This window comes from Ursus arctos, unplaced genomic scaffold (genome assembly GCF_023065955.2).
Source record: "Ursus arctos isolate Adak ecotype North America unplaced genomic scaffold, UrsArc2.0 scaffold_26, whole genome shotgun sequence".
In the NCBI taxonomy this organism is placed as follows: Eukaryota; Metazoa; Chordata; class Mammalia; order Carnivora; family Ursidae; genus Ursus; species Ursus arctos.
This window is the reverse complement of record NW_026622941.1, coordinates 32,748,815-33,325,530: the sequence shown is the minus strand read 5'-3', so window position 1 is coordinate 33,325,530 and position 576,716 is coordinate 32,748,815. Positions and strand designations below refer to the sequence as shown.

General features: G+C 38.0%; 1 protein-coding gene across 2 annotated transcripts; it reads right to left on the bottom strand.

Annotated features, from left to right (window-relative positions):
- Positions 1 to 165,157: 165,157 nt before the first annotated feature.
- PDZRN4 (PDZ domain containing ring finger 4) lies at positions 165,158 to 504,894 on the bottom strand. Of its 2 annotated transcripts, XM_026502091.4 has the most exons (10): positions 504,126 to 504,894; positions 501,638 to 501,724; positions 499,465 to 499,572; positions 224,997 to 225,253; positions 221,791 to 221,893; positions 184,047 to 184,145; positions 181,650 to 181,712; positions 175,538 to 175,639; positions 170,886 to 171,002; positions 165,158 to 167,331 (listed from the first exon to the last, which is right to left on the bottom strand). In XM_026502091.4, the coding sequence occupies exons 1-10, from the start codon at positions 504,774 to 504,776 to the stop codon at positions 165,802 to 165,804; spliced, it is 3,117 nt and encodes a 1,038-aa protein (XP_026357876.3). In that variant the 5' UTR covers positions 504,777 to 504,894; the 3' UTR covers positions 165,158 to 165,801. The 2 variants fall into 2 exon arrangements, with proteins under 2 accessions (XP_026357876.3, XP_057174818.1); XM_057318835.1 differs by lacking the exons at positions 499,465 to 499,572; positions 501,638 to 501,724; positions 504,126 to 504,894 and adding an exon at positions 292,348 to 292,751.
- Between the last annotated feature and the right edge of the window lie 71,822 nt (positions 504,895 to 576,716).

Sequence of the window (576,716 nt, the reverse complement as noted above, 5' to 3'; positions counted from 1 at the left end):
TAGGAGAGTCCATTCCCAAATTTTACCTCTTGATTCTGGCTATTGGATAAACTGTGCATGTGTTGGTCACTGGTTCAAAGCCTATAGTTCATCTATAAGATAGGATACCAGTCTTTCGGGATTTTCTTTCTTAGCTGGCCTTTAATTGGCATTCCACCATTTGATCAGAGCAACTATTTCTGGGTGATGTGATACGTGTTAAGACAAGTAGAAATCATGGGCTTGGGCCTATTGCTATGCTACTTTTGTCATGAAATAAGTTCCTCAGTTAGAAGCAGTGTTGTGTGGGAGACCATGATGGTGGATAAGGCATTATTATATAAGTCCAAGGTTAATGGTATGGGGAAAACGTTGCAGTTAGGAAAGAGAAGCCCATGCTCTAGTAAGTATATATTCCAATAAGCAGCAGTGGTTTGACCCTATGAGGAAGAGCTGCAACTTAAGTAATCTGCTAGTAGGGGTGCTCTGGCTTCCCTGCAGATGAAGCATGTCAGTGAGCTCAGTTTTGGTCTCTGCTATCAGCAGGTTAGCCAGTCTGTGGTAGCAATTGCCAGTTCAGCTTTGGAGAGTGTAAATGCAAGTTGATAAGCTCTTCCATAGCCTCCATCCCTGCCACTAAGGACCCTGAAGTAGCCGGGGAAAGGCTACTTGCCACAAAACATGTCATCACGAATATCTGGATATTGAGAGCCTCTTCTGTGGTGGGTGTTTTTTTGGTGATCCCATGAGACACTCACTTCATGAAGACACTTAAAAATAAACTCATGAATGGAGCACCAACATTCTAGAAAAGCTCCATGGGAGTTGCCTCTGTAGACTGGGGAGATGGTAAGGATGTTGCCATTATGACGGAGATGCCATTATGAAGGGATCCTACAGTGGCAGATGTCAAGCACTAGTACTTATTTCCAAAAATAAGGCATCAACAGAGTAGAAGGAGTTAATAGCAGTAGGGATATAATGGCAACCAAAATAGTTAAGCCTAAAAGGATCTCCAATGGCGGCTAATTCATAATATGTCCATAGACATGAAAGAGATGGGGAGCCCACTAGAGTATCACTTGATGTTTATTACATGAAAGAATCCTAGTCTAGTGGGCAGAAATCTGACTTGAGTTGTCATAATACAGAATCATGGCTCTCGTCTGATTTTGTGGTCTAAGCCTGTCCACAGAGACTGAACTTTTTCCCTCTATTTTGTTCTTTGTTGCATCTTTGGTGTAATTAAAATGAGTGAATGCATGAATAAATGCATTGATATAAATGACTAATAGAAAAAATGGGAAGGAAAGGCTGATAAGATTTGTTGGCTCAATTAGAAGAATGGGTTAAAGGCTCAAGATGAAGCTTTGGATGCTTAGGAAAATGGTGATAGCATTAACACAAATAGAAAATTTGGGGAAAGTAACCTATTAGAGATAGCAGGGAGTATAAATATGAGGAATTCAGCTTTAAAGCTGAATCTGAGAATTGTTGCAAATCTTTTGCAAAGCTTCCAGGGGTCACCCGGCATCAGCTTTTAATTTATTATCTGGATAAATAAGCCATCCATTTGGGTGGGAATCTTGGCTCTATCACGATACATGTAATAAAGATGGTCTGTGTGATATGTGATATGTTAGTCTCAGGCTGACACTCCCATCCCCAGACCCCTACCCCTGCATCATACTCATTACCTTCTGGACCTGTGCAGGTGGCTGAGCGGAGCAGTCAGATAGAAATGTTTACACAGAGAACTCTTCATTACCTCTGACAGACGTATTTTAGCCTCACAGCTTCCAACCCCAGTTCCTGGAAGGCTGCCCGGCATTGTTGCCAGATATCATTGCCATGGAAACCACAGACCATCCCACTAGGGTGAGACACACAAAAGCAAAAGCACTGTTAATAACAGATTTTTTTTTTTTTTTGGCTCTGGTCCCTTTGATTTCACACCTGACAGGACTGAACATACGTCCCTCTGGGGGACACAGGGAAAAGCAAACCAGTAGAGTTGGGGTTATTAGTGGCTTTTAGGAACCGAATAACCTGGGTAAATCCCACTCAGAGAAGCAGGGTCACAAATTACTCTCCAAAGCATAATAATGTTTTTCTTATTTTCCTCTAAATATAGAGCTACCATGGCTGCTACTTCTTTTAGAAAAGAATGATATCTATTAGGTTTTTGACATTGTAAAGATAACTTCAGTGAAAATGGGTTTTCTATTCCAGGCATTAACTCAACCATACCAAAATTACCTTGGTTTCTCAGAATGTGAATGGAGGAGGGCACTTGTAATGGGTATTACCTAGCACAAAGAATTTGTGTTGCTCACTTTGAAGCCAATAGAAATATTGGTATTGCATTGTCCTTTTGAGCTGGGCAGTCGTGATGAGGGTGGGTGCCTATGTTAGCATTCATGGAGCTGTGCACTGGAGACCTGTGTATGTGACTGCGTAAATTGTATCTCTATAAAGTATGGTTAGTATAAAAGGTGGAAAACTAAAATATTCAGAGTGATTTTTTTTCTAATTTGCTATTTAATGGGGGGAAGGTGGGTTTGAGGTGTGGCTTCCTAGAATCATACAACTTTAATTTTGTAACTTTAGTTGCATCATTTCTTAAAAATTACTTTCTCAGAATCTCTAAGGATCTCCATTGTGCTGAGGACTGAAGGGGCTGCACACCTACCTATTGAGCAGTTATTCTGGGAGAGGGTTTATTTTTTTAAATTTATTTATTTTTCTGGGATGGGTTTAAATGTTTTTCCTTCAGCCCACCCATTCCCTCTGTTGTTTGTGTGTCCCGTCACGTACCCATCACACACCCCAGCCAGGGGTCTAGTGTTCCACTGGCCACATCCTAGATTGGTATCTGACCATGGCTTGTATACTCACCTGCTCAGCCTGGCGGTTCTCTCCTGATGCTTGGAAAGAAGCTATGGTGAGTCTCCACTATAAAGTTATAGATGGAATTCCAATGCTGGTCAGTAATATCAGTCATTCTCTTGCTCATTTATCAGTTTCTACCTTCCCAGCGACCATCCTTGTTTTTCTTACTAGGTGGAACCTCCCTGACTGAAAGCATCCTCAGTCCTGCTCGTTTCTTCCCTTTCCATGGCCCCCTTCTAAGTTGTATTTTGTTCCTGTCTGCATCTCTGTTATCCAATCAAGGGATAGCACTGAAATACATGATAAGTGTTGATTAATTTTGTTTATTATCCCCAATTATTTTCTTCTTCCTCTTCCTTGATATTCCATTCTACATTCTTGTCTCAATGAAAACCTTGTTGTACGTGTTTCTCAAAATCTATAAAATGGAAGATTAATTTCTCAATCTTTCAAAAGCCAGGGTACAAGACATGAGAAAGAATTTGGCCACTGAAAGGAGAAAAAAAGAGGACTCTGGGGAGAAGAAACAATGAGTAAGGATCCTGACGTGAAAGGTAGCATAGTCTGTTCTAGAAACTGAAAGAATACTGTGACTGGAGCTCAGTCAATATGTTGAGCGTGGTTTTTGAGAGGTAGCCAGAGAAATGTGAGGACAGAATCTTGCAGTAGGAATAGGAATCCATGGAAGATAAAGGACTTGTGTGATTTTGTTTTTATCCTGAGAAGATCATCCTGGTAGGGAGTAGAGAGTGGGATGAGCACGAGAAGTGAAAGAAGCAGATAAGTGGATGTTGTCACATAGGACAGAGATGAAGAGCCTCCACTCACAGTGGAGGTGAGCAGAGAGCACAGACACTACATACACTTAAACTATGAGCTGGCAGAGTACTGATTGGTATGAAGGGTGAAGCAATGAAAAAAAGTAATGTCATGTAGTTTTCTGGCTTGTGAACTGAGTGGACAATGAGAAGGGGAAGACTCAGGTAGGGAAAGAACCCTTGGGAGTTGTTTTAGAAGTCTATGAGATATCCAAGGGAAGGTGTCAACTAGGCAATAAAAAAGGCAATTCTAGAGCTAAAAGAAATGGTCTAAACTGGAGATGTAATACAGGATTCATCAGCAAACAGATGGTATATGCTGATCAAGTCACCTAGTGTGTCAGAGACATTTCCAATGGTTCTAGCAACATGGAGGTCCTTGATGACCCTGACAAGGGCAGTTTCAGTGGAGAGCTGGGATAGAGGAGCGTATGTAGTGGGTTATGGAGTACACGGGAGATGACGTAGAGACAGCTTCTGTAGACAGCTTTTTCTAGAAATTTAGCCATAAAGTGGAGAAGAGGAATGGGTTATCCATGGCAATGGATGTGGGAATATGTGTGTATGTGTGCATGTGTGTATATTTCACCTTCTTCTCATGTTAATGAATTAGTTTCACCACAAGTGCTATACCCTGGGCCTTGTCACATATAAAACTGCTCAATACTTGAAATCCTCAATCTGGAAATCCCTTTCTTCTTTCTTTTCCTCATTGCAACCTTTCTTAGCCTCGTTTGACATGGGTCCTTACTATCCCTGAGGTCTGTCTTCCCACCTACCTGTGCCCATTTGGATCCATGAGAAACCACCTACATAACATACTCACTGATATCCCCAGGTCCAATGACCCTTCAACTTTCAGAAGCACCTGCTTTTCTCGTCCTGCACTCAGGATACACTTCCTTTCTTTTGGTTGGTTTGTGACTCACTCTTGTTCAGGGCAACAGAACATGTTAGGGAAAACCACTTAACAGTGGTGACTTTGAATTACAAACACAGTTTCCAAACGCAGGTGGTTCCATCACGATTTCCTCCTCTCCGTTCTCTCTGTTCCTACCCTTGTTCCTCCCTCTTGGCTGGATTTTTACGATCTCTTCACCGTTCTCCTTTTGTCTGCAATCTCTACTTCCGATATGATCTTTTTTCTCTAGACATACTTTTCCAAAATACAAACTGGATCACTTCCCTGCTTAAAAATCCTTGAGAGCAGCCTAAGATTCTAAAATATTTAGCAGAAACTTCTTCGTGTTTCACTCAGGAATCAGGACCCTTCATGATTTGGCCCCAACCCACCTGTCTAGTCGTATTTCCCCACACTTGCAGCACCCCTTTGCCTCTTTCCCCACCCTGCACACAGCACTGGCTTAATACTCAGCCCATACTCACCATCATGCTGTTCCTTGTCCCTGGAGTGAGAGCCTCTTTCTTCTCCTTATCTGTAGAACTCTGTTTTCTAAGCTACTGCTTAAATGCTGCCTCACTTGAGATGTCTCCCCAGCGTATCTGTGCTGCCAGGTAAAAACTCCTTCCTTGGTGTGCCCACGCACCTCCATCTGCCACTACAACTGTGCTCAGTGCACTTGTTAGGTTTGTGTGCTCTTCTCATCTGCTCTGCTGCTATACCGTGAGCTTCTTGAGCTTAGAGACAGTATATTTGTTATCTTTGTATTCCCGAGGGTTTCTAAACACGGTTGGTGTACGGGGGCTACTTGATAAATATTTATTGACTGATAAATATATTGATGAATATACGTGTGACATTTTTGGCTATTGGTGAAGGTAGCAGGATTTAAGAACATGGTTCCTGACTTCAAAATATTAAGATAACAGAAAATATAGATCCATTTCTAAAATACCTAAGAATATAAGGCAGACTATGGTATAGCCAAAGAAGCAGTACAGACAATGGCTCTAGGAGGAACGCAGAGGAAGGGAAGGTATCTTAGTCTGCTAAGTCTGCTTGGGCTGCCATAACAAAATACCGTATGCTGATTGGCTTAAACAACAAAAATTGAATTATCATAGTTCTGGAGGCTGGACATCTGAGACCAGGGTGCCATTATGACTGGGTTCTGGTGAGAGCCCTCTTCCTGGCTTGCACGTGCCTGCCTTCTCACGGTGTCTTCACATGGTGAAGAACAGAGAGAAAAAGAAGGAACTTGAGTGCAACCTTGCTGGTGTCTCTTCTTATAAGGGCACTAGTTCCATAATGAGGACCCCAACCTTCTGAATTCATCAAACCTTACCTCCCAGAGGCCCCATCTCCAAATACCATCACGCTGGGAGTTAGGGCTTCAACATAAGGTTTTGGGAGACACAGTTCAGTCCATAGCAGAAGGTGAGCTTCTAACACTGCTGATTTCGGAATGAAGACTTAGCCATATAATGCCCTCCATTCCTGATAGACCCTATGAAAGACATCCTTTCCCGTTCTATCTCATTTCCCAGAATTATATGGAGGAAGAATTACATGGTAGCTGCTGTGGACACCCAGAGGAAGGATTTCATAAATCGAAGCCTTCACCTTACTTCTCAAGGAATGCTTTCTTCTATCACTTTTAGATTTGAATGTGAGCTGTGAAACACAGATATGTAAAACGAGTAAACATATGGGCTGTTTTTTAATGGCTTTTGGATTTTGGACTTTTTTTTTTCTTTTTTCAATTTAGCCGTTTCCCACTCCATACTTGGGAGGGAGAAAGTGTGGCTGCTGCCTGTAGCTGGGTGGAATGTTGAGAAATGTCACCTTCCACGCAGCTGTTTCCAAAACTCTCAAAAACAGAACCAGGGCTGGCCTTACAAGGGAAGGGAGCTGGTGTTTCGTGGCTGGAACCACATTCCTTCTGAGTAGCTATCTTATTCCCTTTCTTGTCCATCTGTATCCACTGCTCACTTTAATTTTCTAAAACATTCCCATGTTAAATCTTTCATTTGTGATGATACCAAGGCTTGTTTTATTTTTTTCAGACTATAAAAGAAATAATTATTATTTTCAGAAAATTCAGGAAATGTAGAGGAACATAAAGAGAAAGGAAAATGCCTCACCACTCTTATCTTCCAGAGGTCACTGGTGTTATCATTTGGTTTATTCTTTGGAGTCTTTTATCTCTGTGGATCATACATGTGCTTTTTTGGTCTGAAAATAAAATGGGGGTCAAACTACATAGACTACTGTGTATTCCAGTTGTAGATTCTTTTAATGGTCTCCCCAGTGCCCACAGAAGAAGGAACTTCCTCTTGGTTTATACTCAAAGCCTTTCAGAACTGTCCCCAACCAGCTTTTCTGGACTTACCCAAACTCTTCCACAGCCAGATGGGTTGACTCATTTGGACCTTCCTGTGCTCCATGACTAGTTATATTGCTGCTCCCCTAGAATTCCCCTTCCTATTCTCCCCAAATCCCAGAGACCAATCATCTAAGCCTAGCCATACTGCTGCACCTCCCAGTGAGGTTTCCCTGCAAACTAAGCCCTAGGTCATTTCCTTCCTTCCCAATTACCGCAGACCACTCCCTCTGCCTGGCTTGCCTTCCTCTCAGCTGGCTGTCTTCACATCTTGTAGGTCTTTGCCCCTCAAAATGAACTTCTTTAGACTTTGCAACTCCAGTTGTATCCCAACACACCTGCCTCCCTTTCCTGCCTTCTCTGTCTTCGGAACACTTATCACTGATATTTAGCATGTTTTAACTTTTTATTTTTTGATTGATCAATGGTCTTTCTATTGCCACGAAACTGTCAGCTCCATGAAATCAGGTGTGATCTTTTTTCCTATTTCATTCATATCTGTGTCCCTAGTGCCTAGCACTGTCCGCCACATAGGTGCTTTATAAAGATTTAAGAGAAAGAAGAAATAAATTAGTGTTTATAATTTGGAATTTAGGATAAATCACTCTGTATTTTTCATGAGTGTGCACATTACCTCCCATTAAGAACATGTGTACATATTATTCATTGTCAAGAATGTAAACTTCTGTAAGGCAGGGACTTATTTCGAATTTTTATGTGTCTGATGTCTTTTAGGTCTTTTTTATTTATTATTTATTTATTTATTTATTTAATTATTATTATTATTTTTTAAAGATTTTATTTATTTATTTGACACAGAGAGAGACAGCCAGTGAGAGAGGGAACACAAGCAGGGGGAGTGGGAGAGGAAGAAGCAGGATCCCAGCGGAGGAGCCTGATGTGGGGCTCAATCCCAGGACTCCGGATCATGCCCTGAGCTGAAGGCAGATGCTTAACGACTGAGCCACCCAGGTGCCCCTATTTTTTTTTAAAGATTTTGTTTATTTGAAAGAGAGAGAACACTAGCAGGGGAGGGGCAGAGTGAGAGGGAGAAGCAGATTCCTCGCTAAGCAGGGAGCCCAATACGGACACCAGGACCCTGGGATCATGACCTGAGCCAAAGGCAGATGCTTAACCGACTGAGCCACCCCAGTGACCCTGATGTCCTTTAAGTTGTTAGTATGGTACGTTGCATAGAAGGAATTCCAGAATGTGCACTCCGCAAGGACAATCACTGATGTATATATCCCAAGCGCCTAGAACAATTCTTGCCACACAGTAGGCCCTCAAGATTACTTACTAAATGACTATGCCTGAGCTGATACTGTTTTTATAAAGGCTTTTCCCTCCTCACCGGTTTCAAACATCTCCAATGAAGGAACTCTACTTAAAATTCCATCATAAAGTCATTCTCTTCAGTCTTCTTCTAGGGAAACACTTTCAAACACAAATACCATAAATTTCTTTTTCAGTGGGACTATGGCAATAACTTAGCTCTGAATCTTTTTTAGCCCTTGGAAGCCACCTAGAACAACAAGGATGATACAAAAATAAAACCCACAAAGTACATTTTCAGTCAAACTAGGAGTCAGGGAAAACCCCATAAACTCCATATTCAGAATCAGTTTTACTGAAGATAGAGCAGGAGTAAAACCTGGGAAAGAAGTTGCAGCAGTAGCTTAAGTGTTAAGTAAAACAATTAAGCACAAAAGTGTATGGACATTGGTGAGGGTATGTGTTGTAATGAGCACTGGGTATTATATAAGACTGATGAATCACAGACCTGTACTCCTGAAACAAATAATACATTATATGTTAATTAATTGAATTTAAATTAAAAAAAGAAAAAGAAATTCCCATAGGTTAAAAAAAAAACAACATATGGACAGCGTGCTACCTTCCCTGTAAGAGAGGAGTGGATGTAAGGACATACATAGGTATTTGCTTATAATTACCAACAAAAAATCAGGAAACAGAAACCTGAAACTGAGGAAACTGGTTACCTACAGAGCGGGAGGGAATGGGGTGAGGAAGAAGGGAAAATGAGAAGAGGGTAGCTGGGATGCAAGGGGACGATACTTCTTGAGGATGTCTTTTTGTACAACTCTGACTCTTAGATTCATAGCAGTATTTCATGTGCCTAAAGAGTAAACATACAATGAAAACCAACCAGAATCTGGGGGGAGCCCGGGATGGGATACAGACGCTAACAAACAGACCTGCTGGGTACAAAGGAAGAACACACCCACACGAAGAGTGGCGGGAAAGAAAGCTGACCTAAATAACCGTGGTAAACAGAGTCTTGGACTGGATCCTTGATGCTGAAGCACAAGGAACTGTACTGTGAGGGCTGCAATCTCATTAATGAAAGTAGGGAGGTTCCTCCCACCGGGGGAGGGGCTAGCCCTTCTGAAACTTTCATGCATGTCCTAGAATTGAGTTAATGAGCACATAGATATTAGACAATGCAAGATGGGATTCTCTCTACTGGAGAAAGTCGTTATGAGTAAAGAAACTGGAAGGCTCAAATGAACCTTGGGGTGTGGGATTGGAATCCGAGGTAACAGTATGCACTCATGGTTTTTAATGTACACACAGAGAAATAAACACATAAATATAGATGTGTGTATGGGAGTGGGCTAGAATACGTACATATATTTCTCCGCTGTATCAGCTGAGAGGATCAAGAAACGCTGATGTCTAGCTCAAGGTCTCAGTTCTCCAATAAAAGGGACCAGGGCTCCGTGGAGGAGTGGTTGATTCCAATGCAAGGAAAATACAAACTCAGCCTAGGATGTCTTGTGGTGCCAGAAAATAAGGAAATGATCAAAACCCCGAAGGGGGTGGTGGCGCTCGTTAAAAGAACATGGGAGCCAACCTGAAAGAGCTCCTAATGACCAAAACTGAAACAGTTTGAGCAACAAAATGAATGATAATAATAGGAGGTCCTAATCCCTAGGATTAACTGACAAAGAGCCACGAGTCCGTGAGTCATTATTTATAATGAACGGAGTAACGATTTGCATGGTGTAACTCTTCACTTTTCCCGTCTGGAGCAGTAGTCTTTTTACCTCCCCTGATCTACTTGATCATTTAATATTTATCTTGATATATTTATCATTTTTCATTTTGTTTGTGTATTCCCTGTGGAGCCACTGTCACATTTTTTCCCATGGTAGGTGCTCAATAATGATGACTGAACAAGAAAGGGATGTCTAAACTTGGACTTTCGGAGGAAATAGTAGGAAGCTTAACTGCTTAAAATCTCACTTCAGGCATTTTCATATCTTTCCCCCCCGCTTCTCTCTCTCTTTGGCTGGGGGACTTCTCTTCTTGCAGCCTGGAGCAGTAGCCTCTTTATAAAAATTTGGAAGGCCAAGTGTATTTTCCGATGAATCCTACCTGGGGTAAGAGGGGTAATGGTAAACCATGAAATACCAATGAGCATTCAGTGGATGATCCCTGAAACTGTTGCATTTGGAGGGGCTGAAGTTTTCTCTGACGGTGGTACTCATGCCAGCTAAGCCTGCCAAATGCTGTACCGTCTCATTTGAAAATCTTACCTTTGATTTTACAACTCAGCATGAGGGATTTGTTTATACTCCTTTGCCCTCCCGTGGCTTATCTGACTGCAGTGGGCTGCCTCACGCCACGAGGCCTGGCTTGGACACCATGGGGTTGAGATGATCAGAGCTGTTCTCTCTCTGCGAACCATGCAGGCGTTGATATAAAAGCCCTCCAAATAGTGTCTTCCAAAGTCTCTTGTCTCCTAGGGTTCTTCTTTCATCTCTCCTCATCATAGAGGAGTGAATACTCCCGATACCACCTCTGGGGAGACTTCTGTGAACACCATTTAAATACCTGTCACCAGTTAGGCTCCATTCTGAGAGGGGCATGTGAAGCCACGTCTGGAGTTAGGTGATACGTGAAATCTCACCTTTCGAAATGGGATGAGCAGAACATCCTTCAGGCTTCCTAGCTGGTGCAAGCCGTTAGGTATTGATTGGCTGGACGACTTGGAGTTTGCCAGTTTCAGGTGGTATTAGGTTTTATAAAGTGACTTTGAAAAAATTTTTACACAACTTTAAGAGACGATGCATTTTTCGTGGTAAAACAGCCCAACGCTTTCAAACAGTGATAAATCATCTGAGAGCATTAGCAGGTTTGAAAAGAAACATTTATTAGCTAACGCTGCCATTTCTTTCCCCACCCAGATTTCCTCTCAAAGAAAATTTATTGCTATGTCTCTCTGATGGAAATATCTCCCATAACACAACTGGATCGAAAATATAGTCAATCCATTGTTTTTGCCTGTCTTAATAACTAAATTGAATTGACCACATTGTTGATCTCATTGATTGTGAAGAAGTCTTTTAAGTTGGCTGGAAAAACAAAACAAAACGAAACAATTAAGCTGAAAACCATCTGAGTCAGTGACCACATAAAAACATGACTCGTGTTCTTTGCAGACTGTCTTTATTGATGTATCTAATTTGGAATGTTATTTCTTTCTTTCCTTGAGAAAGGTAATTGCTTTAATGACAACAATGTGCTTTATTTCTCTGAAAGTTCTTCTAGTCCTTTGGATCCAGATTCTGGGTCACAAAACTTGTGATTTTTAACCTTTTCTTCCAGAATAAAAAGAATATATTAATTTTTTTTTTTAAAGATTTTATTTATTTATTTGACAGAGAGAGACAGCCAGCGAGAGAGGGAACACAGCAGGGGGAGTGGGAGAGGAAGAAGCAGGCTCACAGCAGAGGAGCCTGATGTGGGACTCGATCCCGGCACGCCAGGATCACGCCCTGAGCCGAAGGCAGACGCTTTAACGACTGCGCTACCCAGGCGCCCCAAAAGAATATATTAATTTTTGATCGGGAAAAAAGGCCAAAACATTCTGATTCTGGCATAGGAATAGGATAAATCAACCGCTGGCATTTTAAATCACTGAACTGCATTCTGCTGAAGCCTTAAGATTTTTTTCTAACCATTAATTTTTTGCATTGTACAGTTCAATGTCTGCTCCTGGAACTAGGAAGATTTCGGAAGATTCAGGGAATCGATAACTAGATTCCATAGACATTTCTGTTTCAAGGTTAAGAGAGAAGAGAATTTTATTTATTATTAAATATACCAAGAAAAGTTTTTAAAATCGATTAAAATTATGGTTCTTAAACTAGTATAATAATAAGTCGGACTCCGTTTTTGATGGCTGTCCACTGATGGTTTTCAAAGCCCACACCTCTTCTTGCCTCACATGTGGGCAAGCCAATAAGAAAGCTCTGGCTCTACTCTCTCACCCTAGTAAAAACTAGTCACTCCTCCCTTTCCTCAAGCCATTCAGGACCAGCTTGGGTGTCTGCCCTGCCCTCCCCAGAAATCCATATTATGCAAATAATGAATCTTGCATCCCTTCTTCCTGCAAGCGTTGCATCAACAGTCTCAACATCAGAACCAGTTCTGGGGGAGAGGGATTGTGTCTGCGGTCCTGCAACCACTACAGAATAAGTGGTGCTGGGAGCAGGACGGTCTAGGTAGTGACTGCCAACACCTGGGGCTTGTCTCTTGCTTTTGGCTTGCTGACTGGCCCTGCTGTCCACTGCCAAGCATGCTCACTAAGCTGCTGCCTCCTGGCTAGTGTGTGCTTTGAGCTGTGTTACTTTATGCTACATTCACCAGGTCCTACCAATCCTCCGTTATAGATTTCAGTGACCCAAGTTAAAAGTTTTTTACTACTAGGGACAGGATTATGAGATGCGGACTTTTCTTAAAGTGGCCCTGGGCTATGTGTTTTGGCCAAAACCTGTGTTTGGGTCTTGGGCTAAATTGTGTGTTTTGACTTCAGCATAAGCAGTGACTGATGGACTCAGGGAATGACTTACCCTGCGATTGTTGATTGTAAGTCTCAAGTAGGCATTGGCCTTTGTTCTGTAGACTGCTCAGGGGAAAAAAACTACTCTTGGCAGTATATGGCCCATCAGGTGATCACTCATGTGAGGAAGAGTTGTTACTATGTGGAATGTTGAGGTCTACACTCCAAAAAGCCGGTGGCTCATTAGGACTCTGTAAGTGCTTCTTCTGCTGCTGCTGCTGCTGCCTATTGCCTCTGTCACCAGAAAAGATGGTGATACCTCAGGATTTTAGGGGAATACATTTATTACCCAGACCCTTATTAAAAGCAGCTCTAAGTGCTTCACTACACGTCCTTTAAAGGGCCCAAAGACCATTGCTGTATTGAACAGGTGCAAAATGGGCTGACAAAGACTCTGGGTTCTATTGACTGCTCTACCTTATCAACATAACAAGGGGTTAATTCAAACCAAACTTAAGCCCAGGGTCCCTAAATTTAGTAAAGCAATAATTGCCAGGCCCCTTACCTTGATGATACTGATTTGGGGATCTCCAGAGGAGGAAATTTGTAAATGTGTGCAGAACAGAGAGCCCCTTCCATACCACAGAGCATATCCAGTAACCACCAAAACCAAAACAGAACAAAACTAACTTGATACAAGGAAAGAAAACAAAACTAAAACACATAAAAAGGAAGGAAACAAAAACTAAGGAGACAAAAAGGGTACCAGTTGGCTTTTGCACCTCTATGACATAGGTTTTAAATGAACATCTACTGGGATGTACCTCAATTGACATTGGGACTCAAACTAGTTATGCCTAGCGATCCCATTACATTTAAGCAAGGCACCCCTGTACTTGTAGGGTCATTACAGAATATAAAATAGAGGGCAAACAGTTATACCTCACCTTAACTATAGGAACTATTATCTTGCCTAAATTCCCCATGGTCATAGAGCCCAGTGTTCTAAAATATCCCATAGGGCATGGATGGTTTGATCCAATGAGTAATAAACTGAAATAAAATCATGTTTAGCACTGATAATTAGCTTGACAAAATGAGACACCAAAGATATTCCCCTGTTGTCCCCTTACCCTGTTAAAATGGTGAATATGGCCCGTTAAAGGTTGAAACAAAGGGCGACTGGGTGGCTCAGTCAGTTAAGCATCGGACTCGGTTTCAGTTCAGGGAATCTCATGGGTCTTGAGATTGAGCCCTGCGTGGAGCTCCGTGCTCAGCGGGGAGTCTTTTTAAGAGTCTCTCCTTCTGCCTCTCCCCCCTCAAATAACTAACTAACTAACTAACTAACTAAATAAATAAATCTTTAAAACAAAATAGAGGTTGAAACAAGAATCATGGGAATTAAGACCCATCATTCAAAATCTACTAAGGAAAGGAGCCATTGTTCCTACTGCTGATTCCTTTAATAGCCCAATTAGGCTAATGCTCAAACCTGGTAAGAAGGAATGGCACCCAACAATGGATTACTGTAACCTTTATGCCATGGTACCCCATTAAATCCCCACATCCAGTATTATCAAAATGATGACTCCATCCAATCAGCAACTGGAAAATATTTGCTGTTGTACATTTGGCTAATATGTTCTATTCAGTACCTACCTGAACAACCTCTCAGCTACAGGTTGACTTCACCTTTGAAGGGACACAATATACCTTTACCTGCCTATCTATAGGGCATCTCAACAGCCTAACAGTGGACACAATCTTTGCAGGCAAGAATTCAAGCACACCCACATTTCCCCAGGAACATAGATGAGACATCATACTGATGACACTCTCCAAGGAGATTCGTTGCACACACTCTTTCAGGACCTATGAATACAAAGGAGCTCTCACAAAAATGGATGAGCCATTGTCCCACACAACGTATGAGATCTGGACACCTCGGTAAAATTCCTGCTAACTATTTGGTCATGCCTGACGTGTTCTATCCCTGACACTGTCGAGGAGCAGCTATTGTTTCATCAAATTTTATAAATTTAGAATAATTTGCAAACATCTGGGTTCCTCTCTCCTTAAATTGTAGTTCAGGGGTGGGGTAGAGAGCAGACAATAGGAGAATTCTGGACCTATTGACTCTAGGGGAAAGGGATACTGTCAAAGCTGTTGGGGAAAGGTTTATCCTAAAACCTATTCCAGAGAAACAGGTCCTGGATCCTCTGAATACCATCCCTGTCCCATCTGCTGGGGGACCTGAGACACATATCCTCGAGCACATGGCAAAATCTCTTGACTAAAAATATTTTGTCTGTCCAGTTCTGACCCAAGTATTTCCATCTCTTTAAGTGCTGATTAGGATAGTGATTCTCAGGCCCAGGACTCCAGAGGTTTATCTCATTATTCATGTATTCATGTATTCATTATTCATGTATTCACGATTTTTCTTTGGGCCACCCCAGTCTAAATATCAAACAAGGCAATGGAAAGATTGTAACCGAGGTCACCAATTGTATAGAAATATGGGAGGTAATTTTTATTTTCGTTTGTTCTTACAAGGACCTCTTCTGTGTGAGTAATCTAAGCCTAATAAAAATATCACCATCTGTGCTAGTGGCATCTCTGAAAAAAAAAAAAAACAACTATTGTCTTTCTCATCATTCCCAATGTTAGGGAAAACCCAATATCTTTTAGGCCTTTTGCAATTCTAGAGGCCATATATTTCTCATTTTAAAGTTTTACTTAAGCCCATTTATACTGCTTCACAAATCAGCTCATTTTGAGTGGGACCTTTTGCAACACATTGATTTTACATTAAATAAGAAATTTTAGTGTGAAACATGAGACTTCAAAGCAATGGATGGCCTCAGGCCTCTTTGGGAACGGGTTCACCCTCTGCCGTTAGAGCTACTTCAAGGGGAAAGACTAAGAAGTGCTGGTTCAAGATAGCTTGGCTTCAAACCCAGGGTTGGATAATCAAGTAAGTTCAGAGTCAGACTTTTCCAGAGGCAATGCCTAGTAACCTGCATCATGCAAATTGACTGGCTTCTCTGGGCAGACAGGCCATCTTGGATAATATCCAAGTTAAGAACAAGTTTAAACATGTATTTAAATATCAATTAGTATATGTGCATATGCATGGAGATTAAACTATTCTGGAGATTTCCATCCTAATAAAATCAATTTCCTTTCTTCTCTTTTTTATATTACTGTTTCATCAAGGATTCGTAATAATTTGTTGAAGATCCTTGGATGACTGCTCCAGGAAATCTGTGTGCGTGCGTGCGTGCATGTGTGCGTTTGTGTGTGTTTAGAGGAAGGATTGAGATTTAAGGCTGTTGAACTGAGAAGAGAAAAATTCCTGTGCATTATTGTAAGACCCAAAGTGTTATGAATGGGTCTGCAAGGCTGCATTGTTGCAAACTAAACCAAACATTTTTAGAATACATTTTAGCTTTTCGAAAGTCACGTTTTACGATATTTGCCTTTCTGCAAGCTTAACTGTAATTAGAATTCATGTTGGAAGAGTAGACTTTAGAAGAGCTGTCAGGGAGCTATGGAACAATGATGAAGGAAGCCCTGCTCTGCCACGCACAGCTGCTTTTCCAGCCTTGAGGAACTCACCATGAAGGCAGAGCTATCGTACGCAGTTTACGCTGGACCTTGGCATCGAAGGAGATGGCCCACAACCAGCACGGCATCCGTTTTCTACTCACATGCCCTGGACATACTTGTTATATCTTTAGAACACTTTCTGCCACTATTCCACTTCAGTCCTGATCAGAAATGGCGTGAAGGGAAAAGGGAATTTGGGGAGAGGTTATGCAATCCCTTCAAATGACTCAGCTGTTCCCCAGGTTTTGTTTTTTTTTTTTTTTTTACTAAGTGCAACAAATGTCCCCCTCACGAGCCACCTCAAATCCCACTTGTGGTATGGCTTTTCCTGATCATCCAAACTTCAGCTTACAGAAATGTTTCCCTTGTGCTCCTGGGTGATTCTTGCCTACACCCTTCACCTAGTACTTGGTCATGTGTTCTTGAGTGACGTTTAAGTGTTTTGTATTATTTACCTTCTCAGATTTTAAACTTTATATCCCCATTCTGAATGAAACCTTATGGAAGGCAGCGGCATCTAAAGATTCTTTTTTCTCCTCCATATAACCTATTTGAGTGACTTCAAACAGCAGTAGCTCTATAAATATATGTTGAATGAATAAATGTTGATTAAATTTTGGCTAATTGGTTATTTATAAAAGGAGACTTGAATTTCAGAAACCTCCTGGTTTCTGAAACTCACTCCCAGTGAGTTTGACTACACAAGACCATTAGTATGTAAACGACATGTGCATGTACAGGTAATTCAATCCAAAATATGTTTATTGAATGATTACCACATGCCAGGTACTATACGAGGTTTGAAGAATGCAAAGATCACTAAGAAATGGTCACAATGTCAAAGATCTCACAATATAATATGGAGACAGGGACACAAATAGATGATACTATACATTGGCATGAATTCCAGGATAGAGGTACGTTACATACACAGGGATTTACAAACAAAAGAAAAACTTTGAGGGAGAGTTAAGGTAAGGTTTGTTTCTATCATTAAAACAATTGATAAAAGCAGAGACTCAACTGAACTAATTGTCGGACAGGTAATAGATTACGTTATCCATCAGTTTTTCACTTTGCATCCCGATCCTTTACTGTTATTTATAGATTCAATCTCACTCAACTTCTGCATCGGATCATATTTCAGATACACAAACTTTTTTATTTTTAAAGTTTGACTTTTTCTTCTTTCCCTCAGTGATTTTAGCCAATCGCTTATGGAATGCCATAGAGAAATAAAAGCAAAACGAAAGAAAAAACAGCTTCAAAGATCAAGCAAGTTGCTGCCCATTTTTTTTTTTATAATGATTTTTTATTATATTATGTTAGTCACCATACAGTACATCCCCGGTTTTCGATGTAAGGCTCGATGATTCATTAGTTGTGTATAACACCCAGTGCACCATGCAATACGTGCCCTCCTTACTACCCATCACCAGCCTATTCCATTCTCCCAACCCCCTCCCCTCTGAAGCCCTCAGTTTGTTTCTCATAGTCCATAGTCTCTCATGTTTCATTCCCCCTTCTGATTACCCCCCCCTTTCTTTATCCCTTTCTTCCCCTACTGATCATTCTAGTTCTTATGTTCCATAGATGAGAGAAATCATATGATAGTTGTCTTTCTCTGCTTGACTTATTTCACTTAGCATTATCTCCTCCAGTGCCGTCCATGTTGTAGCAAATGTTGAGAACTCGTTCTTTCTGATTGCTGAGTAATATTCCATTGTATATATGGACCACAACTTCTTAATCCAGTCATCTGTTGCAGGGCATCTTGGCTCCTTCCACGATTTAGCTATTGTGGACATTGCTGCTATGAACATTGGGGTGCATATGGCCCTTCTCTTCACTACGTCTGTATCTTTGGGGTAAACACCCAGTAGTGCACTGGCTGGATCATAGGGTAGCTCAATTTTTAACTTTTTAAGGGACCTCCACACTGTTTTCCAGAGTGGCTGTACCAACTTGCATTCCCACCAACAATGTAGGAGGGATCCCCTTTCTCCACATCCTCTCCAACAATTGTTGTTTCTTGCCTTGTCTATTTTTGCCATTCTAACTGGCGTAAGGTGGTATCTCAGTGTGGTTTTGATTTGAATTTCCTTGATGGCTAATGATTTTGAACATTTTTTCATGTGTCTGTTAGCCATTTGTATGTCTTCATTGGAAAAGTGTCTGTTCATATCTTCTGCCCATTTTTTGATTTGTTTATTTGTTTCTCATGTATTGAGTTTGAGAAGTTCTTTGTAGATCTTGGATACCAGTCCTTTATCTGTAGTGTCATTTGCAAATATCTTCTCCCATTCCGTGGGCTGCCTCTTAGTTTTTCTGACTGTTTCCTTGGCTGTGCAGAAACTTTTAATCTTGATGAAGTCCCATAAATTCATTTTATCTTTTGTTTCTCTTGCCTTTGGGGATGTATCATGAAAAAGGTTGCTTTGGCTGATGTCATAGAGGTTGCTGCCTATGTTCTCCTCTAGGATGTTGATGGATTCCTGTCTCACATCGAGGTCTTTCATCCATTTGGAGTTTATTTTTGTGTATGGTGTGAGAGAGTGGTCAAGTTTCATTCTTTTGCATGTAGCTGTCCAATTTTCCCAGCACCACTTATTGAAGAGACTGTCTTTTTCCCACCGGATGTTTTTTCCTGCTTTATCAAATATTAGTTGCCCAAAGAGCTGAGGGTCCATTTCTGGGCTCTCTATTCTGTTCCATTGGTCTATGTGTCTGTTTTTGTGCCAGTACCATGCTGTCTTTGTGATCACAGCTTTGTAGTACAGCTCGAAATCCGGCATTGTGATGCCCCCAGCTTTGTTTTTCCTTTTCAACAGTTCCTTGGAGATTCGGGGTCTTTTCTGGTTCCATACAAATTTAAGGACTATTTGTTCCAGTTCTTTGAAAAACGTTCTCGGTATTTTGATCGGGATAGCATTGAAAGTGTAGATTGCTCTGGGTAGCATGGACATTTTAACTATGTTAATTCTTCCGATCCATGAGCATGGAATATCTTTCCATCTTTTTATGTCTTCCTCAATGTCTTTTAAGAGTGATTTATAGTTTCTAGAATAAAGGTCCTTTACGTCTCTGGTTAAGTTAATTCCAAGGTAATGTATGGTTTTTGGTGCTATTGTAAATGGGATGGATTCCCTAATTTCTCTTTCTTCGTTCTTGTTATTCGTGTACAGAAATGCAACTGATTTCTGAGCATTGATTTTGTATCCCGCCATGTTACTGAATTGCTCTATAACTTCTAATAGTTTGGGAGTGGATTCTTTTGGGTTTTCCATATAGAGTATCATGTCATCTGCGAAGAGAGACATTTTGACTTCTTCTTTGCCGATTTGAATACCTTTGATCCCTTTTTGTTGTCTGATTGCTGTTGCAAGGACTTCTAGTACTATGTTGAATAATAGTGGCGAGAGTGGGCATCCTTGTCGTGTTCCTGATCTTAAGGGAAAGGCTTCCAGCTTTTCCCCATTGAGAATAATATTTGCAGTAGGCTTTTCATAGATGGCTTTTATGAGATTGAGAAATGTACCTTCTATTCCTACACTCTGAAGGGTTTTAATCAGGAAAGGATGCTGTATTTTGTCAAATGCTTTTTCGGCATCGATTGAGAGGATCATATGGTTCTTGAGTCTTTTCTTGTTGATATGATGTATCACGCTGATTGATTTGCGAATATTGAACCACGCTTGCATCCCAGGTATGAATCCCACTTGATCGTGGTGGATAATCCTTTTAATGAACTGTTGGATTCTATTAGCAAGTATCTTGTTGAGGATTTTGGCGTCCATATTCATTAGGGAAATCGGTCTGTAATTCTCCTTTTTGAGGGGGTCTTTGCCTGGTTTGGGGATCAAGGTAATATTGGCCTCATAGAATGAGTTTGGTAGCTTTCCTTCTGTTTCTATTTTTTGAAATAGCTTTAGGAGAATAGGTATTATTTCTTCTTTGAATGTTTGGTAGAATTCCCCAGGAAAACCGTCCGGGCCTGGAGTTTTGTTATTTGGAAGGTTGTTTATCACTGACTCAATTTCTTCATAATTAATTGGCCTGTTTAAGAAATCAATTTCTTCCTGTTTCAGTCTTGGTAGTTTATAGGTTTCCAGGAAGGATTCCATCTCTTCCAGATTGCTTAGTTTATTGGCATATAGCTGTTGATAAAAATTTCTAATAATCCTTCCAATTTCAATGGTGTTCGTCGTGACCTCTCCTTTTTCATTCATAATTTTAATAATCTGGGTCCTTTCTCTTTTCTTTTGGATAAGTCTTGCCAGTGGTCTGTCAATTTTATTGATTCTCTCCAAGAACCAGCTTCTAGTCCTATTGATCTGCTCTACTGTACTTCTGGTTTCTGCTTGATTGATTTCAGCTTTAATTTTGGTCAACTGCTTCCTCGTGCGTGGATTAGGCCTGTCCCTCTGTTGCTGTTCCAGCTTCTTGAGGTGAGAATATAAAAACTGCATTTTAGATTTTTCTATTCTTTTGAGTGACGCTTGGATGGCTATGTATTTCCCCCTTAGGACCGCCTTTGCAGTATCCCATAGGTTTTGGACTGTTGTATTTTCATTCTCATTGGTCTCCATAAATTGTTTAATTTGATTTTTTATTTCCTGGTTTATCGAATCATTCCTGAGCAGGATGGTTCTTAGTCTCCAAGTGTTTGAGTTTCTTCCAAATTTTTCCTTGTGGTTGAGTTCCAATTTCAGAGCGTTGTGGTCTGAGAATATGCAGGGGATAATTTCAATCTTTTGGTATCGGCTGAGACCTGTTTTGTGTCCCAGAACATGGTCTATTCTTGAAAATGTTCCAGGGGCATTAGAATAGAATGAGTATTCTTTGGTTCTGGGGTGTAGTGTTCTATATATATCTAAGAGGTCCAACTCGTCAAGTATGGCATTCAAAGCCTTTGATTCTTTGCTTAGTTTTTGCCAGGGTGTTCTGTCTATTTCTGAGAGTGGAGTGTTGAGGTCCCCTACTATTAATGTATTTTTATTTATATGTCTCTTTATTCTGGTTAAGAGTTGGCTTGTGTATCTTGCTGCTCCCCTGTTGGGGGCATATATATTTATAATTGTCATATCCACTTGTTGAATACTTCCTTTAAGAATAATATAGTGCCCTTCTGCGTCTCTAACTATAGTCTGTAGTTTAAAATCCAGTTTATCTGATATGAGAATTGCTACCCCAGCTTTCTTTTGAGGTCCATTTGCGTGAAAGATGGTACTCCATCCCCTTACTCTCAGTCTGAATGCATCTTTGGGTTCGAAATGAGTCTCTTGTAGACAGCAAATGGATGGGTCATTTCTTTTTATCCAATCTGCAACCGTGTGGCGTTTAAAGCAAGAATTTAAACCATTAATGTTAAGACTGAGTACTGAGAGATATGCTTTTAATTCTGCCATGTTGTCAGTAAAGTCTTTGTTTGTATTGGCTGTGACTTTCTGTTTTGTATCACTCTTGGGGCCTTTTTACTTTTATAGAACCCCCCGTAATACCTCCTGTAGGGCTGGTTTCGTGGTTACGAAATTGGCTAGTGACTGTCGATTCTGAAATGTCTTTATTTCTCCATCAATTCCGAATGACAGCCTTGCTGGATAAAGGATCCTTGGCTGCATGTTTTTCTCTGAAAGAGCTTTAAAAATGCTCCCCCAACCCTTTCTCTCATTCCAGGTCTGTGTAGACAGGTCTGACGTAATTCTGATGCCTTTGCCTTGGTACGTGAGAAATTTCTTTGCCCTGGCCGCTTTCAATACTGTATCCTTGGATCTCATATTTGCGAATTGCACTATGACGTGACGTGGTGTAGGTCTGTCATGGTTGAGCTTGGGAGGGGTCCTCTCTGCCTCTTGGACACGAATTTTTGTTTCCCTTGCTAGATTAAGGAAGTTTTCAGCTACAATTTGTTCAAATATCTCTTCTAGACCTCTGTTTTTCTCCACCCCCTCGGGGATGCCGATGATTCTAACATTGGATCGTTTCGTTGATTCAGTAATCTCCCGTAGCCAACATTCGTGGGCGTGGATTTTTTTAAGACCATCTTCTATTTTTATTTTTTCCTCTATTAACCCATCCTCCAATTCACTAACCCTTTCCTCCGCTTCCGTGACCCTGGCCGTCAGAGCCTCTAGTTTTGCCTGCATTTGGCTCATAGAATTTTTAATTTCTGTCAAATTCGCTCTCATTTCCGCCCTTAGGGATTCTATATTCTCAGTAACATTTTCCTTAATACTTTTTTCAAGTCTACTCATTATCTTGACCATTGTTACTCTGAATTCCATTTCTGATAATTTGGTTACATCCATATCCGTTACTTCTGTGGCAGAGGCCACAGACTCACTGTCTTTTCTTTGCTGGGGGGGGCTTCTCCTTGTCATTCTAATGAGGAGGGGTTGCGGGGTTGTCCAGAGCCCAAAATTATTGACTGGGTCCAAGGCCGTGCCCCTTGTTTTATAGGGATCTTAGAGATGTGGGCTTCTTCTTTAAAGATTTTATTTATTTACTTATCTGAGAGAGGGAGACAGACAGTCAGCAAGAACGGAACAGAAGCAGGGGAGTGAGAGAGGAAGAAGCAGGCTCCCAGCGGAGGAGCCCGATGAGGGACTCCTTTCCAGAACGCTGGGATCACGCCCTAAGCCGGAGACAGGCGCTCAATGACTGCGCCACCCAGGCGCCTGGGTTGTGGGCTTCTTGATTTTTCAGCCTGCCTTCTGTGTTCTGGGGGAGGGGCCTGCCGCGCCGATACTCAGGCAACCCTGTTTGGGTAGAGTCTCCGTGTCCCCTGCGAGGGAGGATGGGGATGGGCACTCTCTGAGCAGGTATTTCCAGGCTTTTGTTCTCTGGCGGCTTTCCCTGGCGGCCGGCTATGCCTCTTCTGAGGGTCAGAGCAGCAGAGGCTGCATTGTCGCAGAACAGAGGGATTGCAGCCCGTTCTCCACTGATGTTCTGGCCACTTTAACTCTGTTACTGTTGGTGCTGCTCAACCCTGCAGGCGTCCCGGGATGTGCGCACCAACTCGGCGACCCTGCCCTCACTTCCAGGGCCGGCGCGTCTCTGTCCTTTGTGTTTCTAATGCCGCCAGCCACCGGCCGCCCCACGCGCGCTCCCGGATCTCCCGGTCTCAGTCTATGCCCGGTGAGCACACCTCGATTCCGGAGTTTCGTGAGAAGCCTGGTGGCGCGCGCACCCGGTTCAGGGTCTCAGTCTGCTGTTTCGCGGGTGCCGACCGCGAGTCCGCCTGCTCCCCCGTGCAGGTGGCCCGCCAGCCGCCAGCCGCCCTGCGCGCACTCCGGGAGTTCCCGGTCTCAGTCTGGATCCCGTGAGCACACCTCGATTCCGGAGTTTCGGGAGAAGCCTGGTGGCGCGCGTTCACGGCTCACCGGTCTCAGTCCGCTCTCTCGTGGGTGCCCTCTGTGAGTCCGCCCGCTCCCCCGTGCAGGTGGCTGCCGCTTCCCGGCGCCCAAACGCGGCGGCTCCCTCCCCCTTCCGTTTATCTTCCGATATCTGTGCACGGTTTACAGCTCCCCTCTTCGTACCTCAATACTCAGCGCTGGAGATGTTCATTTGTAGAGATCCAGATGCATCATCCTGCATCTCAGGCTGATTCCGTGGTTATTTAGGCTGGTCTGGTACCTATCCAGCTCGACTCAGGGGACCGGCTGAAAAAGGGGTCCCCTACTCCTCCACCATCTTAACTCCCTCTCCCTGCTGCCCATTTTTATCTTCTGATTCCAGTGGTGGAGAAGTGAATACTTTCCCAGAAAGTCTGTGCTAATAAGGAAGAATATTTTTAGAATTTTTTTCCTACCTTGATTTACTGTGTTTGAGATATGTTTAGATTGACTGTTTTGGGAATTCCCTTGACATATGACTCTGGTAATTAAGTGAGACATCTGGTTCTCAAAAGATCAGCTTCAGCGTGAGGGTGTTAACATGAAGCATCACCAATTGCTAAGTCCATTTATTGATTGTATCGGGTCGTACACAGACTAATACTGTTTGCATTGAGGATGAGATGACTGTGTTTAACCAGAACAAAGGGTACACAGGTACATCTTTGTTTTGTGACCCATGATTAATTTTTAGAAGGATGCTGAACAAATCGCTGCCAGTGTTCTTTTTATAAGGGAGAGGCCCCACCATTTTGTCATTTTTATACCCAGTATTACTATTATAACTCAAGGGTGCTTATGTGGGAGAAACTGCCGGTTTGGTAGGGGGAAGCATATGTTTTAACAAATAAAGCCTATGCATTTTTTATTAAAAATTGCTTTTTACAACAGCAGCATAATCTGCAGATGGAGCAGCTGATATGGCCATCTTGCTGGTTGTTAAAGAGTTTATTCTACATTAAATTGACTCCCGAGGGCTGCATTTTTCAGTGCTATTACGACCACCAACCTTTCTTATTGAGAAGGTCAATAGGCCTGATATGAAGTCTTGTAAATCATCAACTCACTCTTTCTGTAATATCTAATGTGTCCCAGTTCACATGCCTTAAAAATTATAAACCACGGCACATACTGTATATCAACTAAATAACTCAGCTGCTATAAATATCGGTTTTCTTCTGGTTCTGGGCAGATTCATCCCATTGCATTTCACAGGTTTTAAATGCTTTTAGCTCAGTAGGATCTCTTTTAGTATTCAGGTATCAGGGAGTTGGAATGCAATCTGTTTTAAATACTTCATATGTGCTATTGACCCCAGTGCATTAAAAAGAGCTTCCCGAAATTCCAAGGTATATAGGATAAATCAATAGATGCTTTGTTAACCACAGTGTTATTAGTTGATGGAAAACAAATTTTTATTCTGATTGTAGGAAGAGGGAGACTATATACCTAAAGAAAAGCTGATTTGGCGTTGTGGCATTACACGTAGTGTGGTGAGTAATGTATGGATTCTTTACATGTGGTGTGAATGGAAACCACAGTCCACCAGCCTTTTTTCTGGATGGGCTTAGAGAACTTCTGGTCTGTTCTCTCCCTTTTTGCTAGGAAAACTGGTTCCACATGTATATCTTTTATTAATACATCAGAATAAACTAGACACTTTGAGAAATATGGGTCACTGCTTGGGTTACTGGCATTAACTCATTCATACTTCTTTGCGATTTCTTTGTTATTTTCTTGATTGAACAGTGAAAAAGTTTGCATAAACTTGTAGCATTGTAGCTTTCCATATGCTTTCCCAACCAGTGTGTCTTGAATGACTTCCTTTTGTTTCTGTTTTTGTTTTTTAGGATAATTTTGAGTTATAAATTAATTTTTTTTAATAAATTAATTTCCTAAGCCAGAAACACAGTAAGCCCTGCTCTTTGGTCCTACAAGATGCAATAAAAAGAGAAGAGAGGATCTAGACTCTAGACGTGCAAAACCTGAATTATGAAGGGGAGACCATAGGTTGGAAGCAGAAGGCAGAGATTCTGCTCCTAATTCTGTCACTGACTAAATGTGTCAATATGGGAAGGCACTGAATTTCTCAAGTATAGTAGATCTTTACTATTTGCAGATTCCATATTTGCAAATTCACTTACTTGCTAAAATTTATTTGTAATCCCCAAATCAATACTCACAGTGCTTTTATTTAAAAAAATTTTTTTAAATATTTATTTATTATTTGAGAGGGGCAGGGAGGAGGGGCAGAAGGAGAGAATCTCAAGCAGACTCCCTGCTGAGTGTGGAGCCCAACATGGAGTTCATGACCTGAGCGGAAATCACGAGTCAGACGGTTAACCGACTGAGCCACCCAGGCGCCCCTGCTGATGGTGCTCCTATGGTTATTTGTGGACATGCAGAGAGCAGTGTAAAATTTGAATCACCCTAAGTGCACATTCCCAGCTGGGATCCAGCAAGGTGACACTCCGCCTTCTTGTTTTATCTCTTATTATGGAAACAAATGTCCTTTTGTGGTCTATTAGTGCCACTTTTTTTTTTTTTTCATTTTTGTTGGTGATTTTGCTGTTTAAAATGGCCCTCAAGTATAATGGAGAAGTGCTGCCTAGTGTTCCTAAGTGCCAGAAGGCTGTGATTTGCCTTCTGGAGAAAAATGGTGGGTTAGTTCAGTTTCATTCAGGCATGGGTTATAGTGCTGTCGGCTCAATGTTAATTACATGACAATATACATTAAATAAGGTGTCTCTAAACAGAAACACACACAAAACAAGGTAATATATATTGATTGGCTGATGAAAATGTTATGACCAAGGCTCACTGAACAATGGTACAGTATTCACAAATTCAGTGTTTGTGATGACTTTATAGAACGTAACTACTATGAATAATGTGACTAGATTATATAATTATTTTGTAAAGGAAGATTGTAACATCACCATCTCACAACATTATGGTAGTTCATCTCAGAATTTTGAGATGTAAAGGTTCAGTCAGGAAAACATAAGCCACTTTAACTATTTCAAATATAAAAACAATTCATAAGGAAATTAAAGTTGCAAGCAATGTTTAGAACGTTTAGAATGTGGGAACGAAGGTCAAGGAATCTTCCAGCAAGATTAAAAGTCTGAAACATCGAAGAGGGAGTTCTTTTAGCTTCCTTGGAAGCTGCTTAGAGAAGCTCAAATCTGCCTGCAGCTGCCTCTGGAGATAGTGACTTTTCTTTTTCTACCTTTTGAATTTGTATCTTCAAGAATCTCTTATTAGTAGATGCTACCCCAGGAACCATACAGGGAAGGGATACTGGAAAATATGGTTCCTGGCTTCTCCACTGAGATCTTCCAAGAAACTGGTGGTAATTCCAGGTTGCCAGAAGACCATCTAGAACAAGTGGTATTGGTAGTAGTAATTGTGGTAATAGTGTAACAAGAGTAGTAACATTATCAGGATACAATAGTATCAGTCTGGGTCTTCTATTATAGCTACTGTCACAGACTTGGTGACCATTTACAGAAATTCTCTGTTCACCTACATAGAACCTTCAGGACCATAGCCATACCCTGGCTTCAGAGCACAGGTCAGGATTACCAGAACCCAGATGCTTTTCCTTCTAGTTTCTTCCATGAGGGCCTGGTGGTATCTCTCTTTAGAGTCTCAGAACAACAACAAAAAAAGATCTGATTGTGTCACCTCCCTTAGACAATGGAGCTCCTTGGCTACTAGGTCCCCTTCTTGATGGCAGCCACTCTCAAGGCTCTCAAGAGGGGCAGACACCCACTCTTTGGGAACAATAGCCCTCAATACCTCAAGGATAATTTGTTTTCCTTAGGGTGATCAGGTATAACAATGGGCTGTAGCTTAATAAATTCTTTATCCCAGATACTTCTTCACACTTTAATGTGGAATAATGTTAAGGTCGTTTGTGGAGACGTTTGGAGGGAGGGTCCTTCCTTGTAGTTAGTAGAGAAAGTATTAGTCTGGGAATGATCAGATCTGAGTTTTAGTTCCAGTGCCTTGACAGCTAACTAATGTCAAAGCCATCGTATGTTTTAAACACAGGATTTGAAGTCCTGATATATGTCCTCTTGGGGCTTTTAAATATTACTTCTGAAAGGTCACTTGAACCCATGATTAGATTGCAATTTATAATAGAATAATTTTCTTAAGTACAAAAAGGGCTTTGGTATAAAGACCTAGATGACCCCCTCAAAGTAGGGGTAGGATTTTTTTGTCTTTAGAATTTAGTAGCAAGGCTATGGATTCTGGAATAAACAAAATCTTACTCAAATTTTGATTTTTTAAAAAATGTATTACTTTGTTGTTTCCTAGATCAGCAAGTGACTAGAAGTGGTTTACCTTGAGATCTGCTCACTTCACCTCAACTTACTTCAGAATTTCAAAGGTAACTTTGTGTCAAATATTTTGGTTGCATTATAGGTTCAAAATGTCTTCAGGTGAGATCTGCTCACGTGGAGAAATGCTGGGTTTGTAACGGAGCCTCTTTCTTACCATCTTTCAGTGTGAGAAGGCCTCTGGTTCCAGTTGTTTCCATTATAGGACCATAACTGGCTTCCTCTCATAGCTGATGACAATTTTATAGTTACCCTCTCTATATATGTATGTAAATCCCTGTTCCTAGAAAGTCTCGGCCCAGCTGATAAAAAGCAATCAGTTTGATTTCCATCCTTTTATGAGAGAATGATAAAAGCAAGCCTAGGAAGTGTTGATTATTCAAGTGAAACAGTAGCTCTAAATTCTTTGACTTTCCAGGCTTGTCCTTTAATAGAAAATAATGCTGTAAATAGAAGTGAGCCCGTTAGCTAGAAACAATTCAGGGATTGAATTCAATAAAAACTCCCCTGGGTTTCTGCATGAAAGCTATTGAATTTGGCTGCAAATGAGCACAAAGCACCTTCAAAGAAAAATTTTTTTTCTTATCCTTTCCCATTGTTGAGTACCGGATTTAGTTTATTTGACAATAATGGATCGCCATTGACCTACCTAACTGATACATTTAAATACTTATTTCATTTAAAAATAGGTACTCAAATACCTATTTCATTAAAAAATATGTTGAGAAAGAACGAAACAGCTTGTTCAACCATCCTTCTTAACAGCTCCTTTAGAGTCTCTCTGTGCTCTCAACTAAATCCAAACTTGCCGAATTTCATTATGAAAGAATATTGAGTCAATTCAATTACCCCTGGAATTTGTGGTGGTCTGTCATGTTTGAGTTTCGCCCGAGGGAACTGCAAAGTGCATTCATTTTAATTTTGCTAAACCCACACGAGGCTGTCCTGATTGAGGAAATTTGGGGAGTGGGTCCCGATCATTTTTACTTTTGAAAATTGAAGCATACCATACACATAGTAATAAACAGAAAGTGCGCTGATTGTAAGTATATAGCTCAGTGAGCTTTACATATGTATCCACCCATTATGATCACCTTGATGAAGACAGAGAACATTTCCTGCATGCCAGAAGGTTCCCTGTGCTTCTTCCCAGGCAATACTCCCACTCCAAGAGGTAACCACTAGTTGAGTTCCCATCACCGTTGATTAGTTTTGCCTCTTCTTCAACTTCTTGAAGTGAATCCTAAATGATCCCTGTACTATATACTTCTTTCATTCGGTGTGACGTCTGTGAGACTCATCCACGTTGTTGCATGTAATAACTTATTGTTTTATTGATTAGTTAATATTCCATTATATGAACATATCAGAACTTACTTATCCAGTCTCTTGTTGGGGGTTTGGGTTGTTTCCAGTTTGGAATTACTGTGAAAAAAGCTGATGTGAATATTCTTGAGTATATCTTTTGGTGGAGCTTTGGATTCATTTCTTTTGAATATATACTTTGGTGCAAGAATGCTGGGTCATAGGGCAGGCATACGGTTAGTTTTCATAAATACTGCCAAGTAATTTTCCAGAGTGATTGTTCCAGTAGTGGTATAAAAGAGTTCAACCTGCTCCGTAATACTGTTTGGTACCATCAGTCTCTAAAAAAGTTTACCATGCTGGTGAAGGATTGGTGATATATTCCCGAATTCCATTTAGGGAATATTTCCTTGTTGAGTATTGTTTAGCACCTTCTCATACATTTATTGGCCAGTTGGGTGTGTGGGTGCGTGGGGATGTGTATGCATAAAGGATCTATCGGTCCAGTACCCACTTTGAAAAATTTTTTTGTTTAAGCTCCTTCTCATTGGTGTGTGACATTCTTTCTATACTCTGGATGCAAGTCTTTTGTCAGCTATATGTATCACAATTTTTTTTCTCCTAGTCTGTGGCCTGTCTTTCTACTCTTTCAATGATTTCTTTTGATGATGAAAGTTATTTAAGGAAATCAGATTTATCACTTTCTTTGTGGTAGTGCTTTTTGCATCCTATTTAATAAATCCTTGCCCATTATAAGGATGGATTAGTTTTTTGAATGTGGCTCTGTGGATGTTTCGTAAATTGCATTTGGGAACCAGCAGCCTGAGTGGCTAATTCTCAAAGCCCTATTCAAGGAGTCAAATCCTCCGTTTTGTTGTTGGGAAAAGTTTCTTTTGTTTTGTTTTGTCTTTTTTCTCTTTTCCTTCTTTCTTTCTTCTTTCTTTCTTTCTTTCTTTCTTTCTTTCTTTCTTTCTTTCTTTCTTTCTTTCTTTTCTTTCTTTCTTTTCTTTCTTCCTTCCTTCCTTCCAACAATCTCAGTACTGTGGATTGTTCTTGCTCCTTTCCAAAAGTGTTTATTGCAGACTCTACTCATCTGCAGTGCATTAAAATCACATCACTTCTTAAAATGGACTCAAATGTCCTTTAACTTGATATTCAGAGCTGAATGAACTTATCTGTACCCTGGTATGAACTAATAAAAACATTTCATAATGTATGTAAGAGAAGAGGGAAGGAAAACATATCCATAATTAGATGACAGAAGGACTGTTGAGAAGCTATTGAAAACTAAATTAATTTCTGACTCAAACTTTAGGAGTAAAGGGAACTTTAAAGTTTGCCAGTGAGTCTTTTGTTGGAAAGATAGGTTAAGGGATAATCCTACTTCTTTCTAACCTACCATGTGGGCCAATAGAATAGAGGTAGTCTATAGAACAGAAGTCAGCCTAGGGGATTCAGAAGATAAAAAAGCAGATGTGGCACCGACTGTCTCTCCTCTGATTTCTTACCCCTGAAAGCAGAAAAGTCTCAGGACCAGTTAGACCTTAGACTGGATATGGCCGGAAATGGGTGCAATGACAGTGACTCTTTCTCGACCTTGACTTCACAGCTGCTGAACCACTTGCCCTAGGTTCTCTATCAAACAGGAAGACAAAGGAGTTAAGCTGGGTCAACTTATCATCCATGCTGCCTGTCTTCCATTTGCCTTTCCAGATCCACTCTCTACCCTTCTCCCCACTATTCTTTGCACAGGTTCTCTCTTGTTCTCTGGCTTCAGGTTGGGTTTGGCCAATAGGGAATACCATCAGGAGATCAGTGGGGAGAAAGAGGATAAGGTGAAGGTAATTATTCCCTTCCTTCAAGGTACAGCAAGTTGGCCAGATCCCAGGCCCCGAGGCCACAGCCCCTTTCAGCTGGCTCTTTCCACACAGCATTTCTTCCCGGTTCTGGTAATGCTCTTTCCCTTAATATGTCAGGCTTGGGGCACTTACAGCGTCCACCCATTACTTGTCCTAGAGCGCTGCACTGTCCCTGTGATTTCCCTATATAGTGTTTTTATGAGTCCCTGCACAGAGTCCCATTATTAAACTCTACTCCAATGACCAACTTACAGAGGAAAGAAATTAAAATTGTCTGAGAGGCATGGGCATGGAGGTTGCACTTTGACTAATGCTTCATCTGAGAAAGCATAACGCACACTCCAGAAGTTCTAGCCCTTAAGCAGTTCCCATTCTATTACTATTTCTGCTCCTCCTAGCCTCAGAATGGGGCCTAATACTCTCCAAGTTTTTTCCTTTTTCTTTTCACCTGGCCCCATATTCTTCAAATCTCAGCTTGAATATTAATTCCAAAGTTACCTCGAGAGGGTTATATACTACTCATTCTTAGCAAGGAGCAATTTAGAGAACAGAGGTTAAAAGTTGAAATATATCTTTGTGCTGTTGTTTATATATATTCCTTCCCTGTCATGTGAGATTTGTTCAGTTTTATTTACTATTGTAATCCTATCAGCTACCATAGTGTTCGGTACCTTTGTGAGCGCTCAGTAAGCATTTGTTGAGTAAATTAATGATTCATAAGCAAATGAATAATAGCATTCAGCTGTACTGAATCTTTGCAAACAAATCAATCAGGTATTAATAAAAAAAATCATTTAACTTTGGGATAAGAGAAAAATAACAGTAAAGCAAACAGAAAAGAAAAGCGTGAACCAAAGTAAATCACCCAGATCTTTATTTTTTTCTATTCTTTTCCAGACTTTATCTTTCTTTGTATACAATTTCTGAAAAACTGCTATCATAGATAGATACAATTTTGCTTTATCTTTGCATTTAAAATGTTGTGCAAACATCCCCTATATTGCTAAACAGTCTGAGTAGTTGCGGTTTTTAACAGCTTCATCTAATTGCACAGAGGTGTCATACCGTGATTGCTCTTCGCCCTGTTGTCTGACATTTACGTTGTTTTCTATATCTTACTATTATGAATCTAACCTAAATGAATTGCTTCATGACACGCCGGTACAAGAAAGGTCACATTTCTTTGTTTTTCTAAATCAAATGATATCTGGCTAGGGCTCCCACCTGTGAAGGTTAATGAGAAATCCAATCTCAGTTATTTTTGAAACAGCTTCTGTGTCTTTCATTGGTTTTACCAGAAACCTGGGGCTAATGTGGCTCAAGAAAATTGGGGAAGGGCTCTTCATCCTCGGGTCCGTTTGGTGCCCTGTTTTTCATTACAATCCAAATGTGGAGAGCTAGTCCTCACCGTCTTAGAGTTAGGTTGGCTCCAAGTGACAGCAGTGATGTCTGTTCTCAGAAGCCCCGCCCAGCAATGGCAGCTGACGTGCAGCCACCTTCCTTCCGCTTCTCCCAAAGTCTCAGCTCCTCCTGGAAGACTGTGCTCAATCATATACACAGTTTCCCACACAAAAGTCTGCAAACCCAAATGTGTCCTGGTTGTCTTCTGCCATTTACTCACTCTTCTGGTTGTTCTGGGTTCCATTCCCGTCCTCTGTCGGACAGTTGTGATTTCTTTCCCCTATAAATTCAGACCTCTCAAACCAAGGCCACAGTACGAGCTTTTTCTGTAAGGCAGCTTCTGAAATAAAAAACAACAAGCAAATAAACAAACACCCCCCCCCCAAAAAAAACCCCCAAAAGAGCTTGTTATATTTCTTGGAACTCCACCCCAAGAAGAACCTAAGAACTTGTAATACAAAGGCATGGATATCCTTTGTGTGAAGGAGGGAAGGGAAAAATATGTTACTCTTTTAAGCCCTCTGAGAATTAGGCTCACATTTGTTACCTCAATAGATTTTCTTGCTGTGTATATAATGCTATAATACATATTATGAAGCATATTATTCTTTCTCAAGAGAGAGGATTAGTGGGTCAAATTTTATAAGTCAATTTGTTAAAAACAGTTTACAAAGTTAAACTGTTGTAACAAAGGGAACCAAAATGATGTCAACCACAGACGAAGTGGCTTCCACTGCTATAAAGTGTGTTGTGAAATAATTTAGGAAATTCTTCCACTGCATACAAGGAGAAAACAGGGGGCTCACATGGTTAAGGAAAATTAGGGAAGGACATCTCATTCTCGCCTTCTACTGTCACTGATGTTACAATGATGCTTTCTGCTTGAGGGGCCACAAGACAGCTGGTCCCCACTCTTTGCTGGGCTCCGAAGCTCCAAAGGGCGAGAGCGACGTTCTCTCTGAAGACGTCAGAGAACCATCGAGAGCACAGAGTAAAGTCAGACTAGAACCTGGAAGGATTGAGACCCTAGGAAGTGAGTTCCCTGTTTGTGGCTGCTGTCCTTGGAAGCCGGTGGGTTGTTGGTTCTGGAGAAAAGAAATAAGCTGCTGAGAGCCTGACTGCTGGTCTTATTAGTTTTTAAGAGGAAATATGAATTTGAATTCCAGGCTGGAAGGAGGGCAAAGGGCTCTGGTGAAAATCTCTGGCTTTGGCTCATACCCCATAGGGTTATACTCTAGGAGTGAAGACAGATCAGAGTAAACAGCCCTGGAAAGGACTGGATTTCCTGCAGATCTCTTTTTATTTCTGAACTAAAAGAAGGTGGCCTAGATTGTGAGGCTCCCAAATAGTTTCTACAACATAGATTCTCTTTAGAGAAAGATAACAGAATTTTTAGACTCAAGTTAATTTTACAAATAATTTTGCAACTACAATGTCTGGCATACAATTTAAAAAAATCAGGCACACAGGGGACAATGCAAATGAACCAACACAGCAGAAATAACAGACAATAAAGACAGACAAAATAGGGGCTGCAGATGTTGGACAGATGAAATTACTGGACATAGACTTTTAAAAATATGTGATTATAATTGAAAAAATACATGATCAAGTATTTTATCAGAGAATTGGAAACCATAGGAAACTATTAACTATGAATTCTCATACTACAAAGTGCAATAATCAAAATTAAGAGCATAAATATGAGAAAAACGGCATATTAGATATAACGAAGATTTATTGGACAGGAAGATAAGTCAGAAAAATGTAACAATCAAGTAATGAGAAATAAAGGGATTGAAAATATAGAAGAAAGATTAAGAGACATGGATAAGCAAGTCATAAGGTCTGATATACATGTGATCAGAGATCCTGCAGGAGAGGAGAGGAACAATTAAACAGTAGCAATATTTAAAAAGATAATGTCAGTTTTCTCTAAACTGACAAATCCAAAATTTTTAAAGCAGTTAAGTAACACAAAACAAAACAGAACAGACTGCCTTTAGTGGGGCAACATTCAGATTGATAATTGTCATTGAATGGAATCAATGTAAAGCAGAAAATAATGGAGTGATGTCTATGAATGCTGAAAGAAGCCTATATGCAAAACCCCCCAAACCAAAAACCAGTCAGCCAGCCAACCAAACAAGTACACAAACAAAACACCCTCCAAGAGAGAACGTGAAATAAAGGCATTTTTAGACAAATCAATATGAAGCAATTATTTGACAGTAGAAACACACTTCAAAAAATAATAAAAAGTGATCTTCAGGCAGAATAAAAATAATATTAGTGGAGGATTGGAGTGGTAGAAGGAATATAAAGCAATGAAAGTAGAAAATATGTGGGTGTCTCATTAAATAGAATAATCAGATGAAAAATTAGCAAGGATACTAAATATCTGAATAAGATTATGAGAAAAGCTGACATACATAAAACACTGATCACAAAATGTGAAGATTTCACTCTTTTAAAGTAAGTATATGTAGAACGTTTATAAAAATATGCTTATGGTTTGAGCTATAAATCAAATTTAAATATACTTTGGGCTTAATATCAAAGAGAATATGTTCTCTGACCATAATGATGTTAAACTAGAAACAACCAATAAAAGAAAATGAAAAAAAATCCCCATTTTTTTGTGAATTAAAAAATACAATTATAAATAACTCCTGAGAAATCTGAAAATATTTTGAACAAAATGAATAAACTATCCTGCATATTAAAACTTCTTAAAGGAAAACATATAGCCAAAAATGTAGAAAAGAGACGAAAAGTAATGAGATAAGGATTCAAACAAGAAGTTCAGGAAAGAATATCCTATTATATCCAAAGAAAGTAGAAGAGATAGAAAAGAAAAGATAAAAGAAATTTTTAGGAGTGCTTGGCTGGTTCAGTTGGAAGAACATGTGGCTGTTGATCTCAGGGTTGTATGAGTTCGAGCCCCACCTGGGGTGTAGAGATGACTTAAATAAATAAAACTTCAAAGTAGAAAGTTTTCAAATAGCCAACACATACAACAGAGGAAGAATACCGCTCACAATTGGCCCTTTTAAGAAACTAATCAAATTTATGACCCTCTACTACACTGATCAAGTAGAGAACAGTGATGGAACAAGTAACAGAAATAAAAAATAAAGAGGACATTACTATAGATATTACAGAAATTATCAATATTCTAATTAGATATTATGAACAACCTTCTACCAATAAATTAGAAAATTTCAATAAAATATATTTCTAAAAAATAAAGCTTGGAAAATTGGTACAAGAAAAAATAGTAGATCAGAAGAGACTTAAAATAATTAAAGATTTGATTCTGGTTAGATAGTTTTTGTTTTTGTTTTTGTTTTTTTTTTTTTTTGAAGATTTTATTTATTTATTTGACAGAGAGAGAGAGAGCATGAGCAAGGGGGAGCTACAGGCAGAGGGAGAAGCAGGCTCCCCACAGAGCAGGGGGAACCCAATGTGGGGCTTGATTCCAGGACCTTGGGATCATGACCTGAGCCAAAGGCAGTCGCTTAACCAACTGAGCCACCCAGGGGCCCCTGGCTAGATAGTTTCAATGGTTAATTTTAGCAAGCATTAAAGAAGAAATAACACCGACATTATGCAAATGGTCCCAGAGAATAGAAATAAGGAGTAATCCCCAGTCACTTTGTGAGTCTAGCATATTCTTGATATCAAAACCCCTCACAAGGACATTATAAGAAAGGAAATTAAAGGTCAATTTTATTCATTAACATAGATGTAAAAATTCTAAGCAACGTATAGTCAGATTAAAACTAGATTTATGTGAAAAGTACATCATGAGCAAGTTGGGTTTGTGAAAAACATTCAAGTTCAGTTTAGCATGAAAAAAATCAATATAATTCACAACATTAGAGGGAAATTAGTATATAGAAAGAAAGAGAAAAGAAAGAAAATAGGAAGAAGAAAGAAAAAAGTTGCGATGAATTGCAAGCTATCTATGTAGAGTGGTGACCAACTAGGGGTGACTTTGTCCTCCAGAAGACTTGGGGCAGTCTGGGGCTATTCGTGGTTGTCATACTCAGGGAGTGCTTCTGCTTTTGAGTGGCTTGAGGCCAGAGATGCCGCTGAACATCCTACAATACATAGGACAGCTCCCATAACAAAGGATTATGTGACCCAAAATGTCAATCATGCTGAATTGAAAAAAAAAAATTCTTGTTGTATACAAGTAAATAGAATGCCTCGAGAAAACCAGAGACACACAAAAAATACTCAGACTTTAAGAATGTTTCAAGCAAGAAGGCACCAACAAGTTTTTCTATGGGAAAGAAGAGAATATATACAACATTGTTACCAGATAATTTCGTACATTTAGAAAATGAACATGGTTAAGTGCACTGACCTGCCCTCTACACTTGCTCATTAAAAGGTCTGTGGCGTATTAAGAGGATCTTGCTGGTAGAGAATTGTCATATTGATCGAGTAAAATAGTCTTTGGGGAAATTTCTCAGATGTTTGCTACAAATGGCAGTTCTCAGGGCATGGGAAACGTCTTGCAACATTTCCTTCAAGAGGAAGTCAGACCTTAATTATGTCAGTGATCCACTCAAAGATACATAATCCATGCTCTTCACTGTATGGTGCTCAGAAATGTTACTTCTTAACATTAGTTTTGCATGGCATTAGAGTTACCAGATTTAACAAATAAAAATACAAGATGTCCAGGTAAAGTAGTCCTTATTTATCTGAAATTCAAAGTAGACTGGCCATTCTGAACTTTATCTGGTAAACCTAATGTGCATTTTAATTACTTTTAATTTGCTTTTTACACAAAGAATATTTTTTTGAATTAAATTTTTCCAGCCTCTTTACTGTCTTTCTTTAAAGAAAAACCCTAATGCGTCTTTCTACCGCTCTCTCTGCCTGCCCTACCTTACAAATTCCATTTAATTAACATAGACTCAGAATTCTTGTTCCACTAATTTTCTTTATTTATATAGTTGTTTTGTGGGAACGATTTTAATTTAAGACTTATTCCAAATATGAATTCTGACCTTAGTATATAGTGTTTCCCTCTAAGAAGGTTGAATTCAGCTATGATACTAGGACAGTGAGGTGTGGTGCAGACTTAATAAAAAAATAAAACAAAAACACCTGCTGTCAAAGAAAATCCACAGTGGAAAGAAGTGGGGAAAACCAAACCTGTCCTCAGGCCTGCCGCTCGATATGGAACAGTGTTTCTCAAAGTACTACCTCTGGGCCGCTTTGTTTCAGAATTGCATGTGGCATTTAGGTGGGATTCCTGGGCCCGAATCAGAATCTACATTTTTAACAAACACCCCAGGTGGATCTTAATGCACATTAAAAGTTTAAACATCCTTAGGCTAGAATTTTTCAGTTGTGCAGGTGTCCCCAGCATTGGAAAGTGTTAAATTAAAAAGTAATGGTTTCATCAATGTAATTTAATTTTTATTTTTTATTTCATTAATTTTAGACTTCATTTGGAAATATGGTTGTTGTTTCGCAAACCATTCTGAATCCACGTCCATGAATTCCCATTTCTTCTTCATAGCCCGTGTAAACTCCCCTTCGTACGCCATTCGTTTTTGTCCATTCATTCATTCATTCAACAAACATTGACAGAAACAAGCCTCTGTGACTGCTTTAAAAGGAAATGTTATAAATACAAACCTTATCATTACCCTCCTGAAGGACAGTGTCTTCATATTTTACATTTCTGTCTTTTTCCACATTGTTGGCAGCCAAAAAAAAAAATACAGCTTTATTTTACTTATTTGTTTTCCTGTCACCTGTGGCAAATATTTAATTTGTTACTAAATGACATTTATGGTCTTGAACTTGCTTGTTTCTGTGTCCTCCACACACACTGGGGTCCCAGTATGCATTGACAATATGTGTGTATGCTTATCAAAGTGCCCTTAGGAAATGAAATAACATGTGAAACTCATTTTTTATTTTCCAGCAAACTTCATAACATTCTCCTTGGTTCTATCCTTTGGATAGATTTCTAGTTTATCTTATATGTGAGAAATGACCTTATAACCTGTGTGTGACAGTTGTTTGGGTTTTATTAAGTGCCGTGCTGGCTGGCGATATAGGGGCATTACTCATAGATATTTGTTTGCTACCCCAGTAAGCCAAGAAAATTTATTTTTATATATTTAACTACAGTGTCTTTCTTCTCCTGCATGTCATTTAAAAGTAGTTCATGGAATAAGGAGAATACTGCCAAGTCTAGCTTTAGAGGTGAGAAGGAGATGGATTGCCATCATGGGTCCCAGACGTGAAACTTTGTCATATACACATCTTCTAGGACAAAGTGAGCTTGATGAAAATTAAATATAGATCCAAACTAAGAGGAGTTTTTATTTTTTTTTTCCTATATGCAGAGGAACAATCAGCTTACCACCCCTACTTTCTTCCCCAAAGCATCAGTGGGAAAGGTCCTGCAGAATGCTTCCATCACGCCATCTGAGGCAAGCCACTGCTATATAGTGGGGACGGCTTTTGTTGCTGTTTTTGAAACAATGACATCTTAGTGGCCATTTCAAAGTTCTGTCTGATTTCTGTCATGTGTAGGTAGTCTATATGGCCAGGAAATTCATTAGGACTTAAAAAGCAAATTCTTAATCATACACTCTTTTCATATACTGTACTGAGACTCAAATCAGGTATTTTCCTGATGATCTCACACTATCCAATAGGGACAATTTTAATAAAACTGTATTATTTCAGTATAACTCTGTGCACTGGTCCCAAAGCAAATAGGATCGTTATCCGTTCTCACAAAAGATTGGTGCATTACACTCCACCTCTCCGGCAGCTAGATATGGCATTTCGGTTAAGGACATGCGTAGGTGTGTAATGTGTAATAAACAATGTCACTTGTCAGGATGTGGCTGGGTAGGAGCAGATGTTCAGCTATTTCTGGCTGTAAGTCTTGCCCAGACCCCTTTTCATGTATCTGTTTGGATCTGAACATGCAAGTGGAGACTTGCTCTTCTCTTTTTATTTGTTCGTTCTTGTTCACAGAGATACCTGAACACAATAGAGTACCGAAAACCGTCAATGAAGGTGGTGATGGGGATGCCTAAGAGGCACTGTACTTAGAAATAAACAGTAAAATTTAGGCTTCAGACCACTCAATAAACCAGGGCAAATGACTCAATTTCTCTGAACCTTGGTTTTATAATGTTAAAATACATGTAATCATATTCTAGGTGTGTTGTGATATTTGAGTTAAAGGCAAAGTGTTTGTAACAACCAAAGATTGGCATCCACACAAATGATATTCGTAGGAGGATGAGCGTCTAATGGGGTGCTCTTAGCCATAACTAAAGCAAGCCCTCAAAGTGAATACAAACTGATACAAACGAACCTACCTCCAAGCCAGACTGGAAACATAACCCCACCCAGAGAAAAGACTGATTTCAAATGACTTTAGAACTCTGCTTACATTTCCTGGTATATATTCTAAGGACAATAAAACCTATGAAAAATATTAAACATCAGTTTTATTATTCGTATTAATAATATTGTATTATTATTTTGAAACTATCTTTGTTGATGTTGTAGAATGAAACAAGAATAAAATATTAAGGTTAGCAGGAAACATTTTAAGTGTGAGTGAAAAGAGGCACATGTAAAGAATCAAAGAAATGAAGTAAAAACTCTGAAATGTTAAATTCGAATGGAAATACCAATACGAACTCGTAATGTTAAAATATATATATTTTCTAGCTCTGTCCACTGAGAAAGCCTGGAATCATCGATAACGTAGGAGTGATGAAACTCTTGGTGTCTTAACGGTGACTTCTAAAATACTTTTGTACTGAAAAATTCTTGGACAATTATAGCTGTTTCCAGGTTTAAGATATTTTGTGCCAGAAAGTAAGAAAATAAAGAAATCATATCAAAAAGATATGGGAACCAATTTGAAAGGACTCCAGCTGATCACATTTGATCATCATGAATAATATAATTAACTGAACGTTACTGAATATATAAAATTTCATGAGCCTATCTTGATACTAAAAACAACAATAAGACAGAAGACTAAACTCTCATTCATCCCCATTGGAAAATACGATTAAATTCACTCCTAACTTTGGAAGTTAGTAATTAAAAGGAAAGTATTAAGCATTTTTCTTACCTTTTGCCTATGACCGTAGTTCAGGGTAAGCAAATAGCTTCAGGTGAAATTCTCTCAGGAACTTTACCGAACAATGCCAACTAAAATGCAGAAGGAATGATGCAATTTAAAAAAAATCATTTTTTAACCCCAGTAAAATATTTGATTCAAACAAGGCATTATTACTTGATGCTAAACCATTAGGCAAAAGATTTCATATGGTGCCAAAGCATCACAGTGTAGATGGCTTGCTGATCATTAACGGGAGAATTTTTTACCTTGGTAGTGGAGAGATCCAAGCGTCACCACCTTAACCCAGTGATCAGACTTAGAGTGCTGCCCTTCCGATGTGATGTACCATGCAGTACACAGTATTCCTCAGAAAATACTCTTGCCAAACATAGTTAACTCAAATTCACAACTTATTGACAAAAGATATAGGGACCAGAGGAACGAGTAAGTGATATCACAGGGAACACTTGAACACATATGGACGGTGGGACATTCATCAGACAACTGGCCTGATGTCAACATCATGATGGCTGAGCGGGTGTGGGTCAGAGTCTCAGTGACTGGAGTACCACTATGAACACAGTCTCATGTATCTTGGGCATATGTCCTGGGACACACTGGCATGGTCAGAGAACCTCAAATACTCGAAAATGGACCTAACACTAAGCCTTACCTTTCTTAAAAATCAGCATATACTGAATCCTGTAGCTACATCTTCTTTTTTCTTTTTTTCTTCCTTTTTTTTTTTTTGAATGGTGCTATTTTGGTTAACATAATGACAATTCAAAAATGGTTATAGAAGAGCAATTATTTTGTCAAAACATGTTTAAACATAGAAAATATCTGTTGAACTTCTATGCTGGTAAGACATTAAAAAATGTAAAACATTTTTTATGCTTTATGTTTATGATTCTGTGACTTGAGTTTTGTTGTCATGATTACAGTAGAAGGGGTTTAATAAAGTTAGGCTTTGTCTCCCTATTCCTTCTTAAAAATTTACTTTCTTTTATAACAATATATAATGTAATAAAAGAATATATAATATAGTGAGTTTTGTATTTTTTATCATAAAATTTACACGTGTGCATTATTATCCCCAATATATTTTAGGTCCTACAGCTTCATGCTTTTTCATGTGAGAATATTTCCACTAACCCTTTAAAAATTTAAAATTAAATCTTCTGAGTTGTCTGAATATCAGTAACCTTTCCTTTGTGTGTCTGGGTATGTAAGGCTTATTTTGTTAATTTAAAAATTTATTCTTGAGGGCAGCAAAATCTCTGAGCACCAAAAATTGAAGTTATAAATAAATTTCTAAGGATGGATGTCTGAACAATCAATGATAGTTTTAAATGAAGCCTAACTAATAGGAACCATTATGATTTCAAATGAGTTGAATATAAAAGGAGACAGGACAATAAATGAGATCCCTATTAATAAACATATAGTGATAAGGCTACTATTGCAAACACAAAGTCAACTTCATTCAGATCAAGCTTGCAGCTAATTTATATTTTGTGCCTTTTATTAACTGATATCTAATGAGAATTACTCACATTTTTCACAGTCTCACATCAAGCTCTCCTAATAAAACTCTGCTCTGTTTTGCATGTGAGTTGCATCATTTCATAAAATTTTCAGCAGTCTTTGACTTGCTAAATAAAGTTGTCACTCAAACCTCATTTCCCGCCTGAGCACAGGGAAGCTGAATGGACACTGCATTAATCCTGCATATTGTCTCCGCTTGATGAGGTCTCCAAGAGATCTTTGTCCTGTCACCTTTAATGGACTCTGTCTAATGGACTCATTAGTGAATTTCTTATCATTTTTAGGAGAACGATGCAATCTTACAATGCTGTCCTTCATGCGTTTGGAAATTATTATAATTTATTCCTTAAACACTTATTCAAAAATTAAGAATGAGGAGAATCTACTTTATTTGGGTACTGTAATATTGTAACAATGACATGCTGATTACAATGAGGGGTCTAAGAATACTATTTCATGCTGATTACTCATGTTATATTCAAAACTAGTCGTTAAAGCGGACAACACTCTCCAACTCAGTAGCTTAATATTACACCATAGTCAGAAAATTTGCAGCTGGGAAATGGAGATTTTCTTGGCTTCATTTACGTATAAGTGCAGAAAACTAATAATAAATGACTTCTTGATATCATGCAAATCTCTCTAAGTTCATGCTAGGGCGATTTAAATTTTAATATTATTTTGCATTGCATTCCAATAATGAATACTCATGTTTGTTATCTTACACCACACTCTTCCTTCTCTGTCTCTTTCCCTCAGCTTCTCATGTTATTTTGGTTGATAAAATTCATATAGATGGGTGGGTTGAGGAGGTGGTGGAGAAGATGAATATTAGGCAAATATTTAATTCTGAAAAAATCAGAACCATTTACTATTTTTGTTGTGCTTGAGTATTTTCTTATACCCTCAATTAATTTGTAACAACTTGCCAATTACTTGAGCACATATGCTGAAGTTTCATTACCTGGTTTTCTTTGAATTCCAACATTTTAATGGCTATTGCCTTTATATTTAATAAGAAAAAATGTCCAGTGTTAATACTCTTGATAATTCAAACATATTTTTCCTTTGCTTGAAAACATGCTTTGACTTTTTATTGTTAAATGCCCGACTCCATTTAACTGGAGGCGGTGGAGTCGGCAGATAGCAGCTACATAACCTCAGGCCAGGGGTGTGTGTGTGTGTGTGTGTGTGTGTGTGTGTGTGTGAGTGAGAGGGGGTGAGGTGGTAAGAGGAGGGCATGAAGAACTGGAAGGGAGGTACCTGAAGTCAAGTTCTGAAGAGATATCAGAGCAGAGACCAAGTCATCAGATCGGGCAGGTTGTCTATTATACGAAAAGGCAGTCTGAAGGAGGGAGATAGTAAATGGCTAGGCTTTCCTGGGTCCTGGAACAGTCATCTGTGCTGGGCAATTAGATGATGGTTTGGAGAAACTCCAGACAAAATGCAAATCTCGCAGTATTTTTGTCTGTTTGTTTGTTTTAATTTTTTATTAAAACATTGACTGAACACACTTTCTAAAAGGGATTTGAGATGACTGTCATTTTTGGAATATGTCCTTTAACAACTTGCCCTTATAATCTCTCCACATGATAGAGAATTTTTGAACTTTTCACTGTTCACAAAAGACACTTAGTCTTTTTTTGTTTGTTTTCTGAGTCTGGAATGAAGTATTTTCTCTGTCTAGAATGTCATTCCCCTTCTTGTTTGTCTGATAAACTCTTATTCTTCATGATGCAATGCAAGTGTCACCTCTTCCATGAAGCTTTCTTGAAGAAAAATCCTACATAACTCCATGCCCAGAGTAACTCATTCCAGTATGTTAAGTACTCTGTTAAAGTACTTAACTTCCTTTCTTAAGATGTTATCACTTATTATCATTGAAAAAGTCATTGGGGTTAACCAAGGCTCAGTCTTATGACAACCAGCATGGTTAATAATCTTATTACATTTCCAACATCCTTGGTTTTTCTACTAATATGAAGGCGGGAGGAGGTACAGAAAATAAAACATGAAGTGACATTGCTAACTTTAGCTCTGCTAATTGGTATTTTTATTTTAATATTTCTTTGTTGCACTGTTACATCTGTGCTGTGTTTCCTAAATGAGCTAACTCTGCCATAAATTTTAGAACAATTTTTGAATGGCTGAAATGTTTATTGCACTCAATGTTTATGCGGTACACAGTGTAGAGAGTGTGAATGCAAAGAAGGAAAGGAACAAACCACCATCTGGTTGGTATAAATGTCTGTGATGAGAGGTTAGTTAGTAGAAGCAGCATCTGAAAATGAGGAGGAATGGAATAGTGTACTTGGGATAGTTGAGAAGTAGAACAGTGGGTAAATTAATGATCGTGGTTGCTTTCAAGATGGTAGTAGAAGTAAACATTTCTATTTGGCAAAAATAAGGAATCCTAGTAGAGAGATCTATGTGCAACGCATATTTCAACTAGATCTCTTTAGTCCTTTGTATAGAAATTTTCATTCTTTCCCCAAGATTACTGAAAATTATTGAAGGAAGAAAAAAGATACTCTCATGATCAATCTGGCTTTGACTATCTGCCTCCACTGAACCCTTGTTTTCTTCTATGCCTTCTGGTTCTTTCTTTCTGTTTTGATATTATATCAAATATAGGACTTAGACTTTAATTCATTTCGTTGGAGAAACAAACAAAACACTTTCAAGAGACAGTTAAGCAGCAGACTCTACTGAGGGCTGGGGAAACAGCAGATTTACTTTTCATCAATGCAAAGAATTTCAAATGTTAGTCATTCTTGACCTTCAATGTTATTTAAACACAATTACACTCCCTGTTGTTCCATCTCTCTTTTGTCCCCTGTTCTATTCCTTCTCCTTTCAAATCCACCCTCAAATTCCCTGGCCATTTATAACAGAAAGCAGTTTCACTGTTTCTATTATTGCATTGTCTCTTGTTAACTCATGCTGTGAGTCTCATCATTTATCCTCAGTGCTAACAAAGATAGTTTCAACTCTAAGGGGAATTGAACCTGGCATTAAGGAATATTCATTTTTGCCCCAGAGTGAATGAAAAGATAACTGGATAACTGAGCTTTATTCTTTTCTTTTATGACCTTCATTTAAACAAATATTTTCGTCTGTATGAATTAGCAATGGTGCTAGGTGATAGAGATACAAAAATGGAAAATAGAAAGGACATATTCTTTGACATTATGGAACACTCAAAAAAGACAGAAGTCACAATGTCTGGCATCCAATAAACAGTTACCAAGCTTGTAAAGAAGCAGAAAAAATATAACACATAGTAAGGAGAAAAATCAATCAAACTGATCCAAAAAGGAAAGAGATGAGAATCTGCAGACAAGGTCATTACAGAGTTCTAGCCTCATTTTAAATATTCAGGAAACTAGAGGAAAGGTTGAGCATGAAGATGGAATATATTCAGTAGAGATATGGGAGATAGAGAACACACTCATGTCAAAATTTTAGATCTGAAAAAAATATCTGATGTGAAATGCATACCAAGTGCGTTGAGTGGCAGATTAGACATTCAAGACGGAAAGATTAGTGAACTTGAAGAAATAGCAATAGAAACTATCCAAAATGAAATACAAAGAGAGAAAGGAGAAGGAGCAGAATTAACAGAGCATCAGTGAACTGTGAGAGAACTTTAAGCAGCCATACACCCATGTATTTGAAGAGCCCGAAGGATGTGAGTGAGAGGTGTGGATGAAGAAAACATTTGAAGAAATAATGGCCAGAACTTTCCAAATTTGATGAAAACTATAAACTGACAGATCAAGGAAGCTCACCAAACCTGAAGCACAAGAGACGTGAAGAAATGCTGACACTTCAGAACCAAATTGCCTAAAACCGGCCATAGAAAATTATAGAAGCAGCCTGGGCGGGGGAGGGGAGACACTTTATGTAGACAGAAACAAAGATCAGGATGAGAGCAGGTTTTTCATGTGAAAGAAGACAAGCTAGAAGATGGTGGCATAATGTCATTAAATTAATGAAAGCAAAATGCCCAACCTGTCAAACTAGAATCTTTACCCAGTAAAAATACCTTCAATAAATGAAGGTAATACTCCTAAGAGAAATAACACATATGTCAACACAAAATTGGTGCACAAATGCTCATAGAAACATTCTTTGTCATCACCAAAAACTGCAAACAACCCAAAGGCTCATCAGCTGGTGAATGGAAAAGTGAAATGAAAACACGTCCATATAATGAAATACATCCATATAATGAAATAGTACTTAGCAATGAAAAGGCGTGACTCCTTATATTTATACAAATGGTGAACCACAAAAACATTATGCCACACAAAAGTAGGCAGATACAAAAGACTGTATTATAGCATTCTATTTATATGAAATATCTAGAAAGGGCAAACTTACAGACAGAAAGCAGATTGGTGGTTGCCTAGGACTGAAGGTTAGAGCAGGGCTTAAAGGGGAGTAATGGAAGTTTTTGGATGATTGAAATGTTCGAAACTGGATTTTAGAACAGTTGTGCAATTTTATAAATGTACTGAATTATAAATTTGTTGAATTGAATACCTATGAGAGGTGAATTTTATGGTATGTAAATTATACCTCAATAATGCTGTTTAAAAAAATGAGGGTGAAATAAAGATCTCTTCAGACATACAAAAACTGTAAGAATTCCTTGACAGCAGACATGCACTTCAAGAGATGTTATTGGAAGTCCTTTAAACACAAGAAAAATATAACTGGTCAGAAACATGGATCTGCACAAAGGAGCTCTTTAAGAGATAGTCTGTAGTTTAAAACCAAAATGATAATAATATACTGTAATATTTATTATGTGTAAAAATAAAAAGTATGACAATAATAACAAAAATCAGGAGATAAAAATGTAAGCATATTGTTTTAGTGTTTTTACACCAAATGTGAAATAATATAACATCACCTGACAGTAGACTTTAATAAGTTAAAAATATATTGTAAATCCCAAAGCAACCCATTAAAGCAACACAGGAGTTCTAGGTAATAAGCCAACAGAGAGAGAAAATGAAATCATGAAAGTTACTTGATTCAAAAGAAAGGCAAATAAGGAGCAAAAGACAATGAAGGGAAGATGGGACAAACGAAAAATATCAAGAAACAGATTTAAACTCAGCTATATCAGTAATAAAATTGGATGTAAATGTGAAAATATTCCAATAAAAAGGCAGAGAATGTCAGGTTGAGTAAAACAGAATCCCCGACTATGTGGTGCTTATAAGAAATACACTTTAGTACAAAGACATAAGTAGGTTAAAGTAAAAGAATGGAAAAAGATAACGCCATGCTAACACAAAGCAAAAGAAAGCCAGTGTGGCCATATTACTATCAGACAAAATAAATTTCAAGACAAAGATATTGTAAGACATAGAGTCTCTGGGAGATTATAAAAAGATCAGTTCATTGGGGTGCCTGGGTGGCTCAGTTGATTAAGCAGTCGACTCTTGGTTTCAGCTCAGGTCATAGTCTCCAGGTCCTGGAACTGAGCCTCGTGTCTGGTTCTCTAAAAACAGGGAATTAAGTATAAATCAATAACAGACATGTATTGTATAATCCACAAATATTTTAAGCATAATTGCATACTTCTAAGTAACCCATGGATCAAGGAAGACCTCAAAAAGGAAACGAGAAAGTATTTAGAATAGAATGAAAATGAAAACACAACATACCACCATTTGTGAGACACTATTTGTGTAGATAGCAGCTCCTCAGATATGTCCATATCCTAGTCCCCAGAACCTGCAAATATGTTACCTTACATCGCAAAAAAGACTTTTTTAGATGTGATTAACTTAAAGATCTTGAGGTGAGGAGATTATCTGAGTGAACCCAAATCTTTTCTTGTGCGTCTTTGTCCTCTGTATTGCATCTTTGGCTAAGAGTCTGTTCAAATATTTTGCCTATTTTTTTATTGGATTGTATTCTTATTATTGGGTTTTGAAAGTTCTTTTCATAGTCTAGATATAAATCCTTCAAATATTTGCGAATATTTTTTATAAGTGGATGTGAAAATATGCCCAACATCATTAGTCATTAGGGAAATGTGAATAAAACCCACAATGATGGGGCATCTGGGTGGTTCAGTCGGTTAAGCATCCAACCCGTGATTTCGGCTCAGGTCATGATCTCATGGGTCATGAGATCGGGGAGTCTGCTTAAGATTCTCTCTCCCTCTACCCCTCCCCCCACTAGTGCATGTGCTGTACTCTCTCTCTTTCTTTTTAAAATAAATAAATCTTTTTTAAAAACCCTACAATGATATAATACTACTCATTTATTAGAATACCTTAAATTGAAAAGATTGATTATACCAAGTGTTGGCAAAAATGATGTAACTAAAACTCTAATACCCCATGTGAGAATATAAAATGATGTAACCATTTTGGAAAACAGTTGAGCAGTTGCCTGAAGAGTTAAACATACATGGACCATGTGGCCCAGCCATTCCACACCTAGGTATTTACTCATGAGAAATGAAAGCGTATGCCCATTCAATGTCTTATACATTAGAAACTTTATTTGTAACAGCTAAAAATTTATACATACAAACATATTTATACATAGAAACTTTATTTGTAATACCTAAAAATTGGGGGGGGAACCCCAAATGCTCATCAACAGGTATGTGGGTAAACTATGGGATATCCATACAATGGAATACTATTCAGCAGTAGAGAAGATTGAACTATGACAGAATCTGCAACAAAAAATAAATTTCAAAATAATCATGCTGAATGAAATAAGTTAGACAAAAAAAAGAGACATTGTATGATTTAATTTTTTATATAAAATTCTAGAAATGCAACCAATTCACAGTAACAGAAAGCAGATCAGCATGCTTTTCTGGGCATGGAGTAGGGATGGCAATGCAGCAGGGAGAAATTCCAAGGGAAAATGAAAACTTGTTAGTGATGGGTATCTTCATTATCTTGATTATACATGTGTGGTTGTATACATGTGTCAAAACTTAACTGATTATACACTTTAAACATTTTCAACTTATTGTATCTTAATTATATCTCCATAAAGCTACCAATAAAACACACACAATGAAATATAACTCTACGCTAGCATGACTACAAGCAAAAAGAATCAGAACACTAAGTTTTGGAGAAAATGTGTAGAAATTGGAACCCTCATACATTTCTTGTATGGTTACTTGGGAAAACAGTTTGGCTGTTTCAAAAAAATGTTAAAAGTATTATTGTCATTTGACCTAGTGATTTCACTCCCGAGAAATAAAAACACATATCCGTGAAACTTGTAATGCAACCGTTCATAGGAACTGCATCCCTAACAGATGAAAAATGAAAACAATTCAATGTTCGTCAACTGGCAAAGGGATAAACAAAATGTGGTATATTCGTATGAACACTACTCAATGAACACTACTCACTAAAAATGAAGAAAAACTGTGACATGCCAACACATGGATAAACCTAAAAATCACACTAAGTGAAAAAAACCCAGACATATAATACTATTGATTGCATCATTCAATTTAAAATTTCTAGAAAATGCAAAACTGTAAGAACAGAAAGCAGCTCAGTGTTTGCCTGGGACTAGGAGAGGAAATGTCCACGACTACAAATGGACGTGATAGAACTTTTGGGAATGGTAGAAAGGTTCTAAATCCGTTATGCAATGATAGCTGTGTCACTATATAAATTCACTAAAAATCATTCTGCGTATTTTAAATGGGTGAATTTTATGATAGATCCTGTATGACTCAATAAAACTGTTAAAAATCTCCCCCTAGAAAAGCAGTACCTACCATGTGCCACATATTGGGAGATACAAAGAAAGATATGATAATTGAAAAAAAATAAAAAGTTGGGTCAATAGTGAACTAACTCCCTTCCCCTTCTCCCTAACCGAAGTCATTGTTAGGCATATGAGGTTTGAAGGCTGTGGTCTTGGCACAAGGCTCTGTGCTGTTTCTTGTTCTTAGCTCGTTCAGGAAATAAGTGTCTTTTTTGTCCTGCCAGAGGTATTTTTTTCCCTAACTCTAAAAAAGATGTGGTGCGGCAGTTATTCCTGACTTGCATTGGCTTTGGATGGGTATAGTAGATGCTGGTTGTAGAACACTCAGGTATTCAGAGAAGGGAGCTCGATACCGTCTGTACAGGTTTAATGACTGGAAAGTTCTGTCTGCTACTTCCCAACTGTTGCCCCTTCCCTGGTGTTCATTAGCTTTGTCTGCTGTAAATGCAACCAGTCGCGTCAATGAGCCAGTGAGTAAACTCACCCATTTCAAGTCTGCCAATTAAACTGAAGACAAGTTCAATTTCTTTGGGAAGAAATAACAAAGTTAGCACCATATCCCTGCCTGTTTTTTTTTAAATGTAATTAAAGAGGATATGAACTTTCCCCCTCCCAAACATACCATTCTCTAAGAAGTTCTGTTTCTTCCAAGCACTTTAGAATGCTTGATTTAGAAAGCTGTGAAACATTCCAGAACTGCTTTTATGCATCGTTGGTATATACTGAAAAATACTGGTTTAAAATCTAGTTAATCTGGCACATTAGGGTGATCACCAAAATGACTTAAGTCATTTCTCTTGGGTAAATACCCAGGAAGGGAGGGGCTGAGATCTAAGGTAGGATCTAGGATCTAAGGTAGATAGAAGGTACATCTAACTTTGTAGCAAACTTTCAAACGGTTTTCCAAAGTGGTTGTAGCATTTTACATTCCCACCAGCGGTGTATGGCGGTTCCAGCTATTATAGCAAATGGCACGAAAGCTCTGAACGGTCAAATGTTGTAACTAGAGGTGCACACGCACATACATACACACATACACACACACATAATAGGGGGAATGACTAAAAAATTCAACTTTTTATGTAATGTTATCTAGTATGCCCCTGAGTTACTTTAGTCACAGCTGGCTTAGCTAATTGGAGCACAGAATCCAGTGACCACTTACGTGACCACAATAGCATATGTGGAAGGTAATGAAAATTTGAACTAAGACTGCTGTGCCAGGAATGATCAAGAAGAAAGAAATAGGAGACTGCACTCATAGCCTGCAGGATGAACTAATTTGATGTGGGGGGTCAAGGAAGGGAAACAATGAATGATGATTCTGAGATTTGGGGCTGCAGTACCTAGAAAAGGTATTTTTAATGCAAGGAGATGTCAAGAGGAGATTATTTGTGGGGAAGAGACATATCATTCAGATATGTTATTTTCATAAAGATTTCTAGATGGCAGATCTGGAATTTGAAGAAAATGTAGGATTAGAATGCAGATTTAGGGAGTTGCATCTACAGCATTATTCTTGAAGAAGTGGGGGGTCGTAGAGATGGCAGGGGAAAAACTGTGGATTTCTGAGCTCTAGGACAGAACAGTAAGCAGCCCTTAATATACATGAAACTGGAGGAAGAGGGGTCACAGCAAGAAATTAGGATTGTGGGCTCTTTGGGAAGCTAAGGTAGGACAGAAACCAAATCAACCCAATGCTTTAGAAAGCTGTTTTTAATATGTTTTGCAAAAGGATTTGATGGAAAATCATACGATTCATGAATTTTATGTTCAGAAAGCTTTTTTAAGAATTAGATTCAAAGAAACTGATTATCCCTAAGTGGTCTGGGAGAAGGGCCATTGGGCTTAGGTAACAAGTTTCTCAGCAGTTTGATCTGGAGTTATTCACCATTTACCAACCTAGGGAGGGCTTCAAATAAACATGGGGTCACGGCTGAGACAGTGTAGCTAGCCGTGGAAAAAACACACACGGAGTGAAGAGCGAGGTCTTTTATCAAAGTAAAATAATGGTGCCACATGGTGAAGAGATTTTTTTTTTTTGGTTCCCAGCATTTTTGATTAGTAATTATAAATAGAGATGACAATTAAAACCATAGTCTCCAAGGTAGAGGTATCATGTAACGATAAAAATATTTGCTGATTCAGGCCTTCTCGCCCCCAGTGCACGCTAGAGGGCTGCCGGCAGCCTGCATTTCGCCTCAAGCTGTGTCGTTCTCTCAGAGCAGATATTAATTTAAGGTGTTAATGCTTATGTCATCAGATGTTCTTATTTACAGACTGCGACCCTGTTAATTTGCAGTCCGTGATTATAATCATAATCTTTATCGGTTCATTTCATGAACGCATAGCTTCCTTGTGTTCCTTACTCGCCGGTACCTTCAGGAGAGGATTTGACCAGTAGTCTTATCGAAGCTTTGGAAAAATCTGTCCTGAAAACAGCTAAAGAGGACCAGTGATAAACATATGGAGCATCTCTCAATATGTTTCCCGTATCAGAAGACTTTGGATTAAAGTATTCGTGTGTTATCCCCTTACCTCATTCACCCCCAAACATTGTTGAGCACCGTGTGCCTGTCATTCCACTCATCAGACACATGCTGATGGCCGGGGGTGTGTGAAGGTGAAGAAAGCAGTTTCCAACCTTTGAGATATTCCTAGTGAGCAGTGTATGAAGTTATCCAATACAATATACCTTTCCCCCCCAAATTCCACTTGAGGCAGTTGTTCAGAACTGAGGATGTCGTCTGCCATATAAATAGGACTTGGGGTTGTTCATGTAACGAGTCAGCCACAATCCTGTATAACCTGCGATGTGTGCTGTTACTGAGTCTGATCCTTATGTGAAATAATATGTATTTAAGGAGGATGTGCTCAGGGCTGTCACTCAGAATGCCAAGAAGATCACTTCTCTGCAGTCACAGAAAACTTGCCCTTCTTCCGCTCCCCTTATCTTTTGGGAGCGGGAGAGTGAGACCTGCAGCTCCCAGAGGCTGGTGGGAGTCCAGCTGGGTGAGCACTGGGCTGACTTAGGGCTCTTGGGAGGAGAATCCCACTAGTGAGGGCTGTGTACTCCCTGTAGGTCAGTTGTCTTAGCTTTGGAAAAGAAAGGGGGTAGTCTGTTGCTCTTTCCATTGCCTCCAAAAAGAGTCCAATATTGGTATGCCGATGCAGCATATTCCAATTTATACAGTACTTGACCTGTCGAGGAAACGTCCTTTAAGACTGACCCTGCTAAATTTAGACAGAGCCTGTTCAGTTTTCTCAGATTCCAGGAGCTCAAACTACTTATTAAAAACCTCTCAGTTGGAAATAAGACCGTAGATCTGTCGGCCTTTGCTGAACCATTAAGCCATAGATACCGCTTTTTCCTGAGGAGGGTATAACTTCAGTTGTTGAGAGGGAGATTATTTGCAGTGGTACATATCACCATAGTAACTGGATTTCAAGCAGGGCTGTCGAAATGGAACTTAAAAGTCACACAGAAACAGGTCTACCTTGCACTGGCTTCAAAAGGATCATGTTGGAGAGAGGCAGAGATTCATGGGCTACATGCCATTTGATCTATGATTACTCAAAGGCACAGGGATAGAGGAAGGCAATACGCAGATGTGTATCAGTATGTTGCAGCATTAAGACAAAGATAGTATGTATCCCACCACTGACTTGCTGTAAGCAAAAAACCCAATGAACAGCCTCTTCTCTTGTAACTTTGTGGCTTAAGTTAATGCAGCATTTGTGAATACAAAACACAAAACTGACATTGATTCTTTCAAAAATTTTAACTAGCATTCTAGAACTTATTCACCTTAAAAACAGCAAATATTTGTTGTGTCCTACCATGTACTGGGTAGTCATGTAGCATGTGCTTCATGCTAGAGTAAAGGTACAAAATATGGTTAATAGGAATTTAGTGGGAAAATCATTATCAAATTTTAGAACTAAAAGGAAATGTAGATTATAAAGTTCTTAAATCTTAAATATGAGCAGGGCTTTAAGAGAGATCATCTGAAATGTCTCTAATTGTCAAATGAAGAAGTAAAGTTCCACAGTGATTGAGCAACTTGCTGAAGGTCACAGAGCTTGTTTTAGGTGGAACTGAAGCTAGAAGCCAAATATTCTCACTTTTGAGAGAATATATATATATATATATATAGAGAGAGAGAGAGAGAGAGAGAGAATATATGTATATTTTTTTTCATTTTGAGAGAGAGCGAGCACGTGTGTGTGAGCACGTGCAGGAGATGGGGGGGGGCGGGTAGGGGGAGAGGGAGAGAGAGAATCCCAAGCAGACCATGCTGAGCACAGAGTCCGATGTGGGGCTCGATCCCACGACCCTGAGACCATGACCTGAACCCAAAACAAGAGTCAATCGCTTAACTGATTGAGCCACTCAGGTAACACAAATATTCTGACTTTTGAATCAGGAGATTAGGAGAAACATAATAAAGATTGAGAGATTCTACCCATTACTCACAATTTAAAGAGGAAAATAAAATAAATACACATGAAACAAGAACGTAAATATAAGAGTGGCAAGGGTTTAGAATTAAGGGTGAGGATGTTCTTATGGAATTTCTTTTTAAATTCTTTATTACTTCTTAAGTCATATGGCTTCTAAAAATACAGGTTGCAGCGGAGCCTGGGTGGCTGAGTCGGTTAAATGTCTGACTCTCGATTTCCACTCAGATCATGATCTCAGGGACATGGGATCGAGCCCCGAATCAGGCTCTGCCCTCAGCACAGAGCTGCTTCTCCCTCTCCCTCTGCTCCCCCACCCTGACTTGTGTTCTCTCTCTCTTTAAAATAAATAAATAAGATCTTAAAAAAATACAAATACAGGTTGTAGTTTGTGAGGTTGCATTTTTTAAAAAAGTAGACAATACAGAAAAACATAGGGACGGTTATAAAAGACATGCATGGATTGATTAACTGAAACTTGGTAACTTTTCACTTTTGCAAGTCTTTTTTTCCCTCCCTTTTCCCCTTCATCCCCCTTTCCCTCTACCCCACTCTTTGTTTTGTTCTTTCTTTCTAAATAAGAGGAATATTATATTACAGTTGAAATTGATAACCCTTGTTTCTCACTCCCCATTTAATTTCCCCCCCACGCACACACTCCCCGGCAACCACTATCATGAATGCCTTTTTTAGTAAGTATCTGTTGAGCCCCTACTATGTGTCAGGCAGAGTTTTAGATGCTTGAAATACATCAGTTTTTTTAAAAAAGAAACATTTCTAACCAATAATATTTTACATTTTAGAGGAAGAATTTGATGTGTGTCCAACTTTAATTTTTTGTGCCTATAAATATATGTGCACACGAATAACATTATTTCTATTTCTGTGGGAGTTTTTTTATGTTCAGTTAGCCAGCGTATAGTACATCATTAGTTTTTGATGTAGTGTTCAACGATTCATTAGTTGCATATTTCTGTGTGTTTTAATTAATTTATTTATTATTTTATTTATTTTTAAAGGATTTTATTTATTCATTTGAGACAGAGAGATATAGAGGAGAGAGTGCGCATGAACAGGGGTAGAGGCAGAGAGAGAGGGAAGAAGCAGACTCCCCGCTGAGCCAGGAGCCCGACATAGGGCTCCATCCCAGGACCCGGAGATCATGACCTGAGCCAAAGGCAGATGCTTAACCATCTGAACCACCCAGGCGCCCCTTCTGTGTGTTTTTAAATGCATGCAATTTGTATCCCACTCTGTGTATTAATCTGAATCTGCATCTTGCTTTCTCTACTCAGCATGTTTTTGAGATCTACTAATGTCACAGAAAGATCAAGTTTATTTTTAGCTGCTTTAAAGTATTGATGTATTTTATCTATTCATTCCTCTATTGAAAGTCATTCAGAATATTTTGGTGTCACCATTGGAATAATGCTGCCATGTCATCCTTGTAAGAGTCTCCCATGCACATATGTAAGTCCCTTCAACGTATTTTACCTAGATAGGGGTTTGCTGGGTCTTCATGTAAACTCATTTTCAGATGAGTTTCTAGATGATGCTGAATTATTTATTCTAGTGGTCATACTATTTGATACTCTCATCAGCAGTGATTTTCATCTAGAAAGTATCGAGAGTCCATAGTCATTTAATCTTTTTTTTGACATACATCAGAATTGCATGTTTTTGTTTTTTTCAGGAAGGAGAGTATTTGTGTGAAGAGCACTTTGAGAAATGTAAATCTGCAGTTATTGCTAATTTAGTAAGGAACGACCTAAGATCAACATCCTAGAAAGTGTCTAGAATATTTTATATTATGGGACAGAGATCTTAACTCCCAGTCTTTATAAGTAGGAAAAGCTAGGCTCAGTCCTTCCCTATGTAGGTTAGTTGGCCAAAATAAAATAAAGCCAAACCTTTGGATAAGTAAAAGCATGGGTGATACAAAAGTACTAGAAATAAAACAATACCTACGAGGGTGCAAGTTTATGTGAGAAACCTAAAATTGCAAGAAGATTGTCTAAAAATTAGATTCCAGAGAGTATTTTCCAAGCTGTGTTATAAAACTGACTGCTATAATTAAAACCATCTACCATGAAAAAAAAAAAGATTTCTTCTAAATACTGGCAAACAGCTTATGCTGAGAAAGAGTTTGAAAACAGACTTCAAAAAAATTTTTTTTAAAAAATAAGAACACACTTTCTCTAATCAAGTAAGCGCAATTCATATTTAAGTTGAAATTATTTATAATTCAGAGGAAATTATCTATACAATTGCTGGTTACTAAGCTAAGAGTATCTGATAGCAAAATTGGTTGAATGCTCAATTATATAAATTATGGTCTTCTATAACCCTTTAAATGATCTAATAAATCCTTGAATCAACTAATGATTTTTGGAATTCTGTCAGAGACAAAAGTTTGACAGAGGACGTTTTTGAGTCTCAATGCCTTTTGTCTTTCCCATCCCCTAATTTTATTGAGGAATAAATGACAAAAGTGTACAATGTGATGATTTGATATACATATACATTACGCAATGATTACAATGTCTTTCCTTTTTGATCTCAAAATCCATGGCCCTGGAGCACTTATGGCTCAGAATTTTTTCCATAAACATTGTTTTAAGAGAAGAACATGATGTCAGGCAACGTCTCCTACCCTCAAGATGACAGAAATTCCATAGGGAGAAACTATGGGGCAAATCTTGAGCAGCAGGGAGCTTAGGTGCTAGTGAATACTTAGGAAGACCTCAGTGTTTCCCTAGGTACGAGAAAATGAACCATCCACCTGGATTCGAGCCATGGAAGTCTTGAGTATACGATGAATTTATGTTGATTAAAGAACAGTCCCCAGGGCCCTGAGGACTGATACTTCTCAGTCATCACTTTTAGCCTCCCCACACTAATGCAGCCTGCTGTGAGCACATTCCTGAACTAGTCTTGGGGGAAGAAGATCAGAATCAATTACCCAGACATCTGAGGGAGTCATATGAAGACTAACCTAAATCAAATGGCTAACCCTTCATGTATCTGGTCAAAGAAGGTTGGAGATAGCTCAATGTGTTTCTCCTGGACCCAGAGGGGTTTTGGAGAGCATCTGAATATTTCCCATGCTACAGAGAGTGATATAGCAATGTCCGAGAAACATTTTGTAGACCGTACCATTGCATCTTTTTAGGAGAATAATGCAGCAGCAAGAATGCCTGTAGTCTGTGATTGTGGATGAGAAATTAGATGTCCTTCAGATTCTAAAATCTGGAGACTATCCAGGTTCAAGGGCAGCTGGAGGAGTTGGCATGAGTAAGACTCAGTTGTGTGAACCTTCTCAGAACTTGTACACCACCACAGGAGCTGCGAGGGAAATAAAAGTTGACGGAGAGAAACTGTAAATTGACTGAGAAATTGACTAAAATTAAGTTGCTATCATTGGCTAGAAAGGAGTTTCAATAGAAAGTAAGCACAATTGTAGAAAATTAAATTGACATGATTTGCACATTTGAGTTCATAGCCTGAGAAGTCTGTATTCGTATCAGAATTTTAACTCCGAGACCTTAATATTCTTGATAACATATATTTATATGACAGGACTAAGAAAGATAAAAGAGTTGAAAGCACTGATTAGCTTTTGAAACGTTACTGAACTGAGTCTACTTAAAATTTTAATTTCCTAATTCCTACAGGTTAAAGGATAACATGAGCTAATACATTATTATGTATTTCTGAAGTCTAATAGCAGAAGACTTTGTTAAAATTCCAAATCGGTTCCAGTGAGTCACATTTTGGAAATGTGAATTTTTTAACAATTTTTGAGAGATTAAAAAACCCGATTTGCAAATATAAAAGGTGACTTAGTTTAACAGAAATCTCAAAATACGCAACTTGTTTCATAATGAATTTAAAATGGCTATGAGTTCCCTTTTATGCTCATTTATTATTCCTTTTCGCAATTATAAAATAAGAACAGGAGTATATTTTCTATTGTATAGTTTTATCAATGTAAGTATAACAAATTGCAATACTTATCTCTTTTTCTGAAACTATGTGTTCTTGATTTTACATAGCTGATAACATATCCATTTGGGAGCTTGGCTTATTATGATCATAATTTGAAAAATTCAATGGAGACTGTCAAAACTTGAAATGCAGAACAATATTTATAGATACCATCAGGAGAAACACTGCTCCCCCCCCCCCCCCATAGTTCTTGTGGTTCAGCTTCTGAGGCAAATACTGTTACTTGCTTATGCATTTTCATTATTCCCTTTTTTTGTCCTAACCCAAGTTTGCCTCTCCCGTAAATCCACCAAATACAACACTAAGAAATGATGTTTTAAGAAAATTTCCCTGAAGACTTGAGGATTGCATAACAGGGTCATGCAACAGAATATGAAAATTCGGAGTTCTAGGAGAAAAATCAGCACTCCTAGAGTTCCTCTACCCTGGCCCTTCTAATTTTAAGAGTTCCTGTAGACCAGCTTCTCAGCCTCAGGCCTGCAGACATATGACTGTGGCCAATTTAATTCCTTGGGACCTGGCCTTTTCGAACACGTCCTCCAGCCGTGGGATCCACAGTCCCTTGGCCCCTGGTTCCAGATCTTTTTCCATCATACAGTTGTCCTTTATTTTCTTCAGGGGAAACTATCTTCTTTCACAGGATCTGACCAGCCCTGCAGTCTCACACAAAGCATATCTTTAGTGTTTAGGAGTCAGGGCATAAAATGTTGTTCCATGAAATGGAAACCAAAAGGTTTCTACCTAAATAGATGTGGTATCCTTGTGGTATTTTTAAATATTAGCAGTATTTTCTCCCCAAATAAGAATGCATATTTAAAGTATATTCAATTTATGTGATTTTTGAAAATGTAACTTAAGTTTTGACATGACGTTATTAGGAAGTTCTGTGCCTGTCAATGTCGGCAACTAGTTGATAACACTGAGAAAAGAAATTTGAAAAATAAAACCTAGATAGCCTCACTTCAAAACGGTCTAAGATACCCGGTTCTATAATTTTAAGGAGCATTTTTATTAAAACCTTTAGTTTGCAATCTTTCTAGACAAAGAAGATTAACAGTTGAGCTCTTTTATATTTATGTAAATATCATTTTGATATCATAGACTCTTTTTTTTCAGCGGCTCTAACTAAGCAGCCTTCTGATATGTGATTTGATTTGTGACTTGTTCTTTGAGTGCTTTGTGCAATGATGGGCATCGGTTATCCTTCCACAGAGACCTTCCATTAAAAGTGGTAAACGAGATTTTGGGTTTATAAATCAGATTCTCAAGAGTTCAGCTACTGAGAATCCATTTTCCAGAGTCTGATCACCTCTTGGTCAAGTTATTCAACCTCCTTGAGTTTCAGCACCCCATCTGTGAAATGTCAATTTAAAATACCATCTCTTTTATTTATATCTTGCCTCATTTGAGAAAGAATTGAAAAACACTTCTAGAAGAGCACATATTAAAATAATAAAAATATAAACATAAAAGAAAATATATATTAAGGAATTCAAGAGCACACATAGAAATCAGTAGAAATCAGTTCCTAGGATAGGAATAATACAGTAGAGTACCCCTTATCGACTGGGGATACATTCTAAGACCCCCAATGGATGCCTGAAAGCGCAGGTACAGAACCATATATATATATATATACTATGTTTTTTCCTATACATACATACCTATGATAAAGTTTAATTTATAAATTAGACACAATAAAGGTTAACAACAATAATGAATAATAAAATAGAGCAATTACAGCAATATACTATAATAAAAGTTATATAAGTGTGGCTTCTCAAAATATCTTATTGTATTGTACTCACCCTTCTTCTTTTGATGATGGGAAATGATAAAATTCCCTGGTGAGGAGATGAAGTGGGGTGAATGATGTAAGCATTGCGATGCAGTGTTAGGCCCCTATTGACCCTCTGACGATTTGATCGGGTGGTTTGTTTCTGGAACGTGATTGACCACAGGTAACTGAGACTGCAGAAATTCAAACTATGGATAAGATGGGACCACTGTAGAGTCAATCTCTAAGTTTAAAGGATAAAACTGAATATTGTATATGTTTAAAGAGGCTAATAACAGTACCTGTTCGGTAGAGTGGATGAGGAGATTGAGTAACATGATCTATGTCGTGTATCCTGCCACAAGACAGGATTCATCAAATGTAAGTTGCCTTCTTCCTGGGAAATTGAGAAGTGGGTTTGTTACAGAACCTTGGACCTGTGTTGATGTTAAGACATGGATCTTGGTTGGGGATGGGGAAGGGGTGTTCTGCTACCACTATAAGGATAAAAGGGGAATGAAGCATGAGAGACTATGGACTCTGAGAAACAAACTGAGGGCTTGAGGGGAGGGGGTGGGGGAATGGGATAGACTGGTGATGGGTAGTAAGGAGGGCATGTATTGCATGGTGCACTGGGTGTTACATGCAACTAATAAATCATCGAACTTTACATCAAAAACCAGGGATGTACTGTGTGGTGACTAACATAATAAAAAATATTATTATAATAAAAAAAAGGATAAAAGGGGAGATAAGTTTATAAGAGCACACTATATAATGTTTGTGTAAACATTTGTTCCATGCATTAATCTGAGAAAGAAAGGAATACAGAACTGAACAGAACAGACAGTCATTGGGGTGTGTGACCCCAATGGGAAGAATAGGCCCAATGAGAAGAAGCTATAAGAGATTGATTTCAGCTTAGGGTAAGGAAGACTTCTCTAGCACACAAAGTTCGCCAAATGTGGCATATGGCGCTTCAGGTAACAGGGAATATCACATCCCAGGTGTTTACATGTAATTCCCATTGGCTGGAAGGCTGTTGAAAGAATTTGAGGACTGGATGGCTGGATGAACTACTTAAAGTATCTTGCTATCATAGTTCTGTGATTTTTCAGAAGAGGCTCATTGAATCAAGTGAATTTTAAACAATTTTTAATGTCAGGAATGAACATAGATCAATAGAGAACAGGAATAGGCATTATTGCTGAACTCTGTGCTAGTCCTAATATTTATCCTAGCCTGTCACTCTTAGCCTGTTGGAAACTCCCTATCCATCCCGTTATTTTAACGTGCAATTTCCCCATTATCTCTGACTCCTTACAATTACCATTCTCTCCTCAATGAATCCGGCTGACAAATTCAGATGTTGTTTCTTTATAACATGTCAGAATTGATTTGTAGGTTGCTTTTCTGGCTTCTAAGACTCTTTCAGTAATTTTCTCTTTGATACATGCAAAATACAGCTATCCCAATCAAAATTTTACACAGTTTTCTGGTGTAGAGTCTTTACTTTTACCTTTTTTCTTTGTCAGTTGCCTTTAAGAGCTTCTTTCCCAGATTGTCATGAAAAAACAAAACAGTTATGCTAAGACATTTTTCCTAGTCTGGGTCCTATTTTCTGTTTTGTTCTCTAAGCTTCTTGGGTCATCATCTTGCTCCTTTCCTCACTTCATGACATTCTCTGGATTCTTTCAATTTTGAAATAAGTAGATTTAATACCTACAAAGCCACCCATTGACTTTTCTTTCAGGTTCCTGCTGAAATCTTATTCTTATTGACTCTCTGATTTTCTTGAAATTCCCTAAGAAAGAAAGGTCATTTAAAGTAAATACTAGTAGCAAATAGAATAATGAATGAGCTCTCGTGTGAGAGATGTAATGACCATCCTGCTGAAACTGGCTGATAGCAGGTGATATGGTTCGCACTCAAGAGAAGATAGTGTCTCATTAATTGCCTGGACCACCATTTTCTCTTCGCTTGGCATGCTTTAAAATGGAGTTGATATTTTATTGTTGACGTCTTAGTGTTTGGAAATTACAGAGTTCATGATTTGGATTTTTTTAATATCATAAACCTATAGAATATTTTATGTTTTAGACATTTTTCTTTTTTTTCTGTTTTTAATGCTTTATAATCTCATGGTATGTTTACCATGAACCAAGGGAGTGGTATTATTATTATTCCCATTTACGAGATTAGATCACTGATGTTTAACGAGATGAAGGGGTTTTATGAAGACAGCAAGACTACGTGCTGTGTCCAGAACTCAAATTCAGGTCTCCTGTCCTCTAGCCCAGGTCTCCTTAACATTTCAATATCATTTCATTCCAGTTCAGGCAGACCATTTTCTCTGTAACCTTTTAAAATGTGTTCTTAGAATTTATTTCTCTCGCCAACAGCTCTGAGTAAAAACCCATCATTAATTGCCATTTGTGGAAATCTTAAATGAAAAAACCTGACGATCTCTAAATCTAGAGACACTTAATTTGATTACAAGCACATTTTTAAGTCACCTGTGTCTAGTTGTTTAACTGCCTGCACCCGACAGTCGGTTGATAGAATCTTGGGAGGAGTTGCTTGGGTGCAGTATTTCACAAGCACACTCATTTGCTGAAGGCATTGAGGGAAGTGTACATTTTAGCTGACTAGGTATTTAGGAGTGGAAAAGAGTAGCTCCAATCATAATTCTTTTTTCTATTTTAATTTCCACGTGCTGAGGAAGCTTGTCTATTTATCACCTATCTCAGACAAACCACCTTACTACTTAAAGGATGTTTAACTTCTCAGAGCCTGATGACTAATAAATCACTTTAAAGTTATTCCAACATGGAAAAGAAACATTCTTTATAACTCTGCAATACTGTTAACTTAACACCAAGGTTCTCCCTTAATGAAATAGCAATTTTTTATAGGAATAAGAGAAGTTGGTAAGCTTAGAGTGAAAATCAGAGTTAAAAGTTGACATAGTTTTATGCTGACTATTTGAAATAAAAACTGCAAACACATCTTCACTTTCTTTGTGTGAAATAAATACATAGCTTTTTTTTTTAAGAAAGCTGAATATTATGGTCCCCGTGGAAAAAATAACAGCTTTGCCCTAATATTGTAAGTAAGGAGTTTCTGAAAAATAACAGAATAAAATGTATTAAGAAAAAACACAAAAAGCTTTTACTCCAGGCTATTATAATGAAGAAAAAGTGTTCCAAATGTGAACTAATGAAGTACAAAGTAATGAATATTTAATTTGTATAATTTACCAAAGTGCTTTTAGAAATCAGCGCTACATTCTTCATAAACATAATGTTCATTAGGCCTTAACTGTAGCTCGCATGCAATTACCATATCGCTCCGGTGCCACTTCAGCATCCTGTGGCATTGAGTAAAACCCCTCTGAGACTCTCTTGAGGGCAAAGAGAGAAAAGGAGCAGGAAAACTGTTGTGTCTGTGAAATTGGAATAGCTGACCTTTGACACGGAAAATTTACAAGATTTTGAGTACCTGAAGGTGGGCAGCCAGCACTTTCCACCTGGGCTCCCCACCCTTCTGGCAGGAGCATTTTCAAGGATTTACCAAAACACAAAAATAGTTTGATGGCTCAGTAGGACTCATTATCGCGTTCTTAAAAGTAAGAGGAGTGCTACTTAAAATCGGACTGATAACATATTAGTTCGAGCTGAGCAGTTTTCAGTAGAAACAAACCCACGATGTGATCTGAATTTTAATACAACCGCTAACGTAGCTCACATAGGCTTTAGAGCCTGCAAACCTGCTCTCCTTGTCTATTATTATAATGGGAGATGACTTGTTTTTCTCTTGAAGCCCATCTCTCCTTTCTCTCTATTATTTTATCAATGTCGCAACAAAATTGCACCTGCCATTAAGGGGTGAGGTAAAAATTTTAATTAAAAAATAATTCTTTTTGAAATAGCTTAAGAAAATCAGTAAAATGGGATGATATTCCAATATTTTTTTAAGTCTGGAAATCACTCATAATGAAGTAAATTTGACAAAAGAGATTTCATGACTTTGAAAACCCTTCTTCCCCACTCCCTTTTCTCTTCAGTTATTCAGCCTCTACATAATTCAACATGCAAGAAATCATTAAAAATCATTCCATAGTCAGTCTGGTCTATTATTACTAATTTCAGCACAGGCCATCCAAGGAGAGTCACATAACACTTTTAACTGTAACAGAGATATTCTCTTCCTTGGAAAATGGTCTACTTATGTGATTTATAATAAAAGAATAATAGCACTACCTTAGAGATGCAGAGAGTTTAGGGATAAAATGGAGGAACTGAGTACTGAATTAATATGGAAATCATTAGTGCATAGGCCTGCCAAGGATATCCATTAAAGTGTTTAGAGAAAAATGATTTTGACAAATTATGTATTTTATGAGCAAAAATATGCAACCTGCTGCATTTGGCACTTTGTCCTCCAATTCCTGAAAGAAAGGTAAATTGCCTTTGCTGTGAGTCTCTGTAATTGGATTCCAATTCCTCCAACAGCACTGTCGATTAGCTGAGATGCCCACCTGGAAACACTCGCTGACAGCTGGCAGGTATGGCCTTCAGGGAGCTCATGCCTATTGGACTTAGATCCTGTCCGAGTGAAGGGAGAATCTCTCAGGAGAGTATTTTGGCAACTTGAGGTTATCATTTAAGAAATCTATTGGCAAAGAGCTTTCATTTAGCTTGTCATTCGGAGAAGCAGGGAAATTCAAGTTCACTTTAGAGTAGGAATAAGCTTATCATTGAGATGGCCAAAGTGAATGCATTCTGGGACTAAGTCCTGCAGGAAGAATTTCACAGGGTATTCAGCTCTATGCAGTAGAAGGATTATGGAAATTTTGTGCCAGATATAGAAACAAACAAATAAACTTTCTACCTATCTTGACCAGAATAAATGAATTAAAACCGTTCAGATGATTTTATGGACCCACAACATTTTATAGAATTAGAAGGAAACTTAAAGAATTTAAAGGTGCTGGGTTTAAAGCCTAAACAAAAAATCTAGTTGAGGACACCCAGGGGTCAAATGACAATGTAGAAGGGAAATATAGAAGTGAGACTTGTGTGCTGTTAACCTGTAGGAATGAATGAGATTGCCAGGGAGAAAGAGAAAGAGGAAACCCTGAGGGAAGAGAAAAGTGAGAGAGAAGGAGGGATGATAGACGTGGGGGTTGAATTGAGGAGACAATTCATTGCATGGTCTTTATTTTCTCAAGGAGGAGGCAAGACTCCCATTTGCTGAGAGTGAAGGAGATGCACATAGATTTTGGAACTTTATGAGAGTAGGAAGACCAGGAAAGTAGTATAACAAAAATTGCATGAAGTTAGAGTCAACTAGAGATAAATGGTTGATTGCCCAGCAGTCTTGATAGGCCAGCAGATGTTGGATAACGTGGCTTGGTTATGATGGCAGCTGGCATGATGGCATGACTTTTCCTACAATGCTCAGCAGTCAATAGTAAGAAAGGAGTGATCTGATGATTGACATTACCCAGGGCGGGAAATGGCCATGATGGATATTTTCAGGGTTTTTTTTTTTTTTTTAAGATTTTATTTATTTATTTGATAGAGAGCACAAGCAGGGGGAGCAGGAGAGGGAGAAGCAGGCTTTTTTTTCAGGTTTAAAACACCAAATAGATGGGGCTCCTGGGTGGCTCAGTCGGTTAAGTTGTCTGCCTTCGGCTCAGGTCATGATCCCAGAGTCCTGGGATCAAGCCGCATGGGGCTCCCTGCTCAGCAGGGAGTCTGTTTCTCCCTCTGCCCTCATTCTGCTCAGCTCATGGTCTCTTTCTCAAGTAAATAAGTAAAATCTTTAAAAAGCAACAGACAAAAACACCAAATAGCAGGGGCGCCTGGCTAGCTCAGTAAAGCATGCGACTCTTGATCGTGGGGTTGTGGGTTTGAGCCCATGTTAAGTATAGAGATTACTTACAAAAAAAAAAAGAACCCACACCAACTAGCAATAATTGACATATATGTAGGATGCACACGGAAAAAAGACGCCCTTTGGCAAAATCCAGCTGTCCTCGTAAACAGTTCTGACATTCATGTGTCTCATTTCCTTGGCTGTACTTGTTTATTTTATGATCTTACACAGTAGAATTACTTTTAACTGATGTTATCTGGGACAGTCATTTGATGGGTTCGTTGAAAAAAAAAACTCCGTTAAAGTGAAGAATCATAAAAAGATTAAAGTATGTAAATAGTTTTTATTGTATCTTAAAAAAATGTTCATTTATTCCTCAGAAGTTTAATGTAGAATACAGATCTTTTTAAAGGGGGATATAAATTTAATTGTCTTAAAAAAATCCTTTATTCTCTTTTTCACGTAAGCCACAGACATAACACATCATCTGTAATTTCCATATACTGGATTTGAGTTCAGAATTCTTTCAGAATTTGCCAGTTTTTAAATAAATGCCATAATGATGCTATGATGGTTAGTTTTATGTGTCAGTTTGACTGGATCATGGAGTGTCCAAATGTTATTCTTGATGTGTCTGTGAGGCTGTTCCTGAGATTAACGTCTGAATTGGTCCACTAAGTAAAACAGATTGCCCGTTCTAGTGTGGGAGGGACTCATCCAGTCAATTGAAGGCCTAAAAAGAACAAAAAATCTGAGGAAGAGGGAACTCCATCTGCCTGACTGTTTGAGCTGGAACATTGGCTTTGCGACCCTAACTGAAACATTGACTCTCCTCGGTTCTTGAACCTGCTACCTTTCATGCTGAAATGGATAACTTTGGCTGTCCTGATTCTCAGGCCTTTGGATTTGGACTGGAATTAATCATCTGTTCCTGTGGGTCTCCAGCTTGCCAGCTGGAGATCATGGGAATTCTCTTCTTCCATAATTATGTGAGCCAATTCCTTATAATAACTTTCTCTATATATATGTATGTATGTGTGCGTGTGTGTGTATGTGTGTGTGTATAATTGATTCTGTTTCTCTGTTGAACCCTAACACAGATGTCTAATTTGTCAGCAATTATTCTTTATCAACCTGTCTCTCCAAAGCATTCAAATATTCATAAAAGTGATTTTCTTCTTCCCACACTCTCATTCACTACTGTACATAGACTCTCTTTAATTAAACGATGAAACTTCAGTAACAACTATACCATCATAACTGATTTGGGAATAAGCTCAAGCTGTGGAACTGTAAGCGTGTGGAAGATCCAACGGAAGGAAACACTTCTGGCTATAAACGAAGGGAGGGGGTCTAGTAATTGTGAACCTAATTGTGAACAAGCACATCGCCTCTTGTGTGAGCCTTTTGTCTCATGTCCTGTGATGCATATGTACACACACATACCCCCTAGCAGATACACACTTCACCAGGTATGACCCAAAGGTGCTGAAGACAAGAAACAGATACACGGTGCCGGTGAGAATCCCTATCAAGAGACCCTACTTCTTCCTGTAAGTTTGGGTTGGGAATCAGGGTAAGGTATTGAACTATGCTCCTGAAGATAGTAGATCAAAAGTCTACAGAGTGGTGTGTTAGATCCTGCCCTCCACCTCACCTTTAGAAAACCTATCTTATTTGTGTAAATGAAGACTGGAGGGCCAGGGCTTTGGAGTTTTAATAAAGTCACTGTCTGGCACTGTAATCTACTGCTAAAGATTGATAATATTCCAGACCAGTTCAGTAGTATCCCAGTCTCTTATTCTTCTTCAGGGTTTCATTTATTCCTTATTCAGGCTAGCTTACAAGGGCCCAATAATCTCTCTTTCTCTTCCCCCAACCTCTTTGTCTCTCCTTTCTTAGAGTCTTCAGAATATATATTTCTTAAGACTGTAGCTTTTCTTTTTTCTTTTTGAGAGAGGGAGCATGAGCAGGGGTGGAGGGGCTGAGGGAGAGGGAGAGAGAGAGAATCTTAAGCAGGCTCCATGCTGAGTACAGAGCCTGCTGCGGGGTTTAATCTCATGACCCTGAGATCATGACCTGAGCCAAAATCAAGTCGGTTGTTAACTGACTGAGCCACCCAGGCACCTCAAGTCTGTAGCTTTTAAATCTTCTCTTACTGGACACTTTGTCTGCTGGCAAGAGTTTTGTATACCTGTATAGAATGGAGCGTCACCATTCCTGCTGCTACCATCAAGACGACTTGGCCCACAAGTTATCTTAGTCTGTACCCATATTACACTAGTTTTGATGAAAGGAGGGAGAGCATTTTGGGCTGCTAGAAATACCTAGAAAGAAATGTTCATAGGATCCAAGCTGGATATTGGGGGTATCGAATGGACTTAGAGAAAAGGGAAGGGCCAGGGGTTTGTTAAAGAAAGGAAAAGGTGATGAGGAGAAGTTATGGTCAGAAAAGGACATTGCCCTTTGAGATAGAATAAGTAATTTACTGTGATTATGAGGCCTGTAGAAAGGATGCAGGAACAATAGTTGGAAAAAGATTTGGAACATATTTGGAAATCACAAGGCCAAGGATTTGTGAGGCCAGTGTGTTTACTATTTCCACGTAATGAATTTATTGTTGATTAAAAATTTCAGTTACTTTATATGCTAATACTTTCAGTAGCAGAAAATATTTTCATCAAAATGTATCTGAAGGTTTTAAGTTTCTGGATAATTACCTCAGATCTCTACTTTATGATGAGCCCATGTGGAAGCCAAAACAAAAAACAAAGACAAAAAATCCCCAGAAGTGTTCATTCATTGTGAACTGCTGATCTAGGACAAATATAAAACATGGTGCCTGAATTCAGCTAATTGACCAGATAGCCCGAGGTTAGACCACTTAGAATGACATTCAAGGGAGAACTTTTAAGAGGAAGAAGGAGTTATTTTCCAAGTAGTAATCTTATTCCCACACATCTGTTCGTGGGTCATAAGCATGGCAACCTATGATATAAAGGTACTAAGGGTGGGGTCTGAACCACCTCTTGAGGATATCGAGTCCCGAATATCTATTTCCCATTTGTAGAAAATAAATATATCAGTGGTTAGTTCATTATGGTTTAGAAATTGTTTTCAATAAGAATGAAGCCATTATTAAAGATTAGTAAATAAAACATCTGCATAATTTCCTTTGGGAGCAAGCTCTTTGGCCAGGGGGATCAGTGCTAGGAAGGTGACAATAGAATGTCAGCCTGGGAATCAGGAGAGCACAGGAGGACCAGCCAACCAGTGATTTTAGTTGGTCAAAATAGGCTGATTTTATTTCTGGGACATCAGCACTTCCACCAAGCTAAAAAACGTCCTTCCCAGTCTATTTTGCAGGCTTAAAGAAATGCTCTTTTTGAGAGATACTAAGCCACCAATACCCAAATATGACATTACTTCCTGAATAAACTTGGTTCTGGTAGCTGTAGGAAAGTGTAAAATTGCACTGTGATCGTAATAAAAATCATTAACTAAACCTGCTGCCCACTTAATTAGCTCCCATCTTGACACCACAAGTCCTGATAGAGCAGGCAGTTAGTTAGACATGAGCCGGGGTCAAAGGTGGTGATAAATAGGTGACACGTGAGAAGCCTCAGGGCCCAACCTCCTGACTTTGTGGCTTTTAACATCCGGGCTTTAGGCTTCCAAGACCCCCGGGCTGACAGACTGGGAGCCACAGGTGCAGATCGTGCTCTCTCCTCTTCAACCTCTGCCCAGGGAGACCTAGAGATTCATTATGATAGATTTACCTTGAGGTTTTGACCCTCCCTGCCCCAACCAGTAGGAGGAGTCCCTTAGACGATTGGAAACAACCTCAGTGGGAGAACCACCCAAGCTATGATCCATAACCAATGCAAACGTGAAAAGAAAAGATACCCCTAAACCCTGGTACAGTTGCCCCCTCTGGGCCTGCCTGCCCTCCCACCTTGTGAGTGTACTGTTCTTAATAAATTGCTCTGTGCCTGCTACTTTCCTTCTGGCTGTCTCTCTTTGTGTGTGGATCCTCGTGTAAACTTTTCGTAGGGAGTCCAAGAATGGAGATCTCCATTCACACAGAGCAGACTCTCCCAGTGGTAACACTCCCGCTCGCCTGTTGCCTCCGTTGACTCTCACATTACACTGTATACCCGAGGTGTATTAAGAGTAGGGAGAGAATTTGAGGTGCTCCAGCTCCCAAACCAAGGTTTCAATAAAAACAAGGATCCAACAAATGTTGGATATAAAATAGAAGGGATAAAGTATTTATTCCTCTAACTGCTTTAAATCATAGCTAATGATAAGTAATTACAAGTAATCTCTCAGGATGAAAAACATCATTTAAGAACATAATTTTTATGACTTAAATTTTTCATTGCTCTAAAGAAGTTGCAAAAGCGCACCTTACATCACTGTGGGAAAATCACCTTCCCTTCAATCTCTCTGGTCAAAATGAATTGTGTCTCAAGCTGGTTTGAGAAAAATTCTGCCCTGACTGGTGGCTTTGACTGTTACTGCCTTTGTGTCCCTTGGAGAACTTAGCAATTAAAGCCCCATTGTACTTGCTCTGTGTCACAAAGGATTCTTGGAACCTTTGTCATTAGTCTAGCAACAAAATGAAGCTAAACCATATTTCGGAGAGGCAATAGTATAATGTAGTGGTTAAGAATACAGGCTTTGGAGTCAGACTCTGCTACCATAGAACAGTGCATATTATTCCAAAGTAACTGCTCCCTACAGATTTTTCCCTACGGGCTAGCCCTGGGGGGGATATCCAAAGCCCATCATCCACGTTCCTTTCTTCATCAATGGGATGCGAGTGAAAGTGACAGAGCTTTAAGATCCGTTTTATGGTCAGCCACACATGTTCTTTTTCCTCTGTTGTGAAACCAACAATACAAAGGCTACACCTTAGCTCACATCCCTGAAGGAAGGGGATGTGGAGCAGGGCCACTGTGCTCCTGTAGCCAACATTAACAAAGGTGAAGTAAACTTTAGTAAATTTTGTTAGTGTAATCCACTGAGATTTTGGGATACACTTACCATCAAGCTAGCCTATTCAGGGTGATACAGAAATTGCCCTGAAAGTACAGTTCCCTGCTGTTAATAGCAAAAACAAAAACAAACCCCTGAAATATGTGAACTGTTTTGGGGCTGGCCAGAAGGCACAAAGAAACTGTTATTGTGGGCAGGAAGCCATTGAAGGCGCTAGTGAAACATTTAGCAATACTGTTGCCCACAGTAGCTTGGAAAGCAGGTAAGGTATTTAATTAACTTGTGGCTCTAGGTGAAGGAATTGGAAAATAGAATGTTTGTAGCATAAATTGTTCACCGTAAGTTGTATTTGACAAGTTACTGAGATGAGCTTAGGAAAGAACCGAATTGCAAGAAGACATAAAAAGGAATAGAGAGAGTCCAGAAATTCTGGAACCTATAGTGTTAAAAATTTTTTAGAAAATGATAAAACTGAGAAAATCTTTGAGCTACAAAGACTGATTAAACCCGGATTTTTGGCAAAAACCAATCCAAGGGTATGGCTGCCATGGTCTTTGTTAAAATCTCTGAATCAATTCAGCTGGTGTCCAGGAAATCTTTTCAAACGGAAAACATGGCTCAGGGTAAAGAGACTTCTAGGCTCTCCCCTAGGAGACTGATAGGCTAGAATTTTTAGCAATCAAAGAGGGGCGTATCTGGAAAAGAACTGGAGGTGCGGCTTCTGGCATATGGAACTGACTGGAATTTGTTTAAACAGATACAGAGCCAGTCTTCTGTGGGCAAGAAGCAGGCTACAATAGCCACGCCCCTTCCAAGGAGGGCAGTGTCTAACATGTATTTTAGTTAGAGCCAAGGAGGAAAAGGAAAACAAAGGATCTCCCAGAGGGCAGAGGCAAGGTCCCTAGGAACAGTAAGAATAGTAGCCTGGAGAGTTACTTCCAGGGCACAGAAGCAGTTAATAAAGGAGTGATCCTCACCTCTGAGGTGGGGGGCTCTTACAACAACTGCCCAGCATCATTCCAGAATTCTTGTGGGTCCATGACTGCTGTGTGGTTTCCATTTGTCTTCTTCCCACACAGGGGAATTTATTGCCATTAACCGGCTCCTATGCTCCCAACATATCCCAGATACAGGGATATGCTGGTAAATGTATAATAACTCTCTCTAGGGAAAAAAAGCCCTGATTTCTAGCATTTGCCCATTTCTTTCGTGTAAACAATTCCAACCATGGCCAACTTTAAGCTATTCACGTGACATTTGCAAAATTCCTGAAAATGTAACAATTGACTCTCCTAAGGAGACAGAAGCACTGCACGGGTCTGTGTGTGAAGCAGACTGACTTAATTTCATGTAGGATTGATTGCTCTTGGATCTCGAGCCACACCCAGACCCGATACAGAGATTAGAACAAAATCCTAGACTTTCAGTCTGGTTTTACATTAAGAGAAAACTTGGGGATTGACTCCAGTAAAGGAAGAAACTAATACTTGCAACCGATTATAGACTTTGGTGCAGTGTGATAGTGTGATAGAATGGGGAGGTGATACATCCCTACTCTGCTGATGTCAGACTTGCTCAGATGGCTTGCTGTGGGCTGTGAGCAGAAGACATAAGAGTTTCTGAACAGAGCCATGCAGTCCATTCCAGTCTCTGCCGTGAGCCCAGCAATGATCCAACGAGGGATGAATTGACAAATTGGATCCTGGAATGAGCAGGGCAGGAAGCAGAGCCAGCGAGTGATAAATGCACCCATGCAGTTAAAAACCACAGAGAGTTTATTGTTTGTTTTTATTTTTTTATTTTTAACCACAGCGTTGTTAAGATAATTACTTCTCCTGAGGTGTGTGGGTAGCTCAGCTGATTAAGTGTCTGACTCCTGATTTCGGCTCAGGTCATAATCTCAGGGTGGTGAGATGAGCTCTGCGTGGGGTTCCGCGCTGGGCATGGAGTCTGCTTAAGATTCTCTCTCCCTCCCCCTCTGCCCCTCCGCCTGCTTCTGCATGCGCTCTCTCTCTCTCTCTCTCTCTCTCTCTCTCTCGGTCAACAACAACAACAACAAATAATTACTTCTCCCAGGCTGTTCTGTAGGAAATGGGATAATGATACTTAACCTCATTAGGGTTTTTGTGATGACTGAAGAAGTTAGTATTTGAAAACGTCTGTCACAGAGGAGCCCATCACTGGCACTAACTGGTATTTGTTGTGAGCTGGGATGAAGGTGATGATGAGAATTTCATACTGTGGGATGTTGTGGCATGAGCAGGTAGGCAGGAGGAAGCATTCATCTTCAGGAAAAAATCCAAGAGAGCTTTCTGTTTAATAAAATAATTGTCCATAAAAGCCTTCAGATAGTAAACATCTTGTCAATATTAAGTCTTGATAGAGTCATAAGACCTGAGCTAGCCCAATATTATTACTTAGGATCCACATAACCTTGGGCAAACAGCTTTACCTTCTGGAGCCTCTGCCTCTTAAATGAGTGTGATAATATCTGCCCCTACCCAACTTGAGGGATCATTCGCAAAATGCATGAATTTTATCCGAAAGCACTGTATAAACTGTCAAGTGCTATAGAGCTTATGAATACTTTATAACGTACTATCTACTTAGCTTTCCCTATTTATGTTCTTTATTTCTTAAAAATACTCCTCTCTGTCTCCTGCTTTCCAAAGGAAAAGACTTTCCTTGACATGTCAGTTTATGCAAAGAAAAATGCAATCTTGCCTCTGTTAGCTGAACATATTACTATAACTCCCCCAGAACAACTCAGTGGAGTATACTATGTCAGATCATTCCCAGGGAGCTGGAGAGTGCATGTCCCCACAGTGAAGAGATAAGGCCAGTTTCCTTGGTGCGCATTACATGGTTCAGTCCCGGAGTGAATACTCCAACTTTTTGGTGAGAAAATTGCAGCCTTCAAAGCAGGCTACTCACCACCGCTGATGCTTTCCTGCGAGCTTCTAAGAGGCTCAGGTTAAGTGGTACCAGTAAGCTTAGGAGTGATAATGCGACCTTAGGGAAATATTTTCAAATTGTGCACAGATTGTGCCAATATCTACCTGACGTTTAACGGGTATGCAGTTTCATTATCAGACTTAATCCGATTCTGTACATTTTCAGAGGATTTTTTTAACAAAGAAAAAATAGATTTTAAGAAATGATCTATTTGTATAAAGTAAGTCTAGAGTCAGACTGACTTGAGTTTAATTCCTGTCCAGGCCGCTTATTGGCTGTGTGATCTTGTGCAAGTTAGTTCACCTCTCTGAACTTCGGCCTCTTTATCTATAAATTAGGAATAATAATAGGATCCATCTCATTGAACTGTATGAGCATTAATGAGCAAGACAAGTTAAGTATTTAGCATAAGCCTGAATTTACGGTTAGAGTTCAGTACAAATTCTGTTATACTTTACTGAGTTACTTGGTTTTGCTTATGCAAACTCGAGACAAGCATCCCTTTTAGACTTTTACTGCTTATTTGCTTTACTCACTCTTTCTTCAAAAGAGCCATTTTCTTCCTATTTATTATTGTTGGTATTTACAACCACTAACTGGCCTAAACTGTTTTGCAAATAGGCAACATTCCAGGCTGGGTCTTTTCTCTTCTTACTTGTGTGATGAGACTCAGAAACACACCCTCCTCGCCCACACCAATGAGAATCGATAGAGAATGCATTAGAAAAATTTTCGTTCATTTCTGTCAATTGCTGCTCCCTGTTTATGTATTCATTTTATAGGTTGATTCATCTTTATTGTTAATTAAACCCTTAAATTACCATCCAAGTTGGAATTAAAGTAAAATGTCAAAGGCATTTACATTTCAAAACTAGATATTCTGCAAGTACAATTAATCTCAGAGCATTAAAAAGAAAGGAAAATCATATTAGTGTTAAAATCCTAGACCCAGCAAGAAAAGTAGCTTGTGAAATAAGCTATTTATGTGGTAGCAAGCATCAGCCAGGGCATGAAGCAAAAAGTTCTACCTATGGAGAGACTGTTGGAGGTCCCCTGCTGAATGAATGGGGCGTGAGAAAATAAATAAGGTTGAAGCAAATAATGAAAATGAACCATTCCTCCCCACTTCATTTCCAGACCGATTATAAATTGTCTTTAATCATAATCTCCAGTATTAGAAATTTCATCAGTTTATTTTTATCATGTGCTAGCATATTCTTGCTCCTTCCTGGGAATAAATGATCTGTTTTGGCCCAAGCCTTTTCATTTTGCAAAATTACTATTCCTTTTGCATCTCTCCTGCTGTTCCATATGACTACAGAATATTTGTTAAGTACAGGAAAAATTCATGTTTTCCCCCTGCTTGTCAGGTCTAATGTGGAGGAAGGGCTAATGAAAACCATTTTTCATGCTTATTCAACAGAAGCCGTTAAAATGAAATGAATGAAATGCTTTTTGCTTAAATTGAAACCTGCCCAAATATTTCTGTAGAGAGTCTCTTTCTCTTTTTTAAACTAAATAAGCTGACCTCCTATTTATTTGGATAACAATTTCTTGCATTTCCCCAGGAGCAAGTTACTCAGGATAGTAAACTCAACATGTTGACAAGGCCTTCACAGCAGCGTTAACCATCTGGACTGTGAAAGAATCGGTCCAATTTGAGGTAAGGAGCACAGACTCTGTGATGCAGTCTGGCACCCCCTCTCACTCACAGTCCAAACTGTCTCTGAACTGGCTTCCGGATGAAGCAGAAAGGCAGACGAGGCTCAGAGAGCAGAGGGGTAAGATGGGGTCTTGAAACCCCCACCTTCTTCCCTCAGTGGGGTTCAGTTCATTCTTACTTTATCAGTGGACGGTTCTCTGTGGTAGGACTCTTCGCTCCAATCCATATTCTGAGCTCCCTGATGGAGAGAATGATCCAGACCTGGGGCACAGACGGGGTTTAACGTGATGAGAGTGGGAGAGGCAGAGAAGTGGGAAGCTGGCCCAGAGGCTGCTGAGCTTGAACTTGAGAAAAATTGGACCCATGTGCTTCAGAGGTCAAGTGGGAATAAAACAAAGTCTCGGCAAAGGGAGTGCGGTCTAAGGAGGAACCTGTAGTGATGATAGGTTTGGAACCAAAGGAGTGAGAGCAAGTGAATTTAGACTAGAATGTGGGAGGCAAAAATTTAGTGATTCCCAAATGTCAGGAGCATCTGTGAGAAAGGAGACAGTTAAAATAATCAAGAATAGTAATGGCAAGATCCTGATCAATGGAAGTGAGACTCCCTAAAACCTAACTTTCTTCCTGTTTCATTTGCCCTGTGGCTGCTGAGGTCATCATGGCATGGGAGAAGCATGCAAGTATGCCGACTAGTCTGACTTTAAGCTGTCCCTCGGAGCGGCCTGGAAATCATATTCACTCAGCTACAGCTCTGGATGAGAAGTCATCACCTTTTCTCTCTTCACACCTCCTTCATTCTAGCTCTAGTTGTTGACTTTGATTCTTACTTCACTGAGAAAGTAGAAGCACTCTGAAGAAGTCCCACATGTTCCCCACCAGCATGCCTTCCCGCTGACCCGCATTTGTACCCACACACTTTGACATCTTTCCACTTTCTTTTTTTTTTTTTAAAGATTTTATTTATTTATTTGACAGAGATAGAGACAGCCAGCGAGAGAGGGAACACAAGCAGGGGGAGTGGGAGAGGAAGAAGCAGGCTCACAGTGGAGGAGCCTGATGTGGGGCTCGATCCCATAACGCCAGGATCATGCCCTGAGCCGAAGGCAGACGCTTAACCGCTGTGCCACCCAGGCGCCCCTATCTTTCCACTTTCATAGGTGAAGCCACTGTGCTCCTGTCAGAGACAAACACCCTTCCTGGTGCATTAGATGCTCTTCCTTCTAAGCCGTTTGAGACATTACCCCAGGGATTCCCCCTGCTCCTCCTGTGTATTCCTCCGTTCTTACTCTGCTAGATCATTCTCGTCAGCGTAAAGCCATGCTGAGTTTCTCCCACATCCCACTCCAACTGCCACCCCATTTTTCTGCTCCTAAAGAACTCCAACTGGCTTTTGTCCTCACCATTCCACAAAACAGCTCCTGTCAAGGTTACAGTAATGACCTCCATGTTGCTAAATCAAAGGCCAATTATTAGCCCTTATTTAGCTTGGGCTATTAGTAGGATTTGACAGTGTTGATAACTCTCTCCTTGCAACACCTTTTTCATGTAGTTTTTGGAACATTACACACTGCTGATTTTTCTCCTAATTCATAGCTGCTACTTCCCAAGCTCCTTTGTTTGGCCCACTCATTTACCAAAGTTACAAACATTGGCGTGCCCAGAGCTCAGCCCTTGGAATTTTTCTCTTCTTTGATCCACCCTTTAGGTACTTATCTCTCTTGTGTCAGGTAGCTGTGAATTCTATCACCATGTTGATGATTCTTAAATTTATCCCTCTCTTGAACTCCAGACACATGTAGTCAACTGTCTACTTGACAACTCAACTTGAATGTCCCATGAAATATTTAGTGTTTCAAAACCAAACTCTTTTTTTTCTTCCAAATTTTTATTTAAATTCTAGTTAGTTAACATATAGTGTAATATTGGTTTTGGGAGTAGAATTTAGTGATTCATCACTTATGTATAACACCTAGTGCTGTATATAACAAGTATCTTAATACTCATCACCCATGTAGCCCATCTCCCCACCCACCTCCTTCCATCAACCCTCACTTTGTTCTCAATTTTTAAGAGTCTTTTACAATTTGTTTCCCTCTCCCTTTGTCTTGTCCCCCTCCCATATGTTTGTTTTGTTTCCTAAATTCCACATATGAGTGAAATCATATGGTATTTGTCTTTCTCTAACTTATTTTTCTTAGCATAATACGCTCTAGCTCTATCCACATCTTTGCAAATGGCAAGATTTCATTCTTTTGGATGGCTGAGTTATATTCCACATCTTCTTTATCCATTCATCTGTCGATGGACATTAGGGCACTTTCCATAGTTTGGCCATTGTTGATAATGCTGCTATAAACATCGAGGTGTATGTACCCCTTCGCATCTGTATTTTTGTACCCTTTGGGCAAATACCTAGTAGTGCAATTGCACGGTCATAGGGTAGTTCTATTTTTAACTTTTTGAGGAACCTCCATACTGTTTTCCAGGGTGGCCACTACAGTTTGCGTTCCCACCAAGAGGGTAAGGGTTCCCCTTTCTCGGCATCCTCACCAACATCTGTTGTTTCCTGTGTTGTTAATTTTACATTCTGACACGTATGAGGTGGTATCTCATTGTGGTTTTGATTTGTTTTTCCCTGATGATGAGTGATGTTGAGCACTTTTCATATGTCTCTTAGCCATCTGTATGTCTTCTTTGTAAAAATGTCTATTCATAATCTGCCCATTTTTTTTTTTACTGGATTATTTGTATTTTTGGGTGTTGAGTTTGGTAAGTTCTTTATGGGTTTTGGATACTAGCCCATTATCAGCTGTGTCATGTGCAAATATCTTCTCCCATTCCGTAGGCTGCCTTTTAGTTTTGTTGATTGTTTCCTTCGCCGTGCAGAAGCTTCTTATCTTGATGAAGTCCCAATAGTTTATTTTTGCTTTTGTTTCCCTTGCCTCCAGTGACATGTCTAGTAAGAAGTTGCTGTAGCCAAGGTCAAAGAGGTTGCTGCCTGTGTTCTTCTCTAGGATTTTGATGGTTTCCTGTCTCACATTTAGGTCTTTCATCTATTTTTTAAATTTATTCTTGTGTATGGTGTAAGAAAGTGGTCCAGTTTCATTCTTCAGCATATTGCTGTCCAGTTTTCCCAACAGTATTTGTTGAAGAGACTGTCTTTTTTTTCATTCGATATTCTTTCCTGCTTTGTCGAAGATTAGTTGACCATACAGTTGAGGATCCATTTCTGGGTTTTCTATTCTGTTCCACTGCTTTCTGTTTTTGTGAGAGTGCCTACTGTCTTGAGGACTACAGCTTTGTAATATAGTTTGAATCGTGGTGCTCCAGCTTTGATTTTTCAGGATTACTTTGGCTATTTGGGGTCTTTTATAGTTCCACACAAATTTTAAGATTGTTTTCTCTAGCTCTGTGAAAAAATGCTGGTGGTTTTTTGATAGGGATTGCATTAAATGCGTAGTTTGCTTTGGGTAGTATAGACATTTTAACAATATTTGTTCTTCCAATCCATGAGCATGGAATGTTTTTCCATTTCTTTGTGTCATCTTCCATTTCTTTTATCAGTGTTTTATAGCTTTCAGAGTACAGATCTTTTATCTCTCTGATTAGGTTTATTCCTAGGTATCTTATGTGTTTTGATACAATTGTAAAGGGGATCAATTCTTTGATTTCTCTTTCTGCTGCTTCATTATTGGTGTATAGAAATGCAACAGATTTCTGTACATTGATTTTGTATCTTGTGAGTTTACTGAATTCATGTATTACTTCTAGGAATTTTTTTGGTAGAGTCTTTTGGATTTTCTCTGTAGAGTACCATCTTGTCTGTGAGTAAAGTTTGACTTCTTTTTTGCCAATTTGGATGCCTTTCATTTCTTTTTGTTGTCTGGTTGCTGAGGCTAGGGCTTCCAGTATTATGTTAAATAACAATGATGAGAGTGGACATCCCTGTCTTGTTCCTGACTATAGAGGAAAAGCTCCCCGTTTTTCTCCATTGAGGATGATATTAACTATGAGTCTTTCGTGTATGGCCTTTATGATGTTGAGGTATGTTCCCTCTATTCGCTACTTTGTTGAGGGTTTTTATCAAGAATGGATGCTGTATTTTGTCAAATGTTTTTCCTGCATCTATTGAGAGGATCGTATGGTTCTTATCCTTTCTTTTATTAATGTGGTGTATCACATTGATTGATTTGTGAGTATTGAACCACCCCTGCAGCCCAGGAATAAATCCCACCTGACCATGGTGAATAATTCTTTTAATGTACTGTTGGATTCGATTTCATATCTTGTTGAGAATTTTTGCATCCATGTTCATTGGGGATATTGACCCGTCATTCTCCTTTTTAGTGGGGTCTTTGTCTGGTTTTGGAATCAAGGTGATACTGGTCTCATAGAATGAATTTGGAAGTTTTCCTTCCATATCTATTTTTTGGAACAGTTTGAGAAGAATAGGTATTAACTCTTTAAATGTCTAGTAGAATTTCCCTGGGAAGCCATCTGGCCCTGGACTTTTGTTTGTTGGGAGGTTTTTGATGACCGATTCAATTTCTTTGATGGTTATGGGTCTGTTTAAAATTTCTATTTCTTCCTGTCAAAACCGAGCTCTTTCTATTGCCCCTTGAACATATTACTTCTGAAGTCTTCTCCAGTCACTAAATGGCAACTTCTTTCTCCCAATTTACCTCCTGTCTAAAATCGCCCCATTCAATCCATCAGTATATTTTACTGTTCCTCCCTTCAGAATACACCCAGAATCTGACTCCTGCTACCAACATGGTTCAAGCAGCTGTCATCTCTTTTTCTGGATGTTTGTAATGTTCTCTTACCTGGTTTTACTGTTTTTACATTTGCCCCCAGTAGTAAACATTACTACTGCTCATTGAACTTGGGTTTCTTTCCCTCCTGGGAGGACTGTATTTCCTGGGGCTTCTGACTAGTTCTTGGCAATGGAATATGAGTAGAAGTAAAAGTCCCCTGTGGACCTTCCAGTTCACTTTTCCCTTGTCAGTGAAGATGTCAGCTGAGTGTTGAAATAATAAAGCCACAAGTAGAGGCATCCTGGATCATTGAATCACCAGGCAGAAGACAGCTGCCTGGAGCATCACTGGACTTCTGTCAAATTTTAAATGAAGTCAAATCAAAGTCCTTAGAGTAGCCTGCAAGACCCTATATAATTTTCACCATTACCTCTCTGTCTTTAACTCCTATTACTCTTTCCTTTGCTCACTCTCTCCTCTGGGCTACACTTAGGACACCATGGGCATTTCTGCTTCCTGGCCTTTGTTCTTATTGTTTCCTCTGCCTGCCATGTTCCTGAGGTAACTATGTGGTGCTCCTTCATGTTCCCTGGATCTATTCAGCAATGATACCACTGACTGATTACCAGTTTTAACAGTTTATCTGCCCTTGGAACTGCCCAGCTCTTTCTGTACCTTTGTTTCCTCTTTAGTGTGTATCACCATCTGACATAGTATATATTTTACTTGTTTGTTTATTCATTGTCTGCCTTTCCCAATTAGAATGGATGCCTCATCACAGTAGGGATATTTATCTTTTTTGTTGTTGTTGCTCCCTTACTGCTCTATTGTCAGTGCCTAAAACAATGCCTTGTATGTAGTAAGAAAGCAATATATGTTTGTGGAATAGACGAATAAATGAATGAAACTTCCATTCTCCAACTGCAACATCTGAAGGTGACAAATGCTTATTAGTGTGCTATGAATGGAATCTGTGCCACATAACCTCAGAAATTCACATGCTAGCCTACCTAAAAAGCAAAAGTCATGCACAAAGAGTTGCCAGTGGGAATCAGAGCCCATACATAGCTTGGATCCAAACCGAAGAGTGCGAATTGTAAATTTTTAACTACTTACAATTAAAATAAACAGCAGTAGGCAAGGACTTGATTTTTTTCTATAATTGAATCTATTCATTTTTATAAAATACCTACAATGAAATCGGGAAAGGATATTACACAGCCCATTAGTATATAATAATCGATGCAGAAAATATATTGCACAATAAATAGAGTAGTGAATGAGGCGGAGATTATGTGTGTGGTATGTGTGTATGTAAGTGGGAGGTCAATAAGTGATTATGAATGTCCACCCCATGTTAAAGCTGTCACCCACTCGCAGTCGTTTGTTATTTACATGTAGAGCTATTTTCATATCCACCGTTCAACCAGAAAAGTTCAAGACTTTAATGTAAAAAAAATGATAAAAAAAGAGAAGTTCTCAAGAATATAGCATGCCCCAAATGCAAACATATATCAAATAGAGATTTTCTTAAATAAAAATAAATTAATTAATTAATTAAAATTTAAGTTTCCATTTTCTTAAAAATACTTAATAAATTTAGAACAATCTGCTAAATGGTTTCTGTGACATAGGAGGAGGCTGCCATAACTAACCATTGAGAAAAGGTTTTGTTCAGATTCAGAATCTGAGTGGTAAGAATATGCACTTGAGTTGCTTAGAAAATCAAACAGACAGCTTAAGGGTCTTCTGCATAGGAAATGAGACTGGATTTCTGTGGCCCACAACACCAGAATTTACTTTTGACCAGCTTTGTATTCAGAGACCAATTTTCAGCTGAATTTTTCGGGTTGTGTGGACTGTGAAATTGAGGTATGCCTCGAGACTTTGTTAGTATGAGTTATTTTCCAGTCAAAAAAAAAAAAAAAAGACAAAAATGCGGGGTGCCTGGGTGGCTCAGTTGGTTAAACAACTGCCTTTGGCTCAGGTCATGATCCTGGAATCTCAGGATCGAGTCCCGCATCAGGGAGCCTGCTTCTCCCTCTGGCCCCCCCACCCAATGCTCTATTTCTCTCACATAAATAAATAAAATCTTAAAAAAAAAGACAAAAAAGGCTGTTTTTTAGAGAGTTAGTTATAAGGCAGTGTGGGAGCAGTAGAAGGACACCCAGGTTCTAGAACTTGCTCTATAGACAAAAATGACATCACTTTTCTGACACTGTTTCTTTACCAAACAGAATGCACTGGCTACTCTGAATAACTCCTGAGGATTTAGTGAGCTCCAAATAAGAGAATGAGTATCAAGGGCTGTAAACAAATCTCTAGAAAAATTCAAAAACATAATATATGCGATCATATATGATTGAGAATCTCAGTGATCCAGCTACTTTCCAGAGTAAACTTTCCCTCCAAACCTAGGCAGAGTCTCATCACCTTTACTCCACACACAATATTTTGTTTGATGATTAGGGGGACCGAGAGATTGTTTAAGAACATAATTAGAATGTAGTCTTCATTAGCATGCTTTGAATTCAGGACAGATATGATTTCCAAGAACAAATGAAATCTTACAGCACTTTATTTATATGAACAAATGTATGATTTGATTTTTTGCTTCATTTCTTGTTGGCTCTAACTATGGCTACTTGCTGAGTAACCATTAAGATCCTTGCTTGGTGGTTCTGATGTGGTCATTCAGATATGTCTGAATGCCTCAATTGGTTTCATACACGAACATTATCAGGTTTTTACATGCAAAGCAAAGGTAAGATTATAATTGGAAAATACTTGCCCAATGAAGGAGAATATAACCTCCAATATGCCACATAAAAGTACTCAAGAGAAGAGTTGCTGGAGCTTAGAACATATATTATTCTACAGATTTTAGTGTAGAAGGCCAGATAATTAGAGGAATGTTTCTCTGCAGAGAATTTGCATCTAGTCTTGGCAATTTATACATTTTCTGAAGTCTTTAGAAGAGGAGTGAATAAAAAAATTACCTCTCTAACAGTAAGAAAGATTATTTAAATTTATCTATCCCCATTTCTTCCATTTGTTCTTTAACCCACCCTAACTCCTCCCTTTACTTTCTGCTTTATTATTTTCTTCCTCAGAAAGCTCTTTCCCTCTTCTAACATACGAATGCCTGGCTTTTCTGGATTTCTTTCTTTCTCCTCAGATCCATATGACAAAAGTTTCAGAAAGCAAAGAGTCAAGCTTACACAGCAACATTCTGGATAGTAGGGAAGTCCCTCCATTCCCTAGACAATGGCTTCTGCAATTGGAAGTCTATGAACAAGTACAGATTAATTTTTTATCCCTACTCTATTTGTAAAAGACACAGAAAACCTGAGAATTGTTCATTGTGGCCCTCCCACCTGGCCTATTTACCTGCGGCTGTCTTTCATCTGCAGGTTGATCTTGCACGTGATCTTAGTCCCTGACTGTTTGTTTCCATCCTTCCAGGTAAAGGCCATACTGTGCAAACAATGGCTGCTAATCTGTAGGAGTGAACTTTTCTCTTTGAAGAATCATTTTTGACCAAGAATTCCCAAAGCCAAGTGAACTTCAGTTGACTGTTCCTCCGTCAGCCCTATACAAACTTACACCCTCCTTCCCCAAGTTAGAATATTCCTTTAGAGTCATTTCAAGCCTGACATTTTTGAATACAGGTTTCTGGCAGTGGTGCTTTGGTTGATTTCCTTTCAGGTACTTATCTAAACACAAGGGGAGCCACAAGACATAATGTACTGTGCCACGATGAGTATGGTGGGCTGGATTATGGCCCCCAAAGATATTGAAGTCCTAATCCCTGGAACCTGTGAATAGTGCCTTACATGGCAAAAGGGAGTTTGCTGATGTATTAGGTTAAGGATCTTGAGATGGGGACTTGGTTTATCTGGGTGGATCCAGTGTAATCAGAAGAATTCTTATAAGAGGGAGGCAGAGGGAGAATTTATAGGAAGAGGAGATGGCAACGGGACCCTGGAAGGGGGGCCTGGAGTGAATCAACCAAGATCCAAGGAATGCTGGCAGCCACCGGAAGCTGGTGAGGCCAGCAACACATCCTCCCCTAGAGCCTCCTGAGGGATGTGGCTCTGTTGACACCTTGAATTTGGCCCAGTAAAACTGATTTTGAACTTCTGACATCCCGAACTGTAAGAGAATAGATGTTGTTGTTTTAAGCCACCAGGGGTGGAAATTTGTTGCAGCACCCTTAAGAAACTAATTTACAGAAAGCCCTGCTAAGTGGCAAACCACAGATTTTGCATATTTATAAAACCAACTGTACGTGGCTAGGGACATTCTTGAGTATTTAATTACATTTTTATTTCATTCCATGTTGGTCCACGTGAAATTGTCACCGAAGAGAAGAAAATAGCTTTGCATTTCACGTTTTGTAGAACGTAGTCTGAAAAAAATGTTTTCACACATCAAGTGCCCAGCTTGTTATGAAAAGAGAAAGTGGTAGATTGTACTACTAATCTCTGATACCCATCCCCTTGAACTCAGGCAGAGCCATGTGACTTGCTTTGACTAATGAAATGTGACAGGAGGTCCCATGCGTCCTTTCCATGTGGAAGCTTTGAGAGACAATGTGTCCTAAGAGACAACGTGTGCTTTCCCCTTCTCTCCTCCTTCTGCAGCAGTGATGAGCAGTGCTGTATGTCCCCGAGGGAGGCTGACAGTGAGGAGCAGAGACCCAGCTGACCACCATGGGCGTGAGTGTGAGTGGGAATTACAAACAACAAGAACAAAAAAACCAACTTTGGTATTTTGAACTGTAGGAGATTTGGGGACTCTGTTGCTGTAGTACAATTTAGAGGATCTCAACTGATAGGCAGAATGGCCTCCCCAGTTGTTAATTCTAGAATCATCTCAAGCATTCATATGTACTAGAAAGCCTGTCCACATTTTTCCACAAGAGCTCTCAAAATATCCTTCCCTGGCCATGACCATTGCCGACAGCTGTGTTCAGCACCTTCTCACTTTACTCCTGAGCCACTACGTTTATTATTGAAGCGTGCCCGTACACCCAGACCCTTCTCTGTACAGTGTCTCCGGCCGACAGGTGCTTGATCGCTCTCCAGAAAACGCTGCCCGAAGCAAAAACCCACAGTGTTGCGCTATACTGACTGCTTCCCCCCTGCCCACCCCCTGCCCAAATTCGTATGTTGAAACCCTGCTCCCCCAGCCCCCAAACGTGCTGGTATTAGGAGGTAGAGCCTTTGGAAGGCAACTGTGTGGATGAGGCCCTCCTGAATGGCTTTAGGGTCCTTGCAGGAGTCAGGAGGGCGCTTGCTTCCTCTCTCTGCTCTGTGCCACGTGAGGATACAATAAGTTGTCAGCCTGCAGTCCGGAGGAGGGTTCTCACCAGAATCTGGCCACGCTGGCATCCTCATCTCAGACGAGCAGCCTCCAGGACTGTGAGTAATACATTTCTGTTATTTATAAGCCAGCCGTCTCGGGTGCTTTGTTATAGCAACCCAAACTGACGAAGGCAGCCCCCCACTGTTTACAAATCCACTTCATCCTTACCCCTTCACACTATGGCCACGGCTTTCGGTTCTGATTTTATCAACCTTTTTACCTCTCATTTCCTCTCCCTTCAGCTGGGCAAGTCTCCTCCCTCTCGAGGAAATGTGTCATCCACCTTCAGTTTTCAGTTCCATCTTCTGAATGATACTTGTTACCTTGCTGTGTTTAAATCCTGGGGATGGCACATCACCCAGCTCTGGTGATACTGTAAAGTTCATTTGAGATATCAGGGAAAGCTTTTCTAGTTAAACAGTTAATGTTGTTGCCTGAGTGAACAAGCAAAAAGAACTGGTCTTCAGATCAAACCCTTTGTGGACTTGGAACAATTTATCAGCCTTATGTGTGATGGTCCTCTCATTTCGTGTAATCACAGCGCATGTATATATGATTTATCAGAGCTGCCACAAATTATCGCTATGCTTAATTTATTCAGGATCCAGTTCTCTATGTATGTATCTAAATGACAAATACTAAACACAGGGAAGGGGAAAAATCTGTGTTCAATAAATTGAAACATGATTTGTTATTTACCTCATGAAGTTTACTGCCTTTTAGCTAGAGAGTCTATTTTTGATTGAACAAAGGGTTTAATTATTATAACCAACACCATTTCAACATTATCTTCCCTTTGAAATACTGCAGTTAAAATTTTCAGTCCAAGCAATTACTTATCTGTAAAAAAAAATTGGCTACCTTTGAGGCTTGAATTAAAGATGATAAAATTATCCATCTAAAACCATTTCAGTTTTATGAAAAAAATAAAACAGAGCGCAATGTTTCGGCTTGAGAGCTCAGATGATCTTTAGGGGAAATTAGTGATGTTGCTAATAGTGGTTCCAATTTACATGGCACTGGAAGGAAGCAATCAAAGAGGTGAAAACAAGATAAATAATCCTTAAAATGGAACAATTAGATAAAGATCATTTATGACAAAATCACAAGATAACATTCCCAGACTTTGAAAAGCAATGTCTTTCTTTTTGTTAATTAGAGATAATCTCCATTTTGCAACATGTGACTATTTAGCAGGTGATGGTGTGTTTTCCGTTGATATAAAAATGGATGCATTTCCAGATGGACTCCTATTCAATGGGGAAGGTGACTAAGGTGATAATTTGTCATTTCTCTAGGTATAACTTTGATAATCTCCAGGCTCTCTATCATTTTCTTCTTCAAAATTAAACTACATATATAAACCATGTGCATCAAAACTCAAACTAGTGCAATATATTTTTTTCATTTGGTACAGATATTAAAATACCTGCTTATTTACACATATAGCTGAGTGTAAATATGAAATGAAAAATGTCACATGGGGTTCTCTCAGGCAGGTATTCCCCTTCCTAATCCTCCTGCCTGTATTTCAAACCTCATGAAATGAATATTATACACTGTGAGTTTAACAGATGCTAAATGTGTTGCTGTTACCTCATTTACATACACAGATTAGACTGTTTCACTTTGTTATGCACTAGCTTGATCTCTTAATTTTGATGATCTCAAACTGTTTTTATTAGGTTTACGAGAAAAAAATAGTCAATTATTTCATAAAGAAATTCATCCACATAATGTGCATCTATTCATACATAGAATAAATTTTAAATGTATATATTACTTTACCCTCTGTCCCATTACAGAGAGTCAGAATGATGATGTTAGAGCTTTCTTGATTCATATTGCTTTAAAATTCATGCAAATGGGCATAAATACTGGTTTTGCACTTTTGTTTAGCATTTTCATGCATATTTATTCCCACATAAGTAAATATTTCTCACTTTCAAATTCCTTTTCTTCTTTCTGAGAAATTAGCAGGCCAGGAAATCAAACTGTAAGCAAAATAAATTTCTCGACTCTGCGACATTTACTTTATTGGGAAATAAAGTACTGCATTCTGGTATAACCTGCTTTTCCCAGGATATAACAGCTATGAGAAAAACGATAAAGGCTTCACTTAACAGCACTGGGCTCCAGATGGTCTTGAGTTTGTTCCTGGCATTCTCCATCCCTGCTCCAGTGGTCCTGTATATGGGGTCTTGAAGATACACACTGGAACTATCCTCCATTCTTATTCCTCACTCATAGCCACCAGGTGCTTTGTTTTACATACACCCCTGAAATCTTGCAAGTGGAGGGAAAATTTTTTTGATTTTATGAGAGCTCTTTCAAACATTCTTTGACTGTCCGGCTTTTCCAAAACTCCAGAAGGCACTCTTTCAGTTTTTGACTCTATCTAAAACAACACCTATCAAATTCCCAACTGCAGCAAGAGTTAATTGTGAGACTCTCCCCTGCATTATAGTCTTTGACTTAAAAATTGCCAAGGTGTGATTAAGGTGTCTCGACATACATTTTCTTCCTGAGAGAGTGCTCCCTGCTCTCTAAGTAGGGAATATTCTTTCCCCTTCTTGAAGGTTCTTGCCTCTATCTTATTTTGAACATCTTCATTCCTGAGAGACCTTTGTCTCTGGTTGCTGGGGAAATTGTGCTCCACTGAAACCTCGCATGCACCAGCAGTCGCTTCCTACCCTTCGCTTCTCAGAGTCTCTAGTCACAGACATTTAGGTCTCCAAGATATTTTAGTTTTTCATGAAAATCACTGATTGAGTTTCCTCCAGGAAGAAGGCACTGGTTAAAAGAGCTCTTAAGTCTGATAATAATAAAGGGGAAAGAGGAAATACATGCTGACAAATACAATAAACAAAGTTAGCATAGTCTCTCTTATGTATCGGAGGCTTGATGAAGACAGTGTGGCTGCTGTTCAGAAGACAGAGAGGTCGACAGGGGCAGGAGTGGTTTTTGATGCGTTCCTAGGAATGTATGTATTTAACTGAGTTTTAAGGGATAGATAACTCTTTAACTAGGTCTAGTGAAGATAGAATGTTATTTTAGACCATGAAAATTTTAAGAGAAAATGTCAAGTAGGAAGGCACATGTTTGGGAAACAAAGAACAACGCGAGTCCTGCAATGCGTGGAGGATTTGTCTGGTAGAAAACAACACTGAAGATGGAGATGGGGAGACAGATCATAGAAGCCCTCATATTCCAAGGACTTCGACTCTCAAGTCAGACTGTGTTCTAGTCCACTTGTGTTCCAGTCCCATAAGATCGTAAATAATGATCCTCACAAAAAGGTTCTAGAGTCAAAAGTGTTTGAAAAGTACTCAGTGGCTTCTTTGGATAGTCACAGTATAGTTTAGCACAGTACCAACTCCTGGAAGTGCTGCAGTAAAGAAATCTGTTAAACATTGTTTAACCCAGAATTTCTCCAACTGATTTCCATGGGACCCACTTTTTTTTTTTTTCCACAAAATAGCTTTTGCCTTTAGCAAAGCCACCATCCTAGGGAACAAAGCCGCTCTTGGCACTCTGTGGATTCTGCAGGAATTTGAGGGAAGAACTATTGCCTTATACAAATGGAGATCCAAAAAAGATCAAAAGTGGGAATACAGAAAAGAGGGCGTGTGGGCCACACGTTTCAAGAACAATGGGCAAGACCCTGTTAGTTGTGAAAGACAAGAATATTCTTACATGTTGATATAGGTACAAAATGTGTCTGTGGTGAAGGAATATTACATGAGACCGCTAATTTCTGTCATGGGCTTGGCCCCTCTAGGCATTTGAGTTTTGACTCTTGAGAGAACAAGGAAGTTAAAAAGAGGAGAGGGTTTCTTAAAAAAAAAAGAAAGAAAGAAAGAAAGAAAAAGAAAGAAAGAAAGAAAGAAAGAAGAAAAGAAAAAAGGAAAAAAAAGGATCATTCGGAAAGATCGAGTGGGTTAAGAACTGAAGAGTGGCCATTGGATTTGAATAGAGGCCATTGGTAAACTTAATGGGAGAAGGTTCAGTAGGATATGAGGGTAGAAGCTGATGATTGAGGGAAAGGGGAGAGATGGAGGATATAGACCCCATTCGAATTGTTTCATGTAGGGTTGTTTGTTTTTTGTTTTGTTTGTTTTAATTAATCAGTTAATTAGTTAATCTTCCTGGCATTCCTCTTCCATCTTCTTCCTTGGCATTCATGGACAGGGAGGAAGGGATGTCGTGGATCTCACGGACAAAGAATGTGGCCAAATGGTAAAAGAATTATTGTCTTTTATTAAAGAAAACTGTCCTGCCTTTAATGCTGAGCTTTGATAAAAACTATATTACAGAATACAATTTAGGTCTAATGCCATATTTGAACTTGCTACTTATTGCTCCTTGTATCTATGCCTACTGGGCATCTCAAACTTGAGGATGAGCTTGGACCATTGCATTGCTAGGAAAAGTGAATGTGAGTTTTATCTACTTTAAGAGTAAAAGGAATAAGATAGCAAAAGATTATCAGTTTGCTCCAGTGTCTGGAACTGAGAGGTCCTAGGCTGCTTCGTCTATGTTTGGTAAATAGCCTGGGCTAGGCTGTTTTTGAGAAACCAGAGAGGAGAAAACCCATATATTTCCCTTAAAGGGGGAAAAAGTGTGTTTTCACTGTGGGAAAAAGTGTGTTTGCCAGTCATTGGAGCTAAAAGTGAAAAAAGGAAGCAGGCACAGAAAGAGAAAGGACCCTCATCTTAAACTTGAGTACTATCACTTCAGCTGCTAGTAAAACATAGCCCAGTGAATGTTTGGATCTGGGCAGGAGGCTGTCCCCCATAAAAAATGACTTGTATTCCAGGTACATGACACTCCCTGCCCCTCATGACTGTTCAAGAAGATCACCAGTATGTCCTTACTGAAAGACAATATACTAAATGAAATAAGCCAGTCACACAAAAACAAACATTGCAGGATCCCCATTACAGGAGATATCTACAACAGTCAAATTCAAAGAAGCAAAGAGTGGAATGATGGTTTCCAGGGGCTGGGAGAAGGGAGACATGGGGAGTTGCTAACCAATAAGCATAAAGTTTCAGTTGAGCAAGAAAAATAATCCCTAGAAATCTGCTGTGCAACGTTGTGCATATGGTCAACAATAATGTACCGCACACTTAAACATTTGTTAAGAGGATAGATCTTGGGGCGCCTGGGTGGCACAGCGGTTAAGCGTCTGCCTTCGGCTCAGGGCGTGATCCCGGCGTTCCGGGATCGAGCCCCACATCAGGCTCCTCTGCTATGAGCCTGCTTCTTCCTCTCCCACTCCCCCTGCTTGTGTTCCCTCTCTCGCTGGCTGTCTCTATCTGTCAAATAAATAAATAAAAAATCTTAAAAAAAAAAAAAAGAGGATAGATCTTATGTTAAGTGTTCTTTCCACAATAAAAGAATAAATAAAATAAAATAAAATAATAAAATAAAGAGACCATGGAAAGACAGCATATTGTAGAGGCAGGAGGGAAGCTTGTATTAGCAGCTGATTGCAGGTCTCTACCTCAGGAGCTGTGCAGCTTGGCAAGCTCCCTAATGTCTCTGAATCACCCGGCATCTACACTGAAAGACAGTTATGAGGATTACATTTGACAATATATGTAAAGCATTTCATACAGTGTTTAGCACATGATAGGTATTCAATAAATTACACACATATGCATCCAGATTTATAGATATCGTTATAAACCTGAAGAGTGGGATTCCCTGAATCCTATTCTTATGGTAAATGTATCCAAGAAACATTGTTTTCACCGTGGGAAAACGTGTGTTTCACTGGGGGAGGAAACTGAGGTTGAGAGAGCCTAAACAACTAGATCAAAGCCTGTAATTAATAAATGGCCGCGACGGAATTTGTAGTTAGAGCAGGGGTGGGCAAATTACCATCTGCCGGCCAAATCCAGCCAGCCGTCTGTTTGGTAACTAAAGTCTTACTGGAACACACACTGATTCGTTGTTCTTGTCTGCGGCTGGTTCCCTGCTGCAGTGGCATAGTGGAGTAGTTGATACAGAGACAGTATGGCTTGCACAGCCTAAAATATTTACTCTCTGACCTATAAGGAAAAATTTGCCTACCCCTGGTCTGGACTAGAGTAGGAACAAAGTAGAGTGGACATTGGACTAAGTCTTACTGCCCTACCAATTTTCAGAGAGACTTCCAGTAAATCAACTGTTCCATAGCTCCTCTTCTCATGTAAACAAAACAAAACAAAACAAAACAAAACGAAACCCCCCAAAAAACTCCAGCCCTGAATTTTAACTCGATTAACCACTGTGGTGCCTAGTTAGATGACACGTACATACTCAGTAGGTATCTGAGTATTATGCCCTTAGAAGCAAAACTTTACACCCAACAGGAGTGGTTATAGTAATTCATTTTCAGTTTCTGTTTTGCTATTCAGTTCGACAAGTATTTTACTGCCGGCTTATATCTTGAAAGTTCTCGTGGGTACCACAATTATGTTGAAGATGCTTCCAAACATTGTCATTCCTCATTCTGAGACCCCTTTAGGATTGAGCCACCAGCCTTCTTTGTTTGTAGCTTTCTCTGAAGACTCCGTATCAAGGAGGGCACAGGGTGATCAGCGCGATGCATTATCACAAAGTCAAATCAGATCCGAGGCAAATGAAGAGTGAAAGAGATTAATGGACTCTCTACTTAGAGCACATGATAACCCGGTGATTTGCAGTTTCCTTTCAAAGGGGAAAAGTCGAGCTTGGAAGACTCCACGTAGCCTTGTGATAATTTTGCTATGGAAAAGATTTACTGTTCTGCCTTTTGCCTTTTTTTTTTTTTTTTTCTGGACAAATGGGATTGCGTGTTACATGCTTGATTTAAGACTGTTTAAATTTTTCTGAATTTAGAACTATCTCCCCTTCCTTCGCAATGCCTTATAAATAAATTTGCACAAAATCAAGGGCAGGTGCAAATTGATTTAGATCATTTGTTTCTTTGAGATCAAATAATGATGCCCCTCCCTCCCAGAACTTCAGATAAAAGACACCTGTTTCTGATGGCTTTTGCCTGCCTGGCTGCCAAATTAGAAAAACTGTGTCCCAGCACCATCATATACCAACAGTGTGACCTCTGCCGAGTCACTGTGCTAATCTCGATTTCCTTACAGGGCGATAAAAACGGTAGGTTTCTCGCATGCTTGTTTTAAGAATTAAATGCAGCAATGCTTGGAAGGCACTTGGCACAATGTCGACCACAAGGGTGGACCAAAGAGGAAACATTCAGTAACTTTACACCAGGACTTGATTCTCGATTCTTAAAGACGTGACATAGCTGAAATGACTGAAGTAATTTTCTCTCCATATAAAATTCAGCTGGGAAAAGGTGCTGGACAATGTATATATCGTTGGCTCATACGGGAAGCTTAGGGACTGGAGCATTATTTTCTTAACCAAGAAAATCCAAACTAAAATAACCTTTGTCTTTGCTGCCATTACAAGTGATAGATGTTTGTCCTCTCCTTTACTGAAGCAATACCTGAAAAAGTCCAGGATACAGTATCAGAAAAGTAATTGTTTTGCATAATTTAACAAGAATTTTCAAAATCTGTTACCTCAGAGTTTCTTAACCTGGGCATCCACAGAATAGCTTTCTGGGGATGCATGAAAGTCCTGGAGTTTTATGTAACATTCTCTGTTTACGTTCATTTTATCGAGAGAAGTTTCATAGCTTTAATAAGATTCTCACTATGGTCTTTGATCTGTAGATCAAAGATAAAATTCTAAGTAGTATCAGAGGGCCAAGAAACCATTAAGAATTTTGGAATTTTGTGAGTAAAATCCCTTGTCTAAGAACGCCACATTGTACCATAATTTAACTTTTTTTTTCAAGTGCAGCTAATGAAAAAGCACTTTGTAATGTGTAAAAGGCAACAAAACTGCTTAATAAAATAAATAATTAAACATTTGTGGCTTTGACGAGCCAGCTAAGTACATTCAGGTGACACTTCTGTGGAACGAAAGCTAATTCATGATAATTTAACAGCACTTTACAATAGATGCTTAACAAACCAGGTAATAAAACATAATCAGTAGAAGCCTTTTAGAAGCTAATGTCGAATATTACAAAAAAATTAGTCATATTATGTAATGATTGTATATTCTGTTCAATTAACCCTTGCCACTCTTACGGAGAGGGCGCAGAACTGGTAAGCCCTCACCATTTTGCTCGCATGTCTGTGACTTACAGTCGGCGTTACCACACACATATGCAGCCTGGTGTGGAAAGGTTCCTTCTCTCCTAGCCTGGAGGAAGGTCCCTGCTTCCTGCGGGTGGTGCTGGAGGGGTGGGGCCGAGGGGAAGCCAAGGGCGGGTGGCAACCTTGGGAGCTGGTCTCCTGTCTCCTCTTGTACTGTGGTCCTGGAGAGATGGTGGGAGGGCAGCTGCCTCTCTTTGAGAAACTGCTCTCTGACAGTCTTCCCCACACCAAGCTTCCTACACACCTGCATTAAGCCGCGGCTGCTCTCCAGAAAGCTGCACAGTGTGTGGGGAGGACAGACGTTGTAACCTAGTCTAATCTACTCATAACTTGTGAATGATATAAGGGAAGGGTTTGTGTGTGGCTTAGGTCTTCTAGCGGAGAATATTCCATATGCTCCCATGTTTGGACTCTTTCACGTCTCCTACTTGGGAGACCTGGCCTCCTGTTTTGCATAAATTGTGGAATTATGGAAACTCCACGGTGACATGCAGGAACATGTGCCTCCCTTTGGGTCCCATCTCGTGTCCTGCAAACCGGAGTCTCTGAAGTGAAGGTGTCCGTTCTGTGAATGCAGGTGCTGGGATTCCAGGGCAACGTCCCCATCCAAAAGCAGTGCAGCTGATTGCCTCATTAGGTTTCCTAAAAAGCAAGGCCATTTTGCCAGGTTTCTATTTATTTTCTCGTTATGCGAAGAAAGGGTAGAATTCCTGTGATTATGCCTTTGACCTTGCCCCTAGCCAAACAATAATATCACCATTATTGTGCTAATAGTAGTGTTGCTCACCCCTCCCCCCCCCCCGCCCCAGTTTATTTTGTCACGAAAAAGGTCTATTTTCTGAGATCTGGAAACATGTGAAAAACAATAACTATCACCGTCATGATTTACATGAGAACAAACTGAGGGATTATAAATAGCCGTTATTTACTTTAAGTAGTCTTAGAAATCCAGACACCGAACTTATTCTAAAACCACCTAACAATATTTTCTACTAAATCTGTATCTGGAGGTATGACATAGACTATTCATTCCAATAAGAATTGTTTTAAAAAATTTAGAAGTCTTAGAAGGAAACCCTGTACCTCTTTTTAAATTTTAATGTTCAGGTTAATAAGGAAATGTGATAATAATGCAGCCAGAAGAACCGTTTTGGAGTCACACAGACTTGGATTTAGATGCTGCTGGATGACAGAGGGGCTGTGACCTTGGTCAGGTTATTTAATCTATTTGGAGTCCCAATGACCTCCAGCTACCATGCTGATGATAATATCTAGTAAAAGATTATTAAAGGAAGTAACTGCTGAAAGTCCTGGGCACACAATGTGCATTGCATAAATGTCATTGGATTCAATATGTTTTTTTATTTTTATTTTTATTTTTTATTTTTTTAAGATTTTATTTTATTTATTCATTCAACAGAGATAGAGACAGCCAGCGAGAGAGGGAACACAAGCAGGGGGAGTGGGAGAGGGAGAAGCAGGCTCATAGCGGAAGAGCCTGATGTGGGGCTCGATCCCAGAACGCTGGGATCACGCCCTGAGCCGAAGGCAGACGCTTAACCGCTGTGCCACCCAGGTGCCCCGTTTTTTTATTTTTAAAGGAAGGTTAGTGTCCAGCCTCTATTGTTGCTGATGTGGCCAAGAGGCTAAGTTAAGGCCAATAGTATGTGGTAGAAGACATGTGTACCACTCCTGGGTCCTGGCGTTAAGAGGATTGTGAGGGCACCCCCTTGGTCCTTTCCCCACTTCTTGCTGCCTGGGAGATAATGAGGGCTAGAGTAACAACCAGGGCCACACAGGCAGAAGCCATGTGGAGGAAGACAGAGCCATACTACCAGTCTCAGATCCCTGTCGGCTTATGGACTGTTGCATCATCGAGAAATAAACTCCCATCTAGGTTAAGCCACTGTATTGTCTTGCCTTTCTTTTATTTTCTCTCCCTCCCACTCCCCTTCCCTCTCCTTCTCCCTCTCCCCCTCCCTCTTTCCTACTTTCCTACCCCCTCCCATCCATCCCTCCTTCCTTCCTCCCTCCCTCCCTCCCTCCCTCCCTCTTTCTAGCAGCTTAGGCTGTATTCTAACTATTAAAAGTCCAGACACCAGATACAAGGAAAACAGTAGTCAGGGAAGGTTCAGTTTTTCTTTTCTTAGTTAGCTCACCTAGTATGGAGCCATTAACATACTTATTAAGAGTATGAAGCAATATGAAATAATGTTTATGTTCGATTTAAAAAGCAAAGTCAAAAATCATAAATATTAGAACCATATTTTAAAGCACCCAAATGGGGGGGGGAGAAAAAGGACTGGAAGGAAGTAAAACCTATCACCATGTTTGTATTTGGATAATACCATTATGTTACTTTTCTCTTTTTGCTCTATTTTCTAAATTTTTCTGAAAAAAATTATGTTGTTTTTGGCCTCATTTTAACTTAATTACTCCCTTAAAGGCCTTATCTCCACACACAAAGACATTTGGTGGTACTGGGTGTTAGGACTTCAACATATGATTTGGGGGGACACACAATTTAATCCATGATACACACCATTAAAGGTCATGTTGGGAAGAATATTTAATAGCAGGGAGGAAAGCTTGATGGTATAACATGAAGTGAAAAAAAAAGTTAAAAATCATTCATATGGTACAAATTTAAATACATAAAATGTATATGGAAACAAGCTTACCTTCAGATAACATCTGGGATTCTATCTCCAGATACAGTAACTGTGGATTCACACTAATTCCAGCTGAAATAAACGGACAGTTGATAGTGACACATACATTGTCATTTCAAGGAGAGTAAATTTGCTATCCTAAATGTTGATAAAGGTGTTACAAAATTAGCATAAAATTTGTGTGTATCATAAGTATACTGAAAGGGAATGCATCAACTTATTAATGTTAACTCTCTCTGATGAGGAGCTTATTATGTGTTTTTTTTTCTTTTTTATGCTTTTTCTGTATTTTCTAAATCTTTGCAGTGACAATATTACCTTTACCATCAGAAAAATAACAATTTCTAAAAAATGAATCATATGTTATAAAGTTCAGGAGAGGCAGATTCAAGTCATGACTGTGGCTACCTGCTGATTTTAAAAAAGATAATTCAATTTAATTCAACAGCTCAATTTAAGCACTTGTTCAACATGTCTATGAGTTAGGCTATGAGTTACTTTTCTAGAATTTGGAGATAGATTTTCAAGAGAATATACTCGTTCTCTCACACCTCATTATTTAGTTGAAAAAACTGATGCATAAGTTAAAAAAAAAAAGTGTGTGCATGTGGACATGGATAGAGAGTCAGGAATGATTGATCCTGCCTTGAGGTCCATGGAAAGCTATACAGAGAAGTAGCGGCATGTGAATTATCCGCCAAGAATATGTGGGGGTTTGGTTGATGGAATGAATAAGATTCCAGCAAATGGAGTGACATTGGCATTCCAGGCAGAGACAACCCCATGAGCAAAGGCACAGGGTGTGTTTGGGGAATAGGACGGTACCTGGTGCAGCTGTACAATTCAGTACCTGGGGTGGGCGGTTGTGCTTGGTAAGAGAAAGAGAGGCTGGACATTCGATAGTAAGAGCTGAATCCCATTCTAAGGAGTTGTACGTTATCCAATAGGCTTTATACTCTAGGTAGGCAAGTGTGTAGGATATTGTTGAAGTAACACAATTGTGATGTCATGAAAGTTGGGCCCGAGGTACCAAGGGTGGAATGAAAAAGAAGGAATAGAAGCCAAGTGGTTTCTGAGGCAAAACTAGCAGTTTATCCATGGAGTGAGAGGGGTAACAAAATGGAGGAATCAAGGACACTTCTGAAAACTTGTCTGGGCAACTGAGTGAATAACCATGCCATAAGCCAAACAGGAAAGGCAGGGAAGAAGTAGAAGTTTGTGTCCTCTGTGAAATTACATGCCTCTGCCTCTAAAAGTGCTGACGCCCATGGCTCATCTTCAATATCTGTCTATTGGCCTTGACCCTGAATGCTGGTCCAGGCCCACTCCACCACTGCCCCATGGGGCCAGACACACCGTATGGTGACATCCACAGTCGGCTATTACTTCATGGAATATTTTTCGGGCATCTTCACCACTCACCTGCACCCACCAGCTTTGTACCGTGGTGCCCTAGAATGCTCTGAATGAGCAAGAAGATGAGCCCAATTCAGTGTAACAGAGAAAAACAGAAAACAGAAAGATAGGAGACAAACAAAAAATCAGCAGTTATCCTAAATACACATGGGGATAAAATCACCACAAAAAGCTAAGAAAAACCTGTAGTGTAAGCTTAGTGTAATCCAATCCAATTAAAATAAACACTGGCCCTGACTGTGGGATCTGCTCTTCAAGGCAGGAAATGCTTCATTAGGACAGTTACAGATAAAGCACCCCAAAATTGAATTTCTTGAGGCCAGACGTCAGCCCATTTTACTGTGTGTGAGAAGTGACCCATTAGAAAATAGACATAGCAGGATCCTTTCCCCCAGCCTCCCATAAATACAACTGCACACTAACAGCTACAAAAACCTAAACAAAGTACCCCATGACTTTGACTATCAGGCTGTTGTTTCTCTACGGTACTAAGCTTTGTCGCAAACATGATGTCATGTAATCCTCGCAGGGATCGCATGAGCTAAGTGTTGTTAATGTCATCATTCTAGAGACGGTGGCCAGAAGCTCAAAGGTTAAACTTGTCCAAGACCGCATGCGCACCTGACTACGAGATCCCTAGCAAGCAGTAGAGACAGTGAGCTCCTCCAGGGCTAGAGACAATGCCTTTCATCCTCACACTTGAACTCCAGTGCAATACCTGGGACTCGTTCTTAAGAAAAGAACAAGTGGGCAAAGGACTTAATTAAGGAAAAAAAGAAACTGTCCCCAAATGTGCGCATATTTTTACCACATGGTGCTACTTCTTAAAAGAGAATGTGATACTTTTAGTCAGGATGCTAACTTTGGACGTTTTATATTACTGAAGGAAAAAAAAAGGTTTCTTTTCATCTGTAGATGCCTTCACATTATCCTATCAAGGTCACATTTTCCCTTTCCACATCACTCAGTGCTTTTTTGGTTTTTTTATTAGCTTTGTGCTGAAAATTGAAATTGGAATATTAGAACTCAGTCGGGGAGCACACTAATTTAATTAAATATTAAAAGCCAGCTGGTTTTATGTTATGTGGGCAAATTAGAGAATTAATGATTTGGTACACTTTCTTGTTACTATCAAGCTACAAGAACATGAAGAATAGCTCATTCTTACCCAGTTACAAAAGGTGAGATTGAAAAATTAGGTCTGCTTTATTAAAGTGTTTCCATCTAGAGTCTTTTGAGAATAGGGTAACTTACTTATTTATAAAATGCCTCAGAAGGCACGAGCCCTGGGCCAGTGTGAAAGAACCTGACAGACCTTAGTATTAGGCACTTTTTTTTTTTTTTAAAGATTTTATTTATTTATTCGACAGAGATAGAGACAGCCAGTGAGAGAGGGAACACAAGCAGGGGGAGTGGGAGAGGAAGAAGCAGGCTCATAGCGGAGGAGCCTGATGTGGGGCTCGATCCCACAACGCTGGGATCACGCCCTGAGCCGAAGGCAGACGCTTAACCACTGTGCCACCCAGGCGCCCCAGTATTAGGCACTTCTACTAAAGCCTCACTGGGAAATCTGATCTGCTTGAGAATCTTGAAGTACTACCATTTTGTGCAGCCTGGTTCGGAGTCAACTGGGTGCCTGTTGATGTCAGTTGACCCTGTAGGCTGATCCACTCCTGTATGACTTGGAAAGTATTTTGTCAGAAACACCCAGTGTGAAATGAGGTAATGAGAGTAACATGCAGTTGGTAGAAATGACTTTCGGTCATTAATAGTTACCTACCGTACTACAGATTTCCCAGATTTCTTAGTCCTATGAGTCTACCCACATACACACAGTGAACAATGTAATACAATAGGAGCAGAGATTGCTCTGCTTACCCCAACACCAGATGCCAGACTCTGTGTCCAGTGGGCTTGGTTTTTAGATTTAGGATTGCTCTCTTATTCCATATCTTTTCCATTTTCCCCTTCCATTCCTTTCCTCTTGTCACCTTTTACACCAGAAAATTGAGAAAGAGGGCTTTTTGAGAAGCTACACATTGAAGGGGAAGATGCTTTAGAACTCAGAACAGGTCACTTATTCTGTTTCTCAGTTTTCTTCCCTGACACAAAAATAATTGGACTAATAATAATAATTCTTATTATTATTGGACTAAATAATGATAATTATTATTACTTCGGCTTCTAAAAGGATAATGGTAAGTGCTTCAGTTATATATTGCTGTACAACAAAACTTTGTGGCCTCAAACAACAACCATTTTATTTGTGATAATTCTGCAACCTATGCTGGGCTCAGTTGGGTGGTTCTTCAGATGGTTTTTTCAGCGGTCACTCATGGGGCTGTGGGCCATCTGGGGTTAGGGCTGGCTAGGCTGATGGAATGGTTGGGGCTCTATTCCCATAATCTCAGGGACCTTCTCTCCAGGCGGCCTCTCCACAGGGTCTATCCATTGGGGTCTCTTAAGTAGAGTAGTTAGACATCTTGTGAGGTGACAAAGCTTTCAGAACGCAGACACAGGCTGTCAGGTCCATAACTCACATAGCAACACATTTGCTAAATTCTCTTGATTAAAGCAAACCATTCTTTCCTTTCAAATTCAAGGGGAGGAGATTATATAAAGTGTGAACATGGAGGGTGTGGTTCACTGGGGGCCAATGTAACTGATTAACTCAGTAAAGTTAGAAAACATTCTGCTAGTTTAATATCTACACCTTCTACATGTAGTGTTATTTCCAAAATCATGTTTTGAAAAGCTGTATTTTTAAAAAAATGATCATCACTGAGAAATTTAAATTATTGTGCCTAGGAGGTTGTGTCATGGTGTTTCCATTCATGAAGAAAATTCCTTTACAATACTTTCCCACATTACTATAATTGTTTTTGCTTGCTTTAAATGACTGGTAACTTGACTGTTTTAGATGGCTAAAGCTTTGGATAAGTTTTAATTGACAGTCTTAACTTGATTTAACTGAGGGATAAAGCTCCATGCATAAGAGCACGTATCTTTTACATGACTCAGAAAGAACTCCTTTTTAGAGCATAGCCAAACCTAGCATGACTTCTTGACTTCTCTGAGTAGCCAGTCATCTTTCTAAATTGTATATCTGATTATATTACTTCTCATGGCTCCTCATTTCTTCTGGATAAAGGCTATCTTTTAAGATGGTTTTAACCACTACCCATGACCTCCCCTATCCTCCCCCATATCTTTTTTTTTTTTTTAGAGAGAGAGAGAGAGAGCATGGACCCCTGTGGAGTGGGGGTGGGGAAGAGCAGAGGGAAAGAGAGAATCATAAGCAGGCTCCACGATGTGGGAGATAGATCTCACAACCCTGAGATCATGACCTGACCCGAAATCAAGAGTTGGATGCTTAACTGACAAGGCCACCTAAGAGGTCCCATCCTCCCATATCCTTCTTTATGTCTTGAATATTTCTGAATTACTTGCCAAGTCTTAGTTTATACAATGCTTATCCTAGGAAACTCACCCTGACTCTCATTCATATTATGTGCCTTGCATATGTAACCATAGAATCCTAAACTTCCCCTAAACTAGCACTTAACAACACTATGCTATAGTATTCTGTTTATCTTCTGTACCTTTCCTCCCCACTAAACTCTAAGCTCTGTCAGAACAGACACCATGTTTATTTTGTTCTTGTATTTATAACATTTAATATGAATACAGGAATACCATAAATACTTGTTGAGTGAGTGATTGAATGAATACATCATAGGACTACAGCATCAGTGGCATGATGTTTTTCTCTCCTCTTACTAAAGTCTGCAATATGGAAATAATATTTGGTTTACCTGTTGACTTAACTTCTCACTCCCAAACCTCAGATCTCTCTTTTCAGTGCTAATGGTGTGAATAGTAATGGAAAGAAGCCCTCTCAGGATATTTATTTTATTTATTTATTTGTTTGTTATTTTCTTTTTTCTTTTTTGAGAGAGAGAGAGAGCAGCGAGAGGAGCAGAAGGAGAAACAGACTTCCTGCTGAGCAGGGAGCCTGATGTGGGACTCTATCCCAGGACCCTAGGATCACGACCCAAGCTGAAGACAGATGCTTAACCAACTGAGCCACCCAGGCATCCCAGGATATTTATTTTTAAAAAGAGAGTGCTTTGAAATCCACACAAATCTCTGATTGGTGGATTTCGACAGCTATTAATGGATAGTTAAAAAAAAAAAATCAGACAATGCCCGAAGGTTAAGGAGAAAGCAGTTGGAGGGAATCTATTGGGCAGGGAGTCTTCTCAGACCATTTAATTTTATCTGGAAGGTGTGTTCTTTATTTGTCTATGTGCTGGTCTGTCTCAAGCTGCATCCTTTTTCTCCTGACATGTACTCTTTGCTATTCTGGTATCACTAGGCCATGGTCACCATGGAAGTCATGGTGGGAATACAGTTCAATCCATAACACCATGTACAGTTTCATTTCACTCTGTCCTAATGATATAGCAGTCATATCTACTCCTGTGAACCTCTCCCATACAGATCATGAATCTGATTAAGGCAATCCTGTACTCTGAGCCACAGTGGGCTGGAGTCCACCAGAGTCTGGCATTATTTTGGACACAGACTGGTTTAGTTATAACCATGTAGCAAGAGATTTACTGACATTTGTGGGAAAGAAGTTTCCTAGCTCTCAAGAAAGAACCACAAAAAGAGTTGGAAGGCAAACTTTTTCTATAAAGGGGCAGACAGAAAGTATTTTAGGCTTTGTGGGCTATGTATACTTATCCAGCTCTGCGCTTACAGTGTGAAAGCAGTCATAGACAACATGTGAATGAATGAGAGTGTGATCCAATATAACTTTCTTCATAAAAACATGTGACAAGCTACATTTGGCCTGTGAGTTGTAGTTTGTAACCCCTGACAAAGAGTGTGAGAAGAGGCTCTTTCTTCCATTCCGCGGTTGAAACTGACAGACAGAAGAGGACAGGGATGAAGAAAACAGAGAAGCTACACTTCACTCAAACCAAACCCGACTACAACTCTAACTCTGGACTTTTTCGGTTACTTTAGTCAATAAATGCTCTTTATTGTTGAAGCCAGTTTGGAATGGATTTTCTTATATTTACAACCCAAAGCACTCTAGCTGATAAAGGAATTCAGCAAGTCCAAAATACCATGAAAAATCAAGGGCAAACATGAAAGCATAAGCTTGTATCCTGGGGCCGACAGACACGTCCTAAGAATGAGAATTTTCAGGTTGAACCTGAGACAAACTGAAATATGCACAGGGTCAGAAAGATTGTTACTTGGGGGAAAAATGTGGCAACACGTGAATCACCTACATAATCATTTGGGCCCAACTTCTTTGAAATAAACAAAAGAAGAAAACATCCATAAACACGAGTTGGAGTTCCATTTCTTCCATATAATCACAGCGGATAGGCCAGGACCCAAAATAGATTCTCAGTGTATACTTGGTGATGATTGATTTGCTTCAAAATCTCCTTTGTGTTTTGAAGTGAGGTTAAAAATATTTTTGCTACATATGATAAAAAGAGATATTCACTTTTATGTTACTGGATATAAAGAAAGTAAAGCAGACGTCTTCACCCAAAATATATCGTAGGTCAGAGAGAATATTTTTGCTTTTAAGATTATCAGAAGCATATAGCTGTATTTTAGGAGTTACTGCAAAAGAAAAATGTAAGCAAAATAAAAGCTATTTGATGTTTGAAAGACAAAGGAACTTAAAGGGAACATAAAAACACTTTTTTTTTAAAATATATAATCTAAGGTGCCTCATGGTCTAAAAGCTGTGGTGAGAATAATTAGACGGAATCTCCTTAAAATGAAGAGAAATGTAGATGTAAGTCTCATGGACAAGCATATTCTCAGCACTCAAAATGAGCAAAGCATTTTTTAAAAACGATTTTATTTTTATTTATTTATTTGCGACAGAGCACGAGCAGGAGCAAGGGGAGGGGCAGAGGGGGAGGGAGAGAGAGAATGCCGAGCAGACTGTCTGCTGACTGTGGAGCCCAGACCGGGCTCGATCCCACGATCCTGAGATCATAACCTGCACCGAAACCAAGAGTTGGACACGCAACCGACTGAGCCACCCGGGCGCCCCTGAAGAAAGCATTTTTCTTCCAGCTGGACGTTACTCAAGGCACACACATCATAAAAAGAGATACCACTCCTGACAACAAAAGAAAGCCCACAAATGAATAAAACCAAATTGTAGCAGTTTTACTTTTAGACTTCGCAGTTTATCTTGAAGGGTTTAAATAAAGTCAGTGCAGCAGGGCTTTGAAAAGTCAGTGATTTGAAAAGCAAAACCTGACTGGAGGAGGCGGTCGTAATTCAAACAGAAGTTGCTACGGGTCTTCAGGAAGAACCAGTCGATGGGTTATCGGTAAAAGCTCCTCTTTCAGGGAGCTGCTTGCCAATCTCCGAGTCTGGCCACCAAGCCAGCCTCAACATCCCCTTCATGTCATGATCTTGGCAAGGCTTTTTCCAAGGGGCGGCTGAGGAACAGCATCCTTTAATGAACAGCCTCCTTGGAGCGCCTGGCTGGGCACATGCGCATCACGAGACATGGCTTTACAACTGTAGTTTGTAAGACTGAGCAGAATTATTAATTGAAGAAATTAAAGATACCTGAGAAAAAACGTAATTATGCCTGGAGGATTCAGGCTTTAGCTGTAGTGTTTGCTGGAATAAAGCCACTGATGAAAATGTTTCAGTGGTGCACCTGTTGGGCACCGTGTCTCTCCATTTTCTGCTTTCTTGCCAAAAACAAAACAAAATGAAACAAACCCCCAAAACCAAAACCCCAACAACATCTGAATTCTTCTGTCATTTGGGAAATGCAGGGAAAGTGTCCATGTGCTTAATCGATTTCTATTTTGCACATGTATTAATTGTTGGGCTCTCCAGAGTGTCTGCTTCCTTAGAAATCACAGGTGGGGTTCTACCTTCACATTGTGAGCTGGGCTAGGCTAGCAAATTCTGTAACTAATCTGAAAAAACCGGGTGCCCATAACGCACTTGTAAAATAACAATTTCGCTCATTATTCTTCCCAGTTCCCCTCCCCTCCCTACTTCCCATTGTTTCGCCTTCCTCCCGCTCTCCTTTTCTTCCTAAACAGCCATGTTGCTGAATACTAATGAGGCAATTCTTGGCCCTACCCCATTCATTTATTTTCAGGCAATTAATTCAACTTTCTAACATCTAGCCAGAATGTTATGCAGGTAATTTGTGGGTCTGCTTAATTTCTCAGGACCCTGTGGTTATCAGCCAGTAAAGCTCATTGCGTAGATGAGATAATCCAGCTGGTAGGCAAGTTTGATTTCCACTGGTAATACCATCCCTTCATTAAAGCCACTGAGTCCTTGAGCTTGGCAAGCATCCCTTGTTGCGTACTTCACTTTCTGATTACAAATGGTTTGCAGCTTCTGCATGTTTGCCTCAAGAGCTCATTTTCTCCTCCGAAGGACACCGGGCCTGATGGCATCATTAGCAGTTTTCCAACATAAAATTTCACAGGGCTCTGATAGCCCTCGCCGGCTCTCAGATGTTGTATATTTGTGACCAAGTCAAACCAGTGCATTGACTCATCCATCCTGAAAGCATATGGAAAGCAGCATAATAGGTTCTTCGGGAGGCTGGGGGGAGGGGGAAAAATTAAAGGGAAAAAAACCATTAATTCCTGCTCTTGAGGAATCTGCTGTGACCTTGAAGCGGTGACCTATTCTGCTCATTGCTAGGCATGTAGGTGCTCATTAAATCTGTTATTTTCTCTTGTGAATGAATGAGTCCAGTTGCGGGGTGGGAGAAAATAAAACATACATGTGAAATACCTTAGAGAGTAATTATGGAACAATGTATGATTTGTGGTAAGAAGAAAAGATCTTCAGAACATTTGCTGAGGGCAATTAAATGATGGCGTGGGGAAGTCAGGAACTTTGCTTGAAGAATTTGGCAAAGGTGAGCTGGGAAGAAGATAATCTTTAAGGAGCAGAAATGATTTGAGGAGACATGGGGTAGAGAATTGAATGAAGTCAAATTTAAAGAACTTCAAAGAATTCAGAAGTCACCAGTACAGAACCTGGAGTCAGAGAGACCGAGTTTGAATTCCATCCAGGTACTGGATGACTGATCATAGGAAACTTAATTGCTTCTTTGGCCTTAGTTTTCTCATTTGTAAAGTGGGGAAGAGTCTGTGTCACAGGATTGCTGTCACGATATAAGTAGAAACAATAAGAGGTAAGTTAGCACAGTGCCTAAAATATAATAAACAATAAATAGCAGATATTTTTATTAGTTTGGCATGAAGGGAGATTTTTAAAACATGAAAATGAAAAAGGCTATGTGGGATAGTCGAAATTCTTGAGGCATTGGGAACAAATGTAATAGAAAAATGGGAAACCAATGAAGATTTCTGATCAGAGGCAAGAAACTGATATTTAAAGACAATATTACAAAAAGACCCAAGGCTTACTGTAGTTAGGCAGGAAAACTAGCAAATAGGATATAGTGATGGGTGAAAAGGAGAAAACGTGGCTGAAGAAATGAGAAATTCTGAGAAGGTGATTGTGGAAGCTATTACAGAGGAAAACCTGGCAGAACTCAGTAATTGATTGCAAATGAGATGGTGATGGTGCAGAATGTAAGAAAAAGATAAGTCAAAGATAGAGAGATAAAGATCATCCAGACTCAGAGCAAGGTGGTTCTACTGATAGTGATGGATTAATTAGTAAAGAGTTTACTTAGGGGCTAAATATGGCAAATGGAAATATTAGATGAAATATAAGCTAAGGTGAAATTCTTTTTCTTTTCAGGTTTTATTTTATTTTTATTTTAATTTTTTTTACAGTTGTGAAATTCAGTTTGTCCTTCATGTCTTAGATATTGTAGCTTTCTATGTCTTTTCAAAATTAATTTATTTTTTATCACGTTCAGTTAGCATATAGTACATCATTCGTTTTTGATGCCCTGTTCAACGATTCACTAGTTGCTTATAACACCCAGGGCTCATCACCACATGTGCCCTCCTTAATACCTATCACCCGGTGAAATTCTTTTAAAATAGATCTCTAAGGATTTATTTTATTTTTAATTTGCTTATTATCATAAAGCTTCTGTATGTTTTGAAAAATTCATAGTCATTTAACTACTACTATAACCTCACCCCCCCCCCAAGTCCTCTCATCCTGCCTTTAGCCCTCCCCACCTCTCCCCACCTTAACCTCGGGCAACAACTGATTGTTTTTATCTTCATCTAGTTGGGCCTTTTCAAAATGGAAACATACAGTAGATAGCCTTTTGAGTGTCTTTTTTCATCATGCGCGAGACATTTGAGATCCATCTGTGTTATACCATCAGTTCATTCCTTGCTATTGATGAACAGTTTATCCATTCACTGGCCGAAGGATTTGGGGGTGGTTTCCAGTTTTAAAGTACTATAAATAAGGTTGTTTAAACATCTGCATACAGGTTTTTCTGTGACCATAGTTTTCTTTTTTTCTTGGGTGAATATCTAGGAGTGGAATTTCTGGGTCAAACACAAGAAACCTGCAAATCAGACTGCAAAGCCGCTCTCCCATTCTACATTTCGTCCAGCAATGTAGGAGCGGTCCAATTGCTCTGCCTCTTCATCAGCATTTGGAATTGTCAGTTTTGTTTCTGTCTGTCATTCAAATAGATGTGTAGTAGGATGTATTTAATTGTGGTTTTAATTTGTATTTCTCTAATGATGCGTTCTGTTGAGCACCTCTCATGTGCTTAATTATCATCCTTATATCTTCTTCGGGGAAATGTCCAAATCATTTCCACTTTTTTTACAGGTATTCTTATGGAGGGTTTTGAGAGTTCTTTAAATAGTCTTCTAATAAATCCTTTGTCAGATGTGTGGAGTGCAAATACTCTCTTCCAGTATATGGCTTGTCTTTTCATTTCCACAACAGTGTCTTTCTAGAGCTGAAGTTTTTAAATTCTGATGATGACCAACAGTCTATCAATGCTTTTCTTTTATGGGTCATGATTTTAGAGTAATATTTAAAAACTCTCACAGTTCTAGATCACTTGTCTAAAAGACTGTCCTCTTATACATTTTAGTTGCCTTTGAACATTTGTTACAAATCAATTGGTCATATTTGTATGGATCTATCTCTAGACTTGATTCTGTTCCATTGATCTATGTGTGTATCCTTTCATCAATACCATGCTACCTTGAATACTGGAGCTTTAAAATAAGTCTTGGGGCTCCTGGGTGGCTCCATTGGTTAAATGTCTGCCTTTGGCTAGGTCATGGTCTCAGGGTCCTGGGATTGAGCCCTTCATTGGGCTCCCTGCTCAGAGGGGAGTCTGCTGCTCCCTCTGCCCCTCCCCCCCCCACTCCTCCTCTCTTTCTCTCTTTCTCATTCTCTCTCTCAAATAATACATAAAATCTTAAAAAAAATAAGTCTTGATATCAGGTGGTGTAAGCCCTCTAACTTTCAAAATAGCTCTGGCTATTTTAAGTTTCTCTGCATTTTGATAAAAATTTTAGATTAGTTTATCTGTAATGACAAAACATTCCAATGGAAGTTTGAGTTGGATTGCATTGACTTTATAGGATAATTTTTGGAGAATTGACATCTTAACAATATTAAGTCTTTTAACCCATAAACACAGTATATATAGCTCCCTTTATTTGTTTAATCAACATTTTGCAGTTTTCAGCAGACAGAACCTGAATATATTTTGTTAGATTCATATCTATGTATTTCATTTTTTGGTGCTATTTTCAAGAATACTATTTAGTAGTTTTGATTTCCAATTCGTACCATAAACTAGTGTGTAGAAATGCAATTGATTTTTTATATCCCGTAACCTTGCTATACTCATTAATTCTAGAGGACTTTTTGTAGATTCTTTAGAATTTTCTACATAGACAATCATGCCATCTGCAGTTGAGATGGCTTCATTTTTTTCTTCCTCATACATGTGCTTTTATTTCTTTTTATTGCTGTATTGCACTAACTAGCACTTTCGATACAGTATTGAGTAAAAGTGACAAGAATGGACATCCTTTCCTTGTCCCAATCTCAGAGGGAAAGCATTTAAGTTTTCACTGTTAGATATAATGTTAGATGTAGATTTATGTAGGGGCTCTTGATCAGGATGAGGAAGCTTCCTGTTACTCTGAGTTTGCTGAGAGTATTTTATTGTTTTGTCATGAATGAATGAATGTTGCATTTTTATCAAATGTTTTTATTGCAAATATTGAGATGATCATATGGTTTTTCTTCTTTAAACTGTTAATATCCTGAACTATGTTGATTTCTCAATGTTGAACCGACTTGCATTCTCAGCATAAAGCCCACTTTGTATTATCCTACTAATGTATTATCCTTTTTACATATTGGTGGACTTGATTTTGATAACATTTTGTTTTAAGATTTTTGCCCATTTTCATGAGGAATATCGATCGGTAGTATTCTTTTCTTGTAATATGTTTGTCTGGCTTTGGTATCAAGGTAATGCTGGCCTCACAAGAAGAGTTGGTAAGTATTCCCTCTTCTTCTATTTTCCGGAAAAAATTGTGTAAAATTCATATTAACTGTTCTTTAAATGTTCAATAACATTTTCCAGTAAAACATCTGGGCATGGGGTTTTCTTTGTTGGATGGCTTTTAACTATAAAATCAATTGCTTTAATCAATTGGAGACCACTCAAGTTACCTATTTCTTCTTGAGTGAGTTTTGATAGTTTGTATCTTTTATGGGTTCATCCGTTTTATCTAAGTTGTTGAGCTTATGGGCATAGAATTATTAATAATATTCCCTTATTATCCTTTTTATTGTAATATTTGTGAAGATGTATCCTCTTAATTTCAGATATTGGTAATTTATGTATTCACTCTCTGTTTCTTGGCCATTCCCAGTAGGGATTAATAAGTTTTACTGCTCTTTTAAAAGGACTACATTTTTGGTTTCATTTATTTTTCTGTTTTCCTGTTTTCATTTTTTCCCCACTCTTACATATATTATTTCCTTTCTCTTGCTGGTTTTGGGTTTAATTTGCTCTTCTTCTTCTAGTTTGATAATGTATAAGTTTAGGTTATTTATTTGGAAACTTTCTCTCTTTTTCAATATAAGCCTTTCATGCTTCATGAAAATACAGCAGAGAATATTTGAGTTGTCAGTACTACTCAGTTAAACCTAAGCATATAGATACGGATTTAATTTAATCCAAAAAGAGTCTCCTTCAGTCAAGTGTTTCCCATAGTTTCAATTACACAAAAGCAGCAAAGAATCATGTGAATTCTACTACAAAATTAATTCAAGTGCTTCTTGAATATGAAAATAAGATTATCACTTTGGAAAGAGACAAGAGAAATGAATCCCAGACACCTCAGTTCTGTCCACTAGACACAAAAAAAACAGATTCCTAAGGACATTTTCAGGATCAATTGAATCCCGAGGTTAAAAAACTTAAAACTGCAATATATGAAACTTATAAAAAATGATACACTTCATCCAGACTGTAGAATCAACAAGAATTTAATAAAGTTAATCAAATAATTGTAGTTCAATTGCACATAAATTTGAATTGTTTTCCCATTAAAGAGTGCTTGTCTGTAAATTATTGCAGGGAAAGCCATTTTCAAGTTAATGTTTCTACCATTAGAAAATTCAAAGGGCATTTTCATTAATTAGACACAGCTCTCTTTCCTCCTAGTTTATCATTACCTTTGCTAGGTGGAATCAGTTTAGTCCTCAAATTTATTGACATGTGTGATTCAATGACACTATTTGTTTAGAGTTCATCATATACCTGGTGGAATAAACTCATTAAGTATAAATGAATAGTTATGTAGTCATCATCTAAAATGAGTCAGTGCCGTTCTCCAGAGTCATTATAATGAATGTGAACACAGCTGGAATAAAAGTCTCTGTGAAGGTTACAGGCTTTATTCTGAAATATTTAAGGCTGCAGCTTTCTTCTTCTTATTTGAAGTCCCCTTGTTCAGGAAAAAGAACTTGACCTCCCTTTAAGAGATTATTACATGCATTTACTTGCCATTTTATCAAAGCTACACACATTCTGCATGGCACCTCAGAAAGCATGGGAACATGGAAAAGCGAGGATTAGACTGGCTGTTTTTGGTCAATTTTCTGTATTCAAGAAAGGGTCCGGAGAAGAATGACCTTTGTAGGTTCTGATGGCTACTAAGTAACTGAGGTTGTCAGGATGCAAGATCCCTCTGTCTTCATCTCTCTCCCTGATTTCCCACTGTTCCCTTAATAAAGACGAATGGCTCAGTTAGCCAACATATTTAAAAAAAAAAGAAAAAGAAAAAAAGAAAGAAAGAAAGAAAGAGGAATGGTGTGCAGCATGAAAGAATGAATTTCACCTTTTTGTTTTCAAGATTTACAGTCCACGTTGGAATTTGGTTCTACCGTGCTTTTTAGTATCTAAGGGTAGCAGTGGGTATGACTGAATATGTAAACAAGGGTGGAGACTGTTCTACACCAGTGAACAGAACTAGGGTTCTAAAACTCTTCTTTGGAATTGTACAAATACAAGCAGTATTCCTTGCTTTTTAACCCGGCAGTCACCAATATGTTGTTATGATATGCATGCTCCATATCAGTGAGAGGAATGTTTAAAATCAGGAAGTAAAATCAATGATAAAAGGACTTGCATTTTATCTGAGCACAAAGCCAGTCCACTTTTCCAGAATTTGATAGCAGATTAGCCCATTTCACAGTTAACACCAACGAGGAAATGTCAGGGGTGAGATAAGAATTTAACAGCTGATTCAGTATCACTTTGTTATATGTTTTGCAATTCTACCATGTGGGTCCAGTTCTGGGTAGGAGAGTGATGAAATGCTGTGGTTTGAAGGATTTCCTGGGATGCAGAATGACTTTTCCTCACCTCCCTCTTCCCCTGCCTTTTAAGCCATCTGCAAAATTCATCAGGACATTGTTTAGAATACAGTGATGATCAGTTTATTAAGTATGATGGAAACAGGGTCAAGGTATGAAGCTTCATGTAGGTAACGTTCTTCTTCATAGGATGAAAAACATAGACATTGTGTATCAAGCAAGTGAATGGTTTATGCTTTTTGAATCCCTGTTAATAAATATTAAATATTTATTATTATTATTATTATGGTAGTACTTCATTAGGCATAAAAATTAAACATTGAACCAAATAGAAATTAAGTGTAAATAATTACATCTATTAATGAAAAAATCAAGGAAAGGAGGGAGGTGAGGAATATATTTTGTAACCAGTTTTTTTCTTTTATAAAAAGATCATGATGTCGTATTACCTGTACTCACTCTCACTGGTGCCTTTATTCTCTGTGTTCCCCTCCTTTCCCGCTCCTTTCTGGTTTTCCCTTCCTCCCACTCCCTGCCGCCTGGTTCCTGTTGTCAAATACAGCTACAGATTAGTGCCTCTGTCCTCTCCTGAGACTTTCCACAATGCTCTTGTCTTCCCTGCGGGGTGAAAACTGCACCAATTATCACTCTAAATATTCATGTATTTGTTAAGTCATGGTTTTAGTGAGCTGAGTACTGAGACTATTGCCTAAAAAATCAAACCGAAAAACAAGAGAAGTTTTTCACATTAGTAGTCAGGTAGTCCTACGCACAGGAGAGAACCATCTGTTGCTCCTCATTCTTTCATTCACTAGTTCACTCATTCACTCAATAAAATTGTATGTTGGTGGCACTGGGTGTTTACAGATGCAAGGTACTGGGGATAGCCATTTATCTCAAAAGAGATAAGGTTCAATGGAAGATTACAGTGAGTTTTATAATTATTTTCCTTTGAGAAATCAGGAGAAACTTAAGCATAAACAGATTGAAAGTGGAATGAATGAATAACCTGAAGGTAGATAAGTGTGGTTTTTGAAGTGCAATGTCCATTGTGGTCTCTCCTCTCTCCACAACACTTATTCAGAAGGTGTGAGGGGAGGAGAGTGGAGTAGGTTAAAGCCCTCAGTCTCCCCAGCCACTGCTGTATCCAAGTCTTAGCTTCCTCATTGACTGCCCACAAAATGGTAGGGGTCCTGAGGGTAGGGATTTTTGTCTGTTTTGTTCAGTGATACAGTCTAAGTGCCTGAAACAGTAGGTGCTCAATAAATTTGCAAAGAATATTTGCTGAATGAACTGACCTTGGGTTGTAGCTTCACTTCTCTTTCTCCATTGCCTCATCTGCAAAATAAGGCTAATGCCAGCAACTACCTAGTAGAGTTTGAGCATGAAATGAGGATGTAAGGTTTAGAAAGTGTCTGGCACAGAATCAGGTCTCAACAACTGTGAGCTATATGGCTCTCCAATAACTGTTCACCGTGCACCTGCCGGGCCTCATGATGGACAACAAGTACTCATATGAGAGTGACACATGCACAGTCCTTGCCTTCCGGGGGCAGCGAGGGGCACAGACATTAAACAAGCACACATGCAGAATTATAGTGACATATGAGGATGAGTTCCAGGAAGGAAACGCACACACACACACACACACACACACACACACACACACAGAGGAGGTTCTAGCAAGGAGGACTTTACTGGATGATGAGTCAGGGGAGGTGTTGTTGAAGAATGGTATCTGTACTGATACTTGATAATTGAGAATAAATTAGTCCAGAGTAGGTGGGAGGAGGGCTCCATACACAAAAGAAATAGGGATGCATGGGTGGAGGCCCCAAAGCAATAAAGAGATTGGTGATTCAAGAAGGGGCGCTATGTGCGTGGACTATCTATCTCTGGACTTGTGTATGAGAGAAAGACTCCTTTCTCATTAAGACCAGCATGGCTCTTTTGTTGTTGTAATTAGCTACCAAACTTAATCATAATTACTCTGCATGCACTTCCCCCACCACGCCCCCAGGTTTTAACATCTCTAAAGTTTGGAGGCCTCTTACAATTAATGGCATCTTACAATTGTAATTACAGCATTCTTATCTTTCTTAGTGGAACGTATAATTATATAACTTATTTTAATTGATGACAACTTATATTTGATGAAATAGGGTGACACATGGTAACGTATAATACCAAACATTATAAAGTAGACACAAAGGTGAAAGCAAATTTTGATGTAGAGAAAGTAAATATTTAAATAGATCAGTTTAGTACTTATTAGTGGCATAAATTTCTTAGCTTTTGTAATATATTTGGAAAGAACAAGTTGGTATTATATGTTTAATTATTTTTAAATTTTTGATTCATAACACGATCAAATTTAAATTCAGTTTATGTAAGTACTTGGTATTACGTCATGTTTGAGAAAGCGACCTCACAAGGATCTGTACGTTGAAACTGAAGACATTCAAGATGGGTTACACTGACTGAAGTGCAATACTCATTATTCAATCCCAGCCAACAGCGAAGCCAACATTTTTGCTTAAAGCCAACTCATAAATTTTCATCTTCCCTTATGTCAATCAGTTGTGTTTTTTTAGCAAACTAAACAGAAGATGTTGAATTTTTACATTACTTTAAATTCAATGTAATTCTATTTAGAAGGGTTTCTTTTTTATGTTTGAAATTTGTTTCCAAGAGTTTTAAATATGCAGATATGCAAGTTTTTATAGAAGACAAACTTACATTATTATTGTCAACAAAAACTCAATCTACGGAAACATTTCCAGACATTCATTTTCAACATACCAGCTTCATAACATAACTCTTTTTTGAAAAGCAGCTATATTTTTCATTTGTTGGCTGCCTTCTTGTCAGATTTGGTGAGATTGTCATTGTTTTCCCCTTGTAATGTGGCTATGAGCTCTTATCAGATGTTAAGAGAAGGATTAGCTCTGCCATTTTCTTGTTCACTTGGGCTGCATTTTAAATCCTCTATCTGATGTGCATGCGTGCGTGCGTGTGTGTGTGCATGCGTGTGTGTGCATGCGTGTGTGTACATGCGTGTGTGTGCATGCGTGCGTGTGTGTGCATATATGCGTGTGTGCATGTGTGTGTGCATGCGTGCGTGTGTGCATGCGTGCGTGTATGCGTGTGTGCATGCGTGTGTGCGCATGCATGTGTGTATGCGCATGCCTTTGTGTGTGTGCGCATGCGTGCGTGTGTGCGCATGCGTGCGTGTGTGTCTGCGTGTATGCGTGCGTGTGTGTGCGTGTGTGTGCATGCGTGCGTGTATGCGTGCGTGTGTGTGTGCATGCGTGTGTGTGTGTGTGTGTACGTGCTCGTGTACGTACTTGTAGATGTTCTTGCTCAAGAATCACTTAAAACCACTCATCATCCATTTTGGGAAGATCATTGTAATTAAAATAACATAATCAATGCAGGTGTTTTCTTAAGTAAAGCCTGCCTGATATTTCAATATCCAGTGTATGAACACGGCCACTCAATTGTGGTTTTCACTTCTACATATCTCAGTTGTAACCTGACAAGGGGACAAAGTGAGAGAGCAGCTGTCTATTTGAGTATTAAATATTAGTAAGTCAAATCCCTTTCTTATTTCTAGATAAAAATTAAATATTAATGAGTTCTAAAAATTTCTTCCCACATCCTAGTGGATTGATTGCCTGCTACATCCCTTGAGGTCAAGACACTCTATTTTGGAAACCTTGATTGATTTATTGATCGATTGATTTTTTAAAGATTTTATTTCTTTATTTGAGAGAGAGAGAGTAAGAGTGGGGCTGGGAGAAACAGAGGGAGAGGGAGAGGAAGAAGCAGACTCCTTGCTGAGCAGGGAGCCCGACATGGGGTTCCATCCCAGGACCCTGGGATCATGACCTGAGCTGAAGGCAGACACTTAACTGACTGAGCCACCCAGGTTGTCCCTGGAAACCCTGATTTATAAGATAAATTCCTTAGCTTTGAATTTATGGTCTCCCTCAAAGTGCTTCCCACCCATGTCTCTGTGTTTATTCTTCATTTCTCTCTTTCACGAACCTCCAGAATTCTTTAATTCATCTTCTTCCTCTTACAGGATGCAGTACAAAATAGCACTGTGCTTCTCCAATTAATGTGCGCACGAATCACCTGAGGATCCGGTCACAGTGCAGCTCTGGACTCGGTAGGTCTGGGGTGGGGCTCAAGACTGTGAATCTTGAGTAAGTTCCCAGGTGAGGCTGCTGCTGGTCCATGGATGACTTCAGGTAAAAAGGAAATAGAGGAGAAAACACTGTCAGAAATACATTGTACTCATTCCTTAATTTGGGAAAGCCACACCTTGAGCCTGAGGTTTTTCATACCTGTTCTACAATGTTCATTCATTCAGTAATTCCTTCATTCAACAAAAATTTATTGAGCACCTAATATGTACCAGCCGTCATGCCAGTGCTGACAAGTATGCGGTTTCAGGTATGGAGGAGCCCAGCCAAGTGGACTGTGGGCGAATTAAAGGACTTACCATAAGTGGGAGTACATATCAATATATCTACATGCACGTATGCATTTAAGTAGTGTGTATGCACACATACATGTCTGCATTTTCATAACATGCACACACACGCGCATGAGCGCGCACGCGCACGCACGCGCACACACACACACACACACGTGTGTGTGTGTGCGTGCGCACAGGCACAGTCCTACCTGAGGCCTGTGGTTCACATCGTCCCTTCAGCCTGCAGTACCCCAAGTAATCTCCTTGCATGCGTAATGCTACTGACTTTTCGGCACCCAGCCCTTCCGTTTCCCTCTACACTGAGCAAATGCTCTTTCTTCATAGCTTTTATTCCTGTTGTGATGGGCATCACTCATCTGGCACATAGACAATACTAAAAAGGCTATTATTTCCTTTGTCAATAGTAATGTCTGATTCATAATCTCTTTAAGGAGGGGGATCGTGTCTCATTCTTTTGAAATATAGTTCATTACATTTAGAAGAAGCTCAGTCAATATTTATCAACAGGCCATATTTAATGTTACATATTTAAATGTTACATAATGTGATATCTAACACTCTAAGTCTGTGATTTCTTTTATTATTTATGATTTCTTTTATTATTTACTAATTTTCAGTTAAGTGGTTTTTTTTCAATTTTTTAAATAATTTTTGTTTTGTTATATTAGTCACCATAAGTACATCCCCAGTTTTTGATGCAATGTTCCATGATTCATTATTTGTGTATAACACCCAGTGCGCCATGCACTATGTGCCCTCCTTAATACCCATCACCGGCCTATCCCAATCCTCCACTCCTCTCCCCTCTGAAGCCCTCAGTTTGTTTCCCAGAGTCCATAGTCTCTCATGGTTCATTCCCGCTTCTGTTTACCCCCCTTCATTCTTTCTTTCCTTCTCCTACCGATCTTCATATTTCTTATGTTTCATAAATGAGTGAAACCATATGATAATTGTCTTTCTCTGCTTGACTTATTTCACTTAGCATAATCTCCTCCAGTCCTGTCCATGTTGCTGCAAATGTTGTGTAACCATTCTTTCTGATGGCTGAGTAATATTCCATTGTATATATGGACCACATCTTCTTAATCCAGTCATCCATTGAAGGGCATCTCGGCTCCTTCCACAATTTAGCTGTTGTGGACAATGCTGCTATGAACATTGGGGTGTTCTCTTCACTTCACTACATCTGTATCTTTGGGGTAAATACTCAGTAGTGCAATTGCTGGATCATAGGGTAGCTCAATTTTTAACTTTTTAAGGGACCTCCACACTGTTTTCCAAAGTGGCTGTACCAACTTGCATTCCCACCAACACTGTAAGAGGGATCCCCTTTCTCCACATCCTCTCCAACATTTGTTGTTTCCTGCCTTGTCAATTTTTGCCATTCTAACTCGCGTAAGGTGTTATCTCAGGGTGGTTTTGATTTGAATTTCCCTGATGGCTAATGATTTTGAACATTTTTTCATGTGTCTGTTAGCCATTTGTATGTCTTCATTGGAAAAGTGTCTGTTCATATCTTCTGCCCATTTTATGATTTGTTTATTTGTTTCTCATGTATTGAGTTTGGCAGGTTCTTTGTAGATCTTGGATACCAGTCTTTTATCTGTAGTGTCATTTGCAAATATCTTCTCCCATTCCGTGGGCTGCCTCTTAGTTTTTTTGACTGTTTCCTTGGCTGTGCAGAAGGTTTTTATCTTGATGAAGTCCCACAAGTTCATTTTATCTTTTGTTTCTCTTGCCTTTGGAGATGTGTCATGAAAAAGTTGCTGAGGCCGATGTCAAAGAGGTTGCAGCCTGTGTTCTCCTCTAGGATTTTGATGGATTCCTGTCTCACATCGAGGTCTTTCATCCATTTGGAGTTTATCTTTGTGTATGGTGTGAGAGAGTGGTCAAGTTTCATTCTTTTGCATGTAGCTGTCCAATTTTCCCAGCACCATTTATTGAAGAGACTGTCTTTTTTCCACTGGATGTTTTTTCCTGCTTTATCAAAGATTAGTTGCCCAAAGAGCCGAGGGTCCATTTCTGGGTTCTCTGTTCTGTTCCATTGGTCTATGTGTCTGTTTATGTGCCAGTACCATGCTGTCTTTATGATCACAGCTTTGTAGTATAGCTTGAAATCTGGCGACGTGATGCCCCCAGCTTTGTTTTTTCTTTTCAACAGTTCCTTGGCGATTTTCGGGGCCTTTTCTGGTTCCACACAAGTTTAAGGGCTGTTTGTTCCAGTTCTTTGAAAAATGTCATTGGTATGTTGATTGGGATGGCATTGAAAGTGTAGATTGCTCTGGGTAGCATAGACATTTTAACTATGTTTATTCTTCCAATCCATGAGCATGGAATATTTTTCCATCTTTTTGTGTCTTCTTCAATGTCTCTCAAGAGTGATTTCTATTTTCTGGTTAAGTTAATTTCGAGATAATGTATGATTTTTGGTGCTATTGTAAATGGATTGGATTCCCTAATTTCTCTTTCTTCAGTCTCATTGTTAGTGGATAGAAATGCAACTGATTTCTGAGCATTGATTTTGTATCCCACCACATTACTGAATTGCTCTATAACTTCTAGTAGTTTGGGGGTGGAGTCTTTTGGGTTTTCTATATAGAGTATCATGTCATCTGCGAAGAGAGACCGTTTGACTTCTTTGCCGATTCGGATACCGTTTATACCTTTTTGTTATCTGATTGCTGTTGCAAGGACTTCTAGTACTATGTTGAATAATAATGGCGAGAGTGGGCATCCTTGTCGTGTTCCTGATCTTAAGGGAAAGGCTTTCAGCTTTTCCCCATTGAGAATGATGTGCACTGTAGGCTTTTCATAGATGGTTTTTATGAAATTGAGGAATGTACCCTCTATCCCTACACTCTGAAGGGTTTTAATCAGGAAAGGATCCAATTTTTGTCAAATGCTTTTTCTGCATCAATTGAGAGGATCATATGGTTCTTGACACTTTTCTTGTTGATGTGATCTATCACACCGATTGATTTGCAAATGTTGAACCACCCTTGCATCCCAGGGATGAGTCCCACTTGGTCTTGATGGATAATCCTTTTAATGTACTGTTGGATCCTATTAGCTAGGATCTTATTGAGAATTTTGGCGTCCATATTCATCAGGGAAATCAGTCTGTAATTCTCCTTTTTGATGTGGTCTTTTCCTGGTTTGGGCATCAAGGTAATACTGGCCTCATAGAATGAATTTGGTAGTTTTCCTTCTGTTTCTATTTTTTGAAACAGCTTCAGGAGAATAGGTATTATTTCTTCTTTGAATGTTTGGTAGAATTCCCCAGGGAATCCATCAGGCCCTGGACTCTTGTTTTTGGGGAGGTTTTTGATCACTGCTTCAATCTCTTCATAATTAATTGGTCTGTTTAAATAATCTATTTTTTCCTGTTTCAGTCTTGGTAGTTTGTAGGTTTCCAGGAAGGCATCCATTTCTTCCAGGTTGTTTAATTTATTGGCATAAAGCTGTTGATAAAAGTTTCTAATGATCCTTCCTATTTCATTGGTGTTGGTTGTGATCTCTCCCCTTTCATTCATAATTTTATTAATTTGGGTCCTTTATTCTTTTGAATAAGTCTGGCCAGTGGCTTATCAATCTTATTTATTCTTTCAAAGAACCAGCTTCTAGTTCTGTTGATCTGCTGTACTGTGCTCCTGGTTTCTAATTCATTGATCTCTGCTCTAATCTTGATGAACTGCCTTCTCGTGCGTGGATTAGGCCTGTTCTTCTGTTCCACCTGTAGCTTCTTGAGGTGAGAATATAAAAACTGCATTTTAGATTTTTCTGTTCTTTTGAGTGAGGCTTGGATGGCTATGTATTTTCCCCTTAGGACTGCCTTTGCAGTGTCCCATAGGTTTTGGACTGATGTGTTTTCATTTTCATTGGTCTCCAAAAATTGTTTAAACTGATTTTTAATTTCCTGGTTTACCCAATCATTCTTGAGCAGGATGGTTCTTAGTTTCCAAGTGTTTGAGTTTCTTCTAACTTTTTCCTTGTGATTGAGTTCCAGTTTCAAAGCACTGTGGTCTGAGAATATGCAGGGAATAATCTCAGTCTTTTGGTATCGGTTGAGACCTGTTTTGTGACCCAGTATATGGTCTATTCTGGAGAAAGTTCCGTGTGCATTTGAAAAGAATGAGTATTCTGTTGTTCTGGGGTGTAGTGTTCTATATATATATATATAGGAGGTCCATCTGGTCCAGTATGTCATTCAAAGCTCTTGTTTCTTTGTTGGTTTTCTGCTTAGGTGATCTGTCTATTGCTGATAGTGGAGTGTTGAGGTCCCCTACTAATAACGTATTATTATCTCTTTATTCTGGTTAAGAGTTGGCTTGTGTATGTAGCTACTCCCCTGTTGGGGGCATAGATATTTATAATTGTCATATCCACTTGTTGGTTACATCCTTTAAGAATAATATAGTGTCCTTCTGTATCTCTAACAACAGTCTTTAGTTTAAAATCTAATCTGTCTGATATGAGAATTGCTACCCCAGCTTTCTTTTGAGGTCCATTGGCATGAAAAATTGTTTTCCATCCCTTCACTTTCAGTCTGGATGTATCTTTAGGTTCAAAATGAGTCTCTTGTAGACAGCTAATGGATGGGTCATGTCTTTTTATCCAATCTGCAAACCTGTGGTGTTTTATGGGAGCATTTAGGCCATTCACATTGAGAGTGATTATTGAGAGATATAATTTTAATGTCATGTTGCCTGTGAAGTGTTTGTTTCTATAGATTGTAAATTTCTGTTCTGTATCACTCTTGGGGCTTTTTACTTTTATAGACCCCCCTCCCTTAATATCTCATGTAGGGCTGGTTTGGTGGTTACACATTCCTTCAGTTTCTGCCGATCCTAGAAGGTCCTTATCTCTCCATCAATTCTGAATGACAGCCTTGCTGGATAAAGGATCCTTGGCTGCATGCTCTTCTCAGATTGAGCTTCGAAAACACCCTGAAAACCCTTCCTAGCCTGCCAGGTCTTGTAGACAGGTCTGATGTTATTTTGATATTTTCCCCTCTGTACGTAAGGATTTTCTTCCTCCTGGCTGATTTCAATACTGTATCCTTGGATCTAATATTTGCAAATTGCACTATGACAGGACATGGTGTAGGTCTATTCTCATTGACCTTGGGAGGGGTCCTCTCTGCCTCTTGGACACGAATGCTTGTTTCCTTTGCCAGATTAGGAAGTTCTCAGCTACAATTTGTTCAAATAGCTCTTCTAGACCTCTCTCTTTCTCCACCCCCTCGGGGATGCCAATGATTCTGACATTGGAATGTTTCATTGAGTCAGTAATCTCCCGTAATCTACATTCTTGAGATTGGATTTTTTTGAGCCAAGTTTCTGTTTTAACTTTCTCTTCTACCATCCCATCCTCCAATTCACTAATTCGTTCTTCTGCCTCATTTACCCTGGCCATCAGAGCATTTAGTTTAGACTGCATTTGATTCATAGCATTTTTAATTTCTGCCAGATTCACTCTCATTTCCGCCCTTAGAGATTCTATATTCTCGTTAATATTTTCGTTAATATTTTTTTCAAGCCTATACATCATCTTGACCATTGTTACTCTGAACATTTCTGACAATTTGGTTATATCCATATACATCAGTTTTGTCGCAGAGGCCACAGACTCATTATCTTTTCTGTGCTGGGGGGGATTTCTCCTTCTCGTCATTCTGATGAGGAGAGGTTGTGGGGATGCCCAGAGCCCAAATTATTGACCAGGACCCAGGCAGTGTGCACTTGTTTTATAGGGACCTTAGGAATGTGGGCTTCTTGATTTTTCAGCCTGCCTTCTGGGGGAGAGGCCTGCCGCGCTGATATTCAGGCAACCCTGTTTGGGTAGAGTCTCCCTGTCCCCATGGGGATGGGCACAATGTGAGCTGGTATTTCCAGGCTGGTATTTCCGGGCTTTTGTTCTCTGGCGGCTTTCCCTGGCGGTTTTCTGTGACTCTTCTGAGAGTCAGAGCAGCAGTGGCCGTATCCTAGCCTCTGTCTCAGAAGAGAGAAAGATCACAGTCCACGCTCCACTGAGCTCTCTTGGCCACTTTAACTCTGTTTCTGTTGGTGCTGCTAAAAACTCTGCAGCATCCTGGGTTGTGTGCCCCACAGCCACTCTCCCAGCTCTCACTTCCAGGGCCCGCACGTCTCTGTCCTTTGTGCTTCTAACACCACCAGGCGCCCCCAGTTCCCGCGCATGCTCCTGAGCGCCCTGTTTCATCGCGTGTGCTCCGGAGTGCAGATTTTCAGTCTGGTTGCGCATGCACTCCCAAGCTCCCCGTATCTGGTTCCAGTGATTGCTCCGGAGCTCCGGTTTTCAGTCAGGTCGCGTGCTCCCGAACTCTCGGTTTCAGTCTAGTTCGAGTGCACGCTCCAGAGCTCCCAGTTTTAGTCCAGTTCCAGTGAGCGCTCCAGAGCACCAGTTTTCAGTCTGGTCGCACGTGCGTTGCCAGGCTCACAGTCTCAGTCTGCTCTCTCACAGGTGCTGGTCCCTGAGTCCGGCCTGCTCCCCAGTGCAAGTGGCTACTTCTTCCTGGCACCTGAGCATACGGGCTCCCTCCCCGTTCCATTTATCTTCCGATATCTGTGCGCGGATTCACAGCTCCTCTATTCCTACCTCAATATTCAGCGCTGGAGATGTTCATTTGTAGAGATCCAGATGTATCTTCCTGTGTCTCAGGCTGATTCCGTGGGTGTTCAGGATGGTCTGGTAGGTATCCAGCTCAACTCAGGGGACCAGCTGAGAAAGGGGTCCCCTACTACTCCGCCATCTTTTCTCCTCCTTTCAGAAAGTGGTCGCTTTTCTGTTCATAGAGTTTCTGCTACTCTTTTCTTCATTCTCCAGTTGTGTTCATAGGTATTCAGAATGGCTTGGTAGCTCTCTAGCTGAATTCCTGGGACCAGACGAATTTTAGGTCCTGCTCCTCTGCCATCTTGGAACCGGAACCCCTTAAGTGATATTTTTGCTCACAAGTTATAGTATGATGACTTGAATTCATAGAAATGGAAGCGTAGAATGATGGTTGCCAGGTGCTGGTGGCAGGGGGAGAGGGAGAGGTTGCTAAAAGGGTACAAACTTTCTGTTATAAGTTAAATAAAGTTTGAGGAGCCAATGTAGAACTTGGTGACTGTAGTTGGTAATGTTGTATTGTATCGTATCATTGAAGTTTGCTAAGAGAGTAGATCAAGAGTGTTCTCACCAAAGGAAAAAAGTAAATATGTGAGGTGACAGATGAGGTGCTCGGTTATTGGACTGTGGGATCCTCTCACAACGGAAGTGTACTGCAAGTCATCATGTTACACACTGTCAATATATTACCACTTTATATGCCAATTTTACCTCAATAAAATGGAAAAGAAAGCTGAAAAAAAAAACCCTATAGATTACAAACAACAAATATTCCAGAAACTGTAACAAAGAGACTTTAAGGTATTGTTTTAATGGTTATTCATTCAGTTCATTGTTCCATCACTGTTCCTTGATGATAAAGACCATATTTTATGCTCTGAATGAGTTAGTGTTCATCCTACTCTGCTATGTGGTAATCATGCATGCCAATTATTAAAAAGTAAATAGTAGAGGCTAACTTTTTAAAATCCATCAAAATAAGGAATTTTAGGCAATCCATGCAGTTGCTTCAGTTCAGTAAATTAAAATAATTGAAACTTGTGTTCTTTCTACCACTTTTAACTTGTATGTAAAAATCATACTGTTACTCTGATAACACAGCCATAAAGTCATACAAATTCAATGTATGCCTCTTCAAAGTGTCTCTCCTGAATCCTGTGTTTGGCTGAGGTGAGAATGGAACCCATGACAGGACTCTTCCCTCATAACACACACTACAAGATTACTTTCAAGTTCCACACAGAGGCTGGTCTATACCATCTTTCTTGGTTTAGAATCATACCAGATACCTAGTTTAGATCTAGTTGATTCCTGTCTTGAGAATTAGTGACTGCATGGTTCATTATTCTCCTAAAAATAATGATACTTAAACATTGGTGATACCTGAAGTTCATTTAAAAAAGTAGCCTAGAGGGTTCTGTAGTAAAATCGTTTTCTCAGTCCTTTCTGACCCATCCCAATGAAAATTCATACCCTAAGATAATCCTTGCTGTTAGTTCTCATGTATTCTTCTCTATCAGCTAGCTATTGATATATAACAAACCACCCCAAACCCAGTTACTTAAAATAGTAAGTACTTTTGTTTTATGAGTCGGCTGGGCAATTTTCCAGTCTCGGCTGGGCTCAGTCATGTGTCTGTGGTTGGGGGTTGGTTAGGCCATGGCTGGTTTATGATGACCTGGCTGGGGATCGGTTGGATGTTGAGAACCTCCAATGCAGACTCTCCTCATTCAGCAGGCTAAGCTGGGCTTGTTCTCATGGTGGCCATGGCCAGAGTCTGAGAGAAAGAGAACAGAAGGACTCATGAGGCATAGGTTCTGAACTAGCGAACAGTCACCTCTGCACATTCTAATGTTTAAGGCCAGCTCAGATTCAAGGGGTGAGCAAATAGATTCCGTGTCCCAATGGAAGGAACTGCAAAATCACCCTGTTCAAGCAGAGATACAAAAAGATAAAATAGATATATAGATAGACATCTATCTATCTATATAAAAGAAAAAGCAGAGATACAGGGAGAGGTGAAGGATCAGAGATGCTTTTGCTATCAGTCTACTCTACCTTTGAACTCTACATTATGTAGGTATCAATATACATATTTATGCATGTATTTTTTCTTTTGCCTTTTTTTCTTTGCTTTAAATATTAACAAATTAGTATTTATTTATTTTTTTTTTCTTTTTTTTTTTTTTAATGATTTTTTATTATATTATGTTAGTCACCATACAGTACATCCCCGGTTTCCGATGTAAGGCTCGATGATTCATTAGTTGTGTATAACACCCAGTGCACCATGCAATACGTGCCCTCCTTACTACCCATCACCGGTCTATCCCATTCCCCCACCCCCCTCCCCTCTGAAGTCCTCAGTTTGTTTCTCATAGTCCATAGTCTCTCATGTTTCATTCCCCCTTCTGATTACCCCCCCTTTCTTTATCCCTCTCTTCCCCTACCGATCATCCTAGTTCTTATGTTCCATAGATGAGAGAAATCATATGATAGTTGTCTTTCTCTGCTTGACTTATTTCACTTAGCATTATCTCCTCCAGTGCCGTCCATGTTGTAGCAAATGTTGAGAACTCGTTCTTTCTGATAGCTGAGTAATATTCCATCGTATATATGGACCACAACTTCTTAATCCAGTCATCTGTTGAAGGGCATCTCGGCTCCTTCCACGATTTAGCTATTGTGGACATTGCTGCTATGAACATTGGGGTGCATATGGCCCTTCTCTTCACTACGTCTGTATCTTTGGGGTAAATACCCAGTAGTGCAATGGCTGGGTCATAGGGTAGCTCAATTTTTAACTTTTTAAGGGACCTCCACACTGTTTTCCAGAGTGGCTGTACCAACTTGCATTCCCACCAACAATGTAGGAGGGATCCCCTTTCTCCACATCCTCTCCAACAATTGTTGTTTCTTGCCTTGTCTATTTTTGCCATTCTAACTGGCGTAAGGTGGTATCTCAGTGTGGTTTTAATTTGAATTTCCTTGATGGCTAATGATTTTGAACATTTTTTCATGTGTCTGTTAGCCATTTGTATGTCTTCATTGGAAAAGTGTCTGTTCATATCTTCTGCCCATTTTTTGATTTGTTTATTTGTTTCTCGTGTATTGAGTTTGAGTTCTTTGTAGATCTTGGATACCAGTCCTTTATCTGTAGTGTCATTTGCAAATATATTCTCCCATTCCGTGGGCTGCCTCTTAGTTTTTCTGACTGTTTCCTTGGCTGTGCAGAAACTTTTAATCTTGATGAAGTCCCATAAGTTCATTTTATCTTTTGTTTCTCTTGCCTTTGGGGATGTGTCATGAAAAAGGTTGCTTTGGCCAATGTCGTAGAGGTTGTTGCCTATGTTCTCCTCTAGAATTTTGATGGATTCCTGTCTCACATCAAGGTCTTTCATCCATTTGGAGTTTATTTTTGTGTATGGTGTGAGATAGTGGTCAAGTTTCATTCTCTTGCATGTAGCTGTCCAATTTTCCCAGCACCACTTATTGAAGAGACTGTCTTTTTCCCACCGGATGTTTTTTCCTGCTTTATCAAATATTAGTTGCCCAAAGAGCCGAGGGTCCATTTCTGGGTTCTCTATTCAGTTCCATTGGTCTATGTGTCTGTTTTTGTGCCAGTACCATGCTGTCTTTGTGATCACAGCTTTGTAGTACAGCTCGAAATCCGGCATTGTGATGCCCCCAGCTTTGTTTTTCCTTTTCAACAGTTCCTTGGAGATTCGGGGCCTTTTCTGTTTCCATACAAATTTAAGGACTGTTTGTTCCAGTTCTTTGAAAAATGTCCTTGGTATTTTGATCGGGATAGCATTGAAAGTGTAGATTGCTCTGGGTAGCATGGACATTTTAACTATGTTAATTCTTCCGATCCATGAGCATGGAATATCTTTCCATCTTTTTATGTCTTCCTCAATGTCTTTTAAGAGTGATTTATAGTTTCTAGAATATAGGTCCTTTACGTCTCTGGTTAAGTTAATTCCAAGGTAACGTATGGTTTTTGGTGCTATTGTAAATGGGATGGATTCCCTAATTTCTCTTTCTTCGGTCTCGTTATTCGTGTACAGAAATGCAACTGATTTCTGAGCATTTATTTTGTATCCTGCCACGTTACTGAATTGCTCTATAACTTCTAATAGTTTGGGAGTGGCTTCTTTTGGGTTTTCCATATAGAGTATCATGTCATCTGAGAAGAGAGACATTTTGACTTCTTCTTTGCCGATTTGAATACCTTTGATCCCTTTTTGTCGTCTGATTGCTGTTGCAAGGACTTCTAGTACTATGTTGAATAATAGTGGCGAGAGTGGGCATCCTTGTCGAGTTCCTGATCTTAAGGGAAAGGCTTCCAGCTTTTCCCCATTGAGAATAATATTTGCAGTAGGCTTTTCATAGATGGCTTTTATGAGATTGAGAAATGTACCTTGTATTCCTACACTCTGAAGGGTTTTAATCAGGAAAGGATGCTGTATTTTGTCAAATGCTTTTTCGGCATCGATTGAGAGGATCATATGGTTCCTGAGTCTTTTCTTGTTGATATGATGTATCACGCTGATTGATTTGCGAATATTGAACCATGCTTGCATCCCAGGTATGAATCCCACTTGATCGTGATGGATAATCCTTTTAATGTACTGTTGGATTCTATTAGCAAGTATCTTGTTGAGGATTTTGGCGTCCATATTCATTAGGGAAATCGGTCTGTAATTCTCCTTTTTAATGGGGTCTTTGCCTGGTTTGGGGATCAAGGTAATATTGGCCTCATAGAATGAGTTTTGTAGCTTTCCTTCTGTTTCTATTTTTTGAAATAGCTTTAGGAGAATAGGTATTATTTCTTCTTTGAATGTTTGGTAGAATTCCCCAGGAAAACCGTCCGGGCCTGGAGTTTTGTTATTTGGAAGGTTGTTTATCACTGACTCAATCTCTTCATAATTAATTGGCCTGTTTAAGGAATCAATTTCTTCCGGTTTCAATCTTGGTAGTTTACAGGTTTCCAGGAAGGATTCCATCTCTTCCAGATTGCTTAGTTTATTGGCATATAGCTGTTGATAAAAATTTCTAATAATCCTTCCAATTTCAATGGTGCTCGTCGTGACCTCTCCTTTTTCATTCATAATTTTAATAATCTGGGTCCTTTCTCTTTTCTTTTGGATAAGTCTTGCCAGTGGTCTGTCAATTTTATTGATTCTCTCCAGGAACCAGCTTCTAGTCCTGTTGATCTGCTCTACTGTACTTCTGGTTTCTGCTTGATTGATTTCAGCTCTAATTTTGGTCAACTGCTTCCTCGTGCGTGGATTAGGCCTGTCCCTCTGTTGCTGTTCCAGCTTCTTGAGGTGAGAATATAAAAACTGCATTTTAGATTTTTCTATTCTTTTGAGTGAGGCTTGGATGGCTGTGTATTTCCCCCTTAGGACTGCCTTTGCAGTATCCCATAGGTTTTGGACTGTTGTATTTTCATTCTCATTGGTCTCCATAAATTGTTTAATTTGATTTTTGATTTCCTGGTTTATCGAGTCATTCCTGAGCAGGATGGTTCTTAGTCTCCAAGTGTTTGAGTTTCTTCCAAATTTTTCCTTGTGGTTGAGTTCCAATTTCAGAGCGTTGTGGTCTGAGAATATGCAGGGGATAATTTCAATCTTTTGGTATTGGTTGAGACCTGTTTTGTGTCCCAGAACATGGTCTATTCTTGAGAATGTTCCATGGGCATTAGAATAGAATGAGTATTCTTTGGTTCTGGGGTGTAGTGTTCTATATATATCTATGAGGTCCAACTCGTTGAGTATGGCATTCAAAGCCTTTGATTCTTTGCTTAGTTTTTGCCAGGGTGTTCTGTCTATTTCTGATAGTGGAGTGTTGAGGTCCCCTACTATTAATGTATTTTTATTTATATGTCTCTTTATTCTGGTTAAGAGTTGGCTTGTGTATCTTGCTGCTCCCCTGTTGGGGGCACATATATTTATAATTGTCATATCCACTTGTTGAATACTTCCCTTAAGAATAATATAGTGCCCTTCTGCGTCTCTAACTATAGTCTGTAGTTTAAAATCCAATTTATCTGATATGAGAATTGCTACCCCAGCTTTCTTTTGAGGTCCATTTGCGTGAAAGATGGTACTCCATCCCCTTACTCTCAGTCTGAATGCATCTTTGGGTTTGAAATGAGTCTCTTGTAGACAGCAAATGGATGGGTCATTTCTTTTTATCCAATCTGCAACCCTGTGGCATTTTATGGGATGGTTCAAACCATTTACATTAAGACTGATTACTGAGAGATATGATTTTAATGTTGCCATGTTGCCAGTAAAGTCTTTGTTTGTATTGGCTGTGACTTTCTGTTCTGTATCACTCTTGGGGCCTTTTTACTTTTATAGAACCCCCCGTAATATCTCCTGTAGGGCTGGTTTCGTGGTTACAAAATTGGTTAGTGACTGGCGATTCTGAAATGTCTTTATTTCTCCATCAATTCTGAATGACAGCCTTGACGGATAAAGGATCCTTGGCTGCATGTTTTTCTCTGAAAGAGCTTTAAATATGCTCCCCCAACCCTTTCTCTCATTCCAGGTCTGTGTAGACAGGTCTGACGTAATTCTGATGCTTTTGCCTTGGTACGTGAGAAATTTCTTTGCCCTGGCCGCTTTCAATACTCTTCCTTGCATCTAATATTTGCGAAATGCACTATGATGTGACGTGGCGTAGGTCTGTCATGGTTGAGCTTGGGAGGGGTCCTCTCTGCCTCTTGGACACGAATGTTTGTTTCCCTTGCTAGATTAGGGAAGTTTTCAGCTACAATTTGTTCAAATATCTCTTCTAGACCTCTGTTTTTCTCCACCCCCTCGGGGATGCCGATGATTCTAACATTGGATCGTTTCATTGAGTCAGTAATCTCCCGTAACCTACATTCGTGGGCGTGGATTTTTTTAAGACCATCTTCTATTTTCATTTTTTCCTCTATTAACCCATCCTCCAATTCACTAACCCGTTCCTCTGCTTCTGCGACCCTGGCCGTCAGAGCCTCTAGTTTTGCCTGCATCTGGCTCATAGAATTTTTAATTTCTGTCAGATTCGCTCTCATTTCTGTCCTTAGGGATTCTATATTCTCAGTAACCTTTTCGTTAATAGTTTTTTCAATTCTACTCATCATTTTGACCATCGTTATTCTGAATTCCATTTCTGATAATTTGGTTACATCCATATCCATTATTTCTGTGGCAGAGGCCACAGACTCACTGTCTTTTCTTTGCCGGGGGGGGGGGGGGGGCTTCTCCTTCTTGTCATTCTGATGAGGAGAAGTTGCGGGGTTGTCCAGAGCCCAAATTATTGACTGGGTCCCAGGCCGTGCCCCTTGTTTTATAGGGATCTTAGGGATGTGGGCTTCTTCTTTAAAGATTTTATTTATTTATTTATGTGGCAGCCAACCAGCGAGAGAGGGAACAGAAGCAGGGGAGTGGGAGAGGAAGAAGCAGGCTCCCAGCGGAGGAGCCCGATGAGGGACTCCTTTCCGGAACGCCGGGATCACGCCCTAAGCCGAAGGCAGGCGCTCAATGACTGCACCACCCAGGCGCCTCGGGTTGTGGGCTTCTTGATTTTTCAGCCTGCCTTCTAGGGGAGGGGCCTGCCGCGCCGATACTCAGGCAGCCCTGTTTGGGTAGAGTCTCCGCGTGCCCTGCGAGGGGGGATGGGGATGGGCACTCCCTGAGCCGGTATTTCCAGGCTTTTGTTCTCTGGCGGCTTTCCCTGGCGGTTTGCTGTGCCTCTTCTGAGAGTCAGAGCAGCAGCGGCCAAATTTCAGCCTCTCAATACTCAGCGCTGGAGATGTTCATTTGTAGAGATCCAGATGCGCCTTCCTGTGTCTCAGGCTGGTTCTGTGGTTGTTTAGGCTGGTCTGGTACCTATCCAGCTCGATTCGGAGGACCGGCTGAAAACGGTGTCTCCTACTCCTCCGCCATCTTAACTCAACAAATTAGTATTTATTAAGCATACAGGGCCAGGCAGTATTTTAGGCACTTTTCTTGTACTAATTCATTTAATCCTTCCCAAATATCTAGGAGATAGGTATTTAATTCTTGTTCCCATTGTACAAATGAAGATACAGAGATGGTAAATAACTTGCTGAAGGTCCCCCACCTGGCAGGAGTTGGAGCCAGGATTCATTCAAGCAGACTAACGTGACAACTTGAGTTCTCAGCACTGTGGTTCTCTGCTCTCTGTGAATCTGATGCCATATGATACCATCCTTTACACATCATTCTGCACCTTGCTCTGTTCGCTTGGAAATAGATCTTTGAGATTGTTAGGTAAAGTTTCCTCATTATTTTCAGTGAGTATACATACTTGGTTGTATTGATGTATATAAATCACTTAACTAATCCCTAATTTATGGACTTTCACATTATCTCAGATCTTTTTCCGTTACAAACTGTATCTCACTAAATATCCCAGTATATTGGTTTATTCAATGAGATCAGAGGGTCAGTTTTACTGCTGAAGACACAACTACCATGAATATTTACATTCTGAATAACACAGGGTTGAAATTTAAAAGCAAAAACTACAGTAATTATAAGAAAAAGAACTGAAATATGATAGTGTTAGAAGCTCTTGCAGAGTGTTCTTAGTTATTTTCACATAAAATGCTTACAGAATAACTAGGAAGGGCGTGGATAATCTGAATGATAGCTAACTTGTTAAATTGATACTCATCAACTTATTCTATACAAACAGCAAATACATTTTATTTCAAGTATCTACTTAGTCAAATATTAGACAACAATCAGGACTGTATGCTATTAAAACTGAAAATAAATATTAGAAGTATAAACAGAGAAAAATCTGAGTCATCTGGAAAACATTATCCTAATAAATTCTTAGGTAAAGGAGGAATTCAAAACTGCTTAAAATACAGAATGGCTAGGAAAATAATATGAGATACAACCAAGGAAGAAAATTCACTGTATTTAAGGACTAAAAATTTCAAATTGCTATTCAACTCAAGAAATTATAAAAAGAAAAATGTATTTATGTAGAGCAAGTAGAAAAATTAATGAACATAAAAGCAGAAATGATTGAATTAATAAATAAAGAACATGAGCAATGGAAAGCAAATGTAAGAGTTGTCTGTTTGAATAAAATGGTTCTTTGAAGAGCCATAGAGAAGATATTAAAAAAAAAAAACCCATAAGAGAGATAAACCACTGGTGAAACCAATCAAGTGAAAAAAGAAAAACAAAAAACAAAAATATAATGAAACAAGCATTAGAAATTAGAAATAACTGCAGATGTCAGAATTAAATAAATTATAACGATGTTTTTATTGTATTTATGGTGATATATTTGAAAACTAGGATGAAATAGCTAAGAAAATATAAAAAACAAAACTTAATAATACCATGAAAGAGATTACCAGAGTGATCCAGAAGATCCTTTTTAAAATGTGCTAGTCCATACATACAGCTCCAAAGTGAAGTTTTCTGAGTCATGTTCAGTTGGCTCACATGTTGAGCTGTTTCAAATCGTATTTCACTTCTCTTGTCTCCTTATACTTATTTCTATATTCTTTTCTCTCTTTTTATTTATTTTTTATCATGCTAAGTGTACTCTTTAATCCCCATCTCCAATATCTCCCATTCCCCCCACCCACCTCTCCTCTGGTAACCACCTGTTTATTCTCTATAGTTAACAATCTGTTTCTTGGTTTGTCTTTCGCTTTTTCCTTTGTTCATTTTGTTTCTTAAATTGCACAGACGAGTGAAATCATGTGGTATTTTTCTTCGACTGACTTATTTCTCTTAGCATTATACTTTCTAGCTCTATCCATGTTGTAAATGGCAAAATTTCATTCTTGTTTATGGTTGAATTATATATATATATATATATATATATATATATATATATATATATATATACACACACACACACACACACACCACTCCATCTTTATCCATTCATCTATTGATGGACACTTGTGCTGCTTTCATAGTTTGGCTGTTGTAAGTAATGCTGCAATAAACAGGGGTGCGTGTATCCCTTTGAATTAGTGTTTTTGTATTTTGGGGGTAAATACCCAGTAGTGCAATTACCAAGGAACCTCCATACTGTTTTCCACAGTGGCTGTACCAGTTTGCATTCTCACCAACAGTGCAAAAGTGTTCCTTTTCCTCCACATCCTTGCCAACACTTGCTGTTTCTTGCTTTTTATTTTAACCATTCTGACAGGTATGAGGTGATATCTCATTGTAGTTTTGATTTGCATTTCCCTGGTGATAAGAGATGTTGAGCATCTTTTCATGTGTCTTTTGGCCATCTGTATGTCTCCTTTGGAGAAATGTCTATTCATGTCTTCTGCCCATTTCTTAATTGGATTATTTATTTTTTGGGGGTATTGAATTATATCTGTTCTTTATATATTTTGGATACTAATTCTTTAGCAGATATGTCATTTGCAAATGTCTTCTCCTGTTCAGTAGGTTGTTTTGTTGATGGTTTCCTTTGCTGTGTAGAAGGTTTTTATTTTGATATAGTTCCAAAATAGTTTATTTTGCTTTTATTTCCCTTGCCTCAAGAGACATATCTAGAAAAAATGTTGCTGTGGCCAACGTCAGAGAGATTTCTGCCTGTGCTCTCTTCAAGGACCTTTATGGTTTCAGGTCTCACTTTTAGATCATTAATCCACTTTGAGTTTATTTTTGTGTACAGTAAAAGGAAATGGTCCAGTTTTATTCTTTTGCATGTGGCTGTGCAGTTTTCCCAAGACCATTTGTTGAAGAGACTTTTTCCTATTGTATATTCATTCCTTCTTTGTTGAAGATTAGTTGACCATATAATAGTGGGTTATTTCTGGGTTTTCTGTTTTGTTCCATTGATCTATGCATCTATTTTTATGTCAGTACATTACATTACTGTTTTAATTACTACTGCTTTGTAATATAACTTGAAATCTGGAATTATGATACCTTCAATATTGTTTTTCTTTTTCAAGATTACTTTGGCTATTTGGGGTCTTTTGTAGTTCTATACAAGCTAGGATTGTTTGTTCTAGTTCTGTGAAAAATGCTGTTAGTAAAGTGTTGGTAAAGTTTTTTGAAGCTCAAGGAACAGATTATTCTTATACTACTATACATCCTCAACTCTAGGAATCAAGCCTTTCACAGTTCCATAGAACTGAACTCAGGACACATTGTATGGCATATAATGGCCACATTTAATATTGTATTATTTCAATGTTTCTATAAAATCATTTATTAAATTAATGTACAATGAGTAAAGTCATAGAAGTTGAATATGCTATTCTAATAGAGAAAAATGTCAGCAAATAATCTTGCCCCCTTTCCCATCAACATGTACACGTCATAAAACTGACCAACCCCAGAGAAAATTTAAGGATGGTTGTTTCATAAATGTGTAATTTTCTCCCAGTAGACTGGAAATCTCTGTAGGTGGGGAATTGTGCCTTTTGCTCCTATTTTTACCCACCATAGGACAAAAAATAAAATTTGGACAAATACAAGATAATGCTACATGCTTTTGGGACAATGAATGTCAGAGGCAGTATAGCACAGGAATTTTAGTCTAAAACCTCAGTTTAGAATTCTAGTTCTACCACTATATATCTGTAGAATTAGGACAAATTACTTCTAAGCTTTAGTTATTCATCTATAAAATGTGTGCAATAATAATCTAGAGGAAAAGTATTAATCATGATCATTGAAATATGTAATAGGAAAGCATTTGGTACAGTGGTGAGCATACAGTAAGAGCTCAATATATGATCATGAAGATGGTGATGGGCTCTCTTTACAATTCCAAGTTTGCATCGCCTTAGATGGGAATCTCCATGAGGGCAGGGGAATTTGTCTTCTTATTGTTTTATCGGTTGCACTTAAAGTAGCAGTTATCACATAGCAGGGATCAAATACCACCTGTTGAAGGAATGAGTAAATTTCCCATGTTTGCCAAACATTATTGGCTTAGTCTGTCTTAAAATAACTCAGTGGTGAGTATTTTCATCATTGCAACACTAAACAAGATTTTATTTCTTCTACTGTTAATCAAGGTTTGGTTTAAGAGGATTTGATAAGCACACATTTATCTTTTATATGTGCCATACCTTTAGTTCTTCTGGCAGTTTTTCTCATTTGGTGTCAAAAAGAATATATGTGTTGGGGAAATTTTTCTATCAATATTTTGTAGTAATAAAAGAAGCTGAATGAAATACACTGGAGACCGACAGAAGAAAAAATACAGCCCAGCATCTGGGCAGTATGATTAATTTTTTTAACACCAATTTGTTCATTTAGTGTGTGCCTACATTTATCTTCCATTACTCCATTCTAATAATGAGTTTCAAAGATGAAAATAATTATTTCACCCAAAATATAATTTAGTGCAGGGGCTATATTAGTTTTAAAAAGGCGCGAGCTATCATGTGCTTGAAATTGTCATCAAATTCCTTCAATTTAATGGTCATTTAAAAAGCTACCCTCCCTCCATTCGCTCAGGATGAATGTGAATGTGCATATCCAGGGAGAGCACCAATCAATTTAGTAGTTAACGATTATTGTTTCCATTTCAGAGTGTTTACATTTTCCTTCAGCTTCTCCTAATGCGGTATCTTACGATTTACAGGAAAAGGCACCATTCTCTCAGCACTGTGGCATATGTGAGCATTTCTTTGCTTATTCTTCGTGGAGGCATTTAGTTAGAATTTAACAGAGGAGCAGCAACTGCAAAGATCTTCGCCCACCCCAGCGAACACAGGAAAGTCATCTCAGAGAGTCGGCACTAATGCAGCGCTGTGCACAATGCAAATACAGCATAAAGTCTGTCTTTACATTTATTTGCAAATGTGTACAGATATGCTTCATATAAATTAATCCTCCATTTCATTATAAGGAAAGAATTACGTCTGTGGTCAAAAGTGATGGTAGAGGGGGAGAGTTAATCTGATTTAGCGCAGCATGTGAAAAATTAATTGGAAGTCAGAACTCCATAGTGTTTATTATAAAGTAATTTCACACCAGCTCAGGATTAGCATGGTAACGGGTGACAATAGGTCATCGCTATGTTAATTGAAAGACAGCATGCTTTGTAAGGAGGGAGGGAGAAAGAGGAGAAAGAGAGAAAGAGAGAGATGGATTGATTGATTTAGAGATTTTAGGATGTACTATGAATTGATGGTGGTTTGGGGCAAGGGGTATAGAAAGGATAGGACTCCACTGAAAAAGATAGCCTTTTGCAAACTCAAGTGGGTAGGCTCAGCAAACATTAAGTCTGGTGACATCAAACTCTGAGACCCTCTGAGATCCCCGAAGATTGATATGTTTTCCAGTTGCTGCACCTTTTACACAACTGTCTTGTAACTGAAGACACTGACGTGCCCTCTGGCGCAGACACTGGAGCCAGCCGAGAAAGGGAAGAGTCCAGGCCCAGGGCCAGCGGCTTTCCGTTCTCCTCTTCTTTTGTTCTCCAAGGACACAGCGGGCTCTCAGAGGCTCTGCACTCTCACCTGGAAGGATCAGTGCGGTAGCATTAGTGGCGAAGTGAGGGCGTCTTTCATTACCAACCTCAGGGTTAATAAAGCCACCACTGGCAGACAAGTAACAGGAAATAACCTGTCATTGGGACATGATGCTGACCGAGCAGCCACGTCAGGCTCAGCCTCGTACTTGAGTGCAGAGTCCACTGTCTGCCTGTGCAGCCACTTGTGTCCCCCCCGCACACCCGCATCCCACCCGAATCCCACCCGCGGTTCCCGCCGCACTCCCGCATCCCACCCCTGCACTGAGGGCTGGAGCATGCAGCCCAGGCCACCAGAGGCAATCCAGTGGCTGAAATAGGGAAGTGCTTTTCCTGGGGCATTTGCATACCGGAGGGCGGTGTTAAAGAGGTTTTATGGCTAGCAAATCGGGCCATGGGCACAGATCCCAGATGACATCGTGAGTTATTACCACAGTCATCACTAAGTTCCAGGCTAGAAGTTCACTAAGGGTGGACGTTGGCATTTCCATCTACAAACAAAATGTAGAATGAGGTAACATGTATTTAGTTGAGCTAGAAACGGACCTAAGCAAACCGAACTCACAGAAACAGAAGGGATAGAAACTAGTGTGGACTGTGGGGTAAGTGGTGTGTATGGAAGTCCTCTGTATGGGCAGGAGGGGGGCTGGAGCCAGAGGAGTCAGTGACTTTTATGTGTAAAGGGAAGAAATCATCTTTTAGGATTCTGCAATTCTCAGTGGTATGAGCTGATGAGTGTGACCTTTCGGCCTACCCTTTCTTGTGGAAAGTTTGCAGCCCAGGCTGACACAAGCTGTTGTAATATGTTAATTTTGACCCCGCTCTGCTACAAATACTAACGGTGATCTCCAAGACATTTTCACTTAGAAATATAGTCCTTTGGACATAACTTTCAGCACTAAGTACCCCGATAAAGTGTACTAACCTTTCTAATGAAGGTCAAAATTAAAAAACAAAAGATAAAACAAGGAAAGAAAAAGCACTTTAGAGAAATGGGAACACCACAGAGATTGTCAACCCTGAGGTTAGCAGTCCAGGCACAATCCGTTGTCTGCATTCTTTCAGGAAGCTTTGTTCCTTGGAAGAGCATGGTGGGAGGTCAGCTGGAAGTTATCTGGAAAAAATTGAGTGGAGATGAATTCAGACAGAATGGGATGAGTCTGGAAACTCCTGTCAAGGAGCTAGGTGTAATTTTAGAGGCAGGACAGACATGGGCAAGACAGTCTTGCCCAACAGTGTTCTGTGACATCGGGTCAACATTCATTTATTCAAGGGCTGACCGTGATGGGTCACATGCTCCAGTGCTTACTAAGGCCGGCCATGTACTAGAAATGTGTGACACAGTGAAGCCGGTGACTGAGAATTGCAGTGAACTGGGAAAACAAGCGGTGGCTACTAGCCCCTGTGGATTGTTGCTCCATCAAAGTACGGGCCAACTATGTCTGTGTCTTCTGCTTGTTTAAGAGGAGACAGAGAAATATTTTTATGTGAAATTTCTGAATTGCAATGTTTGAAATTTCTGTGTGGACCTAACAAGAACTATCTATGAGCAAGATACAGCCTTTAGTCTGTGCCCGCGGGTCAGGGGCATATCCCCTGACCTTCCTACTCTTTTTTGAAATCAGTTTGCTAGAAGGTGTTTCTCCTTCAGTGCAGGTGCTTGCAAAGTTGACGTTTGTTATTATTATATATCATTACATTTTAAAATCTAATGGTTAAATGAGTTTTTTCCCCCTCTCTGATCAGTAAGTGACGCTCAATTGTCAATTCTCTGGTAAAATAAAAGGCAAATGTGGAAAATGGTTTCTGGGACACACATAATTGAAAAGTGTTGAATAAGAAAGCATTTAATGAAACTCCAACATTGTATCTTTTTATTCAGTCTTAAAGATTAAGAATAAATGTTCTTTGTTCCAGATTAAGAATTCTCTTTTTGCTTTTTTATTTATTATTGAAGTATGATTGACATACAATGTGTTTTAGTTTCAGGTATATAACATATTGATTAGATAATTCTATACATTACTCAGTGCTAACCATAAGTGTGGTCACCATCGGTCACCATATAACATTATTATAATATTATTGACTATATTCCCTATGCTGTATTTTCATCTCTATGACTTATTTATTTTATAACTGTAAGTTTGTACCTCTTAATCCCCTCCATCTATTTTGCCCATTCCTCCCTTCATCTCCCCTTCTGGAGAAGGAATTCTTAATATTGGGTTCACTCATTAGCTCCAGTTGGGCTCTAAGCTCTTTGAAATGGTACCCATAATATTGAATGTAAATGTGGGTTGTATACTTCTCCTTTTGGAGAGAGAGTCCATAGCTTTCCTTGGTTCCATAAAGGAGTCCATATCTCCTCCCAAAATATTGGTATCTATTGCTCTGGACCCTATTGATAATCTTTAACTACTTATACTGTAGAAAAAAAAATGTTCATTTTCTCTGTTTCAACTGTATCACTCGGGGTTCACAGGAAAATAAAAATGACAAGGAAATCTATCATTCCTTTAGCATAAAATTTAGCATCACGTATTTGACAAATGTGTAAGGTCATCAAGACAATCACTGGTAAGTTATTTCTTTTTTTTTTTTTAAAGATTTTTTATTTATTTATTCGACAGAGATAGAGACAGCCAGCGAGAGAGGGAACACAAGCAGGGGGAGTGGGAGAGGAAGAAGGAGGCTCATAGCGGAGGAGCCTGATGTGGGGCTCGATCCCATAACGCTGGGATCACACCCTGAGCCGAAGGCAGATGCTTAATGACTGAGCCACCCAGGCGCCCCACTGGTAAGTTATTTCTGAACAAATCAAATTAGTTTTTATACATTTAACTAGACATGTATTTAAGAGTTGGTAGAATGCATACTTTCCTAGACTTTATACTTTTTAAATAATATGCTAGGTGGGCATTTGTCATTCTCTTTAGCTGCCTAGAATATGAACCATCTTAGATTTTAAGAATCCATAGAATTAATTAAAGAACTTCATTTAAACTCCTAGCATATACAGTGAGAATAAGAAGTAAAGGACTCAGCCTTGAATCAGCTAAATCCATAATTATATTAAAGTAATCTTTCCTGGAACTAAGTTTCTTTAAGAAGCTAAAGTAAATGTTTTCTGGAGCCATTATCCAGGACCTCAAGTTCTTTTGTAGTTTTTCACAAAAAATATATAATCCAGAATAAAAAACAAGATAAAAAAGGTATAAACTGACTAGAAGCCAAGAGAAAAAACACACAAACTGTAGAAACAGGTCCACAGAAATATAGATTTTGGAGTAATTAGTCTTAAAATGAGTGTGATTAATATAAGTTCCAGAAATTATATAACAAGGTGAAGAATTTCAGAAGAGAGTAGAAATATTCTCTTCCCAGAATCAAATGGAAAATATAGAGCTGACAAATATTCCCAATTAAGGTGTGTTTAACTGCAGTTAGATTCAGCAGGAGAGAGAATTATTCAAGTGAAATACAGGTCAGAAAAAAAAAATCTTGACTAAAGTGGAGACAGTAGATTGGTAAGTTCAGGAAAGAGCATTAGAGGCATATAGGATGCCAAGAAAAAGTCTAACATATATGTAGTTGAAATAGAAAAAAGAGATAGAGAAAGTGAGGAAGAGAGAATGAATGGGAGAAAAAAATTATTTGAGGGATTGTGCAAATGAAAGATACCAAGCAGCATATTCAAGAAGTGCCATGATCTCAAAACAGAGTAAATACAAAGAGAACTATATAGGGACACAGAATAGAGGTGTAAAAAAGAATGAAGAACAATAAAAGGGGTACATGTGTGGATAGATTTAAATGAATAATGATTGATTAAAACTATTAAAAATATATGTAATAATATATATGAACCATAAAGTTAGGATGAAAGATGGGTGAATAGAGTTCAAATGCTCTAAGCTCCTTCCATTGTTTGGGGAATAGTAAATTATATTAGACTCTATTAAGTCAATAATGTGTATTGTAACCTCCATTCACTCAGGATGAATATGAATGTGCCCATCCAGGGAGAGCACCCATCAATTTAGTAGTTAATGATTATTTTGAGACCTCAAAATATATGAAACAAATTGATAGAGCTAAAGCTAGAAAACGTTACAGAGACAATCGTAGAGGGAGAGTCTAAGACACTTCTCTTTCTCTCAGTAATTGATAGAACAAGCAGCAAAATGATTAATGAAAACAAGTGTTAGCAAGAGTGTGGACAAAATGTTACTTTTATGCACTGCTGATAGGAATGTACAATTGTGAAAACACTTTAAAGACAATGTGCAGGGGCTTCTGGGTGGCTCAGTCGGTTAAGTTTCTGAATCTTGGTTTCAGCTCAGGTCATGATCTCTGATCTCATGGGTCATGGGATTGAGCCCCAGTGGGGCGCTGCACTCAGCAGGGAGTCTGCTTGAGGATTTCCTGCCTCTGCCCCTCCCCCCATTCACACACTTGCACTCTCCCTCTGGAATAAATAAACAGATCTTACAACAACAACAACAATCTGCAGTTCCTCAGAAGTTTATACATAAATTACCATATGTCTCAGCAATTCATTTTTAGGTATGTAATCAAGAGACATGAAAATGTAGTTCTTAGCAGTATATAACAGCCCAAATCGGAAACTCAAATATCTGTCATCTGATGAATGGTTATATAAAATGTGGTCTATCCATACAATGAGTTGTTATTTGACCATAAAAAGGGATGGAGTTCTAATACATGTTATAACATGGATGGATCTTAAAGAAAATTAAGCGAATGAAACCAGACCCAAAAACTGCATATTGTATGATTCAATTTGTACAAAATGTCCAAAATAGGCAAATCCATAGAGACAGAAAATAAATTACTTACTGCCCAGGAATGGGAAGATTCAGGGAAAATGGGGAATAATTTTTTTTTTTTCTGCAGAGATGAAAATGTTCTAGAATTAAGTATGGTGATTAATTATGGTTGGACAACTCTGTATATACTAAAAACCACTGAATTGTATACTTTAAGCAAATTAATTGTGAATTGTGAATTTTATCTTAGTAAAATTGTTATTTTTTAAAAAGATAACACAGTTCCCACCTGGTTCTCTTAGGACACTTGCTCTTGGAACCCAACTGTCATGTTACAAGGAAGCCCAAACTAGCCACGAGAAGAGGCCACATGTAGGGGCGCCTGGGTAGCGCAGTCGTTAAGCGTCTGCCTTTGGCTTAGGGCGTGATCCTGGCGTTCTGGGATCAAGCCCCACATCGGACTCCTCCGCTGGGAGCCTGCTTCTTCCTCTCCCACTCCCCCTGCTTGTGTTCCCTCTCTCGCTGGCTGTCTCTCTGTCACATAAATAAATAAAATCTTTAAAAAAAAAAAAAGAAGAGGCCACATGTAGGTGTGACAGCTAACAGCTGTAGTTGAGGTCCCAAGTGAAAGCATGCATCAACTTCCAGACCTGTGACAGTATTACCTTCAGATTTTTCAGCCTCAGCTTTTGAGTCTTCCCAGTGACACTCCAGACTGGGTGGCAGACAAGCCATCCCCACTGTGCCCTGTCTGAATTCCTGACCCATAAAATCCGTGGGCATAATAAAACCATTCTTGTATGCCAAACACAAAGAAAAAAAGAGGAAAAGAAAACTAATGTATACTGGGACGCCTGGGTGGCTCAGTCAGTTAAGCGTCTGCCTTCAGCTCAGGTCATGATCCCAGGATCCTGGGATCGAGTCCCGCATTGGGCTCCTTGCTCAGCCAGGAGCCTGCTTCTGCCACTACCTGCCTCTCTCCCTGCTTGTGCTCTCTCTCTCTGTCTCTGACAAATAAATAAATAAATAAAATCTTAAAAAAAAAAAAAGAAAACTAATGTATAATAGAGATGATTAACAATGACAAACTTGGTTTCCTAAAAAGAATAATAAAATTGATAAATTCTGGGCAAGATGGATGAAGAAAAAGATTAAAGAAAGCCCAAATTATCAATGTGAGAAACATAAAAGGGAACATTACTATACATTTTACAGACATTAAGAAAGATAATGTTTTGATGTACTTTAAACAAATATATTTAAAAATTTAATTGAGGTAGACAAATTCCTAGAAAAACAGTTTACACACACCGAAGAATAAATAATCCTACATTTATTAAAGAAATCGAATCTATAAATAAAAGCCTTACCACAATGAGAACTCCAAGTCTAAATGTATTCACTGTTGAATTCTAGTAAACATTTAAGAAAGAAAGAATGTCAGTTTTAGACATAATATTCCAGAGACCAGAAAAAAAAGTGTCAGCACTTCTCAATTCATTTTATGAAGGCAGCATAACTTTCATATCCCATCCTGTAAATAACATCATAAGAAGGGACAATTACAGACTACTCTTTTCAAAGAATATAGATGCAAAACTCCCCATAAAGTAGTACAAAACCAAGTCTTGAGGATAATACTCAAGACCATGGTGAGATTATTTCAGGAATGCAAGTTTCCTTTGACATTTGAAAGTCACTTAATATAACATGTTAATAAAATGACAAATATCATAATTATTTCAATATATGCAGTAAAAGCATTTGATAAAATTAAACATCTATTTATAATTAACAACTATTAGTAAAATAGGAACAGAAAAAAACCTTCCTGTCTGATAAAGATTACCCTAAAAAACCCAAAATCTATAGCAAATACATTACTTAATACTGAGATATTTAAAACTTTCCCTGTAGGTTGGGACCAAAGAAAAGATGACCACAATTATTTCTGTTCAGCATTGCACTAGAGGTTTTATTTGGTGCAAAAAAACAAGAAAAGAATAAAGGGTGTAAGAGATGGAAAGTAAGATATAAAACTGGCATTACCTGTAAACATCATAATTATATACGTAGAAAATCCAAAAGAATCTACAGTTAAAGTATTATAATTAGTAAACAAATTTAACAAGGTCACTGGATATAAGATCAATATACAAAAATAAATTAGTTTTGCCATTACAAGCAAAATGCCATCCAAAAAAAAAAAATGAAATTAATGAATGATACACATGGGGCGCCTGGGTGGCTCAGTTGGTTAAGCATCTGCCTTTGGCTCAGGTCATGATCCCAGGGTCTTGAGATCGAGCCCTGTGTTGGGCTTCTTGCTCAGTGGGGAGTCTGCTTCTCCCTCTGTCCCTTACCACTCTCTCTCTCTCAAATAAATAAAATCTTTAAAAAAAAATGATACACAAAGGCACTAAAAATACAAAATACCTAGGATAAATCTAATTAAAGCTTTTGAAAATGAACTATAAATATGTTCATGAATTGGAAGGTCAGATATTATAAAGAGGTCAAGTCATTACAAAGTGACAGATTCAATACAATCCCAATTAAAGCATGACTTTTCTTTCTTTTGTCAGAAAATAACAAGCTGATGGTAACATTTTTGTTAAAAGGCAGATGGGCAAATGAAGCCAAGAGTACCCTGAATAATGAAAACCAAGTTATAATATTAGAACTATTAGATATAAAAATGGACAAAGCAACATTATCAAGATGGTGTAATCTTGGTACAAAGATAGACAAGTGGGCAATAGACAGAATAGAGTCCCCACCCTCCCGTAATAAAAGAACAGAGTCCAGAAACTGACCTGCATATAAAGAGGGGTATTTCAGAGTAAGAAAAGTATATTCATTTCAATAAATAATGATCAATCAGTCAGATAGCTTTATGGGAAAAAAAAAAGCTTGATCCTTACCTCACACCATATAGACAAATATTACCAGGTAAACTGCAGGTCTAAATGTAAAAGATAAAAAAATAAGATTCTGAAAGATAACAGAGAGTATGACTTGATTTCAACAGTACTGGTAAATCAATAATTACAAAGAAAAGGACTGATATATTACATTATATACAACTAGAACTTATATTATCAGAAGACACCATGTTTTTGTTGTTTCCTGGTACATTCTAATGAAATGCAAAACAGAGAGGTGTAGATGTACCCTGACTGAAACAATAGATCTGGTCCTAAATTAAAGTGACTAACCAAGTCACCCTGGCTGAGGGGCCTCTCAGGTGTGGGACTTTAAATGCTGAAACCCAAGAAAACATAGGCAAAACTAGTGAACAGGCCCTTCAATAAAAAGGATAAACATATAAACAGTGCTCAATTTCATTATTTATTGATAAAATAAAAATTAAATCCATAGTAAGATACTTTTATATACCAACTAGAATGGCTAAAATAAAAATAACTGACATTATCAAGTGATAAATGGAGTGTTGCCAAAGATGTTGACAAGAAGAGTGTATGAAATCTTATCATTGACAGTGAAGTGTAAATTGGTTCAACAACTTTGAAAAACTATTTGGCAGTATCTACTAAAGTTGAACATATATGTACACTCTATAATCCGGTCATTCTACACTTAATTTTTGCAACAGAAATATATATATTTGTGAATCTAAAGATGTGTTCAAGTATGTTCATAGCAACATTATTCTTTTTTTTTTTAAGATTTTATTTATTTATTTGACAGAGATAGAGACAGCCAGCGAGAGAGGGAACACAAGCAGGGGGAGTGGGAGAGGAAGAAGCAGGCTCATAGCGGAGGAGCCTGATGTGGGGCTCGATCCCATAACGCCGGGATCATGACCTGAGCTGAAGGCAGACGCTTAACCGCTGTGCCACCCAGGCGCCCCCATAGCAACATTATTCTTGATAGACAAAAGATGGAAACAACCTAAGTGCTCTTCAAGGTAGAATGGACAAATAAATTGTGGCATACTTATATAATAAATATCCTTTAAACATCTAAAAATTCTCTGACTTTTAGGATCTCCTACTCCCTATTCCTGTTTCAAAGTCTCATGTGTATTTCTTTGTGTTTGAATGGGGTGCCTTTTGGGGGGAGAGTCTAAAGCTTTCAAGGTGTTCTTAAAGTCATCCATGCCCCAAATGGGCTAATCTCTTTTTCATGGGTTGATTCAGTGAATACTGGCTGGTATTTCTCAAAGAGTACTGATGAGTCTTTTAAGATGTTCTATGGAAATAGCTCAATTTGAATATATTTAGGTGTCACTGCTAAATATAACCGGTCTTTTGAAGATAAGCATACTAAAGACTTTCATAGCAACACTGCTGTGAAGAATCATGTGTTATTTTGGTCATTTTAACACCCACAAATTAGTTTAACAACGGAATTGAAATCACCTTCCCCCAGCTGTTTTTGGTTTTTGTTTGTTTGTTTTGTTTTTTGTTTGTTTTTGTTTTTAAAGATTAAGGACTGGTCTTTCCTGCAAAATATTTTAGAAAACATTGATTTATAACAATTCTGGGTGAGGAGCCATTAAATGAATGACTATATGAAAATGCATAAGAATTGAAAGATGACTCAATTAATTAAATTACTGAGTGCAAAACCCAGGTATTCGCTGAAATCACCCTGCCTATGTTTACACACAATTGACTCAATACACTCCTATGTTTTTAAGCAATCCAGTCCCTGCCCTAATATTTCATAAGTTCCCAGAAGTTTGCATTCTCATACTCATTTCTGGGTCTGGGCTTCTGTTTCCATTGAATTCTTGATCTTATTCACAGTTCACCCGCCAAGAGTATTCTCTTCTCTCTGTTGCATGTAAACCAGATGTGGTCCCCTGCTTTAATCGCCTCTAGTCAATGTGTGTGATAGACCTTAACTGATGTTGGTTGCAGTCGACTAAGGATTTGAAGGCATAAAAAAGCAAACATCTTAAAACTTGTTGAGATCCTTGTTCTCCAAAGTCCTTCAGCCCCTTGATCACTAAGAATTTTCTCACTGGCCACTTGTCAAGGGTTCCTACTTCCTAGCACATAGCTCTAATTATTCTCTCCCTCCCTTTCTTCTTTTCAGAGCTTTTCTCTCTTCATTCCACATTTCCTGTTTTTATTGCATGGAGAGTGGTTTAGTTATTACCTGTCTGTTTTCATCTATGACCTAGGATCTCACCTTCTACTCTTTAAGGGCTTATTGAGGTCTGTTCTAAACAAATTCCTCCTGTTTTTATTTTTTCTTTCTACTAGCTAACAAGTACTTATTGAGCATCTCCCAGGTGCCAGGCATATTGGTATCTGTTTGACTTTTTATCTGGGTTGTAGCTCTGTGCAACTGCGACTTCCTCTCATCCCTCCTTCCTATCTCTAATAGTTTTATATCCACATGCGAAGGCTGTCATTTAAAAATCTTTGTCATAGAACACTACACCTTTTCTTGGGATATAACTAAGAAATGTATCACAAGGTGGAAAAAATGTGTAGTCATGACATTCCCTGTGTACAATATTAAATCTTTAAGCTGCAATAGCTCAAGTGTTTCAACTTAACTATTTCATATTTGCTATTGTAGCGATTATTTTCTTGGCCATAAGACTGACGAAAGTGTTTTATATTTATTACTTTATCTGATCTTCAATACCATGTTCTCACATAGAAAGAGAAGGAAGATAAATTACTTCTTTTCACCTGTCGTCTTTCTCACCTCTATAAATAAATAATCACAAAGTTATCTTCCTACAACCACTTTCATTTGGTGATGTAGAAATGTATTCTTCAGAATGTGTGTGAGATTCATTCATTGATTTATTCATTCACTCTTTAACTCACCAAACATATGCTGAGTCCTCCCAGGAACTATATACTAGGTAACAGATCATAAAATAAGTCAGTGATGGTTTGTGTTGGGGGTTTGTGGATTCCCTCTTTCAGGATGTTCCTTCACTAGTTTTGGGTGATCTTTTATCACTGAAACAAATGACAAAACTCAAATCGAACAATGTTTCTAGACATTTGATTGATAATAGCTTTAACGGAGAAAATTTTCACTTAGGAGATTGATGCTTCTGTGACCAAAATACTCCTTTCTGCATGACTATCTGTTGTTAGGTTGTTTGTATATTTCAGAATTCCCTAAAAGACCTAACAAAAGTAAAGACCATCGTGTTAGACTGAGCTTTACTCCATGAGAAGGGAGCACCTCTGAGCTGAATTCTCTCTTCCAGGGTAATGAAATTTCATATGAGGCATTTGGTGATCTGGGATTCAAAAAGGTTATCAGCCAAGCATTTATAATAAAAGTCCTCCCTGCTTTTCCCTCGCATGCACTGGGAAGATGGGAGTGCTATCAGTTTGACATTTCTGTCAGAACTGGTATTTGAACCACTGGATGATTCTGACAAATGCCACTGCTGTCATTGGCTCAGTTTTAATTATACCTGAGTGAAGCTTTCAATGGCAGCAGCAGAAAACTTAATTAGTTGGAGTCTAGAGCATGAGCTGGCTGGAGGATTCCCAAACAATATATGGGCTTTCAGTGGAGAAGTGACCAGGTTTAAATCCCCAACCTTGGCAGGGAACAGTCTGGGCCGGACAGTTTCCAAAGCCTCTAAAAGTTATTGATCAATTTGAGAACACATTACATTAAAATATTTGTTTTTCAAGTAAATCAGTAGTGGCTGAGAGTAGGAAAAATAAACAAAGACAAACAGAACAAAAAACCCCAGCCTGTTGAGAAAACAACTCTAGCTCCGTGAGGACTGGAGAAAGGAGTGTGTGTGTGTGTGTCTGTGTCTGTAAGTAAGTGAGGCTGTGGGATGGATGCCTCTATTAATCTTCCCTGCTTAATATTTGCTTTCATGGTATACGTGTGAGTTTTTACTTTCCATTCCTTTAGAAACACGCGTCAGCAAGCTGTGACATCAAACTTCTCATATCCGCAATTAAAAAGGAGCATAACTCTTGCCTGCTGGTTAGAGGAAGGTTTCATTTCACTAGGAGAAGTGGTCTCTCAGAACCACTGTTCTTTTGTACGGTATTCCTGAGGTCCTCCTGGAGGCTACTACGACTCACCGAGCAACTCAGGCCCAGTGTACTTTCCAAAATACGTGTGGGTTTGAGACTCCTCATTTGTCCTCACTCACACAGTCTGAGGTGCAGAAGAAGTTGTGCTGAATATTGAGCTTTGTCAAACATAAAGGATGATACTCTGCTTCATTTTATAAATAAAATATGACATTGCTTGACAAGACTGACTGAACTTTCATCTTGGTGACTCAGCCAAGACTCAGGATCTTCCCCTCTTGTCAGCTGTCTGGTTTCATTCTGCTGCCGCTGTCACTGCTGCCTGTAAATCCAGTGACGCCTCTGGAACAGAACATGATTGGGTGCTGATTGACTACTTGGGTAAAATAACAGCCTAAGGGGAATTCTACTTCTGAAGGAAGGCATGGCAGTGTCTGGCTTTGAAATGTTCTCAGAAGGGTTCCTAAGGGAATAGCTGTAAAGTTCTCACTTTCAGGAATACTAAAATGCTACTACTTGGCCTAAGTTAGCCTTATTGTACACAGCAGTCATTGACCTTCGAACAACACCCGGGTGGAGTCTTGCCTCAATATTTTTAGCAACTTTGAAGAAAAATAGATGCTAGGTTTGGTTGGTAAGTCTAGAAATATGACTTTCCAGGGGTAAAATTACTACTGAGTTATGTTTCTCAATATCTGGCAACACGGAAGCTCATTTTAAGCATCGTGTTTTCTTCATGGGTACGTTGTGTTGGAATGCAGCCATCTTGTTGAAGGCTGATGTAACAAAGTAGTCTTTTTTTTAAATAATAATATCTTTTTATTATATTATGTTAGTCACCATACAAGAAGTACTTAGTCTTGATCCTTTTATGAAAATTTTCAAGGAACTGGCTCCTGTACCCCCCTGCCTTCTGGACTCTGATGAACCGAAATGCGAAATAAAGCTGATGGTGTCCTTTTTCATCAACCCTTTGAAAATGGAATGGAATTAAAATTGGTACTTAAAATTAAATGAGTTGAGGTTCCACGTATCAAGTAAATATAAAGTATTTAAAAGAAAATGCTACAGATGACAGAAAAGCACAAAAATTGTTCCTGACATGAATAATTCACTAATTCTTGGATGGTATAAGTCACCTACTAATGTGCGTTACTTGCCATTTAATGGTGGCTGTATCTGAAGAAATATGGAAATTGGAATATTTTAATAACTTTCTATATGAAAGATGATGAGACTGCCTAAATGATTAAGAGGAAGATATGTTATAATGAACTAAAGCCACTCGAGTGTAAGGTAATTTTAATTCAAATCTCCATCTGCTTATGTATAATTAAGACTCATTTAACAAGTTAATGCCTAACAGAGAGAACTGATAAGTTTGGTATTAAAGATCTTAAGAGAAGTAAATTAAACTGTCGGGGTTGAACTGGTCCTTAGTTTTAATTTCTTACACCTGAAACTTGGTATGAATTTCAGGGTCCACTTCTTTATCCTCACTAGTCATTTAACCATGGAGTCAAAGACAAAAGGGGTGGGGAAATGGAATTATCCTTTTTATATTTTAATTTGGGAGATTCCATCCTGTCCGAGTTGTGACAGCATCTTGACTGATATGAATATTTATACACTTCATATTGCTCACTGTATAGCATCTATATGCCATTAAGATGGTGACTTCAAAGCCACAAAAATATTATGCACAGTTGAGACTGGCAGCAAGGTTAAATAACCTCAGAAAATAAGAGGAAAGCCTTTAAAGTGCCAAAAGGGACTATTTTGATCTCTAGTGAATTTCATGAGCTTGTTGACTGCTCAACTTCCTACTTGAATTTTTTCCTGCAGTTCCTGCCAAAAGAAGGTCCAGCCATCATAAATACCATGTCAACCTTTGTGTCTTCCAGCATAAAAATTTAATTCCCGGTGTATGACTCCTCATTTAGGAAGAAGATGAATGGATCTTCTATTTACATGCTTCTTAACATTTTCAGGACTAAATTCAAACAGTAGTCTTGAAGATTCACTCAGCCTTCTTGACAGGATTCTCACTGAGAAGTCATCAGTTCTCAGCAATGCCTGGGTAATGCCAACGCCATGATGGGACCACAGAACTGAACCTCGGTCTTCTTGCTGATTGTCAGCCATCACATATGGCTTTTGTCAGGTCACCTAGAAGACAACTTAAGTCATAAGTTTCACAGATTGCAAATTAAATCATTGGAACTTTTTAAGTCCTCTCAAGAAATTCACAGCTCTAGTCTCCTTTTAATATGCCTGATTCATTTCTTATGACTGTACCTTATTGCTTGATTATTTTATTTTATTGACCCATTAAAGGTCAAGTAACTTGCTCAAGTTCACAAAGTTTGTAGAGAGCTGAGTCTAGTATTCTGATTATTAATTCAGTATACTTGCCATCATTTTACACTGCCTCTTAGATCTATCAAATATACACTTTCTTTCACACACAGATACTATTTATAGAAATATTTATTTCTCTTTCTCTCTGTGTGTGCATGTATATACAGATATATATATATATATGTACATGTATATGTGTGTATATATATATATATATATATATATATATATATATAGTCACACATGAAATATCCTTATATTGACAATGCCTTATTTTATCTTCCTTTACTTAGAAATATATTTGTAAGGAAAGTAAACATTTGTTAGAACTTTCAAACTATATATGAAAGCAAAACCCACATATGAAAGAAACTCTGATTACCCCTCTGGAAGTGTATACTATTTTTGCTAAAAAGTGTGTAGAAAGCCGTGGTTCCAGCAAGTTTTCATCCATCAAATTATTGAAAATTTGCCAGCCACTTAGCATGTTCATGTTCAATAGACCCGTTCACTTCCAGATTTCTCCCTCAGTAATAAGCCTCCCTTGGCAAATGTAGTCACTGCAACTAGAGATCCTCCTCAGAGATAGTGAGATCCTAAACCAATAATTATTTATTTTTCGTACAACGGTATACTTTCATGTGTTTGTTGAGAATGCAATTGTTAATAACTTTCTGGAGGATATTTTAAGAATATTATTCAAAAGTCTTATAAGTGACATCATTCTTTAGCAGGCTCACTCCTGGTTATTTATCCAAAGGAAATAATCAAATTAGTACACATAGGTATATGAACAAGTGTGTTTATTAGATCATTATTTATTATACCAGCAACAAACAATAAGAGAAAGGGAAAAAAGGCAACTGTTAAATAAATTATGGTTTAGCCATGTAATAGATACTCTAAACACTGAGAATGCTACATATACACATTTATTGTTATAGATAGGTAGATATTTAAAATTTATCACTAAGTTAAATAATCAGGTCATAAACAGTTTATGTCATATGATCTGATTTTAGAAAAAAAATCATACATATGCATAGAAAGAGGTTTAAAAGGACATTGTTTTAGGTGGATTCTTGTGGTTGCAGTAAATGGAGACTTTCCTAGGTTGACATAATACTGGTGATTCATCATCAACATAAATATGAAGGGATATAAGAAACTTAATCATACAGCTAACCCTCATGTTAAACGGAAGAAATTTTATTACCAGTCATCACTTAAAAAAGCATGAACTGCAATATCAAGCATTATGGAGACAGCAACTAGATAGTCACAAGATTTTCCTATTTTGAGAATGCATAACCCCCTACTCTAGTTCTTCACCATTATAAAGACTCTTTCTCTCTGGATGCCTGTATACATCGGCGAGTAACTGATGATTTCCCCAAAGTTCCAGTTCAAGTTTTTAGCAAATCTGATTGATCCACTTGATCATTATTCTTGTTTGGACAATGCTCAGATTGCCAGATCACTTTTTAGTCATATGGCTGGCCTCAAGTTTGGATGCCTTTGGGTTAGATGTCCACCCTCTGGTCCAATTAGCTATGGTTAGGGATATGGGTTTTTGTGGTACCAGAAGGTGAACATGGGAGGAAAAACTGACTATAATTCCATAGCAAAAAGTCAAATACTTTAGTTAAAAATAGGCAAAGGACTTGAATAGGCATTTTTCCAAAAAGGCATACAGATGGCCAACAAAAACACGAAAAGGTACTCAACACCACTAATCATCAGGTATATGCAAATCAAAACCACTGTGAGATACCACCTCACACCTGTTAGAATGGCTGCCATCAAAAAGACAAGAGATAAGTGTTGGTGGGGATGTAGAGAAAATGGAACTCTTGTGCATTATTGCTGGGAATGTGAACTGGTACACCACTATGGAAAACAGTATGGAGGTTCCACCCCAAACTAAAAATGGAACTGCCACACAATCCAGAAGTCCCCCTTTGGGGTATACAGTTGACCCTTGAACATCACGGGCTTGAAATGCACAGGTTCACTCACATGCGGATTGTTTTCTGATAAATACAGTACAGTACTGTAAATGTATTTTATCTCTCTTATGATTTTCCTAATATCATTTTCCTTTTTCTAGTTTACTTTATTCTAAGAACACTATGTGTAACACATATAACATGCAATATATGTGTTAAGTGACTGTTTATGCCATTGGTAAGGCTTCTGGTCAACAGTAGGCTATTAGCTGAGTTTTGAGGAGTCGAAAGGCTGGTGCCTCTAACCTTCACATTGTTCAGGGGCCAATTGTATATACAAAGAAAATGAAATCACTATCTCGAAGAGATATTTTCACCCTTATGCTCATTGCAGTATTATTCACATAGCCAAGACCTGGAAACAATGTAAGTATCCATTGATGGATGAATGGATAAAGAAAATGTGGTGTATATATATATACAATGGAATAATTTTTTAGCCATAAAATGAAGGAAATCCTGCCATTTGTGACAATGTGGATAGACCTTGAGGGCATTATGCCAAATGATATAAGCCAGCCAGAAAAAGACAAATACTGTATGATCTCACTTATATGCAAAATTTTAAAAAGCCAAACTCATAGAAACAGAGTAGAATGGTGGTTGCCAGGAGCTCAGGGGTGGGGAGATGTTGGTCAAAGTGTACAAACTTCCAACTGTAAGATGAAAAAGTTCTTGGATCTAATGTGCAGCACGATGACTGTATTAACAGTACTGTATTGTATACTTGAAAGTTGCAAAAAGAGTAGATTTTAATGTTCTTACCACAAAAAATGGTAATTATGTGAGGTGTTGAATGTATTAATTAACCTTACTGTGGTAACCATTTGACAATATATACATGTATCAAATTATCATATTGCATTCCTTAAACTCATACAATGTTATATGCCAATTGGCATATTTCAATGAAGCTAAAAAACATTTAAATAGGGAAAGAACAATTAGGGACTTTTTAAAATTGTTGGGCACCAAATTGAATTGTGTACATACTAAAAATATGTCTTTCTTATAATCTTAGGATGCTCTGAACTGGCCTGAATAATTAGTACTGTAATGAAATAAATTCTGCCCCCAATTTTTTTAAATATCAAGCGTTGGTAATTATTTGGAACATTGAGAATTTTTATACACTGCTAGTGGGAATATAACCTGTTATAATTACTTGTTTCATATCTGTAATGTTGAACACGTAAGATCCAGTAATTCAACTTTCAGGTATATGCCCAATAAAAATGATTATACCATGTATACAAGAATGTTCATAGTATTATTTGTAATATTCAGGAATTGGAAACAACCCAAATGTTCATCAACTACAGAATAGATATATAAATTGTGGTAATCTGATGACAGAATATGCACAGTGATGAAAATGAACTGTAACTACACTTAACATTATGGATCAACATTACCAACCAAATGTTGAATAAAAGAAGACAGACCCAAAGAATATGTACCCTTATTATACAAACTTCAATAACGGGCAAAATTATTCTGTACTGTTAGAAGTCTAGATAGTGTTTACAGCTGGAAAGGAAGGGGGGTAATATTTGAGAAGTGGATTCTGGAGTGCTGGATATGTTCTATCTGATGGTTATACAGGTGGGTCCATTTTGTAATAATTTATAGAATTTTCTATGTGTGTTTTACTTTGGTACAAAAGTTTAAATATAAGTCATGAGTAAATAATTTTAAAAACTACTTAAAAGGGAAATATGGATGCCATAGACATTTTGAAGCTTAGCTTGTCCAGTAAGGTACACTGTAAGACTGCCAGTGGTTATTTCTGATGGCCATAGGTGAGTCTCTATTAAAAGCAGGCCTTCATTCCTCATGTTTTCCCCCTTATAGACTCCCTAATGCTGTCAAAAGTAGTTACCTCACCCCACGTTCTTTGTAATCATCAACGCTCCCTTCGTGGACAAGTGGAGCAACTTAGCAACTCTGGATGTTTTCAAATAATGATTTTGACAGGTACTTAATCCTAAGCAACTCAGGTGTTATACTGCATGCCCACATTACTAAGGTCTCATTTTCCATCTTGAAGGAGGTCATGAATACGTTCCCACACAAGTAGGAAAGTAACTTTATTCTAGAATCTTATGTGGGGACCTGTTTACTGGGACCATATCTGATACCAAGAACAGTATTGGTTAGAGTCAAAGCAGGAGACTAGAAATTGCTTTAGAAAGGATGAATATCTATCATTTACATTGACATGAATGGAATGGAGGGTGTTATGCTAAGTGAAATAAGTCAAGCAGAGAAAGACAATTATCATATCATTTCACTCATATGTGGAACATAAGGAATAGCATGGAGGACCACAGGGGAAGGGAAGGAAAATGGAATGGGAAGAAATCACAGAGGGAGACAAACCATAAGAGACTCTGAACTCTGGGAAACAACCTGAGGGTTACAGAAGGGAGGGGTGGGGGGATGGGGTAACTGGGTGATGGGTATTAAGGAGGGCGCCTGTGGTGATGAGTACTGGGTGTTATACACAACTAGTGAATCGTTAAACACTACATTAAAAACTTACGGTGTACTAAAAAAAATAAAATAAAATTGAAAAGATAAATAAAGAAAACAAGAGAGAGTGTAACACAGGGAAACCATCAAGGGAGATGCAAAAGTCAAGGATGAGATAATTTAGAAATTAGAAATTGTGGGACGCTACAATCATTCCTGGGCAAGTGTTACGGGTGTTCAGTGGCTGGTGTCACTTGGAATCTGGAGCCAAGGTTGGCTTGTCTGCTGGGAACTGTAGCTGTGGAAGAAATGCAGCTTCTACCAAAGATGCCGCCTGAGGCAGAGAGGCGGGAGAGGCCAATTAAGCTTCAGTGTCCTTCGACTGTTCTCCAAGACCCTGGGAGAGGCTCAGGGGAGGGTTCACATGGTCACGTGTTTTTGTAAAATTAAGATATTGTAACTGTCATCAGTTAAGACTATTGCTTTTTATTCACTCAACCTTCTTTCACATTTGCCCTGTCAGGTGATGATAGAATGGCCATGGACCTTTTGGAGCTCAGACTAAATTGATATTTGAGGCTCAGACCAAAGAGGTGAATTACATAATTACTTATGTTATATATATATAAGGTTATTTCTAGCTGTCCTGACATAGGAATTATTTGTAGAAATGCCCTCTATTCTAACTCACCATGAGATATTATACAAAAGAGAAGGGCTAGAGCTCATATTGTGTTGTGAATTTGTCTTACACTTCTTGGCAAGGAAAGTATATGAGTAGTGGAGGAGAAACAAGCTTTAAAATATACAGTTAGAAGCAAATATAGGGTAAAATTTTCAAAGGTTTTTAGCTCGTGTATGGAAGAAACTGGAAAAAGTCTTTCCAAATTTCACGATAATCCTAAAAATTTATTTGACATTACCAATATAGGTTCAGAAGATGAAATGTTTTAAACTATCAGAAATCAAATTTTGGTCAACTATGATAAAGGAAAGATTGAATTATCTTTCTATTTTCTCTATACTAATAATCACAAAATCATTGTCATTTAAAGAGGTGATCTAAGTGTAGGTAGCAAAAAACACAGAAGGAATAGATATTAAACATATATGTTTGGCAGATAATAAAATCTTAATTTAAAAAATTTTGTGATAAACTTTACAAAATTTGTAGTTGTTTGTATTTTCTTTTTATGTTCTAATGAATATTTACTTTTTTGTCTAATTTTGAACTCAAAATTTTAAAAAAATATTTATTTTAGAGAGAGAGAGCGCAGGCACACCTGCACGAGCAGGGGGAGGGGCAGAGGGCAAGAACTCAATGCAGGGCTTGATCCCGTGACCCATAAAATCATGACCTCGGCTGAAACCAAGAGTCAGACGCCCCACCAACTGAGCCACGCTGGCGCCCCTTGAACTCATAAGTTTTACATTTATTTTTTAAATTAGAACCTTTGAATGTTGAAGCCCCACAAAACCTGGATATTTTCCCAGAAGAGGAAAAATGCCGTGGCTTTCCCTTCCCTTCCTCCTGTCTTCCTTTCTCCTGTCATTGCTTACGTTGACCGAGTCCAGCTGACATGAGAGCTTGGACGTCTAGTCCAAGAGCATCTGCAGAGTAGGGGAAAGGAAATGCACGAGGAAGAAAACAGGCCCAAAATGTCACAGCAAGGAAGGAGGGAAAATAGGTCCTTTTATATTCTGCTGGTAGCTGTTGAAACTGTACCACCTTTGTGGAGGGTAGTATTTATGATAGTAACCATCAAAATCACAAATGTACCTACACTTTGAACCTGCAACTCTACTTCTAGAAGCCTATCTGAGATGTACTCACTCGTGCAGGAAATGATATCTTTATAAGGTTACTAATTAAGGCATTGATTGCAGTAGTTAAAGATTAGAGACAATCAAAATATACATAAATGGGTGATAGATGAATACATTTATGGTTTATCAATATAGTGTAATACAATTCCCTTTAAAAAGGAGGAGAACAAAAGAAAGAAGAAACTCCTTATGGATTAATATGGAATCATATTAAATAAAAGGGTTTGTTCAGTTATGCTATCATTGATGTACATACAGATCGTAATCTTCAACTGAAAATCTAAAATTCATAAATCTGACCACCAAATATTTTTTCCATAAATATAATTGGATTGCAAAATCTGACTTGAAATTGCATGGGGTTATTTATAGTTTAAATGATCATATGTTTCACTGAAGAAATAGTTAAGCATTTGGTTATGGAGTGTTTCCCCAGATTCTACTGGGAATGTTTCTAAAATCCATTCTCCAGGCTTGGCTGAGGGGACATGTGAATGGGATGCTCTTGTCTTCTACTTTTAATGAAGCGGGGATATGACATTTGCAAACCACCCCTGCTCCCTGGGGCACAGGACGAAGAAAGACAATGAAAATTTGATATATCCCTCACTTCCTTGACACTTACTAGGTTTCTGTTCATTGCTCCTCTCCTGGTAACCAGACCTTTGTGGCCATAGAAGGGTCTAGGTAAAAGAAAACAACAACAACAGCAACAACAACAAAACCAGTGGATGGTATGATTGGTGCCCCCAACACATATTCTTCCAGTCCCCGTCTCCTATTCTGAATTTCATATCTGCTTTTTATTTATTTATTTTTGAAAAAGATTTTGTTTATTTATTTGTCAGAGAGAGAGAGATTGAGAGCACAAGCAGGGGGAGTGGCAGGCAGAGGGGGGCGCAGACTCCCCGCTGAGCAGGGAGCCCAATGCCAGATGGCCCTTGATCCCAGGACCTGGGATCATGACCTGAGCTGAAGGCAGACACTTAACCAACTGAGCCACCAGGCGTCCCCATATCTGCTTTTTAAATTGCCCATTAGACATTTCGGATTGTCTTATTGGCACCTTAAAATCAACATACCCAAGACTGAATTGTTTTTCTTCCAGAGCATCTTTCTCAGGCAAAGTATGTTCCGCCGAGTGGTACCATCATTCACTCAGTAACATAACCAGAAACCTGGACAATATCCTCAACTTCTTCCTCCCTCTGCTTAGCTCCTATTCTATATCCTGTCATTTCCCAAGACCTGGCTATTCTACTTTCCTAATAGGATTGCCAGACAAATTACAGGATGCCTAATTCAATGAAAATTTCAGATGAACTATGATTTTTAATATATCTCCAATGAATACTTACATTTAAAAAATTATTCACTGATTTTCCGAAATTCAGAGTTAACTGGGGTTCTGTATTTTTCTTGCATCTCTAATCCGCATCCAAATCTGCATCTCTAGTTCCCTTCATCTGTCAGATCTTCCCTTATTGGCCCCTTATTCAAGCTCTTCTCTCGTTTCTCCCATGTCAGTGGAACAATCAGCCTCCTAATCGGTTGTCCTTCGTCCAAATGTTTCTGCACCCAGTACTTCAGCTACATTGCTAATAGATGGATCTTTCTAAAACACAGATTTGATCATTTTAACGCCCCCCCCCAGCTTCTTTGCATGTGAAACTCTTCATGACCTGGCTCCTGCCCAACTCTCCCACCCTTCTCATAATTTAAATTCCAGCCATAGCTTGTGTGAGAAACTAGCCAACATGTCTGCTGGATGACCCACAGTGGCTTTCCCCCATGTGCCCCCGCAACAAGCTTTCTCATGTCAGCAGGGCTGTACCCTCACCTGCAAAGCCAAGAATTATCCAAATGGTGCACAAGCCCATCCCCTTCCCATCTTCTCTATAAATATAAAAGATTCTGCAGATCAAGGTCTCTCTTCTAAATCCTGACTCCTTGATGTTCTAGAGTGTACCATGCATATGTAGTCTTTCAGAGGGCAGCAGTCATAATGAAAATGGCTTAAAAATTTTTTGGGGGGTGAGTAATGGAAGGAGTGGGTAGGCATTATTTTACGCTGATGGATTGCTTTCTTATTTTCCTTTTGAAAAAGTCCTTATTTGCCTCAGAGGCAGATGAAATTTACCCAAGATAGCTCCATAACACACTATGGTATGGGTGCAACAAAAGGAAATTTGGAATAAAATGTTTTGTTATCTATTGCCAATTTTTAGAATGTTAGAAAAAATGGGCTTTGGAGATCATTTATTCCAATATAACCATTTTATAGATGAGAAAATAGAAACTCAACTTGCTCAAGATCTTTGAAATGATGAGTACTGGCCCATGGGTGAGTCATCACGCGGGGCTATGAGGGCAGAGAGGGCTTCCTGAAGGTGGTGGCAGCCCAGAGGAAGAAGCCCTCACCTCTCTTAACCCTCCTGTGCTCCCTGACTTCTCAGTACAGTCAGATTTCAGGTGTTCCTCCTTCGTCTCCCCAAGACAAGAAGTTTATTAATGACCCATGTAAAGCCTCTAACACATTAAACATTGTAGGCTCCCAAACACATTTCCTTCTCTTAAGCATTTACACCATTTCTATTTTTTGTGTCCTCCATCCAATTGATTTTCTGATTAGTGTCCTTTGTTTCAAAAAAAGAAGTCAGGCTAAATGAAATGGACACAAATAGCAATCTATGCTATATTCGCTGACCCTACCAAAATGAGAACATCAGGGTAGGCCTGGTGTATGGCAACATTTGAGTAGGCTTTGCTTCCTAGAGTGCCTGACAAATATTCCAAGGTATGCTGGGCAGTCGCATCCCATTGAATCTATTCTTATCACCACCACAGAGGTGAAGTTAAAGAAATGTCTTGGTTTATTAGATTTCTTGTTCAAACGCATTTTAGGTTTGAATAGGTAGCATTGACTATGCTTCCTATTAAAATACCGGGTTGTAAAGACTAGTGACAGTCCCGTAAATGGATATCCAAGAGGTTCTTTACAACAATGGCGCATTTCTGACTGTGGACGTGGCAAGCAGCCCAGTAGAAAGCGGTAATAATAAATTTGAAACAGAATGTAGCTATGTACTGCTCAGCTGAAACAAAACCAAAATCTACCATCATAATTCCCCACCACAGACAACATGCAATTAAAAAAATAGGCTGACTGGTAAAGGAGACCCAAGCAAAGAAGGTCAGCACATTTGATGACACAGAGAAAATGGTGGCAAGTGTCTGCACTCTGTTTGAAGCAGAACTTATGGAGCTTGGTGAACAAGTTGCATTCACTCTAATGGCCATTCTTAATTAATGGGGAGGTTGGAAGTAGTGGAAGAAGAGAAACTTTGGGGGCAGGCTATCATGAGTTTGCATTCGGAATCTAAGGCTTAGTAGCTGTGGAATTCACAGCATATCACCCACAGGTTATACACATCACCTATAAGTAAAAATAATAGGTAATATCTCTTGAGTGCCCACTCTGTGCCAGTACTTATCAAACTTCTTTACATGTATTAACCCATTTAATTCTCAACCTACGAAAAAGGCTATAATGATCTCCACTCTGCTAAGCCGTGGCAAGCTTAAGTAACTTACCTGCGAATACAAACCTAGTAAGTGGCAGAGCAGGGAGGCAGAAAGTACGTAGTGGATATTAATAAGTTAAAAACATGCAGTGGGCTACTGAATAATGAGCAGGACTCTAGCTTAGAGATGGCCCATGAACCCAGAAGTAACGCTTTTTTTGCAACACAACACCATTGACTAGGATGTGTAAAAATATGCATGGCACCCAAAATCCTGAGCAGCTGCTGTTTGGTAAAACAGAAGAAATGCCAGAAGGACATATGTGGCAATGGTGACTGTGCAACACACCATCCTCATGACAGACACATTATAGGAAAAAAATTCTAGACACTATCGGGTAGAAAGCCAAGTGAGTGTTAAGACAATACCATCTATGAGGGTTTAGAAATAAGAGTGGCTGCCAGCAAGAGTTAGGGCAGGTCTCCCGGAGAGATGGGAAGATAGGAAATAAACAGTGATGGAAGGATGGACAGGGAGAAGAGAGAAGGTTTTGTCTAACACTCAAAACACAACACAGAGTGGTGTGGGAAATGAGAATGGCGTGTTTGAAAAACTGTGGGGAGGCATGTCTGACTAAAGCAAAAGCTTAGCGGGGCTGTGGTGTGAACCGGCTCTGCCCCGGCTGGAAAGGGCAGCCCACTTGAGTGGGAACAGCAAAAAACAAAAGAGCAAAAAATTTCAAAGTTCTCCTTACTAGGTGACTATCTTGGTCGGTTGTTTTTGTCAGCGCCTTCCAGTAGTCAGTACGCACTGAAATTCTGAAACCACATCGTGCATATTTATAGGAGGAAGTGGTTTGTTCTATCTACAGTCCAAGCCCTTTAATGTACTTCCAAAGCCATACATTTTGAAAAGGAGTGATAGGAAACAAACAAACAAAAAAAAACAAAACTTCCAATAAGTGAGAAATAATTTGTTGGAGGAAACTTTTTTTTAAACTGTTTTTCTTTTTTTACAAGTGAATTAGTCAGTGAACCTGTTGCAATGTTCTTTATTAATTGAAAATTAATAAAAATTACTTAATAATAATTATGATGCTATTAGATTACATCAGCTATATTAATGATTAATAGAAATAGAAAAATAATGGATATTAACTAATAATAGAGTATAATAAATGAATAGAAAATAAATTTAATTAGAATTTAAAGAATATTAGTTTGAAGGTGCATCAAATTATTCATCTACTCCAGGCACAGGTTTCCTGAGGTCTGAGCTGGAAGTCCTTCCTGGAGAAAAGTGTGAGATCAGGTGGAAAAACAGGTTGAAGTTAAACTATGGAAGTCCTTAGATAATAGTCTCAGGCATTCAGATTGTATCCCTGGCTCAGAAAGACTCTGGAAGGTATCTAAGCAAGTGAGGAAAGTGACATTTAGGAGGCCAAGTGTTGCCACCATATGTAGGATAGACGGGAAAGGGTACACAGGGAGACCAGGTAGAGATCTGCTATAGTAATTAGGCATGAAACCGTGACAGTCCAGCCAAAGGTGATTTAGGGTACTGACGATAACTTGACACATTTTAAAGAAAAAATAACACTTCTTTCTGACTGACCAGGTAAAAGAAATTTGAGCAGACTTAGGTGATAAGCATGAAAGAACAGGTGAACAATGGCACCCATCACAAAGCAAAGAATTTGAAGCAGAGAGCGGAAGCTCACTGGAGTGATAAAAAGAATGTGTTCAGGTGGAAGATCTAGTCACACCAAGAAGACATGGATTAAATCAGTAGGTAGCTGTGGAAAAGTTATGTCAGAGGAGTCCTGCCTCAGCCCACGTTCTGTCTTCAGAGAAGGACAATCAGCACAAAAGAAGATGGCAACATGCCCTGAAGACATGTCTGTTGGATAATGCATTATTTCCCACCCCCTTGGTCATTCACGTAGGGATCCTAAAACCAATTTCTGACACATCTTGAGTATGAAAAGCAATAAAAATATGGAATTTCAAAGGTAAGTCCATGTAAGATATTTTTTTCTTTACATTCACATATTTCTTCTGAACTGAAATAAAATATCCCACATATAACCAATTATTTTTTCTTTGCTGAGCAGATTATTCATTTACTAAAAAAACATGTTTAGCACAAAGATACGTTACGTAAAAAGATAAAAACATAACACAGATTTTCACTGATTTTTGAAAAAGGCATTTCTCAACTTGTAGAATGTATAAACACAGACATGAAAAATACCAACATCACATTTTTAAAAAATTGGCAAGAACACTTGGCCTTAATAAAAATAAAATTAAACTGGTAACTTTGGAAACACTGCATTCTGTGAGATGTGTCCATGTTTCTTCTGGAAAAATCTACATGTTGGTTCCAAATCACATATATCTATAGGAGTAATTTGAATACAGTGAATATTTAAACCCAATTATGTCAAGAGGATAAACAATAACCACAGGCATTAGGTCAGGAAAGAACTGAGCTTTTGAGAGAGACATTCTTATTTTAAATACTCCAGGTGCATTCAGAGTAGTCTTATTGATTAACAATGGCTAAAGCTGGAAGTGATGAAATTTTCAGTTGCCTTAGATTGCTATTGCTATCACTTATCTTAAAATTTCTGAGTCCAGCATTTTATTGTATGTAAGATTCATTTTTTTTTCTATCTATGTAACAGCCCTTCAGGAGAGAAGAACTTGGAAAGGTAGAAGAGTAAGGAAAACAGTAACAAAAGGACCAATAGGTGGAGGAGAGAGAGAAATGAATATAATAATTTAATTCAACTAGCACTCATTGTTATTCAAATAGCATTCTACAGAGGTTTGCCAAGACAGAGGGGGACACAAGGGCCGAACTCCATGAACTTAAAACCCATGCAGGGAGACAATACACTCTAGGCATGGGATTCAAATAAACAGGACTTGAAAAAGAGAAGTAAAACAATACCGCAGATGCATCATAGTATATGCCAGAATGCTGAGAAAATCTGGCGTCACCAAAAGGAGCTCCAAAGAGAAAACGTCTATGTGATCACGCTCTAAAGGAAGGGTAGAATTTGGCACAGGAACCTCAGGCAGGAGAATAGAATAAGATAACTAGAGTAGAAACGGGAAGCCAGGAATAAATTCAGACAAGACCTAAAAAGGAGGAGCAGTAGGCAAAGTGGGCAAGTGAATGAAGGGCCTGGATTATAAGGCCAAGGCATCAGAGTCTGATTCAAGAGCTAGTAAGAAGCCACTGTCGTTTTTTAAACAGGAAAGTAGCTTCAGAAATATTCAGATGTTGTGTCTCCAACAGTGTCTTTGGTTGAATGAAAACGGGATCAAACTCATGTTTGCATGTACGTGGCCGATTTGGCCTTTCCTCTGGAGGCATCACAATCGACATATATATGGTTTTTATGATGCAAAGCTAGATTTAAAGAACCTGGTTATCTAGCAATCTCACTTTTTCATAAACTGACATCTAAGGCATTTATAGTTGACTGTGCTGGAAATCATTAAAAAGATGATTCCCCCAAATGTATTCCCAAATGAGCAACTAAATAAATGCATGTAGTGCTATAAAGTTCATTGTGTCCCCCTAAGATTCCTATTTTGAACAAGTTCTAACCTCCAATGTGATGGTATTTGGGGATGGGACCTTTGGGAAATAATTAGGTTTAGATGGAGTCATGAGGGTGCAGTTCTTATGAGGGGTTCAGTGCCCTTATAGGAAGAGACAGCAGACAGCTTCCTTTCTGCGTCTCTGCCATCCGAAGACAGAGGGAGAGGGTGGCCGTCTACGAGACAGGAAGAGGGCCCTCAACAAAGTTGCTGAAGCTGCCAGCATCTTGGTCTTGGACTTCCCAGCCTCCAGAGCCATGAGAAATAAATTCCTGTTGGTTAGGCTACCCAGTCTAGGATATTTTGTTATGGGAGCCCAAGCCAACTAATACACTTAGTGCCATTATAAACATTTTCAGATAATTCACTGATCCTCTCTCCATGTCTTTCCCTAAATTTTTCCTGGCTTTACCTTTCACGGGAGGCAAGGGGAGATAAACTCATATTTTTCGGATGTTTAGTTACCATCTGTTGGATGCTTTACATATATTATCTAATTCAATCCTGGTAAGAATATGTGACACAATGATCTATGGGAAGTATTTCAAGACAATTTTATTGGAAAAAAGTGATAGAAAATGTACACATTATATAATTCACAATTAGGAGTCTTCTAAATAGTATACATAATATAACTAATTTCAAATCTGGTAACCATAGTGGACAATGAAAATAAAACACTCCTTGATAACTTTTCATAAGGATAATCAATAATTTATTTTTTATTGTCACAATTACCACAATTTTCTAGCTACATGACCAATGTCACTACATACCACAGGAAGATTGTCCACCTACACTTTACTGAGACAAAGACAACGGCCATTTATGTGTTAAATGTACAACAGGATGTTAAAAAGACGTGGTTTTTATGTGTAAGACAAGATGTGGCACGTGATTTATTAACAGGGTTGATTTAATACGTATTATGCCAGGAAGCAAGCATAGAAATGTTTTGGCATTGAGTTGTTCTTAAAGTAGAAAATAAGTAAACTAGAGAAATAAATCCAGATCTTAACTTACAATAGATACATTAAAATAGGAAATTAATTGGCTCCTCAGTATTTTTGTTCAAGTTTTTTGTTTTCTTTCCTTTTGTTTGTTTTTAATATATATAAATGAGTAATATGAATATATCACAAGTTAAGGAAAGATCTTGGCCAAAAAGAAGGTACAAGTATATGAAAAACAAATGAGAAATTACCAGGTATTTTTGCTTACAAAAAATTTAAACTATAAAGAGTCACAAAATATATATAAAAACGCCACATTGAACGAGGCAATCATACTCTACCCAAACTGGTAGCACCCTCCTAAAATCAGTTGCGTCCCATTCATTCGGTCATACAGTGGTGACTGACAAAAAGGCATTATGAACTCGTGTGCCGTCAGGAGACTTGGCCCCGTGGGTCATCAGTTCTTGGATTGTCATCCAGTTGTCCAAAATTTTCTTGTTTCTTTTTTTCATCATCTTTTTGTGACTCAGTTCAATGATGTTGATCTCCTTCTTGCCCTCACTGCCACTCTGGGGGCTCTCCTTAAGACACTCCAAGCGGCTCCGCATCATGAACTCCCGGCGCCGACGCTGCTCTTTGGCCCGGACCAGGTGTTGCTTTCTCTCCTCTTTGCTCCAGTAGCGGCCCATTTTCATCTCGCTCATGGTGTCATCATCCGTCGTCATGCCACTACGCTCCTCCTTGATCTTTAAGGCACGTTCCCTCAGAATCCGGTCTCGCACTGGTCTCTTTGTTATGTACCGTGTCCCGTCGCTCCTGATTTTCACCTTCCATTCCATCTTGGGCTCTGAACACTTCTGAGACTCCTTGCACATGCTCACTAAACTCAGCTGACTCTGAGCATACTCGACTGCAGATTTCTGTTGAATTAACTGCATGTAGCTTTGATAATGCCGGGCATGCGCTGGGATGTTGGCATATCTGTATGAGGAGCTGTGGTAAGGAGACAGGTAAGGGATGTGTTCGCTGCTGGTTTTCTCCTGATCAGAAAGCTTGTTGCTTTCTCTCTCTGCTTTCTCCTTGCCCTCCACGCTGCAGCCTTGTTCAATGGTTTTGGCTTTGGTAGAGGTCGACTCTTTACTGCTCTGTCCGGAAGAAGACTGATTGGTGGCCATTGTGCTTCTCAGGTTTTTCTTATTGGTGAGGTTGATCATTCTTGGAAGCGAGCTGTCGGGGGAACGGTCCACAGTGAGCGGGGTGCTTCTGCAGCTTTCTGCTGTGTTGTAAGCACTAGAACTGTCCTTGTCCGACTTCTCTGGGTGTTCCATGATGTCATCTAGTTTTCCCCGTGGCATATCTATGCTGGTGTTATAATTCCGGAATCCTCCGTCGTGCAAAGCCCAGATGTCTCCATATTGGTCTGTCACCTTCTGGAGCCTGTGAGCCTGCATGATATTCTGGCACTCCAGTTCAATATTTCGTAGCTCTTCATTAAGCAACTGTAGCTCGTGTTCCACTCCCTCTTGTTCCCCTTGACGGCATTCTATTGTGCTGCTCGAGTAATACAGGTCATACTCTCCGTGGTTTCGAATCTTGCATTTGAGCTCCAAGAGCTGTCGGAATCTTTCACACTCCTCGTCTGGGTTGCCGGTGCAGTCAGAGTCAATGTATTCGCCAGACACGAAGCTCTCATTGCACTGAAGTTCAACGCTTCCTAGAGTGTCTTGGCTCTGCCCCAGCTCTCTCGTGCTCTTCAGAGAGGTGCTGTTGGGATCCTCAGCTGCGTTCTCCTGCTCTGAGCTCTCATCGTTCCGCAAGCTTTCATCCGTGCGCCCCACTCCACTGTCCTTCTCATGGTTGTTGGAGGATGACGTTGCCGTGTCTGTTGTGCCTTCTTCTTCTTCTTGTTTTTTTGGCTGAGAAAATAAAGTTGAGAGATCAAAGAAAATCAATTATTGAAAAACACTGGCTGTTGCAAAACTTGCTTGAAAAAAAAAAAACGATGCTTCTTGGCCAAGGTGCGGTTTCTAGAAAGCTGTTCTCATTTTAGTGTCCTTAACCATTTTAGAAATAAAGACAATTCACTCAGGGCAGCTTTTTATGAATTGAAATAGAGAAAACCAAAGCTGTCTGGAGACCTGACTTGGGGATAAATAAAACAGGCCCCATTTAAATAAATGATTCTTACCTTAAGGTCCTTTCTTACTTGGGAAACGGACGTGAAGGCGTGTAAATGAGGTGACTTTATGAGTCTCTGAGGTGGCAGCACACAGAAGGGTGAATGAGACAGATGGTCTAACTGGTCTTCTGCAGTATGAGGCCTGGAGTTCTGAAGCCGCGTCACCTTATTATGAAGATTTTTTCCTGAACTTTAAGTTCAGAAGAAACTTTGCTGATCTAATAACAAACTGGTAATGGTAAGCCAGACAGCACAGTATTTCAGGAATAGGTTAGTACTGGAGCCTTGGTCCTTCTCTCTATTGATGAGGAACTTTAATCCCAGATGGTTTCAGCTTATTAGTGGCCCAGAGAGAAGTAGAAAAAGCCAGTGCCATCCCCCAGAGTCAGGATTTCTTCTATGTCTGGGATGCCACATTCCTGCATACGTGTGCCCTGCCCTCAGTGCGTCTCCAAATCACATTGCTCAAAAGCAACAGTCATCTTAGGACTGCTTTGGTTTACTTAAAAGTATTTTTCTACCCTCAACCGGTAATTTCCTTCAGAGGTGAATTTTATTCTACTCAGAGTGACCTTTCTCATGAAGATCGGAGCAGCACTGATTGCCAGATGTGGGCATAATATCAAAAAATATATTTATGACATATTTGTGAATACACACTTCATATGTAAACTTTATTCCTTGGTAATTTTTGGCTTTCATGCAGAACAATTAGCTGTTGCTGTCCTAAGAGGATGCATACGGAGTTCTTTCTCTGTGAAGAGGGTGAAGTTATTGTTTCCTCCATCACTTATCATATACTAGTCTACATGGCAGTTTCTACCTTGTATTTCCTTTATGTGTAAGCTTACTCACCATTTTATGTATATATCTTCCTCTAGCAGACGTAATTATACAATTAAATATAATTAAGCCTGTTAGTGTTAAAGAAGGACAGAATGCGTAAGAAAAGTTATTCTAAAACAGGCATGAAAGAGTCTCTCAAGAAAACTATTTTATTTTCTTCCACAGAAACAGAACAAAATGTAACATAAACTGAAGAGGACAGAACATAACCATGTATAATATTATTTAAGGATTCCCAGTCTTTTCCTAAAAATAGTTTTCCTCATTTGTTGAAAATATACTGAGATTTTAAATGTCATATTGATAAAAAAACAAACAAACCCAATGTTCTAAATAAGTAATGGTGACTAACAGTGGAGTGCTTGGTACATCTGTTCGTTCCTTGCTATAAGCTGATGAAAGGATCCAATGTGGTGACAGTCACGTGTGCCATAAATCCCCCAGAGGGTATTATTGATATTGGACACCTGAGTCGATGTACCACGTTATTCACGTTTATATTGTTTCATATCTTTAATGAGCTTAAAAATACAAGAAGGCTAGTTTTTTTTTTAATTTTATTTTTATGTGCAGTGCCAAGGATACAGACAAATTATGCTAAGGGAGATGTTCCACGCTGTGTCAACAGCAGCCCTGACACCAAGGACAGTATGTAAAGTGAAACTTTAATGTGTATATGGATTTTCCTTGTGAAGTACAGATATACATTTTGGGTTTTTTTAAATAGAATTTCCCTTTCTTTAGTCACCAGTTTGTGAGCGAGTGTGAAAATAAAAAAGTGTTTTCCATTCCCAAACCTAGAATTCCTACTTTCGAATGTAATGTCACTCTATCATTTATCATTTCCCTATGGAATTATTACCGTGACAGGCAATGCTTCTACCAAGACATTTCTAATGTAGTCTTATTGTTTATAAGGGCAAAGGACTTTTAGAGGTTTCTGTACTTCTTATCATTTTTCAGTCTCATGGTGAAGAAAAATTTCCACACAATGAGAATCTAACCTCAGGGACATCTAGTGTTACCTCGAAAGACCCAGCATTTGTATTCCGTCTGATGAGTAGGCGGCACTTGACACCGTATCACTTCACCTGGACAGGATTTCTCCCTTCTTTCTTTATTCTAACATCCTCCTGTCAATTCTCTATCAGGTCACATTTTGTATCTAAGAGAGAAAAAGCCTGGAGCGAGCACTTTCTAGCTTGTAACCAGCGGCTGCCACCAAAAAATATCTTTATTTGTGGCCAGCGTGGAAGTCATACATAAAATTGCAGTCCGTCCTGCCCGTACTGAAAGCCACCGCCACGGCTGCGGCGTCGCTCTCGAGCCTGAACTACCGCTGGCGACGTGGCCCACGAGCGTGAACGCTCAGCACGGAGGCGCGGCTCCGACACCGCCGGCCGCGGCCCAGCCGCTACTTCCTCTGCGGGCACGTGCCCTTCCACACGCGCTGTCTGCTCGGGGGGCGGGCGAGGCGTGGAGTCCGCCTGCAGCTTGGGGGTGACAGGCTGTTTGTGCTTCACGCCCCCAGCCTAACTGCCCCAGATTTTTTTTGAAACTACCTTTTAGAATGTGTTAAGAATTCATGTGGAGACCAAGGTGATAATTAAACAGATCAATAAACTGACAGCAGAAGTGTTCATAAAATTAAATCAGGCAGATGCATGACGTGAATTCATCCTAAAAAATCTCGGATATATTGATCTTGTTTTTATCCCACAGGAACAACAACAATCACAAAAGAATCCCAAGACTCAGTTTGCCACAAGCCCTGCTGTAATCTTTCACTAGCAGCGAATTAATTAAGAGCAGAAACTTGGCTCATTTTACTTTGTATGCTCAGGATCCAGTGTGGCACCTGGGACACACGGGGAGCTCAGCATTTTTGCTTGAATGGTTAGGTGACCCTAAGGCGAGATGATATCAACGATGTCAAGCAGAGTGACTCCTGTGCGGAGTATATAGGTAGGACCACGATACCAATACCATAAATAAGACTGATGGCTTACCTCATGTCATCATCATCTTACAGCCGCCTAAATATTCAAAAAGCCACAGTAATATTTTAAATTATAAAATTAATTTTGGGGAGAGGGGTTATCTCATGAGCTATAGTTTGTCTCCAGCTGGCATACAGAAAAGCAATGCATATTTTTGCTATTAAATTTCTGAATCGGGCCGAACAGTACCTGGGTCACCATTTGAATCTTACTGTACTCTGGCAACAATGGTCCCAAAGCTTTCCAAGCTAGAAGGATCTTCATAGAAAAAAATTGTACTTATTCCCTCTGCTTCATCTGAGATGTCCATCTGCTCTAAAAAAATCACCCTTACAGAGGGGTTTGATCAAACTCTTTGATTTTGTTTTTTACTCCATTTACGGTTACGTATAAAGAAAAAAACCCAGCAACCTTTCAAATGACGTAGCTCAAATCGTTGGCCTACCTGCTCCAGCTCCTTGGCCGTGCACGGCATCGCGTCGTTATGCTGTTCTTCCAGCACCTCCAGGTTTAACTCCTCTAAGAATTCGTCCCTTTCATCTTCCAGCCAGCCTTCATCCAGCTGCAAAAGAACACATTAGTCCATCACATTAGGTTAGTGGGGACTCATGCTAAAAGAGGGTAAACTTAAATGGCGATGCCTGACCAGTTCCTTTTATCATAATGATTCTCTTCAGAATATGAGCCTCTGATAAGTTCACCTCTCGGAAGGAAGAAAAGGTGATTAAAAAAAAAATTGGACTTGTATATGCCTTTCATCCTTTCCTGAAACAGAGCTACAGATTTTCTCTCAGAACCAAGTAGATCTCACAGCACAGAACATTACCGTCTCTCAAAATATAAGAAAAGCATATTGCGTAGTCCACAGCGGTCATGCGCATGGCCTCCAACAGTGCCCGTGCTAAAGAGCTACAACGGTGCTAATAGGGCCATGAGACTGTTGGGCTTTTGTCCTTACCAACAACCCCCAAGGAGACTACATACAAAGTGTTCCCCACCCTGGAACACACTGATGCTACCCTCATCCTGCTTTTTTTTTATCTTTAGGCAGATGGCTTCCAAGTTAACAAGATGGCTGCTTGCCACAAATACAGACATTTATTTTATCTGGGGGGAAGAAAAGAAAAAATCTAAGTTATTCTTCTCAAAAAAAAAAAAAAGGTGATGCTATGCCATGTTTATTTTGATTCATTTTTCAGGTAGTTCCAATTGCAAGATAAATATAAATATATCTCTCTGAACCGTTGCATCTAAGGGGAGTGGAGCTGCAGGGTTTTGTTTGTGGGCGCGGGATGCAAGTATTCTGCTGGGAGTCTTACACAAATTAAACTGAATAAATCCTTTTGGCTTCTCAATACAAAGTGAAGTGGGAAACCTTGCTAATATGATGAGTGTTGACAGTCAATACAGATAATTTGCCTCAAAGTGGATTTCTGGAGCTGGATTACATAAATTAGCTGTCTATGCTGATTAAATTAACTGAATTATTGTCCATGCTCTGTTTTACTCTGTGCTAAAAGAAATAGCAGCTTTCTAATGAGCCAAAATTGACAATACAGTTGACCCTTGAACAACAGGGGTTTGAACTGCATGGGTCCACTTACATGCAGATTTTTCTTTTTATAAATGCAGTACAGTACTCTAAATCTATCTTCTCTTCCTTGTGCTTTTCTTAATAACATTTTCTTTCCTCTAGCTTACTATATTGTCAGAATAGTGTATAAAACATGTGACATATAAAATACGTGTTGAGTGTTTATGTTATTAGTAAGGCTTCCAATCAACAGTCAGCTATTAGTAGTTAAGTTCTGGGGAGTCAGAAGTTACACGTCAATTTTTGACTTGGTGGGGGCTTTGGCTCTCCTAATCGCTAAGCCTTGCTCGAGGGTCAGCTGTAGTTTGAGGTGTTTTCACCACTCAACAATGGCAAAATAAGTTCTTAAAGGTAGCTGAAACTGTAGAACTTGAAAAGAAAACAAATTCTGAGAGGAGCTTAAGTTGCACCAGCAAAGGCATTAACATATATGGATCATATTCCTTGATATGAAGGTAGCCGTAAGTTTCTTCATATTTGTTAAAGGGTACCTCGCACTTAAATTACTCAAATTTGACTGAGGCCCAAAGTGTAGACACATGTATTCATCCTCATTTGTCTTAATGTAGCCTGAATAACTTGACTGAGATCTACCTCACTGACTTTGATATGCAGATGAACTATGAAAATTAAGCTAAAAATTCAAATTCAATTTATAATTGTCTAAGTTTTACATTCTTTTCAAAAAGATTTTATTTATTTATTTGACACAGAGAGAGAGAGAGAGGGAGAGCAAGCATAAGCAGGGGGAGCTGCAGAGGGAGAGAGAGAAGCAGGCTCCCTACTGAGCAGGAAGCCTGATGGGAGGCTCGATCCCAGGACCCTGGGATCATGACCTGAGCCGAAGGCGGACGCTTAACCGACTGAACCACCCAGGCACCCCAGTTTTACGTTCTTTAGTCCCTTGTAAGTTTCATGAACCTGCAAACTTCAGACTCCAAAAGAAATTACGTAGAGCTAGAAATGTTTCTTTTTATAAGCATGCCAAGGAATTTTTCTTTAATCAGGTCAAACAAAATATTTGCTTGCACAGATGTAGTGAATGATGGAACAGAGTCTTCTGAAATTAAATGAAGGGGTTGGAAAGATAAGGAGAACAAACAGTAGAAATTAATGAATCCCTATAACTCTTTTCTTACTAGCGAATCACACAGATCCTTGCGTTGCCATCCGGAGTCAGTGTACATCCTCTTTGACAAGTCTTTGGGCTGGAGGTATACACAGCACAGTGAGTAAGGAGAGCTTCTTGCCCTCTTCCTTTCCCTGTTGTATTTCCCTTTCCACCTAAACATGCATTCACGGCAGTCTGAGTTTCAGACTCGGCCACAGGCAGACCTTTCCCTGGGGCTGAGCTGCAGGAAAGGAGGACTCTCTTTCTGAAACTGGGATCTGTTTGCGCACCAGTGGAACCCATGTGACATTTCAGAGAAAGGAACAACCTGCATTGTCTCAGGAGGAGTGTGTACAAGTTCTTAGGAGAGCCCTCTTTGCCCCATGTCCCAGGGGGAAGAGGACAGAATAGCAATATCTTTAATGGTCTGAGGAAGAAAATGGGCAGAAAATGAAAGAAAGTTGACAGGGAATGAAAGAAATGAGTTATTTAAAAATATTGCACGGATGTACAAGACTGCCCCCAGCAAATCTGTAGATCATTTCTAAGAATGTAGAGAGTATTTGAAATATTAAAAAAGAAAAAGGCTAGAAAAAGCACACAAGAAACTTCCACATTTTCACTGAGTACAACTGATGTGCAAAAAATGCAATAATAAGATACACTGAAATTGATAAAAAAAATATAGGTGCTATAAAGGCAAGGTTTTTTTGGATCTTTTTTTCTTGCCATTTTATGGCATGTCCTGCTTAAATTACATTTTTAAAATATGGTGTTAAGATGCATTTTCTTTCTTTCTTTTTCTAGAAATCTGATTTCCTAAAGGCAATTAGCTTTCTTCCAGTGTCATGAAGCTTCTTTAGGATCAAGGGGCTGAAGCAGATCCTGGTTTTGACAGGACGGAGAGAATCCTGCAGTCAGACGGCCATCTTTTCTCAACTGTGGAAAGGAAGTTGTTTGGAAATTCATCCTCCAACACTGATTCTATTAGGTCAGGAGTGTAGTCAGATATTTGAAATGCCACCAGCTCTCCCAAGCATATGTATTCTATCAATGATTAACAGGATCTAGTCTTATGCCATTAATTTTAATTCTTTCCACAGTTCATTACAGCCGTTCTGTGGCATAGTTTAAGGAAATGCTTTAATTCTAAATTAATGAGGTTCTCTAGCAGTTACATGGAAAGGGCAGGGAAACCACATTATAACATCGAAATATCTTTTCTATAACAGGGACGACCCCTGAGTTCTCTTCAGTTTACCATGAATTGCACTAACATGTGTTTAGCCCCTTTCTTCTTTCTGTTCAAGGAAATGGATCAGTGAGACTAACTGGTTTGCAGAATTTCCAGACGATTAGTGAACTTTCATACGTATTCTGTATTTTTAAATTCCCTCCCAAGCAGGCAGTCCGGCCAGGCGCGTAGGCTCCCTTCCCCACTCCTGAGACCTCAGGTGTGTAACTTTACTCTGCCTCGGGCTATAGCAGGCTTTACGGGAACCATTTAGAATGGTCAAGGGCGTAAAGAGAATATATGCGGAAAGGGTGATCTTTTATAACCACTATATTCAAGTCAGGATTTGGTCTGACACTGAAATACACTTACTCAATGTAATTTATAGATAGTATGCAGTTACTGAGTTTGAAAAATATCAGATCGATAACCTGGGAGACAAATGGTGATTTAAGCAACTTCACTCAAGCTACCGACAGGTGGATAGAATGGCGGCAACGTGCTGTCCTTTCTGCATTGTGGCGGGGTATAAAAAGAATATAAAAAGAAGGACCAACAGCACTTTTCTTCCACCATTACCTTTCCTTTCCTTTCATGACATCTCCCTCTGTTAAAGATATAAAAAACAATTCCTCCAGAAGCTCTCCGCTTGCTGTTGGCCGGACAGATGTTTTTGTCACTCTATCTACACTGGGGAAAAATTCCTTTACTACCCATGGAACTACACCATGCTACGCCGGCCACTTTATTTGATAAAGTTCTTCTACAAAGATTTAAGTTGACAGCTGGATATGCTAATGTGTCTCTCACTAGAGATTCTTTCAAGATACCTTAAAATGCCAATTAAGTATTTTTAGATAGAAAGCTAAAGCAAGGATCCAGACAGAATTAAGAATCATGTAAAGTCAACCATTTTTCATATATGAATTCATTCAAATAACTGGCAAGTGGAAGGAGAGAATAACGGCTCCATCTTGTGTGTTTTTCCTTCTTTTTTTAAAAAAAGATAAGGTTGATAAGGTTGGTCAGTTAGGAGAGACGACTCTTACTTCTGTTTCGCACCCTTGGCTTTAGCAGTCTCTGTGGTACTGATTTGATACAGAATAGCAAATAATGGATGTCAAGTTCGGCCTCCAGATCTCTGATCTCTGCTCTGACCTGAATCTCCGGCCTTGCAACGAGCAGCACGATCCTCTTGCACTCATCGCTAGACAGCAACGCCACTGCTTCTTCTCGATTCTGGACATCTTCCCCATTTATCTAGAAAACAAATGAAAGTGGCACATTAGTTTCCATTTCCACAATGCTGCACACAGTAAATGGCAAATATCAGCTCATTTATGGTGAATGTATGGACAATGAAGCTCACACAATGGGCTCATCTTCAGCCCCTCGGTGGTAAGTGCCTTCACTCAATTACGTGCTTACTGTAAGAGCCATATCGATCCCTGAAGGATGGCGGACATCAGAGGAAGCAGTTATGTTCATAAATGTCCAACCTGCGCCCTGGCAACATACATCTAGCAACACAATTAACCAGCCCCTGACAGGTGACGTTCATCTTTCTCCGCTCAGAGTAATGGAAGTGTCACTCTGAGATAATAGTGCTGGGGGAAGCAGGACTGGCAATCCCACATCTGAAATCCGTCATCCTGCATGCCTGCCACGAGCCAATTAGAGAGCTACAGCATTATCTCTCACCAGGCAGGGCTCCCAGGCCACTGCTGATTGCATTCTCATTTAATCATCTCCTATTTGTGTGGGTCTGACTCAGTTGCCCCAATCACTCTCAGGATATCTTTCAGTGCTTCACTAATCAAAAGAAGGACAGTTCATCAGTAACATGCTTACCAATACTACAGTTCTTTCTAAGATTTGTCCACTTCCTCAAACAACAAAACTAATGAAATATCTTAAGTCTCATCTCTTAAGTGTACTTAATTTAAAAAAAAATTAACACAGAGGAAAAATGGCTTTTTGCAAGAAACTAAGCTTGAGTAAACTTTTGATTAAAAAGACTCTGGTGGAATTCAAAATATATCTTTTTTCCTTTTCCTAAATTCTACAGAGAGAGCAAATAAGGTTTCTGAAGTTTTATTTTAAGCTACATTTTCATGTTCAAATGTATTTAGCTCTGAGTTAACTGAACTTCTTTCTTTGGATATTTCATATTTATTTCATTTTATTGATTGCTCAAATCCATGGAGACAATGAGGTTTTTGATCATAGTACAGAATCAAAATATGCAGAAAGAAATTTCAATTGAAGAGGTCAAGTAATTATATCTAAAATAAGTACTAATTATTTCAAAAAATTAAATAGAAAATGTGGCTGTACTGACCAATTTTTCAATAATTAACATCTTTCACCAAGGATTTCTGCTGACAAGCATGAAATGGACTACTGAGATTTTCTTCTTGCGGCTCTTTGGGATTCTGGCTGATACACGAGGACAGGTATGATTATTGAAACAAGCCCAGGAATCTCAACTCTGGACCACAATAAATGATCTTAGACTCTTACCACATACATGGAACACAAAGAAAGCAGACAATACATAATAGTCAAAGGGGGGAATTGTACAATCATATGTAGTATTTTCTTACTCTGATCAAATGAATTATCACCTTTGCTTTTCCCTTGTATATGTAGACAGGAAATCCAGCTTTGACAAGTTTCAAGCGCATTTCCTTTTTTGGCAACTCACAATAAAATTCATCAAATTAGAAAACAAAAGCTATGATACCAAAATGGGAACTAACGACTGGAAAGGGTATTTCGTGGTTTTTCATAAATATACATCTGAAAAACTATTTCTGTACTGAATCCAAGGCTTTTCCTCAAATAAGGATAAAATGGCAGTGGTGGATTCCACTACGCCTCCCCCATCCCCAGGGAAGTGTGCTTTGAAAACAATGAACTTGAAAATGTTTACTTTCTGTGAGCTTTGGGGGCTTACGTCCACTTCATAGTAATTCTTAATAACATATCCGCACTGCGTCTACTTGTCTTTCCGTGATGGACCTAATCGTCCACCCTCCGTCTACTATCAGGCATGCTGGGTCCTGGGAACAATGAGTCAGGTGCTCTCAGACAGCCTCTCTTCATCTTTTCTGTGTGAAATCTAATGCTCACAGCTTTTTTCTCTCAAGTAGACAGATCTAAATTCTTCATCTAAATTTCACTTACCATTAACCTAAATACTCTTCATTCATGTTTATTTAATGTTACTGTTATGTTTCCTATATTAAAGTACAGAAAATAGTGCCTTTCTCAGAGTGTTCTTGTAAGGGTTAAATGAGTTAATATATGTCTAGGGTTCAAACAAGTGCCCAGTATCCAGGAAGTGCTCTGGGTTGGCCCATGGTACCACTGATATTTTTGTTATTGCTAGTATTACTACTACTACTACTACTATCATTATTTATATTTATATTTTAATCCTCAGTAAAGATTCTTTTCTTCTAAATAAACCAAATATAGTAAAATTCATACATAACAATTAAATCCATAGTAGCAACTATGATTCTACGTTAAAAGACATCTATCTCTCTCATAGGTATTTTTAAGTCTTAGAGAACCATCAGGAAACAGTATGGTGTGTTTGATTTGCAGTCGCATTAGAGTTGGTATTCGTCTCTCTCCTCTGTGAACTCCGTGTCACCACAGCTACAGTCTCCAGGCCCAGGATTATGTCCTTGTCCTGGAAGGACTGATCCCATGTTGTAGAAATGCATTTCCACTCAGAATCCTATGTAGAAGGAAATGAATTCACCACAGAAATCTGGTGTTAAAATGTGATTTATTGTTTCTTTTTCAAAATAAAGGCCACTTTAGCCAACTGGCTGGTAGATCCTATTGAACTCAGGACACTACTTTGATACCCAAAGTGATACTGGGGCAAGAAATGCAGCCCTGGGTTTCAGCAAAGAATGAAAAGGTTTGAGGAATGGATCAGATAGAGCTTTCAACCTTCATTTGCTCTTGTTCCTGAAGGATGGCTTGTAGCTACAGCATTGCTCATGGGAAAGCGGTTTGCTGTGCGTGAAAACACCAGGCAGACATGAAGGTGAAGGACCCGGAATCACGGGGAGGAGATAAATGAGTGGGTGCGTTACTACAGTTTAATGGAAGACTTTTGTTTTAAGAACAGAGAGGGAAAGAGAACCAGGAGAAAGGCAACGTGTAACTTTTGTCATAAATGAGGGAAAACTGCACTAGAGAATATGTCTTGTCTCAATTTCTGTGCATGGCCTTATGTAAATATTGATTTCAAAGCAGATACTGCTCTGGCTTAGGAGAGATTTGTGGCATTACAAAGATAAATCAGCCAAAATCTCACTTTAGGCCCAATCTCCTGTGTGTGCGTAGGAGTGTGTATGTAAGTGTGTGTGTGTGCACATGCGTGCAGAACCCTAAAAGCCTAGAAATGGTTTAATATAGCTTTTTTGCATGAACACACCAATTTTTAGGTTCTCTATATTACTGTGCTAGGGGTGGGTGGGCAACTAAAATTCTTGTCATCTGACCATCTATAGAATTTATTTGAAAACCCAAGAACCTAAGGCAAAAGAGGCAGGATATATTTAAGTGTGCTTATATTTTAGTGTGGAAGGAAGGTGAATAATATACAGAGATAGAGAGGTGGGCAGAACAGAAAAGGGAGAAAAACAGTTATCCAAAGTAAAGAAAAGTATAGGACCAAATGTTGGGGACAAGTTTATGTGTAGGGCAGAGAGAGAGAGAAACTTAGTAGGAGTCTTATTATCCCACTGCTTGAGTTTTGTCAGGGTTTTTTCAGGGAGGGAGTAATCCTTAGGAACATGTCTGACTTTTTCAGCCAATACGAGATGAGGCTGTTGACATGGAATATTGTATGCTTACTATCCCAAGAAGGAAGTGAGAATAGAGCCCTCGGCTCATGAATGTGGTCTTTAATTCTTCTTCTGTGGGGCTCAGGAAAGCCTGACTTCACTCAGCATTGCAATTTTGTGAGAGGACTTCCCCATGTGAATTCCTGAGGCCACATCCGATACCACGAGCTTGTGGCAATAGCACAGCCTATAGAGCTGTCAAGCGCTTGCGGAGAAAAAAACACAACAGTTAGAACGTGTCCTCATGAAATTGGGTCATGGTTTTTCTTCCGTACAATCTCCAGCTTGGGCCAATCTCATGTGAGTACCTGCGCGTGGGAGGTCCCCGGGTGAAGTCATCTCACACACCTGCAATGTACTACCTTCAGAAAAGTTTAGCTACACAATGAGGACAGGACCATAGAAGTACACTCATTAGGTCATCATGAACAGGAAATTAAAACCACAATGGCTCTAAGGAGATTCATTTAAATAAAAGCCAGCCAGGAAACTCCAAGGATAAGAAGTAAATCCTCTCTTTCTCCCCCTCTCATCTCCCTGAGACAGCAGTCATTAATTGTTCATTATAGGGTATCCCATAATATCCTCATCAGCCATATGGGAGCTATTCGTCTATGGGTACAATTTTGTCACAGTTTTATTTAATACAGTTTCACCATCACCCTAAGACTCTTTGTTTCCTGTGTGTGCAAACAGACTTGAATTCTAGGCTTTTTAATGTGACATGTATTTGTTCATTAAGTGTGACATATTTGTCACTGAATATAAAGTAATCAGGCAGACAGGGCATTTTGTCAATCCTGCTGTTGCTTCTTCAATGAACCGACTCCATTAAGGAATGTCTTATTATCTAGCAAATATTTTATCTGAACGCTTTATCTGCCTCTAATATAGCCAAGAATAAGGAAGTATCAAAACATATAGTATGTATATATGAAAATACATATATACAGTCCATTCTGCTTAACTACAGGTTGCCACTTAAGGAGCTACAGAAATGGAAGTTATACATTCTTGAAGTTTTCTAAAAATTAGTAGGGCCACACATGACCACTTTTATTCTTTCCTAATTGGAGTCTTAGGAGAGGGTCCTTGATGAAAGAGGAGTTCGCGGCATCTAGCTAGAGAAGAGAAAGGGTGTGAAGAAGTGTTGAATCAGTGAGGGGAGCCCCGAAGAAGGGGAAGAAGAGAGAAGGCCGGGCAGCATAGCGGTGTGGTATGGACCAGGCAGCATGGGCACACCGTGATCGTGACAGCGCCACACCGCACTGTCATCATCTGCGTGTGCAGCTGTTTTCCTAACCGCACAGGGGGTGCCCCAAACACTGGGGGGGGGGCATCTTGTCTATTTTTGAAGCCCTGGTTCTAGGCAGAGCGTTGAATCCATTCGTGTTGAATGCAAAGCAACCTTGGGCAGGCATTCGCATCGAATAAGGAGAAGTGGGCACTGCAGGTCTGTCGCAAAGACTGAAAGTCATGCAGAATGTTCTAACAGTTGCTAACTTCCTCACTTGGTCTTCTGAGTCATCCTCCCTGCTTCGTAGCTGTGATCTGCAGTAGACTCAACCCTGAAGGGCCTCGGCTCCTATTTTGGGTTAATGTGGGCACACGAGCTGGGGAGCTGTGTCTTTCTTAGCACTCTGTACGGGAAAGGACTCAGGGGAGACAGAGAGGGTCGAGGTGGGTACAGGAGAGAAACGCTGGCATTCAAGGGTACTCCTAACGTGGCCTGGAATTCCTTCCAGCTCCACATCCCCCTTATGTTCTGCTTATCATCTTGCTCATTAAACTGAAAGGTAGCCAGTCTTTATGTTTTCACATTTCCATGTGGAAAAGAGCATTTTTCCCCCCCCTGTCCCTAGCCACTCAATTGTAAATAAATAACATTTCTTCAGACATCTAGACTTTCAGGTAGTAATGGAACATAGGAATCCATGTTTACCTAATTTATTCTGGAAAAGGCAGCAGTAACTGGTGCTGTTGCTGCTAGTAATACTAGAAGTTAATGTTTGTTACTTACCATGCAGTGTGCTAACATCAAACGTATAATCACATTTAACCTTTGCAATGGTACGTTTTATTATTACCGTTTTTCAAGATGAGGAAACAGGCCTACGAAGAGAGGTAAAGTAAGGTGCCCGAGTAAGTGGTGGAGCTAGAAGTTGAAGCTGAGTTACCGAAGTCCAGAGATTATGCCTTAATCACTAATTATTAGCCAATAATTCTTAATGAATAGTACCATCCTTACTTAAAAATTTTTTTAAATGATAGCCATTTGTTTTATGGATGTTATTATCTAGAAAAGACAAATTCTTTTCTCTAACGTTTTATTAAAAAACTCAATAAAACTATTGAACAAATGGTAGGAAACTAAAGGAAATGACCATGCCACATACTTGCAAAATACGATCCCCTTCTCGAATTCGGCCATCTTTGGCAGCAATGCTGTTTGGATCTACCTGTGATGGAGAAAACACACGTCTTCAACCGGATGTGAGACATTCCCCCAGGAACTTAAAAATATGGTTTAAAAAATATTTTTAGTAACCTGGTTCAAAATTCTCTACTGATTTATAGAATGCATGCCAAAGGTTTCTGTCAAAAATCACTGATTCTAAACGTATAAGTGGACTATTTTAGAATTAATAATAATAATAAAATGAAAGAAAACTAGAGCAGAACTTAATTTGAAGACTATTTTCTCTCTTTTACTCCCTTTTTCCCTTTCTTTTTTTCTCTCTTCTTCTTCTTCCTTTTTTTTTTTTAAAAACCTCTGTTCACTCATTTCTGTATCCAAACTGTCAGACACAGTCCTCAGCTGACACAATCTTCAGCAGATGTTAATTCTAGGATTCTCTGGACCCAGGAAATTTGCTTTCTAGTAGGGTGATCTTAAATCCTGGTTTAGCTATTTTAGAGAAGCTAAGAGCTATACTGTAAGTCCATACTTACTAAAGAAATCTCTGTCTCATGAGCACATTAACTTATAAAGAGATTGATAATCGATGTTGCTAGAAAATGAAAAAAAATCCTATCCACGTAGATTATTACCAGGCTCTACATTATGGGGTGATGTGTATTAACTATAACTTATTTTAGAATAAACAGATATTTAAAGCTTAAGAGTTTACCAACATTTTAATGGGCCAAGCTTGAATGGTGACTTGCAGTTCACTGGGGGAATTCTGTCTATCACATTTTGAATGATGGCTCTAAGCCATTTATTTGAGCTTACTCCATCAAAGCTTTAATTTAAGCAAAGTATTTCAAGTGTAGCATGAGGCTGATGCATCCTCTCCAGATGTTAGGGATTACTTTCTTGTCAGGTGGTGCCGCCTAATAAGTGAATTTGAAATGATCAATCAAGAACAAAGACACTATAATTACATGTAAGAAGCGTAAGGAAAATATTCCTTCCAGGTACATATGTTCCATTCCTGTGGCTTCTTTACTGTCCCTGGAAAGTTAGGCTCCAAAGCTGGCATATTTAAGTGGTAAACAGAGACTTACTAGAGGGAAGGAGGTATGATTAATCAATTGTATCCTACTGAGAAGCTGTTCTCAATCTAAAACTTTGCCTACAAAACTGTAATCAACCTAATGCCAAACTTTGACATTTGTACCTCTGTGCCTCTGACAAAAGACAGTTCTGTGGCTATTTCCTCACCATAATTGGAGGGATTATCATAGCTGTCCGTTTAAAAGAGGTATATAAGTCAGACATTCTCTGGAGATTTTTCCATTGCAATATCCAGTCAGTAAATTCTTGGGTAAAGTGATAAAGAGTAACATTTACATTTATAGAGCTGGGTAATTTTCTAAGTGCATTAATTACATTATTTTTTCCATATTCTAAACACCTCTATAAAACCAATGAGATAAGCATTGTTGTATCAAGTGTCTAGTCGAGGAGCTGAAGCTCAGTGAGTCAGGTAATGATGTTAAGATCATGGCCAAGAACGCTTGGAACAGCATGGACATTAATTAGTATCTAGTTTGTCTAACTTCTTTTTCACACATATACACATACACATACATGGTTTCACATACACATATGTGTGTGTATACATAATATGAGAAGGAGTCAGGCAATACACATACACCTATGTACATATGTGTTTGCGTGCGTGTGTGTGTGTATAGATAATTTTCAGTATTAGGTATATACAATTAAAACAAATTGTACCTTACTACTTCTCACAAAATGATTTTTTGGTGAGTCTTAAAAAATCACCTACAATAATAAATTTTACTTCACATTTTTTTTCAGAGTAATTAACGCTGAGAGTGTTTCACATTTAAGTACCTCACTTTCTGACAGTGATTCCAGGGTTGAATAACACAAATTCGTAGATACATTCCTTGGATATTCAGATGTATCAGTCTTGCCAGCAGAGTAAAATATGTAATATTTGTGATATTAGAGGTAAAACAATTAGTCAATGCTCTTGTTAACAGCACTGATAAAAGGAATGGAAGGACGAATGTTTGCTCATCAGAAACTCTGCTTGACTTTCTGCATACGTAGGGGAATTTATTCAAATTTAGACAATGTTCCCATTTTTGCAGTTTTCCTTACTGGGGATTCTGTGGTGAAAGCATCCCCATTAAACAAGCTGATAATAATTACATTACTTGGGCAACATAATTTACTTCCCTAATTGAAAGTGACAAGTATTGGAACATGGCCAATTCTTCACAATCAAGCCTCCCAAGGATATTCTCATCGTGAGTCATTTGACTCATTCCTCGCAGTCTCCCTCCCCCTACCTCCCCTCCTCGGCATTTCTTACCTCACTGACATAAATGCCCGTGTCTTCTTCATCATCCGTTCGGTAACAGACTGTCAGGCCCAGCTTCTCTTGACTGCTAACACGACACAGCTCGACCTCCTGAGAGAAAAACACACACAGAACGACATTTATCTCAGAAAGAAACCCCACAGCAGAACGGAGAACTCACTGATATTCTCTGGGTCACCCTGGGAGGTTTTCATAATTACTGCCCAACATTTGAAATTAACTTACGTTACCAAAATCTTCCAAATGTATCTTTAATGTGTATTTCTGTATAGTCAAGCCAATGTTTCAAATTTTCATGGTACAGGTGGAAAAGTACAATTCTTTTGTATCAAATCATAAACTTAAAGCTTAAAAATTACACAATAAAGTATAAAATATGCATAAATCAGTAAGATATTTGAGACTGTCAAAGTAGGCAGAAAAATATTCATAAAAATACTGGGAGTTACTGTGATTTTATTTGTATTTTCGTAAAACAAAACAAAGTTCAAATTAAAAAAGACTACACTGGGCTCTGTATCAATTCTTCTTTTGAGTTCTACACAATATGATAATCAGCAAGTGGTTTGTGTAGCTCAGGTCGAGGCTTTCTATTATTTTGTAGAAGCTCTCACCCTTGGAATGAAATGGGTTCATCCAGGCTGAAGGGAGAGACATCAACAGGCATATGGGCAGAGGCAATGATTCAAAATGTAGCAGTAAATGAACATGGGAACACATTTACTGAAACACATGGCTAAGGGGCTTGAAATGGCAGTCCTTAGGTAATGTATATGGAATCTATTTTCTGATTTATGTTCAGTAAAATAATAATAAATTTCAGTGTATTTCATTTTTATATAATGAAATAGACTTGTACTATTCTCAGAAACAAATGACTTTGGGATAAATTGCATAATTCCAAGCACTAAAAGACAAATTGATGTTCTCATCATGGAGAACTTGTTCCTATTGGATGAAGAATATTAAGCCCTTTGGTAAATAATCACATGAGATAAAACAAAGTAAATTTAAATGGGAAGAGAAGTCTGGATTAAGTTTCTGGAACTCGGGCTCTGTGGGAGTTGCAAATTTGCCTGTCTTGCGTAATGCTTTTTCTCCAGGTCCTAGATCAGGGATAAGCATAGTATGGGCACTCAGTAAATCCGGGCTGAAGGGTGGCCGCTTTTATTTCAAATCTTTCCTGGTGTTTGTAACTTTCGGTAAAACAATAATTAAGCAGTCTTTCCTCTTTAATGGGAGATAGGTTTCGTGTGCGTGTATGTGTGTGTACGCATGTGTGTACGTGAATGAAAAGAAGATTAGGAAGTTTGATTATAATAAGCATTCATTTAAATGTGTATTATCTGAAATAGTTACCAGGACTAAATAAAGAAAAACTCACTTAACTTCAAATAAGAGAATATTTTCCAGTACACTGTGTTGCATTTGAGGAAGGATCCTCCCTTTCAATTTTGTATCTCAGGGCAGGCCTTGTAAGTAGAAAATAACCATTTATTTTCAATCATGCTATCAACCATGGGTAAATCCTTAGTACGGGTGGACTATCATAAGCTCTAGTGACCAATAATTTTATAGCTGATAACAAATAAAACAAAATTTAGCTCCTCTCTCCTGAGGTATGTACTGTAAGTTGGTGAACTCCCTGAAACTACAAAGAACGACTTTGTAACTGGTTGGCAACGATACTCTAAATTCCACTACCGTGGTTAAAAAGGGCATGGTGTATGCTAAACAGTAAAGAAAAAAAGGTGGAAAGTCCTTTTATCTTGAGGAAGAATAGGAAACAGTGGTGTGATTTGGCACCGGAAGTAAAAAGTATATACCCGGCGAGGGTATTTTCAAAACTGGCAATCATTAATGCCTCCAGAGGGAAAAAGTACTTGACGGAAACCGTAACATTAGGAAGAAATTACAGCAACCAAAGAGCTTCAATTACAGCAATGCAGTATACGGTTAAGGAGTAAAGAAGCTTATGATTCCTAGGAGGCCTACAAGGAAACCTAAACACTCCATAAAGAACTGAGATTGGGACCTTTAAATTTAAGCAAACGAGGAGCTGTAGTCAAAGCTGTGCAGTGTCCTTCTGATAGGAGGGGAGAAAGTCCCTGTGTTGTGGGAAGACACTTCCAGAGGGAGACTTGTTTTGCAAGTGTTTTCTCAACATTCTCAAGGCTGCAGCCTGGCTTTGGTGTTTGTTTAGGAGATGTGCACTGAAATATTCTGCAATAAAATGGAACCAATCTATGAAGACACAAAGGGCAGAATCCACCCATAAGTCTTCAATGGCACAAATCAAAGCATCAACTCGAGAATCACAATGGAAAAGAAGACTAAGATCCTGAGGTCAACATAATTTTTCAATACTGTCATCCTCTCAGACCTAAGCAAAACTGTGGTATAGGTCTCAAAGTTACCTATAACATCTTTGTTTTTAATATCCCATGTGTGAACACTGAACACCCTCATATTCCCTTCTAACTGCCTGGAGTTGCTAGAGAACTGCCTGTCTAGGCAGCCAGTGGAATTCAGGTTTGCCATCTTATCTATCTATCCCCTAGCAAAGTGGGGCAATTAATGTTACCTTCTATTTTCTCACAAGTAGCTCTTAGCATATAAAGAAAAGTGATAAATATTTCTTAAAGAGATCACCATTCATAATTATTTTTATTAAGTTTATAATTTTACTTCCAGTATAATTAACATACAGTATTCTATTAGTTTCTGGTGTACAATACAGTGATTCAACACTTCTATACAGTACTCCGTGCTAACAGTGGTAAGTGTCCTCTTAATCCCCATCACCCATTACACCCGTCCCTCCCCCTCACCTCCCTTTGGGTAACCATCTGTTCATTCTCTTTCGTTAAGAGTCTGTTTCTTGGATTAATAATTATTTTAAATATTGCCCACTTAGGGTTTTGTTCATATTAATGAAGACTGAAAATACAAAGCCTTAATTCGAAGGACTGAACTTGAGGTGGCAGGATTCCAGGCTCTGAGGGAGACTCAAGTGAGATTTCCTGGATCCCACAAACCACCCAGCACCAGTCCCAAGTGTGGACTTGCCATTCTTTCTTTGAGAATGTTTCAGACACTGCGTATTTCACATTAGTACACAGAAGCATACATTTTAGAATCAAAGTTCCTTTAATTCTATGATAAAATAACTTCTAAGGATCTACCTGTAGAGCATTTTGTTTGTGAGGCAAAGGTGCTTTGTAAAGCCTGATTATCTGAAAGACAGTGTCTAGTACAGGTTTAATTTAGTATTCCTCTCGCAAAGCACACAAGCCTCTGACTTCTGAAGAAACAACCTCCTGGTAATACAGAATGTTTTCCCTCACAACTTTCATACCTTTCCCTCTGTCGCTAGGAAGCTGTTTGATGAAAAACATAAAAGTGAAATGCTACCTCTGTACATTTTCTCCACAGAGACAATTCACAGGTGTATGCGAATCAAAGCCGAGCTTGCATGATGGCGCTGCTAACCATCCTTAAGTCATTTGTGACTGGAGTGGAAAATCGCTTCATACACCTGGTGAAACGACATTCATTTGGCTTAAATGTGCTTTAAGATGCTATGTTCTGGAAACATGTATAAAGTCCCCTTAAAAATGAAATCATAGTGCCTAATTCTGTGCGAAACCGATTGCATGGAGATTGAGGGTGGAGGAGGTTAGTTAGTAAAGCTTGCTGTGAAACATCGTCCGGGCATAGGAAGAGTGGGATCCATACGTAAATCAGTTGCCCTACAGTGCTGCGAAATTTTTATATAGGAGAAATAGGGAACTTAAAAAGAAAAAAAAATCCTTTTGGTTTCTAGATAGGACTCTGTCGCTGAAGAAGAACTGAGGCTTGAAAGCGTCGACAATGGCTTTTAAGGCAAATTGTTCCCAAACTCTTAGAGAGCTTGGAGGCCCACGAAGAGAAAATTCAGAGGCAGTCAGTACCGTGCAAGTCTCAAGACAACCCAGGGCCAGACAGGATGGTCACTGATGTCAACTGTCAACTGACAATCATGGGAGATGGGGGCCCTTGTGTCCATATCGTCCTTTCCTTTTATTTGTGTTCCTGGTTTGTATTTATCAGACGACAGACGCGCTACTCTATAGGCTTAGTATTAATCTTATATCATTGTCTTACATTTTGTAATGTTGATTAGTAACTAGTGGAATGCCATGCTGAGTTGTTCTAACAAAACATTAAAAAAAAAAAAGAATTAGTGGGAAGTATAAAAACTTTAACTCCCACAGCTAAGGGAAGCTGGATAGTCTACTGTGAAAATATTGCTTCATTATCATTAACTCCTCAATAGTGAAAACCAGGTATAATAGTAAGAAATAAATAACAAAATCCTGGAAATCCCACATTGCTAGGACAACATCGGGCTCACATACTCCACCTCTAAACATCCTTAAGAAACTGCTGCCCCTCGTAGCTAAATCATGTTTCTGTAGAGACGGCAGGGTAAAAGTGAGAGCAAATGGTAATGTCTTTCCACCAACAACCTTAACTTCAGGTCCTTAGTCAACTACTTTTTCTTTCTCAATGATATTGTTATGAAATGCAGGCAGCTTTTAACAGCCCAATTTTCTCCTCTTAGGAACTCTCTGGATTCTTTGGGAAATAAAGAATTCACATTTTTCTAGGCCCAGGTTGTCTGCTTCTCACTGTGGGCTTTGAATCACCTTAGGAAGCCATAAATTACTCATTTTGAATGGATTTTATACCTTAACAAAGAAATATTAATTTTGTGTGTATTGTTAATCGGGGTAGGGTAGATTCATGACGCCAGTAATCGGTAGTCAATGTCATCAGTTCAGACCAGGAATAGAAATGGGAGACTCAAATTCAAGGGAGATGAGAAGTGATACCCCAACTACATACTGTTGCTTCTACCATGTCAACTAGAGAATCATGCCAACTGCATGGAAAGCTGTTCTTTGATGGGCTCTCACCCAGTCCTGTTCTGTCTAAAACAAAGACCAATCGCATGTGGAACTAGGGGAAAACTTCTGTTTATACCAGTTATTTTTTTTTGTATCTTTTGAGAAAACCGCAGTTTCTTTTAGGTATTAGGATCATGTGGTTTACCTTTGTAAAAATCCTGAAATCCAGGATTATTCACAGGTAACTCTTGAGTTTTGAACAGACATGAACTTGATCATTTATTAGCTTACTAATGGCATTGCTAAATACCTACTGTCATTTATGGCTGGATTTTCTGATTTATATGTTAGTTCTTGGCGGGGGGGGGGGTGTCTTCATCAAAATTTGTTCAACATGCCATAAACAACGCATAGAAAAAACAATTAATGAACTGTCATTGCCCTAGTTGCTTTTCTTCTAAAATATCCACTTCCAGTGCTCCACTGTCTGATGAGCACGGATACTCCAGTATTCCTACTCTAGTATGTTTGCCCATATGCTAGACCTTGAACCTACTGATTCTTCCACTTTTCGCATTCAATAATCCCCTCATGTCCTCCCCTCTCTCCTTACACAGCTTGGAATCACAGTTACCCATGATAATCTTTCATAAAAATCTATAGCTCCCTTGTGGTTCTCTGCTTCCACTGTAACACCCGACAAAAAGTTAATCATGGGTAGACCCAGATATTATTTCCTTGTGTTCCCACCGGAGCAACTGCGTTGTCCTGGAGGAAAATGCACAACCATGCGGACCACATTGATTATTTCACTGTAAATTCATTACCACAAATCTCAAATAGATCATCCATGCTGCCCGACAATCACATTATACTTCCTTTGTCCATTTGCTCCTGTTTATCTCAAATTTCCAATAGGACCTACCCACGTTCAGTTGATGAACTTGCCTCAGAGCCCACTGGATGCTAGATTATTGTTACTTCAATCTTCCACTCTCCCAGACGGTATTTTATACCCCTTTTCTCTGTAATTCTACCATAGTGTCTTTTCTCCCTTCACTTTTAGGCAATATCCTATCTTATGCTTCATGAAGAAAAAAGAAACCATGAACCTTCTGCTTAGTGTATCAACCTAAATTCACCTGTAGCTATCCTGTGGGATGTTCCTCTATTACAATGAAAGGGAGAGACCCAACTCTCTCAAAGGCCAATGTCTCCACTCATGCTCTGTAGACCACTCCCCTTTTTAAAAATGTTTTATTTTTCAAGACCTTTTCTCTTTAATTATTCCCTTTCTTCCATATTATCAGTTTCTCTTTCCTTGTTAGATCATTCCCACTGCCACACCACACCCACAAAGCATTACTATGATTTATACAGGGTGAGACAATTGGAAATCCAACACATATGGTATGGTGGTCAGCTCTAGGTTGGGGCCTGCTGGAAGAAGCTAATAAAAGTGCATTGGAAGAGATAACAGAATTGACCCTGGTGTTCACCAAGACCAAATTTCCAAGCAGACAACACTGACTACACAAAGGTTACGGAGATAGGAAACAGCATGTATGTTACAGGAGCTTTAAGTAGTTAATGTGTGTGAATCTAAGGGTTTAAGACTGGGGTGGGTGAGGGGTTACAGTGAAATAAAAACAGGAGAGATAGACAAGGGCCATATCATGGAAGGATGGCCACACCATACTAAGTAATTTGGATTTTGCAAAAAGTAAAGAGGAGTCACTGTAAAAGAAGTAACACAGTCTGATTTGCAGTGAGGAAAAATGGCTTCAGCAGTAGCATAATGGGTGAGCTGCAGGGGTTAAGAGTCTAGTGGGGAATGTTACTAGTTTTGCAAGAGGAAATAAGAGCTTGGATGAAAGTAGTGGCTTATCAGTCTTTGACACAGTTACTATTATTTTCGTTTTATTGATGAAGAAAATGAGGCATAGAGAGGTTAAGTAACTTGCCCAAAGTCACACAGCAAGTCAGAGGCAGAGCTGGGATTCAAGTTCTAGCTAAAAGGCCAAGCCTGAATTCTCAACAGCTTCCTCCTCCAGTTCCATCTAAAGTTCTTTCTCCTTTTGAGTTCTCAGCTTCAATGATACTTTTTAGATGGTATTCTTTCCCATCCCTCTTTCTTATGTAGGGCTCTGAAAATTGTCTATCAGAATTTTACTGATGCTTACTAACTTCTTGAAAATTATTACCACTTATTCTCTCTTCTTTTATTAGAAAATCTGTATTTTACTCAGTTCGTTACTTTTTAAAATTGTTTGGTTTTTTCTAGTCTATAAACAGGTCTTTGCTATGTTTGTTATATCCTACAATTCTTAGATGTGAGACAAAGAAATACAGCTCTTGGGGATGGTGCCGTGCCCTCTTGTTCACATTCCCAGGGCCAGCATAGTCTGAAAACTTAAGTGAAGCCCCAGATTCATTTGTTGGGTGAGTTAACTGCTATAGTGGGTTGGGATGTAGGCTAAAATTGCTTTTTCTATATTTGTATCTGTGTTGTATTTCTATATTTCCTATAATTGTATTAGATTCAGTAGGATACATTGAGAAAGCTATGAAAACAATAGATGTGACTTAATCTCTTACAATCTCTGCCAACAAGAAAACTAACCAGAATTAACTGAAAATTAAGTGAAATTATCTATAAATTACTCACTCTAAGAATTCCTCTAGCAGATTCAGTTTTTACTTATTTTATTCACTTGACATTTTCTTAGCACCTGCTATATGCCAAGAACTATATTCAGCATTAGAAACTTTATATATCGACCATTGTGTTTTTGTATCATTATTCATGAGTGTTTTACAAATAATATTTCATTTAGTTTTACAAAAATATCACAGGGTTATACATTGTATAGGAGTTTCTGGCCCACCCGACATTCACTTTCTCTCTTTTTGGAAACATAACCCTAAATTTCTTGCGCAGAATTACATCTTTCTCTTTCCCATTCTATAGGTTTTCAGGTCTGATTCCAGGCTCCAAGGGTAGACAGGGGACCTACATGGTAGCAAATTAGTATATTTTATTTCCTTAGCTGTAGTGATTGTTTTAGGGGTAGGTATTTGGTTCAGTTCAAGCCCATCAAAACTAGGCTCAAGACTTTTGTTGAAACTATTGGGAAAAAAACCACTTGTCTTTTCTGTTGTAATTAAACCTGCAAGAATGTAGATGAAGAACATCTCAAAGCTTTATCTTACCACAATATACAGACCGGAGGACGGATTCAACAAAGAAAATATTAAAGCCAAAACACGGAGAAAGATGAATTCAGTGGCATCATTTGAGCCCTCACACCAACTTATGCCTGAAAGACCAAACTCTTGGCATTTTTTCAGTTTGTTATGCCACCCCATCTCCTCTCTTTCTTTAAAGCATTTGTTTCTTCTGTTTCTTGGATCACCATTTCAGTTGATTTTAGTAGATATTATAATTCCATTTTATAGATAAGGAAATTCAGGGCCAGCATTAAGTAATTAACCCAAGGTCACTTAGTAACCATTTTTCTAAATCAGAAATTGTACACAGGTTTTTGTTTTGTTTACTTGAAAACTTGTTTTTCTTTTTTTTGATAATCAATAGACTTTTCTAGTACAGTGGTCAGTTAAGAGCTCATTGTCTAGACTGAGGCATAAGCATAAAAGAACTCACAATAGTGCGCTAAGTGGAAGGGCTGCAATTTTAAATAGGATGGCAGGGTGAGCTTCATCAGGGGGAAGGTACTGGAACAGAATCAGGAAAGAGAGGAGGCATTTAGCCATGCAGTCATGTGGGGTAAGCAACCCAGGCAGAAGGTACATCCAGTGGAAATGCCAGGAGTGTGCCTGGCAGGTTGGAGGAAGAGCCAGATGACAGTCTCTCTAGAGCTGAGGGAGCGGAGGCTGGGTAGGAGATCTGATCACAGAGGTGAAGGGGCTCCACACTGCACAGGGCCTGGCAGGCCTTATAAAGACTTCGGCTTTACTCCAAGTGATGTGGGAAGCCTTTGGAAGCGTTCCTGCAGAGGAGTGACTGATCTGGCTTCACTGTGTGTCTTGGCACTCATCAGATGTGTGATAACTACTTTTTTCTTAAATTTCATATCTTTTCTGGAACCACACTCCCTTTATTTTTAACCCTGGAAATTACAACAACAGTGGCTCGCATTTGTTGTGTTGGGTAAACTGCCAATCACGGTACACAGATTACCCCTGTTGACTGTCACAAGTTTAAGCAGGAGATATTATTACCATCTCCACTTCGTAAGTAAGGAAACTGAGACAGGGAGGTCAGAATGAAAAATGTAAGTCTTTCTTTCATACATAAGCCATGAACAGTTATGAAATTAGGACAACTGAGGGAACGTAAGGACTTGTTTTTCTGATATTCAACTGAGGCAGAAGAATAAATTCCTTTTATTTCATTTTTAATACTGATTAAATTTTAAGGAAATAATACAATCAATTTATTTCATAGAATTATTTGGAAGGGATTTTAGCCACAGTTTAACTTGCCCTCCAATCCGTCAATGTAAATGACTTTCTCATGTTCACAGAGTAATTCAGTGGCACAGCTGGGAGTGGAAACCAGGCCTCCTGTCATACAACTGCATTTTCCCATGGTTATCTATCTGGTTCTTCTATTATTCTTTAAGTCATTCTCTCCCGGAACGGGGGTGGGGGGGGGATTGTGTGCAGGGAAGAGAGTATGTTGAGAGGCCAAAATCATGGCGGGGGGTGAGGGAAGCTGACTGAAGCACCTTGTGCAGGTGGGATGTGTGGAGGCGGGAAGCAGGTTGAGCAGCTGACGTGAGCCGCACCATATGCCGAAATCAAGGTGATGGATACAGGACTCAAGAGAGAAGGGCTTGAGTTGAATTTTTTTTTTAGTATTCTTTCATCCCTTCATGTATAATAAGTTTTAAAAAGAGGGAACAGCACATAACGTTTATATAAAAGTACTGTGCATTCGATGAGAGGCTCAAACGTGTGTTCTCGTTCAGATAATACGGCTTTTCACCTGGTCCTGCTGTCCTTATTCTATCTCCACTCCTGGTGTTTGTAAGCTAACTTTTCTTTGAATTACTGGAAAATCAGTTTTTCAAAAGAAAGTTTAGCAGCATTTCTTTGATATTAGCAGTGTGCTTTCTGCAAAGTAAATAGTGGAAAAGACAGGGTGACCCTTTGTGCCTTGGTAGTCCCTCATTCAATGGCTGCACCTCTTGCCATGCTTTTGAGCTGGCCATGTTTTCGGTAAACGAGATCAGCTAAAGAGATACATCTACTGTGTGGGATGCTGTTTTATAGGGAAAAAACATTTTTTTTTGTTTTTTGAAGAGGCAGATATTTACTAGAGAAAGGCAAAATGTCTTTTACCTAAATATAAGGGTCGGTACAGACCATCTATAGCTACTTGAGGTGGCGGTGTAAGCACTGTAAAGAAATAAAAGCAAAATCTAACATTCACAAAATGACCCTCAGGAACACCTTCTAGGGAAATTAGTAAACCGGAACTGAAATAGGTTATAAGTATCAACTTCAGAGGACAAGCTATCGTGGGTATCACTGCTTTATCTTAACGGGAAACGATGTCATTAGCAGTCAACATTTTGGAAACTTGGAGCTCTGTTCAATATTTAGCACGGAGGTTGAGGCCCTGCCTACCCCCTGAGAGAGCAGATACGTGGGTAAGGACAGAGTGGTGAAGAACGCAGAATGAAGAGTACCGAGAGGTAATGGAAGATAAACCCAAGAAGGAGCATATCTAGGTTTGGTAGGACTGAAAGACGGCTCCAAAGGTCACAGAGTTTAGTAGAGATGGTAGATTTACCATGTACTTGGGCTAAAGGCTACTGAAAGGAAAGCGTCCAGGACATGGTAACAAAAACTACCTTTTGAACTTGCATGGAGATATTAATCTAAATTTATTAGCTAATATTCCATTGATCATGTTTCAGGTTGTGTCAGTATGTTGATATGCAATGACTTTTTTTGTGAAAAACAGTGCAAATCTGTTTCCTTCACAAGTGGGGCAGATTAATTATAAAAGTTACAAAGATTTTATCTGATAAAACATATTATAGAATAAATTTTTCCTGGAAATGGATCAAAGCAAGGAGTCTTTTCATATTATATTTTTATAACCAATGTTTAAGACACCAATTAAAAATATGATCAATAGTGAATTAAAGTTTATTATGAAAATCCAAAATATTGCCTGTGCTACTATAACCACACAACAATACGGTACTTTACTCCAGCATCTGATGATCAGTAAGAAATATGATCCACAAAATTAATTATTAAAAGATGCTTGGAGTTCCATATCTCCAGATTGGTACCATGTGTGTAATAATAATTTTTGGAGGTAAATACATACTGATTAATTGTAGGCGACAGCTGATCCTGAATTCATGCATTATTTCATTGGTACGTTCTACATTTTGCCGCTGGTCACGACCCCAAAGTGTCCAACGAAGTCATTTAAAAGCACCAATTTTAGATTTTTCCTTTTCTATCCCTTCTTTTTGGAGCCAGCTCTCCCAGTTATTTTTTAATGCCAGTCTATTATGATACATGAAATGCATTGTGTCTTTACTGTACTGGCAATAAAATTCTAATAACATGCATTAAAACCAATTAGTAGACCTGAATATCTCCTGATCTGATGAATGAGAAAAGGAGGGTCTACATTTATCTTTTTCAGATATTATACATTGAGTTCCAGACTGGGAGACGCCCGTGTCTATGTTGACACAACAGAAATTTGTCAATCCTTCTCAGAACTTCTTTTTATTTGAAAAGCATTCAGGAACTTTTCCAGTATGTGTTATTAAGGAAACATAAAAGGAAGATTAGCAAAGCAGAAGAAGAATGGGAAATAAATAAACCTGTTGACAAGATGAACTTTATTTCCATCAGCTGGTTACCTAAGCAGGAAACACAGGCTTTTCTAATGAGGCTCTGGGTTATTATTGAAAGTCTTTTCTAAGCTATTTTAGAGTGGGGCTGGGAGCTTTTCCCGTGGTCATGATAACAGGAAAAGGTACAAGATTTTTAAACCTGTCACGGTCCCATAAATGTCACAATAACCATTCCCCAGTTTTTTTTTTTTTCTGTTCTTGTACCTGTTTAGTAAAGTAACATTTTCATATAACTAAATGTGCCCACTTATCTTTATAGATATTTCTCATCTAACCAAGGAAATTAAACCCTAAAAATAGATCTATTCCAATATATAACAATAAGTCATAAAATATTGAAGTTAAAGCTTTGTGCTTCACTCAACATTTTACCTTTCCTCAAAAAAACTCAAGTTACTTGATGAATTTTTCTTTTCTTGAATCAAGAAGCAAGGTGTGAATTTTACCTCTTAGAAGGAAGAGCATTCATTGTGGGGAGGTGTGCACATTGTTAAATACTGGAGGAGCTCCCAAAAAATGTATGTAATATTACTGAATGGCATAATTTCATATACACATATTTTCTTTTTTGCTTTTTTTTTCTTTCAAATGTTCATTTAAATTCTGTTAGTTAACATACATTATAATACTGGTTTCGGTAGAATTCAGTGATTCATCACTTAGGTACAACATCCAGTCCTCATCCTAACAAGTGCCCTCCTTAATCACCATCACCATCTAGCCCATCCCCCACCCATCTCCCTCCAGAAACCCTCACTTTGTTCTCTTTAGTCTCTTATGTTTGCTTCCCTCTCTGCTTTTTTCCCCTTCCCATATGTTCATCTGTTTTGTTTCCCATATACACATATTTTCTAAATTTACTCACAGTTGCTTATCTGTCCCCATAGGACTCATAATTAGTGGTGGATTGTAACAGCACCGATATTCTCTTACCATCTATTTTTAAAAATGGAAAATGAATGCTATTATAGACTTTTGTGAGCTGGTAAATTTTCATAAGAATGTATGTATTCTCACACATATGTATTGGTTTTTATTCTACATGGTGTAATTTTCCCAGTGATGGATGGACAGATATATAATTGTATGTTTGTATAATCATGATGCCAATTTATATCATTTTAAAGGCATCTGAGTAGTATTTTATGATATTGGATACACAAAATAAATGATCAGGTTAATTTTAAAAGTTTTATTTATTTAACATATTTATTAAAATTATTTTATGGTTATTTGCCCACCTGCTTTATGAAACTGCTTTTTCCTTGGGCCTTTGAAGAGTAGGCATATTTCTCTATTTGTTGTTAATGAGATTAGTCTGATCATTTTGGCCACTTGAAAATTAACTTCAATCACTGCATTATGTATTCTGCAGTCTGGTTTGGTAACTACATACAAAAACATCATCAAAATTAACCTGAAGTTTATCAGCATCTGTTCACTACTGCATAATTTATAATAGCAAAACATCATGAAGGTCCTCAATGTCCACAATATGGGAGTTCTTAAATAAGGGAATTTCTAAACAATGGAATATTGACTCCAAAGAATTTTATAACATGGGAAATGATCATGATAAATACTGGCAGGAACCAATTTACACTTCCTGGCTGGAGAAACCCAGGCCTCAAAGGGTCCAGAGATAAAGTTAGAATAAAACTAAGCTTGCAGTTAAATTTCATGAAATACACAAGAAACAATGCACTAAGAGTGAGATTCAACAAGAGAAAAAATATTAAACAGGCATCATATTTGGAAAGACATTGCAAATATATATAGGGGGATTTAACATAATGAAAAAAATAGAATTGCAAATATGAGTAAAGAGTGGATATAAAAATAACCAATATAAAGCATAAATTATAGAATAATTGAAATTAAAATTTAATAGATGTGTTTAACAGTAGATTAGACATATCTGAGGAGAGAATTACTCAATTAGAAATTAGTGAACCAGTAGATAGATTTGACAAAATTATCTAGAATGCACACACAGAGACAAAGAAGTGAAAAATAGGAAATAGAAGTTAAGAAACACAGAGATAAATGCTGAGAATATTACCAAACTGATGAAAACCATTAATCCAGAGATTCAGGAATCAGTATCTTTATTGTGAATTGTATCTGTATTGTGTGTGAGTCAAGATACAGAGGGATGGTATCTTTGCCGTGCTGATGCAAAGATCTGCTGATTTAGAGTTCTATACCGAGGGAAAATATCTTTTTTAGAACAAAAGTAAAATAACAATATTTTCAGATAAACAAAAACCCAAAATATTTTGCCAAGAGCACACTCTATGCATCTAAAAGATGCATTTCAAGGTCAGAAGGCAAACTCAGGTGTAAGGTCTGAGATGCAAAAAGAAGTGAAAAGAAAAAATAATTTAAACAAATATGGAACGCATGTTATAAATTATATTGTGTATAATGGCTTAAAGAGTCAAAATAAGGCCAAAAAATGTTAAAATGCTTATAAAGGTAACACATAAATCAGGAGGGGCCTGGTTAGAGTCTTAAGTGTTCTTGAGTTCCTATATTCCTATTCAGGAGGAGGGTTAAAATATTGCTTAATTATAAAAATTGATGAATTAAGATTTCTAAGATAAGACTAAAAGAACAGAAATAGTATATATTCTCATCCAGCAGAAGGGAAAACATGGAACGAGAAAATAGATGACCAAGTCACATAAAAGATGAAAACGAAACAGAAGAGAGAAAACAAATGAAGCACAATATAAGATAATGAGAGTAAGCCCAAATTTCTAAATAATTACAATAAATATAAATAGACTAAATGATATAGTTAAAAGACATAAAATAACAAAATAGAAATGCAAGCAAACCACCACCACCACTAGGCCAAAAGAACAACAATCCAGCTACACAAAAATTGTACAAAAACACCTGTAATAAGATGTTATAAGAAACATGTGTAAAAAATAACAGTTCAGAAAAGTGGAAAGTAAAAGTGGCAAAAGCTTTGTCATGAAAGACTAAGAGAAAGCTGGTGTGGCTGTGTTAGCAATATAATAAAATATATCATCGAACAAAGATCATCAAAGAAGTAGAGTCATTACATAATTTTTAAAGAAAAGTTAAATTGACCAGGAAGAAATAAATATTCTGTACTTGGATGCACCTCGAATTATGACTTCAAGTTGTAGAAAGCAAAAATGATACAACTAGAATTTTGGCAAATCTATCACTATAATGGTGACTGATAGATAAATTAGGCAAAGTAAGTTTAAGGATGTAGAATATTTGAACAATGTGATTAACAAGCTTGATCTAACGTATAGCTATAGAGTATTCCCAATAAATGCAGAATATATATATTATTTTCAAGTGTGAATTAATCACTTATGAAAAGATTCTCCTTAACCATAATAGCAAACACATTAATTTGTGCTTGACAGTGTTCTAAGCACTTTACAGTACATTTAATTCTCACAATTCTGAAGTTTTGATATACAAATATCCCCATTTTGCTTATGAGAAAATTGAGACACAAAGAGGTTAAGTGATTTTCTCAAGGTAACACAACTAGAAAACAGAAAAACTGGATTAGAGAGTCTGTGCTCTTATCTACTATGGAACACTACAGAAAAAAACAGCAATTGTTAGGAATAAAGCTAATGAAAAGATGTGTAAGCACCTTATGGAGAAAATTATAAAATCTATTGAAAGACATTAAAGACCTAGAGAAAAAGACAGCTCATGTTCATGAATTGGCAGAATCAATACCATAAAGGAGTTCATTCTTCCTAAATTGATGAACAAATTCAAAATCCCTATAACATTGTTATGGACTTGCGCAGCTAATTAAAACATTTATATGAACTGCAAAGGACAAAGCACACTGAAGACACTTGTGAAGAATAAGGTAAGAGGATTATCTAGCCAGCTACCAGGACTTCGAATAAAGCTACGGTACAACTTAAGACAGTATATTTTGGCATACAGTTTGACAAACTGACCAATGGAACAGACAGGAGAAACCAGAACCAATTTCCACCTACACAGAAACTTGATTTATGATGGAGTTGTGATTACATATCAAGCAAAATATGGACTTTCAATTACTAGTACTAAGAGAACATGTAATCCATATTGAAAAAAATAAATAAATTTGGCCCCCAAGCTCCAACCATAATAAAAAAGAATCTATGTGTGTGGGGGTGGGAGGATGGGTGATAGGTGATGGGGATTAAGGAGTGCACTTGTCATAATGAGCACAGGGTGGTGTATGGAATTGCTGAATCACTGTATTGTACGCTGGAAACTAATATAACACTGTATGTTAAGTAACTGGAACTAAAATAAAAACTCAAAAAGCCAAAAAAAATTAACTTCCCTCCTCTCCATATTTCTCCTCATCCATTCATCTTTTTGAGATTCCTTTATTCATTCATTCATGCGACATCAACAATAAAAATAACAAAAATACAAAAAAAAGTTCTGTGTGAATCAAAGATTAAAGTGAAGAGCAAAATTATTTTTAAAAACTTAGAATACAAAAAAGTAGGAAAATTTTTAAACTAGATACAAGACGCATAAAGTATAAAGAAGCATATTAACATATTTTATGATATTAAAATCAGGAACTTTTTAAAGCTGTAAGATATCATGAAAAAGTGAAAAGACAAGTCACAAACTGAGAAATAATATTTGTAATACAAATAAAGGATTGATTTCATAATTTGTCATATGAACAATTTTTTTTTTTAATTGATCAATAGAAAACCAGTATAGAAATGAGCAAATACCAACATGGCATTATACAGAAGAAGAAAACTGAACAGGCCAATAAACACATAAGAAGATGCTCAACCTTATTAATAATCAGGAGAAAGTAGATTTTATTTTAATTCTTTTAGGAGAAAGGAGATTTTAAACTACAATATGATACATGGAAAAAACTAATTATCACAATATGATAACTGGTGAAAATTATGTCTGGAGAAAATCATAAGTCTAAAAATTCCAAGTGTTTTTGGGAAAGTGGTGCCTAGGAGGACCTTCACCCTGTTGGTAGGAGTTAAAATTGGCTCAGGCACTCACTGCTTAGTGAATATGCGTATCCTATACCCAGGAGGTTCCCCTAGAAAGCTCTAATATGCATTAGTCTATACACAAAGGAATATTCATAGCAACACTGTAATATTATAAAGCTGGAAACAACTCAAACGCCCACCAAGTGAGTACATAAATTATGCCATTTTCATAAATGTTAATCCTATAACAGAAGTAAATATTAGTGAATTACAGCTATATATAACAACTTGGATCAACTAGGAACTAGGCTCATAATTCTGAATAAAAAATACAGATTTAAGAATACATTCAGCATGTTTGCAAAAATGTTTAAAGATGTAAAGTTAAAGAACATATTATTTAGAGATACAAACTTATGTCACAAAATTATACAGACAAGCAAGATAATGATAAGTATAAAATTCAAGATACTGCTTACTCCTGAGGGAGAGGGTAAAGAGGATTAGGGAGAAGCATGCGCAGGGTTGCAATGTCATGGTCATGTTCTTTTTCTACAGCTGGGTGTTGACTAAACAGCTGTTTAATGCATCTCTGGAGGCAAGGTGATGTGTAGCACAGCATTACTGAGACTATTTTTAGATCTGCCATTACAGACTTATGCCATTATCCTAAAAATACAATAGAGGAAAGTGAATATAGAAGACCTATCCTAGCTCTTTATGACACTGAAAGCATTAAAGATAGGCAACCATGACTCCTCTTCGAGGTAACTCTTGCAACACAGCACGGTGTGTATGCCGTGACCTGAGCAACCTGTCTGGGCCAGTCTGAACTGGAGAGCGGGAAAGAGAGTGGGCATCAAGAACACAGGACCCGCAGAGGGTACGATCATCACAGTTGAAGCCAGAAGGAAAGAAAATGTCAGATTTTATTGGGTAGCAACAACGCAGTTTGAGAGCACATACGAGACCCACCCTAAGGACTCTCAGAAACTTCTGGAAAGACTTTGAGAGGTGTCTTGAAGAACCCAAACAACTGAGGGAGAGAGTACAGCCAAAAAACTGTTTTTTTACTGTCCGTGTTTCATCTAAACATAGGCATTCTCTAAGGAAACTGGTAATTGTTATCTGTGCACTTAAAATGAATAATAGATGTTAATTTACTGAGGGCAGAGACTGTATATTTATTTTATACTCATTTCTTTTATAGTATCCCACATGATGTAAAAAATAAACACTCCATGAATGAATGCAAAAACCCAATACAACCCCTATAAAACACTGTTAAGTGTGTCTGATACTAGATATTAGGGATATGGTTTTTACAAACAAATGAAGGCACACGGGCACATGACTTACTGTAGCACTAAAGAGCTGTTCTGTCAGACTTTTACTACTATTGGGCATATCCAAATTTACCTCAATATCTAATCTAGGACAAGTAAGTATGTGGAAAAGGGCCTGCGCAAGCATGTGTGTCCAGGGATTTATTAAGGGGGACAAGAAACGTGTAATATACAGAGATAGTAATTTAGGTACACACGGAAATTCAGAAATACACAGCACACTCCTCTGGAACATACAGCAGCCCCGGGCTCTGTCCTCTCCAGCCTGGCAATGCCACTGGTCTCTAGCACCCCAGGCAGACACTCCCTCTGTATGTCCTGGCTAAAATGCAGAAATTCTGCAAATTACTTCTATAATGGGCAATGGAGAGGAAACACTGGATGTAATTCAACATAGGGAAAGCCAATTTGAGTCCTAGAAAATGTTTTCTAATGATGGAGTCTGTTAGGTCTTGGAATAATCTCAGCAGGAGAATGTGAAGGCCATATCATAGGAAGGACTTAAAAAAACCTCAATTAAAAATTGAATTTCAGCTGTAAATTGAGCAAATATCTGCAACATAGGAAAGGCAAAACCTTTAGAACATTGCCAGGGTTATAACAATTGTTGGAAACTTGTGTGACAGAGAACACCTTGCAATTCACTGCCGTGTGCTGGAAGGTAAAGATCACTGTCGTTTCAAAGAATCATTAGCTGCTTTCTAGAGAAAAAAAAATCTCTTTAATCTTCAAAATACGGTTTCCTAAAGTAAATAATGTGAGGCAGGATGGTCTGGCGACGAGAAGTAGGGGATGCCTGCCATAATTCGACTTTCCCTTGCTGCTGCAAGCATCTCATTCAAAGAAAATGTCCATGTTAAGAAGTTTTGAGTTTCCACCGTGAATGGAAGTTTTGTTAATGAGCACACCATGGGCAGACCATGCTCTACTTAGATTTCGGCTCTTTCCTTAGATTTTGCAAGGAATGTGTTCATGTACATAGAGAACCACACTCCCATTAGTACAGAAAAGAGAAAGAAAAAGTTTATTGTACAGAACTGTGTTGTGGACTTTTCATCAGCGCGGGGCTGAACCTCTGAGACTCTCATTTCTTTCCTTCACAAAAGCAGAAGATGAGGTTTAAATGCCTTCCTGTGTATTTAATTTAAAAACACCAGCCACTTTCTTGTTCAGAACTAAGTCCTTTTAATAAAAAAAAATGGCTCCTTATTCCTCAGATACCTTCCATGCATGAGGTAATGAGCATTTTAGGATTTTAGAAGTACACTGCACTGTAATCCTTTGGATTTTTCTATTTCACAGAATTCGCTACCTATTTTGCTAAATGCCTACAGAGAATTGGTCAAATTCACGCTTTCCTTTTTAAAGATATTGAAGCTCTTCAGTTGTGAAACAGCCTAATGAAAGCAGCCTCTTTATCCTCCTCCCACATTTGCAGACTACTCCGGAATGACTATCTCACATAGGAAGGCATAGCCTCAATGCGTTTTTGGGCTATTTGGGTGGAAATAGAAAAGTCTCGGAGCGAAACAGACTGGTCTAGAGGTAAACAGGCTGGAAGTGTGGGCAGCTGTGTCCGCACAAATAAGACTGCAGTCCCTGCTGCTGCCTCACTTATCAATTTTGACAGGTGACTGTCTTGACTCCCTGGGACATTTATCAAAGAGGACAGATCGTGCCGGATGTCAAGTTTGCCAGAATGACTTTGGTTAGTAGTTGGCTATAAAAAAAATAGGACTCATAAGCACTTGTCATGCAGGGGAAAGATAACAGTCCACCTACATAATTTTTGCTGATTTAAAAAAGCCAACTATTTATTTATTGCATTCTATACTCTACCATTGCCACCACCTAAGTTCTAATCTTTTTCATTTCATACCTGGTCCATAGAAATTGACTCCTAATTTGTGTCTCTTCTTTAGGTTTTGTTCCTCCAAATTGGTACTACACACTCCTACAAAACTGGGTCTATTTGGAACACCAGTCTGACTCCATCATGCCTCTTCTAACATGAATTGTCTTCCATGGCCTGTGGTATAAAGTCCAGTTATTCATTATGATATGAAAGGTGTTTCCGGGCACCTGGGTGGCTCAGTCGGTTAGGCGTCTGACTTTGGCTCAGGTCATGATCTCAGGTCCTGGGATCAAGCCCTGTGTTGGGCTCCCCTCAGAGGGGAGCCTGCTTCTCCCTCTTCCTCTGCCCCTCTCCAGGGTCATGTTCTCTCTCTCTCTCAAGTAAATAAAATCTTTTTTTAAAAAAAGGTGTTTCCTTATCTGGCCCCTGCTTACTTGGCTAGCCTTATCCTGTATCTTTCTTTACTTCTCAAAACTTACTCTCCAGTTAGACTGAACTATTTGTGGTTCCCTGAACCAGCTGTGATTGTTGATGCCTTCACATGTTTGTACTTGCTCTTCCCTTAAATGTCTGCTTGTTCAAAATTCTTCTCAGGTGCCATTTCCTCTCTGACCATTCCTCAAAGAGTTAGTCACTGGCTTCCCTGTACCACTTCTGCATATTATAGTGCATGTCTCACAGTAGTGTAATTATGCATGACTTTCTGTTTCCACATCTGACTGTGAGCTCCTTGACGGAAGTCAGTATCTTATTTATTTTTGGCTCTCTGTGGCTCACATAGAATCTGAAATATCATATTGGGCAAAAGTATTTCGGAACTTAACTGGGTCAGACAGATGAAAGGAAAACATCTTCATTTCACAGTAGAAGTGGAAGTCATTTCAAAATCTTTGCTGTAAAAGCAAAATTTAATGGAATATGAAAAATAAAATGTAAAAGTCCTGCATGTTTAATCATATATTATGGGAGTAAAGCCATGATTGGTATTTGCATGCAGAAGGATTCAGAACTTAGAGTGCAATTTTACTTTTTTCTTAGCTTTTTTCCAGCTTTATCAAATGAGATATTGATCAATATTGGGATATTATCAATCTCAATAAAGCTGGAAAAAAGCTCAGACCTACATGTTTTATGTTCATAATATGTATGATAACATACAACATGTAAGTTTAAGGTGTACAATGCGATGATTTGTGTATATTGTGAAATGACTACCACGATGTTACTTAACACCTCTATTCCCTCACGTAATTACTTTTTTTTTTTTTTTTTGGTGGGAAGAGCATTTAAGATCTACTCTTTTAACAATTTTCAAGTATATAATGCAGTACTGTTAATTATCATCACCATTAGACCCCCAGAATTTATTCATCTTATAGCTGGAAGTTTGTACCCTTTGACCAACATCTTATCCCCCACAACCATCAGTCCCTGGAAGCCACCATTCTACTCCCTATTTCTTTGAGTTTGGCTGTTTTAGATTCCACATATAAGTGAGCACACACAGTATTTATCTTCTACTTATCTCACTGAGCACTAGGTATTTCCTTCATTTTTATGACTGAAAATTATTCTCATACGCATATACCACATTTCCTTTATCCATTCATCCGACGATGGACACTTAGATAATTTACAAGATAATCTCTTTGAAATAGTGATTTCATTTCCTTTGGGTAAATACCCAGAAGTGGGACTGCTGAATCACAGGCTAGTTCTGGTCTTAACTTCTTGAGGAACCTCTATACTGTTTTCCATAGCGGCTGCACCAATGTATACTCTCACCCACAGTTTTAGGGTACAATTTTCAATCATTGACTACAACAAGCATGAAGTTGTAAAATTAAGGTCTGAGATGAGTTTCTGATGTAAGATATAGATGAAACTTAAGTTATGATACCCTTTTAACTCCAGTAGTAAATTTAGGCAAATATTTATTTAATTTGTAGTAATTTATGTTTAATAAGATCATCAAATATTGTTTCAGCCCTTTCCTTAATCCTCCCCATTCCAACAATTATCAAGTCTTCAAATATGTCTGTTTTGTATATGCTTCTGATCCATCCTTGTCTTTCATTTTCCATTGTTGCTACTACTACTACTACTACTACTACTACTACTACTACTACTACTAGTGTTGCCCTTACTCTAGTCTAAAAACAAAACTAATACTTAGTTCATCTTACTTTTAAAAAACAACAACAAAAGTCATTCAACAAATACTGAACGTATAACTAATAGGAGAGACATGCAAAGCTGAAAGAAAGGAGCCAAAAGTCAAAAGAGAAACGAGTATATGTTGAAGTTAACATAGACTAATCATTTCCTCTCCTGCTCCCAAACCCAGGAATGTATAAGAAAAGTATCCATTAAAAAATCATGCTTTAAAATAAGAAAAAAAAAACACTTAGTGGATTGGAAACTGTGAGAAATCTCTGGAAGATGAACAGCACAATAGATCACATTAAAGCCTGAAGCTCAAATAAAGACTGAGAACCAAGGAGTTGATTCTAAAGCTATGCTGAAAGAGTAAGATTCTGAGCTTGGAGTCTCTGGATACACAAGAGGGTGTTGGTGTCATGCACACTGAGGATTCCCTTAGTCCCATTCTCCCCACTAGTTCAGAGCACTAATAGTCACAGGCCAGCCTACTTAACCCTTCCCATAGCCCTTAGAGGTAAGGTTGCATAGCCCCAAACTTAGATATGGGAAACTGAATTAAGTCTGGGGAGAGCTGTCATAGGATTAGAAATTAGAAAGTAAGGGAGGATGGTATTCAAAGGAAGAAGAGCATTTCAAGAAGATGCAGATGCCCAATAGCATCAAATGCTGCTGAAAGTTAAGGAAGTAGAAGGTATAGCTGGGTTCGATCATTCCACTGGTACTTGTCATCCTCAAACTACACTTTAATGGGTTGAGAAATTAATGAGATTTTTAAAAAGTGGCAGATGAACTATTTTTTTAAGATGTTCAGGAAAAGAATAGAGAAGATAGAAGTCAGAGATCAAAACAGGCTTCATTTGAGGTTTTTTTTTTTTTTTTTAATTTGTTTTTTATATTTGGGCTTACTGTGGCACTCAGAGTTTTATTCTTTGTATGTAGTTCACTATTCACCTTTCAAGTGCTTGCCTAGACCCTATCATCCATAAGACGTATCGCTTCTCTTCTGAAGGTTCATTTTCTCTTTTCTCCTTAAATATCCTCCACTCGTGGTAAGGAAATTGGCACTTACAATGGTTAAATGGTAGACTATCTATCTATATGCATAGCTAATCTCCATCCCAACTCTTGTACTACATGTTTTCATATATTATCTCACTTAATTTTAATTCTTATTATTGGGCCAACTGTCTGGCTCAGTTGGTAAAGCATGTGACTCTTGATCTCAGGGTCATGAGTTCAAGCCCCAGGCTGGGTATAAAGCTTACTTAAAAAAAAAAAAAATCCCTACATATTATTATCTTCTTTGCACAGATGAGGAATCTGAGGCTCAGAGAGGTCACACAGGTATTGTGCAGTGGAGTTTGACTTGAACCCACTTCAGGCTGATTCCAAATATACCTAAAAATAATTTTTCTCCAATCAAAGTGATATAACCAGACCTTTACTTGTTGGGAATAAATTTTTTTGAGGGGTTTTCTTGCAAATTAGTGGTAGGTTATTTATAGGGGACAATAAATGAGGACTTAATAAAGGTAATTTATTTTATGTAGTTGGAATAGAAGCAAACTAATTTAGGCACGAGAAAATGTTCTAGAACCTTTTTCGGGTTATTAATCTGATATCCAACAGGTATGGATCCGTTAGCATTATTATACTACAGAAGCATACACCTTGTTATATGGCTACTATGCAGTTATGCATGTGCTCAAGATAATTAAGAAAAATGACAGGAAATGGCCCTAAAAGTAAAGTCTCTATACTTGAGAAAAGTCCTTGAGAGAATGTAAGGCTTTCTCTGTTTTTGACACACATAAAGAATAGAACCAGAATCTGGAATAGCCAGTCTGGTTTTTGAAAAAGGGATATTAATGCATTTCCTCCTATGAGAGTCAGATAGTAAAACTAATTGAATATTCACATGTGCTGCCACCTCTATGAATTACTAGGTCTTTGACCTTGTTTACCCATCCGACATCAGATGTTATTGCATGAGACTTCACTACTAAAAATATTTAAGGTGGAAAAATTCTCAATCATAGCATTTGGAAATTTAAACCTTCAAGTCAACACAGAAGAAAGTAAGTAAAAGGATCTCTGGGTCATCTGAAGGAGAGAAACCAAAGTTCCGAGTCCCTTCCACTTTCATTTTGGAGAAAGAGATTGTATTAATTTCTGTACATAGCAGACAGGAAACCATTAAATCTTTCCTAACTAGAAACAGTGATATCTCCAGTCAAGGAATCAGAGTTTTCTTTTAAATTTCCCAACTAAATTGTTCACATGTTCTTAAAGTATATTTAAAACTTTTGTTTAAAAGGATTCCTGTCTTTATTTGGCAGGTATTGATGTGTAAGTCAAAGGAAGGAAAAGTTCTTTAAGGATTATGAACTTCCTGGCTGCAAAAAGGCTCAACAGCTGTCCATGGATCCTTTGGTGACTCATAAACATCCTTTGGAAAACACACTGTCCTTCCAGTGGTTGTTCAGGAGTTTTAGACCTCTCTCCTAAGATAAATCACAGGTAATCACACTTTATAGGATGTGTTAGTTTAAGTTTGTTTATAAAAGAATGTGAAATATTATATACTCTTGACAATTATACACTCTAGGAAAGAACGTATACTCAATTACATGCCAAGGGGGAATCTGAATAAGGAAATAAAATAATGACCATCTATTATTTTTGTAATCATAAAAACTTTTTTTTTGCTTTGATGAAAAAGAAGAAATTCTTGTCTAGTATCTACTACTAATTAGCTACAATAGGTGAATCTTTAACCTCCCTAGGCTTCAGTTTCCTTTGTCAAGTAATCAGGTGTGCTTCTATGGTCTTCCTGGGATTCAAATTCCACCATGTCAAAGATCTCTTAATCTTAATCTTAATTCTCTCCTGCCCAAATACCACTTAATTGTTTTTTATCTAAATCTGTTTATCTATTTTTTATTTTAAAGTTTTGCCTCTAAGATACTGTATTATAACCCAAATACTAATATCCTTTTACATTTGAAAGGAGAGTTCTTATGATTTTCCTTTTTAATGTACACACTTCCTAAGAATAAGCTGTTTATAGCAATCCCCCTTTTGTTACTGCTTTTGTTATAGGCTTCACTTCCTACTGGGTGGAATCTATGACTTTAAAACCTGGTCTCAGGAAAGTGAAGAGCAAATGGTTTCAATGTACTTTAAAGAACAAAGGAAAAAAGTTACAGATTTAACTTTCGAGGTTTTGCTACTGAAAAACAAATAGAAATATGAAAAGGGAATATCTACAAGAAGGCAAGGACAATGAAATAAAAACACAGGTAAGAGTGTTTGTAGGACTGATCAACTTTTAATCTTGGCTGGTGAATAATTTCTGCTGTAAAACTCCCAACTCACAATTAGGCTTGGCTTTTGAAATAGTGGACTCTATAACTTGCATCAACCAAGTACAAACACATATTGCCTTAAATGTCCTGTCCTAAGAGATGAAATCTGGTCATTTAAAATCTGATTATATAGTTAAGTGTCATATCTCAGTTCAATCAAAGTGATTACCAACTTAAAAAAAATTATTTGCTTCATTACCACATTCTAAACACCCTACTAGCCAATGAAGAGATAGAGTCAGAGGCTTTGTGACAATGTGTGTGTGTGTGTATCTGTGTGATATGTTTAGGTATGCTTATTAGAACAGTAAATAATAAGTTCCAAATCTAACTAGAAAAAGTTATATTTTCCATAATATTTCATGTGAGGAATGAAACAACTATATGAAAAAAAGAGAACATCTAAAGAGCTGTAGCTCTAAACCTCCTTAGTCATGGAAGCCTTAGATTTGCTAGCCTGAAAGTGTATTTAAAATTAAGTTATTGTTTCAATAAGTCCACTATGTGCTTGGTACTTGGAAGACAAAGATATATAAGAAAAGGTCCTCCACACTGAAGAAGCTCAGAGATTTATGGGGGAGACCAAAGTGGGAACAAGCAATCATACAATAAGGCAAATGGAGGAGGGTGCAGAGCTAGAAACTGAGACCCAGTGCTTATTTATGTGAATAACTGTAATATATTATGTCTGTCAAATATTTAGCTAAGAACCATTTTTGTCTCCTTGTTCTTAATTCGACCTCTAACACAAAGTCAATTCATCAATTCACAAAGGAAGACAGCAAGAGAAGAAGGAACAAGAGAACTACAAAATAGTCTGAAGACAATAAAATGGCATTATTAAATCGTTACCTATACATAATCACTCTAAAAGTAAATGGATTAAATTCTCCCATCAAAAGGCACAGAGTGGCTGGCTAGATTAAAAAACAAAAGACCCAACTGTATGCTTCCTACAAGAGACTCACTTCAGCTTTAAGGACACACTTAGACACAGAGTAAAGGATGGAAAAAGATATTCTATGCAAGTGGAAACTAAAAGAGATCAGGGATAGCTATACTTATGTTTCATAAAATGGACTTTATGTCAAAATTTGTAACAATAGACAAAGAAGGTCATTATATAACCATAAAGCAGTCAATTCATCAACGGGATATGACAATTATAAATTTATTGTCAGCATTAGAGCACCCAAATATATTAAGCAAATACCTACAAATCTGAAGGGAGAAACAGACAAAAATATAATAATAGAAGACTTCGACACCACTTTTGACAATGGGTAGATCATTAATAAGAAACCAGTAAGGAAACACTGAAATTTAGTAAGGAAATACTAAAATATTGAAAATCAGTAAAGAAACATTGAACTTGAAATATACTTCAGGCCAAATGGACCTAACACACATACATAGAACATTTAATCCAACAGTAGCAGAATACACTTTCTTCTCAGACAACACAGAACATTCTCCAGGATAGATTATATGTTAGTTTAAAAAACAAGCTTAGCCAATTTAGAAGACTGACATCATATCAAGTATCTTTTCTCACCACAATTGTATGAAACTTGAATAATAACGGAGGAAAGCTGTAAAATTCACACATATGTGGAAATTTAAACACACTGCTGAACAACTAGTGGTGAAAGATGAACTCAAAAGGAAAATAAAAAATTTATTAAAAAAAAAAAAGAAAATGAAGATACAACATGCCAAAACTTATCAGATACAGGAAAAGCAGTCCTAAGGAAGAAGTTAGGGTGGTGAATGCCTACATTAAGAAAAGAAAAAAACTCAAATAAACAATCTAATTTTACACCTCAAGGAACTAGAAAAAGAAGAACAACCTAAGACCAAAGTTAGCTATTTTCTTAGTGGAAATAAATAGAGATCAGAAAAATGATAAAAATAATAGACGAAAGTAAGAGCTGATTTTTTAAGATGAGGAAAATCGGCAAAACTTTAGCTAGACTAAGAAAAAAAGAGAGAAGACTCAGATAAAAAAAAAATCAGAAATGAAAGAGGAAACATTATAATTGAGACCAAAGATATGCAAAGGATCATGAGATTGCTATGAATAATTACACACCAACAAACTGAATAACCTAGAAGACACATGAACAACTTCCTAGAAACATATAACCTAATAAGTGTGTTAGTGAGGAAGTGGAGAAAAGGAAGGAAACCCTAGTGCACTGTTGGCGGGGATGGAAACTGGTACAGCCACTATGAAAAACAGTATAGAGGTTCCTCAAAAAATTTAAGAAAAAGATTTACCATATAATCCAGCAATCCCACTTTGGGTATACATATCCAAAGGAAATGAATACAAGATACTGAAGAGATATCAGCATTCCCATGTTCATTGCAGTATTATTCACAATAGCCAAGACACAGAAACAACCTAAGCATCCACCGATGGATCAGTGGATAAAGAAAATGTGGTATATACCTCCAATGGAATATTATTCAGCCATAAAAAGAAGGAAAACCTGCCATTTGCAGCAATATATGTGGCTCTTGAGGGCATTATGCTAATGAAATAAACCAGATGAAGAAAGACAAATACTGTATTCTCATTCACAGGTGTAATCTGAAAAAAAATTGAACTCAGAAACTGTAGAACCATGGTTGCCAGGGACTAGAGAGAGGGGAAAATGGGGGAAATGGTGGTCAAAGTGTAAAAATTTCCAACTATCAGATGAATAAGTTCTGAGAATCTCACATACAGCTTGATGACTTTAATCAACAACACTGTATTACATGCTTGGAAGTTGCTAAGGGAGTAGATCTTAAATGTTCTCACCATACACACAAAAAAAGGTAATTATGTGACAGGTAGAGGTGTTAACAAATCATCTTATTGCAGTTATAATTTCACAATATATACATATATTAAGTCATCATGTTGTATACCATGAACTTATACAATGTTATATGTCAACTATATCTCAATAAAGCTGGAAAAAATAGAATGCAAATGAAGTTTCATGCATAGTGCAGCTCACTCTAGTTTCTTATAGCTAAGAAACCCTGGAAAAAAATGTGAGTACCCAACAAAAAGATGAAATTTCAGTTATGGGAAAAACAACGTACATGGCTGAGCGAGACACACAAAGTGGTAACTGTGGTTACCTTGAATGGTACAACTGCAGAGAATGGTACTTAAAATTTTTATTTTGGACTTCAAATACATATCCTGGATTTACCATAATCTTTGGCTCATAACACACCATCCATATTGATCATGCAAGAGTCTCTTTTATTTGTATTAAGTTTGATTATTTAATACACAGTGAATACCAGTGAACTCACTATATAATTATACACCAGAGCATTACTGAGAGCTTAAGTCTAAAGGAGAAAGGGGAGAACTGTCATGCCATTATAAAACACATCCTCTTTAAAGATTCCAATATTTTTTTCAAAGACAATAATTTGGTGGAAAAAAAATCCCAACTGGGATTATTTTCCATTTTTCTAATTAAAAAATAAACACTGTGTTGAAATAAAATAATTTGTAGTGCCTACAGCCTGCATCTGCCATTTCTGCTTGGCAAATATTTATGGGTTAGCTTGTTCTAAACGCTAAAGCTAAAGTCTGAGATAATATGGAGAGATGTGCTACTTTGTACGCATTGGTAAAGTATGGTACTAGACATAGACCAGTGTGTGGCCTTATGAGTGTGTATGCTCTCTATAAAAACCTGTAAAATGGGGGTTGATATGATTGAAATGTTAAAATACTTGTAAAATTTTAAGGATCTGACTATGCATTTGTATCATTTTGCTCAAGTGAGTTACGTGGGAGAACCAGATGAGACAAATCATTCCAACTAACATCGGTATCCCCATGGAGCTCACATGTGAGGGTGCTAGGGCTCTGAAGGTCAGTGGTCCGTTTAAAAGACAGAGCTAGAACTGGGACCACATTCCTTGTTTGGACTTGTTCACCTAGATTATATTGCCTCTGGAAGGAACATTGGAATCCTTATATGGAATTTGCTTTATAGTGAAAAGACAGCTCTCCTTTCTATGCTCCTATGAAAACAGTTCTTTGATATTGGGGAATATGATTTGATATGCAAATATTCACCTTAAACACAACCTCTAACACCTTTCAGTAATGCAAAGCAATCATCTGAACGTGTATCATGAGTACCTGTGAACAAAAACCGGATGTCAGGATTTTGATAAAATTCATATATGTAGTGGAAAGAATCTTCATTTTATATCTAGATTCCTAATAAAATAAATGTGCCCTTGGTTACATTGTTTAATAACCAACTTGGAAGGTTAAATTTGCTTTTCGTTGTTTTCTTAGGAAATAAAGTTTAGTGTCGTCATGATCAGTGAGGTGAAAGATAGATGGGCTTCGTATTTGTTTTATGAAATTACATGAACAAATTAACAATAATACTAATCTCATTTCTTTCAGTAAGAAATCTAAAAGAATTACAACAACTTCGATGGCTACTTCCAACTTTATGACATTTTCTTTCTAGTCACTTCTTACGGAGAATTTTTTTTTTTAAATAGAAAATCACAACTTAGGAAAAGCCTTAATTTCGTAAACATGGGTTTTCAAATTAAGAAATTCTGAGTTACCTCTGCTTGGAATAATAGGATTATATAAAATGCGATTACAAAGTCTCAGCCTCAGCTAAGGTTCAAGTACTGAAACTAGGTCAACCATATAACGTAGTATGTAGCGAGGACATTTTTGAAGGTGAAAGAAGGTGTTATACGCAACTAATGAATCATCGAGCCTTACATCGGAAACCGGGGATGTACTGTATGGTGACTAACATAATATAATAAAAAATCATTAAAAAAAAAAAGAAAGAAGGCGTTATTCATAATTAAAGTGTAACCTTAGCCATATGTGGGGACAACTTAGGGCACACCAGCATGTATGGTTATCCTAACAGGGACTGAATTCCGTCATTCTTTACCTATGCAAATTAGCTTGTCTATTTGCTAGGGTTCTCCAGCTTCTCAGTGTGAGGTAAAACATGCATATCTTTCTTGTTAGAATGGCAAAAACAACACAAAATCCAAATTTTCTTCTTTTACAATCTGGCACAAGCATATGCTTAAATTCACTTACTCCAATAACCAGACTGTTAATTGAAATATTAAGATAAAATCAAAGACTTTCACACTTTATTTCACATTTCTATTTTCTATCAGCTCTCTTCTCCCCCCTCCATACCCTTTCACCTTTCTATTTGTATTCAGGACACTTAGAAAATAAGAAGAGTAGCAGCAATGGTCAGTAATTTATTCACTCCTCGAGCAAATGCTGCTGAATACCCACCGTGTGCTAAAGGATGTGCTAGGTAGGCTCTCCTGGTCATATCAAGGTAATTCGAAGTGGTCTCTTTAAAAAAGACAAACTATTTAGAAGAAATAGAGAAGTACATAAATAACTATAACCCAAGGCATAATGTAAAACATATTTATAGAATGTGATATGGGAGTTCAGTGGTGGGACAGTGTGAGGAAGGCATTTGAGGAGCAGAAATTCTCAAAAGATGCAGAGGAAGGAAAGTACCGAGCTTTCTCTGAGTATTGTTGTGCTGCAGAGTTTGACCCCAAGATGCCTGAAAAAGTAGGGGGGTGACAGAGGACGAATTTTAGACTTAATTCAAGGAGTAGAGTCATACAAGATGATGAATGGGGGAGACATCCATTGAGAACTCCATTTGAGAAGGGCTAGTCTGGCAGCAAGTGGAGAGTGGACGGATTTCAGAGGCTAGAGAATGGCCCCAGAAGACCAAGAAAGAGCCTAGAGATAATCTCCTACACAAGGGAGGAAGCAGTGGGGACATGAAGGAGAAACATACCCCAGAGAATCTAGAAATATAAGCCCCACTACATGACAACTTCTGGGTTGGTCTCCATGACTAAGATTTTAATCTGCTATAATTTGAGAAAATGGTGATGTCATGAATAGATACTTCAATGAACCAACTCTGATAGAATACCATCTTATCTTAAATGTTCAAGTAATAAAAATATTTTCACACTTCATCTAGATCAGTTTTCAATTCAATAAATTTCCCACAAGAATGAAACTTATTAAGGTGATTTTTTTAAATGGATGATTTTATTGCCCCAATGGTAAGTGGTATAAAATTATTTCAGATATTTCATTAATAATTCTAAAATGTGACTAACAAGTAGAATAAAAGGGACTGGTGAAATATAAAGCATCCAGTGAATCAAAATAATTCTGAAAATGCTACACTTTCACACTCTACGCACTATTTTCTCTTTTCTCTAATATCTACCATACATATGGATAATATTATCATCTCTTTATAAGTTATGTTTCATACCAAACATGTTCTTTCCATCATTGGTTTTCAAACTCCTTAACACATTTCCCAGAGACCGTCAGAGTCAGGGCTGGCTACTAGGGGAGGCTCTCAGTTCTCTGTCCATTGTTGTTTTTCACAAATTTGCAGGATGATCCCTTGGTGAGGAAGTTATAAAGGAGGTACTAGGGTGGATTAGGGGATATATCAAATTCATATCAAGTATGAGATTCTTCTAAGATGATAATCAGCAGGGATCAATTTGCATCGAGACCATTAAAATTCTATTTCATTACTTATCTCTCCTCATTTTCCTACATTTTGGGCCTTTCTTTAGAAGTGTTGAACTGAAACAAAAATGATGCTTGGATTAGAACCCTTGACGCAAAGAACAAATATCTCTATTCACAACAGCCAAGATACAGAAACAACTTAAGTGTCTGTCAGTGGAGGAATAGATAAAGCAGATGCGGTTTATATATGTGTGTTATGTGTGTGTGTGTTGTATGTGTGTGTGGCCGTGAGAAAGAAGGAAATCCTGCCATTTGCAACAGCAGAGATGGATCTTGAGAGCATTATGATACGTGAAAGAAGTCAGAGAAACATAAATTTGCACAGTATCATTATCTGTGGAATCTAAAAAAAGAAAAAACAAGTCAAACTCATTGAAACACAGAGTCAGAGTCAAAAGATGGTTACCAGAGACTAGGGGTGGGGGTGCAGCAAATAGGGAGACATTGCAGAAAGGTACAAACTTAATAACAAAGGAACATAGATCCAGGAGAAAGGGAGAGGACATCTGTTGTAACTGCATGGTGGTCCCAGGTTCCTTTCCAATTCCCTTGTACAAAAAGGTACAAAGGGACTGCATTGCTCAAAAGCTGGTCCATGCAGACAACAACGGGAATCCTCCTTCATTCATTCATCAAATATGAGCACCCACTATGGAGTGGGTGATGTGATGCAATGATAAATGGGCCAATAAGGTCTCTGCCCTTACAGTCTAGAAAGGAGCCACCACGTTCTACACGCGCACACTAGATGTTTCCCTAAGTTCATTTCAAAGTCATGAAGCTGCTGGAAAAATATGACTGAAATCTAGTTAATGCTTATCCTCTTGTTACTTTTTTGAATGACCGTCTCCTTGATTCATAATTCTCTTCTCTTGAACTACGTAAGAGAGAGATTATCTACTGAGATTGTCACAAATACTGTGAACCTACTCACAGGGACCCAGGTCTGGAAAATAAATTTTGCAGAATGACACTTCTCAGCAAAGCACAAGGGCTTCCTTATGCTTTGCATAAGAATTGCCCAGAGGAACCTAATTGATATGCTAAATGCTCTTTCTTATTTACAGATAGGGTCCTAGGTTTCGTTTTCAGCTGATACATACATAGAACGCTGACATCCGCTTGTCCTCCTCTCCTTTCTACCTTTTAATACCTCTTCAAGCCAACTTCTGAATTCCTTCTTATTTTGAGGACCACATATCCAGAAGCGGAACTCGAGGTGCACTTAATTCAGGCTGTTGGGTATTCAGCCTGATATGGGGGGGGGGGGGAGTAGAAATGATTTTGAGTGGCATTTCTAGGTGATGAAAACAGCCAGACTTCGAAGTGTTGCGTAAATTATTTGCTTGTCTTGGCTACCTTAATGTTTTATACTATCAAAATATTGGACTTTAATATTAGTCCAATATTACTTCTCTGACTCTTCTCCATCACCACTGACTTTTGAGAGTTAACGGGAAATGCTGCAGAAAATTCAGCATCTTCCTTGCACTCAGGCAGGGACAAACATATCTTTATTAGGGGTTGGATGAAAGGGCTCCATATTTCTTGAAGCCTTTCCCTTTAAATTATTTCTGGTAGAGGCTGGATTTGAGATCTGCCTCTGACTTGCTAAGGGCTATTTATGATTTATTTCAACCTTTAGCTGGCTCTGGAAAAAATGCACAAAGTTGAAAATAAAGAAGAGAAGACGCTTAATCCTCAGTGGTATTTCAGTGGTACAGAGCACCCGGACTCTTACGATGGGTGCATTATTTAAATTTTGATATTTTTATTCTTTCTCCCACAAATAAAATTAAAATCCTTTATCATTTTTAATTAGAGAACAAGTGCCATCATTTTTAAAAGAGAACACATTTAAAGCTGTGAGTCTTTTAATGCAGGCTGGTCCTTGGAGACTTTTCTGAAGCACCGTGAGGAAATTTTAAAGCCAGTCAAATAATTTTCCTAGGCAAAGTGGTGATAGGCCATGGTGAGATATGGGTGTCATTAAAATTTCATAGAGGTCCCTAACACAGCAGAGTCACCCTAACATTGACACGAGGACTATAATATCTCCAAAGAAGCATTTGCTGCCTATCATGGCTCTGAAGGGAGCTGTTACAGTCTATCAATGCAATAATCTGCATGTTAAAAAGTCCCTAAATATGTATTTACAAGATAGTCAGATCTGTTTTGGTCTATTGGGTCAATAATCCATGCACTCAAAGTCCCTAAATATGTATGCACAAGATAGACAGATCAGCTTTGGTTCACTGAGTCAATAGCAAGCAGGCCTTTAAAAACGGGCTCTACAGTTGCAAAGTTAGCGTTTTAGCAAGTTCAGAAATGCAGTTCTGTGCACTTCCTGTCTTTTAGAGAGTGGTTTTATTATGCTAGTTTCAGTGGATGCCAGAAGCTGTGTTTCCCTTTGGCCTATGATATTTTGCTTTTAAAAAAGTCAGAAGAAAAACCACCGTAGCCCAAACTATATTGCAGCTTGGAGGCACATAATGGAAACACAGGCATTTAGGCAAAGCCCTGTGCGCAGGGGTGGATGCTGTCCTTCCAGGCCATGCCTCAGCCCTCTCTGCCTCACCATCCCTATGCATCCGCCTCTCCGCTCGCCTGGCTATGCTGCTGCAGCCTTTGCTCCCTGCCACCCCGTCAGACTCATTCTGGCAGCCAGAGAGATCTTGCTAGGGCTTCAGCTCTTCTGTAACAACTTCCCATCCTCACAGTAAAAGTGAAAGGTGCCTCAAGTCCCTTCTCCCTCTGGCTTCCTCTCCTACCACTCTGGTCCTCGTCAGGGCTGCCGGAGCGCACTGGCCTCTGCTGTTCCTTACCCACGCCAGGCATGCTTCCGCTTCAGGTCCTTGGCACTTCCCCTTCCCACGTGGCTAGCTCTCTTACTTTCCCTAAGTTTCCTGTGAGAGAGGCCTTCCCGGACCCCCCTGTATAAGACAGCAAGAGCCCGTCCCAACACCATGCATTTCCTTTCTCCATTACCCATGCTGTTGCTCTCCGTTAGCACTTCCCATCCCCGAACGTATTGTGACTTTCCTTTTTGTTTCGTGTCCACCTTTCTCCCCTACAGGTTAAGCTGCCCCTGCAGGGGCTTCATGAGTCGCATGCTTAGATAAGAGCGTGGCCTATTTTAAGTGCTCATTAAATACTGAAGGGAGAAACGAATGAGAGCAGATGGAAAGGGAATCTTCCTCTACTTCTGCGACTGCATGCTGACATGCGCTCGTGCTTAGGTTGAGGAGAAATGAGTATCTTTTTCTGAGATCAAGTCCTCTCTTTGGCCATTAGACCTGCCTCTTGTAATATTCTCCAAGTGGCACAGAAGCAGTCCCTCTGGAAGGTGCTCGCCCATCGTATCCTCAGAGCTCCTGGAGGAGCTGAGGTCATCTTAGCCGGTCACAGAAGCACTTGACCAGTGTGCGTCTAAGTACAACGGTGCAGGAGATGGCACTGTCATTTCGAAATCTCCCCACTTGATGTGGCATCCACGATCAGCTCTGCTGACGGCCGTGGACTAGATTTTACCATCTCATCTCACACAGCCATGAGGGATGGTGTGTGCCACTCTGCCACATAACCGGAACAGACTGAGGAGTACTAGGTAGCACCATTATTCTCTCCAAAACCTGGTAAATTATCCTTGGGCTATTCCCCCACGCCTCCGCCCCCATGTTTAACCATGTGTCACAGTAACTTCTTCCTTATTTAAATTTCACAGGAACATTCTTACTTCAATCACTCAGAAAGATGCCTTCAGCAAGAGAATCACAGCTGACAGCAAATTAATGACTATGATGCTGTGATTAGTTGAGATTACAGGCTACAGAGGCCCTGTCTGAGCACTTACCACTGTCGTCATACTGATGCGGCCATCTATTCGGGATTTGTAGTGTTCAAAAAAGAGGATATAGTGCAGCTACAGTAAGCCCCATAGAAAGGTAAGGCAATTTGTCTGTATTGGAATATTCAATGATATGCTAATTAATTAACATAATTTTTACTGTTAACCTGCTAGCCTAAGCAAGTCATTCTTCCATGCCCTCCCTCCAAACACAGATTTATTTTAATAAAGCTTGAAGGCACACACTAAATAAAAAGCTGCAGTGGACCAGGTAATTCCAGTCCCTAAACCCAAAGTATTCATTAGCTGAAAGAAAAACACCATTTAATCTTCAATTATTTGGGTAAGTGACTCAATTTTGTAATTTATTTTTCATGAGAAGACAAAACTTAATGGATATTTCAGTACATACCAGTCCTTGAATGGATTTATAAAATAAAACTCTTCAATCAACTTAACGGAGAAGGGATAAAAAATTAGCAGGAACAACAACAATGCTGAAACTATCTACTCAGAGGCTAGGTATCATTGCATGGCCTTCCAAATTCTGGAAGAAAAGAAATAATGATTTCTTTTCTTTTTTTTTTTTTAAGATTTTATTTATTATTTATGTGACAGAGAGACAGCCAGTGAGAGAGGGAACACTGAAGCGGAGTGGGAGAGGAAGAAGCAGGCTCCCAGCGGAGGAGCCCGATGTGGGACTCGATCCCGGAACGCCGGGATCACGCCCTGAGCCGAAGGCAGACGCTTAACGACTGCGCTACCCGGGCACCCCAAGAAATAATGATTTCTGTAATCCCCAGCAATGACTTTTGCGGGGGAAGATTTCAAATAAACGTCTATTTGCTTTAGGTGAGCTTCGCTGAATCGGCCTTATTTGATTTCAGATCCTCCTAAGGGAAGAGATTTCAGGATTTCCTGGTCGTGAAACGGAAAAGAACATTTTGCTGAACTTGTATGACATCATCTAAAGCATTAAAAGGGCAGATAATCATGAGTTCTCTACCTGTTTACCAAAGCTTCTTTACCTCCTCAATCTACTTTATTTCCAAATGTCAGAGTGGTTTGAAACCTTTCAAAGATTTATAGACTGCAGCAGCAGAGGAAATATTAGGATAAATCCTTTAACTTTTGTGAAAGATTTTAAATAATTAATCGACGGGCTTTTGGAATTGTTATATATCACAGTACAGATACTCTAACGTATACTGTGTGAAGGCTACACAACAAAGGGCATTAGGGCATTTCTCTTTCTAGAAAGTCAGTGAAACTACTTTTCATGGCACATACTTGAGTCACAAAAAGAACACTGAATGAGTGAAAGAAAACAGAACTAATATAAAACAATTTAGTTTATCAATTAAAATCAAAATACTATACGATGAATGAAAATAATAAGCACAATCCTCGTTTTAAATATAATTTCTTTTTCAAGCTCTACTTGGAAATTATTGTGTATTACAGAAAGAAGAAAAACTGTGGCTGCCATAATCCTATTTATAAAAATCAGCAAAAATGCGAGCAAATTATTTGCAAGCTTATATTACAAAAATGTTTTCCAATGTATTTAAAATACTAGACACGAACAGCCAAAACAAACAATACTTAAAAGAACTTACCCTCGGTATGTAAGAGAAAATATTTCTCACGGTAATAAAGTAATTTTTTCTTTGTTATGCAAAACCCCTCGACCATAACTTCATGAAGAAATGTGAAGTGGTGTGAAAATGATCTTACCTCATATTCAAAGTCCTCTGTTCTGTCTGCATCAGCAGGCAAGCTGGAAAGATACTCATTGTCCTCATAAAATTCATGCTCCATCGGATGAAGAGAATGGCAGCTATGGGGAAGGTAGCGAGATGATAGAAATGGATCAAAAGGGTTGTTTTCAAGATTAAAACTGTTTTTAGAATTTCACTTGTTTTCTCTGCTTTGCCATAAGACCTGTAGCGATCCAACCTTTGAGTGAACTAGAAGCTCAGAAAGAGCAATTGCTTTTCTTTCTCCCACCCGTGCAGTCTGTCAATTTGATTTTCTGAGAGAATACCAAGAGTAAGGAAGGGCCCATGGACAGAACTGCACTCTAAAGAGTCTGATGCAAAATCTCTGACAGGCCCTGGTACTTCATACTCCCTGGCCCATTTCCATTCCACCAAATGTGACTGGCTCCATACATGATGTGTGGCCTTTGGGACTGCAGTCCACCCGAAGAGGGGGATTTTGTAACAGAGTACTACCCATTTCAGAATACACAGCCCCAGACTGTTTTTTGACATCTGTTTTCAAAAGCACCTATTTTTCAGATTGTAAAACATACTCACCTTGCCCTCATTCCCTAAGACTCTTTCCTTGTTCTCTCTCATAACCCATATTTTTTCCCCTCTTTCACAGAGGGCCCGTGCACACATATTAAACAGCATTCATGGTGATACCTCACTTGAATTCCTATAAGCCAACGGATTTCATAACCCCTTCTGGAAATTCAGAGAGGATTAAAGGAAATGAGGGGGACCTGGGGCACTGCACACAACTTTTATATATCTCATTTCGGAAAAATATTTTAAGTAATTTATAGAGTGCTTTAAAATTACTATATGACATGATATGGATACTATACATTAGACCATATGAAGGCCAAGTAAAGTTTAAAAGCAAAGGGCATGAGGGCATCTCCGTTTCTAGAAGTCAGTGAAAAAGACTCAGTGCAATTAACCAAGTTGGTGGCAGGTGAGACCTCTAAGCCCTGCCAGTGTGGACATTACTGACAAACTGGAGTTAGTAGTATAAATTAGTTTCTTTATCTCTAGGCCAAAGGCGCACGAGAGGGACGCCTCCTGGTGTCCTCACCCAGTCAATGTAGATATTCTACCAGTCTCTTCTCGCTGCTATCTGTGGCTGTCATCTCCACATAGGGTTCATCGACGTGAACCCTAATAGCAAAAGCAATACATGCAAGATCTTGTTTGCTGGTCTAACAGGTAAACCGTCCTTGCTTAAATTTGGTCTGGCTCTGAAAACCCATTTGGGCTGATGAACGATTAAGCTTACTGCTTTGCGTACCTAACATGTTTCTCTTGTCTTTCAGTTGGTAAGAAGGGAGCCCTGCCAGGAGGAACACCTTATTCATTCAATAAACATTTATTGTCTACCAGATGCCAGGCCCTCTGCCAAGCGCTGGAAATCCATTGGTTCACCAAATCCTATCAATTCTTGCCCTGTTCATTGGGAAGAGCAGTAAAGTGAGAATGTCAACATAATGTGATACTTCAGGGGAAATATGGAATCTGAGAACAGATGGGGGGGATGTCCCTACTGCAACTTCAGGAAGTTTGCTAGAAGAGGTTGCCTCTAAGCTAAGGTCTGCAGGACTTATAGAGAGCGACATAGGATACCTGTTAAGAGAGTGGGTAGTGGGGTTGGACCTCTTAGGCTTAGAAGCCCGGCCCTATCACTTCTTTGCAATATGACCTTGGCCAAATTACTTAACATCTTCCCCGTCTGTGATGGTAATAATACAATGCACTCCCTCGAAACATCGTTGTGAGAACTAAACGAGTTAATAAATGTAAAACGCTTGTAATATTACCTAACCATGCCAAATCAGCTAATAAATGTTGGCTGTTATTCATTCAAGAGAGTGTTTATTGGAAGGCTACTCTGTGTCAGGCCGTACTCACAAATAGTAAATACTTGTTTGCCTGGGTATTCTTCATCTCCTCTTCTAGAAGGTAGGTAGTGACTTTATTTTTGTTCCCAGTTTTATGACCAGCACCTAGTTCCAGTGCCTGATAAAGGGGGATATTTGATAAGCAGTGGCTGCGTGGATGGAGTCCTAAGGAAGATAAACAGGGCCCTTGCCCTCCTGGAACTTGAAGTTTCAAGGAGTGGTTTCCAAAACACGGCTGTACATTAAAATTGCCTAGGGAGATTTCTGAAAAAAATTCCGGTGCTTGGGCCTCACTCTAAAAACTCCTTTTTAATTGGTCTGAGGTGGGATTCAGACATCGCACTGATACCGCTTTTCAAAATTCCCAGGTGATTCTAATAGTACACATGTGGACCACGGAAATGAACCTAACAAAAGCCACTAAAGGGCAGGGAAGTGGCATGATCAGATCTGGGTTCTACAAAGTCCAGAATGGATTGTGGTAGGCAATGAAAATGCAGCCTAAAGAGACTATTGTTCTTATAAATCAAACTCTCCCTAATGGTTTGAATAGTTGCTTCAAAGCTCACAGAATAAAATATATGGGGCAAAACATACTTCTTCATAAAATAAGACTGTACAAGTAAGATTATTTGAATAAAATCTCTCGACCTGCCTCTACATTAGATAAAAAATTGGGAAGAAATATTCCTTTAACAGATCCTTACTTCCCAGCTCTTATACTTACACACTGACAGCCAGAATCTTTTGTTGACATCTCAATATATCACGTAATTGCTTTCTTTGGAGAATTGCACTTTAATTAAATTAATTTCCTAGCTTTTCCTTTAAAGAAGAGAAAAGCAAGAGTGAAAGAGAGAGAGGCGACCCACAGAGGAGAACAGAGTGCCAACATGCCACTTCTGTGTCAGTCTTAATAAGGTTTTTGGCAGCTTTGGTGAGAAACGCTATTTCCCTGACCAGTGCTCACAAGTAGCATGAGGCTTTTGATGGCTGGAAATATGAAGATGAACTAATCAGAGCCAGGATTTTTCACTGCTCCTCAGCAAGCATGATTCCTAACGTGAAACAACTGTGCAGGTCAGGGAAAGTAGCTAGCAGGGACAGCTGAGAACTAATTGGATGGAGCCACGGTGGAGACGTTTTCCAAACAGAACCGAGAGCCCTGTCTCTGCAACTGTCAACTTGCTAGCGTGACTGATTCTCTCCAACACTTCCTTGAAATGCTGAGTGAAAACAAATAGGGCTTTGGGAAAAATGGCAGAAAAAAAAATACCTGTCTGAGAGCAGGAATGGACAGATGTCTGGCACGGGAGGGGTAGGAGGCCGAAGTTTGGCCAAAGCCATGATGTGCTCGAAGGTGATGTCTGTCTGAGTGCTGGCGTCCATGAGCTGCACTTCTGGGGCTGTTCCATAGGCTGGTTTACTGAGAGGTGTTCGTCTTAGCACCTGGACCACAATGGGCTCCTTGGCATTTCGAAAAGCTTCCACTGCCTCTTCATGGGTGGCCTTTGAGAGATCTTTCCCATTGACCTGTGAAGATAAAAGGACATTGCTCATCTCAGAGGAAAGAACAGAGAGGCTGTCATCATAGATTAAGAAAAGGCGGGGAGGGTAAGTTTAAGCCAGCTGATATGAAGTTTGTAAAGCAATATTTAATCAGACACTGACATTTATTGAACTCTTCACCAATACTCGGAAGTGAAGAAGATTAGGAAAACACATTGCTTCTTGTTTCATTAGGAAGCATACTGTCAGGATCATTAGTAAAGATTTAACAATTTAAATCACACCTTGGCCTCAGAAAATATTTGCCAAAATCTGCAGATAGGTAGAAATGTTAAGTATATCTTTTTAAAAAATGTTCTATCCATCTCTTGGTGGGATTGTCAATATTTAATCAAAGTCTGACTGGCCTGAAATCTAATTTTGTGGGTATTGTCCAATTTCTTTCATAGTCACCATTTTAAAATCCAAGACCATGTTATTGTCATGTACATCTTATTCTAAATCCTTGCTGTTCAAGTGAGGTCTGTGGACCAGCACCATCGGCATGAGCATAAGAGATTATTAGGAATGCAGGATCCCTGGCCCTATCCCAGACCCGCTGAATCAGAACTGGCACATTAACAGGATCCCAGCCGATTTACATGCACTTGAAAGGAGCACTGCTTTAAAACATCTCTGAGTATACTATGTTTCTTTGGATCTTCCCCTGTTTTAATTTATACCAATTTATGACTCTCCAAAATAGCCCTGGACATAACAGAGAGGGACATTTGCCTTTGCCCCCTGTCTTTGCTTCTCAGCATGACCAACCACTGTGTGACTCTCCCATGCTTAATTATCAAGAGCCAGTGCTGTTCTCCAGCCTTTGCGGCACTCCAGACACCCACACACTTTTCTAAACACCCTTTCCAGCGGCACTACACACTGCTCTCAAATAGCTATCGATTTATTTCTCTAAAACCAATCCTGATAGCAGAGTCCCTTCATTGAAGTTATTTTAATAAAGGCCTACAGCATTCTGAAATATCTTCACAATTCCCATCCTCGATGAATCAATAATGTTGGCTTTTGCAAATAGGAAGAGATACTTGGGGGCACAATACTGTGCTTAAAACCCCTGAAATTATACCATTTCTAGACAACTAAGCCATCTGCCTGTTGGGGAGGCTCTGATAACTGCTATGCACCAGCAAATCCTTAGAGATCCCTGGGTGCCTTAAGAAGAAGCAAAGGGAGTTGCTGAGTTGCAGTCAGAGAGCAACTGCTGACATCAAATAAGCACATTCTCTCTCCCTGAGTAGACAAAGGATATGTGTGTGCTCAGAGCAAGTGTGGGGTGTTTGGGGGTAAATGATACAATGCCAGGTAGAAATCGTCATGTCATGTCGAGACAGGCTTAATGACCTGGAGGACCTAATTTACTCAATGGACCCTGAAAAAGTTAATGTGCCTTCAAAAATTGAGCAATTAAGTTTCCTCACCAGCAAAATATGTCCCAGTACAGTTCTTGGATCACTAGTAAGAAACTTCAGTAGAAGATACGAATGGTTATCTACCAGTGTGCACACACTCACGGATCTGTACATTGTCACTGATTCTTTTCTCTGCAGACTAAAGTTGAACATTATTGCTGCATTTGTATTGGTACAACCTTGGAATGTCTGGATGACTTTGGGCATATGGGAGTATGTGAACGAGGGACATCAGTGGACACATTGATTCCTTGAGCTGTTGGACTGGGGCACTTTGGGCTGGGGTCACCACTGTCTCCCCTGAGGATGTGTGATCAGCAGATGGTAAGTGAGTCTAAGAATGGAGAAACACAACCTAAAATCTAGGCTCTCATGTTGGCTGGTGTCATTCTTTATGTCTCACACTGTGGTCAGTATTTCAGAACTCCAGAGTTGTAGAAGATGGTCCAGTGGTAGACAAGATTGTTTTGCCAGAATCTCTGTGGTAGGGAGAAACTGCCCTTCTTCTGCTTTATTGTGTCCCTTCAATTTAGTGAAGATCCACTCCTGCATAGTCTTCTATCCTTCTCACTCTGAAAAGAATTCTTGGTCATAATCTATAAGCCTTGCATTTAAAGTAACCCCTAATAGTGATAGAATGAAGGAAGAGAGTGCCCTTGTTGAAGGATTTCAAGCAATACCTGAGGGTAAAGGGAAAAATAATTTGTGGTTAGGGTGTCTTCCAGTCACACATTAAATCCTTCTAATGCATAAATTGTGTGTGATTAAGTAGTAGACCGACTAATGCCATTATCCTATTTCTTCCTCAAGGTGGCTCAGCACCTTGCCTGCAATGCAGTCTTGGTATTCCTTTGTTTCTTACTTGTTTAGTGATTTTCAAAGCAAGAATAATTTTTAAAAAGTGAGTTCCTTAGTGATTACTATTTCTGCAAGATCCAGAAAAGTGTAACAATTTCTGCAGAAACATAAAAATTACCGAAGAGTGTTTTAGGCTGTGAGATAATTAGTTCTTATTATAATGCTCAGTATATGCAGACAATATTAGTGTTCTTACAGCAAGATCAATAGCTATTGATTCTAAGACCTGTACATTCATTCATTTACAATTATAGCATTTATATGCAAATTTCATTTTTTGCTTTAAGGACAATCAAATACAATCTTAAAAAAGGACACTCAATATAATCGCGAATATCTTACTTCCCCATTGGGAATGCTCTTTTCTTCCAGTTATCATGCAGCTGACCTCTATTTTCATAAGCTGTTTAATATCTCTCAAAGTAAAGAAGTCTATGACCTTTAAAGGCTCTACTGTCCCACGTGATCCCTTAGAAAATGTAAGCACTGATGATACAAAACACTTCTTTTTTTCACTTCACTTGAAGTTCATCAACATACTGTTAGCCTACCAAAAGGTCACCATTTTATAAATTATGCCTTTCACAACAACAAAAAAGAATAGCTTAATTGGGATTTTTCTGGCAGTTGCTTTGTTCAGTTATCATCAGTTGCAGCCAGGAAGATGAACACTGGGAGAATATCTGAGGTTTTACTCCTACAGAAAAAAGTTTGTAGTAAATTGACAAATAAATTAATAGCCCAAACTCATTTTTCCCAAGTGGCCATATCCTAAACCAACATGGTCTCTGGTATTCATGGTGCCTTATCCTTAACATTCTATTCCTTTTTCTTCCCTCCTTCCCTTGCTTCCTCTCCTGCCCATCCTCTCTTCCCTCTCTGTCTCAACCTTGCTTTTGTACGAACTACATACAATTTTTATATGTTTTGTGAAATGAGACAGGAGATGGAGAAGCCCTCTGTTAAAGGTATCCCACCTAATGTAGGTAGTCATGGGTGTAGACCCCAAATGTTCTGGGTGCCTAGTAAAAGGAGGGAAGCAAAAATGCCAGAGGAGTAACAGGGAAGGTGATTTTCAGGGGGGAAAAACTGAATAAAAAGAGTTGGGAGCAAAACTGATGGGAAGAGAAGTAATTTGAAAATTAAAAGAGAAATATGCATTGTGGGGTTTGAGTTTGAAGTGTACATGCAGAAGGGTTTCGAAAAGGCTAGCGATTTAAGCACGGCATAGAGAAAGAGACTTTAATGAAGCTGTTGTTGAAAGGCACAGGTGAGAGGTTAGAGTGTCATAATAAACACAAGTCTAGGAGAAAATTCCCTCTAGTACTGTAACATCTGGCATGCTGATAACAGTGCTCAAAACGGATTCGGTTCTGCCACTACCGTGAGACTAGAGTATAGCAACTAGAATATAACTGAAAAGACTCACACGATCGCCATTTGACAAGGGACTGACAGTCCCAGACTGGGACGACTGGGCTCTCCAGAGGTGACTAGGCCACCTGATAAATGAGAAACCAGTGCGTTATGCCCCGAAAGAGGTATCAGAATTGGCCACAGCACCAAAGATGTCAATGGTAAAAGTCCTAGGATAAAAAGATTGTCCTCATCACAAGGAAATTTGGGACTTGAAAGCAGGTGGAAGAGTAGCCTTAATCATGTCAAACTTGCCACAGCTGTAAGACATTCAGATGAACAAATGGATGACTGGGGACTAAATGAAAAGCTGATCATGGGAAACTATCCTCTGGGAAGGTTTCCCTCTTACCCTAGCACTTACCAGTTGACAAGCTGAAAAATACACAGATCTGAAAAAATAAGCATCTTGTTCCTAAAAAGTTATTTTCCATTATATTGATGGGGATAAGGCGATAGGAGAAAAGTAGTGGCTTTTCAGCAATCAATGCAAAAGAAGTGTGAATACATTTGTTGTGGCAGATGGGCTAATTAATCCATAAGCAATTTGTGAATGTTAAGTAAAGAATATAGCTTTTCATATGTAAACCATATCACAGCAATGTTTGATGAGGCTTCTGTTTAACGAACAATCTACCCTTTTGGATAAACTGCAAAATCTGGGCCACTTGTCAGCAACCTCCCCAGAGTGATTGGTGGCCTCAGCTTGGATACGAGCTGCGCTACTTTGATTATTTCTCCAAATCCAGCCACATGCAAAATTTTCTTGAGTGTCAGAAAACAAACAGGCTTTTCTTTTTTTCCTTTTGAAGTGCAAACAAGTGCGTGAGTAACCAAGTCACCCTGGTGAGTTGCCATTTCCAGAGTCAGCTGTTTGGGAATGATGAGGGTTTCCAAATCTCTGTTTCCTCTTATGAAAAATAAGGCCTTTTATGCACCTGTGCCTTTCATGGGAGAATACATATAAGAACACTCAATAGAAGAAGTGTAGAATACCTAAGATTATGAGCAATGGATATAGCCCAATTTCAAGTCGAGAAGTATAAAGCACTTGAATATTGCTTGTTTTCGTTTACAAAATTTTTATTCATTCATTCATTTATTCATTTGTTAATTTTCAGCTTTACTGCGGTATAGATGACAAGGAAACTTGTAAGATATTTAACGTGTACACTGTGTTGATTTGATATATGTATATATCGTTAAAGGATTATGACCATCTAGTTAATTAACACATCCATCATTTCACGTATTGATTAATTAGTTTTTTTGGTGGGAACACGTAAGTTCTACTCTCTTTGCAAATTCCATTATGTAATACAGTGTTGCCAACTACAGTCACTGTAGTTTACATTTAGATCCTCAGACCTGAGCAGTATAATTCCAGTTGGGCATGCCAGTTTGTAAGAGCTCCCCCCCTTCACAAACAAATGTGGAATTAATTTTGACTAAAGTCCCTATGAGAATGCTGATCAAATTCTCTACCTGATAATTAAGGATGTGTTATAAAAACATGTTCTAGTAACATTTTATAGAAGGAGGAAACAATATTTAAATTACTGCTAAAATGTTTGGTATGGAAGAAATTTAAAATAATCCAAACCCTATACTCATTAACTTGTCATATATAAATTTTAAGGAATTTAAGCATATGATTTTTTTCTGAACTTTGGTATGTTTGCCTCTGTGTGGACATCTGTCATATAAATTAAGCATAGCACAGTATAAAAATATTTAAACTGAAAAGAACACACAGAATAAGAATTATGCAAAATTATATGAAGAAAACCTAGTAAGAGATTGACTAAAATTAATTTTGACTTTTTAAAAAATGTTATTAATGAGCAAAATAATCACTGGTGGGTTTGTGGTAATTTTAGAAGATAAGAATACAAGAAATGTTAGATGGCATTAAACTGAAAGTCTGAGTAGTACAGTGTTCTGCTTTGAAAGTGCTGTTACTGGATTTTGGGAAGAGAATAAATATGTAATTATCACATCTGATAGAATAAGCAGATTTACCCAAAAGTGATCCTGGGGTTCCTTTTGGCTTATTTGGACTATGAGGGACCAGTAGCTTCATTTGTGGTGTGTGGGAAGTGTTACAGCTTCCGGTGAGCTCCAGAGTCCCCCAGGGCTGGGCAACTGGCTTTCCCAGCTGAATGGAAGTAACTAACTCCTAACCCAGACATTCTGAACCTCTTGTAGTCTGTTTCCCTACTAATAATGTTCCCAAAAGAAGAGCGAGCCACAGTGGGTGGGGATCTCTGGAATAGAGACCTAATGCATGTCTAACCAGTTCAGGTCCCCCAGTACTCCTGTGCTGCTCACCCTGACTTGTATGTTTTCCCAATAAAGACTGTTGCCTAACCTATATAACTTGTGATGTTGTGGGATTTGTCCTTAATTAATCTTTGTGTGACATGATACACATTTACAACCTAAGAAATTGAATATATTAAAATGTTTATATATAATAGTAATGAACTGCAGACCCCTAGTAACCCAAGGAGATATCTAGAAAGCCTGCTGTTACATTTAACCAATTGACTGTGACACTGAGGTCACGACTGTAGGACAGTATGCTACTTCGTGATCCCTTTTAAAGCACGCTTTGATGGTGAGGTGTTTCTGAATGCAAGCGAGACTCATCTCCAACTTTTCTTATTAAGATATTATAGAACCATTCTTTGTGAATTTATCACAACTATGCTTGGCTCAATTTATAATTTTGGTTATGGGATATCTTGGGGATGCATCATTCATAATTGCATTTTCCCTCGATTATCTTTTGTTTCATTTTTTGTATCCCTTTCTCCGTATTCTGTTTTTTTTTTTTCCCTGAGGCTCACTGCCACATTCTTCTCTTCTAAGCTTTCCCATTTGGAAGTGTTTATTCATATAATTTTTTCCTCTTATTAAAGAACAACCTCTTTATAAATACATTTTCTTTATCCCCTTATAAATATATTTATTTTCTCTCATATTAATGAAAGAAATGGAGCTATCTGCTCTTTGGCATATGAGCTGGTGGTTCTTGGTTGGTCCATCAGACGCACAGTCTATTCCTCTCTGCCCAGCTCAGTGCTCTGGCACACTGACCACTGTATACAGCACCACTAGGCTCCCAGCTTCATGTATTGTCTGGTTGAGTTAACGGTAAGAGAGCTAGTACTCTGTATCTTTATCTAGGCCCCTCTCCATCTGGCTTTCAGGACACCAGATCTTGCTAGGTTCTGTTCACATCCCTCATTTACTTTCCTCTTTCAGGTCTATGGGCAGTAAGGGCTTCTCTTTCTATTGTGATTCCTACATTCTTTTTCTTAACTCTGCTGACACCTCCTAGAAGCTGTTCCCTCATTAAACTCACTTCCATTAAATCCTTCGAGTGTGCCTTCCATTTCCTTCTGGGACCCTGCCTGATACAACTACACATAACCTCGTCTGAGTTAAACAATAACAAAACCAAAAATAAGGCAATAAGTTAAACTTACCATCTTTCCAAATTAAGTTCACTACCAAATTAGTTGCATCAAATATAGAATTTCAGTGTCTTGGATTTAGCAGAAGTTGCATTTTTAAGGGAGAACGAAAATACAACTTTCATTGAGATTACAGAGAAAATTTAAAGTATTCACATGTTTGATGTGCACAGTTATTTCACAGAATCTCCCTCAGTTGGTCTTTGTCTAGTGTTTCTCCTTGATTGGGTTCAGGTGTTTTTTTTGTTTTGTTTTGTTTTTTGACAAGAATGCCTAGAAGTGGTAGTGTATCTTTCTCAGTCTATCCTAGCAGGAAGCAAATAATATGGATTTGTCTGTTACTGGTAAGATTAACCTTGAGGACTTCATGAAAGTGGGGGAGGGGGGAAGGAAGAGGATGAATCTAAACCAAATGGAATGTAATATTAAAATTTGGGGAATCTAGATGAATGGTATTTGAGAATTACTTGTACTATTCTTGCAACGTTTTGATAAGCCTGAAATAATGTTGAAATAAATGTTTCAAGATCTTGCTGTGTTTTTTACTAGCTAAAAACAGATTCATGTTGTAATCACTTACAGTTAAAAATGATTATAAGGTAACAAAATAAAAATTATTAAAAAAATAAAATAAAATGCAGCAAAAAAATAAATAAAATACCCCAAAAAAATTATAAGGAATTGTTGGACACAGAGTTTGTTTCTGGATTTGCATATCTTTAGAGAAACTAATTCCCACTCTGCGCTGAATGTCTTCTTTTCTTGTGCATGTGCACACACACACACACACACACACACACACACATCCCTACAGCAAAAAACACAGATTGGTATCACCAACTTTACCATTGTCATAACAATTCATCTACTGAGTATCACCTGAAATCCTGTTCTCCTCCAAGCTGAGCTATTTAAAAAGATAGATGGCTGCCTTCTGGCTAATTGTGGGAGCTCTTTCATTACTATAAAAAGACTTTTTATATCTCAAGTGACTCTATAAGCAGTGAATAATGACCTGAAGTCTTTGGAGGAGAGTCCACTGATAAAATGGTAGGATAACAACTACTTACTGACCTTTTACTTCCTAAGATAATACTAAGCTGATGTAGCTGATTATTAATAAACCTATCCATTGAGTTTTGACACATCAGATCCAAGTATGTTAAACTTAATGAGAAATTCTCATGTAGTCATAAAATTATCTGCAACGGGCCTAAGGGTGTAAAGACATAAGGCATATATAGGGCAAATGCTTTTAAAATGAACTCAAATTATTTCATTGGAAAAAAACTTCATCATAATTAAATGACCCAGATCTTCTTTTAAAAAATTACTATAAACAGCATCAGTAACTGAGGACTTGGAGAAATTCATCTTTTATGTCCACTGAAAAGGAGGAAATGTGTTCTTAGCCCCTGGATAAGAGCTCTTGGTCCCATTTTTTGTTATATGGATATCAAGAATATAACCTTGGGTCTCAGCCACACTAGCAAGATGCCAAAGAAGTGCCAAAAATAACTACCTGTTTAGTGAAAGGAATAAGTGTCCCACATAGCTACTAATAAGGGACTAAGGAGGCAGTGCGCTATTTGTAACATGGCATCTGTCATAAGAACATCAAAGATGCCAACAACATCTTCACCAGAGTCTTGCTGTACCCTATCTATAAAAGTGATTCCAATTTAAATGCTTCCATGCAGAAAAACATTGTGAGTGACAAGAAACTGACAGTTTTGTTCAGTGTTATAGTTTAAAGGCCCCAAAACATGCTTGGCACATACTTGATACTCAATAAACACGTGCTAGATTTTAATATATTTCTCTATCAAAATCCATGTTAAAACAAACGTGACTGTATTTGTCATTAAAGTTATCTGTGTTTACAGGCAAACTGCTTTCCTCTCACTCCCACCTCCATGGAGCAGCCCAGTGACCCATATGATTCCATTTACCTGAATATATTGTCTAAACTGAGTGGCATACAAAGGCGAGCCTCACTCATAAGCTCTGCTCATAAGCCCCACCCATTGTCAAAGTTGTACCAAAGAACACGATGCAGGAAGCATTCAGAACTGGGATCTACAGAGTTTTCAGTATTAGCTGTGTCACTCTAAGTTATTTAAACTCTCTGTGCCTCAGTTTCTTCATCTGGAAGAGGAGATACTAATACCCCTCACAGAGTTGTGGATAGGATCAAATAAATACTACAGCTAAGGCAGCCGACGGAGTGATATGATATTGAGCCATGCTTCCTCCCTCCCTTCCTTCCTTCCTTCCTTCCTTCCTTCCTTCCTTCCTTCCTTCCTTCCTTCCTAAAGCTTGAGTGACAGAGACTAGGTGATTCTCTGGAGATATGAGCTAATACCTGTGCTTAGAGTCCGTGCAGTGACAACAACAATACTATCAGTTAGCACTGAGTGAGCATTCGTAACGTGTCAGGAACTGGGTGAAGCACTTGGCTTATATGTTCTGTCACACCCAGCAACAGTCATGTGAGCTAAGTATTTTATCCCCATTTGAAAGTTGTGGAAGCCGAGGTCAGAAGGTGTGATAGGCTGAGTGAGGGAAGGCACCTGCCCTTCACAACCTGTTAGGGAAAAACAACGCGTATATTTACAATTGTAAGCAAACTCGTAAAGAGCGGAAATAAAGGTACTAACAGCGTTCTGTGGGAGCACAGAGAGCTGACTATGCCCAGGAGTACAGGGATTTGATGTTTGACTTGGGTCTTAAAAGAGGAAGAGTTTCATAAGTTGCAAAGAAGGGAGAAAAGAAAGGAAACTCCAGGTAAAGACATGACAGAGCAAGTCTTCTGGGAACCAAAGAGAGATCTGGTGTGACTACGGGGGATTTCGGTAAACATCTGGCAAAGAGGTGGGAAAGAAGGCTCTGATACAGATCCCAGGGTCCTGAATAGGCCATGGTAAAATATTCGTTTTACTTATTTATTATTTTAAAAAATGATTTATTTATTTGACAGGGAGAGAGAGAGCGTACACAGAGGGAGAGGGAGAGGGAGAGGGAGAAGCAGACTTCCTGCTGAGTGGAGAGCCCCATGGGGGCTCAATCCCAGGATTCTGAGATCATGACCCGAGCTGAAAGCAGATGCTTAAATGACTGAGCCATCCAGGTGTCCCTAAAATATTTGTTTTAAACAACTCCTTTCATTGGAAAAGTAGCAAGGTCTCATTTAGGTTTGGGGAAGATAACTCTGAAGTCTGCGGTGAGAAGTAATTGAATCGAAGTAGGGAAACCATTTAGGACGTTACTGGGGAAAATGATCAGTGCCTGGATCAAGACAGGACCGCACGGATGGTCCAACTGGAAGAGGATGGACAGGGGTGTAAAATAGTGTTCTGATCCTTTCAATCATATCTATTCCAATGAGACCTATCAGATTAGCAGATTGTTCAGCACAGCCTAGCCTCGGCTTCTCTTCCAATTGATTAAGTCCACACCGTAAGGAAATACAAGCTGGAGAAGTTGAATTTTAAGTAGAAAGGCATAAAGGCATTCTAAATAGAGATCGCCTATCCCCATGTAGACCCGTATTTTCCGTGATTATCTTAAAGCTCAAAAACTACCTCTTCCAATTTTCTGAAACTCTTTCTGGCCAGTACCCACACAGCCACGTGGGTAACTGTCTTACCAAACTGCCCCGCCCACACACACTCACAAAATCATACACCAACACCTTTATACTTTCCAGGGTTTTCTACCCGAATCATTTTTAGCTTTGTGTGTAATATAATCTTAGAAAGATATTTTACCCAAGTGAATACATAGGAATTTTGGAAGATAGGGATTAACACAAGAAAGTGGAACTTGCATGATATATAACTGTCTCTTTCAATATCAGCATCTCTGACTTAGTGCCTTGAACATGAAAGGTGTTTTACACCAGTTTGAAAGGACAGGACAAAATCTGAACAAAGCCATCAACCGAGGAGAAGCAGGAGGTTTAAATCATTTTCAACAATCAATTCTGCCATTTAAATTCATTCTGACACTTGTTGAGCTCAGTCAATGACATGAAACTACAGAAAAAAGGCCAAGTCCCCAGGGAAATTTGCAAGCTTCTACATCCGCAAATAAAGCCACCTGAACTTGTGCCCATAACCTTCCTAACACCATGCTTCCGACTTCCTCAAATTTACAGGCTTTGAAAAGAAATATTTTGTTCCATATTAACAACAGAAAAGATTGCTGCCTAAGGCAAAAGATGAAGTAAATGTATTTAAAATAGCAACTGATGCTATTTTATATCAAACAGGTGGCGTCTGCACCAGTAACGTCACTGACGTGGCTGTCTCTAAGTGCACCCTGAAATGAATAATAAAGACCAGAGCAGTCACAAAAATTTGTTAAGGGCTTCCTATTTACCACATGCTCTACTCAGGGCTATCTGCTACTAGAGGTGGAAAAATATCACACTCATCCTATAGATAAAGAAACTAAACCTTAACAGGTTAGGCAACTTGTTCAAGACCACACTAAATACTAAGTTTTAAAAAAATCAAGATTTTTCTAAAAATTCCTATTAATAATTTTTTTTAAAGATTTTATTTATTTATTCGACAGAGATAGAGACAGCCAGAGAGAGAGGGAGGCAACACAAGCAGGGGGAGTGAGAGAGGAAGAAGCAGGCTCACAGAGGAAGAGCCTGATGTGGGGCTCGATCCCACAACACCGGGATCATGCCCTGAGCCGAAGGCAGACACTTAACCGCAGTGCCACCCAGGCGCCCCCCCCATTAATAATTTTTAAACATGCATAGGAGTTTTAGCATAGAAGCTCTAAAAATTGGACAAGAGGATTGGTGGGAAATTTATTCTTCCATTTTCTTTTAGTAAATAGTTCCTAAGGTTCAAATTAAGTAGTGAATGAACTGTAGACATTCATGAGTATGGATAATTGTCTTAACTTATGTCCCCTGGACAAGAAAACTCGAGGTGGAAAGTGAAAAAATGTTTCTGCAAAATGAATAGGCTGGAAAAGATGCTATCCAACAACCTCCTCAGTTCTAAAAAATCTATAAACAACATGCAGAAGCAAGAATAAGCACTATTCTTTATATAACCGCAGACGTTACTTAAAACTTTGGTAGAAAGAAACCCCCTTCTGCTTTTTTTTGTGTAAATGAATCAGGTAAAGCTCAGACAAGGAGGTGATTCAAAAGCCTGTCAATCTGTTACTGAACTTTTACCTTAAGAAACCATAAGAGACTCTTAACTATAGGAAACAAACTGTGGGTTGCTGGATGGCGGTGGGAGATGGGGTAATGGGTGATGGACATTAAGGAGGGCGCTTGTAACGAGCACTGGGTGTTATAGGCAAGTGATGAATCACTAAACTCTACTCCTGAAACTAATACTACACTGTACGTTAATGAACTTGAATTTAAATAAAATCTTGAGAGAAAAAAAGATCCCCAGTTCAAGACCCAGCCTTGCTCACATGTCATGTGATAGTTAATGCCTCACAACAGTTCAGCAGCCTCTGAGATGTGATGGATGAGTTCTCCAGGTGGAAAAGACCACCTGGGCTCTCCCATGATTTTACCTTAGTGGACACAGTCACGAGTGATTCAAACAGAAAGAACTTCTGCAAAATAGCATCTGGGCCACAGGGAGAGTGGTAACCAACTCCAGGCTTTGGGGCTGAGTCATGTATGAAAAATCAGCCGATAGGATTTGGGTACACTTTTTGAAAACTGTTTCACATGGCTCTATGTCTCCTTCTGGAAGCAAATGAGACCGAGTAATAGAGTGAATGTAACTCTGCAGATAGAGTCATCAGATTTTTTAAATGTAAATTGCCACAAATATTTTTCTACACTGATACTGTTGACTTTATTTCCCTTTGTTTAGAAGAGTGGGGAAGAGGGGCAAATTTTTTTTTTTATAAATTTAGTTCCTTCAAATAATTAACATCTGTATGCTTTTGAAAGAATTTTCAGCAGAGGAAACAATCCTGCAAAGTCCCAGTAAAAGCTCTCCATTGTTCCGCATCTGCACAAATTACCTTGCATCTCCGATGATTTTATGTACATTTAATCACTAAAGATTAATTACATGGCATATGGAAATCAGTGAAACACTGAAGAGATAACTTCAGTTTAAGTGCACATGCAGCTAACTTGTGGCTTTTTAAAACAATTTTAATTAAAAGTACTAGAAGAATCATCGGGCTGAAAATATTAGGAGCTCTGGGATGGATGAGCTTAGCATAGCTAATTAATTGTATATTTAATCAAAGCAGCCTTTGGCTGTAATTAATAATCTATTTTCCTCTGGTAATAAATATTGTAGTTCTGTAAAACAGAATTTATAATTTCCAGAATGCCATATGCACAGAAGAGTGGGACAGAAAGCAAGCATTTCCACACCAGCTTTCAAGCTGAGGGTGATTTTGTTTATTTAGAGGGGATGTTGTCTATATCTCTTTCATTTGCTTTAAATGTCATCTCACGGTGGCAGCTTACAAATAGCGACCCCGGAGTGACTTGGACATTTCAAAGGGGTAAAGAATAATTCAAAAAGAGTCTCTAGTAGAATGCTAAGTGAAATCTGATTTTTCTTGCACCACAAAGATCTCATACTTCAGAGGACTTTAGGTAGCTCTATCTTAATATGAATGCTAGGATGGCAAGTCTCAAGTCTCCGCTTTAAACAGTTCCTTCCTTCATTTCCTTTTAAATGGCAGAGAATCAGATTTCTACCACCTGCAACCTGCTCAAATCAAAGAGCCATGTTGGAACACCCTCTTCCTTATGATAGTGACTCATGAGTATCACACACACACACACACACTCACACACACACAGACACAGACACACACACGCACACACCCTCTCTGCTCGTCAAGATTACATAGCATATTTTTGTTCTTATGACCCTTTCATTAATTTTTGAGAGAAACTCTCTAACAAGAGGTAGTCATCTGCTTTTCACAGGATCTAAGATTTCTTTCGGCTTACAAGCAAGATTTCAATTTCAAGAGTTTTGCATATAAAGGAGATATCATAATAAATTAACAGATAACATGTTAAATTGACTTAGGTAGGTTTTTCCTAGGTTTTCCCATCTTTCCTAAAGATGTTTGGGTATATGAAAATTAACTATCAGTTTGCCATTGATGCTTTATATTTTAAAGATTTTTACAGTAGCATGCAGGAGTTCTAGGTTGCTGAATATATAAATATTTAACTCAAAAAACATTTTTAAGATCATGAGAACACACATTTTTGTATGCATCTGCTACAATCGCTTGATGTACTAATCAATTCATAGCATACGTTCCATTTTTCTTGGGGTTATGTGGTCTTCATATGAATATGTATGAAGGAAACATATGCATTAGGTTATTAAAATTATATCAAGTGAAAATATTTTTATTCAGACTATACTGGGCATTAATAAAGGTCTGGAAACCAGATGAAGAAGAGAAGAAATCACAGAGATAAAAATTTGCCACCATTGATATTATTTGATCAAAAGTAGTTCTTATTAAATACACAATGACATCTTCAGGGCTTAATCAGTGTATAATATAACATGCAATTTCCAAAGAGAACAAAAGTGTTAAGGACAATTTTTAAAAAAATGACAAGATAGTTTTTTCTTGGGGTATCTGGGTGGCTCAGTCAGTTAAGCATCTGCCTTTGGCTCAAGTCATGGTCCTGGGGTCCTGGGATCGAGCTCCACGTCTTCAGGATCCCTGCTCAGCAGGGAGTCTGCTTCTTCCTCTCTCTCTGCCCCTCCTCCCACTCCTGCACGCGCTCTCTCTCTAATAAATAAGTAAAATCTTAAAAAAAAAAAGATAGTTTTTTCTTCTTAGAAATGTGACTAGTTAGTAGCTCCTGACATAGGTCTTCTCAATGTCCTGCTAAAATTATCTATGAAGGCACAGGGAAGAAAAGCACACCTGGACACTGAAAGGCAGGTTCTGTAGTTCTCTTACTTGTGCCAATTTTCACAGAAGTTTTCCTTTCCTGCTTGAACCAAACTAACAATTCAGACAACTTTCTCTGATGATATATATGGTACTAGGATAATATGGGCATGTGTGTGTGTGTGTGTGTGTGTGTGTGTGTGTGTGTGTGCGCGTGTGTGGCTGAACAGTGACCCACTGGTTTCTTACAAAAGTAAAATGGCAGATGTGCTGCTCACTCAGTAGGGAAATCTCCAGACTAGGGAGTGCCCATACTTCCCCTGAAACATTCTGTGCCACTCACACTACCAAAGCCCACTCTGCTCTGTCCTTCTGGGACCCTCAGAAGGTTATTCTAATAACTCAGACCTGAGGGTATGTCCTGTTGGGGCTGAGAGAAGACGACTCTGGGAGGTGTGATCCCACCAACAGGTAGGTGGTGGGAATTTCTTGAAACGTGTGGGGGAGATTCACACAGCGGAAGTTCAAAGTAGAGGATCTTGGAGGTGGGACATTCCTAAAGAAAGGAGAGTCTAGAGACTCAGGTGAACTTATGAGATGATGTACCTGTGGGGCCGGAACCTATGGACTATAACTGTGGAAACACAGAAAGTACATTCTGAGAGTCTGGGTTGCTTAAACAGCATATGAAAAGATACTGATTTTGATGTACTGTGTGTTTTAATACACAAAGGCAGAGTAAAGTATAAGGGGAAAGTATGAAGGTTTAGCCCCTGGTTTGGTTCCAAACTCTACCCCTTAGGAGCCATGTGACTTCGGATTGATCACTTGACTTTCCTGAACACAAATTTCTTCATCTACACATTGGTGACAATAATGTTTTAAAACAACTGTAAAAGCTGTTACAACAAAGTGGTGGGAAACTATATAAAAAGTAATCAATGTGTGAGCTAGAGTAGGAATTCATCAAAAATGTGGAAATTATATATAATACTTTATTATCTACACAACATTCAAAAAACGTTCTCTACCCAATGTTTATCAGTGAGTGATAATTATGGCATATTTAGACATGTTGAGAAAGAACACTTGTGAGATTTGGGGATGAAACAAATTTGAAAAAGTAAATCTACACACAATAAGAACATTGGATTGGTAGAGAACTTAAAAATCCCCATTCTAGACCATATGTTACCAATGTAGACTTGAAAAGTCATGTAAGCTCTGGAAACATAGTAAGTTTCAAATACAAAGCTCTGGAAACATAAGTTTCAAAGAGATGAGGGTAGTTAGTGCCTGATATTCAGAGTCTACTTAGCAATTTATTAATCAATTGCCTCACCAACATTTATCTCACTGCTCACGGGAGATTTAAGTATTACCCACATCTTAAATAAGAGGTAAATATTGGTTTAATTGATTTTAACCAAGGTCATACAACAAGAGGTAAATCTGGGATTAAAAGCCTTGACTGGCTCTCAGCATTCTTTTTATGCCACCATGAGACATTTTTCCTTTGTTTTCATCTGTTGCCTGGATTAATTAACCACTGTATAGGATATAGAAATGGCTGTTAATTTAAATCCAAATATTATGCTCTTGGCAAACTACTTATCAAAGAAGGCAATGATAACAAGACAGAATCTATGATTGATTCTCAAGTTCTGATAAGTATTGTTGAGTTAACTAGAAACCAGAGTATAGATAGAACTATTGGCTGAACTTGGCCCTTGTGAAATATTCAATTCGGTAATTTTTTAAAAGCTGAGGATTATGGGTAATTGATGTCGCTCTGAAACATTCACTAATGTCCTAGACTTATCAAATGACAGCTTCACAGAGTAAGAGTTCTATGTCGAAGAGGAAGAAATTCAGCAAAACTTCCAAAATTTGTGAAGTCTCAGTCTTTCAAAATAAAATAAAATAAAATAAAATAAAATAAAATAAAATAAAATAAAATAAAATAAAATAAAAAATAAAATAAAATAAAAATAAAATAAAATAAAATAAAAAAATTTAGACAATGGTGAGTTGACGTCCTTTCATTGCTTGAATTAGACACTGTGCGTAAACTGCTAAGTTTCCAAACATGGAGGTAAGTTCCATCCACACCTACTGCTCCGTTACCCCCACAATTACTATAATACAAGATGCACACGGAGGAGCAGCTGCCAGAAATGATCTCCAAAGTGACTGGATGCTGAACAGCATGGCAGCCTTCAGCTGGGCCTTCTCAACAGCGACATTACCGGCGTTTGGGGCTGGACTTCTCCGCTCTGCTGGACCATCTTGCGCGTTGGTGATGTTTAGCGGCCTCCCTGGGTTCCACCTGCTCGATGCTAGTAACCTCCCCGCACCCACCACCACCACGCATGACAACTTAAAATGTCTCTAGATGCTGCCATATGGATAGAAGGGTGAAGTCACACTCAGTTGAGAACCACTGTTTGAGGGTTCATGTCAGTGGTGTTTTTCTTCATTAAGGTTGAAGAATGCGGGGTGTCACAGAGAACTGGGTTTATTATGAGAGAACTGAAATGCTGCAGGGCATAGAACCTGAAGGATGGGAATTTACCTCTGTTTCATAGATTATTTTTCTCATTTTAAAATTATATATATAGTCATGTTTTAAGAGGGGAAAAAATGGACCTGGAATATATCTGAATAAAATAGCAAGCCATATTATTTAACAAGGCTCTAATTACGTTTGTTTTTTTCTCCCATTTAGGAAACGTTAAGTGTGATTGTTGGGGTTCTTCATTATGGCACTGTCCTCATGTGGGGACTCAGAGGCGGTCACCTGCCCCTCGGCTACTCTTTGTCGGATTTTGGAAGCTGTGGTTAAAGTGGAAAAATCATGTTTTGTCAGGGATAGCCCTATGACACGAATAGAGAAGACAAGGATCCCTGGATTCCAGAAGACCTGCTGTGTGGTTATTCTAATAAATACTGTGACTGAATAATTTTTTCTGTATAGATCTTATTTTCTATTTTTACTTAATTTATAATTTCTTCTAAATTTACTTAATTTTTATATATCGTCCTCAAGTAGGGAGGCCTACATAGGGTTATAACAGGCACCTTAATAAATAATAGCCTAAGCATTATTGATATGAATTTAAAAACTGTTTGAAATTCCATATCCTCTTTCTTGAAATGCTCTGCTCCACGTTAATTATCTGAATGCTTCACTGCCTTGCTGACTTGGGGGAGGGTTTAGAATGCTCCATAAAGGAGTGGAGAAGGGATGGCAGAATATCCTTCAGCAGGACTAAAAGGCTGTGAAACATCACCAGATCAACAAGAATACTTTGTAACATTTGTGTTGGAAATAGTACTTAACTACTTAGAGCTTTTGACATGACTTCATATGGTTATTTTGGAGGCTAATAGAAAGAAACATAGTAGACTTATTTCTTATTCATTCACTCATACTAATGTATTTCTTTCAACGTTTCAAAAAGATACATACATATGTATTTTCTAAAAGGCTATAAAAGTCAATTACTACGTTTCTCCAACAAGGAACTACTTTCTCAATTAGAACTCCCATTTGAGAAAAGGCTCATCTCTTAGCTGGTAGGCATTCTCCGTCCTACTTCATTGGGTGGTTGGACATGACACAGCAAAGCCTGATGAAATGTGATGAAACTTGTGCTTTGTCCACACCCATTGCTTTCACTGAGATTTTATTTGCTAGATACCAGGGCTTCAGATATTTCTACTGGATGTCCAGAGATAAGCCTTATGAATTACATTATAGGGTTCGTATATAACCAACTCTGTAAATATGTATTGTGCATAATTAGCTACTTTTTGGAAACCAGCACATTTTTAGAGTTCACAACATTAGACATTTTAATACATATGGTTGACGTTTCCCTGCTTATACTATTTCAAGTTTTAGGTCTATTTAGAGTTGGTTACAGTAGACTAGAAGGCGAATGATGTTATTAAAACCCAAAGCTAGCAATTATAATTTAAAATACAATTAGATGTTGAGTCCTTTCTAGTGTGTAATGTTAAGCTCCTGTCAAAGAACTGGGAATGCTAACTGAAACAAACAAACAAAAGAACAGAAAATAATTTTCCTAAATCTGAGGTTAGTTTCCTCTTCCTTTTTTTCCCTTCAATTTTCATTCATGAATTAAAGAAAGAAAGAGAGAAAGAGAGGAGGGAGAGAGAGGGAGAGAGAGAGAGAGAGAGAGAGAGAGAGAGAGAGAGAGAGAGAGAGAGAGTACTGAGCACCAGGCATGTGCCAACAGTTTTAGGCACTGAGGTAATATAAATGAATAAGACAGACAAAATCCCTGACCTCATGGAGTTTACATTTTAGTGAGGCAAACAGGCAATAAATATAATAAATACCTCAACTACTGGTTAAGTGCTATAGAAAGATAATTATTTAAGTGTTATGGAGCAAACAGAGCAGCATGAGGAGGACTGGGGGAGGGGAGCTGTAATTTTTCTTTTTGAGGTCCATGTATGTCTCAATGAGAAGGTGCCAGACATCTGTGCAGAGATTTAATTAAGAGATACAGAATACTAATATATCTTTCTGGAGGAACCCAAGGAGAGAAATAGCCATTGCAAAGGCTCACAGGTGCAGTGTTCTGTTTACTTGTGGACAGCAGGGGGGAAGGGACCCGAGGAGTGGGGGGGGGGGGAGGATGGACAAACTCACAGTAACGGACACATACTGGGCTACTGTATGGACCAGGCTTTGATCCTGACTTGTCTTTCCCAGGAAGCTTTCCCCACCTCTCTTACGTTGGTATCTTGTCCCTCTTTTTATTCTCCACTTTCCCACCTTGGTCAGTCTGCCTCCTTCCTCTGCCATCATCCATATTCTCCCAGCTGTTGCCTTTTCATGCTATGGTAGTTTCTCTTGCAATCTCTAGATAGACTGGGCACCCAAATAATAAAGCCTCATTCACTGAGCTTTTACTCTGTGCTGAGCATGATGCATCAGACACAATCTTGTTTAATTCATTTTTTGCAATAACTCTCTTAGATCGGGCATTATTACTACACCTATTTTCCAGATAAGAAAAGAGATAAAGGTTACATATTTCTGTTTATGTTGCATAATAAAGATTTGTAAGCAATGGGATTTGAGCTCCAGGTGGGTTAACTTCAAATCTAAGATACATATCTGAAAAGTTATATTTTTCCTGGTTTTTCTATCTCTAACTTAATTCAAGAAGTATTTCAAACAGTAGATTTAACAGAATAGGAGTCTTACCAAAGACTTACCTAATTTGCCAGTATTAGAATAGGCCTTGGAAGTCACTCTGCCTAACTTCCCCTCAGTATCTGAATTTCCTTGATAGCATCTATGCCAAGTGGTCATCTAGGTGTACACGAACACTTTCAGCAACAAAGAGATAAAATAATGTTTTTTTTTTAAATAGCACTATGTTAAAACACAGGTCCATGATATTCCATTATTCTGCCTTACATAAAACTGGAAACTATGGGCCGTGACCTTCTACATAACATTAAAAGTTGAGTTGGTTTTCTCTTCTCTCTTCTAAATGGTATTTTGTCTTAGTTTATCTCATCAAGTGTTACATTTTAAAAATATTTTAATAACAAACCTTTACATATACTTCTTTTTAAGTTTTATTTTTGAGATTAAGTTGTAGCAAAGGCAGATATAGGAATTGCTAAACAGCCTTGCCTTTAATTCTATTTCAAAGCAAACACAAGCAGTAACTTAGGAAACAGGTGGCAGTAAGAATAGTAACACGTCTAGTAAGTCCTGGCGTGCCGGGAACTTCCTGACATGCCATTTCCGTACCGGAATGACTCCACAGGGTCAGTCCGTCTTTAGCATCTAGTCATCTTGGGACAAATAAGGGGTACAGGCTGTTTGATTTGGCGTATGCCAAATACAGAATAATGCAGTTTTGCCTGTCCAGAGATAGGCTTCTCCCTGTTCCCTCAATAGCTTCCTCTGTCTGGTACCGGAAACTCCTCCCTTCTGTCCCTACCCCCAATTTCATTAAAAAAAAACCCCACATATCTTGTCTGGGAATAGAAACATATTAACATCCACTGCACGTTACTACAGATGAGTTAATCAAGTCAAGTAGTGTCAATGCTAAGACATTAAGAAATCTGGATTCGGGATAAGTACATTTTTCCAGGAGGAGGTTGAGCTTGGGAAGAAGGGGTCAGTTTTGAGGCATGAGATATGTGCTTAGGGGGTCAGACTTGAGGAGCACATAGGGACAGGCTTGGATGGCCAGAGGGAGGTTACGATCTGAAAGAACACAAAAAGTCACTGGCGGACTGGGGTGTGGGTACGCCTGACCTGCCATATTCTTTTCTCTGGTGTTTAATTGTCGTATGATGATTTCAGAGTAAAATGCCAATGTGCCCACAAAGAACATTTAAACCGAAAACTTCACCTTAGAGTTAAGGAAACAGAATCATAGGGGTTCGAGGGGTCCAAAGCCATACAGTCAAACTTGTAGCAAATCTGAGTAATAGAAATCTACCTGATCTTTGGACTTCCTGGCTTGGTCAGGGTTATATTAAGTGAGACAAAAATATGGAAAATAATAATTCTAATAGCTCACACTTATTTAGTACTTACTAGTCATCGAGTGTTAAGTTTTTTTATAGGCAATTACCATGTAATCCGTAAAAAAGATCCTCGTGATGGGATGATCCTTCTATTATATACTTTTTGGGTGGGTGAGAGACGCAGCAATTTTAAGTGATTTATCTCAAATCACAGAGCTAGTTCACAATGAATTAGAGTTTGAATCAAAAGTCTGAATTACTGTACTAAAATGAGGAAAGGCCCTGAGGTTGACAATATCAAGTTACTTGGTTGCAATGGAAGAAGCCAGCAAATGTAGATGACATCTTCAGTTCTGCAATTTTGGTTAAGGTAGGTTCATGGTCAAAAATCCACATGGATTTGCTCTGATCTCTTAGGATTATTTGAGTATTTCCAAATATGTCTTCTCAATTTCACATTATAGTGGGGCAAGAAAACCTACTTATAAGGAATAACGCTCTTTCAATTTTGCTACAGGACACTCATTAAGTCCTCTATATAATACAGATCATTATTCTCTTTCTTTAAAAAATAAGTTGTTTGGGGCACCTGGGTGGCACAGCGGTTAAGCGTCTGTCTTCGGCTCAGGGCGTGATCCTGGCATTCTGGGATGGAGCCCCACATCAGGCTCCTCCACTGGGAGCCTGCTTCTTCCTCTCCCACTCCCCCTGCTTGTGTTCCCTCTCTTGCTGCCTGTCTCTCTCTCTGCCAAATAAATAAATAAAATCTTGAAAAAAAAAAAAGTTGTTAAACTTTCTTGATGGTTCTAACAAAAAGAGCAGGAGCTTACACAGAAACTCTTGAGTGATTTTCATCTCTTTAGATACTTCAAAAATGTATTTTTTTTCAGAGTGGGAGACAGAATAAAATTTAACAAAAATAAAACATGAGCATGTGGAAGTTCCTTTGAAAAAAAATGAGCCCCAAAGATTTAAACGAAAGGGATATAAGTCCAAATGCCAGATAGAGAGGGCTTTATTCAGATAAATGCAATGTGTATGTTACTGGACTCTGAATTAAGCCACAAAGAATTCCTACTTGATTAGTTGTTTATTTTTTTTCTTTTGAGAGGACATATCAGGGCAAAGATGAGATGTTTTAATAAGCTGCCCAAGAACCTCTAAGAGACAGAAAAAATACTAGCAGATAAAAGCCATAATGTAGGGATCCTGACAAGAACCATTAATTGTCACTGTGTTGCTACCATTTGAACTCATACATTCGATTTAGTCTGAGTTCCTGCAAGATCTGGGAGGATCATTAAAAGAAGCTTGAGGCTAAGCACAGATAATAGTAGTATTTTAATATTCTTGATGCTTTTACAAAGGAACAGCATGTCATACATCAATTCTACGCACTTCTCTGAAGCTCTCTGGATGAGGGGTGGGAGGAATCTCAGCTACCCTCTCCCTTCTCCTCCCCAACTGCTTCAAAAAAAAAAAAAAAGAAAAGAAAGAAAGAAAGAAAGAAAAGAAAGAAAAAAGAAAAGAAAAGAAAGGAAAAAGAAAGATGTTTAGGATGCCGCTCTTCTATAGAAGTCCTAAGGCACCATAAGAATCCAAAGAAATCTCAAAAGAGGCACATTATTTTTCATTCTTTTTGAGATACTTCTCTTTGAAGTCTCATGTAAGCTCATTGAGAGAATGAAAATAAATTGCTACTTTTTGGATAACCTTAAAAGACAAAATTTAAAAATAAAGAAAATTCCTAAACCTTGGTTATAGAGGACATCTACTATCTATACTTTGTCAAAGAGGACAAAATATAAAAGAGAATAGTTCAGAATAGTTAAAAGCTCAGCCAAAACAGAGGCTGTTCTTCAGATTCTACATAAATTATATCTCCTGAAAAATTCTATTTCATGGCTGCTTCACAAATATTTTTTATATATATGTCAAATATATACATTTAATGTCAAATATATATATATTTAAAGTCAAAATAAAGTTTCTCAAGGAGTTGTTTTTATGTTTATATAAATAGAAATAATTGTGTAATTTTGAAGACTTTAAAAACCTCTTTAGTAGCATTGATCCTTGCCTAAACTCTGAGGGATGCCACGATTTCCCCACTCCTGCTAGGCAGCCTCACTGTCAGAAACCAGCCCACTTGTACTGTCCCCCTCTTACTACTACCAGATGTACTCCCCATCCTATTCAGGTTTGGTTTTTTCCTTCTCCACCTACCATTAAAATTTTCTGCTTTGAGACTCAGCTGAGGTACAATAGGACACATCCTGGCCTTGGCCTTATGAGATGGACTTTAATCTCATCTCTTACACTTGATTTTGATGACTCTCTAAGCCCTCTGAGCCTCAGTTTCTTTAACTGTTAAGGGAAAATACTGCCACTCTCACAGGATTGCTAGGAGAATAAATAACTCAACATATGGGAAAACAGCTAGTATGGATCTTGGCACTGTAGGTACTTCATGATTGTTACTTGACTCTGAATCTTACCTGGTGACAGATACTACTGGTTGTCAACTCAGAATCCATTCCCTTCTTCCTTTTTGTAGAACCCCAGTTCTGATGACAGAGGCTAAATATTTCAGATACTTCTTTTCCAGCTTCCTCAATAGCTAAGAGACAGGCATATAATCTTACACTGGACTAAACTATTCCTGGGGGAAACTACAGCAGTACTTCTAGGTTTTTCATCTTGATAAAAGACAGAGATGTCAAGGAAAAACACCTTCTCTGTCTTTCCATCTTAGGTTTGGATATATGAGGATGTGATGCTTGGTGCTGTGGCAGCCATTTGTGACAATGAAGAGAAGGTTAATACAAAGACAGGGAAGCTAACCTCAGGCCTACACATCATTGATTCACTGATCTAGGCTGAGAAATCTGTTCCTAGCATGTTTTGATATGATCGCGATGATCTTGAACTCCTTTATGTAATCAACCTTTGGGGGGGTATTTTGTTGCTTGTACAAGTCGAAAAGCATAAAAACTGACAAAATTAAGACACCCTCTATAGATAAAAAGTATTATTATAATCAACTCATTCTTCTTAACCTGATAAATTGATCTTTATAACCCACAAACATCTAGAAAATGGCCAATCTAAGTAGGGCAATGTAATAGATACTAGAGAGGCAAATAGGTATAAAATATGATTTTTGTTCTTAATTTACTTGGAGAGATAGGGTATGTACATGAAAAAGATAAAAATAATATAATATAGCGTATTCTAAATGCTACATCAGTAGTACGAACAACCAGTGCTATCGTTTATAATTTTAAAAATGCTCAGGATTACTGATGATCAAGAGGAGCTTTATGGGTTTGAGCTTGTTTTTAAGGAGGGTTTAAAGAGGATGTTTTTAAACTGAAAATAAAGGAAAGGCAGAAAGACGTGTGGATCAATGACACACAGGAAGGAAAACTAGATGTGATCAGACCAATCTGCAAGACCCAAGTTTTAATGGAGGGGGAACAAGGAGAGGTAGGACGGATTAAGTTGTGAGGAATTAAAGGCCAAGTTAATGAGTTGGAGTTGGTTTTGTAGGCAATATGGTTTTGAGCAAAAAGCTTAAGTTGCTCCATGCTTAAGATTAATTTTGGTAGTACTCAATAGGCTATGTTGGAAAGAAGAGAATCTGAAGGTTTGAGAAATAAGCTGCTGACCTGAGTGTCTACATATGGGGAGTTGGAGTGAAAGAGAAAAGAGATGTCTAGGAGGTGCTCCTCCTTTGATGGGTGACACTGGTAGAAACAAAGATTATGACTTAGCTCACCAGGGAGCACTGCCATGGTGGAAATAGAGGAACTGTGGGAAGTTGTGGACTACATCTCTTTTGGGATACGTGTGGTGGGGGGAATCCTTTCACCACCACGTATGTCTTCACGTGCAGCTCACCTTCCTTTACACAGAGGAGAACAAAATGAAGATAATTTTGAAATACGACCTACTAGAAAAAATGTATATCTGTAACTTAAGATTTCACTTTGGTTTTTACATTCTCTTGGCCTGATAGAATAAGAATTCTCAGTCTATCAAACAAAATAATGACTTAGTCATGTTTTGAAATCTCTTTTATCTTCTCCATCCTACTCCTTATTGAAATTTTATCTGTTCCCCGTTCTACAAAAAACCAGCATTTCCAACCTAGAGCTCCCTTGAGTTGAATAGAGTATCCCTTTCTACTTTTCATCCTCTATCTTGCTCTATGTTGACTATCTGGAAAGAAAGTCTTCTAGAGGAGGACTTAAGAAATTATAACAATATTTACATGGAGTTTTCTTTTTGGGAATGGGACCTGACACTGGGAAATGACTAAACAGCAATGTTGCTTTTGTTTATTACCTTCGTTAAAGCTACGTTGTGTAGAGGTGCAAAGGTGTTGAAAACCTTCACACAGATCATCTGGGGCACGAAATAAAACCTACTTCCTAACAACTTCATACACTCGTAGTGTGATGTTTTGGCGTTCAATTAGATTACTCTCAAGAAGTCCCAAATCTCAGCAAGATCTGTTGCTCCACTAAAAATATAAGTTCTTAGTATAATAGGTAGACATAAAATAAAGGGGCAGGACTAAATTTTATCCAAGAATTCCAAATCTCAATTCCAACTTAGCTTGACTGTTTATAATATCCCAGCCATCTGGTGATTTAGTAGTTGGCTAATGTCAAACTCACGTCTTGTGAACAGGACCAAAACTAGAACGGGATTGATAAACTAGCCTCACTTCAGAAGGACACCAGAGCCACTGAGGCAATAAATAGGCCAGCTGCTCTCTCAACAGGTGGCTGGCAAAAGAGATGGCTATTGTGACTGAGAGAGGAATTGCTGACATATCCAAGATCATGCCCTTGAACGTCTAATCATAATTGTTAACTTAGAGAAGAAAAATCCCATGCTAATGTATCATGAGAATGAAACATATAGACTTAAAACATGCAAAAAATTACATGGTCACAAGAGATAAACTATCTTGGTTCATGGAAGTTAGAGTATGTCATTTGATTTAGTTTTAGAAAGTTATGGATCTGTGATGTTCATTCATGTTTAACAGAAACGTTAGAGTGGACAGAACAGTCAGGTGGATTCAATGAGTGGGTTTAAGGATGGAAAATGTGTTTTAATGTGTGCAATGTTAATTCCCACATTTCTGACATTTTCTGGACTCTCATTTCCTTTAATATAAAATTGTTATTGAAATCTTCAACAAAGGGACATGTCTATATGTTTCTATAAAGAGATCCACACAAATGCATGTTCTGGAATTTCTTTTGTCGAGCCTCCTGGCGTCTAACCACCTTTCCAGAGAGGAAGGGCTTTTGTCTGTGTACAGCTGGAACTCATGTGTAGGGAGGTTTCGGACAGATGATGATGTCAATGATTATGATTCTCATGCAACTTAGAGACTGGCGACATCAATTTAAACTATTTCTTCTTGCTCAGCCTTCAGTGAAAATGGCGAGCAGCTGGTTAACCTCTTTCATAAAATAATCCCATGCACATGAGAAGTTACTCAATCATTCTCTCAGCCATAGTAGAATTTTGAAGTAATAATGGAAGCAAGTAAAAATGGGTAGATATATTATCATAACTATCATAACTATATTCACTGATCTATTAGACTGTAAAAGAAATGAAAAAATACCATGTCATCTACTTTAGTTTCCTGACAAATCAATACTGCCCCAGTCTCAAGAGGAAGTCAGCCTTTCCTTCTGTGCATCAGTTGAAATCATATACCCACATCCAAGTCAAGATATGATCACATTCTTTTTATCTGCTCATATCCCCAACTGTTTCTCAATAACATGCCATTGGTAAAAGTCATTATTTCTTATTCTGAAATCTTCACATCAATTGAATGTTGAAGATTTGAATGAGTTCTACAACAGAAACCAAAACATTTTGTTTTTTCACAACTGCTTGCTTTTATTTTGGGAAGCAAGTTTGGGATTGCTTTGGTCCTTATTTTCTTAACTCATTAGAAACTAAAAATACTATCATTTCCCCATAGAATTCTTACTTTGAACATCTCTACCAACTGTGAAACCATGGCATTGAATGTGTGTTTCTGAGGCAATATGGTATGAAAAAAACATTCATCAAGCTTTAGTATAGGTCCATCAGTTTTGCCAGGTAAGCTCTCTGGGTATTAGGTATGGTAGGGGTGTGTGTGTGTATATGTGTAACGGACCAAACTCATTGTGATTACATAATATTTTAGTTTTTCTGACCCAGTTGTTATTGGACACTTGTTATTATCACAGTTATATTTGTTCCTTCGTGTAAGAGAACTTTATGACTGTGGAGAACATGAAGGGAAGTTTATATCTTGTCAGATGTTAGTTTTTGTCTTGGTTCCATGTAAATTATCAACAGGTAAGAATGTTTTAAAACATATTAGCATATAATAGGAACAGTCTCTGGTCTTGAAGTAACTTTTCTATTACATGTGAATTCTTCTGTATAGAATTTTTTGTGAAGGGGCGCCTGGGTGGCTCAGTCATTAAGTGTCTGCCTTTGGCTCAGGGCGTGATCCCAGGGTCCTGGGATCGAGCCCTGCATTGGGCTCCCTGCTCTGCTGGGAGCCTGCTTCTTCCTCTTCCACTCCTCCTGCTTGTGTTCCCTCTCTTGCTGCCTGTCTCTCTCTCTGTGTCAAATAAATAAATAAAACCTTTAAAAAAATTTTTAAAAAAGAATTTTTTTGTGTGAAAACCAGCTTCCCAAATAACAGCATAATTCAAATAAACTAGTACACACAGCAATCTTTAATTAATATGGTTCATAGTGTAATATCATTCAAAGTACCTATGGGACGAAATACATTTTTTGGAGGCACAGAGTCAGTGGTCGAGGAAAAAGACTAGAGCAGCCAGGTTTGTCCTCTTACAGTCATGTAGGTTAATTTGCTCACTGATGAGCAAGAGAATAAAATGATGAAATAAATTTAATCTCATTCTCACAATCGATGAACAACATGTTACAAAACCAAAGGTTTAAGGAAAAACTCTCTTACTGGAAAAACATAAGAGAGTTTTTAAGATAAGCATCTCCCAGGCAAAATCGTTACCACATCTATGGTCAAAGCCCCTGTGGGCTTTTCATATGATGTCACATTTACCTCCAATAGTTTTATTTGGCTGTTTTATTCAGAGTTGATGTATTTGTCAAATAACCATCATTTATATTTATGTGCATATTCTACGTCATACCAATTCCGAGCCTATAGAAAATAAACTTACGTGTATGCAGTTCCGTAGCACAAGTAACCAATTGCTGATGCCCCAAATCTTTTCAGCAATAGTAATAAACTTTCTGGAATTAAGCTCCAAAATGTATGCTGCAATCCCTCCCTAACCAAGACCACTTCCATACTTTCCACCATACTTTTTCACTATTCTTAACAGACACGTGCCAACATCTCTTCTAGACAATTTCACCTTCAATACTGCTGAGAATCTGCCCACTAATGACCATAATGAAACATGCTTTGTGTGAGAGCCTGTTCATTTATTTTCATTCCCGTGAGTGCCTTCAGAGACCAGAGTTGCAATCACGGCTACTTACTATTTAATTCCCAGCCAAATTTATGGTCAAATTGAAAAATGGAGGCAGGCAGCCTGATGCAGGATGCTTTTGTCTGAAGTGTCCTCATGGAATCATTATACTTGCATTAATCTTTAATCTGCAATTAAACAATCAGTTCTATGTAAAAGATAGCTACAAACAGATCTCCTGCATGTGTCCTGGACAATATATCTTAATGGGAGCTGTGGGGGAAGGGTGAGAATAAGGTGCAATTAGGACTAAATTCGTCACAGATTCTGGTTCGGTAGGAGGTTATTTATGGAGCTGAAAGTTCCTCATGAAAAATAATTTCTGCATGTTCAGCTGTTTGCCAGATAACCTCCCTATCTTGCAAAATTGGGGGATTGCAGATGAACAAACACACAAACGCAAGTGTGAGGGCCAGGAAGGAAGCTTGGCCAGACTGATACATGTCTTGGCAGAAATTGCAACCTGCCTTGCATCTTCAGCTTCCCAATTAAGAGGCCTCCTTTCCAGCTTCCACAGATGCTTAATTGGAGATTGAGGCCGCCAGGCAGGCATGGGCACCACAATCATTAACAGGTAGTTTGAGGACATTAGGTGTTCAGACTTGTCAATTTTCTTTCACTATCAGAGCTGTCAACAAGGTGCCACCTTCCTGTAAGAGTGAAACACCTGGACAAGGGAGCTTTTTATAAATAAAACAAACAAAGCTCTCTGAGTAGACCAAGGGCTTCAACTGTTCTCGGGAGAGGAGCAGTCTTAAGGAGAGGGAGTACAGCCCCTCCTGCCTGGCAAAAACAAACATTGGAAGAGGACCGAATGGGTGAAGCATTGTTAAGTACAAAGGTCCTTGGAATGGTCCCCTAATTCAGTTTGTATAAGGGATGACCCTTAAACACCAGTTCATTCTAAGTCTCATCCAACAACTTACAATGAGATACAAAACTCCTAATTTTAATTTCTAATTATGATTCTACTCCTGGTTTACTAAGCTGGTTCTTTAGCAATGTGTACACACTATGAAAATGAATCATTTCATTCAATTTTGCAAAGATCAACACTTATTACAAATTCAGCGCCAATCTAGTAAAGAGAAACAAATAGGTATAAAAATTGTGTTGTAACAACAACCCCTGAAAAGACTTTTTCAACCACATTTCTATAGGTAATTTTCCTTTCACTGTCTTGTTTCTTTCTTGATGTACAATGTTAGTACGATCACAATAATTGATGTATAGGGGGCACTAAAAGACTAGTTTCAAGGCACCTTGGGGGTCTCAAAAGGTTGTTAGCCATTAATGGCATTTAGCTGTGTTCTGTGTGCATGCAGCTGTGTGGTAGAGATGGGGGTCGGAGGCACTGGGGAGAATCTTTACAAGCTTCAGACACAGTTTCCTCAAGGAGCTGGAATTCTCTGTGCACGAAAGGATAGTTTAAAACACCAACTGGCACATATCAAATGAATGGTACAGACAACATACACCCCTGGAGGCCAAAGCATGGAAACAGAGGGAAAAAAGAGCAAAAGGAATGAAGTAAAAAAAAGCCCTGTGTGTATTCTGTTCAAGACTCAGAATTCAAGGATTCCAACATATCTCAAACATGATAAGCACAGAAGAGGAATCATACTTCTCATGATATTATGTATGAAATAACTAAATAAAATCTGAACCACATCAGTCTGCTTTTCAGAGTGGTTTGGATTCAGGAGATCAGAGGGTCAAGACGCACTGCTGTTTATAATCAAGGATTAAGAGTCGCTTTCAGTACATGAGTGTTCTTCTGACAGTTTCCTACAATACCGTTTGGAACTGCAAAGAATTTGTTTCTCCACACCACTTATAGCCTCGCAATCAAGTACTCTAGATAAACATAATTAAAGACATGGAAGTAATAGGCATGTATTGATTCCAACTACTAAACCATTAAGAGAATTCTAAGGTAATATTTTGTTAAACGTCCAGTGATTTATTTTACTCTACAATATCATAGGTTGCAAGTTTTAGATTCTATTAGGAAAATATAGAGCTGAGACCACAATCCCCAGAAGAAAGAAATCGGGCATTTGGGCCTCATTTCTCTGCTACTTTCTTTAAAGACTCAAGGCCACAGCTGTCCTTATTATCTGTATAATTCTTAATCATTCTATTATATTTATTGAGCATCTACTATGTTACCAGGCTCAGTGCTAGGCATTGAGGTAGCTAAGGGCTGAGAGCCTAGAAACCTAGAAACTTCTAAGGAGGGGAAACAGATCCACGAACACCCTACTGAATGCAATATAAGCATATTAAGTATAAAACGGATGTGCAGGCTATCTTTCTCCTGTGGTTCACTGGATATCTCTACTTGGACTCTCTAGCCTGGGCACAAAATCTGATATAAAATGTTTCTTGCGGGGCGCCTGAGTAGCGCAGTGGTTAAACATCTGCGTTCGGCTCAGGGCGTGATCCCAGCGTTCTGGGTTCGAGCCCCACATCAGGCTCTTCCACTAAGAGCCTGCTTCTTCCTCTCCCACTCCCCCTGCTTGTGTTCCCTCTCTTGCTGGCTGTCTCTCTCTGTCAAATAAAATAAATAAATAAATAAATAAAATGTTTCTTGCAATTTTTTCCTCTTTCAGATAGTTGTATCATAATTCCAGCTGGTCAGGTGGACATCCTCAGAATCATATTTTACTCCTTCATACCTACCTTTCATGTCCAATTAGTTCTCACAACTGCTTTTTTCTTCATAGTATTTCTCACACCTTTTTTCTCTTTTTGTCCTCACCAATACTGTCCTAACCTAAGCCTCAATCAATGCAGATTAAAATTATAGACGTAATCTTCCCCCTGACCTCCCACTTGAGTATTTAATGATACATACATGCCACTTTGGTTATGTAATTATCCTGCTCACAACCTTTGGTGTCCCTCTACCCCTCGGTTTTTACGACTATTAGCAGGACACATAAGAACACAGACTCTGAAGCAAGGCCTCCTGGAATTTGAATCCTGGCTCCACCATTTATAAACTGTGAGTTAGGTAACCCCTAGTTATCTCATTTAACTTTAGCAGAAGATGAAAACGGTAATAACACAAGCACTTGCCGCATTAGGTTACTGCATAGTTTAAATAAGTTAATTTTTGTTAAGCACTCGGATCTAAGCCTGTTATACACTAAATGTTTTAAAAGTGATTAACTGAAAATAATTTTAAAATTCAGCTTTTGATAAGACCCTTACCCTCTCTGCATCTCGACTTGTTATCTATATAATTGATAATTCATTTCTCTAATTCGCTACAATTGGAGAAGTCATATGTCAAATACCTGGCACTTAGCAGGTGCTCAGAATGGGGCAGCTAGGAGTGGTTGTGACTCACCCTCAGCCCAACACTGAAGACTTGACACAAACTGTTTTAAGCCATTTTCTCTTCTATCTCTAACTACGTGGAATCTTCGCTCCAGCTGGATGATCTCTTAACCCTTCTGCAGGCCGTGGACCCCTCTGTGCTGTTTTCTTCACTCCACTCTTTCCATAGCCTGAATATCCTTTTACTTTTCCATTCATCCCAATTCTGCCTACCAGTTGTTCAAAACTGCATTCAAAGCTTACCCACGTCAGTGAAGTTTTCTCTAAGTACTCTGATTCTCCAAGACCCTCACTCCTTCAGATTACAACACATGGTTTTGGTCACTTTGAAAGATTTTATTATATAATATTTATAACTTAACCCACTTGGTAGGATGAATCCTATCAAGGCATCTGCATGGGTACTGGGGACAGCTCCAGTGAATACAGGAGATTGAGACAAAGGTCAGATGTTGGAGGAGGCCCCGAGATTGCGGATTGGGGCAGGTCACCAGTGCCCCACCCAGAGTGGGTAAATGCATGAGCAGTGGTTAGTGGCAGTGCAAGCCTGAATCAGGGTGAAAGACTCAGACTGTGTGCAGCTTCTGTTGGGCCCACAGGCAGAGGCTACTGAAATAAGGCAGGTGCACGGAAGTATTCTTTCGGGGGGTAGTGAAGTTACAATCTCTCTGAAAGGGTGGGAGTTTTTTCCTGCCCTTGTGCCTCTACTAGTTTTATAGGGAAAGCTTTCTAGGCTGGGTAGCTGGACATGGTTTCACTCTGTATGATCTCCTGAGTGCTATCATTTCCATTTACAGGCATGTGTATCTTGTTCCCACATTCGCATTGTATGCCTCATGACTAGGACCACATATCAGTCCTTTTGAATCTTTTCATTTCTTCATCAATATTTCTGACCCACCATTTAATAAATACTTGGGGTATTCAGTTGGCAACGGTTGAATCATGTGGAATTGCCAATATGTTACCATTTTTGACCCACGAAAATGATAGCTTCATATGGTTCAATTGAATGTATTCTTAGTAGTATCTAGGATGCTTTAATAATAATAAAAAAACCTTACTATTTCAGTGAACTTGTAAGACTGATTAAAATAACACAACTTTCCCCTCTTCCCTCAAGCATTAACTGTTCTAAGAGTCTTCTAAAATCAAAAATCATTTTTGAAATCAAGAGAAACAACGGCTACTGTCATTTCTGTCTTTTACATGTAGTAACGGAATACATATGCATCCCATGTGATTATTAGTTGCTCAGTAGTACTAGGCTTACTTAGCTACATTGCAAAAATTGTGATGTAAAAAATACCTTAAAATCACTATTTTGCTTGTTCTAAGTAGGGAGGCACCTTTAGTGTGGCTCAGAGCAAGGCCTCTGGTGTTTAACTTCTTAGGTTCAAGTTCTAATTCCACCAGTTAGCAGTGTGAAGACTATAGGCAAGCTATCTAACATTTCCATTCCTTAGTTCCCTCCCTGTTACAATGGAAGTGATAGTACTACCATTTCATGTGTCTGTTGGGAAGACCAAATGAGTTAGTATGCTTCAAATTCTTAGAGTGACACCTGGTACTTTGTAAAAACTCAATAAATGCTAGCTAATGTTATCTTAACATAAATCATGGGAGAGAGAGAGATGTGATGATCCTGGAATACTTCTTTTTAAAATAATTTCAAAGAAAGTGAATTACTTTTTCATTTTGCTGAGGAGGTGAATTGTACCCTAGCAAAATAATATCTATCCATGAAAGTCTACCTATCATCTTTTGTCATAGCTGATCAACAAATAGCACTGTGTGATATGAAATATTTCAAATAGAATTGGGTCTTTTTAATAAGTATTACAGAATAATAGTTATTAAATGGATGTACTTTTTATTCCTTGGACTGACTTACTGATGATATCATTTGTCACCTATCAGTTGTACTGAAGTTTATTAGAAATACAATCAACTATGCTCAAAGGAATCCTAAGTATTAAAATGTATTCTTTTTTTTAATGTTTTTTAATTATATTATGTTAGTCACCACACAGTACATCCCTGGTTTTTGGTGTAAAGTTCAATGATTCATTAGTTGCGTATAACACCCAGTGCACCATGCAATACGTGCCCTCCTTACTACCCATCACCAGCCTATCCCATTCCCCCACCCCTTCCCCTCTGAAGTCCTCAGTTTGCTTCTCAGAGTCCATAGTCTCTCATGCTTCATTCCCCCTTCTGATTAAAATGTATTCTTAAAAAAGCAAATGGGCTTCTATAAAGAAATTTTTATAAAAACAGCACATTCTATTTTAAATCAAACATATTCTTGGCATGTTTTTATCAATGATTTATGTTTATAATCATCACTCTATAATAATCACAATAATGACTATTATGATGATACAGTTCATCATAAGAGCTAAAACAATTTCAACCTGCATTCATTATCAACTATCTTTGAGCTTCTGTATAAAAATCATCACAATCATCAGCATCAGCATCATCAAAAGGCCTATTTAATTCATCAAATATTTATTAAATACTTTCTATCTAGAAGGCAATGATTCAAAAAACAAAGCAATACATAAATCCTCCTTTCTGCCAAAGTAAAGAAAAAATCCTTTCTGAAAGCTAAGTGTATTTTCAGATGTGACAACAGAAATAATTCATTTTAGAAAGTGACTGACTTTCACATTTTTCCTTGAATCACCTGTTAGGTATAACAATAAATACCTAAACCAAATAAACAAATTTAAATAACTTCAGCAAGAGAAGAAAGAAAAGTTTCAAAAATTACTCTTGTTCTTTGGCTCTGTGCATATTTTAAAAACATCTGAGTTGTTTCATGCAGGCTGCCACATGGGTGCATTTTGTCAGTAAGAGAGTTTCTTTGTCACCACAGCTCTGCACAGGCAGCCTTCTTATTGGGAGAGGGGTCACTGCAAACCACCACCACTCCTGGAAACAACACTCAGAGCGCATGATTAATTCAATCAGGAGGGTTGCTAAGTAGGTAATTTGCATGCTGGTAGAGCTAGATGACTTTATTCTATGTACACAGTCTTAACTATTTGTGCACCCCCCCCCCCCATTCTTAGGTTGTTTATTACCTGTGGCTAAGATGTCTAGCTCTCCACCATCAAGCCCCCTCTCCCAGTGTGGGATTGTGGCTGGGGTGCTGCTGAGCCAGAGACTTCCTGACTCTTCCGCTGTGTCCAAGAGCGGTCGTGTGGCTTGTTACCACCAACAGAATAAGAGCAGAAGAGAGCTGTATCGTTTCTGGTCAGACCTTTAAAAAGTGGGTCGGGTTTTTTAGTCTCCTATTTTTCATTTTCTGTGGCCTGGGAGCTAAGAATACTGAAGCTGTAGGCAATAACAGAGATATAAGATGGAAGGAGCCTAGGTCCCTGAATCATATGGAGGAAGGTCTCCTGCCAGTAAAAGAGACTATCCAATCCCAGATTTTTTTTCTTCCATGAGGAGCATCTTTATCAAAATAATTTGGACCTTTCATATCACCATTATCACAAATTGGTTAAGAATGAGAGTGATGTATTTAATTATGTAACTTGGTGAAAGATTGTATATGGAGATCTCAGTTGTAGCCAGAAATCTAGAAGGAATTTCGAAAATTCCTGGCAAATTCATAAAAAGCTCAGTAGAAACCCAGAAATAAGTTTGGAAGGACCTTGAAAATAAACGTCAGAAACCCCTTGTGCCAAATGACAAGGCCTGATGCAAAAAGAAATAAGTTCTAACTCTGAGCTGATACACCCTATTTTTACAGAACAGTTTAATGAGATTTCATCTGATTTCCTAGTCTGTGGCACACAAGAATTAGCAGATACGCTAACAGCAGCAAGAGACGGATCTGGACTGATTAGTGTGAAACATAAAGGAAAAAAAATCCAAATTTAGGCAGAAAGTTTTCAAAAATGATGACAGAGTCTACTGAATAGGGGGAACACAACAATACAAGTCACTGTGTTTAACTCAAATAGTTTTTCACTGATAGGCAAATTAGAATTTAGAAAAAAATGTATGCACATCTGGAATGAGATACACGTAGACTAAGCCACTAGCAAGAAGACAAATTGATATTCTTTGATTTTGTACTTTTGGCTGATATCAAGTCATCTAGCTCTTTCACAAATTAAGGTAATTCTTTTGTAATTCCTCAACTGTTCTCAGCATACTTTTTTCAAAGACCTTTTGTAGCTGGTTATTCAGGAAAAATGATGTTATTAAAATATTTAGAAGGAAAGTCAGTTTACTAAACACTGTCCCCAGTTCTGATGAGAACTACTTCTTCACCTAGTATCCCATTGTTGTGAAATTCTGGAAAACTAATACCACAATGTCACTAGGGAAAGGACAGCTATGCCTCAGCCACAGGTCGGATGACTACCAAAATCAAAGGCAAAAAACAAAAGAGAGCAAAAAGAGATTTACTAGGTTGTTCATGATAGAACTGATCCTGGTTATTTCTGTTATGGAATACATTTAGTTTGTATGTTATGCACTTATGCAAAGGTTGCATTATAATAAGTGTATGTTACATCTGTGGGGAGAAAGGACCCAGAAAGTTAATCATAGTTCCTACACCACAAAAGGAAGAAACAGGATAATTATTTAGGAAAGTGTGACTATTACTTAAGAATAATATATTTGTAGTGGATAAATGGGAGCAAGAAAGAAAGTACACTTTTAGCAAAGGAAATGGACATTTGAATCCTTCTGGTAGTTTCATTTGTAGTTAAGGTTCAGTCAAGATACCTGTCTTTGGACACCTGAGTGGCTCAGTCAGTTAAGATTCCGCCTCTGACTCAAGTCATGATCTTGAAGTCCTGAGATCGAGTTATGCGTAGGGCTCCCTGCTCAGTAGGGAGCCTGCTTCTCCCTCTGCCTCTACCCCTGCGCCCCACTGGTCCTTGCTCTCCCTCTCTCAAATAAATAAATAAATAAATAATCTTAAAAAAAAAAAAAAAGAACACCTGTCTTTGATGTTAAGTTAGTTCATATTCCACTCAATGTTTTTGGCCTGGCATATAGAGGACAACAATGCTTTGGAGTCTTTTAAAGGGAAAACATTCCCTTATTTCTTATGGGTGAAAAAGAGTTTCCTTCTAATGTACATCTAAGTCCATGGATGATTTTCCCAAATATTTTCTGATCCAATCACTCTGTCCAAGGGAAAGGTACTTAAATTGGGAGGTCTTTCTAAATATTCACTGACTCATTTTTAGATTCCACATTTCTGGGGATCGGCTGCATATTCTCTGAAATTATCCCTTTCTTCTCTGTGCTCTTATGGTACTTTGCCACACTTCAACTATTTGTATGCTCTTTCCTCCTCCATTAGAGGAAGGATGTCATCTCCATTTTTCTATCAGTGAAATGCAATACATGGCACTTGGTAGGTGTTCACACGTATTTGTTCACTGAATGTTAGACCATCGAAAGTTATAGAAGGTACACACTACGCAAGTCATTGAAAAGGGAAAAGAAACTTTCAGTCAGAATAGCAACTAGTTCACCAACAAAAAAGGGAACAGATGATGAATTAGGGATGACTTGTGGAATCAGTGATTTCTCACTTTATACTCGCTCCTACTTGGCCAGAAAGTGCTGAGCTCCCTGGGGCTTTCTGCATTACGACTTAGGAGCTATCCCTTATCAGCAGGCAGTAGATCAAGACCAGGCGTGAGCTGCAGCTCGTGGTTGGCTGAGGGTCACAGTTTTAGATCTCTGGTTTGTGGTAAGGTAAGAGTAGATAAGTCAACTTGCAAACCACTTCTGTGTTCTGGGCAAATGGCTAAAACCACATCATAGTGATAAATATATCGAACTGCTTCCTCTGAAAGGGTTTAGAACCCCAAAAGTCCCTCACATTCAACCTTGTACAATAAAAAAAACAAAAACCTCCTTTCATTTTGTCCCCTTGGGTAGGATAGGAGTAAAGTGAGGAGGAACAGCGTTTTAGTAGCATGGAGGCAAATAGTGCAACTGTGAATCGTCCTTTAACACCTTTATGTAAAGGACACGTGGGATATTAATTTCAGCTCTAATGGTTTTTGATTTTTGAAAGAAGATATTATTATTACAAATATTTTCTTCAAATCCAGAAACACTCATTTGTTTTTGAGTCCTACAGCATTAAAAAAAATTCTTTTCTGGGTCAATATTTTCCACACTATTACAATGCAATAAATTAAAACTTCCCGCCCACCAAACTCTCACCCTGTCTACTATTTATTGCCCTTATATGTCATTGAAGGATACAAATAATATTTGTGGTGAGGTATGCCACTCTCCCGTCAGGAGCAAAGCTATTTTTCGCTGTAATGCAAATGACTGCATTCATCAAATGAGCTTTGTTAGTTATTCATTGTGTTCCTTATCATTCCCTTCCCGAAGCCCTGTGACTCTGCAGCGCGCGCACAGGTGCGTCAATGCAGCATCAGCCACTGTCAAAGGTATCCTTATCAGGAGAAGCAGGGTGCGCTGGGAATGACCTGCCAAGTCGCTGCATCCTCTTGTCTTCCTACTCCTTTGTGCATAGTGGGATTCTTTGTCCTTAGTCTACGGTTTGCTTTTTGAAGCGTGGTTCATGGTGTGAGACCCACAAACACATCTGGAAAACCACACTGGAAATATAAAGGATTTGTGAAAACGTTGGGCTCTTTTTTTCTTCTTCTTTTTGTACGAAATGGATTACTTTGTCCAGCCTTCCCACATGGATAAGCTCGGTTGTTGTTTCTTTCTTTTTTTTTTTTTTAAAGCACAAACATAATTATTTAAAGATGCCATGAGACTCAGAGTAGCCTTGTAGGAGAGGAGAGAAGGAAAGCCCAAAAGGGATATTGACAAGTTGAGAAAGGGTCATCTAACGTCTCCGACAGAGGCAGGCACAGGGGGCTCTTTTTCATTACATCTAACACAGCTTAACTGAGTTCAACACAGCCTTCCCTATCCTCTAGGGGAAGGTTTTCTTTTTGGACGGGCACTAGAGATTAATCCGTCTGTAATTTCTCCTGCTTTTCTAACTGTCAGGGGATTTGTGTGGGAGATAATGGCGGTATTAATGCCTAACCTAGGTGTAGAAATTGCCTTAATATAACAGGGATCATGAGGAGCACACCAATAATTGCCCCTGAGTGATAGCCCTTAAAGTAAATGGTAATATAGGAGGGCCCACATCCAGAGGTCTTTAATGAAGTTTGGGGCTTTTCTGATGAGATTCTCTACACAATAGGCAGAGAATCAAGGCTGCCTCATGAGTTTTAACCTCTAGCCTGGATTTAATATGGCCTTATTAAAGATCCTGGCCAGGTTCATTCTGGCATGAAATGTAATAAAACAAGGCACAAAATGTGCTGTAATTAAAGCGGTTTGGATAGTATTATCAGATACTTAATAATTAAGGATTTTATCGGACAGTCGTGCTGGACAATGAAACAAACAATACACTGATAATGAACTGATAATGGCATTGAAACCAAGGCTATTTTAAAAAGAACACTAAAAGGACTCATGCATGTATTTAGTGAAAGCACTGTGGCATTGTAACTTAAGCTATATTTAAGTATCACTGGGCGGGATTCTAAAAATAAACAGTTGGCAAGAAATTGAAATTGTCTTAAGTAAACATTTCTCACATCCTTCTCTTCTTCATCACCAGTTCCACAGTGAACTGGAGGCAGGGAGAGAGAGTAGTTAGCACTATAATTGTCCAGACACAGAGCAAGACTATGGCAGTGGGATGAAGACAGGGGAAGAATAGGAGTTATGTCAAGAGGAACACTGCTCAAACACAAAAAGATAATGATGTTACTATTATATTAATCTGACCGTAAGCAAATGAGCATATTTTCTCTTTTTCAACATAGCTTTCCATTTCTAATTTTTTTCACATATCTCTTCCTAGCTTTTCTTTGCTTACCCAATTTTTTGAAAATATGCACATTTTTGTAATTGTCTTGGTTTAAACAAAGATTTTACAAAAAAGAAAAATAACAAGTTGGAAGTGAAATCTCGATGGTTGTCTATTGATGCATTTGAATGTCATAACTTAAACATACCATTTCTTCTACACTGACCCAATATATGGTCCCTCTTCCCCCCACAACAGAGAGAACAAATGATGTAACCACGTACTTAAAGGTCACTCTCATGCCTTTAGAGAGAAAGTAGTATAATTCAAGAATAAGACAGTTGTCCATTCACACTCAGTCACTATCTTAGCAGACAAAAAGTAAAAGAAACACAATAACATTCATTTACTCATTTAACAATGAAATGGAACCCAAATGGTTCTAAACAGGCTCTAGTTATCACATATCTTCATTATTACATGCTGACTTTACTCTTTGTAAGAATGATGAGTGAATTCATCAGATGTGTGAATTTAAGAGAAAAATATGTAGGTTAGTAATTGGTTGTTTTTACTTACAAATTCTTATATGTAAACCCTGTAAAATATGTCTTTAATTCCGAAGAGGAAAAGTAACAATAGGCAAAAAAAAGCTTACGGAAAAAACCCATGACAACAATTTCAGAATGCATATTGATTGTGCGGATAATGTTCTAAGTGTTCTGATCCCACGTCTAGTGGTGCTTCCCCAGCCACTGTTGAATGAATGACTCCACTGAACTGCATTGTAACCGAAATGGTGAGTAGGCACAGGTGGCCCTTCTGTTCACTTGTATTTGAGTTCTTCTATTTTATGGAATTGACCAACATATGAGAGCCACATTCTATTTTTTCTGGAAGCTAGTGCAGTAAGCCCAGAACTGGGCTAATTCTCTTTGGCATTCAGCTGGACTTCCGCAGAGAGCCAGTTGTATCATCTGTTGAACGTGTTTTGCTCCTCTGTTCATTCCAGACTATGCTGGCATATGAGCACTTGACTATTCTAGTTGAACATGGCTGGTGCTATGGAGTGTGGAGGACAAAGAAACCACTTCTGGAAGTAATTGAATTCTATCCCCATGGTGTCCTTGGAGATGCAAATCCAACCTTCACAACAGATTCACTGTGGAAGTCATGAGAGCCCTGGCTATTCTCTGCGGCCCAGAGCCTGGGTGCCTTCTCTAGGGTAGTGGAGCTCCCAGAATCCCCCTTATGTTTGGCCAGATTGGAGCCTCCTTTTAGATGGAAATGGTGAATCTATATCTTACTAATGTAAGAACTTTAAATACTGGAAGGAAAGTATATTGTCCTCCAATTTATCAGAGACTGTGTCTAAATCCAGGTGCTTTCTGATGATCAATTCAACAGGAATAGGAAACTAAACCTTGTTTAATGCCAATTGAGTGTGAGTAACCTACCATTTCTGTTTAAAATCAAACATATAACAGTGTACCCTACTATTTATCAAGGGAGTCACATGTTGGAGATAAATGTGGTGATCACCATATAATATTCTCATTCTATGGTTCTATACATCTGCTCTGTATATTGTGCCCTCCAAGGTGCTGTGTGTCCTCACTTGTTGACTTTAGGATTATGTGGTTTATAGCCACAATGAATAAGACATTGTACTAGATACTGTGGAAAGAGAAAAATCCAAGACAGGACTCCTTTCAAAGAGATTATAATATAAGGAAAAGCCCCCCCCCCCATCTGAATAACATATAACTCAGAGTGTGAAGAACTTCATTATTAGAAATTCATTATACTATACATTATAATGGTGTGGGAAAGTATAGTTGAGGAACTTAGAAAAGGCTTCAGGCCTGGGAGGCATACCTCAGGTTGAAAAAATGTTTTTGGCAGAGATCATGGAATGGGCAACATGCAAAATAAAGTCTGAAGTCAGTTGCCCAGCCTGTCATTTGTATATTTGAGGGAATTTGGAAATATGGGTTAAGGAGAAGGTAGGTTTGATCAAAGCGCTGAAATCTTAAAGCACTTGCTAATCATAACTGTTTTTGCAATTTTACAGACAAGAGGTATCTAGTAAAGATTTTTGGACATGAAATGATCAAGTTAGCTATTCTTTAGGAATATGTATTTGGCAGTAGGATGGCAAGGAATCATGGGCTGTGCCTATTAACTAGAAGAGATCTCAGGGTACATGACCCCATCCTGGCTGCGAGGTAACTGGGATGTGCCCAGTCCTTCTACACTCAGTCTTGTTAGTATCACAGTTGAATTACTGTAATTCTTGTGTTTCCTTATAAGACTATTTCCTTTAAAAAATGACAGAATTACTAACACATAATTGTGTTCATCAATTTTTTATGACATATTCTATCTATTGCAAAAAATTTCATTATTTTTTTTACTTGATTTGGCAAAGTTTGATAATATTTCTGCATTTTTCTCACAGATTGGCTAGGAAAAATTGGAATCTAGGCAGGGGTCATTGTATGCATATCCTTAAATATAGTCTAGGAATTCTTCTGAAGGAATGACTAAGTGATGACCAATTTTTTACCTGGGTAGTTTCATTTGTTTTACTCAGGTAGAGAGATTAGCAGCATCTTGTGACTAATGATCAATGACTTCTAAACCATGTCAATACCTTTTTAGAGTTAAAGCATAATGAAAACTTAATGAAGTCTTCCTGGTACATTAACTTTCTATGAGAAATATACATAAGAAATGCATGCTCAGCAGCTGAGAGGCTCCATGTGAGTTTTATAGGTATTCCTGACTTAACAGTTTAGTTCCACAAACACTGAATATCTATTTTGTTAAAAGCCCTGTATTAAGCAACTCTGTGGGATAGAAAAATGATATATGCAGTGGCTATTTCCCTCAAGGACCTTTTGGTATAGAAGTTAATTTACTTCTATTTAATCCTGAATAGATTTGAAAATCAAGTTTAGAAGCCTACCTCCACTGCTGGTTAGCAGAAAAGATGTACATGGCATGGGCATCTGAGACTGAAGGCAATCGGTGCTATTATCAAAGGCTAACCCTTGGAAGCACAATGTGAGGTTAATGTTGAATGTGAGTGTGGATGACGTTTTAATGAACATCTACTACATGCAAAGGACTCTTCTGTGTGATTTGGGGTGGGGTGGGCAAGTGAAGCAAATATCAAAGAGACAGGTCCTGCTCTAGAGGACAAAGATGACATGTACTCACTGAAAATACAGAGCACCTGCTAAAAGTCCAATAATAGAAGCCCAGATAATATTATGGATTTTTGGAGGAGAATCTATTTATTCTGTTTAAGGCTCTGAGAAGACATCAGAAAGCAGGTGGCATTTAAATTGGGTCTTGAAGGTGAGACAGTGTTTTATAAAGGTAAGGAAACAAGGGAAGGCACATTTCAATCTCACTCCCTGTTTTTGTATGGGTAAAAATCTGGCTAGTACATATCTATACTAAATGTTTGGTGGGATAAGCTCTTACTTGGAAATAATGTGTAGAGAGAGGTGTGGTTGTCGGGAGCCTCCCCTCTGATCTCTTTAGGGAAGTTGTGCCCATATAGTTCAGTGGTTGTTTCTGTACTACTTGTCTTTGTCTGGCTGGCATAAACTGTCTCCCTGCAGCCTTAGTCAAATGCCTGTGGTGTCTCCAAAGGCCAAGGCTCAGGGAACGTGTCCACTTTATTACACAAGAAATTGCAGACCATTGTCCAGTGTAGAGGAGATGCTACACAGCTGTGCCTGAGAAGGGACAGACACAGAAGTAGTAGAGACCCCTGCAGATGAAGGAATCAGGCTGAACAATGTGAAACTCCAGTGAACCCTCAGGATCCACTGTGTTGTTCCTCAGTCCAGCAACGTGGAGGTGTCCACTCGTGACAGATGGACACATCTCCCCAAACCCATTCACCGCGTGTTACATGTGCACTTTACAGGGGGGCATAACTCTACTCTTTCCCTTCCCACTCAAGAAAGCGTAGCAGAAGGCGAGGGAGCAGCAGTGCAGTTATAGGATAACATTTCCCCCTCTCCCTTCCTCTTTCTCCACCCCCACTTCAACACACACATTTATACAATTACTAGTAACATGTTACTTCAAATACTACACAAGTTCTTAGACACATTTGGATATTTAAAAAAAAATGCATTCAAGTAGGCTTTAAGAAGACTGGTACAGACAGCTTGCTTCACATTTTTTCTCAAAATAAATCCAAGTGAATTCATCTGTGAACAATTCACTTTCTCCAGACTTGCTTTGTTCAAATTGAACAAGAGAAAAGTTTTGTTTAGGAAATGCCTCTCTATTAAGCTTTGTTTCCAGCCTGTTAACATTTACGCATTAGAGAGTTTGAAATCAGTTAAATATAAGTTTATTTTCATTCACTGAACACTCAGACCTGTTAAAGACTATATTTAACATGTAACATCATAAAAAGTACCAAGTGTATACTTCTACCTATTCCTAACACCTATTTAAAAAGGAGCATATTTATTCAATTGAATAAATTGTCAAAGCGGCAACCAATATATAAATTAAAAGGCAACAGTAAAACACATGTGCTATGCAGGCTATGTTTATGATAGCCTGACAGAAAATGTATAAATAGGGAAAATTCACCACTCATTCACAAGAGCCTAATGAAGCAGAACTAAGATTTCACGCACACTATCTGTCAGGCTGGGAACGTATGCAATTTCTCAATTTCATGCAGAATAGCATTGTTCAAGTCACATCTCTTGGAACAAAGGTCATTTTCCCCCCTTCAGTCAAAACAGTAAAACTGTAATTGTCCCAGAAGTTTTCGTTTTTCTTAAGCTAATGTTAATTTAATGGCTATTCTTTCTCTGTACCCCTGGATGTAGGTAACACCGAGCTGTGCTGTCTACCGAATCAATCTGGTCCATGCATTATGGGATGTGAAGTACACTTAATTGATGTTTATTGCAATGCAAAATGATTTATAGTGTCTAATAAGCATTCACAATTTAGAGCCTTGTTGTTCATAAGAGCTTCTGAAATAACAGAATCTGGGGGTGCATAAGTCTGTTCATAAAGGCTATTAAAAACATTGCATCTCTTTGGCTAGGAATCTGATGCATCTATAGACAGGATGAATAATCCAGCACCAGCTAAATGCTTCTACACTTAAGTCTGGTAATGGCTAATTGAAAGGTTGCAGTGTGTAGGAAGGCTTAAATATGGCCCAGATTTTAGACAAAGGCATGCTTCCAATTTCTGAATGTTCATTTATATTTCCACAAGCTGCATTACTGTGTTGGCCAAAAGAGGCATATGGAGTTTCAACTACTCTCTAAACTGCACATTTTTAACTTGCCCATGGAAACACATTTTAATATTTGTTACATCAGCCTGGATCATATGCCAGGTGTCAAGCCTCTCCTCTAGTACCTTCTCGAGTTGTTTTGAAATGTTGGTATGAAAGATCAGGCTAACAAAGCTCCAGGATATACTAAAGAAAAAAAAAGTAATGAACACAAACACATCGCCTTACTGAAACCTGGACTCTGCTGACAGGATTTCGGGTATCAGATATTTAACACCTTCAAATCAGTGAGCTAAGCTGCCGATATTCGTCTGAGTTTTTGACACCCACTATTCTACAAACCCTTGGAACTCAGGTCTCATGCACAACTCTCCCTTTATTCCTGAACACCTGCTCTTTCATCGCCTATGTTTCTGAACTTAGAGCCACTGTCCTCTCCCCAGTCGATCCCATCAGAAATTTCTCTGCCTCCTTCCTCTCCCTAATCTCCTCCCCTGGAATCAGTTACTGAATCATGATGCTCTGGCCTGGGTTCCTCTCACGGCCACCTTTCCAAGGAAGTTCTGGCTCCTATTCTCAGTTCTTTTGATTTTTCTGTTACCCGCTGGTCTCCTAACCATTCCCACCTGTAGCAGCCTCAGGGGCCACCTTGCGGCGTGCTCAGTCCACCCCCTTCAACGTCTTGATTCAGCCAGGCAACTCCATCTTATGTATTAAACCTCCTTATTTCATTTGGGGGAAAATGGTTCTATTCCTAAAAACTAGTGCAAACATCATACCTACCTTGCTAATAGTAACTTTCACTCATTTTAGTTAGCCATAGATCTGATCTTGCCACCCCCTTCTCTAAAAACAAAATCATGTGAAGGTTTCTAACTGCACATTGAGGAAAATTCACTCTCTTCAAGATGCCGCAATCTCTTACAATCTGCTCCTGTCTTACTTTTTGGTCACTTACTCTTTTGCCTTCCCCAAAGCCCCTATGTTCCACCCACACCAGACCCACACACTTGAGATTCCCCAAATTCTGATCCTTCACTTTCACTGTCTTTATGGCCAGAATGCCACGCCCCCATCTGGCTGCTCAATGCTCAGCTCGAATGGCATGTTCTTCATGAGGTTTTGTTTTTGCTTCTGTGTCTGGTGTGGCTCCCTTAGTTACAATTCCCCTCCTTTTCCTGGTCATCAGTTGCATTTTGTCTCACTATAATGACTTATCTTAAGAATGTTTAGCCCCTGGAGGGTCCAGGTCCTGTCTTATTTACCTCTGGAGCCCCACTATATTAGCAGTCTTGCACCTAGAATGCACTCGAAATCTGTGTTGAATTTAATTGGATGGGTACTATCAACCACTGGGTTAATTTACTACTCATATTACCAAATAGTCACTAATGTATCCAATTATTTATAAGAGCTACATTTGAACATATGCCATGTTTTTGATTTTGGTACAATGAAAAGAAGCATTAATGGATAAAGTCTTAGTTTCCTGGGGATTGTAGTTATAATCACATGATTCAAATGCATACAATAATCCATCCATTTTATTTTATTGTAGCTTAAAATGGGGTGGGGGATGGGAGGAGAAAGAGATTATTTATTGCTCCATGACTTGAAAGTTCTTTTGTTATAAAGGTAGAGGAAGTTTATTTTTTTATTTTTTAAAGATTTTATTTATTTATTTGACAGACCGAGAGACAGCCAGCGAGAGAGGAAACACAAGCAGGGGGAGTGGGAGAGGAAGAAGCAGGCTCCCAGCGGAGGAGCGTGATGTGGGGCTGGATCCTAGGACTCTGGGATCACACCCTGAGCTGAAGGCAGACGCTTAACGACTGAGCCACCCAGGCGCCCCAAGGTAGAGGAAGTTTATTTATTTAAAATTTTTAAAGATTTTATTTATATATTTGAGAGAGAGAGAGGAAGAATGAGCTGAGCCAGGGGATGGGGAGGGCAGAGGGAGAAGGAGAAGCAGACTCCCCACTGAGCAAGGCTCAATCCCAGGAACCCGAGATCATGACCTGAGCCCAAGGCAGATGCTTAATCAACTGAGCCACCCAGGTGCCCCAAGGTAAAGGAAGCTTAAATGTTTATCTTAGTATTCCTTAGAAATATTGAAAACAAAATCTTTAGAATTCAAGCAATTTTTCCTCTATGAAGTTAATGCTGCTTAATGCACTTCTATTCCACTTTTAAAAGGATCAGTAGCAAAATGCATTTTGGAAAAATGCAGCCAGTACTTTTGAGATGAGCTGTTTTTCTGAAAAATAGTAACTGCAGATGTACAACTTGTGCCGAAGTTAAACTTTCGTGAAGGATGCAGGATAACTCAATTACATAGTGTTTATGTCAGATTCAAATTAATCAATTTCCACACTACTTGGAGGGTCTACCTTTTGCCTGACAGTGGACTAGGTGCCATGGGAACAATAGAGAATTAAAAGATAAAGGAAAACAATATTTTCGTCTGTGAATAATTAGACATGAATCCAATAAAGAGAATGAGACAATATACAGTATAATCAGATGCCAAAGGGTTTAGCACAGATAAAGGCTCATCTGTATTCAAGGCAAACAACTCCTACTCTAGGCTTCTCTCTTTCTGGAACAGGCACCACCGTCAGCCACACGCCAAGGCTCTGCCTTCTACTTTGGCCCTCGCCTTCAAAATTAGTATCAAGAAGTAGTAATTCTCAACTCTTTCTTTTAAATTTCTCTCACTTTCTTCTTTTTATCTTGGGTCCCGCTGTCCTACTGTCCGAAGCATGTATCTCCTCGCTTCTACATACTTTCCTAATTGTACTCTTAAATTTGCGGGCACCTCTCCTGCTCACATGATCCAGTGACTGTTCACTGTCTAGTTAATCCAGTTCAAACAATGGTCATCATATTCCAAAGAGCCTCAGCAAGGTGTCTCCATTCATTCGTTCATTCATTCATTCTCTCATTCATTTAGTCAATCAACATTTATTTTTTTTATACTTATTCTATGCCAGATTTTCTTCTAGGAACTAGGGATATTACTATTTTCTACTGAAACATTTATTTTATTAATATGGAATGAATCCAGAAATTGGTTCACTTACAGGCTGTGTAATCTTGGGTTATTCTCTCACCCCTCCAACCTGAGCTGGTTTCCTTCTTATAAAGGGGGGACACAATTCTCCCTGTCCAACTTAGGTTACAGAATTTCTGGGAAAATTAAAGATATAGGGCACGGTGGGGGGGGGGCGTGGATTTTGAAAATCTTTTGCAATCCCCGAAGTCCTGAAAAGAATTCAGTCAACTAGTAGGGAAGAGAAACTTGTTCCAAATGAGGTGACTATGGAAAGCTTTCAGCATTCAGTGTTCTCTGAGCTAGGTGGTGGACCTTGTCCTGTAGACAGTGGGAGATCTGTCACTAGACACTTCTGAGCAAAGAAGCCAGAAGAACAGCATACTGGCCACAGGGCGGAAAATGGCTTGAAGTAGAGAGACCAGAAGCAAGGAGACAGGTCAGGAGTGGCAAGAAAATGTGGGTTCAATAAATCCAGAAGACTGGTAGTAAAGGAAAGGAGGGATGGAGGTAAAAGAAACATGGCAGAGGAGGAGTCCCAGGATTTGACAGCTTGGATGTGGCGGCTGGGACAACAGGACGAGGGGCACAGATGAGTAGATGGTGACTCATGAATTAGGATTTGAAGGGAATGATCAGCTTGTGATCTCTTTCCCAGGGAAAAAGAGCACGTTTATATCTGAAGGAGATGGATTTACTATTGAATGGTGAGTGTGAGTTGCATGTATTGAGATAAATACCAAATTCCTATAAAATAATAATCATAAAACAGAAAGTATTATTAGAACCAAAACGGACTAATAAGGTCTTTGAAGAAATAGTACTTCAAAAATATTTCTCAGATTAATGTATGTGTTGTATGAGAGAATCCTAAGATTGGGGAAGAGTGTGAAAGGAGGTTCAATACAAAGTGTTTCCCTAATTATACTGTTACTAATATAATTTTATTATTTTATTTATTTTTGCTGTTACAGTTGAAAAGGAACTGTTTTTCTCAGAATGCCCCAACTGATTATAATTTTTTGAGGTCTAGAAATACAACTCTTGTATTTGGATGAAAATGAATTCATTCTTTATTCCCACTGCTACAGGATAGTGACCCAGATTTCAGGCTTTCAAGATCTGTAAGTTATAAAATGGCAAAACTGTTTTTTTCTGTGAAATTTTAGTGCCAGGAATACTTACTGAATACTGTTATGTAAGGAGTGTTCCAGTTTCCAAGACTCCTCTTTGCAGGTTATTCCGCGCAATTTGCATTTTTATGCTTGTTTTCTGAACTTATGTTTTATTTCAATTCTTAAAGAAGCATTTCATATTTAAACAAAATCCCTCCCTCAAGAAAAATCCACAAGGGATTTAATAAATGCTAGCATAGAATAAAAAATGGATATGATTCCTTAAGAATGTCTACACCTGCACTATTCAATACAGTAGCCGCTAACCACATGTGACTATTGAAATTTAAATTAGGTAAAATTAATAAAATCAGAAATTCATTTCCTGAGGTACACAAGCCACATTGTAACCAATCAATACCCACTTGTGGCTAGTGGCTACTGTAGTCAACAACACACACATAGAACATTTCCATCAACATAGAAATTTCTACTGGATAGTATTAGTCGAGACCATTGTTTACATAAATGAAAGGCATGATTGCAGTCTGATTAGCTCCGTTTGCTCCACAGTTGGTCCAACTATTTGTATAGCACATGATAATTAATATTGCTGAAAATGGAGATCAGCTAGGCCACATCTAATTTGACAGCTGTTCACAGATAGACTCCTGTGGTCAAAGTCCCGGAATAGCTCCTGCCATTCTTGGGACCAAATCAATATGCAAGAATATATTTTTTTACTTTCCTGGTTCTAAGGGGACCATATTATCCATAGCACCCAAATTATTCCCTAGAGCTGTGGGCAATCAGATTCTCTCAAGGGACTTTCAGCATAATTTATTTCATATTATTTAGTCAAATTTCATTTTTAATTGTATTTTAAAAAATATGAATCTCTCCTGTTGCTTAAGAAGGAAGTACACTGCGTCGTCTAACTCAAATGTAGGAACATGAGGGGGAACGAGGTGTAGGGGCCAAAACCTGGTAACTGCCAGTGGGCAGGTTTCTCCCTCTCGCCACATTAAATATTGTAATTAAACAAATGTTTTGTGAGCACTGCAGAAATATTTTGTTGTTCTGTAATTTGTTGAACACCAAGATAATGTTCAATAGATCCAAGAAAAACCTAAAAAGATTGGGCCTTCCAAAATCACTATTGTTTTGGCTTCAGTTTACAATAATGGTCAATTTAATTACTGGCTATCACAGAACATAAAATGAGCCATTATGATAGCTTATTAGATGGGAAAAAAGAGTCTAACATGGAAGGCATCTGATTTAATTGATTCTAGTACTGAGGATTCACAAAAATAACTCCTGACTATAAACAATGTTACGGCCATTAAATTCATCTTAAAAGATCAAACATTTCAGAAGGAGGTTGAATTTTAAAGCATACTGAATAATGGGCTCTTATAAATAGGAGACTCTGTTTAGTAAAACTAGCTAATTAAAGCACTTAATAAATGGGGGGAAACCCACCACTCTAAATCTCTTGTTGGTACTAGAGAATTCTCATTTGCTCTTTCAGAGAAGTAATCAATTGAAGGGCACATTTTTCTTCCCTTTGTTCTTTTCCATCAATTTTAATGGGTACAGAACATCAGTCACACAAAATGTAATGGGACAAGAAGATGGATGAGTACATTTGAAGCCACTAGTCACAGGACAGAAAACATCCTGATGAGGCGACCGTGGCACGCAGAGTTCAACAATATGGCCTGGACAATATTTAGTAAGTGAAACTACGTTGCTACATGATTTCATATTAGCACTCAGCAAAATCAATCTCCAGACACAATTTATCACATTTCTATAGGTCAGACTTTCAAAGTCACATTCTCAAAATATGCTTCAATGACACTCTTAATTCTAGAAAATGATTTAATCTAGCAACAAAGTGGGTAAAGAGGAGAACAATCTAACCTTAAGGAACCTGACCTTGTCTTAAAAGTGATTAAAACTCCTTAGAAGAGGGAGTTTTATGATAGCTTAGAAATTATGTCCACATATCACAAGATGAATTGGTGGCTGTGGAGGCTGCTTGCCGCACACGGAAACCGCCCCCTTCAGGACCGAGGCACTCACTCTCCCAGCGCTGTGGGGACACTGGGTGCTACAGCCTCACAGCTTTGTCCTGCCCTGGCAACCGGGTTCAGCCAAAGCAAACTGCCTTGTTCAAAGCTACGCCGGCTCCCCAGGGGCCACCACATCCAAAGATTCCCCAGTGCAGGAGTGCAAAGCATGGTGGCTTTGCCCCACCTAAGAACAACTCCCAGGGGCCATCCCAGCTTTCTCCCATCCCCTGCCATTAGCTGAGGTCTCTTTTGAGACTGTATCACAAGCTCTGCCTTCACTTCCACACAGGTGTGGTTCCCAGAGACAACTAACTCTCCCAGCACCTCTCAAGCAAATGTCTCTCTCTGAGCCTCTTTCCCAGACCACAAAAACTAAGACAGAATATAGATACAAAGAGCCATTTTTCTTCACAGAAAATTAAGATAATTTAAATACTGGCTGAATGAAATGACCACAGATACTGAGGTTCACAATTGGGGTAAGTAACATACTATTATTTTGTCAGGACTGACACAAAAAGATGTTTTCTATATAACCTAAAACTTAAAGCATATTACATTTAATACTTTAAATGTAGTTTGAGTCTAGTGGGCCTCTATATCCTGTGCGATCCCACAACTAGTCAAAGCCTATTAACGCACTCGGGGGCTAAGGTACCATTTGCTTGACCTGTCAGCTTCCTTTCTGAGGAATTCAAGGCAACATTAGGCATCCTATGACTGCCCATTGGTCCCCACTTATGAATACTATGATATTATTAATAATATGTAAGTAGACATTTCCCTAAGGTCCTGTTAGCCATTTGTTTCATATGCACCTTCTAAAAGCAATAATTTATAACAGGATATTAAAAAAGGAAACTAAACCTATTTGAAAAATATCAACAGAAGATTCGACATCTCAAATTAATAAGTGTTTTCCCCTCTCTCAGGATTTTCTATGATCTATGAAACAGAGATAATACTGGCCGGAAAGCTGTGAATACTTCAAAGCCATCAAAGCAAACTTCAAAGTGAGGGGCCAGTTTTAAAATGATTTTCTGGTTGTTGTGCAAGGTGAGAACCAGGTATTTATGGTGGGAGAAAGAAGAGGAAAGCACTGGGGAGCCATCGTTAGCACATTGATAATATTGTTGCTGGGAGCACTCAGTGATACCAACAGGTCATGTCCATCAATCACAGATAAACTGTCAATTAGTTAGAAGATGATAATCCATCAAGAAGATCATTTCATGAATGTGATCTTGGAATGTGATCTGGAAATTGCTGGGGAGGCTATTTATCTCTACCCATTGCTCTAAATGCTATTATCACTACTGTTTTTAATCAGTTATGAAACCACAATTTCATTTTCCTGAAATCTAGGACCTAGTTACTTTGTTTTCAAGAGACTGGAATGACAATATAAAAGATCTGTAAGGCCACTTCTTTATATTAATATTTAATGTAGTTCTAACAACTTTTTAGAATGGTTAGTATCCAAATGCATCCCACAAACCTGAAAATGAATTGACAGTCACAGACTCCACTTAAATATACTGTGAATAATCTGTGCATATGAACATCATGGAAATGAATCTGTAATTTTTATACATTTGCTAAGGTTATGGGTATTTATTGGTGACATTCTATTTCAGAAGATGGAAATGGAAAAGACTAAATTAAGCCATCAAGTCTACACCAATTCAGGAGATCCTTCTAAGACATTTTGGTCTAAATTTCACATCCCGTGAAATATGAGTATATTACATGCAATATTGTCACCGTCTCCCTTTCTCTCAATTCTACTAACTGCATTAAACATAATACGGCACAATTCTGAAAAGCTTTCAAAATTTTTACTTAATTTTTACAAGTTCCTGAAGGTTGAATGATTGGCCCTCAGGTAGAGACACCCCCCTTTTATATAATTCTAAAATGGCCATTACAAGTAAGACAGTAAACATATCCTCCCTTCTTGCCTCCGTCTTCAGATTACCCTAGAATCTGGATAAGATTCTGTTTGACACGGAGTGCCCGAGCATTTTGTCATGGTTCAGAACTAATGTTTATGGGAATGAGAAATTAATCCTGATTTGAAAAGAACTTTTTCAAATTGAGAAACTTAACTTCTCCCCTCTGTGAATTTTCTATCTCGAGTTACCTGTGGGTCACTGAGTTAGATAGTTCCTTGCAAAGCTTCACTGATATTGGGTATATGAGGGGGATTAGCTTTACTCTCATTATATCCCTCATGGCTCAAAGAATATCCTAGCTTTAATAAGTAATAATGAATAATGAGTAAAATAAATATGGTTTTTGAATTATGGGGAAAATATTTTTAGTATATTATTGAACTGGACTAGGTTTTATTTAGAGCTTAAGGTTTTAAAAATGATTTTTATGTTTTTTTTAGGCTACTCTTTACTTTATATGATCTTAATTGGGATATCTGCACTTGGAGAAGTTTTCATTTTAGTGCTAGAGTAATTATGAAACCCAAAGACATCATCATCAAGGAAAATTCAGGCATTTTCCAGCACATTTTACAATCATCACCTTGAATTCTTTTTATACTAAGGAGGAATGTATGTAAAATGAATAGTTTAATAATTTTGCTATACGGTACTCTGTCAGTGATGGATATAAATCACGTAAAATAAAAATAAGTATGTATTCAGCCATTTTTACATAAAATAGCTAATTCAATTTTACAGCATAGAAGGCAGCAAATTTAGAAACATGACAGTTACTAACTCAATAACTGATTCATTTAATCACACACAGAACACTGCTTTGCTCTATACAATGTATATATAACATTCTAAGTACTTTAATTTTCATCTATGTTACAGCAGATCATCACTATGACATCTCATGATACTTTGTTCTTCTCGCTCAACTAATATTGCACCTTGCACTATAGCTACCTGGGAATAAGGGTATTCCCAGACAGTAAACACCTTGAGGGTAGAGATTCCACCTTATTCAGGTTTTGTGTACCCTTCAACATATTGCTCTGGACACAGAATGCATTTAGCATTTAGTCATTCATCTTTTCCTCAAGAACCATTCATATGGGCACTGGATCAGATTGAAGACAGGGTTTTTGCCCGCCAGAGAGATTCAGAGACCAGTGAAAATCATAAGCAAGTTAACTAAGAAATAATACTATTTGGTACATGTTATGACAGAGATGAGCACTGGGTACCTTGGGAAGAAAAAAGAGGGGGTCTGCTCAAGTTCAGGGACTCTGAGAAGATGGGAAAGGTAATACCTGACCCAAGCTTTCAGGAGGTCTACAACTTAAGTGAGCTGAAGAACAATGGGGAAATTCTAGGAAGCAACAATGGCTAGGTTTATTGGCTGGTGTGACAGCTGAGAAATGAAAGTTCTATCATTATCCATCATGACTGGAGACTTTGAGATAAGAACCTGATATGCTGGGTCCACTTGGGTAATAAAATCCTCAGTTTGGGAGAAGGGGTCAAGGAACGGGAGTACAGTAAGGGTGCAGGAAGGGCCAATGGTGTTTGTTTTGAGAAAAGCAATGACCGAGTTTCCTCAATTCTAAGACGCAAAGTTCTCCCCCATATCTTCTTGTTTCTGAATTTGGGATGCAGCTTGCAATCAATATGCATATTAAAGGTGGTAGCTTGTCAACCCTGCATGCCCCCAGCTGTTCTTAAATTTGATGATGAACCTTACAATTACAATACCTTAAAATAGATGACATCTTCAAAATCAAGAAAATGCAGAATGTGTAGTCTCTTGAGTTATTTTGTTTTCAATGAAAACTCAGTGAATACTGGAGACAATAATAAATTGAGATTTCTTTTGTGAATGCAGTTGTAGTTAAACATCGCCCACCCCCACACCTGCTATTATTCCTTGAGTCAATTGTTTTAAATACCTGCTCTTTTCCAGGCACTATAGGATACGATAGAGTCATGGAGATGGAGAAAAGCTAAATATAAATCCAGAAGCATTTGACTGTATTTCAAATTGTGAGGCACCATTGAATAAGAGCATTGGGAAGAGTAACTTCTCTTGTTTTGGGTTCAGAGAGGGCTTCCCAGATAGCAAACCCTGACTTGAGTCACAAGGGATTAAGGTTTTTTATATGCATGGGGATGTGAAAAACACTCTAGGCAAAAAGGACATTACATCAAAAGGCAAAGAGATGGGAAAAAACACATTGTTTTCATATAAGAAATTACAGTTTGGTTTGGCTAAAATTTGGACTGTTAGGAGAGTATAAGGAGAGATAGCAGATTGAGAAAGATTTTTCATGCCAGGTATGGATTTATGGAAAAATGGGGAAAGACTTTCAGGCTTTCAAAAGTGGGAGCGACAAGCCTCTTTCCCATACTGATGGTTCTCATAGGTGAGATATTTGATTTAAGTGGGAAAGAGGTAGTAGAAGGACTTATTTCTCTTCCTTATAATAAAAAGGGCATCTCTGTAGACCCTTACAAGAAGAACTATAAATAGGATCTATTATTTCCCTTCCTTTCCTCCTTCTCTTTCACTTCTTCCTTTATCAGATATTTATTGCGAGGCTACTCTGGGCTAGGTACTCAGTATTTTGGATCAGTTCAGTGGATAAATATGGAAAGCTCAAGGGGAGAGATATTTGGTATTTATAATAAAATGAACATGGACTTTGGCATCAGGCAGGTCCTGATTTGAATTCCAGGTGCTCATTTGCTGACAATATGAATCTGTCACTTGATTATGCTGTGCCTCAGTGTTCTCATTCGTAAAATGGGGACAGTATTACCTACTTTACAAGGTCACTATTGGACTGAAATGAGATCATAATCTCAAAAGTTACCATTTATGGCATTCCTGTAATGGGTTATGCTCTTTGAATGTATGATCTCATTTAATCCCCAACAACACACTTCAAGGTTGATACTAATCAATTAAACAATTATAGGAAATTATGTAATTAACTCAGAGAGGTAATGAGTGGTGTTCTTGCTCGATTCCAAAGCTTGTGTTCTTTCTTCTACGCACAGTGCCTCTCCTATGCACCACATTGTGCTTGGAATTTATCACACACTCATCAAACAGTAACACCCCATGTGCCAACTGAGTAAAACATTTTCACTATTTTTCATGTTGTCTTAACACGGAGATTCAGTTGCATAAGCAAAACCAACTTCAAACATGATAAACATGAGTCATGAAGGAAACACAGAGCATACTTAGGGAATGAATGGTAAAATCTATCCACTATGCATCAACTCAACAAGCTATGCTCTTTTTTTTCTTTCTAATTATATTGATATATATTTATAAAAACATTTAAAATCATATATGAGGTTTTAAATTAACATATTAAATAATAAATCTTAAGAATTACTCAAATTTGAAGTCACACTGAGTGCAAACAATATTTCTACATATCTGCAAACAACTGTGATGTTATAGAATACATGCACTTCTTTCATTGAGGAATAGTTGACAAGCACAATATTACATTAATTTCAAGTGTTACAACATAGTGATTTCACAAGTCTATACTTAATGCTATGGTCACAGCAAACATAGCTACCATTAGTCACCATGAAACACTATTACAATACCATTGACTATATTCCTGATGCTGTACCTTTTATCCTCATGAGTTATTCATTCAATAACCGGAAGCCTGTATCTCCCTCTACCCTCCACTCATTTTGCTCATCCTACTCCCTTCCCCTCTGGCAACCATCAAGTTTGTTCCCTGTATTTATGGGTCTATTTCTGCTTTTTGTTTGTTTGTTTTGTTATTTTAAATTCCACACTACAAGTGAAACCATGGCTGTGCTCTTTTAAATATAGTGCCAAGCAAAAAATACTTTCACATATTCTATCATTTAAGTTGACTTCAGACACTCTCTTTGATTGTATCCTTAGGGTGTACAATGCCCTGCAGTGAGGATGACACCAAGTCCATTCATTTTTGCTTGGAGATCAAGACACTCAACTATCTTCATCCCATACCCTGCTTTAGCCAGGCTGTTCTTCCCACATTCCCCCAGGTATGTCCTACTAGTCATATTCTATGACTTCGCTTTTATAATACATGCTGGATACCAAACATACTACCTTTAACTATGAATGGATATATGATAATTATGCTGAATTAAAAAATGAACTTTGGCTCCTAACCTAAGCCATTCGAAATAAGAACCATTGCTAAGCTGTTACATGAAGACCCTTAGGTTACCCTTACAGGGTAAGAGTAAAGGACAGAACTGTCCTTTCTCTACAATATCCATGGTGCTAGGGTCATAAATGTCCTCATTTGTTTTCTAATTGCTTCACTATAATACACCTTGAAGACTGGCCTCTTGTGCTTCTATTGTCTTTTCTCTTGCTATCTAGCATAGTACTGAGCACAAAGCGGGTCCAGAGTAATTACTTGTGGTTATTTAGTGAGAAATATTCTTTCCCAAACTTTCCTTTATTTAAAAAATATTCATATCTGAATTCTACCATGATTCAATTACAGGAAAAATTACTATCACTGATTACAATAGTGGTCTTTCATCTGTGGATTTATTATTTTTAAAGCAACAGTAAGTATTTTAGAAATTCTCTTTGTTCACAAATCCTTGAAAGAGTTGTGTTGTTTTAATAAAGGTACCTGAAACAGATGCTTAAGAGGTTTGGAAGTGAGAGGTTAGTTCAGAAAAATCTAATTTCCACTGAGATGAGAGCAAGTTCCTAAAAAAAAAAAAAAAATCCTACAGTATTTCTAAAAAGCTACATAAAGCAGAAGTGTGTGTGTGTGGGGAATGCTTCACTAGGACCCAAACAACCATAAAGCAAGATTTACAGCTTGTTACAGAATGGCACAAATTAGCAATTAGATGTTATATGTTGAAACACAGGAGAATATGGGGTTGCTACCTTTTAAGCTTTTTGTTGAGGAAACAATGAACTTTTCATAATAACCCTTTTAAGCTGTTACTCCACATTGAGATTGATAGAAGTAAAAAAGAAGAAATGAATACAGCTGGATGGGAGATGGAGATGGGACAGGTTATACTGATGACTTTGGAACCGTTGCATTTAGATACGAAAATCACAGCTGCACTTGAATTATCTAGACTTCTAAATCTGAAGAAGACAAAATTACTACCCCGTGATACCTAAATCCTAATTTCCACTGAGTAATTTACTAAGAGTAATACCTAAAATTCTTATAGTGTGTGCCCTTGGATGGATCATGGGGGTAAACAGTGCCTACAAAAGACTAGGTGTTTGAGGCAGATCCTGTTCTGGGCACCCTGCTCACCTTTTCTCCACAAATTACAAATGTTTCCAAGACAGTGATCCTTCCCAGAACTACAGTTCAGGGACTCTTCTTGAATACCTAGTGATTTAACTTTTGTGCTTTTCTTAATAATTTATTAAGATTAACTGAATACCTATTAAATGACTTGTGAAAATTCAATATATGAAAATCCACTTTTATAAAATGAATGTACCGGACAGTGATTGGTTGTTTTGGAAGGATTTTTCCCTATCAATCTTCAGAAACAGTTCGTCTTGTAAAGTTCAGGAACCACTGTTTGCTAAAGATATGTGGCTCATTTGTTACTGTCTAACATGATTGGTAATGAATAACAAATGTGCATATGTTAAGTAATTATGTAAATAGGATCATGTATTTTAGAAATATTTTCAACAAAAACAGGAATTAAAGAATTTGTTAATCAGATTATCCTACTTAACCAGCAAATTGAGTTGAAGAGTCAGATATCTCAGTCTATCTATTAGCTATGTTTTCAGCAACATGTGCTCTTGCATATAATATAGAATCAGTGAAAATGTTTTCCTACAGCATTTCATCTAAATAGAAAGGCAATTAGAGATGGTTGACCTTTTCCTGGTTCTGTATCAACTCAATAAGTGGTGAGAGTATGGAGAAATTAAACGTAGACATTTTAATATGTGATATTCTGATCCTTCCAGTAGGGAAAGGCACTTCCTTACTAAAATAACCTACATTAATTATAATCATTAAAACTATTTACTTTTATAACAGGCCTTTTGCATGTTGAAAATACTCTAACATTTAAGGTTTTCTTCAAAAGTCTTGGATAAGGAAGATTCTAGCTAACTGGACATGTTTTATTTCTTAATCACTATATTATCATCACTATCTGAATAACATGACTCAATATGTGAAATCACTTGATCTTATTTTTGAAAGTAAAAGTAAAGATGACTTTCATTTTTAACATTCCCAATATTAAGTAATTTTATATATTTTTTAAAAGGCTAAGAAAATCTATACTCCAAGTTACTTAGCAGTAACTCCATTTTGGATCATCTGCCTTATCTCAGAGAAACTTCTTGGGGGTACAGCAGAACCCTTCTTTGAAGCCATTGCTTACTGGATTTTGTCCACATTTCTGTCCTGCAATGCTCTGTAATCATTGTCACTGACCTCTGTCCAGGTTAGGCTCTCCAGGAAGCCAACTCTGAGAGTTAGATAGTGTGCAAGATGTTTGCTAAGGAGTGTTGCCCTTGTGGAAGGGAAAAGAAGGCAGCAGGAGTGGGCAGGCAGAAGGAGAAATGAACTAGAATGCAGTGCTCAGTTGCAGGGAGCTCTAGAGCTGGGATTACCCTCTCCCCCCATCCCGGAGTGTCCCAATCCAGGCTAAGACGGCCAGGTGCTATATACTTGCATCAGTCTGTCACTGGAGGGGGGCCTCCTGGGAGGGGAATAACCTTGAGTGAGGAACTCTCTGCAGCTAAGATAATCCCTGAAGGGGCTGACGGTTGAAGTTTTTCATTGACGACGATCTGAGCAGCTGGGGTAACAAGTCCTTCCTGAAGAGGGACCTGGGTAGCACATGATGTGTTTTCAAATTCAAAGAGGCTACAGTTCTCATACTTTCCAGTGTGTTTGACCACAGTGGCCACTCCTTTCTAAAACTCTGCTCTTGGCTTACCCCACAACTTTCTGCTCAGTCTCCTTCTGGCTCTATAACAATTTCACTTTTTCTCCTTTTCTTCTCCCTTTCCTGTTTCTCAATATTGTGTCCTTGGCTCACAACTTTCCTCACTTTTTACATCTTTCTGGATGATCTCACCCAACACACACATATATATGCCAAGTTTTTGTTTTGCACATTTGTTGTCTGCCAGACATTGCTTAGATAGCCCATAAAAGAAGCCAACTGGACTCTCTTCCCTTCTCTCCCAGGACTCTCTTCCCTTTCTCCTCTCTAGGTACATTTTGCTACACCTACCCAGTTTCGCAAGCCTGAAACTTACTGAAATTTACTTCCTTATGGGTCTCAATTCTTTCCTCCCTTTTACATTCTTTCTACCGCTAACTCACATCTGCAGCAGCCTGCATGTTGGTCTCCCTTGTAGTCTTGCTGTAGAACACCGTCCTCAACCCAAGCTCATCTGCCCCTGGACACACATCACAACCAAGTCCACATGCTCAACTATTCTCAGAGGGATCTCTCCTTTCAGAACAAAAACAAACAGAAAATCCAGACATGGGATACTCTCTAGGTTTGGTCTTGTCCTGGGAACCTGGCTCTGGCTTTAGATTTTAGTAACACATAGTATAGTTCTCCTACTCCAAGTCCATTCATACCTATCATCTGTCTGCCACCTTCTTTACCCTTTCATCTTTTTGGTTTCCTGTCATTCTTCTTCCCAACTCCCCAAGCACCCGGCATGTTGAGCACCTCTGCTCTCCTACAGAAGTCTGGCAACATCTCTGTTGATTCCGTACTTCACTTATCACATCATATGAAAATTCTCTGCTCATGTGTCTTTGCTACAGAATATGCATATCTCAAAAGCAAGCGTTGTCACATTTGTCTCTGCATTCCATGACAAAGATCAGGACTTGGCACATATTAGGCAATCAGAGCTTACTGAAAGTTTATTGACCTGAACTGCATGTCTAGAGTTTCAGGCACGTGCTAGGTGGTTGACAAAAGCAAGACATTATTGTGATATGTCCTCATTTGTTCTTCTGATTGTAAGGAATAGACATCTTATTCAAATATAAATGAGATGTGGATTTATTATAGGAATGTATTATAACTGGAAAAATGGGGCCACTCTGACAACCTGTTTACTCTTTATGCTTCCCTCTCTCATGCCCCATGTGCTTTGTCATATGTTTCCAATTCTCTTGTAGATCTGAGCCACACAAACCCCCAAGCTCTCCAACCTGCTTACAGCCTCCTCTCTCTGCAATCCTTTCAGCCTAATCCCATTACTCAGGCTTGTTTCCCAGTATAGATTGCTGAGACCGAAACAACCTAATGGAACCTTCAACTTCATGCACCAGGTGACTGGCCCTGGTTTCACTAGCTGTTAGGCATGGCTGGAGTGGAAGGCTGGGTTAGATATGGTCCTTCACCAGAAGCTATGGATGGGGCAGTTTACTCTAAAGAGGCTGTGGATATGCAAGATACCATGGCCGACCCCAATGAGCATCTGCTGGTAGGTGGGGGTCAAAGGACAGACGAGCAGATGACCTGCCTTCAAGGAACTCACAATCCAGTCATAAGGAATTGACTATAATACTAGATGGATTAATGTGACAAAGGAACCCTAAAAAAGAGTAAAATGTTGCAAGAGTTCCAAGGTGGAGAGATATACACTTTAAAAAAATCAATTAATTGCAAAAGGCTCTTGGCCTGAGGAGATATTTGAGCCAAAAGGGCAGAGTATGTATAGCCAGTGATGGAAAGAAATAGTGGATGCAGGGGAATGCTACAGAAGCTGAAGGAAAAAAGAACTGAGTTACAAGGATCCAAACTGGAAAGATGACTTAAAGAGAAAAGTGAAAAGACTGGTCTGGGGTATTATAAATGGCATTTTGGGAAGACCAGTTAGAAAGATGGAAAGGAACCAAGGGTAGGATCAAGAGGTCTTTGAATATACTGGAATAAGAAGCTGTACTTTATTTTAAAGTAACTGGGAGCCATTGGGTACTTTCTAGGACTGTTATTCCTGCAACAGCAATCAGGGTGGATCAGCACACAGACAAATTCTAAGTGGGAAAGTTCTTACTGTGATACTAGAGAGAGTTAATAGAAGGAACGGTGATTCTGGGAAGGCTGGAAGTGATGCTGGGGAATGTACAGAAATAAAATAACCAGAAAGTCACTGTGTGGATCAAGAAGACAGAAGTACCATTTTAATTCCATGTTTTTGTGTTTTATTGGTAGCAAGGACAGAGAGACCTTCATTGGCGTTAAGGACTGTGGGGCAAGGATGAACTTTGGGAAAAGAGATTTCGACCTTAGGAGTTGTGTTTATATAGCATGTGACAAAAGACATTTCTGAGGGATACAGGACAGTAACTAGAGAAGAGAGATTAAGTGAGATTTAAGAAACTCAGTGTAGGGGGGGCGCCTGGGTGGCACAGCGGTTAAGCGTCTGCCTTCAGCTCAGGGCGTGATCCTGGCGTTGTGGGATCGAGCCCCACATCAGGCTCCTCCGCTAGGAGCCTGCTTCTTCCTCTCCCACTCCCCCTGCTTGTGTTCCCTCTCTGGCTGGCTGTCTCTATCTCTGTCAAATAAATAAATAAAATCTTAGGGAAAAAAAAAGAAACTCAGTGTAGGGTAAAGGAGACTTTCACATATTTAAAAATTACGGGAAGTGACCCTATAATTCCCTCTTGGGTTTTTTGTAAAGATGGAATAAGACAATGCTTAGGAAAAAAGTGCTTGGCACAGTGATTAGAATACAGTAAATGCTCTTTATCAGCCACTGTCAGTATTCTCATTGTTGTTGCTTTCGGGGCAGGGTCTGTTTCAGTTCACAGTGCTCACTCATGGAAGTAGGCTGTGGGGAGACCCTTGAGCTATGCCAGAACAGTCAACTGAACCAATCAACTCAGTGTCACTTAGAAGAGGACACAGCCTGGATAGCTAGCACCATTCTACTTGCGGTTTTCCTGAGACTTGAAAGCAATTTCTTTTTTCCAATTTGGCAAGTGAGTAAGAGGAGAATCGTATAGACCACATTAGACGATCTTAGTGAAATCTTACACACAGTTCTGTGTTAACAGTATGAGCTTTTAAATATTTGCCCACATTTTGAACAGGTTATCTAACACCAATTAACACCCCATTGATAATTTCTATTATTTAGCCACTCAAAAGGTTACATTTGATTTATGTATGAAAAACCAAACTAAGAAGTCAATAGATTCAGGTACTATCTACAATCCACTCAGAAATAAATCTGTCAGCAGATCAGAAATGACTGACAAGCTATTGAAGCTCTCTTGGTCCAGGAGGGTTGTGTAATCAGATTAATATGAGACAGATAATTTGGTTCATGTCCATAGAAGGGCACTGTTCACATTACTCACGTATTAATTCTTTAGAGGTTAATAAATAACCTATTTTGAAAAATATAAATCACTGCAGATAACAATTATGTCCCAGGCACATATAAAAGTTAATAGATGCATAAAGATACAGGAAAACTGCTTGGTGTGATCACTGGATCTACCCAAACCCTAGAGTCTTCCCATCTATGTTCATACTGGAGCCTGATTGGCCCAACTCCAGCCAAAAATAATTTTCTTGAAACGACATTCCCTCTCTCCTGCCAATTGAAAGCCTTAGCTCTTCTATAGGAACAAAAAATATCAACAAAATACAAACTTGACCTCATTTCACACCTAAGCACAACATTCTGATCGTTTCTCTAGACTCGTCAGTGAGCACATTTGCTTTTGTTTACTATAGTTATAAACCTGAAACTGTATTCTATGTGGCCCATGTTATCAGATCGCTAAATATAGAAAGAAAATGTGAAAGAGTTCAATCTCATAATGATTCCATTATAGAGAAATACATATTTTGCTCTCGGCCACGTATTTAGGATTCACTGCTAATCTTAAATTTTCACATGTCAAATTTAATTTGCCTTAGCTTTTAAGAAATAATAACAAAAGAAACAAGAAGGTAGGTGACCTGAGGATTACAAGTCTATAAAAAATAGGATTTGGAGAATCAGGTGGTGAGCTAATTCATTTTAATATACCACCTAGAAATACTCAGGTTTCTAATCTGAAGTCACTTTTGTAAATAGTATCCTGTCTTATGGGGGCAGCTATGTGCCCTCCTGAACACCTGGTTAAGAACATGTTCACTTTGATGTGTGCTCGGAGCTGCCTTTCCTCCAAATAAAAATAGAAACTAGTTTGCAGCACCACACGGGGCTCCAGTGTATATTATGAGCCTATCACTGGTTTCCTTTGATATCTTATCTATTCCATTAACTCAATAAAATAGAACGCAAAGCTGGGGACAAACTGTAGGAGGGCTCCCCCTGGAAAACACATGCAAGACCTTCAAGCTGGGGTTTTAACTTATCTAATAAAAGCCAGTTAAATGGAAGCTAATACTTCATTTTTCACCCCCTTTATTAAAGATCGTAAGTACTGCAACCCAGGAGTAGAGAAAATAAGATAAATATATGGCGAAGTGTAGGTGGAGGCAATAAAGAGTACGGCTTATCTATTTTCTCAAGATTTAGGACGCACTTACAGGCAAAACTCACAGACAAGCATTTTAAAAATCCACAACAAAGACTCTTGCTCCTTAACAAATACAGTAGTCCTTCCTGGTTGCAGCAAGCCTGCTTGATTTCTTAGTAGAATGTAAACAGCTTAACCTAGGCATAATCAGGAAGGATGTCACCTACCACTTCCTCCATATTATACTTTGATATCAATTTAGTAATTCAGAGGAAAAAATAGATCGATTAACCCACTCCCCTGCCCTTCTACCACCCAAAGAAAATCAACACTAGAACTCAAACTCCAACAAACCAAACTAAAGGAAAGTGTTCCACCTAGAGACTGTTTTCATGAGTCAAAGCGGATGAGAGCTTACCTAGGAAATAAATATTATTTTAGCCTATCCTTGCAAGTTTGTAGCAAAAAAATTAAGCAAAAGGTATTGCCCCTAGTGTAATTAACAATGTTAATCTTCTTTTTCCTCTCTATGGTGATAAAGGAGTCATTTTTATATTTAATTAATGCAGAGGATCATTTTGGAAACTGGCTAATGAGCCTCTGATCACATTACCATGAAAATGTGCATTAACATTGCAACTGAGGGGGCTGCTTCATGTGTAGCAAATCCACTTTGTAATTAGCCCACTGTGAAATGAATCACGTCGGGGAAATCGGAGGGAACCAGTAGGCAGTGGGCACTTGGCTACTGCTGTGCCCACAGACCACCAACATCCCAAACATTGTCTTTCATCAGCAATATTGTCTAAAAACAAAAGTAGCAGTGTCTCACATATGGGGCAAACTGGAAAAAGGAAGGAATAAACTTTATTTTGCCAAGCAACAAATTTGGACCTGAGCAGACACCTCAGGGAAACCTGCTTAAATAAAATGGTGAATTAATAGAATTCTGTGAAAACTATGAAGGCTAGGGATATAGTTTTTCTTATTTTTATTCTGAAAAGCCCTTGGATATACATTAAAGGATAACTGATTTTTCACACTTCTCCCTAAGACACAAACAGATATTATAATAGGCTCCTGAAATTAATTTCTAGCACCAAAGAGACAAAAAAAAATATAAAAAGGATCTAAGAACAAGTGATAAGAAAATCTCTTTATCTCCTTTTTAAGCCAAGGCATATATTTTTTTTTCTCATATAATACAAATATATCAGGTCTTCCTCTTAACCCAAAGCAAAAATTCCTAATTAATCAAATAATTTCTCTGGCTAACAAGATTTGGCAAGAAACTTTTCCTGTCTATTCAAAATAACTGAGGTCACAGACCTATTAAATCCCAACATTAATGTAGCAAAGATACACTAGATTTTCAAATGTCAGCACTATTCCAAAATGAAAGAGGTGTTGCAAAATATTACAGTGTTACCCCTTTTACTTGACTGACATCTTGGCAGCAGATACAAAAAATGTTAAAAAGAATCCCACAGGAAGTCATCTGAAGGGGGAGTGGCAAGGAAGCTGAAAACTGCCACCCAAAACCAAAATAAAAAGCCCCCAACCAGCAAGTCTGCCCTCAATTATGAAATCTACTGAAAGAAAAAATAAAGCTAGCCACAGTTCATTTACCATCTTTCAGACAAAAACACAAAGCCTGGCTGTTTAGTTGCTGGTATCAGACCCTGCACTCACCTGGGAAACTTCATACAGCAGTTTGTAGTGTTCCTCTCTTTTCTGAAAAGTGCACAAATTGCAGCCCATTCTAAGAAGCAGAGAGAGAGAGCAAATCTTCTAATTTCCCCAGAACTGAAAGGCAAGTGAACTGAAAGGGAATCACCCTCCAGACTTGACTACTGTTTTTCATCAGTCACTTCAGTCCAGAAACACAGACAAACCGCTGTTAGCTGGAGGCGCAAGCCAGGCTGGTGTGTAGCAGCATGCTCTTCTTCGCTTTCCCTAAGTATCTTGCACTCACGGATACACACACAGAGTTTCCAGTCAGTTCATGGCAACACTCCCCCTGTCTCTGCATCAGTGCACATGACTACACAGATTCCAGCTCATGAATATTAATAGTGCCTCATTGATTATTTATGACAGAACATGTTAGCAGGGAGGGGTGTCATAGCTGCTGCTGATGACAGATGAATATTCACTAATTAAGAAGCAAATGTAGTGTGGTTAAACAAAATTCACTTGTGTCAATACCATCTCTGTTTATTAAGGAGAGAGGGGTTGAGCATAGGGCATTTCAAAAGAGAACATACACTTAATTTCTCTATTGATTTAAGGTTTTAATATGGGAATAAGAAATTCAGAAACAGATATATACTTAGTTCACATCTCCATGTTTTACAACAATTAGAAGAAATATTTTCAGTATTAGTAAGTCTAAGGGAAGATGAATAGGAGCAATATTTAAATTTACAAAATAAACACAGAAGCAAAGGAGAATTTTGGGAGTGATGTGGGAAAGGAACAGATGATGGGGGCTATCATTCAGTTTTAATTCTGATCCTATAAAAAACACCGAATAGTTCATGTGTAAAGACCATTACCTGCCAGAGAGGAAATAAAACATATTTTCTTAGTCTAAATAAAGGACATTTAGGCAAGTATGAAGAGATGATACTTGTACAGATAATAAATATTTTAATTAGATAATAAGGGCATATCTATTGAATATAAATTTGTAGCAGTATAATGCATGTGGGTCTATATTTAAAAATCAGATAAATACAATGCCTCTTCTGAGAAAAATTTCAAATGCATATAGTATTTATGCTAATTTTATTAAAGTCATATATAATATTTCAGGAAGCTGACATTGGCAATATTTAAATTCTAATGTAATGCACAATGACTCCATTTATGATTCTATATTTAGAGTTCATAATGTACAAAGGTGAACACAGACTTAAAAACCAAGCTTAGATGTTTAGATAATAGAAGTAATGCATTTAATTTCACACTCTCACAAATACATATATTGTGTTGCAAGCTGGCAATTTTTGTCCTTTATAGATATACTACAAACAGCTAAAGCAGCTAATAAAAGAAAATTCTTTTTGTTCCTATTCTGACTTAACCACAACCTCTGCTAATTAAGAAGTATGTCCTTGTTCCAGCACATCTTTAAACTGGACAGGATAGCAGGTGGGTTCCAAAGCAAAAATAATTACTTGGAAACTGATGACTGTGGTTTGGAATTACACTGGATCTTAAAGATTTTTAATTGCTCATCACTTATGTAGAGCTACTTTTTGGGGTCCAATTTCCTAAAAGCGCTTTGTCAAATGTTTAGAATCGATAATAGGAAATGATTCTAATGAGTACTAATTGTTAACAAATTGGCTTTGCAACTAGTAACACCTCAACACCAGCAAGTAGCAAGGAGATGAGCAATCATGTGCTGCTTATCAGTCGTTTCCCTTGGGATGTAATAATCCGATTTTCTGGGCCTAATTTCACCTAACAGCCTGGATGAAAGCCAAGCTGAAAGACCTACATGAAAGTGGCATCATAATTGGGAATACTGCACGTGACCAAAGTTCACCAGGACTTCCTGCAAATTCGAAACTACTTGTAGTAGATATTAATTATTTTGATTCCTTTACAGAAAGAATGTTTCAAGGAGGTATCAAAAGGACCTTTTATGGGAATCAATGGTGGTGACGAGCAGAAGCAATCTTCCATAGGTGCAGTGGTAAAATATACATATTTTATGCTTTAAAAATGTTAATTTTCTCTGAGTCTCTAGCACCACTTCCAAGGAGCTGTTTTTATGCTAGAGTCCACATCCTTAAAATAAGCACTGCCTATTTCTTGGAAGGATTCTGTATTGCTGAACTGTGAAAGAGTTAATGATTTTCAGATGTTTAAATTATGTACTTGAAAAGGAATTAGAATGCAGTAAGGCAAGGATGGTTCACTCATCCATCAGTGAAAATGTCTGCTTCCTCTATTTATAAAACTTCTTTATGAGACAGGTTTTGAAAGCTAAGTAGGAAACCTAATTATTAAAGCTATTGCTGCTTATTGGAGCTTTCTCCTCGGAATATTTTGCAGTTAGCGTTTACAGAAAAAAAGAAACAATTATAACTTTAAAAAATACTTTCTTAGTCCTCAGAAAGTAAAGAATGAGCATTCCAGTGAAGTCAGCGATTTCAAATTGAAGTTATTCATTCAGCAATTTCTCTAGGCTCTTTGCTTTATTCATTCCCAGTGCCCCTGTTCTTTTGTTTCTATTTCAGGAAGCAAGGGCAGCTTCTCTAATCATTTATCAAATGCTGCTCGTGGCCCATATTCTCTGGAAGGATTCCATCTTCTGCTACTAATGGGCTCATCCCATTGAACTGAAGGGTGCTTAGAAAAAGGGAACACATAATTCCAAAGTTCTCTAAATTTCATTAGAATATGAGGCTTTAGGATTTCCAATGACTAAACCGAAGAATCTTATGTTGGAATATAAAGTCTGAAGTAGATAGGGGCAAATGAGTTAATCCAAACAATGACTTAAAAATACAAATGGATTAGATACTCTCTATCTTGGGTAGCAATAATATGGGACAATATGGTTTAAAAATAAGCAGAGGGGCGCCTGGGTAGCTCGGTTCGTGGAGCATCCGACTCTTGATCTTGGGTCTTGATCTCAGGGTTGTGAGTTCAAACCTTGTGATGGGTGTGGAGCCTACTTAAAAAATAAATAATTAAATTAAATTAAATGCTAAAAAATAAATAAAAATAAAAATAAGCAGAGAATAGACAGCTATCTTTCTGAGTATCTGTGCAAAAATAGTCTCTAAAGTTCAAAAATATTTGTTGGGTATTTCAAAATATACTTAATTGTTTGTATTGCCTTTAATTTGTGTTAGTTTATTCTCCCTCCCAAAGTGCAATGCCTTACAAAATTGGACATATGTTCATCAAGATCTAGACTGGCATATAAGAGGGTTAAACCAGAGGTAACTGAAAGGAAGGAATCCAGATTTTATCTGCTTCTCCTATATACAGTAACACTGAGTAACTACAGTAGATGGGAGGGAGTTTCTCTTTATAGAATTATTCCAATGAATAAATGAAGAAAGAATGATAGAATGTGCTCATGCCAGAAATCCTTAATTAATGGATCTAGGTACTGAGAATTAATGGCTGCTAACATCACACACATTCACACACAATCTGACAAAAGAAAATGACACCACTCTTGAAAAAGCATTTCCAAAAGTGAGCAAATTAGAGGGAATGCAGAGAACAGAGAAGAATAGTAAACTATACCATGGAGATGCGATCAGCCAAATTCAGACTGTGAGTAACCAGACACAGATAAACACATATTCCTATTACTTAGAGGGAGAGGGAGACAGAAAGGGAGATATGATGGAGAGGAAGTCTACAGATTAAAGGACTTTAATGACATTTTTAAAAAGGCATTACTAAACTACATTTTTGGTATGCACATCATTTGGGGTGATAAAAATCCTGCATTCATTTTAGGGAATGCTTGGGCCCTTTTGAGTAGACACTTAGCTGCATAACATTTTCTAAGGTTTAATATCTTATATGCAATCACAAAGATGAAGAGCCCGAGGCTCAGAGAGACAGCGACTTACCCAAGGTCAAACTGAGTAAAGAGATGTGCATTCGGTTCTCCAATGACAAATTCTATGTTGAATTCAATAGCTAAGTTGCTGAGCTATCTCTCTTGCAGAGGAAGTTAGAGCCCATCAATATGCCTTTCCCTGATTCTGATGACTGACGACATGGAGAGTAGTATTTCAAAGTAGTGAAGAGAGAGAGAGAGAGAACAAGAGAGAAACTTTTAAAGAGACAGATCTAGTCCAAAATAAGGTAAGTGATTATTGAGTCATGGAACACTACATCAAAAACTAATGATGTACTGTATGGTGACTAACATAATAAAAAATTAAAAAAAAAAAAAAAAGAATCCTCAGCCTAAAGACTTGTGTTGTACTCTTTTGAGTTTCTGGCTTTTGCTGAGAAAAATAAAATATGATACTAAAATAAAAAAATCACTTTATTGTGATTTAGATAAATAACTAAACTAAACTAAAATTAAACTTTATCAAAGTACTGGCTTTTTTTTTAATGGTCACAGCTAAATACGTTCACTTACTAACACATCTTGGTAATCAGTCACTGTACTAGAGTGCATACTAGGAATGACCAACTCATCCTGGTTTGCCCAGGACTCTTCTGGCTTTAGCTCCCAAAATTCCATATCCCAGAACCCCTCAGGCCTGGGCAAATTGGTCACTTGAGTGCACACTTCTACTTTCAAGCTCAGCAAAGCCGAACTGCTGTGTGCAGGTCCCCATCTTCCTACCTTTGCTACAGATTGTACCTCATGCTGCATATTCTTCAGAAACTCCACAAATCCATCTGTTGACGTCTGTGGTCCAGTTGAAATGTTCTTTCCTCCCTGGCCTCATGAAGTTGAAGTAGTGATCTCTTCACTACTGAACTTCTGAATGCTCAGTGCATTTCATCCACACCCATCTTGAGCTGCACGTCATTTCTACCTTAACATCATTTTTATATACATGATTTACCTCCCTGGTTAGACTGTAAGACATGTGAGGGCAGTAGCAACATAAGTCCCGGGCAAACTGGCATGAAGAGGTCACTTGCCCTTTGAGTTCCTAAAACTCCTAGCATGGTATCTCTCATGTTACAGACCTTCAACAGAGGCATATTGAATGCATGACTGTGACTGGGAGATTAAGACAGAACTGATTCTGGCAAAGTGACATAATTTTGTGTTTCTATATCTCATTGCTAGGTAACATTTTTACCCCCAATAGGGCTGCTTCAAGAATATTAAGTTAAAGGACTGAAGAACCATAAGTAAAAGATATTTAATTTGGTTTAATTCTAGAAACATCAAACTGAGAGTTTACGAAGTAAAAATTTCTGTGACAGGTATACAAATAAATGAGGTATGATCCCATGTGTTTCATCTATTATTTGTGCACTTATGCATATATATTATAAACACTTTAAAAGTTCTACATTCTGTTTCACATATGAATCATATATTTGTTTATTGGATACGCACGATATTTATTGGGCACTGATCATATACCTGGTGGTATAGGAATTCCAGGTGTTTGGAATGACACATCCTTTTAATAGATTTTCACAATGTCTCTGAGGTATATATGTCAGATATTATCCTTTGTTTATTAATAAAGAAATCATTAGGTGTTGAAGTTGCCAATGCCAGGAGACCTAGAGCCTTTGCCCTATGAGTTCATCCAGTGTTTGTTCACAACACTGCAATATCAACTACTCTCATGAATTTACAAAAACGCTCCTGCTGATAGTGTCCATGTGTCATCCACTTGCTTGGCTATAGCTCAACCTATCGGTGTATAACCCAGAATTTTCACATTATACTCACTAGTGGACCATGTTGGTTTTCATCTACAGCTATGGCTTGCAGAACTAAGAGTACTTCACCCACTCACGAACTCCTAGGAATTGTCAAGTTACTAGATGAGACTCCAGCAGAAAGGAAAGTGTGGGTTGCAAGGAAGATGACCAGGACTTCCATTTGAGACTTGTCACTATTACCTGTATGGCTTTGTGCAACTTACTCACCCTGACGTAATAGTCACCTTGCAGGCTGATTGTGCAATAAAATAAAATACAGGAGAAGAGATTCATAAACTGTGAAGTATTTTGTCCACGTTGGTGTGCTGGTTCAGCATGGGTTCTGGGGGCAGTCTGCCCTGGAGGTTCCTTCCAGTTCCCCTAATTTCTATCTATGTGATATTGTGCAAGTTGTTATTGTGCTTATCTTCCCTGTTTCTTGGTTTAAAATGAGGATAATAATGGTACCTGCCAAACAATTATCACAAGGGATACGGTTGTTATGACGATCTTCTGTGTCAGGTACACCTGGCACATAGTACGTGCCCAATAACATACTGGCTACTAGTAATCATACAAGTAGTATGATAATGGTAATAATGATCGTTATTTTAGATTTCCAGGTTAGATAATGGTAATAATGATCGTTATTTTAGATTTCCAGGTTATCTCTTTATAGTTTTGCAGTCATAGAAAGTCTCTATGACATTATTTGAAATTCACTTGGTTGAAACTTTATAGTTCTATTCCGTCCATGTCATTTGCTACTGTACACTTATGTTGGTCATTCAAGAGCTCCTCAAAGGTTGTTTGCTTCCCCACCCTTTATATAGAAGACATCAGCACAGAAGTACCCATTATGTGTGCAAATGAGATACACACATACCCTGTGTAAAGAATGTAATGTAATATATTCAGAGTAATAACCCTGATGTTCTCTTTATTTATTTTAATGGATAATGCATAAATAATGTGGACATAAGTGTGCGAGGAGCCAATGATAGCATCTGAAGCAAGATTCACACAATTATGAAGTAGGTAGTCGTGTATTATTTCTTTGAGGAATTTTAATGACCAGTAATCTATCCCACAATCATACTAGTCTTCTTGATTTGGTCATTTATAGGCCAACTGGTCATACACTTGCCAAGGTATCATGTTTTGATAATGTCACACTGTTCAGCAAAATCTTAAGTAGTATTTAGGGATTCCCCAGAACACTACCATCACCATTTTCAGTTCTACAAAAGTAGTCTAGAAAATGCTCAGTAGGAGCACCTAGGTGGCTCAGTTGGTTAAGCATCTGCCTTTGACACAGGTTAGGATCCCAGGGTCCTGGGATCAAGTCCCGCATCAGGCTCCCTGCTTGGCAGGGAGTCTGCTTCTCCCTCAGTCTACTGTTCTCCCTGCTTGTGCTCACTCTCTCTCTCTCTCTCTGACAAATAAATAAATAAAATCTTTAAAAAAAAAAAGAAAATGCTCAGTAAATATTTCCATTTAGCCAGTATTTATTAAATGGTACTATGAGTAGAGCATGGTGACAATTCCTAAATATTTTTGAAAACAAGAGCTAACACTTATTTAGTATTTTTTCTATACCAGACATTGTTCTAGTGCCATATATTATTAATTTCATTGAGCCTTCATATCAATCCTCTGAGGTAGGTACTATCAATATTTTCTTTTAACATGGGTTGTAGATGGGTTACATGAGTAGTAAATTGAGGATCCAGGCCTTAAACCAAGCAGTCTGGATCCACTGTTTAAACAGTGTTTTTTATTGCCTGTCACTCGGAGATAGTCATCTTTATGACAAATTCCTAGATGGCTAGAAGAAGGCATTCTGGTGATGCCTGTAGCACACTGAGATGTAAGAATTTCCCTGAGGACCAGGAGTGGAGTCTAAAATTAACTCCCAGGTTCCAAGTTGCGTCCTCAAGCATGGCTGCATAAAATAGATTGAATAAATCTAAGCAATTTCATAACCTTACTCCACTCCACTGGTGATGGGGTATCGCTGCACCGAATATGTACTGATAACTGTAGAATATTTTTCTTTCTTAATATTTGCTATAGTAGGGAATATATGCATTGATAGTAGGGAAGTCATAGCTCCATACTAAGGAATAATCCTCTACAGTTACATAAGACAGGGAAATTTGGAGATTTTGAGAAAGGTGAAGATATAGATTTATTGATGACTCCCAAATTTAAATCTCTAGATTTAATTTCTCTCCTAAGCTTCAAACCTACTTATTCATCGACTACTACATTAACATTTGGGCTGGCCATAGCACATTAAATGCAACTTACCAAAACGTAAGTCATAATGCTCTTCCACCAAAACTGCTCTACATGTGCTCACTATCAATGGGCCGACTATCCCCAGGAACTGAAGTCTGCCTTGGCTTTTGCCTTTCATCTAATGACCAAGCACAGACATTTGGAACTGCTTAATCTCTCCTTTCTCCCTTCCACTCTCCTATGTTAGGTTCCTATTTTTTCTCAGCTTGATCCTTCATTCATTCATGAACATTTGGAATTTACAATAGTAGAAGGAAGCAGCTACTGGGTTCTTGCTTTATTCTGTCTACAAACACACATTTATAAGCCCACTTTCCTGGCCCCTAACCTACCTCTATCTCTCTGTCTCTCTCCAACACACAGACACATGGATGCACACATAAGCAAAAGAGAGCATAAAACAGAATATTCCTGCTCTAGTAGCAGAGATCACAATTCTTTAGCACCACTCTTTACGTCTTTTGATATATTTCTCTCTCTCTCTCTTAAAGGTTTTATTTTTAAGTAATCTCTACACCCAACATGGGGCTCAAATTTACAGCCCTAAGATCAAGAGTCACATGCTCTACTGACTGAGCCAGGCAGGCGCACCCCTATTTCTCTCTCTTTTGACCTTAATGGTCTCCAGACTCTACTTTTCTATCTGGTATTATGAAACATGATCATTCCTCCTTCATCTTTGGACTTTGCTCACCTATTCAGTCATTATAATGATATTCAAGATATACAAAGTCCCAGATCTCATGGAGAAAACTTTGGTGAGACAAAGCAGTAAATAAATAAATAGATCATTATTATATATACTATCCAGGCAATAATAGGGATTATGTAGGGAATTAACACAGGGTGGTATGATAGGGAGTGGTAACCAGATCATCCTTCTTGAATATTCTAGAGCCTGGATTATCTATTCTTTCCTTCCATGCTTATTTACGTGCATATATAACCAAGAATAAATAAGACAGGTAAGTGGATAGCAAGCAAAGAGATAAGGTATTTTAATACACCGCTCAAGGTCGGAAGTATTTGCCACCTTCAGGGTCATAGAAAAATCACTTAAGTATTGTGGTCCTGGTGTCTTCAGACCTTCCCCATTCCATTGACACATTTTCCTATCATGGAAATGGCCCTAATATGGTTGTCTGAAACACTGGTACTACAAATCAATATGTTAGTATCACATCAATCAGTTTCTGTGAACTAATAATATAGAATGCCTGACTATATGCAAATTCTGGCCCAGGACACCACAATCACCAGAATGAGCACCTGAGTTCTTTTCGACTTTGAAGTCACTTAAGAATGTCTTTGAATGTCATTCTAAAAATTTTCCTGCATGAACCTGAACAAGTTACACATCCATTGCATGCTTCCATTTCCTCACTGTGAAATTGGGATATTCACAGTACCTACCACAGAGGGATTTTGAGAACATGTGCTCTAACTGGAACCTGCTCCAAGTAGTTGTTCAACAGATATTAGCTAATATTATTACAGCTTACAATATAGTGTTGCTGAAGTGTCTAAATTCTGTTGCTGTGAAGATATTTTAAAAATCAGGCAGCTATATTATTGTTTTGTCTACATTTCTGCAAATGACTGGATACCTTGAAACATCACATTTTCTCTGGTAAGGGTTGGATTCCTCTAAGATAAACAATAGCTGATATCATAGGGACTGGCAGGCAGAAGGAGCAGAAAGAAATTTAATGGTTATAAGAGGTAGGAACTGGGCCAAGAGACGGACCCCCTGAGTTCCATCAATGTTTGTTGAGCACCTCCCATTAACCAGGCCCTGTGCCAGCCTCTGGCCTGGTACTTAACTAGGGGTGTGCATCTGAATCATTCATGAAGCTTGTTTTCAAGTTACACATGCACAGGCCCTATTCCCAGGGCTTCTGAGCCAGCAAATCAGGGGTGAGGCCTGAGACTATGCATTTTCAAATAATCCACAGAAAATCTACAGAAATGCACCCCTTTCCCTCCTCCAAATTGAGATGTAATATGTTAAACCAGACACTCTTGAATGCCTCCCGTCAGTTAAATTTCTGATATGGTTACTTATATGATTATGAAGATCACAGGGTCTTTGTTACTAATTTTAAAAGGGAAGTAACATTTACAAAACACATACTATATCAAAAGTGCTGTACGTCTCACACAATTTTATGAGATCTATGTGGCTTTTTTCATATACATAAAAACTCAGGCTCAGGATACTATGTAATTTGATCAAAGTCACATAGCTAAGTGGCAAAATTGAGATTTAAATTGAAATGGGCTTAACTCTAAGATTCCGCCTTTTCTGAAAAGATACACTACTTCTCTCTCAGGAAGTAAGGCAGTAGGACCCTCTTCATATAGTACAGTGTCTTTAGTCCCATGTCCCATGAATGGAATTTGTGGTAGGGTTAGGCTTGGATCAGAGTCATTGTCTCCTTTTGCAGTTCACCAGGCACGTCCTACATGAGTAAATTTTTACTATTACCTGTTGGGAGGCTGATTTTCAGCTTCTGGGATCAGATATGCAACTGAGAATGAAGAATCCACCTTCCCTAGTGGGACAGTGAGTGGCCCAAGTTCTAGGTATTGGTGCCAGGCAAAGAGAATTAAGTAACTGCTTATTGGATTCTATGTTAATGAGACGACTTTCTATAATGCACCATAATTGATCTGAGTAAAAGTGTAAATCCATCTACTCTTCTAAAAGATGATTCTTCTTTGATTTTCAGTATCTCTAGACGCCAAGTTCAACCTGTCTGGAGCTTAGCTTTGCCATCTGAAATCTGTTTCACAAGAAGCAGTGAGTAGTGATGATAAAGTACTTAGGGGAATTGAGGTCATAGAGTTTAAGGTATCAAAGGAGTGGTAATGGAGGGTGAACCTAAGAAACTGTGATTTCAGTTTGGAATTCTTAAAATTGTTGTTTTTCACCCATCTATATGTAAGCCTCCTTCTTCATTAGGCTGACTAGACCCATAAATCTGGTGATTAAATCCAGTGGGAAAGGATCATATGTACCCACCAAGTGCCTGTAAGCAAAAGACACCAATGTAGTAGAGTCACATGGGAAAACAGCCTAGATCCCTGACTCATTACTTGGAGAAAGTCCTTCAGATGAGCTTTCACCTACATGCAACCCTGCATGAAGGAGAAATGCACCTTTACTTCCTATGCCACTAAGAATATGAAACTCTTACCTCAGCATAGCTTAGCATGACTAAGACTCAAAGACGACACTTCTGAACTCATGTATTGAAACAAATATAGTTAGCATGAAAGAGCTGAACTTATCATGACTTAATAATGGGTCATGATGGCTTCCAGGGACCGCTTAAGCAATTCTGTGCAAAGAAATACAGTGACATTACCTAGCATAATTAAATGAATATTCAGAAATATCAGTATAAAATTTGTCAAGTTTCCCCTAGAAGCCATTCAGATTTTCATCAGATCATTTGTTTAACCATAAGAGAAGCAGTATTTTTTTGTTTGTTTGTTTTTGAGTGAAGGGAGAATAAATCCAACATGAGGACAGTTTTACATAAGCAGCCTAAGTATATATCATATAGAGCTAATGATCCCTTGGAGCAAAAATTGTGCCCATTTCAGAAATTCTGATGCTTGGAGGGGTTTTGCATCTTAATTGGGTGAAGACATCAAATCTGTAGCAAACAAAAATAGCGTAAGTGGGTTAAGCTGATTCCTAATCAAATGATGAATTATTTTTAAATAATGAAAAATAGGGCCTGAAGGAAACCAGTCACAGGATGGAACAGTTTTATTGTGGTTTAGAGAATAGGAATTTCTAGAGAGAGCATGAGGAACTTCTCAACATGGAAAGAGTAATGGAAAAACATGGGCTTCAAAATCAGGAAGTCATGGGGTTAAGTCCGAGCTCTATACTTTGAGATATAAAACCATGCTTAAATTTTTGAGTCTTTACTTCTCATTTGTGAAATGGAGTGAATAGCTTCTGCCTCATGGCACTGTTGATGGGATTATGTGAAATGACTGTTCCTCACGGAACACCATGTTTCCCTAGCCCAGCTCCCAAAGGCTCTTACCAATTTCTGAATGATTTGACCAGTTTGTAATTACTAACCTTCAAAGTCCTAACAGTTAAGAATGTTAATAGCAATTTTCTAACTGCTGCAGGGGTGGGAGTCCAATAGCAAGGTAAAGTGAAAACTTATCTGGGGACTTGTGAGTATGGAACTAATACTAGATATTGGGCAAATTTTCATGGCAGTATGTCTGTTAAGCATACAGTATTATATGCAAAAGTTCAGAGGGACCGGATTACACAGATTCAGCAAAATTTGGGGGAAACCTGTCCTCGTAGAACGAAGCTTAAAGATGTATCTAACTTAAATTACTGCTAAGAAGTGCAAAAGAACAAAAAACCATTAAAAAAACAAAACAAAACAGAGTTGAGCCTATGTTGCCAATTTTTAACCAGCAAAGAGGTGTTGTTGAACAAATGAAATCAGGATATAATAGTTCAGGAAAACCAGAATAAACATACATGAAAGGAAAAGTAATATACTGGAAGATAGAAGCTTGGCTATCATATTGTAAATGTCTTAGATAAATGTCACACTGACAAAAGAAATTTCCATTGTATGTATGTGTGTGCGTGCACACACACAATAAGATGTATGTGTCCGTTTTGTGTGTGTTTATATATATTTACATATATATGTATATTTATAAAATTTTGGACACTGGTAATGATTTCTAATGGAGTTTATTACTGGAAATTTATTACAATAATGATAATCAGCAAAAGTTCATTAAAGTGCTAGACAATCTACTAGGTACCTGTGACATACAGCTCATTTGACTGAAAGTGTATTTTATAATTTCTGTCATGTAATGGTAGATACACAATGCTCTCTTCTAATAATAATTAGCAATATGAACATGAGTTATGTTTGTGTTGACTCTTCAGTTTTTGCTTTAATGATAAACCTGTTTAACTATTTTCATAGGTGTAGCATATAAAATGGCATACAAATTAGTGAGGATAAAATTACAAATAAAAACAAAATTGATAACTCTGTCAGGCCCAAGAAATACCAAGGTAATGAGCCAAGAGATTCTAATTAAAAACAATCAGTTAAATTCATCTATTCATTCAACAAGTATTTATTGATACACATGGGTGCTCCGCTAACCTTAAATAATTAAATAAATAAATCATTCAAACAAACTCCTCAGTTGAGATATAGTATACTAATCACTGTGGGATATTAGCTAGTTGAGAGCTCTACTTTACATATCATTTACTTATAAAGATGTGATACATGTATATGTATTTTATTGCTGGTAATTTTGGACTGTTTCTCAGAAAAATATCATGAGGTAGGATGTCTTTAGTAGGCAGCCATGAAGGAGTTGAAGAAAAATTGTTGGGAAGGAATAGTGAAGAGAAGATGAAGACTTAAGAAAGCATAAAGACATTAAGGGGATGGTGTAGTATTTCGTGTGCAGGGTGAAGTGTGGAACCCTCTCAGGAGAACTGAACTTGACCTTTTTAGGTGAAGAGTCTTGAGGGTCTGTGTTTGCTTTTACTGCAATGGGTAATGAAGAGCTACTAGAGATTTCTATGCAAGGGCATGCCAATATCTAGGTCATTATTTTAATTTCTCAAGAGTTCTGAGGTGGAAGAAACAAACAGGAATCTAATAACAGTATTAATAATAATAATGAAACCCTTTACAATAGTACGTGCGTGGTCTTGGAAAAGAGAAATGGAAAGAAAGGATGTACAAAGGAAATGAGAGAAATGCTACAGAAATAAGAACAAGCCGCCCTGCTAAGCGATTGGAAAGGGGCAGGAAAAAATCAATAGTGAGTGCATTTGTAACAATGGATGTCTGGCCTAAAAGCTGTGTCATTCATAGAAATGAGGAAGTCAGGAGGAAGGGACACCACGTCAACAGATTGGAGTTGGGTATGACAACACTGATGTACTTCTAAGAATAAGGGTATCCTTCATGGAGTTGAAGTTTTTACTAGAGAGAACAAAGATACTGATATGGATGTGAAAGTCACTAATATATCTTTGAAGCAGAGGTAATGAGCTGGGCATTCAAAGAAGATATGGGAAAAAAAAAAACACCAAAATCAAAATCAAAACAAAACCCTTCATCCTCTGTGTATTTCTTGGTAAGAAATTGGAAGAGGAATGGGCAGAGAAGAAAGACAGGAGTCGAGGGAGTCAAGAAGCCAAAGTAATACAGTTTCAAAAATGGGCTCATCGGGAAGGTCAAGTGTGGCTGAGAATTCCAGGCAAGGGTGCTGCATAGGGAACGATGGAGTGGACTGGAATCCATCAGTCATCCAGAGAGAGTTGCTTAGAGTAAGGCAGGACAGGCTGCACAGGGGAAACAAGCATGGGGCCAGGGATGAAGTACTGACAGCATCTGAAGACCATTCTTTACGGAAGTTATGAGGGAAAGAAGAGGGAGCTAAAATGACACTGTAGGAAGATAGCAGGATCAAAGAAGGGTTTATTTGTTTGCTTGTTTTCAACTAGGAGTGAATCCAGGAAAGAAGAGTTTGAAGATGCTGAAGAGAGAGGGGCGCAAACGTGGAGGAGCTAAGAATGAAGAGGATGAGAGGCACAGAAAGGCAATAGGCTTTGAGTGGATGGAGATTTTTGTTTTCTCAGACAGAAGACAAAGATAAAGACATGGACAACTTAGAAGTGTGGGAAGGAAGAAGAGTTGAATGAGCTCACATCAGATGTCCCTGCATATAGTAATGTAGAAAGTAAGGTAATGGTTCTTGAGGTTAAATTTTTAAAAAGCAGGTATTCAAAAAATAGCAAGAATTTCAAGTATTTCAATGCTGAAGAAAACTAAGTTTCCAGAGGCACGTGGAAATCGCCTCTTAGAAGTGACAACTTGCTTTGCTTTTGTCATGATAAAACTTAATATTAAGCATCCACAAAACAGTTGAGGTTCCAAACAATGATCTAATAACATGATAAATGTAAGAGAAACATCAAATATTACCAAGGAGTCCTCATGTGCTGGGTGCATCTGACAGCTGGCTAGTTTGATTTAAAATTACAATTTGAACAGATACAAACTCTTATTTCTTGACAGTCATTAACCGCGAGCCATAAAAGTGCCATTAATTCTGCAGTAGTCAGCAAAATGCTTTGTAATGATCTAACGCTAATGCACCCCACTCCTATAAACCCCCACAGCAGCGAAGGTTTACTCTGTAATAGTAGTTGGGTTTTCATAAGCTTAAAATCCCTGCCAACGCACCTGCTTTCCAGAAGATCATTAGGTAAAAATCCCAAGGCAGCACAATCAACCTGGCTTCAGTTACCTTACCGTCTGCTAGAGAAGAAAATTAATGTTATTCCATGAGTCTCTCTCCCAAGATTGGCTAGTGTCTAGTTACTGGGCCAGCTGTCTGAGGGGTCTTAGGTCTGTTCTAAGCTGCCCCGGCTCATTGTGTGCAGGGATCCCAGGTCCCAACATAGCACACGAACACACCGACTGCAGCCTGCACCAGCTGTTCCACTATTGTACAGGTACTTAACAGGATTACAGCACTCAGAACCACTAGCTTGGCCGCCAGTACTTTGTAGTCCAACCACAGCTTTATGGCGACTCGCAACGGAAGCCATGCTTTTTAAAAAAGCGTAAAACCAAAACAACAGATATAAACACCAGCATTCAAGACAAGAAGACAAGGAGAAAAGGAAGTCTCCTAATACAGGGTTATTGCTAAACCCCATTTAACAAAGGATTTCTCTTTTATTCTCATTTCCTATGGAAAATAATACAAATTAGCATAGAAAATCCTGCTTTATCTCTGAATAGAGTTACACAGCCTTAATCTGAAATCTGCTTTTCTTCTGGCTACAAGAAGTCAAGCAGGGCATCCCATCAAATTGCAAGGAGATTTGTCACATTTGACTGGTTTTCAGACTGCGGGTCGTCAGTTGGATGCTGATCTGAGACAGCAGTCGCCCCACCACTGACACCTACACCCTACACTGGTCACCCTACTATTCTTCTCCAGCCAAGCCCTCTTCCCTTGGCTGCTGCTGTATCCACTCAGGGAAGCGGCAATAGATCAATGCTTCCTTCATACATCAGAGCTGTCCTCCAAGGAGGACTGCAGTGAAATTGCTTTGTTTTACATAACAGCCAACTCTGAAATTTCATGGTAGAAAAGTAGCCATAGGCAAAATGCAGTGAATCTCGCAGAATCTCAGGTTTAACCATTTAAAATAGAACAAAGTCATGACTATTTATAGAGAGGCAGCTGGCTTTTGGATTTGAATGAAATATGATCTCACAATTTTTAAAAGTCAGGTATTTTTTTTTTACTAGGAATAAAATTCCTTAAGGGTAGTTTTTAAAGTTGGTATCTACCTGTAGAAACTATGATTACTTCCTTGTTTTGATGTAAGCTAGAATGCCTTTGTTAGTGTTTGAAAATGTATATCACAGGATCTCTCTTCCAGTTACTCTTTCCAGATAATGTACCAGCAGAAATGATACCAATGATTCATTTAGGATGATATTTTACTTTCAATTAATGTTCCATAGAATGAAAGCAATGTTTCCAAGTTTTTCAATTTAGATTTTAAAGCATGTTTCTATTTAAAAAAGAGTGAATACATGCAAGCATCAATGTATTTTTGTTGTTTGTCAATGTCACTTATAAATTCAAATAAATGATAACCCGCTGCAGAAGAATGCTCACAGAAGCAGGAAAAAAAAAACAACACAATCCCATTAGAACTGCATAAATTCTACTTTGTCATTCAATGTTCAGTTTTTTAAATAAAAATACACGAATCTATAATTAAACAAGTTATATGCTGCGTATATATAAGGTAAAGACTGTTTATTATCTGTAGCAAGGATGAGTAATTAGGAAATTAATTGGATTGGGCTTTGTGTTACATGTCTATCAAGGGAGTTAACAAGTTGGACTACAGTTGTCATCTTTTATATGTATTTGTGTGCATATGTCAATATAGTATATACATGCCATAACATGCACATATATATTGCACATATATATGAGAATGCTGTATACATTCATGTAGAATGAATTTATATTATACATACACACGTATGATATACACACGTATAATATACACACATATAAATTTACATATATGTGTATAATGATACATGTGTAAAAATATGTGTGTGTATATATATATGTGTGTATATACACATATATAAAAATGTTGCTAATAATACCCATACAATGTGCTTTACAGCTTTAAACTTCAACTTCCTCTACTCACCCAACAAACACTGTACAACCTTGCCTTTCTAGAACATTCTCATGCACTTGTGCACCTTTAACCCTGCATAATTTTCATGATGTTATTTCCTCTACTTTGAATATCATTATCTGAAAATTCAAATTTTCCCCTTTCTGTGAGATTTTCCCTTCTTTCTAAAGCAAAATCCAGTGTCCGCTTTTCTGTACCTCAACATCCCTTTGTGATTATTGCTATTATAGGAATTCTGACATCATATCTTCATTGCCTGGTGACTGTCACAACTTGGACGACAAGCACCTTCTCTGACTTTCTGGTATCTTGAATCCTGCCTGGCACACAACAGATACTCAATAAGTGCTAATGGATGATTGAATAAGATATGTGAAATTAAAACAGTGGCCAAATTAAGGAAAAACATCATACATAAGTCTCTTAAGCCATTAGCCTTGTCAATGGATGTGCCAATTTCTCCCCCTTGCAAGTAGCTAATGCTTTTTGGCTTGTGTTGACAATGGCACATACCAAATTTCCTCTAGCCAAAGATACATTGCCTATAAAATGACCATAAATTTACTATGGGCTTTTGTGGGGGGAGGAGAAAAGAAAATACCACAACTTTAAAGATGTATATGAATTATAAGGGTTTTTTTTCCTTTTCCAAAACATTAAAATATATTTTTAAAGATTTTATTATTTGTCAGGAAGAGAGAGAGAGAGAGCACAAGCAGGCGAGTGGCAAACAGAGAAGGCAGAGAAAGAAGCAGGCTCCCCACTGAGCAAGGAGCCCGATGCAGGACTCAATCCCAGGACCCTGGGATCATGACCTGAGCTTAAGGCAGGCACTTAACTGACTGAGCCACCCAGGCATTCCTAAAATATTTTTTAAAAAATGTATTTCTTTAAAATTGAGGAAATATGGCAATTTCCCTTCCAAGTAAGAATATCTGGAAATCACTCTTGGTCAGACTACAGCACTTAATCTCAATATCCCATCTCTGAAAGTGATACACAGAGGTTACATCTTTCTTTGTTTTATTAAACACCAAAATCAGGCTATCATATAGAAAGTCAAATTTTGATCTCTTTAAGAACGTATTCTTTCGATGCTGCTATAGACCGAATGCTTGTGTCCCCCCTTGAAACCAAGCCCAATGTGTTAGAACTTGGTGATGGGGCCTTTGGGAGGTGATTAAGTCATGAGAGTAGAATTCTCATGAAAGGGATTAGTGCCTTTATAAAAGAGACCCCAGAAATCTCCCTCACCCTTTCTGTCACTGAGGAAACAGTGAGAAGACCGACATCTATGAACCGGGAAGGGAGCCCTAATGAGATACCGCATCTGCCAGTGTCTTAACCTTAAACTTCCCAGTCTCCAGAACAGTGAGAAATAAATTCCGGTTATGTATAGGCAACCAAGTTTATGATATCCTCATATAGCAGTCGAAACAGACTAAGAGGATTTTATCACAGAGTTTAAACATCAAGGCGCATGAGGATTTTAAGCAAGGGCATTATGATAGTGTTTCGGGAAAAGTTTACATATATTTGGACTCAACTAGAGCACCTTGCTGCAGTGTAAAAGAACAGGCCTAATCTGACACACACTTTCAGACCAACTTACATCTACCCAGGGAAAAAACCAATTCATTCCAGGCCCTGTAGCCATCTCTTGTGGCTAAATCTGTCCAAATTTCTAGCTGTACATAAAAATACATGTTGAGGAAAGTAAAAGCCCAAATGTTTTTAATCAGAAAAAAGTCCCTCTTTTGCCATTCTTGTTCTTCAGAAAGAAGAAAACAATTCTTTTATGTTCAACAGAAGAAAAATGATATCTCTAAAATAAAAATTTAGTTACCAAACTTTAAACTACTGTAGACATATATGTATATGGGGGAAATAAGAACAACTATGAAAGTAAATTTAATACATTTGCTCACGTTTTAATTCAAATCCTCTTTTCCAATTTATACTATGTTTAAATTCTCAAATTTTAACCTGCTCGGTTTAGGAAAAAAATTTGTGTCAGTCTCAGAGGAAATAGTTGGGTCTCCATCAATCACACAGTTGTAAAGTCGTGGAAGAAAACTGAAATATGGCTTTGCTTCTAGGTCTTATGTGTGCTAGCTAGATAGTTGGTTTCAATCTGTTTAAAATTTAAAGTGAGTACCAAGTATACACACATTATATTTGCAAGCATGAAAATGGTCAAAACTGAGAATAATCCTATTTTGAGAGTCAAGATCTTGATTATTGAACTAAATAAGCAGATAGTAAAATGTGACATATTCAGCACATTCTTCCCATGATAAGTTACCCTCTGTAAAACTGAAAGACATACTGTAACTCAATGTTAAGGTTGCTATGGTAAAGCATGCCTTCTGGACACAATTCCTTGTTTCCAAATAATTATGTTTTATCTACCACAAGGTAGTCAATTTCTTCCTTTAAATACAGAGAAAAATGTTTCTGTATTTAACTACAATACTTTCCCAAAGTTGAAATTTCACCAAAAATGTTGGATGCCTTACAACAAAGACTATTAGGCTTTATGAATATGATGGTATTAATATTTTCCTGTTTATAGGCTAAGATATTCATTCAACTTTTATTTATATATGGGCAGCATATACTGCTAGATCTTAGGAAAAAAAGCAAAGTTCTAAGCCAGTAACTGAATTTTATAGTCTCACACACACACACACACACACACACACACACACACACACACACGTATATATGAAAGTCTCATTGACTCTACCTTTTATATATCTTTCAGTTCCCAGGAACCTTCCATAAATCACTGCTGGCTCATGCCTTTCACTCATTCTCTTCATCATGTCTTTCTCCTTTCTGTTGTCTTCCCCGCAGAAATAAAGTAGACATGATGACTGGAGGTGAAGTAGTCATTTGGACAATGAAGTTACCTTGGGCATGGAGGCCAGCTATGCCCACATATATGCTTTAAGGGGGTCTGTGATTACTACGTTACATAAAATTATATTTTTGTATATCCAGATATGGTGGGGAAAAAAACCTATAGGAATTATCAGATTTTCAGTGAGGGGACCCTGACCCTAAGGATATTAATTAAAGTGGATTTAGTTCAATCTTCTTATCTTACAGCTAAAAAAAACTGCCCGGAGAGTTAGCCTGTCTTACCTAAGATCATATAGAAACGAACAGGAGATATCCAACTAGCCTGAGATCTTGGGCTCTTGGCCTTCTTTCCTAACCCTTCTTAACTTCTTTGTCTGCTGTTAACAAGCAGAACTCTTAGTAGCTATTATAACCTGGGAGAAAAAGCTGCTGATCACATTAAGAACTGAAATTAATAGGGGAAGGAAGAGAAAAGAAAAGTACATCACTGTTCTATTTTGTTTACCTGTGGGGCCTTGTAAAAAATTAACTAGGTTTAAATGAAATGTCTTTTGATAACGTTTACTTGAAATAGCATTCTTGCTTCAATTAAGCAGTGCCCAGTGAAACAATTACCCAGTAGGATACAATGAGCCAGAACCTGCTTATCCTCCGGTTCTTTACCATGCTAACAAGTCAAACCCAAGATGTGATGTTTGTGCTTTTGTTGGTGAGTGCCCAATAAACAAGGAACCCTGTATCAATTGATTTTTTGTCTTCTACCCAGCAAGAGAAGTCAGTCTGATCAATGTTATTTCTCAGTCACAGGTACAAGTTTTACTGCTCCAACCCATGACTGAAGATAGAGAAACACCAGGGAAGGTCATGTATCTCTACTGTGGTCCATGGGGACTTCCATCTTCCACTTCCTCTTCAAGCTTCCTATCTTCAGTGAGATGAAGGGAGTGGTGGTAGGAAGGAGGGCGCCGCAAATAGAAGAGCTGTACTTACATGTGCAGGTCACACTGGCTTTGTTTATTCTCATATTCTAGAACATTAGGTTTTTCAAGCCTAAGCTCCACTTGCTGCAAATTCCCAAATGGATTGACCAGCACTCTCCCAGGTAGCTCCTAGGTGTCCAGCCATGAAAGAAGCCCTTTCTCATGTTATGTTAATAAGTTCTGACAATAGCCCTTTCATTTTTAAAGATGAAGAAATTAAGGCCCGGACAGACTCAACAGTCAGAACCATTAAGCCAGAACAGGATTTCAAATTAAATCTGTCTTCCTTTACAACTCACTGCAACATTTTTCCTCCTACGTAGGGCAACAGAATATACTTTGACATTCTAAATGCTAAAGAAAAGACTGCATCACTTAAATTATGAATATGACAATATTTCACTTCAGGCGGGCCAGGACAGTATCAGAAGGCTCAAAAGTAAAATGGTGTAGCGTAGATACGTTAATTACAGAAGTGCCCAGGATAAAGAATCCCAAGCAGTGGCTTGTACTTAAAGGCTGAATTATCATGCAAAAATTTCAAAATAGCCATTTTTAACTTTGCAATTGTGTGTGTGTGTTTCCAGTACATGAGAATATAGCGGGTTTTTAGGAAGTCTTTATGCCTGTGGTTTAAAACAAAAATACTAAAGAAGGCTGCACGTTCCCATGTCCAACAAAAAATGAAAAAAAGCATGTTGGGACTCCTAGTGTCCTTATAAGAAGACAGAGGTAGAGACTGGAGTGATGTTACCATGAGATAAGGAACACCTGAGACGCCCAGAAGCTAGAAGAGGCAAGGAATTTCCTTCCCCAGAGGCTTCCGTGAGAACGAGTCCCAGCTGACACCCTGATTTTGGACTTCTGGCCTTGCAGACCATGAGGTGATGACAAATTTCTGTTGTTTGAAACCACCCGATTTGTGGTATTTTGTTAAGAGAACCTACAAAATTAATATGTGTGTCGATACTAGTTGTCTCTGAGTTTCACTGAGAATACTGAAAAATATCTTTTTTTGATATCTGAATTTTACTGAGAATACAGAGAAATTTTCCACATATTGGTATTTCTGCATCTCATTTATAAGGTGGTAAATAACTGAAATGCCAAAAAATAATTGTCAGAAATCACCTCATCTCAGTAAATTCTAAAATAAGGGGGAAAATGCATCTAAGAATGATAGAAGAAATACTTCTCCTCAATGCTCCCATAGCACACACTGTGAATATCTCTCTTTACCTATCTTTTCCCCAATAGCCTGACAAGTACTTGAGGATAGAAGTCTGGTCTTTTTACAACTTCTACACTCAGCAGAGAGCCTGGGGCCCTAATAAAGACTCAATAAATATATGTAGTAAACACATGAATAAAGGAATAAAAGAACAGTATAGCTTTGTAACCTTTTAGGAAAATAACAGGTATTTTTTTAAAAAAGATATTTAAATTTTGTTTCCTAAAAGTATGGTAAATCCCTTTATTTAAAGACTACAGATGATTTTTGAAAAACTTTATCATTTTCAACTTTTTCAGTTTTTAAATCTCTGTTGTTAAAAAAATAATTAATGCTCTCTTTTAAAAGTAAAACTACATGGAGCCAAAATTCATTCCATAATAGAAATAGTTTTGCCTTTGATCCCGCTTGGATTCTACTTATGCACTCAAGTAGTTTGGAACATTTGCAGAAAATTTTAAAACTAAAATCTATCAGAAGTTTCCATTTTTCATTCAAGCAAGTGTTAATAATAGATATCAATATCCTTTAGTCCAAAAGGTAATAAGAAGAAAGAAAAGAGATGGAGAGGAAGAAGAAAGTTCAGAAGAGAGAAAATAAGACGAAAAAGAGAAACAAACCGTTAATTTGCTCAACCAAATCTTTAAAAATTCAACAAGAATACCATAGTGTTTATTGGAAACAAAATGAGTTTAATTCTGACTTGAAAACTCTTTAGTTGACCTCAGGTTTTAGACTAAGAGGACCCATATAATCTTCCCACTTAATATGCTCATATTCAGCATAGCTCTTTAAAGAACTATTCCTCCTTTGGATAAGATACCATTTTCACTTTAGAAGACTTCATCTCTTATTTTGAAAAAGGTGATGTTTTAACCAGCTCACACTCTTCCACTCTGACAAAACATGAGCTCTGTAAACTTACAGAAATACAAATCTCCTATATGCTAGTACGTCACCGGGAGTGGCTTAAAACAAAAACTTGTGTTGAAAGAAAAGCAATTTACAAACATCTTTTTTTTTAATTGAAAACAATAAGCTTTTCATAATGTATGAATCAGTATCTTCTAGATGTTTCCACAAGGTGAAACATCCCCTTCTTTATAGAATGCAAAATGCTTAATTTTCTCTTCTACTCACTTCATGCTCTCAGTTCATCATGCTTTCTTATTTATAATATCCATTTACAGAAATTATTCCTGGCATTTTTTCCAGTTGATAAATACTGTCAAGGTAATTATTAAGTGTATATTTCTCTACTCAGCTAACCTGCCTTATTATTAAACCTCACACTCTAAAAACTAACTGTATGTAAAGTCAACGGGCTGCATGTTTAAGAATTTTAATTACTTTTCTATGATCACTTTATATTCTATACATAACATCCAGGTAACACAGCTTCTACAATGATAAGCAGTTTAATTAGAAAGCGAAGATAAGAAAAATGCCTTTTACGTTACCAAATTTGTACATGCCAGTCACGTGATTACTTGGACTGGTCTTTTCCTACAGAATTTTAAAATGTGAAATGTTAATATTAGGTGAACCTTACTTCCTAACAGTCTAGCAAATACTTTATTAATATGCCATTTGGTTCCTTCTCTTTTGTACATGTAAACACTACGGTTGTAATTAGATTGCAGAACTGAACCTGCCTTTAATCTTTGTGCCAGTCCAAACAAGTTCTTTCTCACACTCCTAACCTGGCACGAGAATCACCACACATAGACGCAAATGTAAGCTGAGCATTGCCAATAGCATGCCTGCCCTTTCCGCAAACTGTCTCAGAGGATAGCCATTGATTTCCTAGTTATTATGAACATGAAATTATTGAATGACAGATGATAGAGTGTTAGGTTCTACAAGTATTTTCCCAAATGGGTTATCTAGCCAGGGTTGCCATGGTAACTATGCTGTTTGACAGACCTTCCCACAAAGAACCCTTTGCTCAGAATTCAGCGTCAAATAGCTCTCTGCTTACTACAGGCTCGTGTTAATCACAGAACTTAGAAGCTTTCTTATAAAGAAAAGGGTTTTCAGAGAGAGTCCATTCTGGTACCCAAAGTACTAACCTAAAACGACATTGAGATACATTAGTTCAGTATTTTCCCCAAGTGGATGAGGACTTTGCCAAGGGCCAGACCCTGTACTATTAACAAAGGCGGTATTAATTCATAGAAGATAAATTAATAGTTCCGAGAGTGCAGGGTCCATGGGGAATATAAGTTCTGCCTCACAACACACAACTCATTAGGAGGAACGACGCTCACAAATCAGACATTTCTCGAATGACTAAAGGTTGTAGCATTTGTCAGTGCAATATTCACACTGTGAGTGAGGATGGAGTTGGGGCTGCTTTTTTCTTTCACATTTTTTTTTATTGCCACACATAATACATGTGTGTGTGTCTGTATATATACAATGCTTTCAAATTAAAATTATCTTTCTAAATAAAATATTTGAAAGGTAAATTTCTAGTTGACAAGTCTCTTCCTAACTTTGGTTTCACACTCAGTAGAGGTTTATAAGCTAGTATGGTTAAAATGAATTGTCCTGGATGAGTGCAGAACAATAATATCATATCAATACAAACTGAGAACATCATAATAACCTGGTCAAGATGGAGGGAGCCACCTTGCTGTTTACAAGTAGGCTTTGATTTTTTTTCCTTTTCTTTCAACTGCTCCATTTCCTTGTTTTCTTTTCTGCTTACTAAATAAAACTTTGCTCTTAAAAAACATTCTGGAAATCAAGAGCTTTAGTATTCCTATTAAAGAACACTTTGTATTCTTACTATCTAGTATTTCATATTCTTACTAAGAATACTTTTTTAGACTTATCTAATACTGGTATTTTAGTCTTTCTGCAGAATGTATCATCACTCAAAGAGAGCAGAAGGTAGATTGAATTTTGCATCCTTTCAATACTTTATAGAAGAAATCCTATAGAAATAGATACTAAAGATCACATTCTTCATTTGTAGTAACAACTCATCTTCAAGTGTCTATCCAAATTCTCTAGTGACTATTATAGGCCAGAGATAACCAGCCTGAGTTTATGATATTCTATTATCTTAAGGGGAGGGATCTAAAATTGATCTTAATTCATCTTAAGCTAAAAAACCATATGCATTCCACATTTCTTGTTATGTAGAGGAGGGAGATATATCAAATAAACTCAGGCAAATAATGATAGTATGTCATAGTTCCAATCATTTTGTACTAAGTATTTGTAACCAAGTTTAATTATTAGGATCACTCCAGGGTAAAGATTGAAAATAAAATGGAAATTTAAATGAACACAACTAGGCAAAATTTTTGCTCTTCCAAATTTCAATTAACCTGAATCATAGGAAATTCAATTTTCCCTTTTTACATGCCCATAACAGACAAATCTATACCTCTGCAGATTTCTATCAAGAGCTCCAGACCTACATAGCCAAAGGTCTACTGTACATTTCTATATTTCTATTGGGATGGCCAAAAGACCCTTCAAATTTAACATGTCCAATCTTAAACTCATTGAATTCATTGAATTCCTTCTCCGTGTACCTACCATTTCCCCAAGCCAACTACTGTTTTCTATATTTAAAAATGGTAACATCATTTACCCAACTGCCCATGCTAGAAACTGGAGAGTCACTGTATTTCCTTACCTTGCCTTACTCTCCACATTCAATCACCAAATGCTATTAATCTTATCTAATTAAAATCTTTCATATTGCTCCATTTTTCTATCCTAGTCCAAGACAATCAATCATGATCCTTCTTAGATTATAGCAGAAGACTTTGTCTTCTTGAATTCAGTCCCATTGTCCTATACAGACTCAAAGGCAACCAAATTAATCTTTATAAAACATACATCTGGGCAGGTCACTTTCTTGCTTTAAACTTTCTAGTGCCTCTTCACTGCCTTCAAGATACAGTTTAATCATTTTATATGGCATGTAAGGCCTTTCATAATCCAAACGTCATTGTTTATCTTTCTAGTCTTATTCTTGACCACCTCATTTCCTCAAAACTTTGGCCAGATTGAATTATTTTTTGGGTTCCTGATCAGTACATGAATTCTTTTGTTTCTAGGTCTTTTCTTACACTGTTTTCTTTACGGTGCATGGTATTTTAAAATATCAATGTTGAGTTTCTGTATACCCTAACTTCTTGTACCTCTTTGCTACCCCCACCTTATAATTAATGATGTAGAAATCCCCCCTTTTCTACTGTTAAGAAGGAATGAAACAGTAGGTCAGGAAGCTGAAAAAAATTTTAAAGAACAAATTCTTGGCATTTGAATTTCAAAAGCTTAACCCTAGGGATGTGGTGGACAGTAAACAGAGCGGGAAAAAAAATAGAAAACTAGACAATGTATTTTAAGAGAATTCATTGAAGAGCAGCAGGGAAGTAAATGAAACTGAGCTACACCTGAAATGGCCTATCATGTTGAATGAGGATATTCTCAACAATGACTTACCTGAACTGTCACCTGAAAACCAGGTCAGAATGAGGATTTTTCAGTAGGTGACAGGTAGATAGGAGAAGACATGAAAGATCAGACACCCATTTCTTTTCTTTTTTCAGCTTTACTGAAGTATAATTGACAAATAAAATTGTAAGATATTTAAAGTATACAACATGATGACTTGAAATGTGTCTACCTTTTGAAACGATCCCTCCTCCCCAGTTAGGTTAATTAATACATCCACCACCTCACATATTCACGTTAAGCACTTTTTTTTTTTTTTTGGTGAGAACATTTAATTCTACTCTTTTAACAAATTTCAATTGTATAAAACAGTGTTATCAACTACAGTCACCATGTTATACACTGGTTTCTCAGATCTTACTCATCTTATAGATAAAATATTGTAGCCTTTTGCCAATCTCTATTCACCCCATTCTCCAGGCCCTAGCAATCACTTCTCTACTTCCTGTTTCTTGACTTTCATTTTTAGATTCCACATATAAGTGATACACCATGCAGTTTGTCTTTCTCTCTCTGGTTTATTTCAATTAGCATGTCCTCTAGGTTCATCTATGTTGTCACAAATGGGAGGATTTCCTTCATTTTTAAGGTTGAATAATATTCCACCGTGTTTATACACCACGTTTTCTCCATTCATGCATCCACTGATGGACACCTTAGGCTGTTTCCATACCTTAGCTAATGTGAATAATGTTGTAGTGAACACGGGAGTATACCTAAATCTTTGAGATAATGGTTTTATTTCCCTTGGATATACTCATAAGTGGATTGCTGGGTCATACGGTAGTTCTAGTTTTGATGTTTTGAGGAAACTCCATACTGTTTTCCACAGTGGCTATATAAGTTTACATCCCCAGTGACAGCGTACAAGAGTTTCCTTTTTCTCCATATCCTCACCAGCATTTGTTAGCACGTACCATTTTGATAATAGCCATTCTAACAGGTGTAAGGTGATATCTCATTGTGGTTTTGATATGCCTTTCCTAATGATTAGTACTGTTGAGTACCCTTCCATGTACCTGTAGCCCATTTGTCTGTCTTCTTTGGGAAAACGCCTATTCAGGTTATCTGTCCATTTTTGTTTTGGTTTTTGTTTTTTGATTTTTTTTTTTTTTTTGCTATTGAGTTGTAAGATCCCTCGTCTATCTTAGATATTAATTCCTATCAGATATATGGTCTGCAAATATTTTCTCCCAACCATACGTCACCTTTTCATTTTGTTGATGGTTTCCTTTGTTAAGCAGAAGCTTTTTAGTTTGAAATAGTCTCCCTTCTTTATTTTTGCTTTCATTGCCTTTGCTTTCTGTGTCAAATCCAAAAAATCATTGCCAGGGCTAATAGAAAGGAGGTTACCCCATGCTTTCTTCTAGGAGTTTATGGTTTCTGTTCTTACATTCAAGACTTTAATCCATTTTCAGTTGATCTTTGTAAATAGTATAAAATAAGGGTTCACTTTCATTCTTTGGCATGTGGTAATTTGGTTTTCCCACCATACCATTTATCAAAGAGGATTGTTTCCCCATTGTATATTCTTGACTCTGTTGTCAAAAATTAAGTGATCATTTATGAGTGAGTTTATTTCTGGGTTCTTAAATCTGTCCCATTGATAGATAGGTCTGTTTTTTGCCAATACCATATTCTTTTGATTACTATAGCTTTGCAATGTAGTTTGCAATCAGGAAGTGTGGTGTCTCTAGCTTTTTTTTTCATTCTCGAGATTTTTTTGGCTGTCTGGGATCTTTTATGGTTTCATACAAATTGTAGGATTTTTTTTTTCTATTTCTGTAAGAAAAACCATGAAAATTTTGAAAGAGATTGCACTAAATCTGTAGATAGCTTTGGGTAATGTGGGCATTTTAACGCTATTAATTTTTCCGATCCATAAGCATGGAATATTTTTCCATTTTTTGTCTGTCTTCAAGAATTTTTTTTCATTAAAGTCTTTTAGTTTTCAGTGCATAGATCTTTCACTTCCTTCAGATACCCATTTCTGATGCCTTATACTAATAGGAGCTCCAACATAGACCAGAATCTTGAGAAAGTGGGTCAGGGCCCTTAAATGACTGAGATTAAGTTTCCAGCATACAATAAAAAAGGAGTGCAGGGTGCCTGGGTGGCTCATTCGGTTGAGCATCTGACTCTAGGTTTTGGCTCAGGTCATAATTTCAGGGCTGTGGGATCAAGCCCTGCATCAGGCTCCATGCTCAGCACAGAGCATGCTTGAGATTCTGTCTCTCTTACTCCCTCTGCCTCTCCCTTCTCTCACATACATGCTCTCTCTCTCTCTAAAATAAATAAATAAATCTTAATTTAAAAATGGAGTGCTAAACAGAAATTAACTGGATTTAAAGGCAAGAAACAGTTACCTCAATCCATGAGTTTGTGTCCTGATATTTGTACCTGTTAGGTATCTAGATTATCCTCCCTTCAACTCCCTCTCTGCCTTTTTTCAGTGAGCCCCAAAACTGACAGTACATCTGAGGGACTGGGAGAGTTTTTCTTCTTCTTCTTTTCTAAATCTTAATTATTTTGGAATACTTCAAGCATACATAAAAATAAAGAAAATAGTCCAATGAGCCCCCTATACCTAGTACTCACCTATAGCAATCATCAATTCATAGTTTGGGAAACTTTAAAAAAATGATAAATTGAAAAAAGTCAGTAATATCAAAGATTTATGGAACCAGAGTTTCATGGGTGGAGCCCAGGAACCTGACTTGTTTTAAAGCTTCTCAAGTGGTATGGACTGGCAGCCAGAGTTGACAATTGGACTAGTCAACTTATACAATTTAACTCCTTATACAGTAAGACAGGGCATCACAGAAATGCCATGCTACCTACAACTCAGAACCCACGATTACTCCCTTCATACCATGCCTGGCTTATTGCAGATTATCTTTCTAGCTATCTACTTCTGGGGTCTATATTTTATTCAGTGTTGCGTTTTTGGTGACTGTCACTGTGCCTGGCACATAAAAAGTAGTTAACAAAAATGTCTGAGTGAACGAATTATATGCCACTATTAAGTAAAATTTATGTAACATTTCAGAAGACTTTAGTAAAGACTCTCTCTCTTTCTCTCTGAGTTATTATCAGAAAAATAATCTCATGGACTGTTCTGATTGAAATTTTAAGTAAAAGTTTTCATTGACATTTGTCAATATATTTAGTTATTCTCTACTTCTTGTCATCCCACTCACCACCATAACCAACCTTATATTTCCAGTACATTTATCTACTTATCACATCAAGAACTCCTAGAATCCAAAATAATTTTTATCACAAAATGGGACCATATCTTTTTTCAGTGACTTTAAACCTTGAAGCTAGGGACATGTGTGATTTTTTTTTATTTGTGATTAATTTTTTCCAAAATAACCAAAATACTTCCTCCCCTTTTCCTCATGTTCCTGATGGAACTATCTTGTATCTGACAAGTATTTAAGGGAACAGAATATGATTCAAAATCCCCTGATTTAATTGTGCTACTAAAAATGGCATTCCTAGTTCACAACTAATCTTTAAAAATGAAATCATGATACAACAAGATGATAGAAATAAAAAGAAAATAAGGGCAGTGAAAACTCAACCATACAAAAGAAGAGCAGATATTTTCCCAAACATCCATCCTGAGGTTTACCAGCTGCTGCTTCTCAGGTGTGCTAGGATCCTAAGTTCTCATGACATGGCTAGATGGCTATATGTTGCCTATCCCCATTAAGCTGGGTTTAGTTCAACTGAATGAGTAAAATAGGAAACACATGCCATCAATTAAAAAATGTTAAAACTTCTTGTGGATTCCCTTTTTAGACTTTGTGATACAGGAACTATTATGACTTGAATTACTAAGTAATAAGTATCACACAACAACACGACCCAAGTTATCCTGGAAGATATCAAGTCCCTAAATCTGATGACATAATAACTTCTCTCTTCAGTGTAGTTCATGTTATACACAAAACACTACACGAGGTGCTGTGTGGGCAGAGAGAAATAATACACAGGACACTGACCCTGCCCTCAAAGGGCTTAGTATTTTCTTCTGATGTTTTTCTTATACAAAATAGAAAATGATCTTTTAATCTCTGATCAAACATCATGATAAAAAATTGTGGTTGATTCTGATTTTTGAGAGAGTATTATTGCTCAACAAATTCAAAACTTGCCCTATGGGTGGGAAGGATGGGAAGAAGTTAGGACTGTAGTAAAGGAGGGCTGCACAAACTGGGTACCAGACTTGTCTGCTATTCTCACGGGATGGATAGTTTTCTACATATAGAAAAGAGGAAGAGGCCCAGTAGATACAAAGCACAGAATGTGCAAGGGCCCTGAGGAATTTACGGGTTCACAAAATGAAGAGAACTGTTTCTGTCTGACAAACAGTTTGGGAAGAACTGTAGGAGATTAGATTTAGGATGAAGATCAGAAATAGTCTTTTTGTGATATTTCCTGGACTTTCAACTTCATCTTGCAGATAATATATTTGGTATCAAGGGAAGTAGTATGTTTGGGTTTATTCTGGAAAGGAGAAATTCTGGCAATACTGAAAACTGGACTGAAGCCCATAAAGAGGCCATTATAACAAAGTAGACACAGTGGAAAGCAGGAATGGCAAAGAGGGGATGGATTCAAGAAGGTACGGAGAAGTCTGAGACAAAAGAGACAGAAACGGGGGCAGATTCTGAGGTTTCGGACTAGATCACAAATGTATGGTAAATACACAGGAAGAGAACATTTTATAAATCACACATTCATAATAAAACTATTAAATCTAGCATACAGCACAATATAAGAACAAGTTTAAAAAAAAACAACTGAAACATGTTTATTATAGATGTTATAGAAACTGATGTTATTACCGTGAGCTACTGGAGAGAAACTTTCAATTTCGAATAGCTTCCCTTCATTTTCAGTAGACATTCATGAAATGTTTGCTGAGTGAGGGAAATGGTATACTTATTTATTTGGCTATAGTCAGTCACAGTGTTGAGTGGGTGACAATTTGTGGCTTCGTGAATATTTTAACAAAGCTGGGGGCATCACAATACCGGATTTCGAGCTGTACTACAAAGCTGTGATCACAAAGACAGCATGGTACTGGCACAAAAACAGACACATAGACCAATGGAACAGAATAGAGAACCCAGAAATGGACCGTCGGCCCTTTGGGCAACTAATCTTTGACAAAGCAGGAAAAAACATCCAGTGAAAAAAAGACAGTCTCTTCAATAAATGGGGCTGGGAAAATTGGACAGCTACATGCAAAAGAATGAAACTTGACCACTCTCTCACAACATACACAAAGATAAACTCCAAATGGATGAAAGACCTCGATGTGAGACAGGAATCCATCAAAATCCTAGAGGAGAGCATAGGCAGCAACCTCTACGACATCGGCCACAGCAAACTTTTTCATGACACATCTCCAAAGGCAAGAGAAACAAAAGATAAAATGAACTTGTGGGACTTCATCAAGATAAAAAGCTTCTGCACAGCCAAGGAAACAGTAAAAAAAACTAAGAGGCAGCCCACGGAATGGGAGAAGATATTTGCAAATGATGCTACAGATAAAAGACTGGTATCCAAGATCTATAAAGAACTTCTCAAACTCAATACACAAGAAACAAATAATCAAATCAAAAAACGGGCAGAAGATATGAACAGACACTTTTCCAATGAAGACATACAAATGGCTAACAGACACATGAAAAAATTGTTCAAAATCATTAGCCATCAGGGAAATTCAAACCAAAACCACACTGAGATACCACCTTACACCAGTTAGAATGGCAAAAATTGACAAGGCAAGAAACAACAATTGTTGGAGAGGATGTGGAGAAAGGGGATCCCTCCCACATTGTTGGTGGGAATGCAAGTTGGTACAGCCACTCTGGAAAACAGTGTGGAGGTAAAGTTAAAAATTGAGCTACCCTATGATCCAGCCATTGCACTACTGGGTATTTACCCCAAAGATACAGAAGTAGGGAAGAGAAGGGCCATATGCACCCCAATGTTTATAGCAGCATTGTCCACAATAGTTAAATCGTGGAAGGAGCCGAGATGCCCTTCAACAGATGACTGGATTAAGAAGATGTGGTCCATATATACAATGGAATATTACTCAGCTATCAAAAAGAACAATTTCTCAACATTTGCTGCAACATGGACGGCACTGGAGGAGATAATGCTAAGTGAAATAAGTCAAGCAGAGAAAGACAATTATCATATGGTTTCTCTCATCTATGGAACATAGGAACTAGGAAGATCGGTAGGAGAAGAAATGGATAAAGAAAGGGGGGGTAATCAGAAGGGGGAATGAAGCATGAGAGACTATGGACTCTGAGAAACTGAGGGCTTCAGAGGGGACGGGGGTGGGGGAATGGGATAGGCTGGTGATGGGTAGTAAGGAGGGCACGTATTGCATGGTGCACTGGGTGTTATACACAACTAATGAATCATGGAACTTTACATAAAAAACCAGGGATGTACTGTATGGTGACTAATATAATATAATAAAAAATATTATTATAATTAAAAAAACTTATCTAGCAAGCAGATCAAAGGAATCAGAAGGAAAAATTTTTACCATTTACACAGAACATTTGAATTGCAAGTGAGGGTTTTTTTTTTATTTGTTTGCTTGCTTTTTGTTTGTTTTTTTGCTATATATGAAGCACATTATGGTTAGCCACCTATTTATAATGTATACATTTTAGTCATTAGGCAGAATTTTTAAAATACTAAAATCCTAAATACATGCAAAAGACAGCTCTATTATACAATCCAGAATCACAAGAATATAATAAAAAAGTCTAACAACAGTTAGGTTCAGATCTACCTCAAAATACAAAGGGAACAGGTGCTGGTAAAGGGAGGTCTAATTACCCAATGAGGCTACAGTTCTCTGGAACTATTTTAGTTTCTTGGACATGTGTATAGAAAGATGGTTTTATACAACTTGCAAAGACACTTTTATAGGATAGGTCTTAATGAAATTATTTTTCAGTGAGACTTAGGTTAGATCCCACTGTAAGAAAAGGTAGAATGATGCACAGGGTCAGTTTTATGGAGTTGTCTTCCCCTGGCTGCACCCCCTCACTCACCTCTTCTTTCTCCTCCTGGCTGAAAGCTGTAAACATTTTAGGGCTGACAATCCCAGAACAAAACGGAACATATGTCGTATATTTTCCAACAGAAAGAAAAAAAAAATAACACATGAGGTCCTAATTTCTAAATTATGCCTTCTGCCCAAAATGCACCCTCAATGGTGCCTCAAATGTGTTGCAAATCACTTAACACATATTATTCAAATTCAGATGAATCCGAAGCCCCATCAGAAGAGTATTAGTCGACTATTTCACATGGAGGCCAATTACATGTTTTCTGTATCATTCCCTGAGTACCCACTAAAATTTTGCTGATATTAGCCTATCCAAAATGCCTTTCTGGGACTTTAGCACCAGTAGTACAAAATTCATCCATAGTTTATGTCAGATTTAAGTTAAATGCACAGCAGGGAGAAAAACACTGCTCGGAAACTGCAGATTCAGTAGATACAGAAACAAAGAGAATGTATTTGTGTATGGCTCTCATAGTCTTGCGACCAGAACCTGAGTTATCTGATAACTGCTTCATAACTGAAAGCTGCTCCAATATCCCTTTAGGAAAGTTGCACAATAGTCTGAGTTTCAAAGAGAACACCATTTCACATATGAAGCAGCCACAGAGGGCCAGGACATTCTCTTCCTCTGCCAGCCTTCTCCCTTTTGCAGTGCCCTTTGCAGGATGTAGGAAGTCTTCATTATTAGGCAGGGGGAGTAGAAGCATCTACTCAATCAGGAGTAATAGGATTTTACCCCAAAATGAAAAGTCCATGAAACAATTAAGAAAAAAATACAAGAGGAAATGATTGCCTTTTCTTTTTCTTCCATTGACATCAATGTCATATGTCACTATGGGTTGAAATAATTAAAAAAAACCATAATTCTGGGGGTACCTGGTAACTCAGTTAAGTGTCTGTCTTCAGCTCAGGTCATGATCCCTGGGTCCTGGGATGGAGCCCCACATCGGAATGGGTGCTGAGCTGGGAGCCCGCTTCGCTCTCTGCCCCTCCCCCATGCTTGTGCTTGTGCTCTCTCTCAAATAAATAAATAAAATCTTTAAAAACCTGTAGTTCTCTAAAAATTTAAGTGTGTTTGATAGAAAACAACAACAACAACAACAACAAACCCAGGAAGACAACTGTCACAAGCTGGTAAAATAGGTAAAAGAAATAAGAAACAGGATAAAGGGACCCAATTTGCCATATGAATTTTAATATTCTGTTATCTTTTTTACGTGAGCCTACATGGTTATTTATGTGTGTAATATCGGTTGATGGTGATTTTTTTGAATAACTATAATCTTTTTCTCACCTCTTTCTATATACTTTGGTCATTTGTATTTTTTTTTTTTTAAAGATTTTATTTATTTATTTGACAGAGACACAACCAGCGAGAGAGGGAACACAGGCAGGGGGAGTGGGAAAGGAAGAAGCAGGCTCCCAGCAGAGGAGCCTGATGTGGGGCTCGATCCCAGGACTCTGGGATCACGCCCTGAGCCGAAGGCAGACGCTTAACGACTGAGCCACCCAGGTGCCCCGGTCATTTGTATTTTTGACAACGTGTCTTATTTGTGTAATAAAAAAATTACTGAATTTTAGTGGATCAAATAAAATATCAGTATTCCTGAATTGCATATGCTAGTACATAAAGTAAACACTTTATTTTTAGGCCTTGCTAGTTTTCTAATTTTTCCTAAGACCCAATGACTCAAATCCTTAATAATAATGCAAATAAGCAAAAGTACTGAAGGTGTTGTCTTTGTAAGTGCTTGTTTTATAGCTGAGAATATTTTATGGATAAATTTGTGCAGATGAGATGAAAATAGTTCCTCTGAATTTAATATAATAAAGTTACCTTAGAATTAGTACACTCAAGGAAGATGCTCAAATTAATGATGTCAATTCATGCAATGAAAAAAAAAGTACTGAGCACCTACTATGTTAGTCACCATTGTAATTTCTTGAATAAATTTCTTGAATAAATACCTTCATAATACAATTAATTTATACTACGTATAGAAGAAATGGGGAGGATAATCTAGATCTTTGAGTTTCTACCCTGGGAAATTGACTAAACTTCAATTTCAATATGAATTAAAATTGTATAATATTCAGTATTTGACAAAAGCCCCAAATTTTACAAAAGTGGAAGTTACACAGTAGTTATAACATTGGGCATTTTTAAGTCATTAGAATCCTTGATTCAAATCAGAACAGCTAAAGACATCATCATGTATCTTTTGGTTATGACTTGATCTATTCATTTCAAGGGATGGCCTATGATTTTCTAAGTAAAGGGACAACACATCAAGGTTCTTCCCTTCCTATTTCTCTCCCTTCACTTCCTTCCCAAGTTTGAACTAGTTATTTTTCCCTAATCACTGACTTCATACAACTTTTGTCCCAGGGTCCCATCCTTCAATGACACCTTCTGCAAGCCCCATAGTTTCCAGTCAGCTCTGTTACTAAAAGTTCTAAGGGTGCCTGGGTGACTCAGTCAGTTAACTGTCCGACTCTTGGTTTTGGCTCAGGTCATGATCTCAGGGTTGTGAGACCGAGCTCCACTTTGGACTCTGCACTCAGCTCGGAGTCTCTTTCAGATTCTTTCTCCCTCTGTCCCTCCTGCTCATGCTTTCTCTCAATCTCTCTACAATAAATAAATACATCTTAAAAATTTCTATTTAAGCTAATTTAAAACTCCGGTTTCATAACTGCTTAACCTATTCACTCTCAGTGCCAGCTGCATTTGTGACCTGGGGACCTGGACTCAGAGGAGATGGGGGTCTGTCAGCATGGCTGTATTTTAAAATGTAGTGTGATATTGAGAACAGAGTAGCAACAGTAATCACAACCAAGATTTACAGAGCACATCTTATGTATGGGGTACTTTACTAGAAGCATTACTTATTTATACCTCCACTCTTCACATCAGCTCAGAGACACAGACAAGGTTAATAACATGCCCAAGGTTACCCAGCTAGTAGGCAACTGAGTCAGGATTTGAACTTGAGTACTTATGGCTCTATAGACTGTAGTTGTGTTTTTTTTTTTTTAAACCACATTACGTCTCTTTTCTATAAGTGGTAATCTGTGTACATTCTACCAAAAGATATAGTCCCAATGGGCAAAATAACTTACTTTCATGAAATAGAAGAGTAAAAAGAGAACATAACTGACTTATAAAATACACTACCACTTTCTAATTACAGTCTAAGTTCTATAAGGGCATAGACATTAATATATAAGAGCACAATTTAGGAGTATCCTTTGGCTAGAGTTGTTTTGATTTTTAAGAGACTAGAGAAAAACAAAATGTGGATTCTCCAAGTTTCTCTGCAACCTTCTCAAAACAGAGTCTATTTTAAAAAATACTGAATTCTCCAGGCAATTAAATACAGCATTTTTTTCTCCAATTCAACTTGTCAATCCTATTAGACCAAACTCTAATTAAGAGTGGAAAAGTGGTTATTTTATCTGCCAAATGAAAATAATTTAGTGCAAGTTAATAAGGGTTGGCTTATTACAGATTGGCCATTTTGATTCCAGCTTGTTATAACAGTAGAAATTGCTTTCAAAAGATATACTCACTTTGCCAGTCATTTACAAGCATGGGACAAAGAAAGAATCCTTTGTTGAGCCTATTTTTGGACTGAAAAATAGAATGGAGGTATAGTAGAGCACAGAACTAAACATGCCCTTAGAAATCACAACTCTATCTAAAGTGAAGGAAGAAGGAAGTTAACAAAGTAATTCCAATATTTCATTAGTGTTTAATTTAATACAAAGTCTTTCAATTAACAAAATCAAGTATAAGAGTGATTTAAAAGTAGAAGGTGCAAAAAGGGATATTTTAAACAAGCATTTAATGCTTAGTAGAATGTATATACCCACCAAATCACACATGCCACTTTAAAACTGCAACCCATGAGCAAAAGAATAAAAAGTAATTATTATAAAAAACTATATTTGGAAAATTTTTATTTATATTACACTGTAATGATTTCTAATTAGCATGTTTCACCATAAAATAACAGCTAGTAAGATTGGCCCTAAAATTTGCTTTCAAATACTTTTCTCACTGTGCACTCATTCTTAAAATATGTTCTAGATCTTCTAGCTAAAAGACAGCATCTACATAGACAGTGGAAAATTCCATGGACATAAAGAGCTATGTAGTTCCCTTACAAATTTAAGTGGATTTTCCCCAGGATAGCTTTCTGATGAGACTATGGCCCACCCCACTCCACGTGTTGGGAGGAACTGTACTCGAGAAGCTTTATTCAAGGACCTATAGCAGAGACTAATCCACACCTAGATCTCATTTAGATAATGAGATTTTGGATTTAGACCTGATGCTATAATGGATGAGATTTTTGGAGGTCTTGGAAGAGGTGAGTGTATTTTGCTTAGGAGAGTAATGTGAACACGTTTATGGGTAGAAAGTGGACTGTGCTGGTTACAAAATTTCTTCAATATTCTTCCCTTCAAGAGGTGGAACATAGTTCACCTCCCCTTGGCTGTGGGCTGGACTTATGATTTGTTTCTAATGAATAAAATATAACATAAACTACACTCTGCGACTCCTAAATTAGGTTATAAGAAACCACAGCTCTGGTTTGGGTGCCTCTCTCTCCCTCTCTCCCTCCCTCCCTCCCTCTTTCTCTCCCCCCCCCCCCCCAGTCATTTGCTCTGGGAGAAGCCAGCTGCCATGTCATGAAGTTACCCAGCGGACCTATGATGAAGTCCATTTGGTGAGGAACCGAAATCCTTGGTCGTCAGTCAGTGAGGAACTAAGGCCTGCTAACAACCATGTCAGTGACATTGGAAGCAAAATCTGCCTCCCTGAGTCCTGAAGTGGAAAATACAGCTTTGGCCAATAGCTTGACTATAATCTCCGGAGAAACTCACCACCAACATCAGCCAGCTAAAATGCTGCCAGATTCCTGACTTACAGAAGCAGTGGGATAATAATGTTCGCAGTTTTAAGCTGCTACCTTTTGGAGCAGTTTATTATGCAATAATGGAAAGCTCATACACTGTTCTTAGAAGGTGGAAATAGTGTCTTCTGAGTCAAGATCAAACTCTCACAGCTCCCGTTTATCCATCTGAGACTCACTCGTGGAACACTGGCCTTGGGAATGTCGTGATAAGCTATATAGGAAATCTGACTACCCTAAAACTGCCATTACGAAGAGGCCCCAGGTAAGTGGCTGGTGATCAGCCTGAGAGGAGCCCAGCCACCCCTGTCCAGGCAGCGGCACCAGGCATGGGAGTGAGGTCTTGGTCCTTGGTCTTGGGTCCTTCAGATCAGCTCATCTTCCAGCCAAATATAGAAAGAATATTTACTCTTCAGGCAGTGCCGGAATAATTGCCCCACAAAAATCATGAGATAAGATAAAATGGTTAGTGTGTCAAGTCACTAAATTTAGAGAACTTGCTATGCAGTGATAGGTGATCAGAATAATTACCATTTGTATTCTAGGATAAACATTCCGTTACAACAATAGGTAACCAGAAAAGCTACCATATCCATAGGTATTGAAGAGTTACAGACTCTTCCCTGAGTTCAAAAGACCCACAGAAACCCACCTTTTTTTTCATTAGGAGTAGGCATCCTACCACTCAGTTCTCAAATATGTACTTGCTACACACTTGTGCTTGTTACACTGTTAAAAGGATTACAAAGCAATCCTTTTAAATAAATCCAATAGGTTCATGCATTGACCCGACAACTAATTACTAGTCTCAGGCCAACTATACAGTGTTGAGAAAACAAGTCATTGTTACATAATAAATTTTTGAGGTAGGTGCTGTATATAATAGTCTAACATGATTTTAAGAGAGGGGAGGGGCACCTGAGTGGCTCAGTTGGTTAAGCATCTGACTCTGATTTTGGCTCAAGTCATGATCTCAGGGTCCTGTGATCGAGCCCTGCATTGGGCCCAGCATGGAGCCTGCTTTAGATTCTCTCCATCTCCCTCTGTCCCCCTCACCTCACTCACCCACTCTTTCTCTAAAACAAAAACAAAAACAAATTAAAGAAGGGAAACTACTACCTCTAAATACTCACTACACGATAAATACTATCAATTGGGGTGAGTAATCAATTAAGGAACCAAAGAGAGGAGCTGAGGATTTAGTGGAACAGAATTTTTTCACTGCACAGATACTGGTGATAGACCACCATCAGAGTGTTATCACAGTAAATACATAATGCCTGGGACATTGCAAGCACACAATAAATCTTTCTGAATGAATGAATGAATGTTCAATGAATGCGTATAGCATATGGTAGTAGAATATAGTGACTAAAAGCATTGCTTTCATTTTTGTTTCTAGGCTAACTCTAAACTTGGATAAAGCATTTTTTCTCCACAACCTGGGCTACTTGCCTTGTGGCTTGGTGGGAAAGCCACAGCTAATAATAAAATGTTCTTTTGCGGCTCTATTGGTCATGTAGCTCTATTAGGAACCCTGCGGAAAGAAACAGCTGGTGAAGGATGTTTCCAGGATTCTACAGGTGATAGTTCTTCTTGCACACTTGTAGGATGATTAGAATTTAGGTAAACGGAGGACATTCTGGAAGGAATACTGGCATAAATATAGGTCCAATGGGAGTAACACACACCATATTCTGGGAATAAGAAGGTTTTCAGTGCAATGTATTTCAAACAGCTTTTTGTGAAACACTGGTAAGCTGTGTCATCAAACTAGTGTGGTGCAATCAGCTGTTAAATGAAATCTTGAGATAGAATGGGAGTATCAAAGTACATCACAGGAAATAAGAGTAGGTCTCCTTTGAATCATATTTAAGTTGTGGTTGTGTGTATCTTGTGTATACTGAGTCCCAGTAAATGTTTTTTCTTTCTCTGGGTCATGATCAAAGTAGTTTGAGAACCACTGTCCTAGGGGAACATCAGCAGAAGCCATTGGGGGATCTGAATTACAGGAACCAAAGCCCTTATTTTATTCTTCCATCAAGCAAATCCTTTGGGAGACATTCATGATTTAATTCATCCCCAAATGCTGAATTGTCAAGAATTCTAATATCAGTACATTTAATGTGGCCTGATTTTATTAAGAACTACAAAATACAGGTTTCTTTCTTTCAGAGGAGAGAACATAAAGCTACACTGTAACTTTCTTGCTTTTTCAATTTTACATATTCTCCCTAAAGCCCTGTGCTACTAAAAAATATATAATATAATTTGAAACAAACATCACTCCAGGGCTTCTTCATCTTCATCACTTGTTGGTTTTTGACCTTGACACTTATTCAATTAGAACCGACTTGCCAATCATGCACTCCTTTGCTAAAGTCAGCCTTCTCACACCAGAGGGAAGGAGATTCAGTTAGTAAAGATTTTTCAATGAACCCAGGGCCAAAAAGAAAAAAAGAAAAACCTCACAATGTTACAGCACATAAACCAGTGATTGGGGGAGGGTCCACTGAAAAGACTTTATCATTTTCCCCAATATTATGACACTCACTGAATTGGTGTGGCTTAGGAGAGTCTGTACATAATCTGTTGGCAAACTGCTTCTAAATGCCCCAGAATGCAAGGCTCTTTAATCTGTTTCTTGACATGTGGGTGCCTCAGTAAGGAGGGTGGCTCAAGTTCTCCCCAGTTCTCACGTTGATATTCTGTCGGTCTCAGAGTACAGGTGAACAGAAAGCCCACATCAAATGTTGGCCATGCAGGAAGCTTGGGGAGAGCAGGACTTGTTAAGATTGTCAAGTACCATTCACAAATTTATGCCTGTAGAGTTGTTCCCCTTGGAAGGGAACCAAATAACTCATGCCTTTTGAAAATTGCTTATGACAGCTTTTCAGTCTGCTTTAGGCTGGCTCTCCGAGGTGATTTGTATTTTCATATACTGCTCATACATTAAAAAATTTACACCTGTCAGGTATTGACAGAGTGCCTCCATCCCTAACCTTTTTGGAGGGGGGAGACGCTTTGCTTCCAGACATTATCCAAATAAGTTTCTATCAAGAGTGAGGGTGACATAACAGATGGAGGCATAAGAAATATGAAGCATAAAGGCATGGAATTTTAATAAGAAACTGAGTCTTTGGCCTTTTTGAAAGGATGGAAGTTGCAATAGTCCCAAGACATTTGAAATTGCACATCCACTTATGGGCTAATAGTGGAGGGAGATCATAACTGTAGCTACAGTGTAGAATTTGCATCATTTGCTTTATTGTTCATGATGGAATCATATTTCCTCAGTGCATCTGCAACTTATGCTTAGAATTAGAAGAAATAAGACTGTTCGTGGTACCTTCTTTTTTCTTTTAAAATAAATGACAATAAATACTATCGCTAAGCTGTTTCCATTGGTATTTGGTTTTACTCACTTCTGAAATTGCTGGCACCACAAGGGCTTGTAAAATTTAACCCCCTGCAGACCACTGTTATATTATTCTTATCAAAGAACTTACTGCAATATGAGTATGTCAAATATCGACGTGATAATGACGTGTTACTTAGCCTGATTAGAAGGATATGTATGATGAGCCCCATGCATCATCAGTTGGGAAATATCAAAAAAGCTTTTCCTTTTCTTGCACAGAAGTTCTTCCCAATCACCAGGCTACCAAGCAAAAATTCTATTTTGCTTAGACAGCGTAGGGCACAATTCTTTCAGAAAATACCCTCTGGCTCTTTCTCACCACTTGGGAGGTTTATGTGGGTTGTTTGGGGGGGGTTGGGAGCAAAGCAAAATAAAACAATGAAGACAAATGAGCAGCCAAACAACTTGGAAAATGAAATGGCATAGGGAAAGCATCAATGCAAATCTTCTAGTCTGCGTTTAATGAAGCAAGAATTAATATTCATTTGAACATAAAAGTTAAGTTTTTTATACTCATCGTGGCTATAAATAACACTCCAGCAACTCTTCTGGGCAGTAATACTTAATTATCCCTACTCTTCAAGTCTAATAAATGGTGAGATTATCAGGGTTAAAAATCCACAGTTTGTCCACTGTAAATTAATGTCATTAAAAATATCACTGTCCTCAACTATAAAAAGGGTTCTAATCTCAGACATCTAACCAAGATTTACTGTCCTTTTTTTACAGCTGGCATGCAAGTGTTGAATTATTGGTTTCTAGCCATTTATTTATCTTTTTTGAATAATCTATCATTTTCAACATTACCTAACATTGGATGCTACTGAAATCCCCACATGCTCAAGACTGGATTATTTGTACTCTGAGTGTAATGGCAAATGTGATGATTACATTCAATCTTTCGTAAAAAGTGACAAAACCCAGAAGAACCCGGAAATGTAAATGTATGATCACACCTCCAGGTGTGATGTCAGCTTCCCTTTGACCTCTGGTGGTTGACACAAAAGGCAATGTCAAAGGAGGGTGGGATGGTTGAGAATGTACAGGTCCCAGTCCGTCACTAGAGAACGGTATCTGGAAGTGTGTGTCCATGTAGCGTAACGGAGATAGTGAAGTATCTCACTCGGCAATCAAATCACTTTATCTCTAAAATTATGTCTACATGGTTGGGAGATTGAGAGAACTGTGTTTGATAATCTCTAATTTCCCTGAAAATTAAGAAGGACTAATTAAAATCAAAACAAACACAAGGTACAGTAGACCACTTGGCCAGGAACAAGTAAATGCTTAGCCATTCATTAGTCATGGGAGCTTGGCCAATTCAGTTTGATTCTTTATCTTAGTATCTCAGATGGAAAAATTAAGAGGTGAAACTAGATACTTTCTAAATGTCTTTCATTTATAAATTCTGGATTGTCGGAGAGGTATAGGTATACTTGTTTACATTTAAACACTATATTTTGCTCTAAATTAGTGCTTCACTTGGTTTCATTTAAAAGCTTAGAGAAATTCTTTAAAAGATTTCTGTAATACAACAAGATGTAGTTTTCATCTTTTAAACGTTCATTTTGATTCACTGGTTGTAACTGGATGTTGCTTCACTTAAGAGGGTATTAACTTTCTCATTTATAGTACTATTTATATAAAATTACAGATCCCTTCAAGTATACATTTTAGACCTGAAAATTTTAAAGAGAGTCAAAATTCTTAGTATGAACAAACATCTAAAATTTCTCTATTTTTTCATACAATTTTAAGTATCTGCAGAGATATTTAACAATCCAACCATAACCACCTATAGCTACAACATGTGGCATTATCTCAACATCACACCCAACTTATGACTTACTAATCAGTGTTACTGACAGGCCATACGAAATCAATCAGTCATCAATAGTTGATTACCATATGGAGAGAAAAGTATCATTAGTGCACACAAAGAAGAAGTACTACACTACCCCTGGTCTTTACATGGAAAATCATCTATTCGGCTGCTCGTGTCAAAACCTTTGTAGCTATCCTTGACCTTTCCTATCTCACACACAACATCTAATCCATCTGAGTCCTGTTGGCTCTCACAAATACATCCAGCATCTGGACGTTTCCCACCACCACCATTCACTGCCACTTGGTAATTTCTCACCTAGGTTATTGCAATAGTTTCCTACATGTTCTCCCGCTTCCACCTTTGTTTCCCTAGAATCCATTTCTCAAAAGAGCAATCAGAGAGATAAAAGGTAGAGCAGATACACAGCAGAATTGTGCAAACCTCCAATAGCTTTTATCTGAATTAAAGTAAAAGCCAAAGTCTTGACAATGGCCTACAAAGCTCCTCACAGTTTGGTCCCTGTGACTTCTCTGACCTCATTTTCTATTGCATTTTTCTCTGTTCACTCTGTTCTAAAACATTAGCCTCCAGATACAACAAGTCTATGCCCACTTCATTTTGCATTGACTGTTCCCTCTACATGGACTGCCCTTCCCCTAGCCATCTGCATGGCTGGGTCTCTTGCCTCCTTCATTCCCTCACTTAAATGTCATCGCTTGTTTACCTGAGCTCCCTTTTTAAATGTATAACCCTCTCCAAAACTCCCTATCTTTTAATGCTTGTTTTGTTTTTCTTCACAGCATTTCTGGTTTTTTACTATAGAATATTATTTTGTTCATGGTCTGTCTCCCCCTGGTAGAATGTACTTTTCATTTTTTAAATGCTGTAGGATCAGCGTTATAAATTTTGTCTGGCATCACACAGGCAGTTTATTGAAGGAAGGAAGGAAGGAAGGAAGGAAGGAAGGAAGGAAGGAAGGGGAAGGAAGGAAGTTAGCATAAGGATGTTCTCTAATGCAATCAGGTATCTGTTGCATAACAGGAAAGCCTCTATTTACTGACCTTCTGCTAGGTACCCTGTAGCAGTTTAGATGCTTATCATATATCACCTATATTCTTCTTAAACCCCACTGCAGTTGAGTATTGCTATTTCTTCTAGTATTACTGTTTTGCTTTTCCAGATGAGGAAATTAGAGTTTCACTCACAGCACACAGATGATTAAACAGGAGATGCATGATTCTAATCCATATTTGACAACTTTAGCAGTCCCTGCCCTCTTTGCCTTAGATTGTACAATCTTTTAAGCACAAAGCAAAAGCCCATCAAGCCAAGACATAAGAGACAACAGTTACAATACAGCCATTGTAGGTAGGATGTTCACTCCAAGAGCAGAGGACATATGGACCCCTCCATAACCAATTTCATACAGTTAGAAAAGTAACTGATTTAAACAACTTAAAATTATTCAGCACTATTGTATTTTCTCTGAAGACAGTATTAATTCCACCTATATTGAGTCAAAAAAACAGGAAGTCTCCAAAAGAAAGTTTTTTGGCACTGTTAAATCTACTCTTGTCAGTGGGAGAAAAACAGTGTCAGGAGGAGGTTAATAGTGTTGCTTATTTTGGTATGAATGGCATAAGAAATGCTCACCATATCTTTTTATAACCTGGAAGAAATATCCCTTAAAACAGTCCCCACTTTGAAACCAATATTAGACACTAAAATTCTGGTTCCTTCATCACCATGAAACACTCTGTTCACTAGGCGCTCTTCCAGGAGCTACTCTGATGACTAGAAATTGAGTATTCCATTCCACAAAAAAGCTTTTCTACACATCTTCAGTACTCTTCAGAAAATAAAGTAACATCTTGGTGTATGTATCAATCTTCTCAGTTGTGTTAGCATAAATCATCTCAAAGGGTCTCAATACATTCTAAGCAGAATTAACATCTACAAAGAGATATTTATCTATAATACAATGCAAGAAATATTGTTATACAAACATGTATTATGTACAAAGCAATGACACTGATAAAAGAGTGATTAATCCATGTGAAGAGAGAAAGCTTTACAAAGCAGGGGTTATTTGAGCTTATCTTGAAGGAGGAAAAGGAGTTTATCCAGATCCTGTTGGGCTCTAAAGTTCTCTGGAATATGGACCTTTGCTGATAACTTGGTGCTTATGAATGCCATCTGAACAGCCATAAATATTTTATTTAATTTGGTGCTTTAACCCTAAATATATAAAAGTGTTTATTTCTACCAACTAACTAATTTAAAATGCTCAGTATGTTGTAATGCTTTTCAGAATCTTTTTTTTCTTTTTTGTCTTTTTCCTTCAGAGCTCTTCCGTAGAACAGCTTTGCTGGAGTCATTTCCTTGGCAGAAAAGAGGCAGATTTCTGGAGCATCTACATGGCAAAAACTGAAGAAATAGTGTGCTATGAATTTTCAAATTAGGTGCCAAAGTCCTCATTTGGTGCTTGAAAAAGTAGAAAGGCACAGAAGGTCCTCTTTCATTGGCCGCACACATTGATGACCCAAAGGCATAATCAGATGCTTGAGTAGTCATATTTGAGGCTCAATGTATTACGCTCAATGCATCACAAAATTACAACATTAAAATGGAATTCACTTAGGTTGCCCTTAAATGAATATGTTGTGCTCATTTACTTTCTTTCTGGGAGGAAACCCTAATGGGGAGGAATATAAGGAAAAGGGTATGAATCACTCATTTTGTTTGCTTACAAAATGACAACTGACAAAAGAAGATGAGCTTCATTATGTCAGTATAAATGCGTTTGGTAGCCAACGAATGGAGTACTTTCTTATATTTATTGTTACCCTTTTCTTAACATGCTTTTGCTTATAAAGTTACAAACAGAGATATAAATGGTTATAGAAAAACATGACCTGTATAGAAAAGAACAGTATATTTACACTAAGCTCCCCCATCTTTTGACTTGGGTTTAAACAAAGATACCAAAGAGTATAATGGAAAAAGTACACCTTTGAGAAACAGAGAGACTGCCGATCACTACAACTGTGAACTTTGTGAACTTTGCCAAGTAATTTAGAGACCTTCTATCCTCTTCTGCATAAATGCTAAGCCTACTTTGCAAGGTCGGCCTCTAAGAAGAATCAAGATTGCGGTGAGACTCTGGGCTAGCCTATAATAAATATTTGACAAATGAATGAATAAAGGCATGAATGAAAGAACCTAGTATTCCAGCAAAACTCAATGAGGTTCTATTCCCTGAATTTGCAATTCCTTACCCTGGCTGCCCCTTCGCTTGAGCCATTCTTAGGTCAATGCACAGTTGATAAGACTGTGGGCTTGGGAGCCTCCACCACTAACTAGCTGTGTGATCATGATCAAGTTGCTTAACTTCACTGGGTCTTAACACCTCATTTATAAAAGATGGATAATACTAGCCAGCTCATAAGATTTATTATTTAATAAGTTAGTACATGTAAGGCATTGAGTATAGTGCTTTGGACATTTGGTTTATGTTTATATTTTTGTTTAAAATGGTATAAATAAAGAGAGATTCTGACATTAGGTTTAAAATAAATAAATAAGAATACAGTCATATCTTGTTTAAAAGATACACACTTAAAAACATAATGACATAAAAAGGTTGACTGAAAAGGAAATAAAGGAAATCTCAGTTTAATGAAAACTGAAAGAGCTGATCTAATAATATTGATAGCAAACAAAATAGACTTTAAAGTAAAATGTTATAAACAAAAAATAGCAATTTTACTTACAAACGAAAGGAAGAGTGCAAGAGGAAAAGGTAACCAACCATATTGAGTACATATGCATTTCACCACATCTCACAAGGCATACAGGAAAAATTTAAGACAATTAAAAGGAACTCATAAGTCTGTAATCATACTGTAAATTTTTATGATACCATTCTAAGAAAATGATAACAGACAAAACATACTGTGGGTGTTACAAAGTAGAATTACATAACTAACAAGACTGGTCTACCATACGTGTGTGTATGTGAGTGTATATATGTATTAAATGTATATTATGGATACATGTATGGTGTACATATACATACACACATTTATGCTCACATGTACACAAGTGAGACAGAAAAAGAAAGAATTTTATACCCCAAATTATAGAAGCATTTTTTTAAAACACACTAAAAAATCCACAAATGATTATAGGTGTATTATGTGACTAAGAGACTATTGATAAATATAGAAGAAACAATCAACACACACCATGCTTTTTTGACAAAAATACGATACATTTGAAAGGATGAGGGCACAATCTGAGACAGAAAAAACAAACTTCTAAAAAATTTATGATGAAGGAATGAGTATTAAAAAGCATAAATATTTATGTGTCATAGTAATGACAAATCTCCATATTAAAACTCATGGGATGCAGCTAACGCAGTATATGAAAGGAAGTGTATAGTCTTAAAGGCATATATGGAGACTGGGGAAAAAAACAAAGAAAGATTAATAGGTAAAGTGTTTAACTTATGAATTAAGGAAAACACCAACATAGTAAACTGAAAGGAAGAAGAATTAGGGAAAAATAAAGGTAAGAATAGAAATTATTGAAATAGAAAACAAAGAAGTATTCAGTAAAAACAACATGAAAAAACTAGCAAAGTAGACAAATTGTTGACAATATTGGACTAGATAAGGAAAAAATAAAGAAGGGTAGAAAGGAAGATGGGTACATTTCTCTATGCAATTGATAAAGTATTTTATAAATATCAGATCAGCATAGACATTGTAAATACTAGCAATATTCTTGATGAAATGAATATATTAATCATGTAGATTGGCTTAACAGTAAATAGAAATCTTAAGACTATAAACATGAATGAAATTGAATCACTAGGGAAAATCAAAAACCCACTCAAAAATCAGTAGCCACCCTTTTACAGGAGCATTTCTTTTAAAGGTTTTATTTACTTATTTGACAGAGAGAGAGACAGCCAGCGAGAGAGGGAACACAAGCAGGAGGAGGGGGAGAGGAAGAAGCAGGCTCCCAGCGGAGCAGGGAGCCCAATCAGGGGGATCAGGCCCTGAGCCAAAGGCAGACGCTTAACAACTGAGCCATCCAGGTGCCCCTACAGGAGTTTTTAACCAAACTTGTTAATTTCTATCTTTAGCAAATTAGTGCAGAAAATAGAAAAAAAATAGTATAATCCGATGCCAAAAGCAAGCCTGGAAATGTATAAAAAATTATAGATTATGAACAAGTAGTGTTTATCATAGAAATGCAAAATTGTTTTAGCATTATAATAATCTTTTAATAATATACCTTATTAGCAGATTAGTATTGTATAACTATATGCTGACTTCAATGAATATTAAAAATTCTTTAAAATCAACATTTATTTATATTAAAAATCTTTTAAAAAGATGAAGAAAATTTAATTCCTCATCTGTGAAAATACACAGCACCTACCATTCTTAGAATTAAATGTTGAAAGGTGAAAGCTTTTTTTTTTTAATGCAAGAATAAGAGATTTATTGTTTAACACATTCCTCTGTACACACGTACATGCACACAATTTCTTTTCCTGGAAACAAATGATAGAGATTCTGCCCATAAAACATGGACAGGGTGTTTGGCCACACTGTAAAGAAGCCCAGCAAATTCTTCCTACCACAAGTTGTCTCTTAGAACACAAGGGTTTCATGTTCTATCAACTTTGCATCAATCCCTTACATCGACTGTGGCAGAAATCTGAATTTTTAGTCTCCTGACATGTACAGATAGTCTTTCAGAAAATTCTCTTTAGAACATGGCACTATCTTTACAATTTGGAGTGCCAGTGGAACTTAGTCATAATCAATTAGACCCTTTAAGATGTTCTGTAAGGTACCCATTGTCCCTTATGATGCTCATTATTTTTTTAATTTTATTTAAATCCAATTAATTAACCTACAGTGTATTATTAGTTTCAGAGGTAGAGTCCAGTGATTCATCACCTGCATATAACATGCACTGCTCATTACATCACATGCCCTCCTTAATTCCCATAACCCTGTTACCCCACCCCCCCCACCTATATCCTCCACTGGCTGAAAGCTTTTTAAAATCAAGAATAAGGGGTGCTTAGGTGGCTCAGTTGGTTAAGCGTCCGGCTCTTGATTTCAGCTCGGGTCATGATCTCAGGGTTCTAGGACTGAGCCCTGTGTCAGGTTCTGTGCTCAGTGGGCAGTTTGCTTGGAGATTCTCTCTCTCTCCCTCTTCCCCTCTGCTTTCAACACACTCTCCCTCTCTAAAATAAATACATAAATCTTTAAAACAATAAAAATAAAAATGAAATCAAGGATAAGACAGGAAATTTTGTCATTACTTTTTGTAATTTCAATGTATTTAACACTGCACTAGACGCCCTAGTAAGCGACACACACACACACACACACATATAAAATATCATGTATTTAGATATATTATATATAATACACATAATATATATTATAAATATAAACTATTTATATATTTTATAAATATAAACTATACATTATAAATATAAACTATTTATATATTATAAATATAAAATATAAAATAAAATATTGTATATTTTATACAATATATAGTAATATATCAATAATATATATACTATTATATATCTTATTTATATACAATATATATTATATTGCAAATATTATATAGTATATGTTATGTTAATTATATATTAATTAATAATATATTATATATTTATTAATTTATAATTTTATATATAATATATAAAATTATATAATGCCATATATTTTGTACATATATAATAAAACATATAAAATAAGAGCTAAAAGAAGTGGAAAGGGAGAAACGAAAATCTTATTTGCAGACAGTATAATTGTATAAGTGAAAAATCTAGGAGAATCTACAACTTTATAGATTATTACAAGATTTCAGCAAATTCATTGCATAGGAAATCCAACTCTTAAAATTCTTCCTTGACCTGTGTTTGAGCTCTAGTTTCCATATGTGCAAGCCACATGACTTCTGGGCATGTAACACAAGCGCTTTGAACATGGGATTCCTAAGCTGAAACACCAGGATAATACCACTTCCCTTGAGGGTTGTACAGATAAAATGAGGCACTGTTTATAGTATCTAGAAACAGTATTTTCCTTCCCTACAAAGTTCATTTCATGGTCACAAAAGAATCATTAGATTACTAAATACTCTTTTTACATGACAAATTAGTTATGAAGTTTAACTATAAGAAAAGAAAATTATCTTTCCAGAAAATCTTCTCATAACAGGAAGTGAATACAATGCAGACAATGCTTTTTAGCAAGAGAAGCTGACACTTAAAGAGAGGCAAACCAAGAAACAGACCCTTAACTAGAGAGAACACAGTGCTGGTTACCAGAGGGGAGGCGGGTGGGAGACAGATGAAACAAGGGGTGGGGATTAAGGAGGGCAATTGTCGTGATGAGCATGGTGTGTTGTATGAAGTGCTGAATCACTACGTTATACACCTGAAACTAATGTCACACTGTATGTTAAATAACTGTAATTTAAACAAAAACTTGAGATAAATAAAAAAATAAGTAAACAAAAAAGAGAAGTGACACTTAAAAGTGCTTGGCTGGTTTTCTTTAAAGTGAAAATGTAAAGTTACCTTAAAGATTGGTTCTGCAATTGAATCCTGAGTAATCTATCTCAATTATATAGATATAAAACCAGTAGGCGTTCATGTCCTAGTAAGATGCCCAGAGAAAAGTGCGGTTGGGGCTATACATTCTTGACAAGAGTAGCCCCTTACTTTCACCTGTACTGCTAGTCACTATGAGGAAGATGAGAACATACAGGAGCACCTGGATGGAAAAGATCGTGAACTCAACCTTCCTTGTAAGTACTAACAGTATGAGAATCTTTCGAATGGATTGAGAGAATACATACTGAAATCTGCTGACCAGATGCCACAGGCCTCTGAAGGAAACCTTGCAGGTAAGGAAAGAGAGAAGGCAGGACTGTGCCCTGTGCTCAGGATCAAGGTGGTTTTACATGAAGTTATTTGAATAGTAATAATAATAACAACAGCTAACCGCCTCTGTTCAAAGTGTGTGTGTATATAATTTATTAAACCTCATTATATTATTATATATTATTTATACTCATCTTCACAAAAGTCAACGAGAAGGTCCAATAATCTAATAACAATAATAATTATTATTATTACTATTAATAATCTAATAATCTAGCTCTTTCATATAACAAGAGTCTGAAGTCCCGTCTTAGTTTCCCAGTACTATTGGTGTCCTTTCAGGGGGGAATGGTTGAAACAGAAGCATAAACCCTACTGGAAAATGCTGGAAAAGTTGAATAGAGTGGTACTGTTTTCTCCAAAAAAATCATTGTGTCCTGCACAGGGATTTGGACCAGGAAGAACTTAATCCCATTTGCGGACTCGGGGGCAACAAACTGCGCAGGTCGAGTTTTCAACAGCGACACCTTGTGGCCAATGGAAGTAAAGCAGTCAAATGGTGAGGACGGATCTGATTTTTCACCTTGATTTTTGAAAACAGGATTGGGTTTTTTTACTTCTTTTTTCCCCAAGAGGAGTGAGAAACAGAGGGGAATAGCGAATTTTGCTTATTAAGTCTGGAGGTAACTTAGGTACTTCCAGTGAACATTAGAATATTATGTTAGATATAGAGGACACCCTACTTTTCCCCTACTCTATGGTGCATACAAGTTTCTTCTGTTGTCTTAGCAAGCACAAAACCAGATTGTCACACTCAGTACCAATTATGGTAAAACATTTCTCTCAAGAGCCTGGTAGTAATCACTCTTTCTGCCTCCTGAATGTGGTTCTGGGATATTCTTTTTTGCTTTCATTTGTTTTTAATAATTAAATAAAGAGATTTCATATTATGATTTTAATTTAAGTTGTAGGTTCCTCAAATCCTCTTGAATATAGGCAGGGTATATACTGGAAATAGTAAACTATTGTTATTTTTTCCATAGCTATAATTCAAAACGGAACACGTATATTACTGCCAAGCTATTTTATGCTAATAACAGCAAGTTCTCATTTCTTTTGTGAAACTGTTCATGGAAGACAAATAGGAAGAAGGAAAAGTAAACACATTTTTTAAAAATTTACCAACAAATTCAAGATTCAGATCTTAAGCAATGATGGACCTAATTCGTCCTTATTTGAGACTCATATAAGTGCCTGTACTCAGGGATAGAGGGCAAAAGTGTACACAGAAACACAGAGGTGATTTGTGTGTACCTACACTCTGCCTCCCATAACCTCACTGAGCTGAGCTTGCATGCCCTCTAACCTGAGGAGAGATGGAGCTCAAACAGTTCCCCACAGGTCTAAATGACCTTTTCTAGCACCATTCAAACTCCACATCACCCCACCTTGATCTTACTGCATTCTGACCCACTCAGGCATATTTCAGATAACTCAGACTTGTGCTAGAGCAATTTGCAAAACACATCCATTTCAAAAGCAAGTCACCATTTTCCAATATCACAAAAAGATATATGTTATTGTAATAATTGCAATATAATTAAAATTTTATAGTAAATATGAAGGCAATTTTCTTATGGTAGTAAGTGCGGACTTATTGTCTTTTTAGAATTTACCTTTCTTTGTCTATCGTTTCTTCTCTGTCAAAGCCAGTAACACCCATTTTATCGCTAAAAGTCTTACTAAGGAAACAGGTTACCTCCAAAAGGAAACATTATGGTATATTCCATTAAACACAGCAAAACTTAAAATTTCACATAAAAATAGGTTATCCAATTACATGGTAAATGTGTCATTTGTTCATTGTCCAGTACACAATATATTTACAGGAAAATTACCAGGAACTTCTCAGCTGTATCAGATCTCAACCTTATATTTAGATGCAGTCATATATTACTGCTGATAATGTGATGTCAGTGAATAGATTGGAATTTTTCACTGTCCTTTATCAAGATAAATTGTTCTGTCAATAGCAAATGGCTGGCAAGTATTAACACTCTGCACACTATATGACTTTTCATTCCCTGCAAAAATTGTATTTAATGCTTTCACACAAAATCTATGGCCGTGACTCTCCTTATTACCTATTTAACTACCTTTTAAAAGGAGGATTTATTTCTGCAAATTAGGACCTGGGTAACAAGATGGTATCATGCATCATAAACTTTAAGTCAATACAAGGCAGGACACTTGCAGTTTGAATGGGAAAATACCTTGCTCTCATCTCTTGGTCATCCAATAGTATTAGCAATCTGTGGTGGGAGCAGCTGCTCAAAGCAGAACTTTATCTTGGCCTCCTTCCATCTACACTGCCACGCTGTCCCACAGTAGCAATTTGCTCATTGGCCTATTACTTTCAATAGGTATTCCAGTAATTGGCTATTTCACACTTGTAAGGCTTGAACTGGCAGAGAGCAAAGGCCAGGCAACCAGCCTGTCAGGGTCTAGCAAGCTGGTCGTTCATCAATTATAATCAGCTTTTACAAGAGTGAGTGAATCCTCGAAACCTTGTTTGCTCTGATCAGCTTTGCTGCTAGTATAATTCGACCCCAAACTGAGCTGAGTCCTTATCTGAAGAATGTAAAAGTTGTCCTACGGTGACAAGCATGTTTGTTTATTCAGACCCCCAGAGAGATGGCTTTGGGCTCAAAAGGGGGAAGGGCAAACTTTAATCTCGAGAATTCTGCCTGTGTTCCTTCTGTGTTTGCTGTCCATCCCACAACACACTTCCCTTTGTCAAAAAATACACCTTCCGAGGGCATCGAAAGAATTTATTTCATCTCACCAAATGAAGAATGGATTCTACAAGGTGAGGTTCACTCTGGCTAGAGAGGTGTGGAGTCTTTTGCAATCACAGTAGATTATTGTAGAAATAGCTATTTAAGTAAACATGCAATTAAAAGAAGACACTGTAATACCAGAAACAATATATGTGCTTATGTGAACAATAAGCTCTCAATGACTTGATTTAACATGATCTATCAGCTGGAAAACCAGTTTGCTAGAAACTTTGGGTCCATAACAGTAAATCAGCATGGGCTTCACTCATATTTACAGATAACAGTTTTTCTCTTGTTAGCCGTTCACCAATATCTTCTATTATTTCTCCTGTCACGGACCTCTAAAGAGAACAGAAACCTCTGACACAAATCTAAGTTTTCAAGTAAAAAATAGGTGACACAGCAACATTGTAAAATCTTAATCAAATTTAACCACCTTCACAATTTTAGGGCCTAGGTACCTGGGTCACTGCTAATTCATGTACTATATCTGAGAAATCTAGAAAAACTTTACTTGTATAATTTAGAAACGGGGTCCTATTTTAAAATACCTCCTAACATCAGGATTTATATTTTTCTTCCCATTGGCATCTCTTTTGCAAAACGGATATGCCAAAGCCTACTTGCAATGCACACACACAAGATTTCTAATGGAAACAACTCTTCTTTATTACAACGTCTATTATGTCATCGACCAGGGTCTGTGATTCCTGTACTACGGTCCTATGCTCTCTCTTCCCAAAGGCCCATTCGGTCTGGTGACCAGCTGGTGACAAGGTGATCTGTCATCCAGCAACTGCCTTGAGCACAAATAAAATATACAACCAAATATTTAACCTGCTTTGTAAAGATTTCCCAAAAATTTCAACTTAAAAAAAAAACACATAAAGGTAGGTGATTTAGAAAGCTGTTAGAGATTCTCAAAAATCAATTCTAAATTTTGAAAAGACATGAGTAAAGCTCTTAATAAATCTACCTTCAAAGAGTTATGCACTCGGACTAGTTGAATAAATGAAGTGACACTCACGCATATCTAATTGTAATACATCACAAGATAATCTGTCAGGCCCCAAGTGCTCAGGCCCTGTCACCCCTCTTCATCCATTATTTATGTACAACCTTCATTGCCAGCAAAAGCCCTATGAAGTATGTAGTATGACATCAAAGGCTGTGGTTCTGCCACTTAGCAAAAACTTTCAGAAAGCATGTCGTGGATAAAAATCATTCAGCACTGTCTAAATTCTTTCTGGGGACAAAAACCCAAAACATTTAAAAAGCACCAGGATGATCCCAAACAAAAATCATGTATTTCATTCAGCTGGGCAATATACTGAAGGTTCCACACTAACAAGGCTCCCTTGCATGAAACGCTAAGGCCTGAAATGCCTTTCTTTGTCAGAAAACAATCAGCTCTCCATGGTCTTCCTTGTATCACGTTAGGGACAGGGAAGATCACACAGAAATACAATCTGAACACAGAACAACATCTACTTCAATAATTGGCAAACAAGTGGACAGCCTGATAGGGTCATTTTCTTTTCTTCTCTCCTCTTTTCTTTCTCTTTTAAAAAGATTTTATTTATTTGAGAGAGAGAGAATGAGAGAGAGAGAGAGAGAGCACAAGAGGCAGGGGAGGGTCAGAGAGAGAAGCAGGCTCCCTGCTATGCAGGGAGCTCCATGCTGGACTCAATCCCAGCATTCCAGGATCATGACCTGAGCCAAAGGCAGTCGCTTAACCTACTGAGCCACCCAGGTGCCCCTCTACTTTTTTAAATGGCGAAGGTGATGAAAAACTTGGAAGGATGAGGAGATGTACATGTTTACTACTTGGTGGATGTGGAAAGCCTGCCCCTGGCAGTTCCCGGAAGGTGGGCTGGCTTTTTTGCCCACCTGTCTATGGAGGTCTTTTCCACCTCCCTTCACTGGGGACAGAGACTGAGGAAGACTTCCTGAACAAATGCATCCTGGTTTTACAATCAGGATCACATGGTGCTTTGTGGGGGTTTTGTTTTTTTAAGGAATCAGTATCATATTTCATTGTAAGCATTTTTTTTCAAACATGTCTTAAATAATGAAGAGAAAAATACACATTTGAAACCATTTTAACAGTTCAGCCAGATACTCTGACTTAGTCATGAGGGGGTGATAAGAACAAAAAGCTGCTTCAGGCATTTAGTAGCAGAAAATTAAGGTTCCTGTAAATTAGGTGGCTATATTCCTCTCCCAGTCCAATTACTAGCTTTATTATTTGTCAATAAAATACCAAATAAAAGACTAGTCTCCAGATAAGGCAGCTGTTGCCATTTGGACCCTGTGATACTTTACGTTCTCAAACTGTGGTGTGGAAGTTGCTGATAATGCCTTTACATCGCGAACAGGTGCCCTAAGGCCCAAATCTATACACTTTCCTCTGGAAAGAAAAATCATAATAAAGGAACAGAACATACACATCATACACAAGGTAAGATTAGGCAAGTTGCTCTTTTATGACCCTGGAACAGTTGAACTGGAGCTTTGAAACATCCTTTGTGATTAATAAAAGTCACAATTAACGTTAGGAAGAAGATGAGAGCTAGAAGCAATTCTGGTTAGAGGCAGCAACTAAACCTCTTGCCATAGCTTCCCACAATTCCTCCTAACCAGAGCCCAGCGTGTCCTCGAACAGCTGCTTTTCATCACTTCCCTGGACAGAAGGGCAGTGGATTACATGCCTTTGCTATGGAGACCCATGCGTCTCTATGACAATGTGCGGGAAATTCCACCATGTGGAAAAGACAAGTTTGCTTCTTCCCTTTGAAGATGTATGCTAAACTTACAGGATCATTAGGCTACCCTGTGAAAGAATAGATTTTCTTTCTTCCTTTTAAGACTTTACTTCCCCTTGAGAAAAAAACGTAGCCTCCATCTACGTGGCTTTTAGGAGAAGAGCACTGAGGACATAAATTCAAGCTTGCTCAGTTGGTATGGGGCTCTTGCATTTGGAGAGGGATTGTTGTTGACAGTATTATTATTATTATTATTATTATTATTAAAATCAGAAGCTGGTTTCAGTCTTAGGAATCCAGATTCTCTTCTCTAATATGGATCCAAATAAATTCACAAAAATAGAGAGGCCTAAAGGAAGGTACAGACAAAATAATTTTAAGTTTATTCCTCCTCTGAGGGGGTGGGGGAGTCTGGGTTCTCTTTGATTGTGGCAGTACTAACAATTAATTTAGGATGATGGTGCACATGAAAATAAAACTTCTTTTGATTGAATTTCAAGGACTCTTCTGTTTAACTAGCTTCAAGAGTCCTTTTTTGATCATAATAAAATTATTTGCCATATGGTTCAGATGCTTGTGATCTCCTCTCAATGAGAGGATTATGCATGAGCTAGAATGCCTACTGTAGCTGCAGCCAAGCACACAGCTGGCTCTGATAATGCCAACAAATGGCTTCATCTATCTCAATGTCACGTAGGAGCTAGGGAGACGCGAGTCAGCCCCGAGTACAATTAAAATCTACATCATCTGTGAGAAAGGTGATGGAGGTTCTGACATCAGAGCTGTACCAGATTCATCCTCTTCCAGGCTAACAGAAGAAACGTGTTGCCCCTTTCACCCTGTTACACTAATGATGCACCCTGCCTATCCCTTCCTCTGCGCATTAAAGGCACTAAATCAAAAGGCTCCGATTTAAAAGCATCACCTCTATCTGACATTCAGTAACAAGACGTACAGTTTCTAAACTTAAGTTGTGTATTCCTTGATTCCCCCCTTTTTTTTCCTGATGAGATAATGCCATTTGTGTCCACCAGTGAAATATAAATAGAAGAGTTTATGATCCGTATGGCCTCAAATTGTGGCAATATGCAGAAATTTCCTTGTTTTAGTTCCACAATGTTCAACCACACTAATAAAATCAGGTTTGAACATCCATTTGTTCCAGAAAGCCAAATTTTATTGCTAAAACATCCATAACTCATAACAAGCAAGCTCAATACCAATTCTCAGACAAGCCTCCTCTTCTGCATGTTTTGAGTAAAAATCAAAAGTGGAGCTTGTGCAGGGATTTTGCTCTTTTGACATGTGATATTTGAAGGAAACCTTGTGAATATATTTCATTAGCATGTCCAGTGACTTTCCATTACAATCAAATGGAATAGCATCTCAATTTCAAAAGGAGGTTACTGAAAGTTAATTTTGTATTAAGTTCATAATTTATATACTTCTGTTATATACCTCTCCCCCTATCAAGTTATTATTCTTAAACGACTATAAACTGTACACTGGCAGGTAAATCTGTAAACTCGCATGCAAATTTCTCATGCAACTAGAAGAAAGTATCCACACCAAGTAAAATACCTTATGTTTTTGAGTCAAAGAAAAGCCTGTATCAGATAAAGTCCTTAATATATCCACTGTGTATATCTGTATATATTACATCTGTATGTGTAGATATAAATTATAGATATCCATACATATTTCACACACATACAAATAACTCTGGAACAACAGGGGTTTTTTTGTTTTGTTTTTCTGTTTTGTTGCTTTAATTTCTCAATCCTGCAGTTACATAGAAAACCTTGTGCAACAGAAGGGAGATAATTGTCAGTGGACATTAGATATTTCAGATGCCAACTTTTGCATGCTCTCCCTGTCTCACGGTCTATTATATGCACAAGGGTAATTTTTTTAAGGATTTATTTATTTGAGAGAGCGAGAGCATGCCCAGCATGGAGTCCCATGCAGGGCTCAATCTTAGGACACCGAGATCACGACCTGGGCTAAAATCAAGAGGCAGACACTTAACCGACTAAGCTACCCAGGCACCAGCACGAGGGTAATTTTAATCAAGCATTTTTCAAGTAGTGTACTAATGTGACAATTATGCCTTTAGTCTTTTTAGTTTATGAGAAATGTATAAAAAACAAGTGTTATTCATTACTTTTTTTATAATAATTTTTTATTATGTTAGTCACCATACAGTACATCCTTAGTTTTTGATGTAGTGTTCCATGATTCATTACTTGCGTATAACACCCAGTGCACCATGCAATACGTGCCCTCCTTAATACCTGTCACCAGCCTATCCCAATCCCCCACCCCCCTCCCCGCTGAAGCCCTCAGTTTGTTTCCCAGAGTCCATTACTTTTTTTTTTTTTAACCAAACAGACCACAGTACTCTACTGTGACAATTTCTAGAGAACTAGTTGTGGTCATCCTAAACTAATGGTTTTCAACTTTGTACCATAGTATCACTTGTGGTGTTTTTAAAGATTTATTTATTTATTTGAGAGAGTGAGAGTGCAGAGGGGGAGGGAGAGGAAGAGAATCTCAAGCAGATACTCCCCTCCCCCACCCCAATCTCCCCAGCTGAGTGTGGAGCCCAACACAGGGCTTGATCCCACAACACTGCAATCATGATCTGGGACAAAATCAAGAGTCAGATGCTATCTAATATTTTAAAAAATAAAATGAAATAGTGAACATGTTTATTTAAAAAAAAAGAGTTGGAAGCATAACTCACTGAGCCACCCAGGTGCCCTCACTTGTGGTATTTTTAAAAGTAAAGATGCCTGCAACTTACCCCCTCCCCCAATATGCTGGAACTGAATTTCTGAGGGTGAGGCCCAGACTTCCATACAATGTTGTGTATAAGGTTCCCCAGGTGATAGTCAATGCATTATGAAGGACAAAGGCCTGTATCTACGCGTTGCCTGAAAAGTATTTTAAATGTATGACTTAGCACTTATATGAAATATACAGCCATTATAATGATTGTATTATTTACAGATATTTCTTCCTTTAAGTAAAATAAATCAATGTTTCTGACATACGTTTATGCAATCCTGTAAATATTTATTATAATGTTACAAATGTTTAGCTCCGTGCTAGGTATTGTGGGGAAATAGGAATACAAGGCATAGCTTCTAAGTTCGTGGAGTTAATCACTACAGGAGGAAAAAGACACACACAACAATAAGTATTTACCGAATATTATTATTAGAACTGCCATATTGAATGATGCTTACAATAAATGCCAAAAGGTAGCAGAATTATAAAGTATCAGCACGCAAGCGTATGTATATTATCCCCTATGGAACCCTTCATCAAGTACTCCTTTGACTAGCAGAACCCACTGCTGCTTCTTAGAAATAATTAAAAAAAGAAAAATAACTGTCATCCAAAACTTCTAGAAGAAACCTACCACACAAAGCAAGGTACCTTATCCATCATACTTTAACTGTTCATCTTAATTTACAGTGGGTCTTAACCTGACAAGGGTTTATTTTATTAACCCCAAATGAGAATTGCCTATTTCAGACAGTCTTTGTGAGAGAGAACTAAAAAAGTTATTAGGCGAGCAAGTCGGTAAATATATTAATGTAGAAATCTGACTATATGAAGGGTCCTATTTCTAATCTAAAGTAGCTATTTACTAGATTTCTAGTCTTTCAACTTCATTTACAAACTCAACCATTATGCAATGAACGAGGCTCTTCCTTCAAAGAATTTTTAAAAATATTTTAGAGATTTGATGATTGAAAATGCTTTTGAAGAAAGTAACAGGAACACTATTCTGTGTGAAAAAATGTAAAGCTCAGAGAAATCAAGAACTTGTGATAAGTTGCCCGGTTAGCAATAAATATATATAAGAATTATAGAGTTAGAAAAGGTCTTAAATAGTACATTAGGTCACCACCGTGTAGTTCATTAATCTAACCTTTTTTAGACTGATCAGTCACAGAGCCTCAATTATTAAATTAAATAATCTAGATAAATTAAATAATTAAAGGCTTTGTTATTTCAGAAATAAGTAATGAAACATTCTCTACTGAGTAACTCTCACTAAAAGACAAAAGTACAGCCTAGCTTTGGCATGGGCTCAAAATCTGTAAATTAGTATGTGAAACCCTCAAACAACTGTTAGATGAAGGTGTTTACAAAAAATAGGCTAGTCTGTGCATCTGTAGTTTAGAATTAAAAAACAACATAAGACACACTGAGAGTCCTGAAGTCCATACAAGGTCCACGTATGGTTGACCTACAGCAGCTGGAGCAGGATAGCCTTCACGTGGCTCAGATTAGGTCAAGGTAAGCAGCTTTAAAGTCAGAGGGACCTAAAATCTGCTGGTCGCAACCCGTTACCACTGGGGAACACCGACAAATTAACCAACTTCTTTAAACTGCAGTTTCCTCATCTGTACAATGAAGAAAAGTGTGTGTGAGGATTAAGTATAAGGGAATTGCACAGGACATTATCTGGCACATTGCAATATCTCAATAAGAAACAAAATAATAGGGGCACCTGGGTGGCTCAGTCAGTTGAGCATCTGCCTTTGGCTCAGGTCATGATCCCAGGGTCCTGGGATTGACTCCCTTCCTGCATCTGGCTCCCTGCTCAGCGGGGAGTCTGCTTCTCCCTCTGCCTCTGCCCCTGCCCCTCCCATCCCGCTCATGCTTTCTCTCTCAAATAAATAAAATCTTTAAGAAAAGACAAAAAAATAATGGTGATATTAAAAAGAGGAAGAATTGAGAAAATTTTTTGTTAAACACTGGAATATAAAGTTTAATCAGAATATTCTCTTTCTATGCCAAGGAATTATATATAAATTCCACCAATCCTGAATATAATCCTTCTATTCAGCATATATGACTAGATGGGAGTGCTGCTGGTATACAAGTTCCTGGTATACAAATGGCTATGATCTTGAAGCTGTGCTTTTCGCCTATTTTGTGCTATTTCCCACATTCATATTTCCAATATCAAATCCTATTAAGGGAACAAGCTCCCTTTAGGCATTATGACAAATTGGCAAGTTCACATTGTTCACAATGGAACATTTTCAGATCTGCTAGTTGTCCCCATGTTTCACATCTTCCCTGGCTCACTCCTGATTTTCCCCCAAGACACAAGTCAGAGCAGAGTACCCCCTTTTTCTTGGGGGAGTGAAAGACATCAAAACTTTCCTCTTAGGTTTCATGTAGCCTGCTCTTTTACTTAACAGGAGGAACTGGAGTGGGTATCCCTCCCTTTGTGGGTGGGTAGGTGGGAAGCAGATTGTTAGAAAACAGGGAAATCCCAAGAACACCTCAGAAGCTGATCCTGTGTCTTATGACTGGGTCCTGAAACATTCCATGGCTGTACAGCTGTTGCTACTTCCCAAATAGCCAGCCACGACTTCCATGGCTACCAGAAATGACTTGACATGCTGTCTCCTTACAAAAGTCAAAAAGTTCCCAGCATTTTGCAGGCCTCAGCAGCAGCCCTGAAAACCACATACAGCAGACGCTTAGGGCAAAAGTCTATGAATGTGCCTACATTGCTTATTGACATACGATCAATTTAAAAGGAGAAAACTATCCACATATTGTCAACTCCATGAGAAGAGGTACCCTGTCCATTTTGCTCACATTTGTATTCCTAGCTCTTGGGAAAGTCTGAGACCTAGTAGACACCATGTTGTTGAATGAATGAATGAATGAATGAATGAATATAACATCATGTTGGTTAAGAGAATGGGCCTTAGAATAAGACACACATAGATTTAACTTCTGGTCCTGCTACCTATAAGAACTATTTATTCAATCTTTTCTGGCTTCAGTTTTCTCTTATGTATGATATATATAGGAATATCAATGGGGTTGTTGGGTTTGGGGATGAATAAATTGTTATTGACAGTAAGTGAACTACAGCACATAGTAAGTGGTCTAAACATCTTGATGTTATTTTAGAGCACGGTCTGCATGCTGTGTGTGGGTCAGGGAGGGGGAAGGAGGGAGAGAGGGAGAGAAAGAGAATGCAGGTGGGGAGAAATAAAACGAATGTATACCTTTCTAGATCTGGGAATCAGAATAAAGAATTCTGAATTGAAAACTGCTTGAGAGTTTATATCTGACTCTGATTCCCTAAGGTGTCCTGTGGCTTTGCAGATTGGTAAACCTAAGTACTTGAAATGAATCTCAAGATTACTCAACAATGAGGTTTCCCAACAGAAGTATTTTTTTCTGGATAGAATGACACTTGTTACTCATTGTTCCCTTTAGTTGTTCAAAGATAAAACTGAGTCAGTGAAGGTGTCAGAGCCAACTCTCCACTAGATGAAATCGGCTCCAAAAGGTCATAATAAAATTAGTAAAGGCAGATGGAAAATGTGCTGATAACAGCTGGTAGCCCCCAAAAGTGTGCACATTGGTACAATTATGATATCAGACATCACACTTTCATCTCTCTTCTTTCTCTGCATGCATTCTTTAATTTCCAGGGATACAATTATCTTGGTGGTTGAAATTCAATAATATACATTACAGATTGACGGTTGGGAGGACATTAGGTTCTTAGCCAATACAGAATTCTACTTGTCAATATAGGCTATCAATGAGTAAGCATGAATAGAATCCCAGCTTGTTAAAAATAGCTTAGGGCCTTGGGTATAGATTCTAAAGCCTATCACCTCCCAACATTGTTATTAACCTACCGAATCTTCACTTCCTCCTACCAATGTTAAAGAACAGAAAACACAAATTATATTTTTAAAAGGGAGAAAAATAGTTTTAAGTCTTCCTGTTTTAGTCAGTTTTTTTTGCTGTTCAACTTCCATAAATTCAAATTTCTAAACATAATCTAAAACATATTCCTATAACTTTTCAATTGGAGTCAGCTTAATTTAGCCAGCATTTTGTATTTCAAAGATCTTTAATATCTAAATTGTAAGTGTGCTTCATATACGTTGATAATCCCCGTTGGTCTTACATGCATTGCTGAATCCACAGATGTATCAGACAGATACTGGCCAGAGCAACTGCAGAGACAGTATTTTTTTTTTAGTAAGTTCAATTCTCAGAATCAAATAAAAACAAAGCAAAAGGGAATATTCGAATTTTCACATGTAATTTTTCTTCTCACATTTATATTTTTGAAAGTCTATGGAGTCAAGAATCCATTTATAAAGACACAGCAGGGTGATCGTTGCTGTATTGAATAATGGGATGTGTGTAATGCAGGCATTCATTTGTCAAGCACCAAGTAACCACTCTGTCCTGGTTAGTTTTTTCTTCCCTCTTGGATAAGTATGAATGCAGCGAAAGTTTAATTCTCTGAACAAGCTCCAGAAAACTTGGAGGAACTAATACTTTTTGATCACTGTCTTCCATTTCCATTTTTCATTTTGTGAGACCCAGCTGTCTGCTTCCAAGACCACAAAGATTTTGTTTAATACAGTATCAATGTTCTTGGTTTACCATTGACAGATTTGAAAAGGTGGCTGAAAACTGAATGCATATATGCAAATGTTTTGTTATTAAATGGAAACATTCCAGGAACTCAAATGATCCATGTGAAATTTTAATTATAACTTAACAGCTGCTTGAGCTAATTGAAGGATATCAGAAAGGTGATTTCCTTCTCATTGTAATTAAAGAGTTAAGCCTAATTTGCTGTTGTCAGAACAAGACTAAATACCAATCTGGTCTGCCTAATTATATTAAAAGGTAAACAGATAACTGCTAGAAAAGGGTAGGGCCCATCCTAGACAAAGACAACAGGTTCTCAATGTGCCACCATCACCCCACTCCTATTGGAATATGAGCAATGACCTTTAAGGAAAGTAGCAACTGTTCTCAACTTCTGCCGTGAAGGCTGCAATTTCATCTTGCAGCATCATCTGTTCATTCCCGCCCACAGCCAATTTTATTTTCCCAAACCATAGCTTCAATTTCTCAATCCTTTCCCTAAGGGCTCTCAGTGATCTCTTCACTTATAAGGAAACTGAGGCAGAGACAGGGCAAGAAAATCTTCAAGGCAAACAATTAGTGGTGAGACAAGCCTCTGGACTAAACGATATGGTGCTCTCCCCCACAAGGCTGCGCTTTGCATCTGCGAACATGAAATTTACTATGTTTTCAGTTGACTGCGTTACCATAACGGGAGAATAGATCTCGGAATCTTTTTAACAATATGGTATGACTTGCCCTTTGCTCGAAACGATCCAGAAAGTTGCATTTTTAAACTTTTTTATAAGACCGTTATGGAAAAGTTTCCTGTACGAGCAATGTCATCCTTTCAGATCCTAACTGAATGCAGATAAAGCTCTTATTTGGTAATGCAATGATTTTAGATATAAAATACAGGAATCACTTTATCTAAACCTGGTAGCTCATGTTATTTACGATACCCTGCCTCACTTTCTGGGTAGACCTTTAGGTATTAAAATAGAAAGGTAGAATCCAGCTGCCACAAGTTCTGGCCATCCTGACACAACTTGTAGGAGTCTTGTTCATCTTTTATGAATTCATTTTCTCTCTCTAGCTCCTAATATAAGTGTAGGCAGTATTTGTTTCTGTCCTCTTTGTTTTTTGTTTTGTTTTTTGCTTTCTTTTATTTTTTTTAATTTTAATTTTTATTTTTTTTTTATATTATGTTAGTCACCATACAGTACATCCCCGGTTTCTGATGTAAAGTTCCATGATTCATTAGTTGCGTATAACACCCAGTGCACCATGCAATACGTGCCCTCCTTACTACCCATCACCAGCCTATCCCATTCCCCCACCCCCTCCCCTCTGAAGCCCTCAGTTTGTTTCTCAGAGTCCATAGTGTCTCATGCTTCATTCCCCCTTCTGATTACCCCCTCTTTCTTTATCCCTTTCTTCCCCTACCAATCTTCCTAGTTCTTATGTTCCATAGATGAGAGAAATCATATGATAGTTGTCTTTCTCTGCTTGACTTATTTCACTTAGCATTATCTCCTCCAGTGCCGTCCATGTTGCAGCAAATGTTGAGAAGTCGTTCTTTTTTGATAGCTGAGTAATATTCCATTGTATATATGGACCACAACTTCTTAATCCAGTCATCTGTTGAAGGGCATCTCGGTTCCTTCCACGATTTAGCTATTGTGGACAATGCTTTTTTGCTTTCTAAACAAGAGACTCCTGGGTAAATGCATTTGGAGTGAGGTAGGGCACTGGAGAGGGGGGAGCTTATTTAGTAATCTCTGGATCCTTCTCCGTAGACATTTGCTTCCTTCCCCCAGGTGCAAATAGATGGTGTAAGTGAAGCAAGGCTGAAAATGGAGAATCACCATCACAATGAACCACTGGGCCTGTGTGTGGTCTATGTGTTAGCACTTAGGAACAGAAGGGCAGATTACACAGAAGGCCAATGCTCTATGAGGAATTATAGAACAATAATCCCTTTGCCTAGAACAGTATACCTCCTACAACATACACACCTTATTATTAAAGTTTTGATCTTCTCTTCTTCAATCTACGCCTAGTCCCTAATTGCCTAATTATATATTACCTAATTATATATTGGTTGCATCTACTCAAACTCAACCAGTCTAACATCTTCTGCAAATAACCTCCCTTGTTAATATGACCCATCTCTCCACTATTATCTTTCCAGCTATACTCCTCAAATTATTCATTCCACATAACACTGGCATTGATTTTCATAAAGCATCACTTAGGTAATGTTATCCTACTGTTCTAAACCCTTTGATACTGAGAACTTCCGGTAGATTAAAGGTGAAACTCCTCACGCTGACATTAAAAGCTCTTATCTCACCCTACATTTGTTCACTTGTCACAATTCTAAGATTCAAGCAGCAGAAGACAATTCTAACCAGTTAAAGCAGAAAGGGCGTTTGTTGAAAGAAATCATTGGGTTGCCCACAGAATCCTTGTGGAGGCAAGAGAACCTGGCTCGGAACATAGGCATGAAAGAAGAGAACCCAGGAAGGCCAAACCATATCCAAATCATGCAGCTGAACTATCCGAGGGGCACACCGGTGCCTCCACTACTGACCACTGCATGCCACAGCCTGCTACCTCCGGCCTCCAACATTGCTAGGTGTCAACATTGACTGCGCTGCCATTGTCACCACAGTGAATGGGTGTGGCTGTCTCCACTGCCAGAATGGAAGTCTCATTACAGAGGCAGTTAGCTCCTGATTCCAAGTCTCAGATAAGTCCTCTGCCTGGTCAAACGTGTATGCCCTATCTTTTGTTGCCAGGGGCTGAGAAGTAAGTATCTAGACTTTCCAACTTTTATAGAGAAGTAAGGTCTGCCCCCCCGCCAATATTCATATTTGGGGATTCTCCAAACATGGGAAGGGGATTCAGATGCCAGGGAGAACAGAAAATACACACACACACACACACACACACACACACACACGCCCCCAGGCATGCACAAGAGAGCATCTTGGCTAACTAATGACCTAACCAAACCATTAGCCCATTAATCTATGGTGCATTCAATCATCTGAAGTAAATCCTATTCCTCTTTACCTTCACAAATCATTAAATTAATTATGATTATGCATATTAAAATACCTAGTCTATCACCAACAAACAGTAGTCTCTAATTCATAAATAAGTACTACTTCCATTCCAGTTAAAATGCTTTTCTATCTCTAAATCTAAGGCTCCATATCCTTATCTCTCTATCTCCACATCCAACCTAAGGATTTGTTGAATCCTACTTTGCCCAAGGAGTTATATCTCTGAACACTCCCACTCAGTGTTAGCCATCTTTTCCAAATTCCTTTGCTTTTAATCTATATCATTCCTTTTGCTGTTTATCATTTATATTGTCACACCATTAGCTATCATTTCATGTCGTTTTATATCCTCAGATAGCAACCTTCATGACAATAAAGACCATGTGCTATAATTCTTTGTATCAACTCCAGCACATATCATCCTATCTTTGGGAGGGTAAGCACATAATAAATGGTTACTGATTGTCTGTTCTGCCCCTGAAGTAGGTTTTAAATTAAATTCTTAATCACTCATGTCCACATACTTCTTCATTCATATAAGAGGAAAAGTGTAGAAAATATTGGGGTTTTAAGTTAGCTGATTTCCTGTTAATTGAGGCATTATCATAATAAGCTTCTAGAATAATTTTGTTCTCAAATAACTTTTTTTTGTTTTAGTTTAAACCATGTAACAGAAGTGCTATAAGACATAAAGTGAAAGAATTGACAACAATAAGTTTATCAGGGCCAGAAATGCCATGATAAATAAAAAGAACTCAAGGCCTCTTATCCTGAGTAGAATAGGAGCTGCCAGTCACCCAAATAAATCACCCACCACTCCCTTGCCACTGGCTCTTACTGTTAGCTTCTGACATGCTTAAGTCTGTCCCATCTAAATCAACAAAAGCACTTTCTTGACAGTTCTGTCCTTTTGCAGGATGACACTGTCCCTCACTCTCCTTCCTTTCACAGCAATGATCTTTAAAAGTGGAGCTCATTCTCACTGTCTTTGTATCCTCAAACCTATATACAAGCTAGCCCCACTATTCCATTTAGCCTGCCAATATGGAGTTCACCAGGTAGCTTTCATTTGCTAAATCCAGCGCACCTTTTCAGAACTTACCTAAATAGAACCACTAGGTATAATCAGATAAAATGACCACACTGACATTTTTTTCAAGATTTATATATTTCATTTAGAGGGGGTGGGGGAGGGGCAGAGGGAGAGGGAGAGAGAATCTTAAGGAGACTCCGTACTGAGCGCAGGGCCCGAAGCTTGGCTCCATCTCACCACTCTGAGATCATGATCTGAGTGGAAACCAAGAATCTAGTGCTTAACCCACTGCACCATCCAGGCGTCCGGCCACACCTACTTCTTAAATACAAGTCTCCTCCTTAGCTTTCATATCACTTCTTTCCCAGCTCTCTGTCTTCGTCTCTATTCTTTGAAAAAAATTTAAAAGTCTTCCTCTATTTTAATCCCTCTGTTTAATATTGGATATTCTCCATACTGTACATTAGAAATTGATAATCTTATACATGTATCAAATCAATACATTGTACACCTTAAATTTACACAATGTTACTGTCAATTATATTTCAATGCTGAAAAAAATAAAATAAAATAATTGGATGTTCTCCAAATGATTGACTTGTGCCTTATTCTCCTCTTATTTATATATCTGAATCCCCCCTCACTTTTAGCTTCTTTATAGGAGAAGCTGCTTTACCTAGGAGAGCCACTGCTACCCAACACAGAATACTCCCTGCTTGTCCTGTTTTGTTATAATGAAACTGATAATAATCTTCCTCCACGATTTCTGATATAAAGTCATGTCTTACAGTGACTATCACCTATAAGGTAATGACTCAAATCTAGATTTCCATCCCAGATTTCTCTCTAAAGCCCAAGTCATATATTCAACTGATTTTTGTTGTTGTTGTTAAAAATGTAATATGCTTCTGACAACCACAATCTTGTCCATGACCTGCAACTCCAGAATAAATACACCTCTTGTACTGCCTTCAGATCAGACTTTTGTCAAATACTGAATCCTGCCTAGAAAGCAGAAAAAAGCTCCGATGCTCCACAATCAAATCGGTTTTGCTGCACGGGCCCCTCCCAGGTGTGCTGCAGATGACAGCAGCAAGTGGCAATGCTGTTTCTACTGTGACAGGGAGCCTGCTGCTGGGTCAGACAAATTCAGACCTAGTTTTGAGTTGGTTTCAATTCTTCAGTTCCTACTTTCATAAATAAAGTAGCTATAATAACATTCCTAAGGAGATATAATAACAACATATCTAAGACGACTTGGGGGTATAATCCAAAATGGCATATAAATTTCCAAGCTACACTGTATTTTGAAAAGTTACTACTCTTTCCTTCATGTTTTGCAGGAAATTATGTTTTATCTGAATCTCCTTTTGGAGGATAGCTATTAAGGCAGAAACCGGGCACTTACACTCAATTTAAACTAAAATGCATTTATATTTGTTCCAGAGTCCTGTTATTTTTGTCATGGGGTAGCATTTTTTCTTTTTTTAAAGATTTTATTTATTTTAGAGAAAGAGAGAGAGCTCAAGCAAAGGGGAGGGGCAGAAGGAGAGAGGGAGGGAGAGAATCCCAAGTAGTGCAGAGTGCAGAGCCAGACAGGGGGCTGGACCCCAGGGCCCTGAGATCATGACATGAACTGAAATCACGAATCAGACACTAACCGACTGAGCCACCCAGGTACCCTGTGTAGCATTTTTTTCTAATTACATTTATCAAGTTTGTAAGATGTTATAAGTAATAAGGTTATTTTAAACCCTTGAGAGTTTAACCTTTTTAAATCTATTTTGGGATGCCTGCATGGCTCAGTCAGTTAAACATCTGCCTTCAGCTCAGGTCATGATCCTGGGGTTCTGGGATCGAGTCCCATGTCGGGCTCCCCATTCAGAGAGGGAGTCTGCTTCTCATTCTGCCTGCTGCTCTCCCTGCTTGTACTCTCATGCCCTCTCATTCTCCCTCTGGCAAATAAATAAAATCTTTTTAAAAAATAAAACAATCTATTTGAGCACTTTAAGGACTTTTTATCTAGCTTGCCTATAAACATTCATCAGAATTAATTACGAGCAATTCTTATGTCCTGTGTTGTCTTGTCCAGGCACCTGAATCTGGGCAGTTAGAGGTTCACTGACACAATGACTACTCGCACAGTTCGGTGGTGCTGTCTTGATTTGTGCTCATGTTTTATGTTTCTGCATAACCAACACAATGTCAATACAATGAAAAAGGCAAAAATCATGTCTGAATATTATTAGGAAAATTGTCTTGACCTAGCAGACCACCTGTAACCCTCTCAGGGACCTTCAGTGCTCTGCCAACAGCATTTGTAGAACGGCTGCTCTCTGGCACAAAACCCTTTTGAAAGCCAGCCATACCGACCACTCCAGAAACCACAATGCAAGTGCAGCTAATCAGTGATGGCCACGAACTTCAGCAAAGCAGGGAGAGTTTGCCAACACTTTACCATGATTTTTATATAGCATTTCAAATCAAGCATGAATAAGATCACTTCCCACAACTATAGATACTCTTTCTTCCTGAATTCCCAAGATACGTATCCCATTCCTTTCATGTCACCCTTGCCACACTTTCCCTTACATGTTAGTTACTGTCAACTATGTCTGTTACTTATTAGGTGAAGTTCCTTCAGTGCATGCTTACCAAGTTCTAGGATAGCATCTTCACTACGTATCTTGAACAGTCACAATCACAACTAACTTCTGTGAATGTTTTTGAATTGACTTGTATAATTGGCAAAACGAAAAAGAATTAGGTCTATACCCCACTTAGTCCTTTATAGGGTGTTTCAAATACAATTTAACAATGTACATAAAAACTAAAACTACTTGGAAGAAAACATAGGAATCTGTCTTTGTGACCCTGAGTTAGGTAATCATTTCCTAGATAAAATTAAAAGCACAAGCAGCAAAAGATAATAAAATGGGCTATCTCCAAATTCAGACTCTTTTGTGCAGAAAAACCATACCATCAAGAAAATGAATCCATAGAATGAGAGAAATATTTGTGAAGCATGTATCTGATAAGATACTTACATGTCTAAAATATGTAGAGAACTCTTATATCTCAACAAGAAAAAGACAACCTAATTTAAAAATATGCTAAGGATCTGAATAGACATTTGTCCAAAGAAGATACATAAATGGTAAAGAAACACATGAAAAAAAATGTTCAATGTCATTAGGAAAATGAAAATCAAGCCTACAATGAGATACCACTTCACACCCAGTAGGATGCACAGACAATAACAAGTGTTGCTAAAGATGTGGAGAAATTGGAACCTCATACTGTTAGCCTGAATGTAAAATGGTGCAGTTGCTGTGGAAAACGGGTTAGTGATTGCTCAAAAGGTTAAATATAGCATGTACATACGGCCCAGAAATTCTATTCCTAGGTATATACTCAAGAGAAAGGAAATGAAATGTCCACACAAAAACTTGTGCACAGATATTCACTGTAGCACAATTCATAATAGCCGAAAGTAGAAACAATCCAATATTTATCAACTGATAAACGGTTAAACAACATGTGATATAACCATACAAGGGAATATTACTTAACAATTAAAAAAAATGAAGTACTAAGATGTTCAAGAAAATGAATGAGCCTTGAAAGCATTATGCTAAGTGAAGGAAACCACATGCAATCATTCATATATTGTACGAGTTTTATGATTCCATTTATATGAAATGCCCAGAATAAGCCAACATGTGGAGATAGAAAATAGGTTAGTAGGAGGACATTGGAGGGAAATGGGGAGTGATTCAAATGGTGTGGGGCTGATTTTATAAGAAAAAAAGTCCTATAATTAATTGCAGTGTTTATTGCACAATTCTATAAAAATACCAAAAAAACCCCAAAAAACACCCATTGGATTCTATACTTAAAAATATTATTCAGTACTCATCAAGCTTTTTGTTAGATGGACTATATCAATAATTATCAAACAAATATAACAGTATTTATATCTATCAGTATTTACTATATTAGAAACTAAAATGTAGAACATCAAAAAATACATAGAAGAATCTTCAGGAATAACTAATATTGTAAAACTAAAAAGGAAGTAAAATTTCATTCATTTTCATTTATAAACCAAATATATATAGTTTCAAGAGGCAGGTTCAAGACCTACTTTGACTATGTAACACTGGGCAAGTTACTTAACTTTCCTGTGCTTCAGTGTCCTTATCTGTACAACTGGAAGTTTGTCATTTAGATTCAATGTGAAAACAGTAAGGTTTAGCCCAGAATATTTTCTTCCAGAAATATACATGTAATGATACATTTTGACAGCTCTAAACATTTGGTGATCACAGGCATATCTTTCACAACCAAACAAAAATATATGACACATCATCCAACTGGAAACCACTGATGATGCTCAAAACCCAGTTCTGCATTTTATTTTATTTTTTTTATTTTAATGTTTTTTTATTATATTATGTTAGTCACCATACAGTACATCCCTGGTTTTTGATGTAAAGTTCGATGATTCATTAGTTGCGTGTAACACCCAGTGCACCATGCAATACGTGCCCTCCTTACTACCCATCACCAGTCTATCCCATTCCCCCACCCCCCTCCCCTCTGAGGCCCTCAGTTTGTTTCTCAGAGTCCATAGTGTCTCATGCTTCATTCCCCCTTCTGATTACCCCCCCTTTCTTTCAGAATTGATGGAGAAATAAAGACCTTCCAGAATCGCCAGTCATTGACCAATTTCGTAACCATGAAACCAGCCCTACAGGAGATATTAAGGGGGGTTCTATAAAATTAAAAAGGCCCCAAGAGTGATACAGAACAGAAAGTCACAATCTATAGAAACAAAGACTTTACTGGCAACATGGCATCATTAAAATCATATCTCTCGATAATCAGTCTCAATGTAAATGGCCTAAATGCTCCCAGTTCTGCATTTTAATATCTGCACTGCCTTTTCTTAAATTCTAGGAAGAATTCCAATACAAACATTTTGGGCAAGAGGAAGAGACTTATATCCTCTCCCATACTTCCTAGCTTCATGGTAAGGAAACTGTCTAAATACAAATTTATGACTCATCTCTCCCCACCCTGACGAAACTAAAGTTTAAAGGAATTGAGAAGATAAATGGTCCCTCACATAAAGTAGGGGAGGGAAAACTAACCTGGGGCAACAAAACATTTGTTTGTCATTACTACATTGCGGTATCCTGGAAAATGACCAGAACCTCATTCTACAGTCTGCCTAGAAGGACCACTGTCTGTTTTCTGCCCCTTCTTTTGTCAAACCCCTCCTCCCAATGCTTTGGTTCATTTTCACTGAGGGTTATTAGCAATATTAACTCTCCATGGTAGTCCAGTCAGGTGCCCAGCAGAAGGCACAGGAGCAGGTAGGGAGCTGAGAGAGGGAGGAGAAAGACACCCAGACTAGGAGGGGGAGAGTGGGTCATGAATTTGTAAGAACTAATTTGTCTAATATTCGGTAACAAAAGGAGCGCGTCTGTGTCGTGCATTAATGCAGCATCAATCACTGAGTAACTGCTCGACACACATAATGAGAATATTCTCTGGCCAGCTCCATGGTCTGTACAGACAGCTGGGGAGATAATAACCCAAATGGAATTTTTATTTTAATGCAACTCCCATCCTTTAAACACAAAAATGAAACAGATTAAAGTTGGTAAAAATGTAACAGCCTTTCATAAAAGCTTAGTGTGATAGCGTATTTATTCCAGCAGTAATGCCTAAAGAGCCTGAAACATCTCCACTTGATTGTTGGGATTCTCCAGTTTAATGGCCCTTTTCTTTTAATTCATTATGAGTTGCTTTAGTCTTTCCAGTGGTTGTGTCTAATAACGTTGGCTCATCTGATTATATTTCAGTCAGGTTTTTTTTTCCCACCCTTTTTAATTTCTCTCTCTTTTTTAAAGGATGCTTGGAAAGCTTTACTTTGTTCAGAATAACTTATTTTCAAATCAAAATTATACCCACATTGATACTTACGTGAAATATTTAACATATATATTTACAGCCACATTGCATACACAATCATTGAAAAATAAATGACTACAAAAATTCACAGAAGCAGGTGTTATATTTAAAAGCAGATCAGCTTCATTGCAACAGAAATTTAGGTCATGTGTTAGCGAAAAAAATTTCCCTCTTTACTATTTATTTTCTCCACTCTGAAAAACAAAATCTAGACAAAAAAGTGGGATTTTTTTTATTTGTTAGACTATAGCAACTCCTCTCCTAAAGACAGCCTAAAAACAAATTTGAAAATAAACAGGAAAATAGCTTTTGACATTTAATGATTTTCTAAAAAATAATCAGCAACTAGGAAATCTACCTGAATTCTTCTAAATGTAGGTCATGAGACACAATGAAATCAGTGTATTAGGGCATTCACTGTGTTGTCACTACCAGAAATAATGAACTCCCCATGCCAGAGCTATTTCTAAAGAACAATTTTAAAATGGTAACGAGGCCGAGAGGAAATATGAAATATAGTGAGCCTAACAATGACAAACAGAAGGAAAAGAATTTAATGAGGTCAAGTTGAAAATATAATTTAAGATAAAAAGCCTCATTGAACTCTGCCTGCTGTTCTACGACAGCAGAATGATATGATCAGCTTCCTTGATATCTGGTACAGATTCCAACTCGAGGAAGCTGCTTTGCATGAAGAAATTAAATACAAAATGCCTGTGTTAATAACAAGTAGAACTACAGTATTTTATAATATTTGCTTTACTGTTTTATAACTGAAATAATTTATATAATAATATATTATTCATTTTTAGATCTATATACCATAAGGCTGCCAGAAATCCTTAATATCTTTACATGAATTGATACAGATATTTTGGCTAATTTTTTTGTCTTAAACCCAAAACAAATCTCAGTTAATCAAAGAACTATGAAACACATGGGCTGATTTCATTGAGGTTAACTGGAGTAATTGCTAATGGTTCTAATAATTGGTCTATATTTTCATGGCAGGTTTCTAATTTTGTTTTAAAGTAGTTTCAGTAATAAAAATATCATGCTCCTTACAACAAAATACCCCCCCAACACACACACTAAAATTGTGAGTCTACTTTTCCCTTAAAGAATCACTAATATGCATGCACTTGTATCCCACAAGCAAAGAAGCAATGGTTAAATTTAGTTTTCTGCAGTCCATGTTCAAAAAACAGTGTGTTTTCTTACACCAAAATATAAAATTCACTATAATATTGAACATGCTTCTCTAACTCTATACCTCTTCAATCTCTTTTGAAAATACTGCTTTAAAGAGAGATACTTGGTCAGACTTCTCCAAAAAAACAGCTGGGAATTGAATCAGAAGCTTTTGATCCCAGCCTGCAATATGGCCCCCAAGGATCCCTGCCTCTTGGTGTTTGTGCCCCTGCGTAATCCCTTCCCACACTGGACCAGGGTTGTCTGTGTTAATAACAGAATACGGCAGAAGTGATGGTATATTATTTCTGAGATGACTTTATAAAGACATTGTAGCTTTGTCTTAGTTCACCTGCTTTCTCTCCTAGGCCATTTACTCTAGGAGAAGTCAGCTTCCATGTGGTGAGAGCAGCTTTACAGAGAGGCCCATACGGCAGGAAACTGAGGTCTCCAACCAACAGTCAGCGAGAAACTAAATCCTCCTGCCAAGAGCCATGTGAATGAGGTAGAAAGTAGATTCTCTAGCCCCAGTGAAGCTTTCTGATGACTGCAACCTTATACTACGTCTTGCCTACAACCTCATAAAGACACTGGACATGAATTACCCAGCTAAACTGCCCCCAGATTCTTCACCAGAGGAAACTGGGTGAGATAATGTGTTTGATATTTTAATTTGCTAAGATATGCAGTGATGGGTCACTAACACAGTTCTTGCTAGCATCCTGTAACCAAGAAGACTTGGTATAGTGCTAAAGAGAGTGCCACATTTCCATTGCCAATAGACATGTTATTTGTCTAGGGGACTGGAAACGGTCCAATTTCGTTAATATAGCCATTATCTAATAATGAGTATGGATGATTTTTTTTACCTTTCTCAATGCAGGGCTATGCCTACACAGGCTGTATAATCAAAACCAAACCAAATAAAAATGACTTATCGACTGTGACCCATGCATTTTTATTGCATCCACTTTATAAAGAATCATTTGACTGCTATGCAAAATGGAAAATCAAGGCCATAAGAATTTTACCTTAACCTTTATATTCTGTTTAAGTTTGTAATGCTAATCTTCATACATTGCTTGGAGACTTCACTAATTTTGAGATTCTCGAGAATCGGAATAGTTGGCACTGGATAAACACTAGGTAAATGAACAAATTAAGGAATTCACTGAACTACCAGGTTATATTTTACTATTGAAGTGAGATGTTTAAACAAAAGATCAGAACAAATATCATTCAATCCTTTCTAAATAACCAAATTACACACACACACACACACACACACACACACACACACACTATAGCCACATATCTAGATGTGATATATTTTCCGAGAGAATAAGGTTATAGAAAATCTCCTCTCCATTTATTTTCTAATTATACACACTCATCTATGTCACATTAGCAAGAAACTATAAAGACTGAGCATAGGAAGAGAATGAATCTTGAGGCCTCTATGAAGTCATCTATGGTGGTAGCTCAGCATCGTTCATGGTCTTGGTATGGTATACTCCAGGAGAGGACTGGGTCAAAGATGGGTTTAACTCTATTGGATCCTAAGGAATGACTTCATTCTCATCCTGGAAGTTAACTAAGGAAACTGAATTCTGGGATCACAGTCATCTGGTAAGTGTTTATGAGAACAAAGGCATGGCTCAGACAAAGAAGAACAGAGACTGTAAAAACTGAGATGAGATGATAATTATTGTATAACAACATGACAGGCTACGAAACTGCTCCGAGGTTCCTCCGAAGAACCCACATACTTATCAAAACCCAGAGGCAAGGCTCCATTGTTCCTCCAGCTTGTTCATTCTTGGTGTTCTGAATGCTATATGCCATCCCTAAATCCACAAGTCCCTGTTGAGAGCTGAGACAAGGCAAAGTTGGAGGACCCATACTGTTTGGCATTAGGTAGTCCAGTAACCATACAACTTTTTTTGGTTATATTGCCTTTCTTCTTTGAGGAACACAGATCTGACCTGGACAGCCTCTTTTTTGGGTACTGTTTAAGAAACTGCAAAGAATGAGCATAAACTTACAAATTCTTAACTACTTCTAGGGTCAGATTTGCATATATAAGAAGAGATGATGTTCTGGCCAGATCAGTCACAGGACTATCATGTTCAATTGTCCTTTCCAACAGTTCCCTGTATATTGTCTTATTTTCTGGAAAAGAATCCCAGACTGGTCTTTGCACCAAGTTAGCCACGGATTGGACTGGACTGGGGTGTGGGAGGCAGTATCTGATTCAAGAGTAACCAATCCCTGAGCTGGCTGATGACCTATAATGGTCACTACAAGAGCGGTGCATTATTTTTCTTTCCCAAAGCTTCAATTTATCAACTCTTCTTTCTTCCTCCTTTCTGTATCTCACATGTCAAGATGAACCAACCCTTAGTTGACACACACATTATTCAAGGGGATACTCTGTAGAATTTGGCATATTATTGGCCGTATTTGTTGAATTTAAGGGCAATGGATTGTATCTTTGCATAGGCATGCTATAAATACTGCTAAATGAGAGTTATTGAATTGGAAGGAATACTTCCTTACTCCTTAATTTGCATATGATATATAATCCTTAGAAATAACTATAATTCTTTTTAAAAGAATATATTCTCTATGCCTTATCCTAAAAGTAGTTGTTATATAGACCAAAATGCTATCTCTGAAAGGAACTCTTTTAATTCTTTTTTAAAGGTTTATTTATTTATTGGGGGGGGGGGGCAGTAGTGGAGGGAGGGGCAGGGGGAGAGGAAGTTCCAAGGAGACTCTGTGCTAAGTGCAGAGCCTGGCATGGGCTCGGTCTCACAACCCTGAGATCACAACCTGAGCTGAAACCAAGAGTTGGTTGCTTAACCGACCGTGCCACCCAGGCACTCTGGAACTCTTTTATTTCAATTAACATTTTAATAGACCATCACTATCTTATTTTAACTAAAATTCTCTGCATAAGTGAATACAAGAGTAAAAATATAAAAATATGACCAGAAATTCGATACCTAGGTAAGGCTACCACATTGGTTCGGTTAGGACATCAGAGTCATGTTCATAGTTTACTTCTCCAGGAAAAATAAATAAGCAAACACACTGGACATATTAGCTCCGTGTTTTGCTGACTATTGTGCCTTTCCCACCATTGAGCGAAGAGAGGTGCATAAAGTAATATTAGCCTCTTTATTCTCAGTGTTGTAACCCAGTGAAAAAACTAATATCCTCGGCAAACATTATAAATATGTTTTATTGTATACTAAGGAGTGTTTGCATATCTTAAAATCTTCAATACCTTCCTTCAGCAGCAAAACAAATCAGGTCAGACATCGTTAATTAGCTTTTCAAAAACTCAATAATTAACCTAGCTAAGAATTATTGCTCCTTTTATCAGATTATTTTAATATATTATATGGAGTACAATATTTGTGACATACAATAACATAAAGTGGCGGCGAACAGGCACAGTTATTATCATGACGGTTCTGTCTCTAACGCCTCCTTTGTCAATATACAAAGCTGCTTTAGATGTGTAAATGAATCCTCCGCTGTCACCAGAGTACTGTATAAACAGTAGACTTGCACACAAAATGCCTTTATATTTAATACGTTCATATTTTCATTTTTACCTAATTAGTGTTTTTTTCCAAGAACGCTCTGTCAAGATCATTAATGCTCATTTTTATTTTAAAATGTTAGGATAAAAATTCCGAAGCACATCAAAACCATGTTGCTGCTGTTTTTCAAAGAAAAGATTGTCACACACAGGATTGAAAGAGTCACGTATATAGACTTACAAATATATGTAGTTTGAAAAAAAATCTTATTAAAATGGTAGTTTCTTTTCAGGATGCTGACAAATTTAACTGATCTAGAACACAAGGTTACAGTTTCAGTGACAGGTGAATTAAAGGAAAATCAGATATTCTATAATCAATGATTTATCTTTTCTCCTCTTCTTTAACCAAAGAATTAAATCCAGCCCCAGTTAGTCGAGTTATCTATGATGTGCAAGGCAGACATGATCCATTGTGTACCCACTGTGAGTGACAGCATGAATGACAGCCTTTGCCAGTCAAAGCCGTGATAAGGACTGGGTTCTGAGAGAAGCTCCTACTTGAGAGCCATCGGCATTGTCCCAGCCATCACTCTGGCAGCAAGGCTGATTCTGAGATAAGAAGGTGATGGTACTGAGCTTATTTCACAGAAGGATCTCAGCAAACTAATCAGTGCCATCTGCATTTAGAACAACAGTCATTAATTTGGCTTTTCTTTCTTCCTCTCGCTCTTTCTTTTTAAAAAACTTTTCACCGAATGCTTCCCAAGCTTCATTACGTTTAGTGTGCTACCAAAGACAGACTCTAGGTATTCAAGAGCAAACAAAACCACAGACAAAAAAAAACAAAAAAAATCTGAGAATAATGAAAAAGCGCAGCAAGGGAGCCTGTGAAAAATTCTATTCTGACTGATTCCAATTGGTGAGATGCTGGTAAAGGCCCTGTTGTAGGCTCACAGAGATTCAAATGCGAATTAGGAGGCAAAGGTCTGATGGAGTCTTCCAGAGAAAAGGATGGCCTTTGCCCAGGAGGTGTGCATAAGTGAAAACAGTAACAAAAAAACTACCAATAGAGTGCTGAATACACAGCTGGCATTATGGGTCCCTGTCAGCAACCTGAAAGCCCAATGGAATTAGAGAGAGAGGGAAATTTCACTTTGAACAAGGGTTGTGGAATGTTAGTTGTCCAAATTCTGAGTCTGTTTGTGTCTGACCCAAGATAACTAGGTATGAAAAGTGCATCCTGGTAGAGCCAACCGAGATTCTTTGGGAACCTTGATACTTAGATCAAAGCAGAGCAAAATATGATAAACCACACAGATTGCGATATGCTTTCCTTCTCATATCTCTTCATAAATATGGACTCTTGAATTTAAACAGTGAATGCTCAGTTGTTAATGAGAACTACAGAGAGCAGAGCTCTCCCCGGTCACAAAACAGCAGTGTGCTCCATCACCTGGCAAAGCAGAGGTCCAGATGGGGTCTTCCCCAGGTTCTAGGTGGGGAGCAGTAGCGAGGGGCAGCAAGAAGCTGCTATGCCGGCACACGTGGCTGTCAAGAAAGACGGTTTACAGGAAGACCTGCACTGCCTCTCCACACCTGCAGCATGAATCCCTGAGACCCATGCGTTCCTGTTGCAGAGCTTAGCCCACTGATACTAAACGGTTCCAGAGCAATCTGAAATCCAGTGAACACATCCTCCTCCAGAAGTGTGGATTCTCTCAATTTCGGGTTAAGGACAAAGGAGCCATGTGGTGGTTTAGAGGCAAAGGCTTTGAAGTCCGTTTGTCAGGATCTGAGCTCCAGCAACACCACTTTCTAGCTATGTGTCTTTGGCAAATTTGAGTAACGTTACTTTATTGTTGCCCCAGTTTAATAAAATGGGGATATTCGTGGTTTTTTTTTCAAAGACTTCATTTATCTATGTGACAGAGAGACAGCCAGCGAGAGAGGGAACACAGCAGGGGAGAGGGAGAGGAAGAAGCAGGCTCCCAGCGGAGGAGCCCGATGTGGGACTCGATCCGGGAACGCCGGGATCACGCCCTGAGCCAAAGGCAGACGCTTAACGACTGCGCTACCGAGGCGCCCCTAAAGTGGGGATATTGTTAATAGCACTTACTTCTCAAAGGGTTACTGTAATGATTAAATGGGTGAATCAATGTAAAGCATTTGAGACAGTAACGGCTCACAGTAAGTTCTCAATAGCTATTTCACTATTGTGGTAGTGATGGTTATTGTTGTTATTATTAGTATTATTTCATGTGCTTCAGATCAAGGAGTTAGACAAACTTTCCTTCCTGGTTCTCCCCTACCCCAATTTCCACTTCCAGACCACTTCTTTATCTGCCTCTTGCAAAGCTTGCTGTTCTGCCCTCACTACCTCTTCGGAGTTATTGTTCCTCATTTCCTGGTCATTTCCCTTGATTCACAAATGATTTTAGCTCTAGCCTCTGTCTTCCTCATTGTACAAAGTATAGCCAGTCTTGACAACTTCATCGTCAATTGGGATAATCCTTCCAATCCTTCCAAAACCAGTCCTCTGATTTTTGAACTCCTTATCTCAGACAATCCTGTCCAACACGTCAAGCACCCTTTCTCCTGGTCACAGACATGACTTCATCATCATGAGAATCTGCACCCTCTCCAAATCTGAAATGCAAACATTCCACCCTGGGTTCTCGGTTTCCTTTCCTCTTCTTACTTATTCAAACAGTATTCTTCTCAGAACATTAGATCCTTAGGGCATTGGACCCGCTGAGTTTTCATCTTCCCTCACCTTCCTCCTGTCTTCACTTCTTCCACAACTTACAAGCAAAAGTCCGTTATTGTAATCACAGCTTCAATCAACTACATTCTTTCTCTCTTCCTCCATTGTACTCTTCTTGCAAAACGCAAATTCCAGATGAGCACAACCATCCGGTTTCTTACTGTGCATTCCTGAGTAGTTGAATGTAGCTGGAGAAAATTATACAACCAGGCATACTGTTTTTACTTCAACTTAATCACCTTATGTCTCAAATGGGCTCTTAACACAACTTGGCAATTTTTCCGTGTTTCTCCATTAAGCTCAGTTCCCAACATCTGAGATGACTGTTTCATATATTATCCTCTCCTGTCCTACCTGAACTCTTTGACTCACTGCTAATTGTCCCACCTCATATTTTACCGTGAAAACGGACATCACCAGATGTCGAGTTCCTTACGGCCTGATCTACAAACTTAACTTATGTAACCACAGATCTTCTCTTTTTCCCTCCTTTTGTATTTAAGAAATGTAAATATCATAACTTCACAAGTGCTTAGATTCCATTTCAACTTCTTTCAAGCTCTTTACTCCCATTTCTAATTTAGATCCAACAGTTTCGGCCCTTCAAGTCCACAAACATTTGGGGGAGGGGGTTTGATTGTTTCTGGGTTTGTGTGGTCATTGACATATTTGTATATAAGCATGTTCATTTGTAAATGGCCTGATTGTGCTACTGAAGTAGAGGAAATGATTGAGAACACTGAAGACTCCCTAAAACAAAATAAATGAAATAGAGTCCAAACATACCTGCTGCTTCTCTGCTTTTCACAACATCTCAGTTCAAGTTCTCAAAGTTTAAATATCTCCTATATCTCACTGTGATTGGTTCTCTGCCCTGATTATACTTCTCAAAGCAGTTGGGATAATTTGCACTTTATGATGTTAACTGGTCTTTCCCAAACCCTGTTTTTCAGAGATGTTGAGCTTAAATTCACCTTAGCAATGGTGTTTTTGTTTTTTGTTTTTGTTTTGTCTCAGTTGGGATGGAAGCAAATAGCTACATTAAAACTTCACAATGTATTACGATTTAAAGCTGGATACTGAAAACTTTTTGATGATATAAGCAAAATGCAGTAACAAAAATATTTGGGGGGCTGATTTCTTGAAAGATTCTTGCAATAAATACATACCAAGTCATGTGGATGCAGAACAAAACAAAACACTTCCTTTTCAGAAATACAAAAGAGACTTATTCTGACTTTGAGAAATGTAAGAAAAGAATTTATTATAAATTATTTTGGGCTGCTGCATGGTGCTACTTTGCATGTATTTCTTTCATACCCACAATGACCAGAATAGTTCTTGGCTTTTATTATCCTAATAATAAGAATACTAACTAAAATTTACAAAAGCTCACTCCAGCATATTTAGCAATGTGCTAAGAGTTTACATGCATTTAAACTCTTTTAATTCTCTCATCAAACTTATAAAATAGGTACTAGGGCAAACAACAGGAAATTGTCTGCTTTAAAAAAAGCTGTATTTGACCTATAGACATGCAATTTTATATGATTTAACCTAATTTTAATATCCCCATTTTACAGATAAGGATTCTAAGGCACAGAAAGGTAAAGTTGATTACACAAGGTCATACCCAGTTCTGTATGGTTCAAGAACTGAAAAATTTTAAATGCAGATTAGTATCTCAGTAACACTTGAAACGTCAAGATAACTTTCTTTCTTATAATGGGGAAGTTTGATCAATGATAACTCTTGAGTTCTGCAACATTGGGTTATCAATGGTTCAATTCATTCAGATTTTATCAGATAATTCTTTGTACTCTGTCATCCTGAGTAACACTCATTATGCTAACTTAGAAGCATGGAGGGGAAAATGGTTCTTTAAACAACAGATAATAATCCTAAATTATTCATTGTTGCTGAAAATCACATAACAAAGGATTTTTAAATGGTCTAGCTTATCTCTTGAGAAAACCTGAAAAATCACATTATATCTCTGTATACCATAATCCAAGTTCTGGCTCCCAGGCAAAGACTGGCGCATTGCTATCAGGGGAAAATCAGGCATAAGGGAGTACAGAGGAGGATTTGGGGTTCATTTTCAGGAGTCAGGTCTAAGCAACTCGAGCAAAAACACTGTTTGACTTGAGTGATGGTTTAATCCACTAAAGTATTTTCTTTGCACAATGGTTTTATATGTTTTATTTTCTCATAAGTTTAATGGGGTTGGATTTGTATAAGCAGTGCCAGATGAAACAGCATTTAAGTACTTAAAGAAACAAAAAGGAATTTAATCAGCAATTAAGAATCTCATTTTGCCTGTTCTTAATAGTCATTATTTTAGCATTATTCTATGATTATCTTAAAGAAAAAAAGTGCACTTTAACACTACATGACTATACACACACCAAAAATGACAATAGATATATTCATTGTTGTGAACAGTTTGCTGAACTGACTTTTAAAAACACGATTAGGGGATTGATTAAAAGTGACTGAGATGGCTGAATTAACTAAGCGGAAGAAAAAAAATTCACTAGCTCCCATGGGATTTGTAAACACATACTCTTACAAATATACGCTCTTTGATGAACTTTCCTTTTTTAAAAGCATGATGTGGAGAAACTTCTTAGTGTATTAGCATACATAAAGTATGAGCACAGAATGTATAGTTATTAAAGTTGGCTTTAGCCATGGAAGAACACATTGAAAACCCATTCCTCTATTAAATACAGTCCCAATTACTTTGAGAGAATGAGTATGTAGGCAAACTGCAGGAAAACTAGGATTGCTCTAAGGGAGGTTCCCATCTCCGATGCCTCCCTAATGAATGAACATCAATCCAAACGACCAAATAGCTGGCAGATGACGCCGTCAAGAATATGAATACACAAGTAACATAAATTTACTTAGAGAAGAACTTTGAAGCTGAAACGGAGGTAAGGAGCAAGTCTGATATCAAAAAGGAAAAAATAATAATCTCAACTTCATCAAGTAGGTTCCGTTCTGTTTCACTCAGTCCATATTTGCTCAAAGTATAAAACCCGTTTGCAGACTCCGTAAAAGTGGCTCCTTAGAGAACTGTTGATAACACTGTAAGTCTTCACCTTCTGGCAAAATAAGGTAACAAATCAGAAAAGCCTCACTTCTGGTCACAAAATAAAATCCACTTGGCTTTGCCTAAATGCTCTCCATGATGGTTTCCTGTCTTTCTTGGTCTCATAAGACTAATCAGATTTGTCTTCTTGGAGTCCTCAGATACCTTTTACTCTACCCTAAAAAGAATACTCTTACATGGAAATAGTTAAGTCTATCAACGAAAGCAGCACCATTCTCTATGCTGGTAAACTCTCAGGAACAACTGGGGCACACCTTTTTAGAGAACATCAAGGCAGGTATAAGCAGAACTTTGACAACTCACGTTTTAAACAAAGTTGAACTTTTTTATAACAAACCCCCCAAACGGTGGTTCTGTATTTTTAGGTGTGTATATATTTTTAGGTATACATATGTACTTAATATCAGGTATAAGAGGTATAATTATATATATATGTGTGTGTATATATATATATACACATACATATGAAGTTTTTTTCTGCACACATTTCAGCTAGTACACAGACATCAAATATCAAGGAACAGAAAACAATCTTACTGTGCATTTTGTATAACATTAATGGTTCTGATAAAATACTTGAAACAATCATATTTATCACTGGAATTAGATTTTGCTTTTAGATTTATTTTCCACTGCTCTTTTTAAATGCATAGCTAATACAGTTGGATAAACCTTCTTCCTGTCCTCTGAATCATATTAAATGCTGTTTGAATTCATAATCATATTTGCCAGATTCTTTTCATATTTGACTCATTTAGTACAGTTTTGTTAATATCAACCATGCCCTAGATTAGACCAAAAATAACACACATATGATTTCAGTAAACTTAAACAAAGACATCTGAATACAAAACTATGTATGAAGTGGATATGTGAGGTATCCCATATATGTATATTCAGGCTGTATACTCTCTCACACACACACACACCCAACATAGAACAGTGTAACATTTTTTATACCCTAGCTACATACCATATGCTTTTCATTTTCAACGATGATATCACTGAGAGGTAGTCATTGCTGAAGTGATTCTGAGCTCTGTACCCACAAGGAGCTAAAAGAAATAGTAGCCATTTCAACTTTAAGCCCCTAGCCTTATCCACTGGTTCAGGATGTGCTGAGAACTCACAGGCTTTTCACTGTTTAGCCTTCTCCTTCACAAACTGCACAAAGGTTTTATTCAAATTGAAGAGGCCTCTCAGTTTGATTGATGTTCACAGCCACGACCACTTTCCCAAAATTAAAGCCGAAGAAATGAAGTAGCACACGGTAACAGTGATAAGAGTTGCCCTTTAAATTTCAACAGATGTGCTACAGTTCAGGTGTCTCAGGTACAAAGGGAAAAGATTTAGCAAAGACGAAACATCAAAAGTGCAGAGAGGGGCCTAGGCTTTAGCATCATGGATTCATTGCACAAGGAATGTCCCTTAAGGAACAAGCCTGCAGGAGGTTATATGCAAGTTTTCTGCCAATCACTACTAGCTGAAGAAAGGAAAGGGACGCTAGGAATAGAAATCTGAAAATGGCCTGCACGATGCAAGAGCAATGCTGTACCTACCATCCCAATTTAGGAAAGTGGAATATGTACTAAAATTGGAAAGAAAAACTAACTAGAATATGTACTAAAACTGGAAAGAAATAAAAAGCCGTTTCTTTAATGGGAGAAAAGCAGGGGAAATAAGAGTATAGTGGGGCTGTACCTTCAAGAGAAACAGAAATTGCAAATGACCATATTTCCTTGGAGAGGAACTGACTGAAAAGGTAGGGATAGAAATAACTCAATTCAGAACTCAGGACCAAATAATACATCATTCAGTCTTGACTCTTTTCATTTTTCTGATTATATTCAGAACTTAATTAAAGCTTTTTGTTCATGTACTTTACCAGTATCTGAATATCCTAAGTTGTATAGTATATAAAGCCATTCCTTTTAGCAAATGATTATTTTACTATCTTCCTTTAAAAATTTCAAGTAGAGTCTGGTTTTGCAAGGAGGAATTCTTTGCATTGTCATTTTACAACTCTAAACAAGGAGGTATATTGCTGTATCTGGTGCAACTGGTTAGGGGTGTTTTGGTTTCATGGAGGCAAATGCACTGAGTAAAAGATAATTACATCACCATTACACTTGGCCCTAATCACAGGTACTTGGTTCTCAGGGAGCTTTCTGGTCCCCTGGCCCTTGCTGTCCATAGGATGTGTTGATCCCAAACCTTTTACTTGCTTTTGATCCTTTGTTGCTCAAATCTTCAAGCTTGACTTGGTGATGCCTATTGCCTGGCATCTACACAGAACAGTCTTTTTTTTTTTTTTCCAAGTTGAGAGATTTTTTTTTGTTTTATTTTGTTTTGTTTTAAAAAAGGCTGGTTGAAGAGAGATTTCATCACCATCACCATGCAAAATCATTCTTCTCGGACACTTGCATTGTATTCCTATGATAGGAATTTAAATCAAGATTCAACGGACCAAAATGAAAAAATTTCTATGTAGACACAGGCATTCAAATGGTAAACTAAAAGACTGCCATGCAGCGCAGCCCACGTCCAGGTGAAGAGACCTAGAACAGCTCTCCAGAATTACACAAGGAATGCCATTTCACAAGTGCAGCCAAGGCGGTCCATGTTTTTCCCTGAATGTGACCCTGAGTCAGCTCACCAACCAAGACCTGGGAATTCTGAGGCAGGCACGAGCATGTGCTCTGTGTGCACATATATTAGAATAACACATGCTGATAAATCTGCTAAAATTTGACTTCTTTACTCACTGGTCATTTTTCTTAACATTACTCAAACTCATCAGTGTTTATGAAATCACTGGGGGAACAAGCCATGTGTGACTGACTGATACACAAACTAGGGAGTTGTGGGGCAGGGGTCCCTCCGTCTGGTGTTGCCCATAAAATGAGGGTCATAATCTACATAGAACAGTATTTTTTTTTTCAGGTTGAAGGATGTTTCAAATTAATGGCTGTGAGTTGTAGTTATAAGGGAAATTCAGTGGATCATCACCAGTACATGAGATTGAGTAGACTAGATAGAAAATATCAAAGTCCATCAGCTATGGTAATGGAAAATACAGTTAGGTAAACTGTGTGTGTATGTGTTGTCCAAATGTATTACTGCTGGTCTTGGTCAAAAATCTTTGAAAATCACTACTCATTGAACACTTATCCATGAAACTAAAAAGTCAAAACATACAAAATGGAATTATCCTAGAAAGCTTTTTAAATTTATTTGATAAAATAATTACTATACTCAATTTATTTAAGGCACATACACCTTAAGCCTGCTCATTTCTTATCATAGTCTCTGTCCCATATGAGGAATAACATTGGCTAGAATGTCTTTTTTTGGATCACTTTGACTTTTTTTATTCACAATATCTAAATAAAAATAACACGAACTGAGACGGCTCAATGATTAAACTCTCTTGCAAATGGTCTTTGGCAGAAACTATAACTTGTGGGTCTTGAATACTGCTCAACAACTAAGTTTAGCTGATTCTCTCCAAGAGGCCTCTATCTCCTCTGGCTTGGCCTGGCAGTCAACCTCTTCCCTGCTGACAGGAGTTTGTCAAGCCGAGTTACCAAATCCTGGTCCTCTCCTCCTTACAATCCATCTCATCTAATTGCTTCAGAAACTCATTGTTACAATGTTTTTAAAATCAGTTCTTATAGTGTTTCTAAGAATTCAGTTAAAGAAAATAATATGCATGGAGATATTGTAATTGTAATCATTGATGCATACAAACTAATTTTGGTTTATTCTATTTTCAGAAAAATCTTCAAACTACATCAAGCTAAACACATTGGTACAAACAACTCATACAGAAATGTTTATTTCTAACAAGGTTTTCTAATTTTTTTAAAGTAAAGATTCAAATGCCACTGAATTATCATATAATGATATGGCATACAGATAAGGCCCCAAGCATTGGAATATTTATTTTTAAGATTACTATAGAGAAACAAAAGTAATAATCATGCTAAAATATTTGAAATATTATTTTGCAAATATTGACAAAGTACATTTATAAATATCTCCATAGCTGGTCATCACTTTAAAGACAGATCTGCTCTACTACGTTAACTTATAAAATAGATACACTAAAGGTGAGTTTCTAGACCAGTGCTGTTCCACAAAAATATGAGCCCAGTTGAGAGCCACATATATCATCTCAAATGTTAAATACTTGAGTTTCCACATTAAACAAAGTAAAGAGGAACAAGTGGAATTAATTCTAAGAAATACTTAACTCCAAATATTCTCATATCAACATGAAATGAATATAAAAATTAATAAGGTATTTTTATACTAAGTCTTTGAGATCGAGCAAATCTCAATTCAAATCTGTACTATTTTAATTAGTCGTATCATCATATGTATGTAGCTAGTGGCTACTATTGGAAAGCACAGATCAGGAAGGTAACTATTTGGATTTATAGGAAAATTTACCATAAAGTTCCTTTAAGCTGGTTGGGAGATGCATCTATGTAAGCTGGTAAATGTGTTATAGTAATCTGTGTTTACAATGGGAAAATCATAGCATCCTTCTAGGGTCACAAGACAAAAAGTGCAGTTAATGGATGGATGACATGTTTTCTGATTAAAATGTGTTCTTCATATATTTGTAAAATTTCTACTCTTTCATAATGCTTCACAAAAAACATTGGAATATCCAGTTATTCCAACAGCTCAATAAGATGAACAACTACTGATTAAAATAGTAACCTCTTTCCTGAATTTAAAATATGGCCTAATTTTCAGAAACTTGTTTTGCATATAAATTTGCATAGATTTTTAAATAAAATATATCTATGAAGTGAGATATAAATAGTATAATAATTAAAGAAACATTTAAGAACTTACTGATACTAGCAAACTACCATGCAGAGGAATGAAAGAAGGAAAAATTAGATCATTTTTATTTAGGCACAACTTTTACTCACACAATCTTACTAGGTTATAGTATATTGTGACATCACACTAAAAACATTAGCTGTAATAAAAAAGTCCTTTTCTCAAATATTACTGAAGGTGTAGTCTTATAACTAAATGCTTCAAGAAAGTTCAATTACAAGGATATGAATGTCCAAAATAGCTAAATACACAGAATTCAAAAGAAATAAACCTTAGTTGTTTTTTTTGCAAAGAGTTACATAACTAAATTTTTGGACAATGTCTTTATAACATACATTCTGTCTGAGATTAGTGTTATACTAACCCAGGTTAACTTGTCACTTCGTGTGTTATCTTTAAAATTTAAAAAAATTAAGATAAATCACATCTCTATGAGATATTTTTGTAGCCAGAATTATTACCAAAATGAAACTAATTTATATCACTATAAAAATGTGAAGATAGTGTTTACATATTTTATGACTTATTACTAGAAAAGAGAAATTTGAATGTTTAAACTATAGCATTTGTTACTGTATTAGTGACATACTTTTTGGATAATAAATAATTTTATGACTGATTTAAAAATATATTATCATTTCAACTTGTATGAAAATTTATCATATTTTTCTTATTCTACAGCATGGCTCTGATTATTTCTTGCTTTTATTTGCCTGAACAATACAATAAGGAAACCTATCTCTTCATCTGGCAAAAAATATTACTTTTTCATCTTCTGTTTACCTTAGGAGCATTCAATTTCAATAGCTTCATTACTTTTAGACTTTATTCTATTTTATTGTTCCTTTATCACATGCATTTTAAAATGCCTATCAAACTCAACTAAAGGTCTTATGTAAATTTCAAGAATGGGCTCAATATTTTCATATAATACTAAGAAGCTAAAATATTTTTATTTTAAAAATTGACTTTGATCTTTCATTCCAATAACAATGAGGAATTATTTTATTTAGATATTTCCTTTAAGTCATACTCTATCCATAGAAGATTGTTCCAACACAGTCCTCCCATCAATTTAAAGCTGCAACTGCAATACAAATCTTGGGGGTAGAGTGCTTTATCCTTCCGGGCTTAAAAGAAATGCAATATTTTGATAAGATCCAGAAAGTCCGAAATAAAAGTAATGCAACCACTAATCTAGCCACCTTCATCACCAGTCAGACAGAGTGGAATGGGGAAACGCATTTCTTTACCAGATTGGCCTTATTTGCCCTCTGCGATGTTTTTCAGTATGCTAGCAAAGCAATAGAGAACTGTTTTCAAGATTCATAAAAATATAAAAAGAAAATGATAAGACTTGGGATTCCTTCAAATAAAGATGTTTCTAATGATTTTAATAGTCAAACTTTTCAAAATTAATTTTTATGCAACATTTCATAACTGCATTCATTGTATAGGATGGGCTTCAGCTATACATTTTGGAGTTTATTGCTAGTATGAGTCTAAAAGTGCCCAAGAGGCAATCTTCAATGTCTAGGCACAAAAAGTTTTGGTAAATGACAGCACTGGTGGACTAGCCCCTGAGGTGTGCTATGAAGAACTAGTTTTAAATATATAAATTCAGACACTCTTGCAGGATGAAGAGGCATTACAGCCAAATCCACACGTAAGAAGGTAAAATTCTAAGTTTTCCAACCAGCAATCCCATTATATTTACTCAAATTAGGAAATTATAATAATGCTAAAATATTCTCGGTGATAAGATCTCTGTTAAATTGAAGATTAATGTCTCCTTTATACATGTGATCACTGTCTTGTTCTATAATTATCTTCTAAGAAAATATGAGTCTATTTATGTATATTACAGTGATCAAAACAGATTAGCTTCCATTCGAAGAACCAAAACTAAAACCAGCAAATGGGCAAAGAAAGCAAAGGAGTAGGTGCTATCAGTTAGGTGAATATACAGATTACTAAGTAGTGAATCTGACTTGAATTTCTAGGAATTAAAGCATAGGAGATCTGGATTAGGTAGCTTTCATTTTGCCATAAGAAAGCATATAAAATCTGTCTACAGAAACAAACTGTTTCCTGGAAATAATGTCACAAAAGAGATTTTTTATGTAAGTCTGTGTGTAAAGAACAATAAGTCTGGACAATATTTTAAATTACAGTATTAACACTAGACCCAGAGATATTGTTATAATGATTCTATGGTTAGAAGCAGAAAATACACCATTAAATCATAACTCAGGGAAGGCGTTTCAGTGCTCCTGAGGTGAGGTGGCCCAGGCACATGGCTTTCTGATGATTGACCTAATTTAGTAAGAGAGCAGATGGAAAATTCAAACACTGGAGGGCAATTTATTGTTTATCTGCATAGTCCAGCACTTGTGACATAAACAGCAAACACTTTATTTTTATAAAAGTGCAAATGAGGGTTTTTCATCTGTTGTGTTTAGCTCATATTGGATTTTCCAGTATGTAAGAAAAATTTAAGAAACACACACTGAAAAGTGAAGAAAATTTTTTTATACTTAGGTGATTTGGGGGTATGATTATTGAAACTTGCAGAAGTTCTACTATGTATTAATTTTTTATTATAGAAGTGATATATGTTTATTATAGAAGTGTTAGAAAATGCAAACAAGAAAATTAAAAATTACATATATACATATCACAGATAACCACTGTTAATTTTTTATGAGATCTTGACACTTCTGTAGTTACATGATTATTTATTCTAATGAACTAAACTCACATAACCTAATGAATTTGTATTCACAGATTCATTCAAAGGGAGAGATGAGATTCCTCCTTTGTGTTTTCACTTCCTACTTAATGAAATTTTCACATGTTCAATCTCTAAAAACTATGCCAAGTCAACTATCTCATTGTTGACATCTGCTTGTCTCTGTCTCTGATTGCAGGCCAGCCTGAGGTCCGCTGGAAATACGCGTTGCTCCCTTCTGACCATGTTCCCAATTATTAGTTGCTATAAGGAAATCAACGTGTGATCAGGAGACACTCAAGGTGACGCAAAGGGTGTTTTGGCCTAACTGATATCCTCCATTCCCACAACATCCTGGAGAACACAGCTTTTCTTAATATTGAAGCTAAAAAAACTGATACCACACCTGAGTTCTCAGCAACAAGAAATCCAACATTTATAGACAGATGGACCGAGAAAACGGACTCTAGTGAGTCAGCACACATCGTGCGAGATGAAATGACAGCGTAGTGGCAGCACTGTATCTGATTTTGCTCCATTGACACAGCTAAGGAAACTGGTAGCAGGCCCCAGGTCTGGGGGTCCCGCGGCTTCTGAATTTCCTTTGAGCCGCAGACAGCGTGAGGGGGTACAGCAAGACCACCCGCGAGCACCTGGCACTCAGCCAAGGCCCTGGTGCTGAAAGGATGTTCTGTCTACCTCAGCCCCCAAGCGGGACGGTGCCGAAGATGGCTAACAGCAGGCCCCAGGACAGCAGCTGCACAACAAGCGAGAGCGGCGGCTGCGAGCCCAGGAGGCAGACGAAATGCCTAAGGAAGAGCAGGAGCACGGTCTAAAGCCATGTTGCACAGATGCTGGCTGCTGGGAAGCAACAGGAGGGGCCAACCCAAGACAAGCATTTCGACATGGAGAGGCTCCTTTTTGCAAAAAAAAGCACGGCAACCATAAGATTAAAAAGCAGGGCACAGACTAATCTATTTCTGCAAATGCACTGCAGGGTTGCAGGTGAGCTGAATGAGTTGTTTCTACCTTTATGCATATTTAATAATGAAAGTCAGCCTCAGTTTCTGTCTCTGAATGAACAAATGTGTCCTGAGAAAAAAGAACAGAAATGTAAACTCTAGCTAACTGTGGAACTGATGGGCTGGTTATTCATGGAGGGGGACATGTTGGGATCATGGGTGATTTTCTCTTTGGGTGTTGGGAGCATGGGTGAATTTTTTTTTCTGTCATTTTCCTTTATTATTATTTTTTTTAAGTAGGCTTCATGCCCAGAGTGGAGCCCCATGTGGGGCTTGGTCTCAATATCCTGAGATCATGACCTGAGCTGAAACCAAGAGTCAGTGGCTTAATTGACTGAGCCAGCCAGGTGCCCCTCCCATTTTTTCATAATAAGCTTGTGTCCTTCCTAATCACGAAAATAATTGTTAAATGTTTTGATTTTTAAATGTAATGTTTATTATAACTTGAAAAGGATTTTTGATTGAGTAATCATGGTGAAAGCATACTAAATAGAAGTATATATGGGTTATCACACAAACCAGTCTATAGGAAAAACAATGAAGGGGCACCTGGCTGGCTCAGTCAAATATTCGACTCTTGATTCCTGCTCATGTCATGACCTCCTGGTTGGGATAGAGCCCTGTGTCAGGCTCTGAGTTCAGTGGGGAATCTGCTTGAGATTCTTTCTCTGTCTCTCTCTGCCCCTACGCTCTGTGCGCACTCTCTCTCTCAAATAAATTTTTTTTTTTAAAAGAAGGAAAGACAATAAAGAAAAATACATGAAACTCCAGCTTATTTTGATTGTCCTTTGAAAACTATCCCCAGTACCCAAATCTAGGTAATAATAAGCCATCCAAGCAACAGTTTTCCTATAGTTATATTAACTTTTTTGATTGTTTAATGTTTTATCCAACAAATATTTATTTGGTGAGCAATTTCATGAAAAATGCTTATGTGAATATGCCACTTATTATTTTAAGGGACAGGGCAAAGAGAAGGGCAAAGGGTTATACTTGGTTCCTCGGGGAACATCAACATTACCTGGAGAGTTTTTCAGCCCATAAACCTACAGGAACATCTTACACCCAACTGCTACTCTCTTTTTCCAGATTTAGATAAATGAGTGGTTGAAAATGGTGAACATGGTTGAAAATCTGATAGTGAGCCATTGTTCCTAGTGTTAACGTGTTTGATTCTCTTAGTGTGTGCAATCAAAGAGCAGAGAGGCATTAGCCCAGACCCTATAGATAACTGTTTAAAAGGGTCACACTGAAAACACTAGAGAAACATTTATTGGCCAACTAGGGACAACAGTATAAATCTCACAGGTTTTTTGTTTGTTCTGCTCTGCTTTGCTTTTGCTTCTCAAAGGAAAATCTCCTCTCCCCCTACTCCCACCCTAAAAAAATGAAGAAACGATATTGGGTATTAGATAATTAAAATTTTCCACCATATTAAGATGGTCACTGCTTCTGCTTTGGCTCTTGTATGTTGGAGAAGGAGGGCACCCAGTTAAGAAAGACTGAGGAGAGTTAGTGAGATGGAACCCAGTGCTTCTGGCAAATGAATGAAACTTCATGAATGACTGAAGGTACAAGAATTTAAAATGACACTACCAAACTCGAATCCCTGAGTGCCATGAGGAATAAGATTTCGATCTCTTTTATAGGAACCAACCAGATTAAATTGTTTAAAAGTACTAACAACTTAAATAAAGGTAGAGTATTAGAGATCTTATGAGCCAAACAAATATAGGTACTCTTGTGACTGAATCACTTTCATTGATGTCCCATAGGTGGAATACTCTTGAAATTGATATTTGAATTACTTTCATAAGTTAAAATGAATATTAATTACACATAGTCTCTCTCTCTAGGGAATTTACTGTCTTGGACTACAGTTTCTATTTTCTACCTTTTCCCTCCAGTAATCACACCAGCCTCCAGAAGTTCTCATTAGAAATGTTTCCTAGATTATTTCTGCGTGGTGACTACTATGTATACAATAAAAGCACCATTCAAACTATTAAGAAGGAAGAAGCAGACTCTCTTACTTATTGCTACCTTCTTTTAATTTTAATGCATATTACTTATTTATATTTAATGGTCTTCTAAACCAGAGGGGTCAATAAATGAAAAATAGAAACAATGTAATAATGGATTACAAACACTAGGCATGAATACTGGAAGAAAGAGAAAGCATCCAAACCTGAGTAAACAGCTTATGAAAAAGGAAATGGGTTACAGCTCTACCTATTTTAGAGCTCCAAGAAAGAAAATACATTATTTTGAAACTCATTTCTGAAGGATTTGCCTCTCTCCCTGGACACCTCACCCTACCTCACTTCATAAGTCACATGCTGTCTAGACCAGATTCAAGGTTCACTGTGAAAAGATTACATTCACAGGGTCACTGGGAGTGAAGGTGGGGGTAGGAGCTTTCAGACTGGAGAATGGAGCTTTGATTTATGTTGGGTTGCAAATTTAAGTTCTGACCAGGACTTTTCTACCTTTCCAATCCAAAAAGCAAGAATGACAACAAAAGAAAAACAACTTTCAATGCAATATAAATGAGTACAATAACTTAGCATGAGGGCGGGCTACCTAAATAGTACTTTATATGGTTCCAGAATAATCACTGTGTTTTTACAACTCTTATGTAGTACAGTAGTAAATCCTATCGCCAGATGAGCCCTGATTTTCCCAGTGCTACAAACTTATCCACATCAAAATTTCATTTATAATTTATTAAGTGAAGAATAGCACAAGAATCAGAGTTCTTTATTAATTAAAATTAAATATCAAATGATAATGATAAATAATATTGAAATCTTTATGTTTAGGTCATTGTTTATATTTTACTTCAAACAAAGGGGTTATAATATTCATTTGCTCTCATACCTTTCATATACATCTTCATTTAATTCAAAGGTCGGATGCCAGTGGTGTGGATCAAATATAATAAACAAGAGTAGAAAAAAAATCAAATGTCATTTGGCTTTTTCCCTATCATGATAGTGACAGTAGAAAGAAGAAGCTAAGCTGAATTTTATATACTGGTCGGCAGAAGAGGTTTTCATTGTTATGAAGTAGGCATGCACGCAAACAAGGACACGTGAAGTTCGTAAAATGTCACTTGACAATGAAATATATGCTCACTCTTTTCCTGTAGGTTTGGCTTCATATGCTTTCAGAGTGAAAATATAGATAATGTAACAGAGTGGAGCTCAGAAAGGAGGGCAAAACTGCATGCAGACGAATTCTCCTGAACGCTCAAGAGTCCAGCCTTGGTTTGGCATACACCACTGAACACCAAACCCATGAGAGCACGGAGAGTCACGATTTCTCCCACGTGACCTCTGCCTGTATGAGCCACCATTCTTAATGACTTAAAGTTAGTTTTAATTTTTTTTCATGTAATATCTAAACCCTAAAATCTCCCAAGAAGTACTTTATTCTTTTCCAGAAGACTTAAGCTGGACCACTACTGCAGGAAACTTAGATAAAATGTGAAAGAAAACACAAACACACACACATACACACATACACACACACACACACATGCAATGAGGAGTCTGGATGTCTCAATATCAGAAGAATCTGAATGGAGAAAATATAAACAAAAATAATCTTACTCAAGAAAAAGAAAATCAACTAACGTAAGGATAAACTAACAAGACCTTTACGAAACATAGCTTCACAGCCACACAAACTTTCTAGTCTTCCCCCAAATGTCCCACATTCTTTCGGAAGTTGAAATCTTTTTTCATGTATGGAATGTCCTCTTCCTTCTTTCTACTTGGAATATTCCCATTCAACATTCAAGACTTAGTTAAAATGTTGCTTCTCGGGTGAAAGCAAGCCCTTCACTATTCAAGAATAATCACTTCCTTGACTATGTTACCACACCATTTTCTGCATCCTTAAATTGTACTATTTATGCTGTCTGGTAATTTGTATCATGATTTTCCTGATTCCAAGGCCTCTAAAGTGTGGGAAACAGATGCTGATTTCTGGGACAAGAAGCAACAAGTGGCCTCAGAGTATTTTTTCTAATAAACAAACAGAGAGTAAAACAGAAGGAGCCTTTTCAGCATAAAGAACAGAATGAGCAAAGGTCCAGGCAGAGTCAAAAACCCACTCAGGTCTTGCCAATAGTAAAACATCCCTGGAGATAAGAAGGACTTATGAGCAAGACTGACTCAGGAGTTGGAATGTTGTCTCAGGTAGCAAGGACTCTTTAATTTGAGCAAGGCAAACACCAAAGCACATTTGCATTTTATAATGATCGTTCTGGGGGGTCATAGAGATGGACACTGGAGTTGGGAAGCAGAATTTTGAAACTTTTGTAACAGATGAAGGCTGCTGATGGGGTGAATTAATACAGGAGCACGGTGGGAATGATGAAGAAAGGACAGACTTAAAGGTTCAGAAGTCAGCATTGAATAGGAGATGGGAGATAACAGGCATTTAAGGATTGGGATCTTTAACCAATAGGATGATTTTTGTATTTCTGATTTGGAGGGGAGGGTGAATGGTCTGGTCCACCTAAATGAATAACACAGGAGGAAGGAAAAGTCTGAAATGTAAGTTTCATCTTCAATACCCTGAATTTATTTTGCCTATGGAACATCCACTTGGAGATGGCGAATGGGCAGCCAGGATTTCTGGGTCTACCACGAAGGAAAGCAGTATGGCTTGGCAATAATGGACATAGGAGTCACCAGTCTGTAGAGGCTGTGGGACTAACATTGTCCAAGAGGAGAATATAGAGAGGAAGAAAAGAAGGCCACATGCTTGTCCTGAAGGCATAGAGTACGCGCAGGCAGGCAACATGTTTAGAGGCAGCCAGATGAATATGCTACAAGAGCTGGATATGTTAAAAGAATAAACCCAACCTTCGCCAAGTTCAGTGGAATGATTTTGGAAGTTCTTTTTTTGCTACCGAGAAATGTAAAATGTGCATGTTCTTTTCCATAAAAGCATTTGGCATAAGGGGAACACTGCCTATAGATATGTACTCAGAAAGAGTTTTAAAAAGCAAATTAACGATCATATTCATGAAGACACTTTGAACAAATGAAATGCACTGTACAAATGTATTTAAAGTAATCCTATTTACATTTTTAGTATCTGGACGTGGTAGAAAAAGAACCCTAACACTGATCCAGGGAAATCTGATTTCAGCATCAAGAGCAACCCATGCTTTTCTTCTCACTTAGCTGACTCGTGGCCACAAAAAGCGTGATGCCAAATCAGTGGCAGTGAATGTTTTCTTTAAAATAAAAACTGCCCTTTTTCTCAAATAAAGTATTTCAAAACTATGTTTAAAAGAACTTGCAATAACTTTTTATAAAGCTAAATATTCCTTTGTAATGAACATAATCATTTTCTAAGAGATTTTCTTTTAAATTCCACTCCTTTTCCTTCTGAATCTTTGCCAAGTGAGCAGACTTGTATGCTTAGTACAAATTTGTTTCCATAGACATTAATATCCCATATAACAAGTAAAACAAATTAGGGAATGATTCAACCATAATCTTATATCTGAATGTTGGTTGTACACAATTCCAGGGGAACACTGAATTCTGACATTTTATGAGGACACCTTGTTTTCTAGAAGACGAAGCAGTAAACTGGAAAGTCAATCCTTAAAGTACTAAAGGCTTAATGTATCATTCTAATATAGTGATACCTAATATTTCAGTCTTCATATGCTTGAAGAAGTAGTTCTCAACCCAAGGTACACATCAGAATCATCACGTGGGCCTTTAAAATTACAGGCCCACCTGACCTTACTGAAGCCAGAGTTTCTTATAACCTGAAAATTCCAGCACACGATACTGCCCTGCCATCTATGCTGAACAAGCATAATGTCCTGTGTGTTGCTAATTACCTTTCGTAAGTAAGAATATAATTTCCCCCACATAACAAGGGTCTTGCCTTTTTTTGTTGTTTTTTAAATCCCTCCTTGCCTGTAGCATAGTACATCAGACTTAGTATACATATATGTCGACTGGTGTGATTTTCCACAGATTCACTGAAACCAAATTAAGCTATACAACGATGGGGTGCTCGAGTGTTAGATTTTGAGTAAAATCATAGAGCATCCTAAATTGTTGACAAGGATATTCAAACTGTTCAATGCTTTCATCTATTTTTGATGATTCAGTGCAATAAGAAATTGTGCAGATTTATGAGAAAGATTTTTTAATAGTTGTTATGTGTGCTGAAGTAAATATATTATTAGTGGGATGCCTCATTTACACTCCAGATCAGAGGAAGTTGGTAACAGAACAGTCATATGCTCATGAGATTCAACATTAGATCTGTATATTTCCCCTAATCCTGTACGAACTTTACTAACATGCAAAAAACCCTTTTATGTTTGTTAGAATCCTTTGCCCTAAATGAAAATGGTTTCCAAGGTAAAGTTACTAAAGAAAGTGACAGAATACTTGTAAGACTTTGTCTCATGAATAAAATATTAAAACGTGGTAGTGTTTTAGAAATAGGATACAGTGCAAAAAACGGTAGCCTCTGCTTTTTCATAAAGCTTTCCTTTTATCTTAAGAAATATTTTGTCCTTCATCCTCAAGAGCAACAATTGACACTGATTACTTAGCAACCGTATAAAGCCTGGCATGGTCAAGCTGTGATAATGGGACCATCAATGCAGTTATAATGTACTTAGGTCCTGAGGACAGTGGTTGCGAATGTAACTATGATCCAAGCTAAATCCTCTTTGCGAGTCTGGAAGGGTCAAGAGCAACTAAATAGAGCTCTTTAATACGGCAAGTCACAAAGTGAGGAAAAGGAGGCTGAGGTTAAGAGCATGACACGATCTTTAAAAAATTCTAGATACTGTTAACATGGAAAGCCCATCACTTTATTATTTTTAATCCATAGGTAGACATTTATGATATTCAAGTTTTAATAATACATCCAATACACACACATACACATTTATATGAAAATTCTTTAGAGTCTCTTGAATGGTGGAAAGAGCTTACTTTTTCTTCACCTAATTTCTTCATCTACTCCATCTTCAACAATGTTGAATATTGTCATTCTTTTCCATTTTTGTTGGCTTGATAACTAATAATTTGCATTTACTTGATCATTAGTATGAGATATTTTTTAAAAATATGTTTACCATTATTCACCAATACCTGATCTAGCCTTGGCTCATTTTTCAATGGGATTGTTTAACTTTTCATTCTTTATTTGTATCAACTCTTTCCATATTAGGGATATTAACCTTATATTTTACTTATAATGCAAATATTTATTTTCAATTATAATATATATATATTTCCTTTTAATTATATTTTTAACTTTAATTTTGCTTACAGTTACTTTTTTTTCATTTTCAAGTTTTAAGTTGAGTTTCTTGTGGTGCTTAAGGAGGACTTCTCTACTCAAAGACATAAAACATCCTATCCTATATTTTCTTCTAGTACTTGGATAGTATTGTTATTAAGAAAAGTGTCACATTTAAATTTAGATGTTTAATCTGTCTGGAATTTATTTTTATGTACAATTTTAAACAAAAAATCTTTTTTTCCCAAATTGAAATATGAACATAAAATACCTTGAAATACTTCATGAGAACCCTAACCATGGGTGTGATAAGTCACACTCTGTATAACAGCATTTTTAGGAAGAAAATAATGAATAGTGTTCTTTATTCCCAGGATATTGGGTGAACTATAAAAAGGGAGAGAATATGAATCTAATTTCACTAGGTAAACTCTCTTTGAAAATAGTTTCTAGAATATTTGTCACTTAAATATTCAAATATAAGCACATGCTCTTCTCAGAACACCACCAACCACCCTAAAGCTTTTAAAATCACATATGAATCTGATCTATTCTTGCATTATTTGTGATTTGACGTTATCTAAGCCTCCGCTTTCCCCCATTTATAAAGACAAATTGACAATATGGGATTCATTTCTTGTTCTTGAGTTGGAATTTAAGATTGCCTCAGGATTTCATCTTTGATATTGCGTCCTGAGATTTCTTGTTTCTGACATTATAATCTAATTCACAAATGATTTATTGTTTTGAACTGTTAGTGCTAAAGGTAAGCATTTTCCCTTGTACATATAAATACTATGATACACAAAAATGAGAATTACAAATCTTCAAATCTCAGGTTCCTCATCTGACACTTGATATCCTAATGCTGAGACTGAAAGTTCACGGGAAAGGGCCCAACATAGGGTTTGGCTCATAGCAGTCAGACAATAAATATTAATGTCTTACTATTTCCATCTCTGAAAGCACATACATTATACACAGATCAGGAATATTTTTAAATTCTAGCTTAAAGAAAGGTAAACAAAATCATGATTTTAGCATTAAAAAGAATTTGGGAATATGGCCAATTTTTAAGTAGACAATTCCTTTTAAGAAATGTCCTTAAGAATTGCTACAGTCTCAATGTTTTTGTGCCCTCCATATTCAAAAGCTAAAATCCTAACTCCCAATGTGACTACAAGTGAGGGATTTTGGAGGCAATTCGGTCATGATTATTATTTTATTTTAATTTTATTAGTGTAACTACAAATTGACCAATGATATTGTCATATGTAACCAGGAGAGAATCTGTAAGATCTTATGGAAAGGCTGTTGTGGAAGAAATGTGACATAAAGGACAATATGTGTGTGTTCCCAGACTGTGTGAGGTAGCTATGGTACAATACAGTTGTTTGGATTATTTTTTAAGATTTTATTTATTTATTTGAGAGAGAGAGCATTGGGGGGGGGACAGAGGAAGAGGAAGAGAGAGCTCTCAAGTGGACTCCCAGCCAAGTGCCAAGCACAGAGCACGACGCAGGTCTCAATCTCACAACCCTGAGATCATTACCTGAGTTGAAATCAAGAGTTGGATGCTTAACTGACTGAGCCACTCAGGCGCCCACAATATAGTTGTTTTTTAATATGTCCCCCACCCCATCCAAGTCCCTGCCTTGGGTAAGAATCTCATCATGTTTTGCTTTAACTATGGCTTGTTAGCTGTTCCCATTACATAACAGCTAACAACAGTGCCTCCTGTATGTCAAGAACTGTTCTAGTGCTTTAACTTACTTATGTTCCCAAATGCTCCAAAACTTTCTTACTGTTTCTGGTTTATTAATGGCATCTTTCCAGATTTCCAATGATGCAGTGAGTTTTTGTGTGTGCCTGTAATTTCAATAGGATTTTCGTAGGAAGGAGAAGAGAGAAACTTGCTGGCTTTTCTCAGCCACGTGAACAGGATGTGAAACACCCCAGTGACCTTTTTATTTTATTTACTTATTTTTTAAAGATTTTATTTATTTATTTGACAGAGAGAGAGAGACAGCCAGCGAGATAGGGAACACAGACAGGGAGAGTGGGAGAGGAAGAAGCAGGTTCCCAGCGGAGGAGCCTGATGTGGGGCTCGATCCCAGAACGCTGGGATCACGCCCTGAGGCGAAGGCAGATGCTTAATGACTGAGCCACCCAGGTGCCCCCCAAGTGATCTTTTTAAGATGCAAAACTCATCATGGCAAACCTCTACTGATTCCACAAAAAAGTTTAGGCTCCCAGTTTATAATATGGTCCCAACACATCTCAAGCCCTCCCCTCCTAAGTTTTCTGCAGACCCTAAAACTGGCCATGTAGTTTCACTGCCCATTTGTCTTTCAGTATCTGGTTTTTGCTTCTCCATTTTTCCACCTGTGGTCACATTCTCATACTGCCAGGTTTAACTGTGAGGTGAGTTCCTGAAGCTTCTTCTACCTGCTCCCAGCCAAAGCTGAAGACAGCCTCTTTTGTGCTGTCACTGGGTGTTGGACATTCTGTTGTTGTGCTCACTACCCTCTACTGAGATTATCTGTTCACTTGTACCTCTTACTCTTACCTATTAGTCATTGACGTGACTCAGAGAAGGGACCATGTCCTATTCATTTTTCTATCTTGAGCATTTAGCACACTATCTCTAAAGCATGCATTCCCAGTGGGGTAAATAGCACCTTCAAGGTGGCAAAACTTGGTTCCTGGAAAGGGATGAAAAAAATCTTAGCAATTGCAATGGTTTGTGTCCCTCCAAAGAGCTACAGTACAAAACAGAAATACAGAATATCTGAGGTATCAGAATTTCCTAGGCAGAGGGCAATTAGTGAAAAGAAAAAGCCCAAAAAGGATCCTTAGGTGGAATGATCATTTAAAAAGTTTAGAAACATTGCTTCAAAGTAAGCATCTAATGTTTGTTTTTTTTAAATATCTAATAAATATTTTGAGCAAAAGAAGGAATGAATTAATTCAAATTCTAGTTTTGACACTTATTATCTAGGCAACTCTGAATAAGTCATTTAACTTCTCTTGATGTAATACCTGTCATGCAAGGCTGGTGAGGTATTAAACATTTCATGTATTGGAAAACATTTTGTAAACTCAAAAATAAGGTACATAGCATACTCTCCCTTGCTTCAGGACTATGCCATCAGAATTTCTTTCCCCATCTTCTTGACTCACCAAGTCCCTAAGATGGAACTTATCCCTTTTGCTGAAGTATGTTCTGATCTTTTAAGGGAAAATTGCTCTTTTGTAAATCTCTCTACTCTCACGTCTTTATATGTCTGTGGTCCTTACCCAGAGCATAAGAATTTTGAGTACTGAGTTTGAGTCCCATCCATCATCAGGTGCCAAAAAGAGAGAATGTGAATGTGGGCACTTGCACATCTGTGGTAATAGAGCCTCCCAAGTCTTCTGTCACTTCCACAGAGAATGACAATAAAGATCTGCCACCTAACTTACCCAGAACTCTGAGTTTCCTATGAGCTAATCTGGAAAAGCAAAAGCACACCCTCCAACAAAGCCTGCTTTTGATGTATGTGCAGGACCCTAGATGCATGTCCCAGCTCCAAAATCATCTTTTAAATCAAATGTTTAAATGTTGTCAGGATTAGATCATCAAGTAAGCAGGATGATAACAAATTTGACATGGTTCCTCTAACATTTAAATAAATAATAATATATTGAGTGATTAGCCAATCACATCTTACTGAAACCTAATTGAATGTGAGACTTCCAGAGGAAACAGGTGGGTTCTTCACTATTTTTATTTATAAGCAGCGTTTTTATAACTGGATGTATGTACCCATTGCCTTCTGTAAAGCCGTAAAAATTTTGAAATACAGGAAGCCTAGAGGCAGGAGACGCACGTATGGCCATGATCAAATCATAGGGCAGCAGAAAAACCCCCTTCGGCACGTAGCACAGAGGACTCTGGGGAGTGTTCTCTAAAACACTCCTTTGTAATTATGCCGTCTCATATTTTGCCAAGGGCATGGTCTGACTGGTGGTTTTACTGATTTACTGGCCAACACTGACAACATTATGAAAATAGAAGTCTTGGAGCAATAATTGTACCTGCCATGGAGGTCTCCCTGAAGACCATCTTTATCCTGCCATGAGTTCATGTGATTCCAGTGGATAATTCCTCGATCATAAGTATCATGGCTCACTGACTCTCTGTACTAAGGCCAATGTCAGGGACTAAAGGCTTGTAGCTTTCATATTTTCAATAAACAAAATTATCTACATACTGTACTGATCCACATAAATAAGCAAAGGCCTATAATTAAATCAGCTCAGACCTAAAATGGCATCCTCTTGAGAGTAAAATTTATAAGATATTCTAAATATGTGATTTATCCTTTAGGTTACACACGAAGGTTCACTTGGATCAGCTGCACCCAATCTCATCCATTATGGATAGAGGTGGGGGGTAAAATGAACAACTGATAAACTAAGAGTTATAAAAAATTAGAGACTGAAAATATTTCTGCAAGGCTGCATTATCTCACTGAATAAACAACTTTTAACTTCATAAAGGAACTTTTCCCAAAACCCATTGTGCAAAAGTTGGCAGGAGTGAAATAGTAACTTCCTTTTGGGATTATAAATCTGATCCTATAAAAACTCATTAGGTACAGGATAATTTAACTGTAAGAGGTGTGTAGAGATGACGTAGTTCTTAATAGCATCCTCACACCTTTAATTCTTACATCTCTTTTAAAAAAAAAAAAAAACTACATACAAATCACCCTCAAAATATCATTAGTGTCAGACTTCGAAAACCGGGGTATGTACCCTGTCCCTTGGGTGTACATTGGTGAACAAAAGGCACAAGAAACCACAAAATAAATATTGAGTATCTTTTGGAGTAAACATTTTACTTTAAAATGTGGTGAGTGTGAAGGTCTTATTTTAACAGTATCTTTCTTATCATTTCTGCCTCTCTTTTTTCCCCTCTTTGAAATCAAACACATAGCCAAACATCCCCAATACCCTCCTGGGTGTACAAGTTTGGGAGTTATTTTCCCACCATCATCTATAAGCTAATAACTGTCAAAGGACAGAGATGATATCAAAAATAAGGTCAACATTTAGAATTGGAAACAAAAATAATCTATACTGATAAGAAATTCCTCTTACAGATAATTCAATACTTTAAAAATAACAACAACCCCTTTCACCTTGGCAGCTTTCCTGCAGATAAACAGAAGCCATAACACAGAACTCGTGTTTTGATAACCTTGATCTCTTGAGTCCACTGTCATTTCAAGTTCTGGGTCTAGAAAGACATATTTATTTTCCCTGAAGCTTCCAATAAAACACGAGAGGTCTTAGAAGATATAATAGCTCTGAAGCAGCACAAAGTTACACTGCAAAACTACGTGAAGTTTTCATAATGATCTCTGTGCTCAGCTGACCAGTATGGGGAAAGCCCTCGGGATGTTTGACAAATATCTTATGGATATAATAGGGAAGGGAGAACTCTTGAGGTTTTTATTTCCTTAATGTACACATATCCTGGGGCCAAATGAATATCTTTATTAGAGGCCATTTCTCAAAGAAGAGATAATGATCACAAGGGAAAAAATAAAACCTACATATTATGAAATATTTCTAATATATGTTCGTTTTAATTGGGGGCATTTCTGGGTGTGCCAGGCAGCTTACTGAACCATTTCACATAAAAATATAGACACACACACACACACACACACACACACACACACACACAGATGTGCACACATACACATATCTTTGAATGGAATTGTTAAAGCTTTTTTAATCCTTACTTTTGACTACCTGCACTTGAAACATTATCAAACTGTGATTCAGGAAAACTGTATGTTAATTCTAGCACTAAATTTATTCGGCTTTGTGATTTTGGCATATCATTTATGGCTACCGTATCTCAGGTTTTTTTTTTTTAAACAAATGTGCATGATTATAAATTTTATTTCAAAAGGTCTTAAGAAGGTAAAAGAAAATATATATCAAAACAGTAGTTAAAAGAGCCATGCAAAAGCAATGTAGCATTACTTTTGTCACATAGTATTTGCCTTTTAAAAAATATGTTAGTAATGTATACATAAAGATATAATAATATGTAATACATAAAACATGATACAAGTAAACGAACAAATAAATTAGTAAATAATATATGCTTTCTCTTGTTAATAATACTGGCAGAGGTTACTCAGAGGTCAAAATAGATAAAACAATTAAATAACAACATATATGTAGGTCCATTTTTAATAGGGTATGGTGACATGCACCTATTTTTGAAAGATGCTTTTGTTCATGAAAGCATCATAAAATAGCATTATCAAATATAATTCTTGCTTTATAGACATGAAAAATATAAATTATGCAAGATCTCAACATATAAATATACTTAAATGGCTTTTGGCAGCTAAATTTGCTGAGTCTGTTATCATGAAACCCAAATATACAGTGAAATATGCTTTGAAAACAAACTCAATTTGAAAATGCAAAAGCACAGTAGGATTATTTATAGTTGTTTCCCATAAGATTAAACAATTTTATTACTTGAAAGTATATTCTGAAAGTTCTACTCTTTAAGAACATGTAAAAGAGTATAGCCACTCTGTTACTGAATAATGAAGCATAATTCACTATTAGGAAAGATAAGGATACCATCTAAGCCTCAGAAACCTGAGGATTATAAAATAAATTAATTCTGGGAAAGAAAATATCTAAAATCAATTTGGATCTGAAGTCAGAACTAATCATTAAAATACCTTCACAAATTAAATATGTATCGGACTGGAGCATCCGAGATTCAACAAATCTTAACGATTTCACAGATTACAAAAGAGGAGAAAAGTCCTACTCCCAAGCAAAAATTTGAGAAATAGGATTCCAGATAAAAAGCTTTGTAACTGCAGAAAATTTTGATGTTCCTTTTTTTCTTTAAACTTTCCATCGTGAAACCAAGTTTAAGAACATTTCAGAAAAAGTTTTTGATTAGTTGTGTTCAGAAGTTAAAGTAGTTGAGAAGGGGGCTGGTTCTGTTAATCTATTTTTAATAGTCATTTACCCTAGAATGTTACATAAAATGATAACTCCTCCAAGAACCCATGCTTACTGCTCCTACTGAAGGATGCACGGAGCATCGTGCACTAGCCTCTGAGAGAGTCTACTTGAATGTTGTCAGAAAAAAACAAAAACAAAAAAACCACCGCACAACATGAAGAATTAGAAAGCAGGGCGGAGAGGGGCTGCTGCATGATCATAGGACAGACTGGGAAGGCTTGAAGAGGAATGAAGAATGAGTCCTGAGAGGACTGAGTTTCACTAAACCAGTTCAAAGGACAGAGGAGTATTGATTGCCTTCTCAAAGAAAAAGAAATATTTTCCTCCAAATCTTATCTTTTTAATTGATAGATAAAAGAAATTCTAATGAATTATAATCTGACATATTTATGCCCCTTCTGAAAGACACTGTGCTAGTCTAGTTCACCCATTTGGCTCATTTTAATGCTTTTAAACCTCATTCTAATTTATATTCTAGTGCCATTAGATAACTGTTTCTCATTCAATTCTTACCAGGTAATTTGTAAAGAAATGTATGACAAAAAGCGTATCATCATTAAAAAAATGCATAAGGCAACAAAAAATTTAGCTTAAAATGTATACAACAGTATCATAGGATATGAAGCCCATGCAAATGCCAAATTAAAATACAAAGTAAACTTGAGTGGCAATGCAGCCGTGACATTGTTAAATCTCCAAATTATTAACTTGGGATTATTCAACAGAATAGCACATTCTTTGAAAACAAGAAAAGAATGTATAACATGCAAATAGTAAAGTTTGTGAACACACACAAAAAAAGTCTTCAAGCTCTAAATCCGCACTGGGAGCAATCCTGAAATTCAATTTTTAAAATTATATTTAAACACTCACATCTGTTGATAATGTTTTTCTCTAGGGTGGGATTATTGGGAATTTTTATTTCCTCTATTATTTCTATAATATAAAAATTATCATTAAAGTTTAAAATATATACTTGAACCAGAAACTAGGTATTGATTTCTCTAATCTGTAGGGCAGACTAGGAATGGGTCTGAAAGGGACACTGAAAAATAGTAACAAATCTACTTTAGTGGATTGCAAAGACGTCACTCTCTCATTATGGCACTAAATCTAAAGTGGGTGATTCTCCAGGCTACTTAGAAGCTGCTTTGTGGATTCTCCTTCCCATCTGGATTCCTGTCTCTTAAAGGTTGACTATAATTAAATATCACATTTTCCTTTTTAACCTGTCAATTTAGTCCCAACTTTTATGCTATTTTAATCCCACAAAAGGGACTGATTGTTTGGGTACCATATGAACATGGCGTAGGGCCCAAGGTATAGGGACACAATTTTCAGCTGAGGTAGGCTTGAGAAAGAGGGGGAAGGAAGAATTCTCTCCTCCCCACTGACGAGGAATATTTTGTGTGTCCCACCAATGGGGCTAGGAAAACACATTTTAACAAACCATTTAACAAACCACCTTTTAGGCCGGCCAGCACTAGTTTACTGTCTACCCCAAATTTTAATGGTGTGAGAACTAGCTGAAAATAAGCTTCAAAGAACAGGGTTTAATATGTACATTACCTGGGAAAACATCACAACAATCAAAGCATCATATGGACCTCACAACTGTGAAGCTGGAGTGAAGGGCAAAGCACAGCTAGAACAGGGTCACTGGGATACGTTGTCTCCTAGGTTAAGGGTTTGACTTTTCCATTCTGATTTTTTTTTTTCTTATCGTTCAAGGTTATTACCTCTGTGCTATTTAAAATTTAAATATTCTAACATTATAAAATTTGTTTCTGTTATATTCTATCAACTGTTCAAAAGCATGTTTACATATACATATACAGCCTATATATATATATATATATATATATATATATGAACTATATTTTTTTTTGAGCCATGCTTTTGTTATAGTTTTAGGTTTGGTTTTGTTTTTGAGTGGTGGAGGGGTCGCACATTTCTGTTCATGTATTCTGCTTTTTCTGGCTTTCCTAAGTGACTCTCTTTTGTTGTGTTGAGAAAAAAAAATTATGTCTTCACGGTTAACAGCTTCTGGCTTATTAGTCATTTTACCTTTGAATTGAATCAATTTCTACTCTGTCCTCCTCTGTTCTATGCTGTTTGGCTTGAGGGCTATTTTTGACTTATGGATGACAGTATGGGAATTTTTGTAATTGAACTCAACAGACTGGTTCCAATGTTTCTTGTATTTCAAATTTCACTCTTCTTGGTTTTCATGACTGCTTGGCTGGAGTACACCTGGAAATAACTTCCTCAGGAAGGATGAGTAGAAGATAAGCTTTTCAAGTTCTTGTATTTCTGCAATTACCTCACAGTTTACTGAAAGTTTGGGCGTGGAATTCTACTTTGAAAGTCATTACCTTTCAAAGTACAAAGGCTGGCTCCACTGTCTTTGCAATGCTACTACTGAGAAGTCAGACGCTACTGTGATTCTTAAACCTTGATGGCCACCTCTTCCTTTCTGAAAAACTATGAATCTGAAGAAGAGTCATGTCTCTATTCTGAAGGAGGAAACTTTCTTCCATCACTTCTTTGATAATTTGGTAACAGATTTGAAAAAAAATATGATAGATCATACAGGAGACTTAAAAATTATTTTTGTTGTCCTGTTTCTAACATACAAGAGTTCTGTCTCAACTTCTGACTTTTCCTCCTCTAGAAGTGTGATTCCTTGCGTTTAGCTTTAAAAGGAGGTAATATTCCAGTTTATCGAGTTTGGAGTATCTCTATTTTAATAAAGATATTTAGTGCAAAATCACCCTATTTAATATAATATTTTACATAAAATACTTTTTAAAATATTTTATTTATTTATTTTATATATAGAGAGAGAGCAAGTGGGAGAAAGAGCAGAGAGAGGAGGACAAGCAGACTCCGAGATGAGTGCAGAGCCTGACGTGGGGCACGATTCACAACCCTGAGATCATGACAGGAGCTGAAATCAAATCGGATACTTAACAAATTGAGCCATCTAGGCACCCCTAGATAAAATAATTTTAAAATATTAAATATTTACCGTGAATTAATCCTTTCATTTTATTTAGTAATCGTCATAAAGTAATAATTCTCACACTGTTCTTATTTATAGTTTTATTTTTTGAAATCAATCATATTTTTTAAAGATTTTATTTATTTATCAGAGAGAGACGCAGAGGGAGAGAGAGCACGCATACAAGCAGGGGGTGCGGCAGGTAGAAGGTGAAGCAGGCTCCCTGCTGAGCAAGGAACCTTATGTAGGACTCGATCCCAGGACCCTGAGATCATGACCTGAGCCGAAGGCAGAAGCTTAACCAACTGAGCCACCCAGGCATCCCAGAAATCAATCTTGTTATTTATAATTCAAGTAAAATTATTCATAGAAATTAATCATTTTTTTAAGAGAGAGGCAAGTCAGCATGCTAAATTAAGGTTTTGTGTGATATCTTTCAGTTTAATGTACACAATGACTTTGTGAGATTTATTTTACAAATGAGAAGCAGTCTGAGCAAGCAGTCTGCACATCCAATGTGATAAAGCCAGGACTTGCACTCAGGCATGTCTGATCCCAGAAGCTCATGCTTCTCCCATAGCACTACACTGCAAAGAGGAGTTAGAAGTTTCAGTGGCATGAAAGATTAAGGTGACGATTTTGCCTGGGAAACACATATTCTTGTAATACAAACAAACTGTAGTGGGAAAGAGCACTATAAAACTCAGCATATTTATGCAAACATCTTCAAATTAATCCAAGCAACACCATTGTTTATTGCATGGCACGTCTTTGTAGAATACTTATGAAAAGGGAAGACAGATCCTTGCTTATTTGTAATGGTCATATTTTCCGGCTTCAATATTTAGCATTAGAAACTTGTTTTATTGGCTTTATTTTGCAGTACTGTATCATTCTCCGTGACATCCAGAATGAATAATTAAACAGGTAACTGTGAAACACTACAGAAATTAATTTTAAGAGGACAAATGGGATCAGGGAACACAGCATACACTGCATTTTACTGAAAACACCTTCAGCCATTACACTAAATAATCCGTGTCACATCCTCTGGTAATTTCCAGGGTGATTTCCTTTTGCCAGAATGAGTTATTTCTGCCACAACTTGGAGTACAGCATACAAGGGATATGCATTAATGGTAAGTTTACTTTTTCAAACAGGAGGGGAACAGTTAAGATTCTAAGGAAATCCCCCAAAATGATGGCACCTTGCCACAACGTTTATTCTAAATAGCTAAGAGAGAGGGTAACAGCCCCCAGCTTTAATGACATCTAGGGTGACAGCTCCTGACTTCCTTAAAGCAGAAGCACAGATGGAAGGGGAGGAGTTGTAGATGGGAATGGGGAAAGAAGCAAGAGCCCAGTCACTTGGGTGAAGGTGGTTAAACTTTAGAGAGACTGTGGCAGATACAGCAACACGTGTGCCCCAACCAAACTGCTTTCTTTGACAGCGCCGAGAAGAATATATTTCTCAAAATAGTTTGCATCCAGGTGGGACCTCAAAACTAACTTCTGGCTGATAGAAGTGGATGAAGGTCATGAATGCTTTCTTCAGTCCTGGCCATAAAATGGAGAGAACGTCTATTCTTTGCTGCCTCTCCTACATCCCACCCCCCTTCACCCCACTCCGACTGAGCAGGTGGAAATAAGGGACTCCAAGATGGCAGTGGAACCACAAAATGCAAGAACCTCAGAGTTCTGATCCATAATTCAGAAAAGAGCCAAGCAGGAGAGCCGCCAGACCAGGACCATTCCCATAGGACTTTTCGTGAACAAGAAATATATATTTATTGGGGAAATGGAGGTTGTTTATTTCAACCCTCAGGTGATCTTGTCAAATACAGAGCCTAAAACATTTCTCACATTGACCTAATGTACAACTCTCTGGGATGTATTTTCCATGACTGCTGAACCCTATTAAAATGCACACTTAATGTGCCACACTCTTCTCCAAAGTCCTTTCCCTTGCCTCAGGAGACATGTCTAGCAAGAAGTTGCTACAGCCACTGTCAAAGAGGTTGCTGCTTGTGTTCTCCTCTAGGATTTTGATGGATTCCTGTCTCACATTTAGGTCTTTCATCCATGTTGAATTTATTTTTGTATATCGTGTGAAGTTGCCCAGTTTCATTCTTCTGCATGGGGCTGTCCAATTTTCCCTACACCTTTTGTTGAAGAGATTGTCTTTTTTCCATTGGATATTGTATCCTGCTTTGTGAAAGATTGGTTAACCATATAGTTGTGGGTCCATTTCTGGGTTCTCTATTCTGTTCCATTGATCTATATGTCTGTTTTTGTGCCTTTACCATACTGTCTTGATGATTACAGCTTTGTAATATAGCTTGAAGTCCAGAATTGTGATGCCTCCAGCTTTGCTTTTCTTTTTCCAGATTGCTTTGGCTATTTGGGGTCTTTGTGGTTCCATGAATTTTAGGATTGTTTGCTCTAGCTTTGTGAAAAAACACTGATGGAAGGGATTGCATTGAATGTGTAGATGACTTTGGGTAGTACAGACATTATAACAATATTGTTCTTCCAATCCATGAGCATGGAATGTTTTTCCATTTTTTTGTGTGTGTCCTCTTCAATTACTTTTATCAGTGTTTTATAGTTTTCAGAGTACAGATCTTTTGCCTCTTTGATTAAGTTTATTCCTAGGTATCTTTGGGTTTTGGTGCAATTGTAAATGAGATTGATTCCTTGATTTCTTTTTCTGCTGCTTCATTACGCAACAGATTTCTGTACGTTGATTTTGTATCTCGCCACTTTACTGAATTTATGTATCACTTTTAGCAATTTTTTTTAATTTTGTTTTTTTAATTTTTTTTTATTTTTTTAAGATTTTATTTATTTATTTGACAGAGAGAGAGAGACAGCCAGCGAGAGAGGGAACACAAGCAGGGGCAGTGGGAGAGGAAGAAGCAGGCTCATAGCAGAGGAGCCTGATGTGGGGCTCGATCCCATAACGCCAGGATCACGCCCTGAGCCGAAGGCAGAGGCTTAACTGCTGTGCCACCCAGGCGCCCCTACTTTTAGCAATTTTTTGGTGGAGTCTTTTGGGTTTTCTACATAGAGTATCATGTAGTCTGCAAATAGTGAAAGTTTGACTTCTTTCTTGCCATTTGGATGCCTTTTATTTCTTTGTGTTGTCTGACTGCTGAGGCTAGAACTTCCAATACTATGTTAAATAACAATGGTGAGAGAGGACATCCCTGTCTTGTTCCTGACTAGAGGAAAAGCTCCCAGTTTTACTCCATTGAGGATGATATTAGTTGTGGGTCTTTTATGTATGGCCTTGTGATGTTGAGGTATGTTCTATCTCTACTTTGTTGAGGGTTTTTTCAAGAATAGATGTTGTACTTTGTCAAATGCCTTTTCTCCATCTATTAAGAGGATCATATGGTTCTTATCCTTCCTTTCACTAATGTGGTGTATCATGTTGATTGATTTGCAAGTACTGAACCACCCTTGAAGTCCAGGAATAAATCCCATTGATCATGGTGAGTTATTCTTTTAATGTACTATTGGATTCAGTTTGCTAGTATTTTATTGAGATTTTTTGCATCCATGTTAATCAGGGATATTGGGCTACAATTCTCCTTTTTAGTGGGGTCTTTGGTTTTGGAATCAAGGTAATGCTAACTTCATAGAATAGTATTAGAAGTTTTCCTTCCACTTATATTTTTTGGAACAGTTTGAGAATAATAGGTATTAAGTCTTCTTTAAATGTTTGGTAGAAATCTCCTGGGAAGCCATCTGGCCCTGGACTTTTGTTTGTTGGAGATTTTTGATTACTGATTTGATTTCTTTGCTGGTTATAGGTCTGTTCAAATTTTCTATTTCTTCCTGTTTCAGTTTTGGTGGCTTATATGTTTCTAGGAACTTATCCATTTCTTCCAGATTGCCCAATTTGTTGGCATCTAATGTTTCACAATATTCTAATTGTATTTCTGTGGTGTTGGTTGTGATCTCTCCACTCTCATTTGTGATTTTACTTATTTGGGTCCTTACTCTTTTCTTTTTGATAAGTCTGGTTAGGGGTTTATCAATTTTGTTAATTCTTTCAAAGAACCAGCTCCTAGTTTCATTGATCTGGTCTACTGGGTTTTGTTTGTTTGTTTCTATATCATTTATTTCTTCTCTAGTCTTTATTATTTCCCTTCTTCTGCTGGCTGTAGGCCTCATTTGTTGTTCTTTTTCTAGCTCCTTTAGGTGTAAGGTTAGGTTGAGATTTTTCTTACTTCTTGAGGTAGGCCTATTTTGCTATATATTTCCCTCTTAGTACTGCTTTTGTTGCATCCCAAAGGTTTTGGACTGTCGTGTTTTCAGTTTCATCTGTTTCCATGCATTTTTTTTTTTTATTTCTTCTTCAATTTCTTGGCTAACCCATTCATTCTTTAGTAGGATGTTCTTTAACCTCCATGTATTTGTGGTCTTCTCAAATTTTTTCTTGTGGCTGACTTCAAGTTTCATAGCATTGTGGTCAGAAAATACGTATGGTACGATCTCAATCTTTTTGTATTTGTTGAGGCCTGATTGGTGACCCAGTATGGGATCTATTCCAAAAAATGTCCCATGTGCACTTGAAAAGAATGTGTATTCTGCTGTTTAACATGAAATGTACTGAGTATATCTGTGAAGTACATCTGGTCCAGTGTGTCATTCAAAGCCATTCTTTCCTTGTTGATTTTCTGCTTAGATGATCTGTCCATTGCTGTGAGTGGAGGGTTAAAGTGGCCTACTATTATTGTATTGTTATCAATGAGTTTATGTTTGTTATTAATTGTTTTATATATTTGGGTGCTCCCAAGTTGGTGGCATAAATATTTACAACTGTTAGATCTTCTTGTTGGATAGACCCCTTTATTATGATATAATGCCCCTCTTCATCTTTTGTTACAGTCTTTGGTTTTAAAATCTAGTTTGTCTGATTTAAGTATGGCTATTCCAGCTTTCTTTTGCTCTCCATTATCATGATAAATCCCCTCAGTTTGAATATGCTGGTGTCTTCAGGTCTAAAAGAATCTCTTGTAGGTAGCATATGGATAGGTCTTGTTTTTTTATCTACTCTGATACCCTATGCCTTTTGATTGGAGCATATAGTCCATTTACATTATTCAGAGTGACTATTGATAGATACGAGTTTGGTGCCATTGTATTACCTGTAAAGTCATAGTTTCTGGAGATTTCCTCCGTTCCTTTCTAGTCTTCATCACTTTTGGTCTTTCTTTCCCACTCAGAGACCTCTAATATTTCTTGCAGGGCTGGTTTAGTGGTCATGAACTCCTTTAGTTTTTGTTTGTCTTGGAAACTCTTTATCTCTCCTTCTATTTAGTATGACAGCCTTGCTGGATAAAGTATTCTTGGCTGCATATTTTTCCCATTCAATAAGTTGAATATATCATGCCACTTTCTTCTGGCCCATCAAGTTTCTGTGGGTAGATCTGCTGCTAACCTTGTTTGTCTTCCCTTGTAAGTTAGGGATTTCTTTTCTGTTGAAGGATTTTTTCCTTCTCTCTGTATTCTGCAAATTTTACTATGATATGCCTTGGTGTTGGCCTGCTTTTGTTGATTTTCATGGGAGTTCTCTGTGCCTCTTGGATTTAGATGTCTGTTTCCTTTCCCTGATTAGGAAAGTTTTCAGCTGTAATTTGTTCAAATAAAACTTCTCTTCCTTTTTCTCTTTCTTCTTCTTCTGGAACTCCTATGATATGAATGTTATTATGCTTTATGGAGTAGCTGGATTCCCTGAGTCTACCTTTGTGATCCAGTACTTTTCTTTCCTGCTGATTTTCAGCTTCATGATTTTCCATAATTTTATCTTCTGTATCACTTATTTCTTCCTATGCTTCTTCCATTGTTATAGTCATTACATCCAGTTGGTTTTGCATCTCAGTTCTAGCATTTTTTAATTCGGCCTGACAAGTTTTTAGGTCTCTTATCTCTGTGGTAAGAGACTACCTGGTGTCTTCTATGCTTTTCTCAAAGTATCCAGCTAGTATCCTTAAGATTGTTGTTTTAAATTCTGGGTTAGGCATATTACTTATACCTGTTTTAATTAGATCCCTTGCCATGACCTTCCTTGTTCTTTCTTTTAGGATGACCTCCTCTGTCTTGGCATTTTTATTTTATTTTATTTAAAAGATTTTATTTATTGTCAGAGAAAGAGAGTGAACAAGCAGGGGGAGTGGCAGGCAGACGGAGAAACAGGCTCCCCACTGAGCAAGGAGCCCAACGCTGGACTTGATCCCATGGCCCTGGGATCATGACCTGAGCGGAAGGCAGATGCTTGACCAACTGAGCCACCCAGGTGTCCCTGTCTTGGCATTTTGTCTAGGTCTCTGTCTTCTGTGTATTAGGAAAGCCCATTATGTTTCCTGCTCCTGAGAGTAATGGCTTTATTAAAAAGAGGTCTTATACTGTCCAGTGTCTGGCAGGAAGTGTATATTCTGGTGTACATTGTGTGCACTCTGCTGTTGTGTTTTGGCTGCTCTTTTTCTCAGGTCAGTCCTCTGCAGAGTTTCTCCTTGCCTGTAGTGGGGAATATTTGAACCTTGTCCAAAGTGTGGCATTTTAACTAGGTGTGCTCTGGTCTGCTTGTTAAAAGAGACCGGATGCTATCTCCACTAGAGCTGAAGTTCTGCAGCACTCTATGGTCAGCACACTTGGTGTGTGTGGGGAGTTTGTACTGGTCTTCCAGGGGAGGGGCCCACTGCTGCTCTGACTCTCAGGCACATTTGCCCTAGTAAAGAAGCACCTAGGGGGCACCTGGGTGGCACAGCAGTTAAGCGTCTGCCTTCGGCTCAGGGCGTGATCCCGGCATTGTGGGATCGAGCCCCACATCAGGCTCCTCTGCTATGAGCCTGCTTCTTCCTCTCCCACTCCCTCTGCTTGTGTTCCCTCCTCACTGGCTGTCTCTATCTCTGTCAAATAAATAAATAAATAAAATCTTTAAAAAAAAAAAAAAAAGAAGAAGCACCTAGAGCACAGGAGGGTAGGGCTTGGTATAAGTGGCTCAGGCCTCCACTGTGGATGCTGTGCTGTTCACTGAAGTCTGTCTGCACTGATGCATGGGGCAGAAAAATGCTGTCTGCCCTCTCCCTCATCCCTGGAGAGGGGAGTTTGTGCGCATCATTGTCTGAGAAGCCCTCACAGAGGAACAAACAATCTCCCCTCATGTGTCCCCAGTGTACCTCAGATCCCTGACTTCACACTGTGTCTGGGCCATCTGTCTGCCTGGCAGCACAGTGCACCTGTGTTTTATTTCAGTACACTGAGTTTCAAAACTCCAAACTTTAGGGACCTGGCACTGCACGGACCCCTAATGGTCCTCTGGGGGAGGGTTTCACCACATTGGGGCTGTTGCCCGTTTGGCCTAGGAGGGTAGTCACACCAGTGCACAGGAGCTTGGAGTTTAGAGTACAGCACAGCAAAACGCTGGTATCCAGGTTAGCCACCCTCATCAGGTGTCTCTGCCCCTATGCTAGGGAATGGAGCAGAGCAATGGTGCCTGCTGGCTCTTTTGTCCCTATAAGGCAATGCTCCCTCTCTTGAATGCACTCCAAGAAGGGGGAAACGTCTCTCCAGTGCATCCCAGGGGATCCTCAGATTACAGTGTCCATTCCTGGGCCTCTGCCTTTCTTATCCACAGCAATACTGCTGCCTTTACTGGGCTCAACACCAGCCATGGCACATATCTAAAACTTCAGTCTTTGAGCTCTGTTGGTTATAAAAACTCATGATAATCAGCCCCTCTCATATTCCCGGTCAATGGTTTTGGGGAAGTATTTTCCTTGTGTGATCTCCTCTGCACTGTTCTCTCTCTTTCCCTCCCTTTTGCCCTCCCTCTCTATCTCTGTCTCTCTCTCCTTTCTCCTCTGTGATCGGGGCTTCCTTCCCTCGCTGCACCTGAGATTCTTTTCCCCCTAAATCACGTCTCCATACTTCCTACCTTCTATGATGTGGCCTCTTCTCTCCCTCTAGTTGTGCAGTTTGTTCTCTCCATCCTCAGATCAATTTCTTGAGTGTTCAGAATGATTTGATATTTACCTAGCCATGTTCGACGGATGAGGCAAGCCTAGGACCCTCCTCCTACTCCACCATCTTAACTCTCCTTGGATATCTTAGAAATACTTTGTAAATTCTATCTCAGAATTTACATTACTCAAAGTTAAGGGAATAAAAGCACCTTTGGAAACAAGCATAATATACCCCATTTCTTTAAAAAAGTATTTAATTCTGTCATTTAAAGTTATGCTTTATCCAATTTAGAGAGAAATACAGAATTTGAAAAACACTTTAGTGAATCAAATTGTTTAGAATTAGAAAATAATAAATTTTTAGAAATGAAGGAGGAAAGTTTGAAAGCATAAGCAGAAATATGCTTGCTAGATAGACCCAGAAAAAGTAATTCCTGGTAAGACTGTGAGAAATGACAGGTTATTTTCTATATTTGAAAGATTCTGAATGCCTATTTTCCTGGGATTAGGGTAAATATATTAAATTATCCCTCATACACTTAGTCATGATCTATTTCATAATTATTATTCCATTAAAGCTCACTAGGTAATACCAGGTACTGGATTTTGTATTTTTCTAGATCTTTCCCCAAGTTAATGTGCTTGCATATATAAGCCAAAAAACGTATGTACACTCTAGAACACATGTGTATGAAAGACATGCTTTTTTCCTGGGGGTGATTTTTTCATGTATATGTGAAGTAATTTTCTGTTTCTTTTACATTTTCCTAAATAAAATGACAAAAAAGGAATTTGATAGAAAAATGTGATAAATCAGTGATCTTTTTACTTTTAAAGTGTCATGAAATAGAGCAACCAGCTTCAGAATTTCTATTTTCCAAACAAAAGATGTCTTTGAATTAAAGCATTTTAAGAAAAGCCTCCATCCAATGATGTATCATATTCCCTATTAAAGCATATTTGATATTTTTCTTTAAAATATTTTTTTATTTAAAAAAAAAAAAGTCTCGGGGTGCCTGGGTGGCACAGCGGTTAAGCATCTGCCTTCGGCTCAGGGCGTGATCCCGGCGTTATGGGATCGAGCCCCACATCAGGCTCCTCTGCTATGAGCCTGCTTCTTCCTCTCCCACTCCCCCTGCTTGTGTTCCCTCTCTCGCTGGCTGTCTCTATCTCTGTCAAATAAATAAATAAAATCCTTAAAAATAAATAAATAAAAAAAATAAAAATAAATTAAAAAAAAAAGTCTCTCATAAGTAGAAGCAATGCATGCTAGTCAACCACAGCACTTAAATCATCTTTCACCTGAGCTTACGGTAGGGATGCTAAGAGGATTCTATTCCAAAGCACAATGGATCTCAAACATCAAATAAATCTCCTGCTACATATGAATCCAAAGGAAAGGCCCATCATCAGCATTTACAATGCATCACAGCGGCTTTTCACAACTAAGTAGAAACTCTTAGGCTCTACTATTTGAAGGCATGCCTTCTTTGGTGTTAAAATTTCCAACTATTTTATAACAATCACTGGAAGCCCAGCTTCCATAATGCAGTCAGAATTCCTCTTCTCTAGGGTACACTCACAAAGCAAAGGGAAGGGGTAAGTTGATGGAAACAACTTGCACAGCTATTTTCTTCCCTATCTCCAGATAGAAGACATCTGTCTTCAAAATTGCTGTCACCACAGTGTTCCATGCTTTCCTAATCCCTATATTGGACTGCAGCAATCTTCCGTGGGAGCCAGCTTTGGGGACCCGCTGATGCAGAACAGAGGACACAGGCCATTTGAAATGCGCAAGAGCCATGCCGTGCTTTGCGAGCTGTACCAGTTACATATTTGCTTCCAAATGAAGTTGAGTTGATGTGTTCTAAAAGGCCCTGTATTACATAAATTCTGGTTTTCTTAGAAATTGGCCATCTTTATGCAGCTTGGCTGGTGTGCTGCTGCTAAAAGTCTCTGCATTTACATTCTAGGCACCTGAAGGAGCAGTGGGCCCGAACTTTTATTTCCCACCTGTTTCAATCCAAATATTCTTCAGGACTTGTTCAGGATCTTTTGTAGGAAAAGTATGCCCCCCCCAAATAGGTAATATACCAGTGGATTAAAACACTCTAGTATTATAGTTTCATGACCCTAATTAGTTTGAATGTTCAAAATGGGCTTAAGTTATTAACCATATTACCCTGCAGTGAATGATAAGTACTATGTGGATGTTTCAGATCACTGTTTTCCTAACTGCTCACGGATCAGCATGAACTTAAAGTATGGATACTTATATCAATACAGCAGAGGCTTGGTCAGCAATTTTACACATCAAAAAGAGCTAATGTATTTTTCAGAATTAGTTTACACAGTTAGAACACCAGAAAACAATGACAAAATGCTATGTATGTTTCACCTCCTTCAGAAGAGCTGTTGATTTCCATCCAGTGTTTCTTGTGTTTTCAGATCTCTGTTACCATATGAGGAAACTATGACATGCTTTAAAAAAAAAGGCACATATTCTAAGCCAAAAGAGTGATTTTAAATTATACCTTTTCTACATATACAACAACCATTACCCCAATTGCTACTCTAGGAAAAATTAGTACCACAGAGAGCTTGAGATGCTAAGAAAGTTTACATAAAGATGATTCTTTCAATCATATACAATCAAGTGAGGTTTGCTACCAACTAGGTTGTGTTGTTATCTTTCAAAACACACGAAGTAATGATGAACTAATGGCTATCTTAGCTCTAAGAAAAGTTCCTATAAGGGTGGCTATACGTCCTAAGAGGATAAATAAGAACAGAAAGAACTTATTGATTTCTTACCCATGAAAAGATAACGGAGAGACAGGGTGTATCACTTAGAGCAGTTGCATAGTATTACAGAACAACTTGTATATATTTTTTTAAAGAAACGCAGCACCATATTGCAAATAGAGACACAAAGAAGAACTACAGTTCCAATTAGGACGAAATCAGCCACTCCAGGCAATAAAACAACAGGAGGCATCACAATATCGATACCTGAGAAATACTGCCACTTGTTATCTACCCATATCGCTCACTCAAAACATGACCCAGGAGAATCAGAGCCAGTCTAAACACTTCAGAAACCATCCAGAGCCGTATGGCACACTATTCTTTCAGACCTCAGGAGTAAAAGTTAGCCAGAGCCTACTGACATACTAAAATGATTTATTATCACAGGGCTGAGCTAATGCATTCTGCTCTACAACTCTCCTGGCAGTCCAGGGGAGAGGCTTCGTTTATTACCTACAGTACATAATGCCCGCTGAAGAGCTCTGTATTATTCATAAGACTGCCTTTTTGTGCCATCATAATGCTGATAAATTATGAAAAATGCATATTTTATTTCAATTTATAACATATTGTTGTATACATATCAATATATCACATTGCAGCAGGCAGAGCAAGTCTTATTGCTGACAGCTGTTGACACGCTTCAATAAAACCCAAACAAAGGGGCTTCACCAATAATCCTAAGTCACAACCAGCATTCCAAATAAAAAGCCACTTCTTTCTCTCATAATATTTAGAAGGGATTTGCAGAAATGTCAGTGCCACATAAGGGAGAAACTTTGGGGAAAACCTCAAGTGATATTTGTAATTTTCTGCTCAGCTTCACAGGAGGGGGAGGACAGAGGGTGCTTTCTATGCTAAATAGTAAGGCTTCTGGTGGAAATGTAGGTCCTCAAGTAAAGAACAGGAAGTCTAGTTTATGAAGGAGAGTTCCTGTTAGAGTTTGCTATTATTTTATTTGGTTTCTTTCTCTTTCTTCTCTTGCCTTAGATGGTGAGGTGCTTAATTCTAAAACATTCTGAGAAGAAGGTCCTTGAAGAGGACTAGAGATTTTCCATTAACTCAGACTTCCTAGGCAGTTTTCAATTTTTCAAGTGAGTTTCACATTAGTCAGGCTGCATAACAGCCAACTGGTGTTTGGATCTTTAAAAAGTAAATTTAGTAATTTCCTTTTTTTATTCCAAGTATGAAGGAATAGTTCAAATGTCATAAATAAAAGCTAATTTGGAATAATTGATACTTTTAATAAGGGTAAGTTTCTTTTAGACATCAAGAATTCAACTGATACGATTGTGAGCTGAAAATGATCTTAGAGCTCATCAGTTTAACTACTTCTTTTTACGAATCAGAAATCTAAGCATGTAAGTCAAGCGACTGCTCTAGGTCATGCCTCGAGCAGAGCCATGGTTGGAATGCAGGTTTGTCTAATTTAGTCTGTTATTCCAAGTGGCCTTTCTTGAGTTTAAAACACTATTTTATACATATAAAATGATTTAAATAATGTTTAAGTAGAATGATCTTCTTCTGCCTATCACAGCCTTGAAAGATGCTGCAGAGGCTAGCTAGCATGGGAGGGCTACAATATCTACCTAGGATGTGTTTTTACATCTAAGTAAGGAAAATTTACTCATCAGAAAAAAAAAATCCAAACCTAAATAACATAAAGACTACAAAAATAACATAAAGACTAAATATCAAATGATTAATATGGAACAATATGCCGTATGTTTAAAAACATAAAAGGCCATCATTTTGTATATATGGGGTGTCTCCTCACATGTCCTCCGGCTCATCCACCACAGTGATCTCCTCTGCTCCCCACAGTGCTCCCTCATGGCCCTGTGGGTCTTCTGCCAACAGTGATGCCCGAAACAAAGAGTTCCAGTGAGCACCCGAGTATTTACTCTTCCTGATGTTGACACATCCATGTACACATCCAGCCACCCAGGGCAGTGAGAGAACCAGAAACTTTGTTTAAACAGAACCCGCTTTCATTTAATGAAATGGGATTCTCCAACAGCCATTGTGCATTCACTACTTTGTAGACCTTTGATTTGTGACCCATTTATCATGCAGACCTGGGCAGGGATAAGCTGGGGAAGTTTGGGGGGGGGGGGCGTGGGGTAGAGAGAAAGAGAGCATCTCTGAAGGGGTTGGGGTGGGGTGGGGCAAGTCTCTCATGGCTGCTGAAGTTTGCAGTGAGCCCCCACCAAAGAAAAAAGTACCTATAAAGGAGAAAGGGAACCTTCTGAGCTCTCAACATCCTCATTTAGTTTCTGCCTTAGAACCCAAATCAGATTTTATGCTGCTGTTTTCTACCAAATAGGATAGCTCTGCAGAGTGATGAAGGAAGTCTTTAAATTAAAGAGAAAGAAACAAAAAACTTTGTATGTGCCTTGCAGGTGCCTTTTTATTAACTATTATAGTATTAATCACTATAGTCTCTTTATATTCTATCCTGAACACTATTATAATTATCTTCAACTCTATTTGTCTCAACAAACCTCATTTTCCTCCATTAAAAGCATTAGTGTTCATATGTAAATGGTAATATGTTTGATTTCCACATTTTCAGTTTTAAAAATTCATACTTTGCACAGACTGGACCCAGGTTCAGTTAATTTTCTCACCCGAGGACATGGAGACTTAAGTAAAAAAATATCAGCTTTCTCTAGAGACACCCAAATAGAAATTAATGAACTCAAGAATAGTTGGTCCTACCTATTACTGGGAATTAGCTCTTATCTTTAAACACCACAGCCGTCATTTTTTTATACAATGAAGATTAGCTGCTTCTCATTTAGGTTCATAAATTGTGCAAAGGTGTTTTAGCTTTTTAGGTTTTAATAACTGCCCGCTTCATATGAATACAATCAAAGCTAAGATAACTAGACATAATATTTCACCAATTTTATTTTATTTTTTGATTTGTCATTCTTAAATAATTTGGAGCTGCAGGGAACCCTAAGAGTCCCCCCTAGCTCATCCTTGTTTCATAAATAAGATGACATATGTCAAAATATTTGACTTGCTTAAAGAGTGACAAGAGAAGTGGTTCTCAAACTTAATCAGCCCAAACACTTGAGAAACAGCGAATACCCAAGCCCCACCTATGAGTTCCCACTGGCCTTGGAGATTCACTAAACTAGAAGCTTAGAATGTTGCTATTTTCACATTACGCGGCCTTATTTTTAATGTCTTAGAAATCCTCCAGAGTTACTTCTGGCTGAAGGCCCAAAGGCTGAGATAACAGTCATTACCCTCACAACCTGAGTGATTGCTCCATCACCAGGCAGGACTTGCAAAGATAACGTCCAGAAACAAATACTAAGCACCCCCCCTCTTTTTTTTTAGATTTTATTTATCCGTCAGAAAGAGAGAGAAAGCGCACAAGCAGGGGGAGCCGCAGGCAGAGGGAGAAGCAGGCTCCTCGTGGAGCAAGGAGCCCAATGCGGGATGGGGGACTCGATTGAAGACCCCAGGATCATGACCTGAGCCGAAGGCAGACGCTTAACCGACTGAGCCACCCGGGCATCCCAAATACTGAGACCCTAAATTCAATCTGTACTGTGAAGATTTTCAGAAATCAGAGGAGGCAGGGAATGAGACAGGGAATCTCTTTGGTGTGAGCTGTTGCATGCTCCTGGAACTACTGGATAAGGGTTAACTCTGAGTGAAGGGGGAATTCTGACTATTAAGTGCTGTTTTGTAATTAGAAGTGACTGAAGCTACGGGACTGCTTTGACATTTCGTCAGAGGCATGGATGTAAGCGGCCCACCACAGGGTTTTAGGGGCAGCAGAAGGAAAAATACTGCTTTCTTCCGCACTCTATTGAGTTCTGCTCTTTCAATGTAATCGTTACACAAAGTAACCTTTTGTAAAGTCAATAAACCTGCTCATTTAACAGACTGCTAAGATTAACTAATGTCTGCACATTAACCCATCTCAACAATTAACCTTCTGCACAAAAGAAATTAAAAAGTCCTCTTGCATTTGGTGAAAAACATCATCCTGGACAACAACTTTTCTTCTCACTGCAGCTTGCATCTGTTTTCTCCTTCTATGGCTTGTGAATGAACCGTAGACTCAGCTTGGAGAACGTATCCAATCACAGCCTTATATGAAGTCTCTACTGCATTCAGTCCTGTTACCCTCCGGATCATGCATATATCAAACGGTAAAAATGATTTTAGCTCTGAGTACAGCCAGGGAATGAGAGGAAAAGAATCACCCAAGTGTCCGTGCAAACATATTGAGTGCCAAAGGTCTGTGCTGACTTATGACCACAGCTTTTACATCTAAGAGAGCCATTAGCATAATTGGCTTTTGGATCAGATGGAGGCCATTAGCCTTAAATTCTTTGCTGAAGACTAAAATGTCTAACTATCCCTTTTATTCTACATTACCTTTCGTTTGCTCACATACATTACCTTCCTTTCCCCCAGACATAAGGAAAAAAATATCACCTTTCTGCATATGGAACCTCTGTGTGAATTCTATCCATGGCTGCTAATCTACCAAGGAGAAACTGATTTCCTCGAACAAACACTGCTCCTCCTCCCCACCAAAGAGCAGTCTCTTCAGTCGTTGCAGCCAGAGCCATTCCCCAAGCTCACTCCAGTTGGAGGTTACACCTTCGTGCCAGCACTCACTCTAGATGAGCCTCGGTGCAGCTGGAGATCACTGATGAGTCCCGCCATCCTCGTCTGGGGAGTCGGTCACCCACCCACCTGCACCAGGTGAGAAATCGCCCAGGTGAGCATAAGGCGAGGAAGAGACTGGGACAAGAAGGCTCGCCATCTGCTCGTGGACACCGTACCTGGGCTGTGAATAAGCACCTGGGTTCACAGACTCAGAATCAAAGCTCCTCTTCCCTCCATAGGGGTTCACCACTGCAGTGTCTGCAAGCTAAGGCACCCGGCCCACACTCACGCCCATTCTGTTTTCAGCACTAGCCCTGTATTTAGAGGCCACAGGATTTTACATTTTTAGCCTTCTAAATTAGCTCAAACTCCATGAAAAATGAAAAAGCTCTTCGTTTGATGGGAAGCAGAGTTTTAGGCCCAAATTCAGATGCTTGGGTACTCTGCCATCTGCTGGCTTATGTATGGAATGTTTAAAACTCCTGTGCACTCTTGTTATTGGGTTTCGGGGGTTTTTTTGTTTTTTTTTTTTTTACATTTTCATTGTTCAGCAGGATTTATGAAGTTGATTTTTTTAATTGTAAGTTAAAAGAACATATTCAATTCATTGCTAGAAGTGAATCTGTTTTCAAAAATATGTTTTGTTTTAGAATAGATTTAGAAACAGATTGTGAACATAGTACAAAGTTCCCATAGACCCACATCCGGTTTTCCCCATTGTTCACATCTTACATTAGTGGGGTACAGCTGTCACACTAACAATATTGAGGCATTGTTATTAACTGAAGTAGAAATGGGTCCTTGAAAACGACAAATTCTGCTGTCTCTGGTTAGCCAAACAAACGTAGGGTACGAACCGCAAGTGAGTCATCTGGAAGAGCTGACATTCCTGCCTGGCACTGTGCTCACTGCTTTACATACATGATCCCATGTAATTCTCACATCAGCCTACTAAATAAGTATTACTATCTTGTTATTCCCATTCTCCCAATTAGGAAAACAGAGCTCATAGTGATGCTGGCCTTAACACTGTAACATTTGACCTTGGGCAAATTTTATTCAAAGAGCCTCTCATAAATTTATTGCAAGGCTTTAATCGATGAATACACAGGAAGCATTTAGAAGTATCTATGGCACATGGTAAGCATAAAATAATCTCCAGATCTATCTAAGGACAGAGTCTACTCCTTAAGCCACTATAATATACTCAGGGGAGTTCTTAAAACACTGTAGAACAGCCAGTTGGCTTTTCCTTTGTTTAAATTATTTTCCCTTATGGTTTTTACTCTCTTACTTGAATTGCCTGTGTTTCTTTTTTTTTTTTTCTTTCATTAAAATCCCCTCTTTGCACTGCCCCATGAAATATTAGCACCACAGACACACTGCATGTCTGTTTATATACCATGGTCCTTTGGAGGGCCATGAACCATTGTAATATCTGGGGGGAGGGGGATTGCCTTCAAAGAACCAATTTTGCCCCTTTGGGGCTGATCACCATCCCCATGCAGAATACTCTAGGATCATTATCCCCATTGAGAATACTCTAGATTTATCAATCCATTCACCCTTCCTCTTAATAACATGAACTGGCTTCTAGTTAACCACATCTACTAAGATAGAAACATATCAATCTGGAGCCGCCTCAGTGCCTGCGACCTTTACCCAGCTCCGAAGCTTACAAGCATTCTCACATCTTCACTATTCTCCCACCCCTCTGAATCACCTTCATTCTTCATAGCAAGACTTATCTTTTCCCTGAATGATTTTCTTAGGCTCAACTGTTCTCCATTTTTTCTTTCTTTCAACAAACCCCCTGTACACATTCACTGGGACCCTTACGGTCAGATATTTGAAACAGCTCTCCTCCAGTCCTGCGGCCAGCCATATCTGAGTTTGAGTCTGATCTCCTTCACTGCTACGTGTCTGTTGTTTTATACATAATACAAGAATCCCTCAGATTATGGGTTTTTTTAAATGTCTACAGCACACTCTCATAAAATTTTAGAGGAGATAAATAAAATAACACTAACCACCTAGCATAGACCCTAGCATGCAATAGGTAAGGACGGGTATCAGAGGGAATCTATCTCCTGCCTCCCCACCATGTCACTCCATAAGTTTGCTTTTTTGAAGTTTATTGTTCAATCTACTGCAAAGCTCATGTCAATGACTTGGTCACTCAACCACTTAATGGGAAAGAGCTGATTGTTTACATTTTTGGCAATTTAAACTTTAAACAAAAAAGATTGGGACTTACATTCTAGTGGAGAGATCTTTCCAGTAAACATAAATATATAACATACCACACGATGGTAAGTATTACGGAGAAAATAAAGGAGGAGGACACTTATGATGGGGGAGAATGCTAATTTGTGTAAAGTAATTAGAGCTTATCTGAAATATGGACTTTTTATCAGACTTAAATAAAATGAGAACATGAACCACGCAGTTCTCTGGTATAAGTGTCATTAAGCATATCCACTCTCCCTCTCAGAGCTGTCTCTGAAGTCTATTTAACCCTATGTCAACCAAGGTCCTCAGCTCAGCCATGGATTCAAATGTTGAGCATCTCAGTCTAAAGACAGATCGATACAGCATGCAAGCTACGTGGATACTTCAACTCTCCAGGCTGACACTGCCCTCCCATTAATTAGTCTCTAGTTATGAATTTACTGAGCTGTGCTATCAGCCAACACTTTTCTGTCTACTATGATTCAGTGAGAGACTTTGCTCATATTTGTCTGAATTCAGAGTTTTTTTTTGTCTACCACATTTCCCCGGTTGCCAGTCTAGTGATCTAGTAAAAAGGGAAAGAAACTCATCTTTAGCTGTCTGCAGATATGTACAGGGCTCAATACTGAATGGCCCCAGCAGGCAGAACTCTGGCAGAGAATCCCGGTTACAGGCAGACAGATCTAGAATAATATAAGGAAGAATTTTCTAATCTGAAGAAGCCATCTGAAGATGACGCAGTCTGCCTTCAGAGGGCTGCCCTCCACCACTGACCTAGGTGCTTCAGTGAGGTCTAGGGACCCAATAGGCAGAGATGACACAGATGTCATATAGACTTGCAGTGGTGTTTAGAGGATGACCTCTAATATCCCTGAGAGTCTATGGTATTATATTTGTTTCCAAAGTACAGTTGTCCCCACTTATCCATGGTTTCGCTCTCCACGGGTTCAGTTATCTGCTGTCAACCATGGTCTAGAAGACGATCCTCCTCCTGACATAATATCAGAAGGTCAACAGTGGCCTGACGCTATGTCAAAGTTCCTATGCCATTTCACCTCACTTCATCTCATCCTATGGGCATTTTATCATTTCACGTTATCACAAAAGGAGTGCAGTACAATAAGATATCTTGAGAGAGAAACCACACTCACATGACTTTTATTATAGTATATTGTCATAATTGTTCTATTTTATTAGCAGTATTATTGTTAATCTCTTACTGTGCCTAACTTATAAATTAAATTTTAGCAGAGATATGTATGTATAGGAAAAAAACAGCAAATTATATAGGATGCGGTACTACCCTCAGTTTCAGGCATCCACGGGTCGTTTTGGAGTGTATCCCCTTGGATAAGGGCAGACTGATGTTTTCTCCTAATCTAGACCTTTTATTAACTCAGGATACTATTTCTTTCTTTCTATTTCCAAATAGAAAGTATTCACTACCAGAGAAACAAGGTTAAAAGCTCAGCACCTAAAATGTTTTCCATTCATAGATATGAAATCTACATATTTCAATTTAAATTGTACCGTGATGTCAAGTTAATTTTTAAAGGATTGATTATTTAAATAATGTTTGGCATTGAAGAAGTTATAAAGTCGATAATTTTAACTACACAATACACAGAGCAGTTATTAATAAAATATATTACTGTTCTGTGAAAAAATAAAACTGGTATTTCCTGAAGGAAAATACCAGCTTTACCCACACTCATTAGGATGACCTACTTTTTGACATGCGGTTACAATTTATTCTACCACTTACTGGTGATGTAGTTATCCTACTTCAAAATGAAAAAAAAAATAATGTACTCACTTAAAAGGTTATAGGAACTTAACTTAAATGTCACATCCCATGTATAAGAAGGCAAGACCCCTTTTATAACAAAAGGAAGGAAAGCAAAATGAACCCCATATTTCTATGGTTGCTGACCAAGCTTGCCTTCATGGACTTATACTTTAGGTCTTGATGAATTACAAAAAATGATAAATGATAATGGGATGACATTAAGGCATAATTGCTGAACTAGTTCTTTGGCATCTGCTGCAGTGAAGGTAAATTTCATGATAAATTGCATTCATTTGGTGGTTTTCTCCTACAACAAGAGATGTCTTAAAATCAACCATCATTTTCGCTGATGGAACTGACAAAATATTTTATCAAAAGTACGTTTTATATTGCCTTTTTGTCGATATCCCAAAAATTCCTAAAATTACTACTTCTCATTAAATATACTTTTGCTTCGGGGAAATACCTCATTTATCTGCTTCTGCATCACTTTCAGAATAATATCTGAACCCTCGAGCTCCTAACTAACTTCACGCCTTGTCATTTCCTCCATCTCTGCTTTATGTCTTAGGTTTCACATGCGCTTATGACTACCTGCCATTCTCTATCATGCCACAATGTTTCATTCTTTCTTCATTCTGAATTCAATATTTCTTCTTCTCCCAAGACCCTTTCCTTCTCTATATGTCAGGGGAACTACATTTTTAGGGTTTAGTTATGTCTTTCGTGACACCTTCCCACCAGGTTTGATCCTTCGTTCTCTTTTTGGCACCCTCTCTTCTGCATATTTCCATTGTTACACTTACCAACCGGATTATAACTCATTTTCCTGATGTGAATATTTCCCCTCTACATTAAGAATACTTGGAAAGCAGAAACTCAGGCTCTTTGATATTTCTATTTGTAGTACCTAACACATTGCCTCATAAAATACTTATTTTTGCATGAATAAAATTAATCCAGTGAACACTCAGCACTGTTAATTTTCCATGCCATTATAATTTTAACGCGAAAAGACTACTAACGGGGGCCCAGACAAGTCTAAGCAAGATGCCAAGAGAGGGAGGCTCTCAGGAACTCCCAAGACAATAATTCTCATTGGTTGCAGAAGTTAATTTCCTCCTACATGTTTTGAATAGAAGGACTTTAACTTTAATGAAACTTCTGGAAATTTAGATTAACACTCAACAGTACCTTATTTTGCTGTTCTCTCACATGTATAACAATTTAACCAAGTCTTCCCATGTCCACTCCAGATGCCTTCAAGGGACAACTTGGCTGCCACAAAGAGGAATGAAAACAAAGTATTTCCTAAGTAAATATGTTAAGATAGAAATCTAATCCAAGTATGGTAAATACTTTTATAACTTTCCAAATGGTGATGAATTTTGTAAAAATGTCTCTGGTAGTACGGGTACATGTGCTGTAAACAGATCCATTTTTTACCAGAAGTGTAGGTTATACTTACTGAATATTGTAGAACTTCTGCCTTTTGTGGAGATGGGGGTAACTATTGGTATAGGTATATATTTTGTGAGGTGATTAGATCTATGACCCTTTAGAAACAGTTTTAAGTAGTTATAAAGATTTAATACTCATTTAATACAATGAATGGACCATTATAATTATGATGCTTTAAAATTAATGTGTCAAGAGATCACTCTTGAAATCAATACATACGGTCTGTGAATTATACTTTATATGTAAGCCACTTAGGAATATTTTATGTGAGGATCCAGATATGCAAATTCCTATTAGGCCAAAATTTTCATAGCCAAAGAAAACAAACTACTTTCACCCGATAATTTCAAGTTTATTCATCACGTGTCACTGACACTTTGGCTTTAAAAAATGTTATTTATTTTGAATTTTGTGTTCTTAAAGTTTATCTTAGCAGAGGAAAAAAAGAAGCAAATAATTCATTGAATGAATATTGAAAAATCCTTGATTTTTATTGTTCATGTGAATTAAGAAAACAAGTTTAAATGTCTCCTTGACACTCTTTCACAGCAAAATAATTACATACTCATTATTTGGTAGAGAAAGAATCTGGCTTTTTGAGACTTCCTGTATAATAGAGGTTTATGTAGACATTGAAATGATGTTTCAAGATCATTTGGTGCTTACACTGTATTGAAATATAAAGATCTTTCATGAGATCAAAATAATGAAAACAGGCCTGGGCAGCATGTATTTTATTTCTATATTTCAGATATTCCCTGATGATAACCACAAGGTTCTCTGGGGCATGCATTTGTTTTCAATGCAATTGTAATAGAATGAAGGGAAGCTTTAGCTTACTAACATACTGCATTTCTAATAATTCTTTCCATCCATTTGCAAATGTGAATTGTCACCCCTGATTTGCATTCATTAATCAAAATGGCAAATGCATGTGGAGTGCAGAATCAGGGTCCACGCTGTTGTCTGAAAATGTGATCAATCATCACTGATTGGCATTTTGGGTTAAACTATACAAGAATGTGGAAAAACAGATGCTTGCTGGGAACAAGGGAAAGGAAGTTAGGGCCAAGAGGCTAGCATTTTAATTGGCAAGAGGCAAATGTTTAAAACAGAATAGGCTAAAAAAATCTGAATTTTGGAAGAAAATAGTTATGAAAAATACAAGGAAGAGTGTTTTTCTAAAAAAAAAAAACCCACATTTATATGAAAGATATCTTTAAACCAATGCCATGGATACTTAAAGATGCTACCTGTAGTCGTGATTTAATAAGGCCATGAAAATAGGACTTGACCCATATTTATTGTACCTAAGGGAGAGAAGCTAAGTATAATGAGAATCAGCTATTCATAAAACAATAAACTGGAAGATATTTGATGTATCCTCTCTCTACCTTCTGCTTGTTGTGGGGCGTGGGGGGAGGTGAATTTATTAAATCAGTTATACATAAGATGAAAAATAGTATAAAAACAAATTCTGTAAGTCAATGAGAATTATTGTAATCCTGAAAAACATGCGATGCTATAAAACTTTATATTTCAGATTTCTAAAAAAATAATTTTAACCTATAATGGACAAGGCTTTGACCTCTTAATGACCGATTTTACTACACTGTCTTATTTTTAAATACAAAGTTTGTCACTAAATCTAACAGCAGATATGAGACACACTTTAGGAAAGAGTCTTTCTCATTCAAAATCTTACTTCCCCACTGCATATATTGAGTTTTTATACTCTCATAAAGATATTTTCAGATTTCTGACTCACTGAACAAATGAATGAAAGAGTTAATGAGTTTTGCGTGGAATGTATCGCTTCTTCCAATTGGATGTATCACTGTTCTATCCTATTAGGGTATAAAATACCAAGAAATAGTTACAACAAGAGTGAATAAATTCATTATGAGGTTGATCAGTTAGTTTGGAATGATGAATTCTTAAACTGCAATGATAATAAAATGAGAGCAAATGAAAAGATTCTAATCTTGTGTCTTCATTAAAAACACACAGCAATTTAGAGAAAGTAAAAAATTCCTTTAAAAAAATTAAAGAAACAAACTTTAGTTAGGCATCCATTTATCTGCTTTTGTGATTTATTTCTCCTTACAATTAGAGAATTAAATTATCTCTAACAACTCTTTCTAGCTACAAAATTTACTGAGTCTAAGTTTTATAAATTTCTTGAATTATGGCCAGGTTATATGCATTGAAAACCTAAACATATACACGCTGGCACAAACAATAGTTACAGTCTAAATATTAACCTAGATAATAGAAAGTTAAGCACTAAGCACTGTTATATCTATGAGCTCATTTAATTTATAACAATTTTGGGGCTGAGCAAATAAATAATCACTACTTTAGAGATGAATGACTGACTCACACATAGCTACTAAATGGGCAAAACTTGAAACCTGAGTTCAAATCCAAGTCCGTGTGATACTTGTTTCCGTTCTACAATAGTGCCCCATCAGAAGTTACTCAAAACACCAGAAAGAGAATTGGGGTGGCAGGAGAGGGAGGAGGAAGAAAATGCCTCTTTGAGGCATTTCATTAACGTTCTAGAAATTTTATAGCAATGTAGTTGTGTGTGTGTGTGTGTGTGTGTGTGTGTGTGTTTATCAGAACGCTTACTGTAGTTCGAAACCTAATGTTGACTGATGTCTTCCTTAAGGACAACCTGTGGGTCTATGCATAAAAAATCTTTACTATTATGCCCTTAATCTTTCTACTTTGTGCCTTAAATAAGGTTTGACTTTGCACCTTTCTTTGGAATTCTCTGGAAACAATAGTCTAATGCAGAGGACCACTGGTTGGGGAGCAAATGAGGCCCCGAACTCTGGCACATGTGATGCCACACAGAGGGACCGACGCTAGCTTGACATTATTTGTTTTGTAATATTAAGGCTCTTGAATTGTTGAAATCAATAGAAAACACATTTTTTAGAAAAAGCCTATTTTGACTAATTTAGATCAGAGATATCTTCTATCTTTTTTGTTTTCTTCTCTTGTAAAAAAGATTCTCATAAAACCAATCAGTCCTCTGTGATTGGAAATGCATCAGAAGCCGTGCAATGCACACTCTGGTAATAAAAGTTCTGCTGGAATCAATTATGTTGGGCTGCAAGAAGCTATCTGTTTCCTGTAGGATGCATAACGTCCAGCTTAAGTAGTATCAACATTAATAAGCTGCTCTTAAGTTTCTATATAGCTTTCTCTAGGGAGAATTTGTTACTGTCAGTCAGCTGTCAAATGCTTATAGTATGATTAATGAATCATATTTAGATGATTGACAATGAAAGTCTACTTTATAGAACGTGTCAATCATTTTTATAGTTGCTTTCCATTTTCATGGACACCAGCAATACTGTTCTGAGCTTAAGAACCATTATAACCCAACTCTGCTGAAAGCCACTAACTACACAGAGATCTGGAGAAGGTTTTATTCCATTTCTTTTTACGTTGCTCTAGGCTAAACCCAAATATCCTTGTTTGCGCTCCCCAAGCTCAAGGCAAGCAGCTAGGTGAAGCAGACAATACATTCTAAGTGAAAAATTAATGATTGAGGGTGACTATACAGAATCGTATTATCCAGTTGATAATTTATAAGGCAGAGTGCAAAGTGGAATGTCTAGGTTTGAATCAAGCAGTTTTCTGTGTTTTTATCCTTCATTGATTCATTTATAATGTTCTTATGTTCATTCCTTCAATTCAATTTGAATTTTTAAAAATCTCACAACCTCTTCAAAGGAAGGGTGGCTCCATTAAAATATTAACATTATTAAAGTGTTAAAATATTTTAATATTAACACTTTAACATTGTATTTCCACAACTATTATTAACATTTTAACACTGTTAAAAGTTTCAAACCCAGAAATAATTAAAGACTGTAAGTAATGAGACCAGAATATATAGTCAAGCATAGGTAATTGATTTTTTTTCCCTTTAATTTTAGCCTTTGGAAATGTGTATGGTTTGGCAAGGAAATTATGTGTACGAACAGGAGGCAAGACCATGCCATCTCTGCTCCTTCACTGTTTCAGTGAATCCAGAGATATGTAAAAACAAAAGTACAGTGGTGCCTGGGTGGCTCAGTTGGTTAAGCATCTGCCTTCGGCTCAGGTCATGATCCCAGGGTGCTGGGATCGAGTCCTGCTTTGGGCTCCCTGCTCAGCAGGGAGTCTGCTTCTCCCTCTTCCCCATTCATTCTCTCTCTCTCTCTCTCTCTCTCTCTCTCTCTCTCTCTCTCGTGCGTGCAAAAATACATAAAATCTTAAAGAAAAAAAAACCCCCACAAGTACAGTTATCTCATTGGCCATCTGAGGCCATACAATGTGAAAAGAATTTTTGGGCAAGATCTGGCCTCACTTGGTAACCATTTGACTTGTGGCAGCTGGCTTTATGTCTTTCAAGTCTCTATCTGTAAAGTTGACATGGCATTGCTCTGACCCAGGGGTGTTAGGGACTTAAATAAAATAACAGATGTTGATGACTTGGCATGGTGCCTTGCCCATCAATAGGAACTAAATTTTTAAAAACTTCTCTTTTGGATCTATAATAGAACCTGGAATAGTAGGAACCTATGTGTAGTATGCCTAATTATCACTTAACAAATACCTGTTGAAATTAACATAATAAAGCCGAGCAAGAGCAGAGTTTTCAGCTTCCCCCAGGTCACCAGGGTAGCAAGGGCAGCTGTGGAAACTGGCTACTCTGTGTAGGATTCTTTTTCTATGGTGAAAGGGATTATCAGAATTAACTTTCTCAGTCATTCCTTTTCCTTCCCTTTGTTTCAACTGCAATTTTTATCACCAGCACATAGAAAGAATGTTTCTAACTTCCGATTCACTGGGAAACTCTGATTCTCCCTTCTGTTTCTTCTGTTCCATATCCTGGCTTTTGCCCTTTTTTTTTCCCCCTCTCCCTCCAACTACAGGAACAGCATTGAGGTCTCAAGCAACACACCTGCTCTAACTGGTTGGAAATGGCTATCTAGAGATGGATTCTGATCAGGTTCAGCAGAAATATCAATTAGCAATGTCTGCTATAGTCACAGGCGGGGGCAAATAAATTATGTGTGCCAAGTATTTGCCATCCATATCCAAATCCCACTACAGCTATCTTTCTGCTTCATTATAAGCAGTTTTTACATTACCTACATAAGGTGACAGTCAAAGGCTGGATAGGTATGTTTCAGAGAGTTCATAGATGAGCACTGAATTATTTTTAATTAACAGCTTGTCCCGCACCTAAGCCGAAGAGTTCCATGAGCACACAATGCTTTGATGCACAGAAATGACAGGCTGGTTGTCTAACTATACGGATGGACAGACTAATAGAATTCTGGAAAAAGGTAACACAAAACTTGTGAATAAATTGGAAAGAAAACTTGGCTTTGTGGTATTACATTAAAAAGTCTTAAACTACTAACCGACGTTATTATTATTAAAAGATAGCACCACTTATTAATGATACAAGATTTGGATACATTCCCAAAAAGCATTTTACTATTTTTGAACAAGATGCTTCTCTTTTCCAGCAAATAAACAAACAAAAGATGTCTGGATATTTACCCAAGTGACACTAATAAAAAGACCTGTGGGATCTAAAGTTGTGAGTGGACCGGATGTAGAAAGCGGAGATGTCACAGGGACCACATAGCACCTAGACTGCTCTTCTCGCCAGCATCGATCTTTGCACCCTTTTCCTCTGACTCACAACTTTACAACGCTCCCCATGGTCTCTGGTTCTGTGTGTGCCAAATATGAACATGCATGCCAGTAAGATAACTCAAGATGACACACGGATGAGTATCTGTCCTGCTGAGATTGCTAAGCAGGCTGGAGGGGACATTTCTCTCCTTGGATCTTAGGCTAGCAGTCTTAGTTGGGGTCGATTCACACATAGGAAGGTGATGGGAGCATGCAGATTTTTAGGATGTGCTATGTATTGGACCATGCAGAGAAAAAAGGAGTTCTAGGTTAGCCCCAGGCACTTCCCTATTCGGGGGCTTTTCCACTTTGGGCACAGAATGAGTATTGGCAATAGGGAGAATGAAAGGGAAGCTGTATAATTTCAGAGGCTTCTCAAAATACCTTTTCCTGAGGTGGGCACCTCGACCAGATCAAATAGTAGCCTGAGATCTAGCTTCCTGCTTCCTATCTGTTTCCTCCTACTCAAAGAACCTCTCAGTGTCCATAATTAAAAGTGTAAACTGCAAACTGGTTCACAATATCTAACTAGGTGCATATGTGAAATGGGATTCTTGCTTCCAGTAAATATCAACACATACACACAAAATGGAATTATCTTATTGATTTAAAAATCTCATCTTACATCACAAACTTAGTAGCACGGGGCCCAAGCAAATCCCTTTATAATGGGCTGATAATGAAAAATCTATGCATTGAATAATTTATTTTCAGCTATGCATTTCTGTATAGATATTGGATCCCTTGTGATTTATTTTTATTGATTTCATTTTTTAAATTTAATGCATTTTCCTTGTCTTTATTTTTATTGTTCCCTGATATTTATGGCTTATCATTTCAATTGATGGTAATTTACAGTACACTGATTTAAGTTTAAAAAGTGACCCAATGGGGGTGCCTGGGTGGCACAGCGGTTAAGCATCTGCCTTCGGCTCAGGGCGTGATCCCGGCGTTGTGGGATCGAGGCCCACATCAGGCTCCTCTGCTATGAGCCTGCTTCTTCCTCTCCCACTCCCCCTGCTTGTGTTCCCTCTCTCGCTGGCTATCTCTATCTCTGTCAAATAAATAAATAAAATCTTTAAAAAAAAAAAAAAGTGACCCAATGAAGTAAATAACAGTACAAGCAGTATATGGATATGGCTAAAAGTTTGAGGGGCATGGGTTTAATCCATATTCCAAAAAGAGTCCGTCTAATTGATTAGTGAATTCCCATCCCCTTCACCCAACTTCAGGCCCTCAGCAGTCTTTTCGTGACAGGTGTCCCTGTGTCATTCAGAAGCTCATCCCTGATCCTGGCAGCAGCTACCCCTGCGCTCAGAAACAATCCAGAACTGACTCATTATCATTTTAGAAGAAAACAGAAGTCCTAATACAGTTCTTTAATGTCCAGTGTTTTCTTTATATATTGTTGTTGTTGTTGTTGTAACATACTTAAATCCATGGGATTTAAAATAGGATTTGAGTTCCAGGGCCCTGGTATCATACATAACAGTATTTTAAAGTAAATCCATACTCACGATATATTCATTCTTAATATTTTTCAATTAAGTAAAACTAAAAGATATATTAAATTACGGAAACTAGCATGTTACGTAAGTGAAGACTGTATCTCAAACTTACAAATGTACTTGGGTTGGTGACTGAATACAAGTCTTAACTTTCTTTATAAGCCATACATGTAAAATATATGTCCTTTAACATAAACAATCAAGGTTCTTTAAAAAGAAGCACAGAATTTCATAGTTCTAGAGAGAGCTATACAGAGATATATATTCACTGAATTTATAAACTCCAAACAAGTTTTCTACTCATTTTTAAGGAACTTCTTCTTCTATTATATTGTAAGAAGACCTTTTAAAACAGGGGCGCCTGGGTGGCGCAGTCATTAAGCGTCTGCCTTCGGCTCAGGGCGTGATCCCGGGGTTATGGGATCGAGCCCCACATCAGGCTCCTCTGCTATGAGCCTGCTTCTTCCTCTCCCACTCCCCCTGCTTGTGTTCCCTCTCTCGCTGGCTGTCTCTGTCAACTAAATAAATAAATTCTTAAAAAAAAGAAAAAAAAAAACTTGAGGACATTTATTGTACTACCTATTAGTATCTATCAAATCAAAAATACACGTGTAGAAAGCCAAATTTAGAATATTTCTTTCTAACTCAATTCTTTTCAAAAAGCTTAAAACTCAGCTAAGATTTGTGTTTCAGAAAAATCAAACACTGACAAAGGAAGACTAAAACTAAAATCATTTGTTATTTAGAAGCCCATTTTCAAAGCGCACACACAGAGAGGCAGGATGGTCTGTACATCCTCTCAGTAGTACATTTTCTCAGCTACAGAGCAATATTATATTGCCCTCTAATGGATCTTCTGAACCACTACAAACCACTACATGCATAATAAGAAAATGGCAAAAAGGATATATTTCAGTGGCAATACATAAATTTTCAAGACCTATGACTAATACAAGATTGGTCTTAATTCCTGTTGGAATCATACTTTACTCATGATGCTTATAAAGCCAATTAATGTAATCATCTTGTATACTGTATACACTCAATCTGAGGTTTACTTTTGTAAAGGCCACATACACTGGATCTTCCTTGCCATTAGGTATTACTATTAGTCTTGCCAATAAAATCCTTTCATTATTTTATTATATAAAAGACACTGTTCATTGTACCTGCAGTCTTGAGCAGTTATATAGCAGAAAAATGATAGAATTTAAATAAGACTTTTTTCCCTTCCTCTAAATGGGGGATATTCATGAGTATGCACATATTCTTAACTATAATTCTCTGTTTTTAAATAGTTCTGAGAATTCAAAGGATTAGGATACTAGGTCAAAGGTGTGGGATGTATAGGGGCTGTTAGTTTCTTTGACCACATCTTAATTTATCATTAGGGGTAGTCCTTGATCACACATGTGACGGCATGCTTCTGGATTGATTCAACCTATTACCAATACAGGGGTATACAAATTTGGATTTATATACAGTAAATATTTTGTTGCATAATTTGAAGTTTTAAAATTTAATATAAGCACAAAAATTTATGATTGTTAAGTCTTCCCCATCAGTGTTTTGCTTTAGCCTAGTTAATGCACTCCATTTTCATTTCTTTAAATGAATACAAGATATAATTCAATAAAGATGACTATATCAGTACACTCTGAAAAACTGAAAAACTAGTAGCATGACTGTGTAACTCACTTTATATGTCTCACTGATATACATAGTGTGTAAACACACACATATACACAGACATGCACATACTCCTTTTGCTTTTGGGAGTCACTGTAGGAATCAGTAATAATTTTGAGGAGTAATTAAAGTGAATGAATTATCCCCTTCCGTGATTTTCTTTACCCAATATACACAAAGAACCACGGTCGCTTGTAATTTATCATTGCAGCATGAGTTAATCTTCTAATACTGTGTATATTTCACCTGAATAGTATACACTGTGTGGCTAAGAATTTTAATATATGCATTGTGCTTTTTATCCCTGCTTCAAAAATCAGGCTAAAAATAGCAATTCAACTGATTTCATTTATTAATTTTTAAGATTTGTCTTATTTAATTCTAAAAACCCAGACAGCTTAGCTTACCTTACTTGAGTGATCTATATTTACTTTTTACCAGTGTCACTTCGGATCAATCTAAAATGAGTTTTGATTACTAAAATAATCTGGTATATGCTGGGGAAAGCGACATGCAAGTTGGCCTTTGTACATATAGGTGACTGCTTATCTCCAGGTTCTGCCACAGGATGGAGTGGGGCAACAGTCCTTCAGCAGGCAGAGCTGTAGTAATTGTTACATCTTCATGTCATCAGTGACATAAGTAGAAAAAGTTACAGAAGTTCTGATGTCAGAGAAGACAGTAATTTAGGGAACCGCACAAAACCTCCAGGAGGCTTGAAGGAGTGCAAATGGAATCAAGCGATGAGACAACGGGAGGATGAAGGTGGAAGAAGAAATTGCAACCACAGGATTCATATCCAGGCTTCAATGAGGAGCCCTTAGGGCCATCTTCAGTACTGAAGTCTGCCTCTTCCTTACCATTCTGCCCTATTTCCGTTGCTGGCCACCATAAGGATTCTCTTTCCATTCTCACATTCTCTGCTGTGGATCTGCTAATGCAAGAGTGTGTTTCTCTTTCTCGTGTTATAGTTCACTGTAAATCGCTGAGTTCGGTCAAATTGAGAAGATTCCAAAACAATAAAAAAAGGAAAAATAACTACTTTGACTGCTTTTGTATAAGAATAGGATCTGATTCCTTTAATTCCTAAATCTTGATTAAGCCTGTAACTTCTGATGTGGCATAATTCCTTTATCACAAGTTATTAGATTTCCAACAAACCATCTGGAATGAGATTTGCCTATTTGCCCTTAGGTGTTTTCTAAAGAAAGCTGTAACTTCCTCACTAAGTCCTGTGTTTTTACATCCTCACAAATACACCACATGCATTTTTTCAAAAATCTAACAAAAGTTAATGATAAAAATCTACATAAATTCATATGAGGAATTCTAAGGAATTCCTGAACCCCTATACATTTGGTACATCTCTAATGAGTCTAGGGATAGAGAATTCTCTATCTTTTCAAACTGGGATATGCCATGGAATTCATGAAGCAACAAAATAAATAACGTATCTTTCTAGATGATCAGTTTTACTTAATAAAAACATGTTGCTTTTGTAATTAAAAAGGAAAGATACATCACAGAGTTTAAAAAAAAAAAAAAAAAAAAACCAAAACCACAAGATTTAAAAAAAAATACCCCTGATTGCAGGGGTTACTTTGTAGTAAATTGGCATAACCCTGGGGTTAGAAGCTCATTATTTTTTGTCTTTTGAAATATTTCCAGTGGAAAAGTGTGAGAAATACTAATGTTTCACTGTGGGTAAAATGAAGAAAATGCAGACTATAGAAGACCAAGGTATGACAATTGCACAGAAGTTCATGTAAGACTGTTTGTGCTTACTTTTTAAAAATAAAATGGTATCACCTTGCCTAGCTTCACAGTGGATATAATAGGCTCTCAATTAAATTTTGATGGAACTAATAAACTGACTATTCCTTCCTATTTGTTGATAACATAGTGGGATGGTAATTTTTTTTTTTTTAAGATTTTATTTATTTATTTGACAGACAGAGAGACAGCCAACGAGAGAGGGAACACAAGCAGGGGGAGTGGGAGAGGAAGAAGCAGGCTCATAGCGGAAGAGCCTGATGTGGGGCTCGATCCCAGAACGCCAGGATCACGCCCTGAGCTGAAGGCAGACTCTTAACCGCTGTGCCACCCAGGCGCCCCAGTGGGATGGTAATTTTTATTGTCAAGGAATGTATTTATTACTAGTAATTACATAACATAACACTGGCTACATAAGATAACACTGTTATATAATAAAAGAAACACAATCTTACATGAACTTGTGTATAACTGAAGTCATAACTTGGATCTGTTACATTCTGAATTTCCTTAAGGCTTGAGTTTATCTTCTTTTCAAAACAAAATGAACTATGACACTTGAACTCAATAGCACTAGCTTGTTTAATCAGAGGCCACCCAGAATATGGAACTTCTTATAGCCTTTGTTGAAAGGGAATCAAGACTAAAGTTTTCATATAAATTGTACCAAAATGAACACACACTCCTTGTCTCTGCTGTCATGCTGGAAATTACACCAAAGTTCTACTAGAAAATATGGTATATTTAATACTATTGTTCTTCCTCTAAAATAGAAGTCAAAACAAAACATCATAAGCAAATCTTTTTAAAAACATTATCCAAAGAATTGGCCAAAAAGAAAAAAAGAAGAAAATTTTTAAAAAGAAGAAAGAAAAAGGCTGTCTGAAAGATCTCATCTTTAAAATGCAAATTTAATTGCTCCAGTATTTTTGATAGAAAATGCATCTGATTCCTTTTCATTAATCAAATACAGAAAAATTTCAAAGATTCTCTTCAGATATGCTGAACAAACCAGTTCACTGGCAGTATTTTGAAATAAAGTAGAAAGTGACCTAATACAAGTCTAAGCTGCTCCTTCAAGGTCAGTTTTCTCTGAATCTTATCAGAAATATAGATGAAAAAGACATATATAACTGACACTTCGATTTCTGTAGATTTACTTGCAAAATAAATAGGATTTATAATCCTAGTAAGTGAAATAGTTACTGATAAAGCTATCAAAAGAGAGAGCTAAGAGTAAGATGATTAGTTCAAAACAGTACCTCTAGACTAAGTTCATTCGTGAAATAATGTAAACAGTATAAAAGAATCAGTTTTTTAAGGTTTTATTTTAATTTTTAATTCTTAACGTACTTTTAAGAGTTGTCTCTCTGATGTCTTGAAGTTTTTGTCTATGTATATAACTAGCATCTGCAAAAAAGACAGAGAACCAAAGCAGGAGTCTGGCCCAGGTTTAACTTCCTGTTTTAAGTCTATTATCAGAGCCAACCCTCAGAGTAATTTCATCCAACACAAATAATTTTCTAGTATCAATATTTCTATGCTTGTCCTGTTAGAGTGCAGAATTATAATCTTCAGTGGCTGTATGTTAAAGGTTATAACATGGAGACTTGTGTGAGCAGATTTACAGACATATCTCTCCCCCTCTCTGCAACTCTTTTTCTTAATACGAAGATTATTTCTGTGTATTTAAGCTTTACGTCTGTTTTTAACTATTGTCTCTTTGTCTCTTCTCCCCCTTTGTTTTCTTCTTTCTTCCTCTTTCTACTCTGTCTTTTCTCTCAATAGTCATACTATAGCAATGTTTAAATGTTAATTTTCTTATTATAGAATTATACACTGTAGAACTATTTTTAAATGCTTAAAATAGAAAGATGAAAATAAAACCCAACCAGTGATGGCCACTGTTACCATTTGGGCGTTTGCTTCCAGTATCTTGTGTGTATGTATTTAACTGTCGGTTAATTTCTAAATGTATACAATTATTTTAAAAGTTGATGCTTCAACCTGCAGTAAATGAGAGAACTCACTGTAGTACTCCCTCCATATATCACTTCTTAATGTCTTTACCAACATGAGAGCCAAAAAGTAAACCAAAGTCTGTATTCTTACACCACTGCCACGGCCTTCATCTGATAATAGTAACTGGACAGCATCCGCATTGTTTCCTTTTCTCCTTATCTTACTTTCTTATTATGGCATATATCACCACCTGACCTACTACACACCTGTTTGCTTATTTATTGCCCATTTTTCCCAATAGAATATAAGATCCACAAGAGCAGGAAATTTGCTACATCCCTAGTACTAGAAAAGTGACCAAGCAAATACTATGCACTCAATAAATGTTTGTGGAATGAATAAATTGAGTAGTTTCATATTTCATTACTTAATTTTAATAGTACTTATATTTTTATCAAATATTTTCTGTTTTAAAAATTATATTTATTACAGAATTTCTGCTTTTCTCCACCTTGTATAATGATCTTCTGATTGTGGAGAAGGAATCTTTTCTCTTTCTTATCTATACAAAGAGGACTTCTATTACCAGGACCCCTACTCTGAATTATGTGTAAAATAAGGCATTTCATTTCTAGTATATGGTTTCCCTACTTCCCCTACCCCACCTTTTTTTTTTCTCTCCTTCCCTCAATCTATTTACCAGAGTAAAACACTGAGACTATAGATATTATTAACCCAACAGGTCCAAATTAAACAGGATATAGATGTTTCCCATTGGATACTAGAGAAGCAATAGCAAGACAGTGGGTATAATTTACAACACAATACAAACAACCTGGGTTTTAGAAAATACCAGCTGTCCGGCATAATCTCTGCCAGCTTCACATTAGGACACATGATGATGGAGTAACCCTCAGTCAGCAATTATGATACACGAAGTAGCTAATTGTGCCTGAATCCAGGCTCTGTCACTTGCTATAAAGTCAGGCCCAAGTTATTCAAGTTCTCTGTTACTCTATTCATTTATAAAAAGGGTAATAATACCATCTATCCCATAGTTTGTTGAAAGGATTAAATAATTGCATTTCATCACTAAATTCTACCTCTGAAACTGATAATACAATGTATGTTAATTAAATTGAATGTAAATTTAAAAAATTTTAAAAATAACAATGCAACTCAAGCACTTAGCATGGGCACATAATAAGCACTTAAATAAATGTTAGCTTCTAAAATAACTGTTAAATTTATAAACCTAGGCAGTTTCTAAGCTATTTACAGTTTTTCTACTGGCTGAGTCCCACTCACAGAAAAATGAAATGAGTAAATAGAAATGGGCAAATGAATCACAATTGCTTTCCTTTTGAGAATACTGTCTCCAACTGCAGTTATAGTGAAATCAGTTCAAAATAAACATAAATATAATACAACTGAAAAACTCAATCTCTTGGCATAGCACTTGCTAAACTATGTATTACCATACTTCTGTGTTTTTTTTCCTTCTTCTCTGGCCATCTCTTCTTTGTCTCTGAAGGCTCTTTCTCCTTTACCTAGTCATTAAATATTGAATTTCCTGAGGATGCTCTTCTTCTTCCTCTAAAGTATATTCCAAGGAATTCTTAGCTCTATCATCTCAAGGTCATTCACACCCAAAGCTTTAGATATCTCCTTTATGCATCTGACTTACACATTTATATTGCTAGACCATCACTGTCTCCAGATTTTCATATCAACTATCTATTTGACTACTCCCTTGTATGTCTCAAGGCTTTCTAACAGTTCATAACAATCTTCTGAAGCTTTCTACCAATTCTGTCATCTGCCTAAGTCAGATAATGGCACGACCATTCGGCCAAGTAAACCATACAATCATCTGTGACCAAGTCTCTCCCTCCACTCTCCTATTCTATCTACCACTATATTTCATTGCTTTTGTCTCCTAAATATTTCTGGAATCCACTCACTTCTCTTCATAACCTTCAACCCAGCCTAGGGGCTTGTGCCTCTTAAATGGTCTACTTATATTCACTTCTTTCCCCCATCCCAACCAATGTATTCTCCAAATTGCAGCCAAAGTGACATTTTTCAAAGGTAGATATATATACACTCCTAAAAACCCCAAAGTCACTTCTCTTTGCTGCTGGGATAAAAGCATAACAACAGCATTGCCAACAAAGCTCCGTGAGATTCAGCTCTTATTCGCCTCGTGTGTGCGGAGATCAGTACATTACTATAGTTCTCACAGCACATTTTAGGCATTGCGTATCTATTTGTTGAATATTCAAATGAATGAAGACAAAGTATAGAGTATTAAAGTATTTTACCACTTCTCTTACAAATCTTTTAAATCAAGAAACAATCTTAAATATTTTTACTTATATTATATAACATTATCAAAATTTGACTCTGGGATAGCAGGGCCTTGGAAATTGCTTAAGAAATAAATCTTTACCCATTTTAAAATGTTTTGGAGGAACTATTTTCTCTTTTATTTTTCAGGCACTTTTATTTAGAATATTTGCTAAATATCACTTTTACATGATTGGGAGAGAAAAGAAATTCATAAATAATTTTGTTTTTCAAATTCTCTTTATACTTTTGGCTGTTAATGTATTAAAAATATTCAGTGTTCTCTTTTCTTAACTATTTCTTGAGGGACTATAATTTCCATTGAGAACGCAAAGATTTGAAAGGCATCAAGCACATACTTGAGAAAGTTAAAATGTACTAAATGTCCCTCCAAGCCCCTCCTGAAAGCATACTGATAGACATGATGCAAGGTCGAATTTGGTCATTTTACTTCTCTACGTAAAACCCTCCGGTTATGCCTACTATCCCTAAAAACCCCAAATTTCCTTTCAAGGCTTATGGAATAACCAGCTGGTCATGGCCAGCCCCAATTTAGATCTGTTGTGCAAGCATAATTATTAATGGTGCTCCTCTCTCTCTCATGTATTCTGGTTTGGATGACAAATTACGCACGCTCTACTGGTTCTATGGGATCTGGCCCCTGCCGATTCCTTCAACCTTCTCTCTCACCATTTCCTCCCTCTGCACTCCAGTCCCACTAAATCTTACTGAACTTTTCTCTCCTCCAGCCTTTCCCATAAATCTCTTCTAGGGCATTACTCTACCCCTCTTCCTACACCCAGAGAGCAAACTCACGAATCCATCAGCTCTCACTCAGAAATCACCACTTCCAACAGGGTGGCTGCCTATGCAATGTGGTTTTTTTGAGCATGTGATTCCCTTCCTGCACTGTATTTCAACTTCTTTGTTTTACTACCTACATCAATAAACTCACAAGGGTGGGTGATCTGTCATATTCCCCGTATGTAGTACAATTTCTGGCACAGAGTAGATAGTCAAATATTTATTGACTAATATGCATGGGTACAATGGTTTATTCTCTAGGTTGCAACAGTCTTTATATGTCTTATTTGAACGATCCTAAATAATAGTATTTCCATAATCATGTAAGAAATTGTGGTTCAGGAAGACTTAGTCGAGTATAACTGGTAAGCACTGATATTTTTCAGTCAGTCTGATTTAAACCCTAGCACTGCAACTCATTGGCCATGTGACTTTCAGTACTGTACTTAGTCTCCCTAGGCTTTTTTTCCCCCCACAACTTCTCTCATGGAGGTTTAGAGAGGAGAAAACAATATTAGGCTTATGAAGTGCTTAGTATAATGTCTATACTGTGCTAAATAATAAAGTTTTGCTATTTCTGACCTTTCTGGCAGTATAGAAGAAAATACTGACTGCTACAATTTTTATCTCAGTTCATTACTATTTTGATTCAAAACGATTTCAAGTCTTGCTCTTCTGGGGGTGTTACTTCCTACCACTGAATACTGTGGCATGATGTCTACCACACATTGCTTTGTCCCTACACACTCAATATTCTAGTCTTTCAAAATCAACTTTATTGAAACAAGATTTACAACACACCTATTCTAAGTATATAGTTTGACAAGTCTGTCAAGTGTATACCCTCCTGTACCCACCCCTATAATCAAGATCTAAAACATTTCCAGCACCCCAAAAAGTCCTCTTATACTCCTTCGCAGGAAATCCTTCCTAGCCCTCTCCCAGCCCCAGGCCATCACTGATCTGCTTACTGTTATTGTGAATTTGTTTTGCTTGTTGGAAGTGTTTCGTATAAACAAAACTTGTGTGTCTGTCTTCTTTCATTCCTGCCTGTTTCAATGATTCTCTTTTATTCTTGAGTAGTATTTCGTTGGTTGGACATACCGAAATCTATTTATCCATTCACTTACTGGTGGGCAATTTGGGTTATTTCAAGATTTTTGCTATTATGAAAAGAACTCCTAGATTTGTGTTTTCATTTCTTTCTAGTAAATACCTAGGGGTGGAATTACTGGTCATATAGTAAAGAATGTATAACTTTTTAAGACATTGCCAAGGACTCCAAAGTGGTTGAACTGCAATGCTTATTTTAAATATAACATATTTATGATTTCTTCGTTTCCTAAACTTTATAGTTTTGGTTTAGGATTTGTTGATCTGTATTGTAACTTGACCACACAAGGTTAGGTATGAATAGCTCAGAGAAGGGGGAGATGGGGCACCAAATGGTTTACCAGAAAGCATTTATATAAAAAGAAAATGAGAGAGTAGAATAATCAAGAAATAGATAATAGATTACTCAAGACTTCTTATACATTCTAAGCACATATTTCAAATAGAGACTTCTGGTTTTCCTGAAAAAGTTTTCTGGAGGCGAGAGAATGACCAAGGCTAGACAAGTCACAATGGTCTTTCCTACCCCCTACAATTGTTTCACTAAAAACCAGTTGTTCATCTTTGCTGAATGAGCCAGAGGTAGAGTCTAGTTACCAAAAAAACAATTCTTTGAGGGTCTGGAGTGGCTAGAGGGTGTTTTGTAATGCATCTCTAATAATCTGTCTGAACACCTAAATCAAAATCAAATAAATAAAGTACACAAGTTACCCTACCCATTTTCTCCATTGTCATCTATATCATCCAGATGAATTTTATAAGAAATCAGTCGAAATAAAATTCTCCTTAAGTGAAATTCATGTCTTATAACTCTGCTTGCTGTGGAAAACTGTGGAGAAATTTGATTGATGACTCATAAAACTTGGTAAGAAAATTTAAACCACACATGCACACACATGTACACACATACAAATTCTTTATGAGAAAAAAAAGGCTTCAGTTACCAAATCCAAGCACTTTACCTATGAGTGATCTCTTCTTCGTCTTTACCTCCCTACCATCTTGTGCTATTTCTAGCTTTGTGCAAAGTCAACAGACCATGTCAAAAAGTGAGAAATCTTAAAAGCCAAGGAAGACTGCATAGTACTTTAGGCAAGTTAAGTGCAAAGCACTCTTGGATGGTGGTGAAGCTATGCTTCCTAAATAATTAAGGCTGAAAGCAACCTGAATGGGCAAGGATGTGTTCAGAGGATCATAATTATTTTCCTGTCACCCTACTACTGACTTCTCTCCAGCCTCAAAGCTCTTCACTCAGCTCCCTTCTTAACCCAAATCCCCACAATTCAGCAATAATACCGCCATACTGCCAGGGGCATTCAATGGGTCTGAAAGTTCCCATGTACAAATTATCTTCCCGCAAATGACTTATTTTGACATGTTATATACAATCTTCACAAGCTGCCCTCGACACAGAAATGTTTCCTTACTGGGTAACAAAGTATTCCTCATGAAGCCTGTCTAGTATCTACCAAACTAACAACATAATTATACTTTTTGTGATATAACATGTTCCACAGCACAGCTTTTCATACCTATCTGCATGTCCAGGAACTGAATCTTATAAAATATTTACCCTTTTTTGGTTTTAATTCTGTGTGTCTTTGTGTACATGCATGTATAACCTAGATTACATTGTCCTTTTTATTGCATAATAACTAAGATGTTTTTACTTGAAAGCAATTTAAAACAAATATTGGGGAATTGGTAATGCCCACAAATTTGCCTAAGTGCAATCCATACATGATTCATATCCTAACCATGGCACCTAAATGTTTTCTGAATATTACCAAACAAATATTGCTGTGGATTCTGGGTTGTGGTTACTGTTGACATTATATACATTGCTTTGGGGGAAATTATCTTATACTGGGTAAATTATTTATGTTTCAGTTTATTTATAAAATGCTATTTTATAATGCAACTATTTATTCCAAGGTATCTTCCAATGGTGTGTGTGGGTGTGTGTGTGGGGTGTGTGTGTGTTTAAATTTATATCACTTCTTCCAAGATTTCAGTCAGGCTACTTTCCAGATGTTTGCATTTTTGGTTAATTGTTATATATGAAATATGTTAGGGCTCACAGTAAATGTCAAAAACTGCATACTGCAATCATTAACATAAATGACCTTAACTCTTTTTTGACAGTTCACCATAATGATTAATCACTGCTATTCTAAACTCACAATTTCACACTGGATTTCTGAGCAGGAGCATAAAATCTCAGCTATTACTGTCTATTATACACTAACTTACTGGATTTAGCTACTGAATGTTAAGTAAACTATTTTCTTTCTAAGCAATTAAAATGTTACTTTTCTTGTCATTTGCATTGTCTCTATTTTCAGCATATCACATGCAATTCTTAAAACCTGGGATGCATCTGCATGACAACAAAATCTAAGCCAAAAATTTCTGATTCCCTTATAGAAAGCCTTGATAATGCATAATTTAGACTTGTAGATTTTATCTAGAACTTTGGATTTTCTCAGCTGACTAAAAGTACCCAGCAAAATGCCTCCCGAACCATATACATAATTTTCACAAACTATTAATTGTTGAAGCAAAACACGAACAAAAACCAATACCATTGCTAACCCTCTGGGCAGTATCACTTTAAAAATATAACAAGTTGGTGAAGTAAACCTACAAGAACTAGCATCACTTCAATTCATTGCAGCCTGCTGTGCACAGGTCATTTCCTGTTTCATGCTGACTGCCTGAAACAACAGCCCAGTAAATTTCACATCTATACACTCTCCCAGCACATGGCCTAATGCCAGTGTTTTCTGTAGCTGAAATGCCTGATGACTGTGCAAATGTCCTCATCATTTTAATATAAACCTGAATCTTCTAAAATCTTAGTTTGAGGCTAGATCTTTTAAAAACGATCTCCAAATACCAATATTCTAAATTGGCTACCTTGAGCACAAAGGTTATTTTAAAAATCTAAAATACTTTATATATATTTTATTTTTATATAGAATATTTTTAAAAGGATGAGTGAAAACTTTTTTAAAAAATTATATTACATCAATTTACAATGCCAAGAAACATGTAATAATTGATACATTAGAGATTTATCATATTTTCAAAGGTAGTCATAATCAAAGCCAAGCTCAAGGCAGTGCTCAGTGAATTCTACTGTGCAGGAAAACCATTTGCTCATCACACAAAATATCTGAAAGGAATTCACCACCCCCTTCCCCTCAAAAATCAACAATCAATCTACTTATATTGAGTAATTGCAAGATACTAGCATGGGTAAAAATCAGCTTGTTAAAACAGATTGAGAGGGTACATCTCTAAAAACTGTGATTGATTCAGTGTATCTGGTTGGAGCCTGAGAATTCGCACATCTAGCAAGTTCTCACAGAATGCTGATTCTGCCAGCCCACCTATTGCACTTGGATGATGAGACACTAGGCAGTATGATTAGCATCTTCTTTCCACAGCTCTCAACCAGACACGATACATCATTTCTCTGTAACCCCAAAACATTGTTACTTATCATATTTGACCTTGGACCATAATTATTTGGGTACACGTTAACCCCTTCATTAAATTTTAAGTTCTCTGAGGCTAAGGTTTCACCAACATTATATTCCTCATAGCACTTTGCACAGAACAGTAGATATTTTGGATCACAATATGTTGGTTGAATTAAAAAAACAATTTGGAAGCAACAGATGAAGGAATTATTAAATCCTGAAGGATTAAAAACAAAGTGAGGCAAAATATCCTAGCTGAAGACTCAATATAGAACTACTTATGTTTCAGAGTGAAAGTAAAAAACAAATGTATGGGGTCTCTATACAGAACAAAGCTTTTGGTTCTTAACCAATTTAGAGGTCACTATCTTCACTGTATTTCACATTCAATGGCATAGTAGGACCGATTATGCCAAGGTCCCAAAGCATTAAGAATAAGAGAGTTGGAGTCAAACTTGCTGCTTTACAGCTCCCACTGAATGAGAAGGTTTAGAGGATAAAGAACATGAGGATAGAAAGAAGTGTTACAGTGAAAATTGGTTGTGACTCTAAACCTGGAAGCTGAGCTCATCAAACGCCTCTTAATCTTGTTAGGTGATCTGCCCCTGCAACCAACCACACATATGCAGACTGGAAAGCTTAGATAGAGTGATGACATCATAAAATATAGCAAGGTAACATGCCCCAGACACCTGGATGAAAGCTTCCTTTAAAAACGAAAGAACTCAACAGTACAAAGAATATAAACAATTTTCTCAAGAGCCTCAGATTTAGATCAACATCTGTCTATATCTACCCACACAATGTAACCTCTTTGCAAAAATTTATCATGTAATCACAGCTTTTCAATCTAGGGTGAATTTTTAAATACACTATCAATTGTACAATTCTTTTAAAGCTTTGACATGGACAGGATGACAAAACATTTATTATTTTTTAAAAAGTCTTCTGTAGACAGAGCTCGTATCAAGTATTGCAATGAAACAGACAAATAACACTCAAAGCAAATTATCAAGAAGACATTCTATTAGTTAGAGAAATCTCTCTGCAGTTGGTAAAGTGTCTCCTGGCTACCAGTCGCTGCACAGTGTATATGCTATTAGCGTTACCAACCTAAATTGTGAAGTTTTAAAATTTCAGCTGGCTTTTGACTCCTTATAAAGTAATTTCATATCCTTTCATGTTGCAAACAAGGTCGTTAACTATCTTCCTCCCAGGGCACTGACTATTTTCCTCCAAGACTATTTTCCTTATTCACTTTATCATTTTGTTTGATTTGAGCCACACCTAGAAATGTCAAGTCCTTGCATTCTTTCCTTCTGCAGGGCAGATAGTGACAGAGGTATGGCTCCCAGATCGCTCACCACTGTTGCCTCAGCTCCTTTAGGAACCAGTGTAAATCCCATTTTCTCTAGAAAGACACCCTGTGCCTGTAGGAAAAGTTATTGTTTCATCCACTATATTATTATAGGATTTTTAAAGCATATTTTGTTATGCAAAATGTCAAATATTGTTAAAAGTAGGGAGGATAGTGTAATGAATCCTTATGTATTCATTACCTGGCTTTATCAATTATTAACATATTGTTCCACATATAAATCATACCCTTCCCTCATACTATTTTGAAGCTAGTCTTAGATATCCTATCATGTTATCCATAAATATTTCAGCATTCACCATAACATTCATAATATATTTTTTAAAAAATATGCAATTTTTATTTGTTCAAAATAAATAAAAATAAAAAATAAAGCATTACAAATTCAAGTCCCCTGAACGTTCTTCAAATTATACTCTTTCACCCTTCCACCTTCCCAGTGCTGACCACTATTGTGAATTTGGTATTTATCACTAACATACATGTCTTATTTAGATTACTAATATGTAAAATTCTTAAATAATACATATGTATGTATATTTACACATCATGTAAAATGTAACCTTATGCAACTTGTTTTTCACTATGCAATATGCTCATCATATCATATTCTAAGTGATTTTTTGTATGTCCACGGCTCCCACTTGAAGGCTGAGCCCATGTTTATTCACATTTGAGTCCCCAATAATTGAAATAGTGCTAGGCAAGTAGTCAGTATGTGTTAGTTGACAAAATAATGCAATCTGTTCATTCATTCACTCAACAATTTTTATTAAATGCCTAAGGGGGCAGCACTGTTCTGGGTTCTGGCGAAAGTAGTGAACAAACAGGCAAAATTCCTGAGCGCAGAAATCTCCTCCTCTAATGTGGGCAGGTGCAATAAACTGATAAATACAGAACATGTAAGGTGTTAGAGATGTTATGAAATGCAATAACGCACTCTCTAGCCATGAAGTGGAAACTAGGGATGCTATTTATATAGGATGATCCATGAAGACTTCTCTGTTAAAGGAACTTTAGACCAAGGACCAGTATGAAATGAAGGTCACAGTCAATGGTACACCTGGGGGAAAGGCCTTGCAGGGGAGGGAACAGCATAACTCTGAGATAGGAGTTGGTTTGACCTGCTGAAAGAACAGGAAGGGTGCTGATGGGGTGCCTAGGTGGCACAGTCGTTAAGCGTCTGCCTTCGGCCCAGGGCGTGATCCCAGAGTTCTGGGATCGAGCCCCACATCAGGCTCCTCTGCTAGGAGCCTGCTTCTTCCTCTCCCACTCCCCCTGCTTGTGTTCCCTCTCTCTCTGGCTGTCTCTCTGTCAAATGAATAAATAAAATCTTTTAAAAAAAAAAACAAAAGAACAGGAAGGGTGCTGGTTTGGTAAGGGCAGAGTAAGCAGAGGGGAGAAGGGTAGATGAAATTTACTGAGTGAGACGAAATTGTTGAAGAGCTTTGAGCAGAGTACTATGACCCTCTGACATGCAGAGAGCACACTGCAGTGGGGCAGAAGAGGAGGGGGAGAGGCCAGTGAGAAGGCTACTGCAATGCTCTAGTGGAGAGATACAGCAGCTTAGTGCAGAGGGCGAGACAGACTTTCAGGTAAAGTGTGGAAGAAGGAGACAAGGGTGACTCCAAGGGTTCAACCACAGCAAGCGGAAGAACAGCATTGCCATTTATTGAAATGGATTGGGGGCCAGGAGTTGGAAACCAAATTTTGTTTTGAGACATGGAAAATTTGCCTATGAGATGTCCAACTGGAAAAGCTGGGAAAGCAGATGGAGTTCAGGTTAGAGGTCAGAACTACATATAAAATGTTAGGAGCCCTTAAGGATTTTTCCAGCCTTGGGTCTAGCTGAGATGATGTAAGACCGGATAGTAAATATGAAAGGTCAGATTACTGAGCCTTGAGGTGCATTTACAGACTGGGAATATGAGAAGGGAATGGGTGCTGTTTGAAGGAATGTTTTTGGTAAGGTTAAAAAATAGGAACTTTAGATACTTTCTTTTTTGTTAGTTATAGGGCTATGTTCCCTACATGTGAAATCCTATATTATATTTAATGTATTATAAATAGAAACATATTTTATTGTTTTGAACCAAATGATGCAATGTTATCCCGTACAGAAAATTAAAATTACTACTTTCATGGGGTGCCTGGGGGGGCTCAGTCAGTTGAGCGTCTGACTTTAGCAGGTCATGAGCTCAGGGTCTGGGATAGAGTCCGGCATCAGGCTCCACACTCAGGAGGGCGTCTGCTTGTCCCTCTCCCTCTTCCCCTAACCCGACCTGTGCACACTCACTCTCTCTCTCTCTGTCTTTCTTCAATAAATAAAATATTTTTTTGAAAGTACTACATTCACAACACACAGTAAGAAAAATCATACCCCCGAATTAAAATCTGTGAGACAGTTTTACTTTGATTGCAGTTGTAAATACAAAGTGGCTTCAATAAATCTATTCAGCTTTAAATTTGAACTAAGTCAAAACATTTTAATTAGCTCATCTGTTGTCAAGATAATTTACTTGAATAATACATTTTTTTTTTATTTTTCAACTAGTTGCTTTGTCACTATTTTGTCACAACATATGAGACATGGTCATCAACTTAAAATATTTTAAGACCTGTATTTCTCCTAGTTTTACCAAAACTATACTAATTTTTAAAATTGTAATTATTCAGTATAGTAACATAACAATAAACCAAGCTGACCTAGATTAAAACAAATCTAAGTAGTATCTGTTCAAATGGTTAAAGTTAGAATTACTTTTTTAATTAAAATTTTTACTTACAAAAATATGACTTCAACTAGGTCTCTACATCTCACTATAGTTTTTACTTCATGTAGGATCTACTGGAGGTAGCGAGAACATTCTGTAGGCAGGGTAAAGGTAGGAAAGGATATAGGGGAAAATTCTTCTACCTTCCACCCTAAAGAAGTTTTTGACTCAAAAATATATGAGGCAGACATCAAGTAACAGGAGGAACAGACACAAAGGAAAATACTGGAAAGAATCTTATCTAGAGTCAGATATGACAAATGCACATTTAGAACAAGCACTGTAATTAGGTGATCATGAGGAGCCAGGAATCTATTAAGAAGATGATGCTCTGCCAATCCTATTTACCCACAGACAGGGCTACCCAGAGTGCAAAGCAGCAAGGCATGGCACTGCTTTGCCAAGTGCATTCGCTCTACATCAGTAGAGGCTGAGACCAGGTGACAGCTGCTCTCTGTGCTCAAGGACATTTTGTGAAAATTCATGTTTTCCAGCAGAGGTTTTATTTATCAAATTTTCTAGATGAAGCAAAAAAAGCACCAAAAATATTAAGGATTCAGCAAAGAAATTTTTTAAAATAACAACGTTAAGGATTCTTGGAACCCCACTGAAAGTGAGATGTCATATAAAATGAAACTTTAAAAATAATAACGATCTTAAGGATTCCCTGGACCCAACTGAAACTAAAATGTCACATGATTCCTAGTTTTTAGTTCCATTTCCAAACAGTTGACTGCTATGCTAAAACTAAAGATATTTCTCAGGGAGGGGAAAGGAATTTGTGATATCTAACTGTGATAGCTACAACAGAGAGGGTAATGCAGTTAATCATCTCATGATTGAACATCTACAAAACGAATTTCAATAACTTAGGTTAACATACATCTTTCAAGGTTAAATATGGGATTTGCTGCTAAGAAGAATTCATTAATTGCACAACTGTCCACATAATCTATATGATCCCTGATGCAAGTATTTGGCAGACCAACTCTGAAGCTATTCAGGACCAACATGAAGCACTCCTGGCTCCAAATCGTAGTGCAAAATGATTAAGAACTCTTAAGATCAGGGACCCTTTTATTCTTGTTCTTATGGACACGCACATACCCACGTACACAACTGATTTGGATTTCAATTAAGACAGATTTTACGTAAACTGGTAAATCCATCCTTTTCAATTCCATTACAAAACTGAACAGAACTCATAAACTGACCTGCTGACACCAACATTTCCATCTCACAACCTACACTAGCAAAATCTGACTTTGGGAAACTGGCTAATTCCTTTAAATTACAAGATTGTCAAGCACTCTATCAAAGTAGTAATTTAAAATATGAGTTAACTTCACTTCTTTCTATAATTAGAGCTGTCAAAACAAATTGTTTTTCATCCCTGCACCTTGGAGAACATTCCAGTTGCCCAGAAGCTCAGTTTCCCCAAGCCCAAGAGCTTCAGATAGCTGTTCTGACTTACCCGCAAAAGAGCAATGTACTCTCATAAATATTTACCTGACTCTAAGATGCCATCAGGCATAATCGATCTTCCTGAATATTGCTTTTGGAGGGGAAAACTACATTCACGCACTGTGTGTGTGTGTGTGTGTGTGTGTTGTGTGGATTTAGTTATTTTTTCCTTTGTATCATGTTGTTGTGGGCTAAAAAGATACAACTATCTATTTAATCATTACATACATGAAAAAGTATATGTGTGTAGGTATATATAATTTTATATGGTCTTATTATATTTAGGAGGTGATCATTTACATTTGGACAAAGCATGTGCATGGTTTTATTTTTTTATCTTTATAAAACTATGTATAATTTTTGTACTATCACAAAAAAGTCAGAGTGAGGGAATGCACATGATTTTGATCCTATATTTAAGTTTTACTCTTGAGATCTTTATTAAAATGTACTTTATTAAAATGTATTACCCTGCATTGCTAAATCTGTGGCATTTTTTTTTTCTATCTGTGGTGTTTCTCAGTTGGTTGTGGGAATAGATATATTGAGGATGCTTCTTAGAGATTTCTAATTCTAAGACGGCAGTGACCAAATCTTACCCTCTAACTCAACTGGCCCTTAATGAATACTTGCTAAATGAGTAAGTGTGAGATTATGCTGGGTGCCAGGACAGACAGTGATCCCAATAGCAGTCTCTGTAGTCCCAGTCAGCCTGATCTGTTCAATAGGATGGGCACCGCCAATAAACAAAGTGGCAACCACATGTCAAGGGCAAAATTCAAACTTATTGAGTGAAGTCAGTTCCATCCACAAATAATACTGAATGAATGAATTGAAAGGATAAAAACAAGAGTCCCCAGCCCTTACTAAAAGAGGACTGAGGTTTTCTTTTATGTTAGTTTGAGATATCAGAAAACCATAGAGTTTACTGGACAAGTCTCCAAATGTTATGCTTGAGGCCAGGTCTGGAAGGTTCCGAGGAATAATGATCTGTTACTTTCTAGTGAATGTACAGTGTGTGTGTGTGTGTGTGTGTGTGTGTGTGTGTGTGTGCACACGCACATGCTACTTTTTATAAGATACAGATACGTGTATTTATATTGAAAAATGGAGATTTCATATTTGATAGGTATGTCCATCAGGGTTTAGGCAAAAAGCATAAACAATGGGAATAATAAAGCATTTGGAGTGTGTTATAGAGATGAGGCCTTAGGCAATTGTGGGCACTGGATAAACAATGTACGTATAGTCCTTGTGTCTGATTCTGGACCTAACATCAACAGGACGAACAGCAGGGAGGGCAACATGGACCTGAAAGGAGGAAGGGAAGGCAAGAACCTGCCGAGATGAGGTGCGACACACAAGGATGAACTAAAACCTGCCTCGTTTTCTCATTCCTCCAAGCTTCCAACTTTGATGCGGCAGGTAATGTGTGGGAGAAGCTGGCACCTTCATCACAGAGCTAAACACACTCCTGACCCCAAAGTTGGAGAAGCTGCAAGATCTGGCGGGAGCCAGAGAAGCTGTGGCGAGCTGCTGGCCCAGGAAGTTCTCCCAGGAGCTGCAGGAACCCTGGGCCCAGCTGCTGCCTCCCACCACCGCGTGCCAGCCAATCTGTGAACGTGTGCGTGAGCTGCGACAACAACGGACCACACCCTGAGATTCCACGAGCAAAATAAGGCTGCTGCCTCACTTCTGCCTTCCGAGCTTTATAGAACTTTCTCTTGTTGCTCATTTTAGCCCAGAACTATAAAGGTAAAGAGTTCTGAGAGACACAGTTCCAGCCTCGTCCCAGAAGAGGCATGGGAACTCTGCTCCTGCTCCCCAACACCACACCTTGCCAAATACATCTCTCCTATTTGGCTGGTCCTGAGTTGTATCTCCGATAATAAACCAGTAATGATAAATAAAGCAATTTCCTGAGTTCTGGGAGCCATTCTAGTAAACTACTGAATCTGGGGAGGGGATTGTGGGAATCCCCCAAGACTTTACAGTTCATCAGAAGCCTGGCCTTGTGCCCGGCATCTGAAACGGAGGCAGTGTGGTAGGATGAGCCTCTAACCTGTGAGGTCCAGGCTAACTCCAGGCAGTTAGTGTCAGAACGGTTTCGAATTGTAGGACACCCAGGTGGTGTCCAGAGAGTTGGAGAATTGGTTGGTGTGAGAAAAAAACCCACACATTTGGTGTCAGACGTGCTGTGAGTAAAGACAGATCATAACGACCAAGCAGAGTATATGATGGCTCCAAATCTCTATCCTTGATATCATCTCTGTAACAACAAAGAACGTGAGAAGCGCTGGGGAGAAAGAGTATGGTATAGACGCTGAATTTCATCCAGTTTACGACTGCATAATCTTTTTTTTTTAATAATAATTTTTTATTATGTTAGTCACCATACAGTATATCCTTAGATTTTGATGTAATGTTCCATGATTCATTACTTGTGTATAATGCCCAGTGCACCATGCAATACGTGCCCTCCTTAATACCCATCACCGGCCTATCCCAGTCCCCCACCCCCCTCCCCTCTGAAGCCCTCAGTTTCTTTCCCAGAGTCCACAGTCTCTCATGGTTCATTCCCCCTTCTGTTTACCCCTCCTTCATTCTTCCCTTCCTTCTCCTACCGATCTTCCTATTTCTTATGTTCCATAAATGAGTGAAACCATATGATAGCATAATCTATACAGAGATGGTAGATCAGCAAACAGTTTGTTGACTTGGCAGCCAGTTTGAGTCATTTTGTTGGTATTTTCACTGTCTATTATAACTACATCCACCTGGCAGCCTAAAGCAAATATAATAAACAATGCGAATTACTTGGCTCTGCAGCTACTTCCAGTCAATGCATTTCAAAATTTAGATTTTAGCCTTTTACTTTTTGGTATGATACTGACCATCTACAGTTATTATATCCCTTACGTTCTGAGACAGGACCTGTGTGGACCTTGCATGTACACTTGAGAATTGCATCTCGATTATGTTGTTGATGGGGGAAAATAGGAAACAAATATTTAGGAACAATCACCCACAAAAATACTTCTGACAACCATCAGCTAGAAATCTGTCAGATGCTTACAATTAATTTGAATACAACTATAATAGCAATATTTAAAAAGTCAAGTTTTCAAAGCAAAGACATAATGTGAAATGACTAATACAATTTGCCACATTTCCAGCAATATAAAATGCTGTGGCCTCCCAGCTGTGATATAGTCCATCTTGCCCAAGTGTGCAGTATGTGCCTTTTCCCAAATGTATGCATTAGAGCTCCTTTTTTTTTTTTTATAAGATTTTATTTATTTATTTGACAGAGAGAGAGACACAGCCAGCAGGAGAGGGAACACAAGCAGGGGGAGTGGAAGAGGAAGAAGCAGGCTCCCAGCGGAGGAGCCTGATGTGGGGCTTGATCCCAGAACGCTGGGATCATTCCCTGAGCTGAAGACAGATGCTTAACGACTGAGCCACCCAGGCGCCCCCACATTAGAGCTCCTTAAAAGGAAAAAACGATGCCCATAATGGATGTATTGGGGTTTAAAACACTGTTGGATATCTTTTCCTCAGGAAACTCTTAACCTCAACCTTCTTTATGGTTTTTGTTAAGGCTGTCTTTTAAACAATGTCTTCATAGTCTTCAAAATCCTAATTACATAACCTTTCTTTTCACTCCTCTAGCTCCTTCAGAACACCTGCTGCCCAGTGACTCAGCAGAAAATATAACGCTATAAGAGAAGCTAACCTGGCTTTCCAAAGTTCCAAAAAAATAAAAAATAAAAAATGAATAAAAATTCTTGAAAATGGCGTATTTGGTATTTCTCTTGTCATTTTTCTGACCCCGATAGCATGTGACACTTTTTACCTAGGGAGGTGTTCAATTAATTTTTGGGGCATGCATTGAATACAGTAGATAAAGAAAGCATCTAATTTGTCTATTACACTATTTCAAAACTGAGAAAGAGAAGAGGTGACAATTTTGTGTCCTGAAGCATTAAATTAAATTATCTTAGCACACGTTAGAAAGCAACACAGACTAGTAATAGTAATAAAATTATGAAACATTTTAGTTGGGACATTTGAACATCTATAGCAATTAGCATGGCCAAATGAGAATATGATCCATAAAGATATGTGCTCTGAATATGATGTCTATCTTCAGTGATCTTAATTTTACCAGATGTTTTTTATTTCCACTTCATAAGGAAAAAACAGGAAATAGATTTTTTGAAGGTATTATGAATAATTCTTTCATCAGCTGTTTCCGGACTGTACACTCTGCTCATTTGAAAGGTCTAGATTTCCATTTTCCTAAGTGCCTACAAGGGGACATTGTCACCAAGAAGGTATGATAATTAAAAGATGATGTTGCCTAACTGTGTTTTCATTTTTCCAACAATGCAAGTTGTTTGGAAGTTCTAATCCTCCTCATCTCTGCTTTTGTAATCTGTGTTCTCATTTATTGTAACTTTTACCTGTATATGCATCTGAGATCGTATCAGTCCTCTACCTTTAGAGCATATAATAGAAACAGAACAAACATTGTCTTTTCTGTCCCCCTTCCTCAATCAATCCCATTTATAAAAGAAAATAAACCCAGAAACTGAAAGTGGAAATTGTTTTTGACTATGTAGGAAAATCTAAATACCCACTGTCTTCTCATTTCTCCTTTATTATATTGATTATGCTGAAATTCAGAGAGAATGACGCACTGATGGAGAATCCAAAAACCAAGATCTAAGTCAATTATTTCACTCACAGTGTTGGCAAGAAAGAAAAAACATTCCCTGGACTGTCATCTAGTGTGAACCCCAGTCCATCGTCTCTCAAGCCCCGCTGCCCCCACAGCTCTAGGTTCATTTTGTTGTCCACACTATTGAAATCACCTCCTAACTGATCTCTTTGCTTCTGGTCACTTTTCCCTCATCCCTAATCCATGTTTTACTATGCCTCAGCACTCACTTGTAAAACAGACTGCAGCTATTAAAAATCCTTACATAGATCTTTTCTCTCTACATAATAAAATCCTCACACATGCCATTATGATGCCCAAGGCTCTCTGTAATCCTGTCCCAGCTTAGCCTGCCACCTCACCTTCACACTGGTCCCTCTGTGCTCCCGCCATGCCAGACCATCTACCATTGCTCAGCTGAGGATTTGGATACCATCTCCCACCTCCCCAATTCTGCGATGTCTCACTCTCTCAGATACATCTGAAATACCACTTCCTTAGGATGCCTCAATCTTTGATCTCTGCAAAGAATCCATCTTCCCTTCCTTTGTACTGCGAAGGCACAAAGGAAATCATTTTTTTCTCTCTCGTGACATTTGTACATTTGCTTTTATCTGCCTTATATTAAAGCTAGTCTTTCTCATCGACTGGATTGCAAACTACTTTGGTTTGGAACTGTGTTTTAATCACCTCTTCAGCGTCTTTTAATCTGGAGACAATAAATGTGGGTGAATCGGATTGTGAAAAAATATTTCAAATTAATTTAGTTTATTTTCATTAAGATGAATGTTGGTCCCTGAAATTTGGCTAAGTTAGTAAATTACATAGCTGAATATACCCAATGTAGTTTACTTGGACTTTTAGAAGTTCAATAATGAAAAAAATGAGTGTTCTGCATCTGACAGTGAGATCCTGAAACTCTGATGCCTGGTTATATTCAGCTTTGTCAAACAAACATTTTTTGGAGCGCCTACTATACACAAAGCTTTCAGTTTGTGCGTATTTACACATTTGATCAGAAGTTGCAAACTGGTGTCCTGAGGGCCAAATATCCCTTGAAACCATGTATAAATATGGTTTGGCCCATAGAGGGTTTTTTAAAATTCTGAACCAACACTTAAAAATTGATATGTTTTACATACAAATTTAGATTTCTCTGTTTTTTGAAAAAAACAAAACTCTAGCTTTTCTGGGCCCACATATTTTCAAAATGTGGAAATTAAAAAAGAGAAACCTCATTAAAGTGGAATCAGGGGGTTATATGGGGGATCATACCACTCAACAATAATTACAGAAAGAACCGTCAATTACAGACCCCAACAGAAGACTCACCAACAGGAAAGAATGGTCAATTACAGGCAACAGGGAAAAGATGTGCTGCACGTCTTACAAAAAAATGACTACCACTGCAACTCAGCCAATGAGAAACCATCATCACCCGGAACTCCTGCTTTTTCTCCATTGGACTTTCATTCAGAACAACCCCTCCCAACCTCCTCCTCCTTCTCCATAAAATAGTGTTCCTCTCCTTTGTTTGTGGGACTTGCCTATGCCTTTTCTGTAGCTTGCATGTCCTGAATTACAATTGGGCTATTTCCAAATAAACCCATTTTTGCTGGTCAAATAACTGAGTTTTATTTTTAACAAAAGTAACATGTGTGTCTCCCATAATACTCATCATTCATAAGCAGAGTGTGCCAATGAATTTACTCTTGGTGTGCAATCTTTCTGGCCCTTCTAAGCAATTTGAATTTGTGGCTCTGGTTAACACAATTGTTTCTCTTCTTGGTTGATTTAATATTTTTATGAAATGCTATAATTTATAAAGCTGGACTTTGAATCCAGATTGTTTTCAATCTCATTTCATTATTTGGCCTTTACTTATTTACCCAGGAGGTTAATTTGGCTGCAAAAGGAACAAAATGGCATACTAATGCTTCAGGTGAGAAGGTGATAGGGCTTGAAATATCACCATTGCTGTCAAGCCAAAGTGTCAATATTTGGTTGTACTACACTAAAAGCTCATATCTGAACAATATAAAGTCATCATGATCATCTTAAAAAGCAGTATTCCCAAATTCCTGCTTTATCACTGACAAGACAGACCAGACATATCTAGGGATATTAATGCCTAAATGTGTTTCTAATAGACTTATAAAGGACTGTGTGTTTAGGTAAACTTCCAACCCCTTCTGGTGTAGGTTAGTGGGGTCACTTACACAGACTGGTGGCTGGCTTCAAAGCTGGGGTCTGAGGAGTGCCAGGAATGCATCCTTCCTCAGTCTCTCTGTCGGTTCACTTCAATTAGTCTCATATTTACTCACTTGTGCTCATTCACATTTCATCTTTGAAGGCTGAGACAGGCTGTCTCCATCTGTCATGGGGTTAAATAACCATCTCCAATTTCAGGAGATTCAATGAGCTAGAAAATACAGCTCTGATCCAATCAACCTTTAAAGGGCACATTTATATAACAACTAAAGAACAACCCAAAAGAAAACGTTGTCCATTAGGATATCTGTGGCTGTGATCATTCCATCTCCTACAAGACATGAAAACACATACAGTTGAACCTTGAAGGCTTCCTATGTATTCCTCATCCCAGAAATCCACAAACCACCAGTAAACTCTTTCTAGTAAGATGCCTACATTTTTCAAATAGAAAGGAAATTTAACAACTTCCACAAGAGTTCTTCCACATTGTGTTTACTAAGGTCCTTCTTCATAAATGGTACCCATCCATACCCTATGCCTAGGACCTGGAATTCCCCATCCTGAAGAATACTTACTTTCCTAAGATGGTTTTTCTGACCAAAGATTTTGAATTGTGTCTTAATCCTGGCTTCTCATATTCATAATTTAGAGAATATCAACTGTATACATTCAGAGAAGTTACTCTATAAAAGATCTATATCTTTTGAAAGTAAATATTACAGGTCTCAATACTTGCCAAAATAATTTTGTAAAGTAAGGTGACAGTATTAGCCACCCTAATTATATAATTATTACATCAATATAATATAACCTATTACATGTTAATATAATTACACAAATGTTTTAAATACTTCAAAATATTTGTTTTATTATGAAATTATAGACAGTCCTATAACTGGAGTTTCAAAAGGAAAATGTCAAGATACATTATCAAGCAAATGCTTTCCTAGGGTGCTCAATGTTTGGCTTCTTGAGGATTCTATTAATCAAGGAACAACATTTCTCAATAATGGAGTCCAGAGAAAGGTTCTTTGTTAGATCTTAACATACACTTCTTTGCTATGCATCTCCCCCACGTGCCAAACATGCAGGAATAGGAGTACCTTCATGTAGAAGCTAAAACACTGTGCAGGGACTTGTTAAATTCTAGGACTTGATAATACAGTTAATGAACATCCCCTTACATATTCAAAAATGGCATATGGGAGAATAACAAAGGGGTCTTTTCCACACTTTACATTCAGGGCAAAGTGATTCAAGGAGTATATAGTATGCACTCCCCCTCTTTATCATCCTAAGCAAAGGGACAGGTAAGACTACCTGGGCATCAATTTATATGTGCTTTATTATGAAAGTAAGTATTCAGCAATAGTATACGAAGATAGCACTTTATTAAACTTAGGAATGTAATTTGAACACATGCTGCTTAACATGCAGTTCCCTGGGCACCTGGGTGGCTCAGTTGGTTAAGCATCTGCCTTCGGCTCAGGTCATGATCTTGGGGTCCTGAGATAGAAACCCCCCCTCACCTGCATCAGGCTCCCTGCTCAGCGGGGAGTCTGCTTCTCCCTCTTCTTCTGCCCTTCCCCCCATTTGTGTTCTCTCTCGCTAACTCTGCTTTCTCGCTCTCTCTCTCTCAAATAAATAAAAATCTTTAAAAACAAAACAAAACAAAACATGCCATTCCCTGATTGATCTGTAATCTGTAGCAGGTTTGCTGCTACAGGTGGCATTCTGTAACACACCTGTGTATTTTTCTAAAAACAGCCTTTTAGAAATAGAATGTTTATGTCTGTGTTAAGAAACAAAGAAATAATATAAATATATTCCCTTGCTAAAACAATTATAATTCTTTGATTTTTAAATTTAATAAACATCTTTAACTTCATTATAAGCAATATTTTGGAAACGTTTCTTTATTCTGCCCTTCTCCACATAACGTCAATGCTAAGAGTTTTCAGTTTGCTTTCCATGGAATCATAAATTTCTGGTACTAGAACTGCCCATAATTCAAGATCTAGTCTAGCAACTACAACTGACAAACAAGGAAATCACAGCTCCGAAAGTATGAGACTTGATCACTGTCATATAGCAAACTAGGGTTGGGGTCCATGCAATCATAGCTTAAGGTTTTTCTGTCATATATTATTCAGGAAAAAAAAAAAAAAGAAGTAAACAAACCAAAAACCCTAAATTAGTACAATTTTTGAACAGCCGAAGTGACTGAGTAAATTCTCATCCAATCTAAAAAAACGATACCATACCTTACAGTATGTGGTCAGGAAAAACCATCACTCTGGAATAATTATACCTATTTGCATGCTACCATCACTCTGACATCAGGGGAATCAAATTAAATAGACCAGCAAGTTAGCGATCTTATTATGCAGTTGTTTGTTTGGCTTTTTTTTCTGTTACATTTAGGTCAGAACAGAGCAAGTCCAATCCTTCCTGCAACAAATGGTGTCACTGGGAAATTAGGCAATGTAAATGCCAACAAATGAGTTTTTAAAGCTGACAACACAGAGGCAATTTCAACATCCATATATTTTTCCCTAATAAAAACCCTGAAAAAAGCAATTGAGAAATTTACAAAACCCATTAATGATAATAGAGCAGACTGGTTTCTCAAGGGCTTATCAAGTCCAAATCAGCTCCTAACTCTCTGTATCTGCTCAGCCCTAATCAGTGTTTTTCATTTAAGATGAATGTGCAACTAATGGAAGCAATGTGAGCTCATGAATGGATTTCTGTTCTATGTCTCCTCAATATTTCTTCTTAAAAACACATACATACGATCCATAAGCACCTACACACTCCATTAAACCGCAAGGGAGGTGACAGGAATTACTTTAAATTAATCTTACACTGGAGGAATTAGCTCAAAGACAAAACAAAGGGTATATTGTTATTCTTTAATGTGGCTGAAATACAAATTTTCCTGTCTCCTGGGTAAAAGATTAGCTATGTGTTAAAATAACAGAACTACCATATCTGACTATAATGAATAAAACCAGGTACAAAAGTTGGAAATGAAAGACAAAAATCTACTTTTCTGAAAATGTGTAAAATAAGATCAATTTAAATACAAACAACTTTGGAAAAGATAAAGAGTTTTAGTCCACTGATACAGATGAAATACACTTTACTTGAATCTACCATTTTCAAGGATGGCAGAATAGGACATTGTTTGTTCCATTCTATTATAATAACGAGCCATCCTTATTTTTAAAAACCCGCCTGCATTTATAACTTATCAGCAATGATAAATTTTTTTAGCGATATGCCAATGGAGGAAAACAGAAGTAAAAATAATCCAGGAAAGCAATAACCTAGACATCACAAATAACCCCTGGGAATATACTGGATGATTTTAATTTTAGATTTTATAGGGAAGATGTACTTTTCTACTATGTGTTCTTCAAGGTAATATTCATTACAGCTCTATTGCCTGGGCACAATCCAATGACAGGCAGGGATAAAAAGTTTGTAGTTGATAAAATCATAGATATATGTGTCCTCTGATGCAGGGCAGCATGAAGCTCCCTACCTGCACGTGGGATGTGCTATATCCACCAGCCAGGTCTGGAAGAGCAGGTGTACTTTACTGGTCAACCTAAAGCATAGCGCTTCTCATTTTGAGCTGGGCTGACACCGTGCTCTCCCCAGCAGCAATGTCTACTCTGTTCAAATATATGATCGGGTTTGTGATTTCTGGCCTTGACGAGATACAGGGATGATTTTGAAAATCAATTACTGTTGAGCTGTAGAAACTGTAGTAATTTTATTGCTGACAGAGCAATAAAAGCCAGGTCACAAACCATTTCTGCCAAAAACCACTTGTGGAAACTTGCTTAGAACCATGAAGTGCACCAATTTTATGCATAAACAAAATTATTATGCCTTTAAAAAATGTAAAGTTGGATCATGCCTGAGCTTCCAGCCTGAAAAAAAGAGGCTAGCCTCCTAGTGAGAAATGCACAGAATATCACTAGCCTCACCTAGGACACTGAGGAAGTTGTTAGTAAAACGGGAAGTCTGTCAGGTCTGAAGCTCTGAGAGTTCCCAAGGCTTGTGAAGCCCTGCACAAGAGGGTTACAAATGAAAATCCAAGACAATGGGGCTAGTGGACATGGGTTCTCTTAGAGCATAATGCGACCCTAGATGAAAGTGGATACCAGAACTGCCTCCATTCCTGCACTTTGAGACAGCAGATAGGGAATAAGACACGGAAAAGGTCACAGTCTAAGTGCAGCCTTGTTCTGGCAATTTCAACGTAGTGTATACTTATAACCGGCTCCTCACACTTACTTGAAAAGAATATCTGCTCTGAAATAAGAAAGCAGATATAACAGACATAAGAGAACACCAGGAATTCTGGTCCTGATCTTGAATCTGACATTTGTGGTTATGTAACTTTTGAAGAATCCTATTTGGTAGTCCGTATTTCATTCGTGACCGTGAGCTTTTCATTCTTACCTTGAACAAATGTCTGGGTGTCTGCTATAGTGATATCTTCAGGTTCCCACTGCACTGAACTGAATGGGCACAAAAACGCACATTACCTGTCTCAGTTTATCAGGGTAAACATTAGAGGAGCTCGTGTGCGGGAATCAGAAAGCACTACATGATGTGGGATTTGGCTGAAGAAACAGGTTTATTTCTAAATCAGGGGAAACATTTATATTACTGGAAAAGAGAAGAATGTCATGCTGAATTGTTCAGAATTCTTTAAGGTTTGGAGTATTAGGCCCCATCCGGCTGATACTCCAACATAGTGCTCCTTCTGTCAAATTTTTAAACTCTGTGAAATTATCTCCATAGAAATAATTCATTTGCTTTACATGTAAACACAAAGATATCAAGAAAAATCACCTCATTTCATTTGATACATTGGCTTTCATAGACATAATTCAATGAAGTGTTAAGGGACATCAGTTTCCTGAAGGTATTCAAAAGAAGCTCAACCAACTTTCTTTTCTCTTTAAGAAAACTCATGCTTATACTTGTCAATGAAATTACAGTTGTCTGATTCATAAAAAATCAGAGCGTCATAGCCCCTTGAATGTACATCCTGAACAAAAGTAGCTTTTTTATTTAGGAAGATGATAAAATTCTCCTGGGATTTTCCCCCCAATTAACACTCTAACCCACTGCACATTCTCTTTTTCTGGCAAAGAGCCTTTCAAAATCCAAGACTAGAGTCACATTTTTGGTTTGGGTTGTTTTTTTTTGTTTTTTTTTTTTTTTGACCTATTATATCCAAGTTAAACAGACTATTCATATAACACTAATGCTGTTATGAACTTTCTTGAATACTCGCAAATTCTCAGAGCAGTACAAAAATTACTCTGTAGTCAGAAAGTCTGACTTATGCCCCAATGCTTAATTAAAATTAACCTTCAGCCTAAAGAAACGCTTATGCATTTTCCTTCTGTGCCTTAAGATAATTATGATGACATAATGGCGATCTACTGATGAATGGCTACCCCTATTCATCTGATTAGAGAAACACTTGAAAACATCTTCATTGGTCTCTGGTAGATTCTGAAGAGGGCTGTTCATAACTTTTGTTAATAAGTGGATACAGAGTTCAGTCTTTTTAGCTCCAAATTAGTTCAATCTAGATGACTGCTTTTCCCTCATATTATTTTATCTGTATCATGGATAGTATCAAAGACCTTTTCTCTTATAGTTTAATCTGTCATCAAAATAGTACTAGGAAATATCTTCTCTGAAAGCTATTTTATTTTTAGTGTGTAATACATAGAATCAACTCTTGTGATATATACATGATGTGATATGTTGTATGTATATTTATGTGTGCATAAGTTTTTGTTTAAGACAATTTTTGTTTAAGACATGACTTTTGTTTTTCCTTTCTATCTCTGCTTTTGGCATATATTTATATATATATATATAAATACAAAAATATGTATTATATATAATACATATATATGTACATATATACATATACAATATAAACATATATAAACACATACATATATAAAAATATATATAAATACATACATATATATATAAATAAATATATATGTATGTATAAATATATATAAATACATACACATACATACACACTATAGATCCTGATGACTTTGACATCCCAGTTTGCAGCTGGATAGGTCATTTGCAAATTACTTACTGGCCCTGGCAAAACAAGAAGAAGTAAGAAGAAGGAGTAGAGTTATTCAAAATCACTTGGGATCCGAGCACTTTGATCTGAGACACACAGAATAAACCTCAGACCAAGTCAGAATTACTTCTACCACTTGACTGAACAAAATTCTTTCAACGAAAGTCATGTGCCCCATAATTCATACTTCAACAAAATATATCAAACAGCCACTAGGTATCAGTCCCTATTCCAGGCTCTGGAGCTCCTAGCAGTGGATGAGAAACAAAAAGAAACAAACAAAAAACATGGACTCAAGGAACTTTGGATCCAGTAGGGAGCAGACAGGAAATAAATAGCTAGGAACACTGTGCACTGCATTAGGAGGTGTTAGAGCTATAAAGAGAAACAGGAGGTAAAGAGGCAGGGAATACCCGGGGTGAGAGATTCAAGAGGTGGTCAGGCACATGCTCACCAAGGACCTTGAGAACAGCCATGAGGTTGGTGAGGGAGTGGGCCATAGAAGTTCTGTTATAATGCATATATAACAGCATGCAACATACATACAGCATTGTTCAAAACATTTCAGTCTTCAATGTTAAGAACCATAATGTCAAATGATCAGCTCAAATGTTAAGCCAGCATTTAACTAGGTCCTAAGAGAAAGAGACCCAGAAAGGGTAAACTGAGGACCAACAGGACTGCCCAGAGAAATAAAAGTTGGAAAAGCAGCCAAGTGGAAGCAGGAGTGCTGTTGACAGGGGTTGCCTGCCCCGTGGGTGCCTGGCTCTGAGATAGCTCAGAAAGGCAGGAGAAGGCAGGAGGCAAATGAAATTCTGAGATCCCAAATCCTAGAACACCTTAATAGCTCTTACACTTAATATCCATACCAAACTGAGAAGACGGATATAGCAAAATTCATGAGAGGAATGTCAAGCGTTTGCACGGATTCCCAGCTGGGAGGTAAGGGGTGAAATTTCTAGCTCCCTTACCACCACACTCAGTTGTCTCTCAACACCTTACAGCAACGAATCATCCACGCTGATCCAGAAAGAAGAGACAGGGAAATTAGTTTAGTTTAGTTTAGCTTTTATTTATGGTTCTTTTAGCTAAATTGCAAAAGTGTTGCAAAAGCATCTGAATATACTTAATTGTAATATAACTTTCCGTGATTAAAAGTGTTTTATTTAAAGGTAATGTATGGGCCCCTGAGTGGAGCATTCAGCTGAGCATTGGCTCAGGTCATGATCTCAGCTCAGGGTCATGGGATTGAGCCTTGAGTGGGGCTCCAAGCTCAGTGAGAATCCGCTTGAGATTCTCTCTTCCTCTCCCTCTGCCCCTCCCTGCACTCTCTCTGTCCTTCAAATAAATAAATGAATCTTTAAAAAAATTAAAATAAAGGCAATGTATATGGTGTCAGAAAAATAATCACAATACAACATGAATCATAGCTCCAAATCTGAACCCCACAATTCTTTGCACATCACTGCTTCCAGAGCTTTTGTTTTTAGCTTTCTTCTTCTCAATTTATTGCACAATCACGCAGATTAAAGCATTAGATGTTATTCTTCCTGTTTATAGACTGAAATCACAACTGTCTTTATTTAGCTTTAAAATGTAAAATGGTAAATATCTCTGCAAATTCTGGTAGTAAAAACTCATCGGATTGATAGTATAAGCTCAAAGATTAATGTACTATTTCTTGATAAAAAAAGAATACATATAGTTTATATTATTTTCCCTCAAAATAATAGCACAACTTTTTTACGCACCGGAAAAGGGAGCAATGGACAATCACAATGATTGTACAGATAAACAAGATTTGTCCCTATTTTTTCCTTAAGAATTACGGTGCTATTTTTCAGACCAAGTGTCTTGAAAAGCACAGTCTCCATTATTTTGATATTAAAGGAGCAGTATTAAGGTATTATTGTGCAGTGGTTGAAATCATGAGAGTGGGAGTTGGTCTGCCCACGTTCAAATTCTGACCGAGTTTCTGGTCTCCAAGTGTCCGTTTCCTCTTCTCATCTGCGGCATTGGAATAACAGCACAGCCACTGCTATTGTATTCGTTCTATAGTAACATGTGAACTGAACTAAAAATCGGGTATTCTGATTTCTTGTCCCACCTCTACTATTAGTTAGATATATTACGCTAAGAAACAAACTTAAATTCTCTTCACCCATAGTAGAAAATTGGGATGATCTCCAAGACCATAAAAGATTGTTGACTCTGTGCTTCTAGGAACAGAAATTCTCTGGACTTTACCTTCCCTTGGTACTCGAACCTAGAAGCACGGCGTCTTGTCACTTCCTCACTAAAACCATTTGAACCTGTAATTTTTATCAAGTGTCCATGCACAGGAAGAGTTCACCTATCACCACCCTCCAGCAAGTAACTGACCCATTAGTCACGACACTGGTAGTTAACACAGGAAACTCTGAAGACTGTAACCACGGTAATGTCATGCGCATGTACATAGGAGCAGTATGACCTGGCGCACTTTAGCTGACAGATTGGACAGCACGCAATCTACTGGGCAAGTAACATCATCTTTCTGAAAATCAGGTAACCTATCTGTAAAATGGGGCAAATAATTCTCCCAAACTGTGCTTTTGGGGGAACTGAAGGCCACAATGTCTGGCATGTAGTGAGCTCGCAAGGACTCAGCTCCAAGCCGCAATCCTACGTGTCATCTTTCAGGGTCAACCACAGGCACCTACAGAGCTTTGCCTGGCAGACCTCCTGGGGAGAACCACATCAGAACTAGCAGTTTTCTGGAGAGAGCTGCAGCGAAGGCCTCAATCCCCCCCCCCCCCCCGCCCCCGCAGCCAGCCGCGTTTAGTCTGCGTTCTTAGCCCAGGCACCTCCAGGCAGAGGCCTCCTTAGCGGAGGGCCTTGGCTGAGGCATTTTTTCGATTTTGACTCCTAGCCTTCCCCTCCCCCCCGCCCTGGACCGGTCCTTATGGACAGGTCCATAAAGAGTCAGGGGTCCTATCTGAACTCCTCAATAGTGAGCAATTCTCCCCATCTGTGCTGCACCCACCTGATACCCACTCAGTCCTTCCATGGAGACAAATGGGACACTGGGGAGCAAGCAGCTCTTTTTTTGCCTCTTGCATGCATTGTTGCAATAAATGAATAAAGGCTTAATTATTACGTTGGCTCATTGTCCTAACTGACCATCTCGGCATCTAATTGCTCAACAATTCCCAGCATCAATATTATTTTATTTGTAACATTTACTTTAACAACAAAAAAGAATTTCGATTTGGCATTTGCTATGTGGCATACAAAATAATTGTACTTTTTAAAAATAAATATAATACTGTCGATGTACCATATTCTATGACTAGAGGGTGAGCTTTTGGAGAAGAGGCGTACATTATTCACCCATTTCTCCTACGTGACTGGTTAAATTAAACGCACACATGCAGAGAGAAAGAGAGAGACAGAGGCAGAGACAGACAGACACACACACACACACACACACAGGGAAAGAGAGAAATAGGGAAGGAAAAAGAATCTGACTCTTAAGACTAATTTCTTCTTTCGTATACATGTACATAAGCTCTCACATAAATAATTTTATTATTACATTCCAAATATTGATGGTAATGTTCTGGGTACAGATTAAACCCATCAAGTCTGTACTATGGTTTTGTTTATGGTGTTGGTTAGTAAGGACTCTGAGAAGATATGAATAAATATTGTAATATCTACTTATTGTGAAAGCTTTATCCAATCCTAATAAAGCAAAACTGAAATCTTAAAAGTGTAATTGGTTACAAAAAATGAGCTACTAAAAAACGAGTAGTCATAGCCAAGTTAGGAAGCTACAGAAAAAAAAACACCTAAAGACATATACTTGATTTATATTAGAATCAATTTAAGAGGCCATTTACTATAAAAATCCAGTTCACAATGTTTCTATAAGAGTTATAAATATTTCACTACCTTTTGGATAAATTCTCAGTAAAACCTGATGAAATTTAGTATAAACAAATATACAAACTCATCCCTGTGTGATCTACAATACATAAGCAACCTGTTCTTTTTCAAACTGCCCATCGTGGTTGTCTAAGGACATCATGGCTGCCATCAGCACTCTAGGTAAGCAAGGTAGATGGGGGGGGGGGGGGAATGCCAAAAGGACATCCTGATATTTGCACAAGCACAAAAACAAAATACTAGTAGGCAATGACCAGCAGATGACATGACTACTTCTAACAAAAAGAACCATGTGGCCCATGATGTTCGATGCATGCATGTAGCTTATAGCTGACTACACGGTAGAGGGCATGCTCCATGGGGAAAGGGCCTCAGAGCACATTTACTCACATTTAACTAGTATCGAGGCTGAGACATCTGCTGTGAAGAGACCTTCCTGACTTCTGCCCCAGTTCTTTCTGAACTGCCAAGTCTCTTCTACTACCTTCTCCTCGTTCCATTCTCTTACTGCTGGGGACTACAGAACTGAATGCCCATTTAGATGTATTTCCTTGCCATAGTTGTACACATGATCCAAGTCAGCTTCTGACATCAGCTTCCCCCTATTATTCTTTCAAACAGGTATTCATTTACTGAGTGCTGCTCTGTCATATACTTGCTCTAAGCACTGAGGACTCTTTATTGGCTGAATGTGTCCCCTTCAAATTCATATGTTGGAGTCCTGGGGGACTTTAAAGAAATAAATGAGGTGTTTAGGTTGGGCCCTTATTCAATATGACTGGTGTCTCTCTAGGGAGAAGAGATCAGGACACAAACATATTCAGAAGACCACATGAAGACACAGAAGAATGATGGCCATTTAAAGCCAAGAGAGACCCTTAGAAAAAAAACCAACCCTGCCCACACCCTGATGTTGGACTTCCAGCCTCCAGAACCGTGAGAAAATAAAATCTGTTGTTTAAGCCGCCCAGTTTGTGGTGCTTTGTTATGCAAGCTGCAGCAAAGGAATACAGAGTTCACAGAGGAAAATAAAGCAAGGGAACAGAAACAAATCCTTGTGCACTCTTGGAACTGGACTTCTAGACTCTCCCTTTCTACCACTCCACCACTGATCCCTAGGAGTCTACTACGCGTTTGCAGCATTTACAGAAAGCACCCTCACTGGTTTGTCTTCCCTTTGAGAACAAATTCTGGCAGGTCTCTAAAGCCAAACTGACACAGGAGAATCTCTAGAATTTTGTCAGGCAACGTTGTAGGTTATATTACCAGCAAGCCACGGTATTTAAAAATGTGCTGGAATATATGGAATTTCTATTATAATTTTTGGAAGGCATGATATAGCTCTAAAATATTCATTTAAAGAAAAAGATTCCATTTTCTGCAAAACCAGCAAACATCCACAGCTAATTTCTTATCACGTCAAGGTCACTTCTTGACTAGTACACTCATGAGACAGTACTGTATGTCTTATCAACAGTAAACTTTGTCTCTCCTCAAGGCAGTTCAGGTTTGTTAGCAGCTTTAATACCTCACCTAACATACAGTCCAATTTCTTTTAAGCATTTGCACCAGTTAAAATTCAGCTTACCAAGGACATTGCCAAAGCTACGAGTGCCAAGCAAAGAAGTTATGCTTACTCCCACTGCTAAGAATGCCAACTTTCAACTTCTAGAGCTTATCACTGCATTATTTCTTCTCCTCGATCTCTACTTTAACAGTAGAAAGAGAACGTTTGGAAGAAGCTTGATCTACCTAGTTTTCCTCTCCTTGCCACTCCCCATCTCTGTTCTCCCACTTTCCTCCACTCCTCTCTTGCCACTCCCAAACTCCTACGCAGTCATCAAAATATAGGTTGGAGGTCACATCCTTCAAGGACTCTCCTCAGTCTCCTGGCTTCTTTCCACCATCTCCAGTTAGAACTACGGCTTGCTTACACCCTCTCTCGGGTTCTAGCACAGCATCTAAGACCCAGCGCTGGAATTCCTAAAAGACAGGGGCTGTGTCTCTGCACACACACAGAGCAGCCTCTGTCAATGTATGCCGAATGAGGCAGCACTTATTTCCACCCATCAGAATATGATTATTCCTAGATGCCTGCTTAAGTTTTTCAAAATACATCTACAGTTAATTTAAGGCTTATTTGCTTTTAGCCAAATATTTGAACTTGCCATAGAGGAGTAGAAATTCAATTAAAATGTGGAAGGAGCCATGGATGGAAAATATCTGAACATAAGTCAACCTTTACAAGTGATACATGTTTGCTGGAAATGAGTGGTGGCTCACGATAAAAGTAAATCTATTCTATATTATTTTATTTCAGCAGATATAAACAAATAATTTGAGAGTCTTCCTTGAGGAGTCACTTCCTGCTTCCAACAACCATTATTGAAAGAACACTCCATACAGACGATCGGATTTTTATATTGTAAGCAATTTTCTAGCCCTTTACAAATATGCTGAAACGAATGTGCCTGAATGCAAGCATATATCAGAAGTGGGCCTCACACCTGTAACTATGTAGATTTATAGTACAGAACAAACTTGCCACCGTCAACATTTCCAACATCAGTGATCAGGTCTGCTCTGAAATAGTACTTCTGTTCTTCAGCCTTTGAGGTGTTTTCCTTTTAGACCAGATTCCCCTATGGGTCCCATCTACTTTATCTCACCCTCCCCTGGCTAAGGGGAGAGGTGTCCATTGAAATGCAAATCCAATGAAACAATGAGCAAGGAGAGCAGCACCCACTCCTACAACACACAAAAAGGAAATGGGCTTTTACTTTAATTATCCCTACAATTCAGGCACGAGAAAGCCTGCTTTTCTAAAACTGACTTAATTTTTTCCTTAAGTTCACTAGGACAGACAGACAAACTGAATTGTGGGAAGATACGGCAATGTCTCAAAACCACCTATCAAAAGTTTTGATTTGGGGAAGGGATTCATTTTCACCGTGTTTCAGCTCTTTGCTACCTGACCTGTCCAAGTCTTTTCCATCTGGTCTGGGAACCTGACACTCTATGGGCAGTCTTTATGAGTAACTTGGCGTCTCCCTTCATTATTTCTTCACTGAAGTTATGAATGGGATTTAGGAGGGTCCTGGGGCACAGAGAGGAAGTAAGTGAACTGGGAATGGGCTCAGTACACGGCACTGTCTCTCTCACTGGCAGCACATGTGAAGAATGCCTAAGATGGGGGTGCCTGCGTGGGTCACTGAAGACAAGCAAGCAAACAAACAGGAGAACAGGGACTTTGGAGTCAGTGTGAGAAAATGGTCTTTGTTTTATACAGAGAATAGGTGTCCTTCAGGCTGCCGTAAGTACTTGCTGAACTGATTTTTTAAAACCAAACCTACCTATATCTTCCTTCTTATTTCAAACAAACTTTTCTTTGAATTACAATGTTCTAGGGAAAATCTGATGTTCCAACTGATTGGTACTCCAAAAATCTGCTAATTTTTTCCTCACGTTAAGGAGCACCTGGGTGGCTCCATGGGTTAAGCATCTGACTCTTGGTTTCGCTCAGGTCCTGATCTCAGGGTTGTGAGACAGAACCCTGCCTCCTCCGGGCTCCAGGCTCAGAGGGGAGTCTGTTTGATATTCCCGCTTTCCCTCTCCCCCTGCCCCTCCCCCTGCTCTTGCTTGCTCACTCCCTAAATAAATAAATAAATAAAATCTTTTTAAAAAATGACAGGACTTGCTTAGTACTTCCCTCCTGTTTTGAGATGCTATATAATATGCTGGACCCGCAACACGACAGGGGTGGGGGAACATGTTCCTTGTTCAAAAATTATTAAGCATCTCAAGATGATGATGGCAGAGCACTGAAAGAAGTGCAGGACCCTCTAAGTCCAGGGCCTGTGTGACTGCACAGGTGCACACCCACGAAGCCGGCCCCACCTGAGACGCTTCTGGATCTCTGTATGGACTTTAAATAAAGATGAAACCTGATTAAGCCAACTGCTCTGATTTGGGTCAGTGATCTCTACTCCAGGAGCCACTTGAGCCTTAATGGAAAGCCAAGACACAGTAACACTTTTGCCTCATCTGCTATTTAAACTAACTTCAGAACTATAAGTTTTCCTTAGGTAAATGAGAAAGGAAAATGAAAGACTCATTCGTAGCACAGGGAAGAAAATGAAATTACCCTATTTGCTTTGGGAAGGATATGATGTTCAGAAGTTGATTTTCTCATGAGACAAATATAGATTCTGTATGAATAGGGCTCTTCTATGCAAAGCATCTACAACAAATGTTCCTAAGACAAGTGACTCCCTTCTAAAAATAAAAGTGCATTAATTTAAACTTAACATGTTGACTCAGTGCTGTTTTTAAAAATTTAACGATTGAAGATGCCATATTTCCTAAAGAAAAGAACACACGATAGATACCTTGTTCTGTGCTCTGAGATAAATTATAAATACAGAGGATGAGATCAACAGGCCCAGAATAATTAGTCAATTATTGCCTACTATAGAAAAATCCAATGGGAGAGAGAACATTAATATAATATTCTGAGTATGTAGGCTTTCTGACATGTATTTTTTTAATAAAAAATGACAAATGAGAAATACACTCAAAAATTTTCCTTGTTTCCAATATCAGCATTTTGCAGTTAAAATATACTTAAGAAATGATTTCTACTTGTATTCAAGTCAAACTTTTTCTGAGACAAGTTTCTGAAACCCCAGCCATCTTTCAAGGTCTTTATGGAGTCATCTGTGAGTACTTTAAACTGCATCTTCTACTTTTTCCCCTAAAAACTCCCACCCTCAGCACTTTTTATATCAACACTGCCACTGATTATATTGTAACTTGCATTAGAGTTGTTTGTATTTCTTGTTTCCTTTTAGAAAATCTCTACAATAATTTCAAGAACTACATTTTAATTTCTCATTGCTTCTTCTATAATAGGAGAACATCGCATACATAGATGATTAAGAATTAGGGGCGCCTGGGTGGCTCAGTCGTTAAGCGTCTGCCTTCGGCTCAGGGCGTGATCCCAGCGTTCTGGGATCGAGCCCCACATCAGGCTCCTCCGCTGGGAGCCTGCTTCTTCCTCTCCTACTCCCCCTGCTTGTGTTCCCTCTCTCTCTGGCTGTCTCTCTCTAATAAATAAATAAAATCTTTCAAAAAAAAAAAAAGAATTATTAGTTGTACTGGGGCACCTAGGTGGTTCAGTTGTCTAAGCATCAGAATCTTGATTTCGGTTCAGGTCATGATCTCAAGGTCCGTGTAGGGTGTGGAACTGCTTAGATCCTCCCTGCCCCTCCCCTACACCTCCTGTGTATGTGCACAGGCTCCCTCTTTCTTAAAAAAAGAAATAAACTTCATATATATATATATATATATATATATATATATATATATTAGTTGTACATAATTGACCCAAATTTAGCCCATGTCAATGGATCTTACTGATTAGTACCAGAGATGAAATTTTATTTAAAATAATTGAATTTGTTAATCCAACAAGTTTGACAAACTAGAAGATATAGATAAATTCCTAGAAACATACAACCTTCTAAGACTGAATCATGAAGAAATAGAATATGAACAGGCTTATTACTTGTAAGAAGACTGCATCAGTAATCAAAACTTCCCAACAATGAAAGGATGGTTTCACAGGTGAATTCTACCAAACACACAAAGAAGCATTAATACCAATCCTTTTCAAACTTTTCTAAAATAAAGAAGAAGAAGGAACACTTCCAAACTCATTTCATGGGGCATCTGGGTGGCTCAGTTGGTGAAGCGTCTGGCTTCGGCTCAGGTCATGATCCCAGGCTCCTGGGATCAAGCCCCACATAGGGCTCACTGCTCAGTGGGGAGTCGTCTTCTCCCTCAGCCAGCCACTCTGCTTGCTTGTGCTCTCTCTCTCTCTCTGAGACAAATAAAATCTTAAAAAAAAACAAAAAACAAACAAAAAAAACCCACGACATTTCATGAAGCCAGCATCACCTTGATACTTCTGTTAACTAGTATAATTGAGACCACAGTTCTGAGAGAGAAATGATGGAAAGAATGACTGCGACAGGAACAGAAGGAGTAACAGGAATTTTCAGGTCCTTAACCAGTAACAGTAGTTGACATTTATATAATACAATTCACAGAATGTTTTCATGTAAATGATCTAAATAAATTCTCACATCAACATGAGATTTGGGGAGCAGGTATTAAATTCAGTGAGAGATTTTTTAAAAAGGGAGGCTGTTTATGAAGCTTGTTCAAAACCAAGGTTTGCTCAAAGAAGGTAAGTTGCAGACTCCAAGTCTAATAGGGGAGAACTATGAGAGAATGGTGGGAAAAAATGAAATTAGGCAGAGAGGTATAATGATAACTCTAGACAGTCTTTGCCTCAGGTGAAAACTGTGCAAGTTATGCTTCAAATGGATATAGCAGGTATCTGCAAAAACAATTCCTTAGCCTATTTGTATTATCATCATGGCAGACAAATCAGTTGAGACCTCAAAGACTATCAGCCACACGATCTTTGAACTATCAGCCAGAAAGCAAATTAAGCTGAAGTGATTTCACCCGCTTTAATATTCTAAGAGTAGAAATAGGACTGCATAGTTTTGGCTTATTACAAACTTTCTAAACACCACTGGTGATAATAAATGTGATACTCAGACGGCATTCCAGGAGCACCATCAAGGAGGCAATGGTCATCCTTTGCACCCTCAATGGCACCCTTTCACTCATTTCCATGAATTAACCACTGGCATGAGTGGTTCTCAAGTTTGGGCATACAGAAGTCTAACTTGAGGAGCTTATGACACAGACCTAGGGCTTCTAAAAATAGCTAAATAGAGAGAATATGAAAGATTTGAGGAGTCTATAGCTCAGAGATGATTTCAGTGGATCTGGAGTCCGCATTTTTAACAAGTTCCTCAAGAATCCATCATAGTGATTTCTACGCTATAATTCTAGAAACTCTTCCTAGAAATCCTCAGATGATACAGTCTTAGATGCAGATGCCCCAGTAAGCAATTTTTATTTTACTAAGAGGTTACTTAACAAAAAGAAATCCTAAAGATTTGAAATGCATCATTAATGGTGGAAGTTCAAGCCACGTAACCGGTAAGAAGGGAAATGTTTTGGTCAGGGAAGCAGGGCCATCATTCTCCATATCACAGAAGAGAGACAGTCTACTGTGTTTCCAACTAGCTGTGTTTGAAGGCTGTTTTTCCATCCTGGAAGAGTACATACACCTCCCATGAGTCTCTTTAATTTTAAAAATACATCTCACAGGTTTTGAAAGTACTGAAAACCATCTAGAGAGTGAGAGTATTAGATTTTACTAGCTATAAAGCTCTGTCCTTAACATTCAAAGCTTTTCAGACATTTTTTTTCTCTCAAAAAGCCAAGTAACTTAATTTTTCTAAGCCCTAATTTCTACATCTCTACAACAAAAGAATGTGTTTTTTGAAAGCCATCTATAATAGCTTTCCACTCTAACATTCTGTAAATATAGATCTAATTTTAGGCTGAGATGGAAAACCGTACTCTAAATAGCCTCAAGAAATTAAGCCTACAAACATTTTTCTTTCAAAAACGTAACCCTTTCTTTAATCTTATTCCAACCAGGATTCTAGTCAAGTTCAGACCTAGATAATCATTTATTATTTATATATAAGGCACTTATTAGTTATAAACATATAATGTACATAAAGTATATAAGATATTTAGACCAAAAATTATCCCACTAAGCCTCTGATCAAACTGCACTATGAAGCACATAGCGACCCATTTTTAATTATTTAGCAAAATTGCATAAAACAAGGATTTCTATATGCCTGGAAATTCTTCAAGATTTTTCTAAATATTAGCTCATTTAATCTTGATAACAACTCTATTAGGTGGACACTGTCATTATGCTCATATTAGAAACAAGGATCCAGAGACGGTCAGTGACTCTCCTGCACTATTACCAGCAGATGGCAGAGCTAGAATTCCAACCCAGGCCCTCTGACTCCAGAGTTTTGGCCTCAAACCAACAAACACCCTATACTATTTTCCTAGATCAACTATTGACAGCAACGCTTTCCAAAAGCTTGATACAGGTTAATCAGGAGACAGGATGCCAATAAAAGAGAGCCCTTCATATGTCCTCAAGAAGTCAGTTAAAATATAATTTCAGAGTGGGCATATCATTCCTTTACGAATTTCTACTGAAATGAAGAAAGGTAGTGCTATGGCTAGACCTGTTGTTCATGGGTCTCCTGAGTCTGCCCTTGAAATACATGTCGAGTCCGTGACTTTTCTTTATCTCCACTGCTAAACCCCTGATCCAAACCACTGGCATCTGGCAACCAACCTACCGCACTGCTGACTACCTGGTCTCCTGTCTCCATCTTGATTCCTCAACTCTACTCCACAACTTCGCAGCCAGAAGAATTTTCTTCAAATGCTATTTTGATCCTGTCACTTCACTGCTTAAATACTTCAACAGGTTCCAGTTTGCTTAGGATAAAAAAAAAAAAAAAAAAAAAGCCAAAACCAAAACCCTAATTTATAAGTAGGCTGACTATACAATGGAACATCAACCTGAGGCCCTTTTGATAGTAGGTGCACGTGAATCATTTTGTCAGATCAACAAGGCTTCCCACGGTAACCCAGATGTATGGTCATCCTGCTTGTGAGATACGGCAAGAATCAGCTCCTTCAAAATGTCCCGATCCTCGCTGAGAATCATTCTTCTATCCAGCTTTCCTTCAATTCCTATGATACACTTTTCCACCTCAGAGCTCTTGCACATACCCATCTGTTTAAAAAACTCGGTCCCCAAATCTCTGCCTAATGACTATTCATATTTCAAGTTATGCTATAAATAACACCCTTCAAAGACGACTTCCCTGATCTTCCAAATAAAAACCACCTTCATCTCACCCCCATTATTTCCTCCAACAACACCTACAACTTTTCATTCATATGTTTGCTACAATTTATAATTTTCTATCTGCTTAATTTCTGTCTCTATCATTGTGCCATAATTACAGAGCCTTAGGTGTAGTGTAAGGAACACCGACTACAGTAGCTGGCTTATAGGAGAAGCTAGGTAAATGTTTACCGAATAAATGAGAAAATGAATATTTTTTTATTTTTTAAGAAGAGTTTTAGAGAATAAGTATACTGTTGCAGAAAGTATTGCTTTGATTTCAGACAATTATTCTTATATAAAACACATCAAAAATAACATGAGAATGCCAATCTATCCATATTTAAAGACACTAGCCTTAGAATGACATAAAATAGATAAGAATACAAGGAAAAAATCCACCCACCCAGACAAGAAGTTTCTTGTCTAATTACTAGTTCACATGCACAAAAAAAAAAAAAAAAAAAGAAAGAAAAACCACTAAAAACAGGTGGAAGAAAAATAATGCATCGATATCATAATGTCTATATAATAACAGTATTTTAGTCTGGGCAAAACAAATGTTTAAAAATCTATATGTGAGTTTATGTTCCCATAACAACTGTATAATCTAGTTGTAGCCCACAAAGATATTGGAACATGTACTAATATACAACAAGACTGAATTAACACCAGATTGGGCTTCTCTCACCATTAGGCTGACTGGCACAGTGCCCAGTTAAAGGTTTATTCTAGTCTAGAGTACAGTAATATGCAAGAAAATAGAAAAAATGCAAATCAAGCTTCCTTTAAATTAGACTTAAGACATATCTACCTATTTTAGGAGTCAGATAGAAAGGAACCTGATAAAAAGAGAGACCCCGAGGCAAAAAAGGATCTAGAGCTGAAGGAACAATTAATGTCATCGTTATGGGTTTCTGATCTTGTTATAAACCATATCCCTGAATCTATGTTTTTATTTTGATTTTGGCTGAAATAGAGGCTTTTACTCTGCCTAAATTGATCTTCAGACGGCTCATCGAATTCAACTGCATCTTCCCACATCCAGGCTGCGTGTCTGCTGCCTGAACCACCCAATTACCCAATCGGCAGAAAGTATCTACAGGTGGCCTTCTTCCTGCATCTCTCTTAATTTTGTTAGGGTTACAGTTTCAGGATAATAGTTTTCTGATTAAGATTATATCTTCCTGTTTAAGTGATTAGCACTTCTCATGCTAATTGTATTACATTAGCTCCTCTGAGAAAAGGTTCTGCAACAATGTAGGCAAGGCTAGAGAAAACAAAACTATCCAAAAAGCTTTTGACTAAAAAAAAAAAAAAAAAGAAAGAAAGAAAGAAATAGAAATAGGCTACAACAAGGGAGATAAGCACCCTCCCTTATATTCTACAGGTTTTCTCCTAAAACAACAGAATCTGAAATAATCTTCTGAGAATAATCCCACTACCTGTTGGCTTCTGAGAATTACATCCTAACCTGGAATCCAGTAATCTTTCTACACTCTATGAACCCCCCCCACCCGGGACAATAGGAATACTGACAATTCTTACAATAAGTGACTATTTGTAAAGTACCCTAGTATGATAACTCTGGCAGCTGGGACTACTGACAATGACATAACATCTCCAATTATATGTATTTGCTGAGGGAATAAAATACTGGATTTTTTTTCAATTTATGAATTATTTGTATTTGTTGACATCCCTATACAATGAATAGACATAAATTGTCTATAAAACTAATGATGTTTTAGAGATTATATTTGAATAATACTTGATACAGAAAGAAGAGTTATAAATAATCAGAAATAGATTTTAACATCTTGGAATGAAAGTGAGTTAACTATTTTCAGACTTTAGTTTCTTTTGAAAAAAGCACTAGAAGTCTTAGAAATCATTTGAGCAGTGCTGGGATCTTAAATCTTCAGCAAAATCCATATGTACCAATCAATACTAGGAACTACACAAAGAACAAGGTAAGCCAGAGCCTACATTTTGAGCACTGTGTAAGTTCACCTTTATACTTGGCTTTCAGAATTTCGAAGAATACTCCCACAAAAGAAAAAGGAATTTTATTTTTTAAAAGATTTTATTTATTTATTTGACAGAGAGAGAGAGAGAGAAGGAGAGCAGAAGCAGGGGGGAGCGGGAGAGAGAGAAGCAGGCTCCCCGCTGAGGAGGGAGCCCCATGCTGGCTCCATCCCAGGACCCTGGGAAGGCAGACACTTAACTGACTGAGCCACCCAGGCTCCCCAAAAAATGAATTTTAAATGACATTTTTACACAATAGCTTTCCTGTCAACAATTGTACAAATAATTTAAGACATTTCCTACATTTTTATATTTTAAAAATGTCCACCAGTTGCTGAAAATGAGCAATAAATATGAAATACAATGCTTTCATTGCATTTTTAAGAATGCTGTAAGATTTTAAGTATATTTGAACACTTCCCCTCTGAAAGATACCAATAATGTGAAGCAATCAATACTCATATTGTTTCCTAAATACTTCCAATAGAGAACTTGCCAGTAATATTGTGCTTGTCGATAAAGAAGGTGATGTGTAATTTTAAGATGTCTTCATCTGTGTCTAAATGACCCTTTAGAAGCCTAACAAAGTAAATGTTGATTTTTATTTTTTAGCACATTTCCACTCCAAATAAACCACTCCTCACAGTTCATGAACTCCAGCCACTCATTTCCCAGGAGCTCTTTCCAAAATAAGGATAAGAAAGGATCCTTATATCAAAGTGCTGACACATTACTCTCAGACTCGGCAGAGAGGAAATGCACAGACACACACTTACATGCATGCACAAAATACACATACTCACAGAAATTCACAAGATTTATGCACTTCCTTAGCTTCTCATAACTTAACCTGCACACTCCTAACAACTCCTAGAACATGAAAAAATGAAGGTGAAGAATTCATTATCTTGTACATATAAACCTTTTGGAAAAATCTTCCACCCTGCAACAATAATCTTAAAAACAAAACAAAACAAAAAAAAACCCACACAAAAAACTCCACAAAGAACAAGAAAAAATATTTGTAAAAATTAACATCTTCACTTTCTTTCCTATATGGCTTTTTCACCAGAGAATAAACAATAAGCATATTACTGTCAAATTCTTTTCAAGGTGGTAAAAAGACTACAGAGCATGTTTCCTACAGATCTGAGGTTCAGAATTTTATTATTAAAACAAAATATCTGAGAGCACCTGGGTGGCGCAGTCATTGGGTATCTGCCTTCAGCTCAGGTCATGATCCCAGAGTCCCAGGATCGAGACCCACATTGGGCTCCCTGCTCAGCAGAGAGCCTGCTTCTCCCTCTGACCCTCACCCCACTTGTGCCCTCTCTCTCTCAAATAAATAAATAAAATCTTTTAAAAAGTTCATATACCCTTTTTGGTTTTTTTATATTACATAGCCATCCACATGTCAAGAATTAATCTGCATATGGTAAAGATGATAAGCAAGGACATTAAGTTGTGATATTCCTAAGAGATCAAGTTTCATCAACTGCTCCTGGTTAAGTAAGTGACAAAAATTCAAAGCTAAATCCCTAAAAGGACACAAATATTACTGACATGTATAGTATAAATCTCTTAGAAAAAAAATGTGGTCAAGACTACATAAATTGGGATGGAGATTTCTTTACTGAAAAAGGTGTATATGGAAAATATCATGAATATTAAAATTTTGGTAATCATACCCTCAAAGCAGAAAATTCTCTTCTTCAAGTTATTCCTGGAATGGGATTTAAAAATTTCCCTTGAACCAATAGTCAAGTCTCTATCATAAAGCTTACACTTAAAGACCTCTATTTTAGCAGGCTAGACATTTTCAGGACATTATGAATCCTAGGATTCACAAGTTACACCCTAAAAATAAAGGAGAAAGTAGATACCAGGTTAATGTGTGTCAGGCTGAAAACAGAAAAAGGACAGGAAATTCATAGCTAAGGATCCAACTACCTGTAACATGATCCACTAAGCATTTCAGGATCTTTTTTTTTTTTTAATTCAATTTAATTAACGTATGGTGTATTATTAGTTTCAGAGGTAGAGTTTAGTGATTCATCAGTTGCATGTAACACCCAATGCTCATTCCATCAAGTGCCTTCCTTAATGCCTGTCACCCAGTTACCCCATCCCTCCACCCCCCCCCACCCCTCCAGCAGTCCTATTTGTTTCCCAGAGTTAAGAGTCTCTTATGGTTTGTCTCCCTCTTTGTTTTCATCCTATTTTATTTTTCCTTCCCTTCACCTATTTTCATCTGCTTTGTTTCTTAAATTCCACATGAGTGAAATCATATGGTATTTGTCTTTCTCTGACTTATTTCCCTTAGCATAATACCTTCTAGTTCCATCCATGTTGTTGCAAATGGCAAGATTTCATTCTTTTTTGATGGCTGAGTAATACTCTATTGTGTGTATGTGTGTATGTATACATATATATGCATATGTATGTATATATACATACCACAGCTTTATCCATTCATCTGTCAATGGACATCTGGGCTCTTTCCATATTTTGGCTATTGTGGATATTGCTGCTATAAACATTGGGGTGCATGTACCCCTTCGCATTTTGGGATCTTTTAACGGTGAAAGCTATTATAAACTCTAAATGCTACAAGAAAAGACATAATGATCACTGTATTTCCTTCATTCTTTTGTTAGGCAGTAAACTTGATTAATACTATAATTAATTTGAACTTACTTGTGGGTTTAAAGAGTTGTTAAAATCCTTAACTACACAGGCCTCCACTATATGTTAGTTCACAGTTACTATTCCTCCAAATAAACTGACCCATATTTTCTCACGGGACAGAATAAAGTTGATTATGATGAAATTGAACCTTATCAAGTTTAAGTTGTTGTTATTCACTGACATCCTTTAACTGCAGTAATATATTTATTATATATAACTCTCAGCAGAATGTTCAGCACACAGTAGAGACTCCATAAATATTAGAGCTATTATTAGCCTTTATAATCACTGTTGTCCTCATTATTATGATGAATATAAACAGCCATTTGGTACATGATTTCTATATGTGTTAAAATATATTCTATGAATTCTCTCTGTATTGGACACATATGTATTAGTTACAGTCAGATAATTTGTTTGGTAGCTCATGATTCCACATTATAAAATATTTAATTATGTGAAATATTGCTGGAGCATTCAGCATTTCTTTTTACTTTTATATGAAAATCATTTTTCAATTGTTTCCTTGCATAAAATTTTCAGCCAACCAATTCTTTTGACTCTAAGATTCTATTTTATCACGTGTATGCCTGGAAATGTACTTTTATCTTAGGGCTGCCTTAGTATGCCTCAATGACCTAATTCTGAATCAGTAGGATCTGACATTACTAGAGCTCTAATTTGGATCCAAAGAAAAATTATTTCTCTCTAAGAGCAGATAAAGCATTATAAAGTTCTGGGTTATAAAAAGAAATTTCTAAGTGAAAGTTCAGGTAAGAAGAAAAACAGACTTTTTTTTTTGATCATTCTTATCTGTTGGAAAGAATTATACCCCTGAAAAAATAACACCCACACATTCAGTAAGGTCAAAGTCTTTGTAACACAGTGTATCCAGGCCATGAATATTTATTTAGGGATCATATTAATCTCTATGACACTATAACAAAGAACTGTGAAGGGATATACACAGGTTAAGACTGGCCTTATAAAAAGAGTAACATTAAAAATTGAGCATGCCAATATGATCAAGGGTGATAATGTCAAAAGAAACACAAAATCACTTTTTCCTCGAGAGAAAACTGGGTAAGACAGGAAGAGTATAATTGCTTTGTGAAAGCTATATGTTTAAAGGAAACTTAGGAAAGCTATTTACATTCATTTAGTACATATTTATTGCACACTTCATCTACGTCAAGCATAGGGTTTTAACATGATGCTAAATTTGCTTTATCCTTACAGTCTTGTATGTATCAATTCATTCACCAAACAACTGAGTACCCACTCCGTGTCAGTCAGTGTGCTGGGTGTTGAAGGTACAGAGAAAGGTAGGATTTTTGCATTCACTGTGGGGTGAACAGAAAAGGATACTGAAATGGGCAGTAAACAGATAAACTTGTTTAACTTCATTAGACATCAAGGAATTGTGCACACCACTTCACTAGACAACTTAAAATAAAAAAGATACAAACTAGCAAGTCTTTGCAAGTATGTGGAGTAATTGGAACCATGACACTGTTGGTAAGCATGCAAATTGCTACAACCATTTTAACAAATCTGTTTGGCAGTAATTACTAAAGTTGAGCACGTACATATCCTGATTCTGCAGTGTACTCCTGGTGTGTGTGGATATCAGAAATGCATGCATACATTCACCAAAAGATACATGCAAGAATGTGCAGACTATTACTGTAATAACCCAGAATTAGCAGTTCCACCGGTAGTGAAAGTGACAACCAAATTGTGGTATAGTCATATAGTGAAATGTTACACAGCTATGAGACTGAACAAACTATAGTTAAATGCAACAATATCAGTGAATTATACCAACATAATGTTAAATAAAAGAAGTCATACTCTAAAGAACTCCTATGGCATGATTATATATATACAAAATTCAAATATAAGCAATCTTGGAGGAAAGTAATGATGGAACAGGGGAATATTGGAGACCCCTGGGGTGCTTATAATGATCTGTTTCTTGATCTGGATGCTGGCTACATGGATGGCTTCACTCTGATCATTCATTACACTAGACACTTATTATCGGTAACTCTCCTATAAAAATTTACTTAAAAATAAGCACTGAGCCCCACTATTGAATTAAGATGAACATGCTGTAAGAAAGTGAAGACAATGGGAAACAGTCAGAAGAAGTATGATGAATAAAGTAACTAGGCTGTCACTACCTTCTGGCAGTTTTCTATTTTATTTGCTATAGTCCCTCATTACCTGTTATACAGACAACTGCAATGATCACCCACTAGTCTCCTCGTCCCCAGTACCTTCACTTTTCAATTTATTTATACATTCCAGTGAAATCTTTTTATTAATTTTTTAATCATTGCTTTATCCATGTCATTCCCTTGTTCAGATATGACCACTAACTCCTCACTGCCTACACTCTAAAAACTAAACACCGTAGCCAAACATATGATGCCTTCCATTAATATGATCAAAATCTGACTTCAACTTAATATACATTATCTACCTTGAATCATCCATTTAACTCTTAACAATATGTAGTATCAGGAGACAGTTGAGGGCACAGACCCAAGAACTCTTATTCTGTGTCACTGGCAAATTACTATATAGCCCTGTGCCTCAGTTTTCTAATCAGTAAAACGGGGATACTACTAGTAGCTCTAATACCAACTTCAGAGACTTTTGTGGGGATGAGATGAGTTAATACCTGTAAGAGTGTGTGATTTTACTGATATGTACTGGCTATTATTTTTCATTATATTAATCAGCAAAAATGGCTGCCAAGCAAGACACAGTCAGTACTGCCTTGTCACTTGGTTCAAAACATTCTTCCTAAATATGGAAGGCCCTTGTTCCATCTTATTTGTTATTTTAGTGAGAACGCTTAAGTTCTACTCTCAAAAAATTTCAATTATCAAACATTATGTTATCAACTATAGTTACCATGTTTTAGATTATATCCTCATACCTTAATCATCTTATAGATGAAGGTTTATATCCTTTCATGAACCTCTCCCAATTTCCACCAAGCCAAATCAATATACAAATATCAGTTGCATTTCTATACACAGTGAACTATCACAATGTAGATGTATATGTATGGTTCATGTCTGCAAAAAAACAGAATCTACCGGGAATATAACAGCATGTATTCTATGAAAGCACAACCTTTTAAAACTTGCCTCAGAAAGTTCCAAGCATAAGTTTAGTGAGTTGTTCCTTAAGCTTCCACAGAATGCCTCACAGCTGGGGCTACTGTTAATTATTCCAAGCAGCTCTCACCATGAAAACTTCAAAGAGTCTCCCCAGCCACTCTCCAGTGCTCTAGGAAGCTTCTATCTTTTCACCAAACCATTTACAAGGCTTAGAAACATTGGAAACATCTTTCATCTTTCAGTTCCTCTGTGGTTAATCATGTTTTTGTTCAATTCCATGTTCACTCTAGTGCCATTTTCTGCAAATCTGCTTTGCAGGCAGGCATGTGAATACAGTCAGCTTTACTGGGTTCTTCAAGTTCAATAATGAAAAATATGTGTTAGGGTGAAGGCAGACACACATCTTCAGATTCAATTCAAGCACTTATATATATCGAATTTGAAACCCTGTGTTGTAGACTTGGGTTCTTTCTTATTTACAGGATAGAAGAAAGAGTCTAGAGAAATACAATTGTTTCAGTCCGTTATCACCAGTTCTTAAGAGATTTTGAAACTTAAGAAGCAGTTAAGTCTTTCAACTTCTGATTGACCTTGCGAAAGATAAATACTCAGAGAAGGAATAGGCTGTAACAGGGATAGCCTTTGGGGACGGCCCTCCTGGCACCTAGAAAACCCTTGCATCTAGACTATAATGCCTGAAATTTTGAGCTTACGGTCTATCCATTTGTTCATTCCATGATTCAAAGAAAATTAACAGAATGACTGTAGCTTGCCAGGCACAATGCTGACAGCAGGAAGGGTGCTGGCAGTATTAAGTTCAAAAAAATCCAAAACCACTTTTTTAAGAAACCCATACATTTGTGAGAGGAGAAGAACACAAGAGAATAAATACATAGCAGAACATATGAAAAATGTTATGAAAGTGAGAGGTATAGAAATGTACTGGCCACAGAGATAAATTTACAGATGGACGGACTGTGAAGGGCTTTAGGAAGTGGAGGATTTCTGAGGATATCAGAATTTGCCAGCTATAGAAGAGATGTGGGGGAGGGGTGAGAACACCAGGTTAAAGGAAAAGAAGGAATAAGAAAGGGGGGGGAGTTTCATGTGACTAAGCGAAAACAAAAACAAAAACAAAAACAAAACCTAAAAGAAAAGGTTTTGAAGGTCCATTTTTGCCTAACAAATTTGGATTTTATCCTATTACCAACGGAAGGCTAATGAAGGACCTTAAACAAGGGAGCAAAATAATGACAGTCCTGACAGTAGCAGGAAAGCTGAGCTGCAAATGGTAGAGACTGGGTGAAGGGCAAGTTCTCTCAAGAAGCTATTGTGCTCAAGATGAAAACGACAAATGCTTGAGAATCCTTAAGGCATTACCTCCAGGTAAAGTTCAGATACCCCGCCCTGAGTGTGGAAACCCTTTATCATTCAAATATCTGTTGGTAAAAGCCAATTTAAAGACATTCTTTCCAAAAGGCAAATGCTGCAAAGGAATAAGACCATGAGAGAGAAGGTGCAGATGACCAGGATGATTGAGGGTGAAGGAGGGCAAAAGACAGTGACATATCGCCCACTTCAAAATTTTACTTAAAATCTCATTTTAAAATAAATCTCAATAATGTTACAGGGAAGTTCTGGTTCAGGATGGCAATGCAGAAAGATCCTAAACTCACCGCCTCCCATAGATAGACACACTGAAACTACAGATATATATGGAATAATTTCCTCTGAAAAAAACTAAAACTGGCAGTGATCCCATTACATTGGGTAAAGGAGAGGAAAAGGGTACGGAAGCAGATAGGAACTGCTGAAAAACAATCTCACCGTAATCCCTACCTCTCATCCCAGTGCACTGACCTAGAATCAGGAGGGAACTCAAAACCCAAAGCTTCTCCCTGAGGAGGGGTTTGTGCCCTACACCAGATACCCCAATGTTTAAGACTGGCACCTGAGAGACAAAGCCCCCAAACACCTGGCTTTGAAGACCAATGGGGCTTGCGCCCATGAGACCTGCAAAGCTACGGAAAACTGAGAAATGAATCTGAAAGCGGTCACGCACAGACTCACACACTCCAGGACCCTGTGCAGAAGCACCCTTGGGAAAGTGCCCAGGCTTCATGTGAAAGAGACTTCTTTGTTAATTTTAATGTGTTGGTCTGAGGGGTGGGGGTGGGCTGGGATACTTCCTGGGTTAAAGGCTGATGGGTCCCATCTTCCTGCTCCCCCTCTGCCTCACTAAAGCCAGCAGGCACCACATTTTTCCCCATCTGGGGGAGGGAGGGACATTTTTAAGCTCTAACAGGGAGGTATCATCTTCCACCCTGGTCCTCTACCTTGCTGAAGCTGGCAGGCACCATATTTCTCTCTCTTTTCTTATTTCTTTTTTTTCCTTCTTTATTCTCTCTTTCTTTTTTCTTCTTTCAGAGGATGCCAGCTTTGTACTCTCCCTCTGCCACATTCCTGAAGAAAAGCTTCCATATACACCTGGTGCCCTGGTTTTTATGTCTCGTGACTTGGTTTCTGTGGCTGCCACCTCCTGAGTGCCTGGCTCTGGAGGCCAGAGCTGCTTACATTCATGGGCTCCTTGGGACTTTAACAATTGGAGGGGCAGTTCTTGGCAGATTACCACTCCCACTCCCAGGGCACTGCACAAACAGCTGACTGAAACATACCCACAGTCTTTCTGAAAAAGACTTTCTTGTCCTGGAGCTTTGGTCTTAGGAACAGGCTTAGATTTGGCATACATCTAGAGGTTACAGAGGTGCTCTCAGAGACTGTAGGCCAGGGGATGCCATAATTTCACTCTCCATTTGCCTCACGATACTCATCAGTATGTCCCAGAAAGTAATTTACACACTCATCCGGAGCCCTGATTTTTGCAACTGCCAGCAGAGAACACCTCTAGAGCTCCTGTTCCAGTGGCCAGCAAGATTTACACTTGTGGTACCACAGGAATATATATATTTACATCCTTAAAAAGCTGCTGCCTGTGGGCTTGTCTTCCAATCAGCCGAATCCAGGTGTTGAGATCCTTCCCTTTGGGACACTGATGGGTCTTGGCACACACTCAACTACTGAGAGCTATTAAAAATAAAACAGTCTACTTAAACAATCACAAAGATTCAAGAGACAACCAAGAGCTAGGGCAAGGTTGAACAGTAAGTTTCATCTCCAACACAAAGACGACTCTTCAAGACAGGGAGAAGTAGTTGTTTCAACTAACACATATAAACCAACATACAGAAGCAAGGAAAATGAAACAGAGAAATATGTTCCAAATAAGGAATAAGATAAAATCTCGGGAGGGGAGGGGAACTTTAATGAAACAGAGATAATTAGATAATTTACCTAATAAAGAGTTCAAAGTAATGGTCATAAAGATGTTCACCAAACTTGGGAAAAGAATCAATGAACACAAGGAAAACTTAAACAAAGAGAAAGACAATGTAAAAAAAAAAAAAAAAAAAAAAAAAAAAACAAACAGAAGTCACACAATAGAAGAATACATTAACTGAACTGAAAAATTATCAGAGGTGTTCCATAGTAGACTAGATGAAAAAGAAGAAAGGATCAGTGAAGATGCCGTGGAACTCATCCAATCAGAGCAGCAAAAAGAAAAAAGATAGGGAAAAAAAAAAGTGAAGATAGCTTTCCAGGCTTATAGGACAGTATCAAGTGGACCAACATTCATATTATAGGGGTCCCAGAAGGAGAAGAGAGAGAGAAAGGGGCAGAAAATTTATTTGAAGAAATAATGGCTGGAAACATCCCTAACCCAGAGAAAGAAAGAGACTTCCAGACCCAGGAAGTCCAGAGAGACCAAAAGAGACCTACACCAAGACATATTATAACCACAGTGTCAAAAGTTAAAGTTAGGGGTGCCTGGGTGGCTCAGTCGTTGTCTGCCTTTGGCTCAGGGCTTGATCCCGGAGTCCTGGGATCGAGCCCCACATCCCACATCGGACTCCCTGCTGGGAGCCTGCTTCTTCCTCTCCCACCCCCTCTGCTTGTGTTCCCTCTCTTACTGGCTGTCTCTCTCTCTGTCACATAAATAAATAAAATAAATAAAATCTTTAAAAAAAAAAGTTAAAGAGAGAATCTTGGGACAGTTGTGTGGCTCAGTCACTTAAGTGTCTGACTCTCAATCCCAGCTCAGGTCTTGATCTCAGGGTTGTGAGTTCAAACCCCGTGTTGGGTTCCACACTGGGCATGAAGCCGATTTAAAAAAAAAAAAAAAAAGATAAAGAGGGAATCTTAAAAGCAGTGGGAAAAAATCTGTTACGTATAAAGGAAAGCCCCATAAAATGAGCAGAGTTTTCAACAAAAACATTGCAGGCCAGAGGGCAGTGGAACAATATATTTAAAGTGCTAAGAGAAAAAAACCTTCCAAACAAGAGTACTCTACCCAGCAAAATTACTCTTCAGAATTGAAGGAAAAATGAGTTTTCCAGGTAAGCAAAAACTAAAAGAGTTTTTAGGGGGGATTAAAATGTAAAGCTTTATAATCCATTTAAACTTAAGCTATTATCAACTTGAAATAGACTGTTACAAACATACGTTGTTACATATAAGCTTCATGGTAACAACAAAGCAAAAGCCTATAGAAGATACACAAAAGATAGTAAGCATACCACTAAAGAAAGTCATCAAACCACAGAAGAAAAAGCAAGAAAGGAACAGAGGAACTACAAAAACAGCCAGAAAACAATGAACAAAATGGCAATAAATATATACCTATATGTAATTACTTTAAATGTAAATAAATTCTCCAATCAAAAGACAAAGAGTGGTCGAATGGCTTACAACAAACAAACAAACAAAAAACAAAACAGAACAAAACAAAAAAGACCTATCTATATGCTGCCTATAAGAGAGTCACTTCAGATGTAAGGACGTACACAGACTGAAAGTGAAGGAATAGAAAAGATATTCCTTGCGAATGGAAACCAAACCAAACCCAAACTAAAAAGCTGATGTAGCTATACTCAGACAAAATGGACTCTAAAACAAAGACTGAGATAAGAAAGGTTTACATAATGAGAGACTATGGACTATGAGAAACAAACTGAGGGCTACAGAGGGGAGGGGGGTGGGGGAATGGGATAGACCGGTGATGGGTAGTAAGGAGGGCACATATTGCATGGTGCACTGGGTGTTATACACAACTAATGAATCATCGAGCCTTACATCGAAAACCGGGGATGTACTGTATGGTGACTAACATAATAAAAAATCATTATTAATAAAAAAATTTAAAAAATAAAAAAAAAAAAAGAAAGGTTTACATAATGATAAAGGGGTTAATCCAAACAGACCATATAACATGTATAAATATTTATGCACCCAACAAAAGAGCATCTAAATATTAAGTATGTAAAGCAAATAGTAACAGACCTAAAAAGAGAAATAGATAGCCATACAATAATAATGGGGGACTGTAATACCCCACTAACAACAATGGATACAACATTCAGACAGCAAATCAATAAGAAAACGTTGGCCTAAAATGACATATTAGATAAGACAGACTTACTAGATACATATAGAATATTCCATCCAAAAGCAACAGGATACAAATTCTTCTCAAATGCACATGAAACATTCTCCAGCATAGATCATATATTAGGTCACAAAATAAGTCTTAAAAAAAATTAATAAGATTGAATTCATCAAGCATCATTCTAACCAAAATTGTATGAAACTAGAAATCAATTATAAGAAAAAAGCTGGAAAATTCAAAAATATGTAGAGATTAAGTAGGTTGCTACTGAACAACCAATGGGTCAATGGAGAAATCAAAAAATACATTGAGATAAATGAAAAAGCAAATACAACATAACAAAACTTATGAAATACAGCAAAAGCAGTTCTAAGAGGGAAGTTCATAGGATAAATGCCTACTTCAAGAAACAAGGAAAATCTCAAATAACATCTTAACTTTACATCTCAAAGAACTAGAAAAAGAGGAACAAACAAATCCTGAAGTTAGTAGAAGGAAGGAAATAACAAAGATCAGAGCAGAAATAGATGAAATAGAAACCAAAAAGACAATAGAAAAGATCAATGAAATCAAGAGCTGATTTTTTGAAAGGATAAACAAAACTGACAAACCTTTAGCTAGACTCACAACGAAAAAAAAAGAGGGACAACTTAAATAAAATCAGAAATGAAAGAGGAGACATTACAAAAGACACAAAAGATATACAAAAGATTATGAGACTACTATAAACAATTATATGCAAATTGGCAAATTGGATAACCTAAAAGAAATGAATAAATTCCTAAAAACAGACAAGCTTCCAAGACTGCATCATGAAGAAAAGGAATAACTGAACAAGCCTAATTACTAGTAAGGAGACTGAATCAGTAATCAAAAGCCTGCCAACAAACAAAAGCCCAGGACCACACAGTTTCACTGGTGAATTCTACCAAACATTCAGATAAGAATACCAATCCTTCTCAAACTCTTCCAAAAACAGAAGACCAGGAAGCACTTTCAAACTCATTTCACACAGCCAGCATTACACTGATACCAAAAACCAAACAAGAACATCATCAACAACAGCGACAACAAAACCAAAAAAAACCAAAACAAACAAAAAACAAAAAAAAAATTATTTCTGATGAAAATAGATGCAAAAAATCCTCAACAAAATATTAGCAAACTGAATACAACAATACGTTAAAAGAATCACACACCATGATAAAATGGGGTTTATTCTAGGAATGCAAAGATAGTTCAATATCCACAAATCAAACAATGTGATATATATTTATAAAATGGAAGTTAAATATCTGATTATCTCAATAGGTGCAGAAAAAGCATTTGATAAAATTCAATATCCATTGATGATAAAAACCCAACAAAGTGGATACAGAGAAAACATACCTCAACAAATAAAGGTCATATATGACAACCCACAGCTTATATCACACTCAGTGGTGAAGGCTGAAAACTTCTCCTCTAAGCTAAGGAACAAGACAGAATCCCCATTTTCATCACTTTTATTCAACTTTTATTTTAGCATTGGAAGTCCTAGCAGAGCAACTAGGCAAGAAAAAGAATTAAAGTCATCCAAATTAGAAAGAAAGAAATACAACTGTCACTATTTGCAGATGGCATATTACATATAGAAAACCCTTAAGACTCCACCAAAAAACTGTTAGAATTAATGAATGAATGCAATAAAGTTGCAAGATACTAAATCAATACAGAGAAATCTGTTGTGTTTCTATATACTAATAACAAACTGTCAGAAAAAGAAATCAACCAAACAATCCCACTTACAATTGCATCAAAAAGAATAAAATACTTAGGAATAAACTTAACCAAGGAAGCAGAAGACCCAAGCACTGAAAACTATAAAACATTAATTAAAAAATTAAAGATACAAATAAATGGAAAGATATTCTGTGTCCATGAATTGGAAGAATATTGCTAAAATGTCCACACTACACAAAGCAGTCTACAGATTCAATACCATCTTTATCAAAAATTCCAATGGCATTTTTCACAGAAATAACAAAAATCACTCCTAAAATTTGTATGGAATGGTAAAAGACCCTGAACAGCCAAAGCAATCTTGAGAAGAGGAACAAAGCTGGAGGCATCACACTCCCTGATTTCAAACTATATTACAAAGCTATAGTAATCAAAACAGAATGGTACTGACATAAAAACAGACAAATAGATCAATGGAATGGAATAGAGAGCCTAAAAATAAACCCATGCATACATGGTCAATTAAGAGAAAAGATCCAAGAATACCTAATGGGGATAAAAATTCTCTTCAATAAATGGTGCTGGGAAATCTGGACAGCCATATGCAAAAGAATGAAATTGGACCATTCTTTTTATACCATACATAAAAATTACCTGAGAGTAGATTAAAAGCTTGAACATTAGACCTGAAACCATAATACTCCTAGAAGAAAACACAGGTGGTAATTTCCATGACTTTTCTCTTGACAATAGTTTTTTGGATTTGATAGCAAAAGCAATGGCAACAAAAGCAAAAATAAAAAAGTGGAATTACAGCAAACCAACAAGCTTCTGCACAGCAGAGGAAACCATCAACAAAATGAAAAGGCAACCTATGGAATGGGAGAAAATATTGGCAAATCATATCTGTAAGGGGTTAATATCCAAAATATATAAAGAACTCATAAAACTCAATAACAATGAAAAATAAACAATTGGATTAAAAATGGGCAGGAGATAGGAACAGGCCTTTTGGATTTTTCAAAAAAGACATACAAATAACTAACAGGTACATGAAAAGATGCTCAAAATCACGAATCACCAGGGAAATGCAATGTCAAACTACAATGAGATCACATCTCACACCTGTTAGAATGGCTGTTATCAAAAAGATAAGAGATCACATGCTGTTGAGATTGTGGAGAAAGGGGAACCCTTGTGCACTGCTGATGGGAATATAAATTGGTGCTATAGCTACTATGGAAAACCATATGGAGGATCCTCAAAAAATTAAAAATAGAACTACTATATGATCCAGCAATTCCATTTCTGGGTATTTATCTGAAGAAAATGAAAATACTAACTCAAAACATACATGCACCCCCATCTTCACTGCAGCATTATCTACAATAGCCAAGATATAAAAACAACCTAAGTCTCATCAATGGATGAATGGATAAAGAAATTGTAATACTCATGTATATGATACATACACACACACAGTGGATTATTACTCAGCCACAAAAAAAAATATGAAATCTTGCCATGTGCAACAACATGGATGGACCCTGACGGCATTGTGCTAAGTGAAATGAGTGAGACAGAGCAAGACAAATACTGTATAATTCTCAAAAACAAAGAAAACAAGCTCATAGCTACAGAGAACAGATTGGTGGTGGCCAGAGATTGGGGCAAATGGTTGAAAGGAGTCAAAAGGTATAAACTTCTAGTTATAAAATAAATAAGTCATAGGGATGTAATGAACTGCATGGTAACTACAGTTAATAATACTGTATTGCATATCTGAAAGCTGCTAAGAGACCAGATCTCAAAAGTTCTCATCATAAGAGAAAAAAAATTCTGTAGCCATGTATGATGATGATGCCAGTGACATTTATCATGGTGGTCATTTTGCAATATACACAAATATTGAATCATTATGTTGTACACCTGAAACTAATACAACATTGTATGTATGTGTTTTACCTTAACAAAAAAATAATGTTATGGGTGCTCCGATGAGGTTTTCTGTAGTACAGAATGATGAGGAGAATGGGAACCACCGCCAGACCTTCTGACAGGGACCCCACATGCACAGTGGTCCTGTTTCCTTACTCAGAAGCTGAGCACTCAAAAAAAAAAAAAAAAAAATCCCTCAAACTCAACCTCATACCTTATAGATTTAAAATAGATAAAATAATGTTTAACACAATAAAGCTTGATGGTATAAAGACATTTCCAGCCTCTTCCTTGTAAATTAAAATAAAACAATACTTATTAATAACGGAAATTTAGTAGAATGGCAAAATGCTATGATCATCAATACAGAAGATGGGAGGGACTAGCTATTTTTACCCTGATAGTTACAGGAAAGAAACTGAGAAAAAGAAAGTTTGAAAAATCTTTCCGAGATAACCTAGTATCAATTCAAGGCCAAGACCCCAGTTCAAAGCCCACGCTCCTTCCTGAAACTACAATGCTGACTTACACTCAGATTCTATTACTTTACTAATCCGACGTCATGATTTCCTAAAATGAATTTACTCCTGGGAGAACAGGAAAACTAGGACAAACCCACAATGTCATTCCACTAAGATATGCTGGTGATGTCCATTTAAGTTCGTAACCACTGAAGAAACAGCTTCCCATGAAGGCCTGCTTTGCCGTGTATAGGCAGAAAATGGGGCCTGTACACCACAAGCTACTTGGGGGCAGAGAATGGCTCTTATTGCTATTTATTTCCATAATACAGAGATGCTGCCTGGCACATATAGGCAATTAATAAATATTTGTTGAATGATTAAGTCATAAGTGCATAGTTACAAAGTCATCCCCACAGCCCTTCTTGCATCCAAGTGTCCTTATGAATATGTGAAAACATAGGAGTTCAAACTTCCTACATTTACTCATCCAAATGCTTGTATCTATAGAAATGGGAATGACTAGAAGTTGGGGAGAGTGACCTAGATTCTCCAAGAAAGGAAAACAGCCCTGACCCCACTGTCTCTGTGTTCTGGAGAGTAAACTACTTGCATAAGCTGAGAGACACATCAGGCTCATACTATTTTGTTCTGAGAACCTGCCTTGTGTTAGGCACTTTGCATGCACAGTAAACACGAATGGCATAGAAACTGAGGTACAAGTGGCTTGCTCAAGGTCACACACGTTTAAGAGGCAGGACAGGAATTCTAACCAGATTTCCTAGATTCCAGGATTCATGCTCTCCCACTGCAGCACCATACTTTTCAAGATATGTTAAAAGATACAATTACATAATGAAAACTATATCAAAATAAAACTGCAGTCAATTTAAGTAGCATTTAATCATGATTACAAATACTTTACTTGCACTTACATATTGCTTTACAATTACCGTTCTTCATTGCACTAACATGATTGCTTTCAGTTCTTTCCTAACTCTTTCAGACAATCAATCAATGTTATTTGGACAGTTAAAAAACACTTCAAAAATGTGGGATAATATGTTATTGAAAAGTTCAGTGACATCTTCAAATTAAACAGCAATTTATCAAAGCCCTAATTGCCCACCAGATTTACAAGTGACCTACAAAACCTGTGAATGCCTCCTAAGCATACATAAATTAGCACGGCCGCTTTATGAGGTAGTAAGTCCCACTGTGCCATCAAGCACACGCAGGGGTAGCACATCGTAGACTCAATTCAACAGCATTCCTAAATGTTTAGCTCTGATCTGCATTTACATTTCCTGTGTTAACACCTATAAATGAACTGTGCAGAGACTTCGGCAAATAAACATGATAACCATCAAAGATTTTTACTCTAGCAGCACAGTGCTGGAAAATGCAAAAGATTTTACATTACAGAACTAAAAGATCATGTAGCTGGCAGGTGGGAATGGTCAAGTCCTGTTGAGTCATGGCTAGTACTACACTCAGCACTTTGCAGAAAGCGTGACACTGACATTGTTCAATGTGGGAACTGTTTCTAAAGTAAATGAATATGCCTTGTGTGCTGCATGCTATTATGAATTTCGAGCTACATAAATAGAAGAGACTTTCATATAGACTCTACAGAAAATTCTGCTTTCTGCTCCAAACTGTTCTTCCCATAGACTTCACAGACCTCCACCCCTACTCCCTGGCCTCCAGAAGCTAGAAGGGTGGACTTTCCTGTCACCCAGCACTGGCTAGGCGCTGGGGGGTGGGGGAAGGGTGGGGAGAAGAAAATGGGAACAAAGAGCCGTCAATGACTCTCCACCCTTCTATTCACTTTCCCACTCTGGGGTTCAGGTTGTACCGCCTGCTATCAGCATCACAGGAATAGTAACAGAGGACTAACTGCTGACAACAGCAGTGAACTATGATTCTCAACTCCCACATACCCCACAGGCACCCTAACATTATGATAATCACAGTAATGCTGCCACCCTCTTACGGAATTGTGCCCAAGCCTCTGATGGTATCGAGACTCTTCTGTGGTTCCTTTGAGTCTGGAAAGGGTGTAAAACAGATGCAAAAGATGCTTTTATTTGGACGTATACTCTGGTGAATTCCTGGTCTATGTGAACTTTTGCCATGTTTCAAAATGCCTTTAACAATGTCTCCTGCCTTTCTAGTCTCCAGTGATACTCTGACACCTAATACCATAACTCCAATAACACAACGGATTTCTTTTCTGAATATACACCAAAAGTATTTTAACTAATATGGATGTGTAAACATCTAGAAACTACTAAACATAATTTTGCTCAAGCAGACTGACTCCAAAAATGAATTTTCTTTGTATTATGTGAAAACTAGGACATGGATTTATGACTATGATTTTTTCTTTTATGACTTTTGAATTTGACCAGCATCAGTGGAATGCAGACTATTTTAAAAATAATACTTTTAGAGCTGTTGGCTTTTGTTAAACTTTGGTAAATAAATCTAATTTTTTATTAGAATTCGTAAAATCTCTTTAATTATCAACAGAACCAGACCTTTAACATATCCACCTTCTCCTCCAAATGAATGACTTAAGAAAATTTTTGTATTTTATAAGAACGACTCATAAACCTGTTGTAATGTGTGCTTTAAGCAATTAACTAGACAAAATATTTTTAGCATATCTTGACTATAAGTGAAAAAAAAAAAAAGAATTGTCTGACAGTTTCTCTTGTTTATTCCAGTCACATATCACAGAATTCAAAGCATTTACTAATGTGTCAGACTGTGGCAATTAGCTCACATGGATAGTTTAATAATATATGAACTACTGTGTACTGTATACTGCTAACAAATTTATTTGCTGCACCAGTTATAAACCAGCATAGCCATTTCAAGTTCAAAAATTAAAAAAAAAAAACATCGCATCAAATTAGTTCAATAAACAAATCACTGAGCACACACACATATATAACTATTCACTTTAAAAGCTGATGGCATCACTGAACAACTGAATATGAGAGATTTCTAATAATATTCCTTTTAAAATATCTCATGCTATTTAACAGACAACATTCCAAAAATATGCATACCTAACTCATTTTCAATTGCAATGTGTTCACATGAATCCCTTAGAGAAGTATAACAAAAATATGCCTATTACAAGGTACCCTAGCATAAAAGATATACTGATAAATTTCTATCATTGAGACAAATTTCAAGCTCATCGTTAACTGATAATATATGCATGTCAAGGTGAAATAATAATACTGCAGCTAGTTATAAATTATAATTTAGTTTTACATGGTTGATCTTTGCTCCCTATACAATTTAAATAAGGTTATTTTGACATATATTGGCAATAGTATTAGCTAGATGTCTAGATGCATTCAATTTATCAACCACAGCTTTTATCAAATTATCTCTTCACATTAAAAAAAATGCATTTTTAAGAAAAGTGCTATATCACAATATAAAAAACAAATTCTTCCTCCTTTTTGATGCAACATTAATGACACATACATAACGTTGTAACCTAGCTAGAATAAATTGTTTTTAAAACTCCATTATGTATTTCTGTGTGTGTATATGTGTGTGCTAACTGAATATATCTATTCAGTTCCATTTGCCTTTCTAAGAGGATCAAATGTAGGCATTCATTTTCCATTTAACTGGAAAGATCAAAATGTTTGAGAGATAAGGCAGATAGTAGGGAGGATAATTTTTGTTGTTTAAATTACGTTGCCATTTAAATCATATCGCCCAAACACAAGTAGAAATAGAAAATTTTTAACTACACAAACTGCAGCATGTAAATATTTCCACTGGGCAAACTGTCAAGACAAACTGGATAGCATCAGTGAAAGTAGGTCTGTACTTTCTTGGCTATACAACTGGAAGGAGAAAATCTTCATACAAGAAACCTCTTCAGATAAAACCCAGTTTTTCAGCCAAACAGCATCTCCTCGCCCTTCCCCAAAGTCCCTAGTCAGCTAATTTCTAAATGTTATGAGTTTTTTTCGAAACAAAAACGCTATTGGCTCTTCTGCATTCTTTACTCTTATCCAAGGTCAAATTATCCAAAATTCAACTTTTTTTAATGCACAGATGAATGAATATCTAAAACTTTACTCAAAGTTTAATAGGAAAAAAAAATCTCCAACCCGATATTTTATATAGATATTCAGAAAGACAGCACTAGTGATTATATAATTTAGAATAAACAAAATACTTCCAAAATAGTAGAGTCCAATAAACCTTCCAAAATCCTATTACGCCTTTACTAATACATTGGAAATAATTACACTGATAAAAGTAATCTAATCATTTTTAGTAACACCAGATAATACTATCTCAACCAGTTAAAATTTCAAAAGCACTTTGGTGGTAAATGGCAGTGACCTAAAATTCCATTATCACAGCCCAGATTTCACTAACTTATCTATATTTACTTTGTCAACCCCCAATATAACAATATAGCTACAACGCACAATAGAGAAAATGAAGAGTTCCCACCAGGTTTTCACAACAGGAAAAAAAAATCTGCTTCTATTTTTTTCCCCATGGAAAAACACATGAACAAGATAACCATATTAAACTAAGAAATGGTAAAAGGTACTGTATAAATAATTTCAAACTCTCTATAAAACATACTAATCACAAGTTCAAAGACAGTAACATTTCCTCATCAAGAATGTTCTTTAGCAGAGATTTATCATCTTTTGAAATATAATATAAAATTAATTCCTTAATAATCACACAACTATCTTCATAGTTTACAGGGATAGCAGTTCATTAAAACAGAGATACTCATTAACACATTTGGAAACTTCAGGTGATTTATTCTTTATCTTAAGATCTAATAATTGATATAGATTAGATACATACTCTAGATAGATACATTCTCTAGTTAATACTCTAATAAGTACCACACCAAGGTAAAACAATAAGTTTGGAAATTTCAAATGCCCAAATATTTCTTCCATGGCTCATATTGGTGTTCTATTATTGTCTTACCTCAATGATTTTGTCATGAATTTCCAGGCCATCTGCTCTGTCAGCAGGTCCATTTTCCAAAATTTTTGAAACATAAATTCCTTCTGCTGATGTTTCTTCCTTATTATTCTATAAAAAATATAACCTTAGCATTAAGAAAGATGTAAACAAAATTTTAGTTGGTTAATGGACAATTTAGTAAATGTAACATTGTCAATCCTCCCTAAACATGTAACTCCCTCTCTGAGCTGGGGATTTGGCACTGAATTTTAAATTACTTAATACCAAATAGTCATTAATCAAGATGGCAGCTTTAATGAATGAGTCCAACATCTCTGACAAGATTATCCATTTACTTCACGTTTTTGAGTATACATAAAAAGCTATGAGGAAAGGGTATGTACAAGGTGATATTGACTGGCTTCGAAGTATTATTTATAAAACCTCTTACTTCTCAAGAGATGTAGCAGTTCAAAAAGGTTACAAGAAAACAAAAGGCATATCCAGCCTCACTTATATATTTGGTTTGAGATGTGGCCACAGTTTTGAAAATATAATTGAGCCAGTGATGTGACAGATTTGGAAATATAGCTCTGACTGTATTCACAGGGGAGAGTAGGAGCTTGCTCAAGCGTAAAATCCCAAAAGATCAACTCTAACTGCAAGAGAACTCTTTTAAGGCTAATTGTTACACATTTCCAGGTGCAATGAGCCTAATGATTAGTTAAACCTCAACCATATAACAGATATAATATAAATAGGACACTTCAGCCAGTCACAGGAAAACAATTATGTTGCAAAACTTATCTAGGTAAAATGCCCAACATACTATAATAATAATTTTACATGTCATTTTACTTCACGGCGGTTTAAATAAAGTTATTTCTCCTTAATTAGCCTTCCTTAACGTGAATCTGAAGAGCCTCTTAAAAATGTCCAGTGTCATCTAAATGTCAACCACGTAAGTGGCATTTTATAAAAATATTCCTTAGGGGAAGAAAAAACAAAAAGATATGATGAAAAGACGTTTATCTTTTCATAATATATGGGGACTGTTCTAGAAACAGAAGCACAGCAGTCATTAGTTGCTAGGTTTTTGAAATACTAAACAGTAAGGGGGAAATACGTCATTGCCATCCTGACCTAAACATAGCATATGGCCAACAACTCTAAGACAGTTTCCTTGGACAACATGTGCAATGCAGGATGCAAGAATTTCATGGCAGCTTATAAAAAAAATTAAAGAACATGCTTTTTTTTTTTCTTAAACTTTACCACCTTTTCCTAGTTATGGTGAAAATTAAGTTGATGTAGTATTCGAAGGATATAAAAGAACTTTTCGACTACAGTATCTGGTTTAAGTTTATAACTCATGCATCTTGAAAACAATTGGCATCAATATAGACAATATTATTCATTCACTTAAAAAAAAGATTTGAGGGGCGCCTGGGTGGCACGGCGGTTAAGCGTCTGCCTTCGGCTCAGGGCGTGGTCCTGGCGTTCTGGGATCGAGCCCCACATCAGGCTCCTCCGCTATGAGCCTGCTTCTTCCTCTCCCACTCCCCCTGCTTGTGTTCCCTCTCTCGCTGGCTGTCTCTATCTCTGTCAAATAAATAAAAATAAAATCTTTAAAAGAAAAAAAAAGGATTTGAAAATATTGAACCAACAATATTTCAAATCAACTATCTTCCTTTAACATGGCATTTCTTATATAACTGTGAAAACAATGATCCCTTATTTCAACTTATTTTAACTGTTTATTTCATCGATCAACATGCATTATAAAATGCCTGGTCTGTGTTAGCCTCTGAAAACTGACAAGCTGACTTAATAAGTAGAAGGTATAATCAGGCAATCCAGTTACCTAATATTATCAAGTAGAAATTGCCTATATACATTATTGTGAAGTTTACCAATGGGGCTACCCAATGTAAATAAACTATGAAACATACTCTCTTTTTTTCTAAAGTAGCAGAGAGGAACAAGTTTGTTAGTTGCTGGGTTTTTTGTTTTGTTTTCTCAAAAAAATGTGGGTATGTACTGGAATATTTGCATTAAGGAATCTGATATTTGATCATAAGCATGATTTTAAAGATTAAACCACTTGTTTAGCTTATTCAAAATCTAGAAATGAAAGCTGTCTTCTATTATTTTATAATCAAAGAGTGAGTTATGCATGAACAAGGTAGGTTACCTGATTTGGTCGACCTCCTATAATGTTGAATCCCAACGTTTCATTTTCTCTTTCTAACACGATGGTGAATGGTTTATGTTCTCCATCCTAGAAGAAAAGGGATAAAATAACTAGGTAAGAATGAAGAGAAGAGAACAGAAGAGAACAGAAGAGAAAAAATAGATGCTACCACAAACCTTTAAAAAAAAAACCGTCAATAAATTAACATTTGAAAAGAAGAAAACCTTAAAATTAAGGATGGTTGAATTTGGGAGAAGGTTAATTTCTTCCTAAATTTAGTTTGAATATACGAATTTAAAAAAAAGTGCTTGTGAGAAAAAATAATTTTCAAAAATGTCTAAAGGGTTTTATGTTTTCACACATCAATCTATCTTTTATTCTAAAAGAGTATCTAATTCTGGCTTCATTGTAATTTAAAACAGATTTCTGGTAACTCTACAGGTATCTTTATTTTTTTTTATAGTAGAGTAAAATAAAGAATCTCAGAATTATTTTATATAAAAATTTCACTTTGGAAAATCTTGAAGGATTGAAGTAATAGTGAGCTATTGAGAAAATTCTTTCAACAGTAATATTTGGATTGTTATTGTAATGCAGGATCTAGGTTACAGTAATCCTAATTTTCAATGGTATTCTAATTTGTTTTTGCATAATTCCCACAGAATTTTAAAAAGAAAGGATTTGTGTTAAGTAAAATAGTCTGTATTTCTTCTTCTGGCAGCCAGATAATAGTAAAACAAATGGGAATTATATCTACAATCTGTTTATTAATAAAGAACAATTTAAATACAAAATGAAATAGCACCAGACTAGGTAAGGTTTATTCATGGTTATGGGTATTATTAACTGTCCTAGGAAATTACATTTGGCAATTCATGGTAAAACTCTATAAGCACCATCACCACTGCTATCACCATCACCACCTCTTCCCAGGAGCTTTTCCCAAGCAGTGCCCGCAGCAGCCCCTACTGGTAGTGGAAAAACACTTCTGAGGAGCAGAGAGAAACCTTCTGACAGTCTGCAAACCATGGGCAGTTTTTCCTCACTTCTCAGAATCATAGCTTGACTTGTTGCATGGACTTCTCTGTCACATAATTCCAGACGCTGTTACTTTCCATCAACAATGGCTTCCCTACAACCTTGAAACAAGACCTGGTAATACAGAGCACATTTCTGAGCTTCTCTCTGAGTCTTCCCATTTTGTAAATTTACCTGGCTCTAAATAGGATACAGGAAGAATCAGGGATAGCATCCAGTCTTCAATAAGCATTGTGCTTCCCTTTATCAAAGTAGAAACATTTTAGTCCCTCACACTTCAGTTGTTTTTGTTTTTGTTTGTTGGGGGGTTTTGTTGTTGTTGTTGTTTTGTTTTGTTTTTAGATTCAAGGACAGAAGCTTCTAAACTCAATGCCTGGGTTGGAGGCAGTGCAAAGCAGTCCCAAACGGGAATCATCGTGTGTTGCTCCTCCCCAGGACGCTGAAGAATGAAAACAGCTCCTTGAATGGAGTGCAAGTTCTGCTAAATCCCTGCTCACCATGGCAGCAACCAACAATGTCAAACACTTTGCAGAAGTCCTCCAGAAGAGAAGTAACAGCTTTATAAACAAGCCTCTTCACACGGGGTGCTGCAAAGAGGCTTGTTTACTCAGTCTGAAAGCGGGCAGTCCACCAGCACATTTCGGGGCCAACAGCTTCGACAAAGAAGGGAAACAGCCGCTGCCCAGGGCTGTCTGACCGCAGATGGATGTGGCTGCTCTCAGATTTGGTTCCCCAAACCACCCCCCCCAACACACACACAGACACACACACACACTCCACCAATGATGAAATCTCAAGGCAGCGAAGGACTCTTTAGGGAAGGTCAGGGTAATGAAAACTCTGCAGGTCTAAGAAATCCCATCTGTTAATCTCTCAACTCAAGGTTTTCCTGGTTTCTCACATCCCTGATAGCCCCTGCACTGAGTAGAAGGTGGCCGACATGGGTAGTTTGGCAGGAAAACTAAGTCATTCAGAGCTAAAGGTGTGTGACTGACAAGGCCACAGGGATGCTGGGGCAGCAGCAGAGGGGAGGCAGGGTCGGGGAAGTCCTCACTTCCTGGCTTTCCTTTTCTGATTGGCTTTAGGCACAGGCCAAAGGTACAAAAAAATGGCAGAGAGGGTAGGGCAGGAGAGTGAAAGATGGGGAACAAGGGTCGGGGTGTGAAAGTGAGTTTTCCTAATTCTTCTTTCCCCATCGAAAAGCTGGAATTGAATTTGTTTAATTCGTTCCAATCCTAATATAAGTGGAAGGGGGACAATCCTTCTCAAATGCAATACTGATCCATCCAAAAGGTACTAATAGTGTATGCAGTATGGTCAGGGCGGGCGGATGCTTCCCACCTCACGGTAAGGAAGGATGTCACCTCTAAAGGAATCTCAGAGTACCAGAAAAAAGCGGTCCTCTTTCCACCCCAAACAGTCCCCAGGTGCCCGATCCCTCTGCGCTTACCGGGCCGTGGCCGCCGCCCAGGTCTCTGGCGAAGTTGCGGACGTGAGCCATGTACTGGGCGAACTTCTCCTGGTACCTGCGGGCCGTGAGCTGCACCTCGCCCTGCAGCGCCCAGAGCTGCGCTAGCAGCGCCTTCTCGCGCGGACTCCAGTAGAGGACTAGCGGCCCGGGCCCCCGCCCGCTCCCGCCGCGGACGCCCGGCGGCCCCCCGCGCGCGCCCCCGCCCTGGCGGGGCCCCGGCGCCGTTCCGCAGCCCCCCCGCGCGAACACGTCCACGCCGCCGCGGCCGCCCGGCCCCGAGACGCCGTCCCGCCGCCGGCGGCGGGCAGGGCGGAAGGCGCAGCGCTCGACGTGCGCCGCCAGCTCGTGCAGCCGGACCGAGCGGCCGCAGCCGCGGGCGCGGTAGTCGCACTGGATGCGCAGCTTCTGGATGAGGCTGCGCAGAGGCGGCACCCGGTACAGCTTGCCCGGCGCCAGGGGCTGGCACTGCAACGGGCACCGGCGCCGCCGAGCCACCCAGGGCAGCAGGCAGCTGGCGCAGAAGACGTGTCCGCACGGCGTGCACAGGGGCTCCTCCAGCACCTGGCAGCACAGCTTGCACTTGAAATCCGGGTCCACCGCTTCGGCGAAGCGCTCCAGGGCAAAGCCCATAGTCGGCAGGGGGAGAAGGGGGAGCAAATCCGAGTCCACTTTCTCCGAAGCCCCGTCTCCCCGGGCTACCCCTGAGACGGTTTCCCTCACACACACGGCAGTGGCCGTGGCTTTCGGAGGGGAAGAGAAAGATGGGGGCTTGGGATCCCAGAGTTTGTTTGGCTTGAAGTTTTCAGGCTCTGGATGGGTCCCCTGACTCCGCCGTATTGACGCTAATAGACGCCACCTCAGTGACACCCCCCACACACACACACCCTTGGCCTCATTCGCGGCTCTGCAATTTATTTTCTTTCAAATTTTGTCCGCGGAGAGCCGAGGCCAGCTTACAATGTCCCAGTCTTCAGGCAGAGCTGATAATGGGCACAGCGCAGATGTTGAGAAACAACTTTTAATTCCACCAGAATGTAAGCTCAAGGAGAGCAAGATTTTTGTCCGTCGGTTTTCCGGTGAATTCTCATCCTCCCGCATCCAGTGGATCTTCAGTAAATGTGTTTGAAATACATGCAATTCTGTTCTCTCAAATCAGCTAACTACAAAATCACCAGCTAAGTGGCTGCGACCTTAGAAAATCCCTGTGAGGTATCTACAGAGCCAGGCTTCTCAAATCGCGATCCAGAAATCAGGTGAGTGTAGGGAGGCGGGATGAAGACTGACAGGGAAGATGGGGAAAAGGCCAGGTGCTCGCCCTAGGACACCACCCTCTTAGAACTTGAACTGCCATTCAAGGCCTCCTACCGTCTGAGGACGCCAGGATTCTGTTATTCGGCAGTCTGACTCCAGGTTCAATCACCACACCAACCATCTTCTAATTCCACAGGTATTTTACCAGTGGGAATGGGAATGTGATCATTTGGGCACCTGGAAAGGAGAATTAAAGGAAAAGATTATGAAGGAAAGCAGCAAAATAACAGTATCTTATTTACCGTGAATATACAGTTTAGATCCAAACTACCCCTTCTTCCATTTGACTCTTTAAACTGTGTCGCATGCCAGGCCCTCCAGAAAACATGCGGTAAGGGGTTCCCTGCAAGCCCTCCTTCCCCAGCTTCCTGCACCATGCTCAGAAACTTAGGAATGCAAAGCAACCCCATCACCTGGCTACACACCACTTGCTGCCATTATCCTGAAGCTACTTCACATGCTTCGGATAGGCTTCCTAAATTAATCACTGATGATTCCTCACTGCCAGCTGAGCGCTGTTTCCAGAAAGCTGTGTACTTTTGTACAGCACCAAATCTATCAGTTAAAAAACATGAAAAAGGCTCCAGATTTTGTCCTTTAAATCCTTGGTGCTAATTGAAGAATTAGCTAATAATAGAGGCTACTAAAACCCTTCTGCGCCTTCTTTCTAGTTGAAAGATGAGATTTTATTAGAGCAGTTCAACAATGAGTGAGGATCCTGGAGTGGCTTGCCAGATATTTGATATGCTTTTAAATTTGTTTAAAAATAAGATGCCGTGTTTCACATTTTATACATGCAGATATGTAATAAAGTGACATTTGCCACAATGCTCCAAATTTCCTCCTACCCTTTGACCTATCTTTTGCCAGGTAAATAAACAAATGATAAATTCCTGGACAAATAAATCATTTAACGTTAACAGTGTGAACATACTCTTGTGAATTGTATAGACCAGGTAAAGCAGAATGTTATAGAATTTATTCAAATAATTCTGGGCAGGAGGGATCTATTCCATCTTTTTTTGGTTATTGAAAAAGCTATGACTTATAGCTAGGGCTTGACATTTATTGGTTCACAATAAACATAATGGCAGTGAGAACATTTTAAAAAGAGAGTAAAGAGATGGAATCTAAAAAATATTCTATTGAGGTATGAGCAAAATGAGGCTTGCAGTTACTTGAAAAAAAATAAAAATAGTTATACGATGTCCATCGTCCACCCATGCAACTCTCATCCCAAAAGTAAGGAATGTGAGCAGATTATGGTATGAGTAATTCCAGCATGTATAACATTTTGATTGTTAAAGAGAAGATGAATGTCAAAAACCTTGTCCACAGAGAATAACAAGTTTAAAAAATGAGAACACGTGAAGTGAGGCCAAGTAATGAAGTAGGCCAAAAGGGAGCTTAGGAAAATCTTTTACGTGAGAAAATACAAGCTACGGCACTTCCAAAATAGTGAAGTACCAGGAGAAAAACATTGCAGAAATCCAACACTAAGGGAATGGACACGCCCCGGTGAACCTCATGGACTCTTCCCATCTGAAATGCATGATAAATCTGTGACAGCACTTCAGCCAAACCATATGATTTCACTTCCCAGACTACCACAGGTTATTCTATACTTTAGGAAAACTGTGATATCTTAGAAAAGTTCAGGTGATCGAGGAACATGGAGCCTAATTAAAGTTAATTAGCTTAGGTAAGCAAAGAAAGCACTTGGAATACGTTTAAAATATGCCCAAATATTTCAGCAAAGCAGCTCTAGTAACGTTTAAATGTCTTTTGGCAAATGAGACAAATTAGCACCTTGCGTCATGACCTTGGGCATACCCTTTTGTTTTCACTGATGATAATTTTCTTTTAATCTCTGGCTAGTGAAAGTTGCATGCTGACTAGCAACATGAGGAAAAGCTGAAAAGCAGGCCACGGTCTTCCTTCTTGTTGGGCAAAGCCAACTTCTAGCTGTCCTGCAGGTTGGGGCCAACACCAGGCCTGTCACCTTTGATTCAGACCAGACCTGAGCATATGTTTTGCCAACCGAGAGGCAAAGGAAAGACAGGCCAAAGACCATGACATAACAAAATATCTGTAAGTAGTATTTGGTTGGGTATTTTCAGCGTAGAAACTGGTTTTTGCTTCAATCCAGTGACATATATGCATGAAAACAGATAAAAAAAACTAACTTGCTATATTCCTTGGGCTAATTCCTAGCAATAGTGAAACCAGAGTATGCCTGCGGGTGTTTCCAGTGAGAGGAGGCAGCGTTCCAACCTAGCTCTGAGTCATCCGTACTCTCAAGATGAATAGGGAATCTGAGAGCTACTGATTGTTAAGTCAAATGCTAACAGATCTGATACTGAAATGCTATATTCCAAGACTCAGAAATGATGATTGGAGAGGTGAAAAAGGAGAAAGATCATTTTTTCCCTACCCCAAGCATAGATATTACTTCATAGCAACTCATGTGTAATTTTTTTCATATTGTCTCATGCATTTGATTAGGAATCATAAAATCAGGAAGAGATTTAGGGAAATTTTGAAGAATTTCAAAGAAATTTTTGAATAAATAATTTTTATTTCATACATGTTCATATAGCATAAGTTGGTGTTTTTAACATGACAATAATTTTTACATCTTCTCTTATAAGAACTTGAAATCTCATCATTTATATATTTTCCCTGAATCCCTGGTCATTTATCATGAATTAGTATTATAATCTATAATCCAATGCATTTTTCCAAAGTAACCTAAATTTAAGCTGTAGTCAAATAAGATTACGCTAATAGGAGAGGCAAAAATATCCAGCAGTTCAGGTCAAAATAGTGACTGTGGGATATATTTCTGTGTGTGATTGAAGTTAACATTCATTTTTGTTCTTATCATGATATATTCTTGTGTAATAATCCAAGATCAGAACTGAAGCTAGTGGCATAAATAAATGTGTTCATAAAGCATGAGATAATAGCACAGTCAACCTGAGAATATTTAAAAATTCTGAACGTGATAAAAACAGTAAGAGATGCTGAGTTGACCCTTGAACAACACAGGAGTTAGGGGTTCCAACCCCCACACAGTTGAAAATCCACATAAAACTTTTGACTCTAAAAAACTTAACTACTAATAGCCTACTGTTGACAGGAAACCTTACGGATCACATAAACAGTTGATTAACACAGATTTCATATGTGGTATTCTTACAATAAGTAAGATAGAGAAAAGAAAATATTTTTAAAGAAAATCATAAGGAAGAGAAAATACATTTATAGTCCTGTAAAACAATCCACATATAAGTGGATCCATGCAGTTCAAACCCATGTTATTCAAGGGTCAACTGTATTTGAAAGCTTATTAAAACAAGACAGCTATTTTTACAAGGTAAACTGGTAACATGCCAGAGGAAGACACTTTTGGTTATGGGTTTTACTCTTTGGAAAATACACAGTGAAGCCCAGGGAACACAGAGCAACATCAATCCTTAATCATCCCTGTTTGTTGACATGTAATCCATTAGGAGTTATTTGCTGTTATTTTGCTTTTCAATGATTTTTGGCAAAATGAAGAGTTAGAAGGGGCAGCATAACGGTACCAAATGCCATTTTTAAGAGGACTAAAATAAGGTGAACAAAACTATATGTACACCAAAAGAGAGTAAGTGATTTATAGTAATTATACAGTCTCTATGGGAATGAATTATCAGACCAGGCACAAGGAAGACTCTGAAGAAAAAAAAAAGTTAAAGTGAGATATTAAATTAAATATTGTGGCAACTTTGAAATCAACTATGGACTGATTTTCTAAAGTCCTTGAGGTATTACTTAGGGTAACATTACTATCCTATTTAAGAGAAGCGTGCTGTGAGAGGTGCTTTGTACAGGAAGGCATATTAAATCCTTCATTTAATTAAGCTTGATTTTGTGCTTTATCTTTGTGGATCACAGTCACTGACAAAGAGAGAAGGTATCAAGAACAGCTGTAATAGCTAATATGTAATAGTTCTTTGCTATGTGACAGACACAGCCGTATGCTTTTTCAATGTACAATCTCCATTCAATTCTCCAGTGATCCATTTTAGGTAGATACTATTATTATCCCCACAATTTGTCCAATTTTATACAAATAGAAAGTGGCAGGACCTGGGATTAAACCAAAAGCTGCCTCATTAAAGAACTCTCACTCTGAAACACTACTCTGTAAAGACTTTCCCCCCCCACATCTACTATAGAATTGTTTTAGGATAAAATGCAGTATCGAACTTGATACATGAATGGAAGCTATAATTGTGTCTGTTTGAATTCCATTGTTTAAAGGCAAGCTTTTTTTTTTGTTTTCCCTTCTCTAAGGAGGAAAATTCTAGAATCATATTTACTGGAAGTTTTTGAGTGATCGATTGATATGAATGAGAATATTGACCTTATTAATTGTTCTTTGTAATGCCAAGGGAGGTTGTATTTTTAGATCCTATTGTCCTCCATAATTGATCTTAAATAGCTGAGAGGTTTCTTCTCCTTTCTTTTTTTTTTTTTCCAAATAGCTGAGAGTTTTCTGTATAATAGAACAATTGCCTCAATTCCTTGAGTCCTGGCTTAATAAATCAATTACCATATATTTTCCTGAAAACTTATTTTATGTTTAATTCTTCAATGAAGATTTTACATAATTTTAATATCTTCTAGATATTAAAACTTCCAGATTTCCACAAAACTGTGAATATGGCAAGTTCATTAAATTAATTTGTTGCTTAGTGAAAGCTCCCAAATTTTTGGTCAAAATACCTATAGTATGTTTTTAATGTCTTAATAACCATTCATAATTATATTACAATATGATTACATACTACAGCATGATATGTGAAGCAAGTTCAAGTTCTAAGCTCCCAAATTCAGGGTTCCTATTCTTTATTAGGGTAAAATAAATCCCAGCATTACCACCAACTGGCTGATTAGTCTTAACAAGTTTAGTTAACTTTTCCCTCACTTAGTTCCTTCTCATCTATAAAATGAGAATAATTATTACTCCTCCCTCATTGGCTTGTCATGAGATTGTGTAATAAACATGACATAGAACCTTGAAGCACAGTATTATATAAGTGTTTACCCTCATTATTGCACTCCAGAAATATTTTATCAAATTATACACAGAGAGCAGTGTGAGTATACATGTCCCACCACACTGAATGTCCTCCCTCCAAAAAAATGAAAAAAAGAAATATCATGTTATTTTAATCTGCATTTCTCTGTTTACCAGTAGAGTTTGATGTTTTTAATGTTTATTGTCCATGGGTATTCCTTCCTGGGATTTACTCTTCACATTTTTATCATAATATTTGAGGTTTTTTTGGTAATTGATATATGAGCTTTTATCTACTAAGGATAGTAATTTTATCAGCCTGTATAACATTTTTAAGTTCTGTTTATGATCATCTGTCTTTGAAAGCTGAGGAAAGAAGAGCGTATATTATTCTTCGCAAGAGGATTTTAAAACATAGGTTATCAATTATCAGTCGTATTTTGAGAAGAGAAGAAATGAGTCTTTGTTTTGTATATATCCCACCACATCCATTAAATAAATCTGTATTTCTTGTTATGTGCCTAGAGAGAAGAGTGTACCATTGAGTGCAACTTTGAACATGAGCTAAGGAAACCGCTTTCTTCCTTCTGGAGTTTTCCATCTGATTTATTGAAACCCCCAAGAATAATCTTTCATTTATGTTGCAAATCTTGTTCACCAGTTTTGTGATATCATTTAACTTTATTTAATATGTGCTGTGCTAAAATTGTACTTTTTATGAAGAACAATTTTTTACACAACTTTGTATTCACGATGCAGTATTCAGCAAATGTTTATTTAATGTTAAATAAATGATAGTTTAAATTATGTGCAATTTTGGTTCATAGTTAAGGTTATGATTAAAGTATTCATTTGCAGAGTCATTCCACAACTGCACACCAAGTTTCTGATTGTAATAGAGAGGTTGATTAATGCCACTCATGGGCTTCTTGTCCACCTCCTAGCTCCATGTTGCTTGCTCCCATCAGATCTATAATCACTATCCAAGTTATAAGCCTGTTGGATTAACTGTTTTCCCCTCAATCCTTTCTGACTCAGTGCCTTTCTTTGTAAAAAATTTTGATCACAGTTGCTTATCTTTTTAACCCATTTTCAGCTGTTTTCACAATGCCCTCCTGCGTAATCCCTCTTCTATTTCCAAGAATCTTTATCATATATTCAAACTTTCCTAGGAAAACTTAACATCTGTCATTCCAACTTAACTTGATTTTCCTGTGACAACTGAATTCTCCCTCAATAAACTCAGGAAAAACGAAGTAGTTCATATCCCTAATCACTAAAATCTCAGAGCTAGAAAAAGGGATGATATTTATTCATGGTCTAATTACAGACACATGAATACAACTTTGAGCAATCCATCCCACCAAAAATTCAACTCATGCTGGTCTAAACGATAGGTTGGGGTCTAGAGCTGGGTTAGGCTTGGGTTCATCCAGTGGCTTCAAGTTGCCCTCAGTAACTCAGGTTGTGCCCTATTACGACCCTGGCTGGCTTCTAGGGTTGGTTCCCCTCAAAGCTGAAGGACAGGTGCCACTAATTTTCAGAGTTTTGTTGAGTGCTCAAGCAGGTAGTTTTTCCCAGAAAAGCAAGCAAAGAGCTTTCCCAGAATCCATCTCCCAACCCCCCCCACCCAAATCTTGAGTCTCACTGTCCATAATTGCACATTAGAGCACTCATTCCAGAACCAGTCACCAGCAAAGGTCATGTCATTATGTTGACTGACTCAGACTGACCAGGACCCACACCTGAAGCTGGGATGTACTCAGCTTCTCCTGGGTGAACAGGGTTCTGGCAGAAACAAAAGTCTGAACCAAAGCAGTCCTCTTTGGAAAAAGAACAGGTTGTAATTAATTGACTGCTTACTATGTTCCAGACGCTGCGCTAAGCTTTCAACATATTTTAGTCATTTACAAGTCAAAACAACTCTAGGAGGTAGGTATTCTCATTGTCATCATCTTTGTTTTACAGATAAAGAAACTGAGACCTAGAGAGTTTGAGTGACTTGCTCAAGGTTTTGGAGTTCTTAAGAGGCAACACTGGGATTCATACTTGGACATTTAGCTTTGTTCTTAACCACTAAGCCAAACTATCTTTATGCTATCCACTACGTGATCTATTTTTTGGGGGAAGTCTCTGGTGAAGACTAAGACTTTGTAGTTAATGTAGTCCCTGAACTGAATCCTAGCTCCTTTATATACCAGCTATGCAACCTTGTGGGAAATGATTTCACCTTTCCGAATATTAATATTTGTACCTGTAAAATGAGCAAAATAATGACTCTTACACAGTGATTGTGTGAAAAATAATAAAATAGTGCTTATTTCCCTGATACATGAGAGGTATTTAATAAATGGCAGCTCTTGTTGTTTTCTCTGGGGAAACTTAATTTATCTGAGGGCATTTGTAAATGTAAAATGTAACACAATCATAAAATTTTTAGTTATTCTATAAATCATACAATATGTAATTCCTGTTAAAACGCTATGAAGTAAAATTCATTTAAAATGTTTTTCCTAAAATCTGACCGATATCAATAAATATGGATAAAACTAAATACTGCATGCACTATCTCTCAAAACTGCTGTTTTCAGTTAAATAGTCTAAAAGAACATTGTATATTAAAATGCCTCAAACATTAGATTTCTTTTTGACTTTTCTCACTGTTATAAAATTTAATTGCCCCTAAATGTTGGCACAAAACCAGATTTTCAAATTAATGTGAGTCTTGCCAAGATACTAAGAAATACAAGCCTACAAATCTGGAGAACAATCTGGCATCACTTATACCCCAGCAAACCTCTCTCCTGGGAGCCTCTTCCAAAGGTTGATCCTGGAGGTTTGGTGCAGCTTTGTCTGGGGACCAGGGAGTTATGGGAAACTAGGTGCTCATCTCTAGAAGAGAGATGAAAAGTGTGGTAGGAATCGCCTATGGGCTCTGCAGTGGGCAAAAGCAATGATCTACTTATACCTATAGCATACAGCTGGGCCCAAAGCCACACATTGAGGTAAAAAATAACCATAAGCATATCTGTAGCAGAATACCATTTTTAAAATAAATTAAAACCAGATACATTCATAAAATAACATACCTTTTTCAAGGAGATATATGTGTGTGTGTGTGTATATATATATATATATATATATCTCCAAAAGCACATATTAAATGCATTAGAGCAGGTGATTATGGAAGGAAAGAAATGGCAGTGGGGAGTGGAAATAAAAACAACAAAAACAAAAACACGAAGGAGGAGGAAGGTAAAAGAAAACAAAAAAGGGAATTGCACAGATTAATGATGATCATGTATCATGAACCAAGGATTATGATTAATTCAATTCTCTGTTTCCAATGAAAAGAAAGAGAAGAAAAGAAGAGAAAAAGAGAAGAAAAACAGAGTATGGGAGACAAGAAATGAAGGGAAGAGGGATGGAGACGAGGGGAGGGGAAGTGAGGGGAGAGGAAAGAAAAAACCACAGGGAGGTCTCACTTCATGCATATCCATCTAACAACTTCTCTTTTAATCTTTTCATAGTAGTTCTAATTCAATTTGCATGTCTGCATATCACCAAAGCATATTTCCCAAAGATGACTGCATTAATTATACATACTTACAGTAGATTCATATAATGACTACAGAGACATTTAGGTATTAAATTGATTGATTTAATCCATACTTAAATTAAAACCAGGAAAAGCAAATAGGCTCTCTACCTGACTTAGTCCTCTATTAAGTCTGCTGAATATTCGCTATGAGAGGATAGTTTCTAAAGCTATTTATCAGTTCTATTTTTCATACCCAGAGAGAGCGCCTAAAAATTATTTCTCTTTGTTAATTTTTCTACTATGGGAGTATAGCTAAATAAAAGGCATACAGAAAACCTTAAGAGAAGCTGAGAGAGAAAGACAGAACACAGACATACAGAAGATCCCTCTGGGCTGTGGAGACACCCTCAGCCTCCGAGATCCAGTGTAGAACCTGGAGGGTTTTGGGGGGAAGAGTGAAAGGAGAGAGAATTGACAAGGTAGATATTTGGGTTCCACACAAACACTGCAAGAGTTAAGCCTAACCCAAGACTTCCTAAATTATCTAACCCTAGTGTCCAGCACAGATACTGGGAAAGAAGTGGAGTATAGGCATACGTCATTCTATTGTGCTTCACCGATGATGTGTTTTCTACTGATTGAGAGTCTGTGGCAAGCCTGCATCAAACAAGTCTGTTGGTGCCATTTTCCCAATAGCATTTGCTCACTTCGTATCTCTGCATCACATTTTGATAATTCTCCCATATTTCAAACTTTTTCATTATTACGATATTTGTTATCATGATCTGTGATCCGTGATCATGACCCTCTGAAAGCTCAGATGATGGTTAGCTTTTTTTGCAATAACGTATTTTTTAATTAAGGTATATACAATATTTTTTAAACATAATGCTATTGCACACTTAATAGACTACAGTATATTGTAAACATAACTTTTACATGCATTGAGAAATAAAATTTATTTGACTTGCTTTATCATGATATTCACTTTGTTGCAGTGGTCTGGAACCAAACTCACAGTATCTCCAAAGTATGTGTGTATTCAGTAAATGACATTAGGAAAATTACTTGCATATTTGGAACAGAATACATTTCAGTTTTGACCAATCTCCATTTGCTTGGATAAGTCCCACATGTATTAAATAATTAAATATTGAAATTTCTGGAAATCAATCTGAAGAAACTAGGGAAAAATCTCAGTAGGTTTGGCTACACTACTTTCAAAACTTCTGGATATTAACAATAAAATAAAACAAAAGTAAGTAATAAGTATGCAGGTTATAGCTTTAAGAAAATTATTAAATTCCTAACAAAGAAATGAGCAAAGATCATTTACAGGAAAGACATACAAATAACTAAGAAATAAACAAAAGGTTACTTTCAGTAAGTCAAAGGCATGCTAAATAGAGGAGCAACAAGGGAACAAGATCCACCTACTGAATTAACACAGGTTAATTTGTGATTGAGAGAGGACAGATGTCTAGATACCTGTGTGTGTTTGAATGTGCAAAGGTGTATTTGTCTATCACATGTCTGTGTGTTCATTAGTGGATTTCATATTGCCTGTTGTGGGAAAATATTACCTTCTTTGAGGATATAACAATCACTTTGATAAGTTTAATTTTTATCCAAATTTTATGTAGACTATACAATAAAAAAGAACCTAATCAACCTACACGTAATGGTCACGTGATTCACCACAAAGTTTACACTACCGTATAATGTAAAAGGGTGGTCAAGCAAATATGGAGAATCAAATATCCTGGACAAGAGTAATAGAAGTTTCAAATGCTAGGGAGCGCCCATCGGAGACTCAGTATAGTTCAGGGATTGAGAACACAGACTGTGGAGCCAGACCACCTATTATTAGTTCCTAGGGCTGTCCCAAGAAACTACCAGAAACTGGTTGATTTACAACATAAATTTATTCTCTCACATTTCTGGAGAACAGAATTCGGAAATCGAAGTGTCGGCAGGACCATCTCCCTCTGAAGTCTCTAGGGAAATTTTCTTCCTTGCCTCTTCCAGGGTCTGGTGAGGTCAGGCAATCCTGGGCTGTGGCTGTATCATGCCAACCTCTGCTTTCACGGTCACATTGCCTCCTCCTCTTCTCTGTCTCTCCTCTGTGTGTCTCTTATAAGGACACTTGTCATTGGAATTAGGGCCCACCTGGATAATCCAGATATTCTCAAGGGGGGTGTGTGTGTGTATGTGTGTGTGTGTGTGTGCTGTTATGAAAATCATTTATTTGAAATACATGAGCAAAGTAAAGTGGAACACTTAAAAATGATCAGAGCAGTGAACTTATTTCAAGTATTTAGCTCCATAGAGTAAATAACTTTAGACCTAATTTCTAGGGAATTTTTCATCTTTTAATAATATTAAACAAATTAAAAAATCAGCATAAAAATAATTATGGTTTTCAAAGTTTTCATCAATATCATATATATGGGTAACATTATTATTATTTTTATTGTTTTTTTCAGTGTGATGTTGTCTATCAGAGTTGGTTTTTTTTAATGTATTTTTTTTTATGTTTCAAGTCTTTAAGTTCTCGTTAGTTAACATATAGTGTCATTATTAGTTTCAGGAGTAGAATCTAGCAATTCATCACTTACATACAACACCAGTGCTCATCACAACAAGAGCCCTCCTTAATGTCATCACCCATTTAGCCCATTGTCCACCCACCTCGCCTCATCTCAAGATCCTTAATAAAAGTACCTCTGCAAACCCCCCCCCCTTTTTTTTTTCAAATAACGACATATTCACAGGTTCTGGGTGTTAGGATGTGGATATATATTTTTTTTGCAAACCACCCTTCAACCACTGTACTGCCTCTTTTTCTTTTTTTTAAGATTGTATTTATTTGAGAGAGTGTGTATGTGAGAGAGAGAGAGAGAGAGAGAGAGAGAGAGAGAGAGATCACGAGCAGGGGGCAGAGGTAGAGGGAGAAGGAGACTCCTTGCTGAGCAGGGAGCCTGATGCAGGACTTGATCCCAGGATTCTGGGATCATGACGTGAGCCAAAGGCAGATGCTTAACTGACTGAGCCACGCAGGTGCCCTATACCACCTCTTTTTAAATCATGGTTCGGCCATCTCCTAGGTGTGTCCTTGGGCATGTCACTTCACTTCCATTGCCTTATTTTGTTCCTATGTTAACACAGAAGTTTGTAGGAGGGATATTATTTGAGTTAGTATGTACGTAAAGTGTCTGGCTAATTGTTCTTTTTATGTAAATATTAGTATTACTGAGTTAGGACAAGAGATCTGGACACTATTTATAATGGGAAAAAAATGACATATAAGGGCAAGGTATTACTAAAATACACTTTTCCTCTCTTTTACAATGGTTTACCTGGACCTCTTATATTATTTCTGATGACGCCCAAACTCTTGGCTTGACCACAATAAAACATTCTCAAAGAGGTATGGTCATATATCAGCAAAGTGTGTAGTTTTTGTTTTGTCATTTAAAAAGCACTATTATAAAGCCTCCGTTCGCAAAAAGTATTCCTTATCAAACAGGTAATCTAAGGATTATTATACATTTGTCTTTTTTATTTTATCAGAGCAACAACAACAGACCTGTCCAGTAAACATCCCAAGGAAAGAAAAAGAGGAGTGAAGACGCATATTTGTGAAGAAGCATAATATTTACAAATATTAAGTAATTTTGTCCCAATCTAAATCTGAATTCCAGCATTTAAGCCCTGCCATGTGGTTTATCATCTAGGGAAAAGTTTATCATCTAAGGAGAAAACAGAGTGGGAATATTTTCAAACTCCCTTGGAAATAAATGCTCAGGGCTTAAAACAGCAACCTCCCCTCCCTATTTTTCTCCTCTGCTTCCATGCAGTACGAAATGGATTTAGAAGTTGTCACGTGCTCCAAGTAGGAGCTCACAGAAAATTAGATGAGTAGAGAGATAATAGCGGTTGCCACAGAGGAGGGGTGGGTGACCCTTAGACAGAAACTATAGGGCAGACATAGGGTGAGGTGGACCGAGAAGGAACCGTTCTGACTATTTGTGGCACTAAAAAGAGCGGAGCCGGGGGAGGAACATCAAGCCCAAGGATGACCAATTGGTTGGGTTTGCCTGGGAAGGAGAACTTTCAGTGTTAAAACTGCGACAACCCTGAAAAACACCAGAATGGGTTGGTCACCCTCCAAGGCCTTAACTGTACTAAAATTAGGCCACAAGTTCCACAGACCCAGATTTCAGTGGCAGGTACCAGCACCATTTTCAGTGGGTACCTATGAATCTGAGGCCTACACCCTGCTCTATTGTTACTTGATCTTATAAACTTGATCTCATATAGAGACACCATCTTCGCTAGAAGAGGAGTGAAGAACGGCCAATTTGCTTAAGCTGTGGATGGTCAGAAATTCCCCAAGTGGGTTGCCTGGGTGGTTCAGTTGGTTAAGTGTCTGCCATTGGCTCCAGTCATAATCCCAGGTTCCTGGGATCAAGCCCCATGTCAGGCTCCCCGCTTCTCCAGCTCCCTCTGCCCCTCCCCCTGCTTATGCTCTGTCTCTCTAATAAATAAATACAATCTTAAAAAAGAAAGAAAGAAAGAAAGAAAGAAAGAAAGAAAGAAAGAAAGAAAGAAAGTCCCCAAATGTCCACAGAAAACTTTTCCACTACAACAGGATTTTTGTTTAGTGGCTTTCTGTTATAAATGATTGATTTTCATACCTTCCAGTAAATCTGTTTAATTATAATTAATTTTGAAAAATTATATCTATAAGAATAAAAGAAAGGTCCTTACCGTTCATCTAATATCATTAACAGGAGGGAAAAGTGAAGCGTGAAGAATTAAGAGGAACCCAGCTATAAACACAAAGAAAGAAATATGAGGGAGGGAAAAAAGTACATCAGAGGATTTCCAGAGTGTTTACTTTAATTCTTGGAATTAGGACTTTGAAATGAAGTTTAAATATCATTCCATTAGAATGCAATTGGCTCACCCCAAAGCTAAGCCAAGCATCCTAAAGGATCTGTGAACAGCATTACAATAAGTGTTGCTGCTTGACATAGGCACAAGATGTCTTTCTAAAAGTCAGGGGAAATGATCCTGCATGTCTTCTGAAGAGCAAAGTAGAAAAGGAAGCTAAAAATCAATAAATATGTCTGAACGACAAACACTAATTTGATCTCATTTTGCTATTATTTTTGGGTCTTCTGTCTACACAGGGGTCACATTAGAAATAAGAAATGAGCAAGTGAAAAAAGCTTAAAAAACAAATATATTTAATACCTGACTCAAATTGCTCTCATTACATTATACTCAATAATATTTTATAGATTGCAACAATGATTTTTTAAATTTCTTTAGGACTTTAGTGTTTATAAAAACATATTTACATCTTTTATGTCTTTGATCTTCTCTCACATCAATTCCTCGAGGAAGAACAGGAATTATTATCACTACTATACAGATGAAAAACCTGAGTCTCAGAACTTTAAATGAATTGTCCAAAGCCACAGGCTAGAATATCAACTAATTTGAGGACTGATGTGTTTTTTTTCTACATTTAAACTATTTCGCTTTTGCCCTTCTTAGTTTTGAAAAGGTTAGCACCAAGAATTGTTTTGCTTCCATACAAATATCTTTTCAAACTAAAGATTAAACACAAAATAACTATATTTTTGATTACACTTTATAATACCCATGGACCCTACATAAATGTCAACTGGATGATTACAATCCTTTTTTACCCCACCATAATATTTTTAAAAACCTCCTCCTCAGGTATGTTTGAACAGAAACATCCAGGTCTCTAATATCAGTGTTATGTAAAAAAATTGTCAACTCAATAGGATAGAAAATTTCAGTGAGAAAATAATTAATTTTTTCTAGGATTAATTAAGAAACAAGTTACCTGTAATTTTCCCACCAATCATTCTCAGAATTTTTCTGTAGAAATTCAGCTTCAGGTAGAAATTAAATAAAGGGCATAGCTTTATATTTAGTAAAAATACTTGTCTTCTGGCCTGTGAGAATCTTGGTCTTTAAAAAGTCTTTTGTTTCAATAAAATACACATTTTTCTTAATTTAACTCACTCTGTAAGGGCCTGCATGAAAGTGGAGATTTTTGTCTAGTTTTTGTTCACTGTTGTAACTCTGGTGCCAAAACACTATCTACGACATGGTAGATGCTCTACAAATGTTTGTTGAATGAGTAAAGGAAATTAACAGACAACATTTTAGTAGAAAAATCAGTCTTCCATCTCCTTTTAAATAACAGGGATATGTAGGTAAGGTTTGGGTCACCAATATAGCTTACATAAAATTGATTCCTTCTTTTTTCTTCACCCCAACCTTCAACTCTAATGCTTTTGCTTATTTGGCGTGATCCTACTGTCTGCATCCTCAGTGACGTAGGCAAAGTGGGAACAAAGGATTAAATACAGTGAAGCGGTCTGGGATGGAATCCTATCTTTTCCATAGTCTTTCATCTTTCATTTAACTTCCATTTATGTCTTTCTCCACCTCCAATTTTAACTGTCCCCTGCTAATCTGATAAAGGCTACCATTGGCACCTTGTTGACTACACACTTACCTATCACCTTGTACAACCAGTTGGAGGCCTAGCAGACACATATCTCTGGAATAGCTGCTAATAAAGTTAGCAGTAGTCTTGAGAAAGTTGCAAGGAAATTATCTAACTATTAAACTATCATATAATTTGAAACTGAAAAATAATGTGTAATGAAATATCAATCACAACAAAATGCACATGACTAAACTTCACAACAACATTCCTTGCTAGTAATCCCACTTTATTTAATTATATCCAGCAAACTGTCAAAAATTAACTCTGGCTTTTCTGAAAAATTCTGTTCTCATTTGTATGTTAAAACCTGCTCTCTGATGAGCTTTGGTGTCTAAGTCTCCATAGGTCTTACCCTACTGATAAATTGTAGATTGGCACTTCTCCAAATTAATGTTTCCTTAGTTTTTACAATGTCTAAAAGAATTATGGAAATTCAACATAGAAAGAAATTGGTGAAATACTCACATTAAAATGTACATTTTAAGCCGTTCTGGGTAAACATATTTTACATATCTTAACATTCAGAAAATAATCCACTAGAATGCTTTTAATAGGATAGGGGTTTTTTTTGTCCATTGACTCATAAAATTTCCCAAACTTAATTGTTCTGTGTTATCATGGTTGGCAGTGTTCAGCCTGAGTTTAGAGCCTAATCTAAAAACACTGTCTGAAGTAGATTTACAACAAAGAACCTTTTGAAGGGAGATCTTACTACCTCCTTTTTCTCAGATTGTTTTGATGTGCACACTAATCAATAACACACTTCTTCTGTGTTGGCATAAAATAGTACTTAGATTCCTATAACTGATGATAATAAACATCAGTATCATTATCTATTTGAAAATACATTCCTTTGTTTTATTCTCCAGCTCCAGAACGAACCTTCTTTTCTCTGCCCATGACCTATGGGTTTTGCCTCTTTCTCACCTGCTGTATCTGACCACACTGATTCTCTTTACTTTTTTTTTTAAAGATGTATTTATTTATTTTAGAGAGAGAGAGAGTAGGTGGGGAGGGGCAAAGGGAGAGAGAGAATCCTGATGCAGACTCCCCTCCGAGAATGGAGCCCTATATGGGGCTCTATCCCAGGAACCCGAGATTATGACCTGAGCTGAAACCAAGAGTTGGCCGCTCAACCAACTAAGTCACCCAGGTGCCCCCGATTCCCTTTACATTTTAAAAGGAGTCATTGCTTCTTATGTTTTAGTAGACTGATTTATTCTTATAATAGTCATTGATTTTTTCCATTTTAAAATTCCATTTTAAAATTACTTTTTAATCAACCTTGCAAACATCCCTAAGTAAATCATCTCAGCAATGTCAAAATTTTGCATGTCACCTTTCCCTCCTCCCTGTATACCTCTTGAATTGAAAAAAAAAAAAAATCGGGGCGCCTGGGTGGCACAGCGGTTAAGCGTCTGCCTTCGGCTCAGGGCGTGATCCCGGCGTCATGGGATCGAGCCCCACATCAGGCTCCTCCGCTATGAGCCTGCTTCTTCCTCTCCCACTCCCCCTGCTTGTGATCCCTCACCTAGCAGATAAGTTTTCAGGAACGAATTAAAATTATTAAGCAAAAGATAGGTGTACTTGTATACAGGGCTTATTTGGAAATAAATGCATAAAAAAGTGTCCACATTATTTTAAAATATTACTGCCTGAGTCTGGTTTTCCACTGTTGATCTCAAATAGTGGTTTAAAGTTGTTCAACTTTAATTTAGAATTTGAACACAGATGTAATTCAGAAAAATGCACTTTTTCCCCCCAAATTACATGGAATGCACTGGTTTTCATTGTACATTATACCCATTACTCTTTATGGATTGCATTATTTTCTGTAAATTCATGTATGACCATGCATTGAATCTATGTCTGGATTACCAATAAAAATACACATACATCTATAGGCATAGCAAAATGGGGCTACTGATTGGGTTGAGTCTTAGAATAGTTGGTTAATATTTGGTTGGTTAATATTTATTACTTGTCTACCAAGGAGAAGAGGTTAATGATAATAATGCCCAACTGTATCTGTAAAGTGTGTTCACTTGCATAGAAAGCATTAAATCAATTATAGCAGCCTGTTAGATTTTGTAAATCTGACTTTAAGCCTTAATCCTTTATTTTCTTATCAGTTAGTTTAGTAATTTTAAAAATAGTGACTCCTTAGATAAGAACTTTTGGAGTTTATTATTTATCCAATATACTTCAGTTTCCATCAAAAAAGCTCTTCCTTCTCTCCACATACTTCTATATGTATGTTTATTTTTGAAGCTTGAGATATGTTCTTTCTACTCTAGAAATCCATATTGAATTTATATTTCTCCACACCAACTGACAGTTTGGGTAAACATAAAAAAGATGTTGGATAAGTGGAAAATCTCTAAAATTCTTATCTTTAAAGGAAAAGCAGAACTGAACTTATGCCACTAATGCAGATGATTTTAAGTCTAATTCCAAAGTAGATGATTCTTCTTATTGATTGAATGTTAATTATAAGTTACTCAGAAAACTAAAAAATAGTTTACCCTCTTAGACTTTTTGAGTTACTTCTATACCAATGTAGTATTAATCAATCGACATTACAGACTATGGCCTTTTACTAGTATATGGTCATAAAAGTTACTGTTGAATGTTAGCCCTAGAATAGCAGTATCAATTATGATTCCAATCATGTATAAAGGGAAGCCTATGTCTGTGTTAGTGGTAGAGCAATAGTTGGAAATTAAAGTTGGGAATGAAAAAGACTGAAGATTGAAAACTAGATTGGTACCTAATGAGCTACATATTGTTCTGGTATGAGTTATTCAGGGCCTAAGTTTTTCACTTATTAATTTCTGAGAAATGGCCACCATATTACTTGGCACATAGTAGATATTAAACAAATACTTTTTTTCCTTTTTTTAGTACTTGGGAAAAAGCTTTGAGGTCTGAATTTACTTCAGCAGAATGTATTTCAGAAAAGGGGGGAGGAAAGAAGCTAAGTTAGCAATTCTGGTTTGGCAATGTGAATGCTCCTGGAACCTTGGTATGGAGACATGGATATTTGACTCTGATTCAAAAGTTTTAGGTAAGCAATGAAGCATCAAATAGCTAGATTAAAAGTTGGCAATACAAAAATTAATACTTAATGATAGATCAGAAATCCTACAGGATGGTCATGTATGCATGCCTAAAAATGTAGCTAACCACTTAGATATTTTAAAGATTTTTTTAAAAAAGCTTTAAAGAATATTTTTTTTTTTTATCTAGTATTCTTACTACAGATGACTTGTGGCAATGAGTGACTATCATTTCCTTCTCTCCTTCTCCCAGCTTGTATGGAAAAACAAATTGCTTGCTATATAAAATAGAGGTTATCAGCAGTACTGCTAATTGATGGTGCAGCTGCCAAATACCAAGTCACATTCTGACAAAGAATATGACCTAACGTTACTTAATAACATTTCATCAATCACCAGTCAGAAAATAACCAACAGTCAGTATTTTCTTTGGCTCAGTCATGCAACTTAATAGTAGCAGTTAGCATAATTAAAGGCCAGTAACCAGATTAAAAAGTCTTAGTTTGTAATTTTTTTACTAAGAAAGGATACGTATTAAATGATGTTTGAATTGAATCCAAAGTATGGGGGAAATCCCACCAATATGATTAAAAAGTTTTCAATGAGTATTTAATGACTACTTACCCATTGCCCAGTGAAGGGCACGCAAGGGGATATAATGGTAGAGGATATGATTTTTGCTACCCATGAATTTACAATATGATTGCATAAAGAAAGTGAGTAGATTTAAGATAAAAAGCAAAAGCTCAATGGCTAAAAATGAAATGCTATAGGAAATCTGAGGATAAGAACTATGTGATTTAGAATGATCAGAAAATAATATTGTAGAGAAGGTAAAGTTTGAGGGGATGTGCAAAAGGATGGCATTTCAGTAGTCCCTCGTTCCTACAAGCTGATTTCCACACACACCTAGCTAAATAGGCACATAACAAGGCAACTGTATACCCCACCAGTTGTTTAGAACACAAAAGTTTAATGTAATGAAAAGTGGTATTAGGTAGCCATGCATTTTGCAGCCATTGGCACTCAAATGGAAGCTGAAATCATGAACATGCAGAAGCTTGAACTGGATTTAGAGGCAAAACGAAGAACCAAAGATGGAGTCATGTGTAAAGTGCAATAATTGACCTTGAGAGATGCAAGAAAATTATTCATCTTAGATATTAAGAGTAGTGCGTAAGTAGTTAACAATATCAAGGCAGCCTGAGTGAGATAGGAAATAACATTGGATCAGCAAGAAGTAAGTCATTGGTACCATTTGAGAAAAGGAAACAAAGACCAGAATGAGTGAATTTGTTGGATAAAAAGCACCATCAATCTTTGGAAAAGTTAGTGAAAAAGAGAGAGAGAGAAAGTTTGCATACTATCTAGAACATCCTGAAAGCACTCAGATAGCAATCATAGTCATTAAAAAATGCCATTTGCAAATATGGATTTAGTGACTATTTTGATGTATCATAATAGAAAAAAAAAACTTCAAGAAATTAGAACTATGTTTTTCTCCTATTAAAAAGTAAAGTTGAACACTAAATGTGATAATAATAATAAACTGGCTGTTCAGCATTTTATAGGCTAACAACACAGATTTTGTTAGTGTTCTTTCATACCATGGGATAGTGTGATGGAAAACTAATCTGATTGGTCAGGACAGAGCAGGTCTTCTATGTTAAAAAGAGCTTAGGATATCATGGGTTTGTTTAACTGTAATATTTCTGCAAGCAGTCATACATTACTTATTCCCCTTGTTAACCTTGTTCTGAAATAAAATGTTAAAGTTACTTATAATGTTTTGAATAAAGTTGATTTCTAATTTAATGTTGTCATACAAATTATTTTAAGAAAATGATGGAGCTCTAATTTCTAGAACATGTATGCATTGCTAGAGCAGTCTCCCTGTATCTAGCTTGAAAGGACTACAAAGGCATTATACATAATTATATACATACAAGTAAATAAACTGCAAATAAAGTATTCAATAAATGGAAATAAAAAGTCAGACTACCTTCTAGATACCCACCTAGCATCCCTGTTCCCTAGTCCCTGCCAGGAGGCTCTTTGAATAACAGAATACAAACTCCTCTATCAGCTCCGTGGGATTCTTGTCTATGATGGTCAGGGGACAGTCTGCAGCAGGCTGCTGAAGGCTATCTCAAGGGGATGAGATACAACCCAGTAAATCTGCTAATTCTGGATTTACTCATCACGCCTACCACCTGTAGAAATTGAAGGGAACACATGCCACCCTTGAGAGACCCTGAGCAAGGCTCCTTGCTGCTGTTTTAAGTGACAGCCTGGTGATCATAAAATTTATCATCCAAATCAGGACACACATTTAAAAGAGAAGGAGGGTGCTATTTAACTACGATGAGGCAACTGTTGTCAACCAAGACTGCTGGGTCTACTGGAAAGTATGGTTATTTCGCCAAGGCCCCACCCAGGCTTCATCTGGCCATTCAAGAACTTAGGAAATCAATATCTCATGGCACATCTCAGATCCATTTGCAGTATTTAACTGGAAAGTTCAACTCTTATACTGAAACAGAGAAACTGAGTAAAAGTTGAAAAATAATGGTGAAGCTTTAAGAAGAGTGCAGTTCAGCATACACACCACTACACCTGCTTCCCTCCTGACTCTCCCAGCATATAGTGGTCATAGCCTGCACACAACTCAACCACTTTCTGAGAAATCTATCCATTGATGAGTTTTATCCCCATACACATAAAACTGTCAATTAATTTCTTAGTGCCACCTCTTAAATGTTTTGAGTAGGTAGGGAAGGGTTTCTACTTTTGTGAAGAGACTTTCATATGAAATACAGAAAGCAAACAAGCAGTAAAAGAGAATATTAGAAGAAACATAAACAAAGCAGGAAACAGAAATACCACCCACTATAGATATGGCCAGAAAACTGAGAAAATACTTTGTATACTTGAAACAAGAGCATGATGCCTAAAAAGGGGCCTTGAAGGGAGAAGGGAACATGCAGAAACAAGCAAGAGCCTGGCTAAAAATAGGATAGCAGAAATAAAATGTCAATGAAAGTGTTGGAAAATAAAGCAGAAGAAATCAGAAAGAACAAGAAACGGGACAGACATGAGAAAATGGTTGGAAAGAAGACAATCAGATATTAAATCAGGAAGTTCCACAGCTTTAATAAAATAAAAAAGAGTTCCAGGAAGAGAAAGCAGGGAAGAGAAACTTCTATGAAAGAAATAACATAAGAAAATTTCCTAGGATGGAACAAATGAGAACCTGGAGATATCACTGAAAGTGCAATGAACGAAAAACAATGACACCAGGGGCACCATGAGGAATTTCAGAAAAGGACAGGAAAAACAGTGACTCTAAAGCTTACAGAAAACTGGTTTCTTAGGGGCGCCTCGGTGGCTCAGTCGTTAAAGCGTCTGCCTTCGGATCGAGCCCCACATCGGGCTCCTCCGCTGGGAGCCTGCTTCTTCCTCTCCCACTCCCCCTGCTGTGTTCCCTCTCTCACTGGCTGTCTCTATCTGTCAAATGAATGAATAAAATCTTAAAAAAAAAATGGTTTCCTACACAAGATTGAGAATTAGCATGGCTTTGGACTCCCCACAATACTAGAAGCTTAAAGATCATAGAATAATGCTTTCAAAATGCTGAGGGAAAATTAGTTCTCAGCTAGAATTCTATACATACATACATACATGCGGGGGTAAGATGAAGACTTTTCAGACTAACGAGGTTCTCAAAGAATTTGTCTTCCATATGCACATTTTTTGGAAGCTACTGTAGGATGCGTCTCACCAAAATCAGGGAGTGAATAGAGAAACAATTGTTCTCTGTTGCAGGTTGGGATAAAGGCAACAGCTATGGGCATACGGGAGAAACCCAGGGGCACCTGGGTGGCTCAGTCGGTTAAGCATCTGCCTTCGGCTCAAGTCATGATCCAGGGTCCTGGGATACAGCCCGGCATCGGGCTACCTGCTCAGCGGGAAGCCTGCTTCTCCCTCTCCCCCTGCTTGTTCTCTCTCTCTGTGTTTCTCTCAAATAAATAAATTTAAAAATCTGGAAAAAAAGAAAGAAAGAAAGAGAGACAGAAGCCCAGGTAGGTCTCAGGACAGCAGTGGGGTCAATTCCAGTAGGCATATCTTTATTTAAAACAACAACAACAACAACAAAGTGGGATTGGAAGGTTATTTCATGTAAGACCGTGTGGAATGTCATGCTTACAGGGTTTGAGAGTTCTTTTGACAATTTCTGAAGAACTGATAAGAAGGGAATAACAAAAGTAAGCAGACAATTTTTAACTCCAGAAGAAAAGGTGCTGGGGCACAAGAGAGAAAAGGTGTGTCTCTTGGCTCCACAGTAAATAACGTTAACATAATTGAAATAAGTTAAATCCTGACTATCAAGTTAAGCTAAAAAGTTAGGACAGTACAAAGAGAGAAAATTGGAGAAGGGGAATGTAAAAATACCAAATTCATCTATTCCTTATAGGAAGGTCAGTAGATAATATCTGAGCTAGAATTTGTATAAATATCTTATTTAAACTTTAGAGGAAACAAGAAGAAAGATCTAAAGAATTTAAAAGCATTGTGTTTAGGGTATGGGATTTGATAATGCTGTGACAGGGGGTTCCTATTACTACTTATAAGTTTCCCAGCAGTATTTCATTTTTTAAATTAACAACTTACATTATTTTGATACAAATGAAAGTAATCCCAATGAATATGGAAGCCATTAGATGGTTATGAATGGGGGAGTATTGTGATTTTAAGTCTGGTTTATATTTTAAACATCCATAATATATTAAGTAGAAAAAAAAATCAGACCATAAAGGCAAATGTACAGAAAGATCTTTGGGAGGATATACAAAAATTTGTAGTTAACAGCAGTTAACTCTGGGTGGTAGAATTTTGAGTGATCTAAAAAAACAATCAATTGTAGTTTATAATTTTTCTATAACAAACTTTTATTACTTATCAAATGCCTGGAAGAAAATGCCTGGAAGAAAATGCCTGGAAATCAGAGGCCCCCAGTCAGGAACTGAGCAAACATTGCTTACGTTCTGGGACCCCTTACTTGCCTGAAACAGGCATTTTGATTTGTAGTTTTGTTTTCTTTTGCTTAAATAACCTCTATCCCCACACACTGTATAAACTGTCAGCCCCACAAAACCTCGATCTGCCCCTCAGACACGTAGGTTCAAATTCCATCCCTGCTACTTACTGCTGTGTGATCTCAGGCAGCTCAGTTTATAACGTGGGCAACTTCTTTATCATTTCCTTATTTGGAAAATGAACATGTTACACTTCTGTGTCAGAGTCATTGCAAGGATTAGATTACATGCTAAAAATAAGTGACTTTTACTGGGCCTGGCATATCAGAGAAACTCTAAGTGTTAGTTCCTCCCTGTTTAACATAAATGAAAATGATCCAATTTGAAGACGAAGTGTATGTTCCTTGGGACTGCAGGGCTAGCATCGAATCGGTGCTGCATGTCCAATCAGCGATGTGTCCTGGACCTTGCAGATGTCTTCAGTGTAGCTAAGCCAGCAGGCTTCTGCGGGTGGCCTCGTGATCCATTTATGCTTTGCTTCTAAATGTACATATTTTGTTTGTTTTGATGGAATTCATGTACTTGGCCGCCTTTATCCATGAATGAGGAAAATTTGGTCATCTGTGAAGACCTCATATAACTGTCTTAGTTTCCTAAGGCCTCTGTAGCAAAGTGCCACAAACTGTGTAGCTTTAAACACGGACTGTGTAGCTTTAAACACGGCCGTGTATTCTCTCAGTCTTGGAGGCCGGAAGTCCTGTCAGCAGGGCTGTGCTCTCTCGAAGGCTCTCAGAAAGAATCCTGCCTCACTTCTTCCCAGCTCCTGGTGGCAGGGGCCATCCTTGGCGGGCTGTGGCTTGTAGCTGTCACTCTATTTTCTCCCTCCATGATCATCACATGACCTTTTCCTCTGTGGGTGTCTGTGTCCAAATTTCTCTCTCTCTCTCCTCTCTCTCTTGTTTTTTTTTTGTTTGTTTGTTTTTGTTGTTTTTTTTTTAAGAAAGTAACCAGTGAGATTTAGGACTCAGCCTAACATGGGATGACCTCATTGAACTTGATTACACCTGCAAAGACCCTACACTTCCAAATCAGTTCACATCCACAGGTGCCTGGTACTGGGACTTCAGCGTATCTTTTGAAGCGACACAATTTACCCACAACACATACCAACCATTTTAACCATTTAAGAGATCTTTAGTCAGAAGTGCAAGTGCTTCATATTTGATGTTAACGCTGTTACACTGAAGAGCATGTTACACTGAAGACAGTCCCTTACCTAATCCAAGAATACTTTGTCCCAGATTATCTAAATAATTGCCTTCTGCTTTATATCTCTGTTTTACTCTTTAGAACCTCTAAGGAAAAAGATACATTTGTGCATATATTCTTTCTGATTTTTAATTTTATATCAAATAATTGCTAAGTGTAGGCTTCAAAAAGAACTAGTATTTTTACTTTTTATCTGTCAGAACACTAAATATCTCCTAATTACCAAATTGAGACACTTTAATACTGATGAATTTGGTTGCTCTTTTCAGAGCTTTCACATCAGATATTTTTGTGTTTAAAAATATGGCCTCAGGGGCACCTGGGTGGCACAGCGGTTAAGCGTCTGCCTTCGGCTCAGGGCATGATCCCGGCGTTATGGGATCGAGCCCCACATCAGGCTCCTCTGCTATGGGCCTGCTTCTTCCTCTCCCACTCCCCCTGCTTGTGTTCCCTCTCTCGCTGGCTGTCTCTATCTCTGTCAAATAAATAAATAAAATCTTTAAAAAAAAAAAATATGACCTCAACCCTTATTTTGCTTTGAATGCCAACCAGGGGTTAGGATTTTCACAAGAATATATTAAGTTCCTTGACAGCAGCCACTGCAACCTGTTTGTGTCTTAGTGCCAAGCCTAGTCGGGCACATAGTAGGTAGCTGGCAAATGTGTTTCGGTTGAAGGAATGACCCTGGCATGGTGATGATGGAATATTTGCCTGTGGCTGCAAAACACCCTCTGAATTTGGTGAGTTTAGGGTAGAGGTGGGGAGTGGAGGATCTATCTTCTGAGGCATCTATAGACTTGTTCAGAAATGCCCTTGGCATGACTTTTAAACCCAGAGGCACCTAGATACTGTAATATTTTATTTTTTAAAAAGATTTTATTTATTTGAGAGAGAGAGAAAGCACGAGTAGGGTGAGGAGCAGAGAGACAAGCAAACTCTCCGCTGAGCAGGGAGCCCATGTGGGGCTCATACCGGGACTCCAGGATCATGACCTGAGCTGAAAGCAGACGCCTAACCAATTGAGCCACCCGGGCACCCAGTACTGTAATACTTCAAATACAAAACATTTCTCTTTCAGTCAGGGTTCGGAGAGGAAACAAATGGTACACTCCCATGAGGTGATTGGGAGAGTTTCCTGAAGAAAGTACTTAGAAAGATGTGCACAGTGTTGGGAGAATGAAACAAGGTATGGTGGCTGCAGTGGGGAGAGGACCGCTCCCACCTCTAGGCCTCAAGGCACAGAGGGAAGCAGCAATCACAGAAACCCCAGGAAGCTTCCCAGACAGGAGCATGGCCACTTCAACTAGCGCCCAAAGGGACAGAGTCAGAGAGGCAGGTGAACAGACACTTGGTTTCTGTTCCTCCTAGTTCTGGATCTCCTGTGGGTGCCTTTCTGGGCCAGGCCCACGTGGAAGCCAGAGGACAAGCAGTCAACAAAGGGTCCCCTGACAGGGTGGAAAGGGGGAGAAGGTGAATCTGGAGGGACAAATGGTGAAGACCTAGCAGGGTTTTCTTCTTCTTTTTATTGTTTGCCATAGAGACGGAGCAAAAGGATGAAGAAATACTTGTGAAGCACCGTGTCCAAGGTATTTATTTAGCAAGCATGGTAAATGTCTAAAATTTCATGCTAGAGACAACTTAGCAATTTTCTAGCCTAGAACATGTAAAATGGTATTCTCAATAATCCACCGGTTCACTCCTTACGTGGAGAGTGTGAGGCAGGCACTAGGTACTGCACTGGTGGTCAAAAGACAGACAGGAGGGGCACCTGGGTGGCACAGCAGTTAAGTGTCTGCCTTCGGCTCAGGGCGTGATCCCGGCGATCCGGGATCGAGCCCCACATCAGGCTCTTCCGCTATGAGCCTGCTTCTTCCTCTCCCACTCCCCCTGCTTGTTCCCTCTCTCGCTGGCTGTCTCTATCTCTGTCGAATAAATAAATAAAATCTTTAAAAAAAAATAAAGACAGGATATCCGGGCCACTGCCTGCACGAAGCTCACATTTTAGAGAGGTTGTGGACAATAATAACTAGACAGAAGGCAGGCGAATTGCAGGTTATAAATACCACAGAGCAAATAAATAAGGAAAGAAGATGGAGAACAACTGAACCACTTTAGAAGACATCAGGGAAACTTCTGAGATACCCAAAGGAAAAGCAGAAGCCAATCCAGTTTTTTTGAAGACAGGGTAGTTTACAAGTGTTTAAACACTGGTGATCACTAAAAGTGATTTAGTGGGTCCAAAATAGCATTTTCTTTGTATATAAAGTCAGAGCACATCACCCGTACTGAGAGAGTGCTGGTTTTGTGAACACCTGCGTGCATGCTGGTACGTGTGCTGGGACTTGGATGTAAGATACATTCCTCATGTGGCTCACAGTCTAACGCCACAGAGGCTGCTGGGACCCAATCTGTCACCTTCTCCACCGTCCAAATCCGTTGTGTTGTGCCCTTTAGAACATGCAGATCAGTAGCCAACTCCCCTTTTATGGTAACTTTTTTCTGAACGTTCCTTCTCCTTCCTTATTCTCAAGGGAAGATGGCCGTCTCCTGCTGCCCCTGCATGCCAGGCAAAGGTCAAGAGTGGAAAGTGTCTGTCTTCCCTTCCCTCCACAGACCTCAGGGCTCAGCAAAGGGGTAGGTGCTTATCTCTCTTTCTCCCCAAAGCTGCTTCCCTCTGAACTGTCTTTATCCTTCTCATTTAAATATGTCAGGCCCTTTGAGGTTTATGCCAAGAGACTTCATCAATTGCTGCCACTCCTTCTAAGGGTCTGGTGCTGACCTCTGGCCCCTCCCCTTCCATCCCGGACTTTAGAAGTTGCTCCCTATTTTCTCCACCAGTTACTCTGGGACAGTTCTTGCTGACTCAGTATCTGCTGGTATTCTCTCTCTTACCTTAGATTCTTAATTCTTTGGCCTCACTTAAGGTTTTTTTTTTCCTCTCACCTCTTCTTATTTGCCAATACCCATGGTCTTACCTTTGACTTTTATAATCATCAAAAACTCAAATGCTGCCAGGATTTTTATATCAATCTTCAGACAAACACACAGCAAACACCTCCCAGCTATTTCCCTATCAATATTTGAGCAAATAAATCTTGCTGGAAAAACCACATCTGTACTAACTGGTCTCACCTTACATTCATGACCGCAAGTCTCAAGTGAGGACTCATCTTGGCCAGGAATCCCGCAAACTACCCTAGAATGCTTGCTCTCCTATTCTCTGAAACAATGATTTCAAACTGTCTCCCTTTCTTGGAGTTCCAAAACTTCACCCTCTTTCCTTACTCTTAGCCAATGCCCTTAAGGAGAAACAAGGATCTGGCAGGAACTCCCACACTTTTCTCTCCCCAAATCTACACTCTCCTGGCATATATACCAGCACCCTGTGCTGACTGTCCTGCTACAATAGATGAGGGGCCCCCACACAACCCCGGATCACTCTTTCCCTCCTTCCCTCCTCATTCCCATCTCCTAGCCCTGTTTCAGGACCCCAACTCCTACTCCACACCTGCGACTATGTCCCCTCTCTCTGGCTGCAGTAGTCTCACTGTCTGTAGTGTTTCATTGTTTCATCTCCCAGGCACAGGGTCACATTGTAGGAATTTTCTTCCTCAGCGCCTCCAGCCTGTTTCTGGTCTTCTTAACAACAGAACATTGAAAGAATTGTACCAATCTAATTCCTTCACCAAATCACTTCTTATTTTTGCCTCAACATGCCCCAATAGGGTTTCTGTCTCTACCACCATCCTGGCACTGGTACTGGCAACGTATCAAAGTCTCCCTCCTCGCCAAACCCAGTGGCCGTACCTGTGTCCTCATCTTGCTCAACTTCCCTAACTATTCAACATTGATAAATACTCCCTCCTCCTTGAAACCCTTTCTTCTGGTTTCTGAAGTGTCACATTCTAGTGTTTTCCTTCTACCATACCGTCACTATTTCTCAGGTGTTTGGTTTTTTTTTCTGACTTTTCTCCTTCTCCTAATCTTCAGATGCCCAGAGCTTCTCCTTCTATCTATGCTTTTGTCTAGGTAGTATCTTGCAGCTCAAAATGTAACACTACCTACATGATGATGGGCACCAAATTTATATCTTCACCCCAGATTGCTCTCCTGGACTGCAGACTCAGATATCTAACTGCCCACATGACATACCCACCTGGATGTCCAATAAGCATCTCCAGTTCAGAAGAGTCAAAACAGAAGCTCTGATTTTACCACACTGAACGCCTCACTTGTTTTTCTAACAGTCATACCCGTCTGAGAAAGTTGCATCTTCATCTGCTTACTTAATCCCCAAATCTAGAAACCATTCTTACTTTTTTTCTCCATCATCTATTTTCAATCTATTAGCAAGTCCTTTCTCTATCTCCAAATGTTTTATTTTTTTAAAACTTTTTTTTAAAGGATTTTATTATTATTATTTATTTGACACAGAGAGAGCGAGCACAAGCAGGGGGAGTTGCAGGCAGAGGGAAAGGCTCCCTGCAGAGCCTGACACTAGGATGGAAAGCCTCCCTGACACTGGGATGATGACACGGGGATTGATCCCAGGACCCCAGGATCATGACCTGAGGTGAAGGCAGACACTTAACCGACTGAGCCACCCAGGTATCCCAAATGTTTTATTTCTTACATCAACATTATTACCAGCCTGGTAGTAAAAGTTTGTCTTCTCTACTTTGAGCTACTTCAGGTTATCAGTGACCTGGTTTCCTCACTTCTCTCTTTTCTCACCACAATCTATTTTACAAGTGAAAGTGATTTTTCAACACTTTACAGAGAATATCATTGGCTTACTTAATAATCTTCAGTGGCTTATGATTGAATTTGAAATAAAATCCCAAATCCTTAACCTGGCAAAAAGGTCCTACTTCATCTGGTCCCTGCTTCCCTCTCTCTGTCGCCTCTTACTATTCTTGCCTTCTCTCATTAAGCTCCAATCGCTCTGACCCCTCTGTGTCTTTGACACGCTAAATGTAATGTATTCCCTTCTTCAATTTCAGATTGAAAATTTTCTCCCCATATCTCTACCAGTTTTTCTTGTCACTAAGATCTTAGCTTAGTTGCTATTTCCTTATAGAGGCCTTCTCTGAACCCCAATCCAAATTAGTCCCCAAGATATCCTTTACCACATTCCTTTGATTTATTGCACTATAGTTTAATCACTATTTGTTGTCTTGTTTATTTGTGCTGTCTCTCCTTTGCATTAAGCTGTTGGCTTCATGAAAACAGCCTGCGTTTTTATTTCTTATCCTTCTGCTCTCTGAACCTTCACAATGTCTCCCATGTTATAATCCTGTAAGGCATTTTGATGTATCAATAAATGGGTCAGGACTCCCTTTGTTCAGTCTGTTCCATTGTTCTCCTCATGGCTTTCCTTGCTTCTTTCTTCCACATAGCAGGTGCACTAGAGAAACTCCCAAGTACAGATCCAATGGTTGGAAATCTCTTGTTCTATTTCTCTCTTTCTCTTTTCAGTTAAATTCTAAACTGGTGGATGGGATGCTTGTTTGTTCAACTTGAATCAGGTAAGTACTCTGGTCTACTGAACCATAATCAGGAGTGCAATTAAGGACCTACTGCATAAATATGGCTTCTGAGGAACCGACTACTATGGATAGAACAGTCAAGAGAGGGAGATGTTGTTAAAGGGTCCACTGTGAACTGGATAGGCATTTCAAAATTATCTTTGTGACCCAAGCTAAATTCCTTCATGCCTCATGTCTTTACATCTCTGGTTTTATATGGCTGGCTTGCCTCTGTTTGACACCACTGCTTCCTCTCCAACTATGTCTTTAACAGCTCTTGTCTGTCCTTGATGACTGATTTCTAACATTCTCATTGAGTCTTATTTGTGTTAGTTGCTCCTATATCTGGGCCCCCTTTTTAAGCTGAATATACCTAAATCATAAGACTAATGTCTTTGTTACAGAATTTTGTTAACATGCCTGTCTTCCCAACTAAACATATTGCTCTTTGAGGCTATAGGTCATGTCATAATTTTTGTGTATTCATGGCTGGGAAGGGCGCAAGGCCCTAGTTAGTACAATTTCTTCACGTGTGGCAGAGCAAGTAGGCAGGCAGAAAATTAAATTCCAAGTAAGTCTGGTAGCAGTGAATCGAACAGCAGAACCAAGGAGGAAATATAAAAGAGGGTGAGGAAATGGAAGTTTTTGAGCTATGCATGAAAAGATTTGGGGAGCATGACACTGGAACAGAGATTTTGTGAGCCAAAGAGAGAAAGAATAAGCTGGATTTATTGAGAAAAGAAAGAGGCATACTGGGGACACAGAAGTCTTTTGCTGCCTAGTAATTCTCTTTCAACATCTCCCCAAAACATCTGAGGAAAAAAATCTAAGAAATGTGATCAATTTATAAAACTACATGAAATCAGTCATATAAATTGAGAATTATAAGTCATTGTTTTATGTGTTCTTTTCAGTGGAAATAGTTCTAAATTATCAAGTTATATATGCAACGATGCTCTCACAGTTGCTGAAAGTGAGTTTTTGTTACTGACAAGGGACAAACTTCCATTTGAAAGTTAATGAAAGGTATATTAGAATAAAAAGAAATAAAGATATGCTAACTAAAATAATTGAACAAATAAAAAATAAAAAAAAATACAAAGAAAAAGGAAAACGAGTGTGATCTGCATGCATACCAGCCCCACGTGGTCCAGTCTTTTAATGGCTTTGGCATTGTGTTTAAGGGAACCCCAGTCAGACTGTGTGGATTTGAATCCGGCTGTGACACTTCCTACATGTGAACTGGGATAATTTGCTCAACCTCCCTAAGCCTCTCATTTGTAAATGTAGGCTTTTGAGAGGATTAATCGAGAAAAATTCATCTAAACGTTGTATTAGTCAAATCTTTTGGGTTGCAAGAAATTCAACAAAAATTAGCCCAATTAAAAAAAAAAAAAAGAAAGAAAGAAAAGAAAACACCTGGCTCATGTAACTGCGAAGCCCAAGCAGAGTTAGAAACAGGGACTCAAACGATATTACATAGGTTTTTCTATGGGCTTAAATCTCAGGCAACCTTTTTCTTTGTACACAGAGAGAGTGATGCTGGTAACCTCCACCTTGTACTCTTATATCTTATAACCCAAAGGGAGCCGAGATCCTCTCGTGTAGTTTCCAGAAAGACTGATGACCTCAGCCTAGGTCACATGCCTGTCCCTATACTGATCACTATATCCTGAGGAGCAGCGAACGGCAGGTGAAGGGTGGTCTTACATACATCTCTAGGAATGGGTGGAGCATCATAACTGACAGTCCCACCAGAAACACATGGAGACAGAAAAGATGGTTCCCTGAAGAAAGGAATAAGGCTAGACAAAAGCACAGCATTCGCCACTGAACAAATTGCCTTATCCATGAGAAAAGGGCTTGTAAAGAAGGATGTAGCAGACAGAAAATGTTACCATTTTTCTCTTCCCCTCTCCCGTCTGCCCTTTCCTTTCTTCCCTCTATCTACTCTCCAAATTTTCTCTTGATGATTTGAGTCAAACAGCATTTTACTTAGAAATCATTTTAATTCTGGGTCCCTCTGGGGCTGAAACTTTACAGCGATTCTCATTACGAAGTTATGCGGTGTGATAACTTTCTATGGTACATTATCATCTTTGTATCGGGCAAACAGAAATTAAGTTGTAGCAACTAGAGGAGTCAAATTTAATAAATAGAACTCCTTCTCACAGGAGTCATGATGTCAACATTTACAAATATTCCTGCTCCAACGCTGTAGGTAGGTGGCAAAAGATTGGAACAATTTGTTTCATCTAAAATATTTGGAGATTATTTGGTCTAAAAGACAAAAATAAGCAAAGTCGAAGCGGGAACCTGTTCTCTCCGTACTGGTCTAACAGCATGCTATGTGAATTAAGCTAGGCACCTTCAGTGTGGACCCCAACTGGTAGAGTACTAATTGGGAACTTTTTAAACCAAGCAGTAAACTTTCCGTTGCACACCCTTCAACCTGCAAATTTAAAATCTTTGTAATATGAGCATATATGATAATATTAAACCATTTTGCTCACAGTGTTCCTTTCAAGACAGATTCCCATCATGTTTTATAAACACTAGCTCATTAACTTTCACAAAAGCCCTTTGAGGTATGCTTTCACATTTTTTTCTTGTTGCTCCAACTTCAAGGAAGACTACATTTTCCCCCAGACTTGAAAAACATTGTTTTCAGGTTTTTTGTAGGGATTTTCTGAATGAAATATCCCTAAAATAGACCTTTTAATACAATAAGATGTTAGATGTAGAATTATTTCCTCTGTTAAATGTAGGCATGCTTTGGGTATTTTGAAAAATCAACAAGGAGTTTCTTCTGATATTTAAAGAGAAAATACTGGCAGCTAATAAGACGAAGGAATTCTAATCTTAGATTTATGTGTGTAGCTGGACAGAACTGGAGTTGGTGGAGGTACAAATGTGTTGTATGTGACCAGGTGTTTTCTTTCTCCGAACCTCCTCCTTAAAAAAGACAGATACTGGCAACCACAAGAAAGAGCCTCAAAACTGAAGCTATGCCAGTGAGAAATGACATATATATTTTATTTTTATTTGAAAATTCTTCCCCATTGTACTGGTTCAGCTGGGGAACCAGAAAAAGAACAGGATCGCCTCACTTTCTTAGATGGGCAATCTTCACAAAACATTGTTGGTTGGGGTTTGTGCAAATAAAACCTCCCCGGGACAAGGTTATGAGGTGCAATATTTTAATAGGGGAATATTGCCACAAAATTACAAAAATGTAGCACAAAGATACTTGTCCAGCAGCCCCTGGCCGAGAGCTTATGCTAAGGATATAATAGGAAAACATGTTTGTGACTCCACGGGCTTTAGCGTGAATGTCAGAGCACAAGCAGTTGGGAATGGCCGGCTTGCTCAGGGTGGAATGCTGCCCTTCCTGAAATCCCCTCAGATAACAAGCGGCCAGGAAGGCCTGGTCTGCTAAGGGGGGAACGCCGCCCCAACTGAAACCTCGTTGCTCTTGACAATAGCTGGCGGGGTCCATAGAAACATATTTAAGAATAGGCCTCACTTGCTTAACGTTACATCATCTACTCCCGTGACCTTCCCTGTGATGTACTACCATTCACTAGGATCACGAGACTCCCCTTGATTGTATTTGATTGTTTATCGCCAATAAATATGCGAGGTTGCAGTTGTTTGGGGCGATTGCATGCTTGCGGTCGTCCCCTGCACCCACGCTTTCTTTCGCAGCTAACCTGTCTGTGCCTCGTCCTTCCGAATCGTGCCGCAGCTCCGCGGGCAGTGTCGCGGTATACTTGAAAAATTCTGACATTTTAAAAGCACTGGATATAAAAAAATCAAAGCACATTATATAGACAATGAAAAAGAAACAATCTGATTAGAAATGCACGTGACTGGAGCTATGTGCTGGATAAATCTGACTAGCAGGTCTTTAACTCAGAGCTAGTCAAGGCACCTGAAGCTGTCTTTCTCTGCAAAGTGGGTAGCTGCCATGATCCAAGGATCTACTCTAGCTCCAACAGGGACTGGAAAGTACTAGCAGGCAAATGACTTAGTCTATCCTCTGCTTCCTCATTTGTAAAATGGAAACCTGAACTGTCTCAACTGCCTCACATACTTATTGTACAATTAAATAGTTATACATATTAATGCCCTTCACAAAACAGAAATCCATTCAAATTTAAGTAATCATTATTACTAAAGATGAGTGAAATGGATAGTTACTCGGAGGATCACGTGCTAGTCTTAGAGTGTCTAAGAAATCCACCATTGCGAGTCATCATTTGGAAGTTCATCATACGGAGTATCAGCCACATTCTGTCATTATTGCTTTATCTCTTCACTCCTAAATTTATCCTCAGTACTTTCTAACCTTCTCTACCCTGTACTCTACTGCCCATTCCTTCACTTTTTATCCAGTTACCTATTAAATATTCCTCCATCCTGAGCTCTTTCTGTGTGCCAGGTAGTCTAACCTTTTGTATATTTTGCATCCATATAAAGTTTTAGGTGTGATGACTTAATCTCTGCAAACTGTTTGTCATATTCTCACATTCAAATTTCCATTCTTTCTTCTAATTTTCCTTAATGCTTTTGTGCTCAAGCTATTCTCAACTGAGGCTATCATTTTTCCTTTTCACGTGCTTTCTCTTCATTTCTTTTTCTACTTTAATTCCTTATGTCCCTTCCTTGTAATCCACTAGATAGATCAAAAAATATTTACTGAGCAACCTACTAAAAAGCTAGGTGTTAACTGCTGGGATGAGAATCCTTGGAGAGCTTGCCCTTTACTGCCTTTAGAGAGCTTACTGGGGATGAGTAAGACAATTCTGATCTATAGCAAAACATAATCCAGCTTTGATAGAGGTATGCTTTAGATGTAATAGAAACACAGTGCTCTCCACTCAATCAGACAGACAGATGAAGAGAAGAGTCCTGAAGACAGATGCATAAGCTAAGTTTAAAGGATGATTAGCATTTGGAGAAACAAATATGATGGCAAAGGCATCCTAGGGAATAGCAAGTAAAGACAAAGAAGGGTATAATTCCTCTGAAAGATATATGAGTAGATTGATTAATATAGCTGGGGAAAAAAATAGGCCCTGTTTAGGGGAAAAATGGGATATGAGTTTCTGGGTGCAAAAACAGCTGGTTTCTTGTGTCCTCACCTACTCTTTCTCTGGACACGTGCAGCCAGAGAGAGAAAGAGCTCTGGTGTCTCTTCCCCTTGCAAGAATACCAATCCAACCAGATTAGGGCTCCATCCTTATGTTCCAATTTCACCTCAATTACTCCTTTAAAGACCTTTTTTCCAGATATAGTCACATTGGGGTTTAGGGCTTCAATATGTAAATTTGGGGTACACAATTCAGTCATTAACATGCAGGGTGAAATTAATAGCTCCAAATAAATTAAAATGATGTCGTTAGAATAATTTCCCTATTCATTATAAGTGTGGCTGTCCTCCGCTCTGCCACATTCAAAAGGGAAGGAAATTCCAAAGGCAAAGCTTTATATAGGAAAATCTTTTGGATCACACTGGGGTCCCAGTATCAACTGGAGGCCCTTGGCTGACTGTTGGAAGACTGATAGCCATACACAAGGGTGGGGGGGAGGGGGAAGCTGGTAGAACCTCCCTTGCCATATCTCTACTTCATGAGTTCTTTCCTATCTCAGTAACTTTTTTGACTATCACTAAGGGAGATATTTCCCTGATCATGACACTCACAAGAGTAGCGATCTTATTTTGCCTATTCTGATGAGGGCTAAGCATGACAATCACCATACTATAAACCATACCAAAACATTTAGGCTCTCCAATTGAGGCAAACGAGGCCTCTACCTCAAACATCGTCACATGCTGGAAGCTCAAGCTCACTCCTCTGGTACTTGCATAATTCACAAAGCACTTTCACAGACATTATCATTTGAGGCTCATATTATTTCTGTGAGATACATAGAAAAAATATCCCAATTTTTACAAAGAAGAAAGAACCTTCCTAATTAGTGGAGGCAGAACTGAAGCCCATTTCTTCTAATTACAGCCCCAGTACTTCTTAGAACTCACTTACAAATATTCTACTGATGCCTTTTCATTCAGAAGCTTGTTGCTTTTTAAATTTCTTTTAACTTTCTACTCAACTCTAAAGGAAGAAATATGATCAAAGGAAAAACAAATGCCATAGAGTTTTTTAAAATTATAATTATTTTAAAAATAATTGTTACTTTTCTAGAAGAAAAGGGGGTTACCAAAATTGAGATCCAGAATTCAGCCAGTCTTCAAGGAGGCTTAATATTCCCTTATATACTTTATAGTATCTTGATAAAAATTCAGGCTTATGGAAATTCTGTTTAAAATACTCCTATGTTTACCCTATATCTACATCTAGAATATAATTCATTCTTATTAGAATGTTAAGCAAAATGTGACTTTGTCTACCTCTCAAGCTTTGCCACTTTTGTGCTCTTTGATGTTCTTCTTCAAAGCCAACACGCTTTTTTTTATATCCCAATACCTATTCATCCTTCAGGAATCAATTCTAACATCACCATCATTTGAGAATTTTATCCTTGGGTACTTCAAAAGGATTGAATTGTGTTTTCCTCCCTACCCATTTAACTTTTTTTCCCCCTCTCTCACTATGTGGAAAGACCCAAGAGGCTAGACATTTTGTTCTATGCATTTTTATTTCTAACACCTTACTTTAGATATTTAATGATGTTTGTTAAACCCAGGAATGAAGGAACTTAACACAGTGACGAAGGCTGGGTGTGTGGAGGTAACATATTGTCTAGCTCTAAAACAACACACAGGTTTTAGAACCAGATCTAGATTTGAATCCCACTTTTGACCCTGATTAGCTAATATTAACCATGGAAAAATGACCTTAACTCCAACATCTGTGTCTTAGGGATAAGTTAGAGTGCCTAAAATGCTGGGCCCTGTGCTGAGCACATTAAGTATCCAACATATGTAGGCACTGTTTTAATTTTAATAACATTGTATTTATTGAGAGAATAGCTAACAGAGTACGGTTGGTATACAGCAACTCTAAGCAAGGAGGATGGGCCAAAGACATTCCTTAAGAACACAGAGAAGGAAGTTTCACATGGTGCACCATTCTAACAACCCTTTGGGAAACTGCTATCCCAGCAGGCAACCCAGGCTTTATGATGGATGAGGTGGCAGCAGAAAGACCTGAAGTGAAACCAAGCAGCAAATGAAACTGGATTTGTTTTTAAAAAATGCCATTAATCAGCTCTAATCCAAATCTAAGGGAGATCTGTATGGGATAGCATTGTAGCTACTGGTCACCTAATGAGCTTTGTAGTTACAACTGCCCACAAAGCTCTTGATTACAGCTAGTTAAATTCTTTTAAACACAAAGTATACAAAATATTTATTAAGTTCTCCCCACTCATTCTTTATCATCACCCCCTTATCCACAAAAACCAGTCATTAAGCCTCTATCGGGGGGTGGGTGTGTGTGCTCTGCAGAGGATTGTGCCCTTTATTAAAGAATAAGAGTTTTTGGAAAGAAAATTAAACACCTCTGAAAGGATATGTAGACATTCCATTGTGTTTGTCTTTTCTCACTTCTGTTTCACAGAATTACAATTGTTGCTATCAGTGTTAAATAATGTCTTTCATAGTGTTTAAATCTTAGCAATATAAATACAGCAAAGCTGCCATATAATTTGTAGTAATTTATCTTATGATTGTAGCTAGACTAGTTTTCAATAAACCTCGGCATTTTACTTTTTAAAAGTATTTGCTAACAAATTAATATTATAAATCAAGTATCAGGTTGGAAATTGGACATATTTAAGAGAAGACTGTTCACTAAAGGAAATTGAAAATATTCTCTTCTATACGGTGTATGGTCAGGGCCAATAAACCCCATCACCATCTTCTCAATATCAGTCTTTGATGGCTCTGTTCTACTTGATATACTATTAGACAAACACATCAAGTTAATACTCAATCTTGGGAAAACAAAACTCACAACTGTACACCCGAAACACATGAAACAATTTTTGTACATTTAGAGATTATGAGAAAAAAACTAAAGTGAATTTTATTTTTATTTAGTTATTTTTACTGCAGTATAGTTGACACACAAGTTTACATTAGTTTCAGGTGTGCAACATAGTGATTCTACAACTCTACACATTGTCCTATGCTTGCTAGAAATAATTTTAAATTATTTGCAGCAGTGATATATTTTAGAGGGCAAATGGTGTGGGAAGAAAAAGAGAGAAAAGAAAAGAAAGAAAAAAATTCAATTTCTTGACCTGCTTTAAATAAACTTCCACCCTATTGAAACTGCAAAATGGATGTTTAGTGACGATGAGAGGCAGCCTCTTCCCGCCCTCCTTGTCAGGGAAAGGGTTCCTAACTGCACTCTCACATGTAATTATTTTCCAAGGGGGCAGAATCCCTGATCTGAGGGAACTCTGTCATTCAGTAGTTGATGCTGGGGAGCGGGCTGTCTGGGAGCCCTTAGTTCCTTGCTCTGGAACCCTAAGGCCCTGGAAGTCACTTTGCCCCAAGACCTCCCCTCTCCTTGTCCAGGGAAGCGGCTGCGGGACTGTTTCTTGTGGTGTGTGTGTGTGTGCGCACGTGCGCATGTGTGCATCTGCGTATGCATGCAGCTGGGGGGGGGGGGGGCTGATCTCCTGTCCTAACTCTGGTGCGCGAAAACCAGAACAGCTTGCAGCTCCAGCATATTCCCCGCAGGACCCCTTACACAGCCACGCCACATGATACTGGGGCAGGGGGACAGGTGGGATGGGAGGAAAGAGACGGATGTTCAGTACAATCAACCCAGGTTACCATGTCTGCCTGACTGCTGGTCACATTTTAAAGGTAAGTGAGAAGACAGCGATGGGTTTTGAGATAAGGCTTTCATAATTGGAATAAATTAGAAATCACTGAGTGTTTCTTTAAAAAGGCAAACGACAGTAATAAATCAAGCTTAGAGTGAGAGAAGGGGGAACAAAGAGAACATTCTGATTTGAAGCTCATCTGAAGCTTCTAAAACTGTCAGTTTAAATGCTACATTGCTTTTTAAAATCTCCTTTAAGGAGAAGTTACTATATAAGAACTTCACAACATTTCTTTTGAAATGAAGGTCTTGCACTGAGTCCTCCCCGTGTTTTGGAGGGCTGGTCTGTAGGGTGGGTGGAGGGGGGGTGCAGCTGGGGAAGCTGGACTCCACAGGACTCCATCTTACTTCAGAGTAACTGCACTTAAGTATTTTCTATATCGAACTTCCCAGTAAATTTCTGAAGAAAGGATTGTCTGAACAACAAAAAAAAGCTGTGTACAAAACTGCTATAGGTGTCAAATGACTTAGATTCGATTAAAAGGTAGATACTACTACACATTTTAAAAACCTACAAAGCTGAAAAGAAAGGACTAAGATAAAATTCATAAAATTAGCAATCCAGGGGCCTTATTAACACTATACAAGGATCTGTATTTGTGGTACTCAGAGAGCATACCACATCATGGTCAAGCGTTTTTCAAGTAAGCAATTCAGAGCTATCTTTGTAGGTAGAACATTCCGTATTTGAAGATTTTAGGGGAAAATGGGATTACAAAGTATTATTCCTTTTATATATCCAAGTGTATTTTTCTACACTCTATCTTTTCCCACAGTGGTGTGCTTAAAGAGAGAAGTGCACTATTTACAACCTAAAATGTTCACATCTAAACCATACTCAAATTCCAATTATTATTTTTAATAAGAATGTTATTAAAAGTATAAAGAAAATGAAGAAGGAGAAGAAATGCAGCTTGGAGAAAAGAACTGTCCACTAAAAAAAGAAAAAAAAATCATCTGTGGCATCTGAAGCAGTTCTGTTGCAAGTCCTATTTTCCCACCTAATGTGTTGTAGGACTTCTCTGAAACTCAGTTTCTTCATCTGTGAACTGAGGTTAATGATAACCTTTAACATGAATGCCAGGTACTCTTCTAAACACATAGTGTTAATTAATTCAACTCTCACACAACGCCATCAGCTGGTTGTTATTATTATCTCCAGTATTACTAGAGACCCTGGCAATTAAATACCTCATCCAAAGTCACACAGCTAATGAATGGGAAAGCTGGCGTCCGAGCCAAACAGCCTGACTCCAAGACCACACGCTTGACCGCTAGCTTCTCTTGTCTCTCTGGAATGCTGAGCCCAGACGTTAGGACGACAGAGTCTTGGCTCTTTCCCTGAGGTTAATCACTTATCTAATCATTCATTCTACAGATATTTATTTGCGTCTATTATGCATCAGCTACTCTCCTAAGCTATGAAGATAGAACTGGGAAGAAAAAAAAAAAGCAACCACAATGGTTACTTTCATGATGGTTCTGCTATAGCAGGGGGGACAAAATAATCAAACAAAATCTCTATAATAGGATTGGCGATAATAAGTGTCAAGAAGAAAAATAACTTAGGAAAAGAGGACTGGGATGATAGGAGCAGTTCCTATTTGGACAGGTTTATGTAGATAAGGCCTTGATCTAGAAGGCTTACTTGACATAGTGATGTTTGAACAGAGAAAGAACTAAAATGAGTACATTTTCTGGAGCAGTTATGCGGATTAGATGAGACAAACAGGCAAAATATCTAAGACAGTGCCAGTCACATAATAGGGACTGGCTAAATCATACTTTCTTCTCCCCCTAGAGTAAAAAGAGGTTGAGAGAAGGAAACTGGAGCTCAGTAGGGAAGACATAGTGTTGAGGAGGACTTGTGAATTTTTTTTAACAACAACAACAAAAACAAGGTAAACATGATCACAAGTTCCCAAACTTTCTTGAGCATGCAAATTTATAAGAACAAAGGTATTGCAAATTTATAAAAACAAAAGGTATTGAGACAAGAAGTATCAACCCTGTGTAGCACCTGTGAGAGAGAGAAGAAAGACACAGAGAAACAGTGTAAAAGGAAAGAAGAGTTGATAGGGACATTCGAAGGTTTCAGCAGAAAGTACTGAGAGACTGGAATATTTCAGAGCATGAAGCATCTAATGTGCTAATAAATAATGTTTCTGGCAGGTCCAAATTCAGAACTTCTGTGCAAAGATGGGAAGATGAGTATTTGACTCCTCTGGATTTCATCCAGCTCAATTAATGCCATATATATCATATGGCTCACCCAGATCCATAAATCACAGGTACAACTACCATTATTTTTTTTAATGGTGCCATGCCTATCACAATGCCATGCAGAGACACTGATTCCTTTGGGAAAGTTATGTGAACACTAAATTTTGTAATGACTACCTGGAGAATAAACATGGAAATAGAATAGCTCTAAGCTTCTTTTGATAATATATAACTTAATATATAACTATATCATATCAAAGCATCTAACTCGCCTTGAGTCCACATAGTACATTCAGGGGGACTTCATTTCACAGTTTTGGTATTCAATTAAAGTGAAATTTATATAAAGGTTCACCTGAAATTTAATACAGAGTCCAGGTGCAGGGATTGTAAAGTGGTCTTCATTTTGGAGTTCTTGGCATGGAAGGGTGGAGGGGATCAAGTTAGTGTTCCCTTATGTTACACCACTGCTGTTAGTTACACTTTGCAGCCACTTACTGATATTCACACCCATTCCACTTAATCTGTAAATATGTAGTCAACGGATACAATGCAGGGAGGTTTGAGTAATGGAATTTGATGGATATAAATGTGCTTTTGTTCCTCAAATGGTAACAAAAGTTCTTTGTAGGAGGCAATAACTAGGAAACTAATCCTGTAGACTGCTTGCTGGCTGTTCAATTTACTTTAGATCTTGATGAAGCTTCTGGCTTCCCCTATGGAGCTTCTTGCCAGGAAATGGGGTGCTGCAGGGAGACTGCACCCTCTGAGGTCGTCCTCTTCCCTCACCCTTGCCATCTTGTCCTTTCCTTCAGACAGTACTTTCAGCCTCACTTTTGCAAACTTTCACACATCATGTGCTCCAGCCCAAGCTGATGCACTACTCCAGACTGCTGCTAAGATTATTTTATCCAGGAAGTGAATGGATGGCACATGGCATGTGACATTTCAGCTCCATACTAAATCTTTTTAGTCTGACTTCATGCCATGGCCCTTTAAAATAGATCCAATTAGGGTGATAGCACTGGAAACTGTCAGGAGCAGTGAGATACTCCTTTCAGTGCTGAAGCCCCTATTCTTCATCTCCTCTCTAGATTTCTCCATAGAAACCAGGCCTACATTTGTTTTTGAAAAAGGTGATAAATACCACGTCACAAATAGTATTCTGCATAATTACAGGATGGAGTCAGTTCCTTGAAGCATGGTATCATTTTACTTAATAGGTTAGTAGCAAAATAAAATACAAATAATAAATGTAGTCCCTCAAATCAAGCTCTTTAGAATGGATAATTCCTCTGAGAATGGATCCAGCCATATCTACTTCCAAAAGACTGGATTACATGAAACTTTAAAGCAACAGTCTTTCTCATTAACAGAAAAAGTACAGTAGATGTAGCTGCTTTATTCTTAAAGACATTATTTGGCTTTACGTGAATTTCATATCTCAATAACCAAGTAACACAAAAAATATAGTGGCTTAGTCCACCGTGCATGATAAGAGTGATAATATTGTAACCATAGAAACAACTTTTGATCAAAAATATTGTTGAGATGCAGACCTTTCCAGGAGCGTTGCATTCTGTGTTCACACCCTTTCTAGGTGTGGTATGATTTTTTTTCAGTCCTGAAAATCTAAATACTAAATATAAATAATGCATACTGTGCATATACCGCACAGTTTACACTGAAACAGATGGATAGTTTGAGTTTCAGGAAGCCACACTTCTGATTTTAGAGCTGTGGATCACTAAAACACTTAATCTGTGGATCACTAATATATTTAAATCATATCTTAACCCTCAAAGGAAACTTTTTTTTTTTTCCAAAGGAAACTTCTTGAACATCCTATCATAAAACTCAAAAGGAACAATTTATTATTCTAAAGAATTCTTTCCTTTACAGTGGTGGCTACAAATTGGATTCAAGTGAAATTTATCTCTGCTGATATTCATTGTAATTTTGGAGGTACAATCCTAAATCTCATAGGTTTTTATCAAGGGAGATACTGGGCAAGTCTATGAATTTGAATGTTCAATAGAAGTGGCTTTGTTGTATTTTCAGACCTTGAACCACTTTCTAGATTCCCTCCCATTCAATTAATGTATCAGTCAGGTTGCATTTTGAGGCATCTACTATGCAAAACTTCCTGTGCCCAATTATAATCTAATCGGGCCATCTTGAAATATAAAATATTCGTGACAAAATATAGTCAAGTGTTAAGTGGCATGATACAATTGGAAAGGGCTAAATGGATTCACAGGAGTAAACAGGCTGCAAAAGTTGGCGGAGACTTCAAGACGTCCTGTCCTTGATGAGTGGGCAAAGAATAATGAGGGAGGAAGAGAAAAAGAAATTTCAGGAGAAGGAGACCGAGCTCAGGGGGAGGTAGTACTGGTAAGCATGTTCTCCAAAAATGGAAGAGATGTCCTGACCAGAATTTAATGGGAAGTAAATGTAGATTATTTGAGCAGGAGTAGGTAATAAAAGACATTGAAATTCTCAGCTTCTTACAGTGAACTTTTGTAGAATTTTCGGCAGGTACATGGAAACTGAGAGATTTGGACATGATGGAACAGAATGGAGAGAAAGTGAGGCCATGGGACCTTAAATCATGTAGAAGATTGTTTCCCCTAATTTTCAGATAGTAACTACAGCAAGGTATTAGCTGCCTGTGGATAAATAAGTTGAGAAGCCATCAAAGGAAGAGATGGCTATTCTGAACTAATAGTTACAGACTAGTGGAAGCATTGAAAAGATCTGTAAAGGGGCACCTGGGTGGCTCAGTCAGTTGAGTGTCTGCCTTTGGCTCAGGTCATGATCACGGGGTCCTGGCATCGAGCCTTGAGTGGGCTCCCTGCTCAGCTGGGATTCTTTTTTTTTTTTTTTTTTTTTTAATGATTTTTTATTATATTATGTTAGTCACCATACGGTACATCCCCGGTTTCCGATGTAAGGCTCGATGATTCATTAGTTGTGTATAACACCCAGTGCACCATGCAATACGTGCCCTCCTTACTACCCATCACCGGTCTATCCCATTCCCCCACCCCCCTCCCCTCTGAAGTCCTCAGTTTGTTTCTCATAGTCCATAGTCTCTCATGTTTCATTCCCCCTTCTGATTACCCCCCCTTTCTTTATCCCTCTCTTCCCCTACCGATCATCCTAGTTCTTATGTTCCATAGATGAGAGAAATCATATGATAGTTGTCTTTCTCTGCTTGACTTATTTCACTTAGCATTATCTCCTCCAGTGCTGTCCATGTTGTAGCAAATGTTGAGAACTCGTTCTTTCTGATAGCTGAGTAATATTCCATCGTATATATGGACCACAACTTCTTAATCCAGTCATCTGTTGAAGGGCATCTCGGCTCCTTCCACAATTTAGCTATTGTGGACATTTCAGCTGGGATTCTGCCTCTCCCTCTCCCTCTGCTGCTTCCCCTGCGTGTGCTATCTTGCTCTATCTCTCTCTGTATCCAAAAAAAATAAAAAAAAAATCTGTAAAGCAAATTGGACCAGCCAGAGAAATGTACCACTCGTCTCCTGCTGTGGCTGGCTACTTGCTACTGCTACACTGAGGCTCCACAACTTGACTGAGCATCATTCTGCCTGGAACGCACTGCCTCTTCCTTGCTAACTCTAACCACAGGAGCACCTGATCTTGACAGAGTGTTTCATACTTCCGACTTTGTGAAATGGCTCACTTTGTTGTAAAGACGGGACCAGAATTAAATTTAAAAAAAAACAAAAATTAAAAAAAAAATACAGATGGGACCAGAAGAAAATGATTTTTCCATTACATAATCTGATATAAGATATATGTCATTTAATACCAATTCTAGCCTTTGAGGTCTCACACTGCTACAAAAAGTAGCCTTTGATGAACCAAAAGAAACTATAAAATATGGAGCTCAACCATGAAATGATTCCTAGGACTTGCTGTTGGATGTTGGTAGCTGTTCCTAGCTCGACATGACAACCTGTCAAATTAGGGATGAAGCTCGGTTGAATCTTCATCCTTTTGTTCAGTCTTTCCTGAAGCAGATTTATGATCTCTACACCTTACATCTTCCCACTGTGTACTGACAGAAAATTCACCTATTTCCTCTTTGGCTCCATGTTTAGAGACAAGCACAGTTGAATGGCCTCTCAGAGGGTCTAAAATTTGGCTTGAATCTGTGTTGCTTGCACACAGATTCTGTTTTCTAGGCAGAATGCCCAGTTTCATTTATGTTTTTGTTTATTATTTGTTCAGCATTCCACATGCTCTTCAGCCGGTTGCTTTGTGAATATGATCACATTTGGCTTGCTGTTCTGTAAAAGGCACCATGTCATTTTAAGACAGGGAATGGATCTATATCTGCAATGGCATAAAATCTGTAAGTCTGAGCCTTTCATGCCGTGCCATTCATTCGCTTACAAGAACATTTCCTGATGGCTGTGGGGTTACCCTGCGGAAAGGGGCCTTCTAAGGTTCACACATGCTATCTTAGCAACAACTTGGAATAACAGAAACATGGGAAAACTAAGAAAAAATGATTGTATGGACAGGCAGAACAATAAGCCAGTTATTAACCAAGTGATTTTTCAATAATTTGTTGGTAGTTGAATTTGGGTCACGTTTACATTCTGCTAACATCTTTCAAGTAATAATGGGTCTAAAGTAGTTTGTGTGTGTGTGTGTGAGAGAGAGAGAGAGAGAAAGAGAGAGGGGGGATTCTTTCCACGGTGTATGTACTTTACCTAAATAAAAATATGAATTCGGTCCTCACTGAACAGGGAAAATATCATGGAACAGTCCCGCTTAGACAAAAGCGCCCTCTCCACCATCATGAACCACCAGGAGATGCGTTTCTCTGATGATTTGTTTCAATTCCATCTCACCACAATTTTATTTTATTTATGACATTATGAGAGATACTCCTATAGATGCCAAGATGAGTAGAAGTTCAATCGGGGCACAAGGAGACGGGGAGTGACAGTCACGGTGAGCTAGCTCTAAAGCTAAACGAACTGTCATTAAAGTTACACGCACTGGAAAATGGGAGTCTCATGCTTCCGCGGAGGAGTGGAGAATGGAGAGAGCAGAGACTGATGAAAGCACTAAGGTGGGGGGCAGGCAAGGGAGCATATTGTATGCATTTAAAGAAATTTAGAAAGTATTCTGGTCAGTTCTATGTGATGCTGTTATAGAATGAATGTGATCCCCCCCTCCCAGATTCGTATGTTGAAGTGTGGCCCCTCTTGTGATGGTATTAGGAGGTGGGGCATTTGTAAAGTAATTAGGATTAGCGAGGCAGGGTAGCCCTCCCGAGTGGGATTAATGTCCTGTGGGGCTCAGGAGAGAGACTGCTGCTCTCTCTGCTCTGGCCATGTGGGGATAGAGTGAGAAGTCGGCAGTCTGCCACCCCGAAGAGGGCTCTCACCAGAACAGGAGTGCGCTGGCACCCTGAGCTGGGCCTCCCAGCCTTCAGAACTGTGAGAAATGCATTTCTGTTGTTTGTAAGGCACCCAGTCTGTGGTGTTTGGGATAGCAGCCTGAGCTCAGGCGTTGGAGCCAAGAAGTGGGGGTGGCGTTGTAACAAACACCTTAATCTATGGGGCAGCTTTGGAACCGGGTAACGGGCAGAGGCTAGAAGAGTTTTCAGGGGTATGCTAGAAAAGGCCGCCATTGCCATGAACAAAGCTGTAAGGGAGAATGAGAAAGAAAAGAGGAGAGCTGCAGAGAAAGCCTCCCTCTTCTAGAGAATCTCTAAGTAATCCAAACAGAATATTGGCAGCAATATGGACAGTGAAGGCAGTGCTCAGGAGATCTCAGACAGACATGAGGAACACGTTACTGGAAACTGGAGGAATGGAGATTCTGGTTCTAAGGTGGTGAAGAACTTGGCTGAACCGTGTTCATGTGCCAGTGTTCTGTGGAAGGTAGCACTTGCGAGCAATGAAATTGGATATTTAGATGAAATTTCTAGAAGTGTTGCAGGTGCAGTTTGTCTTCTGACTACTTATAGTAGAATGTAAGAAGAGGGAAAGGGCTTACAGATGGGATTGTTAAGCAAGGAGAAAGCAGAACTAAAAGGTTTAGCCTACCCCTATTGCCAAAAATGAGAAAGTATATTCAGAAAAGAACACTAAAAGGTGTGGCCAAGCATCTATTTGATAAGGAGATCAGTATGCTCGGGGGACAATGGACTTAATCAGCCACTCCAGCAGGAAACTGCTCGTTTGAACTACAGAGGGAGACAGGAGTGTATAAAGGAAGGCTGTTGGATTTCTTGGACTGCACAGGACAAGTTCATAGAAGTGTTCCCCTCTGAACTTGCTCTATTGTTCAAGACAATGGAAGAATGACCCTAAATGCAATTCAGAGACCAGCAGGGCTCCTTCCTTGCTTTCAAAATAGGGAAACTATTGCCTCACTGCCAGTAAGCCTTGGGGGCAGGGCCACCTGACAGAGCCTTGGGGGTGCAGAGCTGCCAGGAAGGGACAGCTACCCCAGTGGGCCTGGAAAGCACAGCATCGAGCCCAAGGGGATGATTTCTAATCGGTCTAATTAGATCTAATGTAGTTTGTCCTGCTAGGCTTGGGGCTTGCTTGAGACCTATCGCCCCTTCTTGCTTTCCTGTTTCTCCTCTTTGGAACGAGAATATCTATCCTATGCCTATCCCACCATTGTATTTTGGAAGAACATAACTTGCTTAGTTTTACAGGTTCACAGATGAAAAGGAATTTTGCCTAAAGATGAATGTACCTCAAGTCTCATCCTTGTCTGATTTAAATGAGATTTTGAACTTCAGACTTTAGAGTTGATGCTGGAATGACTCAAAACTTTTGGGTGTTGTTAGGATGGAATGAATGTATTTGCATGTGAGAAGGACATGAATTTGGGGGAAAGAGGTAGAATGTTATGGACTAAATGTCTGTCTCTCCAAAATTCAAATGTTGAAACCTTACCCTCCACTGTGTGGTATTAGAGGGTGGGGCCTTTGGGAAGTAGGAAGTTAGGATTAGATGAGAAAGACAGAACCTTCCTGAGAGGGGTTAGTGCACTGTTAGGGTCTTGAGAGTGCGCATCTTCTCTCTGCTCTATGTGAGGACAACGAGGAGTCGGCAGTCTGCAGCCCTGAAGAGGGCTCTCACCAGAACGTGAGCATAATGGCATCCTGATCTTGGACTTCCAGCCTCCAGAAATAAATTTCAATTGTTTATAACCCTCCCAATCTATAGTACTTTATTATGGGAGCCTGAACTAAGATGGGGGTAACCATGCTAAATTTCTTATTTAGACCCAGACCATGGTGTTTTGGTTTCTGGACCCTCTTCTCATCCCCATACCCCAGCAACTCTGAAATCGTGAGTGGAAGTAGTAGGCAACCCCCTGAGTCCTGCCTTTATCAGCAGTCTCATGGTTTGTAAGGGGGGGGGGGTGTGCTCTAATGCTTAGCCATTTCAATTTGGACACAGATACAATTGACTTTTCTTATACAACGAGATTTCAAATTCCTGGATTCTCAGTCACTTTAGACTGCAGGCCACACGCAATATCTTTCTTAACAAAGCTGTATTACCTTTTGTCTCTGCTTGCAGGCTAAATTTATTCTAACATGAGTTTACTGCAGACATCTTTTTTCCTTTGAGAGAGAGTGTGTGTGCATACGCAAGAACGAGGGGGTGTTGGAGGGAGGGGCAGAGAAGGAGCCCAATGCGGGGCTTGATCTCAGGACCCTGAGATCATGACGTGAGCCGAAATCAAGAGTTGGATGCTTAACTGACTGAGCCATTCAGGCTCAGTAGGCGTCCCTACTGCAGAAATTTTTTTGATAAAATTGTCTACTGGAAGTATCAAGAAGCAGCCTGCACACAACCACATTCTGATTCCCCCCCCCCCCACTTATTTACCTTTTGGCTGGAACTTGATCCACCTTCCAAAGTACAGTAGGCAACATTTTGACCAAATGCTTTGCCATTTCTTAACAAGAGTTACCAGGTTTCCAAAGTCCAATATCTAGATCCTCTCCACCTCTGCTGTCACTGCTACATTCTGGCTGTGTGATTTGTTGCATTCTACTCCTAGTTATTGGATTGTAAATAAATAGAAGTAAATGTTATTATATAGTAAACCAACAAATAAATATATGGAAAATTTTCACTTTTGTCAATTTTCAAAGATGTTTTTAATATAATGAAACAACAACTTTCAAACTGGAAAAAATTTTAAATTCAATAATAACAAACATGGAGTAAAGCTTATACTCTCATCATGCATAGGGGCAAAACCATGCTTTAGTTTAATTGAGCAATATAGATCAAGACTAATATTTAATATATTTTGATATGGTAATAATATGCATGAAAACCATTTTAAGAAATAATAAAATAAAAATGGTGTACATGATTTGTGTTCTATGTAGGAAGCAACTTGAATGTTAAAATGAAGAAAAAAGGATGAAAAAATTAGGACCAATCTAGTCCATGGGAAATTATGTAATGAAATAATTAGGAAGACAATGTTGCAACATGAAGCTCATTATCTAGTATTCAGTATAAAATGTCAAAATATAAAATTACATGTGTACAGTGATTGCAAACAAGTTAAGTAATGGATGCAAAATTGTTAGATGGGATTATAACAAAATGATTGTAGTTGTTCTATTGGGTGGGGAGATCGTGTGGTTCTCCTACGATTTCCAACTTTTTGTCCAGGAAAAATACCTAAAGATTTGTGGTCAATGAACTGATACGACTTACATTTCAAAACATAATAAAGTGAATCCATGTTATTAAACAGATTAAAATGGGCACATTACTGCAATTAGGTGGATGACGATCCATGCTACATACTATTTTGTGTTGGGCTTTATGCTACTTGCAGAACAGCTGTCTTTATCCCTTTATCCTGTAATTGTTTTCTATGATTTATTTACTTAGACTTTCACACAAACTGCCAATAATTCATTGCTTAAAGAGGTTTATCAAATTAATTCTAGTAAGTCACCCTCTGCAAGTGTTCAGAATACTGTTTACATTTCTTTAAAGGTACACACAGACAATCCACAATATTTCTGTAACTCCTTATAAAATGATTTCCCACTTTTTAATTCTTACTTATTTTGTTATGCTAGACTGCCTCCATCTCCTTAATTCTGCCAACTACATCTGGAGTATTTAAAACATCTTTTTTTAGCATGTTCACAAAATGGCTTTTTTACAGGTAATGGGAGAGAACGTCAATATAAATTTTATACGTAGAAGATCAAAAGCAGAGTGGATAAAAAAAAAAAAAGAGGCATGTTTGAAACCTACATATTAGTAAATTCCCCTGGTTTGAGATCTGAGTTAGTTAGGTCCACGGTCTTATTTTTTCCCCTGTGGACCCTCCAGTATCCACCACATGAGTCTACTCTTCTCCATCTTCATGCTTTAATAAAAATAATTATAATTTTTTATGGTGAAACTTGGGTGCCACAAATATTTGTCCTCCCAACCATGTACCTCGAGATACTTTTTTTTTCCTTTGAATGACTTTTATTACTTTTCCTGGAGGAAGGTTGCCTTTAGAAATTTTGCACGGTAGATTTTGGATTATTTTCTAATAATTCTTGTAGTCTCCTCAAGAATAACTGTAATACTTGAGTTCATCTATCTTTTTCTTCTGTCTCCTAGAGAGCTTGTTGTCTGTCTTCTAGCCTCTGATTTTCATTGTTACTTAGTTATTTCGTTAATATCTTTTGTTTATAAATTTTCCTTCACCCCAGTTACATCAATCACCTCTATATTCTCTTATCTGTAACTTCAGCATTCATACTCACTTTTATAATTGCTTCTGCTCCCTGGTCAGGGTCCTTTCTTCTTAGATTAGGGTATCAATTTCCTAAAGATTTCATCTGGTTTAAAAACATTGGGAGTACCCTGAATCTTTAGGATACTGGTCCTTTTTTCCTTGTGCTGCAATATTGCAAGGTTATTGTATGTTTAATTTTTTTAACTCATTGTTGGCTTCATAGAGACCATCAAAGAACATGATATAGGCAAATAACTACAGTTGGTTATTTGCTCTGTTTATTTGGTTGATGTGGACTCTTTTACCCCTCAGGTGATGATCACAACTACTCAGATATATGGCTTCTTGATGTATACAGCTGCAATCCCTAAAAACAATATCTAATTCAGATCTGAGGACTGATGTGGGAACATCTTGTAATTCCTTAGCCTGTTACTTTGACATGAAACCTAAGAAAAAAAAATATTTTAAAAAACTATCCACTCATTTAAAACATTTCCACATTTTTCTGACATTAACTCTACCTGCATAACTCACTTGTGAAGATTCTATTTCCGAAGTTGCAATGTGACATCGCCAATCGCCTTTCTTCCTTCTGTTCTCCCTTCAATGGCGTCACTTTTCTGCACCAAACCCGCAGCTCAGTCCCCACCACTCCACCCTACCACATGCTTTCTATCAAACACTTTTGGGATTTTAAATCCCCGCCTAGAGATAGCAGGAAAAGGGAAAGTTTAAGGGATGGGAGAAATACAGCACTTAAGAATTAGCACCCAAGAAAACAAAGGTTGTGGCTCACTTTTCTGCTTTATCATTCCATCATTTTTTTTCTTTATTCAACAAATATTTATTAAGCTCCTCTAAATGCCACGAGCTAAGGGGTGGAAATACAGTGGCGACAAAGGCCAAATAAATAAAAACTATGATCTTTGTGTTCATGAACCTCACAGTCTAGGAAGATAAACATGAACAATCAATTTTTCTGTATCTGTGGCTTTCTCTTTTATCTTTAAAGATAAATTGTGGTAAATTTGATGAAGGGAAAGTGTGAAGTAACTTTAGAAAATTGAGTGTTATACAGATAGTAGTTCAGAGGATGATTCTCTGAGGACTGCAGGGTGAAAAGGATTTAAACACGTGATGAGTATATATGTGATTGTCTGGTGAGAGCAGGTTGGTGAGCAGGAAGAGGAAACACGGACTGCCAGTGTCCTGATAGAAAAGAACCTGGCACAGACCTCCTGTGTGTGAAACAGAAACCATGCAGCGAAGGAGATATGAAGCGTGACTTTCCCTATAAATGAACCTGATACACATTGGCACCCATCCTTTCTATTGTTTAATTTTGTGGCTTCTATTCCAACAGGTCGATTGTAGGTTCTTTTTTAAATGTTACTGAGGAGTTTTTAATCTGTAACAACATATTTTTAAGCATTTTTGTTGGCAGCTGGCAGAATTTGCAGCAGGTTGCTAACCATTTTAAGAATCTATCAAGTGGTCAAATATTCCCCAAACATCAACATGGTGGTAAGAGGACCACCAGTGTGAGTACTGCAATTGCTAGGCTGTCTTGCCACCTTTCCATAGATTTGGCCAGTAAGAAGTCAAAGATGTCAAATAGATTCAGTTTACAACTTACACAAAAGCAAAATAAGATCAGCCTGGTGTTAGCTCCCCGCCCTACGTTATGCCATTTAACCAGAAGGGTCACAGGACAGATGACACAGGTGAAGAGTCACTCTGTCATTGAGGATCAGCTTCTAAACCACAACTAAACAGTTTTTTAACTTACATAGAAGCCTAAAGCTGTATTCCAGTGGATGAAGTGAGTTAGAAAGTCCTGTGCTCAACTGAAACATGAGTGATGGATGGGAATCAGCTTTGTGGCACTCTTCCACAAGACTGGGGTGAGAAACTGCCTCATGGAAATTTCTTACAAGGCTTACCTCTCCTTGCTCCACAAGGAGCCACAGGACTCTCCAACAAGACTTGGGTTAGACCATGGTCAAGACTGGCCACAGGGCCTATGGAAGTCATGTAAAATCACCAGGGCACCAGGACAGAACCATTTCCCCAAAGAATCCCCATCTATTTTTAATGCTGCTCTAAAATGTGTCCCTAAGTCCTTTAAAATCATCGAAAGAAGTCTATAGAAATGACTTAGAGGAAAATAGTGTAAACCAATATTATACCAGGCTAAAATGTCAACTCCCTTTTTCTAAAAATAAGCCTATATAAGAGGCATTTGCCCTAAGTGTTGGTTATTTAAGACAGTTAATATGGATCTCTGTCCATATTAGGAAGAATGGGAGAATTAGGAGAATGGGAATGAAGCCTAAATAATTTTAGGCAGGAGAATAATTTACAGGCAATAATTATAGAGATTTTGTACAATATCTATAGCCTAGAGAAGTGAGTCCTTAGCCCTGCTTGAGGGATTCAGGAAAGGCTTCTAGAAAAACATGACTGAAGAATAGATAAATAGGTCAAAACAGTAGAATGTACAACCCATAAAGAGACCCACATAAATACAGACACTTGATTTGTGCAAAAGTTAGCACTTTAGAGAAAGGCGAGAAACAATGGTCTCTTTGATAAAGAGTGTTAAGTCAATTGCATAGCTATATGGGGGGGGAAGGGACTTCTTCATCACGTCTTATTAAAAAAAATTTTCCAGATAGATTTTAAGCTTTAGACATAAGTGTGAAAGGAAAAACAAAGATAACATAGGAGAATATCTTCATGACTACTGGTTAGAAAATAGCTTTTTAAAAATAAAACATAAAATTTTAATCATAAATTTGTTAAACTACTTCAAAATTAAGTACTCTTTATCAAAATAAAGCATGTAGGAAAGTAAAAAAAGCAAGCCATGGAGAAGGAGAAGTATTTATATCATCTTTAACACCGTCTAAAAATAATATAAAAGTCTCCTACCAATTAATAAGGAGAAGACAGATAATCCAGCATGGGAAAAAAGGCAAGAGACTTGAACAAGCACTTCACAAAAGAATTTCAAGGGTCAATAAACATGTGAAAGGCTATTGGTACCAGCAATGCTCTGCATAGGAAAACAGAAGCCACATTATGTATTTGAGGTATGAAGGTCTTTCCTACAGAGAATTAGAAACTTCTACAAACATGTAAACAGCCGGGGAAGTAAAGCTCCAAGAAGCTCCCACCATCTCTCAGGCTGCATCTGTAAAGCAAGTGGTGCCCAAGAACCAACCAAGAAACTGCTGACAATACATCTCCATCAGTCCGGCTGCAACCTCTCCTAGAGAATATGACCTTTCCTGCCCTTCTTAGAACTCTATGTCAGGGGCGCCTCAGTGGCTCAGTTGTTAAGCGTCTGCCTTTGGCTCAGGGCATGATCCCAGGGTCCTGGGATCGAGCCCCACAGCAGGCTCCTCCGCTGGGAGCCTGCTTCTTCCTCTCCCACTCCCCCTGCTTGTGTTCCCTCTCTCGCTGGCTATCTCTCTCTCTCTCTGTCAAATAAATAAATAAAAATCTTTAAAAAATTAAAAAAAAAAAAGAACTCTATGTCAGACTCTAACCCAGAACCAAGGAAACAGGAAGTTCTTGGAAATGTCATCTGGCTTCTCTGTGATGCAGAAAATATCTTGGTAGTAATACCAGGTTGACAACAGATAGTTTAGAACAATATCCAACATCACTCCCTCCAAATCAGGAAAATAAAACTTAAATCTGCAAGTAAGTTGACTACACACCCACCAGATGGCTAGAAATAAAAAGAATGGCAATTCTAACTGTTGGCAAGTATGTGGAGTGACAACAATTTTCATACATTGTAAGTGGAAGCGTACGTTGGTAAAACCACGTTGGAAAACCATTCAGCATTGTTTATGAAGTTGAGCATATGCATATCATGTGACTCATTCTACTCCTAAGTGGAATGAGTTTTCACACACAGAAGTGTACAAAAAAATGTACAGGGGGCCATGTCCAATAATTTCTACAGGTGTATTATTTGTAATGGGCCCAAACTGGAAACAATTCCATTGCTTATAAATACTAGCACGGCTAAATGATGGTCCACTCAAACACAAACTATAGAATGTCATATAAAGTAAAACAAATAAACTATACCTATTGGCAGCAAGGGGGTGAATTTCACAAATGTTATGTCGCTTTATGTTGCTATGAAATATTATACTGTCTAAAAGAGAGCAGAGAAAGTGCATATCCTATTATCTTATTCATACAATATTTAAAAGCAGGCCCATGTTAACTATTGGGTTAGGAGTCAGGATACCAGTTATCCTTCAGTAAGAGCAAGGGGTAGTAATCAAAACGAGGAGGAAGAGTACTTTCAGCTCCCGAAAATCATCTGTTCTGGGGAAAATTATTCGCATGGCAATAAATCAATGAGGCGTACAATTAATTTGCATTGTTCCCTATGCCTTACACATCATAATAAAGGTAAAACTCAAAAAGCAAATAATGCAAACAAACCAACAGTCAAAATATAAAAATTAGAAAAAAACCTCCCCGGCGAAAGGGTACAATTGACTAACACTTTTCAAAATGTAATAAGAAACAAAATTCTCCCCCATGACTTAGTGCAGTTTCTATACTTATGTAGATTGCCACCCCTAAATGTAGTATCAGAAGTCTGAGAAAACTGAGAATTTTTCATTATACTCTACGATTTGAAGAGAAGTGGAGTCAGGCGGAAAGTAAGCAGCCTGGAGGAAAACCAGTGATAAACACTTATATGCAGATGTTCATACTTACCAGTGCCGCATCCTAGCAGAGACAGAGAAATACCACCCAGACCCAGTATTCTCTAGGGCTTCATCCTGAATTTGAGGAAAGGAAGAAAAAAAACAGAAAGGAAAAACACAATTAATGACCTAAGGAAAAGCTTGAAAATCTTGAAAACAAAGTAGACAAATAGGCTTCCGAAGGATAATTACTTTTTTTTGAAGTTAAAACCTCTGAAATAAAATGTAGTTGAAGATACAAAAAATTGTTTGACATAAGACTTGAATTCATTTCTTAAATGTTTATATAAAAGATGGAAATACTGAGATGTGTCTAAGTTTGAACCTGAAAGATAAATAATTTTTCAGGCTTGAGAGACCAAGCTGCTTTCTAGTGGTAGCCAGTATCCGAAGAGAACAGATCATGTTTACCAAGTCTTGACAGAAAGAATATCATGTCTAGCCATTTTTCCATTTGATGAGCAAGTGTCTTTGAAACATGATTTAAAACCTCCAAAAATATGGCATTCGTGATCCATTCCTTCTTGAAAGAAAACCCAATGACTGAAAGATTAAATCCAGGAAATCAGAAGACGACTGGGAAACGGGCAGGAAGAAGAGCAGTGTAATACCTAGAAGGGAGAGGTCTACAGCTTTCTGGTAAAAAAAATATATGTATTGTAAATCAATAATTGTTTACCCAGTTATAAAACAAGTTTCTCAAAGTTGCAGCAGTTCAGGGAGACAGATCTTCAAACCCTTCTTGTGAGAAGGAAAGAATCTTACTTATCATTGGAACCTGTGGTAGGTAGAATTCTAAGATGGCTGCTGGAATTCCCAGCCTCCGCTAGGCACACACCTGCTCCCAGTTACTCAATTAAACACCAGTCTAGGTACTGCCTCGAAGAGCTTGTGCAGACATAAGTTTCCCAAGCAGTTGGTCTTAAAAGGGGGAAGTTATCCAAGTAGGCCAGACCTAATCACATGAACCTTTAAGAACAGAGCATTTTCAAACTGATTGCAGAATGAAAAACTCAGAGATGTGTCGCAGGAAAAGAACTGGGTGCAACACTGCTGGTTTGCAGATGGAGGGGGCCACGTGGCAAGGAAGACAAGCAGCCTCCAGCTGATATTCAGCAAGTAAACAGGGACCTAAGTCCTACAACTGTATATATATGAACCCAGCCGCCACTTAGAATGGCTTGGAGGAAGACTGAGAGCCTCCAGATGAGACCTCAACCTGTCTGACATCTTTATTTCACCCCTGTGCTACCCTGGGCACAGAACCCAGTCACACTGTGCCTGTCTTCTGATCTACGGAACTCTGACTCGAGCAATGGGTGTTGTGTTAAGCAACGAAGTTTGTGGTAATTCGTTACACAGTAATAGAAAACAAAAGCAAAATCTACCCAGACAAAAAACAATTCACAATAAAGAGCTCAAGAAAGTAGAAGCAATAGTGTTAGGGTTGATGGGTGAATTTATACATACAGAAATGATATAAATAACCATTGACAAAAATACAAAGAAATTAATCTCAATTATTCACTTATTTGTTATTTTTTTTAAAGATTTTATTCACTTATTTGACAGAGAGAGAGAGAAAGCACAAGCAGGGGGAGCAGCAGGCAGAGGGAGAGGGAGGAGCAGACTTCCCGCTGAGCAGGGAAACCCACTCAAGGCTGATCCCAGGACTCTGGGATCATGACCTGTGCAGAAGGCAGACGCTTAACCGACTGAGCCACCCAGGTGCCCCCCAGTATTTGTTTCTCTTTGAACAGATATCAAGCACCTATGCGTCAGCTACCGTTCTAGGTACTGAAGGTAAAAACAGTGAACAAAACCGGCAAATTTCCCTGTCCTTGTGGAGTTTACATTCTAATGGGGAAGGGAAAAGAATTAAGTACAAAGTGTAATATGTTATCGGTGATAAGTGCTATGGAGAAAAAGAAACCAGAGGAAGTGGAGAGAACGTTTGGAGGGAGGGTTAAATTTTAAATAGGGTGGAAAGAAAGGCCACCTCGAAAAGGTGGCATCCCAGGAAAACCTGCCTAATGAGAAGGAGTGAGCCACTCTGAGATTGAAGCAAAGTGCTTGTAGGCAGAGGAAATGATGTAGGGGAGCCATGAGGTAGGTGCCCGGTCTCTGTGAAGAGGCCACTTCAGTAGGAGATAAGGTGAAGTAACAGGGTGAGATTGTGCAGGGCCTTGAAAGCTGTGGTTAAAACTTTTAAGAGTTTCCCTCAAAAAGTTGACAGAATTGTGTGTGTGTTTTAAAGATTTATTATTTTAGAGAGAGAGAGCGAGCGAGCACAGGTGGGAGGGGCAGAAAGAGGAAGAGAAAATCTCAATCGGACTCTGCACTGGGCGTGGTGCCCCAGGGGGCTTGATCTCACAACCCTAAGATCAGGACCTGAGCAGAAACCAAGAGTCGGATGCTTAACCAACTGCGCCATGCAGGCTCCCCAGAACAGTGTTGTTTTTATAAAAGGATCATTCCCACTGCTGTGTTGAGAAGTGACTGAGGGGCGCAAGGGCCAAACCAGGAGGTGGTGAAGGGGGCTATTGCAAATGTCCAGGTGAGGCTGATGATGACTTGCACAGGTGGGCGGGTTCTGGACGTGTTTAGAAGGTGAAGCCCACAAGGTTTGTAGTCTGGATGTGCACCGAGGGAGAAAGAGAGGGCTCAGAAAGAGTTACATGGGCTGAGCAACTGGAATTGTAGAGTTGCCCATAACCAAGATGGACAAGATTGTGGGAGGCAGGTTTTCAGTTTCTGGAGAGCTTGTTGTTGGGTGTAGGGTGTTTCAGAGGTTTATTAGGAATTGAAATAGTTCCAGAATAGAGTATAAGTGATATAAATCTTCATAACGTAATAAAAACAAAAACAAACAAATGAAAACCACAAGCATATAATGTGTTTAGCTGTATGGAAGAACAGGAGGCTGGTGATGGGAGAAATAATTTGAATGCTCATTTCCTCATCTTTATATAAGCACTCAGTTACTATTGCCTGCAATTGAGCTATTTAGATTTTTTAAAGATTTATTTATTTATTTTCAAGACAGCGCGGGGAGGGGCAGAGGCAGAGGGAGAGGGAGAGAGAAACCTTAGCGGACTTGGTGCTGAGCACGCAGCCCCATTCCGAGCTCTATCTCAAGACCCTGCGATGAGGACCTGAGCCGAAACCGAGTCAGCCGCTTAACCGACTGCACCAGCCAGGGGCCCCCTGAACTATTCAGTTTTTAAAATGATATAACACCTGTAAGTTTTCATGACCCTTTAAAATTTAGTTTAGAAAGACATTTTAGGGGCGCCTCGGTAGCGCAGTCATTAAGCATCTGCCTTCGGCTCAGGGCGTGATCCCGGCGTTCTGGGATCAAGTCCCACATCGGGCTCCTCCGCTGGGAGCCTGCTTCTTCCTCTCCCACTCCCCTGCTTGTGTTCCCTCTCTCGCTGGCTGTCTCTCTGTCAAAATAAATAAATAAAATCTGAAAGAAAGAAAGAAAGAAAGAAAGAAAGAAAGAAAGAAAGAAAGAAAGAAAGAAAGAAAGAAAGAGAGAAAGAGAGAAAGAAAGAAAAGAAAAGAAAGAAAAGAAAGAAAAGAAAGAAAGAAAGAAAGGCAGACATTTTAGGTCATGGTATCTTTTTTGATGAAGAAACAATCACCAAACCTTCAATCCATTTCGTTTTTGTTTTTGTTTTCAATTTGGCTTTTTAAAAAATTAAAATAGCATGTAATAATTTTGAAAATAAAAGAAATAAGTGCAGTTCCATTTTAAGATTATTATTTTGGTCTCAGTCAAGATATCCGTACTGCCATGTATATGTATGAATAAAGAAATGTCTGGAATTCAGGTCACTGAAAATTTAATAAGTTATTTCTAGGTGATGGAATAGTTAGGTGTTCTTTTAAACTTTATTTTTTATGCCAAATGGCTTGGATATTTTTTAAACCGGCAAGTTTTATAATCAAATAAATATATGTGAGTTACTATATTTAAGGGTAACAAAGAACAAATTATGAAAGTGTTTTCCATTTATTTTATGTTAACAAAAAATTGCATAATAGCAAGCAAATATCTGAAAGTACTTCTGGGAAACTCATCTCCAAACCAGATTCGTGACCACGCATGCCTATATGTACCATGTTGATGGTGGTAACCTTATAAATAAAACTCCTCTGTCTAAGATGATTAACATATTCTTTTGTTTGAGAAAGTAAGAAGTGAATATAATCACTTTTATGGACAATAATTTATCACATTTAATAATGAGACTGGATTATTCATTAGCAGAATATTTGACATCAAAAAACATCCACAGGTAAGAAATAAAATGACCAACTAGTCCATTTGGGATCACTTAATGCGGTGTCTTTATTCATTCTGACCCAGAGGAAATGGGTTGCTTCTGTTAGTTTCATTGTTTCTTCTTTTTTATATTACCAGATAATTAGTGGCCCTTTGGCTATTTGAATAGGTAGTCTACAGCTCTGAGCTGTGATGTCCAACAGAGTAGTCCCTAGTCACATGAGACTATTTAAATTTAAATGTATTAAAATTAAGTAAAACAAAATTCAGTTTCTCCTTGGACTGGTTACTTTTCAAGTACTCAATGGCTAGTGGGTAGCCTTTTGTATGGTGTAGACATAGAACATTTCCATTGTCTCAGAATGTTCTAAAGGACAGTGCTAGTCTAAAGCTAATTTGTTAGATGAAGAAAGTTTTTTTGAGATGTTTCTCTAAAACATTTGTATTATTTAATGTCTCTAGGTCAGTTTTCAAAGTCACCTTTTCCAAAAAAAAAAAAACAAGACGAATTATGCATTATCCAGTGATTTGACTAATTTAAGAATGTAGAACAAAGTATAAAAAATAACATTTTTTTAGTCACTCGGAATGTATTTTTTTTATAATAATATTTTTTTATTATGTTATGTTAGTCACCATACAGTACATCCCTGGTTTTTGATGTAAAGTTTGATGATTCATTAGTTGCATATAACACCCAGTGCACCATGCAATACGTGCCCTCCTTACTACCTATCACCGGTCTATCCCACTCCCCCACCTCTGAAGCCCTCAGTTGGTTTCTCAGAGTCCACAGTCTCTCATGCTTCATTCCCCCTTCTGATTACCTCCCCTTCCTTTATCCCTTTCTTCTCCTACCGATCTTCCTAGTTCTTATGTTCCATAGATGAGAGAAACCATATGATAATTGTCTTTCTCTGCTTGACTTATTTCACTTAGCATTATCTCCTCCAGTGCCGTCCATGTTGCAGCAAATGTTGAGAAATCATTCTTTTTGATAGCTGAGTAGGAGTGAAAGTCAACTTTCAAATGATGATGTCATTGTAGACAGAGCTACAAAGGCTCTGGCTAAAAAGGATCTGGACTAATCTTCAAGTCATAGTCTCTGAATGAATAAGTATTGGCCATAGATTTAATTTATAGAGTTTAACACAAAGAATCACGTAAGTTCCAATTCAGCATAAATGCAAAACCTTTCTTACTACTTAGATCTGTTTACGAGGCATTTTACAGAGCTTCCAAAAATATTTATTGGACATGTTGGAATTTCATTCTCAGATATATTGGCTTAATTTTTCTATTTCTGGAAATTTAAATGGTACCTGCTTCAACTACATTTACTGTCCCAGGGAGGATGACTTTTTCTTTGGACAAACTTTTCCCTTCAGCAACCCAGGATCTGAGCTAATAATGGCATTGAGCCAACCAATCTCATGGATTAGTTTAAAATATCTCTTGCTTACTAGGCAAAATGTCAAGGCCCTAGATATTAGAGTTTACTTAATTTAACTTCCTCTAAGAATAATCAACACCTCTTCCCATAACTGGGGAAGAAGCATTTATATTAATGAGTTACTCAGTTGATACCCATGTAATACCACTGATTTATATTAATTGCTTTTCAAAAATAATACTATTTGTGGTTTCCAGTACCACACACAAATCTTATTCAACAGCATTAAAAATGGATTATTGCGTGAACTTGGAATTTTTTTTTTGCAAACATTCCACGACCTTGTGATGAGATTGACACTGCAAGTAACTATGCTTTATACATTTGGTTCAGAATGATTCCCTCTCTTCTACATCATTTCAAGTGTTTGGTTCCATAACTTTACCAAGTTTTATAATACGTGCTTACAAACAGACCCTCTCTTTGAACCATAAAGGATAAAGAGAAATTTTTATGTTGTATGAATGGAAATAAACCCCTCTACAACATTATTTCTGAAGTTAAGAATTTTCCTAATGTTGTTTGTAGATTAAACAAACCAATTATAAAATACAAAAAAATAAATTCAGGGTGTATTAAAAATTAATATTTTTAATTACTGGGTCAAAATATTTGGTTGAATGAATACTGGTCTTATTTTCTGCATTACAAAGTTTTATGTACACATTTTCCATCTCTGTTAGTATTTTTTAAATATTTAATAAATAGCATTTGGCATAAATATTACATTTAGGTAGAAATTTAGCACAAAAAGAAAAAAAAATGAGATTTCTTAAAGGCCAATGTTCCACATATTTATGATCCTCTTTTTCTAAAGATGTCACGGAAATCTTGGAATAAAGTCAGTATGAGGTAAGGGTGTTTGCAAGTGCACCTGGATTGTTTAACCTTGATGGGATTCACATGTTCTCGAAATTCTGGGGTCCCCAAGGATCAATAATGACCCGGTGGAGGATGTCTTCTGTGAATTGTTACCTCCCACAAGGCCTAAGGGAGGACGGAGCTGAAGACTGAAAGTCTTGGAGGGGACCAGCTCCTCTGTTGAAGTCTTAGGTGAAATCTCTGACTCTTAGCCCAGTGAATTAGCTACTCAGCATATTGGAATATCTGCCTCCATTCTCTAGCTGCCCTAAACCTAATTACACTGGCTGCTTTCAGAAGAATCTATTCTGCTGAGCTTAACTACCATTCCTTTATAGGTTGGGAGATCTATATGCTTGACAATAACATAATTGCAAATACCTGTATGAGAAGCATCATGTAAACAAAGTTTAAAATAAAATAATAGACTAAAAAATATATGTGACAACATATAAGAGAAAACAAACAGAATATTCCATCATGTCTATTTATACGGAAATGACAAAAACACAATAGAAAAATAAGCAAAATTTTTAACATCTGCAAAGAGAAAACGAAAATAACCAAAAACATGTAAAGGATGCTTACCTTAACTCTGATGCAGCAGAATGCAAATGAAAACAACTGTGATATATCTTTTTGATTTCATCAAATTGAGGAAAGTTTGGTCATATCCAGTGTTGATGAAGAGTTTGAGAAATGAATATTCTCGGAACTGTTGGTTAATTTAAATTGCTTCAGTTCTTTTAAACATCCTGTCAGTATTGTAGTTACAAGCATTAATAATGCATATTATTAAATATAAATAATATAAATATAAATAAAGTTTTGATATTCCTTTAGGAATCTACCCCATTTTCGTTGGATTAAATCTTGTTACCCACCCTTCCCAAGGCGAAGAATTAGCATGTGACTTGAATAAGGCAGGTCAGTGCCCTTCTTGGAATATAAATCTTGATTAAAATTACATCAGGCCTTAAAAGCACTGGAGCACTAAGGAAATTGTCCATTTCTAGATTTCCTCAGTCTAAGATGCCAGCCACGCAGGGTACACCATGACTATACCCATCACTTTTAAACAGGCACCCAATTCACAGCTGATGATTTCTTTCCACTTAGCATTTTTTAGATTAAATGAGCTCCTTTACATGTACTTAGCAAATATATTTTTGTCATACATCACTCTTGCACTTACAAAGAAAAATTACAGTAAAACAAATGAACTGAGGTACACTTAAATCATCTTCCTTTTATGAACCACTATTTGACTCAGAACCCTCTTGTAAATCACTTTTTTGGCTCAGAGTTCTCCATGTTCTGGTCTCTGGGCTACAAAGAGGGTAATTGATGGAGCCCTGTTTAGTCTCAGATATTTTCTTTCCAGCTACTGATATCCATTCAGCAAATGTGGTGCTTATGGAGGTTTCTTCAACAATGAATATTAACTTCACTAATACAAAATTTATGCACTGCTGCTGCTTTCATGTCTTTTTGCATACACAGTAAATTTTAAATAAATAACAATTCGTAGTATAATCAAGGTAAATTTAAATGTTATTAAACCAAACATGTGTGGTGCCAACCATGCTCACCAGTGAGGACGATATTCACATCACAGCCAATCTCTCACATGCTCACACAAGGTCATCTACTTTAAAGATACCTCTGTCCAACAACGATGGTGAGACTCCATTTTAGAGGTGTTAAATTATGAAAAAATGTACAGCTTGGAAATGATTAAATATGATCATTCCACCATAGATATCTAGCAATGTCATAGTTTCTGTAATTTCTGAGACTTGATCGTTCAGGTCTTCCCTTATTTAGCATTTACGGTATGTTCAGACACTCTAAGCGCCTTAGTTGGATTATCTAATCGGATTTAATGACACACCACGTGAGGTAACTACTCAGTGTGTGTGTTATATAATAAGACATATAAAAAATAAAAATATGTACATACTATACAAAAGCATGTACAAGATTATATGTAATAAAAATTCAGAAACAATCTAAATATGTTTTAGTAAAAGCTAAGATTAAACAACTTTCGGCATATTAAAAAATTAAATTATAACCAGCTTTGGTGTTTAAAGTTGCTTATAGTAAATCAAGATCTTTACGAAGTGACTTTCCTTCGTATAAGGTAATTAATGGGCAGCCTGGGGGAAGTGTGTACAACAGGGGTAGTATGAACAAATGCCTCCAGGGGCAGGAAACTGGTTAGTAGTTAGGAGTTTGGGTTGATAGCAAGTTTACTACCTACACAGTGCTGATGTCCTTTAGAAAAGGAGAATGTTTTCAACTCAAGCTGATTATTTCCATGTAGCTTATGACCCACTGTTTCCAGATCTGTCACATTTTCAAGAAAAGCCTGACATCCAATATTTTACATGAAATTAATTGACAACTAGTGAAAAAGTTAAACAATGCAGGCCAAACAAACATTAGATGCAGGCCAACTTTGGGCTTGGGTAAGGCAGTAAAAAGTAAGATAAAACAGTAAAGCCCTGCCTTCATGTTAAGGTACGTGGCCCCCTCAGGGAAAAAGGCATTTACCAGCTTCTCTAGGAAGAAGATGAATTTTCATCATCTGGTAGATTTCAGGAAGCTTCATTAAAAACAGCTGGGGTGCACCTGGGTGGTTCAGTCAGTTAAGCATTTGACTCTAAATTTTGGCTCAGGTCATGATCCCAGGGTCCTGAGACTGAGCCTGCTCCCTCCCACACTGGGCTTGGAGCCTGCTTAAGATCCCCCCTCTCCCTCGGCCCCTCCCCCCCATGTGTGTGCTCTCACTTAAACAAACAGACAAACAAAAAAGACCTGGAACATGCCCTTGTCCTCTTCTTTTTTGCTCCTTTATCTGTTCTACCGCCTGGAACGCTCTTAGACCTAGAAATGAAGGACCACACCTTAGGGATAGCAGACTGATGAACTGGAAGGGGCCCTAAATTCTTGAAGACTTTGTGGAACAAAAATTAGCAAACCAGCCCTCCTCTGCTAACCTCCAGACTTTTCAGGAGAAGGAATATATTCTATATTGTTTAAGCCAATGATATCTGTGGCTACAGCTAATCTTATTTTGAGAAACTGAACTGGAAAATCCTAAGTTAGAAAACGGAGGAACTTGTTAGGCTTTAGCAAAGCAGCTAATTAAACCATCTCCTGTAGCATTTTATATAAAGTGATTTCTAAGCTTTATGTTACTGAGTAGGAAAATGTCAGAATGAAGCGAAGTGTTGGCCACTTCTTGGGTTTTTCAGGGGATATGTACAAGAAAGAGACAAACCTTATTCTGAGCTGTTATAGGTGAAAACAGAGAGGAAAGAGCATATGTCCTTGCTTAGACATTCTTTCAGCCTGTGGCCAGAAACTCACAAGAGATGAAGGTCAGATAATCCTATTACTCATGTTGCAAATTGCAAGAACAAAATTATTTGACTCGTGAAGATTCCAGTAAGCAAAAGCAAAGAGATGAGAACAGTGGTGGTAAGGCCTAAAAATAGAAATTAGGAACCGTAAAACAGATGTACTGTGTACAGGAAATGCACTTTAAATGTAAAGATGTAAATTGGTAAAAATAAATGAATAAAATGATTCTAGAAGGTATACTATGCAAACACTAATCAAGAAAACTAAGGTGGCTGTATTAAGTATGAGACAACTTATAAACAAGAAATATTTCCAGAGATGAAAGATATTTTATAAAACTAAAAGGATCAAGTTGTCAAGAATATATAACGATCCTAATTGTATGCACCCAATAACCGAGCTTCAAAATATACAAACAAAAACTGTTAGAATTGAAAGAAGTCTCTAAATTCATAATTATAAGCAAATATTTCAATGTTTCTCTCTCAGTAAATCATAGAGCAAGAAAGAATATTGGTAAGAATATTGGTAAGAAGCAAGACTATCAACCAACTTGTTCCATGACATTATGGAGCATGCTATACTGAAACAGCAGAATACACATTTATGTCAAGTGCACATGGAATATTCACCATACGCTAGATTGTCAAATAAGTCTCAATGAATTTAAGAGGACTGAAATCAACAGAGACCACCACAATAATAAATTAACACCAATTTTAAAAAGATACTTAAAAACTCTTTACAAATTTGGAAATTGAACAAACCATTTTTAAATAACTCATGGTTCAAAAGAAATCACAAGAATGTTTAATCTAAATGACAGTGAAAGTATTTTCTTTTTTTACATTTCTTGAAATGCAGCTGTTGTCTTACTTTGTATGTTGTTTTGGAGAAGCCTGATGCTAGTCTAATTCTCTTCTCTTTGTAGGTTAATTCCTCAAGAGGAAGTGCTGAGGATTGTTTTCTTCATCTATAAAGTTTAATATTTTTTTTACCAGATTATGTCTTGGAGTTGGTTATTCCTAGTCCATTTTCTGGATACACTGTGTGTTTTTAATGTAAAGACCAAGATTTTCTTTTATTTCTGAAAACTTTGTGTTATAGCTTTACATATTAATTCTATTATATTGTTTTAATTTTCTTCTACAAAGACACCAGTTGTATGTATGTTGACTATTCTTTGTTTTCCATTTTAACCACTTCTCTGACATGACTTTTCTTCTGATGCCTTTTATTTTTTTCTTCATCTCATTTGCATGCTCTCAGTTATTTTTCAGCTTTCCTTCAATTACCTTTATTTATTCATAATTTTTAGTAGACTCTGTTCTACCTTCACCCCATATTGTAATTTATTCTTCATCTATCATATGACTTTTGCCATTTTCTTCTATTTCTTTGCTAAGTTCAATCAATTCTCACTTCATTTCTTCCTGGGTTTTTTCCCACCTCGATATCTCCTCTTAATGTTTGTATTCTGCTTCAGGGTACTTTTTTTATCCTTAAGTAGCTGTCTGAAGATAAAGTATTAAGTTTGGAGTGTTCTCTTACCGTTTCTTCAGTTCCATGATTTTTGGGGGGGCAGGGTAAAGTTTCAACAGAAGTATTTTGATGTATATTTTTTAATTATTTAAAGTGGTTTTATGTGTATGTGACTTGCTTTTTCCTATTCTTGTTTATTTTATGGATAGTGTTCTTAGTTTGAGAGGACCTTTTGCTATCATCCCAGCACTTACCAGTTGTGGGGTTTTTGTTGTTTGTTTTTTGTTTGTTTTTAAGATTTTATTTATTTATTTAGAAAGAGAACATCTGTGCACACACACACATGCGTGCACAATTTGGAGGAGGGACAGAGGGAGAGGAAGAGAAAGAACCTCAAACTGACACTGTGCCAAATGTGGATCCCCAGGTGGGGCTTGATCTCAGGACCCTGAGATCGTGACCTGACCTGAAATCAAGAGTCAGATGTCAACTGACTGAGTCACCCAGGTGCCCTGACAGTTGTGTTTGGTTTTTTTTTTTAACGGAGGGCATGGTGTCTTTTTCTCCTTCATTTCTGTAAGATCCCTAATTTTTCTCTCATGTCATAGCTTCATCTCTCAGGACTACTAGACTTTTCTATATATCTGATTCTACCCCAGAAACTATGCTGTCACTCTAGTCATACACACATTCCAGCCTCTCTCCTATAGCCAGTCCTGTGAACCACCAACTTCTGACCTTTCTTGATTATTTTGACATTTAATGTTGGCCTTTCTACGAGGGAGGTAACTTTGTCCTTGCTTCATCTAAGTCCTTTACTCTCTTCTATCCTTTTTAATGGAGTCTCTAAGCCACCCCTTCTCCATTGTCCTCTTTGCAGAATAGCAACAGAAAGAGGATCACAAATCTTCCATGTCAGTTCCAACAGGAGATAAATCATCAGTGGTAGCAGGTGATAGGAATGCATTTTCAGACTGATGGTATGTAGGAAATTTCCAGATTTATAATCCACCTACTTAATGTTTAATGTAGATCATAAAAGGAATTGTTCCATTAAGTAGATACTTAATGAAGGGTAAAGCTTTGTATTTTATTTCTTCTATGTTCAGGAGAATTAGGAAAGAAAGTGGGAATAAAATAGTCCTGGAGGCTGATTACTTGGGGAAATCTAGGTTGCAAATATACTGATTCAGGGGAGAAATAAATGTTAATAAACAACTTTTGCAAAACCACATCTCTGGGAAACATTTTTTCAAAACAGTTTAAAAGCTTACCAAATAATTTATAGTATGGTATAACATTTTGAAAGTTTTGTTATTCCAAATATTAACATCAAGTGTTAACTGTATTAGACCCAAACTGCTTCTGGTGATTTAATTATTGGGACCATCACTCCAAGAAGAGAAGCATAAATTGAAGCACAGATGGTTTTTGTAGTAGACCGAATAATGGCCCCCAAAGATATCGGATCTTAACCTCTGTGATCCAAATTTACAATTGTAAATGTTAATTTATATGGCGAAGACTTTACACATGTGATTAAGGATTTTGAGATGGGGAAATTATCCTGGATTATCAGAGTGGGGCCTCAATACAATTAAATGCATTCTTATAAGATGGAGGTAGGAGATTTGACTACACACAGAAGAGGAAAAGGTGATGTAACCATTGGAGGCAGAGACTGGAATGATATGGACACAAGCCAAAGAATACAATCAGCTCTCAAACTGGAAAGGCAAGGAACCTCTGTCTTAGCGCCACCGGAGAGAGGTAAACTATGGCAGTGCCGTGATTTCAGTTCACTGGTACTGGTTTAGGACTTCCGGCCTCCAGAACTTGAGAGAATAAATTTCCATTTTTTTAATCCACCAAGTTTGTGGTAATTGGTTATAGCAGTCACAGGAAACTAACATAGTTATCAAAGGGAATGGCAGTGTCTTCTAAAGCAGTATCAATTCTGCCACCTAAGAGATTATGCATTGGAAATCATCTAATGCACTATTATGTTACATGTGGTCTACAATTGCTCATTTCCTGGATACCACAGGTTGTGGGAGAAGATAACCAGAAATTCACTATGAAAACTCAAGTTAAGTCTCTATGTGTCTTCATATCTGTTCTAAATCTTTTGAATCAACTTCTCAGAGATAATGACTAAAAATACAACCAAATCAAACCAAATCTCGTACATTCTTTAAATAATTAATGAGAAAATATATTTTAATGGCTTTAAAAGGGTCTGCATTCCAATATTCAAGTGTGGCACTAGGTGTCCTTCAGCTCATGAGAAGTGTATGGTTTCTGTTACTAACCTCTCCACTTTCCTCTGATTTTATGGGTCTACTTCCTCAGCCAGAAGTGTCTAATCTCGCATCTTTTAAAATTTCCTTTATAAATAGTAATTGCAGAACTGTCAGTGGTTCAGTTTTTTTTTTAAAGTGGCTATATATTTAAATCACATATTTGCAATTATAGAAACCTCATAGGAACTCTCCAGAACCCTAAATTCTTTATAAGTATTATCAGAACACTTGGGTAAATAAAAGCAATCCAAGGAATGATTGACAAAATGACATTTTCCATAGCAGATTCTAAAGAATGAGCAAAAAGGGATTAGCTACTCAGGAACCCAACCCGAAGGACAGCCTGATGTAGAAGCAGATGGACCAGGCTGGAGATCAGGGAGCTTCCTTTTGCTATTTTGGGGACAGAAGTGTGAAGCCACTCTGATTTTGGGTTTGTCCACCCACATGGCATTTTAAGCCTCTCTAGCATGGCCACCCAAACCAAGCTTTCCAGAGTGCCTGGCAACAGACCATGTCATGGGAAGAAAAGGAGATCTAACCAAGTTGGTTCTGCTTGTCTTGAAGAATCATCCCCGGTACAAATATTGTTAGATTAATTGGAAGTTTAAAAAAAAAAAAGTGTGAGGGAAGAGAAAGGAAGAAAAAAAACAAAACAAGAAACCCAAACAGATTCTTAGTAAGAAACTATTTTAGGGCCTTGGAAAGGTCACATTCTTTTTTTGATCATTAATGAACTGAGATTTTTGTATAGTTCCGCAGCAGCCTTGAGGTACAATTTCTCTGGCTGAGGAGTGCTTGATTATGCTAAATAAACAGAAAAATACATTCATTGTAAAGTCCTGGGGATAGGTTTTTTCCTTGGGGGTGGCAATAAGAAAGACCAGAATGATGTTTTTTCAAAGACTGGGATAATAAAAACAGTATTATAAAAATAGTGTGTATTTTTCTTCCATTCTGCAACTGAAGCCCAGAAGTAGCTTGTTTGTAATTAGGACTTAGCACCCAGACTGTAGGATCAAGCACATATTTAGGGTGAGACAGAAATACTCTTTATATGATACATGCGAGATCCAACTGAATAATTAAAGGGAGAAATAACATATTTCTCTTTTTGTTTAATCTTACTGTTGCTGACGTTTAGGATGCAGATTGGACGAAGTTTCTTCATCTGCATGATTTAATGATACAGAGCGGGTGAGCTAGTGAATATTTGTGCTTTCTTACTACAGTGAGTAAGGCTTAAACCCATAGGAATCACGCAGTCAACTCAACATCACTAGATCTGTAACTCAAATTTATGGTTTAAGACTCCTAGTAAATTATTTTTTTCACAGAGCTACTGTATTTCCCAAGATGTTTCAAATGGTAAAATCCTTCCCAAACTGAATTGCTCAGAATACTCCATTTCAGGCCAGATTAGCCATTTCTAAAATATACATTCCATAATAGAATTATTTAAAGAAAAAAATAGGCATTTCTACTCAAATCAGAGAACGTCATGAATATGCAGAATCCATAGTGTCTCATATGCCAAAAATGCCAATCAGTAAATCTTTTTTGAGAGCTGGTTTGCCTCTGTTAGCAGGGTAAATGATCTCTCTGGAGATTGAAACTGTTTATTTTAGGAATCTGCCTCTTTACTGTCCTGAGTACTTTAATTCCACAGGAGCATAGCTGAATTGAATAGAATAGAACTGCATCTATAATATTTACGAATGCCACAAACAAAATGTTTAAATATTTAAATTTTGCTTTATATTCTTCATCAGACCCCTTTTAATCGTTTCATTCTTTCTTTTGTATGACAGCC

Coding starts and splice junctions, on each gene's coding strand:
- PDZRN4 (XM_026502091.4), bottom strand. CDS start 504,776: ATGGGCTTTGCCCTGGAGCGCTTCGCCGAAGCGGTGGACCCGGATTTC. Junction 171,003..175,537: donor TTGCAAGGCCGGAGATTCAG/GTCAGAGCAGAG, acceptor GTTCTTTTGCAG/CTGGATGAAGGCTGGCTGGA. Junction 167,332..170,885: donor CGGCCAAGGAGCTGGAGCAG/GTAGGCCAACGA, acceptor TTATTTTCTCAG/CCAAAAAAACAAGAAGAAGA.